This window comes from Leptinotarsa decemlineata, unplaced genomic scaffold (genome assembly GCF_025532065.1).
Source record: "Leptinotarsa decemlineata unplaced genomic scaffold, Ldec_3_MD MMD2_tig00000010_RagTag_RagTag, whole genome shotgun sequence".
Lineage (NCBI taxonomy): Eukaryota > Metazoa > Arthropoda > Insecta > Coleoptera > Chrysomelidae > Leptinotarsa > Leptinotarsa decemlineata.
In genome coordinates this window covers 7,347,512-7,838,163 of record NW_027412538.1, presented here as the reverse complement: position 1 = coordinate 7,838,163, position 490,652 = coordinate 7,347,512, and the positions used below count along the sequence as shown (strand labels likewise).

At 34.1% G+C, this 490,652-nt stretch overlaps 30 protein-coding genes, 2 long non-coding RNA genes and 1 pseudogene across 58 annotated transcripts; 17 read left to right on the top strand and 16 right to left on the bottom strand.

The window, feature by feature from the left end:
• Positions 1-6,608: 6,608 nt before the first annotated feature.
• gw (trinucleotide repeat containing adaptor protein gawky) lies at positions 6,609-60,506 on the top strand. 2 transcript variants are annotated; one of them, XM_023166810.2, is made up of 16 exons: positions 6,609-6,877; positions 21,268-21,913; positions 26,971-27,194; positions 28,743-29,067; positions 29,941-30,156; positions 30,596-30,805; positions 31,256-31,542; positions 33,406-33,840; positions 35,798-35,992; positions 36,723-36,878; positions 37,449-37,591; positions 38,157-38,307; positions 47,608-47,825; positions 48,946-49,192; positions 50,788-50,907; positions 50,995-60,506. In XM_023166810.2, exons 2-16 carry the CDS (start codon positions 21,301-21,303, stop codon positions 51,301-51,303), a joined length of 3,849 nt encoding a protein of 1,282 aa, XP_023022578.2. In that variant the 5' UTR covers positions 6,609-6,877; positions 21,268-21,300; the 3' UTR covers positions 51,304-60,506. The 2 variants fall into 2 exon arrangements, with proteins under 2 accessions (XP_023022578.2, XP_023022577.2); XM_023166809.2 differs by having other exon boundaries at positions 31,229-31,542.
• On the bottom strand, positions 42,594-47,091 carry LOC141480813 (uncharacterized). The gene is made up of 2 exons (XM_074171339.1): positions 46,606-47,091; positions 42,594-46,520 (listed from the first exon to the last, which is right to left on the bottom strand). Exon 2 carries the CDS (start codon positions 44,990-44,992, stop codon positions 43,376-43,378), a length of 1,617 nt encoding a protein of 538 aa, XP_074027440.1. The 5' UTR covers positions 44,993-46,520; positions 46,606-47,091; the 3' UTR covers positions 42,594-43,375.
• A 443-nt stretch (positions 60,507-60,949) lies between the features above and the next one.
• On the bottom strand, positions 60,950-61,512 carry LOC111510857 (uncharacterized). The gene is made up of 2 exons (XR_002722836.2): positions 61,213-61,512; positions 60,950-61,084 (listed from the first exon to the last, which is right to left on the bottom strand). It is a non-coding gene; the product is annotated as an uncharacterized lncRNA (long non-coding RNA).
• Positions 61,513-62,545: 1,033 nt separating this feature from the next.
• Positions 62,546-64,396, bottom strand: LOC141480814 (uncharacterized). The gene is made up of 4 exons (XM_074171340.1): positions 63,845-64,396; positions 63,597-63,650; positions 63,406-63,510; positions 62,546-63,298 (listed from the first exon to the last, which is right to left on the bottom strand). Exons 1-4 carry the CDS (start codon positions 64,113-64,115, stop codon positions 63,198-63,200), a joined length of 531 nt encoding a protein of 176 aa, XP_074027441.1. The 5' UTR covers positions 64,116-64,396; the 3' UTR covers positions 62,546-63,197.
• Positions 64,397-64,410: 14 nt separating this feature from the next.
• Positions 64,411-83,116, top strand: koi (Sad1 and UNC84 domain-containing protein klaroid). Of its 2 annotated transcripts, none has more exons than XM_023166811.2 (5): positions 64,411-64,582; positions 64,858-65,023; positions 65,716-65,967; positions 68,909-69,408; positions 80,726-83,116. In XM_023166811.2, the coding sequence occupies exons 2-5, from the start codon at positions 64,881-64,883 to the stop codon at positions 82,114-82,116; spliced, it is 2,286 nt and encodes a 761-aa protein (XP_023022579.2). In that variant the 5' UTR covers positions 64,411-64,582; positions 64,858-64,880; the 3' UTR covers positions 82,117-83,116. The 2 variants fall into 2 exon arrangements, with proteins under 2 accessions (XP_023022579.2, XP_023022580.2); XM_023166812.2 differs by having other exon boundaries at positions 64,847-65,023.
• Positions 83,117-85,038: 1,922 nt separating this feature from the next.
• Positions 85,039-86,903, top strand: LOC141480855 (zinc finger BED domain-containing protein 4-like). The gene is made up of 2 exons (XM_074171576.1): positions 85,039-86,315; positions 86,366-86,903. Exons 1-2 carry the CDS (start codon positions 85,039-85,041, stop codon positions 86,901-86,903), a joined length of 1,815 nt encoding a protein of 604 aa, XP_074027677.1.
• A 3,215-nt stretch (positions 86,904-90,118) lies between these two features.
• Hap40 (Huntingtin-associated protein 40 kDa) lies at positions 90,119-92,450 on the top strand. The gene is made up of 5 exons (XM_023166815.2): positions 90,119-90,377; positions 90,427-90,676; positions 91,272-91,488; positions 91,697-91,915; positions 92,140-92,450. The coding sequence occupies exons 1-5, from the start codon at positions 90,316-90,318 to the stop codon at positions 92,304-92,306; spliced, it is 915 nt and encodes a 304-aa protein (XP_023022583.2). The 5' UTR covers positions 90,119-90,315; the 3' UTR covers positions 92,307-92,450.
• Positions 92,451-94,161: 1,711 nt separating this feature from the next.
• On the bottom strand, positions 94,162-98,273 carry Srp68 (Signal recognition particle 68). Its single transcript, XM_023166814.2, has 4 exons — positions 98,091-98,273; positions 97,687-98,036; positions 94,921-95,809; positions 94,162-94,656 (listed from the first exon to the last, which is right to left on the bottom strand). The coding sequence occupies exons 1-4, from the start codon at positions 98,161-98,163 to the stop codon at positions 94,265-94,267; spliced, it is 1,704 nt and encodes a 567-aa protein (XP_023022582.2). The 5' UTR covers positions 98,164-98,273; the 3' UTR covers positions 94,162-94,264.
• A 2,366-nt stretch (positions 98,274-100,639) lies between these two features.
• sta (stubarista 40S ribosomal protein SA) lies at positions 100,640-102,783 on the top strand. Its single transcript, XM_023166808.2, has 4 exons — positions 100,640-100,794; positions 101,352-101,696; positions 101,933-102,159; positions 102,348-102,783. Exons 2-4 carry the CDS (start codon positions 101,381-101,383, stop codon positions 102,720-102,722), a joined length of 918 nt encoding a protein of 305 aa, XP_023022576.1. The 5' UTR covers positions 100,640-100,794; positions 101,352-101,380; the 3' UTR covers positions 102,723-102,783.
• Positions 101,353-141,276, bottom strand: raptor (regulatory associated protein of MTOR complex 1). The gene is made up of 20 exons (XM_074171338.1): positions 140,967-141,276; positions 140,801-140,903; positions 139,771-140,012; positions 139,040-139,186; positions 137,572-137,798; positions 135,852-135,952; positions 132,269-132,544; positions 128,485-128,726; positions 122,236-122,310; positions 121,825-122,082; positions 120,616-120,893; positions 118,704-118,938; positions 118,507-118,652; positions 118,248-118,457; positions 114,969-115,130; positions 113,417-113,652; positions 110,012-110,125; positions 109,212-109,494; positions 108,500-108,622; positions 101,353-106,086 (listed from the first exon to the last, which is right to left on the bottom strand). Exons 1-20 carry the CDS (start codon positions 141,126-141,128, stop codon positions 105,891-105,893), a joined length of 3,816 nt encoding a protein of 1,271 aa, XP_074027439.1. The 5' UTR covers positions 141,129-141,276; the 3' UTR covers positions 101,353-105,890.
• Positions 141,277-141,284: 8 nt separating this feature from the next.
• On the top strand, positions 141,285-142,164 carry LOC111510370 (uncharacterized). Its single transcript, XR_002722771.2, has 2 exons — positions 141,285-141,547; positions 141,943-142,164. It is a non-coding gene; the product is annotated as an uncharacterized lncRNA (long non-coding RNA).
• A 2,791-nt stretch (positions 142,165-144,955) lies between these two features.
• LOC111510373 (EKC/KEOPS complex subunit Tprkb) lies at positions 144,956-145,624 on the top strand. The gene has a single exon (XM_023166282.2). The coding sequence runs from the start codon at positions 145,084-145,086 to the stop codon at positions 145,603-145,605; it is 522 nt and encodes a 173-aa protein (XP_023022050.1). The 5' UTR covers positions 144,956-145,083; the 3' UTR covers positions 145,606-145,624.
• A 3,005-nt stretch (positions 145,625-148,629) lies between these two features.
• LOC111510371 (trypsin-1) lies at positions 148,630-158,470 on the bottom strand. Its single transcript, XM_074171337.1, has 4 exons — positions 158,315-158,470; positions 156,418-156,682; positions 154,622-154,830; positions 148,630-148,947 (listed from the first exon to the last, which is right to left on the bottom strand). Exons 1-4 carry the CDS (start codon positions 158,376-158,378, stop codon positions 148,685-148,687), a joined length of 801 nt encoding a protein of 266 aa, XP_074027438.1. The 5' UTR covers positions 158,379-158,470; the 3' UTR covers positions 148,630-148,684.
• Positions 158,471-163,616: 5,146 nt separating this feature from the next.
• On the top strand, positions 163,617-173,698 carry Scp1 (Sarcoplasmic calcium-binding protein 1). Of its 2 annotated transcripts, none has more exons than XM_074171336.1 (4): positions 163,617-163,873; positions 166,062-166,228; positions 169,559-169,792; positions 171,236-173,698. In XM_074171336.1, the coding sequence occupies exons 1-4, from the start codon at positions 163,822-163,824 to the stop codon at positions 171,380-171,382; spliced, it is 600 nt and encodes a 199-aa protein (XP_074027437.1). In that variant the 5' UTR covers positions 163,617-163,821; the 3' UTR covers positions 171,383-173,698. The 2 variants fall into 2 exon arrangements, with proteins under 2 accessions (XP_074027437.1, XP_023022038.1); XM_023166270.2 differs by having other exon boundaries at positions 163,634-163,873; positions 169,547-169,792.
• Positions 173,699-174,280: 582 nt separating this feature from the next.
• On the top strand, positions 174,281-187,348 carry LOC111510367 (alcohol dehydrogenase [acceptor]). 7 transcript variants are annotated; one of them, XM_074171331.1, is made up of 6 exons: positions 174,287-174,760; positions 174,819-175,021; positions 179,531-179,705; positions 181,563-181,688; positions 183,215-183,384; positions 186,058-186,195. In XM_074171331.1, exons 1-5 carry the CDS (start codon positions 174,592-174,594, stop codon positions 183,343-183,345), a joined length of 804 nt encoding a protein of 267 aa, XP_074027432.1. In that variant the 5' UTR covers positions 174,287-174,591; the 3' UTR covers positions 183,346-183,384; positions 186,058-186,195. The 7 variants fall into 7 exon arrangements, with proteins under 7 accessions (XP_023022043.2, XP_023022039.2, XP_074027432.1 ...); XM_023166271.2 differs by lacking the exon at positions 183,215-183,384 and having other exon boundaries at positions 174,286-174,760; positions 186,058-187,348; XM_074171332.1 differs by lacking the exons at positions 183,215-183,384; positions 186,058-186,195 and adding an exon at positions 183,131-183,183 and having other exon boundaries at positions 174,290-174,760.
• Positions 187,345-256,047, bottom strand: LOC111510368 (SUN domain-containing protein 2). Of its 3 annotated transcripts, XM_074171334.1 has the most exons (8): positions 194,003-194,074; positions 193,632-193,916; positions 193,479-193,580; positions 191,274-191,333; positions 189,377-189,524; positions 188,576-188,688; positions 187,706-187,995; positions 187,345-187,563 (listed from the first exon to the last, which is right to left on the bottom strand). In XM_074171334.1, exons 2-8 carry the CDS (start codon positions 193,741-193,743, stop codon positions 187,345-187,347), a joined length of 1,044 nt encoding a protein of 347 aa, XP_074027435.1. In that variant the 5' UTR covers positions 193,744-193,916; positions 194,003-194,074. The 3 variants fall into 3 exon arrangements, with proteins under 3 accessions (XP_074027435.1, XP_074027436.1, XP_023022045.2); XM_074171335.1 differs by lacking the exons at positions 193,632-193,916; positions 194,003-194,074 and adding an exon at positions 255,941-256,047; XM_023166277.2 differs by having other exon boundaries at positions 193,632-194,076.
• Positions 197,551-219,363, top strand: LOC141480812 (uncharacterized). 2 transcript variants are annotated; one of them, XM_074171328.1, is made up of 4 exons: positions 197,551-199,282; positions 206,585-207,193; positions 218,245-218,502; positions 218,555-219,363. In XM_074171328.1, exons 1-4 carry the CDS (start codon positions 197,635-197,637, stop codon positions 219,247-219,249), a joined length of 3,210 nt encoding a protein of 1,069 aa, XP_074027429.1. In that variant the 5' UTR covers positions 197,551-197,634; the 3' UTR covers positions 219,250-219,363. The 2 variants fall into 2 exon arrangements, with proteins under 2 accessions (XP_074027429.1, XP_074027430.1); XM_074171329.1 differs by having other exon boundaries at positions 197,552-199,282; positions 218,245-218,497; positions 218,555-218,694.
• Positions 224,592-279,196, top strand: rho-5 (rhomboid-5). Of its 2 annotated transcripts, XM_074171326.1 has the most exons (14): positions 224,592-224,773; positions 231,627-231,722; positions 237,151-237,612; positions 247,002-248,615; positions 260,461-260,958; positions 267,510-267,759; positions 268,455-268,846; positions 269,191-269,433; positions 270,653-270,830; positions 273,644-273,664; positions 273,881-273,969; positions 276,417-276,675; positions 277,084-277,338; positions 278,667-279,196. In XM_074171326.1, the coding sequence occupies exons 3-14, from the start codon at positions 237,182-237,184 to the stop codon at positions 279,099-279,101; spliced, it is 4,665 nt and encodes a 1,554-aa protein (XP_074027427.1). In that variant the 5' UTR covers positions 224,592-224,773; positions 231,627-231,722; positions 237,151-237,181; the 3' UTR covers positions 279,102-279,196. The 2 variants fall into 2 exon arrangements, with proteins under 2 accessions (XP_074027427.1, XP_074027428.1); XM_074171327.1 differs by lacking the exon at positions 273,644-273,664 and having other exon boundaries at positions 224,595-224,773.
• LOC141480854 (uncharacterized) lies at positions 229,325-229,693 on the bottom strand. Its single transcript, XM_074171575.1, has one exon. The coding sequence runs from the start codon at positions 229,691-229,693 to the stop codon at positions 229,325-229,327; it is 369 nt and encodes a 122-aa protein (XP_074027676.1).
• Positions 279,197-283,901: 4,705 nt separating the features above from the next.
• LOC111516489 (DNA repair protein complementing XP-C cells homolog) lies at positions 283,902-303,206 on the bottom strand. 7 transcript variants are annotated; one of them, XM_074171316.1, is made up of 8 exons: positions 302,887-303,206; positions 299,537-299,872; positions 295,982-298,409; positions 292,035-292,276; positions 291,246-291,471; positions 288,772-288,940; positions 284,189-284,343; positions 283,902-284,129 (listed from the first exon to the last, which is right to left on the bottom strand). In XM_074171316.1, the coding sequence occupies exons 3-8, from the start codon at positions 298,403-298,405 to the stop codon at positions 283,917-283,919; spliced, it is 3,429 nt and encodes a 1,142-aa protein (XP_074027417.1). In that variant the 5' UTR covers positions 298,406-298,409; positions 299,537-299,872; positions 302,887-303,206; the 3' UTR covers positions 283,902-283,916. The 7 variants fall into 7 exon arrangements, 6 of the variants coding, with proteins under 6 accessions (XP_074027417.1, XP_074027416.1, XP_074027415.1 ...); XM_074171315.1 differs by lacking the exon at positions 299,537-299,872 and having other exon boundaries at positions 302,887-303,205; XM_074171314.1 differs by lacking the exons at positions 299,537-299,872; positions 302,887-303,206 and adding an exon at positions 302,162-302,836.
• A 742-nt stretch (positions 303,207-303,948) lies between these two features.
• LOC111514804 (DNA repair protein complementing XP-C cells homolog) lies at positions 303,949-316,547 on the top strand. Of its 3 annotated transcripts, none has more exons than XM_074171321.1 (7): positions 303,949-304,111; positions 305,563-307,775; positions 312,935-313,176; positions 313,629-313,854; positions 313,907-314,075; positions 314,184-314,338; positions 316,173-316,547. In XM_074171321.1, the coding sequence occupies exons 2-7, from the start codon at positions 305,577-305,579 to the stop codon at positions 316,365-316,367; spliced, it is 3,186 nt and encodes a 1,061-aa protein (XP_074027422.1). In that variant the 5' UTR covers positions 303,949-304,111; positions 305,563-305,576; the 3' UTR covers positions 316,368-316,547. The 3 variants fall into 3 exon arrangements, with proteins under 3 accessions (XP_074027422.1, XP_074027421.1, XP_074027423.1); XM_074171320.1 differs by having other exon boundaries at positions 303,949-304,122; XM_074171322.1 differs by having other exon boundaries at positions 303,949-304,163.
• A 1,319-nt stretch (positions 316,548-317,866) lies between these two features.
• Positions 317,867-327,345, top strand: CLS (Cardiolipin synthase). Of its 2 annotated transcripts, none has more exons than XM_074171325.1 (5): positions 317,867-318,356; positions 318,408-318,545; positions 318,597-318,812; positions 321,630-321,790; positions 321,885-322,002. In XM_074171325.1, exons 1-5 carry the CDS (start codon positions 318,027-318,029, stop codon positions 321,928-321,930), a joined length of 891 nt encoding a protein of 296 aa, XP_074027426.1. In that variant the 5' UTR covers positions 317,867-318,026; the 3' UTR covers positions 321,931-322,002. The 2 variants fall into 2 exon arrangements, with proteins under 2 accessions (XP_074027426.1, XP_074027425.1); XM_074171324.1 differs by lacking the exon at positions 321,885-322,002 and adding an exon at positions 327,187-327,345 and having other exon boundaries at positions 317,869-318,356.
• A 2,471-nt stretch (positions 327,346-329,816) lies between these two features.
• Sirt2 (Sirtuin 2) lies at positions 329,817-331,989 on the top strand. Its single transcript, XM_023171047.2, has 7 exons — positions 329,817-329,994; positions 330,049-330,191; positions 330,269-330,365; positions 330,485-330,841; positions 331,058-331,250; positions 331,531-331,717; positions 331,774-331,989. The coding sequence occupies exons 1-7, from the start codon at positions 329,976-329,978 to the stop codon at positions 331,906-331,908; spliced, it is 1,131 nt and encodes a 376-aa protein (XP_023026815.2). The 5' UTR covers positions 329,817-329,975; the 3' UTR covers positions 331,909-331,989.
• Positions 331,931-352,345, bottom strand: GluProRS (Glutamyl-prolyl-tRNA synthetase). Of its 2 annotated transcripts, none has more exons than XM_074171313.1 (22): positions 352,236-352,345; positions 351,825-352,187; positions 351,508-351,772; positions 350,302-350,621; positions 349,897-350,068; positions 349,598-349,831; positions 346,575-346,719; positions 346,227-346,474; positions 345,933-346,137; positions 345,407-345,625; positions 342,346-342,630; positions 341,414-341,867; positions 340,376-340,599; positions 339,380-339,571; positions 338,995-339,288; positions 337,336-337,488; positions 337,080-337,197; positions 336,388-336,654; positions 335,650-335,891; positions 335,372-335,532; positions 335,176-335,319; positions 331,931-332,153 (listed from the first exon to the last, which is right to left on the bottom strand). In XM_074171313.1, exons 1-22 carry the CDS (start codon positions 352,342-352,344, stop codon positions 331,991-331,993), a joined length of 4,977 nt encoding a protein of 1,658 aa, XP_074027414.1. In that variant the 5' UTR covers position 352,345; the 3' UTR covers positions 331,931-331,990. The 2 variants fall into 2 exon arrangements, with proteins under 2 accessions (XP_074027414.1, XP_074027413.1); XM_074171312.1 differs by having other exon boundaries at positions 342,346-342,634; positions 345,408-345,625.
• A 6,001-nt stretch (positions 352,346-358,346) lies between these two features.
• Positions 358,347-374,848, top strand: LOC111509410 (uncharacterized). Its single transcript, XM_074171311.1, has 5 exons — positions 358,347-358,453; positions 362,551-364,142; positions 366,874-367,198; positions 370,270-370,589; positions 374,123-374,848. The coding sequence occupies exons 2-5, from the start codon at positions 363,078-363,080 to the stop codon at positions 374,687-374,689; spliced, it is 2,277 nt and encodes a 758-aa protein (XP_074027412.1). The 5' UTR covers positions 358,347-358,453; positions 362,551-363,077; the 3' UTR covers positions 374,690-374,848.
• A 1,736-nt stretch (positions 374,849-376,584) lies between these two features.
• Trs33 (trafficking protein particle complex subunit Trs33) lies at positions 376,585-378,025 on the bottom strand. Its single transcript, XM_023165162.2, has 3 exons — positions 377,728-378,025; positions 377,614-377,675; positions 376,585-377,563 (listed from the first exon to the last, which is right to left on the bottom strand). Exons 1-3 carry the CDS (start codon positions 377,815-377,817, stop codon positions 377,236-377,238), a joined length of 480 nt encoding a protein of 159 aa, XP_023020930.1. The 5' UTR covers positions 377,818-378,025; the 3' UTR covers positions 376,585-377,235.
• Positions 378,026-380,978: 2,953 nt separating this feature from the next.
• Hph (HIF prolyl hydroxylase) lies at positions 380,979-414,663 on the top strand. The gene is made up of 4 exons (XM_074171310.1): positions 380,979-381,890; positions 404,252-404,422; positions 408,068-408,230; positions 412,356-414,663. Exons 1-4 carry the CDS (start codon positions 380,994-380,996, stop codon positions 412,382-412,384), a joined length of 1,260 nt encoding a protein of 419 aa, XP_074027411.1. The 5' UTR covers positions 380,979-380,993; the 3' UTR covers positions 412,385-414,663.
• A 2,256-nt stretch (positions 414,664-416,919) lies between these two features.
• DNApol-epsilon58 (DNA polymerase epsilon subunit 2) lies at positions 416,920-423,894 on the bottom strand. Its single transcript, XM_023170656.2, has 8 exons — positions 423,730-423,894; positions 423,124-423,678; positions 422,951-423,070; positions 422,756-422,897; positions 419,321-419,556; positions 418,169-418,352; positions 417,157-417,333; positions 416,920-417,099 (listed from the first exon to the last, which is right to left on the bottom strand). Exons 1-8 carry the CDS (start codon positions 423,798-423,800, stop codon positions 417,013-417,015), a joined length of 1,572 nt encoding a protein of 523 aa, XP_023026424.2. The 5' UTR covers positions 423,801-423,894; the 3' UTR covers positions 416,920-417,012.
• On the bottom strand, positions 421,211-422,680 carry LOC141480811 (uncharacterized). Its single transcript, XM_074171309.1, has one exon. The coding sequence runs from the start codon at positions 422,495-422,497 to the stop codon at positions 421,637-421,639; it is 861 nt and encodes a 286-aa protein (XP_074027410.1). The 5' UTR covers positions 422,498-422,680; the 3' UTR covers positions 421,211-421,636.
• Positions 423,895-425,099: 1,205 nt separating the features above from the next.
• On the top strand, positions 425,100-456,398 carry yata (N-terminal kinase-like protein yata). 3 transcript variants are annotated; one of them, XM_074171308.1, is made up of 12 exons: positions 425,100-425,306; positions 425,372-425,635; positions 425,690-425,910; positions 425,973-426,063; positions 426,566-426,880; positions 426,938-427,159; positions 429,628-429,856; positions 431,531-431,722; positions 431,789-431,953; positions 432,240-432,391; positions 434,761-434,907; positions 456,228-456,398. In XM_074171308.1, exons 1-12 carry the CDS (start codon positions 425,193-425,195, stop codon positions 456,249-456,251), a joined length of 2,136 nt encoding a protein of 711 aa, XP_074027409.1. In that variant the 5' UTR covers positions 425,100-425,192; the 3' UTR covers positions 456,252-456,398. The 3 variants fall into 3 exon arrangements, with proteins under 3 accessions (XP_074027409.1, XP_074027408.1, XP_023026426.2); XM_074171307.1 differs by lacking the exon at positions 456,228-456,398 and adding an exon at positions 435,831-436,063; XM_023170658.2 differs by lacking the exon at positions 456,228-456,398 and adding an exon at positions 436,083-436,548 and having other exon boundaries at positions 425,102-425,306.
• Positions 436,786-485,939, bottom strand: LOC111515748 (probable Rho GTPase-activating protein CG5521). 2 transcript variants are annotated; one of them, XM_074171305.1, is made up of 23 exons: positions 485,678-485,939; positions 485,505-485,615; positions 479,845-479,862; positions 479,200-479,778; positions 476,140-476,352; positions 473,263-473,621; positions 472,389-472,549; positions 472,096-472,330; positions 470,746-471,045; positions 467,877-468,138; positions 464,310-464,630; positions 463,254-463,531; positions 460,206-460,373; positions 458,521-458,820; positions 451,100-451,429; positions 450,581-450,955; positions 446,512-446,770; positions 446,281-446,453; positions 445,619-445,882; positions 445,121-445,279; positions 444,491-444,618; positions 442,721-442,965; positions 436,786-438,879 (listed from the first exon to the last, which is right to left on the bottom strand). In XM_074171305.1, exons 1-23 carry the CDS (start codon positions 485,781-485,783, stop codon positions 438,689-438,691), a joined length of 5,535 nt encoding a protein of 1,844 aa, XP_074027406.1. In that variant the 5' UTR covers positions 485,784-485,939; the 3' UTR covers positions 436,786-438,688. The 2 variants fall into 2 exon arrangements, with proteins under 2 accessions (XP_074027406.1, XP_074027407.1); XM_074171306.1 differs by lacking the exon at positions 479,845-479,862.
• On the bottom strand, positions 476,362-477,693 carry LOC111512745 (small ribosomal subunit protein uS5 pseudogene; annotated as a pseudogene).
• Positions 485,940-488,619: 2,680 nt separating the features above from the next.
• LOC111512742 (lysM and putative peptidoglycan-binding domain-containing protein 3) lies at positions 488,620-489,897 on the bottom strand. The gene is made up of 4 exons (XM_023168893.2): positions 489,745-489,897; positions 489,506-489,689; positions 489,108-489,452; positions 488,620-489,050 (listed from the first exon to the last, which is right to left on the bottom strand). The coding sequence occupies exons 1-4, from the start codon at positions 489,762-489,764 to the stop codon at positions 488,898-488,900; spliced, it is 702 nt and encodes a 233-aa protein (XP_023024661.1). The 5' UTR covers positions 489,765-489,897; the 3' UTR covers positions 488,620-488,897.
• Positions 489,898-490,652: the final 755 nt, after the last annotated feature.

The window sequence follows — 490,652 nt, the reverse complement described above, 5'->3', positions numbered from 1 at the left end:
ATTTAGGCGTTGCTCGGTAGGAGCCAAGAGCTTCCAACGCCGCTTGACTGTCCGAGAATATTTTTATTGACTTGTGTATGAGGTTGGATTCTCCCAAGAGTAAATTTCAGCTCGAAATACAGTCACATAGGTTCCTAGACAGGTTGATATCTCTGTCCTGGGTCTGCGACTGAAAACACCTGCACCAGAACCAGAAAGTGTTTTTGATCCATCTGTGAACCAATAACAGGTTCTGGTCCGATGAAGCTGCTTGCAACATCCTCCTTTACAAGGGAGTCAGCAGCCTCATTCCCTTCCAGGCCATACACCATACTTTTACTTTAGAGTGTGGTGTATACGAACGCTCTCATTGATTTACATTGTGATAACTTTCTTAAAATAAAAGATACTGCAGACCATCGGTAATTAACCTGGAAACATAAGATCATCTGAAAGTTTGGTGTATGAAATAGGTATTAGATGATGCCTGGTTGCTTCTAACCACTGTAAGTAGCAATTGGGTCACACCCAGTGAAACTAAGTTTAAAAATTTTTGAAATATTATAAAGTAGAAATATGCATCGTGCCAAGAATTGGATTGTGTTTAGTAATTTGTTTCATTAAATCAGAAACTCTGGGAAGATTAATAAAAAAATACAAATAGCTATTTAGCATAAAATGTGAAAAGAATTTTAAATATATATATATATATATATATATATATATATATATATATATATATATATATATATATATATATATATATATATATATATATATAAAACCATCGATTAGAGATATCTCAATATTTTTACCTAATTATACTATTCTGTAATTCTTACAGATCTGTAATTCTTACAGAAAATAAAATGTTCATCATTTTCAATATAATTTCAAATACTCTTATTAATTAATTATCTTGTGTTGTGACTCAGACTTGACGACTTCAACAATCTAATGTCAAGCCTCAATTTGGATGCTACTTTTCAAAAACTACCTATAAGTTCATACTCCAGCTATAAGTTATAGGGAAAATCATCAATACCGATTATAACAATAATATACATTCAACTTGACTATTAGGAAATGTTAGAGATTTGAACCTTAGTTGGATTTTCATTGTCTAAAATTAACAGATTTGAAATCTGAAAGTAACTACTGAATTATAGGTCACAAATGTTTCTAAAAGGTGAAACTAATGAAGAGAATATTAAAAAAAATACTATCAAACATTTGCTAAATAATGTGTACCAATATAGAAGTCATATCCTGGTCTGATCCTTGTACACGGCATTTTAGCAACATACCTATGTTAATTAATCAATAAGATACTCATTTTAAACATGAACCTCAAACTGTTGTTTGTTATCTATATCCAAAATAACAGTTACCTCTCCTGAAGACAGCGACTTCAGTTACCTGTAGTTTGTTTTTTTCTATATGATGAAGGTAAAAACCAAAAGGTTTTTTCCAATAAAGTAAGCTCGCTCTTCATTTGGGTTTCAAATCTGTTAATGCTTTCAGATAAAAATCTCTAACATTTAACTAGAAACATTCTTGACAACATTCAAACATTGGATATTATACATATTTGTATAGCATATTTCAAAGTTGGGTTTTTTTATCAATTTTAATTACACCACAGCTATTTTTATAATAAATAAATTAACACTGCCTATTATTGAATATAAAATTTCTAAACTTGTTCTCTAGTCACCTGAAAATAAAATGCTATTACAGGTACTATTTTATATAAAATTTTGCAATGTTGCTTCGAAAAAAAAATGAAAGAACACTGAATATTTGTTTCAAAATCTCGGACTCGTTCTCAAAAAAAAATTGACTTGATTATTTTGGTCCGCTGATCTCAAATGTAGAGTCAAAACTTGGCCCTAAAGTCTACTTCCGGAGATACAGCTACTCAAAAATTGAAACTGTCAAAATAATTACTATTTAATTCCGAGACACTTTTGGTAATGAAAAATCACCTTTATTTAATGATTTCAATTGTTTTCTCAGAATGCAAAATCTCAAAAAAGTAACCCTAGGTTTCGAATCATGTTCTAAATATTTCACTAGTTTTTGTTATTACTGGTTGACAATATCAGAAAAGGTCAAAGCTGAGGAATGAAGTTTCCAAATTTCGAAAATTTTACTCAGGTTTGTTCTACATATTCTACATGAAATAAATTGTGAACGGCACATTTTAATGAAAAAAAGGTGAATCACGAGGAAAAAGTTAGGCAAGGCGATACAATATGTAAAAGGTGCCCAGCATGTGATTGTGAAAAAAGGTAGCATGTTACAAGACTCACTTACTGGAAATGAGTATTCCTTTATTCTTGAGTGGTAAATATCTTAAAAGTAGACTGAAGTGCCAAGTTTTAATCTCAGATTTGTGACTGATGGATAAAAATGCAAAAGTCTAACTATATATTTTTCATACAGTGCCATTAAAACAAATATTTAGCAAAAGGACTATACATACACACTAGTGAAGTATTACACAAAACCCATTTCTTAACTCGTACTTAATCTTCAAGTTTATAAGTAGAGTCACAAGTTTGAGAACCACTGCAAATAACCCTTAATGAATTATCACTGCTGGGGTTACTGTCACAATTATTTGTGGAGTCTCTACTATTAGAATCGCTAGAAACATTAGTGTCTTTCATATTTTCACTAGTATTGACAAAAACTCCACCTTGGAAAAATACATCGACAAGCTTTTTAAGTTTTTTGGTATGTACTTTGGAATGAATATGAAGTTGTTGTTTCAGTTTGAATCCTTTCCTGCAAACTTCACATTCAAAAGGTCTTTCGTCACTATGAACTTTAGAATGGAATTGTAATTGTTGTTTGAGTTTGAAAGCTTTGCCACAAAACTCACATTCAAAGGGCCTCAAATCATTATGGACCAGGTAGTGAATTTGCAATTGTTGTTTGAATTTAAAGGCCTTCTCACAATACAAGCATGGAAAAGGTCTTACATCAGAATGAGTTTTTGAATGGTTGTCCAACTGTTGCTTCAATTTGAATCCCTTATGGCAAATTTCACAGATAAAGGGTTTTATGTCTTCATGGACTTTAGAATGAATTTGAAGTTGTTGTTTCAGCTTGAACGACTTCGCACATATAACACAATCGAATGGTTTTAAATCTTGGTGGACAAAAGAGTGTGTATGTAGTTGCTGTTTTGTCTTGAAACCTTTGGCACAAATTTCACAAATGAACTGTTTAATTTCATCATTGGTTTTAGTTTTAGTTTTCTTGGGTCGACCTCTAACTTTCTTGTGGGTTTCAAGATGTGATTGGAATTCTGTAAAATTTCCACTGAACCAATTACATTCCAGGCATTTGAACTCTTCATTCGTATGCACTGTGATATGAGAAGCAACGTGACTTTCAACTTTTTTCTTACTTTTGAAGTTTCTCTTGCATATTGGACATTTGTATTTGAGAATTTTGTTTTCGGTTTTAATGAAGGAAGCTTCAAATACACCTCCTGATGGTGATGGGGTGCTCAGTTCAATTTCCAAAAACGAATTAAGTGGTTCGAGTTCTTGGAATTCTTGAATTTCTGTTTCGGTGCTTTCTATTTCCTGTTTCACATATACTTCTTCGATGTTTTCCGTGTCCATTTTGGCTTTTAACCCCGATAATTACTGATATTAAAGTAAACATAACTATTATGACTTACTAATGTCAAATGTTAATGTCAAGTTAACCACACCACAATCAAAACGTGGTTGCCAAATCATCAAAAAAATAGAACGTGTTCCAAAACTCATCAGAAATCTTCACTAATAGGGGTTTTACAAAAACCGCTACACGTGAGAAAGCTATTGTATAGCGAAACACGTGTCGCGGTTTTTGTTAAACCCTTTATAATGAAAATCATACAATGAACTGTATTGATGATTTTTAATAGGGATTTTCATCAAGTATCACTATGCTTTCGATATAGTTGAACCAATACTTTGGAAAGGCGCCTTGCAAAACTGTATTATATTTTTTTTGAAACTCGTTGACAGATCTCATGATTCGTTTTTGGTCAAGACAAACTTTTGAGCTTGCTCCTCTACGCATGATTTCTATATATTTACGTGTTGGATATAGAATTGATTGAATACGTTAAAAACAAAAATTTGTAGCAGGTGGAGTAAAACAAGGATGAGATACTGTAAACAAACAAAGCAAATATTGAAACTTAATATCGAATTGTCTGAAAATATAAAATGCAAATGGCATTTATACATGTATGAAACATATACATTTTATAATAGTAAAAAATTACTGTCATGTAATTCGAGTATATCTCGAGTATATCTCCGAATATATCTAAAAATATTTGTTCGACGAGTAGAGACTGCAGACTATTAAATATTTTTTTTAATACAGAATTCGGTATAACTAAATATTTATAAGACGATGACATTTGAGTTTCAGACTGTTTTATTTACAAGGAAAAAACCATACGTTGTGTTATTATGAGTTGTATTACCTCTAGGATGTGTGTTGGGAAATGATATGAATTGACTAGACTATATTTTCCGAAATGTTATTTTAGAAGTTTTGTAATTGTCAAATAATTTTATACGATTGTTAGTTTTTTGAAAATCATACATTTGAATAGTTTATTTTGTATCAGTTCGTATATTTCAACAACCTTCGAGTCACTCAAGAAACCTTGATATATATCAATACACCGCGGGTAGGTGTACTTGTGTGTTAAATTTTTTTTTACAATTTTTGTAAATTTTCAGTGAACTCAAATAATAAAAATCGAGAGATCTGTCAATATATTTAGTTATTTGAAATACTTTCTGCGAGAATCCAATCCGGCGGCGATTCTTACGGTAGGTACGTTTTTGAAGTGTCAAAATCCGGTGAGCATGTGTAGCATTAATCCATAACATATTTTGCAAGCATGATATGTATCTATGGAATAGTGAGAAATATGCGATCAAAAAAACATCTGAAAATATCTATTGATTTAGTGCCTCTTCTATAAGTACTGTTCATAGTAAAAGTATTTTTTTAACTTCAAGTTTGACTTTTAATGAATTTATTAGGTATCAACCATTCATTGGGCAAAAGTGACAAATTATTGTTAGTCAAATATAGGACATTTGGGTAGGAGTGACAGCAAATAACGAAACATGTATAAGTTGAATTTGGGCTGTTTTTGGATAGTTTCTCCTTTTGAAAGCGATAGAAGCTCTTTCGAGGTGTTTAAAGGTCACGAATGTTCTCATTAATGAAGTTTGCGTTTCAGAGGATTAAACTCTTACAATATCATGAAATCAATTTAAAAATATAGGAAAGGTTAATTGGCTCGGTCAAGAAAATTTTGGGGATTACTTTAAAGGAAGAATCTGCAAAGGATGAAATTTTATTAACATTGTTCGCGGAAGCTGAGTATGCAGTTAATACTAGACCATTATCTCATGTTTCAGCCGATCCTCAGTGTTTATCGCCAAATCATCTTCTGATTGGTTCACCCTCAGAAAATCCATTTCCAACAAAATTTGAAGAACAAAACGTAAGAAAGCAGTGGAAGAAGTCCCAAAGGCGGGCAGAGATATTTTGGTCAAGATGGATCAAGGAATATTTACCGATTTTATCGAAGCGTGCAAAATGGATCAAGGATGATGAACTTATTACGGTTGGCGATGTAGTCGTTATTGCAGATGGTCACCTTCCGAGAAATACTTGGCCACTGGGTAGGATTACGGCAGTATTTCCAGGAAAGGACAATGTTAACCAAAATCTGTAGGATGGATGTTGAATTGGGTGGAAATTCTCAAAAAATTTCACGGTGGGGAGAATGTTACAGATTATTTTTTATTAGATTATTTCTTTATTTGTTGCTTTCAAATTTATGTAATTCATGTATCATTCAGTTAGCTGTGAATGAGATATGTTGAAAGAAAAAAGTTGTTGTTGATTGTCAAAAAAGGTCAATAGACGTCAAAAAGTAAAATTTGGTATTTTCTTGAAGAATAAAGTATCTGAAGAAATCACATCAATCATAAAATCAATAACACATTTTATGAAATATAACAAAATTGAATTGTATAATGAGTAGGGTGGTCGTTTTTTCTGTCTCCCACCCTCGGCTTACACTTTAGTAGACTTTCGTTTTTTTTTATCATGTTGTTCCTCTCCTAACTCCTGCGTTTTACACAAAAGAAGAGTACAACTAGCAAAGAAAACGATAAGTAAAAAATTGTTATATATCTGCACACACGATAAATTTTGCAAATCAACAGCTGAAAACAAGTAACGCTTCATGTAGGGTACGGTATTGTTTCGAATAAGTCAAACTGTAACCCCCTGACGAAGTTCCTATTACCTAATAGGAGGAGCAAATAGAGCAAATGCGCCTGACTAAGGAAGCAACGACCATACAAATGAAAGACTGAAAATATATACCATACTAGTTTTAATTGAGCGCTTTTCCTCCAATGAGATCACAAATGTGTCGGCCAAAATCTTTGATATTTTGTAAACCTTATATACACTAACCCTGAAACATCCTATTTTACCTAACTGATATGACAACGTAGCTATGAGATCGGATTGACTTCGTGTGTTGTCGTTAATCTGTTATTCTCGCATCGTTTGGTTTTTTTGCAGACAGCGCTGCCACGTAGTGATGGATCAATAAGCGAAAATAAGTCTGTGGTGCCGCAAATTACATGTATTTAACGCCAAATTTTTGGAAAAAATTGTGATATTAAGTATTCTCATTAGTATTGTGTGATATAAACACTAAACCTCTATCTGTGAACGCAAAAGTGCATCAGACATGGACTTGCGTGATTGTGAAATGCTCGATGCCTCCCTATTTTAGCACAAGTTTCGCTGGTTCTCCTAGCGTCCATATTTGTGTGTAAGTTTAATTTTAGTATAAATTTAGTACTTAAATTATTCCATAGCGAACAGTTAGATATCACCTTAGGTTGAATCTATAAATAGTCTATTATGTCCTAAATTTGATATTGCAGTTGTCATTGATTATCACTTGTGCCCTATATGACCGTGATTGTCAAGACCAAGACGTAGGTGTGATATTGAAATACGATACGGGAAAATGAATTTTCATTTGACGCTGGTTGTTGAAATTTGTTTATTGGTAATATCATTTACGCTTCAATGTGTTAAATACACATTACTTTTCAGATATTGAAATAAAGATATATAGATAAATGTTTTTTGTTACATGTTCAAGGATTCGAGATTTGAGCAAGCTCGGCAGTTATGGACTCGTATCAGACTTTAATATCAGAGTTGAATTCCTTATTTTCTCAACATATTTTGTTTTTGATTTCATTAATTCCAAATGATTCCCAATACAGTGTACACTCCCAGTAAAAGAAAACTAGATAATTAATTAGGAATGCTTATGTTGTCAGCTTCGACATTTTTGATAGTATATCTAATATCTGTCTCATATTTTTATTCACACATCGTGATAGGATCAAAATTGTCAATATAAATGTAGTAATTTGCAATTATTTTGCCAAATAATAGTTATTGTATGTATTTAATATATTTTATTGTGATACTTTCACTAATTCATTAATTTTTAGTAAACATTTCAGACTATATCAATACATTTATTATGGTTTTTCATCAAATATTGGAAAATTCCATCACATATGATGATGAATATGATTTTTTTTTTCATAAAGTTAGTTTATTCCTAATGTCTATATACTAAAAAGCAGAATAAATTCCACAAAGAAATTAAGAATTTCATAACTCTCTGCTGGAGTAAGTTACATGTTTATATAACTATTGACTAACTAATTGTTCTATGTTAACTTGAGATCTTGTTAACTCATATTTAAAAGGTGAATGTTATTCTGTTTCTGTCTGTTTAAAAATCTGTTTTTCCGTTAACCAGCTGTCGCACCCCTACGAACGACAACCCTCAGAAGTCGACACTTGTGCGAGCTAAGGATTAACGAGGTCTTACCTTTTAACGTGTGATTCCGATCACGGAACAACATTCGGAAACACATGTTCATATTAAGGTACAGATAATTTACTTCATACCTCTATATTGTTCCTGCTGGACTATTATCTAAATGAATTTATAAAAATTCTGTAAGTTGTGTCGCTAGAGTATTTTATTTTAATTATTTCTCTTCTCGAATAATTAGCAAATGATTGGTGAGAATCTAAGATTTATTCAGAGTTTCCAAAAAATTGATGTCAAATTAGCGTCAAGTATTTCTATAATACAAAAGAAGAAGTGATTTCCTCTGGAAACAATTAGCGAATAATTCTAGTAAACTAAAGGTTCAGTTAAAAGTAAAGCAAGCTTGACATCTAGTTAACGGGACATCTTGTATTCAAAAAATAAATAAATATTTTTTCTTCCACACTGATTAGCAAATAATTACAGTAATAATTACAGTAAATTGATAGTGTATCCAGAGGTCTGGAAAACTCAATAATGAACAGTTGTATCGCAAACTTTACATCCAATTAGCAAAACCAGTGGATTTGAAAATGATCAAATAACAACAAAATACCGGCAAACTTTGTTTTGCATATTTCAAAATTGTGTAACAGTATGAAAACAGACGGACATCTAGGTACCTCTAAAGTTGGTTTCAAGGTGGTGTTAGGTACAAATTACTTGATACTTGCTCAAAACAAAATGTAATTTATACATATAAATATGTGTGTGGAGGGCTGTGTGTGCGCCCACGTGCGCGTGTGTATATGTGTGGTTGGTGTGTATGTATCTGTGTGTGTGGTGTGTATGTATCTGTGTGTGTGGTGTGTATGTATCTGTGTGTGTGGTGTGTATGTATCTCTGTGTGTGGTGTGTATGTATCTGTGTGTGTGGTGTGTATGTATCTGTGTGTGTGGTGTGTATGTATCTGTGTGTGTGGTGTGTATGTATCTGTGTGGGTGGTGTGTATGTATCTGTGTGGGGGGTGTGTATGTATCTGTGTGAGCGGTGTGTATGTATCTGTGTGGGTGGTGTTGGGCGGTGTGTATGTATCTGTGTGGGCGGTGTGTATGTATCTGTGTTGCGTGGGCGGTTTGTGTGTGTTGCGTGGGCGGTTTGTGTGTGTTGCGTGGGCGGTTTGTGTGTGTTGCGTGGGCGGTTTGTGTGTGTTGTGTGGGTGGTGTGTGAGCGGTGTGTGTTGTGTGGGTGGTGTGTGAGCGGTGTGTGTTGTGTGGGTGGTGTGTGAGCGGTGTGTGTTGTGTGGGTGGTGTGTGAGCGGTGTGTGTTGTGTGGGTGGTGTGTGAGCGGTGTGTGTTGTGTGGGTGGTGTGTGAGCGGTGTGTGTGTTGTGTGAGCGGTGTGTGTTGTGTGAGCGGTGTGTAGTGGGGCGGTGTGTGTGTTGTGTGAGTGGTGTGTAGTGGGGCGGTGTGTGTGTGTGTTGTGTGGGCGGTTTGTGTGTTGTGTGGGCGGTTTGTGTGTGTGTGTTGTGTGGGCGGTTTGTATGTTGTGTGGGCGGTTTGTGTGTGTGTGTTGTGTGGGCGGTTTGTGTGTGTGTTGTGTGGGCGGTTTGTGTGTGTGTTGTGTGGGCGGTTTGTGTGTGTGTTGTGTGGGCGGTTTGTGTGTGTGTTGTGTGGGCGGTTTGTGTGTGTGTTGTGTGGGCGGTTTGTGTGTGTGTTGTGTGGGCGGTTTGTGTGTGTGTGTGTGTGTGTTGTGTGGGCGGTTTGTGTGTGTGTGTGTGTGTGTTGTGTGGGCGGTTTGTGTGTGTGTGTGTGTGTGTGTTGTGTGGGCGGTTTGTGTGTGTGTGTGTGTGTGTTGTGTGGGCGGTTTGTGTGTGTGTGTGTGTTGTGTGGGCGGTTTGTGTGTGTGTGTGTGTTGTGTGGGCGGTTTGTGTGTGTGTGTTGTGTGGGCGGTTTGTGTGTGTGTGTTGTGTGGGCGGTTTGTGTGTGTGTGTTGTGTGGGCGGTTTGTGTGTGTGTGTTGTGTGGGCGGTTTGTGTGTGTGTGTTGTGTGGGCGGTTTGTGTGTGTGTGTTGTGTGGGCGGTTTGTGTGTGTTGTGTGGGCTGTTTGTGTGTGTGTGTTGTGTGGGTGGTTTGTGTGTGTTGTGTGGGTGGTTTGTGTGTGTTGTGTGGGTGGTTTGTGTGTGTTGTGTGGGTGGTTTGTGTGTGTTGTGTGGGTGGTTTGTGTGTGTTGTGTGGGTGGTTTGTGTGTGTTGTGTGGGTGGTTTGTGTGTGTTGTGTGGATGGTTTGTGTGTGTTGTGTGGGTGGTTTGTGTGTGTTGTGTGGGTGGTTTGTGTGTGTTGTGTGGGTGGTTTGTGTGTGTTGTGTGGGTGGTTTGTGTGTGTGTTGTGTGGGTGGTTTGTGTGTGTGTGTTGTGTGGGTGGTTTGTGTGTGTTGTGTGGGTGGTTTGTGTGTGTTGTGTGGGTGGTTTGTGTGTGTTGTGTGGGTGGTTTGTGTGTGTTGTGTGGGTGGTTTGTGTGTGTTGTGTGGGTGGTTTGTGTGTGTGTGTGTGTTGTATAAGCGGCTTGTGTGTGTTGTATGGGCGGTTTGTGTGTGTTGTATGGCCGGTTTGTGTGTGTTGTATGGGCGGTTTGTGTGTGTTGTGTGGGCGGTTTGTGTGTGTTGTGTGGGCGGTTTGTGTGTGTTGTGTGGGCGGTTTGTGTGTGTTGTGTGGGCGGTTTGTGTGTGTTGTGAGGGGGGTTTATGTGTGTTGTGTGGGTGGTTTATGTGTGTTGTGTGGGCGGTGTGTATGTATCTGTGTGGGTGGTGTGTATGTATCTGTGTGGGCGGTGTGTATGTATCTGTGTGTGTTGTGTGGGCAGTGTGTATGTATCTGTGTGTGTGTTGTGTGGGCAGTGTGTATGTATCTGTGTGTGTGTTGTGTGGGCAGTGTGTATGTATCTGTGTGTGTTGTGTATGTATCTGTGTGTGTTGTGTATGTATCTGTGTGTGTTGTGTATGTATCTGTGTGTGTGTGTGTTGTGTGGGCGGTTTGTGTGTGTTGTATGGGCGGTTTGTGTGTGTTGTGTGGGCGGTTTGTGTATGTTGTGTGGGCGGTTTGTGTATGTTGTGTGGGCGGTTTGTGTGTGTTGTGTGGGCGGTTTGTGTGTGTTGTGTGGGCGTTTTGTGTGTGTTGTGTGGGCGGTTTGTGTGTGTTGTGTGGGCGGTTTGTGTGTGCGGTGTGAGTTGTGTTGGCGGTGTGTGTTATGTTGGCGGTGTGTGTTGTGTTGGCGATGTGTGTTGTGGTGGAGGTGTGTTGCGTTGGCGGTGTGTGTGTGGTGTGTTTCTTGTATGATGTGTTTGTTGTATGGTGTGTTTGTTGTGTGGTGTATTTGTCGTGTGGTGTGTTTGTCATTCGGTGTGTTTGTTGTGTGATGGGCGTGTGTGTGTGTGTGTGTGTATGTGGCGTGTGGTGTGTTTGTTGTGTGATGGGCGTGTGTGTGTATATGTGGCGTGTGTGTTGTGTAAATTTTGTGATGTGTGTGTTTTGTTATGTGTGTACGAAATCCCTCATTAAAACATTACTACGAAAAATTTAGATACAGAGGACGATAATTAAATACGACCGAAATGTTAGGTTACTAATGGTAGAGCAGCGGTAAAGTTGGCTTTTTCATGTTGAAATTGGTCAACGAAAAGAAAAGCGTTCGGGAAGTCATCTTCACCTATCAATAAGAACCATTCATCTGGAAATTGTTCACACTCTCAACAATGACAATGAAAATAAAATGTTGATGATGCAGAAGAACTCAAAAATGCTCCCCAACAAATATATCTAATCAGTATAATGAATTTTTGTTAAATGTAATTTAAAATTTATCTAAAAACACGAAAACAGTTCAGTGTAGTTGCAGTGTAACTAATAAATCATTCTGTGTTTGTAAAATCTGTTACGGAAAAGGAAATAGGAAAAAAATAACACATTTTGGTGAAGGCAATATACCAACACGCTTGATGAAACAATGTTTAAAATCAGTATTCTATTCTGTTATATCAAGATGGCCTAAAATGAGGGTCATGATTCAAGTCAGTCCGTTGGGAAAAAAAGGTTCTGGCTTTCTACTTCTCCATCTTCATACAAAAAAATGTTGGAATATGTGCAAATATACCCCTTTCAATTTAAACAAGATAAATAACTTATTCAAATGCTGTAAAAATTAATCTAATCTTGGATATTATATAATGAACGAAAAACAAAAAGTTCATTAGAGGACACATAATTATCTGTGGTGTCTGAACTGACCATTCAAAACATATTAGAAAATGACGAAATAACCACGTATAAAGAAGTAATTGTAACGCTAAACTTCAAGAAGATCACATGAAGAAAGTAAAACATGACTTTGAATAATTTTATGAGGAGTCATTGAAAATGAAAGCTAATTTGAACTAATCGATAATGAACCAAAAAATAGACAATGAAGATCTACAAAAACAAATAAAAACATTGTCGTCCGTAAAAAGACAGGTGATAACAGAAAAAGTGGCTAATGAATCCTTCACTCAAATGGAACAAAATATGGAAGATCCGACTAATACTAAATTTAAAACACACTCGGTATAATTCTAGACATACAGGGGATATAACATACAGGGGATATAAATACCGAATTCAACAGGTAAGTCAAAAGGGGAATGCAGACGGCATAATGAAAGGCTAAAAAATGAAACCTGTTCAAATAATCAGGCGGAAATGCAATGAAGTAAAAAAAATAAGAAATCCAAACACTTTGATTTTACAGTAGAGAAACTGAACGGCTCTACTGAAAAAAAAGCGATTATGTAGTTAGTTCTAAGAGAAATTTGAGTGATGAAATAGGTGATTGGTTAGGGAAAATTGAATTGGAGGGTACTGAAATTGCAAAATCGAAAAGGGCTGAAAATGAAATTGAAAAATAATTGGACTTATTCATGTTTATCAATGCCAGTTTTGAGAAAAAAATGGTTGACCGTATCTCTGAGAATGAAAAGCTAAAAAAAATATTGAGTACAACAGCAATCAGTTAAAAATGTGTCATTATTGAAAAGCGGAAATAGTGTTAAACAAAATACTTAAAGTTGCCCGAAATAGAAGGAAGAAGTGCAAAGGTCGTTGCAGTATTCACATCTACAGTGCATTTCTTTAATGCCCCCCCCCCTTTTATTTTTTGAACGGGTCAATTTATAAAATTGAAATTTGGGATGATGAAATTTATGCATGAATACTTTATTTTGAAGTGAAGTTGACAGATGAAACTTTCAAGATGGCGACTGGGCGCCATTTGGGGAAAAAAATGAATGGAAATGGGGGTCTGACGAATACTTCACAACCCTAGAATATGAAGTCAATATCTTCAATTACTACAAAATGGCGGAACATTTGATAATTTCCTGAAGACAAACACATTAATATTTCTAGAAATATTCCTTTTTATCTGCCATATGATAATTCCAACAACCCGATATGGTTTGTTGAGTTATTTTTTGGTAATGAAAACATTAAAAAATGTCAGTACGACAATGAACATCATTGTTCAGTTGGAAAATTCTTATTTAGTTTTCAGTTTTACTGATAGAAAGGTACCACGTCAACAATTTCTAAAATGGTCAATTTTCGTCCATTGGAAGAAAAAATGGAAGCGATTTTTATTTACGGTGCGACCGTAACTTTCACGAGACCGAAAGGATTTTCAATGAACGTTTTCCGAATCGTCATGAGACTATTTGAGGGAACTTGTATCCAAATTCACAGCTACCGGTAGTGTATATAACAAAAAGCCCCCAGGTCATCCGTCCATTCCGGAAAAACAGCAAGTGCAAATAATTGGTGAGATGGTAGTAAATCCTGAACAGTCTACTTATTCCCTCGCGAATGTTTGTGAGGTGTCTCCTTCTACTGTATGGAGACTTTTAAGAGAAATAGGTATCATCCATACAAAATTAACATCATATGTTAGGAAGTTCAAGGCAACCATTTCGAGCATCTTCTGAACTAACCTCAAGCTTATTACCTCATATTATGTAGTTAAATGTCAATGTATTCTGGCAATTATTAAAAGTTTCGCCATTTTGTAGTAGTTGAAGATATTGACATTATGAATTTCACTAGTTCGGACTTCCATTGTCTACTATATAAAATGATTTGAAATCCCTGAAACAACTAAAAAAGAAAAATTGAAAATGAATAGCTGAAAATAACAATTATATTAACCAAAATAAACCTGAAATGAAATAATAGTGAAATAAAATACAAGTAAAAATAGAACACTTGAATAAATAACAATAAAGAAATGAAAAAAGAAAATAAAAATAAAAAGTGGAGAGATTCCAAGTCACGTTAGTTCACGACGTTTCGATTGTTAGTATCTACAGTCGTCTTCGGGTGATGACTGGACTGATTCCTCCGAGAAATGACTATTTATAGGTCGTTCGAGTACTTTCTTTTATACCCGCTTTCCATTTTCCGCTTCACTGGTTCCGTGGGAGATGACCGTTTTGGCGGGAGTTGGCCGTTTTTCGCTTGATGATGGGTTTCCATATGTTGCGTATTTCTACGCTGGCTTGGCTGAATACGTTGTTGGACAACATGTATGCGGCTTCCTTGAATTTTCTCCTAAACCAATGTTCCTCTCTATGCAAGATCTCAGCTTTGGACCACTCGATGTTGTGTTGAAGGGTCCAAACATGGTCTGCTATTCCTGATTTGCTGGTTTCCCCTCGCTGTGTGTGTTTCTTGTGCTCGGCAATGCGAACATTCAATGGCCTCTTAGTTTCACCAATATAGAATTTTCCGCACTCACAGGGTATCCGGTAAATGCAATTTTTGGAATCGCAGTCCGCGTTTGGTAGCCTGGTTTTCGTGAAACCTTCCTGAAACACATCAACAGCGTGATACCTTCCATCAATTTCACAATGGAAAAGGAAATCCACAACGATTTGCCAAAACGGTCATCTCCCACGGAACCAGTGAAGCGGAAAATGGAAAGCAAGTATAAGTGAAAGTACTCGAACGACCTATAAATAATCATCTCTCGGAGGAATCAGTCCAGTCATCACCCGAAGACGATTGTAGATACTAACAATCGAAACGTCGTGAACTAACGTGACTTGGAATCTCCCACTTTTTATTTTTATTTTCTTTTTTCATTTCTTTATTTTTATTTATTCAATTGTTCTATTTTTACTAATATTTTATTTCACTATCATTTCATTTCAGGTTTATTTTGGTTAATATAATTGTTTTTTTCAGCTATTCATTTTCAATTCTTCTTTTTCAGTTGGTTCAAGGATTTCAAATCATTTTATATAGTAGACAATGGAAGTCCGAACTAGTGAAATTCATCATGAAACATTGTCAATCACCTTCAAACAAATATTGACATTATATTCTAGGGTTGTGAAGCGTTTGTCAGGAGCTTCGAAAAGATGTGTCACAAGATCCCCCTTTCCATTAATTTTTTTTCCCAGATGGCGCCCAGTCGCCATCTTGAACGTTTCATCTGTCAATTTCACTTCAAAATAAAGTATTCATGCATTAATTTCATTATCCGAAATTTAAATTTTTTGAGTTGACCCGTTCAAAAAATAAAAGGGTGGGACATTAAAGAATCATAAAGATCATCATGAAATTGGATGAACTTGATGAAACTTAGCATTTTGTATGCTGAAAAACCGTATTACAGTTTGATATTGAACCCGAAATAAGCCTCATCAAAATATCAACGTCTTAGAAACATTTTTTCAAAATCAACCTTGCAATTTTTTTTTATTGAAATATATTTCAGATGGTGCCTAGTAACATTACGAGGCAAAAATTTTACAAAAAAAGTGAAAAATAAAAGATTCAATTCAAATTTTATTAAAGATTTACATTTTATGTCAACTCGCACCAACTGAAAGTAGATGATTCAACAAAAAAATACCACTGTTGATTTTGAAAAAAAAATCAGCACATGAGTAATTTAGACTGGAAATGAGGTATTTTTTTATATTAAACATCGAAATGAATTGTTACAAAAAAAAACTAATCAATAGAGTTTATTCTACGATTTTCATTATAAGGGTTTTACAAAAACCGCGGTTTTTGTAAAATCCTTATAGTGAAAATCATAGAATAAACTCTATTTATTAGTTTTTAAATATGGATTTTCATCAAGTATCGGCCAGTTCTATTCAATTATGAATTGTTACACTTAATGTTTCAATTAAAAAAAAATATAAAGAACACCACAACCGGTAACGTATCTATGGGTCTACATTCTGGAAATATATAAGTATTATTGTTTTTTGCACTGGAATAATTGTTGAACAAATTGAAAAAAAAATCAAACCAAGTTATTTCGCGACGTTTCGTCTTCGGGTGATGACTGGACAATTCCTCCAAGAGATGACTCTGCTTCACCGGTTTAGCGGGTTTAGCGGCTTTCCGCTTGATTACAGGTTTCCATATGTTGCGAATATCTACACTAGCTTGGCTGAATGAGTCGTTGGACAACACATGTGCAGTTTCCTTGAACTTTCTCTTAAACCAGTGTTTCTCCCTGTGGATGGTCTCAGATTAGCACCACTTGATGTTATGTTGATAAGTCCAAACGTGCTCTGCTATTCCTGATTTGCTGGTTTCTCCTCGCTGTGTTTGTTTCTTATGCTCGGCAATGCGAACTTTCAATGGCCTCGTAGTTTCACCGATATAGGATTTGCCGCCCTCACGGGGTTCAGGTAAATGCAATTCTTGGATTCGCAGTCTGCGTTTGGTGGCCTGGTTTTCGTGAAGGTGCTACGGATAGTGTTACCGGATCTGAAGCAGGTTCTGATATTGTACTTGAACCCAATTCTTCTTATCCTTTCTGACAATCCTCTGACGTAGGGAAGGACAAGCAACGGTTGTGGCGGTTTCTCTTCCTTGTGAAGCTCTTGCTGTCTTCTAGCCAAAGTTTGTTCCACCATCACTTTGGGAGTAACCATTCCTTCAAAAATCTTTTTGATGATGCCTAGTTCTTTCTAGAGCCCAAAAGCACGATCCACTAGTTTTGGTAGATTGATGGTTGGATTCGTGACTCAGATACTGTCCCGTGTGAGTGGGTTTTTGGTATACAGATGTTTCCCACTTAGTGTCAGTCCTCTTCACCAATATGTCTAAGAATGGCAACTCGTTGTGGATTTCCTTCTCCATTGTGAAGGTGATTGAAGGATTTACGCTGTTGATGTGTTTCAGAAAGGTGTCTAGTTCTGTATTTCCATAGTTCGGTACTATGAAGATGTCATCAATGTATCTCAACCAGACTCGGAACTTCTTCTTGAATGGCCAGAGTTTCATTGTAATTCGTTTAATTTCACGTTTTATTGCTTGAAATATTTGATACTTCAGATATTCATTTAATTTTTATTTGTTTTTTCAAAGATTTCAAGTCATATTATAATCATATTAACAATGAAAGTCTGAACTAGTAAAATTGAAGAGTGACAGTAAGAAAAAGTGGCGAATGTCGGTTCTTTTCGAATATCTCGTTCTGAATTTTAAAACTTTATTCAAACAAGTTCTTAAATTTGTAACTTTTTTTAATAATAATAATATCATTTATTGCCCAACAGGTAACACCCAATTACAGGACATAATTGAATACATCATTAACAAATCATGTTCATTCTTGACATGCTATATGAATATAACATAACAATGATATATAAGTTCGAATGGAAAACAAAAGAAAAAACTGTTCATAACTATTCATTGTGCTACTTGGTAAGAGCGGTTATAATAACTGACTCTCTCAGAACACAAAAAAAGAAAAAACAGTTTTGATATCACTTTTAAGATTTCCATTGCAACTTTTTTTATATGATTCGCCGAGCAAGTATTAATATCGCAAAAGCTGCATATTGAGTTGTAGTTTTCACACATACAGGGTGTTAATTAAGTATGTACCATAAATTTAACAGACGATTCTTTAGGTAATTTTAAGACGAAATGTTCATATAAACATGGATCCACAAATCCTTCGTTCTCAAGATAGAGGGTGTTAAAATAAAAAAAAAATTATTCGTAAATATATTAAATATCCTTTGCATAATTTTGTTGTAATTTAGCAATGGTATTTATAACATTAGCCCGAACGTGATTCAATTCATTAAGTCCAGTGGCGTCTCGAGCGGGATTTGAACGAATATTTTTGACTTGAAAATGTACGTCACTGACTTTCGTGCAATTTTTATTATTTCTTTGGATTGAGCAATTGGAAATACAACTTGTTTGTCTTTTGAATTTTTTTCGTATCTTGCTTAGTTAAAAAAAAAGTCGACCTAATTGCATATCTCTGGAGCTCACAAGGAATAATATGGGGAATTGGTAAATTTTCGTTATGTGGACACCCGGCGATTTTGAAAAAATGTTTGACTGTACTTACGTATTTTGATGCGTAGATTACGAATCCGAAAGAAAAAAGTGGCGCTCTCCCTTATTTAAAAAGTTACGGCCCTTCAAAGTTCAGAAAAGGGCAACTTTTCAGCCTTCTTTTGCACAAAATAAACTATTTAAAAACACAAGCATATATTCACTAGGTCACCTTTACACCTTATTTCTCCTTCTTTAACACTTTTCACTGCAATAATCAACATTTTTCTTATAAAAATGTTAAAAAATGTACGGAGCTGCTTTTTGGTTACATATTCTTTATTTTACGTTTTAAGGTTAATGGCATGGTTGGTACGACTGATGCAGTCCATATTCCTAAAGTAATTCAAATGTTTTTTACCTTCATTCTTCAGATCGTAAATTGGTTTTTGGTGGTGTATTACGAATTTGAAATAGTAGGCAGCGGCAAATACCAACCGCTTTTTTCTGAAATGTCACTAGTAACTAACCTAAAAATAGAATAATGTCACCAGGAGAAGCATTCGTTTTTAAATTGAGTTTTTTATAAGAAAAATGTTGATTATTGAAGTGAAAAGTGTCAAAGAAGGAGGAATAAGGTGTGAAGGTGACCTAGTGAATGAATGCTTGTGTTTTTAAATAGTTTATTTAGTGAAAAAGAAGGCTGAAAAGTTGCCCTTTTCTGAACTTTGAAGGGCCGTAACTTTTTAAATAAGGGAGAGCGCCGCTTTTTTTTTTTTGGATTAGTAATCTACGCATCAAAATACGTAAGTACAGTTAAAAATTTTTTCAAAATCGCTGGGTGTCCACATAACGAAAATTTACCCAAATATTAAATAACATTAACATCTTGACTAACGAATTGTACTAAGTTAAGTTCAATACAACCGTCTAGCCGCCGCATTATTGAATTTCACACTCTTCTGAAAATACCATAAATATAATCAAGGGTTGCCTTGGAAAACGATTGCAGCATTTAATAAACAACTTGACAGTTGTTGTCAACTTTATAAGCTTTTAATTTATAATTGTTATAAAAAGTGTGTTTAGTGGTTATTTTTCAAACCATTTTTGTAAAACATAGTTCAATTTACTAACAGTTAAATGGCAAATATGCATTTCTGTTATGGAATGGCTCACGGAAAGTTGAATGCTGCAAGACGCATTTACCATGAAAGATTTTCTCAGCGTGTAGTGCCTAATAGAAGAACTTTTGTACGTCTCCATGCACGACTTTCTGAAACAGGCAGCTTCACAAAATCGACGGTTGTCATTGGGAGGCCTGCAACGGTACGAACAGTTCAAATTGAAGAAGCTGTTTTAAATGAGATTGATGTAAATCCTCATACCAGTACTCGGAAAATAGCTGAAGAACTGAATATTACCCATGTCACAGTGTGGCAAATTTTAAGAGTCCAGCAGCTTTATCCCTATCACATGCAACGTGTGCAAGCACTATTGCCCAGAGATTTGCCTGTAAGACTAGCTTTTTCAATTGGTTACGCGGTAAAATAGGAAGAAATCCAGGTTTCCTAAGTCAAAAATTGTTTACAGATGAAACTCGTTTTTCTCGCAATTCAAATATTAACTTCCATAACAATCACATTTGTGCCGAAAACAATCCACACGCCTTGATAGAAAATAATTTTCAATCTCCTTGGGCCTCACTTTCTTCCACCTAGACTTAATGGAGAAGAATACCGAAGGTTTTTAGAATTTGTTTCACCTGGACATCGTGAATGTGGTACATTCACGATGGTGCTCCACCACACTTTAGTGTGTGGTGTGGTGATGAAAAGTACCATAATCGCTGGATTGGAAGAACAGGCTCACACCCATGGCCACCTCGCTCGCCCGAAATGAATCCCTTAGATTATTTTCTCTGGGGACACCTTAAAGCGTTGGTATACAAAACTGCTATTCAAAGTGAAGAGGATTTACGGAATAAAATCATTTATTCATGTGACATAATGAAAAATACGCCAGGTATTTTCAGAAGAGTGTGAAATTCAATGATGCGGCGGCTAGACGGTTGTATTGAAGCCGAAGGAGGCCATTTCCAACACTTAATTTAGTGCAATTCGTTAGTCTAGATGTTAATGTTATTTAACATTTGTTGTTATTGTTATATAATTAGTAATGAAAAATTGTAAAAATAATAATTTCCAAAAAAAAACATTTCATTCCCCATATTATTCCTTATGAGGTCCAGGGATATGCAATTAGGTCGACTTTTTTTTCTTAAAAACTAAGCAAGATACGAAAAAAATTCAAGAGACAAAAAAGTTGTATTTCTAATTGCTCAATCCGAAGAAATCATGAAAATTGCACAAAAGTCAGTGGCGTACATTTTTAAGTCAAAAATATTCGTTCAAATCCAGCTCGAGACGTAACTGGACTTGATAAATTGAATCACGTTCGGGCTAAATTAGCTCCTTCATGTTATAAATACCATTGCCAAATTACAACAAAATTAGGTAAAGGATATGTAAGATATTTACGAATAACTTTTTTTATTTTTTTTTTTAACACCCTGTATCTTGAGAACGAATGATTTGCGGACTCATGTTTATATGAACATTTCGTCTTAAAATTACCTAAAGAATCGTCTGTTGAATTTATGGTACATACTTAATTAACACACTGTATATTTAATTGGAGAATGCGATATTATGTTTGTTCGTGCTGCATAGCAGTAAAATGTGAGATTCAGCCGTGACTGAGCTCTTGGCACCCTAAAGTTCAATTATGACAGGATCAAATGGCAGTCTACTTGGCTGTGCAGTAGTTTATGCAAAAAGGTTATTTAACCGACGTTATATCTTTCACACTTACCATATTCCCATGCTGGTCCTATTTATCTTGGGCAGACGGTATATACCAACTCCTCCAGTGTATCTATCATTATTAAAATTTTGTATAAGACTGTAATGTCTTAATGATACTTTATCTTCAATGAATTTGTTTCAGGTTTCTAGCTGGCCAGACTGACATGGAGCACTAATGAAGATGCGCGCCCCTACCCCCTCCGAGCCGAAATCTACATTTCCTACCTACCAAGTGCCTCAAAAGTCAGCCATGAGGGGCAGCGCACCCCCAGTACAAGTTGATTGGACAGCTTGGGGGGATCGAGCCGATCCCCCAAGTAATACCCATTGCGTCTCAAGTGACGCCTTTTCTGTGATATCCGGCTCAAGTTGTCGTTCACTAGGCAACTCTAATATTAGAATGCAATCTGTGACCGAAAATTGTCTTCTGAACTCTGTTACCGAACCAAAAATACAACGTATAGACCATGACATGGTCGCCCACAATAATAGATTTAAGTTAGTTAATAAGTTTGGTGCTTTACTCCCTGGACGAGACATTCCCAATCAAAAGTCTGATGACCTCGAACTATCTGACGACCTCAATGTACTGAAATCTGTTAATTGCGATATGATAAACAACGATAAAAAAGACCGTAGAGTGTGCCACCTCAGTAAGGATGAATCTGATTTGTGCACAAAGAATGACACTACTTTGCCTTTAAGGTTAAGAGGGGGAGGTGAAAGTTCATTGAGTACCGGTACCTCTGGTTGGGGTACTCCTCCTTCCCAACAAGCCAACAACAATGGTAAGTCCACGGAATTTTGCTTTATAATAGTTATAGTTGGTTAAAGATTTTCTTGATCATATTTTACACATATAGGCAAACATTTTTCATCTGTCATACCTGTACCTATTTTCAGCGAATGGTTCTGAACATACGATTACCAAATAAAGATGTAAACATTTTTTTTTTTTCACAAGTTTGACAAAGTTCATGTGGAAAAGGATGCTTTGTAGGTTCCGAAACCATCTTCAAGTCGAAAACTTGCTTTTGGCGAGCACCACATATACGTTTATATAATAATAATAATAATAAATATGCTTTATTGTCAATATAAATGCAATATCAACAAATAACAAACCTACACAAACCTATATATATATATATATATATATATATATATATACATATACATACAAACAGAACAATAATTTTTTTAATGCCAAAATAATGTATAAAAACACAAATATATGTATAAAATATGATTTAAAGGTATTGTCATAAAATTCTTGCAAACTATAATAGGGCCTCTTGATAAGAAAATCCTTTGTTGATTTTCGAAATTCAGTACAGTTTACTACGCATTTCAGGTAGTTAAGAGATGATTATACATCTTGAGACCATTATACACTATAGAATTTTTAATTAAAGTAGTGTTAGGTATGGAAAGACTTAAATTTAGGGTCTGGCGTGTGGTGTAATGAGAGACAATAGAGGGAAGTCCTGTTCTATGTTTATGCACTATAGTAAAACCAATAATGATTGAGAGTAAAGCGCGTTGTCATATCTAAATTTTACGTTACCAGTTTATAGCAGAATCAAAATATAATAAGCAGTAGAGTTGTAGGTTGTGGCAAATTATAGATAATACACAATACTAGTACGATTAAAAGGTATTATTTATGACAAAAATCAGTAATGAGCTTGTAATGAGTAATACTTATACATTTCCTGATTACTGATCAGTTAAAATTCATTATATCATGTATAGTGTTAGATATTTATTACAACTAGTGGCAACGCTGTACGCAACGATATTTCTGTGTTTGTCACTTTACCGTAACTTCCATCTCATCTTTGCAGTCCTCACTAATGTACTTGCAGCCATGAGCATATCATTGGTTTGTGAATTATACAGCGTGAATTGTACGTTTTACAGTTAAGTTAGTCAGCAATCGACGTGTTGTGATAACAATTGGTGAAAATAATAGTGCTAATAAGTGTTTAAGCGTTACATAATTATATTTCTACACCGTTCTCAAACTACTCAAAAAATGGGAGACATGGTCGGGCCTTCCACGTCGAAAAAGGTGAAACGGTCGGAGTCTCGGTCAGTAAGAGAAAAACAAATTGTACTGCGAGTATTTCACTGTCTTGAGAGAGATCATCAGCCACCAAAAGATGACTGTGCATATGTGCTGTAATTCTACGTGTGTACCTCCGAATAACCAACCGGCATTTCTACATCATTAAGTTCCACAATTACAAAAGATAAATTAGTGGATATGTGCTCTGATTATACTGGTGTACCAAAATCATCGATTTACAAAATACTAAGAGAAGCAGAAATTCATGGGGACGTACAAACGCCAAAAACTAGTAGCGGACGAAAAAAAATCACAGTTGATGAAGAAGCCAAATGAAATGAAATTAATTAATGAAATAAATAAAAAATGTGTATGAATATTTTAACTAATTGTACTAAGAATTTTTCTTTCATTCTTAACCCTCTCAAAAATTAATAAGCACGCCCCCGATTTGCTGTCAACTGGGCTTACTTCTACTCTCAATCATTATTGGTTTTAGTATAAACAAACTGTTTCTAAAATGAATAGAGCATACACTAATAATATTTTGTTTGCTATAAACAAAGGCCTACAAGGCCTGGCTCTATAGAGAAATCTTGATGATGAAAAGAGAAATGAAAATTTCTGTTTTTTACCACTTATTTGTTTCGTCCTTTACGGACATTTTCAAACTTACACAATAAACAATAAATTTGTATTAAAACCAATTCCAAAATTGTGTGAAAGCGTTTTCCCGAGTTTTTTTGGCTGAAGTTTGTAGGTTTTTATGCCTGACATTATAAAAAGCGATGAGGCAAAAGATGAAATATTTGATTGTCCTCAAAGCAGATACTACAAAATTGGTTTGGATATTCGAATTCATTTCATTATTGATGAGCGTGGCTTCGTTCCTGATACAAGAGCAATTAAGTGCAGGTAGCCAGATTTTATTAATGTTTGAAGGTGGTTGACAATGTTTCGTGGTGTATTTCATCAATTCGGACTTCCATTGTCATTGATTTGAAATCCCTGAAAGAATCTGTAAAAAAAATTGAAAAGATTAACTGAAAAATAACAATTTTATTAAACAAAAAACTGAAATTACAAAGAAATAACATACAATCAACAACCAAAAGAAATTTTAAAAATATTTTTTTTTGAAATATTAATACAAGCTAAATATTCAAATATTAAAAAATAATATTAACAAAAAATGAAAATAAAAAATTAAAAGGTTCCAAACCAAGTTATGTCACGACGTTTCGATTGTTAGTATCCACAATCGTCTTCGGATGATAACAGTTATCTTTGCAATTTCAGTTTTTTTTTTTTTTATAAAATTGTTATTTTTCGTTTAACAGATTCTTTCACGGATTTCAAATCAATTTATATTATATTAGACAATGGAAGTCCTAACTGATGAAATAGATTTTATTAATGTTGGTTCCCTCTTCCTTTTCATTGAAATGTCTTTTGTTCCTCTGATTTTTTTCTATGTTTTTTACCACTTTTATTTGTAACTAACGTTACTACAGTTTCGTCCTATAAGGACATTTTCAAACTTATACATTAAACAGCTGTGAATTAATTTATGATGCAATATGCTGATGATTGCTCTGTGGTTTTCACTTCAAATGATACCTCTTTTCAAAAAAAACAATATCTTCACCTCCTTCAACTTGTTACAAAACAATTTTACAGAACACATTGAAAGTCGTATCAAATACGATATAAACCTTTGGGAATATTCACTCTGCAAAAACAGTGTTTGAGAAAAATTTTCAATCTACCCCGAACAAAGAGTTGTAGGGAAATATTCACTGACAAGAGAATATTAACTCTTACAAGTATGTTGTGTACGAATGTGTTATTTTTGTTAAAGATATGCCATTATTCAAAACTTTCAATAGAAATCAGTCTCATGATACTTGTAATGAAAACAGTTTTTTCAATTCAATGACAGAAAAATGTTTCTTTTTTGGTTATAAGTGTATATAACAAAAAACCCGAATTCATCAAAAACTTGCCCCTCAGAAAGATGAAGAAGATACTGAAATGCTAACAAATTCGATAGAAGAATATTTCACTGATATATATCTTTATATATATCTTTATTTGAAATAGGAATTCCTAATATACATACAAATCTTAAAAATTATGATAAATGTGAAAAAATTGTCAATATCGCGAAATATATGAATACATCAATTATAATAGCTACTAGTAATAAAATACAAATAGATAAAAACAATTTTTATATCAATCTGTTAAAAAAATATTCTTCAAAATAAGTGTAAAACAGTGAAACATATGAATGTGTGTGTATAAAGTTAAAAGTATTTTAAAAGCTAAAAAGAAAGAAAAGAAAGTTAAAAGAACGAAAAAAATTAATAAATATCCAGTGACCTTATATGTTTTTTTAGCTGATATTTGAAACTATCGATAGTGACCGAGCATTTAATGTCTTGAGGGAGTTCGTTGAAATCATTCAGTCCCCTGAAAAATAATGATATCATAGAATTTTTAGTTTTGGTTCTAGCTATATGAAATTCATTATTAGTCCTTGTATCATAACGGTGAATTTGATTGTTATAAGTAATAAAAGACTTGAAGTAACTTGGTAATAAATTCTTTGTGATTTTATAAATGAACATCATTGACATATAAAATAGTCTTTGCGTTACACTATACCAATTTAGAGTATTTAGCATAATTTGAATGGGAGTATATCTATTACACATCAAGATTATTCGCATTCCTCGATTTTGTAATTTTTCTAATTTTTGTTTGTTGTTTTTGTCCAAGAGATATAGAAGACTAGAACAGTAATCAAAATGTGGCTGTATAATGCTTCTATATATAGTTATCTTTGAAAATAAAGACACTTGAGATGATATCCTAGAAAAAAAGAAGAGTTTTTTCGAAATTTTTTTGCAAATGTAATCGCTATGAGCGTTCAGTGTTAGTGAGTCATCTATTATGAAACCTAAGTATTTAAACTCGGTTACCCATTCAATCTTGTCATGATCAATGGTAAGTTGTAGAGACTCATAGTCCACATACTTTAATTTATGTTTATTACTGAGAATCATGGCTTTGGTTTTTTTTGTATTTAATTTTAGTTTATTAGTTCCCAGATAGGTTTCATATTTTTTTTTAGAGAGTTTGTTTGCCGATTTGTATTTGTTTGCCTTATTTTCATTTTATTTATTTATTCATTTTTCAATGTAATATTTTTGTTTTTATAATATGACAAGTTCTACATCCGTAAAGGTCCTTTTACCAAAGAACCAATAAAGATTATCTATCTATCTAGCGATAGCGTTGAACAAAAAAATTATAAATAATGCGAACTGTTTGAAAAAAAAAAAACAAACATGACTCACCTCGACCTTTTCAGCGTGTCTTTCCTCTGGGCCCAGAATGCGAGTGTTGGAGTTACTTGTAGCGATTTTATATGATAACCAACAACAAGCAGTAGCACGAACGGCTTCTGAATTGGAAATGTCCTTATTTTCGGTTCTTCTGATTATTATAAATAAAAGGGGAAAACGTCAACAGAAACCAAACATGTTCATTGTTTCTTATTTATTGAATTATTATACTTTCAGCTCCATTGGATAACTAACTGAAAAAACAGGTTCGGTAGTGTATTGACGAGCTGCGATTTCTTGAAGAACATATTGTATACATGATAAAAATAAGTGATCGATATACTTCTGAGGCATAATTCAAACCAACCTCAATAGAAAATTTGTATCTGGTAACTTTATCACACTTCAACTGTTCTTATAGGAAATAAATCAAATGGACAACAGCCCCCTACTTCGCAATCCAACAACTCTGGTTGGGGCCAACCTGGTTCCAAACCAAGTAACAATACTATGCCTACTACTAGTCAACCTCCAGCATCCTCTTCTGTTTCTCAAAACAGTGTGCCAATCAGTACCACCAAGCAGCAATTGGAACAACTCAACAGTATGAGGGAAGCCATATTTAGTCAAGACGGGTGGGGTGGGGTAAGTAAATTCGGTTTTATGCCATATTTGTTACTTATCTCTCTCTCTCTCTCTCTTGTGTGTGTGTGTTCGTTCTGCCCGTTTGTATGTGTATGTGTCTATCTATATTTTATTTAGTTGAAAAACTAATTCATTTACAATAGTAAATACATTGTCACATTATAAATAAAATAAAATCAATATGAAAAAATACAAACATTCTGATTAAAAATACATATGTATAAATAATATGTTACAATAGTAAGTCATACATAGGAATATAATATATTTTCATTAAGAAATCCTTCAATCGTCTTTTGCATATATTTATCGAACCACTATCTTTAATTTCTTGTGGGAGGTCATTAAAACAATCTACTCCTTTATAAAATAAAGAATTGTGTGTACTATTTTTTTTTATTGCTTCTGTTTCTAATATTATGCCCCTGTATTTCAGCTACATAAGTTGATTTATTCTGTAGATATACAGGTGAATATCCAATTTTGATTTTGAAAATGAAAATTAGTGTTTGGTACTCGAAGAGTTTCTTCGCTGCCTCGAACATTGTAAGATTATTCGCTTAGCTGGATTCTGCATCTTTTGTAGTCTGTTTATTTCATTTTGATTGAGAGAAATAACATCCATTTTGTTTTATTTACGTTCACCTTCAGCAGATTTGCAGAGCAATATCTATACACCCTTTCAAGACTAGCGTTTATAGTATCAACACACTCATGTACATCTTCACTACTAAAGTACAGTAGGGTATCGTCGACAAATAAGTGAATTCTACATTCTTCTGCTGTGGTTACAATGTCATTCAAATATATGAGGAATAACAATGGTCTCAAAATAGACCCTTGGGGTATACCTATATTATTTTGCATTTTATCCGAATAAACTTCCTCTATTTTTAACCTTTGCTGTCTATTGCTCAAATAATTCATGATCCAGTTTAGTGCTATTCCATCAATACCTAAGCTTTCTAATCAGTCTGCATCTATCTACAGTTTCAAATGCCCTTTGAAGGTCAAGAAATACTGCAATAGTATACTGACCCCTTTCCGCACCTTCCAATTTGTTAAAACACATTGTAACGCAGTTTCACAACTATTTTTGATCTGAAAACCCGATTAATACTCACAAAGGACCCTATTACATTCAAATAATCTACTATCTGTTCATATACAGCCCTTTCCAATACTTTAGCTGTAGCATTAATAATGTTTATTGGTCTCAATTGAATAGCTTGCTTTGTATTTGGTCCTTTTGGTATAGGTATAATATTAGATAATTTTAGTTCAGTTGGTACTTCACCATTTTCTAAAGAACTGTTGATAATGTGTGGATAACCTTAAATAATAATAATTTTCAAACAAAGCCACAAGTAACCTTCATATTCTTGTCATTAAAAATCACTGAAAATGTGTTTCAGGGATCACCCTGTATATTTTGTAAAGCTTTCATTTTAAATGGACAAACCGTATATAAGATCTTCAATTATATTTAATGTCAGAATGATTGGTTTATTGGGAATGATGTAAATTTATTTTAAATTATTTCTACAGCAACATGTCAACCAGGATACTAATTGGGATGTTCCAAGTAGCCCCGAACCTCCTTTGAAAATGGATGGTACTAGTGGTCCTCCACCATGGAAACCAGCAGTAAACAATGGAACTGAGCTCTGGGAAGCTAATCTACGAAATGGTGGCCAACCTCCACCACAGCCACAGCAAAAAACCCCATGGGGTCATACCCCTTCTACAAATATCGGTGGAACTTGGGGTGAAGATGACGATGCTGATAGCTCTAATGTGTGGACCGGGGTACCGTCCAGTCAACCACAGTGGGGTACTGGTGGAAATACCAATAATGGTGCGCTATGGGGAGGTGAGTTGAATCCAGTCTTTATGAATCAATTAAGGGTTTTGCCGTTATGGTACATTATATTATCCTTGGTATTGTTGACTGTTTAAAATTTGACTGTCTTTTTCTAAGTTTGTCCGAAATAAGTGGTTAAGCGGTTGGCCTCTACAGAAACCGATTTTTCTTCTAGTTGTGATTATTCTGTATCCTGCCAATAGGCGCATATTATCTTCCGGCTAGTTGATTCAATCGAACCATGAATTAAATATACTTTGTTTGAATATAATTACATCTCATAGACAGAGTTTTATACTCATAAATAGTTAATTAGTAGTAAGTATGCTGACGAAAACCTTTCAAAAACCTGCAACTGAATTGAACAATAACAATAGAAATAGAAATGAAGATATAGAATACAGAGAACTTGAATGGACAGAAGGTAATTTAGTATGGATTAAAAAATATAAATACAAACATATTAATATTTACTTGAAGATATTGAGTATACAGTGCATTTCTTTAATGCCCCCCCTCTATTTTTTGAACGGGTCAACTCAAAAAATTGAAATTTGGGATGATGAAATTAATGCATGAATACTTTATTTTGAAGTGAAATTGACAGATGCAATTTTCAAGATGGCCATCTGGGGAAAAAATTAAATGGAAAGGGGGATCTTGTGACACATCTTTTTGAAGCTCCTCATAAATGCTTCACAACCCTAGAATACAAATACTACAAAATGGCGGAACTTTTAATAATTGCCTGAATACTTACACATTTAACTACATAATATGAGGTAATAAGCTTGAGGTCAGTTCAGAAGATGCTCGAAATGGTTGCCTTGTCTTTGAAATCGTAGTATAATAAATCTTTCAACTGGATTTTTTCATTATTAGGTCCCAAGAAAGAAAACGACTGGAATGCTGGTACAAATAATACTGGATGGGGAGATCCTAGATCTGCAGATCCACGTCAAACAGGATTAGATCCCAGAGAAATTCGTCCAGAATTGAGAGAGATGCGCCCAGGAAATTCAGATGCCATGCGCTTGCTGGATCCAAGAGATCAGATGAGACAAATGGCTGGTAATGATATGAGAGGAGATCCAAGAGGTAATAGTTTCACTGTGAATAATAAACTTTCACTTTATTTGGGTGTGGATGGGTGCCTGCTTGTGAGTTGGTGACTGTGTGTATGTTTTGGTGACTGTTTGTGTGTTTTGGTGACTGCCTGTGTGTTTTGGTGACTGCCTGTGTGTTTTGGTGACTGCCTGTGTGTGTTTTGGTGACTGCCTGTGTGTGTGTTTTGGTGACTGTATGGGGGTTGGTGACTTTGTGTGTGGATGGTGCCCGTGAAAGTGCTTAGATGCCCGTGGGAGTGGGTAGGTGCCTGTGGAAGTGGGTGCTTGTGGGTGTGTATATAAAAATTCTATGACTTGGTATAATGAATTTTGAATAGACATTTTGGTAAGAATTGAATGTCAGATTTTTTTTTTTCAAAATGTATCGTTAATAAATTACGTTTTTCCTAAATGATTTATCTTTAAAAAAGGCATTACTGGAAGGCTGAATGGAGCTGGAACTGAAGCTTTCTGGGGTCAAAGTACATCTCATGCAGGTTCCCAACAAATGCATCATCATAACAAAATGCCTGTTGCTCCAGGAAATACTGCAGGTTGGGATGAACCTTCACCACCTTCACAAAGACGAAATATGCCAAACTATGATGATGGTACTTCACTTTGGGGTAATCCCCAACAAGGTATCCACTCATATTATACGTTCTATTGAAGACCCTTTTTTACAAATTGTTTGAAACATACTTATTAAATTGGACACAGATACTAAAAACTATTACAATTTTCCATGTTGCAAAAAATCATTATAGAGTTCCTCAGGAATCCATCCTTAGCCCTATTCTTTTTGTACTCTATGTTAACGATCTAAGGATGCTCAATGTATCAGAAACATTCACTATTTTTGTTGATGATATTTTAATGCACAGCACTAATGAAACAACTACGAAGGATGGTTAAAAGAACACAAAAATTGTATGATTTAAATCTGTTTTTTTCAGATGTCACACTGAAAATATTTAATTTCAAATTCAAGTCTGTCATAATAGTAACTGCTCATATTGCAGGCACATTCGAACTCACTCACATAATTTATTTACATGTATCAGGGTCTCACTGGAAAGATTTGCCAACAGGAGGAAATATGGGTCGAGGCAATAATACCGCAGGTCCCCCAGGCATGGCACAGACACGTATGAAGCCAGATGGTTCTGTTTGGGGTCATGGGCGCAATGGATCTTGGGACGAACCTGGCCAAACACCAACATGGGAAGAACCAGGCTCCTGGGCTAAACAGAAGATTCCGGGTCCATTATGGGATGAACCTGAGTGGGGACATAAGCAGGCCAATAAACCTCCATTGACTAAAGAGATGATATGGAATTCAAAGCAGTTCCGAATGCTTGTTGACATGGGTTATAAGGTACTTATTTTTTTCTCATTATACAGTATTCAATGTTGTCTCACACCACTGTCCTTTCAAATATGCTCATTTGACACTTGTCAAGTCGCATGTTTTTAGATTAAGTATTAAGTTTCTATCGTGGTATTGGAGCAAGAAGTGAAAATTTGTGGTATTTCATGCCATTAGTGTGCCTGATCGGATGAATACAATAGTAATTCATTTTGTATAACTGACATTTTCTCCACGATATTGTGATATCAATGAAACATGTGTTTGGGTGTGTGTGTTATGGATCACCAATTACAAAGGAGGGGGGACCATCAATTCAACTCTACTTTTTTACAAGCACAGGTTAATATTTCTTTGATTGATGACTTGTTTATTTTGTGGAAATTCATGTTCACTAAGGATATACTATAAAAACACACTTCAAAGTTTTGAAAATGGTGTAATGACCGAAACTAATCAACAAATATAAAACTATCGTGGAAAATAGACAAAAGTGGGTTTTTGCAGTGCATCCTCAGTGAGCAGATTAAAATCTTTCATCATTTCACATCATCCAACAATAAATCATTTTTATATATTATCTTTAAAAAAAATTCAACGAGTTTGATTTGATTTATTCATTTAAGTAGGACAATCCTAATTTACAAAAAAAAATACTTAACATACTTATTTTACACTAAATATAACTTATGATAAATGTAAGTATAAAGATATTTAATAAATTTGAGTATAAGTATACATATACACGCACATATATACAAATCTATAAAGTTAAATACAGTATAGAATAATGGTGGAATTTTTTTTAAACTATAATACAAAATCAAATTCTGTTTGAATTCCGTATACTTCTTGACTCTTCAACAACTATTGTACTGAATGAATCCTTTAAAAAATAAACTTTACACTATGAGGTACTCTGCCTGTTTACATATAAATGATTCTGGCCTCTAGTATTGTATGTGTAGATTTGGTTTACAGTTATAATAAACTTACCCATGTAAGTTGGAGTCAGCTCATGAATCATTTTATAGATATAGATCATAGTTAAGTACGTCAGTCTTCGCTCCACAGTAAATAACTAAAGTTTCCAGAATCAATGATATAGGAGTTGACCTACTACATTGCAATACTATTCTCATTGCTCGATTTTGTAGCTTTTGTAATTGGGATATTTTATTCAGATCAAAGCAGTATAGTTATGTTGGGCAAAATTCAAAATGATGTTGAATGATAAGTCTTATACACAGTTATTCTGGAATTCAGACTTAAGTTTTGGGACACTCTAGAAAAGAAATATAGTTTTTTCAAGATTTTTTTTATATATTCAAAGTGGCTGCTTAATAATAAATGATTATCCAACATAAATGTCTGTGTGCAAATGCATGACTTCAATTTGTTATTGAAAATGAAGATGGAATCGTGTTCTTGTTGGAAAGTCGTAGGTGTCTCTGTGTGTACAAATACATGTCTATATTTATATGGAATAATTCCTTGTAATTGACAGCCAAAAAAAGTGTGTATATTTCAAATTTTAGAAACTATGGTTATACCAGCTAGTACTCTACTTCTGGCTTTCTGAGAATGAAGACCAACGAGCTTGAAATACGTATCAGTGATGTGCATTTTTCTGAGTGTGTGTCTGATGAATATTTCTCTTGGATTGACATCGAGACAGATAACCTTCCTATGTGCAAAACTATTTATGATCATTCAAGGAAAGTGGTCATTTAATTCAAATCTTTTCTCGTTTTATTCACTGGTTTTCCTCAATATACTTTTATTTTGTAATTATTAAAAAATGAGTTGATATTTGACATCAGTAAAAAAAAATATTGTTATGGGATTGACTGATTAATTGTTCTTTTCCAGAAAGAAGATGTAGAAAATGCTCTTCGAATACGAGATATGAATATTGAAGAGGCACTGGAACTTCTCAGTCCGTTACGAAATAGAGATGGATGGGGAATGCGACATGATGATCACTATGACCATTCACCATTTAATTGCCAAAGATTTCCTCCAGGTCCTAGTGCTCAATTGCCCGGTTTTCCACAAGGTGGAAACACTCCCAATCTTCTCAATAATATGAACAATTCTGGAGCAAATAACTCTCTAATAAACAATATGCCACCTGCCTTCGTTCAAAAAATGCTTAATCAAGGAAGTGGGTCACAAGGTTTCGGAGGATCTTCTGCCAACGCTGGAAGAAATCTACATCCACAAACACAGCCTTCCACTCAGCAACTCAGAATGCTGGTTCAGCAAATTCAAATGGCCGTTCAAGCGGGATACTTAAATCATCAGGTTGGTATTCACATCTCATATTTATTGCGAGTTCATGAACGTAATTCTAAACTTTTCATTGCCATTGTTGTATGTTCCACAGTACTAATCAATCACCATATCTGATTCTCCAGTCCTAATCGCAACTTCAACTGTCCCCTATTCGACAAACTGCTCATGTCATTGTATCAGAAGTAATCATTTTTAGAGCAGAACGTTTCCAATTCAAAAACACCTCATCTGAGAAACAATCGGAGGCAATGTGATTATTTGAAATCAACTATATCAACAATATAGAACATTACTTGACTCTCCTGAATACCAATATTTTCTTGTGCACCACAAATATGTTCTTTCCAAATATATACAAACTACATATCCCTCATCTTCAATTAATGAATGAATGAATACGTTTATTTTAGGAAATCCTTATATACATACAATAATAATAATAAATCAGTAAACAATAATAATATGTCCTTAACCAACAATAATAATAACTAATAACTAGAGTCATACATATGACTGTAACCTAACAATGTTGAGAAATAAAATTCAAAGTTAACTAACTTAGATAAGACTATACTAACAATTTAAAACATACTGATACATGACTACTGATGTTCTGCATCATTGAGTCTTTTCCAACAAAATTGTGTTTGTTTTAATATAGTTGTTTAGTTTAGATTTAAATATATAAATACTTTTGCTTTGTTTTATGTCTCTTGGCAGCTTATTAAAATGGTTTAACCCTTTATAAAACAATATTTTCATTGAGCTGGTTAATCTGCATCTTGGCAAGTGAAAAAGATAACTATGTCTTGTCTCGTAGTTGTGAGTACTATCACGATAAATAATGAATTCATCAAAATAAGATGGTAACATATTATTAATAGTCTTAAAAATAAATATCATTGCTGATCTATAGAACCTTTCTTTTATTGATAACCATTGTAATGCGTCGAGCATAAACTTTATGCTTGTATAATGATTACATTTTAATATGACTCTCATTCCACGATTTTGTAGTTTTTGTAAAGTCGAAATTTTGTTTTGATCACACCCATATAGTAATGTACTACAATATTCGAAATGAGGCTGAATGATTGTGTTATATATAGTGACCTTGGAAGAAACTGACAAATGATAAGAGATTCGAGTAAAAAAGTAAAGTTTCTTTGATATTTTTTTAGTTATGTATTTTAAGTGTGCATTATAAGATAAACAGTTATCTAACATGAATCCCAGGTATTTAATTTCGGTTACAAATTCTATTTTTTCTTTATTAATTTCCAAAGAATAGTAATTTATGTTTATATATTTATATGCTGTGGTCAGAATCATGGCTTTTGTTTTAGATACGTTTAGTTTTAATTTGTTGACGTTCAAGTATTTATGAATCTCCTCCAAGCAGATATTCATTTTTGTCAAAGCTATCTCTAAATCTTTATGAGATGTTGTTAACATTGTATCATCAGCAAATAAATTCATAAAGTCACAATTTTGACATAAACTGATGTCATTAATATAAATAAGAAATAGTAAAGGGCCCAAGACACTTCCTCGAGGTACCCCAAATTTTGCGTTAATAGGAGATGAGAGAACATTACCCACTTTAGTGATTTGTCTTCGATCGCTTAAGTAGTCCTTAAACCATCCTAGCACTGTTCCTTTAAGACCTATAGCTTCCAATTTTTTCATTAATATATTACGGTCAATTGTCTCAAAAGCTCTTCTTAAGTCTAAGAATACTGTTACAACATTAATAGTGCCTTTGGAACTCTCAAATGCCTTGCTGAATACCTAATACTATCCAACTTCAAACAATACATCTCTGAAATACTGAAATCCTTCAACATTCAAAAAACAAACATCCTTTTTAGTTTTTCATTCATATTCACTATTTACCAGAAACCAGCCTATATCAGGTGTATATAATTTACTTATGATGTGTGTAATGTCGTGAAATTTATTTCAGATCCTCAATCAACCATTGGCACCTCAAACGTTGGTGCTTTTGAATCAACTGTTGCAACAAATCAAGACATTGCAACAGCTCAATACTCAACAGACAATTGCCACAACACACTCAATCAACGGGAAACCAAACAGCGCCTACATGCAGTGTTCAGTACTGATAACTAAAACCAAACAACAAATAGCAAACTTGCAGGTAAATATTTGAGGTGTTTCAATTTTCAATGTTGACATTTATTATTTGGAAATAAGACTAATCATACCAATCTGTAATATTCCTATTAAGGTTAACATAACTTAGGTAATGTTAACTATGTCCTGCAGATAGCTCAAAAGACAAATACAGAAGTACCTCCTACAAATTATTTGAATTATTCATTGATTGTTTATGAACAATCAGTTTCTTTAATAGTACTGTCGAATTGTAGTTTGACTATACCAAAGAAAATTATCAGCATTTTAGAGGATCTTTCGTGTCAGTCCTTTGATGATAAATTACAAAAAAAAAAACATTGTCTAAGATGGTTTCAGAAATGTAAAAACTTGATCGCCCTGACTTTGGGTAGAAGTTTGCAAGTATCGAATACTAGGGTACTAAATTTATATGGTCTGCCAAAAATTCATAAATCAGACAAGTCAGTGTGACCAGCTGTATCAGCAGCTCTAGGTACATGGGAAGAATACTAGCTCCGTCTGTTGCTAACTTTAAAAAATGGCGGGATTACGTTCTCTTGTCCATAGGCTGGTCACATTTCCTTTGAACAAAAAAAGATATGATCCATACTTGCTTTTCTGTGAAGGGATAAAATATTAGGGATGTCACGTTTCATATGTACATCAATTTTACTACAAGGATAACATTGAACAATATTTATTTTGAATCTTTGAATACTAACATTACTTTTCTTGATTTCATTTTTTTTCAGAATCAAATTGCTGCTCAACAAGCCACTTATGTCAAACAACAGCAACACCAAAGTAGTTTGGGTGTCTACGAATCCTTCAAAGCCAATACAATGCATGATTCCATAAATTCATTACAAGGTAACTTTGCTGATCTCGGAATCAAAGATCCCCAGATGGTGAGTTTTCTATCTTGGATATTGCTTTCTATATAAAAACTGTCTCTATTTTAAGCACAGTTTGTGCAAGCTAACTTAAACTTTGACCTTGCCAGGCTCAGTAGTGGTGGTTCATTCTTAATTGAAAAAATATTTCCAAGGCTATCTGTTGTGGCTACCACAGGGTGTTCTTTTGTGACTTAGTTTTGAGAGCTTTCGAAGTTTCAGTTGTTTAACAACTTTGTTATTGATGAATATATTGTTTATGAAATTTCAAGGCACGCTCAATCCAATAGAGTGATATTTTCCAATGAAAAGAATCGCTAATTAAAAATCTCCATTTTCAATTACGGAAATGAATCGTAGTATGAAATTTTCAAATTTTGCTCTTTAGTAGACCTTTCATTATGTCACCCTATTTTTTCCAAATTTTTTTGGCTTTTTTCGTGTATTTTTTGTACAACCTTGATTTCTAGTTGTTTTTTATGGAGTTTTTTATGTCTGCACTATCACATCAAATTTCAACAACTGTAATATTTATTTTCAGATATCCAAAAATATACGTCAGTATATGTTTGATATATGTTTCAGAGTCAGCAGCAGTCTCGACTTACTCAATGGATTAATAAAGACAAAGAAGAAGGAAATGAATTCAGTAGAGCACCTGGGTCATCTTCTAAGCCTATGACTACCTCTCCTAATATGAATCCACTTGGACTCAATCCAACAGATGGGTGAGTACACTGTGTATATATTTTAGCTAGTTATTAAATCTGGAGCAAATATGACTCAGAGAAATTAGTATCGTCATTTTTAAGCCACGTTTCACATAATAAAAGAATATTACGGGCTTGCTGTTTAGAATTTTATAATACTGTCAACAGTATATGTCTATCACACACTAAACACTAAGCAGTCCACCCTCCTATAAGAAGTTATCACTTCAAAAAGTGATTTTCCTGTAAATCAATCTTTACATGTTTGTGAGTAGTTGATTCGGATTGATTTTTTCTTTTAGTTTGTGTCTGAATAAATCTTATGTGCATGATCTTCACGTCTTTGTGAAGAGTTTATTTTGAAGTTGATTATTTCTTTCTTAGGAAGTTTTCCACATTTTTGTATAGAGATGGAGAAGTAATACGTAAAGACTAGACCCACTAGCTCGGATTTCGTTCTCTTCAATGTATGAATGTTGAATATTATTTTATTTTTGAAAGATTTATCAAGCAGGTTTTAGTTTTGGTGTGGAAAAAATATTTTCATTAGAGTTATGTCTTATTGTTTTGAATATTTTTTCAGACCGTGGTCTAGTGGAAGAACTGGAGATACTGGCTGGCCAGATTCTGGCACCGATACTTCAAATGATGTGAAAGATGCACAGTGGTCAACTGCCTCTCAACCATCCCTGACTGATCTCGTACCTGAATTCGAACCTGGAAAGCCCTGGAAGGTAATTTATGATTATGAAGATATTGGTTTCAGGACAAAAATTTCAAATATGGTTTGTTAATTGAGGAACTGATAGAACCTTGACTTTCCTCTGGATCTCAAAGTCTTCATGAGGGTCATTACGCCATAGTGTGAAACCTTTTTCAAAGGTTTCTTCTTATTCTTATGCAATTTGGTCCTTTAAGTGTGCAACAAATGGAAATTTTTCATTCATTATGATCAAAATTTGAATCCTGCAACAAGTAGTTTGCATCTTCCATATTCATATTAGACGCACTTAGATTAAACCTCAAACAGAGCAACTGATCCTTTTGAATTGTTTAAGGGATTTCAAAATTCAATTGGTTTGTGCTGAAAGAAATGTTTGTTTGCTGATATATTATTTAGACAATCTTAGATTTTCGATGTACCCAAAAACATTCCTAAGTGTGTTCCATTTTTTCTCTATTATTTGAGTAATATTTGGTGTAAATTAAATCATTACCGACATTGTTGATTTGCAGATTTTTATATCCATATATATATATATATATATATATATATATATATATATATATATATATATATTATTACATAAGGGGGGAAGGGTGAATATCTGGTGATATTCACCATTAACAAAATTATATCGTTCTTCTAATCAGGGGTTTGTTCTTACCTGAAAGTTATAATAAGAAAAATATTTAACGTGCTCTAGTGACTCCCCTTATCAACTATAATCCTGAAAACTAAAACACAAACTTTGCCTAGCTTGGGGGTAGGTTCTCTGTATAGCGGGTTCTGATATCATAAATAATTCCAAGTGAATCAAACGAACCTGACTCATGAATTCGCCTTATTTATTATTGATTTTAGATCAATGAACATGAACATTTGAGATAGTACTCAAGGGAGATCTCACTTGCGTCTCACATTAGAATAATCAACGACATAAGCATATACAATTTCTTCTAACTCTTTCGTAGCACAACCCCATACAAATTATAATGATATTCTATTATTATACAATTAAAAAAAAAATAAATAAATAAGGAATTCAAAATAATTGTCTTATTGGCTAGACTTATCTGTTTCTGTCCAATATGAAGGTAGTGGACCTAATGTTTCTATTCAGGGTGGTGAGTCGGGATAAAAAGTCAGATCTCCTGGACTGGAACCAATCTATTCAGGGATGATCGTCTGGAGCGCAGGATAACACCTACCCATCAGGACTCGTTCCGGGTAACAAAGATGACTTGAGTCAAGGATAGTAGGCCCAAACAATCTAGGGGTGGAAGAACAAGCCCTAGGAGAAAACATCAATGAAAAAAATAATAAGGATTTTCGACCATCCAGAAGTAGAAAGAAAAAAATAAGAAAATTCAACTTACGTGGAAGAAGGGTGGCTTGAAACGTAGCTGTCCTACGCAAGGACAGAAGACAAAGTGCCGGTAAACACAAAAAAATATCCGACTAAGTCGATAGCTAGAGGAGTAAAAAAAACCAACTCAACGGAATGATTCCAACAGGAACTGTAAATCCATTCACCAATTACTTCCTCAGCACAAATTTTACGTCTTGAGAATTTATCCTCAAATTAGAGAAGAGCAAAACAAAGTTAAACTCGAGACGACATCGGCACAAGTGATATTTCCACCTAAATCAAGTAGGATGTGTTTTTTTCATTTTTTTGCTTTCTTTCCTTTTAGTTCAGTATATTTATAAAGAAATAGTCCCTTAGAATAGATAACCCATATGGCAGGTATGTGTTTAATAAGTGGTATTGATTTTTCTGAAGTCTCTCTTTACATAAAGCAATGATGGAACCAAAACAATTGTATTTGAATTATGAAACTTTGGAACACGTAACATCCCCCATCAACCCCCAGGAGAATTGCTCCGTAATTCTCCTTTAACATAATGGGATAACCTAAACTATTCGTCATCAGATTCAGAGTCAGGAGGTTTTGCTTTTAAATCTTTCACATGCCATAATCCTTTCGGGCGATCATCTTTGTCGGCTAACTCATATGTAGTTGGGCTCAATTTATTTTTAACCTTAAAGGGTCCTACGAATTTTGGGGCCAGCTTTGCAGTGAAGTTATTTGTGGCATCCGACAGAACAAAATTTCTTCTGTACACCCAGTCACCAATTGTATAACTAACTGGACGATGCCTCAGATTGTAACGATTCTTTGAACTCTTATGGGCCTTAGCGATTCGTTTTTGTACATCCTGATAGACCTGAACAATCTGTTGTGAACGTAACAGTAAGTCCTGTGGGGTACTGGTTGCAAAATCTGGAGACGTATGGAGGTCGCCAGAACCAACGTACTCCCTAGAAAAATTTATAAAATATGGAGTTAGTCCAGTGGTTTCATGAGTCGAAGAGCGAATGGCACAACCAACTTTGGGAAGAAGGGCATCCCAGTTCTTGTGATTATCCATTATATAACAACGCAACATGGTTTTGAGTACTCCGTTCACTCTCTCGACGGGATTTGATTGAGGGTGATAATTAGGAGTGTAGAATAATTTCACTCTGTAGGATTCACACAATTTTGAGAATGAGGTACTACGGAACTGGACTCCATTGTCACACTGTAAATACCTAGGACATCCAAAGACAAGAAAAATTTGCTCCTCGACTATCTTTGTCACTGCGGAAGCAGTGGCTGAACGAATCGGAAAGAAAAGTGGGAACTTGCTGAATACATCCATTATAACTAATACAAATTTATAACCTGACGAGGAACGTGGCAAAGGTCCAAAAAGATCGACACTTATTGTTTCCCATGGTTTCGTAACTTCTTGGGGCTTACCTAAAAAGCCTGCCGAAGAACGAAGAACAGGTTTATTTGATAAGCAAACCTTACATTTACCAACATACCGCGCAACATCAGACCGCATCTTAGGCCAATAATACCGTCTTTTAATGCGCTCATAGGTTTTGAAAATACCTCCATGTCCTGAGGACATCTGGTCATGATTTTCTTTCAATATGGCCAGTCTCCGACTTTTTGGTACCACTATCTTCCAAAATTCGCTATCGTCTCGCAGGTTTGGATATGAACATTTCACATACTTGAAAAGTAAATTGTTCTGACATCGCCAAGCAGGATAATGCAAGGGATGTGCTGAGACTTTTTCTCGTAGAGAATCATACCAACTATCTTCTCTATTCTTTGATCCACCTTGATTGATAAAGAGAGGATCGATACTGGTAATTTCAGGGACTGAACGACTTAGCACGTCGGGTACGACATGATCTCGTCCTTTTCTGTGGACAACCTCGAAATTGAATTGTTGTAATCGAAGAGTCCAACGAGCCAAGCGGCCTGTGGGTTCTCTAAGATTATGTAACCACACCAAACTATGGTGGTCAGTAATGACCTTAAAATTATACCCTTCGAGATATGGTCGTAACTTTTCACATGCGTAAATGACGGCAAGTAATTCTCGCTCTGTGGTGGAATAGTTTTTTTCGCTTCTAGAAAGAGACCGAGATATGTAACAAATCACATGTTCTCCATCATCATGCTCCTGCGAAAGAACCGCACCGATTCCATAAGCGGAAGCATCAGTTTGAACAATAAATGGTTTGGTGAAGTCAGGACAAGTGAGAACTGGGGCGGAAGCCAATGAATTTTTGATAAACTGAAAGGATCGTTCACAATCCTCAGACCAATGCCATTTTTTATGTTTGCATAATAATGCTGTAAGTGGAGCAATCGTTGTAGAAAATTGTGGTAAAAACCGGCGATACCATGATGCCATCCCAATGATTCTCCTTACTTCGGTAGTATTTGTAGGAGGTTTGATATTCAATATCGCACTAACTTTGTCAGGGTCCACATGCAGCCCATACTTATCCACAACATACCCGAGGTACTTCAACTCGTTCCGGCAAAATTGACATTTTTCTTAAGAGAGTGTCAATCCTGCAGATAATAGTTTTTGGAATATTATCTCTAACACTTCAAGGTGTTTCTCAAACGTTTCGGTAACGACGATAATGTCATCCAAGTAGACAAATGAATACGGTTCCATTTCTGCACCAAATAAACGATCTACAAGACGTTCCCAAGTGGCAGGGGCGTTTGTCAACCCAAACGGCATTTTCTTAAATTGATACAAACCACGTCCGGGTACTGTGAAGGCAGTTTTATCCCTCGAATCCAAAGCTACTGGAACTTGCCAATATGCCGAGCGAATATCGAGTGAACTCAAGTATTTTGCATTGCGTAACTTATCCAGGATCGTAGCAATGTAAGGAATGGGATAAGCATCTTTTTTCGTGACACGATTCAATGCCCGATAATCTACACAAAATCTCCATTTATCATTACCTTTGGGCACCAAAAGAACTGGTGAAGACCACGCTGAATCGGAGTGCTCAATAATATCATCTCTGAGCATGATTTCAATTTCCTCATCGATACGTTTCTGTACCGCTGGTGAATAACGATAAGGTCTAAGCCTAATTGGTTCCCCTTCCGTAATAATTTTGTGTTCTATCAGATTGGTACAACCAATCTTATTACCCATTAACCCAAAATACTTCTCAGTTAACTCCTTCAGAATTTTTCGTTGGGAAGTTGTCAGTACATCCAGAGCCACTAAAGAATTGACACAAGCAACATCTGGAGGGGAACTCTGAAAGGACCAACAATTTTTCCGTAAGTCGGGGATTATACCCATTTGTAGCCAAAAATCTATACCTAGAATCAAGGTATGAGAAAGATTTGGAATTATCAACAAATTTGTTACAACAACTTTGTCTTGTAATTGAATAGGAACACTGACTGAGCCTAAAACTGAACAGGATTGACTGTTTGCAACGGTACAATTCTCAACGCGAGAAGGTAATAATTTTACTCCTAAATTCTTCAAAATATTCCAACCTTTCATATTCATAAAACTAAAATTTGCTCCTGAATCCAGAAGACCCATGAAGCGTATACCAAAAATGGTTAAATTCAAATAGGGACGGTTATCGCCTTCACACTGTGCAAAAATATACGCAAGAACAGGTTTAAGACATACTATACTATCATTATATGATTTTGGGTCGAATTTCTCCGAACTCATCCTTAGACCCGCGGATGGTTCGGAGTCGCGTTTCCCGAACGGACACAATCATTACATGTACGAGAGGTAACATTTGCTTTCCCACATCTAAAGCAATGCTTCTTGAAGGCTTTAGTACAGTCTCGTTTACGATGGCCTATCTCTCTGCAATTCCAACATACCCCTCGACTAGCGTCTGTAGCAGAACTAGACGAAGCATGCCCTTGAATGGCGCTAACTTGTGGTCTGCGGGGCCTCTGGTACATAAGCTCAGGTTCCGCAACTATACTGGGATTAGTGGGAGGTGGGCGCATGCGCATTGTGCGCAATTGCACATCTTCAATGGCTTGAGCAGCTCTTTCTAATTCATCTATTGTTCCTATAGGGTATAGGGCCAATTGATTCTGAATATCTGGTAAGAGGTTACGTCTGATAATTCTCAGCTGAATTTCTTCACTCGGAGGTTGAGAAAGCTTTCTGAACAAATTTTTCATTTGAGCACTAAAAATTACAGTTTTCTCTTCAGCCCCTTGAGTTCGATTTCGAATATCACCCCAAACATCTTCTTCATACTCAGAGGACAAATAAGTTGAGCGGAGCTTTGCTTTAAAACTGCTCCAAGAATCAAGGCTATCTCGAATTGCACGATACCACGATAATGCTGTTCCTGAAAACAGGATGACAGCGCTATGAAGAAGCTCTTTTTCTGTTATTCCGCAAGCATAACTGAGCTCTTCAATCCTTTCAATAAAATTTGTTACGCTACCCTGTCCATTGAATCGAACATTCCATTTCGAAATCGTAATGAAACTTCGTGAAAAATCCAACGTGACCGGATATGGTGTTATATTGAACTGACTTTCAACGGGTGGCATGGCAAGATCTTGCAACCCCATTCGCCGAACTCTAGGCTCAATTCCTAAAGTAGAATGCAAGTTGTGTTCCGTCTCCCTGAATGGAGTGGCTTGGCCTGCCTTATAAATAGGGCCAACCTGTATCTCACCTTGGGGGACATCCACTATATTCACCTTAGACTGAACACCTGTTACCAACTGTTCGACCGGACATGGTGATCCAGTGGGATCAGATTTTTTTTCACCTGCTCCCAATGAATCAATAAGAGGAGCATCTAATAAGTGTGACAACATTTCTCTGTTGGAAGTCGGTTCTATTACTGGGAGTGTAGGATTAGGTTGGTCTAGAATTGAACCTTGGTTTTCCGGGTTCAGGACTTCTGATAAACTGTTCTGTCTTATTGACTCTTCTAATTGCTCAAGGAGTTCCGCGGCCCTGGTTATCATTTGACATTTCAATTCAGTAAAATCTGTCGAAATTACCCGATTCAACCGCCCTATTACATGGAAAATCCGAGTTCGTACTTTCGCATATTCATTCGCTGTATTATTAAAGTCAAAATTTTTCACGATACTATTCAAATCCTCAATTTTAGATTCACAAATTTGAATTTCATTATTTGGGTCTAATCCTTCTACTGAATTGGTCAAAAAATTACCTGATTTCTCTAACTTCAAAAATATTCTCAATCGTTTTCGTTTATCATCGACAGAACCATCACTTACCGCACCTCTTACTAATAGTTCATAAGAAAGTTCATCAGATAATAATCTGTTGATTTCCATATTTCACTGAAAACTAATATTACTCAGATAAAAAAATAACTATATCTCCCGATTTCCCGAAAAAAAAAAAAAAACAACTACCCAAATAACTTCCTGAAACCCCTATTCAATCAAAGGACAAAACGTCAACGAATAAGGTCAGTGAATGCCTTTTGAAACACTTATCAAGACAAAAATAAAAACATGAAAACGGTAACGGTACTTACGAAGTACCCTGTATTATGAAAAAAAAATACCTATGGGTGATGTAATGAAGTAATAACTGGCTAGAAAATCGTTATTACTATGCCTAAAAATACTTATCATTATCAAGAGTAATGCAGCTTAATAATCTTCCGAGAACCCCTGTATAAAGGAAGGAAAAAAAAACTAAGGTCAGTGATTGCGGATTCGATAACTCTTAAGTATTCAAAATCAAAACCACGGGCAGTTTTGAGACACCTTGTACCATAGAGAATACATAAAGGTGATCTAACGAAAGCACCTGATTTCTGGTCTAAAAATCCCTGTATGTCTGAACATTCCTCAATAACGACAACAAAAATACCTGATTACTCTTTCGATCATCCCTGTAGGTGAGAAAAAAATGATACAAATAAGTTTATGGTAACGTGTAACCACCCTGTATATATGCAACTAAGCAATTCTGGAAACATAAATCAGTACTTGACAGCTTCTTTAAATCCAAAAAAAAACAATTTACAAAAAATATATGCGATATCGTTCGACGAACACAAGGCGAAATCACTTTCGAATAAATACACATGAGAAAAAAAATAAGAACCAGCTAGAATTAATTATTGGGCGCCATCTTATTACATAAGGGGGGAAGGGTGAATATCTGGTGATATTCACCATTAACAAAATTATATCGTTCTTCTAATCAGGGGTTTGTTCTTACCTGAAAGTTATAATAAGAAAAATATTTAACGTGCTCTAGTGACTCCCCTTATCAACTATAATCCTGAAAACTAAAACACAAACTTTGCCTAGCTTGGGGGTAGGTTCTCTGTATAGCGGGTTCTGATATCATAAATAATTCCAAGTGAATCAAACGAACCTGACTCATGAATTCGCCTTATTTATTATTGATTTTAGATCAATGAACATGAACATTTGAGATAGTACTCAAGGGAGATCTCACTTGCGTCTCACATTAGAATAATCAACGACATAAGCATATACAATTTCTTCTAACTCTTTCGTAGCACAACCCCATACAAATTATAATGATATTCTATTATTATACAATTAAAAAAAAAATAAATAAATAAGGAATTCAAAATAATTGTCTTATTGGCTAGACTTATCTGTTTCTGTCCAATATGAAGGTAGTGGACCTAATGTTTCTATTCAGGGTGGTGAGTCGGGATAAAAAGTCAGATCTCCTGGACTGGAACCAATCTATTCAGGGATGATCGTCTGGAGCGCAGGATAACACCTACCCATCAGGACTCGTTCCGGGTAACAAAGATGACTTGAGTCAAGGATAGTAGGCCCAAACAATCTAGGGGTGGAAGAACAAGCCCTAGGAGAAAACATCAATGAAAAAAATAATAAGGATTTTCGACCATCCAGAAGTAGAAAGAAAAAAATAAGAAAATTCAACTTACGTGGAAGAAGGGTGGCTTGAAACGTAGCTGTCCTACGCAAGGACAGAAGACAAAGTGCCGGTAAACACAAAAAAATATCCGACTAAGTCGATAGCTAGAGGAGTAAAAAAAACCAACTCAACGGAATGATTCCAACAGGAACTGTAAATCCATTCACCAATTACTTCCTCAGCACAAATTTTACGTCTTGAGAATTTATCCTCAAATTAGAGAAGAGCAAAACAAAGTTAAACTCGAGACGACATCGGCACAAGTGATATTTCCACCTAAATCAAGTAGGATGTGTTTTTTTCATTTTTTTGCTTTCTTTCCTTTTAGTTCAGTATATTTATAAAGAAATAGTCCCTTAGAATAGATAACCCATATGGCAGGTATGTGTTTAATAAGTGGTATTGATTTTTCTGAAGTCTCTCTTTACATAAAGCAATGATGGAACCAAAACAATTGTATTTGAATTATGAAACTTTGGAACACGTAACAATATATATATATATATATTGGTTTGCATTGAACGTTCTGCACTACACTTGATCTTTTGAAAACCTACAGTTACCTGAAAATATGGAAACCTAAATAACTTTCAATTTATGTAAAGTTAATAAAATCGGTATACAAAAAACAAAAAAATTCCATATGATGTTCCATTTAAATGAAATTTTACCTATTTCATACACTATATTGTGTAGCAAACAATCCTGTGGGTGACATCTGATTCAATTCCATAATGAATGTTTGGAATACAAACTGAATAGGAAAAAATGTTTGGTTTAATTCAATGATCATATAATAGTAGTTATTTCAAAAGTGTTTTATCTTTTGTGTAAATCATGTAACAGTCATTGGCTCAGAAAACAAGGCTCTGAAGTTGAATATAACATTTGTATTTTTTTAAATGAAAGTACTTTATACTTGAAAGAAGTCAATATTTTTTCACCTATTCTATCATTCACTCACTGTTTTTCTTTAACCTTATCATTTTGGAAACCGTTTGATTTTTTATAGGGAAATCAAATAAAATCAATTGAAGATGATCCCAGTATCACCCCTGGTTCGGTGGTGCGTTCACCATTGTCAATTGCAACGATAAAAGATAACGAGTTGTTCAGCATGAATCCTGTTAAAAGCCCTCCAGTCACTGATAGTATTCAATCTTTGAGTCTCAGCTCGTCAACATGGAGCTTCAATCCATCTGCCTCATCCTCTTCGAATGCTTTCGCCAGGTGAGTGTTTGTTCAACCTTGTCGATTTACTTTTAGTGTTGAAAACGGCAAATCTTTTTACAATGTTCACATTTGATTTTCTTAACATAAATTATCTTTATATAGATATTCAATAAGAACTGCTATTCAGCATTCACATGACATGCTCTCCTCTATATCCTAAATAGGACAGCTTTCGTTTTTGCTATGAGCGTCACACATTTTCTTGTTAACAGTGTGGTGATCGGAATCTTTATTTCTGACAATCCGTGGAAGGTTATTATTTCCCGAGATTATCTTATTAAGCTTCATTCGAGTTGACGCCCTATTGAGACGGCAGGGCATACATAGTACGTTAGAATGGAATAGAAATGTATTCATCTTTGATGTACACAAGTTACTCAGTGGAAATATATTTAATCTTTTTCAAATAATTATACTTGTTTTTGGGATCTCTGCTGAAGTTCTATTACAACTTCCTCAGGATTTCTCTCAAACACATGAACTTTCTTCTGCAGATCCAGGGTTCTTGTATGAGAACAATATAGAACCTATATAACCTAACCTAACCAGTTGTCGCTACGAATGACAACCCTCAAAAGTGTAAACTGGTGCGAGCTAAGGATTAACGAGGTCTTACCTTTCAACGTGTCATTTTTAGCATGGGGCAAAGGGTTGTCCACATGTAAGAAGCTCCCTGCCTAGATGCAGGACTAAATACTCTGAGAGGTTGCCCGATATCCCAGAGGTCCAATTAGTGACACCTGATAAGGCTCAGGTACTATTCATCTTTTGGCGTGGGTTAAGCCGCCTCCCTTTTAGTTGCTTATTACAACAGGCAAGTTTTCTGCGGATTTCTGTGACCCCTAGTGATCTATTTTGAGAAAAGTCTATATAATTTCCAAAGTCTACTGTAATCCACTTTCTTTTCACATGTCATAGATCAGTTGAAAAATTCTTGTTTCATTACCAACTTTTATTCAACTACCATTAATTTTTATTTTGATAACTCAGGTCTCTTATTTGTTAGTTGGGGATCTCATTCCACTTGTATTACGATAGTCTTATTCTTTAAATGTCTTTTTTTGTATTGAAAAATTATTTATTCACTCGGCGGTTATGCATTGCAATTCATTTTCAGTTCCCAAAGTAAACTTCCTGTATCCAAGGGAGGTTTAGTGGATTTGAATCCTACCACAGCCGTTACCTCTGAACTCTGGGCTGCGCCAAAATCGTCTAGAGGTCCTCCTCCTGGTCTCTCAACTAAAGGTGGAAGCCTTGTGAATGGCTGGTCAGGCAATACTGTACCATGGGGTGGAAGTCAAAGAAGTTCAGGAAACTGGGGAGGATCATCCCAATGGCTACTACTGAGAAATTTAACGGCACAGGTTAGTTGTCCAATTGAAATATTCATACATAACAAATATCAAACCACTTGATATTTTATTATTCGCAAATTGTAAGTCTTGAGAATCTAATAGGTAATGTCTATACTCGTGCAAGAATATTTCAACAAAAAATTATTGAAAAACTGCCTACGATTTTTTACGACCTAAGACTGGCTGCATGAATACTCCTTTAGTCTATTTTATGCTCTTATTTATAAATTTCGAGGTATTATTCGTAATAAACTAGACTTATAAATTTGTTGCTTAACTTCTACTATATCTATTATTAATGGTAAATCTTTTTTGTCGTCGGCATCGACAACTAGTTTTAATACCCAACAAAATGAAATGAATCTTTGTATCATATTAATTTTATCATATTTTCTACTATACCGTATTTGACATAAAAGGCAAGTAAGTCCTTAAGCTCATTCCAAATTATAATTGTTTCTCTTGATTCACATTTTCTGTCCACTAACTTCAAAGGTACATATCTCTCCACTATAAGTTGTTGCTGGTCTAACGACTCTCTGGTATATCCTATTTTTTTATTCACCTAAGTCTTTTGCCATCAGTTACTTTCGTAATTGTCCATTTTGTATTCTATTGAACTGTCTTCCTTTAGATTCTTTGTAAATATTTCTCATAGATATATAAATTCTTCTACTTTTTCATACTACTTGTTGTTTCTAGTAATATATTCAGGGACATATGTTTCTTTCTTTATTGATTTTCAAGTCTTTCTTTCTTGTTGTTTTCTATTTTCAATTTCCTCTATCCACCAAGTTGTTTTCTTTACACCCACATATCTTTTTACCTGTATGTAACATTGTCTTCTTGAAATATTTCCGTAATTCATCTGTATAACTGGTTTTTATTATGTACCGTCTTCGTTATCTACAATAAAATATTATTCTACACCATTTCACGTGCACTATTTGTCGAACAGTGAGAAAACTTTTCAACCGTTAGAAATGTTAGAAAGAGTATCAGCAAAATAAAAAGATTTCATCTGTTCAAATCGTAGATTGAATTGTGAAATAGTCAATTCAGTTATATCGGACCATGAAGCAGTCTTAGATAGATAGATAAAAAGTTATTTGATCATCTATCTTTGCCTATTACCACGAGAGGTAATACTTTGAAGCCAGTCTGTAGGTGATCTACTTGATTGATTTTAGCATGGATGAACAAGAAAAATTTGCAAGACTAACCTCTGTGAGGTATCTCACATGAATTTCTGTTGGAATTCAATGTTCGCCGAGGTAGCCGGGGAAAGTAGTTGTTTTCCGGTATGTATTAACCAGAACCTACAGTGTAGGTACGTTGGGAGAGATGAATGTTTTGAGATTTCATTTTTTTATACTTGTGTATCTTTTTTTGATACGGTCTACAGACTTGAATTAATCTAATCTTTTCAACTTATTATTTATTAGATTATTTTTTACGTCAAGGCAGCTCTGTTAATAGAATTAATATTCTATGTTAGTAAGGTATTGGTGATTCTGGTAAGACTTTTTGTTGTTTTTCATTTCACAATATGCATAATTCTCAAGTATAAAGAATTATTTATTTGAATTATTCGTTCCTTTCAGATTGATGGTTCTACATTACGCACACTATGCTTGCAACATGGACCACTGTTAAGTTTTCATCTCTATTTGCATCAAGGTTTTGCTCTTGCCAAATACTCATCTCGTGAGGAAGCTATCAAGGTAAATTGACAATCATTTTCATCAATCTTATTTTTTATATTCGATTGTCAGTTATTCTTAGCCTATAACGATTTCATATTTTTTCAGGCGCAGACTACTTTGAACAACTGTGTTTTGGGCAACACCACAATATTAGCTGAAAACCCAACAGATTGGGATGCCAATACTTTGTTGCAGCAAGTTGCTAGTCAACAAAGTGGAACTTCTGGTGCTTGGAGGAGTTCCAGCAAACCAACAGCTGGTGCCGACACATGGAGTACTGGTTGGCCGAATAATCCTTCTACGGCTAGTTTGTGGGCAGCTCCACCATTAGACAATACTGACCCTGCTAGAGGAACTCCGTCTAGTCTAAATTCATATCTTCCTAATGACTTATTGGGTGGTGAGTCCATGTAAAAAATGAATAGAAAATTTGCCATTATAGTTTATCATATGGATATCATCAGGATATGATGAAAGTTTTATTACATCTTTTTTAATGTTTTTATGAATATTAATTAAATGAATGATTGCCTATGAAATTTTGATGATATTTATTGTATTATTTAACACTCTTTTTATTGTTGTTTGTAAATTTATTTCTATATTTTAATTTTTATGGTGATACAATAGTTGTTGTTTTTGGAATAAGTTTTTGTTTATTTTCAGTTATTATATGTAAGGTTTCAACAAATGTACACAATAATTATTTTCATTTATTACATTTCAACTTTTCTTATTGAAATTACTATTTATTGGTGTATGTTTGTGGATCTATTAAAACACAAATCAAATAAGAGACTATGGCATTCTTGATATAGAATTTTTACATTTCAACATATTTGTTATTCCAAAAATGTATGGACTGTGGAGCGTTTATGGTTTCCATTAATATCACGCTCAATTTCATAACGCACTCAATGTGACATTCATACGGTAACTGACTAGTCTCAATCAGCAAGATTTATATATATATATATATATATATATATATATATATATATATATATATATATAATACGTGACCAAACTCATCAGTTCACTATTTTTAGGATTGTAATATGTTCTCTCCTATAAGATATTTTCACTAACAATTAATGTATATATGTTATTTTAATGATTTAATGTACCTACATAAGTTTTATGTATTTCTCCAGTGTGGTATGTCCTTTTATCACATATATCCATACTGTGCTTCTTCTTATATTGAATAAAATGTTTTTTCTTCTGGATGTATGTGATAAGGACAATAATTTTGTTAAACCCACTTAACCTGTGATCTCTGATTCCTTATATATCATGTATAAATAAATTACACATATAATAATCACTTTTCGTTGGTAAAAATATCAAATGAATTGCGGATTCACAAATTAACTGGAATACCGCCACAATAACACCACACAATCAGTTCTTAGACTGCACGATGTATGAAGTATTCTCAATTAATTCTAGTAATAACTGTGTTAGGAGTAATAGTTTATAATCAATCAACTTTCCAAAATCATTCAAATGAGTTGTAATAAAAGGAACTGTAGAGCACAAATCAGAATGTTTTCATTATGGCATATAATTGAAAACCTCTATAATTTCATATAGGATTACTCTTCGTGACAATATAATTAGTTATTGTCAATTCACATCGTAATATCAAAGAAAGTTTTTGCACAATAAACATAAGTTGAATGTTTGCCAAACAAATCATTTTCAGTGAAATTTGTTCAATGTATTATCAATAAGTGCTCTACAAATTCTCTAAAAAAATAAGAAAATATCCAAATACATACCATACTGTGTCACCTATAAAGTCTGAAGTATGACCTCACAGAAAAATGATATTCTCTAATCTAATTCTGTTAGAATTGTACAGTTGTATTTAAATTTTGGAATTTTGACTTTTTTTCTGAAATTACCAATAAACAATTTGAAAAATTGTGAGGACTTTATGGATGTCTCTGTATATAAACACATTTTACTTTTTTGAATGGTTATTAATATATAATCTGTGATTAATGTTCTAAGGACTTACAGAAAATAGAACCCTGGTAGGATGTACAATCACACTATTTATTTTATCATGGTGTTCATAGGGTGTCGATTTTCCTGCTAACTTTAAGCGTGGAAAAGATCGGTTTGTTTCAATGTGTCTGTGAGCATTGTTTTTACCTAATTACAAATGGAAAATCTTAGCTTAAGTAAAACTATTTCACTGTAATGGTATTATTACAAGTACAAGCATCTCGATATTTATATAAATGGTACTTTATTTAGTGAATTATTCCGTGAAAGAACATCTAAAGTAGTTTCTGTCTCTGATGGTACCATTGCTGTGTTAGACTATTCAATTCACCAATTGATCAAGAGGGAGGATTGATTCGGCAGCTTTTAAGGGATTTAATTTGCTTTCCTTATCAGATTATTCTAGTCTTCATTTATTTTTCCATTTGTTTTTTTACTTTTTTATAACTCTTATAGTGTTGAGAGAAGACTGAAGTTGAAAGATCTTAAAATTTTATCTATTATTAAATGACAATGCGTTCAAAAATGTTCAACAGGCATATTGATTTTTTTTCATCAAAGATGCCTCCATATAATTCAGTTATTTCACAGTTCCATATTCTCAGAATTATTTGACGTTTACGATGAGCTTTATTTGTCTGTATCGGAAAATGGCATCTTTGAGGAAATGTCATGGGTTCTACATATTGATCAAGATTTAAGTACACAACTGTGCTGTGACTCTTAAGTGGCTTTTTAGTTTTTAAATGAAAAATATGCTAAGGAGCTCTCGTTGTTAAGGATTTTGAAATGTCATTTGTTGTATATGAAGATGAATGTAAGCATCAATGAAAGTTACAATAATTTTCTTGCTATCGGATTTTGCAGTACAAGTTGAAAAATTTCAAAAATTGAATAACGGTGCAAAAAGCTAGACTGCTTCAGGAATCTAGGTTGATGCTGTAATATTTAATAAATATTAACGTAATTTTAAATGCTTCAAAATTTACAAATTGAGTATTTCAATACCAATTTGAATTTTCTAGTAATAGTATGTGGTTAGTCATTAGATGTCACTATAAAAATGGTTTTTTAGGTCGTTTGGTATTAGGGGTATATTGTTTTATGTTGTGTGTTATAATATTGACAACCACTGAATGCGAAAACTTTCGCCAAATGGCAGTATGAACCTCACATATTACTTTTCTTTTTGCAAGGCAGAATTCATGAATATCAAGTATAATTCGCTTGAAGGATCTCTTTGCCATATAAGTCACTCTTCCGTAATAGCGAAAACAAGTTACTTGTGGTTTGGATATTTTTGAAAACTTGTATATTTGACAAAACAAAAATTGTAGTAACGCATTTCTTTGTATAACACCATGTTCGGTTCATTATTGAAACAAAACTGGTAATGAAGCCAATAACTAATTGCAACTGCCAGAAGTAGTATTCCTTGGGCTCAGCAACCACTTCCAATCGGTGAATACTAGTAATGATTTGCTGGTTGGTCACTGGCAAGGAGTGAGACTGCCATTGTGATTTACGTACTAATTCAAATATTACAAATATAAGTATGGAGTGTGCTTTAAAAGTAGAGTTGTGAAAGTATCAAAATTACTCTGTCGAGTAAACTTAAACTTTACTAAACACTTGAAAAATATTCTGTCTGATATTGTGTACCTTCTGAAATTTATTCTAAGTCTTTATTTCGATAAATATAAAATAAGAATTTAATGTAAGTTGCTCAGAATTCTGATAATTTATTTAATTTAAAGTATATATATATACATAGATTATACTACCAACAAATATTATTTGCCCATGATCTGTATTTGAAAATCTACTAATATTAATTTTGAAAATGAATAAAATTTATTATGTGTAATGAAATCTGTTCTTTAAACGTGACTGTGAATTGTCACAGTTGAATTTGAAAGTATACAGTTTATATTTGATATAACAAACGGATGGAAACTAATTCGGGTCAAAATTTTGACTTCCAGTTTCCATTTCTTGTACTGAGTTTCAAAAATTACTAATTATATATACATTATTCAATTTTGACGCATATTTGTTTTGTATTCAACCGATATTTTACATTAGGAAGATTTTTGACACCTAGACGCCAATTTTCAATATAACTGAGAACTTATTGAAATAATAGTAATTGATTTAGGTTTACAGTATTTGTGATCTAAGTGCCACTTGTGTTTTCAAGTATATTTAATCATTCGCCACTGAACTATATATTATATGGTATATATTTATTAATAATATATTAATTGAGAATAATTATAAAGTATATGGTACATAGTTGGCATTGTCTGCCTTAGAATAGTATAACATTGGTGTTCGGTAGATTTAAGATCATTTATTGAGCTTATTCTTCAATTTAAGTCTCATTGTTAGATTTATCATGTGTCTTTTTTATTAAGAAACACAATATGGTGCCAGACATTGAAATACAAATCAACTGGATTTTCATATTTTCCTAACATTTTAAAAATGTCTAATGCAAATTTCTTAGATAGACGATATCAAGAATGATCCTCCATAATCATGAGACTAAGACTTCAAATGTTTATTTGTATTAGATTTTCGTCTAGTGATATCACCTCCGCCACAATTTTGTCTGATTTTTTTAAGGGATTATAATTGAAGTTTCATAAAGGACAGAACCTGGCCACTCATCAAACCCCACTCGATAACTGAACTTCCTTAAATAGAGGAATCTGTCCCAGAAATCCAAATTGCATGAATGTAACTATCAAAACGACAAGTGCTTGATTGAAAACCTGTATGTATTTTGTAAGTCATTCACAACCAATTCATAGAACAGAAATGAGCCTATATTCAATTACAAGTAAACTAGTTCCTTATTAATATTTAATATCTGCTCTCTAGTTATTTTCAATTTGACAAATGAAATTTTTTGAACTGAATCAGTTATACTTTACTTGCATTTAAACTTATTTTTGTCTTCAGTAGTGTGGTGTTTTAGAGGTTCCTTATGTCAGGAGTTTGTAAAACAAATCAACTGAAAGTCTAGTCTAATTTTATATAATTTATCAGTCTCATTTCTTTTCTATCAGCATTTCCTCCCTCTTTATATTGGCTCGTATTCTGAACTGTGAACAGGTAACTTAACAATGGAGAAGCTCTGGAGTCATTTCCGAAATATGGACTTTTTTTTAAACTGTCGGGTATCAAGGTTAGGATAGCGTGTTTTTTCTTATAAGTGAATATCCATAGTAATAATTTGGTATTATAAGTTATGTTTAATGCTTGTTAGATTGATAGATACATTGTTTACCATATTTCGTAATACCAAATAATGTGCCTCTTGATAAATTGTTATGCAACAATAATGATTTATATTAAAAAAAGCATTCGATCTGCTTGGTCTCGCAATTCCAGAAGATTTCATAAAGACCTAAGCTAAAAAAAATATGAACAATTCAAATAGTTATGTTATGTGAAGTTTCTTCGTTTATCAGAAGAATAAAAAATTATGACTAGATGCCTTAATGAAACATAATAAATTCTTAAACGATCATAAATATTTTCCACATATTTTTATAAAAACTTCAATAATGCTTTGTAACACGAACCTTGGAATCCCCATAAAAAGTTCAATCTATGTCAGTATAGTTGGTTGATGGTTGTCTTCATTACAATTTAACTTAATATTGTTACTTAATTGGTGGCACCATTTAGTCATTAAGTAACATTAAGTAGTATTATGAAAAGTTGTGATATAATATACACAACGTGCAATGCTTTCTTTTCTTTAAGTATTATTTCACTGTTTTCCTCTATTACAGACAAGACATATTTAGATATAAGAATTTAATTTAACCATAAGAAAATTTTATTACTTATATTTATGTAAATAATTTTTCAAAAACCACTCTCATTTCAAACACTGAGGTGATTTAAATGTTGTGTACAATGACAATTTGCATAAAATGTGCGTTTGAAAAAAAAATGGTGGACCTACCAGCGCAAAAAATTCTGTTTTGTGATAATCACTGATGAAATCTTTCAACTGATCTAAAGATACTTCCATTGAATGAAACCACGTATGAACTTTGTCTTTCAACATAATTTATTGAATACCAAAGACATAAAGTGTCATACTCGCTTTCCATTTAAATCATTTAGGAACTACCACCGAGACTTGATTTGAAAAAAGTCCCTCAAAATTTTCTAAAAAAGGGCTTGTAGAAGTTCATAGCTTTCAAATGAATGTTTCCTTTGCTTTTTACATTATTTCAAAATTTCCCACTACAGTTTTGGTTTGAGATGAGCACGAAAAAAAAAACACTAGAAAAGTCCAAATAAGTTATAATAATGTGCTGTGATTTAAAAATAATTTGCACTGCTTAAGAATGTGTGGTTTGTCTTGTATGTCTCGATGTATGTATGTATAATAGTAGATAGAACAAATTACATAAGTGCCTATTAATGTGCAATTCATAATCTCCAGGGCCTGACTTTAAGACAGGGTTTTAAATTTTAGGCGAATTGAAAGTTATTCTATCAAACTAGACTTTACCTCACTATGTGTAAACTGGCCAATTAGTAAAGTAGGTGACCCCCTATAGTCTTAGAGGAATGATGACTTTGTGAATTTTTGAAATTGAATTTATCGTTATAAAGTGTGTATTATACTCGGTAGAAAACAAATTAATTTTTCCCAGGTGGGTATGTTTTGATACGTACGGTGGGTTGGTAGGGTTAATGTGTAGAGATATCGATATTTAGATCTCGCATATGAGATTACAGCTAGCTGGGAACTGCCAATTGTAAAAAGATAGTGTATGTCTCATATAATCCAGGATTATGTAGGTTTAAATTCTTAAATTGAAAAAATACAACTCGAATCTAGATAGAAAGATTAATTGGAAATTTGTGTAAGAATTATAACTGATTGATCTAGTAGTAATGACTTTTTCAAATTACCCATCTGAAAATGGTTTCAAAAGGTCTCAAATTATATATATATATATATATATATATATATATATATATATATATATATATATATATATATATTGGTGTCAAATTCATTTTTTTAACAATAAAATGTTTCAGAATAGTTCCAAATAGAATATAATTCAACAGAATTCAGCATTCCATAATGAATCAAATTAATTGCGTACGGTGTGGAAACTTACAGTTAATTTGTACTATAAACATTCTTTAAAATGTTTTCGGCTAAAATCAACTTGTCGTTACTATCTTCTAAGAAAATCATCATTAAAATTAACTAAAACTGAAAATGATATGATAAACATACATGGTCCATAAGAATGGTGCTGTAATTTATTTTATATGCATATGCCCATGAAATAAGAAATGAGGTTCCAAGCCAATTTGGGTTTTAATTTCCAAAATGTGCCAAAATTTTTGCTTAAAAAACTTTTGCTCATATTGATTTACGGACACAGATTCGTAAATCATATACGCTTAAATGCTGTGTATATTAATATATAATGCAATATATTTATAATGGTGTGTATATTGGCTGAATTTGTACAATTGTTATGATTTCATATAGTATATCTAAATAGGTATATCATATTTCTAAAGACTAAATAGGTTAGAAAATATGTTGTAAGATTAGCTAGTATTTATCTTAAAAAAAAAAAACTGGATCCAAAGTTCGTGTTACATGGCAGATCAATTTTTCTTCAATATCATTTAAACATTTCTTAATTTGGTCTAAAGTGTTTGAGAATTGAATAATTTGATAATCATTTGAAATAAATTATTACTGAATATTATTTACATTTGTATCAACCTCTTCATTGCTTATATTAATGAACTTACATCACATTTTACATTTTATTGATGATATTTATTCGAAATACAATTTCATTTATGAAATACTGTTTGACAATGGCCTATATAAGTTCCCTCCTGTCTTGTTCTAGTCCAACTGTGTCTGATGTTATTATCTTTGTTGGCGGGTTTTATTATTTATTGTATATGGATTTGTTGAAAATAGTTATAGAAACATTCGATAATTCTAGTGTTACTTGTCTGATTTTCACGAAAATAAATGAAATGGATAGAAAATATTGTTCCAGATTTGCCTTAATTATTGTTTTTAACAACTTACGTAATTTTTCCAAGCTAGTTTATCAGTATTGATAAGAACTGCAGAAAAGTTCCAGAGGAACTTATTCATTTCAACTATACTCGAAGAACATAATGTTTCTGTTTGCTCCCTATTTTTTTCATAAATCTCTTCAAATATACAGAGTGTATTTATTTTCAAGATGTTTCGGAAAGTTACCTTAAGGAAGCTTGACTGGATTACTGAAGCTGCTTCAATTCTAAAATTTGTAATATTTTTCACTAAAACAAATAATTTATTTTGGGTTTTTCTTTCAACAAATTCATTGTATAGAAACCCCTGCCTTTTGTTCTATTCCATTATCAATGTAATATTTTCCCATGCTTTCTGAATTTGTAACTTGCAATTCTATAATGGAATTTTAAAATAGGTCAAATGAAATATATCATTCACTTTTTGCTTCCAGTTTCAGTCTAGTATTTCTTAACTGAAAATTTTAACTTTCGACTCATGTTTCATCTCGAAATGATGTAAATCATTCACTCTGTATAATTGATAAATGTAGATCATTATATAATTTCCATTTCACTTTATTTTCGTAAATAGATTGAAGTTACTTTTGAATCGTCAAAATGGAAGTTGAAGAATTATTGACAATTTTTCTTAAGTTTTCTAAATGTCTGAATGCTTGTAATCTGAATCATTCAATTCTTATTTTTCATATCAGCTGGGTCTTATCTGAATTTCTTTGTGTGAATCCCAGGATTCCACTGTAACTATCAATTTTGAGAAAGGAAACTCAGGGACCAGGCCGCTACATTACGGATATATCAGATTTGAGAGAATTCAGTGAATCCTATCTTGACATGTACTACATTTTTTCAAATAATGTGTAATAATATATTTCATCGATATTTAAAATATAAGACTTCAATAAGTGTAAGAAGAAATTAAATAATGGTGTAATTTTGGAAAAGGGAATTTATGATCCATCTGCACTAGCGATAAATGAATATTGTAAGTTATTTCGTTTTAGCTTGATCAACGGTTTATTTAAACTCTGAAAAATTTTATAGCAATATTAGGGGCGATTTGTGGCTCAACTGTCGAATCATGAATTCTTATAAAGAAATTGTAGGTGAAAATTGGCAAAATACTACAAAATGTTACTCTGAAATTATGAATATCAAATTTAAATCTACTGAAAAGTCTAATGAAAAATAAAGTCCAGCTCATTCATACATTATAAACATTGATGCTGTGTTTTTTGTGTTAGATTATGTCATGTTCACATAAGTCTGATTTTCCTTTGTCTGAAAAAAATTTGTGTACAATTTCAGATAGATATATCACAGTATATTTCTTAGAAATGTGGATACAATAACTGAATATCTATAGTCTCGTGCTGTGCGGATGATCACCTAGAATAAGTTAGTTTATGTAAGTGCTTTTTAAATAACTGAAGTTGTTATGCTCTGTACTTGTAACCCAAATGACCAGTATGCATTCAGTAATAAAGGTTGTCTTAAATGTATTGGGCTGTTATTAATAATTTTTGTTTTATAGATAGGTTTCCTTAGTAGATTCATTCCAAATAACAACCGCTTTTGACAAAAAAAATTTCAACGACACCTAACAATCAATAACTCCACAATATATACTGGACTGTTGAATTCGGGTCTCGCGAACTTTGAGATGTAAAATGATTACTTGAATGAAAGCAAGTTGTCTAGTGTGGTGACCATTCTGGCTTCTGTATATATGTTCCTATACCTGTCACTATGTTTTATTATAAAAACGAGATACCATTAGGTCGTCGTTATCGGATTGTTAAAATTGATTTTTTCAAAAAACTAACATTTTTATTAAAAATTCTTTGAGTTGTTCAAAGCAAGAATTAATTTCATAATTGGTGACCCCGATTTTTTCAAAATAGTTAAGATGTTCCTGCAGAATTTGAATGAAAAGCAGCTGATCGAAATTTTACGGCACTTTATTCAAGAAACAGGAGGAACGTTAGCTGACCTGACACTAGAGTCCACATCCATCAAGGTTTCCCAGATATAATATTCCTTGATTAACGAAAGCAAAATCAATATTTCCGCATACCATCTGAAATAAATATAAACAACTACATAAAATTCAGGAAGCCATAATTAAAAAAGGGTATTATAAACTTAATTTCTATAATGAAACTTTGATATATGTGAAATATATACAGTGCATATGTGCGGACGTACATAGTCTTCACTTCTCCCAACTTTTGAACGAGACAAAGTACCAAGGTAAGTAGCAATCATATCAGTATTTTTAAATTAACTTCACAAGATGACAAGTTACGGCGTTACTAACATGTGCATTTTCGAACTCTCAATTTTTTTTGTACTGTTTATTTGTTTTATTGCTATTACCCTAACTATTAACTTAGTTATTTGAAATACAAATTTGTTGAGACTGTTTCGACAATGCTTTGAACATATTGAATATACGCAGGTCTTATCAAAAGAAATTATTAGTTCTGAAAAGAAAGACTGACAGTTTTCAAGTTTTTTTTCGATTCGGCAACGTCTGAAATGATATTTTACTAATTTCATCGCTATGAAACGCATTTCATTGGGAATTTTAACGTTATTATATTGGATATACAAAATTACCAAAAAATGACGTCATTCTCTTCTTAACGTGAATATGCTTATAGTGCTATAGTAGAAGAAAGACTCCATGGATCATATTTTAGAGTTTTGTGATAACAAATAATACCACAAATGTCAACTTGTCATTCAGATAGAATCGAACGTTTCTTAAATATGTATGGATCCGTTGACTCTGTGATCACGTTGTATCAAATCTGAAACTGCTCGCTCGGCTTTAGATTTTTAAAACCGAACATACTCCATAAACGAACCTTGGTCACAGAATACCATACAGAAGAGATACTCATCTGGAGGCACTTTGATGTTGAGGGGTCAAATATCTGTGACCTACATTCTGTGGTCGAGGTGTTTTTTTTTTTAGCAGTAAATGGTGAATTATTCGAAACTCATGAGAAATGTGATTTGATTTCAGTCGAGACCAACATTTTAATAATTTAAACTAAGCTAGCTTAATTACATCATGTTCAAGTTCACTAACTACTCAACGAAACTTTTATGTTGACAGTATTCTCGATATTTTCAGAAAATTAATGGTAGCTGTTCCGTGCTGAGTGTCCCTTCTGTTAGGTATTCTGTGCCCTGGTACAGAGGCACAGAATGTGGCACAGATCACAGATGAGTAAAATATACAGGTTCAGACTTATTATTTCCACAAAACAGCCACACATAGAACGGTAACGGCAATGTTGACGACAGAACCACTTTTCTCAGCGCCTCCAGTGTTTGGCAGCCGAACCTAAGAGATATAGCGCGAAATTCAAATAGTGGCTGTTCGCATTTTACTTTTTTGTTGAAACTTTTCCTAGAGATCAATTACCCTAGCACCAAACTGATAGTTTTGCACTCGACGCGCGTTTCGCTAACAAGGTTAGCATCTTCAGAAGAAGAAAATTGATACAGTATCAATTTTCTTCTCCTGAAGATGCTAACCTTGATAGCAAAACGCGCGTCGAGTGCAAAAATATCAGTTTGGTGTTAGGGAGATTGATCTCTAGGAAAAGTTTCAACTGTTACACCACAGGTTCCAATCTCATCATTTATTGTTATTGTTGCTTCACTACCGGTCAGGTTTTGATTCCACAGAAATCATCTGGGAAAAACCTTGACCAATCAAAAATATCAACAAGTGAAGCAACAATAAATATGTGAACTGAATTACCTCAAATTATGATCAACCATATTTATTTTCAGTTAAATTTGTGTAAATGTGGTAATGAAACTATATGAACTCAGTTCAAAATTTATTGGAAATACGTAAACCTCAACTTACACTAATGTTTTCTCAATAAACGATTCTTTTTCTTCAAAAATTTTTCATGAGCAGACAATATAATTGGATCAATGAAATCGCTGTTTGTCTGGGTGTTCAAAAACCTAATGAATTTTTTATCTCCTCCCCTAGTAACCAAATTGACTTTTCTACACCAAAAATACAAACAGCATCTAACATCAGATGACACAGTTTTGAATCATTGTCAGAATGATCTGGACAGTTGACTAGGTTAAAGGATAGTTGCTCCAGTATTATTTTCCTCAAAATTTGTGAAATATTTATAAAATTACACAAACGCTTATTCTATTCCTTGTTGGTGTCCGGAAATGACTTTCTTGCTCTTGCTCAAAAGTGGAAGTTGATGGCTGGTTATATAGCTATTATCACAGCTTCCATGACCTGAAAAATTACATGAATATATAATTTCTCTTTCTTTCTTTCATATATTGTGTAAAATTAACAAATTGGTGTGTATGATGAACATTCCAAGATTTTTCTATTCATACCTTGGGTAACACTGATAATTTCATTTCTGGAAGGTGTACCAAAACAAATTTCTTGCTCAGGTATGGAAGTGGAGGGCTGACACATGTCCTCATATTGTTCTTGGCCTATAAAATGAAATTGCAGCATTTGTATGGATTTTTTTCTATAAACTACATATATTTTGGAACTACAGTTTTACAATAATTCTTACCTGCCACAGAAGACCTACTCATTCTTGCCATACCTCTTGGTTCTTCGATAGTTTCTGAAAACATATAGAACACTATTATTCAACCACATGATGACATCTCTATTATTCTGCAAATTCATATAGCAATACTTATGGTGCACTCGATAAGTGGTTAATCAAATTGTTGTTTAATAATGAGAATATGATGAATAAGATATATAAACTAGAATTGCAAGATATCGAAAGGAGTAAGGATTATGCTTACTTACCAGGAAGAAATAAAACAGGTACAGCATGTCGTTTTAAACCTCTTCTGCTAGTAATTTTATCTTCAACAGCGAAATGTCTATCACAAACTCGTGAGTTACAATAAATTGTCTCATGGGGTACATTGAAGAGTTCTTTATTGTTTATATTCTTGAGCCAAACATCGAAAACAGCGGGGTCATCTTTGGGAAACCGATGTTGACTACTCTTCCTATCCTCACAAGAAGGAACGCAGCACTTTTTTCGATATCGTTTATGTTCGGAAGTACTCATTACGATAAATAAAAATATGAAACTGACAGTACACAAGCAAAAACACAATTTCAAAAGGAAAACAGTCCCAAACCATATTTATACATTATTAACACAACAACGGACGTCCTACCTAATTTAAGTTCATTCTTCTTCTGTAAACAGTAATTTGAATCATGCGCGCGCAGAAGGCACGTGATTCATTACAGAAAACTGGAGAAAACCCCGATAGTGTCGCCATCCCTGGTTTGGCAGCCGCGTAACATATAACCAAGTGTTGCCATTTAACTTACATTTCTATGTGTGGCTGTTTTGTGATTATTTCTATGGTACAGAATAAGAAAATGCAAATTTGTTTTATTTGCAATACAGTCTTCATTTCATGAATTTTCCAATTATGGAAGATGACTACTATTTGGAGTATTAAATATATGATGATTTTGCCTATTATAACTGCATAATTCAAAACTATATATATGCAATTTTTGGTAAGAGGATAAATATACCATGAATTTACCAAAAAGCTTTCAAAATTGAAATTCAACTTTCTGCAAAAATGAAATCCTGTTTTTAAATTGGATTTAAATTTTCTCCTAAAGGAATGACTAACAATTAAAACAACAATAAACAAATAGCAGTAGAATTTCAAATACCCTCATTTTGAATTAAAATAGACTTTCTTTTTTGTGCTATTTTTGGAATACTTCAAGGGGGGAAATAGTACAGAATTATGTATGATTGACTTGAGTTAGTTGTGTTTTAGAGCATTTTAATTATCTGAACATTATGGATGGTACTGATGTTAGAAATGGTAGATCTAGATCTACGACCCCATTTACTCTAGCAGACCCTAATGGTGATTTCATTGCAAAAGAAAGCTATATGACAAGTAGTAGTGAGAGAACTACAAGAAGGATGACGGCCTTAAGGTATGAATAGTTTTATAAATTTTGCTAGTAATCCTTTCATTTCAGAGTAATTTATTTCATCCAAAGGTCGTGTAATAGAAACAGACATTTCAATTGATATAGATATTGTCTATATTGTTCTAGCAACACTTTATTAATTTTCTATAGACAGTTTACAAGACTTGTTTTGCTATACGATAGCTTCAGTGCTTCAATGTCAAAAGAAGTGATAATATAAGCTAGGAACATTAATAGTATAAATGTTTATCTTATCTCATTTTGCCAGTGATTAGGGGTGCTTTTAGTTGACTGAATTTTTTATCGAACCTTCTGGTGATTTTCGTTTTCCAAGTCGATAAAAAACTCTGATTTCCATAAGAAATTACTTTTGTTCAGTATTTGATTGAATTTTTTTTCAGCAGAACATCGGTGTAATGTTGATTTCAGTATATCACTTTTCATGTGATCGTTTTGATTATCTTTGTAAAAAGTTGTGAAAATGGACGTTTTCTGATGAAATTTTAAGTTTTTTGATTGATTTGGCCGTTACTTGATGAAGATCCATAGTAATTTCAAAAACTATACCTCACGATTTGATCTCCACAAACTTTATTTGAAAAATATATCACAACATGTTTTACTAGAACAGTAGCTTTTTCAAGTAAGGTGTAGTTTTTGAAATTTTAAGTTCTTGATGTTTTGTTTTTTTTTAGGTCGAAAAAAATCTTTTCATCTGGGGAAGTCTCATCATTTATGGAAAAACCAGTTAGAAAATCTACTCGCTCAGAAAGGAGTACAAGAAAGTGGTTTAAAACATCTGATTACTCTTCTGAAGATGGAGAAAATGAGATTACTTCAACTCAGAATGAAAAAAATCAGTTGGTTGAAGATGCGAGAGTAGCAGCAAATGGCAGTCACGAAGTATCAGCATTGAATCTATATAAGAAGTCTGGAAGATATTGGGAGTAAGTTGAATAATTTTCAATAGTATGTTTTGGCATTTGGTTTAAGATCTTAGTCGAAAGCTGTTGAAGAGTAAGAATAAAAAAATATTTTCTACTTCTCTAGTACGCTTTGTCATAAATGTTTGAAGAATGAACCAAAAAATTATATGCTACAGGGAAACAAACATACCTGCAGTTCAAAATCAAGCATAGCCCAAACAACAAGAATTTCTGGACAAATTTCAAAAATATTAATATCCATTGAAGTAGTATAAAACAAATGATATCTGGCCATTAACACCAGCCACCCTATATATTGGAAGTCACTAAATAAAAAATACCAAGTTTTTGTTACCGATTACTTTTTATCAATGGTTTGAAAAACTTATTCAGCCATTCAGTTGTTAGAATGCTTTGCAAATATTATTTTAGGTTTTTGTGAATTTGAATAATTGAGTAAGTATTTTCTATTCATTTAATTTCTATTTCATTTCATCCATTTCAATTATTCTTACTGAATATTTTTGTAACTGGTTGTGTTCATACAGTGCTTTTCTTTAATGTAATTCAATCGAACCATGAATTAAATACCTATACTTTGTTTGAATATAATTACATCTCATAGACAGAGTTTTATACTCATAAATAGTTAATTAGTAGTAAGTATGCTGACAAAAACCTTTCAAGAACCTGCAACTGAATTGAACAGTAACAATATAAATAGAAATGAAGATATAAAATACAGAGAACTTGAATCGACAGAAGGTAATTTAGTATGGATTAAAAAATATAAATACAAACATATTTATATTCACTTGAAGATATTGAGTATACAGTGCATTTCTTTAATGCCCCCTCCCTTTTATTTTTTAAATGGGTCAACTCAAAAAATTGAAAATTGGGATAATGAAATTAATGTATGAATACTTTATTTTGAAGTGAAATTGGCAGATGAAACTTTCAAGATAGCCATCTGGGAAAAAAATTAAATGGTAATGTGTCTTGTGACACATCATTTTGAAGCTCCTGACAAATGCTTCACAACCCTTGAATATAATGTCAATATCTTCAACTACTACAAAATGGCGGAACTCTCTTTAAAATCTGTTTTTCCGTTTACCAGCTGTCGCACCCCTACGAACGACAACCCTCAGAAGTCGAAACTTGTGCGAGCTAAGGACTAATGAGATCTTACCTTTTAACGTGTTATTTCTAACACGGGTTGGGCGATAGCAAGTGAAAATCGATCGTTCAGCCTGGGGCTTGAACCAGCGACCACAAAAAAAAATAAAATTACTTATTCCTTGCAACTCTCTGGTCAAGGACTCCTTATTTTACAATGGTGTGAAGATGTATAACCATCTGCCGAGTTACACTAAAGAGATGAATATTGATAGCAATCAGTACAGGAAAATGATTAAAGAAATTTTGAGTAGTAGACCCTATTACAGTTTGAGTGAGTTCTATAACTTAGCATGTTTTATGTGTATGTATGTTTCAACCATAGTTTGTGGTTTTTTATTCACTGTTTTTATACTGAAGTTTACATTATGTTTTACCTATATTTATTCATCAACTTTGTCAACAAGATTTTGCTTCAGATAGCCCCATAAAAAAGTCCAAAAGTGTCAAATCTGGCGAGCGGGCTGGCCATTCTGTTGGACCTCGACGGTCAATCCAATGACCGGGAAAAGTAGTATCCAAATAGTTTCTTACTTGTCTGGAGTAATGTGGTGGTGCTCTATCTTATTGGAATACAATCAATAAATACAATATGGTTTCCAATATTCCTGCCCAAACGTTATTTTTTTCTGGATATTGAGTATGCGTTTCCTGGAAAACGTGAGAATTGATGTCACTTCAATAATGGCAATTTTGATGTGAACATTGCCGTTTAAAAACAATATACATTCGTCACCCTTCGAAGCTTGATACCAAACAGTTGTTGGACTATAGTAGGGATGAACTACGATGTCTAACAGGTCTTCTCACAGGTCACTGTCGTTGGAATCGTCATATGCAGAGAATCGAACTGTCGGAAGACAGTGTGTGTCGCCTCTGTTTGGAAAATGATGAAACAGCAGAGCACATACTTTGTGCCTGCCTCGCTGGGATCTGAATCAGGTTTTTAGAGTTCGACAGAGTTGTACTCTCAACATCTGACCAGAAAGACCACTCAGCATACAAACTAATCGGCTTCGTTAAGAAGCTGGGTTCATTTGGTTGAGTGTGAATAGGTGTGAGCCACAATAAACCCTTGCGGGTTGCTGTGGAGTGTCGAATAGACCCACTCACTTTTGACTTAACCTAATCCATTTCTCTCAACAAACAAAAATTGTCAACTCGGACAAACCGACACATCAGCTGTAGCAGAACATGTTCTCAACAAAGAAGGCACTCACATTATCTCATTCAAAGACAGTAATATTTGATAAAACAAAATTACTATCCAAGAGTATACAGAGAGGCAATAGAAATTCGAAAATAGGGTTAATTTCAATAGAAAAGAAGAGGTAATGAACATTAATAAAATCTGGCTACCTGTCTTTAATTGTACACATATAAGGTCAGACCATTGCCAAAAAACCCTGAAAATAGTTTTCACACACGATAGTTATTGACTCATTCAAAAAACACTTGTATAGCAAAACACGTGTTGCTTTTTTGTAAAATCATTTAGTAAAAATCTCACAATAAAGTGTTTTTTGAATACGTTAGTTATTGATTTTTATCAAGTATCGGCCAATTCCATCATATAAATCGAGTTATTGTCAAATTATGAGCTTTGCTAAAATGATATTGGCCTGGTAGTCCTGGCATCTTAATGTATGTTTTGAACATTCTCAGTCCAATGATTTTTCTGTCATAGACTTATATCGTTAGTAGTAAATTATTAAACAGACAAGTTCAACAATTAGAAACAAAATCAGTAGTCTTATTGATTGTGACATTTTTTTTTCAGCGTTTATCCAAAAACAGACTGGACATATTCACTACACTCTAAGGATCGGATAGAACTAGCACCAGGCATTGTTGCAATGCCCAATATGTCCCGCAAAACAATACACTCAGTCCAGTCTGCCGAGGGTTCACATGAATTTGCTCATAAAGAAACGAATACAGAGGTATTGTCCCGTTATAATGAGTCAAAATCGTTCGGGGAATGTATTCCCAGACAATTATTCAATAGTAATTATAATAATGAGAACAAATCCTACAAGAGGACCAGCTTTATACACCATCAGTGGACTCTACTGAAAAGGATATGTGTCTCAACTTTCACATCCATCATTACAACTTTGTACTTCATATTCAGAATCCAAACCAATTGTTTTGCAACGTTGCATACATTTACAAGCAGAATTATGCTCATGGATACGTGGCTATTGTGGAAAAATGGAACAGGAAATAAAACTTCTAGGCTGGTTACTCTTTGTCTGGTTCCCTTATTGTTATTGGGAGGTAAGTCCATTCACAATATTTATATATTCTTTTGGTTGTTCAGTTTTTTTAGAGGGGTCATACCGACTGTCAAAAAAGATCCCTAACTACTTTATTTATTTCTTTTTTATATAATTCACTCATAAGACTTGCGAGCAATACTCAATTCATTAATACTTAACTTGTTTTTAGGTGTGATTGTCATAAATTCAGAGACATGAATATTTCTAAACCTGTTTATCAAATATAAATATTGAATATTAAAACAGCACCTATGAATTCTTTCAAAGAAGAATATGTCATACATTGTCATACATTTCTTACAGTCAGTCTCACAGACTGAACTACACCCAATTAAATATCTACTTAAACTAAGCAACTACGATCTACTAGTCAACAACCAGTTTTATGACTTACCAGACTTACACCTGACCATGGTAAGAACGAACAAAGGATTATACAATTCTTTTACACATGCTATAAAAGTCGTCAATGAATTACCTGTCCATATACGTGAGTTGCCAAGCTATAGTTTATTCATCAATAGTTTAAAAGAGCATCTGAGCCTCGAGGCATATGTCTGATACGTTACTACTATGAACTTTGTAGTGGTTTACTAGTTCTTGTGTTTCACTTGTCATGTTGAATGTTTGTGAATCCCGAGACCAGCATTTTTTCTGATTAGGGAGAATATCAACATATTTTATATTTATAGTGTCTTAACTATGTTGAACTATACGCTGTTGTTATATTTTTAATAAAAAAAAAATTAATCAACATTATAGTTCTGGTTAACGAAACCTACCCGTGTTGTTAGTTATTGATATTATGATTATACAATCTAACAGTATTGCAAATATTTCAAGTGGATAATATGCTATGTGAATCCCGAGACCAGCATTTTTGCTGATTAGGGAGAATATCAACATATTTTATATTCATAGTATCTTAACTATGTTGAACTATACGCTATTGTTATATTTTTAATAAAAAAAAATTTATCAACATTATAGTTCTGGTTAACGAAACCTACCCATGTTGTTAGTTATTGATATTATGATTATACAATCTAACAGTATTGCAAATATTTCAAGTGGATAATATGCTATGTGAATCCCGAGACCAGCATTTTTGCTGATTAGGGAGAATATCAATATATTTTATATTTATAGTATCTTAACTATGTTGAACTATACGCTGTTGTTATATTTTTAATAAAAAAAAAATTAATCAACATTATAGTTCTGGTTAACGAAACCTACCCGTGTTGTTAGTTATTGATATTATGATTATACAATCTAACAGTATTGCAAATATTTTAAGTGGATAATATGCTATGCTACCAAGAGTTATGCTTGATATTCTTCACATATAGTAAGGGGGCATACTTGAAGACTGGCTGTAATTCAAATAATCTAAAAGAACAATTTGTTCAAGCCAGTCTCAACTCACCTACACAGTAGGTTAATGAACTGATACCTATCTGAAAACACTACTCCCCTGGCCAATACCACGAAAGGCCTTGGGTTATATCTGACAGGTGTCAGTGATGGATTCTTCACAGAAGCAATTCCTGCATATGCTGTTGGCGAATCCTGCATATGCTGTTGGCGAATCCTGCATATGCTGTTGGCAAATCCTGCACCCTTGTCCCTTCCTGTCTCCAGTCTCAACTCACCTACAGTGTAGACCTGAACGAATTTTTCTTTTAGATGATTTGATTTACAGCCAGTGTTCAAGTATGCCCCTTTACTATATTTGAAGATTTTTTCCTTATACAAAGAATTGGGCCATTCGGATATGTGGTTAGTTAGTACCTCATTTACGGGTAGATGGAGCGATGACAAATATGCTCCTGGTCGTTCGCTTCAGCCTTGTTTGAGGAATGATACACTGAAAGGAATTCGATTTTCAATTATGATTTCCCATAATTTCCAATAATTGAAAATCGATTCCGGCAGTTGTATCGCCATATGCAGGAGAATCCTGCACTGACACCTGTCGAATATATTTCAACGCCCTTCATGGTATTAGCCAGGAGACTATTTGTTTTCTGATGGTGTTAGTCTATTAGCCTACAGTGTAGGTGAGTTGAGACTAGCCTGAACGAATTGTTCTTTTAGATAATTAGCTTGATATTGTGATAACTCTAGGGCTAGATGTCGCTTTACCATATTGTACTGTGTTCATTTCATTAGGTGCTATTATAAAAGTTAACAGTTCAAGTTATATCATTTGAAAGAAGTACATTGTAGGTTGATGACTAAACGCATGGCAATCACACCAGAACTGAACATTTTCTCTCGACGCTAACCAAGTCACCATCAACAAGTTGATCATCCTTAATGGCAGTTAATGACTGGATGATGTTTTATAGTCATCTCCTGATTATGCCAGCTTTATTAGCAAAAATCGAGTTGAGAGACATAGATAAATTGTATTGTTTAAAAAAATATACCATTCCTCGTTATCGATGGTCTTTTTTAATTATGTTCATTTGAAATTACTGAATCATCAAGAAAATACATTTACTCTACGTATTACAGCCGAAATATCTTTGGGATTTCTCAGAAAGTGTCTCATTCTCGAATGGAGTACCACTTTATAAATTTGATCAACGGCGGCTCGTCAGAGGAGGCAAGGAAGGCTTAGCCTCCCCATAAATTTTGAGGCTATTCATTCTAAAAATGCTTGGGTATCATTACCTTACTATTAGTTTTTGTTATAAATACATAATATGACCGAAAAACACTATCACTCACTACGTAGTACGTACCACACTGTATCCTGCATCAACAATACTCAAACGCACCGCCCATGAACGAATAACGAATAAACCATCAACCCAAAATAATAAATGCCATACGTTACAAGGGAGCCAAGCCTCCGACCGCTTTAAAAATCACAGGCTCCACGAGACCGATCCAACCAGCGACATACGTCCCGATTTGTAATTTCAGTTGCATAAATTATAACGTTAGAGGAGGCTAGCCTCCAGTTGGTCTCAGTTAGTGTACGACTCCGTTTGTTTTTTATTTAATTCGGACGGGATGCCGTGACGGACCGGGACTGAAAAATATTTCGGTAAATCGTTTTGGTATTTCTTGATAATATTTATTATTTGTGTATAAAACAGGCAGTATTTTATTATAGCAGTGCTTTTTGATAATATTTTTATTGAATTTAAAAAGTGGTTTCTTTCAATTTCAAGGTGTTTTCAGGTTTTCACTTATCGCTAAGTTTTTTTTTTTTTCATTTATTATGGATAAGTTGGACAAAATTAAAAAATCTGACGATATAGTCGATTGGTTGCTGACAAATAATTTGAATTCTTCACCTTATGATAATACATATTACATTATTAAAACTTTGGGAAGGCCTCAACCAAATTTGATTTCAATTAAAGCATCAGATAATCGACAAAATCGAGGATTTAATGTTAGTTGGTACGATAAATGCGATTGGTTAACCGGCTCCATTAAACGAGAAAAACTTTTTTGTTGGCCCTGTGTTTTATTTTCCGTACAAACCGAATACTAAACGTGGTCTAAAATATGATACTCCGATTTAAAAAATGCACCTCGTTCTACAGAAAGACATTTTAAATCTAAGGAGCATATATTTTCGTCTTGTAAATTAAAATTGTTTAGCTAACAAAATATAGCAACCGCTTTAGATACAGCTCAAAAAGAGTCCATAATTTCTTTTAATAATCAGGTTAGGAAGATTCGGTCGAATTTCAAAAGAAATCGATATTACGATTTATTTGGGTTCCCAAGAATTAGCTTTTTGCGGACACGATGAAACCGAAGATTCGATTAATCGCAGCAATTACAATGAACTTTTAATTTTATGGGGCAAATATGATTTACAATTTGGCATTTTTTTAAACGGTAGCGTTTTTTCTGGCACCTCAAAAACCATCCAAAATGAGCTTATAGACAGTGGGGCATATATTATTAAGGATAATATAAGCAAGGAGATTGAAAGTGTTTCTTTTTTGCATGGGAAATTGATGAAAATACCGATATTACCTGTACATCACAACTTTCAATCGTTTTTAGATATGTCAAAGATGGTAATGTGGTAGAACGTTTTATGGGTTTTCAAGATGTTTCATCTGGGCGCACAGCACAGCGCACGTACGATTAATTCGTATGTGTGACACCTATAATTTTAAGCAAAAGTTAATTGCGCAAACGTATGATGGGGCTGCGTCATGGCTGGCCTTTTAAATAGTTCACAAACTAAAAAAAGTCCATAGCTCCTCATGCATTTTTTACGCATTGTCATGCCCTAACTTTCGTATTAAGCAAAGCGTGCAACAACATAAAAATTTTCGCGCCTCCGGCTGGCTTTTCTATGTGTATATAGTCTTTATGACTTTAGCCTTCTCTGTTCTCCAATGCACGAGCCGTCACTGATACATAATTATCTGTATTACCATAATTTATATTCGTCATTAACATCTGTTTTATATTCATTTCTCAATATCTTTCAGGTTTGCACGTGTTATTGGTTAGTGGCGTCTCCCTTGTCCCTTCATGTCACCCTAACTGCAGAAAAATTGCCTCTGCTTACTTAAACTCGCTTACTAGTAAAATAAAATCGATTCACATGTGATTTATAACACATTTTTTTAGCTTTTTTATCATGACATATTGACTTTGTTTTAGTTTGAATTGAGAAAGAATTTTAATATAATCTAGAGAGAAAGTTGAAAATCAAAATCTAATTATATTTGTATGGGATATCCGTACTTGGGTTATGAATATTTTTGATTCTCAGATCAAAGAGTTTGGTGAAGGATCATTCGAATTCATTTCTGTGTTCAGCTTCATTTACTTGAATTATATTCAGTAAAAATAAGGTCGTTGCAGGGTCTGACTGAACATTTATACCATTCAGATTATAGAAATAGAGCAAAGACTAATCATGAAATGATTTTTTTTGAGTGATGAACACAAATAATGAGGAATGAAAGTCAAAATTCAGGCTGAAAAAAAAAACAAATTATAACAACTTTGGACAGGAAATAAATTTATGGGAGGGTTTATAGATCACAAGGGGCGGTTTGAAAAACATAGTTCATAAATTTTTTGGGAAATAATCTTTGCTGTAAGATGTTTTTATCACGGAGATTTCTCATCCACCACTATAAATGAATTGAATCACGTTCCAATATTCATATATTTTATTAATAAATAATTTACTGAATCCAAACAAAGTAGATTTTCTGTTTTTTGTAGTGATTTTGGGTTCTGATTTTTCTAGTTATATCTGATTAGTGATTAGTGCTTTATATAATATAATCAATTGGTCTTCACCTTCAAGAAACTATTCCCGTTTTTTTTTATTCTTTGGGCCAATATAGTTTCGACACCGTTGGGTTGCATCCCAAAAATCCATAAACCGGGAAAATCAATGCGCCCCATTGTGTCAGCTATTGGAGCTCCTACCTACCAAATAGCGAAGTGGCTCACTAAGGAATTTGAAACCTTGTCTATTGCGGAGCCAGGTTTTAGTATAAAAAACTCTTTAAAGTTCATACAACATACAAAAAACATGGTTCTGCAAGAAGGTGAGATTTTGGTTTCTTTTGATGTTAGTTCATTATTTCCTAGCGTCCCAATTCCACAGACCTTGCAATACCTCAGGGAACTACTAGGGAAAAATAATTTCAATAACAACGAAATCGATGAATCGTTTCTCTTACCAATTTGTGTATGAAACAAAATCGTTTCCAGGTAGAAGGTTGCTTTTATGAACAACAGGAAGGAACGGCCATGGGAAATCCCTTGTCCCCCTACCTGGCAGACCTGTTCATGAGCAGATTCGAAATGGAAACTAAAGAAAAGTCAAAGTATTTTCACTTGTACACTTGTATGGGTGGTATTACTGATTACCTACCTGTATGAGGTACCTGATTAGTATAAGTAGCTTTAGTTCTGTGTAGTTTTTAGTTTTATCTTTCTCTTGAAGATGATCACTTGGTGATCGAAAGTTTCATCTGTCATTGCATTAATTTCATTATCCCAAATTTAAATTTTTTGAGTTGACCCCTTCAAAAAATAAAAGGGGAGGGGGACATTAAAGAAATGCACTGTATATTCCTAATATACTGAAGTTTCGTCTTTACTATTTTTGATGAATTTGATTAAATTTATTAATCCCAAAACCCTATATTGGCCAAACGAGGAGAATCTTTTTCCAAAGAATGAAAAACCATAGGAATAGTTTTTTGAATGTGAAGACCAGTTTCACACCTGCAATTTTGCAAATCATATTTTGGCAGAGGGGTATGAGTTCAACCATGACTGTGACGTGTTACATATGAAAGAGAACGTTTTGAAACTCAGAAACTCAATCTTTTGAAATGCCTGAAAATCAATAAATTGAAAAGTATTAGGAAGGAGTGGACAGCAAAATCTGAGTTGTAAATATTAGAACTTATTCAAATTATGTTCGGAAATAGTATATCAGAAACATAAATACCCCCTAGTAACTAGTTACTGAAAGTGAAAAATGGATATAAAAAAAAAATCAAAAAACAGGAATACAATTTCACAGACATATATACAACACAAGAAATGAAACGAAACTCTAAAAATGTAATGGATAGCCCAAGAAAAATATAAATATTCACATATACGACCCAAAAAACTAAAATATTTCTGTTTCATTTAGGGAAAATGTAAAGAGTGGATTATTGAAACATTTGTGCAGTTTTTCTTCTCTGAACATTTTTTAGACTTTATCTTCCAAATAAGCAAACAATTACTTGGCTATTTGAAAATATTGCATCAACTCAACGTTTCTTACTGATTTTTGGGTGCATAACTTTCCTCAATCTGGAATTATTTTCCGAAACATCAACCGTCTAAAAAACTACGTATAGAAATTCAATTTTTTTCATTGATTATTAAATTTGTAGGCAAAATTTATGAATACGACAAATTACTGACCAATTGAACTCTTCAGTAGTTTTTATTACACATTAGCAGATTCTCCATTATTTCTGAAGACTGTAACGAGGAGAGATACATACTTATAAGAAAATGAATATTTCGAATTGAAATGTCGAAATATTCATCTCCCCGAACTACTTACACAGTAGGTTCTGGTAAATGCCGGAAAACAACTACTTCCCCGGCTAATACCACGCTGTATGTTGAATTATATCTGAGAGACATCTACGCAAGATACCTCACAATGGTTATTCAACAGCCACGGTGGTATTAACCGGGGAAGTACTTGTTTTCCGGCAGGCATTTACCAGAACCTACTGTGTGGGTAGTTGAGAGAGATAAATATTTCCAGATTTTATATCGAAATATTTATTTTCTTATTGATTCTTCTACTATTTACCTTAGTTTATTTTTCAGATTGTGGATGGTTATAACCAAAAAAACAGTGAAAAACATTGACTCTGCCACAAAAAATGTCTTTCTAATACATTATTATTATACTTTTATATGTATTACAGACGAATAAACTATATTATTACTAAACATTTTTTGGTGTTTCATTTATGATTTTACTCAATAGTTGTGTGGTGTGCTACAACATTTATGATATGAAAAAATCTGTTACTGTTTTTTTGGGTATATGAACTTCTACAATCTGAAAAATAAACAAAGCTAAATCAATTAAGAATCTATTGAAAGGTAGTGAAGGGCAAACTGAAAAGTTCATCCCCGAAAATAAAGTAATTATCCAATGCTATAATACGCTTTTTTGATTAGCAGTTCTTTTATTATTTGCAGGAATCTTTTAGTAGAGTTTTGTTGAAAAATTTTGGACCGTAGTAGTTTTCATAATTTCTGGTTTTTATGAGAATAAGTAGTGGGTTCAGTATTATACAGTACAGAAGTAACTGTTATACAAAAAACTCCAGTTTGTGTTCTCGATTACATTAAAAAAAAATCCAGACCTTCTGCTGTAGTTAGACGACAGATATTTTGTTCCTTTATACTATTCTGTTTTGATAATTCACAACTAAAAATAAAAGCTCTGTGGTCAGAGAGATGTGTCTCGAATATTAATGTCTTTCGCTAAGATGTCTAAACAACTTTTGTGTGTTGTATTTTCAGAAACAGTGTTGTTTAGATTATTCATCAGTTGAAGATCTATGTACTCATGAGGAATTTTGTCTTCTTTATTGAATTTTTATATTGAAGTCACTGTTTACTTTTCATATTTCAATAGTAGTTTACTGGAAATATCAAGAAACCCTTAAAGTTGTACATTGGGAGATCGATAAATAGTAGCAATAATGATATTTTTACCAATTATTTCAATTGCCGAGATTTCACAGGTAAGTTGACGTGATAATTTGCATAGATCATCTCTATCAAGAACAACTAGATCACTTTTTACCAGTATTGTAGTACCACCATGGATATGAACAATTCTGCAGAAATGCAATCCTATTTCATAAACATATATATATTGAAAAACTCAGTTTAAAATTCATTTACCCAAGTTTAATGAAAACAAAATGTCAAATGACATTTTTGAGTGACAATGTTCGAGGAAACTCTCTGTTAATTTCGAATTGATTTGACATTTTGATAGAAAATACTCAAGTCCATTGTATTATTTTCGGATTGCTTGATTCAAAAGTGAAGTTTTCTCTTCAGCTTGGATGAAGTAGTGATTGAAAATCCCCGTTTATACTTTGGAAAGAATGATGAGAAGTTACACAATCTGAGAAATGATATGAAAATTGTAATGGAGCACTTTTCAACTTTTGATCTATCCAACAGATCAACTCCCTATCTTAATAATACATTTTGAGAATGTCTGGACAGTTTATACATTTCTTATCTCCTACTGGGTTCCGAAAAAGTGTTTGACAGTGTGTATTGGTTGAATTCCTCCAAAGGTAACCAGTAACGTGACCAATTTATTATCAAACCACTGGTCAGCATTCACTTGCACATTATCACGGGTTTAAAATTTCTGTACATATTGGTATCTTCCTTTGTATTTTTTTAAGAGGAAATTTGTAACCCAATACCTACTCTATTGACTCTGTTCCACCACAATCAATACCTTTATGTGCTTAATATGATATGGTTTGCATCCAGCAAGGGACCTATACAAACTAGTAGAGGGCACAAAATTGTTGAAATGGGTGTGGCTGCAGTATGAGAAATACGTAGTGATAGCTGCAGAGAAAGACAGCACGAAACCCGTTTGACAATCAACTGACCGCCTTGGGGAGTCTCGTTCATCTTAAATCTTGATGATAATAATCTTCATTTCATCATTTCAATGCACATAATTTAATAATAATTTAATCATAAATGATTAAAAACGTCAATATTTCAGTTACATCGGTACATTGAACAAGGACATGTCAACAATCACAAATTTACGTATACATGTATATATGAAAAACATCAAAAATCAACATCATAAAAAGAAATCGTCTGTGGAATAACAACACTTACGAAGTAGAATCTTTTTCAGCCTTGATTTAAAAATATGAACATTGGGGGATGATTTTATATGATCATCAAAAATATTATAGAGCTTACAATCAATACAATAAAAAAATTTTTTGGCACAGAGATATGCGATAAAAATCAGGCTGCGAGAGATTTCTATGACGGGTGTTATAGCAATGATTGTTATTTTTTGCAAACTTATTTTTATTCTTATAGATATTAGTTCAAACTTCCGGTATATATAAAATGTAAACTGTTAATACACCAAGAGTTATAAAGTATTAACAACTGGTTCTCATATCAATACTTTCCATTATGCGAATTGCGTATTTTTGAAGAATGAAGATTCTATTCATACAGGCACTGTTTCCCCAAATCAGTGTACCTTACTTCATATGGGAGAGGAAATGTGCAAAGTACAGCATAAGCAAGACATTTTTGCTGCAGTGGTCTTTCATATACTTTATGCTGTAACAACTACTCCTCAGCTTATTAGACAATAGTTCTATATGACTTGCCCATTACAGATGTTTGTTGAAAATTACTCCCAAAAATTTCACCTCATCACTACAAGTTATTTGTTATTCTGTATTTTTGAATAACACAGTTGATCTTTTTTTTGGAGCGCCCAAAAAATACTGAGACTGTTGTGATTCAGTAACAGACAATTCTTTCAAGACCATCAAATGATATCTCTTCATAAATTCTCCCAGTTTTACTCAGTAACATGTCTATGCTTTTTTCAAAAATTAGTAAATTGGTATCGTCTGCATAAACACACTATTTTTATATCTTGGTTTCTTTCCATTAGACTGATTATATCATTTACAAATATATTGAACAATAAAGGTCCCAATACAGATCCTTGAGGTACACCTTCACGGTAACTACTCAGAACTTCATTCAGTCTAACAACCTGACTTCTGCCATTCAAATATGATTCAAATAATTTTAGCGGCATCCCCGCTCTTGAAAAGTCAAGATTGTCTGAAAGACATTTTTGAAAATCACACAAAGCAGATTCTGTGCTCATATTTTTACAGAATCCATGTTGATTTCTGAATAACAGTCTCTGACTCCACAGGAATGATGAGAGTTGATTAGTGATGTCCATTTCAATGAGTTTAGAGAGTCTTGACAATAAACTGATGGCTCTATAATTGGAAAAGTCATCAGAATCACCTTTTTTGTATAATGGCAGAACGACACCCAACTTCAAACATTCTGGGAAAATTCCTCCAAAATAACAAAGATTGATGAGAAAAGCCAATGGCTCACATAAACCTGCATACGATTTTTTTAGTAGCTTATTTGATATTTCATCAAATCCACTTGAGTTGAAAAATTTCAAATTACCAATCAATATTTTAACATCTACAGGTGTAACTGGCTTTAGGAAAAACGACTTTTTTTACAGTGGCATATTCAACTTTGAATAATCCAGTTCAATGATGATTTACTGAAAATGGTTCTCTAGTGAAATTGATGTTAAACTGCTCAGCCATTTCCGAGGCAGTCATCTGTTTATCATTTTCATCGTGAATGTTGATGGGTATATTGTTGTTGATGGGTATAGATTGATTTTTCTGCTTACTTATAAAATTAATAAATGGGAAAGTAATGAAATGGAAGGTTGAGTACAGTTGAGTCCAACAATGCACCACTGTCGCGATTAGAAACAGCGCTGTATCGTGTTGGATCGCGAATTATATTTTTTTGGCTTGGTTTCAACTGATTGTCTTGCAGTGAAAGACGGGACGAATATAATAGAGTTGATTTTCTTACATCCCGTATATCAAAATTTTAATGTCTTGTGGTTTATACTTTTCATTTTATATCACATGTATAGAGATACAATTGAAAGGTTACCGCATCACTTTCAGGTTGTTGCCTTTTAAAGGACCTTGGCCGAATTCTTCAAGAGGCCTATTCCAACACCACCTCCATCAAGTCGCTTTATCCTGAGAATATGCTTCTTTATCCTGGGAACTCTGTGCCTTCACAAAGAGATGACAACATTGCATTAAATGAACCCTTAGTGGATAGCCAAGTTGGGATACTTCAAAAAGGCCATATGGCTTTTTCTTCTGCTGCTGAGTTGAATTCCGAATTGACTGACAAACAATTTGAAATGATATATCAGTCTCTGAATGAAAAATATAACGTCGACGAAATGCTAAAAGAAAGTCTTGCTCGTAAAAACTTGCTAACAAGTCAGCAAAAAATCATTGATGATCTTCAAAACGAAATTTATAAATTGAAACAAGATATGCAAGAAATAGAGAAAAGCAGAAAAGAGGATCTCAATGAAATTGTATCTCAGTTCAAAGCAGATAATATCAAAAATATCGAACGTTTAAATCATAATCTTAATAGATGTTGTAGAAAACCAATTGGTGACTATAAAGCTTACATCAAGCTAGCTTTAATTGATCTATTAAATGATGCAGCTTTTATTGAAAACCAGAAAGGCCTCAATCATTATTTGCATACTATTTGTACAGCGAAAAAAGATCTAGACAGTCAGCTTATTAACCTAACTTCAAACTTTAATTCAACATTCTCCAGTTCAATTGAAGATAATAGTATGGGATTATTAGATACTATCAGTGAAAACATAAGATTAGAAATGAATAATGATGGAACAAAAACTGATCATCAAAAGAAAGAAACCAGTAGTGTTTCGAATATATCAGAAGAACATGTGAAACGAATTGTTAAAAATGCCTTATTAATATATGATGCAGACAAAACAGGTCTTGTGGATTATGCTATGGAAACTATGGGTGGACAAATACTGACCACTAGATGTACAGAAAATTATCACTATGGAAAAGCAGTTGTATCAGTTTTGGGTGTTCCTTTATGGTATCCTGTGAATTCTCCAAGAACAATTATCACACCTAGTATAAATCCAGGCGAATGTTGGGCATTTCAAAATTTTCCCGGTTTTGCAGTCATAAGGTTATCAAAACGTATAAAAGTTGAGGCTTTTTCTCTGGAGCATATAAGTAAATTATTAGTTCCAAATGGTGAGATCGATTCAGCCCCAAAACAATTTGAAGTATATGGACTGACAGATCAAGATGATAAGGAACCATTGAAACTGGGAGAATATGTTTATGAAGATCACAAAGAATCGTTGCAGTTTTTCCCAGTGCAAAATGTGGGACATATTTTTGAAATTATTGAGTTGAGAGTTTTATCAAATTGGGGTAATCCCAATTATACATGTCTCTACAGGTTTAGGGTACATGGAAAATCTAATTTTTAAAAATTCATACAGCAACTTTCAGTAGATTGTTTGATCAACAAAAAAAATTTCCTTCAATATGTGAGATCGATCGTAAGAGATTAAATGAGATAAAATATTCTAGTACTTAAGTTATAAAATCTGCATGTTTGCAATAAATAGAGTTGGCTCAAACGATTATTGTCATCTTGGATATTTTCTGCAATTCTCATATCAGAACTCTTTTTCATTTCAACATTTTATGTATCGATAATAACGAAAAAAATCAAAAGTATCAACACAATAAACATGTAATATGTATAGTATAATGTATCATGGTTCATTTTGTACAAAGATATTTTGGATAATAATCATTAGTCATCAGTTCATTGTAGCTAATACTGAAAGTCATATTATGATAAGAAATTACCGTGAATATCCATTTTCACCTGAATGTCTTAAGTAGACTGTCCTATAAGTATTCCGAATAATATTGGGAATTACAAATATTCATTACAGGACTAATTTATTTTTGAAAATAAAATATATTTTCAGGCTTCTATCAAGTCTTTTGGTACCTGAAGGATAGAGGGTTAAAAATTATGTATGGATGTAAATATTTTTGCACTTTTGCACAATGCTTTTCTTTAGTAACCACAGTGATGTTCCAGTTTACCAAAGTTGTTAAGTTTAACTAATTTCATTAATTGAATAACACATTGAATGGTGTATAAAGTATAATAAGGATAAAAATAAGAATGTTATTACTATCTACTAACAAAAGATGGAAACTGTCCTGTTTGAAAGTTCTATGCAATTTTAGTTGATAAGTTCGAATGATTCACACATTTTGTATAACCAGTTTTAATCGCAGTGACTATTAAGATAAATTTTGTTTTGCTGCACATTTTAAAATATTTGTACTTGGTGGAAACCATTTATACTAACTTATTATTAGGTATTGTATAGGTAGATAATTATTTTACAATATTGAGACGTGTCATTATTATTATAATAAATAAAATATCAAGTGCCTGGCAAATTTTATATATCTTTTACTGTTTACATATTTATTGATGGCGAACATGGGTGATGTTTGTATGGCGAGGAAATGTGGTTCTCGGGAGCAAATGAAACTGAATTTCCACTTATTCGGAGTATATCTGGGTTGTTGACCAATAGAAGAGCAATCACCTAGGAAATTGCAACAGGGAGGATCTCAACAGTAGTTCAGAGGCTAGATACACTCTAGTTTTTTGGGTATTCAGGCACAAACTAGAGAACCACGATTCGCAATGGATTGTGGCACTAGCTCTGATAGATGAAAAATAAAAATATCCACCGTTTTGGGTTGAAATTCTCTCGGGTCTTCAGTCAGTAAAAAGGCTTTATTTCGGCCAGTTGGTGTGGAGTTTAACCCCATATGTTCAGATAGCCATCAAAAAATATTCAAGTCTTTATTAGCCATCAAACTTTAAATTATTCAATATTTGAACCTAGTTAGTATCATCATACTAACTAATCTAGTACTTAATGGACTAAGAAAATTTTCCGGTACCACGTGGTAAATTTTAAGAAAAAATCCTTTTTCTATCTAAATATATATAGATCATTATATCTCAAACATCGGTTACTTAGGGTACACATTGATATTGCCAAAGGACTAAATGAAAATAATTGAAAAAATATTTACTGATTGTACTCATGGCCATGTATTAACTATCTATATCTGGATTCCAAGTTGGACTGAATGAAAATTAAAAAAAAATGTTTGCTGGTAGTACTCTAGGCTATCTATATTTGAATTCTAGATATTTACTCCCAAAAAAGTAGTATCATTAGCTGAGTGAATTACACACTGAAATCAAGAGATGTCAGTATTTTTTGAAAAACCCCTTTTTTTATCCTTCTGGAAACTTGTGTTTCACAGATCTGTGTATTTAAAACCTTTTCTACGATAAGAGGTAATAACTATTTCTTAAGTGGTGTTCAAGAACCCCTTTTCATAGAGACTATATATGAACAGACATTTTGGCCAAATTAGACCTGTAGCAAACTGTATGTATTCGGTACTGAGTAACGGGTGCGTCCTCTGGTACCGAGTAACGAAACGTTACTCTCGAATGTATTTGGTTAATCGCACGATTTCGTTCCTCGCATTTATTGTATAATGGATGGGTTCATTGATGGTTCATTGCAAGCATTGCTTGTATTGAAACATTTGCCGTTCGTGTACGTTTGTTACTTAATCTGTGGTTTTACGCATGCGCACCTTGCGCGCTCTTATTCGGTGAATTCAAAACCGTTCGTTACAAGCAAGTTACAATTACAAAATAACGATGTTTGTTTATTATTAGTGAAAGTTAATTGTTTATCCAAGTTATTTCCTTTACTGCTTTTGATAGTTTATTATTTGTGTTTGAAATTTGAATAAGGTAAGAAAATATTGTTTACGAATTATAAGTAACTATATAAAGTTTTGTTTGGTACCTATATAAAGTTTTGTTTTGTTACGATTTTTACATAAGTATTTTCGAATTTTAATGTTTTGTTTTGTTATATAGCGATAATATCTTTGTTCGAATTACCAAATGTACAAAAATGTATTGACTTAGTTCAAAATATAAATAAATTTTCTAAATAACTCGTAAAAACTTTGAATTATAGAGAGGTTCGAAGTTTGAATGAACATGAGTCGACTGTATATTTTATATTATTGAACTCATTAATTGAATATCATCTAAAGTTTGCTAAAAAAATTTAGTTTAAATAAATATAAAAAGCGAAAATTCTACGGCCTCGTTTAAAATTGCTTTTTTGTTACAGAAATATTGATTTATTATTCAAAAGGGCTTACAAATATGATTTATTTGGTGTTTTTATATTATATAATGATACTCGTCGCATGTGCCTACACTTACATTATTATTATTATTTTACAGTATAACTTCACCGGTACATACAATGGATAAGAAAAGAAGTAAACTATGGAGTTTTTTCACGGAGGATAAAGACGATAAGGTAAAATGTGATCTTTGCAAGTCATTGTATTCCGTGAAAGGTGGCTCTACTACAAACTTGAAAAAGCATCTCATAAAAAAACATAGACCAACTTATGAATCTATTTTTTTGTGTTCCGCGTCAAATGCAACAGTTCTGGAAGCTCCAATACCATCAACTTCAACAAGCACAGTGTCTAATCCTGTGATTAACAGTAATGAAAAGAATTCAAAGCAGACTGATTTAAATGACTTTATCAAACGTCCAGTGAGTGTAGTAAGAGAAAAGAAAATTAATGATTTAATTTTTAAAATGATAGTTAAAGACATTCAACCTTTTTCTATGGTTGAGGATGCGGGTTTTAAAGACCTTATTAATTTTTTACAACCAGGATATAAAATACCTACACGATATATATTAAGTAATACTTTGTTGGATGCTCACTATTCTGATGTTCAAAAAAAATTAAAAGCAGAATTGGAGAGCGCTAAATATATATCAATCACTACCGATGGCTGGACTTCTAGGGCAACAACGTCCTATCAAGCCGTAACAGCCCATTATCTAATAAATTGGGAGATGAAGTCTGCGTTACTTGGCTGTTTTGAATGCCATGAGCGACACACGGCCGAATACATAAAAAAAGAGCTGCACAATTTGTTCTGCCATTGGGACATACAGAATAAAATATTTGTCTGCGTTACAGATAACGCAGCAAATATGAAGGCTGCTATACGATTGACAAATTATGAGCATTTGCCGTGTATCGCTCACACTCTCAATTTAGTGGTGCGTGCAGGACTCCAAGAAAGTGACCTCGAGGCCCTGATAAAAAAAATAAAAGCTATTGTGGAATATTTCCACAGAAGTCCAATAGCTAACAATAAATTAATAGCCATGCAAGACCAGCTGAGGCCTGGTCAAAAACCATTAAAGTTAAAAATGGATGTAGTGACAAGATGGAATAGCACTTTGGATATGATTGAAAGGATTTATTTCCTTCAAGAAACTTTAGAAGCATCTCTTGGGATCCTACATAATCCAGTAGAAAATCTATCAGAAGGCGAATGGCAGACACTGCCAGAAATAATAAAAATCCTAAAACCATTAAAACTACTCACTGAAGAAATGTCTTCTGAAAAAAAGGTGACTGTTTCAATGATCTTGGCTTCGACGGAAAGTTTGACGGAAATTTTTTGCAATTTGACTTCGAATATTTTAACAGAGACGGGAAAAAACTGGTTAATAAAATATTAACAGAATTTAAAAGTAGGTTCAGGAATTGTTACAGGCATCCCGTATTATCGAAAGCAGCTCTACTAGACCCGCCTTTCAAAAAGTTGGCATTTCGATTTGATGTGCCAAGTTATGAGTCTGCCAAAGATGCATTGAAAATTGAGCTGCAAAACGAGTTTAACTGCCAACAGCAACTTACAGAACCTACTCAGTCAATGTTAGCTATATCAACTAGCAACACTGACGATGATAACGAAGATTCAATTTGGAAAGGTTTTGACAATCTGGTAACGTCAGCGTCAGCTTCAAACTCCTTAGTTAGCAGCAGTATTATTACTATGAGGCAATATTTAGAGGAAAGAATTATACCTCGATATGAGTGTCCTTTGAGATGGTGGCAGGCGCGGACATTACTTTACCCGGAGCTCTCAAGCTTGGCTGATAAATATTTATCAGTTATGGCTTCTTCTGTACCATCTGAAAGGACTTTTTCGAAATCGGGCCAAATATTAAGCGAGAGGCGCTGCTCTATTAAGCCAAAGAGAATGGAAAAGCTTTTATTTTTAAATATGAACCAGAGATTTTTCCAATAAACTAGCTATTTGCTTCGCCTCCACAATTACGAACTTTAAAATCATGGCTTCCCTTTTTGTCTATGTCAGATAAAAAAAAGAAAGACTTTTTACTTACGGGCTAGTCTTATTAATTTAATTTTATAATTAGGGAACGATATCATAATTAGGGATAAGGCTTAAAAAAATAGTTTTTGATTTGTTTAACGTTATGTTTTTTATTTAATACGTCTATTTTTAGTTTAAGAACACAAGATTTATTTAAAATATGTTTTATTTAATATGTACCAATTCAGTTTAAGAACAAAAGAGGCTGTTGTTTAATGTTGTTTTTATTTAATATGTCTAATTTTAGTTTCAGAACAAAAGATTCTGTTGTTTAACGTTATGATTTTATTTAATATGTCTATTTTTAGTTTAAGAACAAAAATTTATGTTGTTTAAATGTTTTTATCTAAATTCAGTTTAAAAACAAAATATTCTGTTTTTTAAAATATGTTTTTATTTAATATGTCTCAACTCAGTTTAAGAACAAGAGACTCTGTTGTTTAACGTTGTTTTTATTGAATATGTCTAATTTTAGTTTAAGAACAAAAGATTCTGTTATTTCAAATGTTTTTATTTGTCTGAATTCATTTTAAGAAGAAAATATTCTATTTTTATTTAAAATGTTTTCATTTAATATGTCTAAATTCAGTTTAAGAACAAAAGAATCTGGTGTTATTCTTTAATATGTCTAATTTCAGTTTAAAAATAAAACATTTTTGTTGTCGAAATGTTTTTGTCAATAAATTTCACAGTGTTGCTTTTTCAATGTAATTTAGAGATACTGTCAATACTATTAACTCAATAGTCCATTTGCATTTCTACACTCGTATCAAACGATACAACATACGAATCGATTCGTTTGGTTGGGTTGGGTTATACTGAGGTATCAAAAGTAACGATCAACGTAACGAGTACTCATTTTCATAGTAACGAATACATACGGGTTCGCTTTTTCTCGTTACTTTTACATCGTTAGGCCAAATCATATAGCTTCTGCAATTCAAATAATTTTTCGGTATTGAAACATCAACCACTGTTGTACTCAAAAATAAAAATACTCTGTTTAAAGTGAAGATGAATTGAAATTGGTAAGTCTAGGTACGTTGGTAGAAATTAATTTTTCTAAATATTTATTTTCTTATATGTACCTATGTATCTCTCCTCGATACAGACGATTCCAATGAAATCGGACGACCGAAATGCCTTATTTTGACGATTCGAAACTTTGTATAAGGAATCCGAATATATCATTTGTTTCACTATATGATTTCTTTTGATTACCAGAACTTGTTTTTGCATGAAACGAGAAAATAAATGAAGAATTAAATTTAAAATTTTCCTATATTTTCTCAACATATTTTGCAACTTTCAATGTTGGCACTAACTGATTTGACAACTGACACGTGACAGGTGGCATATCCCTATATGCTTTTAATTTAAATAACAGAATTCCCCCTAGTCGGGCAAGCGTTTTTTCAACACCCTGCACCTTTCATTTAACGCGCCACACGTCACAATCGAACTGTTAATACCAATAATACCCGTCTAGCATACAGTTTTAATCTTCCTCTTTGAAGATGATCACTTGGTGATCGAAACACGTGTCGAGGTGTTAAAAATAACCATTTGGTGTTGGGAAAAACTTCAATAATATTCATATTGACTCATATTGATACCATACATTGATATTTTCAAGTATATTGCCTCCTTAAACGCTTTTTATGAGGAAGCAGTTCGGGTGCATCGTACTCGGTGCTGTTCCAGATATGCATATCCAAAACGAAAGTTCCTTATTATTCCTAAGCTGACAGTTTGTCATTACTGTCTGTTCGGTTTTAAAAATTTGGAGCCAATCGAATTGATGCAGATTTGATACCACTGCAATGAAATCATGTGTCTGAATGATATGAATTTACCGCTAAAAATGACAAACACTTCGAACACAGAACATAAGTCACTCAAACTTGACCCCTCAACCACACTATTCTATGCCGTTGAGGCAACAGCAAAGTGCCACCAGCAGTGCTGCCGCAACGTCAATTCAAAAAGTACCGAAATTTACAAGAAAATAGTACCCAAAATGTACTGCGCAAGACTCTGCATGGCACATGCGCATAAGTCATTTCAGACCAAATGCCAGTAATGCCAAACGTGTAATAATGTTATCCATTTAAATTCGGAAAATATATAGAGTAAAAAATTTGCTGGAAACTAAGAAATATTCCTTATGAGAAAGATCATAATCAGAATATTTGATAAAAAGGTGTTTTTTTCCTTCTTCAAATTGCTCTTTCACGATTGCAAATGTGTTTTGTTTTAATTAGGTTTCTGTCACAATAGAATGAACAATACTAAAGACGTTTTCAAGTAGCTAGATTCGAGAATTTATTTTTACCTGTCCATATTCCTTTTTATTTTGACAAAACAATAAAACCAATTTCTCAAGGTGAGGTGTGAGGTTAGAAGTTGAAACTGCTGTTCTGCTGAGTGACTGACAGATGACAGAACCACAGTTCACAGGCACAATACAGAACACAGGATTAAATAATGCAGAGTTATGATGATACTTGATGAACTTGAAACACGGAATTGCCTTGTTGCCACACATATTGTTGTTATTTTTTACTGTACTCGATGGGAGTCAACGTGAAAATGTAAAAAATTGGGATTATAGTAAATAGTACCGAATAGTCTACATATTGATCCGGGTAGTATCTTCGTATCAAAATCATGGAATAGTACCGAATGCGGTACAATAGTACCTTAACGGCAGCACTGGCCACCAGATGTAAGGTATAACGTGACAGATTCGTATATAAGGTATGTTCGGTATTAAAAATCTGGAGCCAAGCGAGCAGGTGCAGATTTACTTCTACGTGATCACTGTACCAACGGAGCGAAATAAATTTAAACAGTGTTTGATTATAGCTGAATGACAAGTTGACATTTATGGTATTATTTGTCAACACAAAACGTCTAACATATGATTGATGAAGTTTTTTTCCACAACATAACTGTATTTCAGAAGTTTATTTTTGATACACAAGCATGTTTTTAAAATTATTTAAGAATGGCTTTCGTCAAAGAAGCCATTATAATGTCAACAAAAGTCAAAAATTACACCGAAAGTTAATAATTTCCTGAAACTTAACGAATTTTTTAAAATATGACAACTGACAACTAGAAAATCTGATCCTAACAATCTGGGACACATTTCTGGGAGCTAACTGATCACATTGTTTTTTCGCTTTCGTCACCGTATAGAAGTAAACACACTTCTATACGGTGGTTATGGGAATACTGTGCTACAGAATTAGTAAACAAAGTGCTCTCTACTCATTGATTTTTTCCAGATTCATAAAACAAGTTGTGAAAGTATTTAGAAATGAACCATAATTCTAATGATATTTTGGAACACTACATTAATATATCGAGTAAATTAAAGAAGTAAGTAAGGAAAATTTAGACAGGAAATATTTCACATGATTTTTTCCAGGAGATTTTTAAGGAAGCCAAATATAACAGAAGCTTGTGATTCCTTTATAAGTTTAGCCAAAAAATGTGAAACATTGGAATTGCCAGCATATTCGAGTTTGTGTTATATAGCAGCAGCAAGATGTGAAGGCTCTCTACTTAATAATACAGGTGAAACATCTTGTTTAGTCCAGTCTGCTAGAGTACTATTTGAAGCAGAAAAAAGTGATAGAGATTTAGGTTGCAAAAATCTTTCTGGAGAGTATTTGCAAGTAAGTAATATCTGATTCCATTGTCTCTGAATCTAAAATAAGTAATTGTGAAGTTATAGCTGGTTTATGCAACAATACGTAAGCATTTAACAATAATTAGTAACTAAGACTATATTTAGGAAAAGTGTCAGATTTATAAACATGTTCAAGTAACCACAATTAATCCACTTTTGATATTTTACTATACTACTGAAAATAATTTGAGATGAACAGAAAAAAATGTTCAATATAATTCATTTTTTCCATTATTATAATGGGTAGAAATTTGAAATAACCCCTTTGAAATTTGTCTGGTCAATGGCAACTGTAAATATCTCAATTTTGGGCAATCTCGTATTCGTTTTAATTTGAGCTCTTAGTTGAATGTTGGTCAACTTTCTAAGCAAAGTTCTTAGTCATCAAAATGGAAGCACCAGTCTGGCTGGTACTCTCATTGTGGACATTGGAACTGGAAGAAGGGAATCACTGCATTCTGAGTTATACAAGTTGTCAACATAGAAATTAGTCAAAAGAGAAAATTGTTTTGTAATTGCCTAACATTTGAAATATAATATTGATGTGAATGTATTAATACGTTTTATCTAATCTTTCTCAGGCTGGTTTGAGTTGTTATGCACACGCAGAAAGTAGATACTCAGAAAGTTGTAGTATTCCCATCAGCCTAAATTTAGAAATAGTTGAATTCCTGAAGCGAATTGGAAAAAATGAATATACACATCTCTACATAGAAAATTCTGTAGAATTGTCCAAAGCAAGATGTAACACCATAATTCATTGCTTACAACTTTTAGCATCACATTTTATAAATTGTGGTAAGTACCTTTGCAATTCATTTAGAAAAATAAACATTGTAAATCGACACTAAGCAATAATAAAATAATTGATACTTCTCATATTTAAAAATAAATCATTCCAGAGGACCAGAGCCGAGAGAGCAGTTGAGTGCCGGTAGTCTTTTTCTGTGTGCCTGCAGATTATAACTTCTTTTTCTATTTCATTGATGTTATTTTTTGGTTTCAGGTGACTTTTTGGCCTCACTTGAGGTATTTTTGGAAATTTCAAAACTAGCTGATAATTCAACTCCTAATGGCAATAGATCTGAAATCCTATTGAAATGTGAAATCAACAGTGTTCTTCTTTTGTTGATTCTGCGACCTAGTCCCCAAAAGCTGTCACCATGTTTAGCAAAAATTTTAGAAAAATATACTTGGGGTGATAAAAATGATTCAAGTTTGAGAGGTAATGTATATATCTCTCTCTTTATGTGTGAGTGCAAGGTTAGGCACCAATTGGTTGCAGAAACAACACAAATGCATGAGTAAAAAATTAAGAATATTTCCCTGACTCAGTTCTCAAAACGTGCGTTGAGATAATGTGTTTGATTCATTTCGTGCCTGAGGTTCCAGTTATACTTAACAAGTTCCATTTTTATTTCACCTTCTATCGCATTTATTTCATTGCAGCCTGCAGAATGACAGAAGAAATGTTTCTGCTATTACAATCTCTTGTGACAACATGCCAATCCTTGGATACAAGCAGTTTATTAGACTTGGAATCAGATTTTTGGAAATTATTATTCAAGGAGGAAAAAGAATTACTTCGAATATTAGTCAAAACCTACCAGAGGTAACAGGTCAAGTCCAATTGCTTTCAAACATTAATACAAACATAATTGACATACATGAATACAGTTTTAAAGCGTCTTCAGAAAAAAAATTGAGTTGTCACTTTTGTATATTTTGTAAATGTGATGAAATAAACTTATTCTATTCTATTCATCTTAGGTTAATATCCGATGACTGAATCTTACGGTTTCGTAACACGTATTTATGCAGTGTCTAGTAGTTTGGAGTGCTAATACCTATACCTGGATTAGGCAGTTTGTCGGTACCTGCTGTTTGCTATCCTTGAACTTCTTAGAATGCTTAGATTTTTTCAAAAACTACTCCTCACGATTTGATCTCCACAAACTTTATTTGAAAAATAAATCACATGTTTCGCTAGCACAGTGGCTTTTGTGGAGATCAAATCGGGAGGTGTAGTTTTTAATATTACTATGGATCTTCATCAAGTAACGGCCGAATCAATTAGAAAAAAAAGCTTAGATTTTTTCCAATTTCTCCGAAATATCAAGATAAGTATCTGTATAATTTCTCAGCTCTTTTTTTTTATAGGAAAAAAAGAATACGATAAGAATTATACGTGTTATGAAGTTCCCCATTACAATTGTTGAAATATTATTTGTGATCTGGTTTGATGTATAATATATAAGTGCCAACACTGTCAGGTTTCGTTTTAGAAGACACGCTTGGAGAATGCGGAAGAGTGAGACAGAGATATAACGTTGTATGCAGATGATTCAGCTTTTTTAGTAGACCAGGAAAGCATTCTGACTAACGAGGAAGATTGCAATGTGTTACTAGGGAAACTTGAGAAATGGTTATCTGCCATTCAACTGTATCTCAATACCGAAAAAACAGAATACATAATCTTTCATACTAGACAAAGGACTACAAACTATCAAATATCTTTGAAACTTGACGATGTACATATAAACCGACACATTTCAGTGAATTTTTGGGAAAGTTTTTGGCTTTCTACTACTCCATCTTGATACAAAAAAGGGATGATGGAATCTTCCAAAGAAAGGAAGTAATCAATTTGAAAATAAGTAACTCTATACATGGATGTGTAGATCATGCAAAGAAGTAACTTTTCACTCCTAAAAATATAACCCCTTCAATTCAAATTTCAGTGAAATTTCTAGGATTGAGTTTAGAAGAAACACTCAGCTGGCATGACCATATATATATGAAAAAAAAAATTCTAAAACAAACCAAATTCGGTGTATTCGATAGGAACTGCCCGAGATATTTTTATTTTGCAGAAATTCAGTCAAATTTGATGTATGGCATAATGCTATGGGGAGCAATGCCAGCAGCATAAGGTTTTTTTTATCAGAAGAACTAGCAATACGAGCTATAATGAAAACGTCAGACTCTCCTGTAGACCTCTATTTGCAGAGTTGAATATCCTGCCATTAGTCTACTTGTATCTACTGGAGGTGGTATGTTATATCTACAGAACCAGAAATACACTTCCGAGATATAATGATGTACACCCATATCAAACCAGAGCTAGCAGCAATATCTATCCCAGACTTGACAATCTTGATCTGGTGTCAAAGGGACCAATTTCCATGGGTATAAAGGCGTACAATAAGTTGCCAGTAAATATTAGAAATGAGGCCACACTATCCAGATTTTGAAGCACCATGAAAAAATATTTACAAATTAATTTGTTTTATGACCTCACTGAGTATTTTAATATGAAACAATAGTGAATTAGTGTATGTTTTTATATATTTGTAATTGTGCATATTGATTGTAAAACTATAGGTTGCTTCTTTAGGATAAGAACTTCTTTATTGTTCATTGTTATTGACAACATACCCGATTGGGTCTCTGAATGAATGAAATATATGATTCTCCGCACATCATATTTATTAAAAACTGAACATATATATATGTTTAAAAAAAATACCATTTACCCAAATTGAAGCAAAATATATTAGAGGCAGCATTCTCCTTACTTCTTTCCCCAACCCCATAACCCCTTAACAAATCCAGAAATACCAGCTCCTTGTTTTTGTTTCGGTTGATTACCTTCCAATTTTTCTGATAAATCTGGAAATTCGACAAAATTGAGAGCTAAATCAAAGAACAATGGTTTGGCTGGAACAGGTTCCATTGGCGGAGGTAGGGCAACAAGATTAGGATTTTTCGACAATAATTGTGGTTCCTCTCTGAATTCATCAAGTCTGTCAATGAGAGGTTTTTTACTTTTATACACTTTTTGTGGAAATAGAACTTGATCCTCTGGTTTATCCAAAATGAAGTTTGCTTGAGCTGTTATAAGGTCAGTTTCTGCCTTGTCTTCTACAGACTTGAGTAGATCTTTCAATTCCAAAATGAAATCATCTGAGGACAGAAAAAATATGTAATAATAATAGTAATTACATTATTTGAACAAACTACATTGATATACAATCATAACAGTGATTACGAACTAATGGAATAAGTATTACAAAACAGTTAATAGTTAAAACCTGGCATTCACGGTTTCTAGCAGGTTTACAAAAAAAATAAATCAAAGTAACCCCACAGAAACAACTGTATTGCAGTCAATTTACACTCAACTAACTGCAAACATTTGTACATGCATATTTTTAATTTCGAACTTACCTTTCTTTAGGTTTTTAACACTTTTAATGGTAGTGTCAAATAAAACTGCAGCTTCTTGCCAATGCTTTTGAGAAACTTGTGTTTTAGCCAAATAATACGACCGAAGAGTTTTATAAGCCAGTATCTGTGACTCGTAGTAAATTTGTGCTTCCTTATTATCCTTGATCATGTCATTTTGAGAGATCTCATTTGTTTGCTGAATATTAATATCAAGCAAACGAACACAGTCTTGTGACTTTCTTGTTTGCGATATCAAAAGTAAGTTACGCTGCGAGGTTCGCTCTACGCGAATGGATATTAAATATGCCAATAGTAGTTGGTGTTCCTTCATCTGTTTGGAAAGCGTTGAATAAGACTTTTCAGTGCGTGCACTATCTCTTGCCAAAGAGATAACATCTCGCAAATCAATGAATAAATTTTCAAGAATTTTTATTTTGCTTTGATTGTCTTCAGCATGCATTAAGGAATCATCTAATCCTTCAATGCTCACCAGAAATAACCTAATTCTCTCTATTCTTACTGGTATATCTAATTTAAACCATTTGACTTCATACAAGACATCAGTAGTCTTTTCTTTAGTTTGTGACACAAGTGCTTCAAAATTATCCAACACTCCTTGACTTCTTAATTCTAGGAAATCAACAGCTTTCTCATCTCCAATATTGTAAGCACAGTAACGGAGACTTGGAGCAATTTCTTCTACTCTTTGCTTATAAGGTAATTGTTCTTCTTCTGATAAAGTTGAAGAGAGTTTTTCATAGATCACTTGGGCCTTTTTGAAATTTTCAGCTGCTTGATGCCATAGCTGGAGTTCAAATTGTAAAGTACCTTGTATCCAAGACACATATGCTTGAGCTTCAAGTTTGGTTCGTGCATCACAGCGGTCTTGCTGAAAAACAAAACAGGTTTCAACAAAAGGGTGTAATACTGACTGCTTTATGCAATATATCTTTTTGTAATAGAAAAATATAATACTGATTTGAAGTAATTAAATCAATTATGTAAACATTTAGAAAAACAAATCACACACACATACATAGATACCGTCAGACACACACACAGATATTCACCCCCTCCACACACACACACAGATATTCACACACACAGATATTCAAACAACCCACCCACACAGATACCCATCCCACACATAGATACCCCCACACACACAGATATCCACCCCTACACACAAGCACATATATCAACACACATATATACCCAAGCACACGCACATGAAAACACCCACCCACATTCACTCACAGACACCCACCCACATAGGCATCTACACACAGACACCCCACCCACCCACATACACACACAGGCACCTACCCACATACACACACAGGCACCCACCCATATCCACACACAGGCACCTACCCACATACACAAACAGGCACCCACCCACATACACACACAGGCACCCACCCACATACTCACACAGACAACCACTCACATACAGAGACAAGCACACATCCAACCACACCATTAGTTTTGAAAATCATATTTGATGAATGTTTGAGCTTATTTTTGACAAAATTAATGAAGGTACACAATTTGAATTTATGTGAGGATAACAATTCTAATAGGTTTTTTGGGTTACACAAGTAAATTGTAGGTTCCTTGTAGTTTTATGATTGGTTTCAATAAGGAATTTGTTGCCATTCACCATATTCATATTAGATATTGAATTTTAGTATACTAATGAAAAATAAATCAATTTAAGGTATTTTAATGGTATAACATTTCTTATTTTGAATAAAATTCCAATTATGGGAGCTATCATAATTTCAAAAATAGGCATTTGATGAAGTTACATGATCTGAAAAGAATAAACTTTGCATCACATCTGACCCAATTTCAATAGTTCTATTTGGAATTTGTACAAAAATACACATTCAATATGGCGCTACTTTAAACAAAGAAATTTAATGTAGGGTGTGACAAGTCTTATTCCGTAACAGTAGTGCAATTTACAAAATATTGGCAAAATATTCAAATTATTTTATGCAGCTGAAATTTTGCCTATAGGTGGAAAATTGTATTTAGAAATAATGTTTATCATAAATTGTTTCAGTACTTTGAGAAACATCTCCATTTTTGGAGTTTACTTAGAATATTTTTCAGATAATGTGAATCAGGTGGCTATTCATTATTATTTTCCCTTCATACTCGATCGAAGAAGAAATTGTTGCTGAAATCAAATTTTGAATCATAATTTTAAATAAAAAAACCCTATGTGATGCAGACTTTACTGGTCTCACAGTATATTAAATTCTTTAGTAATCATTGAGTAAACCATAAGTTGAATTAAATTCTTTTCTTTTTTTTATCTGGTGAGAAACATTACCAAATGCAATAGCTAAAAGTCATAGAAATAGAGTGATAAAGATAAAAAAGTGGCTTCAATTGACGATGTTGTAGATTTACCCTACTAAGAAAATGAGAACTCTATTTCAAGACTTATAAATAGACAGTTTATATCAAAGCCAACAACAGGGAAAGGTGAATAACCTATGTTCTTTTATTATGATATTGTCGATGGGACAACTGGTCCTTCGGTTTGGCTTTTAGGACCTTATCTATGATCTGCTCATTATATCATGTTACAAAGTACATCTCCCATAGATCAGAATCAGTTTCTCTTAGGACGATAGCGGATTGACAATGGCCATGATTTTAGAATATTTATAGATAATACTTTTATATGAATGACATCCACGGTTATAATAGTATGTCATTAATGAACAATCTAAACTTCAAACAAATTACCTTGCACAGTTCATCTAGCTGTAGAGCATATATACATGATTTCCGTAATTTTTGAATTAAATGAAACTTTTTCCTTGGTTCTGTATTAGCTTCCTGACGCAACTGCATTGCGTAAGCCCAGCATCTCTCAGCTAACATCAAGGGAATATGTAGAAATCTTTCATCACATCGAGGATTCATAATATGAGCACTAGTTACATCTCGTTTTTTAAAATGTCTTCTGTCACCTTGGGGTACTTTCAAAACTTTTCGCAATCTGCTAATTCTTCTTGAACAATATCCTCTGTATCTCTGGTAATCACTATGTCTAAGACCGTGTTGTTGCTGGACATCCTTTATCAATTTTAAAACTTAGAAAAACGATTATTATTGACCATATTGGAGTATATTAATTTGTATCTTACTTTCAACTGTGAACTGTTGAAGCGGCTCCGTTTCAGGCATTCCCGGGGGACTCTGTATTATTTCTTCACCCATTGATAAAAGAAAAAATATATAAAATATGGAATATTTTATTTAGAATCCCGTGGAAATGGTACAAGAAAATATGTTGACGTTGACAATATTGACAATTGAATAATTGACATTTTTGATTACACTAACGTTAATAATGTGAAGTTGGCTACCAATGTTGCCAGGTGGTATTTTCAGTATTATTTAAGTGATTTGATTAAAAATGTGATTTCTTCAAATCTGAAAATGTTCAACTATGCTTACTCGAGTTAAACTTATTGCTTCTCAGAACTAGGCCGGATGGCACCATTGGCATTTTTAAGACCGTTAATCGCACTTATATAAGTACTACAGATAGAAGTACCTAGTCATGTTTCAATAAAAATTATAATCACAGTATAAAACATGTGGGAAACTTTCAAACAGAGGAAGGTAGATATTCAGATAAGTAGATGAGTATCTACTTTTACGATCATCCAAAAGTACTGGTCGCACCGCGTTGCTAGATATGTAGTATTAGGAATCCTAATATACAATATATAGTTATGCATATATGAATAATTTATATACGTATATAATTTTACAGTGTGTCATGTATTACAATTTGATATATTCTAATAATAACTTTTTGAATACTTTTAAGGAATTTACATGTTTTATTTCATCAGGTAACTTATTGAAACTATCTAGAACTTTTAAGAACAATGAATTCATTCCACTCTTATAGTTTGTTCGGGATCTATAAAATGTATTACATGTTCTTGTGTTATATGAATGAATGTCACTATTTCGAACTGAATATCTGTTAAAATAGGCTGGTTGTATTCCGCTCGAAATTTTGAAAATAAAAATAATGCTCAAATAATACAGTTTTTTATGTACCGGCTGCCACTGTAGAGTATTCAACATAGATTCAATAGATTCAACTGTCCCATTTGATTTTGGTTGAATAGATACATCAGTGTGGCACAGTAGTCAAAGTGTGGCCTTATTATGCAGTTGTAACGTGTTAGTCTAGCGAAGGTTGATAAAGATTTTGAAATTCTAGAGAAAAAATACATTTTCTTACATATCTTTCTAATGGTATATTTGGCAAGCTTATTCAAATTTAATTAATGGTAATGTGAATTTTTGGTATACCGCATTTAGGAACCATAGGGTTGGAAACATGTATAGATGCCTTTTTAAAGTCGGTTCGATCAAATTTTTAACACTTCGTAAGAGTGTTTTTCACTTCTGAAACCATCTTAGGCCGTTGGTTCATTGGTAATTTACGACAGGGACCATTCTCAATTGTTTTTTCAATTCTCTCATAGTAATCTGATTATAATTAAAAGTCTGTATCCTTTGATAACCTCCCTTCAGGTCTACCCGAAATCATTGATGCGTATCTGAAAGTTAAACTGTAACCCCAATAGATATGAAATGAGACCAGTTTTAGAGCTAGGAATTTATGAATTTCATCTCCTGAGAACACCAACTTGGTTGGTGAAACACACATCGAGAAGAGCGTGGCAGTTTTGGTGTTTGGAAATAGCTTTGTGATATATACAAGCACGTACTTTCATATATGAATTATTGCCCTTGAAAATAGCTCGCTCCAGAGAATCAGAAATTACCCCCCGTCGATATTTAGATTTCAGAAGATTTTTAAATAAAATTAAATGGTGTACCTTTTATTTATTTACAGTAATGTTAGTATGTCCACAAAGTTCTACGAGATAGTTAGGTTAGTTAAAATTCAGTATAAAATAGCAAAAGTATGTTGAGTATTAAATTTAAATATTGTATTACTCAATGTTTCTGTCATTTCCAACACTATTATGTAAAAAAAAGTTTAGGAATGAACACCAATAGTTCACATTACAATTATGACATGGAAATAACACTTTTCTCGGTATTTATCCAAATAAATCTGAATCTTTTTTAACCTATCTAGTTCATTATTTTCATTACTTAAATGACATAATTGTGACCGGAACTGTTTAGTGCCCCATTGACGTTTTTCATTGTGATGTGAAAACATACCTAGGTATGTAAAGTATATCTAACATATTTTTTTTACTCTCCAGTTACAACAAAACATATGTTAATATTTTGACGTTTGGTTTATCTAGGGTTCGTAATACAGAAAATGTCAGAGAAAGACTATGTTGGCAACATTGGACTGGAATTTTCAGGCGAGAATGATAAAAATCAGTGATTTGAACTGTCAAGCAGCAAAATGTACCTTTTGTCATTTATTGTTGGTTTTATTGATTATTAAATGATTTCCTAGCATTTGAAATCCAAAGAGAACGTGATTCGTCGACTCTTTCTATTCAAGTGTATACCAAACTTTTGCAAATCATTCATTATTCAGTCACAATAACAAACGAATGAAACATTTTGTTGTTTGAATGTTAAAATTCATTAGTTTTCATTCTTTTTTTGAGCGCATTGGCTATGGACAGACACCGTAACCGGCTATATGTCTAAAGATTATACTAGATAATATCATGGACAAAGAAATACTAGTATTTATAGGTCCATGGATAATATACGGCTTGGCAACATTGCAACAACCCTGCTGATTTGTCATTAGAATATTTTGTCTTTCTCCTTCATCGTTCTTTTAGTCATCGGCCGTCTTTGCTCCCAGTGGCATTTTCATACGTAAGTTTTTTAAATGTTATCTTCAAATATTGTTGTAATCTCTTTTCATTTTCTTATTATTTTTTTAGAACCTTTTAAATAACAAGATGTTTTTCATTTTTCTCAATATTTATTTTGGCAACCGATACTCATTCTTATTTTTCTGCATCTCGCCATGTACCTAATATCATGTTGCGATTTTTACAGCTTCATGTTTCATTATCAATTGTTCAAAGTGAAGCTTTGAAAAAAATGTATGTAATTGAAATTGTAATAGGTCTGTTGATCATTCAATGTAGTTTAAATCGAAATAATTAACGTTGAAGATGCACATCATAGATTGTTTCTGTTGTGTATGTTTGTAACATGTGTCGCCTTAATTTGCAGGTGATTACTTTTTTTTACAAAACTATTTGTGGACAGTTTATTCGTTTGATTTTGATGGCTTGTAGCAATAAAGACTTTCTCCAGTTCAATCCATGTGTACTTATATTCTTTATAAAAAATTTAATAGTTTCTTGCTAATAATCACTGTTTTCAGATATCTTTCTATAAGTATAGGTATATCTTTGTTCTAGGTTTTTCGTAACTCAAACAAAACGTAAAGATGTCGGGAGGTGTAGATGTTCTTGCTCTCAAAGAGGACGATGTTACCAAGATGTTGGCGGCTGGAACACATCTTGGAACTGCAAATGTGGATTTCCAAATGGAACAGTATGTCCATAAACGTCGCTCTGATGGTATTCACATTATTAATCTTCGTAAAACGTGGGAAAAACTCTTGTTGGCGGCACGAGCTATTGTAGCTATAGAACACCCTGATGAAGTGTTCGTCATTTCATCTCGTCCTTATGGACAACGTGCTGTTCTCAAATTTGCTGCACATACTGGAGCTACCCCCATAGCAGGAAGATTCACTCCTGGTAAGAATTTTTTTCACATAGTGAATATTCAGTAGGAGTTACCTTCAGATACAAACTTGAAAATACCTTCCATTTTCTTATGAGTATATCAGTGTCCATTATATTTGCTATTTTTTTATGATGAAATTACTAAGGAACCTATGATTTGTGATTATAGTAGTTTACTGATTCATTGAGTGAGCAGTTCAATTGGTAACTAGAAGCTTATAGTGAAACTTATATTATCATTCTTTTAGGTGCGTTCACAAATCAGATTCAAGCTGCATTCAGAGAACCTCGTTTATTGATTGTTACTGATCCAGCCTTTGATCATCAGCCGATTACTGAAGCTTCTTATGTCAACATTCCAGTCATTGCTTTGTGCAATACTGATTCTCCTTTGAGATTTGTCGACATTGCTATTCCTGGCAATAACAAGTCTCCACACAGTATTGGTCTTCTCTGGTGGCTATTAGCTCGTGAGGCAAGTAATTTTTTTTAATTTGTTTTCATACTCAACATTGAGTTCAATAATACAACATGATGAGTAACTGTTCCCATATTCATGACTTTTTCGTGATGTTATATAATTTTTCCACCTGACTTTAATTTTAAAATCATTTTACTTTTTATGTCGATGAACAAATTTTAAAAAATTCGATATTATTATAGGTCCTGCGTCTTCGAGGAACTATTCAACGCGATACCAAGTGGGAGGTTGTAGTCGATCTATTCTTCTACAGAGAACCTGAAGAGGCAGAAAAGGAAGAACAAGCTGCCAAAGAGGCTGTTGCAGCAGTTGTTAAACCCACTGAAATTGCTGCTCCTCTGGATCCACCAGATATTGACTGGAATACCAATGAAACTGCTGACTGGGCAGCTGAGGTACCAGCAGTTGCTCCTGTAGTACCTGGCGCAACCCCTACATATACAGCTAGCGGTACGGACGACTGGGCAGCAGAAGTCCAAGAACAGTGGACAGCTACAAATACTGCTCAACAACCCGCTGTTGCTACCAACTGGGGAAGTTCCAGTGATTGGCAATAAAATTGTTTTTAAATAATGACGTGTGATACATGATTTTGTATCAATAAAAAAATTCTTCTAATTTTTTTTCTCATTTATAACACTTTGGAAGCGATGTTATCCATACATATAGTACAGTAAGTAGTAAGCACAATGCTTACATATAAATGCATGGCGGATATGTTAGACATGGCTTGTTGATCCAAATCTGCTTCTGGCAGATATAGGCTGTTCACGTTAAGAAGAGAATGTCATTTTTGGTAATTTTGTATATCCAACATAACAACGTTATGATATTGAGAGAAAAATCATATTGAATGCTTGAGGCACCCAGTTTTTCTGAATGAATGCTCAAAATGAACAATTATATTGACTTTCCAATTTTACAATAGGAAAGAGTTGGGAGAGCATTTCGTACGCATAATTTGACATTCGCCATTTGATTTTTCATGGCTTCCATAAGGTAAGATATTTCAAGAGTGAATTTTCAGATAGCAAAACTTTTTTTTGTTCAATTAAATAGTTTATCAAAACATACTTTCCAAGACAATTATAACCATGCAATGACAATAGTGAATTTACCATTATAGTAGTATTGAAACTGATGCATCTCTCTTGCCAGGTGGTTCAAGTCCTAGTCTGAACGATCGATTTTCACTTGCTATCGTCCAACCCGTGTTAGGAATTACACGTTGAAAGGTAAGACCTCGTTAATCATTAGCTCGCACGATGTTCGACTTCTGAGGGTTGTCGTTCGTAGAGGTGCGACAGCTGGTTAACGGAAAAACAGATTATTAATCATGAATCGCCCATCTAAAATAAAAAAATCCTAGATTCCACTCTGACATTTGTACTCACCGTAGATTATAGACACTTTTTGAGTCCAACTTGTGAAACACATCCAACAATATGGGTTGAATTTTTGTCAAGTTTTTTCTGAATAATTTTATTGACAACAATGAAATGTAATGAAAAACCAATGTTTCAAATTTTTATTGACAACAAAAGTATACAAAACAATTTAAATATAGAAAATAATTTACACTTATACCAAATTAATCTTAGGTACATAAATATTCACATTTCATTCATTTTAGCATTTACTGAAAATTAGTTCAAATAATGCAAAGCCATCGAAAAATGCAGAATCCCATAAATACGAATAGTGTACAGAATATATGAATGAGTATTGAATTCTGAAACATATAATCAAATAAATGATACATGAACTCAAAAACAGAAAAAATTAAAACAATATGCATAGAATTTTAAATATGCATATGTTGATAATTGTGTAAAACTACTTTCGAAATAGATTACGATTTTTGGTCAGAATCAATGCTCAATCAATAAATTATAAAGAACTTTGCCTATTTCATGTAAGTCATTTTAAAAGTCCCTAGACTGACACATAGATGGCGACTCTAATAAAATATTTACATGGTTTTCAGATAGGACTAACAATCGAAAAAATGTGTCGAAGCTTGATGAAATTTTGGCCAATAATCAATTATATATATATATATATATATATATATATATATATATATATATATATATACAGTCAGTTCTTAAATACACTGATGAGTCCACCAAATGATCCTATGGATTCATATATTGACCCATTGGAAACATTAATGAGTTTATATTGGTTGAAGCAATCCACCAGAAATTCTATGTTGAATTTAAGAACTCTGAATTTTTTTATATACTTAGTTATTGATTATTACCATCAAATAACCAGCAAGCTTCTTACTGATGTTGAATGTTTGATACATTGCTGTGTATATAAGGATGAGGTGAGGCTAATATTTACATAAATTTAGCAAATGTGACACAAATGAATAAATTATCATGAGAGGAAACAATGCCTTATTTTCTGAACTGAAATTCTTATAGGCAATATATCCTCAAATTTGGTTTGAATACTCATAAAGAGAAATTTCACTTGTCCTCTCAAGTGAGCAAGATAGACGACATTGAAGGTAAAGATGCAAACAAAACGAGATGAAAAACTCAAATCAGTTACATGTATTTATCATAGAAAAATAAATTATTCAAAAAAACTGCTTTCACCTCCCTGCAATCTACAGCATTTGAAAACAGAAGAGTGTTTTAAATCAATATATTACATTCCTTGGTGAACTCATATGAATGGGGACTATTGACATTCTTCCAAACTAGTTGATTTTTTGATTTTTTTTCTAAAAGATGAAGGCTCTCCTATTACAGGTTAATAATAGCATAAGTAATGAGACAGTTATATTATAAATGTAATACTCCTTGGGAAATATGATTACCAGTCCTACAAACGGTAATGTTTTGATAAATCATGAATTGAATAACTTTTTCAAAATATTTTCAGCCGTTCTCAATTTTCAACATTTTCAGAGGTATATGAAATTCAAATAATTTTGCCATTCTCAATCAAATGTTATTTGTAGTAATTGGGCTCACTAAATCCATTACGAATTGACAAAAAAAAACATTTTCAGAGGGATATGAAATTAAAATAATTTTGCCATTCTCAATCAAATGTTATTTATAGTAATTGGGCTCACTAAATCCATTACTAATTGACAAAAAATAGCCTGTGATGTAAATGTTAGAAAATATAAAATAAAATCCAATTCACAAGTAATCTTTTTCCAAGAGGCGATTGGCAAGTGCTCTCAAACTAGCTTTTAAGTTAGCATTATCTGATGAAAGTTGAAACTGGAAGCTCTGGTGTAAAATAATCACTTCTCCTAGTCACCAGGAATGCAAACTTTTCTCAACATTTATTTCACCAACCAAGTTGGCCTCTTCAGGAGATGAAGAAAACTGAAGATGCCAACTTGGTTGTTGAAACACCTGTTGAGAAGATTATTGCATTTCTGGTTATCTGACATGAACAAATTGTTACACACTAAAACTGTGAAAATAATTATTTCTCAACTGTACTAGACATCTAAATAACACTTTCTGAACCTTCTAATTATTTTCCCTTTCCAGTTAACCAGTTCATAAAACCTAAAATATGTCAAGAACAGTATCATCAACAACATAAAACTCTTTTTCGCCGTAAGAAATATTGATGAGATAATTATTCAAACTATTGAGGAAGAACTTACAAACACTTGTCTAAGGTCGGCGGTGTTGTTAGGAACCCCAAAGGCCCCAAAATAAGGTCTAGGGCTGTGAATCCCGTCACCTCTTTCCTTCGAGAGTATAAACATTGATACAACAATCAGAAGTTCCTGCCGCTAAAGCAATTTTGTATGGATGATAATTCAAACAGGTTACCGGACCTATCCTGTGACCCATGAATCCTTCATAAATGCGTATTGTGTTGATCAAATTGCCCTTTAATGAGTAGATATTGATGAACTGATTCATGGAACCGCTGAAATTGTAAAAAGGTTTTAGAAATGGATCTACATTTTGAAATCTAAGGAATAACATTTTCAATTTGTTATAAACATTCTTGTTTCTTGGGATTAATAAAGACTATTATTATATAAAAAAACGTACTAGGTTTACATTTTTGACCTTTCATTTTTCCACTCTTTTCCAATCCGCGAGACTCTGTTTAAAAAATCATTTTGAGCTGGATATGACAATAATAGTCAAGATCAAATTTGATAACACCCTCAAATAGCCAGGGAAAAATTCTTGAAATTTTCCGAAACTTTTTTTTTTCTAATACGCATTCCTCGAAATTTATTCCGCTGACAAAACTATTTTCCGTTTTCCCACTTATTCACCGCAGTAATAGACTACTCCTGTAATGTCTACCGCAAGTAATGTCTACTACCGCATTAGTAAAAAAAAAGGTTTGACAGCGGAATAACTGTTATGCCTGACGTAATGTATACCGCAGTAGCAGACGAAATGTCAGGTATAAAAATTTGCAAACCACGGACAAAAAACCCCGAAAATAGCTTCGATTCATACATCTCCGGCCGTGAAAGTTTATATTCTTTTCAATTGTGTCAGTATATTTGTAAACAACATGTCCCTCGTTTGATACACAGATAGACCTTTTTTTAAGTTATATAGCCAAATCTGAACTCAGATGAATTTCTCATTCTCCAAAGGTATGTTCCCATAGTATCTGAAAATTGACACAATCATTCCTTTACATGAAGGAGGCGATCTTGACAATTCAGCTAATTTTAGTCCAATTGCTTTGCTACTTGCCTTGTCTAAAGTTATAGAAAAACTGGTAAAATAAAGAGTAATATCCTTCCTCGAGAAAAACAATATAATTTTATTCCAGTTTGGGTTTCACTCTTCAAAAGGTACACAAGACGCTATAATTTCACTCCTGGAAAACCTGTACACCAATCTTAATAAAACTGAATCTGCGGCGGCCATGTTTTGTGACCTATTCAAGGCCTTCAATTCCAATCTTTTCTCAATCAACATCGACAAAACAAATGTGGTCACGTTTAGATGTGACATAGGGGAAGTACACTTGGAAAAAGTAAAATTGAAAGGTTGGAGAAAAACAAATTTTTAGGGCTCTACATTGATGAAAATCTAAAATTTGATTCCCATGTCGACTACTTATGTAAAAGACTAGCAGCAGGATGCCAAGCAGTGAGAGTTTTTTTTTTTTGGTACCTTGGGAGCTGTCTGACTTGTCCATTTAGTCCAAGTCTCCAGAAAACACTGCAGCCTCTTGGGCTTATTGCGTTTATTCTCCCATCTTCTCATGACACCCATTCCATTAGTCTTGTTCCCTGTACTAGTTTGTACAGGTTTCGTGTTGGATGTTCGTCATATTCTTCTGGACGTAATTTCGTACGTCCATATATTGCCTGCCTCCTGTGATTCAGTGCCTCACATTCGAATAAGACGTGTAGAGCTGTTTCTATTCCTTCGTTGCATAATCTGCAGCTGAGGTCTCCGTTGTACAGCCCCATTTTATTCAGGTGTCCCCTAAGCGGACAATGACCGGTTTGTAACCCTGTAATTATTCTGAGCCAATCCCTACTATATTGAAGTAGTTCTTCGGTTCTTTTCTCGGACGGTTCCCTAATGAAGGGGTTATTGTGTTTGTTGCCAGGTACTTTTGTCCAGTACTCTGTGTGTGCTTCTTATTGGTCCATGTCTTAATCTGGTTTCATACCAATGATTTTGGAACCTCCAGAGCTGGTTCAGGACCTATATATGAAGCTGATGATCCACATCTAGCGCATTCATCAGCTTTATCATTACCTATGATTCCTGAATGCCCTGGCACCCAGTACAAAGTTAATTTGTTCCTGTTTGCAAGTTCATTCAGTTCTTCATGGCATTCCCAGACCAGTTTTGATGTCACCTTCGGGTTTGTCAGAGCCCCTAGTGCGCTCTTGCTGTCTGTTAAAATATTGATCCGCTCATTTCTTTGAGGTCTCAATTCAATAAGCCTTGCACACTGCAAGATAGCATACACTTCCGCCTGAAAGACAGATGTGTATAGTCCTTCGATCCATTTTTATACCAGGTGTACTGTCCATATACGCTGCTCTCGTCTCTAAGCATTATTTTACAGCTTGTATTTGTTAATTGAATATCCCATATACACGTTTTACTTTACTAGACTTTGTTAATAAGATGTTCAATTCTTGGGTAATAAAGCACATTTTGATTTGATTTGATCTGATATTTACGCAGTACAATTTAAAAATCAATTACTACAAAAGAGCTCCCTTTCATCGAAGAAATAATATATATTTGTGCGAGTTCCACAAATCCGTTGAGGTGTGAGTTGTGGGTGAACAGAAATATACCGTGAAAAGGAAAATGAATATAACCGTTTTTTCACTTACCAGGCATATGTGCTTGCAATGCGGTGAACTGACATACAAGACATTCCGAAATTTTGAATTGCTTGTGTGCTGTGTACCGAATCATTTTTGCGAACGTCATAGATTTTAACATCACCTCCAGTACTGGAAAAATATAAAATTATTTCACAACAACGAATAACATTAAAGTGCCAAGAGTGATGAAATGAATATTCAATAACTAGTTACATTGGTTACCGAGAGACAAAGAGAAATTGAAGAAATATCTGGGCATTTTCAATAAAACTTCTATTAACATATTCTCATAGCTAACTGGCCAAATATTGAATGATGAAATTATAGAAGAGAACAAAATCCAAGCTAGTGAGCTATGGTCAAATGGAATGGTAATAAACGTTTTATCTGCTACTGCTAGACACCATCAGTGGTATAAGCGTTAACTGCGAGTACGAAAGTTATATGTCGAAGTCTTAAAAATGACCGACCACGACCTACTAACCTGGATTTTGTTCTCTGAATAGTGACTTCGGCCGTGAAAGCTTTTGTTTTTTTACAATTTGTAACTATTCAATATTTCCCGTATATTTCCGAAACCAAACGTGCTAGTCTATTTTGGTCTCTTTTTTACCCAAAAATAGACAACTTTGCCACAATTCAATCTAATCTCTTACCGTTTACGAGATATCAATGCAAACTCATCTTTGAATAGCCATGTGTATGTATTTACATTTACCTTCCACTAACAATCAGATTATCTCTTAGTTGAATGGTCAAAACACTTCCCATATGTTCCATCCAAACTCTAACTCTCGCTTCACTAGGACTACATCTTCGGTCAAATAATCGAACAGAACCATCACCACAACCCACGGCACACAATCCAAGTTTTGTGCTATGATAGTTTTGTTTATCAACAAGATATCCATCATCGTCATCCATTTGTCGATAGTTTTTGAAGTTTTCTTGGCACACACTAGAAAACGTCGAGTCGATGCAAGTCACTGGACTGTCTGTTCCTGTAAGACATGAATATAACTTTATTTCTATATAATATATATTGATTCAGAAGGATGACTACTCCAGAAACAACTCCACAAACACACACTACGGGTAAGGAGTCAGAATCATGATGACATTCTGGAGAGTTGCATTACATGTCCAAAGTTCAGGTGAAAAACACCTTACCCCTTGCCTCTCATGTGGAACTATGATTTTGTAGGTAAGTGTGGCAGATACCCGACGGAAAGACAACAACTAACCCAGCTAATGCTGCGCAGAGAGCTGAAGTAAAACCATCAGGCACCTATGCAACGTATTCCATTTGGAAAATCCGTTGCAAATTACTTCCTGCATATGAAAAGCAGAAATTAACAGACGAATGTTTGAGTTTGTGTTATTTCAACAGTGGCTTCAACAAGATTGGAAATAATATTGCAAACGTATCGTTTATTTAATGAGTAATCATTTTCTCCATGCTCTTTTATCCGACAGTATTGTTGTCTGTCACCGAAGATCAATGTCAAACATACTCACCAGTATGTAAATCAAAGGCTATCAATTCACGTTCAGCATCCCAAAATCGTACCAGTCGAGAATCACCGGCTGTTATTAGAGTCTGAGTCCATTGTTCCCATGTCATCACAATACCTTAAAAGAAATTAATGATGTTTTCAGTATTTCATTATTCTGTATGATATTCAAACATGCATCCATTCCACGCTATAAAATTTAGCAAATGCTTTCCGGAAAACTATTTGTCCTCTGACTCAAGGCGGATTTTGAATTTGTGCGAATATCCTCGTAAATTTTGCTGTCCAGTGTTAGGACCTCATAGAAATTAAAAGAGTGACCACCTACACAATCTGTTTTAGAGTATTGTGCAGGTCACATAAAATCCAAAGTATATTGCCATTCGGTAACCCGATTTAATTATTAAATTTTTTGCCAGTATATATGCAAACTTTGTCTGCATTTTGACCGTCCGATTACAATGAAGTTGTCAATTACATCAAGCGAGCAAAGCCTGTATTCTGATATCAAAGTAAGCCTTTCCAAATTTTATTTTACCGTGTGGATGACCACACAAGGTGTATATTTCAGGGACATGCGAACTAGATATAATAACTATAGTTTCAGTAACAAAGAACAAATTCTTGAAGTATTTTTGCAAGACCATGTCAACATTTCCATTTTATATGAATATCTATGTAAAATGAACGTACCTTCGGAATTTCCCAACCTTATTATATAACTTCGCACCAATAGGCAAATTTTTATTGAGGATAACAAAAATTTTATTATAGGACCTAAATAAATTTTCTTGGGCCTACCGTAGGGGCTCTCCGGTGAGTCCTCTTCTTTTTAAAACTCCATGAAATAATTCCATAAAATATTACCCTTTTGACGTATGCAGATGACCTTACAATCCTTATAAAAGATTTTTACAACAGTAGAATGGGTAATCTTATGAACGACAGGCTCAGTTACGAATATTACTGGAGTTTTTTTTTCCCAACACCAAATCGTTATTTTAACATCTCGACACGTGTTTCGGTCACCAAGTGATCATCTTCAAGAGGAAGATTAAACTGGAAACTTCCCTAAGCTAACGCTATTTATGCTATACAGGTATACCAACCTAAATTAATTTTACAATTTGCCTTATCTATTATTTTACAATATGTCCTTATGTAATGTTTACATGTTATAGCTATACATAAAACAATTTTCAGCTATATAAAAATTAATTTCACAATATTGCCTATCTAAACTTATTTTTACAATGTGTCCTTATGTAGTAATAAGTAAATCCAACAATATTATTTTAACAAGCTATATAGTATGATATTTGGTATTTGTCCGTCATAGTTATTCATAATATTATTATGTTTACTTATTTCTACACTCTCATAGGCATCTAGATGCCTGTTGTTCTAACTAATCTTAATGAACTGAAGTCTATGGAATGATTTTGTTGCAAAATATGATGGGCGACTGCTGATTTTTCAGGTCTTCCATATTTTAAGTGTGCTATGTATTCCTTGTATTTTACCTTTAATAGATCTTTTTGTCGGTCCATAATATTTTGCATCGCAGTCCTTACATTCAATTTCGTAAACTCCAGACTTTTCCGTTTTCTCGACTTAGTCCTTTGGACTTCCCAAAAGACTGTAGTGTATGACTTTTTTGAAAACCACCTTCTACCTAGTTCCTTGAAAATATTTCCAAAGTTTTTCGTATATTGGTGGTATGGAACTGAAATGTATTTATCTTGGTTTTTGTCCTTTCTGAACGTCGATATTTCATTCATTCTTCTAAACTTCTTCTTTCTTATTATGTCATCTACAATACCCCTCGAGAAACCGTTAGTGGCTGCTATTTCCTGTATTGTACGTTTTTCTTTTGTGAACCTATCATGTGTTATAGGGAAAGTCAAAAGATGCACTAAAAAATAACACCCAGCACGTTTGTGCTGTCCACAGTGATGTGAACTGTTAGGAATATACCTGTACTTGCTTGTTTCTTAGCCTTCTTGTTAGCCAAATCCTAGGAAAATACTTTGATTTTGACTTTTCTTTCGTTTCCATTTAGAATCTGCTCATGAACAGGTCTGCCAGATAGGGGGACAAGGGGTTTTCCATGGCTGTTCCTTCCTGTTGTTCATAAAAGCAACCTTCTACCTGGATCCGATTTTGTTTCATACACACATTAGTAAGAAAAACAAATTCATCGATTTTGTAATTATCGAAATTATTTTTCTCTAGTAATTCCCTGAGGTATTGCAAGGTCTGTGGAATTGGGACGCTAGGAAATGAGGAACTAACATCAAAATAAACTAAAATCTCACCTTCTTGCAGAACCATGTTTTTTGTATGTTGTATAAACTCCAAAGAGTTTTTTATACTAAAACCTGGTTCCGCAATAGACAAGGCTTCAAATTCCCTAGTGAGCCACTTTGCTATTTGGTAGGTAGGAGCTCCAATAGCTGACACGATGGGGCGCATTGATTTTCCGGTTTGTGGATTTTGGGAAGCAATACAGTTTCGACACCGTTGGGTTGGAAATTTGTAGCTTCCGTTTCAGTTGAGGGGTAAGTATGTTGTCACATTTCTTGAGGACGTCTTTTACTTTGGCAATCATCTTTGGTAACGGGTTCCTGGACAATTTCGCATTACTACATAAGGACACATTGTAAAAATAAAATTAGATAGGCAATATTGTGAAATTAATTTTTACATAGCTGAAAATTGTTTTATATATAGCTATAACATTTAAACATTACATAAGGACACACTGTAAAATAATAGATAAGGCAAATTGTAAAATTAATTCAGGTTGGTATACCTGTATAGCATAAATAGCGTTAGATTAGGGAAGTTTCCAGTTTGATCTTCCTTTTGAAGATGATCACTTGGTGATCGAAGCACGTGTCGAGGTGTTAAAAATAACGATTTGGTGTGGGGAAAGAACTCCAGTAATATTCATTACTACACCAAAGGTTCCAAACAGTGCATCCTAAGTACACTCAGTTACATTGCTACATGGATGAAAAAATATAATTTTCAAGTTTCTGTAAGAAACAGTGAAACAAATAATGGAAAGTGAAATGTTATTTCTAATAATCCCATGTTTTTTATTAACCAAATCATACCCATGAAAAATCAGTTCAAATATCTTGGTATCTACCTTACATACCATCTAATTTGCATAAACTCAATATTTTTCTTTAAAGAATATTGAGTTTATGCATTAACTTATCAGGGTGAAGTTTTCCATTAATATTTTTTTTTTCAGTAAAAGTACCAGTCAATAAAAACTTTGAAGTCCAAGAGTCTTTTTTAAAATATCCCTTCACTATTCATTGCAACACTAAAAGAATCTGTGTGCGTTTATATTCGAAAAAACAATGAACAACAATTACAAGATAACTACATTTACCTGAAAACTTGGATTTAGGTTCGTTGAAAGCTTGCCAAGCTGTTATAAGTGTGGGTTCACGACTTGATCCTACATTCGGACGCCACAACTTAACCCCACCATCATCTGAAGCTACCATCAACATAGATATATCATGACTATTTATCCATTCCAAAGCAGTTACTTTGGTATTGATCATTCTTGACGATTTATTTTGTCCAGACATGATCTTTGCTCCTGTTCCCCAATCAAATATTCTGAAAACATTAATAATAATAATAATGGAGGTATGATGGAAAATTAAACTACAAGTGAGTCTGATTCAAAGATGAATACTTATTTTATTCAATTCACGAATATCACAAGTTATAATAGTTAGATTCACCCTTGAAGAGAGATACAAATAATTTGAATTGACCAGTTTTCTCAGAAAACGAGAGAAATCTTAAATAATTTTCTATGTTTTTTATATATACATGTATATGTAAATTTGTATTGTTGACATGTCATAGCTCAATATAATGATGTAACTGAAATATTGACGTTTTGATTAATTTATGTAACATTTGTACATTCAAATGATAATATATTATTATTATTATTATTATTAGCAGAAATAGTACGAATGTAAGTAAAAACAAAAATACCTGCAATCTCCAAAAATCCCCAATGCGAAAGAACACAAAAAAATATAGAAAATTATTACATAAAATGGTTTTTTACAATTGATTTTCCAATATGAAATACATTCATACATCTTAATACATAATTCAACGGGTCGATAGCCAGGCGGTTCGACGGGGGTGCTTTGTTCACTCACTCGAATTGACTGCCGTGTTGGTCGGTGGTTCAAGCCCTAGTCTGAGCGATCGATTTTCACTTGCTATCGTCTAACCCGTGTTAGGAATCACACGTTAAAAGGTAATACCTCGTTAATCCTTAGCTCGCACAAGTTTCGACTTCTGAGGGTTGTCGTTCATAGGGGGTGCGACAGCTGGTTAACGGAAAAACAGCTTTTAAACAGACAGACAGATTTTTTTTCATATATCTGATTATTAGTCGAGCAATTAAACATGCGCTTCATATCTTTAAATTGAACAATGGTATTGCTCCAGTTTTGTTTGTTCACATACCCATTCATCCAGAAATGAGCCTCATCCCTGGAAATTATTTTTCGATGAAAAGTAGGGTTAGTTGTCAATTGCACCAGAGCCCATTCAACGAACATACGTCGTTGTCTATTGTCCTTTATCTTCAGTTCATGGGTCGGTTGAATTTTGGACTCAAATTATTCCACCACATTGCGAATAGTTCTCTCATAGGATGATTATGTCGACCATTTTATGGTTGACAGTTCAGGCAGTATGTTGCCCGAACAGAACACCAATTTTGATAAAACAATTTTATTGTTTGCACGTGTTGTTTAAAGCTATATAATGGCGATTTGGCAAAACAGACTAAATAAATGACAACTAATTTGATACACGCAGCTTCAACAAGATGGCCGTAAAAGTTGTCAAATTTCGGAAGTCCTTGTTAGAAGACCCTGTATAAATATAACAAATAAACTTACGCAAAACTGTCATTTCCAGAAACAGCTATTTGTTGATCAAATGGATGGAGCTGTAATAAACTTGGAGGTACTGCAGTCCTAATTTGAAACATTTGCGAATCTATTTTGTAAACTGAAGCTCTTCTATGTTCCTCATCTGCTTCTAATCTTATGTTAGTATTTCTGTAATAAACACTGAATTAATACTGGTATTTGTGAATATTTGATTCTGGATTGAGGTATGTATTTAACAAAGGTTATAGTACATACGAAGTTATTTCAAATGGCATAAATACTAAATAGTTACCGAACGTCGGCAGTTTCTTTGTATGGCATGGGCGGCGTGGTATAATAACATGGTCCAATCTTTATTTTTATGTGGGAGGTTTTATGGTATCAACTAGTAAATTTATCAGACACTACATTAGTCTTTCATTTAGCTGTTCTGATTTACTTCATACATATTATACAAAGAGCTTGCATCAAGTTGAATTAGTTAAAATGTGTGTACATCGATGGTTTTCTAAATTTTGCCAAGGAAAATCGAGCATATAATAGCCTTATAAAATGTATAACAACACCAACCGCGGCAATGGAAGTAATCACGGGTCTGACCCCTCTGGATCTGTTCGTTAAGGAGGTTGCGTTAATGGCCATGTTACGATTGCACACGGCTGGTGTAAACCTAGAAGTAGGAATGGGTCGATTGAGGCTGGGCCTGTGGCGGGAAGCGCTTACTGCGCAACCTCTGCTGCAGGCAACAAGTGATGCAATTGAACCCAGGTTTGTGTTTAATAAACCCTACAAAATACAAATTAAGCAGAACACAGAGTCAGATGCTACAAATGCAATACGGATTTATACAGATGGCTCAAAAACCAAAGAAGGTTCAGGATGTGGAGTGTACTCCAGATCACTAAGCCTAAGGATCAAATGGGGAATGGGAAGAAATACCAGCGTGGTCCAAACAGAACTGGCTGGTATCTCAATCGCCACAAAAGAAATAACCAAGAAAAGAATTTCGGGCAAAAACATAACAATCTGCACTGATAGCAGACAAGCACTATTAGCCTTGAACAGACACCGTGTTACTTCAGGGCTAGCACTAGAGTGCCACCAAGATTTAGCCAAAGCCTCGGTAGATAATAACATTATCCTGAGGTGGATTAAAGGGCACGAAAGGAGTAAAGGTAATCGCATTGCCGACTCTTTAACCAAGGAAGCGGCTGGACTAAGAATTTTAGGACCAAGTGGCACCCACGGCCTGATGACTTCGACAATTGCGGAACTAGTCAAATGTTACACCCATGCTCAATCTTTAAAGAGATGGGATGAAATCAAAGGATGTAATCTTGCCAGGATCACCTTGGGCGACCCTGGGAAGCTGGCGCCGAAGAAATATCTGGCGATGACCAGGAAAAATCTACTCCTTACAGTAGGATTTCTGACTGGCCACTGTCAGCTAAGGAAACACCTACATAATATGGGGCTAGTGGACACACCTCTATACAGGATGTGTGAACAGGAAGGCACACAGGCATGTCCTGTGTGAGTGCCCGGAGTTATCGTCAATAAGAGAGTCTGTGTTCGGCGAGTCTTGGCCTACACCTGCCGATATAAAGGAGATGTCTCCCAGCGACCTGTCCACCTTCCTGGAAAGGACAGGATGGACGACGACCTAGGAGGACAACTCCTTGGGAGGATGTACAATGGGTCACATGTGGCCTAAGTGCGTGGGCTTACACTCACCCTCCCTACTCTACAGATACAGATGTATAACAAGCATTTGTTTAAAAGCAACATATTTACAATTATAGAAATTCGATAGCAATCAATTATATAAACTAAAAAAACTTAGTTGCAAAATGCAAATCATAGGATTTATGTGAAATATAAGCACCAATATATGTTAATTTCAATCTGTTAACAGGTCTAATACAATTAACTAGTTCGAAAAACTGAAAACGTTAATGTTTCATCATTTTGATGCATTAAGGGATATTATCAAATTAAAAGTAGATTAAATTGAAAGGGATATATTTTTAGGAAAGACTAATTTTTGGGAAAGAAAGGTTTTGACTCTTACCATTTCTATATACCTAATAAAATGTGTGAATCTTCCAATAAAACAGGAGATAGCAAATAATTTTAGAATTAATTCTTTACAAAGTAGTAACTTTCAGACACAAAGTGGAAGAAAAAAGCATGATCCAACAAACAAACCAAATGTCGTCAAATTGTTCAATCTTCAAATTCTCACTAATTTTTCAAACGTTTCAAAAGTTATTCTGCTATTCAGCTAAAACATGAAAATTGGTCCAGCCATTCTAAGTTATAAATGGTGTACCTAACACGACTTTGCAACTTTGTTTTATGATTTTTCTATTTTCACAATACTCTGCCACAGTATACTTATATACAGGAGTGTCCAGGAGTTTCAGTTTTTACAATGCTGACGTATTTGACACTAATGACATTTCTCTCTACTACAATCTCAACCATAGCGTCTAAACACTGCTCAACATAACAACTATTCATATAAACTGCTCAAAAAAATACAGTCGATGAAAACCATGTTGGGCACCTGAGAAAATTGTACAAATGACAATTTTGCATTTGTGTAATATTTAAGTAACCCAGATCATTTGGACAATGATGAACTATATTTCAAGTAGATTTTAAAAATTCATGGGATCGGCAGATGTTCTTATTCGGATATGACAAAATATATTTTCATTTCAACAAGAAAAAAGAAAAGATGAAGAGCGGGTTTTGTTATTCATGAACCATGGTACGAATCCATGCTAAATTTCTTTGTAGTGATTTTTGGGGCCTAATATAGCATATTCATTTATTGATTTGGGAATTCAAGATGGCGGATGAGTTTGCCGATTAGATTATATTAAGGGCTAATTATTAAAATTATTCCTATTCGAATTCATCACTAAAGATTTAAGAATTCGAAGAGCCTATTCTTTTTGAATTATGTAGTACTATTTAGGACTTGAAATAAAAAAGTAATTGTGTAGTGTTCAATCATACAAAAATAGTAGGTTGGGTGAAATCCATGAAATTCGACAACTATGGAAGGGTTGCGTGCCTGTCTTGAACTCGTCGTTTGCGCAGACCTGAGAGACTGCAACTCCTGGGTCTGCATGTAGAAAATTCAAACCAAAAATCACCCAAAGTGGGATTACTGTATATAAGTATACTGTGACTATGCATTCTCTGAAGATCATATATATATATATATATATATATATATATATATATATATATCAAGCACATTTCATTCTATACCTTGTCTGTCTCCAGTTTCTTTCATGAAAAATGGACGATTCGATGTCTCCAACACACTTTTCTTTTTTGTTGGTTAGCGCAAATCTCTTCGAAGACCATTCCACAAACTTTGTACGAACCAAAGGCTTACGACAAAATTGAATTTTATCTTGGTTGTTTTCATTCATAGTATTTTTGTGCATTTTTTTATTTCTGTTAGCCAAAATAGATCTGGAAAAAAAATGATAACCCATGGTATTTAAATCCTGTAAAAACTAACCTAGTGTACTTTGGTAAATCTCCAGTCGGATGAAGAGTGGGGGGACTCTCGCCAGAAAAGTAATTTCCCTTATTCGGACTAGGTGGTAAACTCAAACTGGAATTATTCATGCTGCTCAAAAGGTTATCAGCATATTCACGATGTTCCTGAAAATTTTTCTGAGCACTTGATCAAGTTTAATGAAACATATTACTTACTTTGACTATTGCTCTAATATGACCAGTAACAGTACAGGCCATTCTGGCAACATCTGGATGAGGGTCGATCTCTAACGAACACAAAGCTATCCATATTTTCATGTAAATGGAATTATATCCTCCGAGAGAAGGTAGAATACTTGGACTTCCACAATAATTTTGTGTCAACCCTTGATGACTCATATTGTTGATAGCTGAACTAGAGGCCACTCTTTTCATCCTCTCTAACGAATCTCTGAAAAATTCAAATACTTCACTGGATTTCTGATTTTTACAGAAGGAATCCAATCATCGCCCAAATCAAAAAGTAGAAATTATGAAAAAACTATCAGAAAAGGCTAGGAGACAACATATTGCAGCAATGAAAAGGAAGACTCCCATAATTGGAATTTCATTGAAAATAAGAAATGTACCCCTGAAATACCTAAAATTGCTTTATTTTGTATTAGTATATTCCAAAATTCAATATCTTATATCGGGAATGGCAACAACTTCCTTATTTAAACCAATTAAAAACTTCAAAACAAAATTATGAGGTGTATTTTCGAGTTGAACTACAAAGAGCATACACTCAACTTGTATAAACCAAAAAAACTATTAGATTTGTCATCCTTACATAAATTCAAATTGTGTACCTTCATTCATTCGGACAGAAATAAGCTCAAACATTCAAATTTGACTTTCAAAATCAATGGTGACCAACACAACCATTTGACACAATATTCAGGCAGTCTAAAATTAATGAAAATGAAAACAAATATTCAGCAAAATTCGATTTATTATAAAGTTATCAAGTTTTACAATGAGCCACGCAACGCTTTATAAAAAATTATAAATAAAAAATCCGGATTAAAATAAAAAAAAATTATTGTTTTTATAGATATATTATGATGAGTGCATTTATGTTGATATATGTATGTATATATGTGTATATGTATTTTTTTTCAAGTTTCAGTTCTGAATTATTTTTTTTTATGCTCTGTTCTTACTTAGTTATGTTATGGTTAGTTTTTGAATTATTGTTTTTTTTCCTGCTATAAACATTGTATGTTTCTTGGGAAAATGAATCGTTAGTATTCCTATTATTATAATTATATAGGTATATAAATGTTCGTGTATGTGTGTATAGATATATACTCTGATGTATGTATTCATTTGTATGTTGATAATCATTTTTGACTCTCATAGTATATTCAATCATCTATTTTTTTTTAATTATCAGTTCTGATTTATCTTTTTTTCGCTCTATTCGTCCTTAGTTATGTAATAGTTTTGAATTATTGTTTTTTTTTCTACTATAAACATCTATGAAATCGTTATTATTATTATTAAATTGAGATTTCGATTTTCTTGAACAAGAATGAAAACAGCAGAGTTTTTGGCCAGGGGTTCATCCTAAAAGAGATAATATGAATCCAAAACATAAGGGATCACAAAGGGGATACTTTTGCAAAGATTACAGAAAGAGGATTGGACACAGGAACCACTTTTCCTGATAAAATTTAGTCAAGTTCTTCCTCTACTAAAACCAAAAATGAACCGAAAAATATGTATTAAACTAGTGACTTTTTTCAAGGCGAGAAAATATTTCATTTTGATTTGAGGTGAAAGATTTCGGTTATTCATATCTGTTTACATTTGAGATTTTATGTTTATTGTGTATTGAGTTGTTTTAGTCTTTCTAAGACGTGATGTTGCTTGAAACTTTTGACATGGGTTTCTCCTTCAATAATTTGAGCACGATTGTACTCTTCGGTACCATGTTTATTCAAATTCAGGGAGTAATACCCCTCAAAGTGAATAAATACTCCAAAAAGATCTGTACACAAATCAGAACAAATATCTCAAAAAATTTTATCAGTTTTCACACATTACATCATGATCAATAAAAAAATAACCCCTTATTCCTCACCTACTTTCCATCCTTTTCAAATCTGATGTCATTATGCTGTCTCTATTTGAAGAAATACTGGGTTCCTTGAGAGCAACATTTATGAATGCTGGTTCAAATGCTAGTACCATCCACTGCAATGCATTTATCAGTTCTTTACGTACCATGGGACACATATCGTTGGTAATCATATTCACTAATGTAATTACAACAGAATGATCAACATTGTTTGCGTGTTCGGAACGTTCAGTTACAGAATTTATGAATGTTCCAAAGGCATATACAGCAGCTGCTCTAACCTAAAAAAATATTTACGATTCACGAAAAATATTTTAATTCGAATAACTCAGATCTACTACAAAACATATTTCGTTGAAGTTGTGTTTTTGTAGATACTATGCATCTTATTTACAAAAGAAGTCAAAAGTGTAACATTTTCTAATTTGTGACTCCTTGAAGTTAATAACAGGGATATTAAAATAATTTTTGGAATATAGATGAGAGACATGTATAACTGGGGAACAAGTAAATTATTCTGAAGTCTGAGTCAAGAAGGGTACTTTGAAGGTCTGTTGTTTCCGAAACTAAAATGTTGAAGAATGTTTGACAAAGTTTTTTACAATATTGATTTAATGGGGGGAATCAACTGACTAAGAAAATACTTCTTCAAAATAAATCAAATACAGCAACAATGTGCACACCAAAAAAATTATATTTATAGAAGTCAAATGAAAACAATAAAGCTTCTCAACTCCAAGATATCTATATAGTCGTCACTATAATACAGTTTAGCAAGAGGTACAGGTTTTATAGATACTTTAATGCTGACCACACCCCAATAATAATAATATAATATATTTATCGATTTCTTTAGGACATCCTAATATACATACATTATTTTAAAAATATATAAATAAATGACATAAATAACAAAAATAAAAACCATTAGTAACAGACCTACCAAACTAACTTCAATTCACAAAATAAATTGATTTATATTAAAGCCAGTCACGGATAGAAGTGAAAGCACAAGTGTAAGTGTACATTATAATTTCAATATTTCGACAATGGTTAGTCATCATCAGAGATTAACATTTGGAGTGCCGAATTAGTGAGATATATCGTACTTTAACCCCAAACAGTATATTCTAATTAAAAGTGGGTAGAACTCGTTCAACAAATGCCCTTTTCCAAATCTATTTCTCTAATAATGATTATTAATTTGCTCACCTCCGGACAGGGATCCTTCAGGAGGTTATATAATTTTTCATGAGCTATATCTCGTACACCAGTCCATCTTGCTTTCTCATAGTGATCCCATAATTTGCCAAGAGAAATGGCCACCCACTGTCTCAATTGGGGACTAGGATCATTCAGTTGTTCCAGACAAACACTGACTAATGAACCTTGCCGTGCTGCTTCCTGTCCATCTCTGAAGTTATTCACTATACATTTTAGTACAAATGCTGCATGTGTTCGACATTCTGACTAGAAAAAAATATGTATCAAAGAAAAGTGCGTTCAACATGAATATTTTTACACCAAAATGATTTTTCTGTTTTGATTCCTTGGTACATTTCACGCATGATTTGTTAAAATTATTAAACTCTCAAAAAATTCTTACGAAAAAAATATACTTACAGATAATGAAGTATCCTGAAGAATCGTCAAAAAGTATAAATGTCCATTATCCCTCACAAGATCAGACTGGCATGCCTGCAAAATGAAAATTTTATATTATACCAATTATTCATTTATCTATTTATTTATTTATACGGGATAAACCCCATTACAGTGTAAAAATTTCACAGAAAAAAGAACAATATAAAAATGTTAAATATAAACTAATACGCTACGGAATGTTTCTGCAGCACACAACTATATAACATTATAAAATACTTTAGGATATAGAATTAAAATTAAAACTATTACTACCTTATGTAAACAATTACCAACTTGAATTATTCAATGATTGTGAAAAATGACCATAAGAGACACCAAAAATACTGATGTTTTTGTCATCTACTAACTTTAGGGTTCTTTCCAAGAGTGTATGTTTGCCATAATTTGTATGATGGAAGGGTATATAAAATAAATGGCTGTGTCTAAGAGTCCTGTTTGGAACATGAATGTTGACAGATTCAAGTAATTCAGGACAAGTTATTAATAATAATAATAATCTTTATTTCAAAGAGTGTTTTACACAAATCAGCGAAAAACAAAAAAATGAAAGTGTCAATTTATATAATTCTTAAATCTAATATCTAATAAGAATAATTTAGAAAGTCTTCTACATTATATGGTTCTACTTCAATGAGGAAGAATTTAACATTTGTTTTGAATTTGTTGATGTTGTTCAAGGTTTTAATGTTCTCTGGTAGTCTATTAAAAAGTCGTATAGAGGCATAAGAGGGATGTTTTTCAGTTGCTACTAATCTATGTATTGGATATGTTACTACAATTACGTGTTTGATAATTATGAAGGTCCACACACTTTGTAAAATTATTTTTATGTTTATATAGTACACATTCATATATATATATATATATATATATATATATATATATATATATATATATATATATATATATATATATATATATATATATATATATAAATATAAATTGCATATACAGTAAGTATGTGATTTTTTTTTGAAAATTCCTCTACAGGTTTCTTGATAATTCATTTTAAATAAACATCTTATTGTTCTTTTCTGAATGGTAAATAAATGAATCATGTGACTGTTCGATCCCCAAAACATAATCCCAAATCTTAGTGATACTTCAAAATTTGCAATATAAATAATTTTTAATGAGTAATCATTTAGATATTTACTTACTACTCTTAAACTGTAAGATAAGTTATTCAATTTTTTTGCTAAGTTTTCTATATGGATATTCCACTGCAAATGCTCATCTAAAAATACTACCAAAAATTTTGAATTCTTTTCTAATTTCATTTCGCTACCAGACAATTTTACACTACTTGGTGTATCTATTTTTTGTTGTTGAGTTCGAAACAAAATAATGTTAGTTTTCTGGACATTCAATATAAGTGTATTTTTTGCGAACCAATTACTTACTTCACTTAAGAAATAATTTTCCTGTTGAGTTAAATCAAATAAGAACTAGTAACTAATAAGTTTGTGTCATCCGCATATTTAGTAATGCTGCAAGATATATTAACAGGATGCTGCAATATTTTCGAGATGTCATTCATAAAGAGTACAAATAAAATTGGACCTGTTATACTGCCTTGAGGAACCCCAGTGTTATTTGTTTTTACGTTAGATTCAACTATCTTTCCATCAATTGATATTTTTACTATTTGTTGCCTATTTGTTAGGTATGATGTGAACCAATCTGATGCAGTTCCAAGAATTCCATACCTTTCGAGTTTTTCACGTAGATATTTATGATTGAGACAATCATAGGCTTTAGATGAATCCAAGAAAATGCCTAACAATAAATGGTTATTTTCAAATGACTTTACTATTTTTTTCTGTAAATTGCATAATGGCTGTCTCTACTTATTTTCCCTTGATGTATCCATGCTGAATGTTATTAATTATTTTACACTTATTTAGGAAGTTCATCAATCGGTCGCACATCGCCATTTCAAACAATTTTGAAAAGGCTGGTAATACACTAATTGGTCTAAAATTTTCTAACAACTCACAATCACCTTTTTTGTGTACAGGAGAAATTAGTGCGATTTTCAGTTTTTCTGGAAATATCCCAAATTTAAATGAATTGTTCATTATAAAGCATATTATACTACTGACTGTTAGCAGAAAGTATTTAACAATACTTGCTGGAATATCATCAACACCACAAGTGTGCTTATTTTTCAGTCTGTGTCCTAAGCTAATAATTTCATTTATAGTGATTGGGATAACAAACATTGATAGAGTGTTGTTTGAAATATCACAGCAAAATTTTTGAGAGTTCAAGTTGTTAAGTAATTGTGGAATTATTTGTACTAAAAAATCATTATAGTTATTTGCAATTTTCTCAGGATCCCCTTGTAAATGTGTATTGTTTCTTTTGTTTTTTCCAGTTACTTCATTATGAATATACCATATTGTTTTCATTTTGTTATCAGATGCTATAATTTTCTGCTGAAAGTGTTCTTTACGTTTTCTTATTATCAGGTCATTATGCTGTGTTTTCATTTCTTTATAAATATGTTTCAATTTAGGATTATGATTTGAGATCATTAGGCATGTATTTAATTTTGTTCTGCTTTCCTCAATCTCCGGATCTTTTAGAATCTGCTTTGCTTTGTTACAAACATGTCTCAAAGGAAAACTTAACTCAAAGGTGGTTTCAAAGATGTTTTGAAATATATTCCATTGTTCATTTATATCAGCATTGTGTATTTCATATACCTTTGACCAGTCTTGTTGTTCCAGATTTTTGATAAAATTATATTCGTACATATTTATAATTTAATTTATTTCCTGTATCTAGTGAAAAACTAAGTTTTTGAGCGGTGTGATCCGAGATTAAAGAATTCAGAACAGTTGTACTATATGACCCTTTATAATTTGTAAATATATTGTCTATGCATTTTTTTGTACTTGCTGTTATCCGAGTATAATCTGTAACTGCAAATACAAAAGAGAAGGTCCATTGAACACCTTGAATGCATAGCATAGATCTGCATCAATTCTTCTGATTTGCAATAGTTTAAGCCCCATTTCTTGTAATATACTCGAATAGTCATGGTACTGTATTTGAAGACCCAACTTGAAAGAACAAAATCTCAAAAATTTATTTTGTTCTCTTTCTAGAGACGCACAGTGCACATTGTAAAATGGAGACCAAATGATACATGCATATTCTAACTTAGACACCACTAGAGCTAAATAAATCCTTTTTAATGCTTCAATGGAAAATCCTGAACAATGACGTAAAGTAAGATGATTTCACACTCACTTGGTTAATAAATTTGAGTTGTTCGTCAAAAATGACCTCCAAATTCTTTTATAGAGGAAGTGTATTCTAAGTTCTGATCATTTATATTGTATGATGTATCGAATCTCCTACCAACTCTTGAGAAAGTATTAAAATGGCATTTATTTACATTAAGAAATAAGTTATTTATAACACACCATTCATAAACTTTATCTAGATCATCTTGAAGGAGAATTTGGTCATTGTACAATATTGCTGTAAAACACTGGACTGTAGTTACCATATGTGGGCCGATTGTTGGATATTTAAGAGACAATTCAGAAAATAATGATGGACAACACCAACCTTAATTTGTTTCTGGAAAATCTCCTTGCCCTCTAGTTTCACTAACTATTATTTGATCGTGGGGTAGCCCGGTAGCGATCTTGAGGGATTCTGTTTTGACAGTAGATATTTATAAATTTTACTTCACAAAACATTAAGCGGATCACACGTGCTTGCTTGTCTGTTTTTCCATTTACGACTGTCCCTTACGACCTACGCGCGTGCGTATAAGGCCAGTGTCACCAATGATGAAATGTTAACAATAATAATAATAATAATAATAACCGTACCTGAACCCACATACAATAACAGGTGAATACCGAACACACTAAGGAAGGCCGACAAAGGAACATTACGATAGTATTAATTAGAGAGGTTATTTTGGGTTGATTACGAGAAGAAACGTTCATATGAACATATGTCCTAAATGTTTCCAATTTTTGATCTTTCTTTTTTAATCTTTATTGAATTGAAATAGGAAACCTAATATATACATATCTATGAGTGTAATAATAACACTAGCACAATGAAATATAAAAAAAATGTATATAAAAAATTTTAAATTTAAACAATTTGAGATTTAAACTAGCATGTAGCCAGACAATGAACATTACATATAAAGATTTCAGTACCATATGTTAAGTAACATTTAAATAGATAATGAAATATAGGTACATATATACATTAAATTATTATTAAAACAGTGATATTTGGTTTCATTACAGATACAAATACCCTAGTGAACAATTAAAATGTCCCAAATAATTCCACATAACTATACAATTTGTATTCTATTACTTTTTTTAAAAATTCTTTAAGAGCTCTTTTAAAACCTTTTAAAATGGATATTTTTTTATTTCTTCTGGTAATTCATTGAACTCGTGGAAGCCCTTAAAAAATAACGAATTCATGGTACTTCCGAGTGCCGGTCTGTTTATATGTATATTATTGGAATTTCTTGTATTATAATTATGAGTGTTTTTTTTGAATCTGATGTAATCTTTAAAATATTCTGGTACCATTCCATTTACAATTTTGTATACTAGAGTCATTGTAAAATAGTAGAGTCTACTTACAACTGATAACCAATTCAAACAATCAAGTGTACTTTTTATGGGAGTACGGCAATTTGTTTTCAAGATTACTCTCATCCCTCGATTTTGTAGTTTTTGTAGCATATTTGATTTATTGAGGTTAAATAAAAATAATAATGACGCACAGTAATCAAAGTGTGGTTGAATAATGGTATTGTAAACTGTTACTTTGCACGGCATTGACAAATTTTGTGCTATTCTACTGAAAAAATATAGTTTTTTCGATATTTTCTTATGTATATATTCAAAGTGATTGTCAAAATTTAAAAAATTATCCAGTTGAAAACCAAGGTATTTGACTGATGACACAACTTCAATTTCTTCGTTATTAATATTTATACCGTTGATATCTAGAGAACGGTATTTATATTTCGTGGTGAATATCATTGCTTTTGTTTTTGTTACGTTTAACTTCAATTTGTTAGTGCATAAATACTCATTTACCGCTCCTAAAATGGTATCCATCTAAATTCATATCGCTACACATAAGCAACGTATCATCAGCAAATAGGTTTATGAACTCAGATTCGATAAAAAGTTCAATATCGTTCAAATATAAAACAACAAGAAGCGGGCCCAGAACGCTACTTTGGGGAACACCTACATCAATGTCTTTTTCATTTGATAGTGCATCTTTAAAACGGACTTTCTGTTTTCTATTGTTTAAATAATCACTGAACCATTCTAACACCTTTCTATCAATCCCATACTGAGCCAATTTAAACAACATAATTTCTCTTATCAATTGTCTCAAAAGCTCTTTTAAGTCTAAAAATACAGCAATAACATATTTCTGGCTATCCAAGTTAGTTTTAATATTACATATTGTGAGCTGTAATGCTGTACAGGGTGCTGAAGTTTTGAGAAAAAAAATTATAATAACTGCATCTAGTAGATACGCAACAAAAGTCTTCTTGCTATTGCGGTCTGTGTGGAATATGCACTGATTCATTTTAAAGGAAAATTATATTTGTTTTTTTTTCACCTTCAACCCTACCATTTGATATCCATATCATGATTTGATTAAGAACATATGCTGCTATCTTTAGAAATTTGCCATATTAGGTTCATCAGTGATATAATGTTTTTCTTTTTTTTTCAGCATACCCTTTTATTTGATACCCATATCATAGAAGTGCATGAAAACTAGTCCGCCATGTGGGATGTAAAATGGCAACGCTTAGATAATCATGCTAAACATATATGGAACATTTTAGCTCCATCGGTCGGGAATAAGTGCTTCAAAATTTAGTTGCAAGATTTGATCGGAGCAAACATATGAATATTGAAAGTTGAATAAAACTTTGTAATTGTAACAAGATCTGGGAATTATCCGAGTGGAGTGGAAACATTTTGTCAAAGTTCTGGAGTCAACTGAATCGCTTTCTTCACACAACAGAAGAGAAAAAGCACTATTCTCACCAGCCAAGTAGGCATCATCACAAGATACTAATCATTGTTTGGGAAAAGTAACTTAATTAGATTTATATTTAGTTTTTAGCTATTGATATGATACAGATAATGAATATAACATAACGAAATTACTCACATTGTCAACAGCCAGTATTTTGGCCCAGATGTATACCAATAATGGTCGGAGTTCCGCAGCAGAACTCTGGAGCAATTTCAGAACATATGGAAATATTCCAACAGACAAAGCAAGATTAACCGCCCAGGGTCCAAGGTCGAGAAATTTGCCAAGTAATTCCAATGCCCTCACTCTATGAACCTGGCTGAGTAAAACTTGCAAAACTATAGGTAATTGCTCTGGTGGATCCCTTTCTTCTGATCCTAAAAAAATCATCTGTGAGATAACCAGATCAAACTGAAAAATAAGGAAACTTAAGAGATATGATCAGGTATTTTGAAGATGTTCAATCTGAATCAGCTTCAGAGATTTGAGAAAAACAAAATGGTTTGGTTAATTACTATGCAGACTGATATGTTTGAGAAAAATGTATATGAACTATACACTGAAGACATACATGTCCAGCAGCTGTTTACTCTGGGTTCATAAGATTAATTTTCGATCAGGATATTAAAATAGTTTATAAAAGCTTATTGAAGATTCCGGGGACGCCACACAGCAGAAATCAAACATGAGTTGCAGAATTTAACTAAAAATAATATTTTTACAAAAATGGAAACTACTAGGCTCAGGTTTCAATTGTCACAAAAGAAATTGCTGAAATTCAACATAAATAAAAATATAGTTAGATATATCGGTGTAACCGATATAGGCCTGTCTTAAAATGTCAAATTATAATAATGGTCGGTATAAGGTAAAATATCATAGACACAGTGAATGCTGAGTATATTATTAGGTTGTTTCAAAAGTTTTGTCCGTTTTAATTTCATCTGTCTCGTAGCTCCAAATCTCAATAAATGTTTATTCTACTGTCTCATGGTATATACTGATCGATAGAGAATGATGATATATGTATGTTTTTATGTGTTCTATTATATTTACATATTTCAACTCGTACTGTTGTTTATATTATAAGACTTTGTCTATAAGATGAATTTTTCTTCTGACAATAAAGTATATTTAATTTGATTTGTACTCTATGCATTCATGCTGTTCTTTTTTTCCAAATTTTTGCCTTTTTCAGCTCATTACTATATGATGTCGTTGGTCGATTTTTGCCCAATTTTTCCCTACGAATTCAGATTGAACTGAAGTGCTGCCTAAACAGTCAGAAAAATAAAACAGGCATTTGGCGATGATAGTGTTATTGAACGCCCTATCACAAACAGTGCGTAGGATGGCGAAAGAACTGGGCGCCAGCTCCCATGTGGATTTTGATGGTTTGAAACATATTGGAAAGCTCAAAAAGTTCGAAAAGTGGGTGCCCCATGATTTGAACGCTCGACAGAAATTGTCACGTTTTGAGGTCTGTTCTTCTTTGCTTTTATGCAACCAAATCAATCCTTTTTTAGATCGGATTGTCAAGAAGTGTGATGAAAAGTGGATCCTCTGATAATACAACGATAACTATAGCAGGCAATAATGCTGAGAAACTCATCAGCAAAGCTGAACATATTATTTATATGTTCAGTACCTGGTGCCAAAGAAATAAGCTTATTCTAATACTTCTAAATCGATTAGTGTTAACTTCCACTTCAGAAGAAATATTCCAATTGTCGACGCTCTAGCTATGATATTAAAACTTCTGAAGAAATAAAATTTTTAGGAACCTACCTAGATGCCAATCTAAATTGGAATAGGCAGGTGGACTATATATGTGCTAAGCTAAATAGAGCAGATTATGCCATAAAACAGCTGAAATCCTGTTTGGATGAAACTGGCTTACTCGGCATATGTTATGCCATGGCCTACCCTCATATAAGTTTGAATATTATGGCTTGGGGCAAAGCAAGAGATTTTTTCAGTCTTTATAGCACAGAAACGCATCATAAGGCTAATCTTCAATATGGACTTCCAGGATAGCTGCCGGCCCGTTTGTATAGACAAGAAAATATTGACAGCCCCCTTCATCTTCATTCTTAAATGCATTTTATTTGTTAGGCAAAACCATAAATTATATGATAAAACTGCTTCAGAACACAGTCATAATACAAGAAATGGTGATCTTTTAAAAATCCCACAGAATCTCATGACAATTTCATCAGTTCGGACTTCCATTGTCTAATTTAATATAAATTGATTTGAAATTCCTGAAAAAATACTATTAACCGAAAATAACAATTTTATTTGAACAAAAAAACTGAAATTACAAAGAAATAACATAAAACCAAACAACAACCAAAAAATAAAAATTGAAATATTAATGAAAGCTGAAAATTAAAAATTATTGTTAACAAAAAATGAAAAATAAAAATTGAAAGATTTCAAACCAAGTTATGTCACGACGTTTCGATTATTAGTATCCACAATCGTCTTCGGGTGATAACTGGACTTATTCCTCCGAGATCCGACTATTTATAGGCCATTCGAGTGCTTTCACCTATCCCCTCTTCTCTCTCCCCGCTCCATTGGTTTTTAGCGGGAGATGACCGTTTGGCGGGAGTTGGTCGTTTTTAGTTTGATTAGAGGTTTCCATATGTTACGTATCTCTACGCTAGCTTGACTAAATGCGTTGTTGGACAACATATATGCGGCTTCTTTGAATTTTCTCCTAAACCAGTGTTCCTCTTTGTGAATGATTTCAGCTTGAGCCCACTTGATGTTATGCTGATGAGTCCAAACATGCCGGATTTGCTGGTTTCTCCTCGCTGTGTGTGTTTCTTGTGTTCAGCAATGCGAACTTTCAATGGCTTCTTAGTTTCACCGATGTATGATTCTCCGCACTCGCAGGGTATCCGGTAAATGCAATTCTTGGAATCGCAGTCCGCGTTTGGTGGCCTGGTTTTCGTAAGGCTGCTACGGATAGTGTTCCCAGATCTGAAGCAGGTCCTGATGTTATACTTGGACCCAATCCTTCGTATCCTTTCCGATAATCCTCTGATGTAGGGAAGTACAAGTACTGGTTGTGGAGGCTTCTCTTTCCCGTGGAGCTCTTGCTGTCGTCTAGCGAAAGCCTGTTCTAGCATCACTCTGGAGTAACCATTCCGTTGAAGGTCGTTTTTGATGATGCCTAGTTCCCTTTCATATTCTTATTCCATTATAAATTATTTGAACTTTTTGTATTATGATCATGCAATTTAGAATTTTTCAATAATCAAATATTACTTTTCAGGAGATTTTTATACAATTACTATACGAATTCGAATAGTATTAAATGATTCGGTCAAATTATTATTCATTTTGCACAATTCCAAAGATGAAGATGGGCAATGCTTGAAGACTGACAGTAAACAAATCTGGCTTGAGACTGTCTTGAACATTTAAAGTTTATTTTTTTAGATATGATCTAACAGATTCTAACAGATATAATTAAATTCCATAATGAAAATATAAAATTTCTTGGTTCATTTTAGAAATTTATTAAATATTACCTTTGTGGCTTTATTCATTAAACGATAAATCATGGTTTTTTTTGCCTTTCAGTGCAAGATGATCAAATTATAATGAGATATCTGCTTCTTTTCAAAATTTAAATCTTTATCAAATATTAGGCCTAAATATTTATGTTATCATGATGGTAAGTTCAAGAATTTATGGTTTACTTTTTTCTTGGAAAAATTGAATGATTGAAGCTAGATTCAACAAATTAAATTTCATGTTCCATAAAAAATCCCGTTAAAAGAGCAGTTCTATTGGATATGGCTACTCTTTCATTTTAAAAAAATCTGTGGTATTTATGTTTCTCCTATCTTTGAAAGTTACCCAGCTAGAATTGAAGAAAAAACAGTTCTGAATAACTACTTACCCAGCTCTAGCCACACCTGAAATGCAGTCAACTGTTCTTCAAAAAAAGGCAAATGTTGAAAAGGTTCTTCTGTCTTGACTAAATGTGGGAGCTGACCCAAAGTGAGATCTAAGGTCAAATCCCAGGCATTCCACATAGGATGTTGACAAGTGGAAGGGAGTGGTGGATCACTGATTGGTGTGCAATCATAAGACTTCATTATTCTCTCAGCTAGGATAAAATTGCGAAACAGGCTAGCAACAACGAGATCTTGACGAAATAATCTTTGAAACAAATCTGAAAAGTTATTATTATTATTTATTTATTAAGTAGGCAAGCCTAATATACAAAAAAAAGAAAAGTTATAAATTTATAAATATCTCACGACATTAACTATATAAATATAATAACATTTCAAAGTACCTTTCAAGGAAAACCAAATATACATACATATCTATAGATTGTTAGGTTAGTTCACATTAAAAAATTACAAATATCATAATGAGCTGTCACTAATATACTTCTTAAATTGGTTTATTGAATTAGATTCTTTTACAAATTGTGGTAGTTTATTAAATTCGTTCAAGCCTTTATGAAATATACTATTCATTCCAAATTTAGTGTTAGTTTTATTAATGTTAAAATTGTTATTTCTTCTCGTATTGTAATCATGAACTTCATTATTTCTCAATAAGAATTTTTGAAGGTAATTGGGTAGCAATCCTGAATGCAGCTTAAATATAAAAATCATAGTCATATATAATATACGTTCTTCAACTGAAAACCAGTTTATACACTGTAACATAGATTTAATTGCTGAGTAACGGCTACATCCCAATATTAATCACATGCCACGATTTTGAAGCTTTTGCAATTGCGCTATTTTGTTTTTACCAAGTAGAAAAAGTAATGTTGTACAATAATCAAAATGAGGTTGTATTAGGCTTTTAAGAAGAGTCAACCTCGCATACATAGACACTTTTTTACTTATACGAGAAAAAAAAGTTTTTTAGATATTTTTTTACAAATAAAATCAGCATGACTATTTAGTTTTAAATTTTTATCAATTATAAAACCCAAATATTTTATCTCAGTCACAATTTCAATGCTAACATTATTAATTTTTATAACAGCATTTGCCCAAACAATTCGATCATACTTATAAGATGATGTCAAAATCATACTTTTTGTTTTACTGACATTTAGTTTCAGTTTATTATTAAATAAATATGTTTCAATGCTATTTAAAGACCTATTCATTTCAATAATTGCTTGATCCAAATCTTCATGTATACAATAAACCAATGTATCATCTGCAAAAAGATTTATACAGTGTGATCCAGATATGTGATTAATATCATTTAGGTAAATAATAAAAAGCAAAGTAAGCAATACATGAATCAAAGTGAATTTGTATGTTCCTTTAATTTTTTTTCATTAATGATAATAATTATAATCGTAATGAAGAAAAGAGAAATGAAACTTTATGTTTTTTACCACCTTTATTTGTAACTAACGTTACTGCAGTTTCGTTCTATATGGACAGTAACGTTACTTACAAATAAAAGTGGTAAATTCAGTTCAGGTAAACTTGCAGTTTCGTCCTATAAGGACGGTAACGTTAGTAACAAATAAAAGTGGTAAATAACATAGAAAGTTTCCATCATCCATCAATTTATTTTAATAATAATCGTCTTTATCGAAGAAAAATTAAATATATAAATCACAATATAATGATGTAAACCACTTATTTGACCAATAAAAGGCGAGATTTAGCCAATGGCTACTTCAACATCTAACCTGAAGATCAGCCATAAATGAAAGTACAAAAAAGCCGACAGTTAGGAAAATAAACTAGAAAACACAATAACAAACACAAAACGAAAAGAAAAAGAAGTGTCATTGACCTCAAGAGCATAAAAATAGGATGCAAAGTAGTAAGATGCAAAGTAATGACCAATATTCATGCTAACGAACTGATATGTTCCCTCATATATTTCTTGAAGGCAACTAAACTCATTTTCTTGACATGCGTTGGAATATAATTGAAAAGTTTAACGCCGTTATATGTAAATCCCCTATGTCACGGTGAAATTATCTTTGTACCTGGTATTTCAGATCTTGAAAGCAACTTATCTTTATTTATACCAACACTAAAATACAATACTTTGTATATAGATGTTTGCTGAAGACATCACTTCAACTTAAATGGAAATATTATACAAGAAATCAAAATGAATATTACAAAATTTCTTGATCAAATATCATTATGGCCATAAAATAGTCACCAAATTTACAGAAATATTCGTATATGTAATCTTTGTAAATGTTCATAACAAAAAGGTCTATATCAATTGATCTAACAGATTTTCTTATTAGTCAGTGGGATATGCTTGAAGACTGGCAGTAAACAAATCTAAATAAATGAACTTTAAACATTCAAGTCAGTCTCGTATATACCTAGACAGTAGGTTGAATGGACTGACGCCTATCAGAAAACAACTACTCCACTGGCTAATACCACGAACGGCGTTGGATTATATCCGACAGGCGTCAGTGCAGGAATCTTCACAGAACATTTCCTGCATATGCAACCTTCAATTTTAGAAGGGCACACACGGTTTCGGGCTTATTAGCCACTCATGAGTGCAAGATAGTGGCCATCATCGACCTGAAGTCAATGATATTCCATAATTGAAAATCGAAATTCTTTCAGAGTATTTCATTCCTCGTCTAAAGTTGGAGTGAACAACAAAATGTCACTGCATCTAGTGGACGAGGCACTAACCAACTGCATATCCAAAATTTGCCCCATTCCTCTGAATGAGGAAGAAAAACTTTCTCATTAGTCAGTGGGCAATGCTTGAAGACTGACAGTAAACAAATCTGGCTCGAGACTGTCTTGAACATTTAAAGTTTATTTCTTTAGATATGATCTAACAGATTCTAACATATATAATTGAATTCCATAATGAAAATATAAAATTTCTTGGTTCATTTTAGAATTGAAACAATAAGAAGGAAAATAGTTCCCATAAATATAATTTTATTCAAAATAATAAATTTTGTACCATTCAAATACTTCAATTTATTTGGTCAAAAATAAGCTCAAACTTTCAAAATAAATTCTGAACAATACATCCTAGAGAAGGCCACTGGAATACCAGTTTGAAATGAAGATAAAAGAAACCACTTGCTTCAGTTCACTCATCATATGATTAAGGTGTGAACGTTTTTAATTATGTGGAAAAGAGGATTGCAACTCAACAAACCGAAAATTCTAAGAAAAATTAATTTGTGGTTGGTATCCACAAAATGTCCTTTTTTTAGTTTTTTATTGGTGAATTTATCAAGCTAATATCACTTTTGATGACCATTTTAAACTCACAGTCATTTGTTTTTTCATAAATAAGCTTTGAAATTTTATTTAATTTTTTTCACATTTGAAGTTTGGATATTATTTCAACTAAATCTAAAATTTTCTACATATAATTTTCAATTTCATACATTTCACTTCTCAAATCTGAGACTTTTGAAAAATCAAAGAACATACCTCTTATAGTCAAAAAATCAAGACTATCAGATAAAATCATTCACTGTTTACCTCTTGGCAATGTATTCCACGCAATTGTATCTGTTATTGCCGTAAATATCCAATTCAACTCTCCCAACAATGTCCGTCTATCAGTTATTTGACCAGGGATTCTAAAATAGAAATAAGGAAATCATTAGTATATTCAATATAATTGCAGTCTATCATAAGATGATAAAAATAATAACTTTGATAATCCCAATTACAATTTAACACGTTGTCTGTCGTAGCTATGTAATTGACGCCAAATACGTTGACGCTAATGTGGTTTCTGCGACACGGGTCAAAAATTTCACCCTTCAGGTCATGGTCCGCTGAGATATATTTTCAAGTACAGCAATGTACTTTTTTAAAATTCATTAGAAATTATGTTAGTTGTTTATGGTGGTCGTTTGTTAAGTATTACGGTTTATATTAAAAATGTTGTAAATTCAAATAGTTCTTAATTTTTTTCGGATATAAAAATTGAACTCTAAAAACTGGATTATCCCACATCTTCATCAGGATCAGAGTGTATTGATAAATACACAACAGTCCGAGTAATTGACGTATAGGACGCCATAAACTGTGTCTGAATCGCCCAATTCCACATATAGTAAGGGGGCATACTTGAAGACTGTCTGTAAATCGAATTATCTGAAAGAGCAATTCGTTCAGGCCAGTCTCAACTCACCTACACTGCAGGTTAATATACTTTCTATTCTTCTTTGTGGAATTGGCCGCGGTGGTAGTGCGCCCGACACACGATCGGAAGGCCGTGGGTTCGATTCCCGCCTCGACCAGGTATTTTTCTCGAGATAATTCATCTGGTTGAAGCTGGAATGATTCTGCAACCGTGTTAGGAATCACACGTTAAAAGGTAAGACGTCGTTAGTCCTTAGCTCGCACAAGTTTCTCAACTTCTGAGAGTTGTCGTTCGTATGGGGGCGACAGCTGATTAACGAAAAAACAGATTTTTAAACAGATTTTTTTTGCTTTCGTGCAATAAAAACGGTCCTTTCTTTGGAGCGGATCGTCACCTGTGATTCTCTACTACAACGGGAGACCTTCAAGACAGTGGTTGAACATCGATGGGCCACCTAGGCACTTCCCAAAGGCGGAAACCCACCAAAAAAAGACCATAGTTACTGAATGGTAGTCAGCAGCTGATGTGGTTCACTATAACTTTTTGCATCCAGGCCACACTATCACAGCAGAGTCTTACTGTGTGGAAATTGACGAAATGATCGGACCTCTTCAACAGAAGAGGACTTTTACAACAGAAGAGGCCCGATCCTGCTCCACAATAAAGCCCGCCTGCAAAGTTTCACAAATCATCGTTCAAAAATTAAACAAATTGAGCGTTAAAGTTTTGCTTCACTCACCATACTCCCCAGACCTCACACCAATCGACTACTATCTTTTCAAGCACTTCGATAATTTTCTCACCAGTAGATTTCGATTTCATCGAATCCCGAGCACCCAATTTTTATGCTGATGGGATTATTCTACTTGTGTTACTTTGGCAAAAGTGCACTGATTCAAATGGTACTCATTTCCATTGAATTGAGTAAATATTCACAGAGATACTACAGTTTAAAGAAGACTCATAAAAACGGAAACAACCTAGTATGTGATTATTGAAACCTTCTTTTGGTAACTAGTTTGCAATCCTACTATTCAACTGAATGACATTATTAATTGGAAATAAATTATATCATCTTCCAGAGTAAGTTTAGGAAATGAATCTTACTTATCTAGTAGCTCCAAGCCGACCTTTGGCATCAATTTGGAAGAAGGTTGCAGAATAAACCACCTCAACGCAACCTTTATTGGCGTTGTTAAACATGAGGTGAACAAATCAGCTGGTAAATCTGGATTCATTGGTAATCCCTGATTAGCACTGCAAGCAGCTAGCTGTATGCAATTTTTGAATGATACAAGAGGTTGAGGATTTCTTCCTGTTTGGGATACAGATTGCTGAAAACATAATTAGGTTTGTCAGGAAAATATAACCAAACTCTTGAAAGGTACATGCTATTATAAAAAGGTGACTTCTGTGGAGATCTTAAACAGACATAGAATAGGTTTATTTAACAATTCATTTATTTAACATGATCAAATAAGGGAAAAATGAATACTGCGTTTTTTTTTAAATATCCAACTATGTCAAAAAAACACATACATTCGATTTGAAATGTCCCCTGTAAGAAAGTTATGTTATGTTAAAAATTTTACAGACTGAATTGCGACAATTTCAGAGAAACACGACATGAACTAATATTTAGTCCAACGAAAATTATCAGAGAGAGTCTAAGGTCAGCTAAGAATCCCAGAGGATCCCACAAAATTGTCATTTTCGAATCATATCATTAGAATCGCACTGAAATGTCTCAAACTCTTTAAAAAGTTCTTGTGATCTACATCAGTTGAAGTGGAATTTCAATTGAAACATTAAAATTATAGCGATATTAGATCTATTTTTGACATAAAAACACTTGAAAACATGTTTTTTTTTCAATTCTTCCTTGTATATTCATTTATCAATGGTGTAAATAGTTCAGACAATATTTGTATTTCAATTATTTTCAAGAAACTGAGCATTATTCTGAGTTATTAGTCTTAAAGATGATTACATCTAAAGAAATAAACTTTGAATGTTCAAGCTCGTCTCGGATATACCTACACAGTAGGTTGAATGGACTAAACCTATTAGAAAACAACTACTCCACTGGCTAATACAACGAACGGCGTTGGATTATATCTGGCAGGCGTCAGTGCAGGAATCTTCACAAAAAATTTGCAACATATGCAACTGGCAATAAAAGTGAGTCGACCTTCAATTTTGGAACGGCAAAATTGCAGCCCGGTTTTGGGCTCCTTAGCCACTAGTCAGTGCAAGATAGTGACTATTATCGACCCAAAGTCAATGATATTCCATAATTGAAAATCGAAATTCTTTCAGAGTATTTCATTCCTCGTCTAAAGTTGGAGCGAACATAAAAAATGTCACTCCATCTAGCGGATGAGGTACTAACCAACTGCATATCCGAAATTTGCCCGATTCCTCTGAATAAGGAAGAAACACTTTCTTATTAGTCAGTGGGCTATGACAAGCAGTAGAAAAATCTAAAGAAATTAACTTTAAATGTTCAAGCCCGTCTTAAAGATGATTATAAAAAATTATTCAGATGAACATTTTCATTATTACATAAATTTACCTCATTCTCCTGTTCATGTTGATTAGCGAACTGCTTGAAGGATTCAATAATAGTTCCAGCATTGGAACAGTCATATACATATATAGATGGAGCCCCCATCCAAGTTTGCAAATCATAAATAGAAAGCGGAATGTACTGAGTATATGTCTGAAAAAAAAATAATACAAATATTTCTTTTGGGACAGCTAAAGTAAAATGTGGTCCATTTTTATAGATATTTCTTCTAAGGGTGAACTCATAGGAATTAGCTTTGCTCAATTGAAAAAAGTTACTAATTTTTTCAGGCATAGTACCTAATTGACTTATATGCGATTGTTAGATTAGGTTGAATTAGTAAAACAGGGGTTTATTTCCCATCTAAATGAATGAACGAATAAATATATTGAGTTTGTAACATATGTGAATTGTTTAATTGATTGCACAATCGAAATTTGGTTAACATCAAAAGTTAGTACATGTTCGATAACCATATTAGACGCACTTAAAATGGTTTCAAGTCAAACAGCATACAGGGCAGGTCAACAAATATTGAATTTGTTCAAGAATAAAGTACTTTTATTTCGGAAAATACATCAAAACATAATTCAGAGAAGTTGTCCAGAATCGAATGTTATACTCAAATTCAAACTCATGCCTTCCTATTCAAATTTTTGTCATTTTTAGAAAAAATTTGAATTAATCCCAAATGAGTATTTCTTTCGAATGATTTTGGATAGAAAAGAAAAACTTACTCTATTAAATACCCATATTTCACCATTGGAGGTAGGCTTGGGTACTCCATGGCCATTATAATGGAAAAGAACTCTTTCCTCTTTTGCACTTCTGCGGAGGGAAGTACATAATTTCTTAATATCATCTGAAGTCGGATCTAAAGATTGTTTATATCTTGCTCTGGGTTGCCATCTTTCATACTGAGCTTGCAAATTTTGTCCAATTTTTTCTAAAGCTTTGGAAGAAGACATTGCAGTAGGATCTGAAAAAAAAGTGCAAACAATTCAATATCAAATGAATTCAAAATTCAAGTGATTACACCTGAACCCTAATTAATAAATTATTTTCTTTTTCTGGGTGTCCAACATTCCATAATGTATAAAATGGATGCTGATGTATGAATGTGGTGTATTTCTACTGAAAACAGTTTTTCCACACCAGTGATTCGCGACCACACATTTCGCAAAGCAAGTTAGTATCATCAGATGACTAAAACTGTTTTGGTCATGTCCTGATGATGCTTACTTGGTTAGCAAAAGGCACATCGAGAGTCAGTACTTGAGTTCTGATGTGGGAATAGAAAAGTATTAAGAGATTCATTTTATGTTGTAAAAAGAATAATTGTAAAATCGAAGTATCAATAAATGTATTCAAATAATTTTGAAAAAGAGTCAAGATATTATTACACATTATAATATTGTCTTTTTAATAGTATCATTTTAAAGACCTTTCTGAATGAATTATTTATACTTTCTCTTAATATATCTAGCTGGTGGTGATATAACTTAGGACCATTTAAAACAAACATTTCCATTTTGCATGGGCAGTCTAATATTGCGATTGGTAGGTAGGATTAGTCTCTAGATTGTTTTTATTCTTGCAAATGAAAAAAAGTCATAAGTTGGATCGTTGATTTTCAATGAGAATATTCGTGCATGTGTTGTGAGTTTTTAGTGATAATACATGTTAGCCAACATGGAATTCATAATGCTTGAAACTTTCCGATTTAGACTTGTGCGTAACCCACCTTGAATTCATGTTAAATCTCACCTGTCCAACATTCAAGTTTTGCACAAGGTTGAGTTTTGATTACATCTGGTGGATCCACTCCAACATTTAAGCATAAAACTAGAGCAACACTGACAGTTTTCATCTAAAACCAGAAGATATGGTAGAACCATTGAACAAGCAAAATCATTAGATTCAATCAACTCACTCTCTCTTTTAATCGCCACATTTGTGTTACACATTCCATTCCGACCAAAGGTTCTAAATGTCTCTCTTGTACAAAACTTAATGGTATATCTTCATCAGTAACTGACTCTTTTTTGACCATTTTCGTTTCATCAACGTTAACGTTTGGTTTGGTCAATTCCATTGATGATTAGATTGTTAGTTTTGGACGGCAAGTTTAAAAAAGGTTACTCAATACATATAAAGCGCAATTTCCTAAAAGCATGGTTAGATGAGAAGATGAAAATCTTCTAATCCCAAATTTCACTTTTGTCTTCTGTCATCAGTCATAATAATTCCAGCCACTGTTGCATGAAGGCTATAAAATTTGATGTGGTTTTGATATACAGAATCAATAGAAATCGAAAGTAATAGATTTAATGTGTTGAAGTACAAATGCATACACCGAGTGACATTTTTGAGAAGTCTAGTACTTTTTGCTGCACTTTTCGAAGACAGTTTACGTTAAATCGAGCATCGGCTAAAGATTTCCTTTGGAGAGTATTGATTTCCTTCTAATTTGCAAATATAATCATTCGTCATTTTAATTTATATTTGACCAATGTAAGTGAACAGCTTCCAAACAGCAAATGAAACTCAAAAAAGGACAATAGTGACAATAAATACAATGATCAACAATATATGAACAACTCATCCTAATGGAAATCGCTTAGAGTAATCTACAAATATTTCAATTGAATTTAACTATAACGATGTTCGGAATGTAGAAGTAATTGCTAACTCATAGCTGTACTTCATACACATATTCTATAATTTCTGAAGGATGCTTCTATCCCTGAATGATAGTGCAGATGAGAATATTATAACGCAGTATGCAGGAGTCACGTTAGGTTTAATATTTAAATTCAAAATATGTTTGTGCATATACAACATTCCTAACACCCCATTCCTTTCAAACCGCAGACTACTACAGTTCTTATTTTTTTTTCAATTTTCAGGTGTTTCATACGGAACTTCGGAAGAGCTACATGATTTGATTATTTGTTTTTTGGAAATCCTGACTTCAAAATAAATTATACCATATGGATGTTCAACTACACTTTGGTTGAAAATTGAATTTTGTATAGTTAGCCATCGACTCACTAGTTAGGTGTCGAAGAAGATTTTTTTGGTAACGTATTCATGATTTCAAACAATAAAATATTTAGTAAAATTTTTAATAGGCTGCACTTTTCGAATAAAATAAATGGGTATACTTGACGTATAGGCTATGGTTTCGAAAAAAAATCGGTGCTCTTCATTATTTCCAGAGCTATAGTATTCTAATTTTCCGTATGACTATTTGTAAAAATTACATAGCCGTCTTAGAATATTCTATACTCTTGAAGTTGTAAACAGAAATTTCAAGATCCAAAAGAATTGAAAAAATAAGAAACAAAAAACAAAATATTGATTTGGAAATAATACATTACTAACTCAAAATTATTACAAATCATATTTACAAAATACCTCTACCCCTATCAAAACAATAACAATAGTTATTTTTAAAACTTTCCAATTCTACATTTGAAATTTGAATGAGTAGTGTTATTTTTACTCAAAGTTAAAATATAGGATTCTCTAAACTCCGATCTAATTCTTCGATATCGCCGCTATGTTGGCATGTTTCAACCTCCCAAAATGGCGGAGATCAACAAAAATAGATCTCTCAGATCAAATCCAATAAAATTAGTTTAATTATTTCATAAAGGTGGATCAAAACACACTGGTTTGCATATATAATTGACGTATAAATGATCTAATGTAGATATCTGTGTTTTACACTTTCGCGACCATGGTGAATTCCCGCAGAGTAATAATATAATATTTTTTTATTACTCTGAGTGAATTCCCAATTTTGTGCAATTTTCACTGGCAACACTGCAAGTGAATTGTGGTTTATGCACATTGTTTACTATTCTGGGTGCGGTTACAACCAAAGAGTATACCAATTACCACAGACCATACCTGGTTACAATTTAAACTACGGAGTAGAGATGTGGTGTGACAGGATTTTTAAGGAACTGTGACTAACCGTGACTGCTCCGGTAAGTCACAGCTCAAAATCACTGTGATTTTCCGGAGTCGTGATTGATGACGGCGTCGGACTGATTCGTTGACAAGTGTGACGACGATCGGCACAAGAGTGGGAGCCTAGACCTAGATATCAGTTCTCGGATTCGTATGATCGAAGAACGTGTTTTTCAGAAGATAATTTACTGAAACGATTCGAATCAAAAGTTGATATGAACAGCAATACCTAGTAATGGTTCATTCATATTGATTTTTGTACTCTACATAACTGAAACTGCAATTTAGATTTTAATTACTACAATAAAATTATCAGTTCAGCGCCAATGAAATCGTGATTCGGGTTGCTATGAGTATCATCAATCAATATCATCTGTATTTGTACAAAAACAAAATGTAACAGTATTTGAATTGAAGAATGTGACATGACGCTCCCTATTTACTCTTGTAAAACCCTTCCGGAAAAGAATATTTAGGTTTAGCTTATTCTGCTTATTTACTGTACTCAGCCGTGCTGTACTCATTCATCGTACAAATTACTGATTGGAATCATAAATCTTTAAAAAAAAATTGGTTTCTACAATACGGTCACGCTTACTGTACCCTCCACCTCTTAAACCCCCCCTCTTTTATATTAACATTATAGGGAACGAGAAAAACTGAACGATCACGATGAGATTCCCGAATTCACTGTTTGAGCGGGAACCGGGAACGTGTAAAGTAAACCTGTTGTTGTTGCTTGCACTGACTTATTCAAACAATAACAATTCTCACAGTAGAAGCTGGTTTGAAATATTGCAATTGATATTTGAAAAATTTAAACAATTTGCATTTGTTCTTCCATATACATTACAGAATGGAGATGAGGAAAAAATCAATGTTATGGAATTTTTTCTCAGCAGAAAGTGAAGAAAAGGCCAAATGTAATTTATGTAACCACATTCTTAGTTACAAAACTTCAACTAGTAATTTAAAAAGGCACATGGTGAGACTACACCCGCTGGTAAACGTAGAGATGAATGAAAACCAAGGTCCAAGACTTCAAAAAGTGGTAGCCGAACCACCTAGGACAGAACCGGCTCTCATGGAAGAGACTTTTCATAATTTGCAATCAAAGATTAAATATGTGAGCCATTCACATATTTATCCTATCACAATCTGGAGCCATTTTGACTCCAAAGTTAGTGGACTACAACCAGCAGGAACTTCTACTTCTAGAGCGATAATCGAGGTTCAACGATATTTAGAAGATGGTCTTCTAGAGAGAAATAAAGACCCGTTAATATGGTGGAAAGAACATGCATATAACTACCCATATTTATCACAAGTAGTTGTCGAAAAATTTGGTTCAGTGGCGACATCTGTTCCAAGTGAAAGAATTTTTTCAAAAACAGGGCAGATTCTTTCTGATAGACGAGCACGTTTAAGTTCTGAAAAAGTTCAAAAACTTGTTTTTCTCAATGTAAATTGAATCTTGACATTTTGCAAATCGCAAGAGAAACATTTGATCTCATTTTATTACCAAAGTTTTTTTTTACTATACACTGAATATTGTTTTATTTTATTTTTGTTATTTTCCGAATTTATAAGAGTAAAGTTTATTTTCAGTTGAAAAAATGTTTTATTTAAAATATAATTTCAAATAAAAATTCAATAGGAGTCACCTTCATAACGGCTAGGCAGAAATGTTACTGTGATTACAGTGAGCTTTTGATCGTAGCGATAAAGCAAATGAAACTGGAAACTGGTAATCAATGGTTCCTACTCCGACTCTGACGAAATACACGATCACGATCATCATGCACGTTCGTCCCCAGTCGTTTCGAGTCGGAGTCGGAACTGTGACTGAAAATCACGTCAACTTTTAGTTCGTCGGAACTGGTCACTCCCGTGACAAGTTAGTCACTGTGACAAAATCACAGGTCGGCCAATCACAACACATCTCTACTACGGAGTTGTTATTTGTGACCACCGACATAACCTATCTGTGGCTCTGTTTATTGATGTTATACCACAGATTAAAATACTGTGGTTATACTATCTACTGAGTGTTATTTACTATTATTTCTATGGCAAATATGAACCTGGACCCAGTTACGAAGTCAAGAATTGATATAAAATTATATAAGAATGTGAAAAACATGAAGCAGTTGAAGGAGAAATTATTAAAAGGAGAACTAACATGTTCTTTAGTAAAACCTTCCTTAATATGTGATCCATTTCAAATTATTGTGGCAGCAAATAAGGCACTTACAAGTGAAAAATTAACCACCAAATCAGTGTATACTGAGATTCTATTCAACCTATCCATTTCAAAAAATATATCCAATAGTTTGCAAACGTTTGGCAGCAGTGAAAGTGATAAAGAATTACTGGTTGTTACTGTCAATGAATATGCAGATGTATCCAATGACTCCAAAATTCATCATCATATTTCCGGGGAGGAAATTCCTATAGCATGTTTAAGTGATTATTGTGATATTTCTTTAATAAGAAAAGTTTATAAAGTGAACTCCAAGGAATATAATGTTATTTCTTTACTGAACTCCATTGTTAGTAGAATATCTACCAAAGACTTTTTATCACATTAAATTGAATAACTTAATACTATGCACTGAAGTAGTTTTCTCTTCAATGCTGATCCCTGGATTTGATACATTCTGTTCATGAATCATGTTTTTTTTGAACATGTATTCCACATTGCAATTGAACAACACAAAAACATGATAAATTGATGGATGTAGCCGTTACTACGTAGTAGAACCACTTTTATTATATGATATGATTCATGAACAGAATATTTTATGTTCAAGTGATCATCGATGTCAATAAGGAAGCTAATGTTGGTTTTTAAATAAAAATAGTCTCAATAATAAAAGTTTTATCAGGTTTCTGATAATGTAACAAATTGTATGATACTTCAATACATTACCTGCCAAAGTCTTGTTGATGTCAAATTGGGTTTTTCAATATGGGTCAAAAGTTTTACTTTTCAGGCCATGGTGTATAGAGATACTTTTAGAGGTACAGTTATGACTCAAATTATGTGGATATGTAGGCAACATCTCTTTCATCTATCTACTTTCCAATCATTGAACCATCTGAATACTGGATTTTTGATTCCCCAACTGTCACTGCGTAGAGTAGAGAACGGTCCACACTTTGACAAACCATTCCGGAATCGATTGCTGTTCGTCAACTATGAGTTGAAAGCTCTGACCAGATGTTGGGTGCTTGGTAGTTTTTTCTACTGGAGCAGCAAAGTTTTTGGGACTCACAAGAGCTCTTCGAATGTCATCCGGGGTTATCGTATTAAGCAGTTCATTGAGCTCAGGGTGTCGAAGCTCTCTGCTGAAACCTTCCAACTGTGCTAGGGCTGTAGTGTTTGAGTGGAATGGTTGTGGGTGTTCATAAATGTCCTTCCAGAAGGATTCCACCTGATCAGCGGTTGGATAATTATCCACAACACTCGGAGACTCTTGGAATAAGCGACAAAGTTTCTCGCGGAACCTTCGTCGACTTCATCGAATCCCGAGCACCCAGTTTTTATGCTGACGGAATTAATTGACTTGTGTTACGTTATTCAAATGGCGATTATTCTGATTAAATTGAATGAGTGTTCACTGAGATATTACAGTTCAAAGTAGACTCATAAATACGTACAAAACTTTTGAAACAGCCTAATAGTAATAACATTACAAATTATAACTAAATGTAATTTTATTACAGCTGTGATAAAAAATGTGTGCGTCTCGAGACGCCCGATAGAAGTGATAATTTAAACTAATATAAGTTGAACTATTTAATATTGAAATTGTTTGATTAGAGAAAAGCTCAGATTATTACTTAAATTATATATATAAGGATAGGTTATTCATTAATAATATATTTTATTGATTATTTTGTGTATGTAGGTACACATATTATAGCTAACATAAGCCAATTGTTTGTTTTAAATGATGATACTAATAATGTACATACACAAAATTAGTATCACCATTTTTGAGCCACGTTTCACACGATAAAAGAATATTACGTCCTTACTGGTTAGACTTTTATAATACTGTCAACAGAGTATGTCTTTGGTACATTACACACTGAGCGTCTGTCCGACGAGAGAGGAGGTACCTGCCTTCCACTGACGTACGCGTGAGAGAAAAGGAAGCCAGATAGATTGGCAACGTAACGCGCTAGGTAACAAAGTGGTTCGCCGTCCTATAAGAAGTTATCACTTCAAAAAATAATTGAAATAACTGTGATCATCTTCACTGACAGCAAAGAAAGGTGACAGAGTTACAGAAATCGTTGTCCAATTGAGACTCAACCTAAAATTGAAAGTTTTCCAACGAACCGATTCAAACCCATTATTTTTTCTTCAAACCATAAAATCTGACCAGTTTGCATGTTTTTTTTTCAACCTAACCTAATATGTACCTGTGTTTTGTTTTTGAATGTTTTTTTCTGTTTTTATTACACGCTTTATATTAGCTTCACCTGTATGTATGTTTGTTTGTAACTCTCCTTTTCATTTCATGTCGGGATCTGTATTTGACAGAATTATCGACATTACTGCTTGATCTATTCGCGCGCAGATGGCGCTGTACGCAACCTCCTTGATATAATTCGAACTCACTTTATATGTGTTTCTTCATTTTGTTCGTTATTGTTTTAAGCTTATTTGAGAAAACATTTTTAACTTTTTAGTTCGATGTTCTTTAAAAGAAAAGCGTGTTATATAGTTTTTTAAACTATATTCTAATAAATTGATGGATGTAGCCGTTACTACGTGGTAGGAGATCATAATGAAAAGAGAAATGAAAATTTCTGTTTTTTACCACTTTTATTTGTAACCAACGTTACTGCAGTTTCGTCCTATATGGACATTCTCAAACTTATACAATAAATTCAGTTAATTGTATAAGTTTGAGAATATAGGACGAAACTGCAGTAACGTTAGTTACAAATAAAAGTGGTAAAAAACATAGAAATTTTCAATTCACTTTTCATTATATTTATTCTATATTTTTGATTGCATTTTTACACATATTCCATTCTTGTAATGATTGATAATTCGTATCCTTTTAGAATAAATACATTTTAATATTTCCATATGACTGTTTTCCATTACCATTGAGTTTTTATGCCTATAAATACCGGTAAAAATGTGTTTTGTATTTGTGTAATATTACTCCAGTATTTCGATTATTTTTCAAAAATCTTCAAGACATTTTTTTGAGAATATCTTTGAATGTGGTAGTCGAAACATTATTGACAAAAAAAAACATAATTATGAAAAAAAAATGACTGAAATTGGAATTGTTTTAATTCAATATGTTTCTCCATGTTCTTAATCCATAAAATTTTTTTCAGGGCAGGTCTTTCACTAACGAATAGGTCCACTCATTTTGAACCTACCTACACAAATCGATTTTAGTTGAATTGTGCGACGAAATTCGACGCGTCGTAAATCAACAGAGATATTATAATGTTATCCGCGAATTTGGCTGACGGTATAACTAATTGGTCGAGTCAACGGTTAGTGTTCTATTAATTATAGAATATCCGTTATGTAATGACAATGGGATGAATTTGGATTGTCAGGAAATGAAAGAAAATTTTCTGAAATATAAATGTAATTAATATGTGATGATATACGAGTATGTATATATCTCAGTTGAGCGACGCTATATGGTTTTTGATCCAATCGCTATAGTAGCTAACCTTGGTGTATACAGATGGTGCTTTTTTTGATGCACATGGCAGAATACCCCAGGATGAAATACCAACAAGCTTATTTTCATACACAAGTGGGCCACCAGAATCTCCAAAACAAATGCCATAATTTTCTTCGACATTATCAGAGCAAATATTTGCCGACACATTAAATGTATTTCCCGAAACCTTCAGGATCTTATTCAATTTCTCCATACAGTCTGAAAATACAATACAAGTCTGAATACAATTCATTAGACCCTCTTGAAAAATATTCCTTATATAGGTATGTATATGAATATTTACTTTATTCATAAATCACACATGTTTCTACAAGTCATATGGCACTATACATAGTAATCATTAATTAAAAATAATGAAATACAGTGAAAATAAAAAACAGGCTGTTTTGATATACATAAGTGAAGCGAATTATGTAACGGCTAGGAATTTGATGAAAGGGCGTTATGAAAGTCAATGCAACTATGTCAAAAATATTTAGAAACATTCAGCGTTGACCAAAAATTTCTCATTTTCGATCTCCTAACAGTCTGGGGTACCCGGTTGATACGTGGGACACATTATTGGTGTATGGACTATTAACGAAATTGAATTAGAATTGAAAGTTAGACTATGCGAGTCACTGATCATGTCAAACATTTCTTATTGCGGCAGTATTTATGTACCTGCTTTAAGATAAAATTCATGCTCTTCGGCTACAGCGTATTCGTTTGGTCTCCGGAAATAAAACCATATATCCTCAGTTGTGCAAGAATCAGGCAGGTTAAAAGTTGAGAAACTTAGAACACTGCATCTACTTTCCAAAACATACATAAAGTTTTAATATCTCGACAACTCGATTACTTACTGAAGAAGCTTTGAACAATCTCAACAATTAATTGTTTCACCACACGGAACAATGCAGTTTTAGTCATCCTCAAACACGAATCTTTCATTTTCACCCTCAGATTCTCGTATGATGAACCCAAATATTATAATTAACTACCCTGTGGGTTTAGATATTATATAATTAAAAGTTTCAAGAGAGACTAAAGGCTTAATTAACTGTCTAATCTCTTGTGCGTCCCCGACCTTGTTATTGTTATTTAATTATTGCTATTCTATTCAACTTTATACTTCTTTGCGTCAGTTTCAATTGCACTTTTTATGGTGAATAATGACGTATTATTATTATTATTATTATTATTTAGTATGCGCTAGTCAGGCCCTATCCTTCAAAGCCCCGATACACATCGTGAGGTAAATGATCATTGGATCCGAGATTCATGTGCCCCGAGAAAGCGCAGTGTGCCAAGAATGACATACTTCTGCATCGGTCCGGCTAAGATTTCTGCCTTAGTGCGGTGGGCCGGTATGATTTTAAGATTCGAGAGTGGAAAGGGCATCATTCCAACAAGCACTCCAATAATCAAAACAACCATCCAGACTCTATCCAGATAACTCTGTGGTCTGGATAGAGTCCGCGGAGTTCGAAAAGAAAATCTCGATATTTTATCCGTTTTTCCTCCTCTTTTCGGACGATATTCGTCTCGCCTGTAGCTGAAAACTCCAACGACAAATATCGTCTTGCTCTGGTGGTCGAGAAGGACTACATCAGGCTTATTAGCTTGTGTGAGCCTGAAGGTGGGGAATAAATAGTTCCAATAAATTCGGCACTTCTCGTTTCTCACAAAGAATCCAATATCCCCCAAAGCGTAGGGCAACACCTGTGTCTCATCACTACCGTAAGAGTGCCGTAGATGATATTAAAGCACTCTTAGAGTCGCGTTATGTCGATGGATATAGGTAGAGACCGCATATGCTGGACATGCTGATAGCAAGTGCATTAGGGTCTCGGACGCCTCGCGGCTGGCCCTGTACCTTGTGTCAGGAACCTCTATACCCATCACGCTACTGCGGTAGACTAAGGTGTTGAAGACACCATCCTGGCAAGTCATGATGAAGCCCTCAGTTTCCGACTTCAGCCCACTCGACCTGCGGCTTTTATATGAGCCTTTTGCGAAACGGGTTTCAACTCTGTGACAGAGTTGCGATCACCTCTTTCAGTGTCGAAAACTGAAGCGAGTTCATCAATTGCTCGGGCTGCTGCCCTAAAGATAAATGCTCCAATTCCAATTATTAGTATTTCCAGTCAAAATGCGTACGTGTGAACTGTCTAAATATAGGACATGTTTCCAGTGAATGTTGTAACAAGAGGTGTTCCACGTGCAATAACGAGCGCAATACCATTTTACACACCTCAGATAAGTATGAGAATAATTTTGAGCTGACACTAGTAGTACTAGTGCCCCCCCCCAGCTGAGGATGACTCCAGTCAAGACGTAAATTAATAGGTATATTTTTTGCAGGGAACCGTTTTCTTCATATACAGGCTGATTCACGGTGGATGGCACATTAGACGTTTCTGGTGAACCAGATAACGGATCACTTTGAAAATTTAATGGAGGGCATATTCGGACATTCTCTAGCCAACTAAAATATTTTCGACAATGCGGTGTTGACGCTTCTATTAAAAAGCAGTAGCAACTTTGATTTTTCAAATGGAACACTCTGTATATAATATTATTTTTGGAATCTCCAACAATTGCCCGACAACTTTTCTTGATATTTTCCTATACCTATCTGTTACCGTTTTCGAAATAAAAATTAATTTCAATTTTTTTCTTCGAAAATCATGACTTCTAAAAATGCCGATATCTTTTAGTTAAGAAGTACTATGATATCGAAATTTGGTTTGGAGTTAGGTGATACTTGGACACTTCCCACACGTCAGCCTAATCTCCGTTACTTCAATACAGGGTGGTAAAAAAATACAGTTTTTTCGTTTGCTTGAAAAAGTTGCTGAAATTTGATTATTTTAAATGGAACACCCTGTATATTATTGAAAATTCGGAAAGCTGCTGAAATTTGCTTTCTTTCTATGTATATCATACCTATACCTAACTAGTCAAGTTTCGGACTTATGAACATTTATTTGTGAAAATGTCCCTTCAGAATGGTATTTCCATTCGGTATTTGGGAAGCAGGCCATGATTACTATTTGACAGTAGCGTTTGTTTATTATTTTTGGACAGTGTGACAAAATTATCAGCAGAACATGTAGAAAGTTCAATGAAATGTATCCGAATCTACCGCCAATGAACCTCAAGAAATTTATACGAATTTAGAACAATTTCAATATGTTTGGATAAACTTTAAAAAAGCACCAAGAAACTTGAAATTGGAAATATTGATATGAATAATTATAAAAAAATAAAACAATCATGTGGAATATTTCAAAATATGTTCGAATCGCTGGCCGTTCACTTCCAAGCACTTTAAAATGCGGGTGTTGACTGCTTTCGTGGTGGCAGATCTGATTTCATTGGGATCCAAATCTTCAAATGTTTGGGCAATCCTTTCTAACAATTCATCTCCCGAACGCACGGGTATTTTGTAAACTTTTTCTTTAAACATTCCCCACAGATAAAAATCTAATGGATTAAGATCGGGTGATCTCGCTGGCCAATTCCATGGTCCCAAGCGCCTCATCCACCGATCGTCAAATAGTCTATCCAGTTCTGCGCTCACTTCTCTTGTGCAATGTGCAGGAGCTCCGTCTAGTTGGTACCAACAGTTTCGATAATCTTCGAGTGGCAGATTATCCACGAAACTGTCTACAGTATTCTCCAAAATATTCAGGTAGCTTCTGGATGTTAATGACTCCTCGTATATCACGTACCTCAATTTGTTGTCCATCAACATGCAGAAGACATTAAAACTAAATTTTTCTTGAAATCCGGCTTTTTTTGTGACGTGAGGATTTTCACTGGACCAATAATGACGATTTTTTCTATTGAAAATCCCTTCTCTCGAAAATTTCGATTCATCATTCCAAATAATTTTATTTAAAAAAAGTGGATCTTCTTGAATGCGTGTCAACAACATTTCACGAAATTCTACTCTCTGTTGAGGATCTTGAGGCTTCATTGCTTGAATTTTAGTGAATTTATAATCATGCATTTTATGTCTTCGCAAGATTCTTTGAACCGATGAATATTTTATACCCAAATCTTCTTCAGCACTTCTTATCGATGACTCGGGAAATGCGTTCCATTTAAAATAATCAAATTTCAGCAACTTTTTCAAGCAAACGAAAAAACTGTATTTTTTTACCACCCTGTATTGAAGTAACGGAGATTAGGCTGACGTGTGGGAAGTGTCCAAGTATCACCTAACTCCAAACCAAATTTCGATATCATAGTACTTCTTAACTAAAAGATATCGGCATTTTTAGAAGTCATGATTTTCGAAGAAAAAAATTGAAATTAATTTTTATTTCGAAAACGGTAACAGATAGGTATAGGAAAATATCAAGAAAAGTTGTCGGGCAATTGTTGGAGATTCCAAAAAGAATATTATATACAGAGTGTTCCATTTGAAAAATCAAAGTTGCTACTGCTTTCTAATAGAAGCGGCAACACCGCATTGTCGAAAATATTTTAGTTGGCTAGAGAATGTCCGAATATGCCCTCCATTAAATTTTCAAAGTGATCCGTTGTCTGGTTCACCAGAAACGTCTAATGTGCCATCCACCGTGAATCAGCCTGTATGTATCTCATCGCAATAATCTACGACGAACACAAATATTATTAGCCATTGGATGTGAAAAAGTCACATTGAAATTCATAATTTGTGATATAGATGACTCATTGCCTTTTTAATTAAATTTTGACCAAAATATACCTTTATTATAAAATACTTTAAACTCGAAATGTTAATTACTTTTTACATCATTTAAATGCTTCAAAAAATATTTACTTTTTCAATGTTTTCAGACACGCTTTTTGTATACCTACTCATATAGTCAATATGTCATTGGACAGATAGATAATGATTTCAAATACTACGTGTACTGTTCAAGAAATAAAGTGAATGCTCAAATTCCGAGGGCTACGTAAACAGTTTCAGCTGTTTAGCATGTTTAGTTTGTTGGTGAGAGGCAAGTTCTAAGTATTTTGAGTGTTCGGCGATTTTCTACTGTCGAAAAAAATGGATCAGAAAATTTGCATCAAATTTTGTGTAGAAAATGAAATTAGGTGCTCAAAACACTTTACGGTGATTGTACTCGTCCTTCACAGAAGGACGAGAAGATGTGAATGCCGACGCTCAACAACTGATGGAAATGTCGAGAAAGTGAAGAAAATTGTTAAGGAGACTCGTCGAATTACTATCAAAGAAGTTGCTGAGGATGTAGGCAAATCGGTTGGCTCATGCCATGCAGTTTTTTTGTGAATTTTGAGCATGAAGCGTGTGGCAGCGAAGTGCGTTCCAAAATTTTGACCAAAAAAACCATCGCATGGGCATTGCTCAGAAATTGTTAAATGACGTCAACGGAGATCTAAATTTGCCTGAAAGGGTCATTACTGGTGGCAAATCATGGGTATATGGTTATGACATCGAAACCAAAGTCCAATCGTTCCAGTTGAAGCAGAGCCCAGGAGAGCCAAGGCCAAAAAAAGCACGTCAAGTTTGATCAAATGTCTAGGTTTTTCTCGCCGTTTTCTTCGACTACCGTGACGTAGGGCATCACCAATTCATGGCTCTTGCATCTCTATAATGCACCTGCCCACTCGTTATTGCTTGTTCGTCATTTTTTGTCCAAAAACAACACCGTAATCATGCCTCAGCCACCGTATTCTCCAGATTTGCCCACCTATTTCCTGTTTCCAAGATTGAAGCGACCCATGAGGGAAACTATTTTGAAGGGGACAAAACAAAAAAGTAAATATTTTTTGAGAAAACTGAAAATTTACCTTATTTTTTGAACAGAGAGTTTATTTTCTACAAGCAAAATAAAATTTTTACCTAAATCTATATAGTATTTGAACTTACTGATGTTATCAATTATTGGAGCATTTTCGTATTGAAGAATATCAGGTGAGTGTGGGAACAAACGCCCAGATGAAATTCCCCATCCAGAAACGACTCCTTCACCCGTTATTTCGGAATGTGATTCAGGTAGAACCACTGGTTGCACCCATTCATTGAAAACAAAGGAGGTGTTTACTTCAAATAAGGCAATATCGTTGGGATGGGCTTTACTGAAAAATAAGTAAGTCAAATAGAAAATTAGTTGTTTCAGCAATTGGTATTGGATTCGTGAAAAATTTTTTGTGGGGATATTTTTGTAGAAGAAAAACTTCAATTTTTGAATTGTCAATGTGACAAAACAGATGTTTTTGGGTTACCAACAATCAGTATTGTTTACAGCTCACGTGTTTTATTTAAAGTCACATTGAAAGTCTTGCATAATGAAGAATTGGGTGTTCCTGACGATATTGAAGAGGCTGCAAAAAGCGCTTCAATTGAATTGTTACCAAAAAAAAATCGGCTTTATGTTTTGTTTATTGCTATTTGGTCGAAAACAATCGTGTTATACTTGCAACACTAGTGTTAAGAATATTTTTGAAACGCTACTTTGTAAACAACTCTTGACACGCTCGAAGAAGCAATTGTATGGCGAAACACGTGTTGCGTTTTTGTAAAGTATTTTTTGAATACGTTAGTTATGAATTTTCATCAAGTATCGGCCAATTCCATCATATATAAAGTCGTAATTTTATGAATGAGTTGAATGGTTTATCTTATAATGTTAGGTGCCCGTTTTTGGTAGTGAAGAGCCGATAAGGCAAGTGTCTCACGGCGAAACATCGAATGTCTACCAGTGAGGATGACATTTTCCATATAACTGAAATTTTACTTCTTTCATTTATTATATTGTGTAGGAATCCTGTGGATGATATCTGATTCGATTCCATACGAATGTTTGGAATAAATAGAGGAAAGTGTTTTTCGTATAATTCAGCATTCATATAAAAGTATTTGTTTCGAAAGTAATTTTCTTTCGTGTAATTCAATAACAAAGAAGTAGTAAAAATATACCCTTTCAATTTAAAAAACAGATGTGTTTACGACAATTTCAGACGTTTTTAATATATATGTAGGATTGAGTAAATAATGATAATAAATACTGTAGATAATATTTGTACCAGAAATTTTGGCTTCAGTTTGAAAGTAAAAGTAATAACTCTGAGTGAAATTTTATATCAATACTCTTTTAATAATTACGTTATGTAGCGTTTTCAATTAATCAAATCTGTTTAGTTTAATCAACAAATTGGAAAAAAATGATTCATGTATATAATTCAACAATCGTAGGTGTAGTGGTGCATGGTTTCAAATCAAAATATATACTTTATTGTCCGAAGATATGCATCTTATTGACAAAGTCCAAGAAATACAATGTTAATATAGAAAAAGTACACTGAAAAAGTATAAATGTATATATAAAAAAGTTTCAAAAATTTATAAATGTAAATATAAAAAAAGTTCTAAAAATGTATAGATAAAATACCACCATGTATGAAGTGATAGTACAAAGAATAAATTGCTAGTATACTTCTAATATATCGTTAAAAGGATTCGCTAAAATACTCTTCCAAACTATAACAGGGTCTATCAACAAGTAGGTTCTTCACCGCCTTTTTGAAATGAATGTTGCTTAGATTTGCAGATCTCATTTCTAGTGGAAGATGATTGAACAACTTACCACCATTATAGTATATGGAATCCTTGATTAAATTGACTAATTTTTCACTCTTTCTTTTTGTTTAAATGATTTCTCTTACCCTCTATATTGTTCATGAAGAATGTGTCCTATTACATCAAGCTCTTGTCTGTTTTCGTTATGATCTTTCAGACTAACAATACCAGCAACAACTTTATATTTCGCATAATTAGAATAACAATGCCCAGCAGTGACAATCCAGTTTGGAGCAACAATTGATCCACCACAATTATGTTCACAAGTAAACCAATCACAGAGTTGAATCGACACTTCAAACGGAAATTGGCCAAGGACCGCATCTTTTCCTCCATAAATTTCAAAATGATCTGTAATACAACAGTTGAGGTATTGAGGTAAGAAACAAAATGAGTAACCAGACTTTTACAATAGTCTATGTTTATCCTTTATACACTGTCATCCCCAAAGTATGCACCATAAGGGAAACTTTTCTATTGAGGGTTTTTCGATGAAAAGTTATTTTTGATAAAAGTTTGTGCATCCCCTAAAACTGAACATGCACCAACGGAATACAGTAAAACACACGTAATATACGAGGAGCATTCAAATATTTGATTTTGTGACAGGAGTAAAGTACTCTTATTTTGAAAAATATCGGGAAACGTTATTCAGAAAAGTTGTTTTGCGTTAAAAATACATCTAGATTTGAAGTCATGGCCAGCTAAGTGAAGTTTTATTTTCTTACCATTTTTTTTTAAATGGGGACTACGAAAAAAAATTAGCTAAAACGACGGTTCATTTCAAAAGCCTGCAATATTACAAATTACACAACTATGATGTTAACCACGGTAAATTTTTTTGAAGAGTAAAATAATTTTCCAAATTTTTGGTGCAAAGTTATTGTTACAGGAAGATACACTGTTATGCTGGACCATCTGTTTAATCTGTTTAAAATCTGTTTTTCCGTTAACCAGCTGTCGCACCCCTACAAACGACAACCCTCAGAAGTCGAAACTTGTGCGAGATAAGGACTAACGAGGTCTTACCTTTTAACGTGTGGACGGGTTGGACGATAGCAAGTGAAAATCGATCGTTGAACCTGGGACTTGTACCACCGATCAACACGGCGGTCAATTCGACTGAGTGAACAAACCACCCACGTCGAACCGACCCGCTACCGATCAGTAAGTTTAAGATCACTGGGATACTTGTAAATTTTGAAAAATGGAAGAATAGACAATAATGGTGATAATATAAAAAATCATATTAAAACATTTAACAAATCTAAAGCAAATGGAACTTCAAACGTTCAAGCCAGTCTCTATATACCTACACAGTAGGTTTAATGGACTGACGCCTATCAGAAAACAACTACTCCCCTGGCTAATACCACGAAGGGCGTTGGATTATATCAGACAGGCTTCAGTGCAGGAATCTTCACAGAAAATGTCCTGCATATGCAATTGGCAATACAACTGAAAGAGTCGACCTTCAATTATGGAACGGGCACACTTGCAGACCGGTTTCGGGCTTATTAGCCACTCATCAGTGCAAGATAGTGACCATCATCGACCTAAAGTCAATGATATTCCACAATTGAAAATCGGAATTCTTTCAGAGTATTTCATTCCTCTTCCGAAGTTGGAGCGAACATCAAAAATGTCACTCCATCTAGTGGACGAGGAACTAACCAACTGCACATCCGTAATTTGCCCGATTCCTCTAAATAAGGAATAAAAACTTTCTTATTAGTCAATGGGCTATGCTTGAAGACTGGCAATAAACAAATCTAAAGCAAATGGAACTTCAAACGTTCAAGCCAGTCTCTATATACCTACACAGTAGGTTTAATGGACTGACGCCTATCAGAAAACAACTACTCCCCTGGCTAATACCACGAAGGGCGTTGGATTATATCAGACATTTAACGCTAAGTAAGCCTTCTTGGATTGCAGAAGCAAACAAATGAAAATATTCTATAGAATAGAAATGTTTCTTACCAGTTCCAGAACATATTGTTGTAAATAATACAGAAATGTATATCAATGGGTGTTGGAACATCATTGTAGCTTGAAACTTTTCTGAAATGTTAGTATACAGAGAGCCTGTTAGTACTCAAATGATGACGAGAAATCGGTAGATAATGATAATTGAAATTATTGTTTGATAAGGTGATTAGCATTTTTGGATATACTGGCTAACAAGTAGGTATTCACGAATTTTTTTTATTATTCTCAGTACAAAGTGTCAAAGATAAATAAACATTGAACATATCACAAAAATCTAGCATTCATGAACTGATAAATTGATACGTCCTTAGTACAATAATAATCTTGAAGTTTGTGATTAGAATAGTGTGCTATAAAATGAATTTATATAACAAATTTTCATCTTATATTGAGGTTTTTCCAAAATTCAATTTTGATAGCAAATTCTTATCTATCAACAGTTACAGATCATTTGAGATAAATTCATTGTTTTCCAAATTATACGTTATTAATCTATACACACTCATGGAAGAATTCAAACCAAGATTAAAAATACCTCTTTTTGATATTTTGAGGCTCATACCTCATAGCTTGAATAATGTTTTGGTCTTTTCATATGAAAAATATTTACTTCCCAGGTTTAGTTTAACTAACAGAAACAATATTAGGGACGTGGTAAGTCAGGATAAGTTAGGAATACGATCTGGAAGATAATTCAGTTAGTTTTTTCTCGTTAGAGTTATTACTTTTTCCATTAAAAATGTTGTATGATGAACAAGTACTTGCACGAATCCCATGAAATGAAATGCAGCAAAAATGGAATTCAGTTTTCTGCTCTTCAATTTAGTGATCCTACTATGACGACATATTCTTGTTTTCATCAAAAAGCACTCATTTTTCACGAATTTTTTCAAATGATCCATATATTATTTGAAAAAATGTCCATGTCCCAGACTATCAAAGTTGCAAGTGAGGTTCGCGTCTTCATTCAGGCGAATGGCTCATTTCTGGATGGAATCCAGCAGCTTCAGAATATGCTTAGGGGCGGAGCTTCAGACATGAGAACAATATTTATGGAGCTCAGATCATACCAAAGAAGGTCTGATCTAAGCTTCATAAAACATCAAAAGTTGCTAAGGAGTGTACAGTTTTCTGGTTCGGAACAATGTTCCAAGCTTTTGAGAAGCAGCCTTTGCAATTCCAGCACATGATTGTGCCAAGACATATTGCTGTCCATTTTAACCCCCAACAAACTTATCGAAGCAGAAAGCGGAATTGTCTGTCATGACATAATTATATGCGGTTCGGAGACATTTATCTTTATGGAAAAACCCGATTCTCGGGTTTTTGTGGCATTGGAAACAATATGGATCCCTGGGAATCACCAGCGTTGATGGTAAAACTATTCGAGAGATATCCATCGACGGCCACTTGCAGGGAACGTTCTTTCAGAAACCTGAACAGCCATACACAGAAATGATACAAGCCATAGCATCGAAGTTTGGCCAGCAAACCCTCATGCCACACACGGTCAATGTCCTTAGAGATATTAAACCCAACAGTTCTTGATTCTCCATGTTTCCCGATTGCGTTATTCCAAATATGGGTGACATTCGATAGACGAGTAATAAGTTGGATATATTATTTTTTTCCTTGAATTTTAGATACCAAAACACATGTGTTTTCGTATAAAAAGGAAACCTTTATCAGCTTTCAGAAATAACCTTGAGGTCAACAGAGCCAAGCCATTTAAAGGTAAAGTCGTTAAAATTAACTGTTTGATGCTAAGAAATTCGATATTTTGGAACATTCAACCTCATCATTCATTTTATTATCATGACGTTAGGGGTCAAAAATATATTATTCAGTCTGTGTACCCCATTTAGAATAACAGTCAAAAAGTACTTAAACGTATAATAAATATCGAAATTTATGTTATGAGTTCAAAGGTTTGACATGATAAAATTAAGGCATCCGAGATAGTCTATATACCTCTTATTCAAGACAGCGAAAATATCAAAATAACCCTTGCAGTGACATCTATACATATATCAGTAGCAGGCCCACGACATTAGAAATACCGGGAAACAGTCAGTAATTCTTGCGGACTTATTCGCTGGACATGTAGAGGATGTTAAGAGTTCCAGTCTTAGAAACAATTTCAGACTTTCTGATTGGTGGGAATTTTTACGAGATTATTTGAATTACATCCCCTAACAGAGTTAAGTTTAGAAATTTTTGAGAAAGAATTAAGGCAGTCGTGCGCAGACCCGCGAGGAGTTCGCGGTCTTTTGACCGGGTCGCTTCGACCTCCGGACATGGTTCTGGAGACCAGGTGTCGCGAAGGGTCTCAAATTTGTTAATTATTCGCGGTTTAATTGAATTGAGGCGAAAAAGGGCAATAGCGTACGAAGGCAGTTGTGCGCGGACCTCAGGATCGTTTGGGGGCTTTTGCCCGGGGCAGTTGACCCCTTTGGGGAGGTTGCTGTGAAAGCTATTTGAAGGTACTGAGGTGTTATGTGTTTTAAGACACAGGGTCGCGAGTAGATTCCAGCAGTAAGAAATATTCGCGGTTATTTTGTCTAGCTGACTTGAGGTGAAAAGTCGGGAGCGTATATGAACTCAGAAGTAGGTCGGTTGGACTTCTTACGAAGTTCTGGGATGATTCTGGAGGCACTGAAATACGAGGTAATTCAGAGCACCGTTATGCGAGGTGTTTAGGGATTGATAAATATTCGCGGTTTAGTTGAATTGAGGTAAAGGGAGTCGTGCGAGAAGAATTGTCTAGTTCAGTAGAATTTCCTACAAAGTTTGGAAATTCTTGAGGAAGCTTTGAGTGAGTTGAAATATCGAGATAGTTCAAGTCATCGTTTCGAGAAGTGATATTGGTATTTGGGAGTTTGTCATGTTTTATTTGGCTAGCTGACGAACTCAGAAGTAGGTCGGTTGGACTTCTGACAGAGTTGTGAAATTATTGAGAGAATTCGCGAAGTAATTGGGTTTAGCTGATTCAGAGAACATTTTCGAGTTCCTGGTAAAAGTTTGGGACAGTTTTTGGGGAAGAGTGGCCTTTGTTGAAGACTTCAGGAGAGCCCATCTACGTTAATTTGGTGAGCGTATTTAAAAACAATTTTGATATATATTGTATATGTTATTGCATGCGTATGTGTTTTATATTTTCGAATTGGCACCAAGGGTATTGGTGAAAATTTATCATATAGCTACGAATCGGGTTCCCTTTTTCATTTTATCATGTTATTATTAGGTTATAGCATTTTTCTATGTTATACAGGGAGGAGCGTTTAAGTGGGTCTCTTAATAGTTTCTCAGAGTTATATGATGGAATCGGCCGATACTTGATGAAAATCCATAACTAACGTATTCCAAAAACACTTTATTGTGAGATTTTCACTAAATTGTTTTACAAAAACGCAACACGTGTTTCGCCATACAATGGGTTCATTTGGCGTGTCTTTCAACTAATTCTACACATTCCATACTAAATATATATATAGTTTATGGAGTACCTGAAATCAAAGGACCTGTAAACGAAGTACCTGGATTTTAAGTAGCTGATATTTTACCTGAGTTTCTAACGAATTAAATTACCTGCACTTATGTACCATTTTCACATTTGAAAAAATATATTCAGTAACGGAGAGTTATTGAGTTCTAATTGATCATTCAGTAAATTACCCGAATTCCTGAATCTATTGATTTCTAAACATTCTAGAAGATTAAGTTTCAAACTCTTTTCTTCTAAATGTAACACCTCGTACTCATGATTGAACTCATGTCCTTCTGCTAAAAGATGGTTTGCAAATGTGGAATTGGTCTTTCTATTTACAAAACTACTCCTATGTTCTTTAATTCGTTGGAAAAATGTTCTTCCTGTTTGGCCAATATACAGTTTTGGACAAGAGCCACAAGTCAGCTTATATACTCCTGATCTATCCGACACCAAAGTTTTGTCCTTATTATTTTTAATAAAATTACTTAGGTTATTATTCGTTCTATAAGCTACGTTTACGCCTTCTTTCTTCAAAAAACGGGCAATATTCCTGTTTGGTTCCCCCACATATGTCAATGTCTTATAACTAATGTTATCGCATCTTGAATATGGGTAGACCAGATCCATGGCTTGCTTTTGTCGTTTTTTGGAAAGAATGGAGTTTACAATATCTATCTTATAACCGTTATTATTAATTTTATTGTATTTCATTTTGTTTTTATAGCAGATCTAGTAGAATTCAGTCAAGGCATACCTACGTCCTGAGTGATGTTATTTCAGTTTTTAGAGGAATAATCCTGTCATTTTGTTTTAGTGGTTTATTCATATTTTTCACATGGTTATAATTATATATTTCTTTTTCTTTCATATTGCACAAAGTTTAAATAATGTTCAGTGAAACGTACATAAAAGAATAGTTTCAATATTATTTTGTGTAGGTTAAACTCCAGTTATTAATTTTTGTTCATTTTATTTTATCAATTGTTAATCCGATTATTCCGCCGACTTTATTCATCAATAAAGTTGGTTTGTGAACTCTGCTAATATTATTTCATTTCCTCAAACCCCTAAAAGACCACGCATTTAAGCCGTTGCCGAATCCAGTCTCTGAGGATATAATTGGTGGCATAACCAAGCCATTGCTCTGCGAAGATAGAAAGGTAAAACATTCAACTGTTGACCAAGTCGCCCACTAATTCTTAATCCGTGTAATCAGGACGGATTTCAAACTTTTTCTGATCTGGTAGCAGCAACTCTCGCGCTATGAAACTAAATTAAAAAATAAATACAGTCGGCCTAACGATCCCATATACAGAGGAGGTGTATTTTTCTGGTGCGAGTATAACTGAGATAATTATTATATATATCATTAGTAGTACACAGGGATCGCCATTTCAGACCCGAAGGTCATTTTTTGCAGAAGGTCGCCAGTTGATCTTTGTTTCCGAAAGCCATATTGATGATCGCTCAAGATGTTAAAGTCTTCCAGATATTCAAGGATATGGTGGTTTACCGCTTTCTCCATGATTTTTATATCACTGATAGAAATAAATAAATATTTTTGGAGAAAAATGAAAATTCACATTATTTTTTAAACAGACCTCGTAGATACTGACTTCAGATTGGAAAATTGAAGGTAAAGCAATAAACATCAGCATGTTCGAGACAATAAAGCAGAGGATCTGTACATTAATCTCATTGTTCTGTAGCATACCATGTAAGCATGAATGAAAACAAATAATAAGAACAAAATATTTCAACTTCTGCCAGCAATTTAATAATATTTTGAACATTATATTTATTTCTCGTGCCGATCCATGCAATCACCGAGTAAATATAAGTTTTTCAGTTCGGCTCCGAACGACAAGGTGTTACGTTGGACGCCAACGATTTCTAAAATAGAAGCCAGTTCATCGTCATTTTTACCAGAGTAGAAACATATTAATAGTGAGAATCATACAGCTTTGTTTCAGACTGGTTTGCAATTTTGTGTTGTCTTTGAGATAATATGGCCTACAGTTGGGAAAACAGAGTGAGCTTCGTAGTTAAATATTTATACGGTAAGTTCATCTATATGGCTATCCTGGGGACACTTGTTGAAGATTTCTATGCACTGAATTTGTCTTTCTAATAAATATTGAAAGAATATATTATATTAGAGGGCAAATTGAATGGCTACACATATTGTACCTGCACCTCAAATGTGTTAGTGGCGTACATTAAATTTTTTACCGGAAAAATATAAATTGTTAGTTCAAAACAACTTGGTTGGGGAAACACGTATCGAGAAGTGTGTTGCATTTCTGCAATACTGTTCTCGATACGGATTTTGCCGTGGTCTTCTTTGGTTACATTCTCCGAACGCTTCAACTGCAATTGCGGCAGTTATCTTCAATGGCGTGGTCGAAGTATTCTTCTTGACGTATCAACAGAAACTGAAGCTCTCATTTCAACCATGTCATTTATAGTACCTACTGATCTTGTGTCTTTACTAACTAGTCATGCCTGAAGAATCTATTGTATAGCGAAACATGTTTTGCGTTTTTGTAAAACTATGCAGTGAAAATCTGACGATAAAGTGTTTATCCAATATCAATAGTGACAGGGAGACTCAAATAGATAATTGAATTTGAATTTTTCGGGAATGCAATTTTATAAACTGTGAAAGATTGTTAGCATAAGGTCTATGACGTTTTCAGGAGGATATTTCAACATCTCTTCAAACGGATATTTCTGCAACTCATCTCATGATGAAAATATCGCTTGTTCACTAAATTCTGAAGCACACTGTATAAAAAATAATGTAACAGTATTAACAGTGTCATGGAGACTCAAACAAAGTGGAAATTTTGTGGAAGCACCATTTGAAAAAATAAAAGTTGGTATGGTTTTTTATGAACTACGATGGTTACAACGATTTCGAATATTTTATCTCAAAAGAACGTCTTACAATACCGCCATTGTTTTATTTTTCTCGCTTCACAAATAACGAAGATATCTTATTAAATAAATTGTAACTATTCATAATATTATATAAAGGGTGTCCCAGAAAGCAATCTAGAGCAATCCTTTTAGATTGATCTTGGAGGCCACTTTTCAGAACCATGTGTAACAATACATTATTCAAATATCAACTATGGAGTATCATTGTATTCAGAAAATTATGTAAATATTTAAAATTTAATAACGTACGTTTACATTTCTGTAAAAAACAGAAGCTGCCCCTTTCTGAGCATATTCAATATTCCAAATTTCATAAAAATAGCTAAAGAAATAAAAAAGTGGGGTGTACTATAAATCTGTCACCAAACATCAAGAAATGTTATTGCAATCAACCCGCTGGGAAAAAAAATCATGAAAATGAAAAGATAAATAGACGAGTACCATTCTGATAATCCACACTTTGAACTCAATTTGAAGAGAAACAGCTGTTTCAGCCCATTGGTCATCGTCAGTACAGTTCGTTCCGGCCAGTCTCAACTCATCTACACTGAAGGTTAGTGGACTGACATCTATCAGAAAACAGTTACTCCCCTGGCTAATACCACGAAGGGCCTTGGATTATATCCGAAAGGTGTCAGTGCAGAATTCCTGCATATGCTGTTGGCGAAACCACTGCCGGAATAGATTTTCAATGATTGCAACAGACACACATGCAGACCGGTTTCGGACTATTTGGCCTCTCATCAGTGCAAGGTACTGTCCAGCATCAACATGAAGCCGATGAATTCCCATAATTACCAATCGAATTCCTATTAGAGTATCATTTCTCGAACTAGGCTGAAGCTAACGTCAAACAACATATGTGTCACCGCTCCATCTGCCCGTGAACGAGGTAACCAACCGCATATCCGAATCGCCCAATTCCTCGTATAAGGAAAAAACACATGGTAAATGACATATTTGAAAACTGGCTGTGAATCAAATTATCTAAAAGAACAATTTGTTCAGGTCAATCTCGACTCACCTACACTGTAGGTTAATGGACTGACACCTATCAGAAAATAACTATTCGTGATGCATAATAAAAAATCGAATTTGTTTCAGAGTATCATTCCTCGAACAAGGTTGAAGCGAACAACAAATAACATTTTTGTTGGTTCCACTCTCGTATCTCGCTTGCGTTTACAATTTGTCTTCAATCGAGGACCACCTGCCCTGTACTGACGATGCCCAACAGGCTGAAACAGCTATCTGCCGGAGTCATACAAATTATCCTCGCCTTATGATAGTGTACCTTTTTTACAGATTTGGACAACAATGGCTACTTGGATGAAAGGGATTTTGCTTGTTTAGCACTAAGAGCAACCATTATCGAAGGAAAGGGAGAATTTAGTTACAGCCGTTTACATGAAAATCAGCACATAATGATGAGTCTTTGGGAGGAAATAGCGGAACTGGCTGATTTCGATAAGGTCGTTAATTATTGACGCACTTCCATACTACATGAAAATACACAAATATTATTATAAATTGAAACTCACTTTCTGATGTGAAAGTTCATTCCCTATAAGGAAAGAATTCTCTTAGATTTCCAGTCGAATTTTGTTTTCATGAAAATCGATAATAGGCTGACAAATAATGAGGAGAAAAATTATTTCGTATTATTTAGATATATGAAATTTCGATACATTCATCACTCCCAACTACCTACACAGTAAGTTCTGGTAAATGCCTGCAGGAAAACAACTACTTCCCCGGCTAATACCACGCTGGATATTGATATCTCACAGAGGTTAATCTTGCAAATGTTTCTCTTCATCCAGCAGCAAGCACCCTGCTGTTTGGGTCGGATCTTTTCTGCATCGATGAGAGGTAATACCTCGAAACCGGTCTCTAGGTGATCTACTCGATTGATCCAGCATGGTCTTGCTGCTGGATGTATGAGAAACATCTGCGAGTCTAACCTCTGTGAGGTAGATTGCATAATTGCCTGTCGGATATAATTTAATATCCAGCGGGGTATTAGCCAAGGAAGTAGTTGTTTTCCGGCAGGCATTTACCATGTCCTACTGTTAAAGTGAATAAGAGAAAAAGAATATATAATGTTCAGCTAGCAAGTCCAAAACAATTATGTACGCACAACAAAACAATTTGAACTCAGTCAATTCATAAATAAATAATCATATTCTACAGGGTGTTCCTTAAACACATGCTAATATTTAAGGAGGTAATTCTTAGACCCATTTTAGGGTGGCAAAGTTTTCAAAAATAATCAGTTTTTTAATAATAACTGAGATAATTTTGTAGACATCTTGGCATATTTGGTACATATGTTCCATGCCTCAAGGCGCATTTTCTGATGTACAATTTTCTTAATTTTCTCTGCCAGTGGCGTACGTACGAGTTTTGAAATGTATATTTTTGGCGAAAAAAATACTACGCCACTGCTTTATCTTGAATTAAAAATTATTTTAAAAATCTCCATACATTTTTGAGCACATTTGATTTGCTGGGTTTTCTTTGTCCGACGCATGGTTTTCGCTCAAAAAATTAAAAATCGCTTTACTTAAGGATAAATTCCTTAAAAATCTGATGCGGTATCGTGCATCGACTGAAAGCAAACTAAGAGATCAGATTTGTTGCAAAATAATTGAGGCTCTAAAAGGTATTTGTTTGTTGTCAGATGCACTGTTCTCTATTAAAATTACGTCATAACGCAGCACCGCTTAATAATTTTTGAAAACATAAATTTAGTTATCCTGGAATAAATGACGTGTAGCAGAATTTATTTACTGCACCTCTTGGAAATATGGAGTTTGTCGATATGTGATTTCTTTTAAAGATTAAAAGCAGAAAAAACAGCGTACCCACCATAGCAATAAAAAACGAATTCTCTGTATGTACAAACGTCAGTAGCTAATATTGATGTTGGTTTAAAGTAAGGTGTTGGTGTTAAAAACTGTCACAGCGCGTTTTGATTGATTTTGAAGTGTTATTGAAGTTATTTTGGTAGTCCGCTGTTTTTCTGAATATCAGTAAATATGGCAAATTATACGAATGCGGAAATGGCGCAAATGCATTACTTATATGGCCTTGCCGATGGTAATGCAACAGAAGCCAGGCGCATTTATCAGGAAAGATATCCTAATCGTGCCTTACCAGATAGCCGAACCTTTTCAAATATTCATCGTCGACTTGGGGAAACTGGTAGTTTCAAGAAAGGGCCTCCGGAAGGTAGACCTCGTGTAGTAAGAACTCCTGAAATTGAGGAAGCGGTGCTGCAAGAAATTGAGGAACATTTTGAGACGAGTACGAGGAAGATTGCTAGAACTCTAGATATTTGTCATCAAATTGTTTGGCGTATTTTGGTTGATTTTTTGTTATACCCATACCATATTTCAAGAGTGTAGGCATTACTCCCCAGATATTTTCCATAGCGTGTGAACTTCAGTCAGAGGTATCTACAAAGTATTGCACTAAATCCGCAGTTTGAGACACAAATTTTGTTCACAGACGAAGCAAATTTTTCTCGGAATGCCATTCAAAATTTCCATAACAATCATGTGTGGGCTGAAGAAAATCCCCATGCAATAACCGAAACCCATTTCCAACACCAATTTTCGGTTAATGTACGGGCAGGAATTATAGGTGATCATCTAATAGGCCCATTTTTTCTACCAGGACGCCTTGATGGTCGTTCTTATTTACACTTTCTCGAAGAAGACTTACCTGGGTTATTGGAAGATGTGCCACTTGCGTTAAGGAATCGAATATGGAACATGCACGATGGCGCCCCTGCTCATTTCAGTGTAATTATCCGAAACCATTTAAATCCAGTTTATCCTAATCGTTGGATAGGTCGCGGAGGACCTCAGCAATGGCCAGCAAGATCCCCGATCTCAACAGTTTAGATTTTTTTTCATGGGGTCACCTTAAAACTCTTGTGTATAAAACCCCCGTTAATACTTTAGAAGATTTAAGAGAGCGAATAGTTGCCTCGTGTGAAACTATACGAAATACGCCGGGAATATTTGAACGGGTGCGTAATTCCATGCGTAGAAGGGCGGAAGCATGCATAGTAAGTGCAGGTGGCCACTTCCAATAATTTTTATAATCAGTTTTAGTATTATTACTAATTAACAAATTTGTGCTGTTCGTTTAGACTTACTGTCACAAAATAAAATAAAACTCGTTTTTGTGAAAAATTTATTTTTTTGCAGATTATGTTTTCAAATATTATTAGGGAATTGGTAATGCGTTATGAAGCAATTTTCAGATTCTCATTCATTTTAAAATTGATCTAATTTCTTAATTTGCTTTCTGTCGATTTTTATTTTTTTGAGTGAAAATCATGCGTCGGACAAAGAAATACCAGGAGATCAAATTTTCTTAAAAATAAGTGAGGATTTTAAAAATGATTTTATTTTGAAAAGAAAGCATTGGCGTAGTACTTTTTCCCCAAAAATATTCAATGCGAAACCCGTAGGGATGCCACTGTTTGAAAAAATACAAATTTGTGTACATCAGAAAATGCGCCTTGAGGCATGGAATATATGTACCAAATATGCCAAAGATGTCTACAAAATTATCTCAGTTATTATTAAAAAACTGATTATTTTTGAAAACTTTGCCACCCTGTATCTCAAAAGATAAGGCGTTTAGGACATACGTCCATAGGAAGTTTTTTTCTTAAAATGTGTCTAAGAATTACCTCCTTAAATATTATCATATTTTTTGAACCGTCATACATATACATTTGACTCAACAAACATATGTGGTCCAAAATGCAGGACCTGTTACAGGATGGAAAAATAACAGTAGAAGAGTTCAAACAAGCTGTCCAACAGTGTTGCATGGGTAGAAGATATGAAGACTTTCCTCAGGCGATGAAAATGTTCATTGACTCTAATTTCAAAATGGTGGATATCAATGATGATGGAGTTATAGCAGCTGATGAATATAGATTCAATTGTATTACTAAATTTCCAATAGATGACGTTGAAATTGTAGATGAAGCTTTCAATAATATGCTCAATGTGAGTATGAATTTTTTCCCCCGAAACATCTAAATATAAGGTTATATGTTCCAAAAAAATTGGTATATTTAAGTAATATACTGATCAGAAAAAAATGTGAATACAGAGCAACATTGGAAAAATATCATTTGACTAAATTTGTTTCAAATTCAAAAAAGATTTTGGAGTTCTTCATCCATTTCAATATGAAGTTTATATTTGTCAGATCCCAGATTATTCTGAATTGAAGTCATCTAGGGGAATGCTTTTGCATTGCAAGAAATTTTCAGAATTTTCCTCACTTCTAAAGAAATTCATTAGTGATCTGAATTCTTTAATGGGAAGTACACATTTTTTATTTTTTTCCCTTTGTTCGTTCCTTTCCATACAAAACGTTTTTTGGGGGTTATGCTTAATGCTACGAAAACGGTGTCGAATATTGAGTCAAATAAAATGTATTGGTAAAAAAGTGTGGGATAATCAATAACAATTTGTTTGCTTATATATACAGTTATAAAAGAGCTTCAAAGCTTTTATTTTGTGACTTTGGTATTCAAAATACCAAAATATATAAATAACGCGAAACATTCACAGTGGATTTCGGACACTATAATGTTTTCAATACTCCTTGTCTTAAAGATTCTTCAGTAATCCGAAGAAATTAAATAAATCCATACCATTCTCGTTTCTCCGCTACACTTCTTTTTCGGGTAACCATTTGTTCCTTATTCTCTTCCACCTCGACTCTCTTCCACTTCTTAGCTCTTTGGTGGGATTTCTGTCTCAGAGTAATAAAAAATATACAGAGATGCCCTCCCTATACAAACACAACAGATTTGTAGACAACCAATATATCCATCTCTCCGAAAGTAGAATGTGGACGAGAGGACTGAATCCAGGGGCGTGCGGAAAATATGTTGAGAAATTTAGAAGTATCTATAAATGAATATTTTTAGTTACAATAATTTTATTATAAGAAGATTTTATTTAACTTCAAATTGTTTAGGTCAGTTTTGAACCACTTCCAGTAATCGACTTAAATTTGACAGGGGTTCATCATTTGTGTGACAACACATTAAGTTTTATATTATTACCCTGAGGATTTCTGTGCGTTCTGTGAATTGTGCTCATTGTCGTGTAGTTTAGCGGAATTCTTAACTTCTGTTGGGTATAAACATTGGAAGGGATTCATGAGCTCACCACTTTTCATTTTTATCTTGGTTACTCTTAGGATTCTGCCTCTTCCATTATAAATCTTCAATACTTTTTCCAATCTCCATTCTGAATATTTGACATTTTCCTCCACAATCAGGACTATGTCATCGACCACCAATTCACAAGGCGTTTCTTGACCAGAATTGACTGGTGTCGCTATCAAAACAAAACATTTCAAATTAACAGACTGACAATTTTTTTTCAATTTGCAAAATTAGCAGATTACATCAACTTTTTTTCAATTTTCAGGATGATGATCGACGAAGAGGAGGCATAACACTATCAAGGTACCAAGAGTTGTATGCGGAGTTTTTAGGAAATCCGGAAGAGACACCTGCTGTGTATCTTTTTGGACCCCTCTCTGAATTTTTCTACAATGAAGATCTTGATGTCTAGAAGAAAATGTTCATTAGATATCAATCACTTGAATCTGAAATCAAAATGCCCAACTATTAGACCGATCGCTAACGACACTGTCGGTTGACAGATTAATGTAATTCTGCCGTTGGAAAAACCGTTTTATTATTGCAATTTGAAATTGAAATTGCCACATTTATGAGATTTTTGAACGATGAATCCGTTTATACATAGGTAAGAGGGAACAGAATGGCAAACGATTCCAGAACAATGTCAGTTTGAAGGTGATTGACAACTAAAACAAATCATTTTATATAATAGACAATGTAGACAAGTCCGAACTAGTGAAATTAAAACAATGTCACTTGTTCAAGACATATAATATTGAAAAGGATTACTTGTTCTCACGTAAACCGTCTTTCGATAAAATTTCTGATATCTACTTGACAAATTCTTTAAAATCATTTATAAGAGATGTGTGTTGATTTGTTGACAGTGTCAAATATTGCATTGGAAACTTCCTAATAGCTCAAATAACGTATTTATTTAAAAAGTTGAAACCAGAGCCCAAAAACGCACAAAAGAGGACATTAACATATAGCGTATAGGACTGGTAACTCCTTGGTTAGACATATTGTTACGTTTTTCCCGTGGGTTTGACAATAATTGACGAAACTGAAAATTGAACTCAACTTTATTTCACTGCTACACTGAGAAAACAACACAAAAATTTCAACTGAAACTTTGGACTAACTCTCAAATGTTTATCACCCAATTAGAACACTTCGTATTGCACTTTCAACTAAACTTCCTCTGCGTGTTGACAGCGTTTATATATTGTAATGGGAGTCTCTGGAAGCCGATATGTAAATCCTTGTCTCGAAGCGATGTGACATCTAGAACGATCGCGAAACCCAATTCGAGTTGAGCGCGACCTTGACTAAGTCTCAATCGATTGACGAAGACCAGCGGCGGCCAGCGTAATTTTTTTCAAGGGATGATTTAAAACAATATAAAGAACAACATGGACAAAGATAATAAATCAGGTGTCTACAAACTAACATGTGAATTGTGCTCAATAGTTTGTATAGGAAAGAATTCAATAAATTCCAAAACGAAAATCTCCGAATATAGAAGAAGTTTTTAACTAAAGAAAGCCAATTCCACTCATGCATGTCACCTTTTAGTGAACAACCGCGATGGACATGGACGACATATTACATACAGGAAGTAAATGACAAAAATTAAACCAATTGGAATATCTGGAAATCAATAAACGGAAAAAATCATTTTTTTTTTAAATGATCAATAAGCCAAAATGTCATCTTGAATTCTTTCAGGTTTGGAGACCAGCTCCCCTACCCTTTCGACTGATTGTTGGAATGATCAATAAGGAATCCAAAACGAGCACTTTAACCTATAACAAAAATGCAGTACTCTTTTGTTCTACGCCAGATGTTCCAGTTTTACTTTTTTTTTAATCATAAAATGCCAAAAAATAACATATTTGTAGGTTAACTCATTTTTGGAATTTAATTGCCACAGTTCTTTCAAAACCTATCTGTTATACCATAATCAATCATTTATCTAATTGGGTTTTTCTGAATCTCAGATCCTAAATACACACATTCATGATCCAACACCAAACAGCGCTATTTCGGCCCGACAAGGTATCATCAGTGGTGTAAGGCTTAACCACGAATGCATTACCGAATTCAACTGTCTTTGAAGGACAAGCCTGGGTAAGTAAAGGCGATGACTTACAGCTTATCAAATCTAGGAAGAGACTTGAGAATTCTCTGACTTTATCTCTCTCTCTCTCTCTGCCGTACTCACCCCCTTTTAACGAACACACGTCTAGTGGGCGCGGGCGGGACCAACATAATGTTAACATTTCAATATTCCAAGTGGTTCAAATTACATAGACGGGATTGGGAAAATAGTCTCTTTTCCATATTTTTCAATAACGAAACGGTACTTCCATCAGCAGAATTATATAAATATAACTGTCAAGTGACAATCAACACTTCAATCATGAATATAGTAACGAAAACTGAATCTTCCTTCGTGTACAACCAAATAAATAGTTTCTGCTTCTATTGAAATTTGAAAACGGATATGATTAATATGAGTATATTTTATGTTCATTAATCTATCAGACATAACGTCATACACATCGTTCTTAAAAAAAATGTTACCCGAGTATTTTTATCAATGTTTTTATGTCAGAACTAAGCTTCTAGGTGATTTATATACTGAACATAAGTTAGAATCTTTGTGTTGATAGGAAATTTTTGTTTTTTATTTTATTGGTAAATTTTATAATTTTTGTAAATAAAGATAGTTTTCCTTCAATTCACAAGAACATATGATTCGCTTTCAGAAAAAGTTTGTTATGGAACGAATTTCGTTAACCTAATTTTTCCTTATTTCATGTTCTCATTTATGCACGAATACTTCTGAATACGGCCCCGTTTATTTTTGCGTAAAAAAATGTCCTTGCTCGAAATCGCTGTCGGATCGCTGTAATAAAAACGCTCGTTATATCTACAGAAATGAAGTGTTGCGTGTGTCCCTATCTTCAAGGATAATAATTAACATCCTACTGTGGCGGCCGCTAAAGATCTGCAAAACCGCCAGGGAGAAAAGTCACACGGTAAGGTGACTTGTTTCTGGCGTACCTATTCAAATTCGCTAATTTTATAAATACAGTCCACAAGAGTACTCTCGTTACTCAACAAACATATTTTGCCATATTTGTAGGTATTTAAAGGTAGGTATAATGGTTTGGTTGTATATTCTCTTTATCGTCGCTCAGGCAATCATTCTTATCTTACCCAATATACCCAACTTATTTTTTGGTACTTTTAATCATTTCACCAAGTATTTATGATGGTTTACCTGAACAAGGGTGGAATACTTTCCTCTCTTTCATTTCAAGGTTATGTGAGTCGGATATATTCATTCAAATTTGTCTCCTAACCTAACTTCGAACAGATAATGTTTATCCAAGTATACATCATGTGACATCACCACAAAGCACCCTGCGTACATCACCTCCTATGAGTGAACTAGTGGCTGGGTACATAACTTAGGACGCACCCAACAAAACGAAGAACAACTAACTCATAACCTGACATCCTCACATTTCTAATTTTTTGAATTTAGGTTTTTGGGGGGAATGGGAATATGCATGGAGAAAGGAACAATCCAGCTTAATTGAATTAAAATGATTGGATTTTATTAAAATGAACATAATGCTTGTCACCGCGCGATGGTTTTTCATTTTTTTGTATTTCATAATTGTTAAATTATTTCTAGTTCTCATAAATAACCTAGAATATATTGATTTTTTATTTTGCTATGATTGCACTGAAGATATTGAGAAAGAAAATACCACATTCGACTATATTATAGGTAAGTTTATTGAAGTCCCATTTTAAAGATGATAGAAATGTGTTTATTGATATTGAAGTGGGATGTGGATCAGCTGGGGCCCTTATAGCTAGACGACTATCTGATGAAAAAAATGTGACTGTGCTAGTTTTGGAAGCTGGAAATTATGGTAATAAATTATTGGACATTCCCACACTGGGTGTATTACTACAAAAAACTCAGTTCGATTGGCAGTATACCACAATATCACAAACGAACTCATGTTTAGCATTGAACAATAATGTAAGTAAATATGGAAAACTTCTGAAGGAAGAAAAGAAAAAAGAAATACATTAATGAGAGTTCTTCACAAAGATGTGTAAGATCATGCATGTTATATCTCACTTGTCAGTTTTTTTCGATACAAACAAAAAATCTACTTTCAAATATATGAGCACAGAGTTACACATAAATCACTTTTTCTTATTCAGTTTATTCTCAAATATTCGTAATGGTATTGAAACAGATATCGTAATCAGGAATGCTACACAGCGTAATATAAGAAAAAGTATTGATATATTTCACTTGAATAATGTTTCACTAAACCCTTGCAAAAATTTCCCTAGTTTTTATTCAATGATGGAGAAAGAAATCTTTTCATTTTTTTTATTGATCTCTCCTAAAACATATTTCATTTTCAAGTAACTAAATATCTACTGAAGCTAACCTCTCAACATGACATCATTCTGTTAGTGGTTTTCAGAGGATCAGTATCAGTAGTTGTTCATATTGCAGTCATTTGAATTTTTTCTCAGCTACCACCAACAAATCCTTGTAACTAATTCATATCAGACTTTCTTCACATTGTTTAGTTTGAAACAGTTATAGCAGGGCTCATAAACCTAATTTATAGATTATGTAATGGGAATGTAAAGATAATGGTGAGTGCCAGATTAACATAAATTCATGCAGGCAAACACAGCAATATTTCGATAATGTGAAAGAAATAGGTTATTGTTACTGACAACCAATTATAGCATTGAATCTCTATTGCATGCACTTTCGACAGTGCTGAGTTTTCAGTAAGTTTTTCATCATCACTATTTGAAGTGTGCATGCTAAATTTCAACAATTTATTCTATTATGAACGTGGGTAAAACTGGAAAAAAATCTATGAAAGTTCAATTGTGTTATGATTACTTTGTATGATCTATAAAATGCCTTTCGTGTTAATGATCTTGTTAGCACATTAGTATGGATTTACTTATTCTATAAATTGGGTATTTACAATTAGTTTTTCAAAGTTATACTTATTTGAGTAACTTAAGGAAATCGTACAAATATAAAAGATATTGAGTGTCAATATAAATTTAAGTATTGGTTTGTTGATGGCAACCAAGTGGTTTCCATCTTTGCCCTTTGGTTATACCATACTTATGAGGGCCAAATAGTCCGAAACATCTATGGTATTTTAATAATAGAGTTAAAGACAGTCTACTTCTCACTTGTCCTTATCACCAGAAATGCAATACTCTTTTCAAAGCTCGCTTCACCAACTAAGTTAACGTGCCTTTAAGAAATGAGGAAAACTTAAAACTCCAACTTGATTGGTGAAATGCGCGTCGAGAAAAGTATTGCATTTTTGTTGATTGGGAAAAGAGCTTGTTTTGGATTGAATCATTATCTTCCTTCGAAATGTTTATTGCAGCTTATTCGATTTGTTTATAGTGAACTGTTTGACGAATAATGTCATAATTACTACTATATAGCGTAATGTATTACTTATAATACTTTTCACAAACTACACCTAACGATTTGATCTTCACAAACTTTATTTTCAAAAATATCACATATTTTGCTATCACAATAGCTATTTCGTAGTGAATAACATACTGAAAGTTAATTCTTTACTCTAATTTTAATAAACCCCATGTAATCACTAGTAACAACTACCTACACAGGTACTTCCTCGATCATAATTACCTTTAGAAAAAATAGAGCATCTACTAAACTTTTATATATGTAAGGTTTATACCTAGAGTATATTATGTCAATTTTACATCAATAATATGTATAGGAAGACTAAGATAACATAGGTATGTAGTTCATATGATGTTCCTGAATGCATATCCTAAATGTTCTGCCGGTTTGACCAATATATTATAATACTTATTTCTTCATGTCTACTTTGAATAACAACTGTTATTGTATCTCGTTGTTACTGTCACGACCGCTTTCCTGAGTGAAGTAGATGAGTAAAGAGAGTATGAGCCCAGACGGCGGCAGTTTTTAACCGGGAAATTCAAATTCGTTATTTTCGCGTGATTTTGAACATGGCGCGAAACTGAACCACGTGATGGTTGTGGTCTGTTGTCGGCTCTTTTTGAAATCACGGAACATTATATTCAGATTGAACGGTCACTTATCATAGAATCCAATATATCTGCTTTTTACGCCTCCTATAAATTTAATTTTGAATCATTGAATCAGTTTGGTGACGCAGATTTGAGAATGTACTGAACTTGGGACTGGATCGAAATGTGACGTAAGTGGTAATTTGAAAAAAAATTGGAATGACATTTGGATTCGATTTAGGTGACAGTAAATAAAAAATATTTAAGGATGAATTGAAACGGAGACTGACACGTTTGGCGCGATCTGAATTGAGTTCATTGGTAGATTGGAAGAATATTAGAAAAATGAAACAGTGAGATATGAATGAAAAAATCAATATACGAATGAAATGTCCGATTGAATTTGGGCTAATTAATTATAAATAAATATAATGTTTTAATGCTAAGTTCTAACCATAGATTCTTTTTTTGAGTGCGATTAGTGTGGTACAGAAAAGACGTACTCGTTCACATATTTTGTATAATTTGAACCGAAGTTGCGGACTTTCAGTTTGATGATAATTTCTTCAATTATCAATTAGCTCTAAGCTATAAGAGGTTTATTTCGAAGTAATTAATGAATTGATAATGACGAGAGATTGCACCAGCCGCCAACGATTCAAAAATTTGAAATGAGCTGTGTTTTCACAATGGAATACATGAATCGATGACATGATTTAAATTCCCAATGACATAATTGTGAATTTACAATTTTGAATACGTGAAAGATTGGCAAGTATACCAATAAACGATTCGAATTTAGAACATTCATTGATTTGGAAAGAAACCGATTCCAACAGTTATTTGGGAAGGACCGACTATAATATTAGTTTTGACATGCAATAAGTAAATCACATTGCCAAAGCAGTGTCTACTTAATGACGGAGAGGCGTAAAGAGATCGATATAATGATACAAGATCTAATATATAAATTTTGTTCACAGATATGAGGTATATTCAGGGATATCAGTACGAGGAAAGGAAAAATTTCATTCTGAGAAAAATAGCTATTTTAAAAATTGAGGTAAAATTTCGAATAAGGCGCACCCTCCGATTAAAAAAAAATAGGTTTACAGAGGTATTTTGACATGTAGATTACGAATCCGAAAGACATAATTGATGCGCTTCCTTATTACCAGAGTTACAGTCCTCCAAAGTTCCCAAAATTTAATCCTTTCAGACTCATTTCGACACAACAAGAAATATAAAAAAATACAAGTTTTTATTCACCATATCAACTTCACCTCTTATTTCACTTACTTGATACTTATCAGTTCAATTATCAAGAGTTGAACCTAAACCCAACAAAATCGACCATAGTAGCATTCGCCAAAAAAACAGAATGGTGGGCATGGGACCTCTAAACTTAGAGTTGAAGAGAAAAGTCTGTCGAGTAAGGACAAATATCTGGGAGTGGTATTAGATCCCAGGCTAACCTGAAAACAAACATTTTAAAGAAAGGCGAAAATAGCACTGATGCTGGTTAGACATAACTACGAAAATATGTGTGGCCTTGAAACTGATATGATATATTGGTGGTCAGGTTGCCGAATATAAAACATGCGACCGCTGTTAACAAACTAAGCAGAGTGCCAAGGCTTTCATGTTCGGGAATAATGGGAGCAATGAAAACCACTCCTAAAGCTGCATAGGAAACACCCTTGAATCTTCCTCCTTCACATCTAGTTATAATGGGGGAAGCAAGGGCGGGCCAATTCAGACTGAAAACCTCACATGGGGTCGGATAAAATAAAAATTTCGGAGTATGTGGAGGAACGAACAATAAACTTGATCTATGACCACATGACAATGAAATAAATGCTAGGCAACTTCACGGTTAAAGTTTTCAACCGCTAAGAGTGGAGTATGAATAGTCATTCATGAGAGCATGCGGGCCGAAAACTGAATATGGAACGGGGGCTGGAATTTACTGTATGGGGAGAAAGATTGATTTCAGTTACCCACTTGGTCAGTACACCAACAATCTTCCAGTTTTCTTGGAGCCAAGCTGCACGCTGACGAACCAAAAAGTAGCATCCATATTAATCTGGGAATGCCGGGAAGAACTGAGGAAATTGGCGGTCAGGAATAGATTGACTAGATACTGGGTGCCAGGACACTTAGGCATCGCAGGCAACAAAACAAGCCGATGAGCGTGCCAGACACGGATCATCAACTCCGTATATGGGTCCTGAACCAGCTGTGGGTGTACCAAAATCTTTGATAGAAAATGGATGTGCTGATATTTTGTTGCAAGATATTCTTGGCAGGGACTTTTCATGGGAAGGACATTGTTTTTTAAACATAAAAACAGTCTTCTACGAAGTCTGATATTAATAATGTAATATCCTCTTCATAATTTTTGTGAAAATCAATTCAAGAATTACAATAGGTCATAATTGTCATTATTCTGTTTTAGGCAAGTACTTGGCCAATGGGAAAGATTGTTGGAGGAACTGGTATGCTGAACAATATGATTTATGTGAGGGGACATTCAGAAGATTTCAATGACTGGTTCAAAAATAAAGAGGGATATTCATTTGAAAATGACATCTTACCTTATTTCACAAAACTCGAACGGGGGAATTCTGAAGGTAATAACAAAACTTGATCTATTTTGACATCTCTTTTTATTTTATTGGTATGTTATTTCTTATTCAGTATTTTTATCAGTAAACGAAGATGCCATCTATGGGGGTCGAAAGAAGACTCAATTCTCGAATATCGAAGATAAACAAGGCTCCCCAAGGCAATCAGTTGTAAGGCTGAGCTTCGACATCGATCGCCGAAAGATATTTGTCCTCTGTCTTTCACTTCAGCTTTCACTGCAAGACATCTAGATGGACTCGTGATATAACACCAGAGGGCGCTGTTCCAACCCACCAGGTCTCATCAGTGATGCTAGGCTGAACTACTGACTATCCTATCAAATAAAACTGAGCCCTGAAGATTGAGTTTTCTGTAGATCCCATAGAGGGCATCTTCAAAGCTTGTTCTTTTTAGGGCAGTTCAGTAGTTTAGCCTAGCACCACTGATTAGGTCCAGTGGGTCGACACAGCACTATCTGTCCATCACAAGTAAAGTCAGTCATAAAAAATGAACAATAACATCAGGCAAGGCAACTATTCGAAACCACATCCCAAAAATGAAGAGTTTGCTGTTCAACACCTGCAGCAAATGCATTGTTGAACTCAACTGACTTTGAAGTGCAAGCCTGAGTAAGAGAAGGCAGTGATATCTTCCCTTATGAAGCATATATGGAATTGTTAGAATTCTCAATCCACGATAATAATTGCAAAGCTAAGCTTCGACATCGACCGCCTACGCAGTTTTCTCTGCAAGGCAAGTAGTTGAAACCATAGTTTTGCGCGAGTTTTTCCCACACACGTTTGATATTGCTGTAAATTATCCCTTGAAAAAATAACGCCGCCCGCCACTGGTCTTAACCGGTTGACTGTGACTTAGCTTAGGTGCGCTAAAGCCTACTTGTATTCTCGATCGTTCTGTCGCGCCGCTTCGAGAATATTTATACCGGCTTCTGAAGACTATATATAAGCACTACCAATAGACAGAGGAGGGTGTCAAGTTGAAAGTGCGGTACGAAGTGAGCTAATGAAGCGATAGACATTTAAGTTTTAGTCTGAAGCTCAGATATAATCTTTGAGATGTATTAGTATTGTAGTAGTGAAATAAAATTGGGTTCGATTGTACAGTGTAGTCAATTATTGTCGAACTCTCGGGAAAATAACAATATTCTCTGGACCATTCTCAATGTTTTATTGAAAACGGACATGGATATTTCACGGTGTCGGTTTTCTTGACGATTCTACACCTGAATTCATTGACGTTTCTGAAAAAAATCATCTCAAAAATATTTACATCAAGTCGACAAATTATAAAGTTGAATAATATTGAAAAACTTAAAAAATTATTTTGAAAACGGAACTAATTCGTAAAAGAAAAAATCTATTAGGGAACTAAATCAAAATGTTTAAGGTCTGGGTAATCTATGAGGAAAATAGATAACCTGATATAAATGTAAAATTTTGATGGTTCGAATGATATCATAATGGGTGGGAAAAAATGGACCAATGAGGTGGCCCGCAAAATCAAGAGATTTAACACTGCTCGATTTGATCTTTCATCTCCCAGAACTAGTTCTCTAGAATCTCCGAATGGTACTACCCTTCTTGTGATAAATTTTCTCTATAGTGTAATTTCATCACAAAAATAAAGCTTGTACAATCTAAAATAAATTTTTCTTTGTGAAAGTTACGAACTGAAAATGAAGACGTCAATATCTCGGCCTTTAACGATAATAATGTTTTGAACCGGCCCAGTTTTCAGTAATTTCCATACCAAAATGGTTTTGGAACTATAATCTATACTTAAGACTATCTATACTTGAGAATTGAAAAGTTCCCGAAATACTGAATCTTTTTTTTATTTAGGTCTCCACCGCGGCTCGATATTTTTTGGAAATCCTACCTTCACTTCTAAACTTGCAAATGTTATTCTTGAGGCAGCGAAAACACTTGGTTTTACAATTTCATCAAATACCGAGGATTGCAAAATAGGTGAGTAGGTAGTGATCAGACTATGAGGAAGTCATTTCCAAGATTTGGTTGTAGGTCCAAGTCAATATAAATAGCTATTGAGTCGAGTCTGCTCATGTTTAGAATGTTGGATTCTGTACGATATAAGTTGACAAAACTCTATTAGTAACACAGATAGAGTGGACACGAATTGTTTATAAGTAAATCGATTTTGTACATTCTTTACCTTTGCAGTAATATATATGTACTTGTATATATAAAGAAATATAAAGGTTTCAATCACAAAACAGTGAACATGACAGTGACTTCTGAAAATTTCGAACTTTCTTCGTGTCATTCTTAATTAAAACAAATCTCGATTTTTTTTTTTAATACATGCGTACGGCATTGACGATATTCACAACTCATTTTTCTATGTCTACTCTAGTTCATGATCGTTTGCTTGTTTCCACGTTTTCTTTATATTCAAAATAAATTTGGTTGCTTCATGCCAAAACATTATTACTGAGATGAAAACGAAAAATTGGTTGTTTGCACATTTATTTATACTGTATTTGAATTCATCTTCAGGTTTCGGAAATTCAGCATAATCAAAACACAGTATCTACTCTTTTTTTTCATCTTTTGTGTGCTTGTTCGATAAATAATCGATTGTTCATATATTGTGTTTTGGCGTGGAGCAGTCATATTCGTTCCTTTACTGTCAAGATGTTCACTCTTGTTCACAATATCATGGTGAATTATGTTTTTCAGTTATTGCATCTTACCGCATCTTAGTTTTCATTTTTTTGAAACTTACTTCTTGAAAAAATATTTTCTTTTGAATTGCAATGGGTATATTTTTTAAAAAAGATTAGTTTCTGAGAAGAGAAGCGTTTTGGCTTTCTACTTCTCCATCTTCAGACAAAAAATGTGGAAACCTTCCAACGGCTGTTATTATTGAACATGCCTGAAGAAACTATTGAACAGTGAAACACATGTCTGTTAGGTGAAAATTTCACAATAAATTGTTATTTAATCAAATACGTTACTCATAAATAGTTTTCATCTGGAGTAAGTAATTTTTCTGGTAAGTGTTTAAACCTTCAAACGCATTGATGGCTCTTAAAAATTAGCAATTGACATGATAAGTCGAAGATGAGATGAGAACCTCTCTATTTCAGGAATGGCTTCTACTAAGTTTTCATCTTTAAATATGAGTGCCACATATTCATCGAATCCTTTTTTTAATATCACCAGTCTTATTTGTTTTTTCTTTGAACAACGTTTTCTCGTCACTTCTGAGAAAGAACAATAGTCAAGTAAACCAACGACTGTATTCTGACCATTCACAAACTGAATTATCTCTTGTGTTGCTGCTACACTGTCTTTCGTTGAAATCCAATGCCATTCTGATTCATCAGATATATTCAAAATTTCGTATATTTTATGACTAACATACGACTTCAATTTTTGAAGATCAGACTTCAACCAACTGATAGTTCTGCAGCCTACCCAATGATAACGACGATCAATTTGAATAATATGTTCCTTCTTGATGGTGTTAGCGAACAGGGCTTCTAAAACTACTGCTCGCAGTTATAGTCTCGGAATAGAAACAGTTTTCAATGGACTCACACCAGATTTTGCCATTATGAAGCTATTGTATACATCCTGGTTTGATATTGCCCTAAAATAAGAAACTGAAGCATACACTTTTGAATTGGCATCACAAAAGGTATGTAACTTCCTTATTATCACCCAGATGGCATTGTTCTCGATAATCTGATTCTTTCATCCATTTAACTAATTTTTCATTGTCTCTTCTAAATTCTATCCTGATTCAGTTTAACAATTTTCTTGTGGATTTCTGCAACTTCACTCATCAAATTCATGGCTTCTTCTACTCTATCTACGCTATCCAAGTAATCATCCATATAATGTTCCAAAATTACTTTTACTGCCTCAGGATATTCAGACTCTTTCGTCTGAATATTTTGAGCTTTCTCATGATGAATAGAGCAGACGCTGGAGACGTTACAGCAAAAATTACAAATGTCATTTCATATCATTAATTGTATCAATCACCTCTCCATCATAAAAATCTTTGGAATTTTCTATCTTTTTCTGGTATGTTGACTCTGTGGAATATGTCCTTCATGTAACGTGTTAATACAATTTTCTTCAATCTGAACTTGAATAATACTCCCAATAAAGAATTTAGAAAATCAGGACATAGAATAAAGAAAATAACTTTTGTCTAATTTCACTAAGTTTATTATTTGTTGCAACCGGTTTCGGTTTATTAGACTATTTTCAGACAATTTTAGACCATTGAAAATGGTATAATATTTTATATGAATTTCTAAAAGTTAAAATCAGGACATTTCAAAACCATGTTCTCCATACTGAAACTGTTTTGTTTAAAGGCAGCATCAAAACAAATCATACTTTTCTTGTTTTTTTGTCAAAATGAGGTATATCTTGTATATTTTCTGTCTTCATTCCTATTCTCGCATAGGTAATCATTGTTTTCATTCTCTTCCACCTTTTTGAAGTATTCCTGGGAAAAAGTTGTATTTTTTGAAAATTTTATCCATTATCCTAGGACGATATTCAGTTGCCAACTTGGATTTTGGTAAAGAGTCATCGTCTTCTTTCCATAAAAGTTCTATCTCCTATCTGTTTCCTACTATACTGGCTGTTTCTTCTAATAATTTCAATGCTCTTGACTCTTCTGCAGATATTTATTCATTTTTCACCTATTTCAAATGACTTTTTAATTAATATATGTAATGCATCATGAGTATGTAAAATGAAATCATTGTTTATACATCTCGTCCTCTATCTTCTTCTTACTATCTCTTCCTTTCTATACTCTGTTCACTATGTTTGGTTATACAGGAAAAGCTGTACTATTTAGTTTGCTGGCTACAACACAAGCTTGCTTAGGTAGCCGTAACTTTCATTATAATTGTATGATCTTTACATTTCATGCATCTTTATTTTCATTTGTATTTTATTTCATTTTATTTTTTTATCCTTTTGTCATAGACGACTATGTATTTTGTCTTATTACTGAATTGCATAAATATACTTACTTACTTACATCCACGATGAATAATAGTGCCGGGAATAACACAATCAAGTTTAGTTTATGACAATATCTGGAATTATCCCCACCCTCTATAATTTCTTGCATTATAAGAGAACATGATGTAAACCGTTACTTCATTCTGCTTGTTTTGACAGCATTTAAAAACATTTTTATTTTTGGTATTACATTACTTGCAATATATTTTACAGTATCTTTGTCATTTGACGTCATCTTGAAATTTGACCTGGCAAAAACGAAATATGGTGGCATTGGTATTAAGTATTATGTGAATTTTTCAATATAAAGCCTTCTGAAAATTGCTAAAAATAAACTACACAACTTATTTCTTAATTTATGTACAACAAAGTGGTAATATTTCTGTTCGAAACTTGAAATGATACATTTCAATTTTCCTCAAAATAAATAACAACTTTCTAAAATGGTTCAATGAAATGTTGTAAATCATGCCCGAAAGAAAATAACGCCGGCCACCGCTGGTAGCCACAAACCAGGCGTGACGTGGCTAAGAGCGCGCGAGTGCACGATGATTCCCCGCCAATCGAGAAGCAGCAAGAATAATGCTACCGACTTCGACAGAACTTCGGAGAAATTTCGACGACATTCGATTACGATATTTAAAGACTAGCCACGAGGATATTGAGACAGTCAAGAGGACATTACAGTGCGCTATGCGAAGTGATCTAGTAAGGCGATAGACATTCAAATAATAGTTGAAGTTTTAGTTGAAGTATTTGTTTATCTAAAGTGAAATAAAGTCAAGTTTGATTATTCAGTGTAGTCAATTACTGGAGAATCCACGGGGAAAAACGTAACTGAAATTCACAAAATTGAATAATAAATCTTTATTTCTTTATTTCCCGTTGACAGTTACATGTATGGAAATTGTCAAGCCTAATTTTAAGGTTATTAAAAGTATTCAAAAGAATAAAATATGAATTTAAGATAAGGTAGTCACATACAATAATTTTCAATTAAAAATTCGGAAAGCGAATAAAAACATTTCTCCAATAAAAAATGTTTCAAGCCTTTTTTGAAATGTCTCACATTTTCATGCTGTTCAATGATATCTGGGAGTTTGTTAAAAATTCGTGGCCCTATGACAAACATAAACTTTATCTATATACCAAACATTCCAGTTGCATTTTCAGTTCAAGACAATGTGAAATGTATCATTTCAAACTGCTGAATCAAAATGAAGATATTTTCTGCTAATTAATGAAACATTATGATGTTCATCATTTCACCAAACTGTTTTTTCCTATTCAACTAATGATATACTCTCTGTTGTTCTAGGATTTGGTTTACCGAAAATGAATATATGGAATGGAGAACGTTGGACACCATCACACACATTGATTCATTTAAATAAACCAAATTTATTCCTTCGCACCAACAGAGTGGTTGAGAAAGTGATTTTTCATGAAAATTTTGAAGCACGTGGCGTTCAGTACAGATATTCAAACAAACATTATTTCGCGAAAGCATCCAAAGGCGTTATCTTATCTGCTGGAGTAGTGGGAACGCCTAAAATACTGTTACTTTCTGGCATAGGTCCAAAAACGCATTTGGATGAAGTGCATATCACATCAAAAATTAATCTTCCAGTTGGCGAAAACTTACAGGATCATATTACTACTGGATTTGATCTCATAATGTTAAATCAAACCCTCGGCATCGGCATTGAACAGATGTTGTCTCCATATTCTGCATTCAACTACTTTTGGAATGGTGCTGGACCATGGACATTCAGTGGATGTGAAGTCCTAGCATTTTGTGATGTTAATTTAGATGTCACTGATCAAAATGATCATATTCGCCCTGATATTCAATTAATGGTTATGCCTCTAAGCCTTAATGAAGACAGCGGCGTTCATTTGCGACAGTTAATTGGTATAACTGATAGTACATGGCATAATTATTTTGCCAAATGGAACCATACAGCTATAACAATCTTGCCTATACTTTTACATCCAAAGAGTAGAGGTACAGTTCGTTTGAAAGACTCTAATTTTGAGAGTAAACCTCTTATTGATCCAAATTATTTGAGCCATCAGGATGATATTGATGTTCTTCTGAAAGGTATCGAACTGATTAAAAAGATAGCAAACACCAAGGAAATGAAAATGTTAGGTGCCAAGCTTAATGAAAATGTGATTCCTGGGTGTAACGATTATACCTTTGGAACAAACTTGTATTGGGAATGTTACATCAGACACCTGACAATAACTACCTACCATCCTGTTGGTACATGCAAAATGGGGCGTGAAGAGGATTCAACAACTGTTGTAAATTATGAGTTTGAAGTGAAAGGGACCAATAATTTATTCATTGTAGATGGATCAATTCTACCTAGCTTGCCTAGTGGAAATGTTAATGGTGCCATTTTAATGTTAGCTGAAATGGCAAGTGATAGACTGAAACTGAGACACTTTCTGAGTGTTGGAAAATGTCAAAATTTAGAAATATTCCTGAAACCATCTTTTTGTCATACGTATTAAGACAAATACTTTTGTAAATTATTATTTTATTTCATTGCTTTTCAACTAATGAAAAACTTAAAATTATAAACGCAATACTGCTTCAAGTTGTTTTGTTCTTGAACATATCGTGAACACGAAAACGATAAACACAGGTAAATTCTTGATTTCCATAATTGTCCAGAATATGCAGTTCAACATATTCAAATGGAACGTATGTTAAATTACTGTTGATCATGAATGTTTGGTAAGGTCTTCCCTTCTGGTCATAAGTGAACATTCCAAGTAATACTCCTGAATCATCGTTTGGGTTTTGAAGCCCCTGAAATGAAGGAAATATTAGCTACTAAATTCGCTCTTTACCAAAAAAATGAAAGCTTCCTAAAAATGTATTTCATAAACTGACGGTATTTGTTTGATGTTCAATAATTAATAAACAAATAAGTCGACAAAATTCAACTCACAAACACTTCAAAATTCTTCGGTGCACTCCCGCCGTTATCAAGCAATTTGACATGATCCATTGTAACTGCTTTAATGGTGATTTTTCTGCCTAGTTTTATTCGGATTCTCCCTTCAGATCCATGGAAAGCAAAACAGTTACCAGGTAAGTTTTCAGGTTGCAATAGCGATTCTGGATCGGACATGACGTTAAAATTTAGCAAACTGAAGAAATTAATAGATTTGTTAGCAGGATAAGGGCTTGTGCAGGGAGTTGAAATTACCGATCCATATGCATATACCGAGGCATAATCTAAAACATTCAATAAATTGTACAGTTGAAAATTCATTGAATACATATCAGTATTGGTAATTGGTGAATAAATTTTGAAAATATTTCGAGTAAAAGTTGAATTGTCAACTTCCCGCTAAGAAAATTTAAATTTTCAAAAATCGACGCATTCAATAGATAGTGTCATTTAAAAATTTCAATTCAAGTGATTTCGTCAAATAATTTTTAAAATTTTGAGCTCGAAGTGAGAAGTTGTAAGGATCAACCGTTTTTTAGAATTATTTTATTTCTCTTCAACTTATGGGTACACAAATTACACATAACAAAAGTATTCCCACTGAAATATGCTCGATCAAATCTGAAATTGATAGTAAATGGAAATTTGCAATCAGGGTTTTCTGATTTATAGATAGCCATATTATTATATTTGTGCGACTATTCTTTTACTACCAAAGTACTACTACTGAAAACATATGTATCTAAAAAAATGCAAACTTCTCAGAAATAGCTGTCCACAATGCTTACGAATAATTAGTGAAAGTATCTCAATTGAAGTTAAGAATACCTACACATTGACCATATTGTGAAATTGTACTCTTACCGAATAGTCCAATTTTGTCAGCGTCATACATATCCAAAGCTTCCTCAACTTTCTTATCAAAAATGGATTCCTGTTGAAAATAAATTTTAGCGAATAGTTCTTCGAGGTGTTTCCTAAAGTAGAAAAAGTGTCAGAACAGTTTGAACATGACTTCATTTTACTACAAAATACTCTACAGCTTCATCATGCATAGTGTTGTGAATAATACCCTGAAAAAAAATAACGCCGGCTGCCGCTGGTCAAGGTGTCGACTCTGACTTGGTCAAGGTCGCGCTCAACGCTACTTGCATTTCTCGATCGTTCTAGGTGTCGCGTCGCTTCGAGAAGATTTCTGTCGGCTTCCAGAGACTTCCATTAGAATATATAAGCACTACCGACAGGCAGATGGAGGAAGTCTAGTTGAAAGTGCGGTATAAAGTGAGCTGATAAGGCGATAGACATTTGAGAATCAGTCTGAAGTTCAGTTAAAGTTTTTGTGTTGTATTGGCAGTGTAGTAGTGAAATTAAGTTGAGTTTAATTGTACAGTGTTGTCAATTATTGTCAAACCCACAAAACAATATGTCGTTTCAAAATATTTTGGAAACTGTGCACAGTATCCCTTATACTTTGCAAAGGTAACAATCTTAAGGCTCCTATTTTGAACTGGCCCAGCCTTCGAAAAGAATTTCAGGGGCACTGTAAGTGTCTAAAATGTCCTGAAGTCCTCTAGACTGTTTGACCAAGATGACAGATTGACAGAGAACTGCGGTTAATCGCCTGAACCCCCCTCCACATACATATACCTATCCATACAATCTCACCTCCAGATATTGGTTTTTTCCATATTGTCCTTGAGTGTTTTCATCTCATCCAGAATATTTTTGATGTACATGGGCTCTGTTTGGTTTTTTGGTTCATCGATATTTGTATAATACGGAAATATATTCTTCGTGAAGTTATTTTCATAGTCTGAAATGTAGGATAATTTTGATTAATGAACTCATGAGCACAGTGTCGCAAGCCAAGATAATCGCACCAGTGTCGCTTGAATCTGTTAATTTTCTGAAGGAAAACGTAAAATATAAATGACACGAATTGGAGTTATCTTTCGAAAAAAAGGAGAAGGTACAAATGATGGGCCCACCGTGAACCGCATCCATCTAAATGTAGAAAACTATGTATTTATATGCATTTGTCGATAGCTTGAACTTAACTTAAATATCTAAATAGGATCATTTTGATTAAGTACTAGAGCTGAGTTTCGACTTTTATGATATATTCCAGGTTTTTATTTAAGACCCAGGAACTGAAGGTTAACGACTATAAATAACGACGTGTGTTTGCTGAATGGGATCTGTGTTGTCAACCGACCCTGATTTTCATCGAAAAATCATCTTCAGCTATGAGGCCCATTTTCGGATGGATAGGTACGTGAACAAACAAAATTGTCGAATTTGAGACCAGACCAAACCACATGAGATCTAAGAGCGTTCAATATATCCCGAAAAAGTTGGCTCAAAGCCAACATAACCCATGCCCCTCCCTCAAGATGTGCAGTAGATGTGTAGAACTCTGTTATTAGTCTGTTAGATTATTCGAGCCGTGATGGAGTTTAAAAGTAAGTTGCATAAACACCGGCCATGACTCAGCCCGGTAGCTGTACATACTACTGAATATTTTTATGTCTAATGTGAATTTCAGTAAAGAACTGAATTTGAATAAACAGGCAGGCCGAACTTGTATGGAGATTTCTCATTTTTCAAAAAATGAAGGTGTGGACATAGCTTATATAAAATCAATAACTTGAGCATGTATATTAAAAAGATAAAACTCTAATACAGATCGAAACGTGTCTAAAGACTGTATCGAGGAGAGATACATACGTACAAAAAAATTAATATTTCGAAAAAAATTCGAAACATTCATCTCTCCCAACTACCTATACAGTAGATTCTGGTTAATGCCTGCCGGAAAACAACTACTTCCTCGGCTAGTATCACGTTGGATAATAAATTATATCCGACAGACATTTATGCAAGATACCTCAGAGAGGTTATTTCACAAACTACACTTAAACGATTTGATCTCCACTAACTTTATTGAAAATAATCATAACATGTTTCGCTAAAACATTAGCTTTTTCAAATGATTAATCATTTGAAAAAGCTAATGTTTTAGCGAAACATGTTATGATTATTTTCAATAAAGTTAGTGGAGATCAAATCGTTTAAGTGTAGTTTGTGAAATTACTATGGATCTTCATCAAGTAACGGCCGAATCAATCAGAAAATCAGAGAGGTTAGTCTCGCAGATGTTTCTCTTTCATCCAGCATCAGGACAATGCTGAAATTATTCGAGTAGGTCAACTACAGAGCGGTTTCGAGGTGTTATCCCTCATCAGTGCAGGATAAATCCGACCCAGACAGCAAAGTGTCTGAGACTCGATTATTTCAACGAGACTCCATTGTATGAAACCTTCTAAGAAAGACTAGTAGTTTCTAAGGAATCCAGTCCTGATTAAATGATAAAGGCATAAAAACTCCATATGTTACTATTAGACTCTCCCGTCAAAATTTTTCTATATACATGTACTATACATCGATGTGGTTCTGGGTGGGACTTCCTGTATGATATTCTTGAAAAAAATTATTGATTTTTGAGTCAAAAACATTTCATATTTAGTATATGAATAAATATTACCTATTGTCTATTACTTACAATATAAAGTTATTCCACAAATTCCGATGGAAAACAAGACTGCCAGCATATGAGTTATAACTGCAACAAAAATAAAAGAGTATTCATCATCATTATTCTATTAATTGAAATATATTAGTTGCTTTCTGAAATACCAATGAGAGTTAATAAAAAATTTGAATGAAGTAGATTCACTCGGATCCATGCTTGATGTAAGTGTTTGGACTATGTACAATTCCATAATAATAGGCACCTAATTCTCAGATATATTGCTTTGGAATGAAAACGTTGTTATTCTATATATTTTATCATCATTTTTTCCTTATATGTTTAGTATAATTACCGTACGCCATTGCAAAAGACAAATTAAAACAAAAACGTCAGTCATTTCTGAAAATTAGTGCCTACTCTTTTGGAATTATAGCATAGGTAAGTGAAAACTATCCTAAAAAGTTTCCATCTATTTCCATCGAGTTGATGTACTTATTCTTTTGCTACTACGACCTTGCATAGAACATCCGCTGTGGAGATTTAACATTAGTTGTAGTTTTCCTCAATTTATGTAGTAACACAAAATAAATATTTACATTTTATAGTGTTACGCCCAAGTTTTTTTTAAGTTCCACCTTTATAGATGTGACGATTGAAAACATTTATACACAATGAGAGTTATAAAGTGGTTAAATAAAGAAAACGTTGTTCTTTGGAGATCTCTCCCAAAACACGTTTCAAAATTCACTAATTAAACAATTGTGATGATACACATCAGTGAAGTTGTCGCCAAGCAGGCTAATTTATATCGAATGATTCTTTTTTTGGTCCATATGGAAAAAATTAAATTGGTGATGTTTTTTGGGGGGCGAAACATTAGATTTTAAGTCTGTAAACGCCAACTCGTGCAGCTTGAAAAGTGGCGATGAAAAAGTAAGTATTTTTGTTTTTTAATATCATTTCAAATACATTTGCAAATTTGGGTTCTTTTTGGAATGTCGCTGGAACTAACAGAAATTATCTGTTAAAAAAAAATCTGTTTTTCCGTTAACCAGCTGTCGCACCCCTACGAACGACAACCCTCAGAAGTCGAAACTTGTGCGAGCTGAGGAATAACGAGGTCTTATCTTTTAACACGTAATTCCTAACACCTGAAACAGCCCAAAAATTCGCAATGATGATGTTAATGAACGCACTGGTTTGCGAAATTTCGTTCCGGAGATTTTAGCCTCGATGATGATGAGGCCCCGAAGTGGTCAACCTGTAGTACGTAGGATGGCGGAGAAACTGGGTGTCAGCTCCCATGCGGTTTTTCATAGTTTAAACAGCTCGAAAAGTGGGTTCAAAAAGTGGGATTTTGCGCTACCAAAATGATTATTTTTTGGATCGTCACCTGTGATGAAAAGTGGATCCTCTACGACAACAACAGACGTTCAGGACAGTGGTTGGACACTGATCTCACCCAAGCACTTCTCAAAGGCGAAAACCCACTAAAAAGACCACGGTTACTGTATGGAGGTCACTATAACTATCTGCAACCGGACCAAATCATCATTGTGTGGAAATCGACGAAAGGACATTGCGTCAACAGTGGAGGCCCGATTCTGCTTCACGACAACGTCCGTCCGCACGTTTACAAATCACCGTTCGAAAATTAAACGAATTGGGCGACGAAGTTCTGCCTCAGCCACCATACTCCCCAGACCCAGGTCATGATATAAATGCCTGCCTCGAGATTTACCTGTGTAAAGAAACAAGCATATAAAATGTACGTTGATTACCTATTCTAAAAAAAAAGTTCTTATTTTATATAGGTACCTACATCTCGCGACAAGATTATAGGCATATCATTTAGGTTATTTCTCTTTTAGAGCCTTTTAACAAAAACTTGGTCTCAAGAATGTTTTTTATCAGTTCGACGGCTGAACAAATTAAATTAGGTTAGCATTTCTACTCAACTTCCCATTCCCAATCGAGCTGATTTTTGCTAACACGTCAAATTATGATCACTAAACAATTACAATACGTGAAAAACTAACGCAGTCGTGAGTAGGACCTTAGGGAAGTTTGGCAACATTATTCGTTAATTCTACTTACTCTATCCAAAATCCGACGACAGTCTCTACCTCTACTTAAAAAAACTGTGACTGAAAAAGTGTGGCTCACTTCACATAAAAATTAATAATTTTTAATTTTCAATATTTCTCATTCATAAAAATCGTATTCTCAACTTACCTGTACAACAGCATGATTGCCTCGATCTTTGTCTTGTGTAAATGTAAGGATCATAACCGGGAAAGAAATCGATTGGATCTAAATCCATGGTTGATCTATTTACTGGAAAAAATGTTATACATATAATTTACCACGGGCGCCTGTACTTCTTACCGGAATAAACAATTTTGGAATAAGTTATATTGGTAGGTAAAATCATCAAAGCTTTTTGATATTCTTTAACTTTACCAAATATATACCACATTACTGTAAAACTATATTTCATATGAAACAAATGAGTCGAAATGTAAAATGTTCCTTTGCCCACTTGCCATGAATTTTTCAGAAGATACACAGTCTTTTAATAGTAGTCCGTCTACCAAAAGTTTTCAGTAACTTTTCCGTTATTTGACATCTCGAGCACAAACTACCGTCAAAATATATATGCTTGCCAACAACCTAAAAGACGAATTTTCACATTTTGAACAGAAACTGAGAAGCTAAAACAAGGGAAGAAGTTCCACTGTTCTATTGGCGAAACGAACTTGGATGTTTGCTCCCTCTATATTTTCATATTATATTATATTACAGCAGCACAGTTGATGTTTGGATGTTTCCCTACTCGTGGTAGTGTTCAATATTTGGAGTGTGAACTTGGCTGTCAAATTCCGAATCAGCCCGATCTATCAGTGGCGTCCAGAAAACAGTCAACTTCAGAAATACATATTTTCTATTATTGGTTGTAGTCGAGTTGAGTATCATTTTCTTATATCATCAATTCCAATTATTGGAGAAATATTCTCTATCACTTCTGAAAAATACGTGCAGGATCAGTAATAAGAAAAAAGTTAAAATGATTTTACAAATTTTTTTTGTAAAATTATCTTTTAATATTGATACCTAGTCAATGAATTTTACTAATTTTGCAAGAAAATATTGCTGAATCTGCAGTCTGGAAAATTCCAGGAAAAATTCAGAATTAGTTTAAATTATTTTGCATCCTACTGTCAAGTTGAAAAATACTTTTTTTACATGTATTTCATGGATTCTACCGGTTTTAAAAAGAATATATTTCTAGATGTATATATAGAGTATATTTCTAGAAAAATACAAACCCGATTATATTAAGAAATTAAGGATTCAATTTCAATTATTTCGCAACCTATTGTCGAATCGAAAAACTATATTTCAGTTAGAACTCCATAAAATCAACCTGTCATCCTCTATCAGCCATGTAGAAAAATCCAGAACCAGAATAGAAAAATATTTCAGATTTTATAAAATCGTTTCGCAAAATACCGTAAGTTGAAAAATACTTTTTCTGTTCATATGGGAAAAACCAAAGATCAAAGGAGTAGTTCTTAGCAGTTTTTAGAACGGAAAATCTGACTGGAAATATATGTAAAGCGTTTTTCCAATACTCGAAGCAGTTTTTATATGCATGTTTTGGTATGTCATCTCCCCAATCGTCACAAAACGTCGTACTTTCATAGGTCTACAATCTTGGGAATAGGAAAAAGTCGCAGGGGACCAAATCTGGTGAATACCGTGGCTGAGGCCGAGTGAATAGTTTTCCCACAATACCAGACGTTTCTTCGTATTGCTTCTCGCAAGCGAGCATAACTTCAAGATTATAGTTCTTATTGACCGTGCGATCTCTTGGCACTACGCCACGGTAATCGAAAAAAAGGAATGAGCAAAACCTTGACATTTCATCGAACTTTTGACGTGCTTTTTTTGGTCTTGGCCTGGTCTCTTTCTTTGAGACGATTGGACTCTGCTATCGATGTCATAATCATATACTCATGATTCGTCATCAAACAATTACGGAGCGATGCTTCTTTTGGTCGATATTCAGCAATTTCGGAACGAACTTCGTTGCCACACGCTTCATGCTCAAAATTTACGAAAAAATTACATGGCATGAGCCAACCAATATGCCAACATCCTCAGCAACTTCTCTAATAGCGATTCGACGATTTTCCATAACAATTTTCTTCACTTTGTCAACATTTTCATCGCTTGTTGATGTGCTGGGTGTCGTCATTCACATTGTCTTGACCTTCTGGGAAAAGCTTGTACCACTCGTAAACATTTTTTTTAACTCAAGGGTACAATATTCGTATGCCACTGTCAACATTTCAAGTATTTTGAGCTTTTAATTCCATTTTTCTCACAAAATTTTATGCAAATTCTTTGATCCATTTCTTTCGATAGCAAAAAATCGCCGATCACGCAAAACACGCAAAACTTTTATGCCTCTCACCAACAAATGAAACATGTTAAACAGCAGAAACCGTGAACATATGTTCGAAACGAGTGTACCAACAAAAAAAAAATCAAAAAATCGCCAATAGAATGAAGGTACGTAGACCGCGAAATTTGTACAGTCAAATTTTTTGAACAAACCTTGTATATCATTTCTGGATGCTGACGTAATTACCAAGCAGCATCCCAATCACTTGTGTCTCTCAGCTTCCCAAGCTATGCATTAGCAGTTGATGAAAATACAATAAGCACAATTTTTGACAACTTTTCACACATGCTCATTTACTTTCTGCAATTATTTCAGGAATGGTATACACTTCATGTATAAACTTTTTCAAAGGGTTTCCTCTCTTTCGGATCTAATGACGTGTCTTCACCAGCAATGTTGCTGCCGTCATCTTTGAAAGCTAAATCGTAAATTCTCCGAAAGAATGTTAAGTATACCAAATTTAATAGTATTCTTTACAGAAACAGTTTATCATCAGGCTGCAATTTCAAGCGAATGACATTGAATTTATTTGCGATTATTTAATGTTAATCGGTTGAAATGACCACTTATATTTCAATTGTGACCAGATTATTGCGAGTGAAAGGGAAAACATGTCCGATAAAGAACTCTTAAACCGCTTAGTTCGACAGAAAAAATTTCCAACCCCATTTCCCATAAATTTGAAAATTAACCTTGCAGGTCGGCAGAAATTCTTGCAGGATGGGTCTCCCAGACATGAATCTCAGGTTAATCATTTTCGACAGAAAAAATTTCCAATCCCCACCCAAAAATTACATATTTCTCATAAAATTGAAAATAAACGTAACAGGTCGGCAGAAATTCGTACAGGTCGGGTCTCTCAAACATGAATCCCGACCAGGTTAATCATTTTCGACGGAAAAATTTTCCAACCCCACCCTTTGAGTATAAAAAAATTTCACATTTCTCATTAAATTGAAAATAAACCTTGCAGGTCGGCAGAAATTCTTGCAGGTCGGGTCTCCCAGCCATGAATCTCGACCAGGTTAATCATTTTCGGCAGAAATAAACATAATTTATAAAAACTAAAAAACACGCTTTTAAAGAACATCGAACTAAAAAGGCCCCCTCTCCGATTCCGGAGAAGGAGCCTGAAAATCAGCTACCAAGCCCAAGGAGGGCAGCAGGCGAGCGTGTTACGTACAGCGCCATCTGCCCACGAATATATCAAGCAATAATGTCGATAATTCTGTCAAATACAGATCCCGATATGAAATGAAAAGGAGAGTTACAAACAAACATACATACAGGTGAAGTTAATATAAAGCGTGTAAAAATTTCCAACCCTCATCCAAATTCTTGCAGGTCGGGTCTGCCAGATATAAATCTCGACCAGACTATTCATTTTCGATGAAAACAAATTCAACCTACACCCAAAAGTTAGACAATTCTCAAAAAATTGAAAATACATTTTGCAGGTCGGCAGAAATTCTTGCAGGTCGGGTCTTACAAACATGAATCTCGGGTCTTACAGACATGAATCTCGACCTGCAAGAATTTCTGCCGACCTACAAAGTATATTTTTAATTTTTTGAGAAATGTGAAATTTTTTCAAATGGCAGTTTCCTTTTCTTGTTTTTATTCATTAAGTGTTCATTAATCCAATACACAATAACTAAATATTTTCGTGAATGCTGCAAAATAAATTTTTCAATACTCCAATCTTCAAGAAGATGTGATAGTGGTAAGGTTCAAACTGAGACAGACTGTATATTTTAAAAATGCATCCACTTCTATACTTATTTTTAAACACACATCGGAAATGCTGATATTACATTCCTTTGTCAGTACCTACATTCAATGAACTTTGAGGTCAGTCTAATTGCATGTTCAGTATATTATTATCAGTGAAAAATCATGTGTAAGTGAAGTAATTGAAAAATGTATTTTTCAACGAACGTAATTATTCTTGCCAATATTTTCAACATCGTTACCCAAAGTGAAATATCTCGAAGACAAAATAAACTCAAGACATTCAGAAATGATATAAATAAAATTGGTGAAGATGTAGAAAATTTTATTTTCGATATTGCCAAAGAAGTAGTATCGAAAACTGATGGCTTTTTCGACTCAGATTATGAGATTGACTACGAAGATGGTTCAAATGAAGAAACATCCGATTCACCGCAACAAAGTGATGAAATTGATCAGTTGAATAAATCGAGATTGAAAAATATTCTGAAAAAAGGAAATATTACAGACACAACTAATACAACACTCACCAACAACAATTTAGAGGAGAGACATTTTTCGAAAAAAAGATATAAGAGATCACCAATAAGTGATGCACCTGAAACGATTGATATCCCAGAAGAAAATACAAACCAGGTAAAGACCTCTCAATGTGCTAAAGATACACCAAAAGATGTAGCTCTAGAACGTAGACACATTGAAGATTTGAAGGAAGAAGTGAAGAAATTGTATGAACTAGTAATTTTGCTGAAAGATCAACAGAAAATATTGTCACAGTTGGATGATAGATCAGACGATATTGAAAGCGATATTTCCAAACGTTTTGAACAGAAAGAGCTATTGACAGTTTTGGAACATTTGAATAACGATTCCATAAGCGAGCCAGTAACAGAAAATGGTTCAGTCAAAAAAGTATCCGAAGATTCAGTTCCCATGGTTCAAATTAATCCAGCTCATAAAGAATTGGAACATTTGAAATTCGACATAAAACAAACAATGGCTGCGCTCAACCAAACACATGATTTTTTGGTTCATCAGAAGAATTCAGAGATAGCTTTGAGAAAGGAACTGCAGAAACAAAAAATTGAAATCAATATTTTGAAAATTATGGTGACAAAACTATTTCAGAATTTAAACTTCACAAACCTCAAGGACAAAAAAGTAAAGGAGACTTTTGATACTGAAGTAGTTGGAAGTCCACTATACCTACCTAATCATATGTCTGCTTCGAAAAAAAACCATGGAACAAGTAAGGAAAGTTATGACAGGAAATATTCCCTCGATGAACAAAAGACAAACATTGCAAGGGAAAGTGATCTAGACGATATTTCTCGATTTTTCAACGAACTTGATAAACCAAAGGTATCAGATCTGGAAATGAAACTTATGGAACTTGGAGTAGACAAAGATAAAAAGAAAAGAGAAGACAACTTGAAAAAACTGTTGATAGTATTGGAGACACTCTTGGAAAGGCAACAAACTAAGCCCAATTCCAATTTTCTTCCAAGTAATGATAATGACCGTTTAAGGAAACTACAACTGGTCTTGAGACTTATGAGTAGACCACAAGGGAAAATAGACGATAACATTGAAGATGAACTTGAAAAATTACAAAGTGAAATTGATAAATTGAAACCCGAAAAAGAAATGTCTCCGTTGGATTTCTCGGAAGCCGAACGAGAAAAACTGAGAAATATTTTGAATGGAAAAGGACGGATTGGAGAACCAAAAAAATTCGAACAAGTTACTTCCCAAGACTTCCTGACAATGAAGAAAAGACTTGAGCAGCTGACATCTGATGGAATCAAAAAAACTAACAGTATTAAAGAAAATATAGGTGAGAATACCCTTCACATTCTTTTTTTTTGAACTAACGACTACGGACATTTTCAGTCAAAATACAGTTTTAATAAACCTAACAAACCATCCAGCTTTTGTCTAAACATTAGGATTTTTTCAGAACTCTAAAGTATTAATATTTTGAAATAGGAAGTAATAAATTTGCAATACTCACGAGAGAATTGAGTAGAAGTAGATTTGAATATTACTGGAGTTCAATCTCAACACCAAACCGTTATTTTAACACCTCGACACGTGTTTCATTCATTAAGTGATCATCTTCAAGAGAAAGGTTAAACAGTTTAATCTTCCTTTTGAAGATGATCACTTGGTGGTTGAAGCACGTGTCGAGGTGTTAAAAATAACGGTTTGGTGTTTTTTCTGAACTCTAAAGTATAAATATTTTGATATAGGGAGTAATAAATTGGCATTACTCACGAGAAAATTGAGTAGAAGAAAATTTTAATATTACTGGAGTTCAATTCGAACACCAAACCGTTATTTTTAACACCTCAACAAGTGTTTCAATCACCAAGTGATCATCTTTAAGAGGAAGGTTAAACAGTTCAATCTTCCTTTCGAAAGATTGGTGATTGAAACGCATGTCGAGGTGTTGAAAATAACGGTTTGGTGTTGGGATTGAACTCCAGTAATATTTATTACTACACCAAAGGTTCCAAACAGTGCATCACAAGATGAAGATTTGTCAAGATACAGTTTTAACAAACTTAACAAATCATCCAGCTTTTGTCTAAATATTATGATTTTTTCAGAACTCTAAAGTATGAATATTTTGAAATAGAAAGTAATAAATGGGCAATACTCACGAAAAATTTGAGTAGAAGAAACTTTGAATATTACTGGAGTTCAATCAAAACACCAAACAGTTATTCTTAACAGCTCGACACGTGTTTCAATCACCAAGTGATCATCTTCAAGAGGAAGGTTAAACAGTTTAATCTTCCTTCTGAAGATGATCACTTGGTGATCAAAACACGTGTCGAGGTGTTAAAAATAACGGTTTGGTGTTGGGATTGAACTCCAGTAATATTCATTACTACATCAAAGGTTCCAAATAATGCATCACAAAAAGAAGATTTGTCAAAATACAATTTTAACAAATATAACAAATCATTCAGCTTTTGTCTAAATATTAGGATTGTTTCAGAACTCTGAAGTATGAGTATTCTGAAATAGAAAGGAATAAATGGACAATACTCACGAGAAAATTGGGTAGAAGAAAATTTTATATTACTGGAGTTCAATACCAACACCAAACCGTTACTTTTAACACCTCAAGAGGAAGATGATCACTTGGTGATCAAAACACGTGTCGAGGTGCTAAAAATAACGGTTTGGTGTTGGGATTGAACTCTAGTAATATTCATTACTACACCAAAGGTTCCAAATGATGCATCACAAAGAGAAGATTTGTCAAAATACAATTTTAACAAATATAACAAATCATTCAGCTTTTGTCTAAATATTAGGATTGTTTCAGAACTCTGAAGTATGAGTATTCTGAAATAGAAAGGAATAAATGGACAATACTCACGAGAAAATTGAGCAGAAGAATTTTATATTACTGGAGTTCAATACCAACACCAAACCGTTACTTTTAACACCCCAAGAGGAAGATGATCACCAGTTTAATTTTCCTCTTGAAGATGATCACTTGGTGATCAAAACACGTGTCGAGGTGCTAAAAATAACGGTTTGGTGTTGGGATTGAACTCTAGTAATATTCATTACTACACCAAAGGTTCCAAATGATGCATCACAAAAAAAAGATTTGTCAAAATACAATTTTAACAAATATAACAAATCATTCAGCTTTTGTCTAAATATTAGGATTGTTTCAGAACTCTGAAGTATGAGTATTCTGAAATAGAAAGGAATAAATGGACAATACTCACGAGAAAATTGAGTAGAAGAAAATTTTATATTACTGGAGTTCAATCCCAACACCAAACCGTTACTTTTAACACCTCGACACGTGTTTCAATCACCAAGTGATCATCTTAAAGAGGAAAATGATCACCAGTGTAATTTTCCTCTTGAAGTGTCGAGGTGTTGAAAATAACGGTTTGGTGTTGAGATTGAACTCCAGTAATATTCGTTACCATATCAAAGGTCCCAAACAAAAGAAGATTTGTCAAAATACAGTTTTAACAAATCATTCAGCTTTTGTCTAACTGTTAGGATTTTTAGAACTCTAAAATATGAATATATTGAAATAGAATCTGGGCTGGTATGTCGTAGTCGAATGGAACATATAGTAGTACCGAACGTTTCGTCTGGTACTGTGGCAGACATCATCACTATTATGTGCATTGACTGTGAGAACGAAAATTATATCTCGAAGTCTCAGCAACAAATGAAACAGTGTCACTGGTTGCTGGTTTTGTTTTCTCTTTCGTGACTTCAGCCGGGAAAGTCTTTGATCTTATATCGTTCAAAGTATTTGACATTAATAATGGTTTTTCCAAAGTTCTCCATAACTATTTATAGAGGGGCAGAAAAATCAATATATAAGTATAGACTTATAAATGCGAAAGTCACTCACTTAAGACTCATTCATCTCTGTTTCTCCGTACTAGTACGTTCTAGGAAGCTAAATTTTTGTATATATGTGCAATTTAGGTCTAAGATGCGCACTAAGAAAGTATTCTCAAGTATTACAACTGAGGCTCCCCCGTGAGGGGTAAAAGGGACCCATTTACATATGAAAATTACCTTTTCATCACTGTTTCTCTGTGCCGCTATTTTTTGAAGGCTGAAATTTTGTATGTGGGTTCATTTTATGTTGTAGATGTGCAATAAGAGAAGATTTTTGAACACTCTAGCTGGAGCACCCTCCTGGGGATAAAAGGGTCGCGTTTAATTATCAAAATTACCTTTTCATCACTGTTTCTCCGTACTGTTATATTTTCGGAGGCTGAAATTTTGTATGTAGGTTCGTTTCATGTTGTAGATGTGCAATAAAAAGGGACTTATAAATATTCCAACTGGGCTCCAGCCGCGGTAAAAAAGGTGCGTCTATAAAATAAAAACATCTTTTCATCACTCCTCCTCCATGCCCTCAAATTTCCGGTGGGTGAATTTATATTTATTATCAGCATTGCACCCGTGCGGAGCCGAGGAGGGTAGCTAATAGGTTATAAACGAATTCAACAAAATTATATTCATTTTACCTGCATAAACTGAATGTTGTTGCATTTAAAATTTCATTGATTTCTTTAATTTTGAATATTTTTCATTATCATATTCTGTACGGAATTTCATATTCATTTCATTGTTAATATAAGAGCAATACGTCATTCAAGCAATACGTACATCCTTTGTGCCAAATCTCGGGAAAATAGCTCAATAAATAAAGTATTAACGAGGGGTGACCATAGGTCGAAAATGCGTTCTTCAAGACGCTCGAAGTAATTTCTCTCTTGACATTTTCGTACGGAGTACAACTGGTGATCAGTTATATACTCCGTTATAAACTAGTGGCATTTTCAATTTATTTCAGATACCAATACGATCTATAACAATGTATTCTGTAACTAACGATAACAGTTCATCAAAACGCCAAAAGTTGTTTCAATATTTCATAGTGACTTCCCCGGTAACCCGCGAGTATCTGAAATAGGTCTAAAGGAGTTAAGTCGGGTGATCTTGCGGGTCACGTAACAGAACCCTGTGTTCCAATCCATATAATTTAAATATCAACTATGGGGTGTCATCGGATTCAGAAAAATACGTAGATTTGATTTGATTGATTTGAAAAATGTAATAGTGTACAGGGTGTTTCATTCAAAAATCAATTTTTGATGTGATTTCCGGAAAAACCGGAAAATAGTTTGAGAAATAAAAAAAAGGTGGGTGAACCATGTACCCCTTATATTAGATCTATATTATGATGAACAAAAATACCAATGAAGTAAATGAAACAAATGAAAGATATTTCAGTTTTCTATTCAACGAGCGATTTACGAATTTTTTAACAATTTATTAAGAATACTCACTTCTGTTGTTTTGGAAAAAAATCACTACAAAGGCATAAATTATAACTCATTATGTTCAGATTGATGATGTTATTATTGGGCCTTAACAAAAATTGATTTCGTTGAAGCTTCATAAAGCTCAAATCAATTTTTTTTTGTCATTGCTCCATATTTACTTAATTCTGTGTGTTCATGGAGAAAAGTAGTTTTTTGGCATGGACTTTTTCCTTTGGATTTGTTTCTCGAAGAAACATCTGTTCATATCTGCACGTCGTTCCAAAAAGTTTTTATTTATATTTTCAGTTTTCTCTCCCTTCCTTTAAAAGATCCATCTGCACGTTGTTCCAAAGAGTTTTTATTGATATTTTCAATTTTCTCTCCCTTTCTTTAAAAGATCCGCATTCTTTATATGTCATAAGTCTTTTTAATAGAATTCGATTATGACATAAATGATGACTATTGAAATAATGAGAGATAATATTAATCCATTCAAATTAATTACCCTGTTTATATTAATTTCATTAGTTCGGACTTACATTGTCTAATATTATATGAAATGATTTGAAATCCCTGAAAAAAAGAAGAAACCCACCTCAGTTTTCTGTTCCGAGCGAGAGACAACAACATCATCCCCAAAGGGGATGCTGAAATCGCCAATCCCAGGAGAGAGAGCCAAACGCATATTGGAACGCGCCAGCCGAGCTCAAATTAATTATCACCGTTGGAAGAGGTCAACTTTGTTGTAGGATGCCACGGAACGATTTGAAGAAATAAGAAGAGAGACATTGGAAGAGGATCATGGACCAATCTTTGCCAAGATTGAAATCACGTGCTTGAAGATCCGCCAAGACATGGAGAATACCCACAACAGAAAGTGTGAGAATTTAGTGAGGAAACAATGCCCAAATGCAGACAGGAAACAGGAGAACTATGAAACCGCCAACGTCATCAACATGAGTTCCAGCCCGCTCACGGGAATAGAGGAATCCTTGTTGAGGAAAGGCCTGAACTTCGTCATTGCGCCAACGTCTGTGCCCACTTTGGAGATAATCACTGCAGTTAATCCACCAGTTCCCTCATTGACTAGACCGAGGCAGAAGAATTTAGATGGAAAATCAGAGAACAGCTGGATCGAGAAATAGTTCCAACATCTAACATCAGCAATGAAGAACGTAGAGCTCTGAACGGCTTACGTAGAGACAACACCATCAAGATCCTACCTGCAGACAAAGGAAACGCTACGGTGGTGATGGATACTGTCCTCTATGATCAAAAGATCGAAGAGGTTCTTCAGAAGGGACAATACACGAAGATCGTACGTGACCCTACTGCATCCATTGAAAGAAAGTTATACCAGATTTTGAAAAAACACCAAATCTATTTTTCGGACAAGGAGAGATCATCGCTAACACCGCACCACAGTAAGCCCCCTCACTTGTATGGACTACCCAAAATCTATAAGAAGGACGTTCCGCTCAGACCGATCATCAGCTCCAGAGATTCGGCTACACAAAACTTGTCTAGATTTTTACTCCCCATAATACAACCATTACAAGGAAAAACATCGTCTTTTGTGAAGAATTCAAGGCATTTTGTCGAACTACTAGAGGCAATTGAGGTCACACATGAAAATCAACTGATCATTTCCGACGTGGAAAGCCTTTATACCACTGTTCCGGTCGAAGAAGCACTCCAAATCATACAGAGGAAGCTATCCGAAGACGGGAACCTGAAAGAGAGAACGAATCTACCTATAGAAGTAATTATGGAATTACTAGGATGCTGTGTACGAAACTGTTATTTCCAACTGAAGGACGAATTCTTTACACAAGATGAGGCTCGCCACTTTCACCAGTCATAGCCAACATATAAATGGAGTGGTTTGAAACTCTGGCCATTGAAGAAGCCCACAAGAAACCTCGTGTCTGGCTGAGATACGTTGATGACATCTTCATAATATGGAACCATGGGAATACTGAACTAGACGCCTTCCTGAAACAAATCAACAGTGTAAGACCTTCCATCACTTTCACAATGGAGAAGGAAGCCCACAACGAATTTTCATTCTTAGACGTATTGGTGAAGAGGACCGAGTGTGAAAATCTGTATACCGAAAACCCAGTCACACGGGACAGTATCTGAACCACCATCAATCGACTAAAAGAGAAATCATCAAAACTCTATTTAACCGTGCTTTCGGACTTTGTAATACGAAGGAGGGTCTCGAGAAGGAACTAGACGTCATCAAAAATGATCTTCAACGAAATGGCTACTCCAAAGCGATGGTGGAACAAACTTTGGCTGAAAAACAGCAGGAGCCCCGAAAGGAAGAGAAGCTGTCACAACCAGTGCTTGCACTTCCCTACATCAGAGGATTATCGGAAAAGATACGAAGAATTGGATCCAAGTACAACATCAGAACCTGCTTCAGATCCGGAAACACTATCCGTAGCAGCCTCACGAAAATCAGACCACCAAACAAGAACTGGGATTCCAAGGATTGCATTTACCGGATACCCTGTGAGTGCGGGAAATCCTATATCGGTGAAACTAAGAGGCCATTGAATGTTCGCATTGCCGAAGAAGAACAAGAAACACACACAGCAAGGGGAAACCAGCAAATCAGGAATAGCAGAGTATGTTGGGACCCATCAACATAACATCAAATGGTCACAAGCTGGGATCATACACAAAGAGGAACATTGGTATAGGAGGAAATTCAAAGAGGCCGCATAAATGCTATCCAACAATGTATTCAGCCAAACTAGTGTAGAGGTACACAACATATGGAAACCCATCATCAAGCGAAAAATGGTCAACTCCCGCCAAACGGGCATCTCCCACTAAACCAGTGAAGCGGAGAAAGGAAAGCAAAGTACTCAAATGACCTATAAATAGTCAGCTCACGGAGGAATCGGTCTAGTCATCACCCGAAGACGATTGTGGATACCTTACAATCGAAACTTCGTGAATTAACTTGGCTTGGAATCTCTTAACTTTTTAATTTTTATTGTATTTATATTTTTTAAATTTGTTTCATTTTTACTTGTATTTTACTTCACTAATTTTCATTTCAGGTTTTTGCTTAGTATAATTGTTTTCTCAGCTATTCATTTTTATTCCTCTTCTTTAATTTTTTAATTCTTCTTTTTAGTTATTTCAGGGATTTCAAATCATTTTATATGATATTAGACAATGGAAGTACGAAGTAATAAAATTCATCATGAAACATTGTCAATCACCTTCAAACATACACTGTTTATATTGATTCAACAAGATTAACATTTTTTTTACTTTTTCAGATTTAAAAAGCTGTCCGCCACCGTATCCTCTATGGTATGCATATACCAGAAATTTTGACAGGTTTTCCCCATACTACAGTTTACCCTACCCGCCTAACATCAATGGATATGATTATGATGGATCGGACAGTTATAATCACCCCGACATTTACAAACCACCAGGATACGTACAAAATTATGTTCCCTACTTACAATTTCCTCCATATCAACAAAATTATAGAAGTGATACTGGTAAAAAAAATTACGGAGATCAGATAACTGAAAGTGAGTTTCCAAAACCTGCCAAGGGTCAACCAGAAACAAATGCTCTAAATGAGAAAAATAATTTATTTCTTGAACCTACATCCGAGCCAAACGTTTATTACGGACCTGATACAGATCACATCAAGTTCTCAGAAGATTTTAAGGGAGGTACTCCAGAAAAATCAGGACCGTATTATGGAATTAATGAACAGTTTGGTGACAAAACAAGGAGCATTGAAGATTTAAAGATACAAATGAACTCATTACAAAGTATTATTAATAATATGAATAACCCCGAACTTGATAAGAGACCGGAAGATCAGCGACTCATTGGCAATTTGGAGCAACAGATCAATGAACTAAAAAGTGAGTAGGTAGTATTTATTCACAGTTCATACGAGTATGAACTCTGTCCATATAAGCAACAAAAATGGTGCACGTGATCTCCCAGACAAGGCTGCTTGTACAGAGTCGCACTAAGGAACAATCGAATTTTTATTTAATTTATTTCTAATAGTATGCGGCTGGGTATAGAAAGTTTTTTTAGGTGGAGTGTTGGGACACAAATTAGCAGTTTTCAAACCGTATATATACACACTACAGGCGTTAAAACGCAACTGACCAGTCCGACACTGTAACAAGGAATTCCGCCAGCCGATTGCAGTTAAATCCGATTGGCAGTGTCAGGAGGCTTATTTATTTTACCCAATAGATGCAAATGTGCGTAGTGATCAAGCCTTGATCACGTATCTATCTTTATTTGGGTTACCTTGTTTGTTGGATGGACAGAGTAGACAATTTGGGTTCGAACAATTGTAAAATAAGGTGCTCACGTGGGAAAGTCACACTGGTGGCTATGCGTGATTTCAAGAAAAGAATATCGATTAAGTGGTAGCAAAAATCAAATTAAAACTATAAAAACGTTCATACTGACAAAGTTGAATAGGACAGTACGCTTGTTTTTTTAATTTATTTATTATTTACAAACCTAGTTTACGTGTTTTTTTCAATTCGTCCAGAACGAGAAATATAGGGCTATTGAGGAATATTACAAAAGTATTTGGCTCACCAATAAGAATTGTTAGACCTGGATTTTTTTTTCATCTTTGACAGATTTTACTGCTGAAGTTTCTCGTTCAAAAGTATTATTAGCAGGTTCATCATTTTCAGAATGATTTTCTGAATTTATTACTAGTAATAATCAATATGTAAAATATCAGGTATACTATACAGGGCTCGAGCAAAAATCATAACAATGTGCGAGTTTAATAATATTGTTATTAATTGGAACAGGATACGTTGAATGACTTAAAATCTTAAGTATTGTCCCTTTTTGTGGAAATTTTCTTTAAGAATTATTTATATAGACTAGTTGATTCAGTAAATACAGTTTTTTATTTTTAACAAATTTTAACAGTTTAATACAACTGGATTGCAAAAACACTACAGACTCATTTGAATTGAACAAGAAACATTGCCCGACATTAATTCAACTGTCCTTATGGTGAAAAATTTTCCTTCACCTTATTACGTTTACCCGTAGGTTTATTAATTTCCAGATATAACGTAGTTACTTTTTGTTTTGGTTTAAGTACGGTCGGTTTAGTTACCAACTCGAAACATTCAACAGGGCCGTGGATCAAAGATGTTATTACCAATAAAATAAAAGATTTCTAATCAAAATGGGCGCCAAGTGATTTGGCCGGCTTTTATTACAAAAATCACTAAACTATACAAGAGATAACTACAATATTCAATCCTAAACTAATACCCAGGGTGTGACCTAATATATATATATGGATATGATAAATCACGATGAAAAAAACTTCAAGGTCACTGAGTCTTAATGTTCTACTCAACGATATAATGAGCCGATTCTTGCAAGAACTTCGGTGGGAAGAATTGAATGTGAACAGGCAACACATCAATCATTCAATTCTTCTTAACTATGAATACGGTTCCTAGTATAACATAAAATATAGGCATCGGTTTGTCCTTAATTGATTCACTTCACAAAAATATGATTTTTCAATTCTAATGTTTATTGCTTCCGTAACGATTTTTTTTTTTAAAGAAAAAGAAAATCCTCTACGAGGTACTTATCCTCGTCGATTCTATTATCCAAGTCCGTTGCAGGTAAAAAGGTGTAGCAATACCAAACTTTAAGTAGTCGCAGTACTTCGGGAAGTAAAACAGGCTAAAACTTCCTTCTGGATACACAACAAGTGTAGGAAACTCATAAATATGGAACGTGGTCCGTGAGAAATGAAACGTCTGAAATTATGAACAGTTCAAGGTATTTTCAAAGTTTATGTTTCTAAAAAAATGTCGAACGCTTACCTCCTTGTGTCGAGATCCCTAGCACAACAGGAGACGTTTCGAAATCAATGTATTATCTTAATCCAAACTCGTTTGAAACAAAGGTTGAATTCACTTTCAAATAACCCAAAAATGAACCAAACATTCAACCCTTAACAGCCTTTGAAATGTATATCCGCACTTTTGCGAAAATCAATCAATGATAGTTAAAAACACATTTACTAGGCAGATATCTTCATGATTTTCTCCAGAAATCGCTATCTCATTTACGTCGTTTCCAATCAGTACCGAGCCCAAGAGTTTTTGTCGCATAGAAAAAAAATTTATGAAGAAGTGACTACTTTTATAGGGTGTTCGTGATACAGAAAATATATTCAATTGAAGTTGAATCGATGCAAGGAATTAATTAAATAGAAAATATCGTAACACCACCTTCGCTTACAAAAAAAAAACAAACAAAAAAAAAAAAGAAGTTTCAGTGATCTATTTCAATCCATCTTGATATCTTTTATGTGTACTGATCCTAAAGATCTACCTGTTTCAAAACTTGATAACTCATAAACATTAGTTGACAACTTTTTCAAAACTATACATTTAATAAACTTAGGAGCTAATTTGGATGCATAAAATTCGGATTTATCGGATAGAGTATAATTTCTCTTCCATACAATTTGACCTACTTCCAATGTTAAAGGTCTATGCCTCATATTATACCTTTGGGCACTATTCTCATACGACCGAGATAGCTTCTTTCTAACACTTACGAATATTTTATAAAATTCCTCCAGATATTCCGAAAGAAGCCTTCTATCCGCAAATTCTAGTACCCCATCTGCATTTTCTACTCGATTTCGATCTCCAGAAATGAATGGATGTCTACCAAAGTTGAGATAGGCAGGACTGAACCCTGTTACTTCATGCACAGCCGTCCTCATTGCAAACCCTATTTTTGATAAATTATCATCCCAACGTCTCTGATCTGAATGAATGAAAGATCTCAAAGCTGTTCCCAATACACGATTAACCCTTTCCGTAGGATTAACGTGAGGACTGTAGCTTGCATTGAAAACGATTTTACAACCATACGATTTCACCATATCTGAAAATACTTTAGAAACATACTGTTTTCCGTTATCGCATATGAGACGTTCCGGAACCCCATAAATATGAAAAACATCCTGTTCAATATATTTAGTGACAGAAGCACTAGTAGCCGTTTTCAAAGGAAACAACAACGCATATTTGGTAAAAAGATCTGCAACCACCAGAATAAACCTATTTTTGTTTCGAGTCATTGGCAGCGGGCCGACGATGTCTGTACATATTATTTCCCAGGGACGAGAAACTATCCTTCTGGACATCTCTCCATGTGGCGGTCGTTGCTCGGGTTTCTGCTCCTTGCAAACTTCGCATGACCTGACATATTTACCAATATCTGAATACATCCCTGGCCAATAGTACGCCTCTGCAACTCTTTTATATGTTTTTAAAACTCCCAAATGGGCAGCATGCGGTTCATCGTGATTTTTGGAAATAATTTGTCGACGGGATGATTTTGGAACTACTATTTTCCAATCCAACTCTTCATCAAACCTAGGATGACCCGAACTGACATTCCGATACAGTGTGTCTCCTTGAACTTTAAATTTCGGATATTTGAAGGGATCGGACTTGACATTATCGAGTAAACGTTTGTACCATTTGTCGTTCTCCGCAGTGTCAAGATTGATGCTCATAACTGCCCTAGATAACGCATCCGGTACCACATGTGACTTCCCCTTTCTATGAACTATATTGAAGTCGTAGCCTTGGAGACGTAAACTCCAACGAGCGAGTCTACCCGAAGGATTCTGAAGCTTATTCAACCATATTAATGAATAATGATCGCTGATGACTGTAAATCGCGTTCCTTCTATATATGGTCGGTACTTTTCTACCCCGAATAGTACAGCCAAACACTCCAACTCAGTTGTTGAATACTTAAGCTCCTGAGGAGTTAAAGTACGGCTAGCGTAAGAGATAACTTTTTCCCCGTCTTCAAACATTTGACTCAAGACACAACCAAGCCCTATTTGAGACGCGTCACACTGAAGTACAAACTCCCTACCATAATCAGGGCATGTCAATATTGGTGCCAAAACCAAACACTGTTTGACATCTTGAAAAGCATTTTCGCATTTGGCGTCCCAATTGAAATGAACATTCTTCTTGGTCAAATGCGTTAGTGGTGCCATACGTATAGCAAAGTCACGAATGAATCTCCTATACCAAGAAACCATACCGACGAACCTACGTACCTCTTTAACGTTCTTTGGAGTGGGATAGTTCAACATACACTCCACTTTGGCCGGATCAGTACCCAAACCATGTTCGTTCACGAGATATCCTAAATAACGTAACTCCTTCAACATAAACCGACATTTATCTTTATTCAAACTTAAACCCGCTTCACTGAGTTTTTGTAAGACATTTTTCAAAACAGAAAAATGTGATTCAAAATCCGCAGATACAACTATTATATCGTCAAGATATACGAAGACTGAAGTCTCCAACTCGGCTCCTAGAACTCCTTCTAAAAATCTCTGCCAAGTAGCGGCTGCATTATGAAGCCCAAATGGCATTCTCCTGAAACGATATAACCCTTTACCTGGAACTGTAAACGCGGTTTTGTCCTTGCTGTCCTCATCTAACTCAATCTGCCAATAAGCAGATTTAATGTCAATAGCTGACAGAAATTTGGCACCTCGTAAGCGATCCAGGATTGCACTTACATAAGGTAGTGGATACGCATCCCTACGAGTAACTGAATTCACTTTTCTAAAGTCAACACAGAAACGATACTCCCCCGATGACTTTTTAACCATAACAACCGGAGATGACCAAGGCGAGCAGCATGGTTCAATAACTCCAAGAGCTAGCATCTTATCAATCTCTTCATTGATAACCTTTTGAATATATGGCGAGACGTTGTAGTATCTCTGTTTGATCGGTTCACTTGAGCCTGTATCGATCCTATGTTTTACCCCTTTGGCACAACCCAAACTTGGATTCCTGTCCAAAAAAAAATCTGAAATTAATTTGTCTAACCGTTCTTTCTGTTCCTCAGTTGCCCCCAACACTGAATGCAAAGCCGGTTGCATATCACCAGTCCTACTAAAATACCAAATATCTTTCGAAAAATCAGTAATCAACTCCATATCGCGCCAAAAATCAATGCCAAAAATAAAATCACCTTCAATATCTATAACTACAAGACATTTAATAACCTTACATCTATTTTCTAGAACTATAGGGATATTGATTTGCCCTAAAACAGAACAAGATGCTCCATTGGCCACTTTTACCGAATGTGAATATTTTTCTAAGGATAAACCAAATTTCTCCAATTTAGCCCAACCTGACCTGCCTATAATACTCTGAGTCGCCCCCGAATCTAACAAGCCATGAAATTTTATACCAAAAACCGTTACTTCTAGATATGGCCTGGGATCGTTTCTAACTGTTTTGAAAATACTATCAATACGAACTTTTTTGAATTCAACCTTAACAAATTCCAACCAAGATGCCCAAGAATCATCAGTAGGTCCCGATTTCATTTTGCTAACAGCCGACGTCCGGGTCAACGACGACTTCGATCTTCGTTTTTTGCTCGGCAATCGCATTTATATTTGGTTACGCCTGAATTACCGCAACGAAAGCAAAATAATTTTTCCTTAGGTTTACTACATGTCCGAAATGTGTGACCCTCATCACCACAATTCCAACAGTTCATCGAACTAACGCGCACCGAACGATTATGTGTTATAGTTCTCGAAACCCCTGTATGATAAGCTAAATCGGGTTCCAACAGATTAACGGAATTTGCATATCTACCACGATGATTAATTCGATCGGACATAATACGAGAGGACTCTAATTTTTTACATAACAACTTGAGCTCATTTACCGTCCCATAACTAGCTAAACCCAATTTTTCTATATAATACGGTTCGAGAATTCTACGAATGATTTCTAATTTATCTCCTTCTACTAACGGTGATGGTAATCTATTGAACATATTCGAAATTCTTGCAAAAAATTCTCCTACCGGTTCGTGATGTCCTTGATGGCTTCTACGAATCTCTTCAAGAAAATCTGTTTGAAAACCTGTCGGTAAAAATTCATTTTTCAATTCCCTCACGAAATCAGACCACGAATTGATAGTATGCCGAACCGAACGATACCAACTTTTAGCTCTACCGTCTAAAAGATCAATAATCCCAAGAAACATTTCAGTATTGGAAACCCCTCGCGCGATCCGAAATTCTTCAACTAATTCCAAAAATGCGCTTACACTCAATGAACCCTTTATTCCCGTGAACCGAAAATTCCATTTATGAATATTACCGCCGGATGAAAAAGAAGTGGTTGGAGTTGTTATAGTGGATGATTGAGTTTGAGTAGCAAGTGGAGCAGATGATACATCCCCCTCACTTAGTTTTTGATCAAAACTAGTTTCAACTATACTCAATTGATCAATCAAATTTTTTAAACTATTTTTTAAAATATCATCATCAGTTTCCAATCTATTCAATCTACTCAGTAAATGTTGTAACTTTGCTTCAACAAATTTTGTTTCACTACTAGAAGCTGAGCGAAAAACATGACTGGAAATATAATTTTCAAGATCAACAATTTTTTTGTTACAAACATCTATCTCCTGAGTTATATCTAAATTGCAAGAATCAACTTTCTTCACTGGACTTCCAAACATCTCCCCCTGTATAAGTTCTTTCAACTGACGACGCATTGATAACACCGTTTCGGCTTGAGTATTGGAAAAACCTCTAATATGCAATTCGTACTCTAGTTCGTCTCTAATTAACTTTGACACATCCATATTCATAAACTTTGATTACAAATATCAAAATTAGTTAATCAATGAAAAATTCAATCGTGAATAATAGATATCAAATATAATAATGGTATATGAATATCGTGTTACAAAAGCAATAAACAATCATACAATATTCTGTTCGTACATCTGCAAAGATATACCATAAAAATAAAAGCAAAAACAAAAATCCTAACCTTCACACAAAAAAAGGATTAAAATTGGAACAGGGTCCCACGTTCGAGGCGCCACTTTATTACGTTTACCCGTAGGTTTATTAATTTCCAGATATAACGTAGTTACTTTTTGTTTTGGTTTAAGTACGGTCGGTTTAGTTACCAACTCGAAACATTCAACAGGGCCGTGGATCAAAGATGTTATTACCAATAAAATAAAAGATTTCTAATCAAAATGGGCGCCAAGTGATTTGGCCGGCTTTTATTACAAAAATCACTAAACTATACAAGAGATAACTACAATATTCAATCCTAAACTAATACCCAGGGTGTGACCTAATATATATATATGGATATGATAAATCACGATGAAAAAAAACTTCAAGGTCACTGAGTCTTAATGTTCTACTCAACGATATAATGAGCCGATTCTTGCAAGAACTTCGGTGGGAAGAATTGAATGTGAACAGGCAACACATCAATCATTCAATTCTTCTTAACTATGAATACGGTTCCTAGTATAACATAAAATATAGGCATCGGTTTGTCCTTAATTGATTCACTTCACAAAAATATGATTTTTCAATTCTAATGTTTATTGCTTCCGTAACGATTTTTTTTTTTAAAGAAAAAGAAAATCCTCTACGAGGTACTTATCCTCGTCGATTCTATTATCCAAGTCCGTTGCAGGTAAAAAGGTGTAGCAATACCAAACTTTAAGTAGTCGCAGTACTTCGGGAAGTAAAACAGGCTAAAACTTCCTTCTGGATACACAACAAGTGTAGGAAACTCATAAATATGGAACGTGGTCCGTGAGAAATGAAACGTCTGAAATTATGAACAGTTCAAGGTATTTTCAAAGTTTATGTTTCTAAAAAAATGTCGAACGCTTACCTCCTTGTGTCGAGATCCCTAGCACAACAGGAGACGTTTCGAAATCAATGTATTATCTTAATCCAAACTCGTTTGAAACAAAGGTTGAATTCACTTTCAAATAACCCAAAAATGAACCAAACATTCAACCCTTAACAGCCTTTGAAATGTATATCCGCACTTTTGCGAAAATCAATCAATGATAGTTAAAAACACATTTACTAGGCAGATATCTTCATGATTTTCTCCAGAAATCGCTATCTCATTTACGTCGTTTCCAATCAGTACCGAGCCCAAGAGTTTTTGTCGCATAGAAAAAAAATTTATGAAGAAGTGACTACTTTTATAGGGTGTTCGTGATACAGAAAATATATTCAATTGAAGTTGAATCGATGCAAGGAATTAATTAAATAGAAAATATCGTAACAACCTTTAAAATCGTATCTTGAGCCGTAGAGCCATTTATCATTTTCACTGTGGTCTATTTTGATTTACTGTCTACCAAAATGAAAAATGTGAAAAAAAATATTCACTGACATTTGCAGATAGGCAAATGAAATAAGTAGTACTTCCATTATGAACGTTTTGTGGCTATTGACATGTTTCACAAAGAGTGGCGTACTGTTCTGTATAATTTTATTGATACACTCACCAACAATAAGATCTTATTAACGTTTTGGATTTGACAATACCCATACGCTGTTTTTGGAATAACTACTCTGTTTCCTTTCATTCAACAATTGTTTTCTACTGAATATCATGTATATCATAGAAATGTAGGATTTCACGGCTGGCGTCAATGTTTTGGTTGGTTTTCGGGTTTTGCTGTGGTCTTCTTCAGTTAAAATCTCCAAACGGTTCAACTGCCACTTTCAGTTGACACGCCAAGAAGATTACTTCGACCTCGCCACTGAATAGGACTGCCGCAGTTGCAGTTGAAACGTTTGACGATTATAACCAAAGACGAACACGGCAAAACCCAGAAACCAACCAAAATATCAAGTTTTTTAATGAAAAATGGTTTCAAATGATCATTCTCTACGACAACAGGAGACGTTATTGTCAGTGGTTGGACATCGATAAGGCACCCAGGCACTCCTCAAAGGCGAAAACCCATCAAAAACAGACCATGGCGATTGTATGGTGTTCTGCGGCTGGAGTAATTCACTGTGACTTTCTCCAACGGGGCCAAATCATCACAGCAGAGTCCTATTGTGAGGAAATGTACCAAAATTTGCATCACCGGCAGCCGGCACTGGTCAACAGAAGAGGCCCGATTCTGCTTCACGACAACGCCCGTCCGCACGTTTTACAAATCACCGTCCGAAAATTACATATAATGCACTGTTTGGAACTTTTGATGTAGTAATGACTATTACTGGATTTTTAACCCAACACCAAACCAACATTTTTAACAACTCGAAACGTGTTTCAACCACTAAGTGATCACTTGGTGATTGAAACACGTGTCGAGGTTGGTAAAACTTGTGGTTTGAGCCCCAATCAAATCCATTGGATTTATGTGATGATTGTCAGAACAATGATCACTTATGATGCAATTGCCTGGTGGCCGAAGGCTTTACAGAAAATGGCCCAGGCGAAACTCTCTGGCTTACAGAGACAGGCTTGTCTGGCTATCAGTGGTGCCATCAGTACCACACCGTAATAGGCCATGGAGATCCTTCTAGATCTATCTCCTCTCCACATTTTTCTGGAGAGAGAGGCTAGATGGACTGCATACAGACTTGTGCACATTGCCAATTGACACTGGAAGCCACAGCATTCTGGAAATGACCTCTGACTTTATGCTTCCGTCTACTACGAACTGCCTTATAAAGTACTGTTCCCGAGAAGAGAGGACTGGATCCTCCGGGAGAAGGAAATATTAAGAGCAGATAGTTGTTGGTTCACAGATGGATCAAAAACACCTTCCGGTTCTGGTGCAGGTGTTTTTAGTCCCAGACCCAGGATAGAGATATCTACCTGCCTAGTAACCTATGCGACTGTATTTCAAGCGGAAATTCATGCTATTGAATCGTGTGCTGAGAGATTGGAAGAATCCAACCTCATACACAAGTCCATAAAAATATTCTCGGACCGTCAAGCGGCGTTGAAAATTCTTGGCTCCTACCGAGCAACGTCTAAATTGGTAGCAAATTGCCAAAAACGACTCTACTCGATAGGAAGACTCAACAAATTGTCTCTCGTCTCGATTCCTGGCCATACTGGCCTGGAAGGCAATCAGACTGCTGACTCCTTTGCAAAGGAGGGTGCTGCAAGCAGCTTCATCGAACCAGAACATGTCATTGGCGTCGCTTTAGGCTTTGCCAAACAAATATTGAACATCTGGATAGCAAGAAGATTTATGGATCTCTGGCAGAATCTTCCAAGATTGGCTCACTCCAAGGCATTTATTCACCCTTCGAAGCTTGATACCAAACAGTTGTTGGACTACAGTAGGGATGAACTACGATGTCTAACAGGCCTTCTTACTGGTCACTGTCATTTGAATCATTATATACAGAGACTTGAACTGTCGGAACACAGTGTGTGCCACCTCTGTTTGGAAAATGATGAAACAGCAGAGGATATACTTTGTGCCTGCCCCGCTAGGGACCGAATTAGGTTTTTAGAGTTCGGCAGAGCCGTACTGCTACCATCTGACCTGAGAGACTACTCACCATACAAACTAATCGGCTTCGTTGAGAAGCCGGGTTTATTTTGGCGAGTGTGAATAGGTGTGAGCCACAATAAATCCTTACGGGTTGCGGTGGAAGATCGAATAGACCCACTCACTTTGGACATAAATTAACCTAACCCAACGTGTTGAGGTGTTAAAAATAACAGTTTAGTGTTGGGATAAAACTCCAGTAATATTCCCGTCCAAAAACTAAACGAATTGAGCGCTGAAATTTTGCCTCGCCCATCATATTCCCCAAAACTCTCGACAATCGACTATCATATATTATACCGTTTGTTTTTTATAAACCTGCTGTTTTATGACACACTTTGTTTCTTCGATCCAATTTCTTGATCCTTGGCGTTCCTCATGTATTTTCAAAAAGTTTTCTAGCAATTCCGCTTGAACTCTTTCAGGAATTACTTTTTTTGCATTTTAATCAATCCTGATGAATCCTTTTTTGTTTCAAATATTGAAGTGAATCTAAATATTTCAGATATTGTGAATAGTTTGAAGACGGATAATATTCCGTTTCCTGGGTATGTTCAACCATTGCCATATAATCAGCAGAGGAATCCTGCATCCCAGGACCACGATGAACATCGTCGTGAGAGATCTGTAGACATCAAAAAACGCTCTTCAGATTCTGAGCTCTTCGATGATATTTCAAGAAAATTAAAAAGTTACTTTTTTGATGAAAATACGGTCGATGCAGAAACTGAAAACAGAAGCACCGATTCAAATAACCAGTTAGGTGAGCCAAACGTAACGTTAATTACAAAACTATAATGTGAATTTTGTTTCAGATGAAGAACTGAAAAATACGCGCCGATCATCATCAATTCATCCTCAATACTATTCAAGCTACCCATATAGATACCCCACATACAAAAATTTTCCAATAAAGGTGGTATCAAGTAAAGTTCAAAGGAAAAAAGATGATTTGTCAACTTCTATCATTGTTAAGATTGTTGATAGAATCATCGTAGCTTTACCAGATATTATAGAAAAGCTATTTGGAGAAGCTTTTTATGGAATTGCAAATATTGACAGTCCATATTCCTATAGTTCTAATTACAATGTAGCGAATGGTAATTCAAATGAGATTCAAAAAGTTTTGTATGATTTTGGTTTAGTGGGGTACATTCCGCTGATATTCCTCAAGGTTATCAATATGCTGAATACATTTGTAACTATTCTGAAAAAGAATGAGTTTTTCAAAAACTTTCTGTTGCCCGTTTTAGTTTTATTATTGGTATCTGGGTCAATTTTATTTTTAATATGGTGGTTACAACCCGAAAAAAGCTACTCCAATTATGAGCAAATTGGATACAAGGATAATCAAAAATACAACGGAGTCAGTAACTACAATGACTACAAAGGAGCAGATAGAAACATTAAGACATATCCTGAATTTGGTAACCATGATTATAGAATGAACTCCATTGGAAGGATGGGATATATACCTAGGACATACTCTAGGAGTTATTATGAAAAATAACAACTTTAAAAATTACTATCAGTTGTGATTTCATTGCATGATTATTGTGTCGAAAACTTTCCTGAATACCAGTGTTGAATACATCAAATAATAAATATAATTTAAGGAATTTTTCATCAGTTTTTTAATCATACAACAAAGTGAAAAAAATCTACATCTTTGATATCATTCCTGAAAATACCCTTCCCCCCAAGAAAGGCACTTGACTTTCTCTATTCCAAATTTGAATATCTGTGCAGGTTCTCTCTTCAAAAAAAATATAAAAAAATATCAATTTTTCCAAATAGTTCTGGCAACCAACCATTTGGCGGATAAAAAATTATGGAAATAATTTTCCCATGGACTTATCAAGTTTGAATGATTTTTGGGGTGCTCAATCAGAATTTCGACTTTGTGCCCTTGTCAGACATCAAGTCAAGTTCGAAAGTTGCAAAAAACCTCAAAATTTTGTCCCCTTTTTAGTTTTTCGACCATTACTTACTGTCACCGACGATATGAGTAGATTAAACTCATTCGTGGTGTAAAGTCGTAATTTTATGAATGTGCACTGTCCACCATTGAGGATGACAGTGTTCCATGTAAGTGAAATTTTACCTCTTTCATATACCATATTGTGTAGCAACCCTATAAACGAATTGAAAAAAGTATATTTTGTTTCATACAATGTTCATATAAAAGTAGTTATTTCAAAGTATTTTTTCTCATATAAAAGTAGTTGTTGCAAGATGGTTTTTTCTCCCAGTTTGTGCCTGAAAGATACTTTTTTGCATGATATACACATCATTGTGAATGGTACAATTTAAAATTAATTGAGATCTACCTTTTTTGGAAGATTCCCACATTTTTTATGTGAAACGTCTATAGCCGCACGAAAAACCGATTGCAGGCGTGGCAATGCATGCCGTGGCGACAGGTCGCCCTGCGCAAGCGACTGTGCGATTACCTTCCCACTGGTTCGGCGTTACGCTATCTCTCTTGCCACACTGAGCTATACCTTTAGTGTATACAGTTGTGTATACTACAGTATACATAACCAGTGTTTTGCTGAAATGATAATTTTTAAAAATGATTAAAAATTGATAGTGATAATTTAGAAAGTGAAAGTGAGCAGCCTCCTGCGAAGAAAGCAAAATCACACTACGACACACTATCAAGTCATCTGTAAGTTAATTATATTTTTATATTATCTATATAATTGGACTGTGCATTAAGCCCGCGTATATATGGTCTGTCTCAAGGGTCAGTAAATGTAAAATCTATTCTCATGGAAAATTGAAATTTACACAATTTTCATAGCATATAATATTTTTAAATTAAGTATTGATTCATTTTGATTTTACTCCTAAATGAAAAATAATGCACTGAAACACTTACTTGAAGAATAAATTCCTTAAAGACTGACAAAATTTGTTATTAGGTTAGGTCCATAGTGAGTGGGTCTATTCGACCCTCCACCGCAACCCACAAGGGTTTATTGTGGGTCACACTTATCCACACTCGACCAAATAAACCCAGCTTCTTAACGAAGCCGATTATTTTGTATGGTAAGTGTCTTTTAGGTCAGATGGAAAGAGTACAGCTCTGCCGAACTCTAAAAACCTGATTCGGTCCCCAGTGGGGCAGGCACAAAGTATATGGTCTGCTGTTTCATCGTTAATGAAGTAGTCGGATAGTCAAGGTGCGAGATTCCCACCTTGATACCCGCGACAACCTTCCCATATGAGGGTTTTTGCACGTCAGCTACACCTGACGATGCCTTAGATTCAACCGTGCAGGGCTTTTTCGCATCTAGTTTTGGTAAATCATCACTTTAGCGCAAACGTTTGCTAACCTGCACATGGGGGTTTGTTCCTCCACCTGAGACAGATTCTGCGTACGCCGCTCAAAAATTAGATGCAAGGCGGTTTCATAAGGTAGCCCTCTCTTGAGGAGATGACTCAGTCGTTTCCTGGCTGTACCACTGGACCTTTTTTTCAGGTTCAGTTATTGAATCAGGAGTTGGAGAGTTGAGAAGCTCTCGATACTGATCTAAATTTACAGGGAGGTCAGTTGTAGTCGTAAACTCGACATCCATCTCCTCTGTAGAACCGCTCCTGATCTAATTTTACATGGAGGTTTGTCAATGAAAGTCCCTAGAGTAGCTAGGGAAAGAAGGTCAATCACGGCAGGGCCACGCATTTCCTTCCTTTCGAAGATTCCGTAGAGACAGCTGATAGGCTCAGTGTCATTCATCCTCTTGTCACGGATACACACAACTTAGGATTAAGCCATCGTTGGGATGCAATTCAGTTAGGGAATAACAGAACCACAAGTGATTCTGAAATATTTATTATTAATATTCATAATTTGAAATCTTTTGTATTATATTGCAATAACTAACTGGAAAAATTGGTAATATTTCATTTTTACATTATGCCACATTAGTTCCTTTCGTAATCTGTTCTTTTATGCATAATTTCTATGTTTCATATCTGCCAGTGTTATTATTTTTATTTATTTGTGAAATACTGCTACAACGGAAGCGATAAAAGGAATGTCTTTCAAAAACATTTGTTTTTGCATCTATATAGTCTTGTTGGTGATCTCCAACCACCATGCCCTTTCAATGTGGTTATATCTGTCCCAGAGTCCACTAATGATGTAGCAGAAACTCTGTGTTTGGTCATATCATAAGTTTTGCAATTTCTTCTGGCATTTTTCCAAATTTATGAATGCCCAGCCGTTGTTTGTTTGCCTTAACATTACTATATTTTAGAAAAATTAGATAACCAGCCTAATGTCCTTCCCGTTTTATTTTTTCAAAGGGTCAACTCAAAAAATTGAAATTTGGGATAATGAAATGAATGCACGGATACTTTATTTTTAAGTGAAATTGACAGATGAAACTTTCAAGATGGCGACTGGGCGCCATTCCTAGGGTCACAACCCTAGAATATAATATCAATATCTTCAACAACTACAAAATGGCGGAACTTTTAATAATTGCCTGAATACATTGGCATTTAAGTACATAATATGAGGTAATGAGCGTGAGGTCAGTTCAGAAGATGCTTGAAATGGTTGCCTTGAACTTCTTGACATATGAACAGCCTATTCGATATTTCACGCCGAACATTTTCGAACACAGTAACGTCAATATCATTACAAATATTTATTATTCTCTGCCGTATATCCAATATTGAAGCAGGTTCAGTTTCGTACACCTTTTGCTTCAAATAGCCCCATAAAAAAGTCCAAATGTGTCAAATCTGGCGAGCGGGCTGACCATTCTGTAGGACCTCGATGGCCAATCCTACAACCGGGAAAAGTAGTATCCAAATAGTTTCTTACTTGTCTGAAGTAATGTGGTGGTGCTCCACCTTGTTGGAATACAATATCCATATCGAATTCATTAGGATTCGCTTCGACGATCTCAGTGGAAAGTCATCCTCGTTTCGTTCAGGCTTGGAGTCCAGCTCCCCTACCCTTTTGGCTGATTATTGGTCGCGAAAGACCAATATGTACATGACTGATGGTATGGCGGCATGAAGTCCTCAGACATCAGTACCGCCCTTCACGGGATACCCCTACCTAGCTGGGGTGGGGTGGGTGAGAAAGTTATTCATCCGTTAACGGGTGACATGAGGGCCTCATTCGACAGAGTATCGGGGCCTTCTATATCGGGAGGGGTCGTCTACAGCGTAATCTGTGGCTTCCCTGACTAAAGGGTTCGACGATCTCAGTGATGAGAGGGTCAAGAGTAGTTTCCAGCATATTCAAATGCAGTTCCCCTGTTGAATTTTGATCAATAAATAGAGGTCTTACAATATGGTTTCCCAATATTTTTTCTGGATTTTGGGTATGTGTTTCCCGGAAAACGTGAGGGTTGGTGTCACTGCAATAACGGCAAACAAAAAATAACTTAACAAACCTTATCGGGTTGTTGGAATTGCCATATGGCAATTCCAAAAGGAATATTTCTAGAAATATCAATATCAAAGTGTAAATAAGGATATATCTAGGGTTGAATATGAATGTTGTATTTTTATTATTTTATTAGTTTTCTTTAAGTCATTTTAACTTTGATTGTAATTTTCACAGTCACACACAAACTGGAAACAGTTTATGTGACTTCTTAGTTTATTAACTTGTTTTTACTATGTCTATATTCTATATTTTATATTGTACCTGAAGTTAATAAATAATAATAATAATAAAAAATAAAATAATAAAGTGTTTATCTTCAGGAAATTATTAACTGTTCCGCCATTTTGTAGTAGGTGAAGATATGGACTCCATATTCTAGGGTTGTGAAGTATTCGTCAGGAGCTTCAAAAAATGTGACTCCTCTTTCCATTTGATTTTTTTTCTAGATGGCGCCTAGTCGCCATCTTGCATTAATTTCATTATCCCAAATTTCAATTTTTTGAGTTGGTCCGCTCAAAAAATAAAAGGGGGGACATTAAAGAAATTCTCTGTAGAAGTTTAAATGTTCCACTACAATAAATGAGTAATTTTTTTGCTACGTGTCAGGATTTACAGTTTGCATTCCAATATTCACTGGACTTCTGAATATGGATCATGGAAATCCTAAATACCTTATCCATAGCTTGGTTAAAAAAAATATCTAGTAGGTACTTTGTTTTATAAATTACAGAAATCTTTCTTGTGGTGGCGCCTAGTAGAATGAGAATTTCAGATAGTGTGTTAAAAGTTTGTTTGAGGAACAGTTATTTTTTTTCGGATCTTTTATTATATAAAACATCCCCGAAAATTCAAACAAATATTTGAGGTTTCTGTTTTGACTGTATCATAAAAACTTCAGATGGGTACCTAGTAGAAATAACTTCTGAGTATAACTTCACATTGATTTATCAAAACTTATTGTGACCAAATAGTTGAAAATGCCATCTTCGACATCAAAAACTGCAATAATAACTAAATTATTGAGACCAGACATTTCCATCAGGGGCGGCAATTTCTCCTCCAGAGTCGTTGAACTCCCCACCCCCGAATCCGCGAGAGCGCACGTCGATAATAAGACTATAGGGGTTGTATATGTGTGTCGCGCTACCTTAAAACATAACTCGGGTTATTTATACGTTTTGGTTATTTTTATCGAGCAAAAACTACTTTCAATTAAGATATAATAACTGTTAGTTGAATCAAAGGTTTTGAACTAATGTGCGATAGGTTCTGATAAATTAAATAACGTCGAAGTTGGTTAGACGAGTCTGTTTGGAAATGGTGTAATGACAGTTTGAGACTTGGTGGTGAAAACTGGTTCATCTGATTTGAGTGAAACTATAAAGCGAGAAGTGAAATTAACTTTTTTTGTGTGTAATTTTTCAAGTGTAATTCTCACATTATTGAAGTGGTTGCGTGCTTGAGATAATGTTTTGTGTTTCCATTTCCTCAGCGCGAACGCCATTTTGCAATTCGGTTTAGGCGTATACATTATCCACTTTCATCCTATTGCGGCCGTGAAAAGTGATGAATAACTTATTGGTGATGTGGATTAACTTGTTTTGATTTTCACTGGAAGGTATTTAACATTATTCATATACTAGTTAATAAGTATGTGTTGTTTATAGATAAAACTGTTTCCAGATGTTTTTGACATTTGTATGCGCAGATATATCAGCAAATGAAAATAAGTACCCCTTTCTATGCACCTCTTACACAAAATACCAAAATACGTAGAAACAGAAAACAGAATGGCAATCCGCATTCCATTTTGTGGAATGCAAATGAGATATTCATTGAGAATCGGAAATATAACTGGGAAATGTAATACACGAGTATAACTCTTGATCAACAAAGTGATATCATAAACGGCTATTTAGTTTGCAATATAAGTACTTTTTTATTAATTTAGAAAATTTGCGCAGAGGGCACATGCACAGAATGTGATTTATACTCTGTCTGTCCAATTTCTATTCTGACCCTTTCAAAGTACTCCTCCTCAAATATAATACACTTGTGCCAGCATTTTTTCCATTCTTTGAAGTAGTTCTGATATGCAGTTCTGATATGCAGTTCTGATATGCAGTTCTGATATGCTCTCCCAGCGATTCGGTTTTTATCTCCTCAATCGTCGCAAAACGCCGTCCTTTCATGGGTCTCTTCAATCTTAGGAACAGGAAAAAAGTCGCAGGGAGTCAAATCTGGTGAATACGATGGCTGAAGCATGATTACGGTGTTATTTTTGGTGAAAATATTACGAACAAGTAATGACGTATTGCTCTTGCAAGCGGCGGATAACTTCAAGATAATACTCCTTATTCACCATACGACTATGTGGCAAGAACTCCTGAGGCACTGCGCCAAGGTAACTGAAGAAAGCAGTAAGCAAAACTTTGACATTTGATCGAACTTGGATCTTCTGTGTTCTTCCATTGGGACGATTGGACTTGGGTTTCGATGTCATAACCAAAAACCATGATTCGTCACCAGTTATGACCCTTCCAAGCAAATCTGGATCGACGTTGACGTCATTCAACAATTCCTGAGCGATGCTCATGCGACGGTTTTTTTGTCAAACTTCAGCAATTTTGGAAAGAACTTTGCTGCCACACGCATCATGCCCAACATTTTCGAAAAAATTGCATGGCATGAGCTAACGGATATGCCGCGACCAGTGGGTCGCGACCCATAGTTTGGGTACCACTGTGCTAGACAGCTGAAACTGGAAACATATATTCGAGACGAGTGTACAATATAAGAAAATCGCTAATCGAATTTATGTAGCCCGCGAAATTTGAACATTTTCCTTATTTTTGAAAACTCTACGTATACTCTTATCTTCTCAAAATATGTTACATAAAATAGTGTAAACTTACACTTACTACGTATATGCCTATACCTTCCTTTCCTTCGAATTCGTAGAGAAAAATTGTCTAAAAATCGCTTAACGACATCAGCTGAAAAGACTCGACAAATCAAAATTTGGAATATAATGAACATCATCGATGTATAGGGATATATAGGGAATTCGGTATTCCATTGTATATTCAATTTATATAATACGAGAAAAAATTCCGGAATTGAGATGTTTTATGTTTTGGAAGTGTGAGCTGGTTTTTGAATTTTGATTTAAGGTTATGGATATCAGTACGGAGATAATTTGAAGATTTAAAGGTATTTTTTTCAACTCTTTTTAAAATAAATCAAATTATTTTTAAGGTACAATTTACGTTCAGAACTTTCATAAAAAAATAAATTTTTGCTTTTTATGACAAACTGCTAATACGTGTCCATTTGATTTCGTAAAAAAGTAAGAATTATTTGTTTATTACGAGGAGATTTTTTCGGAGGATGGGGTTGGTTACCACCCTTACATTTTAGGTAAATTGAGTAGCGCCTCCTTATGAAGGTTGCCTTTTGTCGTGGATATTTTATGCTTCTGATAAAAAAGTGAATCATACTAAAAACTTACCTACACAACGATTACAACCTGCTGATTTCCTTGAATGCTGATGGCACAAAAAAGTTTAAAAAACTGTTTTAGGGTTAATAAATCCCAATAATTGTTTTTAAAGCACACACAAAAAAAGTAACACCTAATAAGGGTAACTCACATAGGAAATTTAGAGTAAATGTTCAAAATGTGCGCCATTTTGCTCCATGCAACAATAAATATTTTGTTCGAATTTTGCTCTTACATTATTCAACATATCAGGAGTTATAGCTCGGCATTCATCAATAATTCTACGACGTAATTCATCCAAATTGGCTGGCTGTGTAGCAAAAACTTTAGACTTTAAATATCCCTACAAAAAGTAGTCCAGTGGTGTTAAATCTGGTGATCGTGCTGGTCATTCAATTGGACCTCTTCTGCCAATCCATTGTCCTTCAAAATGATTATTCAAAAAATTTCGAACCTGCTGGACATAATAGGGTGGTGCACCGTCTTGATATCTTGGATCCTGTTCAATTATTTCAACTATACGAGGTTGTATTGCCTCTTCAAGAAGTTGTAAATAAGAATCACTGGTTAAATTTCCATCAATGAAAACTGAACCTATAATATGATTGCCTAATATTCCGGCCCAGACATTCAACTTTTGGGGATGTTGGTATGTATTTCTGCGTATTGTCTTAAGTTTTCATCCGACCAATAACGGCAATTGTGACGGTTCACGCAACCATTTAAATAAAATGAGCTTTCGTCCGAAAAACGGATGTTATAAAGCAGCTCGGGATTTTGCAATAATCTCTCACTCATGCCCTCACAAAACTCCTGTCTTCAGTCAAAATCATCCTCATTGAGTTCATGAAAAAGTTTAATTTTGTAAGGAAGGAATTTGTGGTTTTCAAGGATTCTCCATGCGCTCATATGGCTTATTCCGGCCATTGCTGATAAACCTCTGGTACTTAACCTGGGATTGGCGATGACTTGACCAATCACTCCAATCGCATTATCGTCATTCACTACCCTTCTCTAAACATTTCTTTTCTTATTTAAAACCGAACCTGTCTCCCTGAATTTTGTGACCAAAACCAGAACGTGATTTCTGCTTAGGTGTTTACCAGGGTTTTGCTCGTTAAATAAAATTGATGTTCTTTTAGCATTTTGGTCGTTGCCAAAAAATAAAGCAATAACTGAAACCCTTTCAGCAGTAGTGTAAGGCATTTTTAAACAAATAACAATACACGACCCGTTTAAACAAAACAATCGAACGATGTACAAATGAAAACTGGAAGAAGAGGAGTGGGTATTGATTTTAAAAAAAGAATTTTATTTAACAAAAAACTGATAAGAAGAACTGCTCGAATTTTTTTTTTATTTAGGCATACAAGTTACCGAGTAGTCTGTCTAATGTATTATTAACATGGCAATTTTAACTTCAAATTATCTCGAAAACTAATCGTTACAAAAATTTTCTTTCAACAGAGTTGTAAAGGTATTCGAAAGACCTTTAAAACAAGGTGCCACTCGACCTTCTTTCCCTATCTATCATCTGATTAGTCTGAAAGGTGCCCCCCTTTAATTAGAAATCGACGTGTCCGAGCTTTTTTTAAAAATCTTACTTTTCATATTCAAAAACCGCTCTGGTAAGTTTTCATTGTTACACACTGTATAAATAAGTTGGCTTGTTATCATTTTACGAAAGTGTGTGCAGGCATAAATCCACCCACTTTTGCAGGTGACAGCATAATTGGCGTGTCAAATTATACTATACATACACCAAGTGAATTCGAATGGCATAAAAACTAAATAATTACCGAACGTCGGCAACTTCTTTGTACAGCATGGACGGCGTGATTTTTTTTTCCAAAATTATTTTTATTTTTCATAAACCTACACGTATTTTTTCATTAATAGTAAAGAGTACTGCCTTTAATATTTTATTTAGCTGTTCTTATTGATTTCGTATAGACTATACAAGAGCTTCGCATAATTTTTTCCATCATTCAATATTCTTCTGTTGTGGTAAATCGACTTTTTTTGCTATACCAACGCTTCATAACTAATGAAACATTTGAGAGAGAACCGATTATCGTATACTTTGTTCATTGTTACCTATGAAAGAATGAATGTCATCCACAACCTAGAGTGGAACTTTCTCAAAATATGTGTGATAAATGGAAGGATACTAATTTTATCAGGACAACTGTATTCGATTCAATTGTTAATAAAAATATGTACACCACCTCATCTGTAGTTGTTTTGAACCTGAAGTCTACGTTACCATTAGGCGCTAAAGGATACTTTTACAAAAAAGCTGTCCGCCGGTGATTACAGGATTATCTTTTCTTGTAGCTCAGTTTACATTGGAACAACCAAACGTATCATCAACACAAGGATACAAGAACACAAGCGTAACTGTCGCCTTAGGCAACTGCTAATCCTAGCAGATCACGTAATGAAATAAGAAGAAACTGCTGTTCTGTCTAATTCAACACATGACCATGCACGACTTCAAAGGGAGGTCGTTGAGATCTATAAGATTCTTAACAACTTCGGCAGAAAAGGTATATGGGTCTACAAAACGTGGCAGTCAGTAGTTAAGAAGACTCACTAACATCATACTTTTGAACAACGTGGGCCAATTAGAATAATCTAGCAAAAGTGAGTAACAATCAGAACAAACTAGCAGAGAAAAATTCTCCCACGGAAAGCTTTTTCCTTGACTAGCCTAGATGGGGTTACTTTGGTGTTCTCTCTCCTGGGTCGTATGGCCTGCTCGAATTCTCCTTCGCTGAACCCACTCCGTTTGAAGGCATTTTTCAGGTGACTGAGTTCCTCAGGGAGACTCTCAGGTTCATAGATACGTCGTGCTCTCTCAACTAATGTTTTAATAGCCCGTCTCTTTTGTTGTGGCTGGTGGTTAGAGATTTTGTTCAGGAACCTGTCTGTGTGTGTTAGTTTCTTGTACACTTTGTGGCCCAATGTACCATCTTCACGTCTGTTCACAAGAACATTCAAGAAGGCTAAAGTCCCATGGGTTTCTCGTTCCATTATGAATTGGATTTTTGGGTCGAGATAGTTGAGATGTAATAGAAAATCGTTTAGTGACTCTTCACTTGCCATCTTGCCATACCATGATCGTATCGTCAACATAATACAGCCATCAATATGGTTTCGCGGCCACTTGCTTCAAGGGCCGTTGTTCAAAATTTTCCATGAAAAAGTTTGCTTCCGCCGGACTTAATATGGATTGCCCATTGCGGTACCATTCGTTTGTCTGTTGGAACACCATGCCACTAGAAATGAGTATACAAGGAGACCACGTCGAAGTCTTTGAGTGACTCTGTATTTCCTATAAACGGCTGCAGTGGGGTTGTCAAGTATTTGGCAAGCTCATAAGTTGGTGAACCTATCGCTTTTACGAAAGTTCAAGTTCAAAATTTCCGCAGAGGATTTCTATTTGATTCTGCCTGCTTAACAGTAAAGCTAGCAGAACACACACATACGGGAGAAGAAAATATTAAGAGCAGATAGTTGTTGGTTCACAGATGGATCAAAAATATTTTCCGGTTCTGGTGCAGGTGTTTTTAGTCGCAGACCCAGGACAGAGATATCTACCTGCCTAGGAACTTATGCGACTGTATTTCAAGAGATAATTTACGCTATTGAATTGTGTGCGGAGAGATTGGATAAATTCAACCTCACACACAAGTCAATAAAAATATTCTTGGACAGTCAAGCGGCATTGAAAGCTCTTGGCTACTACCGAGCAATGTCTAAAATAGTAGCAAATTGCCAAAAACGACTCTCCTCGATAGGAAGATTCAACAGATTGTCTCTGGTCTGGATTCCAGGCCATACTGGCCTGGAAGGCAATGAAGCTGCTGACTCCCTTGCCAAGGAGGGGGGTTTTAAGCAACTTTATCGGACCAGAACATGTCATTGGCATTGCTTTAGGCTTTGCCAAACAAACATTGAATACCTGGATGGCAAGAAGATTTATAGACTTCTGGCACAATCTTCCAAGATTGGCTCACTCCAAGGCGTTTATTCACCCTTCGAAGTTTGATACCAAACAGTTGTTAAACTACAGTAGGGATAAACTACGATGTCTAACCATGCCTTCTTACAGGTCACTGTCATTTGAATCATCATATGCAGAGACTCGGACTGTAGGAAGACAGTGTGTGTCGCCTCTGTTTGGAAAATTATGAAACGCAGAGTATATACTTTTTGCCTGCCCCGTTGGGGACCTAATCAGGTTATTAAAGTTCGGCAGAGCCGTACATTTACCATCTGACCAGAACGACTACTCACTATACAAACTAATCGGCTTCGTTAAGAAGCTGGGTTTCTTTGGTCGAGTATGAATAGGTGTTAGCCACAATAAACCCTTGCGGGTTGTGGTGGAATGTTGAATAGACCCGCTCACTCTAGACCTAATGTAACCCTAACAGACAGATAGAAACCTGTAGAACATCGACGAAAAGGGGCAATGGGAGTCTAAAATCATGATTTAGTCTGATTCAAGAAAATATTATTTTTTGTGCAAGCCTAACGTTAAGCCAGTAAAACACACAATATCTACAAAATCAGCCTAAAAAAGTCGTTCTGCTTGTTCAACAACAAACACAACGAATGTCTGTGCTTTGATTGAGAGTGAATAACAAAAATTAAAATTAAATTCGTTGTAAAATTGGAAATACTGTTTTAATCAAATATGACTGAGATGTAGACCAGATAATCATTCAATAATTTGCAGTCGTTTTTGTAATCAAAGTTTTTCATTTCATTACTATACTTGTCAATCTTTATATCCGTTAACTCTTCAAGGTAATGTACCTACATCCAAATTTTTAGTATTCACCAAAAATATTGGAATTTATAATGTATGTTTTGAACAATACGAGTAGTAAAACAATCGTCCTAAGAAACAGTTCATTTTTTATCAGATGCTTTCAAATGTATTTTTTCCATTTTTCAGATACCTATAAACAGTATGTGGTAGGCGGGGCCAGGGGGGTTAGCCCCCCTATAGACCTGGCGCCGTCATTACGGATCACCACGGCGACCTTCACAGGTAAGATTTATTTCGATTTCTTCTATAACCTTATTTTCTTACAAAATAATTCGTATTCATAGGCTGTCGCACGTAATGAAACGGCTCACAATTTAATTTCATGTACCCCAATTCCATTGTTATGCCTAAAGCTTCTTCATGGTATGTTTGTATCTGAGATTCTGTGGATTTTCCAGATTTCTCGAGAAGTAAAAATTTCCAATTCATCTCTACGATGATTGAGTTGAATGAAACATACACATCATTATCATATTGTTATACTCTGGATGTGAGGTTCTTTAAGGCTTCGCAAATAGGGGTATTCTCTTCTAACTGAAAATAGAGCTTCGTCATCTAATATATCTTTCTAGAGATGATATGTTGAGGTTTTTCCAATTTTTCAAAGAAAACAAAAGCATTTTCCAAAAATCATCTTGATTTGATATTAACTGAATCAGACAAATCTAAAAATTATTAGATTGAAAAATCTTTAGTTATTCTCAATGATGAAGAGTCATAAACCATACTCAAGACAGGTCCTAGATTCTGATTTGAAAAACTCAAAGTTGATATCAGAGAAAACAGCAATGATCTATAGTTCAGTAATAGCCAAATATTATGAATGGACAAAAATTCACTAGGCCACAATCAAACGCGGACTAATAGTTTCTTCGATTGGTGCTCTAACTAAATAGTAAAATTTCAGAATCTTGGAATATTCAAACACGTACGTACAACTTCCAAAATAAATATTACATTGAAGATGAACGTGCTTCTGTCATCAATAAAAAATCTATTTCAATGGGTTATAATTTATCGAGTGTGTTTTATGGTCTCTCTTTTCAATAACATTCCTCAAGAACAAGAGGAATATTTTACTATTTCGGACTTCCATTGTCTAATATGATTTGAACATAATTTGAACATGAAACATAAAATTGAAATGAATAGCTAGAAATAACAATTAAATTGAGACATAAAAACAATATTATGAAAATACTTATGATGCACTGTTTGGAACCTTTGGTGTAGTACTGAATATTACTGGAGTTTTTTTCCCAACACCAAATCGTTATTTTTAACGCCTCGACACGTGTTTCGATCACCAAGTGATCGTCTTCAAAGAGGAAGATTAAAACTAAGATCACATCTTTCTCAAAACTATCAGAGGGTTGATATGACTATTCCATTAATACTTAAATCTGCAATCACTGATCATGATACTGTCATTCTACAAATTATATTGGAAACATTGAAAAATCAATATCAAAATAATTATAAAGAGTACACGAACTATAAAAAATTAAACAAAAGTATGCAAGAAATCTCATGGGACCTCGTCTATTCACAAGAAGATCCAAATGCCGCAACGAATACCTTCATTGATGTAATAAAATTAGCAATTTAATATTGCTCTGAAAAGAAGGTAGTTAAGCGTAAAAACATGCCTTTTGCACCGTGCCTCACAAATAGTATGCTGAGGATGATAAATAAGAAGAATGAAATGTATAAAGAAATAAAGACTCATCCTGAAAACCAAACCCTAAGAAACGAATATAAATTATACAAAAATCAACTCACAAACAAACTGAAAAAATGTAAACAAAACTATTATAAGCAGAAACTAAAAAAAAATAAATCAAACACAAAGTACTTGTGGGACATGGTATGGAAACTCTGTCGAAGGAAACAACAACACAAAATCATTGAAACTATCTCAAATGATAATGGAGAACTCTTAACAAACGATGAGGAAAAAGCAGACGAATTCAATAGTAAGTTTGTTAGTTTTGGGAAAATTCTTGCTGACAAAATTGAAAAAAATTCTCACTTTGTGAGCACATCAAAGATCCTGCTAAATAATATGCCGCTAGCTCCTACGAACGCTAATGAAATATATAATCTAATACATGAACTAAAAAACAATAAATCTCCTGGAATTGACAACGTAAGAGCAGAACTTTTGAAGGAAATATCATACCACATCTCAACTCCACTTTCATATATAATCAATAAGAGTATCGAAAAGGGAATATGGCCTGATGCCCTAAAAAGATCTGTTGTAGTGCCAGTTTTTAAAAATGATGATACATCATCCGTCGGTAATTATAGACCAATTTCTCTCATTAGCCACTTGGCAAAAATATTCGAAAAACTTCTTAAAAACAGAATAACTTCATTCATAAATAAATTCAAATTGTTTTCTGATAAACAATTTGGATTTAGGGAAAAAACCTCCACTATAGATGCCATAATCAAATTAACAAACAAAATTCATACATCTCTAGACAGAGGAAGACCTTGTCTGTGCCTTTTTATTGATTTGAGTAAGGCTTTTGATAGTGTGAGCCACCCGTTACTAATACAAACGTTAGAAGACATAGGTAAAAGAGGGATGATTTTGAACTTATTCAGAAGATATTTGAGTTCAAGAAAGCAAATTGTTAAAGTGGGCGATAAAACAAGTCAAAAATTAGACATTGAATATGGAGTACCACAAGGAACAGTCTTAGGACCGACAGGAAATTAACATAAACATAAATGGTAAGATACATGGTATTCAGTCAGTGAAAGAAATTAAATATTTAGGCGTTTACCTAAAATTACAAAGTACAATTTATACCTTCAAACATATGAAAGAGTACTTACCTTTAGGTAGGTACCTTGCATTAGAGAGTCATCTCAGATATGGAATACAGGTATGGGGTGCCGCTGCACGATCACACATCAATTCACTTGAAATCTTACAAAAAAGGTTCCTGAAAATAATCATGACAAAACCACGTATATATTCTACCGAAGACCTGTATAGTACGTCACAGATGATGGATATTCGTCAGCTTTTCTTTTTGAATGCGTGTATAACATATCACTTCAGTATTGATAAAGCACCCCATCCAAGTCATCAGTACACGACTAGGGGACGTCAATTACTTACTCACTCACTATTTAAAAAAAAAAGATATCACAGAGAAGATACTCCTATATTGGCACTAAAATATATAACTCTATCCCTATCATTATCATCACTATCTATCACTATCTATCCCTATCATTACCATGATAGAATCTAATGGTTGAATGAAATCACAAAAATTCTATAGTGTATTGTATTTATTATATTAAGCTGTATGTCATTGTGTTTCATTGTATCATTTTATATCATGTATTTATTGTAGTGCTAAATTGGTTTTATTGTAGTATTACTAAGTATATCTGTTTTTGCTACATTCTTTAAAAAGTTTACATATTCATATTACATCTTACATTTCACATCTTACATTTGACACTCTTTATTTTACATTTTACACGATACATTTTTACATTTTCTCAATTTTTTGCACTGTATTCCTCATGCATTTCCTATATATGTATACCTATGTGTATAAATGTGTAGGTGTATTTGTGTATGTGAGTATAATTTCACCACATTTTATTATACTTTTTTACTATTTTATTATACTTATTTTTATTTTATCATTATTATTAAATTTTCCTCATTGTTATTTTACCTGTACTGTGTATATGAGAAACAAGTGCTCCACACTATTTTATTCAGAACAATCATGTAGCTTTTAATCAAAATAATTTTCCTTTACTCTGAATAAAGTTATTATTATTATTATTATTTTTTCACCGTAGTGTGCGCTGGTCAGGCCCTATCCCCCGAAGCCCCGATACATTCGGAAGGGCGCGCCAGCATTATCAACCAATGACCACTCCCCCACACCGTGGGGTAAGTGATCATTGGGTCCGAGAATCATGTGCCCTGAGCAAGCGCAGTGAGCCAATTATTATTATTATTATTAAGAACTAGTGCAAGCTAATCTTATTTATGCTATAAAGGTAACCCATTCAGGTAAACCATCCAGGCGTACCAACCATACAGGTATACCAACCTAAATTAATTTTACCTTATCTATTATATTACAATATATGTTTATATAAAACAATTTTTAGCTATATACAATATTGCCTATCCAAATTTATTTTTGCAATGTGTCCTTATGTAGTAATCAGTAAACCCAACAACATTATTTGTATATATAAAATAATGAATATTATTTTATATATACTTTATTGCTCAATATAATTGTTATTTTTCGCTATTCATTTAAATTTTTAATTCAATTTCTTCTTCAAGAGATTTCAAATCATATATCATATTTATACATTGGAAGTCCGAACTAGTAAAATTCACCATGAAACATTGTCAACCAGTTTTAAACAACAAGAGGAATGTTACAAGTTTGAAGAAATCTTCATTATCGGTAATTTCTAATAAATATTTCGTTAATCCGGGAAAATAAATGAATTTCAACTATATTATGATCAAGATAATTTTACTCCATATCTAATTCAACTATTCTATATGAATTATTTCATTTATATCATTCAATTCATGGTATTTCAACTTCAGAAATAAACGCGACACAGAATTTATGTGTTTATTACAGGGTAAGATTACGTTCCTATTTAATTAAGCTTGATTTAAGCTCATGAATTCTTGGGGTTCTTGTTGAATACTCTTCGTGGGAAAAACAATAACAGAATCAATACTCCTGACCGCTCTGGATTGAATGATTCCGTACAGTCTATCTCGTCTTGTGTTTGTAAATCCTTTGCTGGAAAAATCCTCACTTGTTTACTTTGTAGTAAATGTTCAAGAGGTAGCGAAAACGTGTGTGAATTTCTGGAACTTCATCTAGCGTTTCCTAATATGACTAATAATAACCAGTCTGTGCAAAGCTTATTGGTAAATCATCTGAAAATGAAATTTTTAACAGGTGATGATCAACTGTATTGCCAAACATGCGCCAAACTAACTGACTAACTGACTGTTATAAGAAAACAAGTATACCTGAGGCACCAGTCAATCTAATAATAACACTGATGATCTTCAAACAAGACTCAACCTCTGACGGAAGCAAGAAACTCTTTGGAAGGTTCGAAATAGATGAACATTTCAATCTAGCAGACCACTATTATAATATTCATGCAGTCATTGTTCACTGTGGTTCTGGCGTTGAATTTGGCCATTATTACGCGATGGTCAAAGACGAAATGGACTGATTTAAGTTTGACGATAGTGTCACGAAGTGTTCTGGCGATGTATTGAATCTATTGGAGCCTCTGGAGACACCCTACATTTTGTCTTAAGAGAAAGAGGACATTGGCAGATCAAGATCTTCAGATGATGTGGTGCTGCAGGTTTTTCCGGATTTTCCTGCAGCTGAAAAAGCAAATGCACCACTGCAATCAATGAAGTCGCCCCGGAGCGCCAATTAATTTTTATTGTTGTTTTATAATTTCACAAATAAAGGTTTTTGTAATGAATTGAAGCAGGTTTACCGATGAGCTTGCCTTGTACTCATAATCTCTTTCGAATCTACCCTAAAACTGTGATTGTTGAACTATCCCAAAAATAGTTTTTATTTCATCTTTCCAGATGTCCTGACAACGGGCCCAGGGCCACCAGGATGCCTGCGGACGATGATTATGCCAGAAGACAGATATTGTTGCAGCAACATGCCTCCCAGTCCCAGCCACCTTCTCTGTCCATTCCTTGTCCTGCTGGTTGTGTTCTTCCCGCAGTTGATCAGCGACAGCAGCAGGACAGCGTTACACATCGCTATACGAGCGAAAAGAACCTCCTGGAAACGTCGTCGACTGAACGATACTCGATCCAGGATCGTTTTGTCGAAGATCGAAGTTGCTCAGAGCGATTCGGTTCGGAGCGCAGCAGTTCTGACCGGCTGCCTTCAGGTGAACGATATCAAGGCGTTTCGGAACGATTTCCTCTCGGCGAGAGACCTCAGACCTCGGTGTCTACGGATAGGCTATTACCTAAAGATGCGCTGCAAACATCAGGGCATAGTCAAAATGATCGATCTGGGTATCAACATGAAAGGTGAGTTAGTTATACCACCGTATAGAAGTAAACACAGAATACTTTTTATATCCAGTATTGATGTGGATTAATTGGTAAAAAAGTATACAACAGTAGGCTTCAAAAAAGGTTATTTGAATATAGATTTGATACTTTGGTTCTGCAGAGGTTTCAGTGGAAGTAATATTTTTCCTACAGATACATACTAGCCAAATCAAGAAATGTGGTTCAGCAATTATTTTCCTTTGTGGATTTCCAGTGGAACTCCGATTGTTTTGTCATTTCATATCATTACTTGTGAGGCATATACTATTCGTAAAAATCAATTTTATCAAATCAACTTCATAAAAAAAGTCTGCGTATATATGGTCTATAACAATTTATTTTATGATTTTCGTTATATGTTCATTCCTTCAATCTTACATAATGAATACTAGAAAAACATAATTTTTTTCATCAATTGGAAATCGAAAAAAATTAATTGCCGACATCACCCTGCAAATTACAGTAACTCACAGCTAAACACTTGTTTATTTTGAAACTAGACACGAATTTTTCCAAAATACAAAACCACCACTTACAACGACTCACTCTGTAATAATATTTCATGCCTTAACTTGGCTCGCTTGGTAAACACTTCAGATTCAGTCGGTTGCGCTGTAGGTTGGCTGAGCATAAAATTCGTGGTGGGAAATCTTGACCCAAATATGGCGGAGAGTGAACTTACTTGTGTTTACTTCTATACGGTGACCCAACTAATTTATTTTCGACAATGTGCTGTCGCCGCCTCCATTAAAAAGTCGTAGTAACTTTGATTTTTCAAAAGGAAGATCCTGTATATAATATAATTTTTGGGATCTATACTTCTATACGGTGGTTATACATAGTAATATTTATAATCATCCCATAAACAGGGTGAATCTCCAGAAAGTGCATCGATCGATTGTGGGAAAACTATAATTAGAAAGAATCTGAAAATTTGACAATATACTAAAGTCTATGGGGGCAACTTGGATAAAATTCTTTCGAAATGGCGGCAGTTCCGGTTATACCGGAGTAGGTTATAACTTCGTTATTTTAAATAGAACATCCTATATATTATTACATTTTTGGATCCTACATCAGAATCTAAATACTTTTGATGTATATTGATGAGGGTAATCTTTATTTTTAATGCCTAATACGATTAAATCATCTGTATCTGTAGAGTAGGGAGGGTGAGTGTAAGCCCACGCACTTAGGCCACATGTGACCCATTGTACATCCTCCCGAGGAGTTGTCCTCCTAGGTCGTCGTCCATCCTGTCCTTTCCAGGAAGGTGGACAGGTCGCTGGGAGACATCTCCTTTATATCGGCAGGTGTAGGCCAAGACTCGCCGAACACACACTCCCTTATTGACGATAACTCCGGGCACTCGCACAGGACATGCCTGACAGTCTCATCTTCCTGTTCACACATCCTGCATAGAGGTGTGTCTACTAGCCCTATATTATGTAGGTGTTTCCTTAGCTGACAGTGGCCAGTCAGAAATCCTACTGTAAGGCGTAGATTTTTTCTGGTCATCGCCAGATATTTCTTCGGCGCCAGCTTCCCAGGGTCGCCCAAGGTGATCCTGGCAAGATTACATCCTTTGATTTCATCCCATCTCTTTAAAGATTGAGCATGGGTGTAACATTTGACTAGTTCCGCAATTGTCGAAGTCATCAGGCTGTGGGTGCCACTTGGTCCTAAAATTCTTAGTCCAGCCGCTTCCTTGGCTAAAGAGTCGGCAATGCGATTACCTTTACTCCTGTCGTGCCCTTTAACCCACCTCAGGATAATGTTATTATCTACCGAGGCTTTGGTTAAATCTTGGTGGCACTCTAGTGCTAGCCCTGAAGTAACACGGTGTCTGTTCAAGGTTAATAGTGCTTGTCTGCTATCAGTGCAGATTGTTATGTTTTTGCCAGAAATTCTTTTCTTGGTTATTTCTTTTGTGGCGATTGAGATACCAGCCAGTTCTGTTTGGACCACGCTGGTATTTCTTCCCATTCCCCACTTAATCCTTAGGCTTAGTGATCTGGAGTACACTCCACATCCTGAGCCTTCTTTGGTTTTTGAGCCATCTGTATAAATCCGTATTGCATTTGTAGCATCTGACTCTGTGTTCTGCTTAATTTGTATTTTGTAGGGTTTATTAAACACAAACCTGGGTTCAATTGCATCACTTGTTGCCTACAGCAGAGGTTGCGCAGTAAGCGCTTCCGGCCATAGGCCCAGCCTCAATCGACCCATTCCTACTTCTAGGTTTACACCAGCCGTGTGCAATCGTACCATGGCCATTAACGCAACCTCCTTAACGTACAGATCCAGAGGGGTCAGACCCGTGATTAATTCCATTGCCGCGGTTGGTGTTGTTCTCATGGCTCCTGTGATGTTTAAACAAGCCAGTCGCTGTATTTGATATAATTTTTGGATGGCCGTTGCTTGTAGAACTTTCGGTCCCCATGCAATGGCTCCATACGTTAACATAGGTCTTATTATTGCAGTGTAGATCCAGGCGACTACACGGGGTGAAAGACCCCATGCGCGTCCCATTGTCCTCCGACATTGCTCATAAGCCACGTATGCTCTTTTTGCTCTACTCTGTAGATGAGAGTTCCATGTTAGCTTCTTGTCGAGGATAATACCAAGGTATTTCACCTCTTCAGAGAAGTTTAGTTGGCTTTTGAAGATTTCGGGAGGATTAAATCATAAAAATGGAGGGTTTCCATTTGAAAAAGTCATTTTAGACGGTTTATTGAATTTCATTTATATTCTTCTTTTTTGACCCTGTTTTATAATTATCGATATTTCATATAGAGTCTATTGAATTTAGGTCTACTCTACAAGGAACCCGAACGAGGCATAATGAAAAAGGTGATGAATACTTTTTGTGTATAACGTCCTATATCTATGTCTAACCGTTTTTGACATATTTAAGTTTTTATGTCGAAAATGATATTTGCAGACCCTACAATAATTAACATGGAAACCTTTATCATTATGCCTTGGTCATGTTCCTTGTTGAATAGAACCAAATTCAATAGACTATATATGAAATTTCGATAATTATCAATACAGGGTGGCCAAACAAGAAGAATATAGATTAAGTTAGGTTAGGTCCAAAGTGAGTGGGTCTATTCGACCCACCACCGCAATTCGCAAGGGTTTATTGTGGCACACACTCGACCAAATAAACCCAGTTTTTTAACGAAGCCGATTAGTTTGTGGTCGTGGTGAGTGGTTTTTCAGGTCAGATGGTAAGAGTACGAATCTGCCGAACTCAAAAAACCTGATTCGGTCCCCAGCGGGGCAAGCACAAAGTATATGCTCTGCTGTTTCATCGTTAATGAGGGCATTTTCGCCTCTGGTTTTGGTGAATCATCACTTGGGCGCAAACGTTTACTAACTTGCTCATGGGGGGGTTTGTTCCTCCACCTAAGACAGATTCTGCGTACGCCGCTCAAGAATTTGGTGCAAGGCAGTTTTATAAGATACCCCGCTCTTGAGGAGACTACTTAGTCGTTTCCTGGCTGCACCACCAAACTTTTTTTTTTAGGTTCAGTCATTGGATCAGGAGTTGGGAAGCTCTCGCTCCTGAACTATATTTACAGGAAGGTCAGTTGGAGACGTAAACTCGACACTCATCTCCTCTGTAGACTCGCTCCTGATCTAAATTTACAGGGAGGTTAGTTAGAGTCGTAAGCTCGACATCCATCTCCTCTGTAGACTCAGCGTCAGAAATAATTTTTAAGTTTACCTACTCTGTCCATGAAAGTCCCACGAGTAGCTAGGAAAAGGAGATCAATCGCGGCAGAGCCCCGCATTACCGTGACAAGGCGATGCTACGACGAGAGGGCGCCCGGTATCTCGAAGGTTCCGTAGAGATAGCTGATAGGCTCAGTGTCATTCATCCTCTCTGCACGGATACACACATCTTAGGATTAAGCCATCGTTGAGATGCCATTCAGTTAGGGAATAACAGAACCACAAGTGATTCTGTCGTTCCCGTATCCAGCGGGACTACGTGGAGGCAGGCATCCGATGGCCGGTTTGGTCAACCCCCACATCCCAAGCCAATGCACTCGCCAAAAACAGCATGCAGTCTAGTTCAGGCAGTGAAAGATGAACAAGGATAGCCAACCCGCCTAAAAGAAGAATATAGATGAAATTTAATAAACCGTCTTAAGTGACTTTTTCAAATGGAAACCTCACATTGTTATGATTTAATCGTATTAGCCATTAAAAATAAGGTTTGCCCTCATTAATATACACCAAAAGTATTTAGATTCTGATGTAGAATCCAAAAAAGTATTTGAGCCGAGTTGACTTTAGTATATTGTCAAATTTTCATATTTTTCCTAATTATAGTTTTTCCAAAATCGATCGATGCAGTTCCTGGCGATTCACCCTGTATAGTTATTATAAGGAAATTAATCGTTTCGGATATTCAGAATCAGAGAACATAAAAGGCAAATATTTTATATTATTACTTTTCTCTGTATGTATTTCAGATACCAGATTTAACATGAAATTAGTGTTTTAAATTCGGCTGGTTTCGTTAGCAGCACCAAATCCATGCTAAATTATTGAAAAAATATTTGTTGTGTATTGGATATACGTGAGAAAATTAAAAAACTACCAAAATCAAAATGAAAAGTCTTTAATTATTAGAATCAAAATAAACAAAAAGTATTCCCTCTTAGATATAAATAAGCGAGGTTAGAATTAGGAATTAGTTCCTTGTAAAGTTTGGTCGCATATTAGAAAAGGATGCATCTCTTCCACCAGTGGTGGTTGATTAACGCTTGCCCGCTTTAGAATAATATTTAATCTCTAGCTTTGCACAGAAAATTAATCCTCGGAAATGAATCGCTGTAACCGGGTTCGCACCGGATATTCAACGATTGTTTGAAATGTCTACCAATGTTTTTGTTGACTATTATACGTTCAAAGAGACTTCCATTTTCTATAAATATTGATCTAGTTACTTCACTACGTTTAGATTGTTATTGATCAACATTGTCTTGTAGTGATGACTGACTGATTCCTATTGACTCAAGTTTACTTGTGGTCAATCAGGAGCTCTTTTCCTTCTCTTTTTTTATGCGGTTTTTATAAAAGAGCTCTAAAACAACGCATTTTAAACTTATCATGTTAACCTTTTTCTTTGAAAAATCATTTAAATACTTAAAAAAGAGAAATGAAATAATGCATTCAACATTTAAAGGGATTCGTTTCTATTTCACCATTTGGCAACATCGGTTATAGCTAATAAAGGACAATGAATCTGTAACCTATATGCGACAAACAAAGATGACATATTTCAAGGCGTGCTGTTCTATTTACTTATGTTCCGAGTTCCGAGACATTCTGTGACATATTTCATTTTGTGCACCTAACCTATCTTCCTCTATATAAATAAATAACAGAACAAATGTTGTTTATGTGGCTTGTGGAGGTGGTATTGAACTATAATTTAAATTTTGCCTTAATTGTTGATTTATAAAGATAATTTTCTTTTTTTAAAGTAGAATATCTAGGTACGTATACATTATTTCAACTTGATATGGGCGCTGTTGCCAATATGTGAATTAGAAACAAATCCCTTTAAAAATTAAAACCCAACATTTGAAACATCAATTTGCATACTTTTCGAAGTGAATTTGAAAAACTCATGAATTAAAGTCAACTTTATTTTGTTCAAACTTGCATTTGCTGTAATAACCCAAATTGAGCAAGATTCCCCATTTCAACATTGTAAATTAATTTCACATTTTTATTAAAATTATAGCATAATATAGCGTAAAACACAATCATTTTTAATGACACTCCGTGCAAAATTTGTCATGTTTTTTCAAAAGGACGGTAATAATAAACAGGTGGTACCAAATTTAATATCATTTTATCAGTATCAATTCACAAAGAATCAAATTATCTTAAACAAAATTGGGGATGTAAAGGAATATTGTACAAAACCTGTGCTTCCTTATGACAAAATCCACATCAAGATTGTTTTTCTTCATAAAGAACAAAGTGATGGACGCAGTTATATATCTTGAATTGGCTACCGAATTCAAATTCCGATTGGAAGATCCTCGTTTTGTTTCTTTCTCGAAAGTTTTCAAAACGTTAGTTGCAATAGATAGATCTTCTGAATTCAAGTTGATCCAGTTTTCCATATATCCATATATGCAGTTTCTTTGAACTTCATCTTGAACCAGTGTTCCTCCCTGTGGATGATCTCAGTTTAGGACCACTGGATATTTTCTTGATGAGTGCAAACATGCTCACGATTTACTGGTTTCTCCTCGCTGTGTGATTTTCTTGTGCTCGGCAATGCAGACTTCCAATGGCTTCTTAGTTTCACCAATATAGGATTTACCGCACTCACAGGTTATGTGGTAAATGCAATTCTTGCAATCGCAGTCCGCGTTTGGTGGCCTGGTTTTGGTAAGGCTGCTACGCTTGTGTTTCCGGATCTGAATCAGGTTCTGATGTTGTACTTGGACTCAATTCTTCTTATTCTTTCCGACAATCCTCTGATGAAGGGAAAGAGCAAGCACTGGTTGTGAGGGCTTCTATTCCTTGTGAGGCTCTTGCTGTCTTCTAGACAAAATCCGTTCCACCATTACTGTGGAGTGACCATTCCGTTGAAGATCTTTTTTAATATGCCTATAGTTCCTCCTCGAGACCTTTTTTCGTATTACAGAGCCCGAAATCACGACCCACTAGAGTATTGATGATTCCTCTTTCAGTAGATTGATGGTGGTTGGATTCGTGATTCAGATAATGTCCCATATGAGTGGGTTTTCGGTATACAGATGTTTCCCACTCAGTGTTGGCCCTCTTCCCCAATACGTCTAAGAATGGCAATTCGTTGTAGATTTCCTTTTCCATCGTGAAGGTGATGGAAGGTTTTAAGCGGTTGATGTGCTTTAGTTCTGTATTTCCGTGGTTCCATACTTTGAAGGTGTCAACGTATCTCAAACAGACTCGGAGCTCCTTGTCGGCTTTTTCAATGGCCAGAGTTTGTGCTTATTTTTCATAATATTGTAATTTCATTTCACGGTGTATTGCTTTATTGCTTAATATGACTGTTATTTTTAGTTAATCTTTTAATTTTTAATTTTATTTGTTCTGTTCAGAAATTTCAAATCATACCGTCAACCGGGGTTATATCGGACGATATTTTTAATTATCTGTCTATATTTCTTTTATTATACGAAATTAAAGCTAACTAATGCATTCTATAATAAGAAGTTAACGATTCCATTTTTACATTGAAAAAGAACGCGTTGATCCTGGTATCCGGTATAGGTTTGGTTAAAAACCATTATCGGACAATAAAAAAAAAATTTGACCATGTAGGGTTCAGGATACAGGGTGATGTAGTAAAAATAAAAGTAAAAATTGATATAATGGACATAAACGTCTTTATTCCTAAAACAAAATATTGTAGGAACGTCAAAAAATAAAACAGAAAAACTTCAAACATTAGATAAAAAACGAAAAATAACATTCTGAAAACGCAAGTAGGTAGGTATACCTACTTGATTCGTTAACTCTGTAACTGCAGACCTTCAAACACAAAAATATCGCGATGGATTTTAGGCGCAGTTAAAACACTGTGGACCTGTTCAAGTTTGATCTGGATCTTGTCTTCAACGTTCGGAAAAACATAGGAATCTTTGTGACCCTTATAGGATCTAAGGCAATTCACATCAATATACCTTTTTGCAATCTTTTCAATTTGCGCAACGAATTCTTTGGTCGTTTCTTTGTTGGCCCTTCATTGTACAAAAAATTAACAATAGCAAAACAGCCTTCTTGTAATGTATCACAGGTTACTGAGTTTAACGTTAGATGCTTCTGACGAGGATTCATCGTCCGGCACTTTAGACCGGCACTTTAGACGTCGTTAACACTATCGTTTTCTAAAAGGATCGCAGAGTTTGTGGTATCATTATTGGCATTTTGTTGAGACGTTGATGCGTTTTCATTAATGATATCTGCTTGAGAGGTAGATACAGTTGACGTACCACCATTCACTTCGCATAGGTCTTCAAGACCCACCGATTTGCCAGCGGGGACGCTAATCTTCGACTTACGTTTGGGTCTAGTCGTGGTTTGATCCAAAGGAACAACAATCGCGTTCATCACTTCTGTAAATGACGCTCTCATTGCATCATCTGTGTCTCCTGCTGGTTGTTTCCGAATCCTTTTCAAAACTTGTTCTGGATCGAATGGGATTATGCCGGATGCTCGGAAACCAGACTGTATATTATTTGACATGCTATCTTTCGATTTTTCCAGAAGCTTCTTCAGCAGCGAAGGAAATACAGAGTTTGGCATAACTCCTTTATGGGTCCGTTTCCATTCGGTCAGAATTTCTCGCCACACCCATTTTAGAGGTGCAAATTCTGCAACGTCCATACAAAGGTGTGTCGAATTCTTCGGCAAAAAATAAACCGAATATTGTTTTCTGTGCAACTTTTGATAATGCGGTAGGAAAGATGGCTTGCCAGGTTGTTGCAAATAAGAACCTTCTTGCTCTCCTTTCGTCACAGATAGGAAAGGGCTGTTTTGAGAAACCAGTCCTCAAAACATTGAGTATCGAACCATCCACTTAGTGTTCTGTTATATTGCGTGTTTTTGGGACCACCTTCTATCCAGTCTGGGTAGAGGTTTCTACTTTTGCTCCAGCTGCAGCAAACATAACAGACATTGACATTTTGGAAAAATCCATTATCCTTCGCGCATGCTTCTCTCCACTTGTTTAATATTTTCACAATTACGGAGTGATAACTCCTTGTGTCGCCATGCTTTCTTGGAAATAATTGCGTCGATAAGGCGTTCCCAGCTCATGAAGGTGTTTTCGTGGCATATCCGATATTACCCCTGAAAAACACACTTTCAGTTAATTTCGATTTTATGCAAAAAGGAAGGACGCAAAATGAACTTTGAGGTTATGGGGGTCTTTATAAGAGTAAAAACAAATATTAATCCCATTGCACCATGTAGCTATCATGCACAGGGTTCACACGCCAGAGGACACTATTTGGCTGTCTCAATTTTAACGAAAAAAGTGACTCTAATAATTAATTTTTTGTGAGCTTACCTTGATTTTCTGATCGCTCGCGAAACACATGTACGACTGGTAGGTTATCCGTTAATCTAGGGATATTTTTGTTTAGTAACCGAACTGTCACTCAACATCTGTAGCGCGCGCAATTTGAAATACAACCACATCGTCCGATATAACCGCTGCCATCCGATATTACCCCGGTTGACGGTATTATATCATGTTAGACAATTTAACTTTTACACGGATTTCCTAAATATTTCTCATGTTACTCTATTATTTAATAATTACGTTTTTGTTACAGATATGAGAGGTCGAACTGTCAACGATTCCCGGAGAGGTATACGCCGGTTCAGAACATTGGTAGTCTCGATAGGTACCACACCCATGCCACGTTGGATAGGTACTCTAGAACTACAACGCCTACGGATAGGTATCACACCCTTTCAACAGACAAGGAGAAGAGTAGTGTTAATAATGACCGTTATACACCGATTGATATGTACCAACCCTCTGCTACTGAAAATTCCAGCAACACCACCAATGAAAGGATTGTTCCTGGACAGAGTATATGTTGTACCGAACGGTATACCCCTACAGAAAGGCACAGAAGAGGTTCCAAGGCAGAACTGTACAAAAACAAGGAGCGATCGGTTAGCTCTGATCGAAAAGATTGGGAAAGGCAACAAAGAGATCAGTATCAGAATCGGTTCGAACAATATGTTAATGAACGATTCAACCAAGATCGCTTTTCTGCAATACCGTGCCCTGAACGTTTTGCCACGCAGGACAGGATCGATCGATCGGAAAAAATATCATTTTCGCAAATGTCATATTTGGAACCGCCTTCTCCAGCTCCAGCGAATGACAGATTCTTTCCTCCTCCTCCTCTTTCACCTGAAAATACACCTAGCCCTGATTGTTTTTCTAATAACACATTTCCATCTCCAACAACCACGGTACCTCAACCGGATCGTTTCATTCCACCTCCTCCGCTATCACCATCACCTACCGAAACTTTTGCACCTTCTCCGAAAAAACTTGATAGATATGATAAATCACAAAGATATCAAGGCTATTCGGCATCACCGAATAACTCCAACGACAGGTTTCATCATAATGAGCATAGATATAAGGATAGGTACCACAACTATTCTGAGAGATACCAACAAAACGGTAGTAATCATCCTACTCATCAATCCGATAAATATGTAAATAATGAAAATAGATTTAGTGGTGGCGAAAGATATTTGCCACCAAACGCACATGTGCCTGTTGAGAGATATGTACCCCAGCAACAAGAGCCGTATCTTGGTTCTTACCAAGCATACGGATACAAACAGTTCAATTCAAATGACCCTTATATGAGAAGAGACCTCGCCTTTCACTATAGATTGCCGTTGCCATATTCCGCTAACCAACACCAAAGAATGAGGTATTCACATATGGGTACGCCCAGTAGATTGAAGTGTTGTCAGTATCAAGAAGGTTATCAACTATCCAAATCAAGTCCCGGCTCCAGTTCAAGCAGTTCGGTCACCAGTCAAGGTAAAGATATCCATCAGAAAGAAGTACCATGTGTCAATAGCAGTCTTCAAGAAATTCAGTGCCAAAATTATCAGGGAAAAGAGTACCATTGTAGTTATCAACAAGAAAAGAGTACCCAGTGTGGTAACGTGCAGTGTCAGCAAAGTAAAGAGTGCATAGGCTTTGTTTCACCAAATTTGAAGATATCGAAGGGACAGTGCCGCCATAGTATTTGCGGAAGTCCTTCAGTAGAGTATGTTGGAGCTTCAGGTGGAAGACATGTCTGTGCTACTCCACCACCAAGAGGTAGCATTGGATCAGCAGATGGTTCTGTTTGCAATGAGATGTGTTGTCCTAGAAGGTCGCAAAGTGCTTTGACAGTAACTGTTTGGTAAGTGATGAAGATATTTTCTAGAATATTTTACACTATCTCCGAATGAAATTTAAAATCAAGATTTAATAAATAGTTTCTAATAACAATTCAACAACGCGACATGTGTTGCTTTGCGTATGCATTTTCATCAAGCATCGGCCAATTCAATCAGATAATCAGTGAGGTCTTGGGGATCTTGAAAATGTTTATATTTCGAAAGTCTTCAGTGAGCCTCGTGTATAAAAATGCTCTGTACTCAAGGTCGATGGTACATGAATAATTATGTAGCTAAGACCAAGCAGCTAAGGATATTTATTCTTGTAAGCTATCCCGTACTTGTGATGCACCGTTTGGAACCTTTGGTGTAGTAATGAATATTACTGGAGTTTTTTCCCTCTTGAAGGTGATCACTTGGTGATCGAAACACGTGTCGAGGTGTCAAAATAACGGTTTGGTGTTGAGAAAAAACTCCAGCTATTCCGCGTATACCATCGTTTCTCAAAGTTACACTTTTATACACCGAACGTCTTTGGTGCTGCAAATTGCCATAGAAACTTTTTTGAAATTTGAATGAGAACCATGATAATACAAAGAGGGTACAGCGAAGAATAGTTATGCAAGAAATAATTATTGGAGAAAATTTCATTTTCAACATATCTTTAGGCTTCAAGGAACAATAAATACTTCCGGTGTGAAAATATCGTCGTAGAGTTAAACCAATGATACAAAAATTAGCATTCCTTGAACCGAAAATGTTACGAATCCGTTAAAATCAGACCAATGCCGGTTTTCAGTTTCGAGCGTTCGATTTCGCTGAAAGTTCTCCTAAAGTGGATTGAGGATTTACGTTGTGGTAACAGAAAAAACGGAGCCTATGCTAATGGCTGAAGCAAATAGAACATTGAAAAGATCAGTTCGTAGATGACAAAAATAACTTGAACTGGTTCCTAATAAAACTGAAGCTATTCTACTGATAGACGGGAAAAAATGCATTCCATTAACTCTCAGACCCTAAGAAGCCCTAATAACACTAATGATCACTGGATCAACGACTAACATTCAGAGTGGTTTTGCATATACCTTGTTTGGATTTCCTAGCAATTTGTATGACTTTATCAGTAGCTTGTGATGTTGATCCTGCACATTAGAATATTGTCGTAACTCTGTACTCGCTTGTTTTAAAAACGAGAGGATTTTATTCGCTGTTTCACCCATTCATCATTCATCCAAAAAATGAAAGAATGCATTTAAAATCTTAATTAAATATTTATTGTAACGAAATAAGGAAAATACTTCAGGAATAAACTTACACTAAAATGTTAATAAAAAATAAAATAAATCATTAAAAACTTACATTATACTGCCACCCAGCAGGATCAAAGAAAAGGAGATGTGCTGCATTGCTGCAACCTTTTCTGAAGATCAATAGATACTGAATGAATTTCTCAATACTTTCTCTTTATGATCTTGACGTCCCTCAATATTTATGAAGATTTATACGCAGACATTGCAGCTACTAAGGTAAATGTTCAGTATGTAATCTGTGAAAAATTTGCGTATTCGGAGATTGTTTTATATTTCTATATCCTGTGATCGTATCAATTTTGATGTATATGAACTTGGAATATTGAAAGATGGCATTCTGAATACTGAGTGTTTTTGTTTTAGAATATTGCAGTTGAGGTTGGAACATCTTTCAATTCATGTATTCGCTTAAATGAATTTCAATTATTCCATGATTATTTTCCATATTTGACAATATGTATAAATTTTCTGCCAAGGCGCCTTTTTCGTTGATATCTTTCTTTAGCCACCATTTTTTAAATGTTGAGGCGTCTTTCGTCCTGTATCCAAAAGAAAATCCTGTGTGAAATTCCCTTCTCTCAAGAACTCTGTTCATCACATCAAGAATCGCACATTTATACAGTTAGTATCTTGATTATTTTTGCAGAAATGCCATTTGGCCCCGGCGCTTCTTGAGTTATTTCAATGCTCAAGTTCTTCTAAATGGTTTAGCGTTTCTAATTGACTGGCTCATAATGTGACTGCTTCATAATGTGCAAACGGAGCTCTTTCACCATTTGAATACTCATATTCATATGCCAAGCTGCTTCCAAACGTTTGGAATGAAGCTCATATAATTTTCTCCATAAATCTTTGTTTTCCCAGTGTATACTTTTCCATTCAACTATATATCCCCTCAAGCGATCGTTTGCAATTTTGTTTTCTCTCTTTCTCTCAAGTATCAATGGAGTTAGCAGAAGTTTACACATTGGCTCTATCTAATAACCTGTGCTTCGTGTTGCATTCTATTCTGCTAGCAGCAATATCTCTGTTCCACCAATATACTCTTCATGATCAACTCGTAGGATTCCGAGAACCTTGTGACGAGAAACTAGACTGAAGCAGTTTTTTTCTGGTCCATCGCCGTGCTTATGTATCGGTAAGAAGTGGGATGTGATGAAGGAATTGATACAATCGTTATCCAACACTACACAGTAGGTTCTGGTAAATGCCTTCCGAAAAACAAGTACTTCCCTGGCTAATAACACGCTGGATATTGAATTATATCCGATAGATACCTCACGGAGGTTAGTCTCGCAGATGTTTCTCCAGCAGCAGGAATATGCTGAAATCACCCGAGTAGATCACCTACAGACCGGAAATGGAGCTGTTACTTGGTAATACTATTTCTCTTAGACAAAGTTTTATATGCAGTGGAGCCACGTTGAAACTAATCGAGTCCGAAGCACACTGTTGTTTGGGTCGAACCTTTCCTGCACTGATGAGAGGTAAAACTTCGAAACCAGTATGTAGGTGATTTACTCGAATGAATTCACCGTGGTCCTGCTGTTGGATGAACGAAAAACATCTGCGAGACTAATCTCTGTGAGGTATCTTGCATAAATGTCTGTTGGATATAATTCAATATCCATCGTGGTATCAGCCGGATAAGTAGGTAGTGGTTTTCCGCCAGGCATTTACCAGTTACGGTTTAGGTAATTGGGAGAGATGAATGTTTCGAAATATTTATTTTCTTTTTTAAATGAATTTAACTGCTTCTCATTATAATATACCACAGTTCAATTGACATTGGACTAAATAAAAATAAATCATCGCTATGAATTTTTAGCCTGAATTGTTTTGTAAAAACTGGAATTTTCATAATAAAGGACATAATTTTTTTTTAAATTATAATTCCATTTCAAATAATTCCATTTCAAATTATACTTATCTAAATATTTGATATGGTATATTTCTTTAATTTCTAAATTAGTTACTTTGATAGGGCCAAGATTAGGTAGATGATTTCGATAAGAAATGAAAGCAAGTTAATATGATTTTTCAAAATTTAGAGTTAACAAATTATTATTTAAACCAATTTTTTATCTTTTTTTGATTCATAAAATTATGACATTGTTGTCTGCAAAGCTATTGTATAAAACCATATGTGGTTGAAGAAATATACTCTTATGGTGCCTATACCAGTGTAATATCTATACCAGGAATTGGGAGTAGACATTTTTAAAAAGGTTGACATCTACAAAAAAGAGATGTTTCTGTAGTAAGAGATTATATATCGTTGTATCATAATATAAGATATTTCCACTTTCATATTATTATATTTCGACATTATGAATTGAATGTCGAACTTCTCCGAAAATAATTTCATTATTAAAGTTTATTTTCCATATTTCCTCATAAATGAACTTTGTTATTGAATATCATCATTTGCCAAAATCGTAAGTTCACTTGAAAACATTTAAAAGTTGAATATATAAGGGATAATGTAATCAATCATTCTTAGTTCAATGTACAAGTTTCAAAATGTCCTTATAGGACGAAACTGCAGTAACGTTAGTTGCAAATAAAAGTGGTGAAAAACAGAAAATTTCAATTCTCAATTTTCATTTAAAAGTTAACCTGCGGGTTTCATCAACGTTACGCCAATGGATAAATTGTACAATTATTCTTTCATATTAGGATTATAGGTACATATTATTCTGTCGCAGACTATCAGGTAAGTTAGCTGTTTTTCTCGTTTCTCTCTCGTTTGTATCTCACTTCAAACATGATGAAGCGAATGAAAATGTGACTTCATTTCTTATCTACCACTATTGTTACATTTTTATTGTGTTGTTAATATTTTTACACTATGAGTACAGTAGTGAATAATTGATATGTGTGAAGAAATATGAGCGACGAAGAAGAAAAAGTTTCCTTGGAGCCTCTGTGAGTTGTTTATCGGAATTTATAATCTAGAGATGTCTCATAAGCTAGGTTATGGTTATCAAAACATGTCCGATTCTTAAGAAAATTATTCTGGTATTATATCCATAGTGCACTAACTTTAATCAATTGAAATGTGTGCAAATCTATCATTTTCAAAATTTTGCTAACACATGACTCAAGTGCGTAATCATTTGATGAAATCCCGAGATCATAAGTCGAGAGAGAATAATTATACAGGAACGCATTTGCCCTAAAGCGAAACTTTCTAAATTTTTAAGTTGCACGCATTTTGATCAGTTGAGTCTTGGTGTTCAGGGAATATCTACATATTGAGATTATTTTTAGACAAAGGAAACGATAATATAAGCTCAATAACTTTTCAAATCAAAAAGAAAGATTTATGTTAATTTCAATTCGCTAAATAGGTCTGATGTAGTTAATTACTGTAACAGTGGACTACAGTGGACTGTATTTAGTCAAATTAAAAAAAAAATTATATAAAGGTGTGTTTATGTTTATTACTACACATGGTCGCCCTAGTATTTTGAAATCATTAATGAATTATGCGGAGAAAAAAACCTGGAATGTCAAATAACAAATTGAAAAATGCACACCCCACCTAAGCAGAAAAAAATTCGTAAACAGACTCTTGCCTGTAAGAAAAACAATATTCCTCTCAACATTTTCTACTTGGTCATGAACTGAAATAAAATTAAGTTTATGAAGTTAGCAGCCAAAACAAGAGTGGCGTCGAAAATGAATGAAAAATTATTTTTCTTCCTGAATTCATATATAATGAATGAGTATTACTGGAGTTTTTTTTCTCAACACCAAATCGTTATTTTTAACACCTCGACACGTGTTTCGATCACCAAGTGATCATCTTCAAGAGGAAGATAAAACTGTCTGGCGATCAGTGGTGCCATCAGTACCACACCGGCAACGACCAAGGAGATCCTTCTAGATCTACCTCCTCGACACGTTTTTCTGGAGGGAGAGGCTATATAGACGTGCAATATACTGTTGGTTGACACTGGAAGTCACATCATTCTGGAAATGACCTTTGACTTTATGCCTCCAACTGTCAACTACGAACTGCTTTATAAAGTACTGTTCCCGAGTGGAGAGGACTGGATTCTCCGAAAGGAGGAAATATTAAGGGCAGATAGTTATTGGTTCACAGATGAATCAAAAACACCTTCCGGTTCCGGTGCAGGTGTTTTCAGTCGCAGACTCAGGACAGAGATATCAACGTGCCTAGGAACCCATGCGGCTGTATTTCAAGTTCGGCAGAGCCGTACTCTAATAACCTGAAAGACCACTCGCCATACAAACTAACCTAACCTATATCCTTGAAATGTTGAGGCGTTTTCATATTTGGTACGGACAATTCCAATACACTGAAGGACGATATATCAAGAGTTGATTCGTTTGGGAACCGCCTAAGGGCTGGTTTATACGCACAAAATTTTATCCTCAAAAATGTTTGGTCAGGATTATATTCGGTATGGATTCTTCTAATAGACCAACGAACAATATACCTAGAGAACATTCATTTGGGATTTGTCTAAAAGGTAGTTTTTCTAAAATTTCGTTCGAATATAAACTACCCCTTACATGCCCCCCAAATGATTCATCTTTAGGTATATTGTTTTTCGGTCTATTCCAAATGTCTATACTGAATATGAACTTGACTTAAGATTTTAAAGGACATAGACGGAATTTTGGAAATTTTCGTTCAAATATATAACCCATTTACCATTGCACTGCATATGAATTCCTGCAGAAAAATAATGTTTTATTGATTTCCGACGCCACTCACGTTTTTTCTTCTAGATAAAAACGGACGCTGAAAAAGGCTACTAACTTCACACCGATATAGAATATTCTAGGTTAACATCCGAAGTGACAGAGGAATGAAACAAATAACCAAATATACATTTAAAATAAAAAAGTTTCCGCCAACGTCGCGTATATCCGGAAGTGAAGGCGAATGTAAAATATTTCAAACTAGCAATTTGTCTCGCAGCTCATGCCAAATATTTAACTTTTATTGGGTAATTTTCAGTGTCTTAGGTTACATTATTTTTTCGAAGGGATGTCTAACTTTTCATAAAATTAAATACAGCTCGTGTTACTCGCTGATACCGTAGCTTTATGAGTGAAATAATTTTTAAAATCGATCAAGCAGTTTTTGAATTATTCATTAGGAACAAACTAATATTTTCTCTTTATAATTTCAGTTTAGATTTAGATAATAGATTGTTATCATTTACTTCTTCTAAGGTTCCCTGTGTCTGTACTTTTCTCAGTAGCCTGCGTCAAGGATCACCTTATAACGGGTGATTTTTTTAAGAGTTATAGGATTTGAGTTTCATAACAACACAAAAAATTTGAAAAAATTGACGAAATTTTTATTGAAATCGATAGAACGATCGTGTCGTGATATAGTCGTGATAGAGTAAAAACGTATGTGAAATTGCTCCGCTGTTCTGTGCTAGATACAATCTTGAAAAAGTGAATATTTTCAGAACATTGTATGATCATCATCTCCAGACTATCGAAAGGATATCGATTATTTCATAGGATAGGATGATAATACACGTGAACAAATGAGTGAGGTGAAACAAGCTGACGAAGTGATGATTAAGCAAATATGCGAGGATCAAACATTTATAAAAAAGTTGGTAGATTCCGTTTCTTCTGGGATATTAAATATTTTAGGCGAAAAATGGGTCTGCTACAAAAAAGTGTTGGTCATATAAAAACGGAAATAGAGTTTATGAAGGCCAGTCACAAAGAAGAGATAAAAAACTTAAATGATAAAATTGAAGTGCTCAAAAAAAAGTATTGGACACTTCTCGGAATCCCATAGATGCAATTCAAATAACGGATGAGATCAATGAAATCAAACGTAGAGAGAATAACATACTCATATTTGGTATTCCTGAAGATATTGTTGAGCCAGCCTTGCCCATTAAAGAGTTAATTACATCAATTATCCCGGATTCCAACATCAATACTGCTACAATTACGAGACTCGGTAAAAAATTTGAGGGGAACTCCAGACCAATCAAAGTATCATTGCAAAATAAACAAGATGTACTTACTCTGATCAGGAACAAAAGAAGAATTCAAAGTACTGAGAAGTTCAAGAACGTATACCTGAGAACTGACCAAACAGTGAAACAACGTGAATATTATTTAACACTACATAATGAGTTAACACTGCGAAAAGACAATGGTGAAAACAACTTGGTAATAAAATATGAAAATGGGCATCCGACTATAGTAGTAAAAAACTTGTAATTCCATCCAATAGATTATTAGAGAGTGATGCAATTAACACATTAACTATTTGCTATCAAAATTGTAGGGGTCTAAATACCAAAACTCACTTATTTTATAGAAATGTACTAGCAAGTTGTCATAGTGTTGTTGCTATTTCAGAGAGTTGGTTACATGCAGATCTTTTCAACAGCGAACTATTCCCGCATAATTATACAGTTTATCGTAAAGATAGAAACACAGGAGCTCGTGGAGGTGGTGTTTTATTGGCAGTCGATAGCAACAAATACCAATCCGAACGCCTTGAATTGACTTGTCATGTTAATAAAATAGATGTTTTTCAGTAAAGATATGGGGCAGTAATCATGATCCAAAAATCATAATACTTGTATATATTCCTCCATACACATCTGTTGATGAATATGATGAATTTTTCGAATGCCTAGAGAACATTCACGACCTTAGCAATACAATAATTTTAGGTGACTTCAATATTCCAGAACTTCAAGATCATTATGATAAAAAAGTTCAAACCAATTCGATATTACGTTTCAATAACTTTCTGAGCTTCTGCGATATGTATCAAATTAATAGAGTTAAAAATTATAATGACAGACTTCTCGATTTGATAATTGCTAGTAACGAAAACAATTGCAAAGTACTTACTGATGACGACCCACTAGTTCCGATTGATCGCCATCATCCAGGACAAACTTCACCAGGGCCAACACGAAAAAAATTTTTTTCTTCCATTAACCGGTATAACTTCAGAAATACCAATACTGAAAAACTTTGCAGATTACTCGGAGGAGTTGATTGGAATCAAAACTTCAGCAACCTGAATGGCGTCGATCAAACATGCGAACGGTTTAACGAAGTCATACAAAATATAATAAAATACTGTGTACACATGAAAAAATGCTGCCCCCGCAAGTACCCTACCTGGTATTCAAAAGATCTGATTCGTAAACTGAAAGTTTACGAATCACTACCTGAAAATGTATAGGCATCATAAACTACTTTTTTATCGTGAAACGTTCAGAGAGATGAGGCATTCAGTTAAACGCGATATAGATATTTCATATAAACGTTTCATTGCGAACTCCGAACAAAACCTAAAAAAAATCCCTCCAGTTTTTGGAGCTATGTGAACTCAAAGAATGATAAATCTCAAATTCCAGGACATATGCATTTTAATGATCAAATATTGTCATCACCTAACGCTATAGTTAATACAATTGCAACGAAGTTTCAAAGTGTGTATATTTCTAATAATAATCTAAAAAAATTCAAACTGGAGTAATGGAGAATATCTCAACACCGATGATTACTTACATCTTAGTGAAATCTCGGAAAATGACATCATCTCGGCTTCCAATAAGTTGAAAAATAAATTGACAGTTGGCCCAGATGGCATTCCAGTCAAACTTGTTAAGAATCATATTATTGCTCTTTTTGCGAAGCCTCTTTGTATCATTTACAACCTCATGCTGAAAAATTGTTACTTTCCGAATATATGGAAGCTGTCGAGGGTATACCCTATCTTTAAAACCGGCAAGAATTCGGAAATAGTAAATTATAGACCGATTAATATAATATCAGTGTACTCGAAATTAGTTGAAATAATTTTATCGGACCTCATTTATAAGCACGTAAAAACACAATTTTCGAATTTCAACATGGTTTTGTGAAGTGTCGTGGCACTGCATCAAATCTTTGTATTTTTACACAATTTGTTTCTGACAAACTGGACCAACGTCAACAAGTTGATGTGGTGTATACGGACTTCAGCAAAGCATTTGATCGGGTTTCACATCATCAGTTGCTCATGAAATTATCAAGCTTTGGCATTTCGAGGAGCCTTCAATATCTGCTGAAATCATATCTTAGAGATAGACAATTATTTGTGGAATACGAAGGAATTAAATCGTTTATATTTAAAGCAACTTCCGGGGTTCCTCAAGGTTCAAACTTGGGTCCACTATTATTTCTTCTGTTTGTTAATGACATTTCTGATAATATCAACTCTGAAAAACTACTTTTTGCTGATGATATGAAGATTTTCAGGGAGATTAAAGACTACTCTGATTGTATATCATTACAAAACGATAGTACTGAGTTACATGATTGGTGTCAGAAAAATGAACTATCATTAAACATAGGCAAATGTAAAATTATAACTTTTGCAAGAAAATCCTCAGTACAAATATATAAATACAAATTAGATAATATAACGTCAGCAAGAATTACCGAATCGAGAGATCTGGGTATTATCTTTGATGAAAAACTAACGTTCTCGTCACATATCGAAGAAATAACATCACGTGCAATGAAAATGCTAGGATTTGTTATGCGTAATAGCAAAGAGTTCTCATCATTAGAGGCAATTAGCACTATATATTAGTCATTGGTCAGAAGCAAACTGGAATATTGTAGCTCCATATGGAATCCTTGTCAGGGAAAATATATATATATATATATTGTATTGAAGCTGTACAGAAAAAGTTTCTGAAATTTTTTCATTTTAAAAAACATGGTTCTCACCCCATAAGAGAGTACACCTACGATTTACTCTTGGAAGAGTTCAACTATACATCACTTAAAAAACGCCGCCAAATTAACGACTTGATTTTTATATACAAAATCATACGTAATCAAATCGACTCTTGTACTTTACTTTCATCATTGAATTTTAACGTTCCTCGTATAACTTCCAGGTCACATATGACTTTTTACATCGACGTACCTAACTAACAACACTACTTTCACTGTCCGTTGACATCTATGTGTAGAAGCTACAATAGTCTACAAAACAGATATATTCTTCTTACCATTATCTCAGTTTAGAAAAGCAATATATAATGCACTACAGAACTGATATGTTACATGGTATGTAATGCTAATATAGATTACGTTTTATGTTTGATTTTTGTTTTTCAGGACTAATATAAGCTTTTCATTTTGTATCATGTACTCCTGTAATTGGTCTCATGACCTGTTGGATGTATTTTCTGAATAAATAAATAAATAAATATAATTTAATGTTTGAAGATGATTTCATGCAAATGTCCGCGGCTCCGATTTAGATGGCCCATGCGCAAGGTCCAATTTTGGCACACTCTCTCTAACATATCGACCAGTATTTCACGTATAAATGCTTCAATATTGGCTTCCAGAGCGTCAGTCGTTGCTGGTTCACCCCTGTAGACATGAGCCTTAACATGACCCCACAAGAAATAATCCAAAGGCGTTAAATCACACGATCTAGGCGGCCAATTGACGGGCCCCAAACGTGAGATAAACTGTTCACCGAAGGCGGCTCTTAATTGGGCCATTGTTTCGCGTGCCGTGTGGCATGTGACACTCTTGTTGAAACCACATGTCAGGCATGTCCAATTCTTCCATTTTGGGCAACAAAAAGTCGTCAATCATCACACGGTAGCGCTCACCATTCACAGTAACGTTCCGGCCATTGTCGTCTTTGAAGAAGTACGGCCCGATGATGCCACCGACCCATAATCCACACCAAACAGTGACTTTTTCGGGATGCATCGGTAGCTCTTGCAATGCTTGTGGCTGGTCTTCAATCCAGATGCGGCAATTTTGCTTGTTAACGTATCCATTCAACCAGAAATGAACGTCGTCGCTGAACACAATTTTTCGTAAAAAATGTGGATCTTCATCCAACTTTGCCAGCGCCCATTCACCATTCAATTCTTGCACCAGCTGTATCTTGTAAGGTTTTACACCCAAATCCTTTAGCAAAATTTTTCCACGTAGTGGAGTAACAGAGCCCAATTGCTGCGAACGCCGGCGAATCGACATTTCACGGTCATCACGAACACTGACGGATACAGCCGCAATATTTTCTTCGGTCCTCACTCTACATATGCGTGTTGGTGGTTTAATGTCCAATAATGTAAACTGGGTTCGAAATTCAGTCACAAGCTTCCGAATAGCTCCCTCAGCAGGCCCGACAAAACTGCCCATAAATTGGAAGAAGTGCACGATGCACTTTCTTCACCGAGCATGAATTTTGATAATAAAATTCAATAATTTGTAAGCGTTGTTCATTCGTAAGTCGATTCATGGTTGAATTATAGACCAAACTGAATAAGTTTGACAATGACACGATTCACGCGTGATCAGTCAAAAACAGTGTTGCCAAAAAGATACCAGCAAAAAAATCACTCATTATAACCGTTCTTTGTCCTCTGCCAAATTATTCAGAGATGGAAGTTTATATGTGTCTATTCACCAATAAAATAATCGATTTATTTCTAGGGCACACAACACCTTAAACTTTTTATTTATTTCTTAATTGTCTCATTTGTTGTTTCAGGAGAGGGGCCCCACAAGTAACCTATTCGCCTTTACAGCAACTTCAACAACAACCCCTCCCAACTAAATCTCAAGAACCAACTCAGCCATCTCCATCCCAGAAACAACTTTCGCAACGACCCATAACGCCCGTTGCACCGCTGGATCATGTACTTCCAAAATCAGAAAATTGTGGTTATGCCGCTGAAAGTACAACAAAAATACCCGAAACAACCCCTCCTCATGTCGTCAAAACTCCAAGCCATCAAAGAGCAGTTTCGCTTCCTGTTTCGTCTCCTGTGGAAAGGAATAGGCCGCAAATACAAAGGCCTGTTGCATATTCTCAAAGTGAAAGAATACCGAATAGGGAAAGACCACCTTTGAACAGATCGATGAGCAGGAAAGAAATAATCAAAAACTATATACGAAAAGAAACTGCCAATTTCTTCGGTGTTGACGAGGAAAACGAAAATCAACAGCAACTGCGATGGTTAGACAGAAGAAAACGAATGGCGTGCAGGTAAGGAAATCAGACCAATTTTAACATTGACATTTGATTATTCAAATTCGTTTTTCATCGAAAATGACGCCTTTGAAATAACTACTATATCTACTAATCTAATGAATTGGTGTAAAACTAATAATTTGTTGCTGACTGTCTCTTTCCTTACACAGTTAGATCGTAACTGATATGAAATGCGTTGAGTGGAGAGAGACAGGTTTTTAGGCTATCCATTTTTCTGTAACTCACCACTAGATGGCGCTGTAGAACAATTTTTTGAAAGCACTGTTCTATAACGCTGCGCACGCCTAAGTTCGTTGATTTTGATTCTGTCAAAACATTGGAACAGCAGGGATACAGCAACATAGTACTAGTATGATATAAATTAATTTGAAATCCGTGAAAGAATCTGTAAAAAATTAAAAAGATTAGCTGAAAAATAACAATTTCATATAGGAAGCTTTAGCTAGAAGACAGCAAGAGCTCCACAAGAAAGAGAAGCCGCCACAACCAGTACTTGTACTTCCCTACATCAGAGGATTGTCGGAAAGGATAAGAAGGATTGGGTCCAAGTATAACATCAGAACCTGCTTCAGATCTGGGAACACTATCCGTAGCAGCCTCACGAAAACCAGGCCACCAAACGAGGACTGCGATTCCAAGAATTGCATTTACCGGATGCCCTGCGAGTGCGGAGAACCATACATCGGTGAAACTAAGAGACCAGTGAAAGTTCGCATTGCCGAGCACAAGAAACACACACAGCGAAGAGAAACCAGCAAATCCGGAATAGCAGAGCATGTTTGGACTCATCAACATAACATCAAGTGGGCTCAAGCTGAAATCATCCACAAGGAGGAACACTGGTTTAGGAGAAAATTCAAAGAAGCCGCATATATGCTGTTCAACAACGCGTTGAGACAAGCTAGCGTAGAGATACGTAACATATGGAAACCTCTAATCAAGCGGAACACGATCAACTTCCGCCAAACGGTCAGCTCTCGCTAAAACCAGTGAAGCGGAGAGAGGTAAGAGGGGATAGATGAAAGCACTCGAATGACCAGTTATCCAGTTATCACCCGAAGACGATTGTGGTTACTAACAATCGAAACTTCGTGAAGTAACTTTGTTTGGAATCTTTCAATTTTTAGTTTTCATTTCTTGTTATTATTTTTTTTTTATTTTCAGCTCGTGTTAATAGTTAATTTTTTTTTGTTTGTTGCTTGTATGTTATTTCATTGTTAATTCAGTTTTTTCCTTAATAAAATTGTTATTTTTCAGCGAATCTTTTTAATTTTTTACAGATTCTTTCACGGATTTCAAATCAATTTATATCACATTAGACAACGGAAGTCCGAACTAATGAAGGATGCTTATTCTTATTTGACATGAAGATTCTTTTGCTTGGTTCCCATCGATCTTCATCAGATGAAGTAATATTTCTTATAAAATATTTCATCACTATTCACAATCATTAAAATTTTACATGCCTTCAAAAAAAATAGTTCAACATGTAATTTCCAAATATATCCTATTTGTATACCCTGTCTGTTGAAAAAATAAGACGGGTCCCTTCAATCCTATGAAGAGAAAAAGTCTTAGAGGGCCAAATCTGGTCAATATGGCGGCCCATGATTACGGTGTTGTTTTTGGCCAGACAATTACGAACAAGCAATGACGAATGGCACCCAGCATTGCAAAGCGCCAAAACGAAGTCAAGTCATCCAAATCGCGCGGGAAGTATGCGCGAACCCTCCATTGGTGAAAGCGCGCGAAAAATCAGCACTATAAATGACACGGCAGAAATGAGAGCTTCAGTTAGAGTTGACACTCCAAGAAGAGTACTTCGACCACGCCACTGAAGATGACTGCCACAGTTGCAGTTGAAACGTTTGGAGATTATAACCAAAGAAGACCATGGCAAAACCCGGAAACCAACCAAAACACCGAACATTTTCTTCGTATTGCTTCTCGCAAGCAGCGCATAACTTCAAGATGATACTCCCCATTGAACCTTGATATTTGACCGAACTTGGCGTGCTTTTTTTGGAATTAGCTCTCCTGGGCTCTTCCATTGGGTTAGGTTAGGTCTAAAGTGAGTGGATCTATTCGACCCTCCACCGCAACCCCCAAGGGTTTATTGTGGCTCACATCTATTCACACTCGGCCAAATAAACCCAGCTTCTGGACGAAGCCGATTAGTTTGTTTGGTAAGTGGTCTTTCAGGTCAGATGGTAAGAATACGGCTCTGCCGAACTCTAAGAACCTGATTCGGTCCCCAGCGGGGCAGGCATAAAGTATATGCTCTGCTGTTTCATCATTTTCCAAACAGAAGCGACCCACATTGTCTTCCGACAGTCCAAGTCTGTGCATATGATGATTCAAATGACAGAGACCTGTAAGAAGGCCTGCTATACATCGTAATTCATCCCTACTGTAGTCCAACAACTGTTTGGTATCAAGCTTCGAAGGGTGAATAAACGCCTTGGAGTGAGTCAATCCTGGAAGATTCTGCCAGAAGTCCATGAATCTTCTTGTCATCCAGGTGTTCAATGTTTGCTTGACAAAGCCTTAAGTTATGCCAATGACAGGTTCTGGTCTGATAAAGCTGCTTGCAGGACCCTTCTTTGCAAGGGAGTCAGCAGCTTCAATGCCTTCCAGGCCAGGAATCCAGACCAGAGACAATCTGTAGAGTCTTCCTATCGAGGAGAGTCGTTTTTGGCAATTTGTTGCCAATTTAGACGTTGCTCGGTAGGAGCCAAGAGCTACCAACGCCGCCTGACTGTCCGAGAATATTTTTATTGACTTGTGTGTGAGGTTGGATTTATCCAATCTCTCCGCACACAATTCAATAGCGTAAATTTCCGCTTGAAATACAGTCGCATAAGTTCCTGCACCAGAACCGGAAGGTGTTTTTGGTCCATCTGTGAACCAACAACTATCTGCTCTTAATATTTCCTTCTCCCGGAGGATCCAGTCCTCTCTACTCGGGAACAGTACTTTATAAGGCAGGTCGTAGTTGACAGTTGGAGGCATAAAGTCAGAGGTCATTTCCAGAATGCTGTGACTTCCAGTGTCAACCAAAAGTCTGTTGCACTCTGCATTAAATTGATTTGTGCAATTGGCAATGTGCACAAGTCTGTATGCAGTCCATCTAGCCTCTCTCTCCAGAAAAATGTGGAGAGAAGATAGATCTAGAAGAAGGATCTCCATGGCCGATGAAGGTGTGGTACTGATGGGAAATAAAAGCACCTAAAGGCTGGTTTCCAACCCAAAAGAGGTTAGATTTCAATCTTGCTGAAGTGCCTAGCAGCTGGATTGAGGACCGTTTACTTAAGAAACGGGGGTGGAAGGAAAGGGTCGCCAGGTCCAAACCTGCAGAAATGATTCCGTAAGGAGGGAGCTTGCGAAACGGGGGTGGAAGGAAAGGGTCGCCAGGTCCAAACCTGCAGAAATGATTCCGTAAGGAGGGAGCTTGCGACCTGGGCACACAACCCGGGAGGGGGCATGGGGGGGGGGATTGGGCTCTCTGGTATTAGGACGATTGGACTTTGGTTTTGATGTCATAACCTCATACCCATGAATCGTCACCAGATATGACCCTTTAAGCAAATGTGGATCGCCGACATTCAACAATTCCTGAGCGATGCTCATGCGACGGTTTTTTTTGGTCAACATTCAGCAATTTCGGAACCAACTTCGCCGCCGCGTACATCATGCCCTAAATTTCCGAGAGAATTGCATGGCAAGAGCCAACCGATATGCCGACATCCTCAGCAACTTCTCTAATAGTAATTAGACGATTCTCCATAATAATTTTCTTCATTTGAATTGAAATGGTATATTTTCAGGAGAGATTAATTTTTGGGAAAAAAAGTTTTTGGCTTTTCCCTACTCCATCTTTATAGAAAAAAAAATGTGGGAATCTTCCAAAGAAAGGAAGAAAGCTGGAGCGTCCATGGCGATCATCGTCATTCACATCTTCTCGACTTTCCGTGAAAAGCTTGAACCAAAATTCAATTCAAAATATACTTTATTGTCTGAAGAATGAATTCTTATTGACAAAGCATTGTGCGAAATATAAGTAACATATAAATGAAATCACAAAAGTATCACGAAAGTAAAATCACTAAAAGTAAGTGATAACATGAACTGAAAAGGGACATGTAAATAACAATAACTTAATACAAACATTCAAGATATAAGAACATGATGAATAAAATGAAGTAAATCAATTTAAACTAAACTGAATCAAATCAATAAAATCAATCAATCAATCAATCAATCAATTTATTTCATGAAAAGCAATGTTTACATTGGAAATTTACAAAGAATAAAGAAATTACAAGAAATAAACAAGAACCCTACAAAAGATAATCTTGTCCGTAGGGATTAATGTTGATTTTATTCACTTATCCTTAAGTTATTATGTGCGGTTTCTCGACTAAGTGAGATTAACATGATAGCTATTAGTGGAAAACTCTACAATGTTCAAAGTGTGGTTAGTATATTATGTATATTAAAGTATAAAACTTATAAAACACATTTCACATAATAAATATTAGCAATAAATTTAACATATATAAAGTATGGTTAGTAAGTATAATTCAGAATTCACATCAAAATTGTTTTTTATTTTTAATATATTCAGAGACAAAATTGTACATATATACATTGAGATTGGTAATTCAGTCAATTTATTATTCCCAGAATTGAAGAACTAGATGATACATGTGTACACATCGGTCGGTCGGTAGCCAAGCGGTTCGGCGTGGGTGCTTTGTTCACTCACTCGAATTGACTGCCGTGTTGGTCGGTGGTTCAAGCCCTAGTCTGAACGATCGATCTTCACTTGCTATCGTCCAACCCGTGTTAGGAATCACACGTTAAAAGGTAAGACCTCGTTAATCCTTAGCTCGCACAAGTTTCAACTTCTGAGGGTTATCGTTCGTAGGGGTGCGACAGCTGGTTAACGGAAAAACATATTTCAAACAGATTTTAAACAGACAGCTATACACATATACATACAGTGTGGCCCTTTTTTAATGGAAACACCCCCCTAAAATTTGAAGTTGTAAACCGATTTTAATATTTTTTTTTTAAATGTCAAGTACTAAAATGTCTACCTTGGGACAAAATTTGAAATGTTTACTAAAGTTTCAGGGCATACTACGATATTTTTTCTTGTTCGAAAATCGGGATTTTTTATTAGCGATTTTTTTTTTGGACTTTTTTCTCTGGGGACTTCTCACACAAAAGGTTTACAAAAACCGCTTGAGAGATAGAAATGAACTTTGTGCAAGAATTCGACAGGTATGTGCAGATATTAGCCCTCAAGAACTAGGGAACGTAATCAGAAAAATTCGTAAGCGCTACGACACATGTATCGAAATACGTGGTGGATTAGTAGAGGCTACTAGAATATGAGTTAGAATTAATTGTTCCACTGAATCGAAACATTTCAATAATTAGTTATTAGTTACGTTTATTAAAATTTTTTGCTTCTTGTTAGTTGAATTGTGTTAATGTAATTCCGTTATTTTCATTAAAAATATTTATGCTATTTGTTTTTTTTTTCATTTGACAGCACTTTATTGTTGAAATCATTAATAAAATTATATATTGTGACTGTTAGCTGTGTAAGTTTTCGAATTTTTGAGTTGTCATAACTTTGTTAATAATGAATATTTTTTCATGAAATTTTGGTCACACCTATTTAGAGGCACTCTGAATCCCGATTTTCGACTAAGAAAAAATATTGTAGTATGCCCTGAAACTTTAATAAACATTTTAAATTTTGTCCTAAGGTAGACCTTTTAGTACTTGACATTTGAAAAAAAATTATTAAAATCGATTTTCGACTAAGAAAAAATATCGTAGTATGCCCTGAAACTTTAATAAACATTTCAAATTTTGTCCCAAGGTAGACCTTTTAGTACTTGACATTAAAAAAAAATTATTAAAATCGATTTACAACTTCAAATTTTAGGGGGGTGTTTCCATTAAAAATGGGCACACTGTATTTATTTCCGCAGATATTACAAATAGTCATACTCAATTAAAATTATCATTGTAGAATTCTGCTAAGCTATAATAAGGTCTCACAAAAAGCAAGTTTTTCAATTCTTTCTTAAGAGCGCTAAGGTCATTTATGGTTCTTATAGCTTGAGGAAGGTGATTGAACATTTTGAGACCGTTGTGAATAATGGAATCTTTAACTAGGGTCGAAGAAGGAAGCGGTAATTTAAAGCTGAATCTTTGCCTGGTTTGATACATTGGCTCGTCCAAGTTGTTAAAAAAGTTCCTATTTTCAAAGAGAAGGCAGATTGTCTCAAAAATAAATAAGGAGACCACAGTTAGGATTCTGTTAGAGACAAAAAGAGGCAGACAAGAGTCCCTAGGCTTGGCTTATGTTGACTTACGTTTTTTTTCTTTTTAGTATATTATATTGCAAGTAATAAGGTTATCCTTGTAATTAGACCTATGTGGTCTGTTAGAATAAATAAATAAATGATATTCTTTTCATGTTTAAAACGTCGCTTGTGAGTACATTATTTCTCTCATTTCAGGACAATGGGTCCTTTGAAGGAAGAATACTGTAGTCCAACAATCAGTCGTTACTCACATCGGAGACCTATGTCTGAAGTGCAGCCAGCCAATCAAATATCGGGCCATCTAACGACCGAAAGGCCTGATGTTCTACCTGGGCCAAGTGATATGACTGACTCAATTCCGGAATCCTATAATAAGGAAGTTACAGTTAGAAGAAAAGATTCTGTGGCAAGGATGACTTGGGATGGTCTGTCTTACGTTGTGACGGTAAGATTTATTTCTCAATATTGATCCGACAAATTAGTGCAAGGGAACAATAGTAAAACAAGTTAGGTCCTTTTCTCATGGGGCGAAACGGTTTGGCAGCGTGAGAGACTGGATCTTCAAGCGATATAAATGTCTTACTCGAACTATGTCCACTTGTCAACTAGTCATTTCACTACTTCAATATGTACTTACCGGTATTTATTTAGTTGTTATTAGGCTCTCACTTTTGTATGTTTTGTACTTATTGGCCTGTTTATGAACCTTGTGTTCCAAAAGACCAATAGATATAACTTTTTATTTGTGTTGAATGACAACAAATTTGCATTACACCATTGTTTAATTTCTCTGAGGTCATTACAGATACTTTCGAATAAATTTTGTAAATTTTTATTATGCCACAAAAGTGTGGTAACACCTGCAAAAATGGTAAAAATACCAGAAATACGTACAATAGCCCGGTCATTTATACTTACTAAAAAGAGTATCGGTCCTAAGATCGATCCCTGAGGCACTCTCGCTTTCACATTCTTTATACTTGAACAACGATTGGTTTCAACAAGCTATCTACGTTCTTTAAGGTAGGTCTCAAATCATTACAGGCAGTTTCCAGCGATTCCATTATGATGTAGCTTCCGCAACAGTATTCTGTGGTTAACACAATCAAAAGTTTTATTATCAAAATGTTTCTATTTCAGACGCTAACCAGACAAAGACCTAGACCACGGTCTCGAACGTCTCAATCGTCCAGGAGTTTTCCACCAGAAACACCAATCACTCCTTCTTCGCCGGAAGAAGAAGAAGTATTCTTTGAAAAGCCTACGCCGTTTTTTCCACACACTCCCGAAGCTGGTGGTGACACAGTCGATAGAGGAGAATCTAATCAACCCATTCCTAGAGACAGAATCAGGTATGCAGAACCACCCTCAGGAGGTTGGAGAATAAGGGATTCTGATGATGTAGTGTTGAGACATGGACATAGTCGACCTAATATAGGAGGGTCACGAATACCGTCTAATATGTTCGACAGAGTTTTGGATAATTCAGACAGAAGGCAGTATGGAATGGGATGGGCTGGTAAAATGTTTGGGTAAGTCATAACATTTATGTTTTTTTTTCAATTCCAACAATATTTTTCATTTCACGTATTTTATTTCCAACCTGTTTGCCTTCGTGAAGTTTTTTGTGTAGTTCAATTTATACTTCACTGTAATACTCCACAGTATTGGAAATGGTCTCTTCACTCTTATATCAGTTACGTTTGGGAAATAAGACTTAACAGTTTTTCATAGTTGAAATTTCATTTATTTTTTTGTATGTCTTATTTGAATTAGCAGATGCTTTCTTCACTTGGACAAAAATATTTAAATTTGCAGTAACCCCAACCGTGATCTGTAATTTTCAGTCTACTATTTATGTCATTTGTATTTCCAGCCGATCCTTCAGGAAATCAGTAACACAGGATATAAAAATACAAGAACAACTTGATGACATGGAAGACCATCGACCTATGTTCACATATTGGGTAACTACTGTACAAATTTTAGTACTGTTCATCTCTATATTTTGTTACGGATTTGGACAATTTGGAGTAGATCTTCAGTCTAAATCTTCGCAAGTTTTAGTGACAAGCTTATCTCTACAACAAGTAGACTATATGGAACCAGCCAATTTCTGGTAAGTCAGAGTTCAATTCACAAAGATTCCTTCACGAATTAATAAACCTTGTATGGCAAGTATTCCCAGTTCAAAAGAAACTAATATACTGTGGAGTATGATCAAATTGTTATCATTTCAAAGAAGCATGTAACATATTGATAGAATCTGTGACCAAACATTGAATGTAAGAACTAAAGATACTTCTATGCTAGGAATCGCACTCTGAATGGTAAGACCTCGTCATTCCGTAGATCGCACTAGTTTCGATTTCTGAGCTGATTAATGAAAAAATATATTCCAACAGATTTTTCAAGTTATCCACTAATTCACCTTCAATAGCAGCTTTAAAAATCTACTTATGCAAAATGAACATAGAGATGTGACACATTTTAAAAAAGACTTGAAAAATTTTTTATTGGAGAAATGTTTTTATTCACTTCCAGAATTTTAAATTTTTGTATATGACTGTCTTATTTTATATTTATATTTTATTTTCTCTTTAATACTTTTAATAACCCACAGAATTAGGCTTGACAATTTCCATACATATAACTGTCAACGATAAATGAAGATTTATTAAAATGGGATCTTGGAGTGTTCTCTTTAAAAAAAAAATTGAAGGATTTAATATTTAGTGGTTATTTCCAGACATAGCATTAGTATTAATAGTATTAACGATCCTATGAGATTGATGCTGTTATATAGATTTATGTATGTGTATATATGTATGTATATGTATATATTTTTCTGTTTTCTCTTCCACAGTAGTATTAACATTACTGTGAGATTGGTGCTGTGATAGTTTTCTTTATCTTCTTTTCAAATTTTATATATCTAGAAAAAATACTTTATTTTTTTAAATTTGAGTAACTTATAATAATTGATTCTCATATTCATTTTCTTGTAATTGATTTATATATGTATCTTTTTTATGGCCTAAATAGCTTCCTTAAGCTCAAGGCCTTAACCATAATATGTACTATGTAGAATTTTGTACTCACATTTGTAGTTTACGCAATTTATGGAATAAATAAATAAAATAGACAAATTAGAATTTTCTGGGTGTCATATGAAACACCTAGGTTGGCTCCAATATAAGAAATGTACCGTCAATTTAAGAGGAAGATGTTCAACTTGCATTCAATGATAGTATCTGAATTTCAAATGTTCATTGTTAAGTAATACTCATTTTGAGTATCTGAACATGCACTTTATAATAAATAATAATATTTAACAGGTTGGGTCCAAGAGCTGGTGATTTAATACATCTCGGAGCTAAATTCGCGCCCTGCATGAGAATCGACAATAAAATCAAGAAAGAAATTGAAAAAATTCAAGCGAAGGAACGAGAGACGGCGTGCTGTATAAGGAACGACGATTCAGGATGTGTACAATCTTCCCAAGCTGACTGCTCGGTAAGAATCATTTTCTTTAATTACAGAAACTTGGAAAAAATAAATCTCTATACTTCAGCGCGTCTCTGAATCATTATATTAGTAAGTCTCCCTGAATTTGGTATAACTGCCTATTCCTGAACAAACTGAACTGGTTGATAGATTTTCTTATTCCTTCGTGATAAGTTAAAACCACTGTCAGACAAAAATATTAGCAATATTCTATTGCTTTTTCTGCAGTCTTCACATTAATAAGCTATTTGTATATCTCTCTATTTTCGCCCAAATGCCTAAAATCCTTTCTTAGAATCGAATAAAAGGAATCGATATTTATTGCTCGAACATATACAGTGCATTTCTTTAATGTCCTCTCCCCTTTTATTTTTTGAACAGGTCAACTCAAAAAATTGAAATTTGGGATAATGAAATGAATGCACGAATACTTTATTTTGAAGTGAAATTGACAAACTGTACTTTCAAGATGGCGACTGGGCACCATCTGGGAAAAAAAATTAAAGGAAAAGGGGGGTCTTGTGATACATCATTTTGAAGCTCCTGACGAATACTTAACAACCCTAGAATATGAAGTCAATATCTTCATCTACTACAAAATGGCGGAACATTTTATAATTTCCTGAAGACAAACATATTAATATCGATATTTCTAGAAATATTCCTTTTTATCTGCCATATGGCAATTTCAACAACCCGATAAGGTTTCTTGAGTTATTTTTTGTTTATAAAAACTACAAAAATTGTCAGTACGACAATGAACATTGTTCAGTTAGAATATTCTCATTTAGTTTTCGGTTTTACTAGTAGAAAGGTACCACGTCAACAATCCCTAAAATGGTCTCCCTAAAATTCACAACTACCGGTAGTGTACATAATAAAAAGCCCCCAGGTCATCCGTCCATTCCAGAAGAACAGCAACAGCAAATAATTGGTGAGATGGTAGTAAATCCTGAACAGTCTACTTATTCTGTTGCGAATGTTTGTGAGGTGTCTCCTTCTACTGTGTGGAGACTTTTGAAGAGGAATAGGTATCATACATACAAAATTAAAATGGTACACCAATCAACTGAAGATGACCCTGATCTGCGAAATCATGATGGAAACCATTGCAAGGCATCCTACCTATCTCCACAATATTTGTTTTAGTGACAAATGTACATTTATTTTAAACGGTAATGTTCACGTACAAAATTGCTGTTATTGGAGTGACACCAACCCTCATGGTTTCCGGGAAACGCATACCCAATATCCAGGAAAAATTAACGTTTGGGCAGGAATATTGGGAAACCATATTGTATAGGACCTCTATTTACTGATCAAAATTTAACAGGGGAACTGTATTTGAATATGCTGGAAACTACTGTTGACCCTCTCGTCACTGAAAACGTAAAAGTGAATCCTAATGAATTCGATATGGATATTGTATTCCAACAAGATGGAGCACCACCACATTACTCCAGACAAGTAAGAAACTATTTGGACTATCTGTCACAAGACCCCACTTTCCATTTAATTTTTTCCAGATGGCGCCCAGTCGCCATCTTGAAAGTTCCATCTGTCAATTTCACTTCACAATAAAGTATTCATGCATTAATTTCATTATCCCAAATTTCAATTTTTCTAGTTGGAACATATAATATTTGAAAGTTATGATTTCATTTATTTTGTTTCTTTTCAATTTCATTTCAGTTGGATATAATCGTGATTTTGTTGTTGTAATTGGGATAAGATATACAGGGCGTATCATCGATAGGTGGGTTGACGATAACTATGTTCAATAAATGTGTATGTTCAATAAATAAATGTGTCTGGGTTAATTCAACAACCAGTATCTCCTAGTCGATCAAATGGAATGAGGAAATGTTTTAACCAAATATCCTTGAGGATACTGTATTTTTATTTGGTCTTCACAAGTTTAACAACAGTGCTTCTTCTATACAGGGGTAAACAAAACTCGGGATTAGGCTTTTCAAATGGAACACTCTGTACATAGGACAATCCCAGAATAGTCCACACTATGAGCTTTCAGCAAATGTAGGGATTCACTAATTTATTTCCATCGAAAATATATCTAATTCTTAAGGGAAGTATGAAAAAATCATTAAATAGAAGCAAATAGATTTTTTTATTCAGCACTGGACAACACAAGTAACAAAATGAAAACAAATAATTTCCAATCTTCCATTTCAAGTTATGCACAAATGTAGTATATCACCAATTTCCCTTCGAACTTCAAATAAAGTTGATCTTGTAATAGACCAAAAAACTATCCTTTTCTTCATGTCTTCTGGTGTCCTTCGTTTCTCCCGATAGACCTCTCCTTTAACATATTCCCATGGATAGAAATCTAGAGGTGTGAGGTCTGGGGATCTTGCAGGCCGGTGATTGGGTCCATTTCTTCCTACGGCATCTGTTCAAAAACCTTACCAGATTTTGGTTGTGGGAAGGCGCACCATCATGTGGTTAATATAATTTATGCCTTGTGTAAATCCGTACATTCTTCAACAAATTTGATGACTCATTTCAGAGGAAATCTTTACAAGTTCTACATTCAGAGGCCCATCAAAGAAATATCGTCCTATGGCCTGATCCCCCCCCAAACATTTATCGACCATCTGTTTTGGTTATCGACTTCTCCCATTGAGTATATTGTCTATTTACCATGTCTTTACTTTTGATTGTGGACTCGTTAAAAAAACATATCACGAAGACCAGAATACTTTCTAAATTTCATCAAGATTTATATAACATAAAAATTATTTGTTGCTATTTTATGTGGATCTTATGTCAATTTCTTTTTTTTTTTTCAATTTGCTTAGTTAAGAGGACTCAGACCAACGGTAAGTTATGTATATAAACTGTTTTGTAGTTTTTATATTGCTTCAAAAGCAATGCTTTCAAATATTTCCAAGCCTACTTGTAAATCGGAAATGTTTTTTGATAGGACAGAATTGCTATTGGCTAATTTCGCATCTTCTCATTTTATAAAACAATTTGTTTGCATGATTGTAGTCGAATAATAATAAAATTCAGTTGCAACACTACTTATATTCCAGAAAACAATTTCTACATGGAAAAAATGGTCCATGGGAGATGCTGGACCTGGAGGCAGAATATCTGGTTCAGTATGTGGCCTAGATCCAAAGTGAGTTTATATTTTTGATTTTTCATTTCAGAATAATTGGTATTTTGAAAATCTTGACCATCTTTAAAAAAAAATTCGTTTAGACCTGACTGATGAGTACAAATAAATTACTTTTTCATAACTTAGTACTGAACCAAACATAAATGTAGTTTACACATATTATTATTCATTTAAAATATTTACACGTGATTAGAATATTAATAAAACTTTTCTTGAAAAACAACCTGAGGTTATTAAACATTCATTTTCGACTCATCGGTGACATTGAATTTGAATTGAATCATCAATAATCTTACAGTACTTTTTTAAAATTTATGAAATGCAAAGAAAATAATAATTTATATCTCCTTTTTGACACCTAACCTAAATTACCTCCAACAGTGTTTGGGTAATTTCCAATCGTAAAATATAGGCATCATTATATATTAAAAAAATTCTAAAAACCATGATAGTAGAAAAAGTACAACTTCAACAATAGTGAAAAGATAAGTTCAAGCTCAACTCAGCATTCCTTTCCCTTTCATTTCATGTGCTGCACGTCACTGGTGTTTGGAAACGTTGTTTTTCTGAAGGCTTCTCTAATCTCCATTTCATTTCCTGATCATGCTAACTTAGTCACGCGTCAATAAAAGTGTCACAATTCTGGTGTTGTAACGTTTTTCTCATCAACTCTCTACCTCAGATTAAACACGTTACAATTCGACTATTAATAACTGAGATAAGGCTTCGCGCTTCGTTTCGAGGGCCACCATGTTTGTTTTTTTTTTGCCAATACGAATAGTTTCTACCATACCGGCAAGCAACCACCCCCACCCTACACAATCGCATGCTCTGCACGTGACTAACGATAGTGCCTTTTTGGCATGTCGTCATCTTTGTCAATAAATTCTGCAGATTCTCTTCCCCTTTCATTTCATGGTGCGAAGATTATGTTATTTTATAATTTGCTACTACTGTTAATATATTCAAATTTTCGATAGAATATGCTGATTCAAGAATGAATGATTATGTTCTGAGTTTGGCCGTTATGGAGATATAAATCCTTTATTTAGTAATGAAACTGCTAATACAATACATCTATAATCAAATACGACACCACAATGTGTTAGTCAACTGAACTCAGGAATAAAATTTGAAAGTATGAGTACTACTTAAAATATCACAGTTGTTAGTCAATATAAAACACAAACAAAATACAAATACACAATACAAAAAAAAAGTTTATACAGTCAAAATTTATATTATATAAAGACTAGTTCATTCACCCAATAGATGACTCTTCAACTTTCTTTTGAATAATGCAAGAGTGCTACATTCTTCAATATTTTTGTTCAAACTATTAAAAGCTAACATTCCTGCATGGTAAATGGATTTCTCAGTACACTTTTTATTTTTAACTCTTACATATATGTTATTACGCGTTCTTGTATTATAGTGATGATGATTCTCATTGTATTCAATATGCCTACTCAGGTATGTCGGTGATAGGTGATTATTCATTTTATATATCATTATCATTGTATAGTAATATATGAGATCTGTCACAGCCATCTATTGCAATTCCTTCAGCATTGCTTTGATTGGTGTCTCTCTTGGTTTTCTTAATATGATCCTCATGGCTCGGTTTTGCTGTTTTGTAATCTATCCATTTCGTTTTTATTGGCAGTATATATTATCGATGCACAAAATGTAAAATTTGGTGATATAAGTGTGTTATATATTATAATTTTTGTAGATTTTGTAAGTGTTGACGAAATCCTTCCTAGAAAGCTAACATTTCTTGAGATAGTTTTTATTACCTCTTGTACGTGTTCTTTGAATGTTAAGCCTCTATCAGTTAAGACTCCAAGATATTTCGTCGCACTAACGGTTTCTATTTCTATATTATCAATATGGATATTTAAATGTCTGCTTTCAAGTTCATGATATCCCGTTTTATTAGTAAATAACATGAATTTTGATTTATTACCATTTAATTTCAATACATTATAACACCACCGACTTATTTTTTGTAGTTCACTATTCATTGTATCTATCAAATGTTCCACATCATGTGCACAAGTGTGTCATCAGCAAAGAGATGAATTTTACACTTGTCTACCTCATTAACAATATCATTTATATATATTAGGAATAAGAGTAGTCCTAGTGTACTGCCCTGAGGTACTCCATTGTTATTGACAATTTCACAGGACGTTACATTATTAAGTTTTGTTACTTGTCTTCTACTATTTAGGTAATCTTCAAACCATTTATAGACTGTACCGGATATTCCATAATTTCTCAATTTAAGCAGGAGTCTTTTCCTATTTACTGTCTCAAAGGCTCTTTTCATGAAATAATTCAAAGAAACTGTGAAAGCATCATAATGGCACAGATGATGAGAAAACAAATTGAAAACACTAGAGTTGGTAGGAACTCAAGAAATATTATTTTTGTTTATATAGGTTTTGTGATGCTCCTGCAAGTGTACATCCTTATGAATGGCCTGACGATATTACTAAATGGCCGATATGTCGCAAAACAAATACCCAGTTCTCTATCCAGAAAAATTTACCCAAAGACAAGTTGGCAGAACATATGGTATGTGAGGTTATTGGACATCCCTGCTGCATGGGAATTCATGGACAATGCAAAATTGTTACCAAAGAATATTGTGATTTCGTACGAGGGACTTTTCATGAAGAAGCATCACTTTGCTCGCAAGTAAGTAAAATTTAGTAACTGTATTTCTTTCTGGTATAGGAATTCGATATGAAAACATAAATATGCCGAAAAATTTAAACCTTATCCAAAAGTTGCGAACCTTCGAGTATCAAAACGATAGTAAAAGCTGTATATTAAAGAAGCAAAATTTCGAGTTAGACTGCTTTCTCATTTTTTTTATAAATAATTCATTCTGCCATTCACTGCAGGGTTGTAGGTGTGGTTATACCTTCGTAATTGATCTCCTGAGCTTGAAAAATACTGAACTATCTGCAATTTGTTGCCGCTAAGAATCCCAAAAGCCTGTTGTTGTTCAGAAGGAAGGCGAGCAAAATATCTATCTCAATTTTACGTTCATCATCATCACTTTGTCCGGATTTCGTTGGTTATTTGATATTTATTTTTCAGGTTTCTTGCTTGAATGATGTATGTGGAATGATACCGTTCTATTTTCCTGACGTACCTGACCAGTTCTATAGATTATGGACATCACTATTTCTGCATGCTGGTATTCTACAATTATTCATAACTGTTCTGATCCAGTATTTCTTGATGAGAGACCTGGAGAAATTGACTGGTAGTTTGAGGATTGGTATCATCTACATTGGATCTGGTGTGGCAGGAAATTTAGCAAGCGCCATATTTGTACCCTATCGAGCTGACGTAAGTAGTTTTTATCTTCGGTATAACTTTGTTTTATTTTCAATCCACACACAATAATTGATCTAGGCTAACAGTGTTTCTTATTGATGAAATACCTTTTGTTCTAATTTTTTATTCGAATCTTTTGGAGTTAATTATGTTGAAAAATATTCAATTATAAGATATGAGAAACATTTTGAAGTGCCGTAGAAATACCCCTATTACTACCATGCTTAATGTTTTAAATTGGCAATCCATTTCCCGAAGACTATTATATTTCACAATGATTTTCGTATACAAAATATTGAACAATTCAGGACATTTTATTTCGAACAGTACATTATCTTTCATCATGATATTCACCACCACTTCATTCGAAATAATATTAATTTATATATTTAAACAGAACAAAAAACAGAAACACCAAGAATTCTTTGTTTTTCAAGGGTTTTGATCGGTTCGACAAATTACCAAATATAATTAAAAATAATCTCTGAACATGTTCAAAAATGAACTTAAGAAATTTGTTTTCAATGTTCAAATATAATAGATATTATGTGTTTGTTACCTGTAGCTACAATTTTCTTTCTTGCGATATTTATTATCATGTGTAGGTATCTTATTAATCAACTTTAAAATGTATTCATCCAATGTTTGTCATATATTTTTAAATCATTCCAATATGTAACAAATTTGAAACAAAAATATTAGAAATGTGTGTAAATTAGGATTTTCCTATTTCAAATAAAGATTATTATTTTTAAAGAAATGAACTTTAAATGTTCAAGCTATTCTCTACACAGTAGGTTGAATGGACTGACGCCTATCAGAAAACAACTACTTCACTGGCTAATACCAGGAACGGCGTTGGATTATATCCGACAGGCGTCAGTGCAGGGATCTGCACAGAAAATTTCCTGCATATGCAAATGGCAATACAACTGAAAGAGTCGACCTTCAATTTTGGAACAGGCACTCTTGCAGACCGGTTTTGGGCTCCTCAGCCACTCGTCAGTGCAAGATAGTGACCATCATCGACCGAAAGTCAATGATATTCTATAATTGAAAATCGAAATTCTTTCAGAGTATTTCATTCCTCGTCCTAAGTTCGAGCGAACAACAAAAATGTCACTCCATCTAGTGGACGAGGTACTAACCAACTGCATATCCGAAATTTGCCCGATTCCTCTGAATAAGGAAGAGAAACTTTCTTATTAGTCAGTGGGCTATATGCTTGAAGACCGGCAGTAAACAAATCTAAAGAAATGAACTTTAAATGTTCAAGCCAGTCTCGAATATACCTACACAGAAAAATTATTATTATACTTAATTTTCAATTGTTATTTCAGGTTGGACCAGCAGGATCACAATTTGGCTTATTGGCATGTCTCATAGTAGAAGTCTTGAATGCGTGGCCAATGTTGAAACATCCACACCAAGCTTTGTGTAAACTTCTTTCTATAACTTCCGCCCTCTTCCTTGTTGGTCTTTTACCTTGGGTCGACAACTATGCCCATTTATTTGGTTTTGTTTTTGGATTTTTACTTTCTTATGCCTTCTTACCTTTTATATCATTTGGTAATTATGACAGACACAAGAAAATATTTTTAATTTGGGTCTGCCTTGCTGCAGCTTGGCTTTTATTTATTTGTTTAGTTCTCTTGTTTTATATAATTCCTGTTTATGATTGCAAAGTTTGTTCGTACTTCAACTGTCTACCAATAACTAGAGATTTTTGTGCATCCCAAAATATCAATTTTAAAAAAGAGGAGCCTATAGTATGACAAAAAATTATACGGTTGTTAACCGTACTTTTCATTTTCAATTCACACTATTTTTTTTTTATTTCACAGAAATAAAGAACTTTATTATATTTTTACATTAATTTATAATTTTACCTCTCCTCCTATCGAAATCCCAACTCATCAAAAACCTAAGTATAAAGTGAGACGGTGTAATAGTGTGCTAATATTTTGTGAAAATGTGGTGTGTACTCATAATTCATCATCATTAATTATGCGATAAAAACATTGGATATGACTTTTGAGAGGAACGTTCTTCGTGAAATTTTTTTGAAAAGAAGTGTTTCATTATAAATCCATACTTTTAAAAACATGTGATAATGACGATATCTCGATTATATATTTAAGACACTCATTTATATACGAATATGCAAAAATATTTGTTTTTTTGCAACGAAAAAACTGCTGCAATGAACTTTTTTTGCTGATTAATAATTGCTTAGTTCAATTACCCTGAAAGATATTAATATTTATAGCTTTAAAGTCTGTTTATTGTATCAAATGTTTTTGACAATTCAATAGAACATTGAAACATTCAAAAATTCATGAAGTTGCAGTGAGAATTAATAAGACTTGTAGTTTATATACTTTATATAAAAATATTGGTTGAATTGTATCTATAATTCTTTCAGTGAAGAAAACGTGGAATTCTTCGATACTCTCAATTTTGTATTGTATTGTCATTTATTTTGATAGGCATTCTCTCGAAATCATGTATATTTAACATACTCACAATAGTCTCATTTCTGTGGTAAATTTAATATTAACTGAAAATTATCAAAATATTTTCAATATATAGATATGTATAAAATAAGCATGAATGAATACCAATCTGGTCACAATGTATATATATATATGATAAATTAAGGTATGGTGTTTTTCATTTGAATGTGAAAATATTGATTTTTGTATTATAACTGAATTACTAATCTTCTCAATGAATTTTATTTGTCTGAATGCATAAAAATCACACTCATTCTAACAATAATATTTTTGAAAGTTACAATTTTTCTTGTTTTTTTTTCAATCCTTATATTTTGTAAATAATGTATTGATATTTCGGATTCAGTTAATAACCCCAGCGATTTATCCAAAAAAGAAGCCGGGAAATGGAGTTTTGTATTAAAAGAGATTATTACAAATAATATATTAAAATATTTTTCATTTCAAATACTTGGAACATTGTTAAAACATGAGAAACATGTTCAAATATATAACAAAAGTAAACAAAAAACGATCTTCTGGACCCTTTTTTCGAGGTATTATGTTGTTCTCAAACATCAAACATAAATCAAATGTGAAATCTATTGAGGAGAGATACGTATGTATAAGGAAGTGAATATTTAGAAATAATTATTTCCTCAATAATAATATTTTGAAATTTATTTCCTTATTATACTCAACCATTGAACTGACAATTGTCGTTTTAAAAAAGATAGTTTTTATGGATTCGGGAAATGAAAAGAAATGTGCCTCACCTGTAATTAGTAGTGCCAAAAATAACAACTGCAGGGGTGTTACCAATTAAATCAAGAAAAATTAAAATCTCTATATACAATTTTCATGCATGAGCAAAAGAACATGAATGTGAATTCATTTTCGAAAAATGTGTTTCAAGCACCCCAGATGAAATGAAATAATTTTTAAACGAAGCATCTGACGAAATACACCTTGCGACAAAGGTAAGACACTGATTTTTTTCAAAAGTTTGTCACTAGATAATAAAAAAAGAGTACTTTGAAACCGAAATAGCTTAACGTCATCACAATTTGCGAGATAGTGGACGTGGAGTAGTGGATTGTTTTTGGTATAAAAACAAATAAGCAAATATAACATATTTTGACTTTGGCACATCTACTGTGAATATGTTTTTTTTAATGAAAAGACCCAGCATAGTTTATACAATACAATGATGTGTTACTCTCCAAGCCAAATTTCTACCACCTGAAACCCAATAGTTTTTGCGAGCTGAACTCATTCCCAAATTTGGTTCACAGTGAAGTAATTTTTTATGTTCGGACTCAAAAAGCAACAGTGAAAACCTATAACATCGATAATAGTAATCTGCCCTTCACCCTGAGTATTCCCTCAATTTAAGCAAATGTCCATTTGTTGATTATCATTTAACTGTAGTCCGTTCATAATTTGTTGATAGCTCACTGCAAGTTTGACCCTCATTAGAGAACTGAAATACAGAGAGGACAGCTAATATGATATAATAACAAAAACCAAACTGAAACTGGCAGTTTGAGATGTTTTCGACTAACCCACCTTGTATCTGAAGAAATACAATACAGCTATAAAACTTTTAATCCGATTATGTAGGTATTTTGAGTGGAAATGAGTGACCAGTGTCGTAGAGTATATGATTAAAAACATTAGTTACTTTAAATAAATAAATATATTAATATTCTTAAACTGTAGGTACTGTAAACTGTATTTTTATTTTAAAAAAATAAGTAAATTGCAATTTGTAAAAGATACATTTATTTAATTAATACCTATTTTTAAATGATATAAACTACGATTACTTACAAAACTATTCAAATTCAAAATAAACAGGATCATCTTCGGAATCCAAGTCGTCTTGCAGGTTAATAATTAGCGGTTGTGTCTCTACAGTCGCATAAATTATATTGTCAAGATCCCACATTTTTTGTTCTTCTTCTATTGCATGTCTTACTGCATCTCGCCAATTTTGTTCTGTAATATGTTGTAAAGACTCATATAACAATTCACGTACAGCTTGTATTTTATATGACGTATTTTTTCTAGCCACATAGCTTTTCATTTGTGCCCAAATGAGTTCAATTGGATTTAATTCGCAGTGGTAGGGTGGAAGTCTAAGGACTATGATGTTTCGTCTTTCCGCCATTTTGTCAACTACGTATTTCTTGAACTTAGATTTGTGTTGCCGGGCAATTTTTAAAAGTTCTGTTTAAAAGTCATTCCATCTTCGTAAGGCAGGGACTTATTCCGCAGCCCGTCAATGATATCCTGTTTCTTCCACGCAGTCGTTGGAAGTCTTTCAACTAGTCGTGAATGATAAGGTGCATTATCTAATACTATAATTGAGTTTGGTGGTTTATGTTCAATCATCTGCTCAAAATACTCTTCGAAAACATCAGCTGTCATCTCCTCGTGATAGTCTTTTGTGCTTTTGGATTCAAATTCCAACAAACCATGCTTAGCAAATCCTTTTTCACTGCCAATGTGAGAAACTATTAATCTACTGCCTTTACCAGAGGGTGGGGAAATACCAGTAGACCAACCTTCCATAAAGGCTTGCCTGGAGCTTGATATATTTTTATCTGTCCAAATTTTTGTGAGAGTATGACCTGCGTTTACCCACGTTTCGTCCTGATAGTAAATTGGCCTTCCCTTCAGCCCGAAATTTTCGTATAGATCTTAGATACTTTCTTCTCCAACATATTATCTCTTCCCGGTCAATCAAAAGTGATTTTCGGTCTGATTTCTCCCACCGGAAATTTAATTCTTTTAAAACTTGCCACAATTTGGTTCGTCCGACATGAGGCAAATCCGGGTCGTCTCTAACTTCTTGTAAAATTTTGTTTAAGTTGGGTATTTCTTTTTTGTAAAAAAATTCGTGAATTTTCCTTCGAATACCATTTTTGGCAAATTCATCAATTTCAATAGGTTTTCTCCCCCTCTTTAAGTATTCGTTTGTATTTGGGTTAGCTATACCTTTTTTTTTTCTTTCTGATAGGAACCTATATATTGTTGACTCCCCTACGCCCGTCATGTTGGCACAACTCTTGATTATGTTCTGAACAGTGTTTGTGGGATTCTGAGAAACCAGAGCATCGTGAACGTTCAAAACAATAGTCTTCTCTCTTGGTGAATAGACAGACTTACTGACTGTACGCAACAGTACCGGTGTAAAACTTGATGATGTTGATGATGATGACGAAGCCATCGCAAGCAATCAAACAAAACAAGCAGGAACGAAAGATACGTATATGTTTGTAGGAATATGAAAAAAAGTTACTCACGCACTGCACAAAATTCGCAAAATAAATATTAGAGACGTTAATTACTGCCGTAGACGCCGAAACACCAACGAGCCGTAAATTAAATGCGATTAAAAAATGTACTAAACCAAAAATTATTTTCGTTCGTAACAACTTCACCCTTTCAACGCAAGTTTCGAATATAAACTGAAGCTTTATATTTAATGAATAAACACCTCAGGAACCTCCTCCTATGATTTTACGAGTTTTACGACCGTTTTATGACTTGGGCCCTCATTTTGTGCTATCGACAAATTATGAACGGACTATAATATTATGGTCCTAAAATTTTGACAAATTGGCACATAGAGCTAGTTGTGACTCTATTATTCTTATATATTAATCTCACAAATATTTTGTAGCTCTCTCTGAATATAATAATAATAACTATCGAAATATTGGAAATATAGTGTGATAAGGGTACACATTTCTCGCTTGCTGCTTACCCTTATCAGCTTGCTTGGCCTTATCAGCGCGGTGTTATGTTTGTAAGATTTTTTTATTCATGTCAAAAAAATTCGTTAACATATTTCAGTGTTCATTTTCTGAACCCAGATGTCACGCATAGTTATAGTAGTCATTTTAGTTGTTTCCTTGGAATGTTAGATCTGAACTGCCATTAACTGAAATCACAGATATGCTCCTGTTGGTGACTCTGTGCATATGTGTTGTTTCCCGTTTTCAGTAACCAGGTATTGCCTGACTCTACACCTGTCTGCACCGTGTTGATGAGGCCATACATACATACATGATAAGTAAAAATTTTTTATTCAGATTCACTATCGCTAACAATTTTACGTTTGTTTATTTTCAATTGTGACTTCTTTCCCTTTTGTACTTCTGACGAGTTCTCACCACCAAAGTCATACTTGACCTTGAGCCTCTCACGTATCAACAAACCCTTTATGAGCTTTCTCCAATTGCCATAAACTCTTTTATCGATTTTTTCGGCTTCCCTCTTTTCCATTTCCTCTTGTTCCTTGGAAAGTATTGTTTGGATTAGGACAAAACTAGGAAATGACTCAATAAAATTCTTACCAATTCCCATGCAGCTACCACCTTGTCTTCGAATTCTTTACAGACTATGAATCCATCATAGGTTGGATGGCTCCAACCTCCATGAAAATCAAAACCAACGATAGCACTTGCACAATCAATATTCAGCTTTTTGCAGACTTTGTTGAGGCCGGGAACTGAAATGAAAAGTAAAGGCATTTAATGGATTGGACCATTAAGGACAAATGCTCTTATAAGTTTCTCTTCTACACTTGAGCGACTGCGATAAAAATTAATGTCAATAGGTCAAGTTGAAGACGAGAAGAAGATTCATTTTATAAAATTCAAAGAAACACATTCACTGTGTAAAATAATTTTTTTAAACACCTTATTTTTTTAAATAAGGTGTTTGGAGCTGTATGCTATTCTAATGTTTTTTTCTATGTGAAAAGCAGTAATTATTCATTTATAAAAAAATCAGGCTTGGACGCCTATTGGCGTCCTACGCACAATACCAGAGTTTCAAGGATATATGCGAATGACGCCATATGGCGTTAGTGGGTAAAAATACAAGTGGAAAAAAATACAACAGCAAGTTAAAAAAAATGTTTTTAAACAAAATGAAATTATATTACATTTGCCTTTTTTGGTCAAAAATCTGGACAAGTCTTACATTCCCACACAGTGTATTTCCTGATTTTCTTCTGGAAACAAAAACGACATCCTTTTTCTTAGTGTTCTCTTTGTAGCATCAACCGCTTCAATTTTAATAGGTACGTGTTTGGATACCATATATTCTATTCTACGTGGTATATCAGGCAATAGATTTTCAATCACAGCTAAACGGTAACCATATAATATAATTTTTCTGCTCGAATATTTGCAAAATTTCACGTAAGAATTGAACAAAAGGAGCTGCAGGATATGAACACCAAGTTTTTTATACCAGAATAATTTCTCAAAGAAGGGTAGTAGGACATCATCTGGTCCTGACGATCTATTCCGCCCATGTATTTATTGTATTCCACAAATAGTAAAGGCTTCTGTTTAGCAACTCCTCTTATATTAGTTATCTCTACCATTTGGTTTTCAAATTCTGTGGATATGTAGGTAACATCTCTTCTATCCTTCCACTTTCCGATCATTATACCATCTGAATACTGGGCTTTGATTCCCCAACTTTCAGTATACTTTTCAAAATTTTAACAGGACCACCTTTCCTGTCACTGCGTAGAGTTCCAGTACAGTATGTTTTAAGGTTTATCAAGGTTCTAGCTAATTGACAGCTATTGTAATAATTATCCATATAAATAGAATGTCCTTTGTTGAGGTAATCTTTTGCTACGTGATGAACAACTTTTTGTGCATGGCCTTTACCGCCCATCTCATCCAATTGGCCGGTGTAAACTGCCAAATTCAGTATTAGCCCATTCGGCACTGTCAAAATAAACAGTTTCAGTCCATATTTATGTCGCTTATATTTGCGATGTACTGCCGGAACAATAGTCTACCTCGCCACAAAACCATAGATTCCTCCAAGAGAGGTTTTTTCTGGGATAATATAGTTCCTTCATTTTTTCATTGAAACAATTAATAAATGGTCTAATTTTATACAGACGGTCGTTTGATTCGGGTTGATTTGGATCCGGATTCGTAGAAAAATGCAAACTCCTGAGTATCATCAAAAATCTATCCCGGCTGTGATCCGAAAAATATTTGAAACTGAATAGCCAACTGGTCCTCCAATAGTCTTGGAGTTTGTTCAGTTTCACATTGCCCATATGATACACCAAACCAATAAACTTCAGGAGCTCTTCTTCTTTTAGATCTTTCCAATCAGTTATCCTTGACCTTTCGTTACCACCTCTTAACAAAAACAAGTTTTCTGCATACTTATCCGTTTCTATTATGATATTTTCAAGAAACCCATTATCAACAAAAAGTCTAAAATAATCGTAGGGTTTCGCCTCTGTCGGAAGATCAACAAGCATTCGATTGGTTTCAGTAAAAGGAAAATGTTTCATACCGGAACAAATATCTCGCCAATATTCTTTGTCAGTATTGAATGTTACCTGGTGTTCTTGGTCGATTATTTCTTCTGCCTTATTATCTATAGCAAACAGAAAACACCTTTATACAGAAAACAAAACAATAAAAACAAACGAAAAACTTTTCCCCTTCACTTTCTGACTCAAGGTCATCATCAGAACTTAGCTCAAAAGTTTCATCTTCGTCATCTGAACAGTCCACTAACCGTAACATTTCATCAACTGTTAGCTTATTTGAATCTCTTATTGTCACTTTACGTCTTTTAACACCTGAAGGACCTGCCAGATTATTGTCTACTTCACTAATATTTTAATAGGCTGTAGAAAGTTTTAAAATTCACGAAATTACGAACCACCCCGAAAATCTTCTTGAACAATACTATTTAAATGTGCGAACTGAAATACAACCACCTCTGTTCATTGCGGACTGAATACTAACACATTTATTGAGAGAAACACATGCCATAAGGCGTCACTCGCACAAAGTAGAATGACCAAATGCCGCCAATTGGCGTCCTTCGCAGTTTTGTAGTATTGAAACGTCTTTACATATACAAATTTGTTTTATTTTAAAAACGTTTTCTTTAGAAACATTTGTATGGAGCTGACAATTGGGAAAATGTTAAGAAAATCAATCACTTATTTCATCCAAAACCTTGTTTAGCACAAGACATGTCAATCACAATAAATTAGTAACATTACAAAAAATTATATGGTGAAAAAACTCACAATTTTACTACTCAATATACAGATTACAAAAGTATCTGCAGTGTTGTCTCACTTTGATTTATTCTGGCAGTTCATTATATACATTTGTACATAGGGAAGTCGATCCCTTCGACACCAGATCTCTAGTCAAGGATAGATTCAGCTGTTAGATCTAATTTGATGTGAGTGCACATCATGATATTTCAAAAGTGTGTTTCTTGTTTTGTGAATATGACATAGAGACAATCTAATATGAGGACATTCTATTCTGCAAATGGAAGTTGGCGGAAGGATCTTTCTGAAGCTCTCATTGGTCTTTTTTGTGCTAGAGACTTTATGCTGCAATACATGAATATAAACTGAATTTCTGCGACAGTGCCTGACCATGCAGTACCAGTACTGATGCAGTGGGCTTTTCCTCTTCCTTTTAGCCATTCATTTTGGATGCTGCCTCGATCTGTCGACGGTACATGGCCCACAATGAATGGTCGACAACAGTTTTTACTTTATCATGTCCCTGATGTTGGAGTGAAATGGGATGGCTGGCTATGTGGGTATAATCTAGTTGGTCTTTTAGTTAGCTCACCTTTTTGCCCAGTTTCTTATTTTCTTCTCATTGACACCGCTCTTTAATCTCCCCCAATTCTTCTTCAAAATATTTCACTTGATCACTGAAACTCTGCAGTTTACCTAAGACTTCACTTTGAACTTCTTTTTCTCTCTTCAAATATTTCACCTTCGACTTTTTCGATTTTCATCTTCTGGAAAATTCTTTGACTCCCACTCATTTTCATAAAAAGTAATTTTTTTTGCTTTTCCAAATACTGATGTCTTTCTAGTTGTTTGAACAACATTTCTCGGTCTTCTTTCCATTCCACTTTTCTTTTTATTTCTTATTCTTCTAGCAATGCAACAATGCTTTTTCTTCAGTTTTTCTTTTACATTATTGTTCTAGCTGTTTCAACAATGTTCCATGGCGTTCAAGTACATTTTCAAGTACATGCTCGATTGTCATGGGCTTTTGGCGGTCTAATTGATAAAAAATGTTTCATTTGTTGCAAATTTAATGGACCACACCATATATTAGTTCATAAAAAATTACCAAAGCTGAAAAACATTCATGAATTTGAGAATTTACGAAGTGTAATATAAATTGAATGATATTCACATATACAAGAAGAAGGAAGACCTTCCTCTTGAAGATGATCACTTGGTGATGGAAACACGTGTCGAGGTTTTAAAATAACGGTTTGGTGTTGGGAAAAAACTCCAGTAATAAACATTTCCTATGGTAAAAGAGTAATGAGAAATCATTTACGTCTCATGAAGAACGAACAATAATTCCATCTGAGATGATGGCAAAGCGTCGAACTTTGAAGAATATATAATATACCCAGAAAAGCAACTAGTTTGTGGTATATATAAACTAATCTAAAAATTATTAAGTATTATTAAATCAGCATCCGTAATAGCAACTATGGTGTTTTGTGAAAAAGGAAAAAGTTGAAGATCTCTATTTGAGGGGTAAAAATGTTGAAATCAAAGTCGAACTGAATCTTGTTTATGGCGAGACTGCACCTTAATTAACAATAGTGAAATCGGAAAGCTGAATTTGTTCATGATTGAAAAAAAGTGTCACGATAAACATGGCTACACCAGAATATGCTTGATATGATCATGGTAGATCATCGAGACGATGGATGAGAAAATGAATAAAAACAATGCACTGTCTGATTTAGGTTAGAATAATGTGAAACTACCCTCTTAGATGCGCAATGCCCCAAATATATAAATGAGGTCACAATTCAGTTTTTGTTTGATGTCAACAATGAAATGAATTTATTCTAAGATCATATATGAAATGCTTACGTTTAAGATGTACGGTGCCTTTGGGCAACATGCAGGGTTTGAACAGTTCTACATTTCCAAAAGCATTTCTAGGAATAATACCATTTTCAGCAGTGGGGGGATCGTAATCCATTGTCTGCCAAGGACCGAATATTTCCAACAGTTGATCAGTGATCATTTTGTTGGAAAGCTGAAGAAAAAAATGCATAATTATAAATATATGACACCTTCAGAAATTAATTGGTTGTGAGGAAATACATGTAGTCATCAACAGAAACTAACAAAACATTTGCATTGCAGGTATCTGGATTTGAAGTCTAGAATACTGGAATCCTTGTTCAAAGTCACATTATAAAATTATCTACTGATTAAATAATAGTTAGTAATAAATATATGTTGAGTAAAAAAATATATTCTATAACCCCTCGAAATATTAATTTCTCCCAAATATTTCTAAATATCTATTTTCTAGTTCGTTTGTAGCCCTCTTCAATACAATTTTCAGACACGGTTTGATCTCTGTACATGGCATGTCTCTTTCCGCTTGAGACTTTGTTCACGAGATGGAGCTGGTACTAGTTAACACCTGTGAGACTAAATGTCATAATGTCTAACGTGGTATTAGCCGGGGAAGTAGTTGTTTTCCGGCAAGGATTTATCAGAACCTACGGTGTAGGGAGAGATGAATATTTAGAGATTTCATTTCGAAATTTAAATTTTGTTTAGAATAATGTGTATATTTTTTTCCCAAGAAATTCAAGTTCTATTCAAGTATATGCAAATAAATAATAATAATAATGTTTATGCATTCAATTACACGGTTCAATATAAACATAAAAATATTTCAAAAAGGACAAAAAATCGTATATATACAGAGTGTTTATAAAACATGTGGCAAAAAATTAAAGGACTATTCCTTGGACTATTCTAAGGATATTTTGTTCTTTGATGATTTGTGATAGGGCGCTTTGTTTCAACGATACGGGGCGCAAAAGAATTTCGACAATAACAATTTTGGTAATTTAAAAATTATTAACGTAGCCTAAATAAAAGTATAGTACTACACTGGACCAACCAAGTAATAAAAAATAACAATTCCGTTGGAACCTATCAACAACATTCCGATTGCTACAAACGGCTGCAGACATTCAATTTGCTGGGTATAACGCAATTAGAAACGATTCTGTGTTTTTTAAAGAGGTCGGGAGTTGATGAGAAGAAGATTGGATTCTTGCACCCAAGCGGGAGTAGTCATTTTCAACAGTTCTTGTAGACTAAGAAACATTACATGTGATTTTTGGTAATAAATTGTTATTGTCGAAATTTTTTCTCGCTCCGTGTTTCTGAAACAAAACGTCCTTTCAAAAATAATGTCCGACCGAAAGTTCAGTTTCGGTTTCCATCGAGTTTCGGCAAAAAAACGGGTTTCGGTTTAGTTTCAGTTTCGGCGACAAATCTGTCGAAACTGCGACCGAAACTGCATTCGGGAGTTCTCGCGCAGTGATCGGTCATGTTCGTTGCGTTGAATTTCATATAAACAAGCTATGAAGACATTTTGCTGCGTCCAAGTGCCTAATCATGTCGTGACTTACTTTGTTTATTACATAAATATTTGGTACCTATTGTGATATTAGGTAACAACTTAAATAAGTAATTTCAAGTTTAATATTTTTGAAAAACCATTAATAATATTCAAAAGAAGAATCTACACCTACTCAAATAAACACCTCACTTATGTTAAGTATTTTTAAGGTGCAATTAATATTTTTTCTTAAATAAGGGGTTGTTATGTTGATTATCAATAAGTAAAAATGTCGAGGACTGCATAACGTTGTGATTTAAAGATAAAAAATAAAGACTGGCTGATTATAATAACGTTTTCTTCATTTTTCCCTCAAAACATAATCCTTGTAAGGAAGTTTCGGTTTCGGCCGAAACTGAGACCGTTGCCGAAATTCGGTTTCGGTCATAAAAACCAGTTTCGGTCGGACACTAATCAAAAATCATCAAAGGACAAAATATCCTTAGAATAGTCTCTTAAATTTTTGCCGCATGTTTAATAAACAATGTGTGTATGAAATAGGAATGCTAAATGGAGCTGAAAACAATTTGGAAAAGTTCTAGTTCAGCCCCAGGTTAACAAGTAGAATATTAATTGATCGCATACAAATATTTTTTTTGATTTTAGAAATATTACATGTGGAAATATATTGAGTTATTCATTCTTGGCCAAGAGACCATCTCTCATTTTGTTTAGAAATGAATATAGTTTCATAGTACGAAGTGATGGGTCGATTTCATTATAAAGCTTGAAGACATTGCAGGTTGTGTCAAAATTTTGGTCTTTTTACTTTTCCATTAACAAACTTTATGATGAAGTGTTTTTTTGATACAATTTATGACATTCATTGGTAGGAAATTCATCAATGTATATAATGACCACTACTTATATTACTATATAATATATTTTACCAGATTTATCTGAGAAATCTTACCCGATCATATTTTGGACGTGCCTTAACGATTTTATATGGCTTTTCACCAGGTTTAACAACCTTGGCATCTTTTAACCAAATATCTCTGGATTTACAAACAAACACACAGTTTCTTGGATAAACTGGTTCACCCCTCACATAACCCAGCGGTTGGATATCAGGGGGATATATATCTTCAAATTTGAGCAGATGCCTCCTTAGAGCATACAGCGGGTGATTTTTGTATCTAGAAAAAAATATTGGAAAATGAAATCGAGTCACAAATAGGAAATATGTTCTTAAAATTGTACTCAACATCATCTCTGTCAATAAGGTTTCACGTAAAGTGTACAAACTGGGCTAACCGACTCAGGGGTTCATTTTTCAAAGTGTTCAATCATGAGTATCCTAAATGATACATATCTTAGAAGAAATATAAGAAAATGGTAATGTGAGTAATAGGGGGAATTAAAGAACTTGACCAATTCAAATCGTCAATTTTTATAGTCGTATGAATATTCCACAAACTGAATGAAATATGACTTCAATATTTATTCCCCAAGCAGCTTTTTAGTTTGCGTATACAGAAAGCTGCATGCAAAGTTTCAAAAATAAATTTTAAAAATTGAGCATACCATTCAATTTCTGACTTGAAATTGAATTTTGAAATTGTGAAACTCTAATGACTTCTATGACTGACTTTTTCAGTTCATCAAATTGTCAAATCATATAATACATTATTGAAGAGTTTCACAATTTTCCCAACACATCTCTGTTGAATAGTGAAATCTTCATAATGAATGGACATACTCAGATATTGCTTTTGGCATTGGCTGATCCAGTTGTTGCCGATTTAGATCTTCATCCTCTTCTCTATCTCTAGCGGTTTCCTTGCCTATATAGGGCTTGAGAGTGTTGTCCCACCATTTGGCATCAACCCTCAACTTGCGAGTAACCGTACTGAAGCTTTTACAATACCTTAGAGTGACATCTTTGAGAGTGTTGTTATTGTTCCAAGCGACGATGTAAGATATTGGGTGGGTTGCTCTACTCTGAAATGCATATATTCACAACAATCTATTTCTAGAATGAAAAAAGCTGAAGTATGAAAAAAAATTAAGTATGAAAAAAAGATGAAGTATGAAATAAGCCAAGAAAAATTTTCGAAAATTAATAAGATAGAGAATTTTTCATTGGTCAAACGCTTTTATCAGCTACTAGCTTTAAAATAAAATGGAGTCAGTATCATGAAGAAGAAAATTTTTCATTAGTGCAAAAATAGCTTATGAAACCAATGAGCCTTTTTCCTGAGAATAGTACAGCGAACGTGTCACGAGAGGCAGCACTAGTAGTAGAGACAAACATAAACTATTCACATGTAAAACAGTATTGTTTACGTAATATTAATTTATTATATGAAAATATAATGCCAACAAAGCATTGCTGTTTTGCGAATTGTACGTCAGATAATCGATATCCGGAAGAAAACGTGTTTTTTATACCATTTATAAAACCTCATATTAATGAGGTTAGACGTAAGAAATGGATACATGCTTCGAGGAGAGTGGATTTAACAGTGCAAAAAATAAATAAATATGTATGCTCTAAACATGAAATGAATAGTAAATTTTTCATAGTTAATTACCATTGTTTAGAATGAGATATAACCTCAATCGTTTATTAAATTATATTCATTTATTATGTTTAATTAAATTTACTTCATTACCATCTATATTTGATTGATATTTTACTCGGAAATAAATCTGAAATTCATAATTATTTTAAATTTCTTTCATTACAGTTTGAATCTACCGCTACTCTTTTACTAGAGTCTGTAGGTATACTACCCTGTCCATTAATTCACTTCTTTTTTAAGTTACTTTTAAATTACGGCAAGCAAGCCAACGTTTTAATGTTACAACATTTTTATCCTTTACAGTTGCAAATTTTAGTTTTGCTCCAGGGACATCTTCTTCTGTTAAAAACATTATTTTTTAATTGTACTTTACCATATGTTTATATGAGGATTAGCCAGTGTTTGTCCCTACCGAACTACTAGCGCTGCTAGTGAGTGATTTTTCGTACTTCAGGAAAAAGGTTCATTATATGTCTTGTTGTAAATCATGCCCGAAAGAAAATAACGCGGGCCGCCACTGGTAGACATAAACCAATGGTGACGTAGCTAAAAGCGCGCGAATATATGATATTCCCTACCACTCTAGAAGCAGCGAGAATAATGCTACCGATTTCGACGGAATTTCGCCGAAATTTCTACGGCATTCGATTACGATATTTAAACGCTAGCAGCGAGCATATCGACATAGTCAAGTGGAAGTTACAGTGATCTAATAAGGCGATAGACATTTAAATAATAGTTTAAGTTTTAGTTGAAGTGTTTGTTGTATTTAAAGTGAAATAAAGTTAAGTTTGATTATTCAGTGCAGTCAATTATTGGTCAACCCACGGAGAAAAACGTAACAGTGTCTTAGAAATGGTTTTCAATGAAGCACGGCAGAAAAATCGGATTGTATTGAAAATGAAAAAAAAATTATCAAAAAGAATGCCACAATGTAATACAATTCCTCATGAATCTCATGAAAAATGTATTATGAATCCGAAAAAAATATTTCAGCGTTTTCACAGACCTAACTTTGGGTTTCAATTATTTGAACTATTCAATTGTACTGAATAAATTAGATTCATCATCTTAAAAATCATACCTGATGGAAAGATAGCAATATATTGATATGTGTAATAAAATGATTTAAAAAAGAAATTATTAAGAGTTTCACAATGCAATATAGGGGTGACTTCTGTTTTTAATTTTCTTTTAACATTTCTGTCAAGGTCTTTAAGGGAACGGAGTGTATTGGAAATGTACGAGATCTGCTCAAAAAATGGGATGAATTTTCATTTTTCTCAAAAACTATTCAATTATTCATCAATTTCAATTTTTTCCACTTCAAAGTAGCCCCCCTCAGATGTAATACACTTGTGTCAGCGTTTTTTCCAATCCTCGAAGCAGTTCTCATATGCGCTTTTTGGTATGTCCTGGAGGTCTTTCAGCAATTCAGTTTTTATCTCCTCAATCGTAGCAAAACGCCGTCCTACTATGGGTCTCTTCAATCTTGGAAACAGGAAAAAGTCGCAGGGGGGCAAATCTTGTGAATAAGGTGGCTGGGGAATGATTATGGTGTTGTTTTTGGCCGAAAAATTACGAACAAGCAACGACGAGGGTACAATCACTGTGGCGGGTTGGCTGTCCTTGCTCATCTTTCACTGCCTGAACCACTGTGCATGCTGTTTTCGGCTTGGGTGTGGGGGTTGAGCAAACCGGCCATCGGATGCCTGCTTCCACGTAGCCCCGCTGGATACGGGAATGACAGAATCACTTGTGGGTCTGTCATTCCCTAACTGAATGACATCCCAACGATGGCTTAATCCTAAGGTGTGTGTATCCGTGCCGAGAGGATGAATGACACTGAGCCTATCAGCTGTCCTTACGGAACCTTCGAGATACTGGGCGCCCTCTCGTCGTAGCATCGCCTTGTCACGGTAATGCGGGGCTCTGCCGTGATTGACTTTTTTCCCTAGCAACTCGTGGAACTTTTATGGACAGAGTAAACTTAAAAATTCTTTCTGACGCTGAGTCGATAGAGGAGATGGATGTTGAGCTTACGACTCCAACTAACCTCCCTGTGAATTCAGATCAGGAGCAAGTCTACAGAGGAGATGGATGTCGAGTTCACGACTCCAACTGACCTCCCTGTGAATTTAATTCAGGAGCTAGTCTACAGAGGAGATGGATGTCGAGTTTACGACTCCAACTGACCTCCCTGTAAATTTAGTTCAGGAGCAAGAGCTTCTTAACTCCTCAACTCCTGATCCAACAACTGAACCGTAAAAAGATTTGGTGGTGAAGCCAGGAAACAACTGAGTCGTCTCCTCAAGAGCGGGGTACGTTATAAAACCGCCTTGCACCAAATTGCGGCGTACGCAAAATCTGTCTCAGGTGGGGGAACAAAACCCCCATGAGTAGGTTAGCAAACGTTTGAGTTCAAGTGATGATTCACCAAAACCAGAGGCGAAAAAGCCCTGCACGGGTGAATCTAAGGCATCGTCAGGTGTAGCTGACGTGCAAAAACCCTCATATGGAAAGGTTGTCGTGTGTATCAAGGTGGGAATCTTGCAACTTGACTATCCGACTACCTCATTAACAGAACATATACTTTGTGCTTGCCCCGCTGGGGATCGAATCAGGTTTTTAGAGTTCGGCAGAGCCGTACTCTTACCATCTGACCTGAAAGACCACTCACTATACAGACTAATCGGCTTCGTTAAGAAGCTGGATTTATTTGGTCGAGTGTAAATAGGTGTGAGCCAGAATAAAACCTTGCGGGTTGCGGTGGAGGGTCGAATAGACCCACTCACTTTGGACCTAACCTTAACCTAACAATCACCGTATGCCATTGTCAACATTTCAAGTGTTCTTGAGAACTTGGTTCCATTTTTCACACAACATTTGATGCAAAATCTTTGATCCATTTTCAAATCGCCGACCAACAAAATAAACATGCTGAACAGCTTAAACTTCAAACATATGTTCAATACGAGTGTACCAACATGAAAAAATTGCTAATCGAATGTACATAGTGCGCGAAGTTTGAACAATCACCTCATTTTTTGAACATACCTCGTATTTACTTTAATGAATATGGTTGTCTTCTATTAAATTCTTTGAAAAAAATCTCACTTACATATAATTCACGAACACAATGGACTTGTCCCTTAACAACATCAGCTGTAATCCATTTCTCCTCTGCCTCCAAGAAGACTTCTACCCAAACATTGACTCCCTTCTTTTTATTTTTTCCAGATTCATCCAAGTCGCTGTCATCCGAAACAATTTTTGCTCCAGGCCTATCTCGTTTCACGCTGACTCTTTTTTTAACCTTTGTTTTTGGAACAAAATACTCCAGATCACTATCACTGTCATGGTGCTTCTTCTTTAAGGGCTCTGGGAAGTAGTCACTGTCAGAGCTACTTTGCTCATATTTATTTCTCCTTTTCTTTACCATTTTACTTCGATCAATATGCTTTTGTTCAGATATACGTCCTTTGATTAGATTTATTACGTCGTTTCTCACGTCTAATTGTTGTTTGGGTTTTACACTCGAAACATTTGAATGCAGTTTTGAAAAGTTTGGTGTTTTCGATTTTTTTTGTGGTTTCGCTAAGAACTCATCTCCAGAACTTTCTTCTTTCATATCATTAGTGTTTGAACAGCTGGCACGTTTTCTCAGTTTGCAAGTGCTCTTGGACAATTCCAATTTACTATTATCAAGTGTTTTTGACTTTATGATTTTTTTAGGTTTTTTATCATCGCTGTGACCATCTAACTGCCATATATTATCCAGTTCATCTGATGAATCATTCACTCCATCAAGCTGAGGTGGGTTTCTCATGTTCCTTTTTTTTGAAAGTGAATTTCCTTTGGAATCAGGATTAGACCTTGAACGAGTTATTACTTTTGGAACATTTGGCATAGTACCTCTGGACGCTTTTTTAGTTTCACTTATGGTTGGCAGATTAGATTTTTCGTGGGCACCCGTTTTTGAACTATTTGACATAACACATCTAGATGATTTTTTAACTTTATTTATAGTTAGAGAATCAATTTTCTCCTGACCCTCTTTCTTTGCCGATTCTTCTTTCTTTGAAGTTGATTTCGAATTTGATATCCTGGTACTGCGAACAACACTTCTTATTTGTTTATTATTTTTCGAATCTTCCTGATTTGTCGAGGTTTTTTCCATTTGGTTTTCCTTACTTTCCTCTTTTTTGACGTTTACTTCCAATTTCACAGAAGTGCTGGGTTTCATGTTTTTATTCTGCACCTCAGATGAAGAATCGTACTTTGAAATTTCCTTTGTGTTATCTGACTTGGTAGTATTTTTTGAGATTCCTTTTTTTGTACTTAGATTTTTTTTGTCGACAACTTCTTTTGATAAGGAATGCAACTCACTAGCAGGTGGACGCAGAGGCTCGACTTGGAAGGAAAGAACAAGCCTACATTGGATTCCTAAAGCTCTCATAATCGCAACAAATATAAGAACATACATTTTTTTATCAAATGCTTCTTTTTTATTGATTTGCAGTTGTAAAGAGTTCAACAGTGTAAGATCTTTCTGCAGAGGTTTTTCGTGAATCTTGATGTTTTTTTTATACCACTGCACTATTTGTTCAAGGTAACCCAGATCTATCCTGTCAGATGGATAACATTTATCGGATGGTAAAAGTGAGAGAGCCAATCCTAAAATATGAGTATTGTTAATAGTTGAATTTAAGAAGTTTCCATGAGCTATCCAACATAGAAGATGAACCTTGTGTACATATATTTGGTTTTCTTTCCTAATACGATTAAGTCTTCTCTTCATTGCTGACAATAAATCGACCCCCTTCTTCTTCTTACAATGGTCTGGCATTTCACCTACAGTTATCTCCAAACCTGTTTTACTCGCCTGCGACACTTTATTCTCAGGCCGATCTTTAACTTTGACTTCTTCCCAATCATCCTCTGAACTCTCAAAATCACTCGGATGTAAATCCTCTTCTTTTATATTTTCTAGAGTGATTTGTTTCAACTCACCCTTGGCTAATAATGAGGATATGTCTGTGTTCGCCTCTTTCAGTTTTTTCTTAGCATTATATTCTTCAACTTGTTTCTTAGCCTCTTCTATTTTACGAGTATACTCTGCAAGTTGCTGGAAATTTAGTTTTGATTCCTCTACCTGCACAGGGGCTTCAGTTTCTTTTGCCACTAATCCAGTTTCATTAGCAGAATTCTCTTTTACATCTTCCAGGTCTGAATCAGAAGAATCATTCAATATATTAACTCCAGAAAACATGTTTTTTTCAATTTTTTCGAATTCAGTTTCAGTTTCTTTTCGACTGTTGAAAAATGACGAAGAAAAATCGATTTTATCTACTCTTTGCAGGTAATTCTCAATATCGCTTTCACTGGAAGATGAATCATCGTTTTTTGGTTTAATTGCAGGTTTTGTTTTTTCAGTAACATTTTTTGATGTTGTCCGGAGCTTTTTCAAAGGAATATCATCTTCACTGTCACTACTGCTATCATGAATTGGCTCTTTTCTAACTGACCTCCTTGTACGTCGCATTGTTCTGAAAAATATCTCAATTATTTAAGTTTGATTTCCATATAACAGTTCGAATGTTAGTTTAATGAACATTTCAATAATTTCTTATAACATTATCTAGTTATTCTTTTACGAGATAAAAAGTTTGGTCATATATTAAGAATCAATTATTTTGTCTTTATTATCCCAAGAAAAATAAAAGTTTATGAGTAGGATCAACTAAATAAACGAGCAAACAGTGAAATGTGAAAATATCCATATTTAATATAAAAATATTTAGATGATGTATTAGATTTGAAATTACCAACTGATAATGATTTTGTTTGTCTAGTGTTATGACTATTATTGATTTCTATGAAATTTACGTTTTAAATTTCTACTTATTTGTTATTGAATGGACGAAACAACAAATGTTTTGTTTGTGTAGTGTGTCCAAATCTGATAATTTTTTTGGTTTTTACAATTTCACTGTAGGTTCCGATTGAGATAATTTATATATGCATTTAATAGTTTTATTTTAAAGGTTCTATTGTTGATTGATTGGATGATCCCCAAATAGATAAGATAATGCAGTTGGGAGTATATAAGACTGAAATAAATATTTTTCAAGAGGAATATAGTTCCTGATTTTGAATACAATACCAATGAGGGGTGCTACTTTTTTTTTCAACAAGACCGGTAAATCAAAGGTGTGTATCAATCAAATTTCTAATTAATTAATTATTTTACTGACGTCGGCAACACTTATGTTCGAGTCTGAAAGTTTAATGGAAATCCATCTTTGGCATGGCATGAGGGAGTGAGACTGATTCATCGAGTTAAAAAATGAAACTATACTTATCAGATTCAACCCGTATTAATTAATGAAAATGACAGTTTACGCTTGAGGAAGCTATTATGTATTTATAGTGAAAATCATACAATATACATAGTTTTAATATGGATTTTCATCAAGTATCTGTCACTTCCATTCAATTATTGAAATCTACTTATTTCGTGATTTATTTAATAACAATTTGGATCATATGACCTTCAACCTACTTAATGCCTAACAATTTTAAATGAGTTCTTAAAAACGAATCGAAATTTCAAACATCGTGAAAGAAAATGTTTAACAAACTCATTACATAGACATGTAGAAAAACTAATTACCAATTTTCACATTGGAAAACAGATTGAGATAAAAGGTGAATAATTCCATTCCAGCTGGTCATTCAGTGAATTTCCAGTATTTTGAAATCCATCAATTTGTAAGCATTCCTAGAGATTTGAGTTTTCAAACCTTTCTGTTGTCACAGACAATAAACTGACGACTTCTCTTTTTTCCTGAGCTATCACAAAGTGAATGCCAACATGCAGAATTTGAGAAAGCTACCGACAAAGCGGGGGATATTAATCCACTTGGTTTCTTGTCACCAGTGATAAACTGAATTGAAAATCTTCAGGCAGCATCTCATGACGAATTAGAAATGGATGGGACGACAACCCCTGAAATGGAAACTAAATGGACCCAGCTTGAACAAGAATTCGAAGTAATTTAAGAAATATCAATACCCAATGTTGTTTTTCTGACATTCCAGTCCACAATCCTACTGTGGAATTGCATGGTTTCTCTGATAACAGTGACAATTCGACAATTGTATACAAAGACAAAAAAATTAGTGGACCTGCATAAGCAAATTTTGAGCTATTTTAAATACTATCGTGAATTTTCTCATTATTATACATGGACATCAGAGTCTATTAAGTACAGCTTATAAATAATAACCTATACATAAACACTTTCTAACAAAACATTCAAGAAATATAAAATTAACAAAAAAAAATCAGTATAACACAGGTCATTGAGTTGTGTTCCGTTAAAGAAATATATCAACTCTTCTCATGTTTATAAAATATATTTATTTTGGGAAAACTTTTTACCCTTTTAGAAAACTTAACTAGATTTAGCTCCTTCCACTCGTTTGGAAAAAAATTGTAATATTCAATCAACAAAAAATCTGAAAGAGTTGAGATTCATTGATAAGCGAAAGTATGGTGGTCTTACCTTTTAACGTGTGATTCCGTGTTAGGAATCACACGTTAAAAGGTAAGACCTCGTTAATCCTTAGCTCGCACAAGTTTCTACTTCTCAGGGTTGTCGTTCGTAGGGGTGCGACAGCTGGTTAACTTAAATGACAGATTTTAAACAGATACCATATTCATATCTGGTAACTGTTATTCTACATGACTGGAAATGTTTTTATTCTTGGCAAAAAGTAAGTATTTGTAAATAAACTTATTACTTACCACCAATATATTTAGTTTTTTTATGTGGTGGACAATTTTCATCAAGTTATGCATACATTTCTCTTGTCTTTCTTAGCATTATAAGAACTTTATCATGTGCAGATCCATCTCGTGAGAGAATTTGATAAGACATAATACAGTTGAAAAGAGCATAGTAGGCCACTTTATTGATTTTAACATTTCAACTCATTCAAATGCTTTTAATATTTCAACCCTTACAAATAATTGTCTTCAAGTTCCTAGATTGATTTAGTCAATTGTACCTAACATTATTTTCTTCAATTTTGATAACAATAAGATGCTCTTAGAGGTAAGTTCACTGTGATTTTCATTAGTTCAAACTTCCATTGTCTACTATGATTCGAAATGTATGAAAGAACAAATAAAATAAGAAGGGATAGCTAAAATATCAATTATATTAAGCAGTGTCCGAACTAATGAAATTCACCATGAAACATTTGTTACCACTTTCAACCAAACGTTCACTGTGATTGTCATTCCTGAAAATAAAGCTATATTCTGTTTTATTCTAATGCAACGAAGCCATAATGCAATTAGACTGCGGGCGAATCACTGCAGATGACGAAGAAATCGCACAAAATCATCGATGTGTTCAGTGTTGTCAGGTCTGCTGATTTTGCAGTAGATCTCCTCTTCTGACTCTCGAGTTACTGTTCTTCTGTTTGAGAGTTAAAAACTACTTTATTTATAAAATATGTTTTCTGCAATTTTTTGTATCAATAAAATGTTCTGCTCAGCATGAGAATGATCTGGCAATACAAAAAATATTACTACAAAAACGAACAGAATATTATGAAAAAAAGAATAATGAAATAAATTATACTAAATGATGTCTGAACATGGGCTGATGTGGCAACAGACATTTGGGATATAAAACCATAGAAAAAGTAAGTATATTACTTTGATTTACTTTAGCAATGATTAGCAATGAACTGAACATTTTGGGGAATCTGAAGAGACCAGAACATGTACAAGTTGTCAGTGGAATCATTCAAGAGGAAATATTTTTCAATTGATAATATAAAGTTGGTGAAGAAAGATATAGTTGATCTTAATTGAAATACTGCCAGCATTCCCCAAGGATCAGTACATTAAGCATAAGTGCAATATTTAAAGCATAGTAAATTTGCTTCAAGTACAGTACAATATTACTACATATAATTGTCAGACCATGAATGGCTTCTGCTTCTTATAGCGTTAAGCTGACAGAACCAAATCCAAATCCCTCACTTTTTAGAAATTTCAATCTTGCAATAATTTTAGTCTCATTTTTGTCTCCTTCATTACGTTATTGAACAAAATTTATTGATCTTTGTTTGAACTGAATATTTGGATGACTACCTCAGGACGGGAAATAATTTTTTGATTTTTTTTTAAGCAATATAATAATTTTTCAAGTGTAATAATATACAGTGCAGACATAAATAGTAACCCCTCCTCTTAACTTTTGAATGGTGCATCACTTACTGCCTAGAGGCTGCCATCAACTTTTTTTTTCAAATGGAAAGGTGAGTCTTATGACATTTCGTATGTATTCGTAAGTATTCAGCTGAAGAGCAAAATATTCATTTCATCATCATAATATTGACTTGATTAGTGAGTGAAAATGTGAACATGGAAGAGTCTTGAGGTCACCCCATTGTTGAAATTTAATTGCGTCTTAAAATTGTACAAACATTATTGAATATGAAACACCAGTATATTTTTGAAATTTGCCTTTCAATGTAAATATATCTAATCTTCCAATTAGTCAACTTGGTAACCTTGAAAGGAGAATCTCATTCAAGGTAAACACAAGGGAAAGGTAAGGACAAAGTAAAACAGGTATGTAGTCTAATATTTAGAGAGTTTTATGAAACAGTTTGGAACTATTATGGACACTGTGTAAGAAGGATTGAAAATGAAAGATTGTTATACTTCTATAATAAATTGAAATTACTTCTGAATATGTTTCAAGTCGATGGCAATTGAATTTTCAAGGTTGTTCTTATGAAAAATCCATACTTTCCAAATGAAAATATTTAAGAAATTAGAAAGAAGTATGTTTGAAATTTTCTCGATTCATAATTGTAAGGCTATCAATAATTTCTGTTGCAATATTCAAACTACAAATAATGCGTTAACACTTTTTCTGCGACATAATTTCATGAATTTTTAAAAGTTTAATTCCATCAGAAATAAAATATACATACATTTACTGCCCTTTCCACGCTAACGTTTAACGAGCTTCGACTTTTTGAATTATTTTTATATTATGATTCCCATAACCTTCAATACTATGTTTTGGCGGAAGAAACTAGCGAAAAACTTATGGTTTTAAGACTGAGCAGCATTAGGCTCCAAAAATAACTACTTCCTCATTTACATATTATGATTCCCATAACCTTCAATAATTTGTTTTGGCCATGAACATAAATACTAGTTTTTCTTTGTTCATGGTTTTTGCGGAATAAACTATGCTAGCGGAGCAACTGGGTTTAGGGACTGAGCAGTAAAAGAATATGTTCCAAAAATAACCACTTCCTAACCGCTGCTTGCTTATCAGAAATTTTGACAGATTACCTGGAAAATATAATATTGTTAGCTACTTTTGAAACAAGACGATTGTATCAATGTCACTGTGACATGAATTTTCCAAATAATTAAATGTGATTAAAATGTGATTAAAAGTGATTAAAATGAATATTGAAATCCGCCGCTTCTCTCCAATAGTTACTTTTGAGTTCTGAGGAAGACGAAAATCACAAAGAACTAACATTGAAGAATTTTATAAACAAAGGATGAATTTATTCCCTATTCTTTATGTGATCATACAAATCCATTCGATAAAACAAAGAATGGCAGATTTTAAAACGGTAAATGTTTCATTTTTTTGAAATATAGAGTTAATTGTTAAAAAATACTGAATATACACATACAATAATCAAACCGAAAAATCTAAGTGAATGGGGAGCGAATATGTGAGAACACGTTTTCGTCGCAAGATGAATAGTGTACCGCAACAAAACCAGCTACTATCTGTGATTGATTTGAAAATGACAATTTATAAAAACAGTTGTAATTCTAGTACAAGCAATAGAGAACAGCTAATGTTTATGTTTGAGTTCCCTATGCAAATTTTGTCAAATCAATTCAAATTATGGTTAAATGCGCCTGAATAAGGAAGCAACGATCATATAATTAGAAGAAGAATAATAATTATCTTGATAATCGATTCGATATCTCGTATTATTGTGATAATCGAATTATCGATTGTTTTTAATTCGAATTAGCCCATCACTAATAATTATTTGTGATAACTGTAACCGTATTAGGTGTAAACATAGTCGTAATATCATATAACAAGGATAACATTAGTATTTTTTTATGTTTATGGAATAAGATTTTCAAATTCTACTTGTAGAAAAACCTTGGGTGGTAAGTGAAAAGTGAGTAATAAACAATGGAAAAAATCCATTTTATTATTTAGGTGGGTTATAGTCAATTTTATTGATCAATATTATTGACTTTATGTAATAAATAGATTATAGTGATCATTCGTTCAAAAATATTGTTCAATGTTATTGCATTTCTATAAAACTGAAAGCCTTTATCAAATTGAGCACTGCTTGCCCATGAGAGCAAGTCTACAGTCGAATCCAAACACTTTTCAACGTCTGAGTATAAAATCTTTGGAGGACTTGTCATAATACAAAGTTTTTGTAGTTGTATCAAGTACAAGACTCTCTATATGAAAATTTAAAAAATATAAAAATATGCACACACACTTTTCATTTGACAGCTATTTATTTCAGTTTTTGTTAAACTGACACATTCTAATATGCATCTTCAGTGTCTACATTTTTTGTTTCACTGAAATGACTGACGATTCCCATCGTTTTTATACTCTTTGATTCCTCTTCCAGTTGGCATTTTTCATTCTATGGAGGGAATGTTTGAAATAAAGTAGTGGGGGAATGTCAAATCAAATAAAATTCGTCCATATGCTTCTCAAAATTGTTAATACTATCGAGTATACTGTAGAAAAAAATAATAGTAAAATAATGAATAAAAATTAAAAAAATAAAAATGAGAAAAAAGAAAAGGAGAGGTAATAAGAAAAGGGAAAGGACCAGGAGAAGGTTGGGATTTCCCAACATGCATAACTTGAAGAGAATTCTGAGTTGTTTGAAATCTTCAAAAAAAAAATTCTCCGAAGTAAGAAAACAGTCTTGAACAGTCCACAAATTTTCAGGTGACAATTTTACAAAATTCCCAACTTTTTGCTTTTTTTTCGACTTGAAAAAGTTGGGAAATTTCGGGCCGTGAAGATAGACTTTCTAAGGAAGGAAGAAGGTTATATCAAGTTCAAAATAAACTCCTTACAAAGATGTGAAGATTACCTATATATAGAAGATACTTTCAGACACAAACTGGAAGAAAAAGCCCTCCTAAAACAACTACTTTCACATGAACATTGAATTATTCAACTTGTACTCCAAACATTCGTTATGGTATTGAAACAGTTATCATTTATAGGAACGCTACATAATATATATTATATGAAAGAATTACTATATAAAATATCTCTTACATAAACTTCCAGTTTTTATCTGAGATTAACTGGTATACATGATCAAAGCATCTTTGTAAAGAGTTCATTTTGAACTTGATTGCTTTTTTCCTTCCTCCGGAAGTTTTCAACGTTTTTTGTATAAATATGGAGGAGTAGAATGCCAAAAAGCTCTTTCCAAAAAACTAATCCCTGCTAAAAAACCCTTTTAGTTTGAATATAGGGATATATTCAACATTTTCAGGGGAATACATGTATTAAATGAATTTTGAATTTATGCAATTCTTTATACTTACTTACATATGTTTCTCTTTAGTGCTTTTTTAAAACATGCCTCGAACAAGAAGTTCCTTTAAAAATATTTCAATAACTGAAAAGGATATGGATGAAGTTCCTCTGAAGAAATTCCGATCAGCTAAAAAGAAAAAAAATGAAAATTCACCAGAAACAGAATACAATGAATCATCCTCTAGTGAAAGTGATATTGAAAATTACCTGAAGCCAGTAAATGGGATTGATTTTTCTTCGTCATTTTTCACAATCTCAAGAAAAAGTGAAAACGAATTTGATAAAATTGAAAAAAACATATTTTCTGGAGTTGCTAGACTTAGCGATTCATCAGATACAGACTCAGAAAATGAGAAAACAGACATACCTTGTCAGCCAGCAACTATAGAGAAAGAGATACATGAAAGTTCAAGTCAGCCAAATATTACTAAAGATTTTCAATCACTTCAAGAATATACTCGCAGAATTAAAGAAGTCAAACTACAAATAGAAGAGTACAAAGCCAAAAAACAAGTCAAAGAATCTAATTTGAACATATCTAACCTCCTGGCACAGGGTGAATTGAAACACGAAACTCTAGATAATTTAAAAGAAGATTATCATTCCAGCGACTTTGAGAGCACTGATGATGACTGGGAGGAAGTGAAAATGAAAAGCCAACAAGAGACTAACGAAAAATTTGAAGTTCCTAAAAAGAACTTAGAGATTATTGTAGGCGCAATGCCAAACCATTGCAAGAAAAAAACAGAGGCTGAATTACTTGCAGCCATGAAAAGGCGGCTCAATCGTATAAGGAAAATTAACCAAATATTTGTTCACAAGGTACATCTGCTGTGTTGGATAGCACATGGAAACTATGTAAATTCTGCAGTGAATAGTTCCCAAGTTCTTGCCATGGCTCTTTCTCTACTACCCTCTGACATGTTCCAGTCACCAGAAACAGTCAGCCTAAGTGACATTGAACAAATCATACAATGGTACAGAACTACACTAACACTTATAGAGAAACCTTCACCAAAAAGACTAGATTTTCAAAACTATTTACATTTGCAAATCAACAGAAAGCTGGCTTTCAACAAAAGAAGCTTTGTTTTTATTTTAACCAGTATCTTGAGGGCTCTAGGACTGCAATGCAGACTTGTGTTTTCTTTCCAAGTTGAACCACTGAGACCATTAGATAGTGATCTACATTCTTTAGCGAAGAAAACTTCTGAAAAAATAAGCGGAGCCAGTGCAGAGGCTTCATGTAGCCAAAAAAAATTGGTTGAAGATTCAAATAGCGGTATTCAGCAGGACACAATTGGTGAAAAAAAAATTGACAAAATTGAAAAAAATAAAACCTCCAAGAAAGTGATAGGGTCTAAAAGAAAAAGTGAAGAAGTGAAAGCACCAAGAAAAAAGATTGAAAACATCATTGAAAGTAAAAATAATAATAATTTGTCAGAAACAGATAAAAATAAGAAAAGATCCAAGAGTAATTCATGTGTTGCTACATTAAAAAGCTCAGAAGCAAAACAAACTCGTTCAAAGTCAAATAGTGATACCATTGAAGATGATCAACTAACCAGAACGAAGACTAGAAACCTGAAAAATTCTAGGTGTGTGCCTCAACTTGATGGTGTAAATGATTTATCAGATGAGTTAGGAGACATGACTCAGACAGTAGGCATCAAGACCAAAAGAAAATCTAAAAAGGCTACTGGAACTGAGAAACAAGATCCACTAAAAAATGACACATTGAACAGATCTCCTTTTGTTAAACGACGTTCCAGTCGTATAAAAATAAGATCTTATGGAAATGATTCTGAAGATGAGTTTGTTACAACCTCTCAAAAACATAGCCCTTCAAGGAAGACGAGACTAAGAAAATCCACTTGTAGTAAAGCACCAACAAGTGAGGTGGATGTCAAGTACCTTGTAAATTCAACGTGTTCCACTAAATTGACAAATAAAAGAAAAAGTGGACATGGAGACAGTGACTATGATAGTGACTTTATGCCAGAACTTGAAAAAAGAAAGCACCTGGATCCAGAGAGTAAGTTGAGTGTACCAAAAACCAAAAAGATAGGTGTCATCCGAGGAATTAAACATACGGAAAATGTGTCTGATATAAAAAGTAAAACACCCAATAAAAATAAGCAGAATGTTGATGTGTGGGTAGAAGTGTATTTAGAGACAGAGAAAAAATGGATTGCTGCTGATATAATCACAGGGCAAGTTGACTGTGTTAGTGAATTATATGTAAGTACCTTTCATTTATATTTTTACTAAGTTAGACACACAACCTTATTGAATCACTTGTTTGGGAGTGTAATGAAGTAGCGAGTTGTATGGAGAAATGATTTATGGGTTTTTTTGCCCAGTAGTAGGGTAAAATAATTTTTAAACTTAGTGTGTCAAGCAAGGTTTCTAGGCAAAACAGTTTCTATTGAAAAGTTGACTGATGTGATTTCCAAGCGTTTTTCAGTATAGGTGCAGAGGGGAATAATAACTAATGATTTTATGATTACCGAAAGGGTGGAATATTCGTAAATTCAATGCAATGCAATGGTATAACAATCTACATTTTGAGATGTTGACAAAAAATCGTCGACACAGAAATTCAAATATGGCTGCACCTAGGGATAAGTTTCCTATAGCTAGAAACAAAAATAATATTCTGAAGGTATATGTTGGAATTGGGCGATACTTGATGAAAATATATAACTAACGCATTCAAAAAACATTTCATTGTGAGATTTTCACTGAACAGTTTTACAAAAACGCCAACACGTATTTCGCCATAGAATGGCTTCTTTGGGCGAGTCTTTACTTTAGTAAAGTAATAGTAGCGAAACGCGTCTATAATTAAAATAATGTTTGTGAAAATTGTTTTTATTATCATGGATAAAATTATAGATCTTATGTACAAACTGCTATTATGAGATTTTCACTCTTTCATCAAAAGTATCCTTTTATATGTAACTTTTAATAGACTATATTCCGCCTGATATGACTAGCTTATCTAAATGAGAACTATAAGGTCATCTTGAATTTAGACTGGTTGGAGCCTGGCACTTTTACCCTTTGGACTGATAGAGAACTATAAATACGATAAGTTGCCTTTTATGTTTCGCGATTTGGCAACCTAGTGGTGCAATCTGGCAACTGACAGCTCTATCGTAAAGTTGAACATTTTTGAGCTTATACGTACTCATTCATTTTGACATACGCGCGCTATTTGTGTTGTTTACAGTAACTTTAAAGATTCATCTCGGCCCAAAAATGGAATTAAATCGTGAATATTTTCGTGCGATTATTTTTTACAACTTTCGACGTGGATTAACTCGGCAACAGTGCATGGATGAATTTAATTCAAGTTTTAACGATGAAGCTCCATCAAGGACCAGTGTATATCGATGTTATGATGAATTCAATCGTAGTCGTAGTTTACTCTTAGACGGATTTCGTGAAGGTCGTCCAAAATCAGTTGTTGTTCCGAAAACCATTGATGCAGTGCGCGAACTGATTTTGCAAGATCGTCATGTGATCTATCGTGAGATTGAGACAACCTTAGGCATTAGTGGAACCAGCATAAATTCAATATTGCCTAAACATTTGACTGTCAAAAAAATTTGTTCGCTTTGGATCCCACACAATTTGTCAATCCCTCAAAAAAGGCTATTGTCGATTGGTCGAAGGAAATGCTCAAAAAATACAACCGCGGTGGCTCGAAACACGTCTATGACATCATGACAGGTGATGAATCGTGGATTTACGCGTACGAGCCCGAAAGTAAACAGCAGTCGACTCTATGGGTGTTTCACGATGAGCCAAATCCAACAAAAGTTGTTCGCGCATGAAGCACTTCCAAGCAAATGGTCGCCTGTTTTTTCGGAAAAACTGGGCATGTCGCAACCGTACCACAAGAACAACGCAGAACAGTCAATTCTAAGTGGTACACAACCATTTCTTTGCTAAGAAATCAGGAAACCAACCGCCGAAGACGGATCACTCTTCACCACGACAGTGCGAGCTCTCTTACATCGGCTCAAACAACTGCATTTTTGAGCACTCAAAACATCGATTTGATGAGTCATCCGCCGTATAGTCCCGACTTGGCACTGAATGACTTCTTTTTATTCCCGCACGTAAAAAACAAACTAAGAGGTCAACGTTTTTCGACTCCTGAAGAAGCGACTGCTGCATTCAGAATGCATGTTTTGGAGATACCTCAATCGGTGTGGCAAAAGTTTATGCCTCATTCAGTATGATGCAGTTTTAAAGGTATAAGGGTGATGGAATGAAGATTTTTCAGCGCGGATGAAATAACAAGCCTTCAAAAGTGCAAGGAAATCAGATATATGAGATTGATACAGAAGGTTACTAATTGAATACAATAAAGTCCTGGGGAAATTAAGAGATGCCATGCAAGGGGGTTGAACAAATCCAAGCATGTGCTTGGATACCCTCGAAAGGTCTCAATAAGTTATCTAAAAACAGATGCTGGAGAGTGCATAAAAAAAGGGGGAGAGTGTTAGATAATCCTTACAAATTTAGAACTGAAGGCTCTTAACCGAAACCTGGAAAACCAGAACTCAAAGACCAATCATTCCAGTGGTATCGTTGCTAAAAAACGTTAGAAAAACTACTTGACATATTAGGAAGTATCACTGGCTACCATACCACTACATCGAGAACAATATGCGTACGAATAGGTATATCAACAGAAACGGCCTTATACGGAATAAGCAAAACATGTTAACAAGAACAAAGAAATACAATATTAGCTGCTTTCTTGAATGGAGGAAACCGTAATATTCTCACTATTATAGAAATTTGTAATGGATGGACGAGTTATTGGAACATAATGGATACAACTGTCGAGTAAGGTTAAATATCTAGGAGTAATCCTAGACCGACCAAGAACCAATACTAAGGTTTAAAAAAAGGCAGAGGTAGCATTGAAACTGGTCAAAAGTAGTTATGGAAACACATGAAGGCTATACTCAATGGTGGGTAAAATCATGATAACTTATCTTCGATTTCATGGACAAAGGTGAACTAAGAAAGGTACAAAGACTTGCCTTCTGGAATAAGGGATCACTGAAAACCACACCAATGATAGTATTGAATACACTTATTGTAACAACGGTGGAGGCAAGATTAGACCAATTCATACTGTAAATTTCACAGAACTTTCAAAAGATCGTGGTAAAGTTTGAATTTAAGAATGTATAAAGGAACGAACATCAAATATGTTCACGGAAGTACATTTCTGAACAAATTTCACTGTTGAAGTCGCAACAGTCATCAAGAGAACATACTTGGCTGAAACACCTGACAGGTTGAAAATCGAACATAAACGGGAGCTGGAGAATACTATTCGGGAATAAATTTATATTACAGCTACCTGTTCTGAATGCAATTTTGCATAGTAATTGGGTGCCTCAAGCCTCAATGAAATAGGCGGATTAATATATTTACAGACAGATTACAGGTTTGACATCGAGAGTGCCATAAAGAACAGAAAAAGCTGGCAAACCTGAATAGTTTAGCCACAGTATACTGTAGTAGCAGATTACAGCCGTTTCTGGGCCTCCCCCCACCACTATGACGTATTAATTGCTTTTTTTTGTTTAGCGAAGTCAAGGCGATGTGACCTTGAAGTGCATGGATCATTCAGAATTTTTTCATATGAGTTTTTGTGTGTGTGTGTGACATAATGACGTAATTACATTTGGTTGGTGTGTGTGTGTGTGTGTGTGAGAATGCACGGGACAGGGTTTCATCATGTGCTTGTCTGTGTATAAACATACCTCTGCATACTTCAAAAATCCTCCAAGTAATGAATGTTCCATCGGTGTGAGGTGGGCTCACACAGCAGCAACCGTTCAACGGTAGGAGAGCGAGATGTTCACTCCACGACGTGTGGCTGAGGCGAAGGCTATGACGTAACGCATCGCTCTACCCTCGCTGTCAATGATGAGGCGCAGGTGGCGAGGACTGTGTTAGCGCCTGTCTTCTACGATGGCGCAACGACCACTGTCTGTTTGTATCAAATCAAATCAAATCAAATCAAAGCATGCTTTATTATCTGAAGAATAGAATTCTTATTGACAAAGCTCCTAAATATAATAGTACATAAATCCTAACTGCTTAAAATGAGCAGGAAGTCATGATAATTAAATGAAATTAAAATTATGCAAACCAATATGGATTGTCGGATGTTAAAAGTGGATGTACTTAATGTATATATATACAGTCATGTTTCTATAAAATATTTTCACAACAATACAGTAGAATAGAAATAAAAACAGTTTTCCCTAATTTATTCTATATTAATTGGTTATAAATACAAAACAGGAAAGAATTGTCAGATGATAAAAACATTAAAATAATATATATACATATATACACATATACATATATACATACACATACACATATATACACACATACACATACATATATACACACATATACACACACACACAGACATATATACATATACACACATATACTTCGACTTCTGTTAACGCGTCCAGTTGGGAGGTGGGCTTGGCTGTTACGTCAGGCGTCTCTAGTGGGTAACAACTAGCAATGTGAACTTTTTTTAAAATGTAGCACGGTTCCATGGTGGGGGTAACTCGCGCTGTTTAACATAAAAGAAATGCCTGGCACACTATTAAATCAGTAGACGAATATATCTGCAGCAGTTAGCAATTGGTAGAGTGTTATTCAGTACGTAATAGAAGGAAGACGGTCAGTTTTCTGTTGGAAATTGTTTATATTTTCATACATATTTTCATCATGTCCGTATCAAAAGTAGGCTTACATCAAATCAATAATTTGATTGTACAAGAGGTTGAAATACTATATAGTATACTATATAAGTATACTGTGGTTTAGCTCCGTATTAGATATTTCTCGCTCGAAGCGACGCGATATCTAGAACAATCGCAAAGCGCAAGTCGAATTGAGTGCGCCCTTGGCCAAGTCATAATCGATTGATCAAGACCAGCAGCGGCCGGCGTCAATTTATTCGTAGGATCGTTTGTTTGTAGATTCTAAAAAAACGAATATAAAACTGCTAATAATGAAAGTGTTGGATAGAGGATTAAAATACTCATCAAATGTATTAAAATACACCTCTTTCTATTTGAAAAAAAAGTTTGTAGCGCCATCTCGGCGAGAAATGGTGCAAAACTTAAGTCATTCTTATCAAAAAGTACTGAAAATCATACATTTTAGTGTACATTTCATCCGACCTTGATATCTTGTTCCGTTCAAGGGTTGAGAGGGACTTTTTACGTCTCTCTGTAAAAATAAGAAATTTTTTTGTTCAATCGAAAGCTCTATCATATACCTGTGATATTTTGAAGTAAACTGAAAAGTTTTTCAGAAAATGTACATTTCAGAATAGAGCAACCCAGCCTATAAATTATATTGTTGCTTGGAATAATGATAATACCCTCAAAGATATTACTATGAAGTACTGCAAAAGTTTCAATACGGTTACTCGAAAGTTGAGAGCGGATGTCAATTGGTGGGAAGAAACTCTCAAACCATTCATAGGCAAGAAAACCTTTAGAGATATGAAAGAAGATGAAGATATGAATCGACAACAGTTTGAACAACCTCTTCCAAAAGTTATATCTGAGTAAGTCAAAAAAATGTTCTAGCGTTCAAGAATATCATTTATGATAATGATTACAAATTTTCATAATATAGACTTCATTTCCAATACGCCTTTCATCACAACAGTAGTTTCCCTGACTAACTGAGGAAACACTGTTCTAGTGAAACTAGTATCTGTTGAAATATGTTTTTCGTTAACCAGCTGCCGTTCCCACCCCCACGAACGACCACCGTCAAGAGTCTAAACTTGTGCGAGCTACGGATTAACGAGGTCTTGCCTTTTAACGTGCGATTTCTGGCACGAAATAAATCTGTATTGTAAAATTTTTTAATCGTTGTCATGAATAGTGTTATTGATTTTCACCAAGTAACCGGTCAGTGTATGGAAGAATTTCAAGGATGGAAAATTGCTTGAAAAAATTGCGATCCTTACTAGTTTTTGCAACATCATTTCGACCTTTAAAATTGTTGTAGATATAAAAACCACCCTTTATATATACTAAAAAGACACTTACTCAAATATGAAGCAGTGTATCCTCCTAATGAGGTTCCACTGGGTTATGTGAGGGGCGAACCGGTTTATCCAAGAAACTCTCTGTACACTTGCAAATCAAGAAAATTTTGGTTAAAAGACGGAAAAGTCGTCAAACCAGGCGAGGAACCTTATAAAATCGTCTCAGCTCCACCAAGATGGGATAAGGTAAAATTTATGTCACATTTGCTTTACATATTCTCATAATGAATATATTTAGATAAATCGAAAAATAGTATGTGGCGGAGATCTGGAAGTTTTTGGTGAATGGCAAACCATGGATTTCGAGCCTCCAACTGCTGAAAATGGGGTAATTCCTCGAAATGAATATGGCAATGTAGAACTATTCAAACCAAACATGTTGCCCAGAGGGACTGTACATTTGAAACGTAAGAGTTTTATTTGATTAATTAACGTAAGATACAGTTTAAAAAAAATTAAGAATTATGTTGATGAAAAGAAATTAGCGCTAACTATAGTGTAGACATCAATTTCAGTTCCTGGACTCGGCAAGGTTTGCAAGAAATTGAACGTGGATTGTGCTACTGTTGTTACTGGATTTGAATTCAAAAAAGGTTGGACTCGAGCTATCTACGATGGGTTTGTTGTCTGTAAACAATTCGAAGATCAAGTTGTTGCTGCCTGGGAAATGGTAAGACTTAACAAAATGATCAGTTAAATGTCTAAAATATTTTCAAATTATCATAATATAATTTTGAAACTTTTTCAACTAATAGGATACTTGAAAATTTTTGTTTATTCAGGTGACATTTTCAATGTTCTCATACACATGCACATTCTTTGCATTTTCATGCAAGATTGAAATTATAGAACATGCGATAATTTAATAAACCAAAATTTATTGTAATGTATCTATGAATTTATATAAATACTTCAAGTATACCTAAATGAATTTTTAAAATAGTTTTTGAATTTGGAGTATAAGGCTCGCTGAAGTCTTGAATGTCTTTCATTATGCAATTTATATTTCTCCGTTTCTAATGGTTACTTGGTGACCATTATGTTCCTCAATCATAATCAAAATTCTTTATTTGTCCATTCTGATTAAACATTAACAAAAACATTCTCCCACATGCGGGACCAGGGTTAGGGAAGGAAAGGGGATAGGTTTGGAGGGGATGACAGGAGGATGACTGTTTTGTTGAGCCTAACAAGACAACAGAAGACACGCCGTCACACGATCCCACGATTGGACAGTGGGAAGCTCCCCCGCTGATATTAACGGGTAGCTCTCCACTCAATAGTTTTCGCTTTTAGTCTCCGTCTATGACGTCTCTCTTCCTGCCGAAACTCACGCGAGAGATCTCCTTTTGGTGCAATTTCGATATTGCTGTATCTCATTTACCTTTGTAAGCCAATGTTAGTTGTCCGGAACCTTCTGGAAGAAGTTCAGGAAAAAAAATTATGGGTAATTCTGCTTATCTCATCTTATCCAATTTTTCAATGGACTAAGCGCGATCCACGTTCTTGTCGCTCATGAAAGTTATCCAATGAATCAGAAATCAGCCCGTGTTTACGGGGCTGATCATGATAACTCCTAATAGCCGTGACGTCCCTCGTCAGCGGACTTTCCGGTAGAAAGTACTTGAAAAATTTCTGAGACAGCCTCCTGATATGTTCAGTGACTGCCTCTACTTCAGCCAGATCAAAAAGATCTACCAAAGAAATGTATCCGTCACTGTTCGTTCAAATACGGAGCACCTTATTCTGCATCATATCGAGTCGCTGCAGTCGCTTCTTGGATCGCCAGACTCAAGTGTTCCTGAAAATTCAGGCGCCTATCCAGGATAACTCCTGAATACCGCGCGCTTTTCTGCTCATCAACGCTCACGCCAGTGATTCGCAACTTCCCTAAGATCTTCACGTTGGTACATTTCTTCGAAAAGTTGACAAGCCCAATTTTCGATGAGTTCATCTCAATTTTGTTCCTGTCAAAGTACGGCAGGACCATCCTGTCGAGGTAAATATGCAGTTGCTGCTTAGCCACCTCGCTCGAGAATAATGAATACGCGTAAATTGCGATATCGTCCGCCTAGATACCCACATTTGTTCTCTAGAATATGGGAAAGTCATGCGTGTACAATGAATACAGGTGCAGTGATAGGCAGGACCTTACGGGACACCTACAGATATGAAATGAAAAGGTTTCCTAAAAAGAATACAACAAATTTCTGTGAAAACTTTTTACTCATAGTATTTCTAAGTTACATCTTATTGTGGGTTGTCTAAATAATAAACCTACTACTCAAATAGATGGAAAGTTCAGAATTTGTTCTTTGAATATTCAATGCATATATACAGTGTGAATATTCGCTTGATAGTTGGCACTTATTTCGATATAGTTTGTATTAGTTTGTGAGTTTTACAATGTTGGAGTTGAATTTTAATTTTAACAGAATTGATAATTTTAAATGAAATAATTTTGAATATTTAATTTTTTTAATTTGCTGTTGTTATTTTTTCAGGAACAAGAAGACATTGAAAGAAGAGAGAATGAGAAAATTGAAAAGAGAGTGTATGACAACTGGAGAAAATTGATAAAAGGTTTGCTGATCCGTGAGAGACTTAAAGCAAAATATAAATTCAGTGAGAAACATTGCATTTCTGAAAAGGGAAAGAAAAGTGGGAGGATGAAGTTTAATTCAAAAAAACGCAATTGAATTTGTCATTAAAATATTGAAACACGAGTATGTATGAAAACTATAAATTCTGTGATATTGTTCATTCTTTTTAATTTTTTAACACCCAAGTTTTATGTAAATTTTGAAAATCTCAGGAAATAATAGTAAATAGTTAATCCTTAGTATAGTATTTTTCAATAAACTAATGAGTATTAAGTATTTAATTTTTTTTTTTGAGTTTCTTCAGTATTCTGTAAGAATGGGTTCTTCCGCATAAACCAGCTGCCATCCCAAAACTGATGAAAACCGTCAATAGCCGTTCGTATTACCGTATAACTCATTTATCCTGAGGATATTATATCGAAAGTCTGCTTAAATATAGATCTCCTTTTCAATTAATGTTGGGCCTCTGACAATACTTCTCTTCATAACAAATGAGTTCTCAAATATCTGTTAAAAAAAATCTGTTTTTCCGTTAACCAGCTGTCGCACCCCTACGAACGACAACCCTCAGAAGTCGAAACTTGTGCGAGCTAAGGATTAACGAGGTCTTACCTTTTAACGTGTGATTCCTAACTTGCAGTTTTCTCGATGTGCTCTGGTGGAGGTCGCCAATCAGTATATTTTAATTGGAATTTAAAAAAAGGTTATTTTTATATATTCAAGATATAATCGAAATTTTTTAACAAATAAAATGTATGGTACTCGTTTGAAAATGTCCTTGTAGGACGAAACTGCAGTAACGTTAATTACAAATACAAAGTTTCATAAGTTTCAATTTTCATAATTTTATTCAGGTTAAAAGTATTCATCTTTTCTGACATCTGACACTTTGTCCCCAAACAGTTTACTTGTCCCCGAACAGTAAAAATATCGAAATCAACGATTGAAGAAGAACATTTTCACACATCTCGTTTCCATTTTGATAAATCAACTATCAACTAGATAATTCAAACTAGTGTTGCCAACGTCTCGGTGGAACTACTCGCTTTGTGTGCGTGCGACTTATTCAAGTTACAAATTTTCTGTCAAATGTTACTATTTTCACAAAATCTGCAGAACTCTCATTTGCTACATCTTCCTGTACAAAACATCAAAACCAGTTCTTGAATAGTTCCGAATGTTTGCTAAATATTCCACTGGATATTATAAATAGCTGAAAAAGATTTTATCACATACTTGAAACAAAAAATACCCGAATAATTTTATGATAAATGGAGACAAAATAAACAGGTGAAAGGGGCGCCTGCCTAACCTAATATCTTCCTGAAATTATTCTTCCTTCCCTCACTCCAGTTAACCCTGTTTGTTCTCTCTGTCCAGTCAATACTCTATCAGCAACCAGCAATGAATAAGTGTACTAATTACGCAACAGTAGTAACACAGTAGACACTTGTGTCTAAGCACAAGAATATAGGCTGCACATTGCAAGCATCCCCGGACGAAGCTGTTATTCCATAACGTAAGTTATGTAATAAAAGATGACTGGTCTACTCCGCCTCAGAGGAGGCAAATAAGCGAAGAAGAAGAAGAAGAAATTATGTATTTTATTCATGATTTTGTGTCGTTCTCTCTGAGTGGGATCTTTGAAATAAATAATTTTATGACCAGCGACAATGCTGCTTCATTAACTAGGTGATGGAGTGGTTCAGATATATTTTATATTTACATATCTAAATTCTACCTGAAAGCAGGAATATGCTATCAAAATCTAGTCGATTTGTATGGAAAATCATTCAGTGCCGAACAATTGTATCATGTAGGATATCAGATTCAAAAATAATTTCTTCACCTTTGCCAATAAATCCTAATCAACATTTGAGGTACTCTCTTCCCAGGCTGTACTGTTCTTCTAATAAAAACCCGTATATAGCTCATGATACTGAAGTAATTCCAAAAGGGATTAAAAATATCGATAAAAAACCAGAGAAACTGAAAAATACTGAACAAGACAGAGAAATTTATGTTTTCCAGGATTTGAAAGAATCTAAAAAAAAATTTAAAGAAAAGATTGAAGAAGTCGTTGAGGTACACACTAACATAGATTTATTCAAATATATACATATATTCATTTTTTAGAGAGAAAATGTTTATACTATCCCTAATTTTTTATGTGTGGCAAGGATAGCTATATCTCCTTATTTAGGATGGTTAATAGTACAATCTGAGTATGATTTTGCCTTGGTTGTTTTGGTAGTAGCAGCTGTAACTGATTTGGTAGGATCGCTATTATGAGTTAATGCACACCTATCTAACCAATTTTTTTAGTTGGATGGTTGGATAGCCAGAAAATGGATCAGCCAGTCCTCTAAAATGGGTAGTTTCTTAGATCCAATGGCAGACAAAGTACTTATTGGAATTTTGTTTTTGTCTTTGACATATGTGAATCTAATACCAGTTTTCCTAACAGGGTTGATAATCGCTAGAGATGTAATACTGGTGATGGCTGGATTCGTCATAAGATACAAATCTCTTCCTCCTCCAGTGAGTACTCATGAATTATTTATCAAGCTGCATCATACTTGTTTGAGCTATAAAATGTGTAAATATTTTTAACAATATATAGATTTATTTCAAAAATATAATAAAAACAACAATAAAAATTAATTGGCGCTCCGGGGCGACTTCATTGATTCCAGTGGCGCATTTGCTTTTTTAGCTGCAGGAAAAACCTGCAGCACCACATCATCTGAAGATCTTGATCTAACAATGTCCTCTCTCTTATAAAACAAAATGTAGGGTGTCTCCAGAGGCTCCAATAAATTCAATGCATCGCCAGAACACTTCGTGACACAAGGCGTAATAATGACCAAATTCAACGCCAGAACCACAGTGAACAATGACTGCATGAATATTATAATAGTGGTCTGCTAGGTTGAAATGTTCATCTATTTCAAACCTTCCAAAGAGTTTCTTGCTTCCGTTAGAGGTTGAGTCTTGTTTGAAAATCATCAGTGTTATTATTAGATTGACTGGTGCCTCAGCTATACTTGTTTAACATATTTCAAGTTGCCAATGAATATTCGAAATATATGATTCTTATGGATCAGTACATGAAAAAGAGAACATCAAAGGAAAATACAATTTATGTATTCGCATTTGAAAGACAAAACCGAATCCAGGATTTATATATTTCGGGACTGTGGTTATGAATATATGTTTTTTATATTGCATTATGTCGAATATTCTAGGTGGGTACAGTTTCTCTGTTTGATAATTTTTTTTAATTCTTTTGCTGACTTATTTTTAGTTCTGTTGTTACACTTGTGTTATTTTGTTCTTACATCATATTTTCTTTCCTTAATGTTAACTATAATATTCTATGAATATAACTTGTGTTCCTCAAAACAGTATCTGAAGAAAAGTATAGTTTATTCCAAGGGTAATTTTCAATAACCACTTCTGGAGCATTTCGTGGGTTAAAAAAATTCGAAGACCGACATACCCAATAATTTCTTATCTCAAATGTGATTGAATAAGTGAGCTATGCAATATAGTTAGATGATTCACTCCTGGAAAAACTTGCAGATTTTTCAATTCGGTAAAATCATTTTGACTTTGCTATTCTTCTGAAATATTTTATACTACCCGCTTCTTATATCTCCACAATAGGATTATAATTGTGTTATCCTTATCAACAATTTTTGAAGATCTAAAGTTAAGTTAATTGCATTGGTAGGATGTGAGGAAAATATTTTTATTTTTTAGCACTGACTGTATCATACCAGGGATATAAGGTATAATATTCACGAGCGACATAAAAAACATCTGAGTTGCTGCAGATCAAATCATTCTCTATGCAGATGATACGAATATTTTAATGTCCAGAACAAATAATGAACAACTAGTAAAGAGTGGTAATAAGACATCAAAGGAAATCAGTGACTATTGTAGTAAAAATGGACTAGCACTAAACACCGCTAAGACCTATTATATTCGGTTCTTACAAAAAAATATGAATGAATTCTGATAATGATCTCTACTAACAGTTAATGGAAAATTGATAGAAAGCAAAGAGAATATGAAGTTCTTAGGTGTTGTGCTTGATAGGAAACTTTCATGGGAAAACCATATCACCACTTTATGTTCAAAACTCAGCACAATCACATACATTATTAGGAATCTGAGGGATACAGTATCAGCTGATGTACTGATAATTCTTTATTACGGACTGGCACAGTCAGCTATGCAATATGGGGTAATATTTTGGGGATCCTCAACTCACATACTAGGGGCTTTTCGTTCCCAAAAAAAATCATCAGAGCTATGAATAAAAGTCACCTTCTAGAATCTTGTAAGCCACTATTCCGAAATTTTAAAATACTAACACTATCTTGCCTCTAGAGCTTGAACCTGGTATTGCTTATAAAGGACAATATAATATTGTATTGTCTATAGAATAGAATAGAATTTAATCATCTGTAAAAGCAGAACATAATATGTTACAAAATAATTTGGTACACAAATGTTACTACTTCATTAGACTAGTCAACTAAAATCAGAATATATACCTATTTATAAGACTATTCTACATATCTACATCTACATATCATATCATCTATATTGTATCAATTTTAATCAATCTATTTTATATGCAAATATTTTTTTTGACTAGTCCAATAAGTTACATATTCTGTAGTTTTCACCACACAATGTGTATTCTTTTGTGATGAATAAATGATTCTGATTCTATAATACAATGGGTTCAAAACTGATTATATATCAAAAATGTTTTTCAAGTTGAAACAGATTGGTTCCAGTACGGTATTCTGTGGGACACCATATTCCATAGCACTTGGATTACTTCTGACTAGTCATTTGTTGCTGTCACTTCGAGATATAATCTTCGTCCTCGCAGGCAACGCACATAACAGTGATGATGTATGCCGCAGTACCAAACGAAACGTTTGGTACTACAAGTTTCAATTGTGACCCCGGCCGTGAAAGCTAATGTTCTTAAATTTAAAATGCAACTTTCTATCATAACTGCCTCTTTTCTGCCACTACAATATTATAATTTTATGAAAATACCCCTCAGTATATTTTCATTTTAAATTAGCTATACAAATAATGCCATCCTTGGAAAACTGAAAAAGCCAACATTTCATCGCATTTTTGCAAGACAGGTTGAGAATATTTGAATTTTTCTTTTTTTATTTTTGTATTCTCATTCATTTCATGTGCTTATCTTTTAAGGTATAGTTTTAGTGACATATGCTTTGCCTAATAAAATTATTATTATTGCTTTGGTTGACACTAATAGTTATTACAAAATTATTGAAAATATTTACATTTTTTCAGCGCACTTTGAGCAGATATTTCGATGTTTCTCACGCCACTGCTCAACTTGCACCAACATTCATTAGCAAAGTGAATACAGGAGTACAGTTACTACTTGTGGGCTCTACCTTATCAGCACCTGTCTTTCATTATGTAGGTCACCCCTTTCTGGAATATTTATGGTGGGTATATAGTAGTATATATTGAATTCGTTAGTGTAAAAGAAAATAAGTAGTCTACCCGACGATATAAGTTAAATTTGTTATCTCATTTCAGCCAGCAACATTTTTCATTTGACCTTTCATTCAGAACCCACAAATGAACGTTCGACGAAAAAAATGGTGTAATTAAGTTTTATAGACACTATAGATAGGAAAATAAAAGTTTTGTTTTCTGAAGGACCATTAATTCTTGCGGACAATTTTGGACAAAAAATAATCAACAAAACATACATAGACATGGTACACTTGTCTCGAACATATGATGTCACAGTTTTAGCTGTTTAGCATATTTAGTTAGTTGGTGAGAGATATGTTCGGCGATTTTCAGCTATAGAAAAAATTAATCAAAGAATGTACTTCAAATTTTGTGTAAAAAATGGAATTAAGTGTTCAAAAACACTTGAAATGTTGACAGTGGCATACGATGATTGTACTCTGAGTCAAAAAAAATGTTTACAAGCTTTAAACAGAAGGTCAAAGATGTGAATAACGACGCGCACACTGGGCGCCTCAGCACATAAAAAAAAACTATGAAAATGTTGAAAAAGTCAAGAAAATTGTTATCGAGAATCATTGAATCACTATTTAAGAAGTTGCTGAGGATCTCTGTATCTGTAGAGTAGGGAGAGTGAGTGTAGACCCACAGCACTTAGGCCACATGTGACCTGTACATCCTCCCGAGGAGTTGTCCTTCTAGGTCATCGTCCATCCTGTCCTTTCCAGGAAGGTAAACAGGTCACTAGGAGACATCTCATTTATATTGGCAGGTGTAGGGCAAGACTCGCCGAACACACACTCTCTTTGGCAACCTTGAGGTGTCTCACGGTGTCTCCGCGAAGGTTTTGGAAGGTGCATCGACATTACTGTCGTTGCGCGGCTTCTTCAACCTTCTTGTGCACCTCCTTCCGTGGAGGTGCACAAGTAAGGGAGCTTTCCTGCAGGGGCAGCCGGTTCCTTGCCTTTATTCAAGGCGGAGCTCTTGGCGCCCGCCGCAGGAAGTGCCCTTTCTGTTGGAGGTGGAGTGTGGGAGGAGGAGGGCGCACTTATAGTTGCTGCCACTCCTGCCTCCTTCGCTCTCTTTCTCCTTTTGGCCTCGGCGCCGCAAACGCGCTTACGCCTTGGCCCTTGTATTACAGCACGAGGTGATCTGCTATATCCAGCCTCATTCCAAGCGGTAGATTGGGGTGGACATTTCTGTTCATCCCCAGCCACCGCCTTAGATTGAGGTGAGCACTTCTGTTCAGCCTCGGGATTGGTTTTTGTTGTTTCTGTTTTCATGTTTGTTTCATTCATGTGTGTTCCCACGAGTAGCAAGGGAAGAGTTGGTCACCTCTGGCAGAGCCCCACATTACCAGAGGTAGGCTGATTACAATGACGTCTCGCCCGTTTCCCCAAGAGGATCGTTCGTAACCGCATATCACCCTGCGGGCATTCAGCTGTCGGCACGATTCCTTACACCTTAGGTTTGGTAGGCTGGTCCGCGGTAGCATGTTTTGCAAAGGCTTTTGGGAAGTTTCAGTTCCCCTCACCCTACTTATTTCTGCCACTGACCAGAAGTCCGGCGACCCCGTCCGTAAGGCCACATTGGCTTCCCCCACATGGCCTTCAGTCCCCTGGCCGTTCCCCTATCCGTCACCTGGGGACGCGCCTGATAGGTAGCCCAACCCACTGGAGTTGCTGAGGATGTCGGCATATCGGTTGATGCCATGCAATTTTTTCGGCAATTTTGGGCATGAAGAGTGTGGTAGCGAAATTTGTTCCAAAGTTGCTGAATTTTGACAGAAAAAACCGTCGCATGAGCATCGCTTAGGAATTGTTAAATGACGTCAACGGCGATCGAGATTTGCTTAAAAGGGTCATAACTGTTGGCGAATCATGGGTATATGGTTATGACATCAAAACCAAAGTCCAATTGTCCCAATGGAAGAGCCCAGTAGAGCCAAGACAAAAAAAGCACGCTAAGTTCGATCAAATGTCAAAGTTTTGCCCACTCGACTAATAATGATCTCACAATGGACTTAATCATCGAGACCGGTTATTATTATACAGGGTGTCCCTGGACTTCCTCTTTTCCTCTCGGGAATGTATAGATGGGGTCAAAATATCACCAGTACTTCATATAACTTTTTTTCCTAAAATCCTTCGTTACCAAGTAACGGACCCTTGAAGTTACAAAATGAAAAATGTTTTTCTTTGATAACTTTTCAAGTGAATATTCAAAATCATCCAAATTTTGGTAATTGACTAAACAAATGAATTCCGTCGATGAGCTTTCATGCAGGAGTCAGTTGTTTTGCTACAAAGTCAGGAACGGACTACCCCCGATGGTCCACACCCCAAAACTTTGAAATGACAGATATTTTTCAACACGTTAAGGTTACTTGGACAATTTTATGAATAAAAGTACTCGTGTGGAAAGTCGATCGGAGCAACGAGTCTTGATAAAAATGTAGTTTCACTCGACATCAAACCCGCTCGTCCACCATTATTTGAAATGAATAATTATCAAAGCAGAAATAATAATGATAACATTAATTCAACAACATTTATCCTGAGATGTCTACCATTATTCGAAAATATTAGTTTTTGAGGAAAATGGAAATGATAGGTAAAATGTTCATAACGAATCTTTATAATGCAAACACGTTTAACTAACGAAACTCAAGAGCAAACAGAAATGAAAAATCCGCTACAGAAACTGCTCGATATGACCACCTTCTATCTCTATACATTTTCTTAGTCTGCGAAGACACCCTCTCTGTACTTGAAATAGCATTCCAGGGTCGTTTCGTATGGCTTCACAATGTAATGTTATTCTATTCAACAATGCATCTCTTGTGTGAATAGGTGTAGCGTAAATCCAATGGATTTAAATCCGGAGACCGCGATGGCCATGAATATGGCCCACCTCTACCAATCCATCTATTGTGGAAAATATGGTTCAGATGGTCACGCACAATCATACTGAAATGAGGAGGAGCGCCATCATGCATAAACCACATATCTCTTCGGGTTTGCAATGGAACATGTTCCAAAAGTCCATTCAAATCGTTCTAAATGAACTCCAAATAACGTTCTCCATTCAATCGGTCCTGTAGAACGAATGGTCCTATAAGATGGTTTTCTATGATACCAGCCCAAACATTCACGTTGAATTTCCGTTGGTGTTTGGTTTGCAATATCCCATGGGGATTTTCTTCGGCCCATATATGGAGATTATGAGAGTTGATAACTCCATCTCTACTGAAACCTGCTTCATCAGTGAATAAAACTCGATTAATAAAAGTCATATCCTCTCTTTGCCTATCCATGAACCAATTGGCATATTCCAGTCGTGCTGGAAAATCTTGAGGTGTCATGGCATGTACCTTCTGGATGTGAAATGGGTGGAGCAGTTGTTCCCTAATTATTCTATGAATAGTGGACTTGGATGTATGGAACTGTTCTGATAGATTTCTGATGCTCATTGAAGGATCATCAGCGACGGCTTCCAAAATATTTTCCGACAATACAACGGTACGTACAGTCCTAGGAGCGCCCTCACCACCTCGTTTTGGCAAAACTGTACCTACAATAATATCGAAATAAAACAACGTGCTCAAATTAATTATCAATTATTACATACCTGTCTCCCTCAAGCTGCGATCGACACGCTCGAATGTTTCTCTTGACGGTACCGTTCGATTGGGAAAGTGCTCGGAATACAGACGACGAGCTTCTGCAGCATTACAAAATGCTCGTCCATAAAATACATGCATATCTACATATTCATTGAATGTAAACTGTTCGGCCATATCAAAAAAATTCAAAATATCCTATAGAATATTGACAATACAATGATAGTCATATGACAACGCACCACTCAACAAAACAAAATCGCATTCCAGTTTCTCATTTTTTATCAAAACTTTCTAAAAGGTTTTTTTGTCAACATCTGTGAAAGAAATGGAACATAATTATTCCCTGGATATTTTTCACCTGATCATGTGCATCCGTTTTTGTAGTTCATTCGTTTGCTTTTTATTAGTATAGTAAATATTTTTTCCGATGTGCGTTTTTTCAGCTAAATTTAGATTCGTGTTAAAGAATTTCTCCCATAAAATTATAATTATCAGTGAAATTCCTCAACAGTTTAGCTGTGAAGAAGAATTTGAAACATTCGAATGTTGAGTTTCATGAGATTCAGATAACTGATCAACACGAAACGTGATTATTCCACACATATTATGTACATACAAAATATGGAATGAATTCGATATTTCATAGTAGAGTAGCTTGTTAGTTTAAAAACACCACGAATCTACAGAACTTGATATTTCTTTTGAAAAAATATCTGCTATCACAATTGTGACTTAAACTTCCATATAGGTACTGTACTTTTTGTTTACGACTTCATTTTAGCATACTTTGTATTATTCCTGTTATAAATGTTGTTGAATTAACGTTATCATTATTATTTCTGCTTTGATAATTATTCATTTCAAATAATGGTGGACGAGCGGGTTTGATGTCGTCGAGTAGAACTACATTTTTATCAAGACTCGTTGCTCCGATCGACTTTCCACACGAGTACTTTTATTCATAAAATTGTCCAAGTAACCTTATTTTGTTGAAAAATATTGAAAAATATCTGTCATTTCAAAGTTTTGGGGTGTGGACCATCGGGGGTAGTCCGTTCCTGACTTTGTAGCAAAACAATTGACTCCTGCATGAAAGCTCATCGACGGAATTCATTTGTTTAGTCGATTACCAAAATTTGGATGATTTTGAATATTCACTTGAAAAGTTATCAAAGAAAAACATTTTTCATTTTGTAACTTCGAGGGCCCGTTACTTGGTTACGAAGACTTTTAGGAAAAAAAGTTATATGAAGTACTGGTGATATTTTGACCCCATCTATACATTCCCGATAGGAAAAGATGAAGTCCAGGGACACCCTGTATGTACCTATAAAAACGGTTGAAATGTAATGAACTATGTCAGCTTGTAACCTGTTTTTTATTTTACTTTTCGTTGTTTCTTTTCAACCTCATAATTCATTTTTACTCTTATAGCATTTTATTTAATTGAATATTTCCGTTTGTTTTATGTTGTTTCACATTCTCATTTTGTGTATTTAATTCACATTCTCAATTTTTCCACAATTGTTGACTCTGTACATGCTTACATATACTCAGGCTTATCTTTTAAGTACTTTTGAGTCGTACAAAGAATTAATCACAGTTCAGCCTAGCACCACTGATGAGACCTATGGCAGGTTGAAAAAGTGATATCAGGTGTCGGAGCGAGAAGGTTTTATCTATGAGCTCTGGTTTCTAGTTTCAGCTTGTATGATTATGTAAAAAAATTATTTCCAGGTTCGCAACAGGGGCAACAACAGTGGCAGCTGCTTTGAGTTACATTTTATCAAAGGATACATATAGAATATTGAAGAAACATAAATGAAAAACAATTCTTTATATATTATAAATTTCCATGTAATTAAGTGCAATTATTAAATATATTGAAAACAACAATGTCATAGATATATAAAACTTTTTGAACATGAACTTATTTTCATAATGAAGAAAATGACGAGGGTAAATCATAGGAATTTTGGGTGTATATTATCAAAATGTTTGTCTTGTAGATAAATTATGTATTATTATTGGCCAAAAATATGCCATGAAAAATTGCATATTCACTACCCATTCCAAAAATGCAATAAAATGGGGGTCAGAAGGTGAATGGAAATTTATTTCATATAGATAATTACATTTTTATTTTTTCTCGAAAAATATTTAAAAAAAATATATATTAACTAAATTTTCTACAAAATTGTTGGAGGATATAGTTAATTTAGCTTTTAATTTTTTTTTACAAAAATATTTTGAAAACAAATCAGTATTTTTTATTTGTTCTGAAAAATTTCTTCAAGCATTAAAATATAATTTCTCTCAGTTCAGCATGGAGACAAACTAGGTTATGAATTGGGTCTAAAATGGTTTTCAATGTCATAGAAATTTACTTGCGGAAGAATATAGTTCAGACATTTTTTGCTGGTGTTGAACATTTCTCAATCATTCAAATCTGGGGATTAGAATATATTGGTTTAATTACTTCAAAAAACTTCAAGTTATAATAAATTGATGGATGTAGCCGTTACTACGTGGTAGGAAATCATAATGAAGAAAAGAGAAATAAAACTTTCTAGAAACTTTAATTTCTCTTTTTTTCACTTCAAGTTATACCGTTTTGGAATTTACCAGTAAATGGAAAAAGAGGTGGGTACTAAATTGGGACATTAGTACTAGTTATTTTAGTACAGGGCGAATATTTTCTTTTCAAAATAACGAGTTTTGTGTTCCGACGTTTCAGCTTCCATTTTTGGGCCATTTTCAAGAAATTGATGTGACTTGCCTATTCCTTAGATTGGTAAGGCTGTTACAAAGAAGACTGTTATCTGTCAAGCTTTCGGTAAAAGAGCTAATAAATGTGAGTAAAGGTATAATGTGAGCTTCACAAAGTAGATATTAATTTTTTTTTGTAGAGGCCTGTTCTACTGTCTAGTTTGAAATCATATTTCAAGTTTCTGGAAAGTTGCTTTTGCTTTTCCAGTAATGTAATTTTGTCGAAATATTTTGCTATTCAGATCGAAATGATTATAGGGGCAGTGTCCTGTCTTTTGGCGATACTATGTATGATTCTGGCATATTCACCTTCATCATAATCTTTTGGAAACTTGATGTGTACAATTATCTTCCTTCTGATACTTCGATAACTGGAACAATACTGAAAACTTCAACCGGTATTTACATTTATCAGTTATTGTTTATAATGATTATTTTTCATAACGATTCAGCATCATTGGACAACAAATTTAACCAATCACATGGCAGTGCCTGCCATATGCAGCCACAAATGTTAATCGAAAATAATACAGTAAAGTCAAATGTTACTTTTTTTTTATATAATCTACAGGAGCAATACTAAATCTACTTCAAGAGTAATTGATCATTTGTGAATGGATATAAATAATGCCAATTATCATATCATTTTCTTTATTGATGAAAAATTTGTGCTTTTAGTGATGGTTTGTTATCAATTTTCATGAAGTAACGGGTATTCATAATCAACAATATATAATATATTTTCTAGGGAAACGGCTGTCAAAAATTCTGGTTAATAGTGGATAGGAAAATATTATTTTTGGAACAAACATCTTTAGTTTGGTGTATAATGCCCGTTTTTAGTCAACCAATGGTGTTGCTATATGTTTCAAATGGTTTAATGAATGAATTCCCAAACAATTACGCATAATATATTGGCGAATAAACTTGTCAAGAGCCCTTTTATTATCACTAAAAGTCTCATTCATTATCATCATGCACTATTCGTGAAATGTCAAATGACAGATAGAGAAATACTGTTGAATTTCAAGATTGATATCCAAAAGTAACTAGAAATGTGGTAAATTAAGTATATTTTTTGTTTCTAAAATTACAGCAATTGTGGCTCTGCTGAAAAACCGGTTTGATATAGAACATGATTATCTGAAAACTGGCGAACCAAACTTCAAAATATTATCTATTGGGAACACATTCTCTCACCAGAACAAAAATGCTGTCTTTCGACGAGCACTTCCCTTACCAAATTGTCACCAGGAGATGACAAACTACTTCTTAAAAGCTATGTTAATGTTTTAAATGCATCTACACGAATCATTGTCTTGCATGAAGGCCGATTTGTTCTCGATAAAAAATTAAAATTTGCCGCTGAAGACTTGAAGGGACTTTGTAAACGGATAAATTGACCAAGTTGTTGAAAAGCTGGTCAAACACCCTATCATATATTAATATCCTTAAGACACGTGTGTATAGAGACTATTATTCCTTAGCTGGCTGAAGTGTCATTACTTTTAAGCTACAGTAATGACAGTTGCTGTGGTTTAAATTTACGTCTTTCATCCAGAGAACACCTATCGTGCTTTGTGCTTACATCTACGTCTATCAATTGTCAATGGTCATTGGTTATTTATTTAGAAAATTTGTTGTGAATAACAAATAAGCAAGATATGTAAAAACAAATGTAAAATAAATTGGAGTTAATTTTGATTTGAATAAACTCATATTTTCTTCTCCGAATTAAATATTTACTCTATTTCACTATGTCCTCAGGATCTAAAGGTTCCTAGTTATAATTTACAAAAGTATTCTTAAATTCAAAAATTGATGTTTTAGTTCCTGATGATGCGTCGGCTGGATCAATTTCTAGTTCTAGTGATAGTACAGCTGGAATGAGTATGGATCATTTACGACGGTACCTAGCCGAGAAGCTAGGGTTTTACGATAAAGAAGACCAGGCAGATTCAGAAAAAGTGAAGGTATCTAAATGGAATGCATTAATATGTTTTCAGTTGTTTGTCGATCATATTCTATGTTTTGGTTTTCTGTATTCTAGGTATTAGATAATGTTAGTGTAGATGGTGTTATCGATTATATAAAGAATAGAAATTGTAAAAATATCATCACGATGGCTGGAGCTGGAATATCAACCTGTGAGTTATCCAGACACATTGAATACTTAATCATATTAGAACTTTTATAAGTCGCTTTTCGAATTGAACTTTTGTCCAAATATCTAATTTCTTTACATATGCAGAAATATTTTTTTTAGCTGCTGGTATTCCAGATTTTCGATCACCAGGTACTGGTCTTTACCACAATCTGCAGAAATATAACTTACCTCATCCACAAGCAATTTTTGAGCTAGATTTTTTCCTGGAAAATCCAAAACCTTTTTTTGAATTGGCTAAGGAATTATATCCTGGTACATTCAAACCCACAATTTCTCACTATTTCATAAAAATGTTACATGACAAAGGCATGCTTCTACGGCATTACACCCAAAATATAGATACTCTTGAGAGAGCTACTGGATTACCAGGAGACAAAATTGTAGAGGCTCACGGAACATTTCACACAGGGCACTGTTTGAAGTGCAGAGAAGAATATACACAAGACTGGATAAAAGGTAACTTGAGTATAGTTTACTAAATGATTCCTTATGAAGAAATGGTGATATTTTGTTATTGTATTTTTTTGAAATCACTTATCAGAAAAGTATTTTATTTCCTCTAAACTAATTTTATACTCAAGTCTTGTGTTTACAACCTTCAAGAATCAAGATGACATGCTTGAATCTGTGTTAGAAGTTATTCTTTATTTGAACGTAACTATTTATTTTCAGAAAAGATTTTTGAAAACGACATCCCAATCTGTGAAAAATGCCCTGGAATTGTAAAACCAGATATAGTATTTTTCGGAGAATCTTTACCAACCAAATTTCACACTCTACTTGTTGAAGACTTCAAAAAGTGTGATCTGCTTATTATTTTGGGATCTTCTCTAGCTGTTCAGCCATTTGCATCTTTAGTAGACAGGTAATCATGTTTTCTGCATGCAAGTTTAATTTTCGAACATATTTCAGATACTACCAAGTTGAATACTATAAAAATTATTTTGCATGTTCATTATTTTTTCATGTAAATATTCTGAAAGACTTTAGTTATCTAATTATCTTTTCATTATTTATCAAAGTTGTATTAAAGAAGATAAAATCAACAGTAAACTTTTGTCTTCAATTTAATAGATTATAGGTTACTAAATATATCTGGTTAAAATTTGAATTGCAATTTGTAGTTCAATTGCTTGCTTTTTTAGAGTATCATCAAATATACCCAGACTGTTGATTAACCGGGAAAAGGCCGGCCACCGTTCCGGAGTAATGGCTCTGCTTGGTATTGGTGGAGGAATGGACTTTGACTCTGAGGATAACTCTAGAGATGTGTTATGGCTGGGAGATTGTGATGAAGGTTGTGGCCTTCTGGCAGATAAGTTAGGATGGGGTGTATGTGATACATTTTTTTAGAAACTTCGTTTTCAAAATATATTCCTTCATTTCAGGATGAATTGAGAGAATTGTGTGAAAAAGAACATGAAAGGATTCAGAAGGAGGCTGAGAAGGAAAAGAAAAAAGTCAAGGAGGAAAAGCCTGAAAAAGAGGAAGAGTTGGTAGAGGAGGTACTCCAAAAACTTTGAATGAAATAAAAAAAAATGAACGTTCTGTGTCAAAAACGTTTTATTATAAGTTACAAATAAATAAAATCGTTGATATTACAATTTAGTAACTTCTTCCAAACAATGTATAATAGAGAGGTTTTCGTTGACATTCTGGGTGAATGCATCTATCTGTTTTCTTGATGGGCGTTGGTTGATCCAGCGGTATACACAGTGATTTTGCGCCCATTGACGGAGCGCCAGGTTCGGAATTTTCACCATCATCGCTAAATGAAGAAAAAATTTAATTTCATAAAAATTATTTAATATTAAAATTCAGAAGTTTATAGGACATATAAAAAAAGTGTAAATATTCATTGATTGCATATATTTCAAAATTTTATAAAAATATATGAATAAACCTAACAAAACTACTTGATTTTAGGGAAATTAATCATTTGAAGAATATCCATGTATTCATAATATGTAATTGTGTATTTAAATGTACTTTTCATTGAAATTAATTCAATTCAACACTATAAAAGAAATACAAATTATATTTGTACAACTTCACAAAAGAAATATTATTTTTCATAATTATTATTATTAATAATAATAATAATAGTCGTCTTTATTATTTCCACATTCAAATGAATACAATAAATATTAGAAAACCAAGGTTCATATATGGAAATAAAGGGCGAAGTTTATTTTCTGTCGTGTTCACAAAACAGAAATAATTCTTCCACCTAACCCCAATTTATGTAATACAATTTTCAAAATAAATTGAAATATATAAAAAAAACCTACAAAAACACACAGGGTGTTCATTAAACATACGGCAACAATTCAAGGGGTTGGGGAGAAAAATAGGTTTATTGCCCTAAGAAGTGCAAACATTTTTAACAAATTTCAATACATAGTTTCAGGAATAATGACCGAAATTGTTATTACTAGATGTAAAGCAGTAATATTCAAGAGTGTCTTCAATGCAGCTGCAGTTGTGTTTTTCATTATTTCCAAACATGCAAGTCTTTGCGCCCTGCTTAGTTTCATTTTTGTGACCAGATGCATTTGTTATCATGGGTTTAACCACCATGGTGTAAAGGCAATACTCATGCCTGGTTAAAGCTCCCATGGCCAGCATTAGTGCTTATGTCCATTACGTTCCTTCCAGTAGAAGCTTCCGTAAGAGTGGGGACAAAACCGCCCCCTGCGGACCCCTTGCTACCCGTGCCATTATTGTTTCTCCCTTGATGGTTGTGTATACTAATCATCCTTCATTGCTTGTAGGCTGGCAATATTGAACCATTTTCTATTAGCCTTCTCAATTATTAGCATTATCATCAGTAGGAAAACCTAAACGTAAATAATCCTACTCTGTATTGATTACGTCAATAAATTATCTATTTACATACAGGTAAAAAAGAAAAGATATTCCTGTACTTACAAGTCCTATCAATCGAGAGTACCCTAAAGCAAAAATTTGTTAGAAGCAGTGTATTGGTTTATTTAAACATTTCAGGTTTCAAATGGCTGAGACAGTTGGTATTTAGAAGTAAACTCACCATGCACACAGCTTACGACAGAAAAGATAATGCCTAACCTGCTTCTGTGACAGCTTTGGCAGTATCAAAGTAAGTAACACTGTTCTGCTAATTGAATAACATAGTCTCAATTTCAGAGACAGATATTTTTTTATAACTTGAGAGGTGATGAAAATGTCCCATTGTTTCAAGACTGGCCTTTCATGGTAATAGATAGATAGATAGATAGATAATATATTCGTCTCTTTAGGTTGTTCTTACAACATGAGATATGTAAAAAAATGAAAGACAAACAACAAGTACAAACACATTAACAATGTGTTTGTACTTGTTGCAAGCAGCAAGCAGCTTCAACCTACAACTTGTGTTGTTGATCCTTGATTGATTCCAAAGACGTATCATCAAATACGCCCTCTACATCCAAGCATTATTGTAAGCATATTCTGCTTTTTCTGTGATTTGACCTAAAGCCGTTTCTGTCAACATACCTGATCTGTATGCAAATTGATCCCGACGCAGAGGTTTGGTAGCCAGTGCTTTGTCTCTAACACGCCTGTCAAGTAGTTTTTCTAATGTCTTTAATGAAAAAGGCATGAGACTGATTGGTCTCAAGACCTCTGCTGAGACCTGTCCGATTGTTTCAGATATTGGATTAAAGGTGGGCTTAATCAGTCCCCCTGTTTTCAGTATATATTTCAGGAACAAACTCGCTCTGAGGATAACAAATTCTTCAAGAATTTTTTTTAGCATTGCTGGGTAAATACCATCTAGCCCAAGCGACTTATATGATTGGAATGAGTTTATTACCCATACAATTTTCTCCAAATCTGCTCTTTCAAGGGCCTTTCAGTCATGAATTTGTCCTGGACTCCAGCACAGAACACCCTAGCCTAACCCTGTACTTAGAGTGTTCTGTGACTCCGGTGTCAGATTTGTAATTTCAGACTCGAGGAAGTACACCCAAAAAAACTCTTGTAGTCTCTTCTGTTTTTGTGTACTCCAAGGTATATGTTTTGAGATTATTTACTGAGATCTGAGGTCGCTTAGAGAGACAGTTACATGGGTCTATTCGAGCCTCTTGCATTGCCTTCTCCACGAGTCTCTAAGATTTACTCAGATTAATTTAGACCTCCAATGAGCCAAATTGATTGGTTTCTTGATATTTGCCCCATACTCCTGCAAGGTCTCATGCTATTGTTGATGTCTGTTACTGAGTTGGCTTTGTTTCTTCAAGATATCAATAACACATTCTTCGAGCTTCCACAATTTTTTGATAATTTGTAGAGTATTAGGCGCCAGTGCCTGACCATTAATGAAGTCGCTCCTTTCTCTTCTGTCCATTCAAAGGCATTAGCTGCTGCCTCAAATTGTCTATCCATCAAAAGTTGGAAGACCTTGAGAAGAAGTTGTTGCCGCTGGTTAGGCTGTTCTTAGTGAAGTGGATGTACTCTGTTCAAACGGAATCAGTTGCTGGTTAGGTGGGTATGATCGAGTTGGTTCTTCAGTTTGCTCACCTGTTCAACATTCTAAAGCGATTCTCGTCTGAGAGACAAGGTATATTTTCAAAGTGACGTCACGATATGTTTTCAGATCGCCACATTTAGGCCTTTGAATATGGGAGGGCAATGGTATAATATTATTTCTATAGCTCTTTTGTTGCATTGTCTCTATATAAATATATCATGCTTTTTGGGATTACTAAAGTTATTATATCAGTTTAATTAGTTTCGGGAGAGAAGCATATAAAACAAATTAAATTTACCGTGTACTGTCTGCTTTAATTTTATCTTCGCAGGAGATATCACCGCAAAATGGTGCCAGGATAATATTCTTCTTTTCTAAATTTGGCGAAAACTCGGACCAGTTTGTTACAATAACTTTATGTGTTTCCAGATCCTTACATGCTCTGAAATTGAAGTTTTATTGAGTTTTAAATCTTTTTAGGATTGTGAACTCACTTCTTGTATAAACTACTCTGTATTTCTTGAAGTAAATCTACTAATTTTTGAGCAGCATTATCTCGGGATATCGTTATTTTCTCCCCATTGTCCCTCCTCACTGCAATCAACTGTTTATTTTCTATATCCTTAGGTCCAATTTCCACACGAATGGGAACTCCCTGAAAAATTAAGGGTTTTCAAACAACGATTCAACTCATTACTAAATCTACACCAATGAAAGACATTTAATATATCTGGTACAAATACTGAGAATAATGTAATTTGAATAGATGTACCTTGAGTTCCCAATGATTGAACTTCCAGCCAGGAGAGTAGTTCGATCTATAATCTCCTTTTACCCTAATTCCCGCAGTTTTCAAATCTTTCTCCAAGTCATCACAAGATTCTTGTAATTTGTTGCGAGCATCTTCAGACAACCCAGCCGTAATACCACATGGAACAATAACGATTTGTAAACAGGCCACTCTTGGTGGTAAAACTAGACCTTGATTGTCACCATGGATCATTATCATCACACCTAGAAAAATAGTAAAACCTGTAATCAGTTATGCACCAGAAGAGTTCGCTAATTATTGAAAATACAATTCAGTATATTGTCCCAAGAAACATTAAATGCTTCTAATTAGGGACTATCGCTGACTACAAAGTATTATAAAATGACAGGTAGAAAAGATACTTTACAATTAACACAACACATCTTGAAAAAACTATAAAATGCAGTCAGAAATGAAATTGGTTTCAGAAAATTATGCGATTCTAAGTGATTGCATATTAACAACTAATGCCACAGTCATAGAAAAAATGCAAACTGTGAAACACTACTAATTATATTTCTTTTGAATTGATATTCAAATTTTGTAATGGAATAGTCCCCCTTTATTATTATTTTCCGCAGAAGATTAAGTCATAAGTTATTTTGATAGTAAAAGTCGGCTTTAAAAACGTTGATGAAACTCATGCCAAAATAAGTAGGAATTCTGGATATAAGTATGTTGGTCTAAACAGAAACTTACCAATTGTTCTTGTTGTAAATCCCCATGAATTTTGGAAGACATATTGCTTTTCTTGAGTTTCAGGATCTTCATAGACAATATCAAACATTTTTGCAAAGTTTTGACCTAGATGATGAGAGGTGGCTCCTTGGATAGCCCTACCGCTGGCAGACACGAAAGCTTCAACTGTTAATGTGTAGTCGCCACCGGCAAACTTTTCTTTTTCTGTTTTGCGGCCTTTCACCACCGGTATTGCCAACAGGTCGGTATATATTCGTGCATACAAATCTAAAAGAAAAGCGTTATAGTAAAAAATCATGCTATACCCAATATTGGTAATTGGGCAAATAACTCTACTCTCTACTAGTACATTACTATTCAAATATAGAAAACAAGTCAGAGGTTTCAAACAAGTAATAATAATTAAGTACAATTTCACTCTCTTCAATCCATGGCAACTCAAATTTCATATTTGAAAAATGTTCAAGAACAATTCAATATGTCAATGAAAAATTAAATTGTTGTTTTCAGCGATCAGCTCATTGCCAAATTCAAAATTATAAAATAAAAAAATGTAAAACCAATTCGGTGAGACAAAATATACCAAATTATAGTACAGCAGTTTGGTTGGAGGAGTGGACAGCCAAAATGATTTGATAGTACCAAATTAGATTCAACTGAAAAAATTTTACTGTAATTTGGTTTGAACTCACCTAGTATAGTAGTAACTTCAACATCTGCTTCTTCCTTGAGAGCATAAGCAGTATGACCTTCTTGCCATAGGAATTCTCTTGTTCTTAAAAACGGTTGCGGGTGCTTGAACTCCCATCTCTTGAAATTAAATCAATTTTAATGAATATAAATGCGCACACATAAGTTTTTTAGTGAATAGTACTGATATTCTAATGAACATTTTTCAGGCAATGTATTTCTATTATAGAAAAAAATTCTCTTGCTTTTGGAACTTACCACAACATTGTTCCACTGATTCAGTTTGATAGGAAGATCTCGGTAGGACTGAATCCATTTAGCGTATGCAGGATACATAACTGTTTCAGATGTTGGTCTGATCGCAACTGGTTCTGCCATATCTGAATCTCCTGATTTTGTTACCCATGCTACCTACAAACAAGATCCCAATCCAATAAAAATAACAAGCACTACGTAGAAGTTGAAGAGCTTGACAGTTTTGAAACAGGTGAATTTCGACATGTAACTACCACCAGTCACACTACTACAAACTTAAACTGAATAGTGGTCTTTCATTCTTACCACAAATTATTTTTGAACTATCATTAGAAATTAAATCAAAATATACTTTATTGTCCAAAGATTTGCATATTATTGACGAAGTCCAAGAAATACAATGTAAATATAGAAAAGGTTCTAAAAAAGTATAAATGTAGGTATAAAAAAGTTCCAAAAATATATAAATGTAAATATAAAAAAGTTCTAAAAATGTATAGATAAAACACCACCATGTATAAAGTGATAGTACAAACTATAAAACGGGCTATCAACAAGTAGGTTCTTCACCGCCTTTTTGAAATGAATGTTGCTTAGATTTGCAGATCTCACTTCTAATGGTGAATGAGTGAAAAACTTACCACCGTTATAGTATATGGAATCACTGATTAAATTCAAAGTTGGGATGGGAAGTCTAAAGGTATAATTGCTATTATGAGTAACATAAGGAGTAGAAGCAAAGTTGAACTTCAATTTATGTTTATATAAATAAGGCAAACCGTCTCTAAGATAAATAGTGCGGTGACTGTTAAAATTTTATTGGCAGTGAACAAGTTCCTGCACGGTTATCTGGGTTTGACTTTACAGAGACATCTCAGTGCCCTATTCTGTAATAATAATACAGAAATAATTTCTGAATTATTGACTTCTTGAAAAATGCATATCGACAGTTTTTATAGTATTTACTAAGATTTACAAAAGTTATTCCATGGAAGTTTTAAATATTTTCAACTTTTTGAATAGATATAAATAGCAATAACGCCAAAACTAATGAACTGTTTTGTTCACTTCTTCATTAGAAACAAAAAAGATCATATAAGTTTTTTGATATTTTCAGTTGAAGAAACTATGCATTTTATAAAAAAAAACTTGATGACTATTATTATGGAAAATGAAAAGACGTACATATTTGGTTCAATGACCAAACAAATAGGGAGTATTCCTACTTCCGACGCCAAAAATGTTTAAACTCGAATAAAATGTTTAAATCAATTCATCAAAATCTACAATTTCTTAAATAATTACAGTTATGAAAAAATGTTTAAATATTCTCAAAAGAATAACAAAATTGATTATTTGGAAAATTTCAATATCTGCTTACAACAGGAAAGGAAAACTGTAATGCGAGACCCATTGTATGACCAACTAAGAAAAAATAACTATACCTTAATTACATTCTCGATAGTTATTAAAATTATATTTCAACATCATTTCCTAAACATAAACCTTTACCTTTAAAAAACCCATCCCTAACTACCATCGACGTCAGTGCATCAAGGAGAATTTAAACTCTCGATCTTTGGATCTGTCAATGAACTGACTACTTAAGGAATACTGCATGGTGTAAACATAACAATGGCGTTTAAACTACTACTGACTTACCTCTGGAGCGAAATCCGCAATGTGAGTTTTTTCCTTCTCTAATACAGTTTTAGACACAAAAATTGGAAAGTAACAGTTTTGAACCCCAAGCTTTTTTATCTCTTCATCAAACCAATCTCGGAGAACTTCCCAAATGGCAAAAGACCATGGCCTGAGGATGTAACAACCAGACACGTCGTAATATTCAATCATTTCTCCCTTAGTAATAACCTGGGAATACCAGTCCGACAGGATTTCTTCTTTCTTTGCTTCCAAACCGAGTCGGGTTTGTTTTTTGATGGAACTTTCTTCAACCTGAAATAAAAGCAAATTTTTTAATATTTCTATAAAAGGCGGTCATCTAGTTGACATATATAATATGATAAAGGTTTATTCAAAGACTTACACCGATATCAACCGATTTCTTTTCTTTGGTAGCAGCCTTTTGTTTCACCACTTTTTCTTTTTGTGCTGAAAGTGGCTTGTTTTCCTTAGGTTTTGCTGGTGTTCTACCAGATACAGGAAAATCAGTTCCGGTTAAATTTTTATATTCTTCCTTAAGACCTAACAACATTTTTACAGCTACGTCAACTTCTTCCTGAAAGATAAACAAGGTCAATTTTTTCTTTATAAGTCACTGAAAGTTCCTGAAAAATTTGTTTCCTGAACTGTTTCAACTCCCACCTCCAGAGTATATAAATGTATTGGGCTATGAAGATTGTTGATAGCTTGAGAAATTTTCCAAGGTTAAGAGCCAGGTTACTCAATGACTGCACAAATTAATCATTCAATATTATTATTATGTTTCATCTTTTTTGTATGATCTACGTATATCTTTATATCTTTGAACGCGAGTTTTTTGGAATTATTTTAATAATGAAATTAAATCAGAAAAAGCAGAAGGTCCTATTGCTAAAAAAAATCAACTTCAACTCCCTGTAAATCTGAAACAAAGCAATTTCAGGCACTAGTTTGCATACTTTTTTTGTTAAAATCATCTCAATAATGTCACTTGGATATTTGAACGTACTTATATTACACCCTGTATATTGGAACTATCGTTTTATGAAAAATCGAAAACACTTTCCTATCAAGAGAATTGACAGAACAGGGGAGGTAAACTGCGGACACGGGTTTTCAGCCTCACCAGCGTGGTGCAGCCAAGTGCAAAGATGGGCAACACCTGTTGTCGATAACAGGGAACAACACATACGAACGGAGTCACCAACAGAATTTAAATCAATACACACTCGATAACATCTTGTTTTAGCGCCATATCTGGTAATGTTGGGTGTATCCTAGAATCTCTACTAGTTGGTGACTCCGTTTGTATATATTCCTATTATAAATATTGATTATTCTTGAAATCAATGAAAACTGATAATCCTCTTTTCATGCTCACTTTGTTAGCTTTCTTCGACTTCAAGTCTCTGACGATGTCTCCTTGTTCTCCAATTTTCTTTGTTAGGTTTAGTTTAGCAACTTCGTTTTCAACAGGCAATGACTCTGATTTAGTTTCGGGCTTCATATTAGTTTTCCATTCTTTTCCAGTCACTGATTTGAATTCCACTTTCAACTGAAGCAACTTTTTCACTTCTTCTTCTACCTTTGCCTTATCTGCTTTATCTAAACAGTGGAAAAAAACTTTCAAATTGAATATACAACCAAATTATGTGTGTATTAGTTGACAGATAATTTTAAATAGAGATTATTTTAAATAGTTTTTTTATTATTCCAAATTTATTCATTTTTAATGACGTATTAGATAGCAAACATCAATTTTAACTGTGAGCAATATGAGAAAATTGATCTCAGAAGACAACACTAAGCACAACAGCACTAAGATAACTGGAAGTTTTTGCATTTACCAAATATTAATTGGTAAATCATCATCAATTAATCACTGAATTATAATAGCCATACAAGTTTTAAGTTCAAAGTGCATAATTATTCCTGATGAAAATTTACCATGAACACACCTTTATTGCATACTGAAAAAACATTAGGATATGTAAGAAATATATTACCAAAAACTTGGTTTTGTCTATAGAAAGTGCAATCTTCAAAAAATGTCATTCTTAATTAACCAGTAAAAAATAGTTTATAAATTGAAACCCTTCAATATATACCCTACTTTATTTTCTCCTTTCCACCCCTTTTTTGAAATTCACTAGTTTGTTTTTACAGTAAGTTTTTTATTATTAATGGTGTTTTGATAGACAATACATCATCATTTTTCCTTGAGACATATATTGTACAGCGAAACATTTCCCAGTTTCATAAACATTTATTTATAGTTGAAATCTCATGGTGAAAACTGTATTATTGAGTTTTGATACAGATTTTAATTCAATATCGGCAAGTTACATCCAATATCAGGGTTTCAATAACTATTGGACTAGGTAATCTCAGCATAATGATTGCTGCCGTATGATCCTACCTGCTTTCAACTGCCGGACTTTATCACCTTGTGCGGCGATGTTCTCTAGAAGTGTATTTTCATCGACTGAGCTAGATACATTTGAGAGAGGTTCAGATGTATTCAACACAACCGCAGGTTTGGGAACTGTGCCAGGTTTCCAATCCTTTCCAGTAAGAGCCTTGTAATCAGCCTTCAAGGCCAAAAGAGCTTTCACTTCAACGTCGACATCTTCTTTGTCAGCCTTTTTACTCTTCAAATTCCGAACTTTGTCACCCTGAGCTGCTATCCGTTGCAAAAGTTCATTTTCATCTAGCGATACATTTTCTTTTTTTACTTTTGGAAGACAAGCTGCCGGTGAGGGAACCCAGTCTTTGCCGCAGGCAGACTTGTACTCAGCCTTCAGTTTGAGCAGGTTCTTAACCTCAACGTCTATGGTGGATTTGTCTGCCTTTTGAGCTTTCAGCTGTCTCACCTATGAAAAAAAAATAGTATGAAAATAAAAATGAACGTGGATACTAAAGGTAGTTCAATAAATCAAAAATAGCATATCGGACAGATAATTCAAAATTATTAATCAATTAAATTTAGTCATATTCAAGTAACACTTTACTGCGATATTTTCACTAAACAATTTTCAAAACTGCAACAAGCGTTTCACTATACAATAGCTTCTCCAGACATGTTCACATATCTATTCAGTTCAGGAAAAAAGCTTTTCTATTTCTCCATTTGCTTATAATGCATGAGAAACTTCGAACAAAGGGAAGATAACAATATTAATAATGCAAGCCTTCAAGAAAATGTACAGACAATCCACATTTTTTTTCAGAAACAAACTGGAAGAGCCTATCTAAAATAACTGAATTCTTTTATGAACTTGATTAACACAGAATTTTAATCATGAGTTTTTGTCAAGTCTACCCACCCTTCTAGTTTTGAATATGTAATACCTTATCTCCTTGAATTGCAATTCTTGAACTCAAATCATTGGAATCTCCAGAATCCTGTGGTATACAACCCGGTTTCCAATCTTCGTTAGAAAGGTTTTTGTAGTCTGCCTTCAATGATAATAATATCTTCACAGCATTTTCAATTTCGATTTTGGAAGCTTTCTGTTCCTTTAGCTTGCGAACAATATCTCCCTGCTGGATTATTTCACTATTAACTTGAAGAAGAGATTTGGAAGATGAAACATCTTTACTAGTCTCTTTATTGGATTTCGAAGTGTCTTTGCTCTGCCGAGAAAAAAATTAATCGTGAGCCACAGTTAATCCCAATAATCCCAAACATGGATCAGATTATATTTCAATTGATAAGAAACAAATTCGAATTGAAAACACATGAAAAGTAAATAATTACAGAATGTGGAATATGGGAATTCTTGGTAAAAATAAAAATCTATAACAATTCACTCAGTAAATACAGGAAATTTGTGAAAATGAGTCCTTATTGGTTCGTTTGATGACCTACTTATTTTGTAGAAATTCATTTTGAATATAGTATAAAGGAAATAACTTTTGTCTGATTTCTACAAAGTTTTTGTTAAACCATTTTCAACGGTTACTTACTACATGAGTGTTCGGCAAAACCAAACTCTTTCACTCTGTATAAAATTCAATTACCTTAATCTTCTGAAACAATTTAAAATGCAAGATATTCCTAAATAAACTCAATATGTATATCCTCAAGATGATGTATGGGAATATAAGAACACAGGCTTTCTCGGTTGTAGTTTAAATAATTAGAAAAAACAAAATCTGAGCTGTTTCATCTGCTTCTTCGGCAGACATCTTCAGTGGTGTAGGCGTTGACTGTGAGGAAGAAGCTAGTATCTGGAAGTCTCTGCAATGACTGACTATGGCAACTCACCCACAGTATCACTTACACACCAATAAATATTTTGAGACAAATATGAATGTTTTGAGATTAACATAAATATATTCACCAAAAAACATAAAATTCCTCAATAAATTTTTTTTGGACATTACTATTATGCATTTTTACTGCAATTGATTATTTTATGAAATTTTCACTTCTTTGATGAAAAGAAGTATGCTAAGCATAAGTGAAATTATATCATATATCACATGAAATTTGGAGACTGAAACTATCTCTAGTGAAACCTATTAATAAAAAGGGGGATTCTGAACTTATGGAAAACCATCGACCTATAAATACTCTAGCAAGTTTTGAAAAATTATTTGAGCTAGCTATGTGTAATAACATTACAAATTTTCTATATTGATGTAATATAATTAGCAATAACCAACACGGATACTTACGAGAGAGATCAACAAACAGTGCAATATGTCAATTTACTCAAAATATAACAAACTTAATGGAAACAAAATATTCAGCACTTGGTATGTTCTTAGATCTGTCAAAGGCATTTGACTGCTTGAATCACGAGATACTTATAAAAAAAATTAGAACTATATGGTAGAAGAGGAATCTCATTGAAATTGATTGAATCTTACCTAACAGATCGTCAACAAATAGTAACTATTAACCAGCATGGTTGAACATACGAATCAGAGAATGCGGCAGTGAAAGTAGGAATACCCCAAGGAAGCATTGCGGGTCCCTTGTTATTTATCATCTACATAAACGATTTATGTTATCATTCAAACACACAATTCAATTACAATCTTTGCTGATGATACTAATTTATTAATAGACCGTGAAACATACCCTGAAGTAGTAAAAATAGGTATGGAAATGTTTAATGATACAAAAGAATGGTTCACTAGGAATAGGTTAATTTTGAATGAATCTAAAACTAATCTTATACTGATAGAACAACCCCAAAATTTGAATATTGAAAACAATACTATAAAATATTCAGAAGACACAAAATTTCCAGGACTTCATATTGATGAATTCTTAAAATGAAACAAACAGATTGATTATCAAGCTAACAAATTGAGCAAAATTTCAAATGAATTAAGGGTTGTCACAAATATCTCAACAAAGAATCTGTGAAAATTTTATATTTTTCCAATTTTGAGTATCTAGTTAGACACGGAATCATAGATTTAGAACCATATAGTCTTAGTGACTATTTAGACCAAACCAAATTATAGAAATGTATATATTTATGAGTATATGTAGTCTTTTTTTTTGTTGACATTATTTCATTCTATGTTATATGTTTACAAGCTGTAATAGTCGGCGTATTCTTGAAACAAAGATTATTATTATTATTATGAAAATTGCATTTGATGTTCACAATAGATTGTTTACCCTTTCACTATTTTTAAACTTTCACTTAATAAACAAATAACCAACAAAAAATTTCAATTATCTATATTGAATTGCTTATGATTATTGGAAAAAATAACATTTTCAATACTTAGCTTTTTCAAAACGGATGACCTCTCAGAAAAAAGTCCTTTTCCGTTTCAAAAACCTGCAAAATTACTTTAGAATACACCTCTTTTGAAAATATGTGTATCCCTTTTGACAAATGTCAAAGTAATAAATTATCGAGATGTCATTTTTGCCATTCTACAAAAACACACTGAGTATTCCCTGCGAACTCAGTTCAGGTTGATATTTCCTTCCTCAATCTCTCACCTTAGTATCGGAAACCAGGTGAGATCCATTTGCGCAGTTACTTAAATGAAATAAACCTGTTACGTGCCAAAATGACATAAGCGATTTTTGGCGACATTCTTTGATGATAATTTTTGTTGATTTCAAAATATGCTCCGCTATCCTGGATTAGTGTTATTTGTTTTCTATTTATGTGTTCACCATGTATGTTATTTCTTACATTAAGAAGCCTTAAAGTTTCACCCACATAACATTTTATACAGGTAACTGCGCATATGTTGCGAAAGATGCGTGGTTCAACAATACCCGCTCTAAGTAGCCTATTCAACTATTCAATACTAGAAAGAAAGGTGTATCAGACCCATTTGCAATTAAGACAACAAACGAAAATGTATCAATTGAAAACAACTTGGGTAAAATGTAGATGAAAATTCCAAAAACACTGAAATAACCCACCTTATCTGTAGTTTTCGTAACTTCCGCATTACCCAAAGGATTTTCGTTGGCATGTCCATCAGGAATAGCGAATAATATAATTGGTTGCTCTTTGCAGGTATTTGGGGTTGCAGGTTTGTAGGGTACATCTACTCTGAAAAAACCACGGCGCTGAAGTTGAATTATGTCACCAGCCTTCAGGTCTTTCAATTCGGGATCCCCAATCATTTCAACTTCTTTCTGGAAAGAACATTTGTGCGGCGGATTAGTACCCAAACACATGAAAATGTAAAGTTTTAGAATGTAAAGTGAAATGTTTTAGAAGAACATGTAACTTTCACTCTTCGTGTATACAACATAAAGAGTTCTTAGGACAGTACTGCAAAATAAACTGAAGAGGGCTCGACATTATTAGCTAATAACTACTTGTAATAGTTACTGGTGAGATAAATCGGATGAGAGTTGAAACAAAGTGATTCAAGTAGATCTGCGGAAATACAATACAACTTCAATTCATGAAATAAAAAAGTGAACTCATATCACTCACCCTGGTTTCATGACCAATATATTGTTTGAAGTCCTCATCTTTCCCCAGAACTGGTTTACTCAACAAGTGATCAAAATAGACGCACCAGGTAGGTGTGAAACGGGCCTTTTCCAACTCAGCTAACCATGTTAGTTTTAAAGTTTTCTTATAGTCTTTATTTTGTGTATTTGAAACAGCTTCAACACTTGTAACCTTGCCGTTTTGTCTATAAGCAGAAAAAAAACCAAAAACATAGAAAATTATTTGGGATGCAGTGATTGTAGTAATCTTTCTGAAAAGTAACTTCCATCTTACCTATTGATTTTTTTTATCAATATATTTCCCCAGTTAACGAAAGTTGTGTTTTCACCTTCTTTAAGACATTCAGCATCCACACCATCAATGAGTATTTTAGGAGCCAACCACACATTTTTTTCGCCAACCTCTGGGTTCTTTGGATGTTTAGGAACTCTCAAGCACTCCTCCTTGATATCCTTAATGAAAACGGGTACAGTTCCTGTAGACTCAAGAGCCGTATAACGTGGCGCAATAGGGTCAATTACCTAGACGATTATTTAATTAATTTTATTAACTACCACAAAATACTGTACGTGATTCTAAGAGTCGAAAAGCTGTTAATGAAGTCATTTATTAGTTTCTCACTTTTTTATTGAAAGCCCAAATCTTGTCCCATTCCATAACAACTACAGATCGACTTGATCCTTGGGCTATAATGAATTCTTTCAACCCCTTCACTGTCATACCTCTTCGCAAAACTCCCCGTACAGTAGGCATTCTAGGATCATCCCTGTAAAATGATAAAAGATATTTGTGCCTTCATAGGTTAGGAGAAGAAAAGTGTAAACCAAAGATAGCAAGGCTATTAATTTGAGCATGAATCCTCCTTAATAATGCTCATCAAACTCCAAGTTCACAAACTATGTAATGTAATTCAGAACTATTGAGCTGCCGACAAAATTGCGTGAAGATACATTTTTTACTGTGGAAAACAACTACCGAACAATTCAATCTCCTGATAATTTCCCTGGAACTATTATTAGGGTTCTATTGCTCCATGATTTTCTATAAAAAAGTCTCTTGCTTTTTCTTAATAGTCATCATTTCAAAAAAATTCGGCAGTCGAATTATTTTGTTAGGATGTTATATAAAATTAAATATAAATTGAAGAAATTTAATATTTTTAGAAAAGATTAGTATTTAAAAAAAAAGGAATTTTTTTATCTACTTCTCCATCATTAAACAATGTGTGGGAAATTTCCAAAGGAAGGAAGAATAACTACAGTAAAAACTTTATAAAGATATGTAATTCTTTGGTCAGGTGAAAGTAGTTGTTTCTAAGGAGTTTTTTCTTGAAATATGTATGCTGACAATATAAAAATAGTGAGTAAAACTGAGGAGATTTATGAAGATATCATTTGGTGGTGTGAAAAGAATTCTGTTACTGAAACAAAGATCACCTGTGTTATTCAAAAATACAGAAACACAAATAACTTGCAGTGATGAGGTAGAACGTTTGGGAGTAATTTTTGACAAACATCTGCAATGAGCAAGTCATATAGAACTATTGTCTAATAAGCTGAGAAGTAGTTGCTACAGCATAAAGTATATGAAAGACCAGTGCAGCAAAAATGTCTTTCTTACTTTACACAGTTCCACTCCGACATGAAGTATAGTATACTGAATTGGGGAAACAGTGCCTGCATGAATCGGATCTTCATTCTTCAAAAATACGCAATTCGCATAATGGAAAGTATTGATATGAGAACCACTTGACGTCAATATTTTATAACTCTTGGTGTATTAACAGTTTACAGTTTATATATACTGGAAGCCGGCACTTATATCTATAAGAATAAAAATAAGTTTGCAATAGATAACAATCATTGCTATAACACCCGTCATAGAAATCTCTTGCAGCCTTATTTTCATCGCACATCTCTGTACTAAATAAATTTTTATTGTATTGGTTGTAAGCTCTATAATATTCTTAATGATCATATAAAATCATCCTCCAATGTTCATATTTTTAAATCAAGGCTGAAAAAGATCCTACTTCACAAGTTTGTTATTCCATAGACAATTTCTTTTTATGATGATAATTTTTTATTTTAAAACTATATTATTGATGTTTTTTTATATATACATGTATACGTAAATTTGTGATTGTTGACATGTCCTTGTTTAATGTACCAATGTAACTGAAATATTGATGTTTTTAATTGTTTATGTAACCTTTGTACACTCAAATAATGAAATAAAGAAATATTATTATTATCTTTATCAAGAGTTTTTATCGTAGTTATTCTTCTTTTCTTTGGAAGTTTCCCACACATTGTTTAATGATGGAGAAGTAGATAAAAAAATTGCTTTTTTTAAAAAAATACTAATCTTTTCTAAAAATATTAAATTTCTTGAATTCATATTTAATTTTATATAACATCCGAACAATATAATTCGAATGCTGGAAAAATGGAAAATTACTCCCAAAAGTTCTACCTCATCATTGCAAGTTATTTGTCTTTCTGTATTTTTGAATAACACAGGTGATCTTTGTTTGTTTCAGTAACAGGCAATTCTTTTCACACCACCAAATGATATCTTCATAAATCCTCTCAGTTTTACTCAGTAGCGTGTCTATGCTTTTGTTTAAAAAAATAAAAATTGAAGAAAATCTTTAGAGTCCTAGAGGGCTGTAGAGAATCAATCATTCCTCAGAGCCGTAGGGGACTGTGTGGCATGGTTAAGTTGTTAGAAACGCAAGTTTCTAAATGCACAAAGTGGATGTTCCATTTACCGTAATTGAGGTTCTGCAAAGTTTTCCCCAGTTCGTTAGCAGAAGCTGTGATGCTTCTGGAAATATGGATAGTAAATTGGTATCATCTGCATAACACACTATTTTTATATCGTCAACATACAGATTTCAAGAAAAAACTCCTTAGAAACAACTACTTTTACATGACCATAGAATTACATATCTTTATAAAGTTTTCACTGCAGTTATTCTTCCTTTCTTTGGAAGTTTCTCATATTTTTTGATTAATGATGGATAAGTAGAAAGCTAAAAAGTTTTTTTTGAAAAAAATAAATAAAAATTGAAATATTGCGGGAACTTTTACATTAACAATGAGTTTATTACCCTTGTTTATGTTTTCTTTAAAAAAAATGTGCAGAAATCACTGTTTTAAAAAAATTGGCATTCATTGAGAATACAACATCTGTTAAAAAAATAAGTTGAATCTTCAAATTTAGCTGGCTATATACATTCGATTACCAATTTAATTTTTTTTGTTTTCATGTAGGTACACTCGTCTGTTCATACATTTGTTCACAGTTTTAGCTGTTTAACATGTTTATTTTGTTGGTGAGAGGCATAAAATTTGCGATGGAATCGGCCAATGTTTGATAAAAATCCATAACGTATTCACTTTACTGTGAAAGTTTCAAAAAACTCAAAACGAGTTTCCCTATACAATAGCTTCTTCAGTCGTGTCTGTAGTTAGTGAAGAACAGACTTCGTATATCTAGAACCAATTCATCTACTCCATATAATATAAAATGAAATACATAAAGCTGTTCAGGACTGAACTGACAAAATATGGTTTCTGTCAGTCATAATTTTCATATTACTCAAATTTCAAATGAACTCTTATGTTACAATTACTTACCAACCATCTACTAGGCCTTCATTAACGAACCAAGTAAGTTTCCTTTTACTAAGTACTGTGTTAGTCATACACAGTCTACTATATTCCCAAATGTAGGGTTTTCTCAGACCCAAAGCATCGATGAACCAGTAAAATTGAGGATCTCTATCATGGTATTCCATGGTTCGAAGAGTATGAGTAACTCCTTCTATCGAATCTACTATAGGGCATGCAAAATCGTAGGTGGGATACACTCTGAAAAAACAATTTCTCAAGAAAATGGTCTAATTAAATAAGTATTTTACTCAAGCCAAACTTACTTGTATTTGTCTCCTGTTCTCGGATGAGGTTCGTTTTTGCACCTGTATATTGTTGGATCTCTCAAACAACCATTTGGAGACTGCATATCAATCTTGGCCCTCACACAACATTTCTGGCCTTTTTCTGTGCCTTTCTTCATTTCCTCCCAAAGGGCAAAATTTTGTTGATAACCTGAAGCAGACTTAGTAAAACAAAGAACTTTTCACTTCTTTCACTCAGACACAGTCAATTGAATTATTAAAACAAAATTCATTGAATATACATGCTACTCCAAAGCTTCTGATACGATTGGATATCTCCGGTGACAAAAACGTTTCAGAAAGGTCAGTTTTCATTTTGAAATTGAATTTTCAATTTTTGACTGTATTGTGACTGGTGACCCCTTAAATTCTAAAACTACCTACTATTTGCTCTGTTTGAAGATTCAATCCTCTGTTCTCGTTGGGTTTTCATGAGTTCTGCTTCTGTATCATCAACGTAGGCACGACCGTCTTTCAATAGTTTTTCACAATACTCAATCATCAAATCAAAGTATTCAGAAGTATGCGTGAATCTGTCAGGCTTTATATCCAGCATTGCTACATCTTCAAGAATTACTTTCTCAAAATGTACGTTCTCCTTAGCAGGATTTGTATCGTCAAAACGCATAATAAGCTTTCCTTGGAATGCTTCTTGATAGTACTGGTTGAGAAGAGCAGCCTTTGCATGTCCAATGTGAAGATAACTATAATTTTCAAAACCAGAGTTTCCATTAGAATGAAGTGAGGATTTCAGGACTTGATTTCCCATTCAATATTTTGTTGAACACTTCAAATGATCCCTTTCAAGCTCAAGAATTTCAATCAGAGATATTTTTTGAAGAAAAATACTTATCTTTAGTGACTTTTTGAGGTTTAAAAGTTACAAATCAAAAAGAATTTGTTTTTGAATTAAACATTTTTCTCGATATTATGCTAAAAAATATCGTTCATTTCCTGGCTGTCTGTGAGAATATTGATCTGTTCATTTCTTTGAGGACTCAAATCGATGTTACTTGGGCATTGTGAGATTGTGTACACTTCAACCTGGAAAACTGATATGTACTGATATATGACTGATATGTAACTGAAATGTAAATTCCAGGAAGCATCAAGAAAGTAACTGCTTGCTAACTGCAGAGCTTGACGTCGTTGATCCATCTAGCTTGTGACTATATTTCGTAATAAAATTCAAGATAATAGCCAGTGTACTGGTCCACTTGTTTTTTGGTATCAGTAAAACTGTATCCATAGTCCCTCCTGTTGCCGGGCTTGAGTAAAAAATATATTCCTAGATAAAGTGACTTAACTCACATTGTTCTACCCATTTTCAGAAAAATTACTCACTTTCCGGAATTATTTTTGTTGATATGAGTTGACCCTCAACATTCATCAACTCATTTCACTCCTCATAGGCAATGAGAAATTTTTCAAATGAAAGTATTGACTTTTGATAGATGAAATAGATTGGTCCTTGAACCCCTATTTTTCTGAGGGCTATTTGAATAATGATTAACATTGAAAAATACTTATTGCTTCATATTTGATAGTGTAGAATATTTTTAGTGTTCATTAAATATTGAAAATGCTCACCCTGAAGCTTCTGGAGGGAATCTAACAACAACCTTGCCTAATTCTGCACCAGGTAACTCGACAAATTTTCCCTCTTGAGCTCTATTACCTGCTTTAGACTTTTCTAACTGCCGACTGTTTTTATCTGATGGGCCGGCAATAACTTCAGATGGTAGATAGTTCAAAGTGTTTTCAACTGATTTCTCTGATTTTATGAAATTATACCATCTTTTCACATGTACTAGTGAAGACTCCTTCGATAAGAAATCTTTCCATTGTTTACTCACTGAAAACGGTTGAGAGTAATCTATAAACATCAATATTTGTTAACTACTAACCATATAAAGCCCAAAATACTGAAAAATCAGCAATAGTGATCCGTTTTCCTACTAAATAAGTGACAGGACCCAAAGATTTATTTATAATATCAAGTGAATTATTTATTTCACTTTTATTATTTAGAATACATGAAGATATGTTTAACCAGTGGTCTATTTCAGTAGCTTCTGTTGGGTTAGTACCATGAAGGTTAGAAGATGAAAACCTTGCTACGGCTCTTGCTAAATCATTACTAGTTCTGCAAAGTATTTTTCTATTTGATACTTCAAGTACTGTTTCATTTCCCCAGGAGATGTTCAAAGTACCATTTGTAGGAGTCTTTCCTTGGTGTTGAAACACATGAAGTGCAATACATATGCCACCTGAAATACCAAATTTTAAGTACGAGAAATCAAAGAACACGTTCTCACCTATAGGCGGATTTTGTTTATTGCAGGTTAATTTAATATTGTCAAGATCAACCATAATTGTTAAACAGATATTTCTACAGCATTCGCAAAGTATTTCAATAAATATCATGCACGTTGGTAACTCTTAAAAAGGTAAGTGGAGCAGGGGGGAGAAATTTTTTAGTGACGTCATACATTTTACTTTTCTTCAAAGTTGCCAATAAAAAATTATCAGATTATTGTTTTTCAAATTCAAATTCCCCTAGACATTTGACAATATTAACGTAAAAATATTTTTACCCGGCAATGCTAATCGTTGGGTGATTCCTCAATTTTCGGGGAATTGGGTACCGGTTGACAAATTCGTTGATGAATCAAAAATATACACGATATCAGATAAGGATTTCATTTGAAGCACAAGTATTTTTTTAAGTTGGCCACTTTGGGTTCTTGTCATTAATGTCAATTGTCATGTCTCATCATATTCATTAGTTGCTGAGGCCATTGAATCGAACGTCGTTTTCTTAAATTCAACGACGAGTCCACTGAACCCGTTTACATCAACTTTCAAGGAAAAATCCATGACTGCTTCAAAACTTTTGTCGATTATCATCATTTTGTCTTATTGAAATGTATTTCCGTTAACCAGCTGTCGTATAACCTAATCAGATAACCTTCAGAATTTGAAATTCGTGAGAGCTAAAGATTAACGAGGTCCAAGTTTTTATCTAGCACGGATCGGACGATACCTCATACTTGCCAACCAGCTACCGACCAAGTTAGTTAAATCAGGGTTCGTATATAAGGGATTTACGAAATATCAAATATTTTGGCCTACACGTTTGCGATATCATTGGAGAAAAATACTTATTTTTCATTTGATACATTTATAATCCCGCAGATGTTTGAAATGAAGGTAGGAAAATTAGGTTAGAAGCAAATACTGAAAGTAATTTTTAAAAAGTAACAAAACTTCTTCTATAATTCAATAAAAATTGCAGTGTGCTTATTTCTCGTTAAAATTATTTATGGACAACCACAAACTATCAACATTTTATGAAAAGTAAATATTTTGCGATTATGCCGATTGGGCTTCAGATATACATTTGGTATTCATCGGAGACGACGAATTATCACATGAATTCTTGGAAATTGGATGGTTTAATATGAACAAGAATTTCATTCTGTCTGCCTTTTTAATACCGGTTCATAATTTTCAATCATTTCGATTTGTTGGATTATGACGGAATAACTATATAGTATTGTTGTAAATCATGGCCGAAATAAAATAACGCCTGCCGCCACTGGTAACTATAAACCAAACGGGACGTAGTTAAGAGCGCGCGAAGGCACAATGTTCCCTGCCGCTCTAGAATCAGCGAGAATAATGCTACCGATTTCGACGGAATTTCGGCGAAATTTCTACGGCATTCGATTACGATATTTAAACGCTAGCAACGAGCATATCGAGATAGTCAAGTGGACGTTACAGTGCGATTCGCGAAGTGATTTAGTAAGGCGATAGACATTCAAATAATAGTTGAAGTTTTAGTTGAAGTGTTTATTGTATTTAAAGTGAAATAAAGTTAAGTTTGATTATTCAGTGTAGTCAATTATTGACCAACCATCGGGGAAAAACGTAACAGTGTAATAGTTCATAGATATGTGCATGCAAAAATACAGAATAGGAGAATTTCGACAGACCCGCACTGAAAAAAATGATTGAAATTTACATTGAAATGTTCATTCTGAAGGATGAAAATTATTTTAGTTATATTGAAAAAACACTATCTGTAATGAATTATTCGCACTCGCATGTGTAATTTCATTGAGAATTGAATATTCTTCTAATATATGTATGAAATCATAATGTTTTATTTCATTGAAAAATAATTTCCCACTGGATGATGGATACTCCCAGCGACAGAAATGAAGAAGGTGAGTATTTTCTTCGTGAAATTTCAACAATAAGTTACCAAGAACGATTCAATTCATAGTCTTCTTATTATACTAGCGACTCGCCCCTGCTCCGCACGGGTGCAATGCTGATACTAAATATACCTACATCTAAACGCGTGCGATCGCTGCTAATCATAAAGTGCTATTGGGCGAAGCGCGGCCTTTGACGCGCTATTTATAGGCACGCGCTGCCGGTCCGCCGGCCGGTACCGCCGCAACCGCTATGTCCTTGCATTTTAAATATGTGATATCTTCGAAAATATTCATTTAAATTACATGCTGTAAAGGGCCATATTGATCTATATTAAATGCACAATGTATTTAAGATACTTAATTAGATAAGGATTAATGCTGTATTGCTTAAAATCGCTTCTTGAATAAGTCATCATTTCTCAAGGATAAAGAATGGTTATTTTGTGGGTTATCCCTAAAATATAGACATATGTGCCATCGCGGACTTTTTTGTAGACCTAGAAACCTCTAAAATTATCAGTGTTTCTCTACTTTTAGATAATGTTCTGAACGTCAATAGTCATTTTGATTATACTTACAAAAAAAAATTCGAAAAAACTTTTTTCTTTTTCTCTCGGATATCTCAACATCTATCAACTGAGTCTTAAATCACTGTGTACAATTCAATCATCCAGCCACATTTCGATTACTGCTCATCCATTGTATATCTGTTCAATCTCAATAAGTTAAATATACTCCAGTTGGTTCTCAGTGGAAAACAAACTGTTTTTTTTCACTATGATTTTCATATTCAAAATAATAAACCTCTTAGCACCAGATTACTTTCAGAAGTACGTAACATTTAATAAAAATATTCATGATTATAACACACGTGGCAAAAATAACATTTATGTTCCCACTTATCAGCTTCACTGATCCAGTTCAAAGCCAAATTGAAGGAATAGGTACATCCAAAATAAGAACCAATATTTCTATACATAAATATTAAACAATATAACAATTTAGGTATTATATATCACAATTGAATTTGTAAATCTAAGTGAATTGGTAAAACTATTCTTCTTTGTTTATATATGTATGTTTATTTGTATATACTTTTTAGTATGTTCATTGCAGTTTTTCACTTATTTAGTATACCTATACATTTTATTCCGTATGGCTATTTTATATTTCAATTATCGATTCTTGTGGTACTACCATTTCCTATTAAATTTTTATTTTTCATTCCATGTTTATTTTAAAATATTACTTTTGCAATTGTTTACATATTAATATAATATTAGGCATTCTATTTCATATGACATATATTTTATTTTCTGTATATTGCTGTTTTTTTTAATGATGAGTATATCCTAACCTCACAACATGAATTATTTTATTCGTATGGTATAATCAGTATATAACATTCTAGTTGGTTTTTGAATAATTACAGGATATTCATTAAATCAAGTACTATGCAAGGATTAGTTACAATCAAACTGAGAGATTAGATTTTCACAGCGTATTATCGTCTGACCCCTGATAGAAATCGCACATTAACGGGTTAAACCCAGTTGATCCTTATCCAACGCAAGCCTCTACTTCTGAAGGTTGTCATTCACGGGAAAATTGATTTCAAGAGATTTTTTATACAGAGTAGTATGCTCTGGGGTCCAAGGAGCGAATTTCACTTTTTTATTTAAAGAGATAGTACGGAAAATTATCATTTTACAAAAATGTTGTCCAACGTGTTTCTGTTTATTTTTTCAATTTATCATAAACGGAAAGTATACGGTGTTCGGACTCATTGTTAATTTTTTTAGTTTAGACTATTAAGAATTGTGAAATATATCGAAAAGAAATTTTTAAGATTTTCGAAGTTATATGATTTTCTTCCATATCTTTCACAGGATAACACCACCAATTTAACCTATCAAGTTTTATTTCACGCAAAAGTACACCCAAAATGAAAAATTACAATGAAACATCCCACATTTCTTTTAGTTACAGAATTAATTACTAAGTAATTATCCGCATGGAATGTGAGATCACAAACAAAAGTAATTTTCCGCTAATTTGGGCGGCAAATTGCCGCCGGTACCGGCGGAAAAATGTTCACCAGTGCCGCCAATCAATCCTTTCCCATTTGAAAAATCATCTCAAGATCAACTACGACTTAACCATCTTATTGTCTTACGTTCAGCATTGGGAAGATAGGTATTGTAGGTACTAGTTGATGAGGGGTTAGGTAATTCAGATTAGATTCTACCTGTCGATATACCAGAGAAAGATTTAAAGCTTGGGAATTCACAATTGTCTCTATAATTTTATTGTTCGGGCGTGAAGTACTTACATACAGTACAGACAATCCAGTCTAGTCCAGGTTTGATGTAACAACCTTTCGAAAAGAAATGGTGAGTTTTTTAAGTGTGTACTTTGTGATAATGATATTGTGAGAAAATGAATTATTGTTGCACTGTCGACTCCGAAGCGGTAAGTTTGTCAGCTGTCGCTTGTTTGCTTGTGTTTCACTATATTATTTTTCTACAAACTGAATATAAAGTTGGATTTTTCGCTTATGATCTCAGAGTACATCTTTTTATAAAAGAACCAACAGAAATATTGATAAATTATTCTTCGCTTCTTTGGCAGAACTAGGGGTTCGATAAATTTCAATTCTGTTGTCAATACATAAAAGTTTAACTAATAGTTGTCAGTTATCTGTATAAGTGCGTTTCTGGGCGCTGATCTACGTGGTGACTAGGGCAAAAAATGTACTACCTATATACTAGATCTGGGAAACTTGTTGAGAAAGATGGAATTTTATATAAAGTATATTCAAAGAACTTTTTTGAACAAAAGGATTTTGTTTGACGCCTGTTTTTCCACAAACTGAATATATATACAGTTGGCTTTTTCAACAATATATAGTACAACTTTTTTATATCTTGTGGGAAACTTGTCAAAAAATAAAGAACTTTATATACTGTATATTCAAAGAGCTTTTTTGAAGGGAGGATTTTGCTTGTCGCCTGTTTTTCCACAAACTGAATATACAGTTGGCTTTTTCGCTTATGATCTCAAATTGACACTTTGGCACATAACAATATTATATAGTACAAATTTTTTATAAATTGTGGGAAACTTGTCAAGAAAAATTGAACTTTATATAAAGTATATTCAAAAAAGTTTTTTAGAAAAAGACTTTTGCCTGTCGCATGTTTGCTTGTGTTTCATTATATATTTTTCTACAAACAGGATGTGAAGTTGGCTTTTTCGCTTATGATCTCAAATTAACAATATTATATAGTACTAATTTTTTATAAATTGTGGGAAACTTGACAAGAAACATGGAACTTTATATAAAGTATATTCAAAGAAGTTTTTTAGAAAAATAATTTTGCCTGTCGCATGTTTGCTTGTGTTTCATTATATATTTTTCTACAAACAGAATGTGAAGTTGGCTTTTTTGCTTATGATCTCAAATTTTAAAGACACTTTGACACATAACAATGTATGGTATACATTTTTTATAAATTGTGGGGTACTTGTCAAGTAACATGGAACTTTATATGAAGTTTATTCAATAAGCTTTTTTAGAAGAAGGATTTTGCTTGTCGCCTGTTTGCTTGTGTTTCATTATATATTTTTCTACAAACAGAATGTGAAGTTGGCTTTTTCGCTTATGATCTCAATTTACAAAGACACTTTGGCACATACCAATATATAGTACAAATTTTTTATAAATTGTGGGAAACTTGTCAAGAAACATGGAACTTTATATAAAGCATATTCATAGAAATTTTTTAGAAAACGACTATTGCCTGACGCCTGTTTACATGTGTTTCATTGTATATTTTTCTACAAACAGAATGTGAAGTTGGCTTTTTCGCTTATGATCTCAAGTTATTAAGACAGTTTGTAATCCAAACATTCGTAATGGAATTGAAACAGATATAATTCATAGGCACGATACACAACACACAACGTAGTATATGAGAGTATCGACTTATTATGTTGACAGCGTCACCGGCTCCCGATATGACCTTCTTATATTTTCAAAATTAATGAAGAATAATTTCGATTGCATGATCGTTAATCAGAGTGCTATTTCTCAAACTAATTTCAAATTATAATTTGATATTAATTTGATATTAGTTCGATAAAAGTGCGACATATTAGAGTCGATATAAAAAAACAAACAATCATAGTGTGATTTATTGCATGTTTCATTTTGAATTATTTTCAGGAATTTCCAAACTGTAACATCCCTCTGAAACTTGTATTGAAGAAAATCTTCCGCAGATGCAGTAAGACGAGATATGAAGGTACGTATTTTATGACTGGTTAATTCTGAAGGCTCCCAAATTTGGGGCTTATTATTTTACCGAGAAAATTCTATTCATTTACCAAATCCTGATCTTCCATATTCCTGGAAAGTTTATTATTAAGTAGCTGGATGGCATTTGTCTCTGCTTGTAGACAGACTACGGAGAATTACCTTAAATTCGTAATTGTTAGTAAATTTTAATGACTACCTGGTACAGATTATATGAATAGAAATTTTCTTGCTGGGTAGAATTTGTACCTTTGGCGTAAAATGAAGTTCTGTTACGCCAGAAACGCAAATTACGGAAATCGCATTTAGAAAATGCCAAAATTCGGTACCTTACAAGGTACCGAAGTCAACAATTAGGTGCTCTGTAATTAACACCGCAACTCAATTCTCAAAGTTGCGTTGCTAGCACTATGTGATGCTAGCAACGCCATGAAAATAATAATAAAATAATGAATGTTAAGGGAACACTATTAGGTGCTAATTAAGTGACAAACGGGGAGGATCGTGAAATTTTCTAATTAATAAACGAACGCTTCCAATTTCGCTAAACAAATGATCTAAGAATCAGGTCTCTCGAAAACGAGGACGAATACTTAGCGTGGTAATAAAGTGCTAATTAGGTGCTTTGCAGAAATTAAGATGAAAACGACAGCGAATAAGTGAAAAAAATCGAGATACCTGATTTTAGAAAAAAAATTAACAATATGCAATAAGGTCTTGAGATATTCGTAAACTAATACGTAGACAATCAAAATAAAGTGCTAATTAAGTGCTCACTAGATAAATAATAGTAAACCTAGATTCCGTAATGCCAATGGGGCATTATGGAAAACCACTATGTCTGATGGACTGAGTTTTTACAGTACGTCCCTCGATAAGTAAGGGTATGAGAATGTAGTGCTAATTAGGTACTCATTAGATATTTATAGTAAATCTAGATTTACTATAAGCCCCAGACGTTCAGCCTGGGGCTTGAACCATCGACTCACACATCGGCCGATTGACTGAGTGAACAAAGCATCCAAGTCGAACCGACCGACCGGTCGCTCGGTAGCCGGGCGGACAAGTATTTCTGAGGGTTATCGTTCGTAGGGGTGCGATAGCTGGTTAACGGAAACACATGTTTTAAACATTTTTTTAATGGTGGTTATCGAGTCCATAAGCCCCATATGAATTATGGAATCTATATTTACTATAAATATCTAATTAGCACTTTATTGTCATACCCTTACTTATCGAGGAAGGTACTGTAAGAACTCAGTCCATCAGTCATAGTAGTTTTCCATAATGCCCCATTGGCATTGTGGAATCTAGGTTTACTATAATTTATCTAGTGAACACTTAATTAGCACTTTATTTTGATTATCTATGTATTAGTTTACGAGTATTACATATTGTTAATTTTTTTCTCAAATCAGGTGTTTCAAATTTTTTTTTTCAATTATTCGCGGTCGTTTTCATCCTATAATTTCTTGCAAGCACCTAATTAGCATTTTATTATCACGCTTAGTTTATACCTGATAGAGCATTCGTCCAAGTTTTCGAGAGATCTGATTCTTAGATCTGTTGTTTAGCGAAATTGGAAGCTTTTGTTTATTAATTAGAACATTTTACGATCCTCCCCGTTTGTCACTTAATTATCACCTTATTGTGTTCCCTATTTTATTATTATTTTCATTGCGTTGCATCACATAGTGCTAGCAACACAACTTTGAGTATTGAGTTGCGGTGTAAGTTACAGAGCACCTAATTTTTGACTTCGATACCTGAAAAGCACCTAAAAAGTACCTAATTTTGGCATTTTCTAAATGCGATTTCCGTTACTTTGCGTTGCTGACGTAACAGAGCTGTAAAATGAATATATCGATAATACTTTTTCCACACTAGAACAAAATGCTATCTCCCGACGCGCGTTTCGCTAAACAAGTTGCACTGATGAGGATGTGCTTGTCATCTCATGGCATATAAATTTGTTAATTTATGTTCTAAATTTATTAAAGCCGTACAAGAACTTTTGGCAAATTATCCCCTCCCTCAGTTCGTTAATGTTTTCACTTTTCCAACATTTGCACGTGCACCATCTAAAACTGTATGACGCTGAAACTTATCTCCTACTTCAGGGCTACAAAAATCATACGTTTTTTAAGAGGTATATGACACCCCACGAGTGCGTTTCAGATCACACTTTTTCTCCGCCTTTGAAAAATATAAAAGAAGTGTCATTTGATTCGGAGTAGCGTGTAGATGCTTTTTGAAACAATTCAAGTGCCGACTGCAAAAATTGCAAAGGTTATACACAATTAACTGAAAGAAATGGGGATCTCAAAAACTGTTTGACATTTTTCAAATTTGAAAAAAGGTTCAATAAGAGGAGAAAATTTCCCAAAAGAAAGTCCTTCTTCCGGAGCTTTAGGTCCAATATTTATAATTTTCGCAAAGGTTACATACGTCCTAAAACGAGTACTTTGGTTTGCGCAGAACACGCTAACTTTGAATCCCTAATGAAAAAATATGATTTTCCTTCAATGAAGCTATTTTACTATTCATTGCTTCGTTCCATGTATCTCCTTCTTTACTGTTGATAGCCTCTCCACATGTCTCAGACTCTCTGTGTTGGGAATCACACGTTTAAAAAAAATCTGTTTAAAATCTGTTTTTCCGTTAACCAGCTGTCACACCCCTACGAACGATAACCCTCAGAAGTCGAAACTTGTGCGAGCTAAGGATTAACGAGGTCATACCTTTTAACGTGTGATTCCTAACACGGGTTGGACGATAGCAAGTGAAGATCGATCGTTCAGACTAGGGCTTGAACCACCGACCAACACGGCAGTCAATTCGAGTGAGTGAACAAAGCACCCACGCCGAACCGTTTGGCTACCGACCGACCGACGTTGAAAGATAAGACCTCGTAAGTCCCCAACTCGACCAAGTTTTGACTTCTGAGAGTTGTCCTTCGTAGGGGGACGAAGCTGGTTATTGGAAAACATTTTTTTTTATGTCTTGATTGTTCCTCAACGTGCAAGCAGTCTCAACATTACCTTTCTTTCAGATCTCTATTGCAATCTAATTGGAAGTCATCTTCTTCTTCTAGGTTTTCATTTTCATCAAAAGAATCTACTATTTCATTTTTCGGTTCTGTTCTCTTTCATTTTCGTATATCGAAGAGGCAATTTGATACATTCAACTGTGATCTCTTGAAATTCAACATCTCTGGATACTTCGGATTGATCAGTCAATTTCAATATTATATCCTGTAACATTGATATCCATGGTATCCCAGTGAATGATAACCTTTCACAGCATTTTCTTCATTTATCTTCTGTACTGACTTTTCCCCCACCTGAACAAAAATACTACGACCCAACGCGTGTTTCGCTAACCAATTTGACATCATCAGAGAATGCCTTGACTCCTGATCATGCTAACTTGATGAGCGAAGAAGAGAGAATTTATTTTTCTGACGAAGAAAAAATGTGTTTTCAGTAGATTCTTTTTACGCCAGACGGTGAAAATTCTACTTCTACTTCTACTAAGGTACAAAAACGAATAAATGGGAGCCTGGGCGTAAAACCTATTGAAGCTTAATCATTAACTCGATTTATTTGAGAACAAATTCTACTTACGACTGTGAGTTTTAATCTTCCTCTTTGAAGATGATCACTTGGTGATCGAAATAACGATTTGGTGTTGGGAACAACTCCAGTAATATTCTCTACTTCAATATAATTTTTCTAATTTGAAATTAATTCAAAGTTCATATAATAAACGAAAGTCTACCTTTTTGGGTATTTCCACTATCCACAATCTGAAAAAAAATTGTAATGGAGGACTATAAGGTATAGAAGGGGAAACCCGGTAAGTTACTGAGTCGATTCAAAGTATACTTCACGAAGAATGTTCTATTTAGTAATTTGTTGTGTTGAACCCAAATAATTTGAGCTCCCATCTGGTGGATCAATAAAGTCACTCTAATAATAGGTACTGTATTTTACACTAAAACACTAATTACATTATAATGTATATGCACTGAAAGCATACTCTGTTTTTTCAACATGACATTTCTGATAAGTAATTTTTTTTTAGATTCAATCGTTCACATATGTGACCGTTCCGATAGCTTCGTCTATAAGTCCACCAAATCCAATGACATAGTAACATCCCAAAAAAATGGAGAGACGACCAGCAACAATAATTTTCAGATACCAAAGGCAAGTACTTTAGACGTTAAGATCAAGTTGGAATATTCAAAACGAAACGTTGAACCGATTGAAAATAAAATAGTGGACTCAGGTGGACATCAAACAACCTCGAAAAGTAATTTCTCAACGAATTTAAAAAATACTGATCACACAGAAGAACGAAAAATTAATACTTTCCAAGCTAATTCGTTTGCTGAACCTGTGGAAACCCAATGTGAAGCTGTTTCCAGAAAGAGTTCTGAAGATTTCGATGTAAAAAAACTTGTAGAACTATTTGAAAATGGAATTTTGAGTAATGGTAATAAAAAAAATATAAAAACAAAGAAGTCAGTAACTTTTAAAGATGTTGATGACACAGATATATCTGTATCAAAACTGCCTGCACCTTTGGAAATCGATAACGGGAAGGAAATGCAAACATGCTCCAAAATAGAAGGAAAGGATCTCGAAAATACAACTGATATCGAAATTCTAGAACACCTCCAAAGAAATCACTCAACCACAAATTCACAAAAAGAAAACGACTATTCTCACGAATCTTTTCATGAACCGAAGGTGTCTGCATTAAGCAACTCCAAATCTTCACCGCAGCCTAGAAAGCGGGTAGCCGATTTGGTGAAGATTTTTGAGAAGCCGGCGGAGAAGCTCAGCAATGAGAAACGTCCGTCGTTGCGTACAGATTTGTTCCAAGATGCTTGTGCCCAACCATCGGAGAATTCAACAATTTTACTGGGAGAAAAAAAATGTTACAAATTATATAGAAGCTCTTCAATATCCAATGAATCAGTCAACAAACGAATTGGGAATAATTCCAGTCAAGTTTCTCGATCAGAGTTACCTCCAGTAGTGCCAACGGTTTTGGATATCGCTCCAAATCCACCAAATGATGTACAAGTTCCTTCTGTGGTCCATAAGCTCGTAACGACCAAATATGAGGAAGCAATGAACCACATAAAGCAGCGCAAGATCAATAGGAAGCAGCGAAATGTTCATATGGATTCGTGTGAGGACGTTTCCTTTCATATAAAAACAGAAAATAGCAATCTCAGCGATTTAAGGAACGATTTTTCAAGTGACTTAGATGGACATCGGTGTGACGGAAAATCAATGTACGCGAAGGAGAAAGTTGGAAAAATCGATTTCTATGGAACTAGTACCGATAGTGGCTTGAATCAGTCGTGTGAGCTTCTGAAATCTAAGCCTTTTGGCTCATTGGATTGCCAAGGATCGATTGAAACTACCCAAAAATTTAATCAACGGAGGAAAATAAATAAGATTAGAACCAGTTCCGACAGTGGGTTTGATAAATCGGATGATACTCTTGATTCTAAGAGAAACTCTTTTGACGTGTTACATTGTTCAGAAACGACTGAATCTGTAGAAGATTACGATCAACAGGAATTTTTAAGAGTAGCATTGGGCGAGGAATTGATGAACCTTACCCTTAGCAGTACAAAGAGTTCTCAATTTGATCAGGTGAGTGGATAAACATTATTTTTCTATGACTAATAAAATGTAACTTTATTATCCGGTGATTATGTTTTCTCGACTCCAGTTTTGAATTTTTACTTTCTTTTGTTTTTACCTTTTAAAATACTTTTAAATTTATATAAATTAATTATTTAGGTTGCGGTACATATTTTAACAAAATCCCGAAACACGTCAAATTTAAATTATAATTCAACGATTTGAAGTTCGTTAACTTCAAGTCTGACAAATGGATACAGCTTAACGGAAATGCATAAAATAACAGCTTCACAAATGATTGGTTACGGAGATACAATCCGAACTCAACAGGAAGTAGCTCGCCTATTTCATGAGAAATTTCCCAATTTACTGCCCATATCTCAAGGAACAATAAGCAAAATGGAGAAGCAGTTTCGCCAGCTTGGTTATGTGGGGCAAATAAAAAAGCAGCTGCCAATGCAATGAGTGATAAACTCAAATTGGATGTGATGCTTGAGTTTGAGGAAAACCCACATACATCGAGTAGACAGGCATCCACTACATTCAATGTTAGCCATATGATAGTAAACATATTAAAAGAGAATACAATGCATAAAATGACACTTACTCACAAATGATGGACATGCTGGATAACAATATCATCCAATTAGAAGACGTTATGTTTTCTGATGTCTCTTAATGATCATGCTAATCGGCAAAATTGTCGTTACTGGTCAACGGAAAATCCTCACTGGATACCCTCAAAAGGTTAATGTTTGGGCAGGGATTGTAGGAAACCATATCATTGGTCCCTTTTTCATTGAGAGCAACTTGAATGACGATAATTATTTGGCACTACTTCAAAATGATGTCATTCCAAGTTTAGCAAATTTATATCCTGATCCAGGAAACCCTCAAGTTCCAGTGAATACGATATGGTTTCAGCAGGATGGAGCACCACCAAATTACCAAGTTAATATCCGGCAATACCTCGATACATTTCCCAATCGGTGGATAGAGAGGCGAGGATCGATTAAATGGACAGCGCGATCACCTGATCTTTCATCATTAGATGTCTTTTTATGGGGATATGTACAAAACTTAACCTTCAGATTTGAATAACTTTAAAGAACGAATAACGCTTATGATTAGGTCGGTCACGCGACCGAAAGCGATAATATTTTTTAATAGAGAATGAAGAGACATTTCAAACGATATATCACAATTCTATACTTCCTATTTAAAAAATCAGGGATTGTACCTGTCATTTGAAGGGGGTTGAAGGTAGTGGTGGCATTTTTACGTTAAAAAATGTCAAATTATAATTTACATTTGACGTTTTTCAGGATTTTTTTTTAATATGTACAGTAACCGAAATAATGAATTTATTCCATTTGGTTTTTACCCACTGTATGTTTATTTTTATACAGATTTCAACAGATTGATATAAAAATTGTTTTTATCTATTTTTATTTCATTTCATTAGTAGAACTATGATAATAATTTGTGTAATATTAGATATATTTTGTAGTATTGACAATTTCTCATATTTATTATAATTATTAGGATTTGTATGTATATTAGGAATTTCTGTTTCGAAAATAAAAGAAAAAGAAGGGCCACGTACTTTTATTAAGTACCTATTCACGTCTTGTAAATGTCGACTTCAATCTCGAAATTTCGACTTTGATCTCGAGTCTAAACTCAAAATTTCGAGATTAAAGTCGAAGCAAATAATAAAAATATATGGTCCATATTTTTCTTTTTCTTTTTATTTATTTCCAATTGGAATTCTTAATATACATACAATCATAATAATATGTAAATACATCAATTATTATTATAGGTACTACTGATAAAATAAAAATAGATGAAAACAATTTTTATACTGATATTTCGAAAAATATTCTTAAAAATGAATGTATAAAAGTAAACATATAAATATGTGTGTGTATAAATTTAAAAGTATTTTAAAAGCTGAAAGGAAAGAAAATAAAAAAAAATCAAACATTCAGTGACCTTCTATGTTTTTTCAGCTGATTTTTGAAACTACCGATAGTGACCGAGTATTTAATGTCTTGAAGGAGTTCGTTGAAATTTTCCAATCGTTTAAAAATAATGATTTCATAGAATTTTTAGTTTTGGTTCTCGCTACATGAAATTTATATTAGTCATTGTATCATAACGATGGATTAGATTATATGTATGTAATAAAAGAATCGAAGTAACTTGGTAAAACATTCTTTGTGATGGGAGTATATCTATTACACATCAAGATTATTCGCATTGCTCGACTTTGTAATTTTTGTTTGTTGTTTTGGTCCAAGAGATATAGAAGACTAGAACAGTAATCAAAATGAGGCTGTATAATGTTTCTATATAGTTATCTTTGAAAATAAGAACACTTGAGGTGATGTCCTAGAAAAAATAAGTTTTTTCTAAAGTTTTTCAAGAACTCATCTTTCAGTTGATAACAATAATTTTGGACTCACATACCTATTTTAGTAATCGTGGATGCTGGAAGTTCTGACCAAAAATTGTGTGATTATTTCCAAGATTTGCCAAAATTATTTCTTCGTCATAATTGACGGTTAACAAATACTCAAAACTAAATACCTGTTGATGTTCAATTGATATGAAATTCAAAATATTTATTCCGAAAAATTATTAGAGCATCAAAGTATTACTAGATACTATTGTGGATTGGTTGTTTCATCGATGATTTAGAGGCAGGAAAAATTAATCAAAACATTATTTCCAGACAGAATATACGGGTGAGCGAAGCAACTACGAAATTTCGCGACCATATTCGAATCGAAGTTTTGTGGAAAACAGCATATCGAGCCAAAGTCTGCCGATCGCCACAATTTCAAAACAGATTATTGATTCGAACTCAAACCATGTAGTAACAGAAGAGGGGAACAACGATACGCAACACAACGAAACAGAAAAATTGATGAAGCAAATTAATATCCAAAAGGAGAGACTAAATCAAGTGTCCAAAGCACTGCTCTTATGCCGAAGCCAACCGAAATATGTCGACCAAGACATTCGAGTCGAAGCTGAAAAAATTACTCTTATTGAAAGTAAGTATTGATACAACAATATCATTAAAATAATGATTATAGGAAAAGCAACACTTTTACATTAGTAACATTTATCAGGCAAATTCTGGCCTGCCGTTAAAACAAATATTTCCTCAATTCAAATACCAACCGTTTGTTAGGGTTATGGACGAATGTTTCACCAACTCGGATAACATTTATAACCATTGGTGTGCATTCAAATATATTTCTTGAAGGTGGGTGATACATTTGATTGAAAAATGAATTATTTATTCCACGTTGAATTCAATGATGTTTTTATTTAAATTTGTAAAATAACTCTTGATGATTTAGATTAGTGATGTCCAAAACATAGTTCTGGATACCCTGATTAATCACCTCAACAATAATGGATTCTACACAATTGCATATGCAGATGACATAATTATCTTGCCGACCGGCAAATTTATGAATACACTGTGCGATAGAGCGCAGGATGGGCTCAAATTAATTGAAACATGGTGTAAGAAACACTCACTGTCGATCAATCCCAAGAAGACTGAGATGCTCCTTTTCATCAGGTAAAGAAGTTTATCGGGCTTAAAACCTCCCAAAATCTTCAAAAGCAAACTAAACTTCTCTGAAGAGGTGAAATACCCTGGTACTGTCCTCGACAGAAAGCTAACATGGAACTCACCTACAGAGTAGAGCAAAAAGAGCATACGTGGCTTATGAGCAATGTCGAAGGACAGTGGGACGCGCATGGGGTCTTTCACCTCGTGTGGTCACCTGGATCTACACTGCAATAATAAGACCTATGTTGACGTACGGAGCCATTGCATGAATACCGAAAGTTCTACAAGCAACGGCCATACAAGAATTATATTATTATTATAATTATATACAGCGACTGGCTTGTTTAAACATCATAGGGACCATGAGAACAATACCAACCGCGGCAATGGAATTAATTACGGGTCTGACCCCTCTGGACCTGTACGTTAACGAGGTTGCGGTAATGGTCATGTTAAGATTGCGCACGGCTAGTGTAAACCTCGAAGTAGGAATGTGTCAATTGAGGCTGAGCCTATGGCGAGAAGCACTTACTGCGCAACCTATGCTGCAAGCAACCAGTGATGCAATTGAACCCAGGTTTGTGTTTAATATACCCAACAAACTACAAATAAAACAGAACACAGAGTCAGATGCAACAAATGCAATACGCATATATACAGACGGCTCAAAAACCAAAGAAGGCTTAGGATGTGAAGTGTAATCCAGATCACTAAGCCTAAGGATTAAGTAGGGAACTGGCTGGTATCTCAATCGCCACAAAAGAAATAACCAGGAGAAGACATTTCTGGCAAAAACATAATCTGCGCTGACAGCAGGCAAGCTCTATTAGCCTTGAACAGACAACCTGTTACCTCAGGGCTAGTACTAGAGTGCCACCAAGATTTACCCAAAGCCTCGGCAGATAATAACATTATCCTGAGGTGGGTTAAAGGGCACGACAGGAGTAAAGGTACTCGCATTGCCGACTCTTAAGTCAAGGAAGCGGCTGGACTAAGAATTTTAGGACCCAGTGGCACCTACGGCCTGATGACTTCGGCAATTACGGAACTAGCCAAATGTTACACCCATGCTCAATCCCTAAAGAGATGGGATGGAATCAAAGGATGCAATCTTGCCAGGATCACCCTGGGCGACTCTGGGAAGATTGCGCAGAAGAAATATCTTGCCATGAGCAGGAAAAATCTACGCTTAACAGTAGGATTTCTGACTGGCCACTGTCAATTAAGGAAACACCTCTATAATATAGGGCTAGTGACACACCTTTATGCAGGATGTGTGAACAGGAAGATGAGACTGTCAGGCATGTCCTATGCGAGTGCCCGGAGTTATCGTCAATAAGAGAGTGTGTGTTCGGCGAGTCTTGGCCTACACCTGCCGATATAAAGGAGATGTCTCGTAGTGACCTGTCCACCTTCCTGGAAAGGACAGGATGGACGATGACCTAGGAAGATAACTCCTCGGAAGGATGTACAATGGATCACATGTGGCCTAAGTGTACACTCACCCTCCCTACTCTACAGATACAGTGAAAACTCTGAAATATTCATCTTTCATTTCGAGATTTTATTTTCTATTGCGTATGTATCCCTCCTCGATAGTCTTCAGACACGTTTTGACCTCTATTAGAGTATTGGTACATGGGATGTTTGTTCCCCGCTTAGGGCTTTGTTCACGGGATGGAGCTGTTACTAGTTAACAATCTTTTTTTAAACGAAGGTTTCATACATGCAGTCGAGCCGCGTAGAAATTAATCGAGTCCCTGGCACATTGCTGTTTGGTTTGGATCTTTCCTGTACTGATGGGAGGTAATACTTCAAAACCGGCCTGTAGGTGATCTACTCGAATAATGTCAGCATGGTCCAGCTGCTGGATGAACGAGAAACACCTGCGAGACTTACCTGTTGCATAAATGTCTGTCGTTTATAATTCAATATTCGGCGTGGTATTAACCGGGGAAGTAGTTGTTTTACGGCGGGCATTTACCAGAATCCACGGTGTTGGTAGTTGGGAGAGATGAATATTTTGAGATTTTATTTCGAAATATTTATTTTCTAGTACGTAGGTATCTCTCCTCTATACAATCTTCAGACAAAGTGAAAGGACTTTCGAAAATATGACAAAGACTGAGACCTCTGCAGCATTCAATAGTTTGAAATTATAACAACTGTTGTTAAAAAGTCAGTAGGTTTAAATCCGCCATCGTCAGAAAATTTGCATTAATGAGAGTACTGATTACAGAAGACAATGGACGTATATATCCACCTCATACTGAAACCTTATGCGTATGGACAAGTCTTTGAAAGGAAATTCCAATCAATATCCAAGCCGGAAGAAAGAAATGAAAATCGGTCGATTACTGCGATATAAAATGCCGTCTCAGAGAAGGGATTAATCAATCTTTATCGTATTTGTTTCGTCTGCGACAATTTTATTATTTTTGTCAAATTTTTCGTACAACATTCCTTTAACAACATTTGAAAAACATGTATCTGTGGTTAATGTAGGATAGGGTATTTCAGAGTTTGCTTTTTTTACAGCATGCAAAAAGGAGCGGATGGAAGAAGCAGTAAAAAGAAGTTTGCCTGAAAATAAGGACAATTCTAATGCATCCATCGCGATTACAATAAAAAATTTAAATTTCTCGAGAGCAACCTTCCGGACCAACAAGCGCAACAAGAAATACTCCTGGTTTTTCGTGTGCGTGTTAGAAACAGGAACGACTGTTTTGGTCAGCAAACTGGTCAAGCCAGAAGCCAACGAAATTTTTTTTCCAGAGTCTTTTCAGTTCGAAGGACATCCGACCGATTTAGTGATTACCATTAAATTATTCGCCATGCCCCTGAGAAATAGAAAAATGGTGAGACCCTTTGTATATAATATTATAATATATATCTAATATATAAAAATGGATGTTTGTTGGTTGGTTGGTAAGTGATAAACTTCTACACCGCTCAACCGATCGTGATGAAACTTGACATGTATAAGTAATTTTTCATAGAGAAGGTTTTTAGGCTATCAATTTTTCTGTAATGTCTTCAACTCTCCCTCAATCTGAAACGTGTTGAGCAATGGTGTTTTCGCAACAATCTTCCTTAAAACGCGAGTAAATGTAATGTAATGACGTAGGTACACACTAAAAAATGGCCCATTTTCTATCAATATTTAATAAACGATATTCCACTTCAACGATATTCCACTCACATTCACCGATCTATGTGTTACCTTCGACACAAAACTTTCCTTCTTAACACACATTGAAACCACTCTATCTACTGCAAACAGAATGTATGGATTTATTGCACGAATCTCCAGAGATTTCTCGGATCCATCTACATCGAAAACCTTATACTATGCTTTCGTCAGATCAAAGTTAGAATATGGAATCTGGAATTAATCTCATCAGTTGAATACAGAGAAAGTTGAATCATTACAACATCGTTTCCTAAAACTTCTCTCCTATAGATCAGACAATATCTATCCACCATTTGGATTTCCCCATGAGGCATTGTCTTTTTAAACTGAATTATAATTTAATTATTGACCTACATATTCTGCAAAAACTGAATTTCAATGTACCTAGTCCAACCTCTAGAGTGGTTAATCCTTTTTATCTGCCAACACCACGTACAAATATTCTGAAACGTTCACCTCTGCATAACATGTGTGTCAAATGCAATTCTGCAAGTTGTCAGCTCGACATTTTTTACTGTATTTTTTTCGAAATGTTTCAATGAAGTTTAATTTCGGCACTTGTTTGTGCTTTAAATTTAACTTAAAATGATGCGGCCAACTGTGACCCACTGACGTTCAGTGTTTGTCAAATTCAACATTTTTTTTTGAAAAAAATTGAAAAAGTGCATTTCTAGATCGAATTTAACAAAAGTTGTGAAAAAGTTGTGTCTACGGCAATTTTATATCCATATGCCAAATTTTATACAACTAGGATAAAGTTAACGTTTTGCTTATTTTTGACAGATATCCCTTTTATTTTAAAAACAAGTTCGGTTAATTGTCATCAATTCAGGTATACATAACAAACTCATCATGGAGTTTAACTTTTCTGATACATTTTTACTTATACGGACATTTTTAGAGAGAAATTAAAAATGTGCTATAAAAATTTTAACATGACTGGTGCAAAGTTTCAATCACTTGGCTATTTTCTTAAACAAACGTTAGTACCTTCAATTTTGAAAAAACAGACAAAACTCAAAAACTGCAATAAGTATTAATAAAATTACTAGAGTTGAAATGACATTAAAATTTCAATATTCAGTATTTACAGATTATTTATAAACACTAACTAGGGCGGTAAGGATGCTTAATCACGTTGAATAAAATTTTTAAGTTGGTCTTGACAAACAAAATGCATGCTATGGTAGTGTCAAGTTGTTGATTTACTTGTCTAATTTTCAACAGTTATTGTTGCAATAATGTTGTCTCTTCAGGAAAGAATAGAAATAGTTTTAATATGTGGTGAGAATACACCATACCGGCAAGTAGCTAACATTTTTAATGAACGGCATCCAGGAAAAAATGTTCAACATACTACTGTGTCAAGGATAATGTCGAAATTCAGAGAAACAGGATCCGTAGCAAATCAATTAAAGAAAAAGCACACTCCAAGTAAATATGATGAGGAGGCCCAACTTAACATTTGTTTAAAAGTTATTGAACACGGGCAAACGACCATAACCGATATTATAAAAAATACCGATTACAAGAGAGAAAGTGTTAGAAAAATTTTATTAAAGAATTAATTTTGGCCTTACAAGCCAAAATTTATTAACACATTAAAAAAACGAGATTTTGATGTCCGTTTGGTGTTTTCATTGTGGTTTCAAGGAGAGAGAGAAGAAAATGTACAGTTTCCGTATAAAATTTTATGGACAGATGAGGCAACGTTCTCTTCAAATGGAACGATAAGTTCTCAAAATTGCCAATGGTGGGCCCAAGAAAATCGCAATTTCACAGTTGAATGTTGTGATCAGTATTCCTTTAAAACTAATGTATGGTGTGGGATACTTAACGACCAAATAATTGTGCCATTTTTCTTTAGGGAAAATTTATCATCCGTCGGTTATCTCAACCTTTTAAATAATGAGGTTAGTGAAGTTTTAGATAATATGCCTTTAAATATTAAATACAACCTATGGTATCAGCTTAATGGCGCACCAACACATCACACGGTTTCTGTAAAACAGTCCCACCAACAAATGTTCAGAGGCAAAGTTACTGAACGTAACTGGGAACATTATTGGCCACCTAGATCACCCGACTTGACGCCTTTAGACTTTTTCTTGTGGGGTTACCTGAAACAAAAAGTGTACCGAAGTAGACTATTTACTGACATACAACATCTGGAAAATACCATTCGCGAGTGCTGTGCAAATATAAATCCCCGACTTATTAAAAATGCAGTTACAGATGTCAGTAGAAGGATCATAATTTGTATTGAACGTGGAGAACGACATACTGAAATGTAGGCTATAAGTGTTTGACAACCTCATTTAGATCAATAAGTAATTTTTTGTACCCATTTGTATTTTCTATAATATTATTGTTTTTTAAAATTTATAATAATAATAATAGTTCTATCGAAATTATTTGCATTTTTTTTAGTTGCCTCTGCTTTTTCGAAATCAAAGGTTTGTTTAAAAAAATAGCTAAGTGATTGAAACTTTGCACCAGTCAAGTTAAAATTTTTATAGCAAATTTTTAATTTCTCTCTAAAAATGTCCGTATAAGTAAAAATGTATCAGAAAAGTTAAACTCCATGATTAGTTTGTTATGTATACATGGATTGATGACAATTATATAGCCGAACTTGTTTTTTAAAATAAAGGGGATATCTGTCAAAAATAAGCAAAATGTTAACTTTATCCTAGTTGCATAAAATTTGGCATATGGATATAAAATTGCCGTATACACAACTTTTTCAAGTAACTTTTTGTTAAATTCGATCTAGAAATGCACTTTTTCAATTAAAAAAAAAAAATTAGTTGAATTTGACAAACACTGAACGTCAGTGGGCCGCAGTTGGCCGCATCATTTTAAGTTAAATTTAAAGCACAAACAAGTGCCGAAGTTAAACTTCATTGAAACTTTTCGAAAAAAAAGTTTTATGGTGCGCACTTTAATGGTGACACTGTATATTGTTTTTATCTTATAACTTATTGAAATTTATTGTACTGTGTATCCCTGTTCTGTAGTGGATGTAACCTAAAGAACAGTGGATAAATAAATAAAAAAATAAAACAAAATGCTTTCAGAAAAGTAGTATATCTGTAGTAAAGTCCATGAATGAAGACAAATCACATTTATAGTCGCACAAAACATTGTTAAATTCGTTCAGATAAATAACCTTATTTGATTTCCTGTTTTTTTCAGAAAAAAAAGGGCTTAGAGATGAAAATGGCCCCTGAGCCATCACCGAACTACTTCCCAGCGCACTCCTTCTTTTCGCTATGGGGAAAAACTGAGATAAATCCCGTCACGATATCAAAACAAGAAAGACACTGCTTCAAATTAACAGATATGCCACGTTGGTCTTTGTTATCGAATACTTTCGGGGCGGAGGTAGAAACAGTTCTTAAAATACCGGTGATGAAAAAGGGATTTCTGACAATAGGGGTGGAAGAATACAATCGCCTTCCCCTCTGGAATAATAGATGGTGCGTTCTAGACGGTTGCAAGCTTAAATATTGGAACCATCCTTCCGAGGAGCAGGTTACAGAGCCTCTTGGAGAGATGAATCTCTTGGACGCCAACTGCCACCAACTCCAGGAGGTGAAAAATGACCTATGTCCTTGGCCAAAAAGATCCTTTGCTCTGGATATGAAGGTTGAAGGCTATCGGCAGCCGGTGAGGAAGTATTTCCTGGTGTCGGACAATGTAAAGGAGTTCGAAGAATGGTGGAGTCAGATTAATTTGGTGCTTGAATATCTTAAAAAGTGACTTGGATATGAAATCAGCCATTAACTGAAATATCATGTGTTCGCTGATTTGGCCTCATTGCTTACCATAGTCAAAAGCCAAACTGTTGAATAATGTAATTAGAAATATTGTACATATGTAAACATACTAATTTATATAAATATCCTTATTTGCTCAAGAGTAAGTATTTTGATTTTGTCTTAAAAATCGTTTAATAATGGATTGAACGCTACAGCATTGTGAACAATATATGTACCCATTTTCAACAATTCTTACAGATCAAGTACATACATCACAAGACATGATTGTGAAATCGGAGGAATGTCCTGTTGGATTTTTTATGTCACAAAAAAAACAAAACATCAATCTTGGGGTTCTCCAAGATTCAGTATTAGAGCAAATGTTATTTCTTTTTTCTAAACGAGATATACCTATCACTGATTTGTAATTTACGTTAATACATATCTTCAGTAACAAAGATAATAATGTTTTTATAGAGAAGCATGGACAATTTCTGATCATATTAAAGTGAATTAAGGTGAAATATAAACCATATTTCGAGATACCTCAACTAGCAATATGAATTATTGTTTAAATGTTGTTTGAAGAGTTCATTAAGTAATTACTGATACAATAACAACAGCGACATTACTAGGTTTTCACTACTCTAAAACCAATGAAGTTCCTAAATCATAACATCAAAATTACAAAATTTTGTGAAAAACTGCGTTTTAACAAATAGATTCATCTCTATCATATCAGTAACACATATAAAATTCTGCCATATATTTCAGAACAAAAGTATACTCTTTTTTGATAACATTTCGAAATCACCTCTGTTTGCATGCTCGTTAAGTAACTTATTATTTTTGATTATTCAGATGGATAACGTTAATGAGCTATGTGGATTAGCCGAAAAAAGGCGAAACAAACGAAGTTGTCTATAAGCCCCCTGACTATGCTTCATATGAACTTTCAAATAATTCAGGAAATACAATTTCAAATTTATTACCTAGTTTTGATGAAGTTTTTGTTCGTGAATAAATTTTGTGTTTGTTGTTTTATCCCTCCAGTTCTGCTCAAATAATGAAAAGTAAAGTGTTTTCATTTTGGTGGTTCCTTACTTACATAGAAAATCCATCTAAACAATAAAATATCCAAATTGAGGTGTGCTTGCTTCATTTTTCAACAACTATTACTTTGGATGTTGTTGAAGTAGCACATCACGGACTTGCTAATTCCTTATTACGCTATGGCCTGATATTCTGGGGTAATTCTGCTCATGTTCATAAAATATTTTTTATTCAGAAAAAAATTATAAGATACTTGGTCAAAGCTCATCAGGATAGTTGTAAACCAATATTTAAGATATTGTATATTCTAACATTGTCTTGTATGTAATATTTTTTCAATACTCGTATAACTAGGATCAAAAAGGATAGATAAATAAATGTGAGGGGAAATACTCTACATGAGTATACCACTTCTAATGAAACTGAAATATGTCTACCATTTTTTTCCGTCTATGACTAGGACAAAACTCATTTGTATGGGTTATCAAGTGTTATAATAACCGAAGTGCTAAATTAGTTGGTGACATATAAAATATTGAAGTTTTCAACTCTACAATCTACAACTTTTTGACTAGTTGTGATTTCATTTTCTAAATGAGTTTTCAAATGTTCAGTGTATCAATTTCAATATGTGAACATTCAACTCATCATTTTAATCTTCTACATCCTCAATTCTAACATTCTTTCTCTTAAAAGGTTTCTTACATGCAGTTAAACCACGTTGAAATTAATAGAGTCCCAGACACTTAGCTATTTGAGTTGGATCTTTCCTGCACTGCAAAGAGGTAATACCTCGAAACCGGCACCAGAACCTACGGTGTAGGTAGTTGAGGGAGATGAAGATTTCGTTTCAAAATATTTATTTTCTTTTCGCAATATGATTTTATGAACATTGTAATTTTGTATTCGTAATCAAAAAAGTGTCTTCGAAATTATTTATGATTATGTTTAGAATATCTACAATTGAACAGTTGTGTACGTTTTAATACTTTGCTGCACTGTATACTTGGATGAATAAAGAATTATCTTATCTTGTCACGTAGGTACAGATTCATTATTTCAAGAGCTTCAATCTTGTAAAGAGTATTTTGAATCAACGATTAGACTCTTAAACTAGAACACTTCATGTTTAGAAATATATAGATAATGAAATTGGGATTCTATAAAAACTACAATAATTTCAATTTGAAGAATCAAAAACAAAGTTTTTTTTTAACTTTCCTGTACTAAAATTCCATAATACTAGGCACTAAATTCTCAGAAATATTATTGCATTAATGCAAAAACGTCAGGTTGTGGATCTAATATTTTTTCATGTGATAAAATATATAGAATCCCAACCTGACAAAGCAATATTTCTGAGAATTTAGTGCCTAATATTAAGGAATTTAAGTATAGTAAATTCAAAATCTCTAGGAGACAGGTATCAAGCTATGTAGTCCTTTCCATTAAAAACAATACACTTGATTAACTTATGTACTACTATAAACGAAATCAAGACCTCTGAACTTGAATATGGAATTTACAAGACGGCATATTTTGAACTTCAGCTGTAACCAAACAAAGAATATTCAAATTGGCTAAACAACCTCTGATAACACCACAGGTGAACGTTACATATCTGGGAGCTGCTTCCAAATACTGTTTGCCATTGGACAGTCTTGTCAAGAACCTAAAAGCATTGTCCTGCAACACATAGATTCCTTGGTGATTTGTTCTCAGGTTATCGATCTGTTTTTTGTAAACTGCAGACCAAAAGTCCGTACAAATAAACTTCATAGTATCTAGTTCATCTTTGAATCGCGGCATTTCCTTGGTTAACCTAAAACCAAGATATATTTTACAAAATTCTATATGATTACAAATATTAACCTTTCGATGATTCTATATCCTGTAGAAAACCCAATGTATTCAATTAGTGATAAGTCTTCATCCTAGAAGAAAAAAAAACTACAATTTTTATCAACAAAATATTTATGATCATACTTTTTCATCCTTATTTTTCATTTCATTATTCCCTAGTACGTAGTTTATGATTTCGGCGTGTAAAAAATCAAATATGGTTTCGTCTGCCATTCAGTTTCTTTCTCCTAAATTGTTAATCATTAAAATATGATAACTTTCAATTGGAAATTTTCAATAACAAATTTTCATCAAGATTTGCTACATAGACATGACTACTGACGAATTTAACCTATTCACAGATTTCAACAATAGAGAGAGAAGAAGAGAAAAACTGGGAAGAACAAATTCCTTGGGTGGTAAACTATGCTACGGCATTTCAGTTGGAATAGAAAAAAATTTGAATAATGAGAGTGTGTGGATATTCGCTAGACTATAATTCCAAAATAGTAGGCACTAAATTCTTATAAATGACTGACGTTTTTGCTTCAATCCGTTTTTGGCAGTGGCGTACGGAAATTATACTAAACAGATGAGGAAAAATTATGATAAAATATAAAAAATCACAACCTTTACATAATTCACTGTTTACTATAATTTTCATCATCAATCGAACTTCTGAACTCCGATTTACAAAATTCTGTATCTTCAAAAAAATGTCGCATGCCTGCAACACGCATACTACCTGCTACCTTAATGTGTATTTAAAGTATTTATAGTGATGTATTTCTTCTGATTTTGAGCATTCATCACATACAGACAGATTAACTCCAGCCAGGAATTAGGCCGCTTTCAAAAGAACGCTTGACATCGTTAAAATCGCTGTTCGTGTGACGGTACAGTGTTGTAAATTGAGAGGTAGATGTGTACTGTGATCACACTGAAATGAAATATTATTTTATGTTATGTATGCAAACTCATAAAAGTTCACCGATTTCTTTGTGGAACTGTTAATATCTAGAATGATTAACGGTGTCATTTTGTATGCGTTGTGAACAAATTTAATATTGATGTGATTGTTGGAATGGAAATATTCATATTACAGTGAGAACTTATTTGCTTCACTGTTAGCCTATTGGAAAGAAATCAAAATATTTTACAAGTCCTCTGTGAAGCCTCTCTCGTGTTATTAGGGGCGTTTTGTTCACATCAATCTATTCCATATCTGTCCATAACTCTCTCTCCGATCAAAATATGGAGAATAGGAACAGAGAATAACTTTTGCCGGGAATAACTCGATCTAGAATAAGATTAGTAAAAACAAAAGGCCCCTATTAAGATCATATATAAAAATAGGCCAATAATGAGACAAATTACGTTTGATTTTTTGAAAAATTATACCTATTTTATATTTTGATTTACAAATTTAAATTGCCCTTTCATCAATATTGAAATGTACATTTCAACCTCACGTACCAAATAAGACTATATTTGGATCATTCCTTTTGGAACATCACACAAGAAACAATGTCATCTCATTTCACTTAGTACTATCCAAATAGCGAACAACAGATCGTATCTAATTATTACTAGCAAAAATAATTTTTTGAATTTGACATAATCATATGTCAAGGAACGTTAACTTTATGTTTTTTGCGATAATCTCACTTATTATTGTTTTTATAAAAAAAATTAATATTGGCAACATCGTTTATCAGGAATCAATTGACGACTGAAATAAATAAATAGGAAGAAAGAATAACTAGAACTATTTCTCTTGGTCTTCAATAATTTCTGAAACGAAAACGCACACCCAGTATTCACTAGTCTATAGACATCTTAGACTGCAAGTAATGTTGGTACTGGTAACAGAAGTACATCGAAGTGTCGCCCGGAAAGTGATTCTAATTATGTTTACTTCTGTATGGGAGTACCATGGTTTGTATAAAGGTGGGGGAGGTGGGTACGAAATATAGCAGACTTTGGACTAAAGGGTTTCTGAGATGATGTATGCATTCGAGACTGGAATGGTCGGTAAAAAACCGGTGAGTATGAAAGAGTGTATTTAGTCATGTACGCCACTACTTCCCGGTACTGCCGGCGATACAGTGGCAGTGGACGGCTGCTCACCGGTATTTTACCGGCGACGATCACCGGTGTGTGCAAGGTCCCGTTCCCACATGTGGTTCACTATTGGAATTTGGACGACCAGTACAAAGTCGGCCGTCCAAAATCGGTGTGTGTGCAACTAGCGAAAGAGTACAGCTGGTTGGTGTCAAAAAGTAGTTGGGTATTCTTTGGTTGGTGTACTCTTTGATGTAACCTTCGTGTACTTCCAATGATGTCACGTATTTGTTTGGCAAGTTCTTAAATTTTACAGAAATTTTTTGATGTATTGCTCTAACTAGAAATATGTTAACGTTTCGAACGGATACATTCATGAATCAATAGGTGGACTCATCGATGAATTTTAGAACTCGCCTTTTACTTCTGCATTGTTTTTTTTTACTTTTTTGTTTTTGAGTTTGAATGTAAACCATTTCTTCTTCTTCTTCTTCTCTTTTTTATAGTATTTGCTGATTGGATTTCTTGACTGTCATTTATTTGATATCACACTTTTATTGATAATGAAAGTTTACTGTGTTCAAAAAATACTTGATATAGTTGTCAACCACAAAAGAGTGTTTCGAGAATTGCTTGTTGGCACATATATATACAAGAAAAAAATGAATAACTTAAATAGGATTACAAACGTTTTTATTTACTCGAAAACTTTTCAGTTTAGGTATAGGAACGATGTAGGTACATCATTCGTAACGAATGTAGGGGACATTCATCTTGAGTCCACAATATATGGGGTGTTCTATTTTAAAAATCAACGATGATGAAGTTTGGAAATGATAAGAATTGACTCGTCATTTGTGAACACCCTGTGAAGAAATCGTTCGAATTGACTAGAAGAATATATCGAGTAAAGACTTCTGAACCAAACCCCAGGAGATTATTTTTTATTCACTCCGTGTGAAATATACTTCATTAGACACATTGATTTTACAAAAAAAATGTAACGGAATACGTAACCTCGATGAAAGTCCTCTCAGAATTCATCGCAGAATCCAAAGAAGAAATGATAATTGCGGTGTTTCATTTAAAATAAAAGATAACTTATTTGATGTACTACATTTTTCAGGAACACTTTATATAAAGGAAATTTGAAAACATGACATCAAATGAAGTGAATGGTCTAGTTATAAAACATCTTCAAAAATATATGTTTTGTCTAGCCACCGTCCCGTTACTCGAGACTCACCCGGTATATATATTATATTTATATTATAATTTCACGGCATTGTTGTCATAGTCACTTTTGAAAGAAATCAAACTCTTATCAGCTGATTTTTTACAGAAAAATGGCGACCTCTAGTGGGAGCAAAGAGGCTGTTTCGAATCGCGGACAAGATAAAGATCGAAGTCGTGTTGAAGTTGAAATGAGTTTCACAGAAAGGTCGGAAAGTGCCGGAGCAATAGCAGATTCTTGCGCATTCTGCGGAGCTGAAGGGAATTTATATCTCTGCAGTCGTTGTAAAGTTATACAATATTGCAGCAGAGACCATCAGATACGGGATTGGAAAAAACACAAAGTGGCATGCAGGACCGAAGTGTCTGACGATTCTGTGGAAATAAAATACGGAAATATCGTGAACAGGCGAATAACCAGAAATATTCCTGTGGAAGGCAGCTCAGAAAATGAAATCCTAAGTTCATTTGGCGAGCAACTGCTCGTAAATAATAATTACAACAGAGATATTACCTTCACAGCAAACACTCTAAAACCCACGCAAAATACAATGCCTGTAAGTGACGAAAATATGGTTGCAGCTACTGCCCGTAAGTCCCTCAAACACATACCAGATATATCCCTGCCTCCCTCAATACCCCACAACTTGGATTCCAAAGATGATTACATGGAACAGATGTGTAAAAGTGTTGTGCAGGACTTAGCAGATTATGGACTTTGTGTTTTGGACAATTTTATAGGTGCTGAACGGGGTAAGACTGTTCTTGCTGAAGTGTTGAAGATGGAGTCAAGTGGTTTGTTTCGAGGAGGACAGTTAGTTTCTTCAAAGGCCAGCAGAGAAGAAACTAAGAACATAAGAGGAGACCAGATCTGTTGGGTGAAGGGAAATGAACCTGACTGCCCTAATATTGGTTACCTGCTGGCACAAGTTGATTCTATCATCCTTAGAGCAAGTCGAATGTCTAAAAATGGACGGTTAGGGGGATACAATGTGAATGGAAGGACAAAGGTAAGTTTTCAGCTGACTTGTGCAAGTTTCAATGTTCAATGGGTCATTCCATATGAACTGAATCCATAACAAAACCTTTTCAGTAAACACTTTATTGTGAAATTTTCATAAACAGTTTTACAAAAATGCAACACGTTTTGCTATTTGCTGTAAAGTTGAGATCTGAAGAAACTATTGTATTTCGAAACACTGTTTAGTGAAAATCTCGCAACATTGTGTTTCAATCCTTTATGGATTTTAATCGAGTATCGGCCAATTCCACCAAATATAACAAAATCATTTTGAATTCTTATAATTTTGCTAATAGAACATGCTAAAGAACATTGAAAATCTAAAATTTAACATTTTTAGTGTAACTAGTTTTTGACTTATCAAGGTTAAAAATTGAAAGTTGAAATTTTGCTTTTGCTTTTGTACTTTTAAAATTTTTCCTCTCAGACACTGTCTCCTAGAAAGTTAGAACTGGTGTACTTTTCTTTAGATTTCAAAGCGTTTATTTGGATCAGACAGTATTTGGTTAAAGCACTTATTTTTTTAAATTAAAAGGATATATTTTTAGGATAGAATAATTTTTGGGAAAGAAAGTTTTTGGCCTTCTTTTTGTTCATCTCCATCCAGTTTGTGTCTAAAAGTTACTTCTGTGCATGATGCACACATCTTTGTATAGAGTTGATTTTTGAAATTGATTACTTTCTTTCTATCTTTAGAAGATTCCCACATTTTTTGTATCAAGATGGGGAATTAGAATTCCCAAAACTTTCTTTCGCAAAACTTATTTTTTTTTGTAAATTATCAACTCAGAATAATATAAGAAAACCTGTCAGTCATCCAAATACTGAATATTTTTTTAATCTAATTGAGATCGCAAACTTGAGTTTTGTTGATATGTTATCTTTTGAACATCAATTTGTAATATATTCAAGAAACACTTTATTGTGAGATTTTTAGTAAACAATTTTGCAAAATGCAACACGTGTTTCACTATAAAACAGCTTATTCAAGCGTGTGTGTGTGTGTATATAGACACGACTGAAGATGATATCGTATAACGAAACACGTGTCACAATTTTGTTAACTTCCAAGTGAAAATCTCACATTGAAGTGTGTTTTTTGAATATGTTATGTTCTGAAGAGACCATGCCCGGTACTGATGATGAGGCAAGTACCCCCAAAACCGGTCACCAGTTGATCGTATCGACCAAATTAAATTAATTTCTGCTTTTCATAGTGGGAAGTAACTTGCAACGAAGTTTCTAAATGGAAGACGTTGCACTGTTGCCTGATGGTTCTACTTCAGCTTTCTGAGAGGCATGGGTTAGTTGGGTATTTGCCACACGTACCTACAGAGTAGGCACCTAGAGAGTAGATACGTGTGACTATTGTACCGTATTTTCATAATTTCACTAGTTTTATATTGTTTTCTATGCGTGTTTTCTTATTTGTATTGTTTTATAACACCTTTCATTTATTTTGTACTGAATGAAATTGGATCTGAATGAATAATTAAATGAATAAGTAATAACGTCAGACACACACGATGAAAGCCAGAAATATTAAAAAAAAAATTCTTCAACTATAGGTGAGGCAGTAACATTGAGAATTACAATTCTTTCTCACCCAGGATTAAAGAATATTAATCACATGTGTATCAGTTGATCACACAAATATTTATTTAAGGGTCAAAACATGTTCAATACAATAATGAAGGAGCCCAAAATCAGCCTAAAATTATTGCAAATTCGAAGTGAAGAATTTTGATTTGGTTCTCTAGCTTCACCTTTAAGCTGAATCTTCGTTAAATGTAGAGGAAAACATTCTGGAATTGAGAACAAAATTAACCTGAAATAATGACGAAAAAATAAATATGAAAATTCTAAGTGGTTCTGCTAGCTTAACGGGTCAGAAATTTTATATATGGTCAATATATATTCTCCTTCAATGACTTGAAGGAGAATATATTGAAGCGAAGTTTAATAAACTGTGTATCTCAACTGTACCATCCACGAGTATCTTACATTTCTAAAAACTAATATGTATGATACTGTATCCACCATTCATTCTTATAATATTCGACTTAAAAATAACCTAGTTTCACAATATCACAGGTTAATAAAACCAGAAATTATGAAATCAGCTGTGATCCAATTTTCTTCAACGAAATTCAAGAATCTCTAAAGTATATCCTTTCTAAAAGACGTCTACAAATAATAAAAGAACTGCTTGCCAAAAAAACAAATTTTTGAACCATTCTTATCCAATGACAAGAATTCTTCAATAAGAATTCTGACAGTGTCAAGGTAAGTACAGACCAACCAACAAAATGTTGGCAACATGTTGAATATGGTGTTGTCATCGTGTATCCCATCAAACAAGCAACTAGTTGATGTTGATGGATACTTGTCAACATAGAGCGGAATGACATGAAAAAATTCGCTTGTATCCATATTTTCCATTTCATATGGAAAACATCGGTCAGTCTATGTGTTGTTGGCAACAAGGGGTGTCGTTAGTGAGCCTTTTCATCACAGTCTACATCTGCCAGGTACGTTATTTGTGAATATTTTTATTACTTGAAAAACTTTAGAATGTACTTCATTCTTATTCTATTCAGCAGCAAACATAATATGGACCAAAGAGCTGCTGATAAAGTTAATTGAAATGTTTAAAACTGCTCCGGCATTGTGGGACAGCGAATTGCAGAACGACCTACCATCATTCAAAAGTAAATCTGACATTAAGTTGTTGGCGTAGCTTGTCCCATTTGTTGAAAACTGTTTCTGCGGCCATCTTCTTTTTCGTTTTGGGTATATAATGATGAAAGCAGCACTAGCGCTAGCAGCAGCAGTGTTCAGTTCCATTTTCACTTCAAAATTGAGTTAGATTTGGACAGGCAAGTGGTTTCGGTTTGGACACGCAACACTGTCGAAGACATGTATCCGGACACAAGTTGCCAACATCCATCAACATGTTGACAACATTTTGTTTGCCGGTCTGTACTTACCTATACAGTAGCAAATGGTTTGAGTCAAAATGTATTTATAAATTTTGATCTTTGAAATTGTGTTTAAATTATATTTATTTCAAATTTGTAACTGAGTCTAGGTTCACTACTGAGTTCTTTCTGACTTGTGTGAACACAGAAGTATATAGCAACAATATATTTTCTTTTTTTATAATAATCATATTCTTCATTGCCATAAAATCAACAAATAGGACTACATATTTTTTTCGAATAGGACCAAATTGTTGTCCTATAATGAAACTTGGCTAACAGAGTAGTATAAAAACGGCATAGTTTTCTTACAAAATGAAATCAAAAGGAACCTTTTTGAAATGTCAAAAAGAAGTGTTTATTGTAAAAAGAAAATCAGTACAATACTGTCATTTTGCACATCAAATAAAAGACCTTTAAACGCTGAGGAAAATGACACCAGTTTGAACTTTCTAGGTGAACTAGTGTGTGATATAAAAAATTTTCAGAAAGTTCAGTTTTATCACATTTTTTACCTTTAATGTTTTGAAAATTAAATGTTCTACAAATCTGAAATTTTGGAATTCAATATTTTTTGAGAGTAATGAAATTTTTTTATTCCCATTTTTAATGTCGCTCAGTATGTAATATTTTTGTTTTGTATTTATAGACTTACATAATCGGACAAGGTCTACACCCCGTAAGAGTCCTTGTACCAAAAAACCAATAAAGATTATCTACCTATATATCTATTCTTGAGTAATTGTGAGAGATTTGTTGCAAAAGAAAAATTAATTGTCCTGCTCACAAGTTTTTCCATGAATGCTGACTTGATATCAAGTTGGCAAAGCTTCCCTAGAAAATTCTTGATAGAACTCAAATGTTGAAACTACTGTAAAAAATATTTGTTGAACAATGGGAATGTTCCTCCTGACGAAAGTCAAGTAGTTTTCATAAAAGAGCATTTTAAACGCATTTTAAACTTATCATTTCAACCTTTTTCTTAAAAAAAAATATTTAAATACTTGAAAAAGAGGAATGAAATAATGCATTCAACATTCAAAGGGATTCGTTTCAATTTCATCATTTGGCAACATCGGTTATAGCTAATAAAGGACAATGAATCTGTTACCTGTATGAGACAAACAAAGATGACATATTTCAGAGGCGTGCTGTTCTGTTTACTTATGTTCCGAGCTCCGAGACATTCTGTGACATTTTGTGCACCTAACCTATCTTCCTCTATATAAATAAATAACAAAACAACTGTTGTTTATGTGGCTTGTGGAGGTGGTATTGAACTATAATTTATATTTTATCTTAATTGTTGATTTATAAAGATAATTTTCCTTTTTTAAAGTAGAATATCTAGGTACCTATAAATTATTTCAACTTGATATAGGCGCCGTTGCCAATATATGAATTAGAAACAAATCCCTTTTAAAATTAAAACCCAACATTTGAAACATCAATTTGAATACTTTTCGAAGTGAATTTGAAAAACTCATGAATTAAACTCAACTTTATTTTATTCAACTTGCATTTGCTGTAAAATAGAGGAACATTCCCCATTGTCGTATCTTATTAGATATGACAATATCTAAATCACATTTCTCTAGAAATTATTGCATTTTTCCAGTCATGTGTTGTAAGAATATTTTGCACCATATGACAACGCAGCAATAAATGTATAGTGGAATCGGGACCATGTCTAATCTGTCGCCGCCTATAATCCTACACGCTTATCACTGTTGATTGTATAAGGTTTGTTCAGAAACATACATTCGATTAGCACTTTTTTTATGTTCGTACAGTCTTCTCGAATATATGTTCACAGGTTCAGCTGTTCAGCATGTTCCGTTTGTTGATGAAAGACCGGCCTAAAAGTTATATCAGTATTGACAGTGGCATACGGAGATTGTACTTTGTGGTAGAAACATTTTTACAATTCGATTCGTGATTTTTTTATTTTTGTACAATTCTCGGATATATGTTCACACTTCCACCTGTTCAGCATGTTTAGTTTGTCTCTCTTGCAAGACATAGAAGTGCTCTGTAAAGAGGCGTTTCATTACTTGTCCTCCAATGCTGTTGGCGTTTAGCATTGTCTGATTAATTTGTGTTGTTTCTGAAACAGTGTCATCGCCTAAAAAAACAGTCATCAAGAGTGTATCATTATATAACATTTTAATGAACTGTACTACAGCAAGCGCCAAACGAGATGGCTAGCGTGTACTAGTACCTAAAATACTAAATAAAATATGAAAAAAATTACTAAGAAGTCATGTTCCATTTGCTATCCCAATCAAAACTAATTATAGGTACGACACTGGCCGGCAAGGGGCTTATCGTAATCCAATAGTAATTTAGTTGGAGAGTCTATAACTGGGCGATCACGTTTGGCCATCACGTTTGGCGCTTGCTATAAGTATAAGAATTCATTTAAGTAAACCTCAATTAAATTGATGGATTCAGTGTTTACTATCTAAATTGAAAGCAAATTGCCAAAAACGACTCTCCTCTATAGGAACACTTAACAGATTGTCTCTGGCCTGGATTCCTGGCCATACTGGCCTGGAAGGCAATGACGATGCTAACTCCCTTGCAAAGGGAGGACCAGAACCTGTCATTGGCATCGTTTTAGGCTTTTGCCAACAAACTTTGAACACCTGAATCACAAGATTCAGAAGAAGATTTATGGAGTTCTGGCAGAATCTTCCAGGATTGGCTCACTCCAAAGCATTTATTAACCCTTCGAAGCTTGATAGGTACCAAACAGTTTTTGGACCACAGAAGGGATGAACTACGATGTCTAACAGGCCTTCTCGTAGGTCACTGTCATTTGAATAATCATATGCAGAGACTCAGACTGCCTCTGTTTTGAAAATGATGAAACAGCAGAGCACATACTTTGTGCCTGCCCCGCTGGGGACCGAATCAGGTTTTCAGAGTTCGGCAGAGCCATCTGACCTGAAAGACCACTCACCATACAAACTTATCGGCTTCGTTAAGAAGCTGGGTTTATTTGGTCGAGTGTGAATAGGTGTGAGCCACAATAAACCCTTACGGGTTGCGGTGGAGGGTCGAATGGACCTATCCACTTTGGACCTAACCTAACCTAATCGTTACTACGTTGTAGAAGATGATCATGAAAAATGAGAAATGAAACTCTGTTTTTTTACCACTTGAATATGTAGCTAAAGTTTCGTCCTAAAGGAACGAATACTACAGTAACGTTAGTTACAAATACAAGTGGTAAAAAATATAAAGTTTCATTTCTCATTTTTCAATGTACCATAATTTTTAGTTAATTGAAGCTGACTGAACATAATTACCAAAACAAAAACGAAAGTGACAAGGTTTCAATGACTACCTGAAGAAAACTGGTTTCAACGACTACCACCAATACAATTAAAAATCCATTGACGTAATGACGTGATTTATATTGTTGAACTTCAAAATAGTTGGGAGAACCATTATAATTTATTGAATTTTCGGAATAACTGCCTTTGTCGGCAACAGCGCAACACAGTGCAGCAAAATTTACTATTATTTGTATAGCTCAGTGCCTGGCTTTTAACGGGTCTGAAAACTGAGAATTGTATTGACATGCTAATAGTCACGTAGGCACGCACTACCTCAGACTGTTATCTAAATTGATTGTATTTTGTTTATATTGTTTTCGTAGATTCGGATATTTCAGTTGTTTTGTTTTGATTATTCCTTGAGCATTCAATTATAATGGGAACTGATTGAAATTCAAAAGGTACAGGGAGCTAAAATATAAATGATGTGCACTTGTACTGCTTCTATTATAGATAGATAGATTTTTATTGATCCTTTTTGCTACATAATGTGTAGATGGGATAAGTCATAATTGTAGTTAAGTTATAAACATGCAAACATATAAACATACAAAGGTATAAACAAACATATAAATAAAATTCTAGGTCTAGATAGAATGCAAGTAAACTAGGTTTCACAATAAAAATAATTTTGTCGAAATAAGATGTGGTACAAAATACATTATTTAAATATGAATAGAAAAAAAAAGAAAAAATGTGAATCACCAGCTTGCTTAGAAACAATAAACAAAGAGAGGTAACAAGGACATTTTGAAATAAAGTTTTCAAAAGAAACACGATCGCTCATTGCTTACTTCAAGTGTAAATTGGTCTACTGTGTAAAAACGTTTCAATTTTTTTTTTGAAGATATGAGGAGACAAGAGTCTTTATATCGTTTTATACATTCGAATGCCGGCAAATTTTGGAGATTTTTCATATTTTGCGTGATGATGTTTTCGTGTTATGATCATATCTTTTTTTCTTATTTTATAGCTATGCATTTCTGTTTTTGTTTGGAAAAGTTCTTTATTTTCACGTACATATGTCAACGTTTTTAAAATGTACAATATTTTATTTTGTTGGAATATATTTCTACATGAAGTTCTAAAGTCTAAATTAAATATCAATCTCAGCAGTGCTTTTTGTTTTATAAAAATCCTGTCTGATCCAGTAGCTAGTCCCCAGACCGAAATATTTTGATACACTTGCCATGTGAGGAGTGAGTCAACCATTGTTCCAAGAATTTTGTCGAGTTGGTCAGTTCTAAAGGTTTATTTTGGAAACTGAGATTGAGATTATGTTGACTTCTCGATGAATTCGCGAATTGCATGTATACCGTTTTGTTCTGGTTGACAATGAGTCCGTTACACCACCCAATAAATTCGATTAGAACAGAATTTACCATTTGTGTCATATCGTCAGATGTTTTACTAGAAAGAATGATAGACGTGTCATCTGCATAGAGAAATATACTTGTTCTATTATACCTACCCCAACAATTCGTTTTTTTTCCCGGAACTGCTAATGGTTGCCAATTCCAAAAATGTGTTTCCAAACTATTCATTTTATTTAGAATAGGCCCTGACCCATACATTTTCAGTTGTATTGCAAAGAAAGATGTTTACCTGAAGAGGACTAAGCTTCCCCTTTCCTTTGAAGTCTTTTATTGCCGTAATAAATGAATATTCGTCTGCTGCTTAATTTTAGCATCATTTGTCCCTTATACACCCCATTTCTTTAGTTGGTCGTAGACTTGATCTTTCAGTGTATTTTACATCCATAGCATCGTGTAATAGTCTGGTCACAAGATTATTTTTTTTGGACTTGGCACCGAAAATAATGATCTAGAGCTCATTTGATTCGGAATGATATCTAGCAACTTTTTGAAAAATTTCAAGAGGGTCTCGAAAAAATTGCAACAGTTATAAACAATTTGGCACCGAAAATAATGATCTAGAGCTCATTTGATTCGGAATGATATCTAGCAACTTTTTGAAAAATTTCAAGAGGGTCTCGAAAAAATTGCAACAGTTATAAACAATTTAGTAAAAAAAAAGGGGGTTTGGTTTTTTTGCACATATCTCGGAAAATATTAAAGGTATCCGAAATTTGAAAAAAGATCCTCAGAGGAGGAAATTTCCTAAAAAAAAGTCCCACCTCCCGAAACTCTATCGCCAATATTTATAATTTTAATTTAGAGGCGGAAATAGCGCTAAAAGCGGACGATGCGAGTTCCGCACGCGCTGGCCGATACGGACCTTTGAAAAATAAAAATTATTTTAACCCATTAAATATCATTATTAAGAAAAAAAATTTACATACCTTCTAGATACATACCTTCTTTGAATAAACGAAAGTCCATGGAAAAAACATTCCCGTGATTATTTGATTAGATATACTTGACTAATATTTACAAGATTTGAATTTACATAAAAACCCTGATAATTTTCAAACTAAAAACCTCAAATTTCGTTCACGTCTAGGAGCTTTTCTTGAAAGCCTTCAAAAAAGATTCCCGTTGGAAAAATTAAAAAATTTCTATCAAAGACATTAAAAAGTGAAAAATTCAATTAAACCAATAAAAAAAATTATTTTTCCAATATTCAAGTTTATTCGTATTCTTATTATTTAAAGTTACATAAAAATTATTTTTCATAATTTTTAGCTCTATTTGTTTAAAAAATTGTTATGAACAACGGTATTGTTTATAAGATATTTGAAATTTTTTTTGAGGGATTTTCATTAGTGATGAATATTATGATTTTTTAAAACAAAATCGTTTCTATAAAAAGATGTATTGCCTAAATAAACATCAATTTTTTGCTAAGAAATATGAATTATAAGGAACGATTTTTTTTAAATCATAATTTGTATTTCTCTTTGATATTCTGAAAAAAAATGTTTGAATCTATATTTTCTTTATTTATTTAATAAACAATTTGTTTTAAACAAATCAATTTTTACGATATATTTTCTTTAAATACTATCAAAAAAACAAAAACAATCGTTTCACTTTTTGTGTAAAAAAAGAAAAATATAAAAAAAATTGTAAAAAATTGGAGACTCTTTTTTTATAGTAATCACTAAACAGTCTAACAGATACAACTGCAGTGCACAATCTAGGGAGGGGGGTGGCAAACCGGGCAATTGCCCGGGGCGGCAAAATTGAGGAAGACGCGGCGTCGACGGCAAAAATTTGAAGTATGGTTAAACAAAAAAAAACACATTCTACATAAAAGTTGTTAGAATATAATATATTACTATTGACATCACTGGATGCTGGATTTGAAAAAATATCGTAAAACGAAACTTACTTTGTTTCGTTAATATCGGCAGGGAAAGTTTGTCTTTTTATAGGTTATGGAATAACACAAATTTGTGAACCAATTTTTTGCCTGAAAACAGAAACTTTCTGCATCAGAAGTAGCAAAAAAGGACGGCTAACTGTACACTTTCTGCGATGAGAATTGAAAATTCAGCATTTACTAAACACAACTTTACTACCATCTACGTTTTACCATTAGACTACTTTTTGATACAAATTAATTGGAGCTAATGGCTAATGTTACTCCTGATAAAGGGTTGGAACGGTGCCAATTAATATTTTTATCATGCATCATTACTTCTGTTAGTTTAGAACGCTATTTTTCGGTAAATGCTCATCAGAAAATAATAAGTCGGGTTCCAATGGAAGCAGAACTGAACGCCAAACAAAATGATGTGCCACTTGAGCCCCCTCCTGATTTAAAATTCTAAGGGTAACATCTACCTCCCCTAGGGGGTTGAAACATGAGAGCTACAAATAAGTAGTCCTTGAAAGTGTCCCCATCGACAAAAAAATTGACCTGATTTTTCGATTCCTCATATTGTTTACTGGAAGGAAGATAGTAAGGTGGGAAGTTTTCAAATTGACACCCTGTATATGAATGTGTGTATGTATAATATATTTGTGTATGTTTGTATGTATGTATGTATTTATGTATGTATGTATTTATGTATGTATGTATTTATGTATGTATGTATGTATTTATGTATGTATGTATATGTTTATATAGTGTTTTAACATCTCACTAATTTTTCGTTCTGTTTTCTTCTACTAATGTTTAGTTTTCCGTCATTACGCAGTTTGTTGATCCCAATTAAATTCATATTCAAAATAACTATTCTCATAGCTCATGTCTACTCAAATACTCTGAAAAAATTTACCCAGTTACTGAAAATCATTCAATGAATATATTCTTTAGAAAACTATTGCAAACACTGTATAATTGAACTCATATAATATTTTCGAGGAGTGAACGTGTGGGAAAGTAATTTATTATTCAACGCGAATGTTTATGTTTACACTTGACTATTTTCTTGAATAAGACCACACATGTTGAGTTCAATTGTCGATAAGGGGGCTTTCCTCGGCTATCGGTGAATGAATCGTACGATTACTTGGTTGTTATTATGCATGAGTTGAGATATTTACACTTTCAATTGATCTCAGTTCACAAGCAACGCACTGACAGTACTGACGCCCATACTGAATTTTGAAAAACAAACTTAAGAAACAGTTTTTCCACATCAGAACAAAATCACTGTCTCAACGCGCGTTTCACTAACCAAGTTAGCATCATCAGGAGATTACGAGTTGAGTTGGTCGTCTCCTGATGACTGTAGTCATTCTTGGTTCTGTGGTTCACAAAAGTAAATTCACAAGAGTTCACTCAAGTATTTATTCATAATTGCCATTCCTCCTTCAGTTGGTTATTTAAATATTTTGAAATATTTAAAGTGTACATTTATTACAAAATAATAACCCCGGTTCACTTTTATCAGCGGTCGATTCATGATGACATGATAATGTATAACTGCTAAATAAGTGAGGTAAATAAGTGGTATGTATGAGGGAGAAATAAATATAATTCTCCCTCATACATGTATGTTGTGGTGTGTTCCTTGTCGTTATTTTTAAAATCAAGATAAATAGGACACAATATTGTGGATCTGGTTAGATTTTTGGTATAATACTGGAGGAAACTGAATATTTCGGGAGTTTTCACTGTATCTGTAGAGTAAGGAGAGTGAGTATAGGCACACAGCACTTAGCCCACATGTGACCCCTTGTACATCCTCCCGAGGAGTTGTCTTCCTAGGCCATCGTACATCATGTCCTTTTCAGGAAGGTGGACAGGTTACTGGTAGATATCTCCTTTATATCGGCAGGTGTAGACCAAGACTCGCCGAACACACACTCTCTTATTGAGGGTAACTTCGGACATTCGCATAGGACATGCCTGACAGTTTCATCTTCCTGTTGACACATCCTGCATAGAGGTGTGTCTACTAGCCCCATATTATGGAGGTGTTTCCTTAGTTGACAGTCTGCCAGTCAGAAATCCTACTGTTAAGGGTAGATTTTTCCCGGTCATCGCCAGATATTTCTTCGGCGCTTGTGAGGGATAAAGGATCAGATTATTAAAAAAAAATTGATCATCAGAAATTCTCGAGCGCGTCAGATTAAGGTAGGGTGAGTTAATTACCTGCTAAAAAGTGTATATTCCAGTAATCTGACAATTTGAAAGTGAAGTAAAGAAAGGGGAGGGCAGCAAAGTTGTAAAAAAATAACGCCATTTCGACATTCTCGAGCGTAGCTAATTTTTTTTTATTTTGAAGGAAATAAAGGATAACGAAAAATATATAATCTGACGATTTCCGCAAGCCGAAATAACAAAAATTCGTCGATAAAGTTTAATGCGTGCAGCTGTATGATACCTATATTTCCCTCTCCGAGCTTCTATTCCTCTATTCTTTATTCACTTTTTCTCTATCTATTAGGCGTTTGATTCTATAAAATCCGATATACTGGCCAAGAAACTTAGTGCAATTGGAATTCGAGGTACATTTCTATCTTGGATTATGTCTTACATGAAATTTCGAAAGATGTACGTAGAATGGGATAATGTAAACTCGAGTACTTATGACTTGGAAGTTGGGAGTTCCACAAGGCTCAGTCTTGGGACCATTAATGTTTTTACTATACATAAGTGTTTTACCACAACATATCGGCACTACTTCAATAGTTCTTTTTGCCGATGATACTTCTATGTCCGCAGAAGCCGACAGTCCTTTGGAATTTCAAGAAAAATTGAATGTAATAAGTCAAAGAAATAGACTTATGGTCAATGCAGAAATAATACAAATATATACCATTCAGAATCCACAAGTTTTTAGGAGTTCACATCGACCACTCATTGAATTGGCAATTTCAAGTTGACTACGTGAGTAAAAGACTCAATAGCAGTTTCTATGCCTTAATGCAGCTTAAAAAAATACTGAGTGAATAACAACTGTTAGATGTTCACTATGCTCTTGTTAATTCTGTTCTATCTTATAGTGTGGTCTTATGGGAAGATGCAACAAATATTAACAGGGTCTTTGTTGCTCAGAAACGAATAATTTGTATGCTTCACAATCTACTTCATACTGATTCATGTAGACGTGTTTTCAAGCAAAGGAAGATATTGACAGTACCTTCTCTCTATATTTATAACTGTCTGCTCTTTGTGAAAAAACGCGAACTCGAATTAGAAACTAACTCCCAATGTCATAATTACTCAACAAGGAACGGGAATTTAATCAAACTACAACATCGTACAAAATTATTTGAAAAGACGCCATCTCTAGCAGGTTCCAAATTTTTCAATTGTCTACCTTCCGGCCTAAAAAGTGTAGCATCAATTTTAGTATTCAAACAGAGAATCAGAGACTATCTTGTAGATGGTTGTTTTTACAATATTAATAAATATTTGGAATATCCACATTCGACAATCAACAATTAATATCATTCCGGCATTACCTATTTCAGCTATTATGTACATGTATAAACACTTTTAATTGTTTATTTTAAACAAGCACTCTCATGTGTTGAATTTATGTATTTTGTACTAATGTTTATATACATTTCATGTTTTTTACCATTGACGACTCCTATATCATTGTGAAGTGGTCATATTAAGGAATAAAGATATTGTATTGTATTGATAGGTTAGGTGCACAAAATGTCATATTTCACAGAATGTCTCAGAACTCGAAACATAAGTAAACAAAACAGCACGCCTCATCTTTGTTTGTCTCATACAGGTAACAGATTCATTGTCCTTTATTAGCTATAACCGAAGTTGCCAAATGGTGAAATAGAAACGAATCCCTTTAAATGTTGAATGCATAAGTATTTAAATAATTTCTTAAAGAAAGAGGTTGAAATGATAAGTTTAAAATGCGTTTTTTTTTAGAGCTCTTTTATGAAAACTACTTGATTTTCGTCAGGAGGAACATTCCCCATTGTCAGAACATTTTACTAGTTTTCTCCGTACGAGGTCTTTTCAAAAAATATGATTAAAGAATTTGGATGGTACAATGCTCAACGATTTTATTAATTTTTTTTCTGATCGATATTGTAGATTGCTGAGGAGAGTGGTGTGATGACTGCTATCTAGGACCTTCTGAATAATTTTTTAGTTTTTAATACACTATCTACATCATTATTATCTTCTTTTTTTTTCAATAAAACCGTTTAACATACTTTTTTTACTTATTTTTTTATTGATCTACTACCTGAATAATTGAGGTTTCTATCGGGACTGGTGATAGGTCAATTATCAATTAGGCGGACACAGCGTTTACAATAATAATCCATTAAAAACACCAACAAATGACCAAACACAAAATAACAGTCTAATCTCGTAGCGAGGAGAATTAGAATTCGGAATGCCTCGGCTAAGAAATGTATTTCGAAATTACTTTCTCACTGACAAAAGGTCGAGTCATGAATTTAGTCGAAAAGGATCAACCACTTGAGCCCGAATTCTTTGTCTAAATCCATAAAAGTGTTAACAATGAGTACCTACTCGAAACATCTCAAGTGGCCTCGTTCTAAATATCCATGTTTTTCGGCAATAAACTTTCGGTTCAAGAGACGAAAGACTTTCAATGATATGCGATAAAAAAAATAAAAATGCTAATAAAAAATAAAATAAAAGAATTAATATAAGAAACCCAAGCAGATGGATATTTTGGACGACTGCTCGGTAATAGAGTTATGAAACGGTTAATTTCCAAACAACAATTTATAATACAAAAATAAAAATCAATAACGAAATAAAATGTTTCTAAACTAAGTAGTTGTAGGAAAAACTACATTTCTATTTAAATGAAAACAATAAAAAAAGTCATATTGAGTTTCTAAACTGACTCTGAATTAACGCAACCGAAAATTAAAAGAAAACCATTCCGCGACGCTCATCATTTTTTAAGATTCATTACGAAACAACAAACTAATCATTCAAACAAGTTACATTCGCACAATTTGCTTCGTCTACGCCTACGTGATGTTGGCCCTTGAAACGAAGGTCTGCCTAGTGACCTAGTTCAAAATTCCGGACGACGTGACGTGTCGCACCTACGCTCCCTTTCTTCATTCATGGTTACCCTTAAGGGGAGCGGAAATTAAGGAAGGAACGTTCCACGTGCCTGTATTTGGTCACGTAGGTGCTTGTTGGAAATGAAAGGGAAAAGTATATTTACTGAAGATGAATACTTACGGAATGGATGTCAAATATATAATGGAGTTATTTTCTCAAACCACTAGATATGCTGTGTTGAAAATGAAAAATAAGAAAATGAGCATGTAAAAAAAGTTTGATTCACCCGTTTTGATGATGATGCATATTCTGCATGACGAATGAAAAATTATATGTAGAAAAAATTTGTATCACCCCTTCTTCACTTTGATTTTTCTTCAGAATGGCTATTAGATATCGAAATTATTTTCTCAAAACGCATTTTGTGTTTAAAAAAAATCTACGTGAAGACATGAAATTAATTCATCCCTTTTCACCCCCCCCCTACATTACTTGTTACTTTACGAAAGTCTGTGTTGTGTGTCTCTTTGTGTTTCTTTGTGCCTGCATGTATCGGTTGATTTTTTAAGAGGTATAGGATTTGATTTTAAAAACAACACAAAAAATCGATCGATATAATGATCAATATAATTCAATGTTTGAAGATGATTTCATACAAATGTTGTCCGCGGCTCCGCTTTAGATGGCCCATGCGCAAGGTCCAATTTTGGCACACTCTAACATATCGACCGGTATTTCACGTATAAATGCTTCAATATTGGCTCCCAGAGCGTCAGTCGTTGCTGGTTTATCCCTGTAGACATGAGCCTTAACATTACCCCACAAGAAATAATCCAAAGGCGTTAAATCACACGATCTAGGCGGCCAATTAACGGGCCCCAAACGTGAGATAAACTGTTCTCCGAAGGCGGCTCGTAATTGGGCCATTGTTTCGCGTGCCGTGTGGCATGTGGCACCGTCTTGTTGAAACCACATGTCAGGCATGTCCAATTCTTCCATTTTGGGCAACAAAACATCACACGGTAGTGCTCGCCATTCACAGTAACGTTCCGGCCATTGTCGCTTTTGAAGAAGTACAGCCCGATGATGCTACCGACTCATAATCCACACCAAACAGTGACTTTTTCGGGATGCATCGGTAGCTCTTGCAATGCTTGTGGCTGGTCTTCACTCCAGATGCGGTAATTTTGCTTGTTAATGTATCCGTTCAACCAGAAATGAGCCTTGTCGCTGAACACAATTTTTCGATAAAAATGTGGATCTTTCTCCAACTTTACCAGCGCCCATTCACCAAATGTTAGACGTTGTGGGAGGTCGTGTGACTTCAATTTTTGCACCAGCTGTATCTTATAAGGTTTTACACCCAAATCCCTTTGCAAAATTATCCACTTAGTGGAGTAACAGGCCCAATTGCTGCGAACGGCGGCGAATCGACATATCACGGTCATCACGAACACTGGCGGATATAGCCGCGATATTTTCTTTGGTTCTCACTCTACGTATGCGTGTTTGTGGTTTGATATCCAATGATGTAAACTGGATTCGAAATATAGTCACAAACTTTCGAATAGCTCTCTCAGTAGGCCAACGAAACTGCCCATAAATTGAATGCACTTTCGTCACCGAGCATGAATTTTGATAATAAAATTCAATAATTTGCAAGCGTTGTTCATTCGTAAGTCGATTCATAGACCAAACTGAACAAGTTTGACAATGTCACAAGACACGATTCACGCGTGATCTGTCAAAAACAGTGTTGCCAAAAAGATAACAGTGAAAAAATCACTCATTACATACCCTGCCTGTTCAAAAAATTAGTCGAATTTGCATTTTTCTCAAAAAAATATATTTATTCATTCATTGATTTCTATTTTGTCCCCTTCAGAGTAATCCTCAGATATAATATACTTGTGTAACGAGTTTTCTCGAAGTAGTTCTGATATGCACGTTTTGGTACGTCCTTGAGCTCTCAAAGCGATTCGGTTTTCATCTCCTCAATCGCCGCAAAACGCTGCTCTTTCATGAGTCTCTTCAATCTACGGAACAGGGGGCCAAATCTGGTGAATACGGTGGCTGAGGCGTGATTACGGTCTTGTTTTTGGTAAAAAAGTACGAACAAGCAATGACAAGTGAGCAGGTGCATTACCGTGACGCGAAAGCCATGAATTGTTTTTCCATAATACCGGATGTTTTCTTCGTATTGCTTCTCTCGACCATGTGGCAAGAAGTCCTGATGCACTTCGCCACGGTAATAGAAGAAAAACCTTAACAATGGATCGGACTTGGCGTGCTTTTTTGTTTTGGCTCTCTTGGACTCTTCCACGGGGACGATTGGACTTTGGTTTTAAGCAAATCTGTATCACCGTTGACATCTTTCAACAATTTCTGAGTGATGCTCATACGACGGTTTTTTTAGAACGAACTTCGGTGCCATACTTTTCATGCCCAAAATTTCCGAAAAAATTGCATGGCATTAGCCCACTGATATGTCGACATCCTGAGCAAATTCTCTAATAGTGATTCGACAAATTTCCATAACAATTATCTTCACTTTCTCAACATTTTTATTGATGTACTGGGGTGTCCAGGGCGGGAGTCGTCATTCACATCTCGACCTCCTGTGAAAAAACTTGTACCACTTGTAAACATTTTTCTGACTCAGAGTAAAATCACCGAAGTTCGAGACGAGCAGCGTGACCACATTTTATTTGAGAAATCTACCTACGGTGTCGTCGAAAATCTACTGAAATCTACTGCAATGTATTTGAAGTGGTGTACTCTTTGTTTTGAAGTTTGATATAGTTTTCGACCACTAGGTGGCGCTTGTAAAGACATTTGAATAGCATCACTGAATCTAGAAGGCATGTTGATTTCTAGTTGTTTATTTTGAACACTGGGACTATTTCAAATATTAGATTTAAAAATTCAAAAACAGAAAGGTTTCCATGTTTTAAATGAAACTTTCATTTCTTTGAAAGTCTGAAATCGAAAAGTGAAATGAAATAATGTATTATCTTCTTCTTCCTTTATTCAGAGGTCGAAGGTATTCAGAAAACAGTAACAAGCAATCGGGAAATGGATGTTTTATGATCTGTATCCATTTTGTGTTCTGTGTATCGAGCGGGCAGAAACTAGAAATAGGCCTTTTCATCACAATTTTTTTTCTGTGCATGCGTCAGTATCAGCCATCTTTTTCGTACTGTTTTTTGTAAACAACCATGTTAAAGAGCCCGCGACTGATGTTTTAAAAATTATAATATAAATTGAACTTTATTAATTATAAAAAAAGTTAAAAAAAGTAGTAGGTGAAAATAATCAGGAAAAAAATTTTATATTCCATTATAATTATGTTATCTGTACGAAAAGGAACAACAAAACGGTGTTGTTATGGAATATGTAAAAGTGATACACGATACAAATTTTCCAAAACCTTGTCATAAATATCGCAAAAAAAATTATCAAATCATCAAGCAAATTACATATTAAAACATGTGCGAAATGTGAATTATGGGTGAAAAAATGTGGCAGGAGTGACCGAGGCTTGAAATCTATTGATGATGTTACCAAGGATACTTATATTTGCTCACTACATTTCATTGGAAAAAGTGGTTCAACTGAACAAAACCCTGATTATTTAAGCTATCAATAAATTCAACTTACATACATTATTCCTTATTGCATTTTTGACTGTAAATTTCATATATATTATGCTGTATTAAATATTTCCCTCTGATAAAAATTACTAAACATATTCAATTCAGTATTTACATATTTGTCTAATAAATAATTACATATGTACAGCCTCAAAATATTAATGGCTTGATTTATTTATTAGTTCCATAAGTAATACTCTTGTTAACTGAAATATATCTTCAATTAAATAAAATAAATTGACATTATTAATAAGAATAAAACTGTAAATACTATTTTTTTATATGCTTTTAGATAGTTAACAAATGCTGATACCTAACCTCTCAATCAGCTCACTTTTTTCCTTTTTGCGGACGCCCATGACGTTTTAACGACCTTTTTAATTGTTCACAATTATGAGCCTCAACTGAATTATTAACGAGTACCATCAATGGTTTTTTCCAATAATTTATTTGTTTGTAGAGATAATATTCTTGCCCAGCTATTGTTGATTGAAACAGTACGAATGTTTTGAATTATGCCGCCAATTCAATATGACAGCTACGCTTGCGCTCGTCTTATGATGAAAAGGCCTATAATGAATTCATGTCATTTGCTGTAGATGTCGGGACTCGCATTGAAATGAAAATTCTATCGCCAAGGCATACCAACAAAAAAACATCGCTAATCGAATGTACCTAGTATCACGCGAAATTTGAACATTCACCTTATTTTTTTAACAAACCTCGTAGGTATGTTTCAGTTATTGAAAATTGAGAAGTTTGAAAAATTAAGTTATCCTTATAAAATCAAATTAGCAAATACTTAAAAGGTTATGGTTCAGAAAGAGCGAATTTTGTGAAATACAATCGGAGTAGCTCTCATATTAAGAAAATATTTTATGACAAACAACCTAAAATGAAAGTATATAGAATGGCAGGTGTAGTTTTCCTCTATATATTCATAATTATTACTAACATGTTAACTATAAAGTTTGGGTTTCCCTCTTTCACACCTACATGAAAATTACTTGAATTTACAAGTTATGAATTAGGCGGCACGTACTCGTATACAAATGGTGGTCAACATTTGTACGAATGTTATTCATAATTTGTTTAACTTTGTGGTATAGCTGATGATAATTGACTTGTCTTAATGATTTTATTTATTTACTGTCCGGATTTATCTGCTAGATATCCTTCAACAAAAGTTGCATTTGTAAATTTGTAATTTCTACTCCAGAGTGTTTGTTTTGAATTTTTTGAAGTGTCAACATTTTGAAACACTTACAACATAGTGTCCAACATGTTGCCTTCAGTTTAAAAAAAAGGATGAGGGAATCTTCCAAAGAAAGGAAGGAAGTAATCAATTTGAAAATAAGTAACTCTATACATGGATGTGTAGATCATGCAAAGAAGTAACTTTCAGACATAAACTGAAAGAAAGTCCTCCTGAAACAGCTACTTTCATATAAACATTGAATTATACGAAAGAAAAAATTCTTTCGAAACACTTCGACACTTGCCTTAGGGCAAGTGTCTTAAGGTGAAACATCGGTGTATACCAGTGAGGATGGCAGTGTTCTATGTAAGTGCAATTTGTTACCATTCATTTAAAGTAGAACTCATGTGATATCTGATTTTTATTCCACAACGAATGTTTTAAATACAAACTGAGTAGAGAAAAGTATCTTCTGTATAATTCAGTGTTTATATAGAAGTATTTGTTTCGAAAGAATTTTTTCTTTCCTTTAATTCAATGTTTATATGAAAGTAGCTGTTTCAGGAGGACTTTCTTTCAGTTTGTGTCTGAAAGTTACTTCTTTGCATGATCTACACATCCATGTATAGAGTTACTTCCTTCCTTTCTTTCTTTCCAAAACAAAAAAAAAATTATATTGTGCTTTTGCAAGATCCATTCTTGAATATTGTTCGGTTATATGGGATCCATACTATAATGTAAATATCGATTTGATTGAGAATGTTCGAAATAAATTCTTAAGGAATTGTGCTTTTCAATTTGGTATTCAACGAAATGAATATGAGTACAGTCAACTCTTAACCAAGCTAAATATAAAATCATTGAATTTCTATGAACTTGAGTTTCCTCTACAAATTAATAAATAGTGAGATAAACTTCCCAGAACTACTTCAACTAATAACTTTTCATATCAAACAAATAGATACGAGAAACCCTGACATTTTCTATGTACATTTTTTCTGTACCAATTATGGTTTGAACAGTCCGATTCCTCGTATTTTGAAGCTGGGCAATCAATATCATAATAACTTAGATCTGTTTAATGTATTTCTTCAGGTCTTTAAAAATCAATTGAAAAGGCCATGAAGTCGTTTTCGAAGCTTTTCTTTACCTTACCATTGTCTTTGTAAGTACCAGATTTGTTACATCTTTTTTCTTATAAGTAAGTACCAGAATTGTTTCATCTTTTAGTGATGTAGTCACTTGGCATAGGGATTCATTAATATTTTGTATTTCACACTTTGCTGAATGTTTTATAAAATTGTAAATTGTAATGTAGACATCAGACATGAGTATTCAAAAATACTTTGTAGTTCCTCACACTTTGTTAAATATGTTTTTGTAAATTGGCTTTGCCGTTGAATAAATAAATAAATATGTTGTTATAAAAAGGGAAGGCGTTATTATTTTTTTATTCGAAAACTTGAAACATAATTGAAAAATATTAGAAGCAGATTCTCAAAACGCAAACCTGGACTCGCAAGTATTCTCCTCGTCGATTTATTTGAAGGACCATCAGTTTTACCATAGGACGAGGAGTTTTTCAGACTATATATTAGGCCAATTAAGTGACCTTTTGTCACCCGGAAGACCCATGAAGGGGCACATCGAAAAAGGGAGACCCATGTAGGGGCACATTATTTTTCAGAAGTCTGAATGAAATACTGTTGGTAGAAAATGGCCGTTATGAAACTCATATTCAACATTTTTGCCAGTTTTTTATCTGGAATACGTAGTCCACTGTTGTGTATATCAGGTTTTATTCTGTGATTTTTTATTATACACGTTTTCGATTTATAATCTGAGGTAGCTTTCAAATGGTCATCGTATTTTTTCATATATTTTCCAGTTCTACTCGATATTTCCTGTTGATATACCTCATTTTTTTAAATTGCACATTGTCCTTAGCAAAACGCGTAGTGTTCGACAGTGAAACATTTCATTTTTAGCACACTTAAGGTAGGGAGAATCTAGTAAATTTTTTATTGCTTCTTTGAGTAGCAAAAGAAAGCCTCGGAAGCTAACTTGGGGCACACCAAAAATTTTCAATATTTTTTCAGAAAAATCAGTCATGAATTGAGAGTAGAAAAATATGTCTGTATTTCTAACGATTTAGGTATCATAATTTTTAAATTACTAACAATGTTCTTAAAAAAACATACTAATATTGCGATTTTCGTTGCAAACCGTGGCACCTGCAGTGTTATCCACCTGCTGGATAACACTGAATATGCTAATATTTATATTTAAAATTAAACACAATATGTTGTCAAATTATCTGAGTGATCTACACAAGTAGTATTCATACACACTCCACTAGAAATAGAATAGGAAATTTTTATATCAACAGAGAACATATAGGTTGCGACTCGTTGTATAGTTCTGGTCTGATTGCATTTAATAATTTGCCAAGTCATACAAAAAGCTGTGCATTCAAAAGAAAATGTAGTGAATATACTTCAAGTAATCGTCATCAATAATTCGTCTTGTTTTCTAGTTTCTTGTTTTTAAAATGTGACTTGTTTTCAATTTTATGTATATTTTTTATTGTTTTGTATTTAATAAGTGACTAACTGTACTATGAAGAGCATTATTTGCTGATAAAGAGTAATAATAATAATAATTATGCAGAGAAACATGTGTTGCAGTTTTGTAAACCGTTTCGAGTACAAATCCAATTCCATTCAATTTATGTTTTTAGTTTTCTGAATAAAAATTTTCCAATTTTCATTTTATGTATATTTCAGGCAATGATCGCATGCTATCCAGGGCTTGGTTCACATTATGTCAAACATGTTGATAATCCAAACAAAGACGGCAGGTGTATTACAGCCATCTACTACCTTAATCTCAACTGGGATGTGAAAAAAAATGGCGGTCTGCTGAGGATATTTCCTGAAGGGTGGTGCGAAGATAAAGTAAGTATTTGTAGGAATCATTTAATAACTGAAATGAAAATTAAACAAGTCTGCAAAAAAATATTGAGGGCTGTTTTATTTTGCGTAATTCTTATGTTTTTGGGCGTGCTGAACCCTTAAATGAATGAATGAATACGTTTATTTAGGAAATCCTAATATACATACAATAATAATAATAAATCAGTAAACAATAATAATATGTCCATGAACAACAATAATAATAACTAATAACTAGAGTCATACATATGACTGTAACCTAACAATGTTGAGAAATAAAGTAGAAAAGGAAACAAAATTCAAAGTTAACTAACCTAGATAAGAATATATTAACAATTTAAAACATACTGATACATGATGATAAATGTTAAGATTTAAGACTACTGATGTTCTGCATCATTCAATTTTTTCCTACAAAATTGTGTTGTCTCGTAGTTGTGAGTACTATCACGATAAGTAATGAATTCATCAAAATAAGATGGTAACATATTATTAATAGTCTTGAAAATAAATATCATTGCTGATCTATAGAACCTTTCTTTTATTGATAACCATTGTAATGTGTCAAGCATAAACTTCATGCTTGTATAATAATTACATTTTAATATGACTCTCATTCCCCGATTTTGTAGTTTTTGTAAAGTCGAAATTTTGTTTTGATCACACCCATATAGTAAATGTACTACAATATTCGAAATGAGGCTGAATGATTGTGTTATATATAGTGACCTTGGAAGAAACTGACAAGTGATAAAGAGATTCGAGTAAAAAAGTAAAGTTTCTTTGATATTTTTTTAGTTATGTATTTGAAGTGTGCATCATAAACAGTGTGAAGATAAACAGTTGTCTAACATGAATCCCAGGTATTTAATTTCAGTTACAAATTCTATTTTTTCATTATTAATTTTCAAAGAATAGGAATTTATGTTTATATATTTATATGCTTATATTCAAATGACTTACACGTTTTCTGAAATCAGTTGAAAATATTCAGACAGGTTTTTTGTTGCAGACTTGTTTTATAATATTTGCGAAATCTGTTTTAGTGACTACCTTTTATTATTAACATTAAATTGATCAGAAAACAAATATCCAGCTCGACTATGGTGGTATTTTTGCCGAGTATAGATACTCGACGAAAAATATATTGAATTGAACCAAAACCTGATGAGATCAGACCTTGCTTTATATCAGTTAAACATAAAACTTGTTGAATACATAATAACTTAATCCTCTTAGCCAAGATGGACAAGAATGAATCAAGCACACATTAACACATTTTTTGTAACCCTTTCAGAAAAATTCAAACACCTTCCTTGTACCTGATAATAAGAGGGGGCTGCTAAGCCTCTGCCATTCACAAAAATTCATCACATGCTTATAACTTCAGAATTTTGAATATATTTAGCTGAGTATCTTCGGTATCTTGGATTTTTGTGGCCTATCTCTACTGAAATTAACTGTTGAAGCTGACAATTATGAATATTCTAATTTTAAAATGTGTGCCGTCATTATTCATAACTTTTATAGAATGTATTATCCTTCTTTTCGTTTTGATAACCTGATAGAAATTTGACTATTCAACTTGATGTAGTGAAAAAGGTATTTTTATCATATGTATCAGTATTTTTATTCAATAGAAAGACGTGATCTTATGCAAGTTATCTGAAAAGGTACTGATAAGAAGTTGAAGACTTGAATTACACCTGAGAATGGGGAATGTACCTCAATTTGGCAAATTATTACAGCAAATGCAAGTTTGAACAAAATAAAGTTCAAATTCACTTTGAAAAGTATTCAAATTGATGTTTCAAATGTTGGGTTTTAATTTTTAAAGCAATTTGTTTCTAATTCACATATTGGCAACAGCGCCTATATCAAGTTGAAATAATTTATACTCACCTAGATATTCTACTTAAAAAAAGGAAAATTATCTTTATAAATCAGCAATTAAGGCAAAATATAAATTATAGTTCAATACCACCTCCACAGGCCACATAAACAACAGTTGTTTTGTTATTTATTTATCTAGAGGAAGATAGGTTAGGTGCACAAAATGTTATATGTCACAGAATGTCTCGGAACTCGGAACATAAGTAAACAGAACAGCACGCCTCTGAAATATGTCATCTTGTTTGTCTCATACAGGTAACAGATTTATTGTCCTTTATTAGCTATAACCAATGTTGCCAAATGGTGAAATAGAAACGAATCCCTTTAAATGTTGAATGCATTATTTCATTCCTCTTTTTTAAAGTATTTAAATAATTTTTTAAAGAAAAAGGTTGAAATGATAAGTTTAAAATGCGTTCGTTGTTTTAGAGCTCTTTTATGAAAACTACTTGATTTTAGTCAGGAGGAGCATTCCCCATTTCCTTGTAAATGAAAATATATATGAACACTCTTATATATTACATTATGTAGTGATCCTGTGAAGGATCTGTTTCGATTTTATAATGAATGCTTGAAGTCTGTTAAAAAAATAAGTTGAATGTTCACATTCACCAAAAAAACCGTCGCATGAGCATCGCCCAGGAATTGTAGAATGACGACAACAGCGATTCAGATTTGCTTAAAAGGGTCATAACTGGTGACGAATCATGATAATATGGTTGTGACATCGAAACCAAAGTCCAATTGTCCCAATGGAAGAGCCCAGAAGAGCCAAGACCAAAGAAGCATGCCAGGTTTCATCAAATGTCTAGATTTTGCTGGGTTATCTCTAATCACTGTTAAATTCTTGCCACATGGTCGTACGGTCAGTAAGGAGTATTATCTTGAAGTTATGCGCCGGCTTGCGAAAAACAATAGGATGAAAACGTCCGGTATGGTGGAAAAATAATGGCTTCTGCATCACGATAATGCTTGTTCGTAATTTGGCCAAAAACAACACCATAATCATGTCTCAGCCACCGTGTTCACCAGATTTGACCACCTGCGACTTTTCCCTGTTCCCAAGATTGAAAAGGCCCATGAAAGAACGGCGTTTTGCGGCGATTGAGAAGATGAAAACCGAAACACTAAGTGAGCTCAAGGGCAAACCAAAAAGTGCATATCATAACTGCTTCAAGGATTGGAAAAAAATGCCGGCACAAGTGTATATCTGAGAGATTGAAGTCCACCTTATTTTTTTAACAGATCCCATACATACTAAGTTGTTTCTTACGTATTTTTCTTCTAGTTCTGAAAGAAACTTCCGTGATTATCTACATATCTTTGAAGTCTATATTGGAGTTGATTACTTTCATTGTCCCTTCAGACGTTTTCCATGTTTTATGTATGAGGGAGAAGTATAAAGCTACACTTATGAATGTGAATTAATTTTCGTAGTTCGTTGGTTAGGAGTGGGGCCAAAAAGTTTCATCAAACTCAGTTTTTTCAAAAATGCAATTGTGAATATTTGAACTTGACTGAAATTTTGTTACATATTCCTTAAAAGCTATAAAAGTATTTTTTAACAATCTCCCACATTATCCAGATGAATATCTATCAAGTGTTTCTTTGGAACTGCAGTGAATCATTAAATGTCTACCAAATTTTAGTCTTTGAATATTCTTATAACTCGTTCTCTTGAAATTTTCGTAAGTGGGGCTCGACCAGATTCAAACTCATTGAAAAACTTACTAATCTTCATAACATTTTTTACAGGTTGCCGATATTGAGCCGATATTTGATAGATTGCTGTTCTTTTGGTCTGACAGAAGAAACCCTCATGAAGTGCAACCCTCCCACAGTACTCGTTATGCCATTACACTGTGGTATTTTGATGCAGCTGAGAGGGAAGAAGCACGGAGACAGTTTGAACGAGAAAGTAAGGAACATTTTAGAGAGTTTTGAAAGGAAAAAGAATAAGTGGACAAGTGTGTATGTGTAGGCATATGTGTTTCAGAGCGTGCACTTATGTGAGTGAACATATATAATATGTTTTCAAGAACTTTATTTATGTATATACCGGGCAAGCCCAATTCACGTATAAGTAGTACAGTGCTATGTAGTACTTGATGCAATACAGTGGATTAAAAGTAAATTATAAGAATAATACAATTTTGAAGAAAGATAACAAGTAGATTATTTAAAAAAATTGAAATATATAACAATATGAACTAATATAATTCTTACAGGCAAGTAACACTAGACACAATACGACGTCACAAGCAGAGAGTATTAGATGGCTAGGTGAAGAATATGATTTTTGAAGCGGGAAACTGATATATTAAAGATTTGAAGGTTATTTAAAGAGTTAGCCAATCGAATAGTTCTGGGAATAAAGCTGTTGTATGAATAATTGAATCTGTGAAAAGAAACCTGTCCTGTCTAGTTGAACGACTGGGGACATGTAAAGATATTTTGGAGAGAAGCTCAGGGCTGATACTCAGTCCGTTGATAATTTTGAATAGAAGTATTAAATATAATAGAATTTCAAAATACATTCCAATATAGTATAGTCATAGTATGTACTCATCTTGAAAGCAATATATCGCAGGAAATTGTGCTGTACGACCTCGAGTATCACTTTTTGTGTAAAGTAATGAGGGGGACCAAACTGTAGAACAATAATCTAGACGAGATCTAACCAGGGAAAAATAAAGATATTTAATAGCAGTGATGTTGGTGAAATCAAGGGTGGTTCTCTTTATAAAGCCAAGCATCTTCAAATTATAGCTACACTGAGGTCTCATTTTGCCTACTTGTGGGTGAAGGTCGGGGAAGGTCAAATATCTGGGAGTGATACTAGAAACCAGGCTGACCTGGAACCAACATCTAGAAGGAGTTATAAGAAAGGTGGAGGTAGCACTGATGATGGTATTTTGCACCTACAGAAAGACATGGGGAATATTGAGAGCAATGAAAACCACTTCAACAGCTACATTATTTTGAGGCCTAAACGAAATGAGCGGATCAATATTAACAGAAAGGCTACACTTGGGGCACTGACGAAACCAAAAGTGACAACAAGACTGGTCTGAGAATGCTGTGAAGATTGCTGGAACAGATTGACAATAAACTAGGTGCCAGAACACTTAGGCATCGCAGGCAACAAAAAAGCCAATTGGTGTGCCAGACAAGGATCTACAACTCCATATATAGTTCCTGTACCAGCTGTGGGAGTATCAAAGAATTTGTTATGGAACAAATTCGAAAAGTGGGTATATAGGAAACAAAGAAAGTACTGGGAAAACATACCAAGGAACATACATTTCACTAGTTTGGACTTCCATTGTCTACTATATAAAATGATTTGAAATCCCTGAAACAAGTAAAAAAGAATAATTAAAAGAATAGTTGAAAATAACAATTATATTAAGCAACAATAAACCTGAAATGAAATGATAGTGAAATAACCTACAAGTAAAAATATAATAATTGAATAAATAAAAATTAAAGGAATGCAAAAAAGAAAATAATAAAAATAAAAAGTGTAGAGATTCCAAGTCACGTTAGTTCACGACGTTTCGATTGTTGGTATCTACAATCGTCTTCGGGTGATGACTGGACTGATTCCTCCGAGAGATGACTATTTTATAGGTCGTTGAAATACTTTCACTTTCTCTACTTTCCATTTTCCGCTTCACTGATTCCGTGAGAGATGACCGATTTGGCGGGAGTTGGTCATTTTCCGTTTGATGATGGGTTTCCATATGTTTCGTATATCTACGCTGGCCTGGCTGAATACGTTGTTGGACAACATGTATGCGGCTTCCTTAAATTTTCTCCTGAACCAATGTTCCTCTCTGTGCAAGATCTCAGCTTGGGACCACTCGATGTTGTGTTGATGGGTCCAAACATGGTCTGCTATTCCTGATTTGCTGGTTTCTCCTCGCTGTGTGTGCTTCTTGTGCTCGGCAATGCGAACATTCAATGGCCTCTTAGTTTCACCAATATAGGATTTTCCGCACTCACAGGGTATCCGGTAAATGCAATTCTTGGAATCGCAGTCCGCGTTTGAGGGCCTGGTTTTCGTGAGGCTGCTACGGATAGTGTTACCGGATCTGAAACAGGTTCTAATGTTGTACTTGGAACCAATTCTTCTTATCCTCTCCGATAATCCTCTGATGTAGGGAAGTGCAAGCACTGGTTGTGACGGCTTCTCTTCCTTGCGAGGCTCCTGCTGTCTTTTAGTCAAAGTCTTTTCTACCATCGTTTTGGAGTATCCATTCCGCTGAAGATCATTTTTGATGATGTCTAGTTCCTTCTCGAGACCTTCCTTTGTATTACAGAGCCCAAAAGCACGGAGAGGATAAGAAGAATTGGTTCCAAGTACAACATTAGAACCTGTTTCAGATCCGGTAACACTATCCGTAGCAGCCTCACGAAAACCAGGCCCTCAAACGCGGACTGCGATTCCAAGAATTGCATTTACCGGATACCCTGTGAGTGCGGAAAATCCTATATTGGTGAAACTAAGAGGCCATTGAATGTTCGCATTGCCGAGCACAAGAAGCACACACAGCGAGGAGAAACCAGCAAATCAGGAATAGCAGACCATGTTTGGACCCATCAACACAACATCGAGTGGTCCCAAGCTGAGATCTTGCACAGAGAGGAACATTGGTCCAGGAGAAAATTTAAGGAAGCCGCATACATGTTGTCCAACAACGTATTCAGCCAGGCCAGCGTAGATATACGAAACATATGGAAACCCATCATCAAACGGAAAATGACCAACTCCCGCCAAATCGGTCATCTCTCACGGAATCAGTGAAGCGGAAAATGGAAAGTAGAGAAAGTGAAAGTATTTCAACGACCTATAAAATAGTCATCTCTCGGAGGAATCAGTCCAGTCATCACCCGAAGACGATTGTAGATACCAACAATCGAAACGTCGTGAACTAACGTGACTTGGAATCTCTACACTTTTTATTTTTATTATTTTCTTTTTTGCATTCCTTTAATTTTTATTTATTCAATTATTATATTTTTACTTGTAGGTTATTTCACTATCATTTCATTTCAGGTTTATTGTTGCTTAATATAATTGTTATTTTCAACTATTCTTTTAATTATTCTTTTTTACTTGTTTCAGGGATTTCAAATCATTTTATATAGTAGACAATGGAAGTCCGAACTAGTGAAATTCATCACGAAACATTGTCAATCACCTTCAAACAAACAAGGAACATACACATAAAATCCTTCATGAGGAGACTGCCCGAGAAGGAAACTAAAGAACTTCTTCAACAAAGCAGGGACAGGGCTTCTCACTGGACACTGTCCATTGAGAGGGCACCTGAACAAAATAGAGCTGCACAACTGAGGCCTTAACTGCAGGCAACGCATCAAAGGAACAGAGGCAAACAATTTATGAAAAAACACAAATTATGTCCAGAAGAATATGATATACATCCAGCAAAAAGATTAGTTGAAAAAACAGAAACCAACACCAGGCAGCGCTATTTCAACCTACCATAATGATAATTAAGAGTGCGATCTTGCCGAAACTTTGTGATTGTATCAAAGGCGAATGGATGTACGCTTGGGATACCACTTCAGTTCAGAAAGGTTTCCGCGGTCAACAATCTAATAATCTAAAGTCCGTGTTGATCGGCGAAGTCACAGTTGATGTTTGGGAGTAGGCAGATGAGGCCCCAGCTTCAAGTCAGAAAACTCTTGTAGCGTGTCACTACCTGAAGTGTAGGCAGATTGAAAACTCTGTGTAACGATAGCTCTTTGAAAATGTCTCCAAAGTCGAAGCTGAAACTACTGAAAACACAAGATGCGGTTCAATTCGGACTTTGAATTGCGCTCGGTCAATACTGGGCTCTTATGTCTCTCATTAGTAAATTCTAGATATTTATGTTTTCACAACATATATAATATTTATATTGCGATTGATGGTGACCTCTCAAAAAGGACTGAATAATTTTATATGTGTTTGTGTGTGTGTATGTATGTATTGTATTCAATTAACGTAATTGAAAGCAAATGTTTTTTGCAGGGAGATCAGAAGGTAGACATATGAAATGACGAGCATCGGCCTAAGACAGACTGAGAACACTGTAGAACAAATAACTGCTGAATGCATAAGAACAAACATTTTTGAGACAGTTATACGTCCGTGTACATATATTTGTGAGTTTTGTAAAAACACTGTTATTGTTAGGATATTCAACATGTGATATTTGGAATAATCAATCTTAGCCATTACGTAAACATATTGTGTGTTGGGCAGCATATTTTTCAGGTATTCAATTTCACTTTATCTTACATTGTCATTATGTGAATTCGTTGTGATGGAGTTATTATACTGGCAAAAAACAAAACTTTCCTTTCAGCTTCATCAAAAATATTGATAAAAAAAATGACTATGAAAGGAAGTAATTCAGTTAAAAAAGTTGATACAATGTCAGACTGAGGCAAGTCCCAATTTCAAAGTCTTGGATTGTAGCTCCAAAACTTAGTTTTATTTCTTAAACAATCTAAAAATATATCAACTGTAATAAAAAATGTAATGAATATTTTAAGAAAATACTTCTACTTCTATAAGTATTCTTTCTAGAATGTTCAAAAACTTTGCATTAATATTTATGAAAAAGTGTATAAGTGCTTCAGTCACCATTTTTTTTTTTAAATAGATTATAGCAATGGTGGAGATAAATGATTTCGCTCAGAATACTTTAATATGATGAAACGCATGACATATTTTTGTTATACTGTCGTTATCAATTTTTTTTATGGTTCAATAAAGTCAATATTTTGTTTGTTTTGGAATATTTGATGCCAATATTGAATTTTGTTAAATTGTCATTATTAAATTCCAAGAATATTGAGTCTTGAGGTTTTTTGAATTCCTTCTTCATGAAAAATAAATGCAAAAATCAAAGATGTAGTCTCAATTTTTTAATGAGTTGCATTCATCTCAAACTATAATTTTCAATTTTCTATTACAAATATCTGACATAAACTAGGTCTAGATAAGCAGATGGTTCAAGCATTTGAAATTTTTGTTGAAGATTTCTCAAAATATGTTAATTTCGGTATTTAAATTGAACTTGTACAACTTGGTTCATTACTTTTGAGGCTAAATGATATTATTTAATGAAATATTCATCGGTGAACTCGATAAATTATCATGAGATTGTTGAGACTCTATAATTTGTAAGTATTTCTATTTCTTGTTGGACCACAAGAAAAATGTCGCTTGTCAAAATAATAACCAACAAAAAAATTGATAAAAGACACATATTTTTTGTATTTAGTCAGTTTATACCCTTTTGTGAAGAAGTTGGGACTTCTGAGTGTTTTCTGGTGAACCAATGTGAGTGTACTTCAGACGAGTTCTTAATTTCACTGATGAGTCCACCGATTGATTACCATAGATTAATTTTTGGCCCATTTTAAACGTTGGCCTGTATCTGTTGGGTAAAGTAAACCATCTGAAATTTTCTGTTGAATTTAGGAACTCATCTTTTCTAAAAAAGCACCATAAATTGAAAAAATATCTATTTTTTTTTTAATTTTCTACTATATTAAATTAACCTTAATAGAATAAAAATAATTGATTCCAAAAGACTTGATTATTTTCAAGTTTCTATGGTTATGTATTCGGGAAATGAATTGAGAGATTTAATTTTGGTATGTTATGTTATTTCATTCCACATTCAATAGTTTTGATATTGTAGAAAATTAAAAAGTTATTTCCATATTTGTGACGATAAAAATCACAATGATTTTGAGATTATTTCATCATCACAAAATGAAAAATCTTGTGGGATCAGCTCTATTATCTGAGAATGTGAGACGGCATATTTTAGATACCTGGTTTTTACTTTTTTAAAGTGAAATAGAAATAGACCTTTTTTTCATAGCTCGATAAAAACTGGGAAAAATATGTACCAAAGTTCAATAATTCTAGGTAGTTCAAATTATTGAATGCAAAAATAGATACAAATGTGTCCAACCAACAAGTCAAAGTTTTATAGACCTGAAATCTATTCATATTAGGTCTGTCTCATTTTAGATAACCCTGAAAATTATGTTAGCAAATAAAAATTGTGGATGATTATATGATCATTACTTAGTAGTATATCACAATGTACGTGCCTGAAAGAAACTATTCACATAAAGTGATTTAAATTTTTAAAAACTGGTGCTTATCAGTTTGTAAGAGCGATTTTTTTATATTTTTTTCTTAAATTAGGATGTGTTAACAAACTGATAATACTGTATATTATTTTCTATTATAATTATTGGATTTTTGAAGTTATGGTAATATGTTTATAACTAATACATGTACAGTGAATTGATATCTTTGTTTTTATTTCTAAATGTATTGAGATCACTATTAGAAAAGTCCGTCTTCTCTCAATGAATGCATTTCAAGTGTTCAAAATCTATTTGCTGTAGAGAAAACAAGGAAGTTATTTTTCATTCATAATCGCAGCAATTTTGATTTTCAAATATCCTTAACAGAAATATGATAAAAGTAACCAATACTTGGATGAAAGTCAATTATATCGTATTCAACAAACACACTTTAACGCGAGATCTCCACTTGAATGTTTACAATACTGCGACACGTGTGACGCTGAAGATGTTATTAAATAGCGAAACACGTGTTGCTTTCAAGTAGAAATCCCACATTAAAGTGTGTATTTTGAATCATTATTAAACAAACCACAATTCGGAAGTATCATTGGCATTCGCCAATGCCAAATGGAAATATTTTTTCAAACTATCTAATGGAAAATAAAAATCTTAAAAATGTGACAAGTTAGACTCCTAATATTGTATAAAGTTGATTATAATTTCAATATTGTTTTAGCCATACAAATTACCAAGTTCTCGATATTATGTTAAATCATAACTAAAACTGTATTTATGGAACCTTTGGTGTGTGTAGGTAATGAATATTACTGGAGTTTTTTCCCAACACGAAATCGTTATTTTTAACACCTTGACAGGTATTTCGATCACCAAGTGATCATCTTCAAGAAGAAGATGTCCTTATGTAATGTTTAAATGTTATAGCTATATATATATATATATATAAAAACAATTTTCAGCTATATAAAAATTTATTTCACAATGTTGCCCATCTTAATTTATTTTTACAATGTTGAATTTCACTAGTTCGGACTCCCATTGACTACTATATGAATTGATTTGAAATCCCTGAAACAACTAAAAAGAAGAATTAAAAATGAATAGCTGAAAATAACAATTATATTAAGCAAAATAAACCTGAAATGAAATAATAGTGAAACAAAATACAAGTAAAATAGAACAATTGAACAAAAATAAAGAAATGAAAATGTGTCCTTGTGTAGTAATCAGTAAATCCAATAATATTATTTCAACAAGCTATACAGTAAGCTATTTGGTATTGGTCCTTATTATGTCATCTACAATACCCCTCGAGAAACCGTTAGTGGCTGCTATTTCCTGTATTGTACGTTTTTCTTTTGTGAACCTATCATGCGTTATATCAGGTGTTGGAGGTATCATGATAGGTTCACAAAAGAAAAATGTACAATACAGGGAATAGCAGCCACTAACAGTTTCTCGAGGGGTATTGTAGATGACATAATAAGGAAGAAGTTTAGGTTAAGAATGAATGAAATCTCGACTTTCAGGAAGGAAGAAAACCAAGATGAATACATTTCAGTTCCATACCACCAATATACGAGAACTTTGGAAAGATTTTCAAGGAACTAGGTATGCAGGTGGTTTTTAAAACAAGTCATACACTACAGAGCCTTTTGGGAAGACCAAAAGACAAAGTCGAGAAATCAATTGAATGTAAGGACTGCGATGCAAAATATGGACAGACAAAAAGATCTATTAAAGTAAGATACAAGAAACACATAGCACACTTGAAATATTGAAGACCTGAAAAATCAGCAGTCGCCCATCATATTTTGCAACAAAACCATTCCATAGACTTCAGTTCATTAATAGACAATATAACAACAGGCAACTAGATGTCTATGAGAGTGTAGAAATAAGTAAACATAATAATATTATGAATTACGATGAGGGACCAATACCAAATAGCATACTATATAGCTTGTTAAAATAATATTGGATTTACTGATTACATATGAGGACACATTGTAAAAATAAATTTAGATAGGCAATATTGTGAAATCAATTTTTATTTAGCTGAAAATTGTTAATATATATAGCTATAACATTTAAACATTACATAAGGACATATTGTTAAATAATAGATAAGGCAAATTGTAAAATTAATTTAGGTGTGGTATACCTGTATGGGTGGTATACCTGTATAGCATAAATAGCATTAGCTTAGGGAAGTTTCCAGTTTAATCTTCCTCTTGAAGATGATCACTTGGTGATCGAAACACGTGTCGAAGTTTTAAAAATAACGATTTGGTGTTGGGAAAAAACTCCAGTAATATTCTTTAAAACTGTATTATCCATAATATAATTGGAGTTACATCCCATGGCTCACATTGCTTCATAAATCTCCATGTTTGTAGAGGTCTCAATGAAGTCTGAAAAGGTACTAAAGCCGAGTGAAAGACAAAACTACAAGATAAACGACAACTTTTTAAAATGTCAAAATTTTGTTACAAATATCACAATTTTCTTTCAAATATGTTTTCCGAGGAATCTCAAAATAAAAATAACTAAGTCTGCATGTCTAAGTCACAATCATCACAAGTATTGGAAAATGGTGTATAAGATTTGAATTGGAAGCCCTCACAGAAAGATCCCTGAAAAAAATTCAAAATTCAAATGTCAAGATTTAAAAAAAGTTCAAACATACTTACTGGATTTACTAGAAGGCAACCTTTATAATCTTCAGCATAGGCCTCAAACTTGTCTCCAACAACAACTAAATCAGGTAAGGGATACAGCCTCAAAGTGTAGTCATAATCCCAATGGACTGTCAAAGAATTCAATGATAAAGGGCTTAGGTGTCCTTGACTTATTACTGTCCTCTTAATCTGAAGATTAAAAAAGCACACATAATAAAACAACTTTGATCTATACATTCTCATATTTGAATTAGAACTAAGTGGAGAAGTAGAAAGCCAAAACCTCCCTTTTCCAAAAAATTAATCTCTCCTAAAAATATACCCCTTTCAATTTAAACAATATTCCTATGGCTGGGATTTATTCAAATAAGCTAATGAATGTCATTACATACTGTCATGGATGACATGATTAGATTAAACTCATTCATGACATAAAGTCGTAATTTTGTTATCCAAATTTGATGCTGAAGGGACAGTGACGAAACATCAGATGTACACCAGTGAGAGTGAGTGTTCCATGTAAGTGAAATTTGACCCCTTTCATTAACTATATTGTGTAACAATCCTGTTAATGATATCTGATTCAATCCCATAACGAATGTTGAAAAAGTGTTTTTCTATAACTCCGTGTTCATATAAACGTATTTGTGTCAAAAATATTTTTCTTTTATGTAATTCAATATATAGATAGATAGATACTTTATTAATCTCTTCAGATTGTTTACTTAGATAGATACTTTATTAATCTCTTCAGATTGTTTACAACAACACGAGACACGTTAAACAAGGTGCGAACAATAACACCAGTTTATGTTTATAAGATAATATACACGGAATGAAACATATTAAAAGATAATTACAATTCATATGAAAGTAGCTGTTTGAGAGCTCTTTTCTTCCAGTGTGTGTCCGAAAGTTACTTCTTTGCACGATCCATCAAGTTAGGAGAACTTTATTTGACATATAGGAAAACAAATTATAATAATACCTTTGTATATAGACTCTATATAAAGATAATACTCACACAATCTACAATTTGCTCTTTGGGGGGTTTATGCAAAGTACCTTGCAAGAATTTTGGAACAAGATCTGCCCTGAATAGCACTATTTCTCTATTACAATATTGAAGCCTGCAAGGATTTGTGGGGAAAATAGCCTTAGGAAGTAATCTTTTCATTTCTCCTGTTACATAATCGGGTAAGCCCAACCTAAAAAAAATGAGAATAATAATGATACTTTGATAGTATACGCTAGCTTATATACATATATAAACAATAAACTTAAAAAATTGTTTCATTTAATTTCACGTGAAACATGAAGTTACAGGCCTTTATGAAAAAATATCATTTTGTTAGAGCTGTTTTTACTCATTACATATCCTAAAATCATTAATGAATGTTATAATCATTCAAAAAATCAATTATTGATAATTTCAATCTGTAAACGTATTTAAAATTACAATTTAACACTTATAACTTTTGTTTCTTCCAGAATCTATTTAATTTAGATATGCGATTACTTAACGGCTTTTTCAATGATTCCGTACTTGTTTCCAGTGAAACCAACATAATTTCTTTAATCGAATCTTTCTTGAAAGATCGCCAACAAAAAATGACTAGAGATGGTTGTCAATCCCAATATCTGTCGTAAGTAATTCTGGTGTACCACAAGGTTACATTAAGAGACCTTTAATGTATGCTATTTATACATTCCATTCGATGAAAAGTATTCAAACATGTACGCTGACGACACTCATCTCTATCACAGCTTGTCTCCATGAAGGGCTTGCACCCAAATAAATCGAGATCTGAAAGCTTTTATTGAAGCAACGTCAAATTACTACCTAATCATCAATGAGGACAAATCCAAAGCAATTTTGTTTGTAACGTACAATATACAAATAACGAATAGATAATGAGAGTCTCGAAATTGTGGATGAGGTGAATAGTTTGAGTGTTACTGATGCTGAATTGAAATTTGAATTTTTTCCTTTCTTATCAAAAAGCTTTTTTCCCAACCAATTTACTACAAATATTTATATCCTCAATATCAAACATTATATAATTAACTAATCATCATTTCATTACTCACACAATCAAATGCATCCACCTGTTTTACCTATTGCCGATTTCTGCAGATTCAGTAAATTAAAAGTTTGTAAATAATAAAAACTTGCCTTGGTACAATATGTAGAGTACAAGGGTCAGCTAAACCTGGCACAAATACGAATTCACTCTCAGTGGAAATACCAGGATATTTCAGTATTAACTCTGCCAATTTTTTGAATAGTTTTCTCAAAGTTTGCATCGTTTCATTTCCTTGGGAGTTTGACATAAAATTTCCCATAAAAATGAATGCTATAGGCGGAATATCCTCAAAACCCGCAAAGAGAAACTCCAGTTTCTCAAATATCTGAAACAGATACACTTTATTGTAAGATACTCGAAAATGTCAGGTTTTTCATCCTGCAAAAACTCATAAATAACCCTGTTATCTGAAAAATCATTTGTACCATCAACAAACTGCTTTCTTGAGAGCAACTCTTCATAAAATATATATTTCGCTATGCCACTGCTGAACTGCTATGTCCCTTTAAATTGTGGTTAGCTCACTTGGTCATTTTGCTTTATGGTGGAATGGTCCCTTGTTGAATAACTATTTTGTAGTCACCACCATTTTTACTAAGGATTGTCCTTGTTAGTGGAATTCTCATTCGGAGACCACAATATCAAAGCTCAGCTTTGCAAATTACTACCACTGGTAATAAGATTCGAACTGAACTTTCTTCATTTACCTTTGAAATCTTCCTATCAAATATCCAAATATGAAAGTTCATATCTGTTTATGAAAGTCATCAAATTAAATTGCCTTTACCAACATCTATCCTAATGAAAAATTCAGTTTTTATATAAGGGCACTAGCCCTCAAAATATCGAAATTCATTGAATTTCAAAGGTACTTATGCATTGGCTAACACTAGCACTAACAATATTTCAGAGGTTTGAGGCATTTGGGATCGTTATCTAACTTGAAAGATATTATTCACTTTCACAATCGACAGAATAAGATCGAAGACTTCAGTTTCATTGCTGCTAATGTCACATACTCAAAATCCAATAAAAGTTTAGTTCCTGGGAATTTTTGATGGAAGCTTGAACTGGAATGCTCATTGCCAACATTTAGTTTCTAAGGTGAACTCAAATATTTTTTTAATGAATCTGGGAACAGTTTTACCCATGACTCAACTACTGGGATAGGCCTTCCATGACTCATTTGCATTTGTTGTCAAAAAAGGACTTCACATTGTATTGCCAATGTCTTGAGCCGAGAATCATGCGGACAAAATAACTATATTTGAAATATGTATTCAAGTATTCAAAAACAAATCAACTTTCAATATGAATGAAAGTGTTCATCACCATTATACTAGAACAAAAAATAAATTTTACATGCATTATAGTCTGAGGGAAGAACATAATTTATTGATATTCAAAAAAAAATTTTAAATGAAAGGTTTTTATTCATTGAATGAATTTTTATATATTTAGATTATGTTAATTTTAAGTGTTGTTTCATCTTTTGTGTTTCTTTCTTGTTCGTCGATAAATTTAGATAAAAATATCAAACCCCAATGAAAAAAGCACGATGAGAATTTTCTCAAGTGGCTCCAAATAAACAATTCAATCATCAGCTACCTATTCGTTTTCCTTAACTATTAATCTAAAATCATTTCTTAGGAAGTGGGGTGATTTTGTCAAATTTACAAGAATCAGAAAAGTAAGTCAACTTTAAATGATATGATATATAAATGGAATATTTGTAAGACAATACACATGAATTATTATTATTATTATATCTATTATCAGTACATATGCTTTATTTTTTCATGTTACTGATAGTTTATGATACTTGATTTTCAGAGACAGTGCATTAAGTTTGTGGTTTGCAAATTTTAAATTTATTACTTTTAACTAGTACAACAAATTTTGGTACACTTTCTATATTTCCATCGGAGTTTACAGTGATAAACCACTTTCGATTTTTTGTGCTGAAAGAAAAAGTAGACTTGATGACAAAATATATTATATTATTTGAAGATATCTCATTGACAGTCATCTACAATTCTAAATAATAATGAATACATCCACAACATAAAAGTACATTCGTTAATACATATTAATAAAATATAGATTCTCAACAAAAAATAATAATAGGCATCGCAAGAATGGCCCAATACATCATTCGATTTTAGAGAGAAATATTTTTGAATATCGGAGAATACCTCCTATTTAAGTAATGTTTTGACATAACTCAAGCAATTTTTTTAAAAGTGCTAATAAAAGATCCTAATATTCCACACTTGTATTTAATACTTTCAATAATAAAACATATTTATAAATTAAGTTTGTGGCGTTTGATACTATTTCAACCCACATTGAATAAAAAATTTGTACATTATGATATGAAATGATACCTCACTAGGTAGTATCATTTAATTTGCTTGCATCAAGCGACTCCAGTTGGGAACTAGTATACATTCATTATCTACTTTTTTCAAAACCAATGACCTTTTCAATTCAATATTTAAAGATACCAATGTCTCATAACATAGTTCCAATTGTGATATCAAATCATATTTTATATTGCCAAAAATAACTTCAATCTTCCCAGACTTTCGTATCAACATTTTTCCGATTTTTCCTTGGGGAAAGTCTGTTAAGCAACGATCTACAATTTCATTTGTTTTTGAAACATTCGGATTCATTTCGAAGGGCAAAGAAGAAGGCATCTGCCAAACCATAGTTTTAGTATTTGATATATTCTCAAATATCGCTAGCAATTCATTATCGAATTTCATTTCATTTTGGATATTCCAATGATGAGGTACAAAAGAATGTCTTTCTTCCATTTCACTGTCACTGGAGCTTTGATATTCAACAAGTTCATTAAAAAGGTCCATCCTCTTTTTTTTACCCAACTCCTGATAAGTTTTTTCACTAGTTGATATATGAAGATTTGTCTTTTTTCCTGATTTTTTCACCTCTGCCTTTTTGTCGATAGGTGATGTTATAGTAGGCCCAACTCCTTCTGAAAACACTCCTGTAGATTGCATTAACCTCTGTTTCGATTTATTTTGAGCATTTTTCTGACTCAAACTCGGTTTTTCAATTCGATTCAAATGACTCTTGTTTTTGTTCCTTACAACATTTATGTTGGGTTCGTATTTTTTTTTGTGAATTTTTGTGCCACCCAAATTAAGATCACGAGGATGTCTGATTGAGTTCAACCTGATATTGGATGAGGAGTCTTTAACAAAGTCTTTCAAGGAGAGTTTTCTGATTTTCTTATCCATTTTTGTCAACACCTATTGTTTAATATACATTATTAGTAATTCAATGTCTACTTGAAATGAATTATTCCCATGTCAGTTTTTGTTATTATTTTCATATTTATATTTAGACAACTAAACATTGAAAATTGAATTTATCACTCATCTTCCATTGCAGTAGGTGGAGGTGGAGTTACTCCACTAGCGGGAAATTCAAAAAATAGGTTTTAAACTGCATAATGTTTTCACTGAAACCCTGAAACTTTTGTTACCTAAACTTACCAGCTGATGATCAAGCCACACATCAGAGAAAAACAAAATAGGTTTACTCTTATTTTGATTCAGATGTTCCTTCAACTTGAGAGAATCTCTCAAGGGCACACTTGAATTTCCACCAAAATAATTTAAACTTCCAAATGATATTCTGAAATAAAAAAAAACTTATTGTAACAGAATTGAGTAGTTGAAGAACCTTACCTAGAATTTGCATATTCTTCTCCAGGGGGTAGAACAACTGTTGATACATGCAATATTCTGTCTTCATAGTAACCATTTACTAGAACAACACAGTTCTCCATAAAGAAACCAGCATGAAATCTACAAAATAGTAAATAAATGAATATTCCACAAGCTGGTGAACAAGTTTTTACTTGGCATGAGTTAAATTGAGCTCGACCATGCCGGTTGGGTCTTCCAAATGCCATTTTCCCTCTGAAACTTGTATGAGAGAACCCAATATAAGAGTAAATTCTAATGTAACATTGGAAAGAGTTAGTAAATAATCAACAGTTTGTAATTTCAGTTGATTCTTATCTCCAGCAGAAACTTTCTGCTGAAAATTACGCTTTGTTCTTTGCAGAATTGTGTAATAACGATCCAAAAACAATTTTGCTTTGATGTCAGCCTTCGCCAACAAAGTAGACCTACTCTTATCTATAAAGTACAGTTTTCGGTCAGGGTTGTAAGATAGTTTGGGAAAATCAAAAGCATTAATAATATTAAAAATGGATTCATATCTATCATAACCAGAATGCAAGCAGACTTCAATAGCTCTTTCAATATGTTCCTTTTCGATGCTTTTTTCTGCAAGACATTGATTTTCTAAACTAGCGCATAAATTCCTGATCATTGTTTCGAATGCCATGCCATCATTCAAATCTACACCTCCTTCTATGAAAGATGTTACCAACAAGCAACAAAATTCTCTGAAAAATTTAAAATAAGATACAAATACATATTTTATAACCACGTCTCACCTTCGAATGTTGAAACCACTCAACTTGAGTGCATTTTGTAAATTTTTCTGGACTTTATCAGTTGTATCCATTTCGTAATTGATAATTGGTACAGTAAAAGTGAAATGAAGGAAATAGCTCTTGTTTACATTTTATTTTCCCGCCAAAATAATTATACATAAAGAGTGATCTCTTTTCATTTCTTGTTCTTCTCATTTATTAAATGTCATGTTCCGTTTGTTTAGTCGGTTAACCAAGTGGTTTGGTTGACAAATGCTCCTGAAAAGAAATATACAGGAGGACTAATAAAACCGACAAAACCGTTTAAATGATTTTTGGTATGGCAATTATTCGGATACATGACAAAACCTAGTTTTGTCCGCTGATCGCGAATCTGAAATCAAAACATGGCGTTCCTGTGTACTTTCGGAGATATGGCAATCCAAAAGTGGAAAAATCAACTATTTCACAAACTCACTTCTGGGTATAAAAATCAACCGTTAGTATATGTACATAGATTAACATTTAACCGTTTGAAATTTCATCGAGTTGGCGGCAAAACGTGTGAATTGATGATGAAACCAATGGGTGTACATCAGACCCATCACGATGAAAAACCGGTGGTGAATGATAGGATGTGCTTTCGTTTCAGAAATTTGATGACACAAGATGACGACAATGGTCGATATTTTCTTGGATAATCTATATAGAAAGATATTCCTATTAATTTTAGTTATCAATTGATCCTTGATAAATGATGTTGACGATACTATTATTTTTTCTTGGAAATATAAAAAATTATTTTTATTGATAATAGACTCGTTTTGTCGTTCGCTATTTGAAGTACTGGGTGAAATGAGGCGATATTGCCTTTTATGTGGGTGTTCCAAAAGTGATAATCCAAGTATAACGTTGTATAAGATACCTTTGGTAAAAACAAAATATTCAAAAAACATAATAAACCAAGAAGTTCATTTCAATTTCAATGAAAGGGCAATTTGAGTTTGTTAATCAAAATATGTGATCAAATGGTACGTATGATTTCTCAAAAAAATCGAACGTAATTCTAGTCTCACTATTGACCGATCTACATTAGCCAATCTATATGTGTTGTTGATAGGTGCGTTTTGTTCACACTAATATTATATATTCCAGATTGAGTTATTCACGCAAAAAGGAACTCGCCTGAGTTCTTTTATTCACCAATGAGTCCACCGGTTGATTCGATGAATTCATCTATTTAGTCCATTCAAAACGTTAGCGCGTTTCTGTTGGTTGAAGCAATTAATCAAACATTTTTTGTTTAGTTTAAGAACTCGCCTAATAGTTGGACTCATCGATAATTAAAGAACTCGCTTTTTTGACATTGGTTGTGACAAAATAGTGAATTGTGTCGTTGTGTCAAAATTAGTTGTTTAGGTTAGGATTTTAAAAGTTCGTAGACAAATGTATTTAATAATGTTAATTATTATTTAAATTCCAATATGTGGTCGTTTTTTTCTCGCGATCCATCAAAAGACTTCAACTTCGAAATTGGTGAACTTGTACCGAGTTTAGGAGATAAAAGTGTTTGGGCTCTTCACAAAGGCAAAAAGAAGGTACTAATACATTCATTTCTAAATTGTCTACACAATCGTTTATTATGGTTTTGTTTATTGTTAAGGTAACTAGTGAAGAAGTTTCGGTGTTTGTATTCGATCTGAAGAATAATTCAGAAACTCATTTAGAAGTAGCCAAGGCAGCAGTTAAGAGATTAAAAACTTTGAGACATCCTAGTGTTCTCACCTATTTGGATAGTTTAGAATCAGAAAAAGTCTTGTATCTATCCACTGAATACGTAGATCCTTTGATAGACCATTTGCAAAATTTGACTTTGGAGAGACCTCAAAAAGAGCTCTATGTTGCTTGGGGAATATTTCAGATAACGGTGAGGTTACTCATTGTATTGAATTGAATGTTAACCAGGTAATTTTTATTCTAGAGAGCTTTATCGTTTTTAAATAATGATGGAAATCTTCGTCATAATAATGTCAATATCTGGTCAGTTTTTGTAAATTCATCTGGTGAGTGGAAACTTGGTGGAGTAGAATATGTGTCAACCACTCAAGATGCAGCACAGAACTTTAAAGTCATTCCAAGTTTGGAAGTTTATAGCCCTCCCGAAAAGAATGATCCTAGTAAACAACGAATCATCACAAAATGGTATTATTGATTAAAAAAAAAATTAAAAAATTAATTCATAGTGATCCACTATTATTTTGTAGTTCTAATGACATGTGGGGTTTAGGATGCCTCATATGGGAAGTTTTCAATGGGCCCTTGTACCAACAGTCATCTTTGAAGAATATTGACAAAGTAAGTAATAATAATAGTTACTAGTTAAAAATGAATGGTTAAATTCTTCCACAAATTCAATATCTGGGCTTAGGGCTAATTTACACTTCAAAATTGTTGATTTGTGAGATATACAATTAATGTAACTTAACAAATGTATTTGATTGTTTGGACCACAAAATCTTTTAAATTATTGATTTAAAGGGCTCAACCTGATCTGCTCGATAGATCGGACATTCTGACATTACCATTGTATAATAATGACATACTCCCATTATACATATCACTTCATAAATGTTGCTATAAAGTGTTGCATTAATGAACGCAATGCTTGAGGGCCCAGGTAGTTATTACCATGGGTTACCTAGAACATCTTGTGGATGCTGGAGACTTCAAAAAATATATATATTTGAGAACCAAACATTTCTTTTCTACCACCATTTTGTAATCTATTTATTGAAATCATTGGTACAAGTTGATTGACTAAGTAAATGAAAGAAAATTTTTAATATTCAAATTTTAGATTCCAAAACAACTGGGCCCTCTATATTACGAATTAGTGAGTTCCAATCCATCTTCCAGACCTAATCCTGCTGATATTATATCTAGATGTCGTAAACTTGGAGGATATTTCAAGAATGATTTGGTTGACACTTTACTGTTCCTTGAGGAAATTCAGATCAAAGATAAAAATGAAAAAAATCGTTTCTTTTCTAACCTAACTCCACATTTAGATAATTTTCCAGATAACGTTTGCAAACATAAAATTTTGCCTCAACTCATAACCGCTTTTGAATATGGTGACGCAGGCTCTGCTGTATTGGCCCCAATGTTTAAGGTAGGAAAGAGATTTCGATAAAAACATCAATTGTTATGAACTATTTTTTATTTTTAGCTTGGAAGATTACTTGACACTGCAGAATACCAAAAAAAAATTGTACCATGTGTTGTCAAATTATTCGGAAGTAATGACAGGGCGACCAGATCTAGACTTCTCCAACAGTTGGAGCATTTCATTGGACATTTGCAAGCAGGTACTGTAAATGATCAAATATTTCCTCAAGTTGCTCATGGGTTCATGGATACAAACCCCACCATCAGAGAACAAACTGTCAAAGTGAGTTAAAAATGTGTAACTATTATATAAAATAAATTGATGGATGTAGTCGTTACTACGTGGTATGAAATCATAATAAAGAAAAGGGAATTGAAACTTTCTATTTTTTTACCACTTTTAATTTGTAACTAAGGTTACTGCAGTTTCGACATATAAAATTGTATAGACTGATAGTTAGATAATTTCATAAATCTCCATAAATCATTTACATGACATGAGATAAGTCCAATGGTGGTAAAGAAGATAATCTTATATAGAAGTTTGAATAATTTGGTATTTACACATAATGACATTGAGTAATTGATGGAGCATACACATACAAATATAAGTCAAGAGTTGTATATCAACTATTCACAAAACTTGTTGAAAATATAAAATAAAATGTACATATGAAACATATTAAAAATGTGCAAAAATGTCAATAGCTCATTGGATGTAGTCCTAATATTCAACTCGATGTATTCAGTTAGTGAATAAAAGGAGTGAAGGAGCAAAAAATTCTTTAGGTCAGATTTGAAATTTTTTTAAATTTTTTGCTATTTTTTTTCATTCAGGAAGTAGGTTACAAAAGTAGCCTCTAGCATACAGGAGAGATTTTGTGTACCATGGATTGCTAAATTGATTTAGGTGTATGTTGTTTTCATATCCAGTATCGTGCTCGTGAAGATCACTATTTTTTATCTTTATTATTAAATGTTTGAATTAATAACTTATATATAGGTAAACACATGGGAAAGTTGGAATATTATTCTATTTGAAAGTATTTCTACAAGGTTCTTATAGTCCATGCCAAAGATGAGTCTTATAAATCATTTCTGTAAAATGAACACTTGTTATACTTCAGTTGACCTACCCCATGTTATGATATTACAGCTAATTGTCGCATAGACAAGAGCGTAATACATGTTAATCAAGTGATTTCTGTCAAAGTTCGATTTGAGATTAATTAAAGCATAATACAGTTTATTCAGTTTTTACATATGTTATCAATTTGGTTGTTGAAGGTTAATTTGTAGTCCACCTCCAATTTTGTGCTTTCTGATGCCAAGATATCAGTGTGGCCTAAGTTGAATTTTATGTTGTTCAAGTGTTTTTGAGGACTACTGAATTGGATAAGGACCATTTTACTCATATTATTAATGAGGTGATTTCTCTCACACCATTGAGTGAAATTCTTCACAACTGGTAGTTGTAAGTCAAGTGTGTTAGCAGTTAATATAATTGTTGAATCATCTGCATTTATCTTTTTTTTTCAAGATATTTCACTTGAATTTTATATTTGGGGTTCAGAATACCAATGACTATACAGGGTGACATATCTAAAAGATACTTCTGTGCATAACTCTCAGAGAATTTTTGTAATTATCCAAAAGCATGTCAATTTTTTTTGTAAGGGGGACAAGTTTTCACATAAAAACTATTGCAAACTTGCCGTATTATTCAAGTTAATGCTGGGATGTCTACCAAACTCCATACAATAATGCAGGAGTACTATATAGCTGTGTCACTTTGCGACATACATTAATGGTTCAATTTCACTAGTTCGGACTTCCATTGTCTACTATATAAAAAATGATTTGAAATCCCTGAAACAAGTAAAAAAAGAATAATTAAAAAAGAGTAGTTGAAAATAACAATTATATTAAGCAACAATAAACCTGAAATGAAATGATAGTGAAATAACCTACAAGTAAAAATATAATCATTGAATAAATAAAGATTAAAGGAATGAAAAAAGAAAATAATAAAAAAATAAAAAGGTGTAGAGATTCCAAGTCACGTTAGTTCACGACGTTTCGATTGTTGGTATCTACAATCGTCTTCGGGTGATGAAGAGTATTCGTCAGTATTCGTTAGGAGCTTCAAAATGAAGTGTCACAAGACCCCACTTTCCATTAAAAAAATTTCCCAGATGGCGCCCAGTCGTCATCTTGAAAATTTCATCTGCCAATTTCACTTCAAAATAAATTATTCATGCATTCATTTCATTATCCCAAATTTCAATTTTTTGAGTTGACCCGTTCAAAAAATAAAAGGGGAGGGGACATTAAAGAATTGCACTATATATCGGAACATTAAAGATTTAACCAAGCAGACCCCAGTAGTTATTCATCACAGACAGAATTATTTTCAGCTGTTCAGCTTCTTTCAGTAAAAGTATGCAAATAGATTGAAGTTATCATATTCAAGAACTTCTTTACTATCTTGTGGTTTTTTACATCAATAACTCTTGCTTCTCTAATGATGTGTACTATAAATCCCCAAAACCAGAATGATTTTTTCAACTTCCAATGCAGTTGAACTTGATTCAAAGCAATTGTCAATTATAGAAATAAATTATAATAAAATATAAATTATAAATTAAATATAACCCTTTCAAATCAGAATTAAACATTTTGCTCGACTAGTCTTCTTTAAATTAATAGACACAAACAAATTTCATTGAGGAAAATTCGATTTAATTTCAGTCTGTGATACATCTAGCACCTAAGTTAAGTTACAATAATCTGAATGTGGAAGTGCTGAGGCATTTTGCACGATTGCAATCCAAAGACGACCAGGGTGGAATAAGGACTAATACGACCGTTTGCCTAGGAAAAATCGCTCAACACCTGCATCCACAGATAAGACAAAAAGTGCTCATATCAGCGTTCATTAGGGCAATGCGGGATCCCTTTCCACCGGCTAGAAATGCAGGTTTGTATCATTGAAATAGGATTACTAATTACATATATGTAAACTAAGTGTTTACATATATGGTAAATACAAAATATCAATTATTTATTAATAATAATAAATCAGCAGTTTCTTCATTGTTGGTTAATATGTTTAATCTGATTTTTAAAGAATATAGGGATGAATCAAATAAATCCATATAAATGCAATTCTTATTTGCTAGCCTAAGCATTTTAGTAATGTATTCATTTAAGCCATAGCTAATAGAATGGTAAGGAACTTTGAACAACTCCGACACTCCGGTTCTTCTTGAATTTACATTGAAGTCAATCTGTTGAAATCTGTTTTTTCTTTAACCAGCTGTTGCCCCCCTATGAACTTATGGGAGCTAAGGATTTACAAAGTCTTACTTTTTAACATGCGATTCCTAACCTAACACCATTTATAACTTTATGAAGAAGTTGTAAATCAATTCTAGCTCGGCGTTGCTCCAAAGTATATAAATTCAAAAGTAGCAGAATACCGAAGTACTCATAATTGGACCTCTGATATCCGAGCTTAATTGCACATGATCTCAGAAATTTGTTTTGTACTTTCTCAATCCTAGATATATTTGCCTGGTAAAGAGGACTCCATCTCACACAATTACTTTCCATGACCGAGCGTACCAAAGAACAATACAATATTTTGATGGTATTTATAGAAAATTTGTCTGTGGATCGTTGAATAAATCTCAAAAAGTTTGAGTGATTTAGATATAATATGATATTTGTGTGACCTTTAAAGGTAATTTTTTATCAAACAACACTCCCAAGTTCCGAACGCTGTTGGTCAACATTAGATTAATGTTTTTGATTTTGTATGGATATACAATAGGTTTTACGGTTCTTGAAAATGTCATTTGATAACATTTATTCATATGTTTATATCACATCAACAAGATGAGTTATTTAAGCCTAGCTTCAACAGTTCTGCATCACAAAAGTTATCTACTACCCTATAAAGTTTCAGATCGTCTGCAAACATTGAGTAATAGCTGTAGTATTGAGCTTATATGCGATCCTTGAGGAACACCAGACCTTACAGAAGTTTGTGATGATGTAGAAGCACTATATTTAACATACTGAATCCTATTCCTCAAATAGCTTTTTATTCATTTTGACATGTTGCAATTCTGTGTTCACGGGATAGTAGCTACAGTTTGAGAAGATAATTCAGCAGCATGTAGTCGCCTCCTAACTGTCCACTCACTTATGTTTACATTTCTGATTTCTTCCTTTCGAATGGAAACTGGCGTGACTGTTCGGTTTCTTAAAGCACTAGATACAAGAAAGCGGTCATCCCTAGCTATTGTAGTCCTGCTTCGCCCTGAACCATGTCTTAGAGTTAGCAGACCAGTTTCGTGGTACCGCCGCCATACTCGTTGTAAACTCGAAAGACACCAACGTTTTTTGCAGTTTGGCGGTGACCACGGCAGTTTTCCAAAGCAGCCACAATTCATGCCGCAACAATAGAATTTATGTTCGTTTTCATACACCAACATTCACAATAGTACATAAACAAAGGGCAATTGACAGATAATACTATAGAAAAAAGTATACTAATTTGTTTTGTAGACCATTGAGGTGAATGTTCTATCATTTCAATGAAGGCATTGGATTATTTCAGTTATGTATATGAATGAAATTGTTATAGGTGTATTGGCTCTGGCTGCAACTCAGCAGTACTATCTTCTTTCTGAAGTTTCCTCGAGGATTTTACCCTCTCTCTGTCAATTAACTTTGGACCCAGAAAAAACCGTGAGAGACTCGGTTTTCCGTACCATCAAGGGCTTTTTGGGTAAACTCGAAAAAGTATCCGAAGATCCTAGCTTGAGAGAAAGCATGGGTGAGATGAGATCCCTCCTTTGAGTTTGTGACATCTTTAAATAATATTTTGTCAATGTGTTTTCAGAAGCAGATGTGAATACAGCAACTCCTAGTCTGAGTAATGCTGCAGCAACTTGGGCTGGCTGGGCCGTCACCGCAGTAACTGCCAAATTTTACAGAAGTCAGTCAGACACTGTCAAATCAATGAATCCCGTTACTAGTCGGATGTTGAGCAAACCGGGTTCTCTAGGTGAGAGATATTATTTTTTATATAAAGTCTGACACAAAGTCAGTAGAATACAGCAATGGACCAGATCCATTAATCTTCAATGAAGAAGTGAATGTTTTACAATTGATACAAAAATAACATTTTTTTTAACTGAAAGCCTCACTCACGGATGAAAGAAAATGAATTATATAGTTTCATCAAGTTGATCACACTATATAATATATACTTTGATATTTTTCTGTATCTTTTGTGAATGAAGTTTGTTTCTTTTGACAGTAGAGATTATGATTTGAGATTACTTCCTCAGAACAGCCATCAAGCAGCAGTATATCAACAACTACTTCCAGCGTAACTTCCATGACATCTTTAGAGCATGAAGATGGTAGCCGAGGAAATGATTCTGTTTCGGATTATGATTACAATCACTGGGATGATAATGACAACTGGGGAGACATGGAGGTAAGAATAACATATTCCTAGTCATATACTCAATACATATTCAGTACTTGATGACATGTTTTTATAAAAAAAGTCAACAAAGTTGATATCTATTCCAAAGCAGATGTATTTTACACAGACTTTTCCAAGGAATTCGACACAGTTAGTCATATAGTTTTGCTTGGGAAACTTGATAGGGTTTTACGAAGATTAATTGAACAGGTTTGCAAGCTATTGTCGAGATAGAACTCAATATGTAAAAGTGAAGAGTTTCATCTCTGAGATTTATGTCACGTCAGGAGTACCACAAGGAAGCCACCTACGCCCTTTCTTGTTCAATATCTTCATCAATGATATTGAAGGAATAATCAAACATTCAAAAGTCTTGCTGTTCGCAAAAGATCTTAAAATCTATAGCCGTGTCATCAACAAGCAAAAATGTGAGACTGTTCAAAGGAACCCCGCTTCAATTGTCAAGTGGTGCTCTGAAAACTACATAGAGCTGAATGTGAATAAATGCAATGCTGCCTTTTTATCGATAAATTAAACATATTTAATTTGGTTACTTCTCACAAGGGCAAACATTGTTCGGAACCTCATTTTCTTTTTGACACCAAGGTTGATTTCCATCTTCACTATGAGGAGGTTTTGAATAGGGCGACAAAAATGCTGGGCTTTGTGTGCAGGACCACTAGAGAATTCACTGATGTTAATTCCATCAGATTCCATTAGACAGATAGATATCCTTTATTAGTTCTTTGTAATAAAAAACCTTTTCAGGTGTAGAACATGTTAATTACAGTAAACATAGAAGTTGTGGAAAATCATGAGGCAGTATCATCAATGTTGGTTAAGAATATAAATGGCCACAGTTGTATGAATAACAAGGTAATCTCAGTCAATATATTTAATGTAAAGTTATTATATTAGGTACAGAATATATTTAATGTAATGTTATTATATTCGGTATAGAACTCGAACATATTCATCTATATGTAGGGTTTAAAAGAGACTAAACTACATCATAATGCAGAATGATACGACATGAAATATTCAACGCAAACAACATCAGTTTAAACTATCATTGAATAATTCTTCCAGCGAATAATAAGCTTTGGATAGAAGCAAAGTTTTCAATTTATTCTTCATGATCATAGAAGACAAAGTTCTGAGAGAGTCAGGTATCTTGTTATAAATATTTATGGTTGAAAAAGGTATATTTTTTTGAAGATAGGTGGGTATGGTTTCTATCATGAGTCGCAAAAAGAGATATTTTTTTTTAACAAATACCACAGATTCATAAATATAGAGACCTGTTAGTGTTAATATTTATTTCTCTACGAATATTTTTCTGTCTGTCGTGTGGAGAGTCTTCTGTCGATCTAGTGGATGTTTTTTTGGTTCTTCTTTGTCTGTCGATGGCCTTTTGAATGATCTTTAGAGCCTTTGTTGTCTCCCTCAATTCTGTTGCCCTGTTTGTTGGTTCTGTTAGGCGGAAACTGCGGGATATTAACGTGTTGGCTACGGATTGTAGCTGGGTAGGGTGGTGGTGTGATGCTGCTTATAGGTAGCGGTTGGTGTGTGTGGGTTTTCGGTAAACTGTATAACCCAAGTTGCCAGTTGGTTTTCGTGTTATAAGTAGGTCTAGGAAAGGTAGCTGCCTGTTCTCCTCTCTTTCGGTAGTGAACTGGATGCGGGGATGGATGTTGTTCAGGTAGGTCACAAACCGGTCTAGTTCTTGTTTTCCGTGGGGCCAGATGATGAATATGTCGTCTACATATCTTTTCCACAGGGTTGGTTTGAGGCGGGCGTTGTTAAGTGCTTCTTTCTCGAAGTGCATCATGAACAGGTTTGCGATCACGGGCGATAGGGAGGAACCCATCGGAGCTCCCTCTATCTGTTTATAGATCTGGTTGTCAAATATGAAATAGGTGTTTTTAAGGCAGTGCTCTGCTAGATCCGTGACATGCCACCAGAGACCGCAGAGGATATACGACATCAAGTTGCACATGTCCTAAAAACAGACAGAGTACCGGTCTTTTTTTTATTGATTGGGTCAATAAATGTTAATATCTGCTTATTAGGAATATCTTAGAAATTTGCACCTAAACAGTCATTGGAGATCAAATCAGAATGTATAAACCTCTGAAGAAACTAGCCACTCGCGCTTACGAAACGTCAGGAAGAAATTGAAATCACAAAAATCTATGGCCTTCAAACCCGATAAATAGTAACACTGTTGTACCTGAACTATTTCATTTTTCTTGGTATGTGAAAAATGATAACCAAAGATGGTTAAGAGACCTCTGATTAGTTCACATAATATGATCCATTCTCTTGATTATCTTCAAAATTCAATTGAAAGTATTTTTCATTTTATTTTTCTTCAGACTGGTGGTCAGATGGCTAGTAGTAGCGGTAGTGGTTGTGCTACTGGCACAAGCGATCCAACAAGTCCACCTTCTGGCTCAGGACCAGCCACAAAAGTAACTGATGGTTGGGAAAATGAAGAATGGGGCAGTCTGGATGAGGAACCAGTAAGTTTCAAATCATCTTTCTTTCATTTAAAATATTTGCCAAAAGAAGGGTCGAAGTAGATGAGAAATAACACCTAGAGTCACTTGCAAGTTTAATATCAGAAAACTAATACATTACAGTGTTCGGCAAACATTTCAACTTGCTACCATTATTTGAAATTTTGCTCTTTTGGGTCTAGTCAACAATTTAGTTCATACTTGTTGAAGTAGCATTGATATTGACAAAGGAAGTTTAATATATGGAAAAAATATAGTAATAAAGTTGAATGTCAAAAATTACACTGCATCGATTCTTGAACACTTTTGGAAAGTCAACAAAATAATCTTTTTATAACAATCAGTTATTTACATAATAATGCACAAATGTGACCATTATTTTATATTTTGACTCCACATCTCACTTCATAGGTAGAATTGGAACCTTTGGCATAAAATCAATCTATTGAATACTTTTCTGTCGCCAGAACAAAAATGCTGCCTCTCGAATTTATTTAAAGTAGATCGGTGAAATATTTCTCCAATGAAATGTTATGGATGCTTCAAGCTTTCAAATACAATTGAAAGGTCGATTCTTGTATACGTTTTATTTCTAATATCCACATAAGAAATCAAGTGGTAAACATGTTTCTGACTCAGAGTACAAACATTGTATGTCACTGTCAACATTTCAAGTGTTTTTGAGAATTTATTTCCATTTTTCACATAAAATTTTGTGTAAATTCTTCAATCCATTTTTTTCGAAAGCAGAGAATCACTGAACATGCAAAATACTTCTATTTTTCATGCCTCTCACCAACACCCTGAACATACTTAACACTGCGCTCTTCTGTAATATACATTTTCACTCATAGGGGTAAAATTATTCTTCCTAAAATATGAACAAAGTATTGTATCTTTTCACTCAATCTTTATAAAAAAAAAAGGAAAACTGGATCCTTTCGCATAGAACAAATCCAAAATAAGTGAGTTGGCGTCTTGAGGAAATGAAGAAAACTAATCAACTTGGTTGGTGGAACGTGCGTCAAGAAGAGAATTGCAGTTCTGGTGATTGAGAAAAGTACTTGTTTTTGCATTATCGTATACATATAATATTGATTTATTTATTGAATTAGGCCTTGAAATTCAAGAAAAATTGGAGTAAACTTTTTGTGGTGTATATTGTTTTTTATTTGAAGGAAGCTGAATTAACTTCACCTTCTGAGGCATGGAGCCCGAGCGAAATCACTCCGATTATACTACCAGAGACTAAAACAAATAACAGTTCATTGTCTTCCCACATCAATCATAGGAATCCACAAACCACTTGGGAAGAACATGAGTTTGAACCCCTTGAAGAAAATCCAGGTACTAATAGCGCTAAACTAGAGGAAGCAAAGAAGAAGAGAGAGGAAAGGAAATTGATGCGGCAAAAGGAATTGGAGGCTAGGAGAGCTAGCCGAACAACTGGAGGGCCTATGAAGTTAGGATCCAAGAAATTTTAATTCTATGGCTACTAATTTTAACCAATAACATTATGACATTTCAAATTATGTCGATTTTAAGTCTTATCTATATCAATATGCTTTTTCAAATACATTTTTAATACATTTATGAAGCTATTTAGAACGGTGTGATTTGTAAAATAAAACTGATCTGTTTTCATTTGCTTTTATACTTGTTTTGAACTTATATTATTGACGGGTTTCAATGCAATGCCAGTTTACAGGATCTGCATTTTTTTTCTGAAAATTGATCCTTACTATAACACCTTTGAAATATTTCAGTTAGTTTAATTACCAGAGGTTTGGCAAAAATAAACTAAAGAGGTACAAATCAATGAAAAAAAGCATAAACCCAATTGGAAAAAGAAATGAGGGTTTCAGAAATTAAACACGATAGTAAGATACAAACTTACTATGGAGCTTTTTATTATTTATAAGTACTATACAAACCATCACATGGTTGACAAAAATAATTCATTATTGGAAAAACAAGTATATTAGGGTTAATACTGAAGTAGCAGTAATTTTTTTAACAATACATGAAAATACTTTTTCAAGTCTTTAATAATTAAATAGATCATATTATTATCATGGATGGATGGCTAGAAGAAATAATGTTAAAATGAAACACCCCATATATAAGTAAGATTTTTTGATAAGATTTGTGCTTTAAAACAGTAAAACAAAAGGTAATATCACAAAATACTTTTCTATTGACTCCATATCAAAACTGAAACATGAATGATTAGTTCCAACATATGTGGCTTTTGGTTCATTCTTTGGGGTCAGTGAAAATCAGAAAACAAATAAAATCCAACCATGATAAAAATGTTTTTAAAATATGACTAGTGATAATTATGTGCTTTTATGGTTGAGAAAAATTAATTTGTTGATTAATCAAATAACACTTTACTGTGAGATTTTCACTAGACAGTTATATATACGTCCAACAGCTCAAATTCAATGTTATGAATGTTTCAATAGTTTAATTTGAACATCTAGCTGCCATCAGTATTTTTTGAATGATCTACTAAGCATTATAGCTTTAAACAAGTTATAGATTTGCTGATTACCTAATTAAAACGTATATTGAATACACCGGAAAAAATCCGCAAGTACCCAAAAAATGGCAATTCCTTTTTATTGAATTTCAAAAACAACTTCCTCATTTATATTCATTGTCAAACTGAGGACACTTTGGAAATAATGATGCCTTCCAAATCCATAAAACACTCCAATACTTGGAAGTGATAATTAATAGCCTTTTCAATTTAAAAATTCATACTAAAAGTTGATGAAAAGCTAACCAATTCAAATAAATTGTTTTCACTTTCTTGAAATTATATAGAAAATTTGAATACTTCATAAATTTCTCATCCTTGGAATGGATACCAATAAAAATAATTTATATTTTTCAGAAAAAGTTCTGAACAAAATAAAACTTGAGGGCAAGACATTTTTGAATATTTATGACATTCAATAATGTAATTCTGAAATATAAATACTATGGGTATCCCTATGAAAATATTTATCAGTCTCCTTACTTTGCGACTAGTGAATCTCAAAAATATCAGATCATTCTTTAAATGTAAAAGAGAAATAGAAAAAAATGTACTTTGAAATCTTCTCAGAATATTTGCAGTATTTTTTCATTTGATTATTTCTCTACTGTTTTTCTTATAATCAAATAATATTTTGATATTAAATATCAAAATTTGAAAAAAATCTCATTTCATATTCATATTTGTGTTTTTTTACTTTATCAGGTAGGTATGTATCATTATGAAACATTATTATTAAATTATTCAAGCATACAAATAATAAGTTAAAATATAATTAATTATGCTGATCACTATATAAATTCATTCACCATAAAAAACCCTAACACGAACAAAGCGAGTAAATAGAAAAATTGAATTTTGAAACGTGGTCCAGTAATTTTTTTATAGTTAAGATATAAACAGACAATGAATAAATTACTTGACACACTCGATATGATGTTTTCAGTTAGGATTATCTAATTTGAAAACAACCAATTAATGTTTTTATATGTGTCTTGAGATAGTTCTGGCTGAATATTTCATTTGACTATTTGCAAAAAATCTATCTCTTTCTCACCTTGTGCCAGTTTTAAAATATAGTTGACTAATCAACAAAAATTATTGACTCAACAAAAAATTCTATTAGGTATAGAAAATCTCCACATCGGATGTTATTTTTTCTTGGATTCAACTGATCCACATATTTAACTGAATACCTTATGAAATCAGAAAATGTATAGAGAGACGACATAGATTTATCTATTTTCTTTTCATCGCCTGTAGAGGACTTTCGGGCGGGGAATCTACTGACTGTTCACGTTTCACAGACCTTTTAGAAGTTTTAAGATTCGTGGAGAGTCTCTTCATCGGCCTGGGCGATATACTGGACTCTGAGATTTGGTTCTCTGAATTTTGAAACCAACCCCCTCGAGAGGCATCATTGGCTGAAGCTAAAAGTACATAAAAGATTTAGAATTATCATATATATTAAATATAAAATCTGTTTTTCCGTTAACCAGCTGTCGCACCCCCACCAACGACAACTCTCAAAAGTCGAAGCTTGTGCGAGATAAGGACTAACGTGTGATTCCTAGCACGGGTTGGACAATAGGAAGTGAATTTCGATAGTCCGGCCTTGCGGTTCGAACCACTGGTTCAACCCAACCAGCTACCGTCCCACCATATGTTACACAGTTATTAATATTGTTCTAGTCATTTCGATATCACCCCATTTTAATACTGTTATTGTTTTTCAACAATAGTAAAAAGCAAAAATCAAGAACTTTTCACTAATAGATAGCACTGCTGCTGATGAACTCTATATGTTGTATTTTGTTGAATTTTTTAAATTGTAATTGATTACAAAATTTTACAATATAGACCTTATTTCCAATAGAACCATTTATAACAACAAAAAAGGACCCATAATAGGTAATCCTCTTGAGTCTTCTCCTAGATGAAATTTTCATGGACAACTTTGAAAAAAAAATTTGACGACACCCAACTTTAAAAAAATTCATTTACTGGTATAGATATGTGGAAGGCGTTTTATCCTGTTCCACAGGTATACTCGACAATTACAGTCATTCACCAAAACATAAAATTTATGATTGAAACCAATAATTCAATAAATTTTTTAGACCTGACAATCACAAAAATTAACAACAAGCATGATTTCGCAATTCACCACTAATCAACCCTTCTAATCACCCCTTTCAACATAAACTAGCAGCTTACCACAGATGAGGAGCATCCACGCATACGTAAACAAATCAATTTTCACTACAAAATGAGATAAATATTGCATCATGTAGGCCTCGATCATCTCTATGAAATCCCATGCCCAAATTCAACCAAATGTACATATATCCTTGTATAATGGTGAAGTGAAATCAGGAATGGCAACCAAAGAGTAACAAATCTGTGAACCTTCAATTTACGTCAATTTCAGCAGAATTTCTCTCAAAAAGCAACAAATCCTTGCAGAAAATACGAAGGCACTGTTATGAACCATGCAAAAGTAAACAAATCCAGATGTATTTCAGAACTGCCTAATAATTCACATAGTGTGCCATGTTGTGTTTAACAGTGTAAATAGCGGTTAACACAGGCTATCTGAACATATTTTAGTGGTGCAAACTGTTTCTCTGCCAAAAAGTGCTGTAGGTGAAGCATTCTATTTGAGTCCTCTCCTGAACCTTTAATCCAGATCCCAAAACCTACATTATATTGAAAGCTTTGTTATGTTCATGGATTTTACAGGTAGATGAAACACAGGTACCGGGTGGGTATCAGGTATATCAAATCATTTATGATAGAATAAGCAACATAGGTATAAATTACTCAGATTTAAATGTAATCAGTTAGTTTTGAAAATGGTGTAATAGCCGAAACCAGTCAACAATAAAGAAATATAGTGGAAAATAGACAAAAGTATGTTTTTGTAGTGTATCCTAGTGAACATGAATTTCCACAAAATAAACAAGTCGTCAATCGAAGAAGTAAAATCGAAGAAGACAAATTAGATACTACACATTCTGTATTGTCGGAAATAATGGGAGGAATCCCGTATTCTATACTTGGACAGAGGACCAGGCCGGCAGAGGCTGCACAGAAGTTGGCTCAGCACTACTTCATTTTTTAGAAAACGTTGAAATTGAGGAAGACATAGTAGAGTTGCGTTTATTTTGTGACGTCTGCGGCAGCCAAAATAAAAATGCCCATATAATTCATACATTATTATTTTGGCTACAACATAATACAAAAAATATAAAATCCACTACTCTCATATTTCCGGTCATGGGGCTATAGTTTCCTACCAGTGGATAGAGTATTCGGTACGGCAGAAAAAATGTTGAGAAATAAGGCCAGTATTAAAAATAAAGAGCAGTACCACGTACTGTATAAAGAAATAGGGAAAATAAGGGTATTGGCTGGAAGAGATTTATAAAAAACTTCCAAGAATTAGTGCAATGAAAAAAATTCACCTAAGTTTAATGACTGAAAAGAACAATACTGTTGTTAAGTGTCGTGGTCTAATTAATTACAGATTTGAATCCCCTACTGAGATATTCTAAAATCTCGGCAAGCGAGGACGATCTTCAAAAAATTATGAATTGGGACAGTTACCTTTAGTACGTAACTTACCACCTGAAAAAGTCGCAAATGTTGAAAGTCTTTTGAAGGCGGAATTTAATGATGACTGGCGGGCAGATCCTGAACTAGCTTGGTATAAAAGTATCATTGATGGCAATATAATTGGAAATGCTACACAGATGATAGAAAAAGATAACGTTGAAGTTGTAGAACAGGAAAGAGGTTGTGACTGTTCATGTGAAGAAGATCCTGCGCTTAACCTTTAATGTTCATGACATTTTCCCAAGTAGGAATACAAGTTTTTGTTTATTTGTAATGTTTTTCTTGGGTGATTTAATAAATATTTTTCTGCTTGAAACGACTTTCATTGTATGTCAGTCAAAAGAGAACAATTCCAACAGGCTGGTCAAGCAAAACGGTACATATCCTCACATTTCAAGCAAAAATAAACAAATCCATATCACTATATCGAAAAACTCCTCTAATATTTTAGCAAAAATAAAATAAACATTGTAGCATATTTTCTGATATTTAAAAAAAAATAACAAAATGAAAATCCAAATTTTTCGAAAATTGTGGCTACAGCAAAAAATATCGTTTTGTGCAGATATATTTCAAATGGATTTGTTTACTTTTGCGTGGATGCTCCTCAGATTCACTAGTACCCTTATGTCTACAGAATTTTATTAAAGAGCTAAATTTAACAAAGAAGATGGAAATTTATTCATCACATTCTCAACAAAAAACAATTAAAATAAGCCGTTGCACAAGAATACCTTCACATCAGAGATAACACTAACACTTTCACAATACCGACATAAACAGGAAAGGCATCATAAAAGATACGAGGATGGTCCCAGAAATACCCGGCCTGACCCAGAGATGGCGCTAGTTGTTTGAGAAATATTACTGTATTAGAAAGTACACAATCTATGAAGTATATGTTCCATGTTTGAAGACGCTGCATTATTTGGCAGTCATCAATAATGAACGTTTTTTGCTGTATTTGTGGAAATGTAGAAAATGTATCAAAGTTATGTGGTACAATACATTTATTTGAATGAACTCAGTCTAGCCAATATAAAAGCTGAACTGGATTCTACTCTGGGTGAGTCTGATCCTTCGTTTACAACAGTAAAATATTGGGTAGCAGAGTTTAAACGAAGCCGTTTGAGCTGCCAAGACAAGCATAACTGTGGTCGACCAAATGATATGAAGACTCCAGAAACAGTGAAGAAAATTCACAAAGCGGTACTGAATGATTGTCGACTGGAAGTGCATGAGCTAGCAGATTCAGTAGACACTTCAGAAAGTACACTACATGGTGCATTATCTGAAAATTTGGACACGATGGGTGCAGGATGTGTGCAAGATGGGTGCAGCTTTTGCTCATACTCGAGCAAAAACAGTGGCATGATGTTTCAATTGAGTGTTTAGCGAAGTTTGACAGCAACAAAGCTGAATTCTTTCGTCGTTTCATAACCATGGATGAAACATGGGTCCATCACTTTACCCGGGACAAAAGAGCAATCAAAACAGTAGACTCAAAAGAGGGAACCGGCTTTAAAGAAGGTGAAGACCGTTTCATCTGCAGGCAAGGTCATGGCATTTTGGATTATTTTTAAATTTTTTTATTTTTGTTCATCAGCAGCACCGTCGTCAGTTATTGATTGGATTTTGTAATTTCACCAATACCTCTGAATTTCTGATCAGATCTTTGGGAACCTCTATGAGAATGTCCATGAGAATCCAACAGGGCTGCTGCTAGCATTGAAGGATTACAGATCATTCCATCACCAGGGGCATTAGATGAACCACTCGGACAAAAAACGTTGAATGAACTAATGGGACTGTAAACTTTTGAAATGAATTCTTCATATGTCGATGGATGTTTGTGTTTCGTTACTACAGCATCTAAAGATCTCTTGCGCTCTTCATAACTAGAAATTAAAAAAAAAAGAATTAATATGAAGTTATCTCAACTCGTGTCGGTCATTTATATTGATAAATATCCAACGGAATTAACAGATAATTTACTTGCACATATAATGAAGTATAATGTTGAAGAGCCAGATCAAAATTGTGATTTTGTTCAATAAACTACAATTATTATTATTTATGCAAACAGCTACAGATATGTTTGTATTTAGATAACATACACATGAATCTAAATTAAATTGCATAAAAACAGTTATTTATTGATACATAAACGTTCATATATGCTGACTTATTAAAAAATGTTAAAATAATAACAAAGAATAATTATGAGGATAGTAAAAAAATAATAATAACTGTAATAGTATTGCTCATTGCATCTGCTTGGGGTACATAATTTTCGGACCCAATGATTGCTTACCTCAATGGTGTGGGAGTGATCATTGGTTGATTATGCCGGTGAGCCCTCCCAAATTTATCAGACCTTCGAGTTAAAAGCCCGAACAGCTTAACTTTTCGTAAAATATTAATTAAAATAATAATACGTTAATTATTTATCCAAGCATTACAAGAAAAAATATATCATTGAGTAAAACCATGTCAACGTTCAATTTTTTGCCTACCAATTAGAAACAGATAGCAATATCAATGACACGAATAGATTGAACTCATTCTATGACATAAAGTTGTAATTTTATATATGAATTGAATGTTTTTTATTATACATCCAGATTTGGTACTGAAGAGCTGATGAAGCGAGTTTCTGACAGCAAAACATCGGATGTCTACAAGTGACGATGACAGTATTCCATGTAAATGAAATTTTACCTCTTTCATTTACTATATTGTGTAGGAATCCTGTGGATGATATCTGATTCAATTCCATAACGAATGTTTGGAATACAAACTGGATAAAGACAATTTTTTTGTATAATTCAGTGTTCGTTTGAAAGTTTTTTTTTTTTCTGATTGATTCGGCCGTTACTTGATGAAGATCCATAGTAATTTCAAAAACCACATACACCTCACGATTTGACCTCTACAAACTTTATTTGAAAAATATAATCACAACATGTGCTTGAGAAAGCTACTGTGCTAGCGAAACATGTTGTGATCATATTTTTCAAATGAAGTTTGTGGAGATCAAATCGTGAGGTGTAGTTTTTGAAAAAAGTATTTGTTTCAAAAGTATTTTCCTTTTGTGTAATTCAATGTTTATATGAAAATTAGCTGTTTCGAGGGGGCTTTTTCTTTCAGTTTGTGTCTGAAAAATACTTCTTTGCATGATCGACACATCTTTGAAAAGATTTACTCTTTTTGAAATTGAATACTTCCTTCTTTTCTTTGGAAGGTTCCCACATTTTTCTATTGATATCAGGATGGAGAAGTAGAAAGCCAAAACTTTTCATTTCCAAAAATTACCCTAATTTAAAAATATATCCCTTTCAATTTGAACAGAATCTGTTCTTCCACTTTAATCTTTCTACATCTATAACTAGATTTTTTAAATTTAAACAATTTTATACTTACTACTGTTGGTAAAACTGATAAGTTATTCTTTTAGCTCGACTTGCGCATATTGCCGAGGCTCTAACAAGTCCCGCAAGAACACTACTTTCCACAATTGCCTCATTAAATAATACTCCGAAATGTGGTACCTAGAAATTAAATTCCACAAATTCTTCTAAATTTCTCAACAAAAGCTAAAATGAATATTAATGGAGTTCTTTCCCAACACCAAATCGTTATTTTCAACACCTCGACATGTGTTTCGATCACCAAGTGATCATCTTCAACAGGAAGATTAAACTGGAAACTTTCCTAAGCTAAAGCTATTTATGCTAAACAGGTAAACTATAGAGGTTAACGATACAGGTATACCACCCTAAATTAATTTTACAATTTGGGTGGTATACCTGTATGGGTGCTATACCTATATAGTATTACTTGTATAGCATAAGGAAAGTTTCCAGCTCAATCTTCCTCTTGAAGATGATCACTTGGTGATCGAAACACGTGTCAAGGTGTTAAAAATAACGATTTGGTGTTGGAAAAGAACTCCAGTAATATTCATTACTACACCAAAGGTTCCAAACAGCGCATCATAAAAGCTAAAATGTTTTCCATTTCATCTAGTTACAAACAAAAAAAATTACTTACATCTGCTTTGCAGTCAACTGTAACCCGATTAAGATTACCTCCTAATGGATAAATGGTTATTAAAATATCACAGAATTCAGTGGGAATGATATCACGTCTATAGTCTCTACTATGTTCCGACCATACTATGTGTACTTCGTCATTACCCAGATGTCTAGTCTGAAATGAACATGAAGTTAACTGATTATAAGAAATAAATATGATATGTACAAATATAAAACAATTATGGAAACAAAATGCAAGAATAGAGATATTCAAAAGTTCAATGGTCTGTGCCTAGATATACACATGGAGACAGACCCATCACAAACGGGGTGTATGATGGTGGAAGAACTGGGTGTCAACTCCCATGCGGCATTTGATGGTTTGAAACGTATTGGAAAGGTCATTAGTTCAGAACATCACGAGAAATGTAAGAATGTAAATGTAAATGTAGAACGTAAGTATATCTAACCACAATACCAACGCTGATGATAATATTATTACATTTCATTATACCTTATTAAGTACAGCTTCAGAAGTATCGGCAGGCATTCTAGTCGAAACATGAAAAATAGCCTCAAGAAAACTCGTCGCTATATAAGGAGCTGTCAGTCCAGTTGACCCCTGCCTTTGCAGACCTCCTAAAAACCCAGTGTGACCTTCAAGCTCGATTTCCCATGCCAGTGCTGCAAGAAACTGCTCATAGGCTATACTGCCGCCCTGATTTGACAATATCGAATTTTTGTCTTCTTGACCAGGAGCCACATAAATAACTGCAAACTGAAAATTATAAAAATGTTACACAGCTGAATTAAAGGTAAATAATCAAATCTAGATGCCCAATATGCATTCTGCAGGTAAAATATCATCTATTGATGAATCAAGACCTTTTTTAGAAACACTTTTCATTAAAATAACTATAGAATTTACACAAAAAATGTGTTTCGCTACACTGTAGCTTCATCAGTTACTGGTACAAACTATCCTACAATATCTTTTTGATATTGTAGCAAATCGCGGTTGACGTCATTCAACAAATTCTCACCGATACTCATGCAATGGTTTTTTGGTCAAAATTTAGCAATTTCGTTTCATATTTTTTAGTATGCATCAATCACTGATACGGAAAAATACATCATTACTATTATTACAGATGAATAAATGATTATGGAACATACCTTATGAGTCTCTCGACAGCTCTGATTATCTAAATTTCTTAATTCCCTAAGTAAACGTTCAGTCTTGTTCAATAAATGCAACTGCTGTCGTCTCTCCCATCCCGCCAGGCCCAATTGAGAAAACAGAAGGCGACATTGTTGGAAAGAGGCTTGCTCGTTTGTTGCGTCAAGTACTAAAAACCACACACTTTTACAAAAAATCGTCTTGCCAAACGTAAAAAATCATGCTACCTTGCTGATTTGTTGGGCTACTGCATGAGGAACTTCTTCCTTCTGTCCTGCAACTTGGTCGTTCAATAGGTTGCCCCAACATTGAATCAACGTGTTGAGATAATCTGCTCTCTTCCACTTCTAAGTTTCTCTGACTGATTACCGAAGCAATGGCTTCATTCTCTAGTTCAACTGACATGGGAGGAAAGGCGGGTTCATTGAGTTTGCGGTTTACATTTTCCAAACATTCAGGACTGGTGTGTCCCAGGTATTGAAGCAACTGAAAAATCAATTGAAACAAAATGATTTGACAATAACAATTACTTTTTTGGACACTGGAATATGTCATCAACCGGAACGACTTTTAGTTTTCATAAATTTTATTATCAAACTCCACTCAGTGATATTTGTGTCATTATACTTTATTATTTCACTCCACAAAGTGATATTTGTATTATGATACCAATTGAATGTATTCCTATTCAAGTTAAACTACAGAATTTGTATTATAAGTTCTGACAACTTTTCGAATATGAAAAGCAATAGTAATTGATGGGCCAATATGACAGAGGATAAATTTATATGTCAATATTTTTTTTTCTGCTGAAATTACTGCAACTCTCCTAAGACGAATTCAATTGATTCATGAGTACACAATAGTCTTTTAGCATTTTTGATTACAGTTGAGCAATTTGTGATACGGTAAAATTTCCCTAACTCGAAATATTCTATAAATCGAATATTCTTTACAAATTGATACCTTTCCGCAACCTCACTATGTATTTTTTTCTCCAAGAGTCGACTTCTAGAACACGAGTATTTCTAAAATTCGAAACTCTTTATATTTCAAGGTAGACAACTGAATAGCTTGGAGCCTGCTAGAAAGGGTGATTTTTGAAACAATCTAGTACGATGTAGCTGCAGTTTAATTAGATTTCCATTTCTTGTTGGGTAACTGTGACACTTTCGATTAGTTTCAAACTCAGACTCCCTCTTTTTTACAAAAAGTAGACAATTATAAATGTATATAGATGGTAGAGTTAAATTTTTTTTCCCCTAAAAATGGGTCTACAGGAATCTGTGTGTCGAAGACCATACAACATACGTATTATCCTTTTTTGAGAGATGAATGCTCGACTGATGTTAATCCCTTCTCCCCACAAAAGCACATTGTAAGATAGTACTGAATCAACTATCGCATAGTAAATGTTCAACAAATTCTCTTCATTCATAACCTTTTTAAGTTGTACCACTGCGTAAAAACTGGTGTTGATTCTCTTGCAAAACATAGCTTATGTGTACTTGCCAAGTCAACCCAGAATCTATATGAAGTCCTAAAAATTTTGTGGTTTCCGACATATAGATAGTGACATTATTTATATCAACCTGTATAGGCTCTAAGTGTCTTCGATTGAAGAATTGAACTAATACCGTTTTGTCGGCATTGACTATTATAAGTTTATTTGTGTGACACCATTTCGTAAATTAACGACTTATTGTGTTCAGTTTCGACTGTAGTTCCGCAGGACTATCAGCTCCTTCTGAGACTGCAGTATCATCGGCAAAAAGTGATATTTACTTTGTACCTAAATGTTGAGGTAAATCATTGATATAAATCAGAAAAAGTAGTGGTCCCAAAACTGAGCCCTGTGGAACTCCAATGTCTACGTTGAATGATAAGATTAATATTCAACCTGGGGTACCAAGAAAGTTGTAGACCCGTTTTCAAAAGAGAACGCTTGTTGACTGCACCCGCAATTTATATAATGAAATGTGTCATTTTTGTGCACCGGAACCTTGACTTGTATATAACGAACTTGAGCATTCACGGTCGTGATACTCGATATGCTACTGCTCTGAGGGTCCCTTCACATAAGAGTGATCATTTCAAAAAATCTCCATTATATAATGCCATAAATTTTTATAACAGACTACCACTTTCTATAAAGAGATTGAATTCTTCAACTTTGTTCAGTAAGAAAGTTAAAAACTTATTACTGGACAAATGTTACTACAGTCATAAGGAATATTTAGAGGATTCTTTCACAGAAGGATAATAAAATATATAATCGTGCTGAATTTTCACTTGCTGTTTTGCTTTAGTTTCAGTGTTCTGACTGGCGATTTTATCGTTTTTTTTTTTTATTTTTTTTATTTTTTTTTTTTAATATGTGTGTACATGTTTGTAAATATATGTATATATGTAAATATATACATATGTATATTTATTTGATTAAGGCAAGGAAAATTGCCACATTTTTTTATTCATTTTTTAATTAGCATTTTATATATCTATATGTACCTATACCTTTGTATATGCAAATATTAATTTTTATTCAAGCTTTGATCCCATAATTTTATTCATAAGTGACATATTGTTTTTTGTAAATAATCATTCACCTACCATATATACGCTATGTATCACAAATGGTGAATAAATATTATTATTATTATTATTATTATAGAGTTCGTATCATCCCATGTCACATATAATTTCCTGAACTTCATATATGATATTACCCATGCAAGAAATGCCCCTCTAATACCTATTGCATATAATTTGTTTGTAAGTATATCAAAATCTATGGAGTCGAATGCTTGGATAAGTCAAAGAAAATCGCAGCTACAAATTTACCTTTATCAATACCGTTATAAATATGCTCCAGAAAAGTTGCAGCCGCTCCTTCCGTCGACTTACCGGAACAGTATCCATGTTGATAGCTACTGATTATATTGTGTTTCAACAAAAAAGGAAATAATTTGTTACAGATACTTTTTTCAATTACCTCGGCCAACACACTGGGAATGGTTACTGGTCTACAATTATCGATTATAAGGGGGTTATTTTTCTTGTATAAGGAAACTATTTTTCTAATTTTTAAAGGGTCTGGGAAAGTTCCGTCCCCAACAGATTTATTGATTATGAATGCCAGTGGTTCACAGAGGAATTCAGTTATAGATTTAATTATTTTTGTAGTAAGGCAGTCCATTCCGGTGGAATTTTTATTCTTAATTTCATTAATGACATTGAAGACCTCTGTTGGTGATAAAATATATTTTCAGTTTCTTAGCATGCATTCCAGGCGGTTTATAATTAGTAGTAGTCAGTCAGGGTGATGAAATTTGACAAAGGATTTGTAGTGATTTTAGTGGGAGACTGAAATGGCAAAAGGAAATTTGAAATATTCAACACTCAAGGAAAAATTAAATTTAATTGCCGAGGTAGAAAAAGGAGAGAAAAAGGACATTGCACAGCCACATACAGAATGGCAATGGAAAGCGATTATGTTTCCTTTGAAGATTATGTTGATATTGATCGTGATGTACAAACAATGAGCTTCCCAACAGACAGAGACATTTTAGGTAGCATAAAAGGAAAAGTTATTTTAATATAGAATCAAGCATTGTTAGACATGAATATTTTTTACATATTGTTTCAGGCTTAGAGGAGGAAAACTCTAGTTGAATCAGCCGTTACCAAACTTACATTCAACCAGGCGTATTCTGTTACCCAAACTCTAAGAGATTTTGCTTCGTCAAGAGAAAATGTTCTCAATGCAGTACATGCATTGCTGAATGTAATGAAATAATTTATAGAAAAAGACAACTGGTCCATATTTAAACAAAAAAAGACGGGTTTTTTTCAAATAAGAATCTACATCTAAAACTTTATTTAAATTTTTGATTATTTAAATTTTTGATACTTCTGAATTGTTTTCTTCTACTAATGGCTTAGTATGTGATGTATTGAATGAGATACGTCCATGAAAGATGTATTACCTTCATTTTCATTAATCATGCCTCTTCAATGATCGTTTGAATCAGTAAGTAACATAAAGTGACTTTTTTCATTATGGAAATATTGGCAATTTTTTCATTTTCTCACTGATATTAGTCATTAGTTCAGTTATAAAATGGTATCGACAACAGTATCGGTTATTTGTGTCATTTACTTGAAGATAAATCATCTTACATCACTGTAATTTCAGTTAACTCATATGGCGGGCAAAGGAGTATTTTCCCCAACTGATATAGTAATGAAGATTGTTATCTAAAAACTATTTACCAACAGTTTATTAAATGTACTCACATCATCCAGCTGATCCAAATCAGGAGCGGCATTTGAAATCTCAGGCAAAATATTTGGTGGCCTATGTCTCATTGCCCTCTGTGGCAGAGTGTGCAAAGGACTGCTGATCATCAAACTTTCCGGTTGACAATACTTCTCAATATTCTCCTTGACAACTACAGGTGGCATCACATCTCTCTGTTCAGTTTGCCTCACGTTTTCAGGTGTGCGGTACAGAATAGAGGCATCCCAACTAGATTTTCCTGAAAGATCTCTCAAGAGTACTCTTACTTGTTTGTCAGCAGTCGAAAGACCAGCTGTTACTCCACCTCCGGGTAGATCTAATGCAGGAAGCTCTATCAAGCTGGCGATAACGCTCCTCGAAAGTATGAACATCTGTAAGTGAAAATACAGTTCACATAATGTAATAATTGAATTGAGTACTTCTTTTTGTGTGGTTCGAAACCACTTATCAATATTTGGTATTCTTTTACAACAATATATTGATTTCATAATAAACGTGGCTCTAAGTTTTCTAACCTGAATATTCGGTGCAGAAAAAATGCTAGAAGACAGTTCGTCAGATGTGAGGTTGGGCACGTCATCGTGTTCCGCTACAAGTGAACTGAGCCTTGCAGCTCCTATAGCCATAGGAAAATGGCCAAGATGGGTGACTAGATGAGCAAGTACAGTTTTGGCGCACAATACGATTGCTTGCTGACACTGGTTGGTTTTGGATGGTGAAAAGGAGGCGGATATGTCGAAATCGTCTGCGAGGAGATTATGATCGGAATCATCGCTCAAGTTGGGTTGGGCGAGACTGCCAGCATTGTCTGTTGAGGCTCTGCCCAAAATTATCTTATGTAGAACCTGTAACACACATATACCATTCAAATAATATAATCATTAAAAAATAAAAGCGATTTATTACATTTCTGGCAAACAAGTTATTTCAATAGCTTCATTTTTTTTGGTGGTGTAAAACTCTATAATTCATTGCCCGAGCAAATAAAGATATTCAATATCAGGAAATTCAAATACAAATATTATATCTATGATAGTCAGTAATGTCAACTTTTGCTCATTGGACAAATTAATAAACAACAGATCAATTGAATTGATTTATTTATCAACTCTCTTCGGAGGGTAATCACAAATTATTATTTTTATTTATGTTTCTTATTTCGTGGTACCATCACTGTTAATTGTTTTTTTATTTCTGTATGTTCGAGTGCATTAAGGAGTGGTGCTTGTTGGTTGAGCTAGAGTAGCTTTGAGCTAGACTTCGCCAATGAGTACCAGAATCTCCTGTAACTTATTTTCATTTCCAAATGTATCTTAGTATTGTTTTATTTTGTATCATCAATAAAGCCGATTAATTTTTTATGCGCTGGTCAGGACCTATCCGCAGAAGCCCTGATACATTTGAAAGGGCGCGCCCGCATTATCAACCAACGACCACTTCCCACACAGTGGGGTAAGTGATCATTGGGTCCGAGAATCATGTACCCTGAGCAAGCGCAGTGAGCCAAGAATGACAGCCTTCTGCATCTGTACGGCTAAGATTTCTGTCTTAGATTAGTTTAAGATTCGATAGTAGAGAGGGCTTCATTCCATCAAGGACTCCAATAATCAGAACAACTATCTTGACTCAGTGGTCTGGATAGAGTCTGCGGAATTCGAAGAGAAAATCTCAATATTTTATCCGTTTCTCTTTCTCTTTTCGGACGATATTCGTCTCGCCAGGAGCTGAAAACTCCACGACAAATATCGTTTTGCTCTGGTGGTACAGAAGATCTACATCAGGCTTATTAGCTTGTATGAACCTGTATTATTATTTACCCTCTTTCAGATTTAAAGTCTGTTAACACAAACTTTCAAAAACTCTTCAACCAGCCTCAAACAAATAGATTAGTTTGTGTGAGAGTATCAAGTTGTTGCAGTTGTCATTTATAATATTATATAATTAATTATGAGTACATGAAAGATATCAATACTGATATTTCTGATAAGGAGGGTGTTTTAATAAAAAAATTCGCAGAAGTTATCAAGGAATTGTGGTCAGAAGATTCATCTGATAGAGCAGTGAACACAGTCTCCTTAAAAAGTCAGATTCAGAGTTTTGCCCCTCGATTCATGGGTCATGCGCATCAAGACACCTATGAGTTCCTTCGTTATCTTTTAGAAGGTTTACATGATGACGTTAATAGAATTATTGAGAAACCTAGACCGACCTTAACGGAGATTAACGAAAAATTGAGCGACAGCGAAAAAGCGCAAGAGTCATGGCTGATTTATTTGAGTACATATAACTCTAAGATTGTAGATAATTTCGTTGGTCAATTGAAATCCACGATGAAGTGTACACATTTTGGAGACTCATCTGTAACCTTCGATCCTTTCTGGGATTTGTCACTCCCCATACCACAAAGAACTAGCCAATTGAATTTATCACAGTGCTTGGATTTCTTCACAAGAGAGGACATTTTGGATAGACATGAAAAACCGACGTGTTCAAGTTGCAAGGAAAGAAGAAAATGCACAAAGTCTCTATCGATCCATAAGTTTCCCCGTATTTAAGTCATTCATTTTAAAATATTTTCTTAAATAGAAAGATTTAGAGGCAAGTTAAATGTTGCCATCGAATTTCCTCTAGATATATTAGACATGAACAATTATGCAGCAGAAAATGTGACTCCTTGTCGTGACTCCTATATGCACTTTCGAATCACAGTGGATCTACCTACAGCGAACATTATACACCATTCTGCAGACATCCTTATACTGGCACGTGGCACGAATACAATGATTCACACGTGTCACCAATTTCACCAAAATCGCTTGTGAGTGGAGATGCATATATCCTCTTTTATGAAAAGGAGGAAACAAGTTCGTACCTTTGAGCGTTTGGAAATGTTATTTTTGTACTGTTGTTTTTGATGTTATAATGAATTAGTTATGTAACATTTATGTTATATTATATGAAACTTAGTTTACAATTAAACATAAAAAAAAATATTTGAATTACAGATGCTATTCAATTTTTAAGGAATGGGAGACTAGTTAAAACATTTTTCAAATTATAACACCCTATATGTCCGTTTATTTTCAATATTTTTCGCTCAACCGCGATTACTTAGAAGTTTCCATGACAACCACTGTTTGTTATGAACCATGGCAACCAAACAAACTTCAATAATTTTTTAACAATACTGAATCATGACAGAGGTTTCTATAACTCCAAAAAAAAGTGCCAGAACTATTCCGAATCTATATGATAAAACTAAAGCCGACGCTAGAGAGAGGAAGAGAAATATTCTGTACCTAATTTACAATTTTTTGGTGGAAAACAAATTCAGTACAGTAGCCGAAACTCTAGAAAATGACGCTAATCTCGACAATCAATATCAAGTATGCGAAAATATTGACTTGGACATTATTTTGCAAGAATATCAAAGCTATTACTATACGAAGTTTCAGAAGTATCCCAAAATAACAAGGAAAATAGAAACGCCATTATCTAGTTCGAAAAAGAAAAATAACGTGAGATTAAAATCAGCGAAAAGCAAGGAAAAGGATAGCAATATCAATCAATTCGAGTGTGAACAGTTTCTTTTTGATATAGTTCCACTTAGTAACGGAAAATCTACAGAGGAAACACCAGTAGATAAATTACTCAGCTGCTGCGAGGATTATTCAAACGATTGGAAAGAAATGGCGGAACAAATATTGAAGGAGTTTGTTCCAAAAGAGTCACAAGGTTAGAATTGTAGTAATTTAGATTTTATGACTAATTATATAAAGGGTGTCCCATCATCCTCGAGAAATAATGGCATCAATCCTTATCCAATTAAGTACTTTAAATACCTTATGAATTCAATATAGATCAATATGGCCCTTTACAGCATGTAATTTAAATGAATATTTTCAAATATATTACAGATTTAAAATGCAGGGACATTGCGGTTGCGGCCGTACCGGCCGAGGGGCCGGCGGCGCGTACTCATAAATAGCGCATCGAAAGCCGCGCTATATGATTGGCAGCGATCACACACGTTTATATGTAAATATGTATATTTAGGATGTTACGCACTACTCAAATAATATTATGTTCATTTGTCCAATAGCTGAGGTGCGTGAACTCGTACCCAAGCTCAAGTGTCGATCGGGGTGGGTCCACAAGATTAATTTTATTAGATTTTTCTGAGTTGATTTGAATGGGCGCCACTAGTTATTAATGAGCCAGTCTTAACTAGTAGACTGCCCAGAATGACTGGGTATGAACAGACAAATCGGAACGATATAAAGATGATGAACAATTATATTACAAAAATAAACAGGTTACGCGTATCGGTACAAATTACTAAATAATCAATTTACACAAAAGAAAGGAGTACCCCTTAACATCTAATATATATTTACTCACAACAACAAAAAAAGGCAAAACAAACTCAGTTAACGCGCCGCAGTGACGTCACGTTGTCGCTTACACATTACCTTAGGAACGAGACACATAATACTTTTTTTTTTAAGAAGAACGTCGTTGAAATTCTCTTCAAAATCCCTATTTCATTTGTATTGTCCTTACTTAAATTAACGGATCAGAGTGCTTAGATAAAATGATATTGACTAATAAGTCAATAGACCTGGAAGACCATTTCAAAACTTGCAATTTAAATAAGTCAGCACTCCTAACAACTACAACTTCTACAGTTTTCTCCGGAGAATTCAGACGAGAAATTGAGTTGAGAGCTACCGATTTCACTTGCCCAAGACAGCAATATTGCATGTAGAAGCAAATGGCTACTTCATTAATTTCCACATCAAGTTCAATCAGGAATAGTGGGCCCCTCACTGGAACCCTCTTGAGGGTCCTTAGGTCCACAACCCCTCTCGTATCCAAAATAAGTAACAGAGGAAAAGCCACAACTGCTTATACAGTATTTTATCCACCTTGTAGTGAAGATTATTGGCGAAAAGCTCTTCCTAATATCGCTTTGAAATGCTTCTCTCCACAGATATTAGACTCTTCCACAACCAGGAGCAGAGACAACGATGAAACCCAATTTCTTTTTAACGTTGAAGCACTCAACTAACTATAATAAGCCACATTCTACTCCTACATAACGTTCCTACTCGAGTTCTCACTTCAGTGCCCTTCCCTATTCTTGTAAATCAAGTAAATAAGTCTACAATAAGGTACAATTTCGAAATACCAACACATACACACGAGAAGAAAACTTGTTTATCAAAACCCAGATCAGCTGTTCGCTTTTTTTTCCTTTTCTTTTCAAGGAACGAATTCTCCACTTGGACGAGCTGCGAGCGAACGGCGATCTGCTTATCGGACCAGTTTAGTTTTTGAAGTTACGGGGTGGGCCATCCAAACCGTAACAAGTATCAGCATTGGACCCGTGCGGTGCTGGGGCGGATCGCTAGTTGAAGAATAATTCACAAGAAAATCCTTTCATACCCTACTCCCAGTCGATGCTTGAAACCTTCGCGGAAACAAGCGTGTGAATGGGTGTAGGCATAATGAGACCCTGGTGTCAAGTCACAAAACCCTTAAAGTGTATCACTACCTAGGGAGTAGGCAGATTGAGACCTCAGTGTAGTCATACTAATAAATCCATAGTGAAACTTCTTCAACTAACACTTTTTGTTTCAGGGACGAATTGGAAAGACTGTATAGGACTGACAGATACGGTGGAAAAACTTAAAGAAGCCACATTCTATCCTTTAATTTATCCAGATTTATTTAAAAACGTAACTACGTGGAAAGGAATTCTGCTATTTGGCCCACCCGGGACAGGTAAAACGATGTTGGCTAAGGCTCTAGCAGGAAATGTGTCAACCTTTATAAATGTAACTGTGAGCAGCTTCGTGAGTAAATGGCGAGGAGAATCAGAGAAACTGATAAAAGTGTTATTTGAATTAGCAAAAAAATTTGCTCCAACGGTAATATTTGTTGATGAAATTGATGCTCTTGGTTCATCAATGGATTCTGGGCAGCATGAGGCATCGAGACGTTTAAAAAGCGAGCTACTTGTACAACTAGATGGTATACTTAGCACAGAGTCAAAGATCTTTCTTTTAGGAAGTACCAACAGACCTTGGTCTTTAGATCCGGCTTTGCTCAGACGGTTTGAAAAGAAAATACTGGTACCACTACCCAATGAATGTGGAAGATGCGATTTAATAAAGCATTATTTACAACACCCCACCGACATCACGAACAACGATTTTCAGTTGCTGGCTAGAAGAACAGAAAATTTGTCTGGTTCTGATATAAAAACACTATGCAAAGAAGCAACAATGATTTGTGTGAGGGAAAAAATTAGCGAAATCAACTCGAAAGGAAGTCATAAAACCCAGATGGAACTGAGGCGTGTTACTTTAAAAGACATGGAAAGGGCTTTGGAGACAGTAAAGTCTTGCAGCAGAGAGACAGAGTATGAAAAGTATTTCGAATGGAATCAGAACTTTGGTTCATAATGATTTATGTGTAAACTCCATAAATTTCTTGAAGTAAAATATTGAAAAAAATAGATTTTCAATACTAAGAACTTTGTGGAATTCATAATTAAGCGACTTATTTTAGTGTTTTAGAAGCAAGTTGGACTACATTATAATTATTATTATCATCATGTTACACAATTTCATTGAGTACTTCTTCGAAATGAAAAGAATGAGGGATAGGATCATTACATCTCTTCATGTATTTTTTGAACCAAACCAAAACCCCTTCTCAAAAATTTTTATGAATATGTTTATGCTGACAACTCTTTGATAAGTAGATTGAGACTAATTCTATCATCAAATAATTAGTACACTGAAGTACTACCAATTGATTTTTACGAGTTTTGCCTATCATGCTGCATGAAAAACAAAAAAAATGTCTTAGGCAGGAGACATTACTTCAAATCCAATTCACTGTTATCAAAATTTTGTCAAAATATTTATTGTAGAACTTGAAATTGATATTTGCTTTCAGTACAGTCTCTTTTGGCGGGTTTATTCTATCACATGTTCATACTCGTGGATTTTCAGTGTTTACGTGAGTTTTTGTACAAACTTTTGCATATTACAGATCGTATTTCGTTTAGTTAGTATATTGTAAATAATAATAACAACTTCCACAATCCCAAGAATCATATATGTTTATACAAGAAATTAAAAAGAAAAACGTAACGAATGAGGCCATATCAAGAAATAAAAAGAATACAATGTATAAAATAAAATAATAACAAAGAAAAATCAGTCAAATCAAGAAACAGACAATTAATTCATTTCTTTTTGTGGAAGTATGTAATAAATGAATATTTTTGTTTACTATTAAAATTTTATATTCTTATTTTCATGACTTTTGTCAACAACACTAGAGTGACACAGACTTACGGTACTCCCCTTTTTTTCTTTAGCCATTTTTTATTAATGAAATATAAAATTTTGAATTTTAATTAGAAGCAAAAAAGATGTACTTTTAGTGGTTAGCTGTGTCAAAAAAGATGTGGGAATTATATGTCAGTGAAAGAAGACAAGTCCTCAAGATAAGTCAATTAGATTATAATAATAATAATAATAGAATTTATTCATTAATCTGACTGTCTGGGTCCAAACTTTAGACATCACCGGATAATGGCAAATAAGACTCTGACCAAACACCGTGAAAATGATCCTTGTGAGGATAAAAACACAGAACACACCCCACCCCTTGCTTCTTATGTAGACCTACCACTTTGTAGGTGTGTGTGGCAGATACCCGACTGAGAAACAACAACTAACCCAGCTAATGCTGCGCAGAAAGCTGAAGTAAAACCATCAGGCACCTGTGCAAGGTATCTGCATAATATTCAAAGATTTTAAAATGTAAATCCATAAATCCTCAATAGAAATGTGATTATAACACTATTACAAATCAATTATATAGAAAACAACAAAGAATAGCAGCAAATACTCACTGTAAATACTTGCAGAAGAAGACACGTGCCTCTGCTTTCTCCATATTCTGAAACTTCCATCAAACTTAGAGGTCCCAGTTTCATGCACCATTCTCCCAGACATAGAAGAAGAGCTGTCCCCAAAGCTTTGTCACTCTCTCCTGCAGTTTTTCCCAATGGAGTGTGCAAAAACAAGGCAGAACACAGAGTCGAAATGACTGCATTCCCCAGACGGGGGTACTGAGTCCACAAAAGTGGAGCGTGATCACATAAGAGGAATAATATGTTGCTGGATAGCTGAGCAATGACTTTGCTGTTGATCTAAAATACAGTAAAACAGAATAAATAAAAATTTACGAATTAGGAAAAGATAGTATGCTATTTCATTGTATTAAAATAAAATTGTATTATTATAGTTTAGAAAATGCACACAGAATGCTTCCATTGAAATTTGAATATGTTCAGATGAAAGTAGTGTACAAAAGCATTGCATTCCTCATCCAATGTCACGTTTCATCAGCGGTACTGAGAAGGATTATGAATGCACCACTGAACTTTAAAGTCTTGGCGATCTATGCTTCGACATTGATCGTTAAATATTGTTATCCACCAAAGAACTATATGACAAAAGTTTTTGGAGATGAAAGTGAGGTAATAGATTACACAGGGAAATAGTGATGAAGCTTGAACATTAAGTTGATTACTGCAATAATCACGGCCTTTGACAACAAAACAAAGATTATTGTTATTACCTCAGAAAATATTTAATATATATGATTCAATTACTGAATCATCCCAGCACTCTTTTTATACAAATGGCCTTATTCTTAACACCGACAAAACCAAGGTAATTCTATTTAGAACCTTCAACAAAGAATTGAGTCACCAACAACTGTAAATTTAGCAAATAATCAAATGAAATTACAAACCTCAACCAAATTGCCAGGTATACACATCAATGAGCATCTTCACTGGCATACCCACATTATAAATTTAGGAAAAAAATTGAATTAAATCTGCTACAGTGTAAGGTTTATTATAGGCTGTTCACGTTAAGAAGAGAATGACGTCATTTTTGGTAATTTTGTATATCCAACATAACAACGTTAAAATTCCCACTGAAATGAGTTCAAACAGCAATGAAACTAGTAACATTTCATTTTGTAAGTTGCTCAACTGATAGTAAAATTTCAGACGTTTCCGAAACGAAAAAAACTCGAAAACTGTCAAGTTTTTCTTTTCTTTTCAGAACTAATCATTTCTTTTGATAAGATCTGCGTATATTCGATATGCCTAAAGCATTGTCGAAATAGTCCCAATAAATACTAAAAGTAAGTAAGGATAACAGCAATAAAACATATCAACAGTACAAAAAAATTTGAAAGTTCAAAATAGTGCACATGTTGGCAACGCCGTAATTTGTCATCTTGTGACGTCATTCTTTTCTTAACGTGAACAACCTATAGTACTTATCTTAACAAAAAATCATTAAAAATCATATATGCAGCAATATATTATTCCGGGGATCTTGTAGTGGCATCTTAGTAATATTCATTACTGCACCAAATTTTCTAATCAGTGCATCACAAGTAGAAAAAAATATTTAAAAAATATGAAAAATGTAGGTACAGAACCAGCAAATTGGTTGTGACACAATTCACAATGTTATCTCACCATAAGATTGCATTGAATCTATTTGTTATTACCTTAAGAGCCGCTAGTAAAACATTGATGGCATCAGACACCTTAGGATGAAAGGTTCGATTGTTCAGCTCTTTGTATACAAATATTCCCAGAGCTGATAGAGCTATACACCTAGCTTTAACATTTGGTTCTCTTCTCCCAGCCCTCAGTAAGATACTAACAATGTGTTCCTGAAACAAAAAAAAAAACATCAATGCAAAAAAAAACTTGTACTTTATATTTTCATTTGTGGATACTGTTTTAAGAAATGGTACAGAATGGTATACATGTAACTTCTAAAATATCGAAGGAAATAATAAACATTAGAATCACCTTCTAGCGAAAATTTTCTGATACTGCCATCCTTTTTCATCAAATTTGTTGAGGCTAAAGACAAACTTGTTTTGGGATGTTTGTGTTCCCATTTTCAGGATTTGTAATTCAAGATCATTTAGGCTATTGCCATAATGGGGAATGTTCCTCCTGACGAAAATCAAGTAGTTTTCATAAAAGAGCTCTAAAACAACGCATTTTAAACTTATCATTTCAACCTTTATCTTTTAAGAATTATTTAAATACTTAAAAAAGAGGTACGAAATAATGCATTCAACATTTAAAGGGATCCGTTTCTATTTCACCATTTGGCAACATCGGTTATTCTGTGACATATGACATTTTGTGCACCTAACCTATCTTCCTCTATATAAATAAATAACAAAACAACTGTTGTTTATGTGGCTTGTGGAGGTGGTATTGAACTATAATTTATATTTTGCCTTAATTGTTGATTTATAAAGATAATTTTCCTTTTTTGAAGTAGAATATCTAGGTACGTATAAATTATTTCAACTCGATATAGGCGCTGTTGCCAATATGTGAATTAGAAACAAATCCCTTTAAAAATTGAAACCTAACATTTGAAACATCAATTTGAATACTTTTCGAAGTGAATTTGAAAAACTCATGAATTGAACTCAACTTTATTTTGTTCAAACTTGCATTTGCTGTAATAACCCAAATTGAGGAACATTCCCCATTGTTGTTCTATAGACGAATTTTCTTTAGAGCTTATTGATATACTGTTAATCAGTGTTTGAGAATGCTGATGACATCTTTATACTCATATACTAATCAATAATGTTGATATTGTTGCAATTTGTGGGGGTTTTAGTTCTTCATATAAAAAATCTAGCAAATTTTAGTCATCATGTATAATAAAATAAAATATATCACCTTATCAATGATTTTAATGCTATTGTATTTGAAAGTCTCCCCCTTCTCGGTTTTTGTTGGCTTGCAAAGACAGGATTGAAATAGGTTTCCGATATAACTGAAGCACTTAAATCTACAACCTTGTTGAGTAAAATTGTTTTTTTAGAACTGCTTTCATGTGGAATAAACTTCCTGAGAACGTTTTTTCAAATAGATTTGATTTCAGCTATTCAAATCCAATGTTAATCGCTACTTTCGCACAGGCACCGCTCTGAGAACGCCTTAAAGATTTTCCTGTAGTGCTTGTGTTTTATCTTTAAGAAAAGTTCTAGCGTTGAAGTAAGAGTTTCTTTTTTATATAATACCACGTGGTAGCTAGGCATGTCATTGAATATTGTGAATGCCATGGAGAAAACTTCAATGTATTGTAACGAATCTGAAGCCGGTCCTGACCGATATCTCAGCCAGCAAACACATGACTCACCGAATTTTCGCGAAGCTTGTCTTCCAAACTCTTCGAAATTTCAGAAGCTTGTCTTCTAAACTCTTCGAGTTTTTTAGAAATTTATCTTCCAAGCTTTTCGCATCTTCCAGAAGCTTCTCTTCAAGGCTTACCGAATTTTGTTGAAGTCCATCGAGTTTGCTCATTATTGAACTCAAATCACCCCCAGAGACTTCGAATAAATATGTTCGGGATCTTCTCCTGATTCAATCAAGTTATCCCAGTCTCTTCTGGGGTACTGATTTCTTTCCGGAACAATCTAGCTCTCTCTCCTCCAATTCTTGCTTCAATTCGGCGACTTTCAAGTCCACTAGGCACACTTTCCTCGTACACATTTTGTCTCTTATTGTCTATTTACCACAAAACTGAATACGTCCACTTATTTCATTTGAGTCCGAAACACTTATTTATTTTCACAAGTCTATTTTTCGCGAGAAAGGTCTATCAGTTTATGTTTACGTGGTCCGGTACTGTCCACTTCGCGAAACACAATAAATCACCAGTCTCTCTGTGCGAAAGTTTGATAGTCAATTTCACTGTAATACAAAGATTGTCCACCAAGCGTTCACAAATTTATTTTAAAAATCCCACTTCTGACACCAATTGTAAAGAATTAACTGTCTTAAACAAATTTATTTTTGACAATATTTCACTATCACAACTAATTTATATACAACACTTAGCAACTAACGCTAATTTTATCTTCACCGTTCGAATTCTTTATTTAAACGCACGATTCGCTTTCTGAATACAGACTGCCATCTCGGGACAGGAAGCCGGCTTTTATGTCGGCAACGACCACTCCAGATCTCTCTAGTCGTTTCGGCACTCATCTATACTTTTCGTGGCGGTTCGCGGTGAGTCATGTGTTTGCTGGCTGAGATATCGGTCAGGGCCGGCTTCAGATTCGTTTCAATATTATCTTAATATATGATATATATATTTCTCTAAGAGACGAGACCTCTAATTCTTTGAAAGTTCCTCGACTTGCAATGGATTCACTATTCTGATTTATCTGTTTTCTTCTGATTCACAGAAATGAACTTGCCCATTTCTGATAATAACTTTTCTGTTACCAAGTTTCTTAGTTCTTTGCCCTCGAAGAAAATTAGGTCTTGCTTGTTTATGGCTTTACCAGAAAGAGCTTTAATATTCCAGTCTTCTTATCAGCACGGTAATTTTGTTCATACCAAATATTGCTGAATTTAATTCATTTTTGGGTTATTTTCAACTTTCCATAGCCTGAAAGCTACAGATTCTCTGTTGCCAAAGAAACTCCTGTATTAAATCGTGGAACAAAAGAAATCTTATGAAAACGGTAGACAGAATTTAATAATATACATTTTTCTACTCTTACCTTTATATCTGGGCACTGCATAATATGAATTTCTGGATCAGGCTGCAATACAGAAATTGCACTTAAATCTTCGGGTTGACTCAACAGATTAGTCAAAATAGACACTGCTTCCATCCTGGGGGAAGATTCTAGTTTTTCTGTACTATTTAGAACTGTATTGCACGCATGAATAAGATCCAAAAGAAGTAATGATGCTCCTGGTAACTGAAGAGAAATAAATCTGGGTCCAAGATATTTGAGACAGGTATTCAGAACTGGTTTAGAAGAACCTGTCAAAGCTGGAAAGCAATACCTTTTACAATTTCTAAATACCTTAACAATCTAATTTTTCTTGATCAGCTTAATATGGTTAGTGTGATTTCTAGTATAAGTTCACCACTTCAAATAAAGAAAGAAGAAAAAAGGGGTTGACCTTTTTTTTCCTGTCCCCATTATTGAAGAAGAGGTAAAAACGGAAATGCTTAGAGAGCTCAAGGACATACCAAAAAGTGCGTAACAGAACTGATTCGAGGATTTCAAAAATGCTAACACAAATATATTATAAGTAAGTGAGTAAGTAAGTAAGTAATTTATTGGTACTTTATGCAATACAGCATTTATACAAGTCAATAGATTTATACGTGATTATAAATTGACAAGTTAAAATTTCTTATCAACAAAAGACACCCTACAAATATCCACAAACATACTTGACAAATATAAAATACAATTAACATATACACCGAAGATGTGATAGCGGGAATCACATGAACTGGTACTCGTAGGAGTAAATCAGTTTGTTTATACTTTGAAGGGAATAATATAGAGAATGATGAATATTTTTGGAGGAAAATGAAAATTCCCAAATATTTTTCAAAAGGCCTCGCATATTTGCATATAGAACTTTTTGTATCTTTCAAATCATGACCATGCCAATATCAATTATAAAATTTTACAACCAACTAAGTATTTTTATAACACCAAGCTTAGAGCACTGTCTCTCAACGTGCCTTTCGCTGAGTTAGCAATATTACGAGACGACTATGAAAAACAGCAATAAAATACATTTATTGTTACCTGAATGGAGAAACCGGTAAAACTGAGGCAAATGTGTCCGATGGTTTATATCACAGTTGAGCGTTATAGTACAAAGTAGCCTCATGGCATTCAATTTTCCAGCTTCGTAGGCATCGGGTAATACTAGGGCTCCAAAACACCAAGGCAAAATTAATGTTAGTGGAGGTACTAGTTCAGGAGTTTGAGGGGTACTCAGGTTATCTGTAGAAATTCCTTGATTTTGGTTAATCTTGATGAAAGTGTCCATCAGCTTGACAAGATACTCAAATACTTGGGAATGTAATTTCGGTTCTGCAATTTGATTCACATCGCCTAAAGCACCTGAAATCACAAAAAAATACTTATCCAGAGGTTTCGAATAATTAAGAATCTCTGTGGAGGTCAAGGTTGATATGGGTGAGGGGAGATTTGAATTGAGGGTCTGACATGTGACATAGTTGAGGGAATTTCAGATTTATGTTTATCTATTAAAAAACTGTCTCTAACTTGATTAAGTAGAATTTGGAACCTCTCTTCAAAATAGCTATTGAAGATTTTCTTATCGATAAAGCCTATTATAGTTTGCAAGAATTTTATAACTTCAATCAGATGTATATGTAAATACTAGATGACTTGGCAAACTTTATTCTGCCATTTAACTAAACAGTAAAGTTGTGAAAAAAAGCTTTGATTATTGGTCATGTGTGGTGCCACTTTGTGAATGAATCATTGGAAAATGGCACATTTCCCAAGGAATTAAAAACCAGCACTGTTACACCTATTGAAAAGGTTGCAAATACTAGTAAAAGTGGTGAGTTTAGACCAATTAATTCTTTGCCATTTGAAGAAAAGCTATTAGAGACAGTAGTTTATCAACAGTTATTAGAGTATATTAACTCAAATAATTTGCTATTCACTAATCAGTCTGGCTTTAGATCAAACCACTCATGTAAATCAGCTATACAACTCACTGTCACTAAATGGAAGGAACTATACACTATAGCAGTATCACTGGATCTAAAACAGGCTTTTGAAACAGTAAATAGAGAGATATTATTAAAAAAACTAAATATGGTGTAGAGGGTAAAGTATTCAATTGGATCAGAGGATACCTTACAAATAGAAAACAGTTCCTCAGGGTAGTATTTTGGGTCCTCTATTGTTTTTAATGTATATTAATGATATGGAAAAATATGTTGAATGTGACTACATTCATATATTCGCAGATGATACTCTGATATCAGTAAGTGATGGGAATATCGATAGAGCAGTGATCAAAATAAATGATGTGCTGAAAAATATGGATAAAAATTTGTTTTTTAAAATCTGTTTTTCCGTTAACCAGCTGTCGCACCCCTACGAACGACAACCCTCAGAAGTCGAAACTTGTGCGAGCTAAGGATTAACGAGGTCTTACCTTTTAACGTGTGATTCCTAACACATTAAACAAAGATATTTGAAAATGAATAAATTGAAGTTAAATGTAAGTAAAAGTAAGGCAATGATAATTAATACACCTTATAAATATAAACAAATAAATAGTAGTAACATTAACATAGAAATAAACAATGAAAAAATTGAAATTGTAAAGGAATTTAAATAACTGGAATTTATGTTGGATAATCATTTATTATTTAGTAGGCACTTTGAACAAATCAAAAAAAAATTTTGAAAAAACTATATTTCTTTTCTAGAGTGTCCCAAAACTTAAGTCTGAATTCCAGAATAACTGTGTATAAGACTATCATTCAACCTCATTTTGAATATTGCCCTACATTACTATACTGTTTTGATCTGAATAAAATATCCCAATTACAAAAGCTACAAAATCGAGCAATGAGAATAGTATTGCGATGTAGTAGGTCAACTCCTATATCATTGATGCTGGAAACTTTACAGTTATTTACTGTGGAGCCAAGACTGACATGCTTAACTATGAACTGACTCCAACTTACATGGGTAAGTTTATTATAACTGTAAACCAAATCCACACATACAATACTAGAGGCCAGAATTATTTATATGTAAACAGGCAGAGTACCTCATATAGTGTAAAAAGTTTATTTTTTAAATGATTCATTCAGTACAATAGTTTACCACAATATGTTAAAGAGTCAAGAAATATACCAGAATTCAAACAAAATTTGATTTTGTATTATAATTGAAAAAAAAAATTTCACCATTATTCAATACTGTATTTAACTTTATAGATATGTATTTATGTGTGTGTATATGTGTGTATATGTATATGTATACTCAAATTCATTATATATCTTTATACTTACATTTATTATAAGTTATATTTAGTTTTTGGGAAAGAAAGTTTTTGGCTTTCTACTACTCCATCTTGATACAAAAAACAAGGATGAGGGAATCTTCCAAGGAAAGGAAGGAAGTAATCAATTTTAAAATAAGTAACTCTATACTTAACGTGACATTAAAAATCGTAATTCATGAATGAACTGTGTATATTTTCTATAATGTTATCCAATTTGGTACTGAAGAGCCTTGTGGCAAGTGTCTTAAGGCGAAACATCGGTGTATACCAGTGAGGGTGACAGTGTTCCGTGTAAGTGCAATTTATTACCGTTCATTTAAAGTAGAACTCATGTGAATGATATCTGATTTTTATTCCACAACGAATGTTTTGAAATACAAACTGAGTAGAGAAAAGTATCTTCTGTATAATTCAGTGTTCATATAGAAGTATTTATTTCGAAAGAATTTTTTCTTTCGTGTAATTCAATGTTTATATGAAAGTAGCTGTTTCAGGAGGACTTTCTTTCAGTTTGTGTCTGAAAGTTACTTTTTTGCATGATCTACACATCCATGTATAGAGTTACTTATTTTAAAATTGATTAATTCCTTTCTTTCCTTGGAAGATTCCTTCATCCTTGTTTTTTGTATCAAGATGGAGTAGTAGAAAGCCAAAAACTTTCCCAAAATTAATCACTCCTAAAAATATAACCCCTTCAATTTATATTTAGTGTAAAATAAGTATGTTAACTATTTTATTTTTTGTAAATTAGGGTTGTCCTACTTAAATGAATAAAAAAAAAATAAATATAAATTTTTGAATTGCCAATAAGGGGAATTCTTTAAAAAACTCAAGGAATCGCACGTTAAAAGGTAAGATCTCGTTAATCCCTAGCTCGCACAAGTCTAGATTTTTGAGGATGTTCATTCATAGGGGAGCGACAGCTGGTTAACGATAAAACAGATTTAAATGAAGGATATTTAATATTATTATTGTAATTCAGAGAATTACTTACACGTACAAGGCCTTAATATTGATTCAACCTTGTCTGGAATGATGAAGGTCAAGAAGTGTCAATATTCTTCGGGTTTGAAGGCCGTGGATTTTTGTAATTTCTTCCTGACGTTTCAGTGGAGCGAGTGACTAGTTTCTTTGGAGCTTTATACGCACCCTTCAAACCCGAGGAAAAAACCTCGGCTGCGAAAGACTTAACCATTTTGTCGAAGTTCAAATAACCAAAACTAGTCTACATGCCTAACCCCCTCCAAATTGACTGCACGGAAGAACACTGAGTATCTCATGTAACTATTTTTTTTAAATAATTGACTCACCCAACATCCTTTTCCATAAAATAACCGCCACGTCTGGTAGCCAACCCCGTACAGTTCCACCACAAATAACACCTCTGTTCTCCCCTGATATTTCAATAGGCTGATGATCAGAAGAGAACATTTCGAGTTGTATGGGAGAATCCTTAATAGAGTTGCTTTCAAGTCCGCTGGATGGGGCGGGACTAGGAGAACGCGTGCGATCGGTAGATTCGGTGTCAAGAGGGGCAAGGTTCTCTAGAGATTTAGACCGTCTTCTGTTTCCCTGTGGCAAAATCAAATTGATAAGTATTGGTTATGCTCGACGGTATAGGAAATTATAAAAAAATAAATTGAATTATAAAGACACTGACATTGTTGGACGAATTTCAAGGTATGTTATAAGATTTTCTTATTAGTCAGTGGGCTATGCTTGAAGACTGTCGATGATGACCACTATCTTGCACTGATGAGTGGCTAATGAGCCTGAAACCGGTCTGCAAGTGTGCTCGTTTCAAAATTGAAGGTCGCCTCTTTCAGTTGTATTGTCAATTGCAAATGCAGGAAATTTTCTATGAAGATTCCTGCACTGACGCCTGTCGGATATAATCCAACGCCCTTCGTGGTATTAGCCAGAGGAGTAGTTGTTTTCTGATAGGCGTCAGTCCACTCAACCTACTGTGTAGGTATATTCGAGACTGGCTTGAACGTTTTAGATTTGTATGTTATAAGAATCATAATCTGAATCAGACCATTAAAAAATAATTTCTATTATTACAAGATTAATTTCTCAGAGGAAATAATGGTTCAACTAGGTAGTTGTTACACTAGAATTATTTAATTTTTTTTTTATATGAAGTCAGCTCGGTTCTAATTCAAATAATTGTAAGATGGGGCTTTTTTTTATATAATATCATTACTATTCATAATATCATTACTATTTCAAACATCTTCGAGCAAAAATAAAGCATGATGTTAATGTGGCATATAAAAAATTCTTAGGTGAAACTAAGAAAGAAATACATATCAATCCCAACAGATTTTGGTCATTTATAATTAATAAACGAGGTAGCTCCAAAATATCACAAGTACTGAATTTTGAAGGTCAATTGCTGGAGGGGCCCTCCAATATCATAAACGGTTTTGCCAATCTTTTCAAACAATCGTATACTGTTTCTTCCCCTTTTCAACCAAACTCTGTTATTGATAATAATCACTTTCTTGATATATCAAGCTTCAGTGAGAACGAACTATACGAGGCACTAAGGTCGCTCAAGCCTAAAAAGAGCACTGGTCCAGATGACATTCCAGCTTTCATCCTAAAAGATTGTGCACTTGTGCTTGCTCGTCATCTATCTATATTAATTAATATCTGCTTAAGATCGGCTACAATACCAAGGATCTGGAAATCATCGTAAGTTTATCCCATTTTCAAGAAAGGAGATAGACGAGATATTTCAAATTATCGGCCTATCTCTATTATTTGCAACTTTGCAAAGGTTTTTGAGAATCTGCTGGAGCGAGTTATATATCGGCATGTTAGTTGCAATATAAGTATAAACCAACACGGTTTTATAAAAAATCGTTCAACAGTCACTAATCTTCTGACTGTAACCCAACATATTGCTGAATCTATCAACAATAGGGCCCAAACTGATGTTATTTACACATACTTTTCTAAGGCCTTCAACAGGCTTGCCATAGCATTCTACCGAACAAACTAGTAGCCTTTGGATCATCTCCATCCTTAATCGCACTCTTTCAGTCCTATCTACGGGATCGAAAACAATATGTTCAGCTCAATGTTTTCAAATCTACCGAATATAGTGCTTCTTCCGGTGTTCCACAAGGTTCAAATCTGGGACCGTTACTCTTCAATATATTCATTAACGATATTGCAGATGTTATAGATGTGTATTTCCTTTTATATGCCGATGATCTAAAATTATACTGCCTCGTTGAGAACATAGATGATTGTGTGAACCTCTCAGCAAATGTAGGACGGGTTGTAGAATGGTGTTATCGAAATAACTTGTCACTGAACCCGGATAAATGTAAGGTCATGTCCTACAGTTTGAAAAAGAATATCTTGATCTTTAATTATTCAATAGGAAACGTTTCCCTGGTGAGACCAGAAACATTTACTGATCTTGAAGTCACATTTGACACTGCACTATCATTTAATAAAAAATTATCAAAAGCATAGTTGACTGCCCAACATTACTGGAAAAGTTTAATATTTGCATTCCTAAAATCTGTTCCAGACACCCGAGTACTTTCTATATAAAAACATCTCGCACAAATGTTCTGGAGAATTCTCCAATCCATACCATGTGTAAAGTGACAAATTCTGTTAGCGATAATTTAGATATATTTAGTTGCAAATTGTCGAATATAAAATCCCACTTCCTAAAATAATTATTTTGTCACCTATAATAAATATAAAATGTGTAGTCTTTATAGTCACTTGTTTGTAGTGTTTGTAGACTTTACAGTCACTTGTTTGTGATGTATTTATTATACTCTGTTATTTCCTGCTCTATAATTGGGTTATGTCCTGTAGAGTATTGTATTACAAATAAATAAATAAATAAATAAATTACTATATAATTAAATACAACATATTAACCAAGTACTAGGTGGTTTATTTCTCCATTGAATAAAGGGCAAACGTCTAGTTTCCTTCAATAAGTTACTGCATAAAATCAATATTTTTTTCAAAGAAAAAGGTTCGGTTATCAGTAATTTGTAATATTGAAAAAAGAGCAAAGAATTTCATAGGTACTTATTATGACGTCTCAGAGACCTAAATCTGGCAATAAAATATTACATATTAAAAACTTAAAATTAATATAATATTTATAGGTGAGGCTCAAACGAACAAAATACTCACATTCTGAATTTTGATTTGTGCTAACCTACGTTTCATCAAATTGGTCTCGCTGTAGCTTCTTGAAAGCGGGAATTTAGTACGTTTTGACATATGACCATCTGGCAAACTTGAATCTTGTCTGCAAATAGCTGTATGGTTACTATCACTAATACTGCAAGGAGTACTATTTTCTGGCCTACTGGGACCTCTTCTGCCTCCTCTCTTAGACTTGTGCTCAATTAAACGATCCAGCGGTAGGTCATTCAAGTCTAGATTGTAAACGTGGCGGGCTAGAACTCTGGTGAGGGTTTCCAGTGTTTTCTGTGAAAAAATACACATCTCTGCATAAAAATCTCATGAACATTACGATTCTATTGAGCATCTCCAAACCTTAACAAAAGATATTTGGATTTCCTTATTCAAATTTGTATCTGAGAAAAGGGAGATAAAAAATCTATAGATTTATTGTTAAATGGGACTTAGCATTGCTTCAGAATCTATCATTGCTGGAAAAATTTAAAAGAGTTCTTCAAATAACTAAACGAGGAAAATCCGAGAAAGGCACCTGAGAATCATTTCTCTGAAAAAACCTACACAAAGAGAAACCCCAGAGTCACATACCATCTAATTGAAATTATTTTAGTGAGAGAATAATTAATAATTCAGAAAATAAATGATAAATCTTATCAGTTATTTTCCTTCCTTTCCTATCACCCAAAATTGTGCCTAATTTTATTACTATATTCTATTTTAACTGAGGGTGAATATGTAATAAATCTGGAAATTCCTGAAAAATATAATATCCGATGAAGATACTGTTATAAATTATACCCTGAAAAAAAAATAACGTCGGCCGCCGCTGGTCTTTGTCAATCGTGACTTTGCCAAGATTGCGCTCAACTCGACTTGCGTTTCTCGATCTTTCTGGGTGTTGTGTCGCAGCGAGGGACTTCCCTATCGGCTTTCAGAGACTTCCATTATGATATATGAACACTACCAAGAGGCAGATCGGGAAATCTAGTTGAAAGTGCGGTACGAAGTGATCTTATGAAGCGATAGACATTTGACTATTAGTCTAAAGTGTCAGTTGAAATGTTTGTGTTGTATTGGCAGTGTAACAGTGAAATAAAGTTGAATTTAACTATACAACATAGTCACAGGGAAAACATAACAATACAGAAACGTCATTTCACCATCAGCAAAATAATTTGAATATCAACAAAATAGTTACAATTGAAAATAGTTTATGTTGTCATGCAGCTAAAGGAAAATTTTAAAATTCACGTACTCAAAACACAAAATGTCCTGCAATAATTCAACAAAAAAAAAAGAACATTTTTATGGTAAATGCAAAAGGCATAACTAACTCACAGCCCACTCCTTTATCAGCTCTTCCCAGCTGGTCAAAGACATCAAGACATGCAGGAATCTGTCCCACAACTCTCGGGTAATCAATACATTGAGATTTGCCTTAATCCAAGTGACTATCAATGTTTGAAATATGGCTGGGGCAAGCTTGCCGCCTAGGGTGGAAACCTTCTTTTTTGGAGGAGTTTCTCCCAGTACAAGCGATGTTATTTGAAGAAGAACAAGCAACAACTGTTCCCTGAAAGTACAATTAAAATAATTCAAGTCCGAATTATATGACGACACCGATATCATACCATGTACTGTTGTCCATTCTTGTGTTCATAACCATGTAGCGATAGATGTTCAGTACTCTTTTACAAGCATCGGTCTGTTCTTCAAGTACCTTGGGTATATGAGGATTTATTTCCAACAGGAAAACATTTCCAGCTTGTGTCATGAACAACTGGAGCAAATTCTGAAAAAAAAAACAATCAAACGCTGAAAAGTGAAAAAATGGAAAATCCTGAAATACAGTGACCTTGTATTACCTATTTATTTGATGAATCAGATTAAGAGAGGAAAAAACACTGTTTTTTCGTTAACCAACTGTCGCACCCCTACGAAAAACAACCCTCAGAAGTCGAAACTTGTGCGAGCTAAGGATTAACGAGGTCTTACCTTTTTACGTGTGATTCCCAACAAGAGAAACGAGAAGAAGATAAGGAAAGGGTTAACAAGGGGGAGATGTATGTAGAGAGAAATAGAGAGAATTTTATAATCTAAAAATCAGTAAATGAAAGCTGGACATATATGCACACACACACACCTAACAATAATAAAAGCGAGGTCCGAAATGTTCTGAATTTGTCAGAAAATTAAGAGTTGATCAACGATGTTATGAAGGTGATCCGCTTTGGAAGAGCAGCTGGTTAATAACCACGACTCATCAAAGTGTTATTGTGAAGGAAATTGAATACGAATTTGTGGAACAAATTCAGACAGGGAAAATACAATGAGGACAGAGAAGGGACAATGAGATTATAAAAATTGTTCCCAGATTCGAGGGACTTTCAAATTCCATTCTTTGTGTAAACATGTGACTACCACAAGAGAGATAAGAATCAACCTGACAACCAGAAATATATATTACTAAAAAACTAAATCTAAAAGGATATGCATTCTACATACCTGCATACCAGCCCTGACTAACAGATTCTCTTTATGGATAGCTCCCAAATAAGAATCATTTCTGAGTCTAGCCGGCCTATTGGTCTCGGCCGTAATTTCTTCGTTAGGAACCCGTGGTGCATCCTCAGGTAGTTCCAATGCATAAGGTGGAATTTCCGCCATGTTTCCCTGGATCAGATCTTTGTACAACCCTATAATTTTTCTGATGGCTACCACGTGCGTAAAATTCAGTAGAAAAGCTTGGCGACAGAGTTCATGGATAAAATTAACGTTTTCTCTGGAACTGTACAATACTTCCCGAACAATTTGTGGGGCCAGGTCTTCATCGCTTGTCGTTCGGTTTGTTTGGACGGATAGAGCTATAAAAAATATGAATATCGTCCAGTAATGACTTCAAATAAAAAAGAAATATTTGTTAAATCTCGTGTTATTTCAATTTGACTGTTGATTACAAAAACATCAAGTTGGGAGTTTAGAAACATATTTATTTATTTATTTACGGGTGAACCCCAATATTTGTTTACAATAAATTGTGTAACAATAAAAGCTTATACTATACTAATTATTATAAATACCTTTATGTGTGTAACAAAAGACCATAAAAACAATGACAGTATTAACTAATAAAATACATTTATATGACTAATGAGCGAAAGACTTGTTTTTTAAAAGTATTTTGATTATCACAGAAAAAATTAACTTTATCACAGTAGTTATTTCCCAGTCTCAACATTTCAGATAAAGGAGAATGATAACCATAGTTGGTTGAGTGATATGGTGTAAAAAATAGCTTTTTTGTCTGTGGAACGTTGAAGTTGATAAGAGATAGAATTTCCGGACAATCAATGAGACCAGATATAATTTTGAAAAGATAAACCAATGTCGCAGTTGTTCTTCTATCCTCAAGACACGACAGAGATAATATACTCATCACTTCACTGTAACTGTATTCACCTATAACCAACCCTAGTTTGTATGCCATGGTCCTTAGAAATTTATTTTGCACATTTTCTAATTGTTGTTTATATTTATGGTAGTAGGGACTCCATATGATGGTGTTATACTCTATGATAGGGCGTACTAAAGAGCAATTTAATACTTTGGTTGTGAATGGAGAAAGATTGGTTGATGATCTCACAATAAAGCCGAGCATTTTCAGAGCTCTTATAGAAAAAGAATTCACATGGTTGTTGAAACAAAGCTTGACATCTAACAATATACCCAAATCCTTACACTCTTCTTTACATTCCAACATTTCATCATTCAAAAAGTATTTAAATTTGATTGGTCATCGAGACCTACTGAACATCATTGAGTAGCATATCTTTGTGTTGAGATAAAGAAAGTTTGCTTCACACCAATCAGAAATGGAGTTTATATCACTCTGAAGAAGATTAGCATCATGGACACTATCTACACTCTTGAAAATTTTCAGGTCATTGGCAAATAACAAGATTTTTGAATTAGTGATATTTGAGCTAATGTCATTGATAAAAAGGCAGAACAACAAAGGGCCACAATGTGATCCCTGTGGTACACCTGCTTTTACAAAAAGAGGCTCTGAAACTGTACTATGCACTCTAACTGATTGAGAGCGTCCAATTAGATAACTGCTTATCCAATCTAGCATGTTACCGAGAAACCAATGGCAGATAATTTTTTTATCAATAAGTTATGGCTGACCCTATCAAAAGCTTTTGAGAAATCAGTGTAGATAGCATCTACCTGCACAGACCTCTCAAGTGCTTGTGTTATATAGTGCTGATAATACAATAAGTTTGATGCTGTGGAACGTCCGGATGTAAATCCATGTTTCTCTTGTAAGATCAAGGGTCTACAGACATTCATTATTATTTAGGCAACAAGCTGATCTAAAACTTTTGGAATAGCTGATTGAATACATATTCCCCTATAGTTTTCAACTTTTTCTTTCGATCCACTTTTATGAATAGGGCAGATGAAGCTCCGTTTCCAAAGATCAGGGAACGTGCCACTGGTCAGTGATTTAATGAATATAATTAATTGAATATTAATTAATGAATAGCATGGATTCGCCCAGAATAAATCAACATTGACCAACTTATTAATTCATCAAAATATCATCAGTGATGCCTTAGATAATAGATTACAACAAAAAAAAATACGATGAATGAGGACGTAAATTTAAATTTGAAATTCGGCAGTCTCAAAAAGTTCCACCAACCCTGAAATTTTGGTAAGGCTACTTATGAAGGGGCTGGCCCAAGCATTAAAAAACCGTTTTTATTTGTTATATCCGGACGTTTTCTTTGTTTTAACAATGTTCCCAGTAATTAAAATGAAAACTTCAGCACGTGAATTAAGGGGGAAAATTATCCAACTTTGTGCCAGCATTACACCAAATGAACTCAGAGATATGAGATTATCTCTGTATCACAGATTTGGCTATTGTTTGGCACAAGATAGTTTATTTGAGCCTTTATTACATCAGCTTTTCAGTTCATTCATTTTTTTCAAAGCATTTTATTTTGGAAGCCGTAATGGCAAAGAGAAAAAACATAGCCCCTATTTTTCATAAGAGAAATTATTTGTTACAATTATCGTAGCAAATAATTTCTCGCAGACAATGGAGATTCAGTGTAACAAAGTCTCTTGCTTGAAGTCAGACGTACACACATCCTATCTAACATTTTCATCCTGATGAACCGGTTTCCGTGCAGTGCCAGTGTGGTCTAGCGAAAACACACACATCGTGAGTGGGGATACATCAAATTATATGAAGATATCATCAACACATATAATGAAACCTCCTAATATCAGGTCAATTTTACAAAAATTTTGAAATTTTTCAAATGGGTTATCTCTTGATATAAATAAATGAAGGAATTGCTTACTTACTGGAGTCTAAGCTAGGATGTGACGAATCTTGCTGAGATTCCTCTTCATGTGTGAGTTGTGACTGTTGCGAAGGAGAATAGATTGAAGAGTGCCCTCCAATGGAATCGTGTGTTTTTCTAGTTTGATGCAAGTGATTTATCACCCACAATATCAAAGTTACTCGACAATGTACAAATTCATTTTCACTTTCAGGTTTTCTTATCACAGGCAAATCTGAAAACGTAAAGAATTGTTATTTATTTCAAGTTGAATAAAAAAAAGCGAAGGACTGTGGGGAAAACTTCAGGCCAGTCTTCAATTAAATTTTGGCTAGAAACACTTGTGGTTTTTTGTGATGGAACCAGAGATGGAATCTTTAACAGAAAATAATATATGGACACTAGTCGACAAACTCTCTAATTGCAAAATATTTGAAAATAAATGGATATTCAAAATCAATCGTAATTCCAATGACAATATTAGCCGACATAAAGCCAGGTTGAGGAAAGTGATATACCAAAGTCTACAGAGTTGATTACAATGAAACTTTTTCTCGCGGGGTGAGGAACTCCACAATTAGATTTTTAATAGGTTTAGCAGCAGAAACTAATTTGAAAATAGTCCATGTTGATGTTACCACCGCATTCCTAAGTGATGATCTTGAAAATTAAATATATACGAAATAATCTGACAGCTTAAATTTCTCCATCTTTAAACAAATAATTGTGGAAAACCTCCAATGGAAGAAAGGTTCAAAATATACTCTTCACAATAACGTGTAGAGAAGTTATTTTAAACACGATCTAAACGATTTCAGTATGTGCTGCAGCAGATCCATTGCGGTAATTTTTGTAAAGGTAATCCGCAAACTCCTGGTAGGGTGTCTTGGTAAGAGGCATCTCCTTCCACAAATCTGGCATTAAGTATGCATAAGTCTTGCAAATTGCTGCACAAGTTGCCTTGGCGAAATTACCCAGTGTACCAGCAGATCCCTTGGCTGATGTATAGCAGTCTTTTCTTCTAGTTTCTTGGGAACAGGGGCAGAAACGATACCAGTACCACAAGGAGCTGGGATGAGACGTACAGTTACAGACCCGCATTTCCCTGTGACTTTGCAAGGCACTGTGTGGGGTTGACTAATTTTGTTACCCCAATAACCTCTACGGACTGGTACGACAGAAAGCTGGGCTAAGATGATGGCTCCACGGATAGCAGTATCAACATTTTTGCTGCACTTCACTCCCAAACTGATGTGGCCTTTGCAATCACCGATAGCAATGAAAGCTTTGAAACGAGTATGTTGACCAGCACGAGTCTGTGCTGGTCAACATACTCGTTTGCTAAGGTACTCGATGCTAAGATTCGCTCCTCCAAAAAGCGAATCTTAGCATCTTTTACCAACCGTCCTAGCTTAGTTACAGGCACCCATTGCTTCTGGTCTTCCTTTTCGCGACCACGGCCTCTACCGCGTCCATGGCCACGACCTCTGGGGCCCCTAAGACCACTTCCTCTACCGCCACTACCGAATCCACCACGGAAACCGCCACGACCACCGGCTGGAGCTGCGTTCGCCATAATAATAATAATACTAATATCTTTAATCGTTTTGAGAAACACAAGGTTTATAGACATGTCAAAACAAATAGCGCAATTAAAATCAGGCTATACACATCTTAAGATTCCACAATCAATGGTAGTCATGAATTGAGAAAAAAAAATACGAAGACATAATCATTAAAACAAATCAACATACTCATTAAAACAAATTACATTGCTTGATTGAATTTGAGAATTAGATGGTAATCATAAGGTTGAGAAAATTATATTGAGATCATCAAGAATATCAAGATCGTTAAGAAGTTCAATACAAACATTTGATTTGATTTAAATTACAATACACATACATATTAGTCAACTGGGAACACACCTATTATTTAGGTGTCCACATTAAAGGCATCTCTATTCAATTGGACACTTCATTGATATCATACAGAGGATTTTCAGTTAAGAAAAACTTCAGAAAGTACTTAAATCTATTGAATGACAAATTGCGAAAGTCTAGTGGCAGAGTATTGTTTTGCTTAAAATTAGTTCATTTGATCCAAACCAAGATCGTGCTTTGTCCAGGATATTATTTAGGGTATGTTGAGGAGTTTTAAGTTCGTCCACTGCTCTGCTCAAGGTTGCATCATCCGCATAAATGGTAGTCTTAATATCTGATGAATTTAAGAAATATGGTAGATCATTAATATATATAAGAAAGAGAACTGGTCCTAATATGGAGCCCTGAGGAACTCCTATCAATTTCATTTTTTGACTATGAGATTCTCCGCATTCTACCACTTGAAATCTCTCAGTCAAGTATGATTCTATCATCTTTAGGCACACCCCTCTAATACCATACCAGTATAATTTGTCTAAGAGGATTTTATGATTCACACAATCAAACGCCGAAGTGAGATCAGTAAATACACCAATATATTTATCTTTATTGTCAAATGCATCTTTTATGTAATTTGTGAGAGAGTTGATTGCATCAGAGGTTGATTTCCCTCTTCTGATCATTGTTTAATACTTCCTCCAACACTGTTGTCGAACATAGGAATCTTGTTTGAATTAAAAGGGTATTTCGTAGGAAAGATTCGTTTTTGAGAAACAAGCTTTTTGGCTTTCTCTTCTCTATTTTTATACAAAAAATTATATGAAACTTCCAAACGAAGGAGGAAAGCCATTGAGTGAGGTGTTGCATAAAAGATATTCGGTTGGAATATAAGCCAACGAAAGACTTGTTAGAAGATATCTTAACGAAATTGTTTAATCAAAGAGTAGATACCAAACCCGGTCGGAGATCACTGTGTGAAAGCAATTTTTCGGGTTTTTTGGCCTTGGTCTGCAGGTTTTTGTGCCCGATATTTCGTCTACCACTGCGGTAGACATTATCAAAGGCGATGTGGTAACGGTCGCAGTGCCTGACTATTATGGAAAATTCAGAATGTGAGAATTTGATTTTGAACTGAGAAATGATTATCTCCATACATTACAGTTTAAAATTTCACGTTATACATTAAAGAGACAACTTACCCAAATTTGGTCTGTACAGAGACGTCTCGCTGCAGAAATCTGGACAAATTTTGGGTAAATAGTAAATCTTGAACTTCTCCAACAGAAAGTTGAAACACCTGTGGTGGTAGGCACTTTTGTCCTGCCATTCCAGCTTGACAACTGTGTGTACCATGTATTCCAACAGACACTCCAAATAAAACTTGCTTGGTTGATCACAGGATTTGTCACTACTCGATATAGGCAAAATGGGCAACAACTCAGTGGGTGTCACAGGGTGCTGAGCACTAGTATCATGAAATACGCTTGTGCTGTTATTGCAGCTAACTAAGTTTGGGCTGTAGAAACCAGGTACCAACGTGGTGAACATCTGATGAACGTACTCAGGTGCATTCTCATTCAAGGCTTGATACCACATTAAGAAATACCTGATGCCATGTCGACGTAGCTTGGTGGTATTTCCAGGATGGAGAAGTTTTGAAAGAAGTCTACCGAGAGAATGTAACTGCCACCTTCGATGAATTAGCTCTGGAAGTAGGCAGAGCACTTGCTCCAAAATCCACAGGGTACATTCCAACTCCTCTTTGTGTGCCTTGTGTACTGTGTGGTTAGAAATCAGAAAATATACATGGGATTTTTGTTAGAAATAAAATTATGTTAACTTACCAAGATGAAAAGACAGCTCTAACACCACAGAAAAATATAAAGTTATTAGTTGTGCAATATTTACATATGAAAAGGAAAAAGAAGCAATGGGATTATGAGATGATTGTAATAATAATACTCTCCGAGACTCCATGCCAACATTTTCCTGAGTGTAGCTGAAAGGCTTCACAAGGTAAGAGATGAATATCATTATCGTATGCTCAGGCTAATAGAATTCCGACTATACCTCATCAATATATATTTATTTTTAAAAGATTTTTTTAAATGCTTTTCTTTTGATAACATATCTTTTTTTTTCATTAGCAAAGTAATTCCAATGATGATACAGATTACAAAAGTTCAATGTTATTTTTACAAAAATATGAAATTTAAGATAGAGTTTTCTCTTCATAAAATAAATAAATTTGATTTACGGAACTTCAAACTCAATATTAAACTCGTCCAATCATCTATCAAAATACTTTTCCCATAAACTTCCCTATGAGTAGGTCAAAAGTGAGTGGGTCTATGCGACCCGCAACCCGCAAGAGTTTATTGTGGCTCCCACCTATTAACGAAGCCGATAAGTTTATATGGTGGGTAGTTGTTCAGGTCAGATGCTGCCTTCCGACAGTCCAAGTCTCTACATATGATGATTCAGACGACAGTGACCTGAGAGAAGGCCTGTTAGATATCGTAATTCATCCCTGCTGTAGTCCAACAATGGTTTGGTTTGTTTGGGAAAGCCTAAAGCGATGCCCATGACAGGTTCTGGTCCGATGAAGCTGCTTGCAGCACCCTCCTTTGCAAGCTAGTCAGCAGCCTCATTGCCTTCCAGGCCATAATGGCCAGGAATCCAGACCAGAGACAATTTGTTGAGTCTTACTATTGAGGAGAGTAGTTTTTGGCAATTTGCTACCAATTTAGATGTTGCTCGGTAGGAGGCAAGAGCTTCCAAAGCCGCTTGACTGTACGAGAATATTTTCTTGACTTGTGTATAAGGTTGAACTCTACCAATCTTTCCGCATACAATTCAATAGCATATATTTCTGCTTGAAATACAGTCGCATGGGACCCTAGGCAGGTTGATATCTTTGTCCTGGGTCTGCGACTGAAAACATCTGTGAGTAAGCAATGTAATAATTTCCACCCCTTATTATATCTCTGGAGATTGGATATTGAAGAATACAATTTGATGTAATTGTAAACCCATCTATTTTGAACAACATTCTGAACATTTGTTACCCTGTCGAAGATAAATTTTAGAGTTAAATGGAATAGATAAAGTGTAAATATTTTTTTCTCGAGAAATAATACATGGTTGTTTTTTACGTTGTGTAGAGAGAGAGAGAGAGAGAGAGAGAGGTAATACATGAAAAAAAATTGTTTATACAATGAATAAACAATAGAAATTCATGTACTGGAATCTTTTTCAGATCACAATTATTAAAAGTGGGTCAAGATTGTTTTTATAATTCAGGATCGAGGAAAGTAATTAGGTATGTTGATTTTCTACTATTTTTTTTGGGGTTTACAACTTTCCAGAATCTGAAAAAATAAAAGCTGAATCATTAGAGAATGTGCTAATAAAGGGCAAACTGAAAATTTCACCCCAAAAAGTTACTGCGTGATATAAACTATTGAAAAGTCCAATAAGTCAGAAACTTGTCGTATTCATAAATTTTGCCTACAATTGAAAAAAAAAATTGATATTTAGCTTTCTCAAGCGGTTGACGTTTCTGAAAAGAATCCATTTCCATTTTTAAAACCTGACACTATAAAAAATCTCGCCCCAAACTGTGATAGTTCTAATTTCTTTTGACAGTTTGCCCTTTATTACACTTCAGCAGATTCTCTATTGACTTAGCTTTTATTTTTTCAGATTGCGGAAGGTTAAAAACCCAAAAAACCAGTAAAAAATATTGGGTTCTTCAAAAAAAATCTTATAAAGAATAATATGTTGAACTCATTCAAAGATGAGGTTTGAACACCGACTATTTAATTGTAATTGTCTGTTCATCCTACACTCAAGAAAATTGAAACAGATAACTTAATAATATCAAAGTATCACAATGGAGTTTCCAATAAAATAATTTAGCAACATTGATTTTAAACCATACCACACCACACCAAACCGTCATTTCAACACCTTGACAAGTGTTTCGATCACCAAGTGATCATCTTCAAGAGGAAGATTAAATTGTTCGATATTCCTCTTGAAGATGATCACTTGGTGGTCGAAACACGTGTTGAGTTGTTAAAATGACGGTTCGGTATTGAGAAACAACTCCAGTAATATTCATTACTACACCAAAGGTTCCAAACAGTGCATCACAAGTATATAATTTAAAATATACCGGGAGTCCAGGAATCTAATGGACCAGTCATAACATCTAGAATAGGTTATCAAAATGAGATTTGGTTTAATTGAATGTATGAAGAAGAGAGTTTTGGTGTATTTCCTATTTTCTGTTTACATCGGAAATGGTTTTGAATTTTCAAGTAGAACATCCTGTATATTGAAAAATTATTTATTTTTGAGACAATTCTGGATTAGAATGAGACATTTCTGAAAGTTTTAACGCCTACTTAATTTTTTAAAGTCACTTTCAATATTGCATCTAGGTGGCCATGACTGGACATAAACTAATCTAAAGACCTCACGTGACGACAGAAAATTTTAATTGTTTCAGTGTCTAGAATGACAGGATCAAGATGAGTTTGGAAAACTGGATTTTTGTATCTATTATTTTTCAAATAACGACCATTTTTTGTTGAATTTAACAATACTAAGTTATTTGCGATTGCAAAAATGAATTAAAAAATTATTAACGAAAATAGTGGATAATAATTAATTTATTTTTTTTCAAGTGTGCTATGGATATCCATGCAATTATTTTAAGTCTCATTTAGAAAACAAAACACTCACTTAGATAATGACAGTGACCAGCTTTATGAGAAGAGAGTATTGGCTGATTCACACTCCAAACTTATACTTTTATTTATTTATTTACAAGTAAAACTCGAAAACTTAGTAACTTATAAACTAAATGCTTGAATCTATAGATTGTGTCAAAAATCTTGTCAGTTTTGATGTCTTATGTTTATGTGGCTCCATATCTCTGTCAGCTCCCTGCATATACATATATAAATATGTGAACTACGCCAGAAAAAACGAGTCACTACTTGAAAAAACCTCATCATGTCATTAATATCCAACGCATAATGGAAATTTATTAAAGGTGTCTAGACACAAAACCTCGAAATTTAAAGAATCACCACTATATAATGCAGTCGGCCTTTACAATGCGCTGCCTTCAGCTATTACACAAATTAAAACAGACAAGTTATTCTATAGGAGCATTAAAAATCTCTTACTAGACAAATGTTACTACAGTTGCGAAGAATTCCTGAATGATTGTAACTGTTAAATGTCTCTATATTGTGGATTTGATTTGATTTGACAGACTGAACGGCCCTATTGTCACAGTATCCAAAATTGTTGAAATTATATGTGTTCAATTTGAACACTCAAAACAAATTATTTACCCATACCAAATCTTATTTTGATATACCTGACTCGCTAGCAGTTACAACTTCTCTACCAGATTTTTGTTGACACCCGATATTTTAATGATGGTATAGTATATACGAAGTCAATTCAAATGACATAAAAACTAAATAGTTACAGAACGTCGGCAGTTTCTTTGTATGGCATGGGCGGCGTGGTATAATGAGCTCTAATCATTATTTTAATATGGTATCAACCAGTAAATTCAACAAACCCGGTACATAAGTCTTTTATTCAGCTGTTCGGATTGACTTTGTATAGACTATACACTTTGTTACAGAATTTTCTCACATGGGAGTTTATTCTTTAAAATCATTCATGAATAATTATGGACAGCGTGCATGGGTGACTTTTGTAGCGGCTCCAAAATTTTTCGTTACTGGCACACCTCACAAAAGTGAAGTGCACTCACGGAAGGTAACTTTAGCTTTTTTTTTATTGAGGCATCATCTGTCAACATCGATTCAGAGGAATCGGTCATTATCTTCTTGAACATTTTTGAATGAAAGTGATGAATAAAAGATATTCTTGTATTCACTGAAGATCAAGTACTAACTGAATTCATTTTGTTAATGCAGTACTCCTAACTATACAATAGCATCCAAATATTGTAGAAAAACGTTAAAAAATGGAACTATAATTTTTATTAGAACATTTTTTCTGATAGTTTCACTTTTAATCATGGTAATTGATTTAATAATCTCCTAGGAGAAAGAATCTATACTGACTGTCCAAGATAAGCAGGGTTAGCACGAGGAAATTGGAAACCTGTGAAACAAATTGAGCTAAACTATGGAAAAGACGTCCATTTTACAGCTTATTTAAATAACATTTTGAAATTCAGAAAATTTCGATTGGTTCCAGAAATATTTGAAAAAAACTGAAATTTTCCAATTTTGTTTTAATTTTTTTCTGACGTTATTCAAGGAGATATTGAAAAAAATTGTCGTCGACACTTCATAAACTGTATAAGATGACGTTAACAAATATGTAATCCGACATTTCATCTTCAAGAAACCATAGCCAATTTTTCTTTTTTATATGGACCGGGAAAAAGAATCACCTGTTATAAGTTAGCCATTTTTTTTTGGCAACAACTTCACCTGATCTATCGCCATGATTATTAAATATGTATATCTCTTAGAGTTTACAATTTTCCCATGATGGCCCTCCTATCTTGGACACACTGTATATTCTTTGTTGCCACTAATATAACAATGCTGGCATCAGAACCCTCTCGGATAGTGTCAGCTTCAACCCCAATAATTGACTATATATGCTCAAACTTGTCTTGTAGTTTAACGATAAATTCTGTTATATCTGAAAGCAATAATATTTATAACTAATTACCTGGTCTCTTCAAAAATATTACAATCTAACATTTATTTCAAAAGACAGTGAAAAGTTCACTTGTGGAAAAGACTTATAGACTTCAAGAGTATTATACATTCTGGCTTAGCTATGAAATGCCTTCAATATTGTGTTTTATTGTCTCGTCTTTTAACCAAATTTCATCTATTCATAATAACTCATCAACCAAATGGTTAATGTATGTAGTTTCAGTCACTAATGTGTTATTAACCAGAATTATCATACAAAAATTTCAACATGAGGTCATTTCAGCTGAAGAAAGATTTGGCAGTAATTGAGGAAAGTAAAAAACAGATTTGAATAATGTATAGTGAGTAAATTGTCATATGTGCACGCCTGTCTAAAGAAACTCAGTAGCACGGTGACTGTTCAGTCACTGGTATGTTCATGGGTCACTACAAAAGTTACCCAGTCTATAGACTTGATAAAAGTTACGAAACAGAAGCCACGAAGTCACCCGTGCGGACTTGTCCTTATACACCAAAACTGTACCTAAAAGGAAAAAATTGTATACAGTAGTTTAGATGAAAAATATACCAGAACTTTAGGAATGGATAACTTTCTGAATACTGAAAATGATGATATATATCACCACTTAACATTCTGCTGATAGAAAATTGGAAAATGGTATGACCTGACTTGGTCGTTTGGTACATGATTAGTAAATCAGTTGAAAATAAATTTATTCATGAAGATTCAATGCCTGGCTTTTATTTCTTATTTATTCCTAGTATCCTACCTCTTTGGCGCAAATTTCCTTCAGTTTGTACAAAACTCTCATATAAAACATTATATATGTGACTGAAATTTGCTTCAAAAAATCCTTTTGCCTCAGAGATATCCACATTTTCTGGAAATAATTTGGAGACAATTATTTAATTCACGCAAGTGTTTGTTAAGCCCAAAACCCACCTAGTATTATTTTCAGATGTTTGATTCTTGTAGAAACATCTTTTTTGGTGTCTTGAAGTTTGGATGTTGATTTTTTAATGTCAACAAGATTTTTCTTTGTAAACATTTTGAAAACCAGAAACAGTTAACATCCTTCATGAGAAATTAGCGTTTTAGGATAGTGTCACATTTTGATGAAGAGATCATGAATATTTATCGGTTTGTTTTTTTACAAGTATAAAATACAATGTTGACGTACACAACAACCTCATACATCAAAATTGTCAACTGTCATATTTCAAACTGCCAAAACAGGGTAGTGTCAGTTCTTCTGTGGTAGGGGCATTGTCTATAGATCTAAATCTTCAGACAATGGTAGGGGTGATTAGGGAAAGAACAGTATTGGGTAAACGTTCTGTCAGTTTGATTTGAATAAAAATAAATAGGAATAACATATAAATTTCGCGATCTTATGGATAATGATAAAATCCCTATTTCACCAAATTTTTCGCAATTATTAGGAGGAATGGGCAATTTTTGGGAGATCTTAGTTTGGTAACGCAACAGATGAATAATTAAATGACTACTCAGTAGTGAAAATTTCGAATATAATGAAAGTATGTTTACCTATTATATACTGCAAATATTGTGGATTTTTCATGGTAGTATGCCATTAGATTGGTTGAACTCATTGCAGTTACAACTAGTACTAATTTACAGGGTTGGAATGAAAGAACCAAACTGACATTTGCACAGTCAAATCTGAGAGATCCGGCAGCAAATTGGTTTAATAACTTTAATTTGGGAATGTGAACATGGGCTATTTTAAAAACAAAGTTTGGATTACCATTCATAGATTCATTAAGGACTGCTGAAAAATGGGAACAAATGAGAAAAAAAGCATATATTATATATTAAAAAAAAGAGATTATGAGGAAATTTGAATTTCTGTGAGTTAGATTGTTTGATTCGAGTTGATGTAGCAGGGAGTTTAGTAGTAAAAATTCATAACAATCAAGATAATTTTACTACTCGAAAAAATTTACGGAAAAGAACAGGAAAGGAATCGGGTTCAATAATAACAGATGCTATAATTGTGGACAATTAGGGCATTAAAAAAGTCAGTGCCATAAACTAAGAACCTCTTTATGTTACAATTGATGTGTCCAGCTTGGACACATCAAACAGTAAATTTAATAATAATAATAATAAATCGGCTTTATTGATAATACAAAAAAAAAAACAATACAAAGATATATTTGAAAATGAAAATAGTTTACAGGAGATTCTGGTACTCCTTGGCGAAGTCTAGCTCAAAACTACTCTAACTCAACCAACAAGCACCACTCCATAATGCACGCAAACATACAAAAATAAAAGCAATTAACAGTGATGGTACCACGAAATGAGAACCGTAAATAAAATAATAATTTGTGGTTACCTTCTAAAGATAGTTGATAAATAATTTATTTGAATTGATCTGTTGTCTAAAAAGTAAAAGTTGACATTACTGACTATCATAGATATAATTTTTATATTTGTTTTTGAATTTCCTGATATTGAATCTCTTCAATTGCTCAGGCAATGAATTATAGAGTTTTACAGCACCAAAAAGAAATGATCTCTGAAACTGTGCAGTGCGATGTTGTGGCATAGTTAATTTGTTTTTATGTCTGATATTTCTTGAGTGAATATTTTCACGCAGAATTAGTTTTTGTATTAAAAGAGGAGAATGGGGAAGGGTGATCAATTTATGGACAAAACAACCCAAATGATGAATCATACGGTTTTTCAATTGAGCCAGCGGGAGTTTTTAAAGGCTTCAGAAATTGCGCGCAACTCTCACACTCTTCAAGTGATTCATTCCTACAGTAAAAATCAACAATGTACAGTATTAATCTTCAGTCAATATGGGAAACGCAGTTTCCCAGTTCCGAAGTTCTTCGGTTATGGACCGTCAAGGGTTGATAGTCTTGGAATAGCCATAGCCCGAATGGAGTTGGAAGATGTTTTTGTCGACAAGGTGTCTTCATGTGCAGTACCAGCTGAAGATCAATCCGTTTATGCGAATTTAGTCGAATCGTTTACAGATATGATGTTAGAACAACTTTTAGAACTACCAATACATTGAGATATCTTCTTAAAGTAACAAAACCCGAGAATAAGGATGAAATGAGAAAAATATATTTATAAAATACATTGTTCCTGTGTGAAATGTTACACAGGTGAAAGTATAAGACCTCCTAAATGTAAGAAAAAACAAACAAATAGACAGGATCGGGAATAGCATAGAAGCAATAATCACCAAACTCGAAAAATAAAGAAAAACAAAAGGATCCACTAATATACTTTTGGCAGTTAACAAGTGTGTTTTAAGCCAAGACGAGAGGTAATATTATCCTGAACTGACTCCTCAGCAAACATCCTGTGTGTGTACGTTTTTGTAGACAGTCAAATTTGTCATCTTGATATTTTGCTCAAAAATTTGCCAAAAGAAATACACACATTCTCAAAAGGGGTGTATTCGGAAACATTTAATTTTTTTGATCAGTAAGTTTGTTAATCAGCTATAGATTAAGTGGACTCTTTAAAAGATTTATATCACACAGTAACTTTTTCAGTTTGCCTTTAAACTTGAACAGATTATCTGTAAGTCTATATTTATTCATTTTTCAGATTGATTGAGGTTGGAAACCATAAAAAAATCAGGAAATAAAAGTGGTTTTATCATATTTTTTAAAGTTCTATCTAAATTCAAATATGATGATCATAGCGAATATTCACCAAAAGTTTTGAAGCTTTAGGCTAGCCACTTTCTATTTTTTAATTCAAAATCCACAATCTCAAGAGAAAAGTTGAGAACCAAATCGAGATATCGACTCAAGTTGAAATAAAACTTTGGGAATATGAAGTACATACTGTTCAGATATCCCTGAGATATGAGGAATATTCACAAAAACAACTTTGGCCTCTATTTTGAAGACACCAGCTCCTCATTATTATTCAGTGGTTCATTTCCATTGCATTCTACAATTCTTTCTGTTATTTTTATTTTAACAAATCTTTCTATCACAATCATTTACTCTATGGATACATAGAAAGTTTTGACTTTTTTAGAAGTAATTAGATTCATTCACATGATGGTGTTGAGGTTTTTGTCATCAGGCACATGGTTAATCTAATATTTTTTAGTTAAGAATCAATCAGTACTTCTAACGGAATGATAAAAATGTCTATTTTATCATGAGCTGTGGTGGTGATATTCATCTGGATGCTCAGCGATGTAAAAAACATATATTAGAGGTAGTGCAAGAACTACAATCACTATGCAAATTATGAGTATTTTCCAGGATATACCAGCATCTGCCCCATTACAGTTCAACTTGGAGAACACCTGCAAAAACAAGGGTTGAGAATAACATTGAGACATGAGACTTATTTCAAGCCATACATCATTTTCAGGTAAAGTTCTCTCATTTTGAGGTAACAAATTCACTTGATCATCACAATCTTCTTCACATACATCTTCTACATGTCTCTCTACGATTTTATGTGTAATCTGACTATTAAAAATAATTTCATTCACTTCAGAAATTTCCTGGTTTAATTTTGTATTTACAGAGTCTATATCCACAAGTTTCGAAGTAGAAGGCTGCACAGCATCTGGAGAGCTTCTTCCACTGACATGTACCCCAGCAAGGGCCATTGTAAAAGGTCTATAAGGCACTTTGATGATTCGTTTTGCAAAAATTTCATTGTCATTTTGAATCGAATTGATTCGTTTTAAATCGCCAATCTGAAAACAGGAACATATGGAGTAGTCATTTCAAATATACAAACAAATCTTACATTACAATGATAACGTATTGCTAGTGCTTGCAAAGTATCACCTTCTTCAACAACTTTTTCTATAGTTGGTGTGTCAATTTTTTGAGGCTTGGTGCTAAGGTATAATTCTATTTCATCACCACTATCACTGCCACTTTCTTTTTCTTTGTAGAGATACTTATAGGACCCATCATATATTTTGTTCCTAAAAAATTCCGACTGCTTGTACACATTCAATTATGTGGATTAATAGTACTCACTTCTGTCTTTGTTTCATCATTTGTTGTATGGTTTCAGCATATTCAGCAATTTTAACAGAAAAGCAACAAAATTTAATGTATTTCCATTTGCAAAATTCGTTCCCACTCCCACTAGATGGAGCCCAATACACTAGCAGAGTTGCCACCACAAATTATGATTTTCCTACTTAAATTCAGTGATTTCGTAACTTTTATATGTGCGTAAATTCTAAATATCAAGGTCAAGTTTGCATAGACCATTGATATTATAATATCAATGGTCAATATATAATATTATATTATAATATAATATAAGTAAGTAAATATATTATAAAATCTATGGCATAGACTCGACACCTAACTCATGTCACAGAGGAATACTCATGCGGAAGTGTTATGCCTAGACTTGAGATATGTGGTATTGTGTTCTAAAAGTAATCAGAAACGTGGTTTGATGATTCTAAAATTACCACCATTGTGTCACTAATGAAAAACCGGTTAAATATGGGACACGGATTGATGACACGTTTTAATTTGGAATATTTGAACATGGCACTGAATATTCCTAAAACTTCTAATTCTCATTGCCTGGCAAGGTGTTTTTTGGTGTTTAATCCTACTCAAGCGTGTATTCAAAAACGATTCGTAGTGACGTCATTAATAATAAGATTCGCCAAAAGGAAATGATTCAATTGGGTCAGATGTCAAAATCGACAATAAAAACAAACTTTTCAATTTTCTCTAACCTCAATTGGAATCGGATGTGTGCAAGTAATTATTTCACAGCTTTATTTTGTACATCCCTACTACACAGTAAAAATCAACATTCTACCGTGCTTATAACTTATTTGATGAAAAGTTTTCAGCACTTTATGAACTATAACGATCAAAATAGTAGAAATTGACAACTGACGTAACGTAACGTCAAA

What these genes read in the sequence shown, in the direction of transcription:
- gw (XM_023166809.2), top strand. Translation starts at nt 21,301, where the DNA reads ATGAAGATGCGCGCCCCTACCCCCTCCGAGCCGAAATCTACATTTCCT. An exon ending in TTGGGGTAATCCCCAACAAG is followed by an intron (nt 30,806 to 31,228) that starts GTATCCACTCAT and finishes TACATGTATCAG; the next exon opens with GGTCTCACTGGAAAGATTTG. An exon ending in CGGGATACTTAAATCATCAG is followed by an intron (nt 33,841 to 35,797) that starts GTTGGTATTCAC and finishes AATTTATTTCAG; the next exon opens with ATCCTCAATCAACCATTGGC.
- LOC141480813 (XM_074171339.1), bottom strand. Translation starts at nt 44,992, where the DNA reads ATGGAAATCAACAGATTATTATCTGATGAACTTTCTTATGAACTATTA.
- LOC141480814 (XM_074171340.1), bottom strand. Translation starts at nt 64,115, where the DNA reads ATGAGTACTTCCGAACATAAACGATATCGAAAAAAGTGCTGCGTTCCT. An exon ending in GAGTAGGTCTTCTGTGGCAG is followed by an intron (nt 63,511 to 63,596) that starts GTAAGAATTATT and finishes TTCATTTTATAG; the next exon opens with GCCAAGAACAATATGAGGAC. An exon ending in AATTATCAGTGTTACCCAAG is followed by an intron (nt 63,299 to 63,405) that starts GTATGAATAGAA and finishes GTAATTTTTCAG; the next exon opens with GTCATGGAAGCTGTGATAAT.
- koi (XM_023166811.2), top strand. Translation starts at nt 64,881, where the DNA reads ATGGATGGTACTGATGTTAGAAATGGTAGATCTAGATCTACGACCCCA. An exon ending in AAGTCTGGAAGATATTGGGA is followed by an intron (nt 65,968 to 68,908) that starts GTAAGTTGAATA and finishes TTTTTTTTTCAG; the next exon opens with CGTTTATCCAAAAACAGACT. An exon ending in TCCCTTATTGTTATTGGGAG is followed by an intron (nt 69,409 to 80,725) that starts GTAAGTCCATTC and finishes CATCACTTTCAG; the next exon opens with GTTGTTGCCTTTTAAAGGAC.
- LOC141480855 (XM_074171576.1), top strand. Translation starts at nt 85,039, where the DNA reads ATGGATAAGAAAAGAAGTAAACTATGGAGTTTTTTCACGGAGGATAAA. An exon ending in ACAGAGACGGGAAAAAACTG is followed by an intron (nt 86,316 to 86,365) that starts GTTAATAAAATA and finishes GAATTGTTACAG; the next exon opens with GCATCCCGTATTATCGAAAG.
- Hap40 (XM_023166815.2), top strand. Translation starts at nt 90,316, where the DNA reads ATGAACCATAATTCTAATGATATTTTGGAACACTACATTAATATATCG. An exon ending in ATATCGAGTAAATTAAAGAA is followed by an intron (nt 90,378 to 90,426) that starts GTAAGTAAGGAA and finishes GATTTTTTCCAG; the next exon opens with GAGATTTTTAAGGAAGCCAA. An exon ending in AAATGATTCAAGTTTGAGAG is followed by an intron (nt 91,916 to 92,139) that starts GTAATGTATATA and finishes ATTTCATTGCAG; the next exon opens with CCTGCAGAATGACAGAAGAA.
- Srp68 (XM_023166814.2), bottom strand. Translation starts at nt 98,163, where the DNA reads ATGGGTGAAGAAATAATACAGAGTCCCCCGGGAATGCCTGAAACGGAG. An exon ending in TCAACAGTTCACAGTTGAAA is followed by an intron (nt 98,037 to 98,090) that starts GTAAGATACAAA and finishes CGTTTTTCTAAG; the next exon opens with TTTTAAAATTGATAAAGGAT. An exon ending in TGTTAAAAACCTAAAGAAAG is followed by an intron (nt 94,657 to 94,920) that starts GTAAGTTCGAAA and finishes TTCTGTCCTCAG; the next exon opens with ATGATTTCATTTTGGAATTG.
- sta (XM_023166808.2), top strand. Translation starts at nt 101,381, where the DNA reads ATGTCGGGAGGTGTAGATGTTCTTGCTCTCAAAGAGGACGATGTTACC. An exon ending in AGCAGGAAGATTCACTCCTG is followed by an intron (nt 101,697 to 101,932) that starts GTAAGAATTTTT and finishes TCATTCTTTTAG; the next exon opens with GTGCGTTCACAAATCAGATT. An exon ending in GGTGGCTATTAGCTCGTGAG is followed by an intron (nt 102,160 to 102,347) that starts GCAAGTAATTTT and finishes ATATTATTATAG; the next exon opens with GTCCTGCGTCTTCGAGGAAC.
- raptor (XM_074171338.1), bottom strand. Translation starts at nt 141,128, where the DNA reads ATGGAATTGACCAAACCAAACGTTAACGTTGATGAAACGAAAATGGTC. An exon ending in TGAAGGATCCCTGTCCGGAG is followed by an intron (nt 120,894 to 121,824) that starts GTGAGCAAATTA and finishes ATATTTTTTTAG; the next exon opens with GTTAGAGCAGCTGCTGTATA. An exon ending in AGAAACTGGAGACAGACAAG is followed by an intron (nt 115,131 to 118,247) that starts GTATAGAATGAA and finishes TGTTTATTACAG; the next exon opens with AAATACTAACATAAGATTAG.
- LOC111510373 (XM_023166282.2), top strand. Translation starts at nt 145,084, where the DNA reads ATGGCAAATATGAACCTGGACCCAGTTACGAAGTCAAGAATTGATATA.
- LOC111510371 (XM_074171337.1), bottom strand. Translation starts at nt 158,378, where the DNA reads ATGATGTTCCAACACCCATTGATATACATTTCTGTATTATTTACAACA. An exon ending in AACAATATGTTCTGGAACTG is followed by an intron (nt 156,683 to 158,314) that starts GTAAGAAACATT and finishes GTTGTATTACAG; the next exon opens with ATCATTTTGAAATTTATGGA. An exon ending in TCCAATAATTGATAACATCA is followed by an intron (nt 148,948 to 154,621) that starts GTAAGTTCAAAT and finishes TTGTATTTTCAG; the next exon opens with ACTGTATGGAGAAATTGAAT.
- Scp1 (XM_023166270.2), top strand. Translation starts at nt 163,822, where the DNA reads ATGGCCTACAGTTGGGAAAACAGAGTGAGCTTCGTAGTTAAATATTTA. An exon ending in CGTAGTTAAATATTTATACG is followed by an intron (nt 163,874 to 166,061) that starts GTAAGTTCATCT and finishes CCTTTTTTACAG; the next exon opens with ATTTGGACAACAATGGCTAC. An exon ending in AACTGGCTGATTTCGATAAG is followed by an intron (nt 166,229 to 169,546) that starts GTCGTTAATTAT and finishes TCCAAAATGCAG; the next exon opens with GACCTGTTACAGGATGGAAA.
- LOC111510367 (XM_023166271.2), top strand. Translation starts at nt 174,592, where the DNA reads ATGAACATAATGCTTGTCACCGCGCGATGGTTTTTCATTTTTTTGTAT. An exon ending in CACATTCGACTATATTATAG is followed by an intron (nt 174,761 to 174,818) that starts GTAAGTTTATTG and finishes TTGATATTGAAG; the next exon opens with TGGGATGTGGATCAGCTGGG. An exon ending in GTTTAGCATTGAACAATAAT is followed by an intron (nt 175,022 to 179,530) that starts GTAAGTAAATAT and finishes ATTCTGTTTTAG; the next exon opens with GCAAGTACTTGGCCAATGGG.
- LOC111510368 (XM_023166277.2), bottom strand. Translation starts at nt 193,743, where the DNA reads ATGAAATATAGTTTTACAGTAATGTGGTATATATTTGGTAAAGTTAAA. An exon ending in TTGTGGAATAACTTTATATT is followed by an intron (nt 189,525 to 191,273) that starts GTAAGTAATAGA and finishes CCTACATTTCAG; the next exon opens with ACTATGAAAATAACTTCACG. An exon ending in GAAAAAACCAATATCTGGAG is followed by an intron (nt 188,689 to 189,376) that starts GTGAGATTGTAT and finishes TTTCTACTTTAG; the next exon opens with GAAACACCTCGAAGAACTAT.
- LOC141480812 (XM_074171328.1), top strand. Translation starts at nt 197,635, where the DNA reads ATGTATTTTTCAACGAACGTAATTATTCTTGCCAATATTTTCAACATC. An exon ending in CAGTATTAAAGAAAATATAG is followed by an intron (nt 199,283 to 206,584) that starts GTGAGAATACCC and finishes TTACTTTTTCAG; the next exon opens with ATTTAAAAAGCTGTCCGCCA. An exon ending in ACAGATCAATGAACTAAAAA is followed by an intron (nt 207,194 to 218,244) that starts GTGAGTAGGTAG and finishes TAAATATTTCAG; the next exon opens with ATATTGTGAATAGTTTGAAG.
- LOC141480854 (XM_074171575.1), bottom strand. Translation starts at nt 229,693, where the DNA reads ATGGAACGAGAAACCCATGGGACTTTAGCCTTCTTGAATGTTCTTGTG.
- rho-5 (XM_074171326.1), top strand. Translation starts at nt 237,182, where the DNA reads ATGCCTGCGGACGATGATTATGCCAGAAGACAGATATTGTTGCAGCAA. An exon ending in GTCTGTCTTACGTTGTGACG is followed by an intron (nt 267,760 to 268,454) that starts GTAAGATTTATT and finishes TTTCTATTTCAG; the next exon opens with ACGCTAACCAGACAAAGACC. An exon ending in TGGGCTGGTAAAATGTTTGG is followed by an intron (nt 268,847 to 269,190) that starts GTAAGTCATAAC and finishes TTGTATTTCCAG; the next exon opens with CCGATCCTTCAGGAAATCAG.
- LOC111516489 (XM_074171314.1), bottom strand. An exon ending in CACGTCCAAAATATGATCGG is followed by an intron (nt 288,941 to 291,245) that starts GTAAGATTTCTC and finishes TTTTTTCTTCAG; the next exon opens with CTTTCCAACAAAATGATCAC. An exon ending in AGGCACCGTACATCTTAAAC is followed by an intron (nt 284,344 to 288,771) that starts GTAAGCATTTCA and finishes TTTTCATTTCAG; the next exon opens with TTCCCGGCCTCAACAAAGTC.
- LOC111514804 (XM_074171321.1), top strand. Translation starts at nt 305,577, where the DNA reads ATGCCTCGAACAAGAAGTTCCTTTAAAAATATTTCAATAACTGAAAAG. An exon ending in ACTGTGTTAGTGAATTATAT is followed by an intron (nt 307,776 to 312,934) that starts GTAAGTACCTTT and finishes TGTACATTTCAG; the next exon opens with AATAGAGCAACCCAGCCTAT. An exon ending in CTTCCAAAAGTTATATCTGA is followed by an intron (nt 313,177 to 313,628) that starts GTAAGTCAAAAA and finishes AAATTGTTGTAG; the next exon opens with ATATAAAAACCACCCTTTAT.
- CLS (XM_074171324.1), top strand. Translation starts at nt 318,027, where the DNA reads ATGCTATCAAAATCTAGTCGATTTGTATGGAAAATCATTCAGTGCCGA. An exon ending in TAGCAGCTGTAACTGATTTG is followed by an intron (nt 318,546 to 318,596) that starts GTAGGATCGCTA and finishes CAATTTTTTTAG; the next exon opens with TTGGATGGTTGGATAGCCAG. An exon ending in ACAAATCTCTTCCTCCTCCA is followed by an intron (nt 318,813 to 321,629) that starts GTGAGTACTCAT and finishes ACATTTTTTCAG; the next exon opens with CGCACTTTGAGCAGATATTT.
- Sirt2 (XM_023171047.2), top strand. An exon ending in TGGAGCTGGAATATCAACCT is followed by an intron (nt 330,366 to 330,484) that starts GTGAGTTATCCA and finishes TATTTTTTTTAG; the next exon opens with CTGCTGGTATTCCAGATTTT. An exon ending in TACACAAGACTGGATAAAAG is followed by an intron (nt 330,842 to 331,057) that starts GTAACTTGAGTA and finishes ATTTATTTTCAG; the next exon opens with AAAAGATTTTTGAAAACGAC.
- GluProRS (XM_074171312.1), bottom strand. Translation starts at nt 352,344, where the DNA reads ATGATATTTATTGAAATACTTTGCGAATGCTGTAGAAATATCTGTTTA. An exon ending in TAAACAAAATCCGCCTATAG is followed by an intron (nt 352,188 to 352,235) that starts GTGAGAACGTGT and finishes TTGGTATTTCAG; the next exon opens with GTGGCATATGTATTGCACTT. An exon ending in AGTCCGGCAGTTGAAAGCAG is followed by an intron (nt 340,600 to 341,413) that starts GTAGGATCATAC and finishes TCCACTGTTTAG; the next exon opens with ATAAAGCAGATAAGGCAAAG.
- LOC111509410 (XM_074171311.1), top strand. Translation starts at nt 363,078, where the DNA reads ATGCAAACATGCTCCAAAATAGAAGGAAAGGATCTCGAAAATACAACT. An exon ending in AAAAATTACTCTTATTGAAA is followed by an intron (nt 367,199 to 370,269) that starts GTAAGTATTGAT and finishes CTTTTTTTACAG; the next exon opens with CATGCAAAAAGGAGCGGATG. An exon ending in CCCTGAGAAATAGAAAAATG is followed by an intron (nt 370,590 to 374,122) that starts GTGAGACCCTTT and finishes TGTTTTTTTCAG; the next exon opens with AAAAAAAAGGGCTTAGAGAT.
- Trs33 (XM_023165162.2), bottom strand. Translation starts at nt 377,817, where the DNA reads ATGGCAGACGAAACCATATTTGATTTTTTACACGCCGAAATCATAAAC. An exon ending in TGAAAAATAAGGATGAAAAA is followed by an intron (nt 377,676 to 377,727) that starts GTATGATCATAA and finishes TTTTTCTTCTAG; the next exon opens with GATGAAGACTTATCACTAAT. An exon ending in GGATATAGAATCATCGAAAG is followed by an intron (nt 377,564 to 377,613) that starts GTTAATATTTGT and finishes TCTTGGTTTTAG; the next exon opens with GTTAACCAAGGAAATGCCGC.
- Hph (XM_074171310.1), top strand. Translation starts at nt 380,994, where the DNA reads ATGGCGACCTCTAGTGGGAGCAAAGAGGCTGTTTCGAATCGCGGACAA. An exon ending in ATGTGAATGGAAGGACAAAG is followed by an intron (nt 381,891 to 404,251) that starts GTAAGTTTTCAG and finishes TGTATATTTCAG; the next exon opens with GCAATGATCGCATGCTATCC. An exon ending in GAGACAGTTTGAACGAGAAA is followed by an intron (nt 408,231 to 412,355) that starts GTAAGGAACATT and finishes TGTTTTTTGCAG; the next exon opens with GGAGATCAGAAGGTAGACAT.
- LOC141480811 (XM_074171309.1), bottom strand. Translation starts at nt 422,497, where the DNA reads ATGGATAAGAAAATCAGAAAACTCTCCTTGAAAGACTTTGTTAAAGAC.
- DNApol-epsilon58 (XM_023170656.2), bottom strand. Translation starts at nt 423,800, where the DNA reads ATGGATACAACTGATAAAGTCCAGAAAAATTTACAAAATGCACTCAAG. An exon ending in TGTGGCTTGATCATCAGCTG is followed by an intron (nt 419,557 to 422,755) that starts GTAAGTTTAGGT and finishes TATCTGTTTCAG; the next exon opens with ATATTTGAGAAACTGGAGTT. An exon ending in ACTCTACATATTGTACCAAG is followed by an intron (nt 418,353 to 419,320) that starts GCAAGTTTTTAT and finishes CATTTTTTTTAG; the next exon opens with GTTGGGCTTACCCGATTATG.
- yata (XM_023170658.2), top strand. Translation starts at nt 425,193, where the DNA reads ATGTGGTCGTTTTTTTCTCGCGATCCATCAAAAGACTTCAACTTCGAA. An exon ending in GAGCAAACCGGGTTCTCTAG is followed by an intron (nt 431,954 to 432,239) that starts GTGAGAGATATT and finishes TTACTTCCTCAG; the next exon opens with AACAGCCATCAAGCAGCAGT. An exon ending in GCAGTCTGGATGAGGAACCA is followed by an intron (nt 434,908 to 436,082) that starts GTAAGTTTCAAA and finishes TTTTATTTGAAG; the next exon opens with GAAGCTGAATTAACTTCACC.
- LOC111515748 (XM_074171305.1), bottom strand. Translation starts at nt 485,783, where the DNA reads ATGTTTACAAAGAAAAATCTTGTTGACATTAAAAAATCAACATCCAAA. An exon ending in TAGTCAGGGCTGGTATGCAG is followed by an intron (nt 472,550 to 473,262) that starts GTATGTAGAATG and finishes TTTTTTTTTCAG; the next exon opens with AATTTGCTCCAGTTGTTCAT. An exon ending in TTACCGGTTTCTCCATTCAG is followed by an intron (nt 463,532 to 464,309) that starts GTAACAATAAAT and finishes ATTGCTTTCCAG; the next exon opens with CTTTGACAGGTTCTTCTAAA.
- LOC111512742 (XM_023168893.2), bottom strand. Translation starts at nt 489,764, where the DNA reads ATGATGAAACAAAGACAGAA. An exon ending in ATGATGAAACAAAGACAGAA is followed by an intron (nt 489,690 to 489,744) that starts GTGAGTACTATT and finishes GGAATTTTTTAG; the next exon opens with GAACAAAATATATGATGGGT. An exon ending in GAACTTTACCTGAAAATGAT is followed by an intron (nt 489,051 to 489,107) that starts GTATGGCTTGAA and finishes TTGTTTTTGCAG; the next exon opens with GTGTTCTCCAAGTTGAACTG.